This window comes from Pseudophryne corroboree, chromosome 6, assembly GCF_028390025.1.
Source record: "Pseudophryne corroboree isolate aPseCor3 chromosome 6, aPseCor3.hap2, whole genome shotgun sequence".
In the NCBI taxonomy this organism is placed as follows: domain Eukaryota; kingdom Metazoa; phylum Chordata; class Amphibia; order Anura; family Myobatrachidae; genus Pseudophryne; species Pseudophryne corroboree.
In genome coordinates this window covers 311,030,495-311,607,210 of record NC_086449.1, presented here as the reverse complement: position 1 = coordinate 311,607,210, position 576,716 = coordinate 311,030,495, and the positions used below count along the sequence as shown (strand labels likewise).

General features: G+C 46.2%; 4 protein-coding genes across 8 annotated transcripts in view; 3 read left to right on the top strand and 1 right to left on the bottom strand.

Moving 5' to 3' along the window:
- The window catches only part of MTMR10 (myotubularin related protein 10), a 201,280-nt gene extending 5,826 nt beyond the window's left edge, over positions 1–195,454 (top strand). Inside the window, exons 3-16 of the mRNA XM_063926247.1 lie at positions 137,486–137,622; positions 139,100–139,172; positions 147,790–147,932; positions 152,516–152,606; positions 153,271–153,427; positions 156,132–156,219; positions 156,393–156,481; positions 157,287–157,417; positions 162,568–162,637; positions 169,585–169,655; positions 171,545–171,714; positions 172,398–172,568; positions 175,309–175,491; positions 192,720–195,454. Of these exons, the coding sequence (XP_063782317.1) occupies positions 137,486–137,622; positions 139,100–139,172; positions 147,790–147,932; positions 152,516–152,606; positions 153,271–153,427; positions 156,132–156,219; positions 156,393–156,481; positions 157,287–157,417; positions 162,568–162,637; positions 169,585–169,655; positions 171,545–171,714; positions 172,398–172,568; positions 175,309–175,491; positions 192,720–193,322 (2,177 nt within the window). The 3' untranslated portion in view covers positions 193,323–195,454. The remainder of the gene's footprint in view (positions 1–137,485; positions 137,623–139,099; positions 139,173–147,789; positions 147,933–152,515; positions 152,607–153,270; positions 153,428–156,131; positions 156,220–156,392; positions 156,482–157,286; positions 157,418–162,567; positions 162,638–169,584; positions 169,656–171,544; positions 171,715–172,397; positions 172,569–175,308; positions 175,492–192,719) is intronic.
- A 64,686-nt stretch (positions 195,455–260,140) lies between these two features.
- Positions 260,141–372,876, bottom strand: FAN1 (FANCD2 and FANCI associated nuclease 1). Of its 4 annotated transcripts, none has more exons than XM_063926243.1 (14): positions 372,747–372,876; positions 367,685–368,946; positions 300,894–301,034; positions 289,436–289,637; positions 287,334–287,567; positions 279,141–279,272; positions 277,505–277,613; positions 271,686–271,805; positions 270,403–270,567; positions 270,119–270,284; positions 268,049–268,152; positions 267,756–267,950; positions 260,837–260,965; positions 260,141–260,341 (listed from the first exon to the last, which is right to left on the bottom strand). In XM_063926243.1, exons 2-14 carry the CDS (start codon positions 368,892–368,894, stop codon positions 260,204–260,206), a joined length of 3,045 nt encoding a protein of 1,014 aa, XP_063782313.1. In that variant the 5' UTR covers positions 368,895–368,946; positions 372,747–372,876; the 3' UTR covers positions 260,141–260,203. The 4 variants fall into 4 exon arrangements, with proteins under 4 accessions (XP_063782313.1, XP_063782312.1, XP_063782314.1 ...); XM_063926242.1 differs by lacking the exon at positions 372,747–372,876 and adding an exon at positions 372,541–372,717; XM_063926244.1 differs by lacking the exon at positions 372,747–372,876 and adding an exon at positions 372,373–372,469.
- On the top strand, positions 372,736–425,638 carry MPHOSPH10 (M-phase phosphoprotein 10). The gene is made up of 11 exons (XM_063926246.1): positions 372,736–372,945; positions 374,287–374,941; positions 388,943–389,109; positions 396,002–396,218; positions 397,227–397,368; positions 404,833–404,900; positions 405,011–405,148; positions 405,358–405,468; positions 406,155–406,262; positions 407,049–407,279; positions 425,351–425,638. The coding sequence occupies exons 1-11, from the start codon at positions 372,857–372,859 to the stop codon at positions 425,498–425,500; spliced, it is 2,076 nt and encodes a 691-aa protein (XP_063782316.1). The 5' UTR covers positions 372,736–372,856; the 3' UTR covers positions 425,501–425,638.
- Positions 425,639–446,698: 21,060 nt separating this feature from the next.
- MCEE (methylmalonyl-CoA epimerase) lies at positions 446,699–493,224 on the top strand. 2 transcript variants are annotated; one of them, XM_063926241.1, is made up of 3 exons: positions 446,699–446,788; positions 480,307–480,647; positions 489,284–493,224. In XM_063926241.1, the coding sequence occupies exons 1-3, from the start codon at positions 446,758–446,760 to the stop codon at positions 489,434–489,436; spliced, it is 525 nt and encodes a 174-aa protein (XP_063782311.1). In that variant the 5' UTR covers positions 446,699–446,757; the 3' UTR covers positions 489,437–493,224. The 2 variants fall into 2 exon arrangements, with proteins under 2 accessions (XP_063782311.1, XP_063782310.1); XM_063926240.1 differs by having other exon boundaries at positions 446,705–446,797.
- The last annotated feature ends 83,492 nt before the right edge of the window (positions 493,225–576,716 follow it).

Below are 576,716 nucleotides of genomic sequence, written 5' to 3'. Positions count from 1 at the left end.
ACGTATGACAGCCCACAGGTCTGCAATAAAAGCAGCCATAGCCGCTGGCAAAAGTGATCAGCCAGTGGCTAGGCACTTTGCCCTTGCTCGGCACCCCCTCACATCTTTGAAATATCGGATGATAGACCAGGTCCAGCTGTCACTTAGAGGAGGGAATAGAGGACTTAAATTGTTGAGATTGGAAACTCAGTGGATACAGCGTTTGGACACTGTGTCCGCGAGAGGCCTAAATGAGCAATTGGGATTAAACTGCTTTTTATCCATCTAGGGTTTAACACCGCTGCACTCATGTATTATTATGTTTTAGCTGAGTTGCATTTATGTATTAGTATTATGTTTAGATTTTGGAATCTTGTTGCTAATGTCTGCTCCCATATGCTAGTGCTGCTATATATGCATGTTTAAGGATTCGTATTTTCATTATGATGCACTTTACTATGCGCTGATTTCTATGTGAGTTGACATGTTGCCATGGTGATGGTAGCACAATGATGACGTTGGTTTTACCGACGTCAGCGTCACTGGGCGGGCTCTAATCCCGTTTCCGGATTCATGGCGCCATGCACGGTGGTGTTACTGCTATTTAGGTGAGTGTCTTTTTATGTATGGTTTGTAAGCCTGAGGAAAATGCTTTAAGCATTGAAACGTTGCTGAAATCTTGCTGTCTGAAGTGTATTCTTTGAAAGTCGCCGTGAGTGCCGCACCAACTCTGTTTATGTATGTGTGTGTGTGTGTATATATATATATATATATATATATATATATATATATATAGGTTGAGTATCCCATATCCAAATATTCCGAAATACGGAATATTCCGAAATACGGACTTTTTTGAGTGAGATAGTGAAACCTTTGTTTTTCGATGGCTCAATGTACACACACTTTGTTTAATACACAAAGTTATTAATAATATTGTATTAAATGACCTTCAGGCTGTGTGTATAAGGTGTATATGAAACATAAATGAATTGTGTGAATGTACACACACTTTGTTTAATGCACAAAGTTATAAAAAATATTGGCTAAAATTACCCTCAGGCTGTGTGTATAAGGTGTATATGTAACATAAATGCATTCTGTGCTTAGACTTAGGTCCCATCAACATGATATCTCATTATGGTATGCAATTATTCCAAAATACGGAAAAATCCGATATCCAAAATACCTCTGGTCCCAAGCATTTTGGATAAGGGATACTCAACCTGTAATTAGTCAGTGTTTACTTCTGCTTCAATAGATAGAATAAATCATAGCAAGATGCTTTCAAAGTTAACGGTTTCATTATTAAGTCAGCAGAGCCGGATTCCTTATTGTACTTAATAAAACTTTTTATGTTAAGTAAGCCTTTTGTTCCCACCATGAGGTCTGTGGTGTCTTCCCCTTGAACCCCTCATTTAACTGGCCAGTTGGGAGCTGCAGTACAGAGATTGTAGCTTCTGATTGGTTCTCTTGCTCTCATTACTTTAAGATTGTTGAATTGTATTACAAAAGAGATTGGGCACTGAGAACCCCCCCAGGTCTCCTGCTGGAGGAATCCCCAAGATAGTAATGTTTATAGTGCAGCTTTACTAAGACCCTCATCCACTTACTGGTCATCTCCATATTAGACTACGGTAATCTCCTATCTGGCCTCCCTGAAAAATACTTCTCTCCACTCCAATCTATCCTCAATGCTGCTGCCCATCTCATCTTCCTCACCAAACGCACTACATCCACCTCCCCTCTCTTGCAGGCCATCCACTGAATCCATGCAGAATCCAATTGAAACTTCTCACACTCGCCTACAAAGCCCTCACCCACACTTCTCCCTCTTACATCTCTGACCTTATCTCTCTTTATGTTCCCACCCGTCCTCTTCGCTCTGCTAATGCACGCCGTTTCTCCTGCCAACTGATTACCTCCTCCCACCTAAAATATTTTTCATGTGCTGCTCCCTATCTCTGGAATTCTCTACCTCTCCCTATCCAACTCTCCACCTTTCTACAAAACTTCAAAAGTGCTCTCAAGACCCACTTCTTCACCAAACCCAGGCAACTCTCCTTCTAACCCTCTTGTCTATGCTCACTGTCTACCCCTTCTGTGTCACCCCCTCACCTTTTAGATTGAAAGCTCGCAAGAGCAGGGACTTTTTTCCTCATGTGCCTTTCCTTTTCTTACTTACACTATCTTATACTCCATATTCCCTTTGATGGTTTTCCATACCTATCCTATATTGTCTTGTACTGTAAGTGCTGTTTTCTTGTTTGCTTATTTGATTATGTACTGTGTGATGGGCGCTGTGGATCCCTTGTGGTGCCATATAAATAAAGGAGGAGGAGGATGATGATGATAATAACAATGGTTTTGTCTGTCTGTAACTAACCCTATTTATCAATGCTTGTGTGGATGAGCTCTAGTACTTCTGAACTACATGTATCCCAACTGGGTCTCCTCTAAATGAGCCCTCCTGTCTATGAATCATTTTTTATTTTTCATTATTGAAAACTGCTATGCTTCCCAGCAGGAGGCTTCTTTTTGCACCCATTGTTTTGGTCCTCCTTATGACACCTCCCTCCAAAATGCCATGCAACACTGTTGGGGAATGGGTGTGCACAAGAGGGTCCTTGGAAAGCTGTAGTCATGGACCTTCTGGCTTCACATTGGCCCTACTGCACCCCACACCCCCTCTCCATTCTGTAATCACTATTGTATGTGGTAACACAGGTGTAAGCTCCCTATACAGGTAACTGTGCCCCCATAGATAAGCTGGCTGCTATACCACGGGATGCAGTCAATTTACCTCCAATCAAGATCCCGACTGTCGAAATCCCGACAGCAATTGACCGACGGACAAAATACTGACATTTAAAATACCGACAAGGTCAAAATACCGACATGTAAAATGCCGACATGAGTTTTTCATGATTGTTTTTTTTTCTTTTTTTTTTCCCATTGAAACCGACTTGTTCATACTTTACCATCCCAGTGGACCTGGAGGGGGAATATAATAGTGTGCCGAGCGCAGCGAGGCACCGTGCCCAAAGCATGGCGAGCGGACGCGGTACACTTATGGTGTCCATGTCGACCTGTGTTGACATACACACAAGAAAACCAATGGAAAATGCATGTCTGCATTTTGACCGTCGGTCAATTGCTGTTGGGATTTCGACAGTCGGGATTTGGATTGGAGGTAATTCATACCGATCCCTATACCACTGTTTAGTGGGTACAAAGAAGTGAACTCTGTTAGATATTCTCATCCACATTGAGATTAATTCTAAGTTCATTGTAAATCAGTAAATTTCTATAACTGTTTTTACATGCACCTTGATATTTAACTCTTTGTTGGAGATTTATTTTGCCTCTTGTGCCAGTTTCTGTGTCATTCATGGCCTGTAGTATACCACATTATTAATGGAAGTACTGAAGCCTATTTTCGGCAAAAGAGGGTAAACTGGATGATTCATGTAGCAAATGAAAGGTTAGAGATGCAGATCTGGGGTAGGGATTTGTGGTGGCATTATGTTTTTTTTTTATATTCAAGGGCTTCTAGACACTTTGTAAAGGTCTTGCTGTGAATAATGAAGCTAAATCTTGGACAGTTAGTGTGCCGTGAGGACGGATGTTGGGAAACACTGGTATACGCAGATACATCCCGCAGTGCCTGTCAGTGTTTCCATTTTACCCAATGCATTTACAGATGTGGGGGCTACATGTGGAATGATCACTGTTGTAGACACAGTGTCAGTCTAATGGATGGATCAGACGTGGTTGTAGGTGTTGACTGGTGGCAGAATTTTCGGCTTAGTACATGGCACACTAAAGGCATCTTTGCAGCTGAACAACTAGTAGAGCAACAGTCATTGAATGTGTATGTCCAGCAGTATTGATACTGTCAAAATTGATGGCATTATTATTGGGAAAGTTGGTAAATGCTATCAGAGAATGCCTATGTATCATTATGTATGTTATCTTCCTAATGCTTGGACTTGTGTGGCTGAATTAGATGGTAATCTTGTTGCTGGTCTCTAATGCCAGAAACAGCACGCTGTGGGTTGGGCAGCTGTTTTTAGAACTGTCAGCTGAGGCATTTCCTCATGCAGCTGATAGCTGACCACATGTGATTATTGGTAAACAGAGGCCACCGTGCGGTTGTTGGTTTCACGGTAAACACGGATTATTTTTGTGGTGAAAGTTGAAGTGCTGTGGGTAATACCCACAGGGAAACTACAGGAAAGTTTTGCATGTAGCACAAGGCTTATTTTTACACTATGATTTAGAGCTGTCCCTTCCTTAATTTAATTTTTTGACTGCAAATTTGCTCCCCCTCACATTGCAGGGTGGTTTGCCGTCTACCACAAGGGCAGTTCTACCTAAATGTAATCCTCATGAGACCCTACATGTCTGACATTATAAACCTAATACTTCCCTACCGACATTTAGCGCCCCATTTCTAAACAAGACTTATTACCAGCTGCATATTTTGTTTAATATTACAGTGATAGTAACTAATAATGCTGCTGGTATTTAACATTACTCTCCACCAAGGTCCAGCGATGTCCCCTCCTCAGCAGCTTCCTCCGCTCTGTTGCTGGTAGGCTACCACTGCTGGTGTCGGTTTTTTTTTTATAATGCACCGTGACTAGTTTGCACATGACACTCTCACCCAGCTGGGGCCCGGTAGGGCCTGGAAGGCCTCGCTGAAGACAGGCTGTTGTTGGGTCCCCATTGCCGGCAGTGGGGTCCGTATTGCTTGTGCTATCTATAGATGGCGTAAGTGATACAGGGGCAAACAATGGTAAACTAAGCTTACCATTGTTTGCTAAATACTGAAAGGAGGACATAACCCCTTTAGCGAATTTGGGTCCCTTAGATGCAGGAAATGCCATCTTTTGGTTGAGCTCCAACCCTTATCAGGTCTGCATATCGGACTGTCCTGCCAGTGGTGGTTATGCAATCGTTACAAAAATGTTTTAATTGTCATGTTACAAACAAAAATCAAACCCAAATATTTTCATGGAAGCATGATGTTAATTCAGTGCTTATTAGTTACATGGGACATCTAAAAAGATTTTTTTAATAGTGTGTCTGTATATAAGGGGTATTTGATAAGGGCCCTCTAGCTGCTGTGGCATGCTGGGATGTGAAGGTCGCATGTTGAATACCCCTGGTATATACTGTCAAATCCTCATTCTGTATTTATCAGCGTAGTTATCTTAATTAGGAAATGGCAAATTGCTGACTAACACGATTGTGTAGATTGTCTGAAAGAAACTGACCAAATTTTACAGACTACTTAGAATATTAGCCAAAGTTCAAATAAGTCTTAAAATATACCTTAAACAAAAAATAATAAATAGAAAAATAAATAAATATATACACACACACACACACACACACACACACACACACACACACACACACACACACACAGTGTGTATATATATATATATATATATATATATATATATATATATATATAATTTTTTTTTAATTTTTTTTTCATAGTCTATGGGGCAGCACACCTTTTGTAAATGATGGTCCCGGTGCCAGCCGTAGAAACTCCCCAGCCAGGAGTCCAAAATAAACAGCAAATGGTATCGGCAGCACACGGTGAAATAACGACACAAGGAGTCAGGATAAACTGCAACGTTTCGATGTGTATTACATCGTCATCAGGCACAAACTGATGACTATGTAATACACATCGAAACGTTGCAGTTTATCCTGACTCCTTGTGTCGTTATTTCACCGTGTGCTGCCGATACCATTTGCTGCTATATATATATATATATTTATTTTTTATTTTTTTCCCCCAACCCTTTATGGGGTCCATTTTATTTTGAATACCGGTATAAACTTTGGACTTTATATCGTATAGAGGGCTTCTAATCCCTCACTCTGCCAGAGCTCAGATTCTTGTTGGGAGACACCTTAGTATGGATTCTTTATAGCAAATAGAGGCAACTGCTAATTCAATTAGCATAATTCCACCAATACAGTGGTTCACGACAGCTAAATCGATTCTAAAGATCACTATAGACAGTTTTTTATCCCCTGAAGAAGTCCGCTTAGGACGAAACGCGTAGGGTTCATCGATCATTGTACACTATCTTCTTGCTTCAAGTGTCCTCCTAGAGCTCACACCATATAGGTGAGGGGGGCCATTCTTGGTTTAACATCTCAGCAATTCGATGTGTGTCCAATTGGTCGGAATGTTTTTATAAAACGAATTGATTACATTGTATGAAACTTTGTATTAAAAACATTTTAACAAAAGTTCTGTCATTAATTTGTTGTTTTTCTGTTGGGTGAATATTTCTGGTGAGTGGTTTTCTCTATAGGCCCCAACTGGGAAGACTCTGAGAGGAGTAGACCTCAAGAGAACCTACTCTTATGTGGATGAATTGATTATCACTCAAACATCGCATTCTACTAGCGCACTCTGTTTTTTCTGTGTTTCTATGTTTAAGTTCCATTAGCAGGGGGACTTTCAGTTGTGCTGCTTAACTACAAGCGCAGGAAAGGTATTGAATTTTTTGATATATATATATATATATATATATATATTCATTTTTACTCCCATAGTTTTGGCATGTAAATTACAGACACTCAGTAATGATGTAGGCTTTCACATTTGTCAGAACCCTTAAGGGGCACGCTAATATGGACGAGATTGTCAATATTGGCCAGCATGCATAAGCGACGGGGCACCAACGATGAACGAGCATGGGGCCGCACATCATTCATCGTTGGTGTCTCCACACTGAACGATATGAACGAGAACATTCATATCGTTCAGTGAAATCTGCCAGTGTGTCGGGCCCATTACATTAGCATTGTGGTTTCTGCAGTGTAATTCCAGGTGAAGATAATGACTGTAATACTATGAGATGATCTAGTGCACATCATTTTGGGTTGTTGTTGGTGTAAACCTTTCTTACCTTTCATGTTGCCTTCTGCATTTGAAAGAGTAGCAGACTGATTTCCTGCCTATCATTTCTCAGGACCTTGTGGATGTCTGGGTCCGGTCTCTAGGTCAACAGGGGTTCTAGGTTGACAGGTCAAAAGATCGACATGTTTTTTTCACAATTTTTTATTTAGATTTTTTGAACTTTTTCATACTTAACGATCCACGCGGACTACGATTGGGAATAGTAACCCGCCATGTGAGGGGACACTGTGCACTAATTGGGGTTCCCGGTCACTGTACGGAGAAAACGACATAAACCCCCCCCCCCCCCCATTAAAATCCCATGTTGACCTTTTGACCTGTCCACCTAGCATCCCTGTCGACCTAGTTATTGTCGACCAATAGTGGTCGACCTAGACACTGTCGACTTTATGAACCACACTCGTGCATGTTACCAGGGCAAAATGTAGCTGTGGCCTTTCTCTTGAAGTGTTCTGGAAGCCTGCTGAGAAAATGTGATTTAAATGGTAATATCATGCTGGTGTATTCCTATTTATATTTGTGTAGTATGTAGGGTATGTACGTAAATACAAAACTCCACTGAAAAATATTTGTGCAAATAGTGTTCCAATATTTGGTTATTATATGCTGTGCAACCTACTGTAACCTGACCTGGATATTAGAAGTTGCCTTGGAAACATTCAGACATTTGCTACAACACATCTGATATGTCTAAATATAAATAATGATGAAATAAAGGTGGCCATGGGCTGCATGCACCCCACCCTATGAGTGGTGAGTGCAGACACTGCACCCCGCTTCTGGGGTGGCGAGTGCTGTGGTTTTCTATATTTGTTTGTATATTTTGGGGTTAATCTTAGGTTAACTCTTATTAACCATGGTCACAGGCCTTTTCATGCACCCCTGTGTAATCTTAATTGTTCTAAACCTGTGTCAGCTGCTCCTTAGTAATTTATCGGCTGTGTCAGGTGACTAGTATGCCTTTAAAAGCCACTAGATATGTGGCAGGCATACATTAAACCTAGTGGGCATATTTGCAGTTATATTATATGTGATACAGTTGCCAGGTTTTAATTCTTTAGGCTTTGTGATAGTGTAGGACCTGCATGAAGGTGGGGTACCTTGAAAATCGGTATGCAGGCTTCCGTGCATTGGCCAATCCACCAACTAAACCCCCATCATTTATTTATTGATGTTGTGAGGACAAGTGAGCTTGCTATGGTGAGTGCTGAATTCTCTATTTTGTATGTATATATATATATATATATATATATATATATATATATATATATATATATATATATATATATATATATATATATATTTATTTTCTATGGTGCATTTAAGCGGTCTCTGAATGCCTTATTCTTATTAATCGTCCTCTTCATCTCCTCGATGTGTCCACAGTTTTAAATTGGCCTGATAAGCACCAAGCTGTAGATCAGGACAACAGATGGCCCACGAGCAGTCATTTTTGGTCTCCCAACTACTTTCTGTTTTATTGTCAGATTAGGTCTATTTATTAAGAGTTGTAATAATTTGTTTAAAATGACGCTGATATGATTTTCAGGCAGGTGTCTTTTGTTTTCTTTGCCTAAATTTATTGTATAATTTATTAGTGAGATTACTGGTAAAATTTGCCCATTTGAAGGTAGAAGTGTTGCATGTTATTGTCCCAGCCGTAGATCATTGGAAAGCTTGCAGAAGCACAGATTATTTAAGGAGATGAGTGTTTTGATCTTGTAGGAGAGAGACCTGTACCATTGTGAGATACACTTCTAAGTATTGGATGAAGTTCCTACATCCAATTATCGCTTTTGTGTTTTTATCATTTTTATATCTGTCCAAACCTAATGCAATGAGCTTCTATACAAAAGTGACAGGACATACAGTAGATTCAGAAGCCATTTAATTCAAAGTTGTAGTCTATGACGATGTTTCAGCAATTGAGAGATTATCGGCAGATTTTGCCATCATGTTCGCAGTGAGAATATAATAGCAGAGTGATAGGAAGTAATGGGGAGTGGTGGCAAAAATGCAGTCGTCTTATGGCTGTTTTCGAGGTGTGTGTCTGATGTCAGCTGCAATCAAGTATGCAGAGAAACATGGCGCCTGTGTCGTTACTACCGCATTCAGACTGCGGAGCCATAGCCTACTCGAGCAGTCAATGTTCCTCATTTATTGCGTATAGGCTGCGAATGTGTACACAATTGCAAATGAGTTGCAATAGCTTTAGTGGTCATCTCTTTTCATTCCTGGCAGCAGCTTCACTTGCTAACGTTAGCCGTTCCGTAGACTAAAAAAATCCCAATTGCATTAGCATACAACTCTGAATCAGGCCCATAATCTCTTATTTTCTTTCTTATTCTAGCGGCCTAATAAGTAAGATAGCTGATGCCAGTGCTGCTTTCTGGAGAGGAATGACAAGGTGTATGCAATATTGGGCTAATGTGGGTCATACATCAGACCAACTTTCCTCCAACCATCCAACTGCCCAACTTGTCTGTCCAACTAAAACTGTGCCCCACACACCTAACCAAATTTTTCAGCATGCCAGCCAACTTCTCTCCAGTTTGTGATGTCACAGGAGTAGGTATACAGGTTCTCTCGGGTGCTATGTGACTGTGGGTGATAGCGGGTGACAGAGCTCATCTCTCCACTCCCGGCTGCAGTGTGGCTGTTCGGGTGATATATGGGAGCCAGCCAGCGGGTGTGTCTGCGGGTGATGGAAGGATCCCGGGCTGACTGGAACAACCCCGGCTGTGATGGAAAGGAGGATGGTGAATAAAGTAGGTGGACACTGCTGGCAGTGCCCGTGTCATATCATTACTTTCCCCCTATACTGGAACAATTAGTTGGGAAAAATCAAACTTGAAAATGGAAATCTGACCGCGAGGAGAACGTCCTGGTAAAATGGCTGTCTACCTCATGTGCCAAGAGCATAAAGCTTGCTGTTTTAAAAAAACAAATTTAAAAAAATAAAAAATTGGAAAAATGAAAGGCAATGTCCATCGGGCTTCACCTTAAACTTTTTCTTCTTATACTGACATTATACTTTTGTTTTTGCTTGTGTAAGCTTAATTCATTTATACAATATTTTCTCTGCACCTTTCCACCTTCCTTCACAGGAAAAAACACCAAACGGCTATAAACCTTGCACTAGGGAAAAGCAAAATGTTTTCTATTGGTCTTCAAAATTGCTTCCACAAGTTTGAACTTTGCTGGAGCAGTCAATGCCAGATGGGACACAATTTCATTTTTTCATTTTTTTTTTACTGTTGGAATGTATAAAAATAAAACCTTATGCACATTTCACTAGCATCCAATCAGGCCGTTGGAAGTACTTGACAGCCTCAATGATGTAATGTCTAATTATGTGCAGTAATGTATTGTCAAGCGCAAATAAATGCCCATACTTTACTGTCTGTGATTAAAACTTCTTTTTAAATATATAGGAGTAATTGGGGATTTCAGTGCTAGAGTTGGATGGGGTACTATTTGGAAAGAAAGAGATCAGGAAGTCCAATTGGAGTCATGCTTCTCCATAAAGTGTGTGCTGAGCACAGCCTTTGTATCACAAGCACATTTGATACATGAGTAACGTTAATACTTATTGGAAGCTTTCCTGATCTAAGCTGTTTTATCTTATTGCTTGTGCTATAGTATGTAATATGGACTGTCATGGTGTGACCAGCACAAATCCCTGCCTCAGTCATTGTACCACAGCCATTCCATTTGTAAATACCCCTTTTCCACTACTGTAGCACGGGTCTCAGCCGTGTCGCCTGACACGGCTGCGACCCGGGCTACAGCCCCCTAATGACAGCGCTCACCAACCCGGCAATTGCGGGGTTGGTGACGCGGCAGGGGCCTCCCAGCGCCGCCCTCCCATACACAGTGAACAGGAGCCGTGTCGCCTCGACACGGCTCCCGTTCACACTAGACAGCTAATCGGGTTGAACACGGCTAGCTACCAGGGTAGGATTCCCGGATCACTTGATCCGGAAATTTTCCGGGGAACCCTTTTCCACTATGGAAAAGCACAGGTAAATGTGCGCCCCCGCGCATTTACTCGTGTTCTAAAAAGCTAGTGGAAAAGGGGTATAAGTGAGCTACAAAGGAGTGAAGTCATCCAATTCTTATAATCAGTTAATAGTCTTTTGTAAATAGACATTTGCAGCTTTGTCCCAGGATGCAGCTTTGGATCATGTACATGAACATTGGTCATCTGAGTTGGACTCTGGTTACGCAGGATGGTCGGGATATTCACCCTGCTGAAGCCAGTGGAGCTGCGTCTGCTACTGGTTTCAGCACGCCCAGAAAACTGGGCAAACCCCTTCACCACCACCACTTCTGCAGTGCTGCCTGTTGCCACCTCGTGACAGCCCCCATGCTAGCAGCATGTCAGCGTGTCGTGTGGCAGTTTGGGGAAGTGCAAATGACATAGCAGCCCCAGATTTGCACATGACCGTGCCAAAACCATCGGAGCTGTGCGTTAATCTCAATTTAATGTACATCTCTGAATTGGGTACCCAGTTCAGGCTTCTCTTGATAAAAGCATTATACAGAATTTATTGAGGTATCTTTAAGTTCATTATACAAAACTATTGGCTTTAAAGGCAGGAAACGCCATTACTGGTATGATGAGAATGAAGGCTCCATTTGAGAGAGGCCTTTTGTGAATAGTAAAATGATATTTACTCCAAGAGAGTGCAAAGGCAAATGTCCAGCAAAAAAACACGAGAACTTTAAAAACAGATGTTGAACTGAGAAGACCATTGTCTCACAGACTGTGGTGACGGCCAAGGTCGTTTGGGTGATTTGTGTGAGTGTGTATGTGTGCGTGGTGGTGTTGTGTGTGTGTGTGTGTGTGTGTGTGTGTGTTTTTTTTTTTTTTTTTTTTGTAAAAGGCATTCTGTGTAGGGATAAAAATGTATTTTCATTTTGCAGGATAGGCAAACCCTTCAAAAGGACTAGGAGACCATAAATGCCTGCTAGAATTATTACTTTAACTCAGTGGTTCCCAAACTGTGTGCTGTGGCACCCTGGGACGCCTTGGGACACTTGCTGGGGTTCCCTGGGTTGGTTGTCCAGGATCAATTAAATTATTTATGCTCAATGTAATATGTCAAACCAGTGCTTGTGGCTGCCAATCATAAAATATGTGGACAAATAGAAGCAAATCTTGTCTCCCACCACATAACTGAACCGAAGGATGACATATAAACATAATTTACTTTAATTTAATTCTTTCAAAATTTCTCAATAGGAAGCTTTTGGCCTGGGGTGGCGTGAAATTAATTCTGATACTCTAGGTCTAGGGCACAGTGATTAAAAAAAGTTTGGGAACCTCTGCTTTAACTTCTTATGTTATCCATTTAGCCATCCATGTGCCTGAGCAATGCAGAAAGAAATAAAGAAGTGATCCTCCTTCAAAGAAGTGCAGGTAGCCATTCAACGTTAAACTAATGCACGTCCTTACAGTGATATACTGTATTGTAAGGAGAAATTATAGCATAATACAAACTGGTAATTTAACTTTATCTCCCTTTTTGGGTTTAGTATGATTTGTGTAGAGCACGGGATCCCAGCAGTCATAATACTGATGCCGGGATCCCGATAATGGAAAGACACACAGGGGTGAGTGTGGGGTGTACCCCCTTCTCCCCTACCACCTAACCCTGTATTCCCGCTGTCTGACCCTAACCATCCTCCTGGGGTGCTTAAATCAAAGTCCCCATCCCCACTGTATACGCCTAACCCTCCATCCTCGCATCCTAACCCTAACCTACCCCCCCCCACCCCACCCACAGCTTGAACCAAACCTGCCAGCTATACTTGCGGTCGGGATTCCGGCGATGGTCTCCTGGCCTTTCGGACTTCTGGCGTCTGGATTCTCAATGGATGTAGTGTTTCCAGCGTCTAGTATTATTTATTATTGTTATTATTACATTTTATTAGGCGCCACAAGTGTTTCGCAGCACTGTACAAAGGACATTACAGGGAGACAAAACTTAGCATTACAGTAAATAATAAAAATAGAGTACAGGTAACAAAGTGTACCACAATTCTCAAAACATAATACAGCTAAGATGTAAGTAGCGAGGGAGTAACAATCGTACTACTTGGAGTTTGTGGCCATAGATAGAGATGAACCTTTACCAGCAGGAGAAAATGCGGGTAAAGATGGTCGCGGAGTAGGAGAGAGCTGCGAGTGAAATGTGTAGAGAAGAGGGCTTTGACAACAAGAGGAAAGTGGGCCCTGCTCTGAAGAGCTAACAATCTAGTGGGAAGGGGCGACACAGATGACATGAGGTGCAAGCAAGCGGGAGGTAGCCTGATGGCAGTATGTAACCAAAGCAGAGATGTTCAAGGAATGAGGCAGGGGGATGGAGGAGTAACCTCAGGTCTCGGTTATGCATCGTAAGGGTACGTTTTTCGACTGCCGGGATCCCGACAGCCGACATTCTGACTGCATCCCACCTTTTTGTTAGCGACTGGAAATGAACTTCCCCATGTACAAACTTGAAGATGGAATCCATGAGAACGATAACGTAAATGGGCCGGGATCACTAAGCTGCTGCCAGGAGTTTGATTTATGTACCCTCCACAAGCGATTTCTGATATCGTACATACCATAAACCATATTAAAGCTCCCATTACTAGATCTAAACAAGGAAAATACAAGATATATTTCTCTGACGTCCTAAGTGGATGCTGGGACTCCGTAAGGACCATGGGGAATAGCGGCTCCGCAGGAGACTGGGCACAACTAAAAGAAAGCTTTTGGTCTAACTGGTGTGCACTGGCTCCTCCCTCTATGACCCTCCTCCAGACCTCGGTTAGAATCTTGTGCCCGGCTGAGCTGGATGCACACTAGGGGCTCTCCTGAGCTCCTAGAAAAGAAAGTATATTTTAAGGTTTTTTATTTTCAGTGAGATCTGCTGGCAACAGACTCACTGCTACGAGGGACTAAGGGGAGAAGAAGCGAACCTACCTGCTTGCAGCTAGCTTGGGCTTCTTAGGCTACTGGACACCATTAGCTCCAGAGGGATCGAACACAGGGCCCGACCTCGATCGTCCGGTCCCGGAGCCGCGCCGCCGTCCCCCTTACAGAGCCAGAAGCATGAAGATGGTCCTGAAAATCGGCGGCAGAAGACTTCGGTCTTCAACAAGGTAGCGCACAGCACTGCAGCTGTGCGCCACTGCTCCTCATGCACACCTCACACTCCGGTCACTGATGGGTGCAGGGCGCTGGGGGAAGGGGGGGGCCCCCTTTGAGCATCAATATTAATACCTTGGCTGGCAAATAATCACAATATATAGTCCCAGAGGCTATATATGTGAAAAATACCCCTGCCAGGATCCATAAAAAAGCGGGAGAAAGTCAGCCGAAAAAGGGGCGGGGCTATCTCCCTCAGCACACTGGCGCCATTTTTCCCTCACAGCTCCGCTGGAAGGATCGCTCCCAGGCTCTCCCCTGCAGTTTCAAGCTACAAAGGGTAAAAAAGAGAGGGGGGGGCACTAAATTTAGGCGCAGCAGTATATATATATATATATATATATATATATATATATATATATATATAAGCAGCTATAAGGGAAAATCACTCAGTTATAGTGTTCATCCCTGTGTTATATAGCGCTCTGGTGTGTGCTGGCATACTCTCTCTCTGTCTCCCCAAAGGGCTTTGTGGGGTCCTGTCCTCAGTCAGAGCATTCCCTGTGTGTGTGCGATGTGTCGGTACGGCTGTGTCGACATGTTTGATGAGGAGGCTTATGTGGAGGCGGAGCAGGGGCCGACACCTGAGTGGATGGTTATGTGGAAGGAATTACGCAACTGTGTCGACTCCTTACATAAAAGGTTTGACGACATACCAAATATGGGACAGCCGGCTTCTCAGCCTGTGCCTGCCCAGGCGTCTCAAAAGCCATCAGGGGCTCTAAAACGCCCGCTACCTCAGATGGCAGACACAGATGTCGACACGGATACTGACTCCAGTGTCGACGACGATGAGACTAATGTAACTTCCAATAGGGCCACACGTTACAAGATTGAGGCTATGAAAAATGTGTTGCACATTTCTGATGTTACCCCAGGAACCACAAAAAAGGGTATTATGTTTGGAGAGAAAAAACTACCAGTAGTTTTTTCCTCCATCTGAGGAATTAAATGAAGTGTGTGAAGAAGCGTGGGCTTCCCCCGATAAGAAACTGGTAATTTCTAAAAGGTTACTAATGACGTACCCTTTCCCGCCAGAGGATAGGTCACGTTGGGAAACATCCCCTAGGGTGGATAAAGCGCTCACACGCTTGTCAAAGAAGGTGGCACTACCGTCTCCGGATACGGCCGCCCTAAAGGAGCCTGCTGATAGAAAGCAGGAGGCTATCCTGAAGTCTGTATATACACACACAGGTATTATACTGAGACCAGCTATTGCTTCAGCATGGATGTGCAGTGCTGCAGCTGCGTGGTCAGATTCCCTGTCGGAAAATATTGATACCCTAGACAGGGACACTATATTGCTAACCGTAGAGCATATTAAAGACGCAGTCTTATACATGAGAGATGCACAGAGAGATATTTGCCGGCTGGCATCTAAAATAAGTGCAATGTCCATTTCTGCCAGGAGAGGGTTATGGACTCGGCAGTGGACAGGTGATGCAGATTCTAAAAGGCACATGGAAGTTTTGCCTTATAAGGGTGAGGAGTTGTTCGGGGATGGTCTCTCGGACCTCGTTTCCACAGCAACAGCTGGGAAGTCAGCATTTTTACCCCATGTTCCCTCACAGCCAAAGAAAGCACCGTATTATCAGGTACAGTCCTTTCGGACCCATAAGGGCAAGCGGGTTAAAGGCGCGTCCTTTCTGCCCAGAGGCAGAGGTAGAGGGAAAAAGCTGCAGCATACAGCCAGTTCCCAGGAGCAAAAGTCCTCCCCCGCTTCCTCCAAGTCCACCGCATGACGCTGGGGCTCCACAGGCGGAGCCAGGTACGGTGGGGGCCCGTCTCAAAAACTTCAGCAATCAGTGGGCTCGCTCACGGGTGGATCCCTGGATCCTTCAAGTAGTATCTCAGGGGTACAAGCTGGAATTCGAGACGTCTCCCCACCGCCGTTTCCTCAAATCTACCTTGCCAACAACTCCCTCAGGCAGGGAGGCAGTGCTAGAGGCAATTCACAAGCTGTATTCCCAGCAGGTGATAGTCAAGGTGCCCCTCCTTCAACAAGGACGGGGTTACTATTCCACAATGTTTGTGGTACCGAAACCGGACGGTTCGGTGAGACCCATTTTAAATTTGAAATCCTTGAACACATATATAAAAAAATTCAAGTTCAAGATGGAATCGCTCAGGGCGGTTATTGCAAGCCTGGACGAGGGGGATTACATGGTATCACTGGACATCAAGGATGCTTACCTGCATGTCCCCATTTACCATCCTCACCAGGAGTACCTCAGATTTGTGGTACAGGATTGTCATTACCAATTCCAGACGTTGCCGTTTGGTCTATCCACGGCTCTGAGGGTATTTACCAAGGCAATGGCCGAAATGATGATACTCCTTCGAAAAAAGGGAGTTTTAATTATCCCGTACTTGGACGATCTCCTGATAAAGGCGAGGTCCAGGGAGCAGTTGTTGGTCGGAGTAGCACTATCTCGGGAGGTGCTACAACAGCACGGCTGGATTCTAAATATTCCAAAGTCACAGCTGGTCCCTACGACACGTCTACTGTTCCTGGGGATGGTTCTGGACACAGAACAGAAAAAAGGGTTTCTCCCGGAGGAGAAGGCCAAGCAACTGTCATCTCTAGTCAGAGGCCTCCTAAAACCAAAACGGGTGTCGGTGCATCACTGCACGCGAGTCCTGGGAAAAATGGTAGCTTTCTACGAAGCATTTCCATTCGGCAGGTTCCATGCAAGAACTTTTCAGTGGGACCTGTTGGACAAGTGGTCCGGATCGTATCTTCAGATGCATCGGCTGATAACCCTGTCTCCAAGGACCAGGGTGTCTCTGCTGTGGTGGCTGCAAAGTGCTCATCTTCAAGAGGGCTGCAGATTCGGCATACAGGACTGGGTCCTGGTGACCACGGATGCCAGCCTTCGAGGCTGGGGGGCAGTCACACAGGGAAGAAACTTCCAAGGACTATGGTCAAGTCAGGAGACTTCCCTACACATAAATATTCTGGAACTGAGGGCCATTTTCAATGCCCTAAGTCAGGCAAAACCCTTGCTTCAAAACCAGCCGGTACTGATCCAGTCAGACAACATCACGGTAGTCGCCCATGTAAACCGACAGGGCGGCACAAGAAGCAGGACGGCGATGGCAGAAGCCACAAGGATTCTCCGATGGGCGGAAGAGTGGGGACTTCATCCAGAAGTCTTCCAACTGATTGTAAACCGTTGGGAAAGGCCACAGGTGGACATGATGGCGTCCCGCCTAAACAAAAAGCTAGAAAGATATTGCGCCAGGTCAAGAGACCCTCAGGCGATAGCTGTGGACACTCTAGTGACACCGTGGGTGTACCGGTCGGTTTATGTGTTCCCTCCTCTTCCTCTCATACCCAAGGTACTGAGGATAATGAGAAGAGGAGTAAGAACTATACTCATTGTTCCGGATTGGCCAAGAAGAGCTTGGTACCCGGAACTTCAAGAAATGATCTCAGAGGACCCATGGCCTCTGCCACTCAGACAGGACCTGCTGCAGCAGGGGCCCTGTCTGTTCCAAGACTTACCGCGGCTGCGTTTGATGGCATGGCGGTTGAACACCAGATCCTGAAGGAAAAGGGCATTCCGGAGGAAGTCATTCCTACGCTGATTAAAGCTAGGAAAGAAGTGACCGCAAACCATTATCACCGCATTTGGCGAAAATATCTTGCGTGGTGTGAGGCCAGGAAGGCCCCAACGGAGGAATTTCAGCTGGGCCGTTTTCTGCACTTCCTACAGTAAGGGGTGACTATGGGCCTAAAATTGGGTTCCATTAAGGTCCAGATTTCGGCTCTATCGATTTTCTTCCAGAGAGAACTGGCTTCACTACCTGAAGTTCAGACTTTTGTTAAGGGAGTGCTGCATATTCAGCCCCCTTTTGTGCCTCCAGTGGCACCTTGGGATCTCAACGTGGTGTTGGATTTCCTAAAGTCACATTGGTTTGAGCCACTTAAAACCGTGGAATTAAAATCTCACGTGGAAAGTGGTCATGCTGTTGGCCTTGGCTTCGGCCAGGCGTGTGTCAGAATTGGCGGCTTTGTCGTGTAAAAGCCCTTATCTAATTTTCCATATGGATAGGGCAGAATTGAGGACTCGTCCCCAGTTTCTCCCTAAGGTGGTATCAGCCTTTCATTTGAACCAACCTATTGTGGTGCCTGCGGCTACTAAAGACTTGGAGGCTTCCAAGTTGTTGGACGTAGTCAGGGCCCTGAAAATTTTTGTTTCCAGGACAGCTAGTGTCAGGAAAACTGACTCGTTGTTTATCCTGTATGCACCCAACAAGCTGGGGGCTCCTGCTTCAAAGCAGACTATTGCTCGCTGGATCTGTAGTACGATTCAGCTTGCACATTCTGCGGCTGGACTGCCGCATCCTAAATCAGTGAGAGCCCATTCCACGAGGAAGGTGGGCTCTTCTTGGGCGGCTGCCCGAGGGTTCTCGGCTCTACAACTTTGCCGAGCAGCTACTTGGTCGGGGTCAAACACATTTGCTAAATTCTACAAGTTTGACACCCTGGCTGAGGAGGACCTAGAGTTTGCCCATTCGGTGCTGCAGAGTCATCCGCACTCTCCCGCCCGTTTGGGAGCTTTGGTATAATCCCCATGGTCCTTACGGAGTCCCAGCATCCACTTAGGACGACAGAGAAAATAAGATTTTACTCACCGGTAAATCTATTTCTCGTAGTCCGTAGTGGATGCTGGGCGCCCATCCCAAGTGCGGATTGTCTGCAATACTTGTATATAGTTATTGTTTAACTAAAGGGTTATTGTTGAGCCATCTGTTGAGAGGCTCAGTTATTGTTCATACTGTTAACTGGGTATAGTATCACGAGTTATACGGTGTGATTGGTGTGGCTGGTATGAGTCTTACCCGGGATTCAAAATCCTTCCTTATTGTGTCAGCTCTTCCGGGCACAGTATCCTAACTGAGGTCTGGAGGAGGGTCATAGAGGGAGGAGCCAGTGCACACCAGTTAGACCAAAAGCTTTCTTTTAGTTGTGCCCAGTCTCCTGCGGAGCCGCTATTCCCCATGGTCCTTATGGAGTCCCAGCATCCACTACGGACTACGAGAAATAGATATACCGGTGAGTAAAATCTTATTATATATGTATGTATGTATATGTGTATATATATGTGTATATATATGTGTGTGTGTGTGTGTGTGTGTGTGTGTGTATATATATATATATATATATATATATATATATATGTATGTGTATATATATATATATATATATATATATATATATATATATAAAAAAAATTATAGGGGGGGGGGTTCAGGGGAAATTTAAGGAAATATTACTTCACGGAAAGGGTAGTGGATAAGTGGAATAGTCTCCCATCAGAGGTGGTAGAGGCTAAGACTGTAGAGCAATTTAAACATGCTTGGGATAGGCATAGGAATATCCTTACAAAGAATTAAGGTTCAAAAAGGGTTGAGATTACCTAAAGGATAAAAAAAAGGGGCAGACTAGATGGGCCAAGTGGTTCTTATCTGCCGTCAAATTCTATGTTTCTATGAAATCCAAAATGTAGTTTATTAATATGAACAAGGTGGACCGTTTAGTGTGTGTATAGATACTTTACAGTGTTGGCCTTATTAAAATTCCTAGTAAGCAATGTAGGTCGAGCATTTGTGTTCAAGATGTTCTAGTTCAGACCTCTGCAAGTGTGTAGGGCACTTTAGACCTTGATCATTTGGCCCAGTTGGTATTTTGACTTTGACACGCCTGTTCTAGTTAATAGCAAGCATTTAGATATAAAGGAAAAAGAAATACCCGAAGGTATTGCTACTCCCAGGCGCTAGATGGGTGGTTCACCACAGCAGCTAAACAAGAAATGGGGTTGGTCAGACCCCCAAACAATATAAGCAAACAAGAAAGTACAGCGCCTATTGGTCACAAATGCAAACTTGGTCGCATGAAAACATTTATCATTGTATTAAAACATATAGTTTGAGCATATTAAAAAATGATTGGATAAAGTGCACATAAGTGGCAACTGCCACATGAAATCAGATATAAATCAGAAATAGTGTTATTCCCAGTATTGTAAATCCTTATAGGAAGTTAATTAGTAATGCATGGAGCCTGTTCCTATGAAAGTCCCCTTGGGTTTGAGGGCCCAATGTCCTATCCGTGAGTTATAGTTACCACCAACATCCCTTGAGGTAATTAGGCGAATCTGCATCCGCAAACGGCTGTTCCTCAGTGGGTGGTAGATGTAAATCCTCCACGGTGTAATAGGAAATTCTTTAAGGGTCCAAATGTTGGAAAACCACAGCGGGGGCTTGGTCCAGGTTCAATCCTTCCAGAGGCTGGGAAAAACACTGTCGGGCAGGTCCCACCAGATTACCACAAGGAGGTTAATACTAACTCCTACCGGAGCGCCCATTATCCTCCGTGGAAAAGATATATTCCTAGGGGACAGTTCCTGCGCTTAAGACGGAACTGTACGGACAGGACAAAGTATCTCGAACAGGCAGAATCCATGTTAGAAGCTTTTGTCTCGAGAGGTTACCCCGAGTCCCCCTTGAGGAGAACCATGGGAGAAGTGGTCGATTTAGATAGGGACACCTTATTTTGACCAAGAGAATTGGCTGAGACCAATACTGTTGGCACTAGCCTTGCTAATGTCCAACAGGAGAATATAGCTTTTATATCCACATATAATAAGGATAGTATGCAAATTAAGAAAATTATTTGTAAGAACTTTGGTATATTAAATCAAGATCCCATACTTAGGGGAAACCCAAGTTTATTTTCAAGAAAAACCGTTCAATTAAAAACATTCTTGCCCCCAGTTATTTAAAAGAAATACCCACAACTATACAGGGGGATGCCATACAAATATATGGCTACCCTCTAGACCAAAAGGTTTTTATCGCTGTGGGGCTACAAGATGCACCACATGTAAGCATATTCCCAGAAGAACTCTAACTATTTCTATTGATAGAGAAGAAAAGTATACATTAGCCAGCTTTATGAACTGTGACACAAGCTATATAATTTACTTTCTCACATGTGGTTGTAATCAAAGATACGTGGGACGTACTACTAGGAGTATTAAAGTTCAATTTATGGAGCATCGTCGAAATATTGTAAATAAATTCCCCACGCATAGTGTCTCCAGACACTTTAGAGACAGACATGGTGGTGACCCTAGCTCTCTGGGTTTGATAGCAATTGAACATGTTACAGTGACTAAGAGAGGTGGGGATCGATACAAAAATCTTTGCAAACAAGAACTTTACTGGATGTACAGACTAGATACTATCTATCCATCTGGGTTGAATGAGATGGTTGAACTCAATCCAGTATTGTGATTCTGAACCTTCCCTGTTGGTTGCCTTCCCTCCACCCCTTTCTCCGTATGGACTGTATATATTAAGTAGTACGTATTATTGTTTTAGACAACCTGGGTCTATTCAAATTGACTAACTATTATCTGTCTATATATAATTTTGCATATAACTATGTGGGTGGTCCATATGGGGATAAGTATTTAACAGTTTGAGATATATGTATGGTCCCTGTGAATATTGGTGATTTGTCTATTAATTGAATGTACCCCTCTTATAAAATATTACTATTGGGCTACCATACTATTCTACTATATTATATGTGTTGACCTATTATACATTATAATCTATAACTATTCGCTTACTGTTATGCTTAAATGATTGGTGGTTTCATGGAGATTAATCTGCTAAATTTATGGCTGTCTCACAGAAAAAAGTGAGATCTATTTGATTATACAGGACGTGTTTAAATCTGTTTTTTTGAGATAATAAGTTGCCTAGGAGACATCGGACAACAGATGTCACCATGGCAACCTAGATTTGCTACAATCGTGGAGTAACTCTCTGAAAATGGGGAGTCAACGTGACACCTGGATACTGGTGCCACGTTGCTATGTCTTTATGCTGCATTATTTCCAGCACTGGGGCCGTTTGTTACAGTCTGGTGCACGGGTGTAGTGTAGTGACGCTGTTGCGTCACCATGACAACCCCTCAACACGACGGACACAGATGGATAACGCGATGGGAGTAACGCCCCATTCGCGTCACTGACTATGGAGGTGCGGGGAGATGACGTGGCGCCTGGTGACAGGGGCCGCGTCATCATGGTGCTGCGCCCGGGATGACGCGCAAGCGTCACTATGGTAATTGGGACGCACAGGAGTGCATGCTGACGCGGAGGGATGATGTGGTAAGAACGGCGTCCCGTCCGCGTCGCCCTCTCTATGTGCTCGGACACCCCATTGGATATAGTTTAATTATTACTATTAGAATCGGCAGCAAGGGGATGCCCTTCACTACATTGTGATCTCTCCAAATATATGGAATAGATTTCTAATCTAACAGCTATGTGAGCAGCCTTTTAGACATGGATTAATAATCCAGTTTCTCTAACGTCCTAGTGGATGCTGGGGACTCCGTAAGGACCATGGGGAATAGATGGGCTCCGCAGGAGACAGGGCACTTTTTTTTTAGAAAGAACTAGGAATATTGGTGTGCACTGGCTCCTCCCTCTATGTCCCTCCTCCAGACCTCCGTTAGAATCTGTGCCCGGACGAGCTGGGTGCACTTTAGTGAGCTTGCTGATAAAGTATTTTGTTAGGATTTTTTATTTTCAGAGAGATCTGCTGGCAACAGACTCTCTGCTACGTGGGACTGAGGGGAGAGAAGCAGCCCTACTAACTGCGGATAGGTCATGCTTCTTAGGCTACTGGACACCATTAGCTCCAGAGGGATCGAACACAGGAACGCACCCTTGGTCGTCCGATCCCAGAGCCGCGCCGCCGTCCCCCTCGCAGAGCCAGAAGCCGGCGTGAGAAGCAAGAAGACTTCGAAAGCGGCGGCAGAAGACTCCAGTCTTCATATGAGGTAGCGCACAGCACTGCAGCTGTGCGCCATTGCTCCCACATTAAACCCGCACACTACGGTCACTGTAGGGCGCAGGGGGGGGGGCGCCCTGGGCAGCAATTAAGTACCTCTTGGCATAAAAGAGCATATATACAGTTGGGCACTGTATATATGCATGAGCCCCGCCATTATTTTACACAAAATCGCGGGACAGAAGCCCGCCGCTGAGGGGGCGGGGCTTCTTCCTCAGCACTCACCAGCGCCATTTTCTCTCCACAGCTCCGCTGAGAGGAAGCTCCCCAGGCTCTCCCCTGCAGAAGCACGATAGAAGAGGGTGTAAAAGAGAGGGGGGGGCACATAAATTTCTCTATCGTCCTAGTGGATGCTGGGGTTCCTGAAAGGACCATGGGGAATAGCGGCTCCGCAGGAGACAGGGCACAAAAAGCAAAGCTCTTTCAGATCAGGTGGTGTGCACTGGCTCCTCCCCCCATGACCCTCCTCCAGACTCCAGTTAGATTTTTGTGCCCGGCCGAGAAGGGTGCAATCTAGGTGGCTCTCCTAAAGAGCTGCTTAGACAAAGTTTAGCTAGGTTTTTTATTTTACAGTGATTCCTGCTGGCAACAGGATCACTGCAGCGAGGGACTGAGGGGAGAAGGAGTCAACTCACCTGCGTGCAGGATGGATTGGCTTCTTGGCTACTGGACATCAAGCTCCAGAGGGACGATCACAGGTACAGCCTGGATGGTCACCGGAGCCGCGCCGCCGGCCCCCTTGCAGATGCTGAAGTCAGAAGAGGTCCAGAATCGGCGGCTGAAGACTCCTGCAGTCTTCTAAAGGTAGCGCACAGCACTGCAGCTGTGCGCCATTTTCCTCTCAGCACACTTCACACGGCAGTCACTGAGGGTGCAGGGCGCTGGGAGGGGGGCGCCCTGGGAGGCAAATGAATACCTATAAAGGCTAAAAATACCTCACATATAGCCCCTAGAGGCTATATGGAGATATTTAACCCCTGCCTGATTTTTCTAAATAGCGGGAGACGAGCCCGCCAGAAAAGGGGCGGGGCCTATCTCCTCAGCACACGGCGCCATTTCCTCTCACAGCTCCGCTGGTCAGGACGGCTCCCAGGTCTCTCCCCTGCACTGCACTACAGAAACAGGGTAAAACAGAGAGGGGGGGGCAAATTTATGGCGATATTTTGATATAACAAAGCAGCTATAAGGGAGCACTTATTATAAGGCTATCCCTGATATATATATAGCGCTTTTGGTGTGTGCTGGCAAACTCTCCCTCTGTCTCCCCAAAGGGCTAGTGGGTCCTGTCTTCGTTAGGAGCATTCCCTGTGTGTCTGCTGTGTGTCGGTACGTGTGTGTCGACATGTATGAGGACGATATTGGTGTGGAGGCGGAGCAATTGCCAAATATGAGGATGTCACCCCCTAGGGAGTCGACACCAGAATGGATGCCTTTATTTATGGAACTACGGGATAGTGTCAACACGCTAAAGCAGTCGTTTGACGACATAAGGCGGCCGGACAATCAATTAGTGCCTGTCCAGGCGACTCAAACACCGTCAGGGGCTGTGAAACGCCCTTTGCCTCAGTCGGTCGACACAGACCCAGACGCAGGCACTGACTCCAGTGGTGACGGTGACGATTCAACCGTATTTTCCAGTAGGGCCACACGTTATATGATTTTGGCAATGAAGGAGGCGTTACATTTAGCTGATACTACAGGTACCACTAAACAGGGTATTATGTGGGGTATGAAAAAACTACCTATAGTTTTTCCTGAATCAGAAGAATTAAATGACGTGTGTAATGAAGCGTGGGTTGCCCCTGATAAAAAGCTGATAATTTCAAAGAAATTATTGGCATTATACCCTTTCCCGCCAGAGGTTAGGGAGCGCTGGGAAACACCTCCTAGGGTGGACAAGGCGCTAACACGCTTATCTAAACAAGTGGCGTTACCCTCTCCTGAGACGGCCGCACTTAAAGATCCATCAGATAGGCGGATGGAAAATATCCAAAAAAGTATATACACACATGCAGGTGTTATACTACGACCAGCTGTAGCGACTGCCTGGATGGGCAGTGCTGGGGTAGTTTGGTCAGAGTCCCTGATTGAAAATATTGATACCCTGGACAGGGACAATATTTTACTGTCGTTAGAACAAATAAAGGATGCATTTCTTTATATGCGTGATGCACAGAGGGATATCTGCACACTGGCATCACGGGTAAGTGCTATGTCCATTTCGGCCAGAAGAGCTTTATGGACGCGACAGTGGACAGGCGATGCGGATTCAAAACGGCATATGGAAGTTTTGCCGTATAAAGGGGAGGAGTTATTTGGAGTCGGTCTATCAGATTTGGTGGCCACCGCTACAGCCGGGAAATCCACCTTTCTACCTCAAGTCACTCCCCAACAGAAAAAGGCACCGACTTTTCAACCGCAGCCCTTTCGTTCCTTTAAAAATAAGAGAGCAAAGGGCTATTCATATCTGCCACGAGGCAGAGGTCGAGGGAAGAGACAGCAACACGCAGCTCCTTCCCAGGAACAGAAGCCCTCCCCGGTTTCTACAAAAGCCTCAGCATGACGCTGGGGCTTCTCAAGCGGACTCGGGGACGGTGGGCGGTCGTCTCAAAAATTACAGCGCGCAGTGGGCTCACTCGCAGGTAGATCCCTGGATCCTGCAGATAATATCTCAAGGGTACAGGTTGGAATTAGAGACAGATCCACCTCGCCGTTTCCTGAAGTCTGCTTTACCAACGTCCCCCTCCGAAAGGGAGACGGTTTTGGAAGCCATTCACAAGCTGTACTCTCAGCAGGTGATAGTCAAGGTACCTCTTCTACAACAAGGGAAGGGGTATTATTCCACTCTTTTTGTGGTACCGAAGCCGGATGGCTCGGTAAGGCCTATTCTAAATCTGAAGTCCTTGAACCTGTACATAAAGAAGTTCAAGTTCAAGATGGAGTCACTCAGAGCAGTGATAGCGAACCTGGAAGAGGGGGACTTTATGGTATCCTTGGACATCAAGGATGCGTATCTCCACGTTCCAATTTACCCCTCACACCAGGGGTACCTCAGGTTCGTTGTACAAAACTGTCACTATCAGTTTCAGACGCTGCCGTTCGGATTGTCCACGGCACCTCGGATCTTTACAAAGGTAATGGCCGAGATGATGATTCTTCTTCGAAGAAAAGGCATATTAATTATCCCATACTTGGACGATCTCCTAATAAGGGCGAGGTCCAGAGAACAGCTAGAGATGGGATTAGCACTGTCTCAAGAAGTGCTAAAACAGCACGGGTGGATTCTGAATATTCCAAAATCCCAGTTAATGCCGACAACTCGTCTGCTGTTCCTAGGGATGATTCTGGAGACGGTTCAGAAAAAGGTTTTTCTCCCGGAGGAAAAAGCCAAGGAGTTATCCGACCTTGTCAGGAACCTCCTAAAACCAGGAAAGGTGTCTGTACATCAATGCACAAGAGTCCTGGGAAAAATGGTGGCTTCTTACGAAGCAATTCCATTCAGCAGATTCCACGCAAGAATTTTCCAAAGGGATCTGTTGGACAAATGGTCAGGGTCGCATCTTCAGATGCACCTACGGATAACCCTGTCTCCAAGGACAAGGGTGTCTCTTCTGTGGTGGTTGCAGAGTCCTCATCTATTGGAGGGCCGCAGATTCGGCATACAGGATTGGATCCTGGTGACCACGGACGCCAGCCTGAGAGGCTGGGGAGCAGTCACACAAGGAAGAAACTTCCAGGGAGTATGGACGAGCCTGGAAACGTCTCTTCACATAAACATTCTGGAACTAAGAGCAATATACAATGCTCTAAGCCAGGCAGAACCTCTGCTTCAGGGAAAACCGGTGTTGATCCAGTCGGACAACATCACGGCAGTCGCCCATGTGAACAGACAGGGCGGCACAAGAAGCAGGAGTGCAATGGCAGAAGCTGCAAGGATTCTTCGCTGGGCAGAGAATCATGTGATAGCACTGTCAGCAGTGTTCATCCCGGGAGTGGACAACTGGGAAGCAGACTTCCTCAGCAGACACGATCTTCACCCGGGAGAGTGGGGACTTCATCCAGAAGTCTTCCACATGCTGGTAACCCGTTGGGAAAGACCAATGGTGGACATGATGGCGTCTCGCCTCAACAAAAAACTGGACAGGTATTGCGCCAGGTCAAGAGATCCGCAGGCAATAGCTGTGGACGCGCTGGTAACGCCTTGGGTGTACCAGTCGGTGTATGTGTTTCCTCCTCTGCCTCTCATACCAAAAGTATTGAGAATTATACGGCAAAGAGGCGTAAGAACGATACTAGTGGTTCCGGATTGGCCAAGAAGGACTTGGTACCCGGAACTTCAAGAGATGATCACGGAAGATCCGTGGCCTCTACCTCTAAGGAGGGACTTGCTTCAGCAGGGTCCCTGTCTGTTTCAAGACTTACCGCGGCTGCGTTTGACGGCATGGCGGTTGAACGCCGGATCCTAAAGGAAAAAGGCATGCCGGAAGAAGTCATTCCTACTTTGATTAAAGCAAGGAAGGAAGTAACCGTGCAACATTATCACCGAATTTGGCGAAAATATGTTGCGTGGTGCGAAGATCGGAGTGCTCCGACGGAGGAATTTCAACTGGGTCGATTCCTACATTTCCTGCAATCAGGATTGTCTATGGGTCTCAAATTGGGATCTATTAAGGTTCAAATTTCGGCCCTGTCGATTTTCTTTCAAAAAGAATTGGCTTCAGTCCCTGAAGTCCAGACCTTTGTTAAGGGAGTGCTGCATATACAGCCTCCTGTGGTGCCTCCAGTGGCACCGTGGGATCTCAATGTGGTTTTGGACTTTCTAAAATCTCATTGGTTTGAACCACTAAATAAGGTGGATTTGAAGTATCTCACTTGGAAAGTGACCATGCTTCTAGCCCTGGCTTCTGCCAGGAGAGTATCAGAATTGGCAGCTTTATCTTACAAAAGCCCATATCTGATTTTCCATTCGGACAGGGCAGAACTGCGGACTCGTCCGCATTTTCTCCCTAAGGTGGTGTCCGCATTTCATCTGAACCAGCCTATTGTAGTGCCTGCGGCTACAAGTGACTTGGAGGACTCCAAGTTACTGGACGTTGTCAGAGCATTAAAAATATATATTGCAAGGACAGCTGGAGTCAGAAAATCTGACTCGTTGTTTATATTGTATGCACCCAACAAGATGGGTGCTCCTGCGTCTAAGCAGACGATTGCTCGTTGGATCTGTAGCACAATCCAACTTGCACATTCTGTGGCAGGCCTGCCACAGCCTAAATCTGTAAAGGCCCACTCCACAAGGAAGGTGGGCTCATCTTGGGCGGCTGCCCGAGGGGTCTCGGCATTACAACTTTGCCGAGCAGCTACGTGGTCAGGGGAGAACACGTTTGTAAAATTTTACAAATTTGATACTCTGGCTAAGGAGGACCTGGAGTTCTCTCATTCGGTGCTGCAGAGTCATCCGCACTCTCCCGCCCGTTTGGGAGCTTTGGTATAATCCCCATGGTCCTTTCAGGAACCCCAGCATCCACTAGGACGATAGAGAAAATAAGATTTTACTTACCGATAAATCTATTTCTCGGAGTCCGTAGTGGATGCTGGGCGCCCATCCCAAGTGCGGATTATCTGCATAAATTGTACATAGTTATTGTTAACTAATTCGGGTTATTGTTGAAGGAAGCCATCTTTCAGAGGCTCCGCTGTTATCATACTGTTAACTGGGTTTAGATCACAGGTTGTACGGTGTGATTGGTGTGGCTGGTATGAGTCTTACCCGGGATTCAAAATCCTCCCTTATTGTGTACGCTCGTCCGGGCACAGTACCTAACTGGAGTCTGGAGGAGGGTCATGGGGGGAGGAGCCAGTGCACACCACCTGATCTGAAAGAGCTTTGCTTTTTGTGCCCTGTCTCCTGCGGAGCCGCTATTCCCCATGGTCCTTTCAGGAACCCCAGCATCCACTACGGACTCCGAGAAATAGATTTATCGGTAAGTAAAATCTTATTTTGGCGTAAAAACAATGTATACAGCAGCTACTGGGTTAACACTACGTTACTGTGTGATTCCTGGGTCATGTAGCGCTGGGGTGTGTGCTGGCATACTCTCTCTGTCTCTCCAAAGGCCCTTGTGAGTGAACTGTCTTCAAATAGAGCATCCCCTGTGTGTGTGTGGTGTGTCGGTACGTGTGTGTCGACATGTCTGAGGTAAAAGGCTCCCCTAAGGAGGAGATGGAGCAAATATGTGTGTGAGAGGGTGTCTCCGTCGACAACGCCGACACCTGTTTGGATATGTGTAAGTGCTAAGGTGAATTTATTGCACAAAAGATTAGAGAACAGACAGGAAATCTACCCATGTCTGTCCCTATGGCGCAGAGACCTTCAGAGTCTCACAATGCTCACTATCCAAAATAATAGACGCTGATATCGACACGGAGTTTGACTCCAGTGTCGACTACGATAATGCAAAGTTACAGCCAAAATGGCAGAAAAGTATTCAATATATGATTATTGTAATAAAGATGATTTGCATATCACTGATGACTCATCTGTCCCTGACACAAGTGTACACATTTTAAGGGGAAGAAAGCTGAGGTATATATATATATATATATATGTGTATATATATATATTAAAGATGCTGTCTTAAGAGATTTATATCATAAAACATGCCCAAAGAGACATGAGTTTACTGGGTCCTAGAGGCAAAGCTATGTCGATTTCTACTTGACGTATCCTGTAGAATATGCAATGGACAGATGATGCCAACTTAAGTGGCATATGGAAGGCTGAGGATTGTGTGGAGAAGGGTTCTCGGACCTGGTCTCCACAGCTATAGCTGGTAATTCTGATATTTTGCCGTATATTCCTGCACAGCCTAGGAAAGCACGTCATTATCAAATGCAGCCTTTCGAACAAAGAAACAAGAAGTCCGAGGTGCGTCCTTTCTTGCCAGAGGAAACCAGCTGCACAACACAGCTAGTTCCCAGGAACAGAGGTCCTCCCCGGCCTCTACGAAAATCTACCGCATGTCGCTGGGGCTCCACAGGCGGAGCTAGGCCCGGTGGGGGCACCCTTTCGTAAGTTCAGCCACAAGTGGGTTCACTCCCAGTTAGATCCCTGGGCAATAGATATTGTGTCTCAGGGATACAAGCTGGACTTTGAGAAGATGCCTCCTCACTGACGGCCCTGCCGGATTCTCCCCCCCCCCCCCCCCCCCCCGAGAGGGAAACAGGGTTAACTGCAATTCACAAATTGTATCTTCAACAGGTGGTGGTCAAGGTTCCCCTCCTTCAACAAGGAGGGGGTTATTCGACCATGTTGTAGTCCCGAAACCAGATGGTTTGGTCAGACCTATATTGAATTTAAAATCCCTGAACATATACTTGAAAAGTTCAAGTTCAAGATTTAATCGCTCAGAGCGGTCATCGCAAGGGAAGGGGACTTTATGGTGTCTCTGGACATAAAGGATGCTTCCCTTCGTGTCCCCCTTTATCCACCTCATCAGGAGTACCTCAGATTTGTGGTACAGGATTGTCGTTACCAATTCCAGACGTTGCCGTTTGGTCTGTCCACGGCACCGAGAATATTTACCAAGGTAATGGCAGTAATGATGGTGCTCCTGCGAAAGCAAGGAGTCACAATTTTCCCATACTTGGACGATCTCCTCATGAAGGCGAGGTCCAGAGAGCAGTTGCTGATTAGTGTAGCACGCTCTCGGGAAGTGTTACAACAGCACGGCTGGATTCTGAGTATTCCAAGGTCGCAGCTGATTCCTACGACGCGTCTGCCCTTCCTGGGCATGATTCTGGACACAGACCAGAAGAAGGTTTTTCTCCCGACGGAGAAGGCTCAGGAACTCATGACACTGGTCAGAGACTTCTTAAAACCAAAACAGGTGTCGGTGCATCACTGCACGAGAGTCCTGGGAAAGATGGTGGCGTCATACGAGGTCATTCCCTTCGGCAGGTTCCATGCGAGGACCTTTTCAATGGGATCTGTTGGACAAGTGGTCCGGATCGCATCTACAGATGCATCGGCTGATCACCCTATCCCCCAGGGCCAGGGTGTCTATTCTGTGGTGGCTGCAGAGTACTCCCCTTCTCGAGGGCCGCAGGTTCGGCACTCAGGACTGGGTCCTGGTGACCACGGATGCAAGCCTCCGAGGGTGTGGGGCAGTCACTCGGAAGAAATTTCCAGGGGCTGTGGTCAAGTCAGGAGACTTGTCTGCACATCAATATCCTGGAACTAAGGGCCGTTTACAATGCCCTGAGTCAAGCGGAGCCTCTGCTTCGTGACCAACCGGTGCTGATTCGGTCAGACAACATCACCGCAGTGGCTCATGTAAACCGCCAGGGCGGCACAAGAAGCAGGGTGGCGATGGCAGAAGCCACCAGAATTCTTCGCTGGGCGGAGAATCACGTGCAAGCACTGTCAGCAGTGTTCATTCCGGGAGTGGACAACTGGGAAGCAGACTTCCTCAGCAGGCACGACCTCCACCCGGGAGAGTGGGGACTTCATCAAGAAGTCTTCACACAGATTACAAATCGATGGGAACTGCCACAGGTGGACATGATGGCATCCCACCTCAACAAAAAGCTACAAAGGTATTGCGCCAGGTCAAGAGACCCTCAGGCGATAGCTGTGGACGCACTAGTGACACCGTGGGTGTTCCAGTCGGTTTATGTGTTTCCTCCTCTTCCTCTCATTCCCAAGGTGCAGAGAATCGTAAGAAAAAGAGGAGTGAGAACAATACTCATTGTTCCGGATTGGCCAAGAAGGACTTGGTATCCGGAACTGCAAGAAATGCTCACAGAGGACCCATGGCCTCTACCTCTCAGACAGGATCTGTTGCAACAGGGGCCCTGTCTGTTCCAAGACTTACCGCGGCTGCGTTTGACGGCATGGCGGTTGAACGCCGGATCCTAGCGGAGAAAGGCATTCCGGATGAGGTTATTCCTACGCTGATAAAGGCTAGGAAGGATGTGACAGCAAAACATTATCACCGTATATGGCGAAAATATGTTGCTTGGTGTGAGGCCAGGAAGGCCCCTACAGAGGAATTCCAGCTGGGCCGTTTCCTTCACTTCCTACAGTCGGGAGTGACTATGGGCTTAAAATTAGGGTCCATTAAGGTCCAGATTTTGGCCCTATCCATTTTCTTTCAAAGGGAACTGGCTTCTCTTCCTGAAGTTCAGACGTTTGTAAAGGGAGTGCTGCATATTCAGCCCCCTTTTGTGCCACCAGTGGCACCTTGGGATCTTAACGTGGTGTTGAGTTTCCTGAAATCTCACTGGTTTGAGCCACTTAAGACCGTGGAGTTAAAATATCTCACGTGGAAGGTGGTCATGCTATTGGCCTTAGCTTCAGCTAGGAGGGTGTCAGAATTGGTGGCTTTGTCATGTAAAAGCCCCTATCTGGTTTTCCATATGGACAGGGCAGAATTACGGACTCGTCCGCAATTTCTGCCAAAGGTGGTGTCATCTTTTCATTTGCACCAATCTATTGTGGTGCCTGCGGCTACTCGTGACTTGGAGGATTCCAAGTTACTAGATGTAGTCAGGGCTTTGAAGATTTATGTAGCCAGAATGGCTGGAGTCGGGAAAACTGACTCGCTGTTTATCCTGTATGCATCCAACAAGCTGGGTGCTCCTGCTTCAAAGCAGACTATTGCTCGCTGGATCTGTAACACGATTCAGCAGGCTCATTCTGCGGCTGGACTGCCGCCTCCAAAATCAGTAAAAGCCCATTCCACAAGGAAGGTGGGCTCTTCTTGGGCGGCTGCCCAAGGGGTCTCGGCATTACAGCTTTGCCGAGCAGCTACTTGGTCGGGTTCAAACACTTTTGCAAAATTCTACAAGTTTGATACCCTGGCTGAGGAGGACCTTGTATTTGCTCATTCGGTGCTGCAGAGTCATCCGCACTCTCCCGCCCGTTTGGGAGCTTTGGTATAATCCCCATGGTCCTTACGGAGTCCCCAGCATCCACTAGGATGTTAGAGAAAATAAGATTTTACTTACCGGTAAATCTGTTTCTCGTAGTCCGTAGTGGATGCTGGGCGCCCGTCCCAAGTACGGACTTCTTATGCAATACTTGTATATAGTTATTGCTTACATAAGGGTTATGTTATGGTTGCATCCGGTTGGTCTGATGCTCTGTTGTTGTTCATACTGTTAACTGGGTAAGTTTATCACAAGTTATACGGTGTGATTGGTGTGGCTGGTATGAGTCTTACCCTGGATTCCAAAATCCTTTCCTTGTACTGTCAGCTCTTCCGGGCACAGTTTCCTTAACTGAGGTCTGGAGGAGGGACATAGAGGGAGGAGCCAGTGCACACCAGTATTCCTAATTCTTTCTTAAAGTGCCCTGTCTCCTGTGGAGCCCGTCTATTCCCCATGGTCCTTACGGAGTCCCCAGCATCCACTATGGACTACGAGAAATAGATTTACCGGTAAGTAAAATCTTATTTTTTTCCTGATTCCCTTTTTGATAATGATAGTGGTCATGTAATCGGATTTCACTAAGATTTAGGTTTTTATTTCTTATATTTTATTAAAAATGTTTTTTATTATAGTGATTTATGTATATTCTTATACTATCAATTGTTCCAACTCCTATGTCTGTCATTATTTTGGTCACATAATGCAAACAGGTGGTCACAACCAATTACACATGCTAATGAGCAACCATGTTGGTAGAGTATATAAACCATTATTGGCAGGACTGTTAGCACCTTGAAAAAGTTGCATGTATGCAACGACACGCGTAAAAAGTTGGGACCTGCCTGACAGTGTTTTTCCCAGCCTCTGGAAGGATTGAACCTGGACCAAGCCCCCGCTGTGGTTTTCCAACATTTGGACCCTTAAAGAATTTCCTATTACACCGTGGAGGATTTACATCTACCACCCACTGAGGAACAGCCGTTTGCGGACGCAGATTCGCCTAATTACCTCAAGGGATGTTGGTGGTAACTATAACTCACGGATAGACATTGGGCCCTCAAACCCACGGGGACTTTCATAGGAACAGGCTCCATGCATTACTAATTAACTTCCTATAAGGATTTACAATACTGGGAATAACACCATTTCTGATTTATATCTGATTTTCATGTGGCAGTTGCCACTTATGTGCACTTTATCCAATCATTTTTTAATATGCTCAAACTATATGTTTTAATAAAATTATAAATGTTTTCATGTGACCAAGTTTGCATTTGTGACCAATAGGCGCTGTACTTTCTTGTTTGCTTATTTAGACATAAAAATTATGTAGAGTAGGTTACTAGTGATAATGTATGTACGACACTTGGCAAATTATACATTTTTCATAATGTTTACTTCTTGGTGTGTCCTAAATGTATTTTCTTAATTTGTTGTTATGCACTCCATTTGTTTTGTGCTGCTTGTTGAAAATAGAAAACCTGCTGCTCTAGCATTGTAACTACAGCATTAAGGTTTTATACTGCAGTGGTATGATCAGTGGGGTGGTCTTCAGTATACCGAATGTCGGGATCCCGGCGCACAGTATACCGGCGCCGGAATCCTGACACTTGGCATACAGACATGTATTCTCCCTCGTGGGGGTCCACGACCCCCCTGGAGGGAGAATAAAATAGCGTGGCGCGCCACCGTGCCCGCAAGGGGCTCCTTTGCGCTCGCCATGCTGTCGGTATGCCGGCGGTCAGCCTCCCGGTGCCGGTATGCTGGTCGCCGGGATCCCGGCTGCCGGCATACCATACTACACCTGATCAGTGTTGTATAAAGCAGTGGTTCCCATACTCTGTCCTCAGGATCCCAACAGCTCACGTTTTCCAGGCCACTCGGCCATGCTCAGGTGTGTTCATTACTCACTGACACGTCTACAAGATTCACAGGTGAAACTAATTCTGTCACTTATGATTCTGTGAGGAGACCTGGAATAGTTTGGGAAGTGGACTAATATGGTATGCACATTTGCATAGAATGATTAGATTGAATGAATACATTGTGCACTGAAAAATTGTAACAATAGGTAATATTCTAGAGGGGAATGGAACATTTTGGCTGCCATGGCTGTGGTTACCCGGTACATGACATGACACTTTTGTAAACACTATGTGGATCTGTGCTGTGCATAATGGCCCTCATTCCGAGTTGTTCTCTCGCTAGCTGATTTTTAGCAGCATTGTACACGCTAGGCCGCCACCCTCTGGGAGTGTATCTTACCTTAGCAGATTAGCGAACGATAAATTAGCAAAACTGCTACTAAATAATTCTTAGCAGTTTCTGAGTAGCTCCGTACTCACAGATTGCGATCAGCTCAGTACGTTTAGTTCCTGGTTTGACGTCACAAACACGCCCTGCGTTCGGCCAGCCGCTCCCCCGTTTCTCCAGACACTCCCACGTTTTTCCCTGACACGCCTGCGTTTTTTTGCAAACGCCGGGAAAACGCTGAGTTGCCGCCCAGAAACGCCCCTTTCCTGTCATTTACCGAACAGCAGTGCGACTGAAAAGCGCCGCAGAAGCCACAGCAAAACTGCTAAGTTTTGTGTTAAATAACTAAGCGCATGCGCCCTACGTGCCTTGCGCATGCGCAATTTGCAACAAATCGCAGCATAGCGAAAATCGGTAATGAGCGAACAATTCGGAATGACCCCCAATGTTAGGCTGTTCATTTTTAGTCCTCCCTTCTGTTTTTTTGGAGGTGTTTTTTTTTTTATCCATAATATTTTTCTATTTTATTCTCTGTGTTTTTTTTTTTTTTTTTTTAAATAGTGTCTTGCTAAAGTATTCACTCCCCTTTGCATTTTTCATATTTTGTTGCCTCACAACCTGGAATTTAAAATGGATTGTTTGAAGGTTTGCATCATTTCATTCACAGAACATGCCTAAAACGGGTATGGGACTCCAGGTCGACACCAAAAATGTCGACACACCTGAAATAGGTAGACCTGGACAAAAGGTCGACATGAGTTTTTTATGTGTGTGTTTTTTTTTTTTTGTGTGTCGTTTTCTTTGTGGAGTGACCGGGAACCCCAATTAGTGCACCATGTCCCCTCTGTTCGCTCGCCATGCTTCGGGCTATCGTTCCCAATTGTAGTCCACGTGGATCGTAAAGTATGAAAAAGTTCAAATAATGATTTTTTTTTATTTAAAAAAAAACCTCATGTCAACCTAAGGAGTGTCGACCAATTTGCGTCGACTTAAGGTGTCAACCTTTTTGGTGCCGACCTGGAGTCCGGATACCGCCTACAACTAAAGATTTTTTTAATTTTTTTTTTTTTTTAATTGTGCAGCAAACAACAAATAGGACAAAATAACAGAAAACGTCAGCATGCATAACTATTCATCCCCCCGAAAGTCAGTACTTTGTAGAGCCACCTTTTGCGGCAATTACAGCTGCAATTCTCTTTTGGATAAGTTTCTATGAGCTTGCCACTGGGATTTTTGCCCATTCCTCAAGGCAAAACTGCTCCAGCTCCTTCCTGTTAGATGGTTTCCGCTTGTGAACAGCAATCTTCAAGTCTAACCACAGATTCTCAATTGGATTGAGATCTGGGCTTTGACCAGGTCATTCAAACACATTTAAATGTTTCCCCTTAAGCCACTCGAGTGTTGCTTTAGCAGTATGCTTCGGGTCATTGTCCTGCTGGAAGGTGAACCTCCATCCCAGTCTCAAATCACAGGCAGACTGAAACAGGTTTTGCACAAGAATAGCCTTGTATTTAGCACCACCCATCTTTCCCTCAACTTGAAATAGTTTCCCAGTACCTGCTGCTGAAAAACATTCCCACAGCATGATGCTGCCACCACCATGGTGTTCTTTCAATGATGGGATGTGTTGGGATTGCGCCAGACATAGCATTTTCCTTGGTGGCCGAAAAGTAAAATTTTAGTCTCATTTGACTAGAGCACTTTCCTCCATACATGCGAGGAGTCGTTCACATGCCTTTTGGCAAACTCAGAACGTGCCTTCTTATTTTTACTACTAAGTAATGGCTTTTTTCTGGCCACTCTTCCATAAAGCCCAGCTCTAGGGAGTGTACGGCTTATTGTGGTCACATGAGCAGATACACCAGTCTCTGCTGTCGAACTCTGCAGCTCCTTCAGGGTTACATTTTGGTCTCTTCTGCCTCTCTGATTAATGCCCTCCTTGCCCGGTTTGTGAGCTTTGGTGGCTGGCCCTCTCTTGGCAGGTCTGTTGTGGTACCATGTTCTTTCTATTTGAAGATGATGGATTTGATGGTGCTCCGGGGGATCATCAAAGATTTGGATATTGTTTTTATAACCCAACCCTGACTTGCACTTCTCAACAACTTTGTCCCTGACTTGTTTGGAGAGCTCCTTGGTCTTCATAGTGTGATGCCTCTTGCTTAGTGGTGTTGCAGCCTATAGGGCCTTTCAGAAAAGGTGTGTTTATACTGACAGATCATGTGACACTTAGATTGCACACAGGTGGACTTCATTTCACTAATTATGTGACTTCTGAAGGTAATTGGCTGCACCAGAACTTTCGAGGGGCTTCATAGCAAAGAGGGTATATACATATGCACATGCCAATTTTCACATTTTTATTTATAAAAACTTTTTTTTTTTTATATATAAATTTTTCTCATTTCACTTCACCAACTTAGACTATTTTGTGCATTTCCATCACAACGGGCGCTCTTCACACCGTCTTCAGGGGCTACGCCCTTTTAACCCTTGCACGCCCATGCAGTGTGCAATATTTGGATTATATGGAGTATTTACCTCCAATCATAATTGTGTGAGTGGTTAAATATTGCATGGACAAAGGGCGTGCGATGGTTAAGGGGTCGTAGCCCCTTGAAACGGCGTGAACAGCGCATGCAGGGCCTGATGAATCACATAGTAGGTGCTGTGGTTGGGGGAGTGGCCGGTGCGGGGGAGGTGCCGCGGATGGGGGAGAGGGTCCGGAGGTGCCGCGGATGGGAGAGAGGGTCCGGGGGTGCCGCGGGTGGGGGAGGGGGTCCGGAGCCACTGCGGGTGGTGGAGGGGTGCCACGGATGGGGCCCGGAGATACTGCGAGTGGGGGAGGGGCGGGTAATGCTTTTCCTCCTGGAAGCAGCTAAGCTGTTGTCCTCCCTTTAACGGTGGCTCTCCCGGACTCGCACAGCAGCCAATCAGCCAGTCACTACTGTTAGCGCCGGTGTCCCAACGTGCCGCATTACAGGGAAGAAGATGCACCCCATAAACTACAGCTCCCAGCAGGCCTTAGCGCCGGAATGCTTCGGCGCTAAGGGAAGCTGGGAGTTGTAGTTTATTTAGTGCGTCTAATTCCCTGTAATGCGGCGCGTTGGGACACCGGCGCTAACAATAGTTACTTGCAGAACTGACTGACTCGCTGAATCAATGTAAAAGGTGAGAGTGCTGTGCAGCGTCAGTGCAGTGCACAGCACTGTCACGTTTTTACATGGGTTCCTCGTCCAGACATTACCCTCCGCGATATCACTCTCTGTTACATTAGCCATCTTGGGGCTTCCAGGCCGGCAGTTGGGGATCTGGGCGCGGCTGTGGCGAGGAGACACTTCTATGACATTACGCGCAGGAGGCGGCTCTGGGGCTCAGAGAGTATGCGGCGCAGGGAGGACTATGAAAGGCTTCCGCTGCTATCATACACATCTATGCCAGTAGCCGCAGCAGCTTTTGTTCCACCTGCGCCGCGGCTAGGGAGTGGGGATTGTTGATGCCGGAGGGGGCAGAGCGACTGGCAGCAGGACATAGGGCCTAATTCAGACCTGATCACTCGCTAGGGGTTTTTTTTTCACTGCTGCGAGCAGATAGTCGCTGTCCATAGGGGAGTGTATTTCACTTCAGCCTGTCCGGAGCCGGAATTAACATCAGACATCCGCCCTGCAAATGCTTGGACATGCCTGCATTTTTCCAACCACTCCCAAAAACCGGTCAGTTGCCACCCACAAATGCCTTCTTCCTGTCAATCTCCTTGTAATTGGCTGTGCGAATGGATTCTTCGTTAAACCCACTGCACAGCAACGATCCGCTTTGTACCCGTGCGACGTGCCTGCGCAGCGAAAAAAAACCTAGCGTGCGATCAGGTCGGAATGACACTCATAGGACGCTGCGGTTAAAGGATTCCACCCTACCCCCCCTTCCTCCCGTATCTACAGCGTAGAGACTTGCCGCAGATGCAGTGGCATACCCTCCAGCTGTACCTTTGTGGGAGGTACAGTACCTTTTTTTTTATTGTCTTTACCGATTTTTGCTCTCCAAGCTTCCATTGAAAGTATAAGAAACTGTACCCGTGCCTACGCCCCTTTTTCGAATTTGTAGTGATGTTGATGTGTAAATTGTTGGAGGGTATGTTGCTACAGATGCAGTGGGCCTATTTTGGGGTGTGAAGCTGCAGCTCCATCAGCCCCTTTGTTAATCCTGCTCTGGAAAAACACAGCATTCAAAGGGCAGAGCCTCCCACTGGATGTAACTTGTGTGGGAGGGCGTTTCTCACCCAATCAGCTGTGGACTGGGTGTGATAGACCTGCTGCTAACCCAATGAGAGCTCCTAGCCACGCCCAGCTTTATACACACAGGCACAGTGTCACAGATCTGGGCTATTATATAGGAGATATATAAATTCCACTTCTTGAGTAGAAAGAAGGCGCTCTCCTCGAGTAAATTTTTAGTTTCTTTTTATTAATCATATGGTCTATCATGCAGGGTATAGCCAGCGTTTCGATTCAAATCCAAAATCTTTATCAAGGCTTTAATGTGTATTTAACAAGTGCTACAAAATAAAAATAAAAAAAACAAGACATAATATAAGCATCAAATAAGCCTCCCCTGAGTATTTAATGTTCGCCCAAAACAAACATTTTTCTTTTCTCATTTTTTTTTTTTTTTTTTTTCATGTAAGCTCAATATTTCTTCCCAACAGGAGCAGCATTTTAATGAACTTCCCATTAGGACTAACATAGTTTTGCTCTCTATTATGAACAAAGGGGATTATATCCTATTACCCGTGACGCCTTACTGTATGTCGCGCTTACTGCTCCTCCGACTAGCAGATTTTTGTTCACAGCCCCATAAATGTGTGACTTGGGTTCTAGAAGGGGCTGCGAGGGATGCGAGTCCAAGTGCCATTGCTGGCGTTTATACACCCACCAGCAATAGCACCTCACAACCTTTGCGGGTAATTGGGTTGACCCGATGGTGTTGGATGCTTAATGCACTGTAGTCCATAGAACTGCTTAGTTAAGCAATATGGGTGAAAGTTATAAATGGTGAAGTTTTGTGGCTAAAGTGAGGTCAGTAGCTCATTGTTTGCATTAAGTTATGTGTGCACCATTTTACTTTACAGTATTTTGGATTACATGCAACAATATTGTTTTTTTCGGTGTAAATGAAGCACCTTAGCATAGTCATTTATCAGTGTTATTCAGAGAGCATGCTGTACTTGGCTTCCTGCAGGGATCTATGCTAGCGGCTAATTCTCCTTGATTAATTGACTTTAAGTGGATGTAATTTATTAGTGGATTTGTAGGTGTTGCAAAAATCTATCCTGCGATTTACATAGATCCTGAGCCTGAAAGCTTTCTACATGAGTGGTTGCTAAGGTGAGCAGAATGTGATCAGACTGACATGATGAGAAGTGAGAACATATTATTCTACTTTACAGAACTAACCACTTCATGACTGGTTTACACTCTAAATTGTCATGAGCAAAGCCATATTTTACATTGGCGATGTGCTAATTCCCGAGGAATCACTTATACCCCTTTTCCACTAGCTTTAAAAACACGGGTAAATGCGCGGGAGTGCGCATTTACCCGTGTTTTTTCCTAGTGGAAACAGCCCCACCTGCAAATTCCCGGATCAAGTGATCCGGGAATCCTACCCGGGTAGCTTGCCAGGTTGAAAACATGTTCAACCCGGTAAGCTGTGTAGTGTAAACAGAAGCCGTGTTGATGCGACACGGCTCCCGTTGACAGGGTATGGAAGGGCGGCGCTGGGAGATTATGTGATCTCCCAGCACTGCCGCGTCAGCAGCAGCGTCACCAACCCGGCAATATGCCGGGTTGGTGAGCTCTAGTGTAGAAGGGGGCTCTAGCACGGGTCGCAGCCGTGTCAGGCTCCCGGCTGCGACCCGTGCTACAAGTGGAAAAGGGGTATTAATTTCTTGGCCTAAAAGTGAATAGTCTGTTTATTTTATATCAGGTTATCTCTTTTGTAGCACAAAGACATTTATTATTTATTTATTAACAGTTTCTTATGTAGCGCAGCATATTCCGTTGTGCTTTACAATTAGAACAACAGTAATAGAACAAAACTTGGTAAAAACAGACAGACTTAGGAAGGCCCTGCTCGCAAGCTTACAATCTATAGGGAAATAGGCATTGATGCACAAGGATAGATGCTACCTATTGCACAATGGTCCACCAGATTGCTCGGTTCTTAATGGGTTGTATGATATGATCACCCAGCAATTTTCGTAAAGAGAGACAAAATATATGAGGTTATGTGTACTGTACGGAGAGGATGTAGTTACATAGGAAAGTATTGAAGCTTTATGCGGGTGGGTCTGGAATTTGTTAGACTTGTCTGAAGAGGTGAGTTTTTTAGGGAATGTTTAAAGGTTTGGAGACTAGAGATGAGTCTTATTGTGCGTGAGAGGGCATTCCACAGAGTGGGTGAAGCCTGGATAGTAATACGTGTGCATGAGAGACGCAGATCTTGTGCAGATCGAAGAGGTAGTTTAGGAAGATATTTTGAGATGAGTGAAGAGATGTATGTTGGTGCAGTTTGGTTTTTAGCCTTGTTTGTAAGTAAAAGTATTTTATATTTAATACGGTAGAATACTGGTAACCAATGGAGGGACTGACGGAGCGGATCTGCAGACGAAGAACGTCTAGCGAGGAAGATAAGCCTCGCAGCTGCATTCAAAATGGATTGTAGTGGTGAGAGCCTATGTTTGGGAAGATCAGTCGGGAGACTATTACAATAATCAATGCGGGAGATAATGAGAGCATGGATCAGAATTTTTGCTGTCTTGTGTAAGATATGGCCGTATTTTGGATATGTTTCATTGATGTATGTAACATGATTTTTAGACAGATTGAATATGGGGAACAAAGGACAGTTCAGAGTCAAGAATGACACCTAGGCAGTGAGATTGTGGGGTAGGAATGATTGCTGAGTTATCAACAGTGATAAAGTTCAGGTTGTAAACTACTATTGGCCAGTGGGGAGGGGGGGGGGGGAATTCTACCCTTTGGGTATCAGAAGGCCTCCAATGTTTAACGAAGGTACGAGGTACAATGTGTGGCTTGCATTCTGGACTGTAATGGTAAACCTGTAGCAGCTGCCGAAGTGATAGCGGCACCGTGAAGGAATAGACCTTTGAAGAGGGAGGTGTCTGTGTCTATCGCTGAACTCTACATGGTAGAAACTATCTAACCCCTGAATGTGGAAGGTCTGGCGGGACGAAAGGGCTTACGGCATGTGATAAAGCTGTTAGAAATGTCATTCCTCAGTGAAGCTGTTAATGAGAGCTTAGTAGATAGGCATTCGACTATGCAAAGATCAGTATTCAACTGGTATCTGACTAGATTGAACTTCACCAGAAGGATTTGAATGGAGTTGGTCTTTGTGCGTCCGCCTAGGACAATATGGAAATCCATTGTAGTGGTTGTCATCCAGGGTCCAGTTATGTGTATTAAACAAAGTTTGGCTCCTCTAGCTGCAAATGCTAGTGTTAGCAGTGAAGCTAGCTTTCTTGAAAGATCAGAGATGTTGGCGATGGAAGGAACATTGGCTAAAAAGTTCAGAAAAGGATTGTCTCACATGGAAGAGTATTGTGGGCACGGGGTCTAGACAAGAAAATACCTATAAGTAATCTAAGGTATAGCTTATTTTCTGTTAGGCCTGGAATAAGAACAGCTAGGACAGAGCCATATGAACGTATTGTGGAGGAAGCCAGCCCTGACTCGAATTTAGCCGCCAGAAAATCCAGGGCTAAGTTTGGATCAGAAATAGAACCCCAAAGGTGAAGTCTGCAAAATTAGAAACTCGTCTATAATGGACTGCTATCTGGATCTTGTTCTGGGCCTAAGGGAAGCATTTATCAAGGCCATGGAAGAGGCAGAGAGGTTAGTGGTGGTCCACAACCAAGTAATGTCGCTATCCACATACAATGGGGAAGCTCCTGTAGAAGGTCTGGAGTCCCTTTGAAGCAGTCTTTGGACATGCCCTGGGGAAGCTTCGGAGGAGGGTGATCAAGAGGAACCAAATTCTAGAGGGCCAGACGGGGTATACTAGAATATGTTAAGATAGCCTGTCTGCTTTGATTTTGTGGAGCAGTTTTGAGCAGCATAGCAGGGGGAGGAAAGGCATATGGAAGAAGCAAGTCTGTCCATGGGAAGGACATCGCATCCATGTGGCGGGCCTCTTGAGTCCAGATTTTGGACACAAAGGTTGGTACCAGTGTGTTTGATGGAGTTGCAAACATATCCACCTGTGGCTGACCGTAGGTCCTTACAATACTGAGAAAAGGTCCGGTTTCAGAGTCGCCTGATCCAGCGTGAGTTTTTTTCCTGGAAAAGGAATTGGCTAACTCATTTAACTCTTAAATGTACAGTATGTTGTGAACAGGAGTATGAAACATTCCACTGCCCAGTTCCAAATGTCTATTGCCACTTGACGGAGAATTGAGGGATCGAGTGCCTCCCATTTTGTTGAGATAGAACAACAAAAGTTCTGTTGTCCAGGCAGAGGCGGACTGGGATCTTCTGGGAATTCAGAGGGACTTAAAAAAGAGCTAATTTGGCAGCCCTTTACTACAAAAGATTGATGTGAACTATCGAAACTTGAGTGGACCACTTTGCCCGTACTGCTTTGTCTTTTCTAAATGCTTCCCAGCCCGTAAGTGACGCATCTGATGTGATGACTGTGTCTGGGGGGAGGAAGTAGAAGAGGTCAGGGAGAGGCTAATGGAAGGGTTGTCCAACTGCGGATCTCCTTGTGAACCCAAGCCTGATGAAGGAGAGCTGAGAGAAGGATCTGAGAATGTTTGCATATGAGGGGAGCATGGAGAAAACATGGATCTAAGGATCTCATCTTCCCTATAAATCTGGCCAAGTCCCTCAGTGAGAATTGGTGCTCGAGGGTTCGAGATACAAAGTCTTGAATGTTCCTCCACTTGTCTGGGGGAACTGCTATCGATAAAAAGAGTATCTATCAAAAATCCCAGAAAAACAATTGACTGGGAAGGTGTTAACATGGATATGTCGAGATTTATGGTAAACCCTAGATTCCGGAAGAGTGACAGGATGAGCTCCTTGTGAAGTAAAAAGCCTCCATAAGCCCTCCATACGAAAAGAACAATGTTTTATATGTTGGTTTAGAGATTTGACGTTTAAGACAGGTCTGTATGAACCATCCTGTTTCTTGATGGGGGGGAGCAGGGAAAACTGACCTAGCCCTTCTTGGATGCGGGAAATATCTGGCGCGGAAAAGAGGGAGGGGTAAACTTTTTTTCCATCTTTAGCATCTACCTGTCTGGTGATTTGCATTTAGGAGGCTATTGCATGGGAAAGACAAGGAGGAGGTCGTAAAGATAAGTGACTTGCCATATCCTCTGACTTTCCTAGGGGCTTATGCGCCGCGGGGCACTGTGCCTCTTGCGATCCGTGTCTGGGATGGACCTGCTCTGGGGCACACCACTGGTTTCTGGTCGAACTGTTGGCTCCTGCAGGACAACCCTCCTGACGAAAGGGCCATTTGGAGGGCTGAGAACTATTGAAGGATTTACAAGCTTTATAGCAGACTTTCACTTCATCTATAAAATGGGGGCCAAAAAGCTCAGAATGTGTTAGGTTGGGAACATCTACTAGCCTGGGAGCAAGATTAGATGGACCTGCACTAGCTAGCCAGCGAGTTCTACTTGAATTGGATATGAAATCAAATGTCTGACCAATCATCTGGGCCCTGCTAATAGCTTTTAAGTGGGCCATCTTGGAAGCTAACAGAGAAGCTAGGAAGTCTCTCAATATGCCTTCTTTCTCTTACGTCCTAGAGGATGCTGGGGACTCCGTAAAGACCATGGGGTATAGACGGGCTCCGCAGGAGACATGGGCACTATAAAGAACTTTAGATGGGTGTGCACTGGCTCCTCCCTCTATGCCCCTCCTCCAGACCTCTGTTAGATCCTGTGCCCAGAGGAGACTGGGTGCACTACAGGGGAGCTCTCCTGAGTTTCTCTGAAACGGACTTTTGTTAGGTTTTTTATTTTCAGGGAGCACTGCTGGCAACAGGCTCCCTGCATCGTGGGACTGAGGGGAGAGAAGCAGACCTACTTAAATGATAGGCTCTGCTTCTTAGGCTACTGGACACCATTAGCTCCAGAGGGTCGGAACGCAGGTCTCACCCTCGCCGTTCGTCCCGGAGCCGCACCGCCGTCCTCCTCACAGAGCCGGAAGATAGAAGCCGGGTGAGTATAAGAAGAAAAAAGACTTCGAAGGCGGCAGAAGACTTCAGATCTTCTCTGAGGTAACGCGCAGCAGTAACGCTGCGCGCCATTGCTCCCACACACACACACACAGCGGGCACTGAAGGGTGCAGGGCGCAGGGAGGGCGCCCTGGGCAGCAATAATAAACCTCTAGGGACTGGCTAATATATATATATATATATATATATATATATATATATATATATATATATATAGGATACGTGGAAGGCGGCACTCAGGAGACTTTCAAGTGAGTGAAAAAGAAGTGCTTTAATATGACGTTTCGGGAGACGGACTCCCTTCTTCAAGATACAGCAAGACAAGTGAAAACACAGTGCAACAAACAAACTTAAATACCTTACCTTCCCCTGGCTCGGTCGTCTCCGTCGCGGCTGGCGGCGTCCCGGACCACGGAGTCCGCACTTCCGGTTTTGGTGACCCCGCCTCTTCCGGATGACGAACTTCCGCTGCCGGGCGTCGCAGCCGCTAGGAGAGTCCACGCAGGCTACAGCCAGCGTTGTCATGGGGATATGTTGCTATAGCAACAGCAAAAACATAAACAAAGTGAAACTGTTAGTGCAGATCTGATCACACAACGTGAATCTGTGAACAATTGTGAGACAACCTGGAAGACACACGCTGTACCAGCAGAGTGTACTATATATAATCAAAGTGAGTGTATGTAAAATAGGTCTAGAACAATCATTCTAGATGGTGTACCAATTAAAGTGCAAATATAGAATTAAAGTGCAGTCATAAAATTTAAAAAACATGCGGGCACAACTTACTAATGTCATATAGGTACTTCTATATCAATCTATAAAGCCAACAGCAAACTGGACCTAACTGTCTAATCCAGAACCTCTGGCGGAGACCCCCAAAAAAGGGGGAAACGAGACACATAGGACAAGGGAAAAAAAAAAAAAAAAAAGGGGGAAACAAAGGGGGGGAAAAACCGGGGGAGAGAAAAGGCGGATATCATTCTGGGCATGAGGAGGTTGCCTATTTTTGCGGTTCCTGAATAAATCATGATATTCACAGGAAACAACTCAAGCTAAGATATTCATTTAGGCCGCGTGGATGGATCGTGTCCAGTTTATGGATCCATCTCGCCTCCAGTTGTAGCAATTGTTTTGCTCGGTTACCTCCACGTATTGACTCGGGCACCTGGTCCACTATTTTATAGCGGACTGAAGCTAAGCTGTGGCGCATCTGTGCAAAATGACGCGCCACAGGTTGTTCGCTGGTCCCTGACACTAGTGCTGCTCTAATGGCCGACCTGTGTTGGGCCATGCGTTCTTTGAATAGACATTGGGTTTTGCCTATATAATACAAGCTGCAGGGGCAAATCAACACGTAGATGACAAACATAGAGCTACATGTCAACGGTTTAAGGATTCTCATCTTTTTCCCCGTGTGGGGATGTGGGATGGAATCCCCCGTCAGCATGTAGCTGCATGTGGTGCATCCCAGACATTTGAAACAGCCTGCCTTTCGAGTCAGAAAATGTGTGGTTGGCCGTGCTTTAGTGAACCCTGTAACATCATTCTTGACTACCATGTCTTTGATGTTAGAGCTGCGTGTATAACACGGCATTATTTTGCTGTTCTTTAAACTGGACAAATTGGGGTCTGATGTAATCATGGGCCACCACTGTTTAACTCTTCTGGTGGTCCTTTTACTGGATGTGTTAAACTGGTTCACCCACGCCATTTTTAAAACAGTCGGAGTTGTTTCCTTGGCCTGTAGTAATTCCTGTCTATTGAGGGATAAGGCCCTTGCTCGTGCTTTTTTTAAAAGGCTAAGCGGGTAGCCTCTCTGTAGGAATCGGTTGGTCATTACATCTAACTGGGCCTCTAATTCCTCTGGGGCGCTGGTAATTCTGCAGACCCTGAGGTACTGAGAATATGGTAACCCCTGGATTAAGGCTGGGGGGTGGAAGCTGTCATACCTAAGGAGTGTGTTGCGATCTGTGGGCTTCGAGTATAGTGTAGTGCGCAACACCTCTCCTTGCACCAAAATTTTGGTGTCTAAAAAACATATCTCAGACCTATGCGTAGTCAAGGCTAATTTAATCGGACTGGAAGTGCTGTTGTGGACCTCTATTATCTCAATCAGGGTTCCCTCATCTCCCGTCCAAAACACTAAGAGATCATCAATGTATCTCAAGTACAAAAAAATGGACCTGGTGATCTCTGTATTCTCAAAGAAAATTTGCCTCTCCACCTCCCACATGTACGTGTTTGCTAGCGACGGGGCCACTGCTGACCCCATCGCACATCCGGTCTTCTGAAGGAAAAACCTGCCATTGAATAAAAAATAATTATGGCTTAGGGTGTATGCCAATAGATTAATGAATAGGTCCACATCCGGGCCCGTGTACTTGGAATTATTGGTGATAAGATGTCTCACCGCTGCTAGTCCCGCTTGATGTGGGATGCATGTATACAGGCTCGCCACATCAAGCGTGGCCAGTGTCATGCCAGGAGGGATGGGTCCTAACTCTGCAAGCTGTCTTAACAGCGTGCTGGTGTCCTTCAGATGAGTGGGAGTGGCTTGAATGCATGGTTGCAAGAAAAAGTCTAAATATCTCGCTATTGGTTCACATATAGAGCCTCTGGCTGAGATTATAGGGCGCCCAGGCGGATGCTTTGCATCCTTGTGCAATTTAGGAATGGAATAGAAGATAGGCACTACAGGGTGTGAGCACTGTAGTTTGGTGTAAATGTCCTGGGAAATTAGCCCCTCCTCTTTGGCACCTAGTAACATCTGCTCTAGTTCTATCTTAAATCGAGCAGTAGGATCCCCATCAAGCAACACATATGTCTGACTGTCAGAAAGCAAGCGATCACATTCTGCAATATAAACATCAGTGTCCAAGATGACAATTGCGCCCCCTTTATCTGCACCCCTGATGATGATGTCCTGTCTGGCGCTCAGATCTTTAAGGGCACTGTATTCTTCTTTAGACATGTTCCTGTAAACATGTGGAGGAGGCTCGTCCTGCAAATGTTCTACCATCCGTGTGAATGTTTTGATGGCCATATTGTGAGACACCGGATCAAACTGTGAGCCAGACGTCAATCCTTTTATCTGGGGCATGGCAGGCCCTTTTCGTCTATGATCGACCTGTTTATCAAAGTGCTCTTTAAGTTTTAGGCTTCTGTTGAACCTGTAGGTATCAATCTTCCACTGGAAGTCATCTGGGGTTTTAGTCGGTACATAAGACAGTCCTCTGCTCAAAACTGCTGTCTCAGCTGTCGTTAATGTTGAACGGGATAGATTGAAGATTAAGTCCGACGCGGCTTGGGTGGTCTTCCTCCCCGCTTGCCGCCTCGATTGACCACCCCGTCTGGTGGGTTTCTTCTTCTGCCCGATGCCAATGCTCGGGTGACTGCCCCTAAAGGGACACCCTGGGCAGATGTCGCAGAGTCAGATATAGCTGTCTCATCTGTTTCACTTGCCGAAGTGCTTGCATGAGGTCTGTACGTCCTGCGTCGGTATATCCTCTCTGCCTTTCCTCTAGTAGCCACATCAGTTTTTGCTAGCCAGGTGTAAACCCTGTGTTGCTCATAATCGGCTTGTACACGAAGCAATTTAGTTTTCTTATACTTGAGCAACTCAAGCCGATATGTTTCTACCTGGTTCTTCAGCTTGTCCAGCCAGTTAGTGGTTTTGTCATCAGAAAGGCTCTGGAGGTGTTGCTCCTCAAATATACGCAGCTTCTCCCTGGTTACATTGACCTCCCGGGTAGATTCCTCTATAACCAGGAGCATGAGATCCATTGCACATTTGTTTAGGATAGAAATCCATCTTCTACAGAAGTTCGCATTGTGACGTCCAAAAAACATCCCCACTATTGGACGTCACAATGCGAACTTCTGTAGAAGATGGATTTCTATCCTAAACAAATGTGCAATGGATCTCATGCTCCTGGTTATAGAGGAATCTACCCGGGAGGTCAATGTAACCAGGGAGAAGCTGCGTATATTTGAGGAGCAACACCTCCAGAGCCTTTCTGATGACAAAACCACTAACTGGCTGGACAAGCTGAAGAACCAGGTAGAAACATATCGGCTTGAGTTGCTCAAGTATAAGAAAACTAAATTGCTTCGTGTACAAGCCGATTATGAGCAACACAGGGTTTACACCTGGCTAGCAAAAACTGATGTGGCTACTAGAGGAAAGGCAGAGAGGATATACCGACGCAGGACGTACAGACCTCATGCAAGCACTTCGGCAAGTGAAACAGATGAGACAGCTATATCTGACTCTGCGACATCTGCCCAGGGTGTCCCTTTAGGGGCAGTCACCCGAGCATTGGCATCGGGCAGAAGAAGAAACCCACCAGACGGGGTGGTCAATCGAGGCGGCAAGCGGGGAGGAAGACCACCCAAGCCGCGTCGGACTTAATCTTCAATCTATCCCGTTCAACATTAACGACAGCTGAGACAGCAGTTTTGAGCAGAGGACTGTCTTATGTACCGACTAAAACCCCAGATGACTTCCAGTGGAAGATTGATACCTACAGGTTCAACAGAAGCCTAAAACTTAAAGAGCACTTTGATAAACAGGTCGATCATAGACGAAAAGGGCCTGCCATGCCCCAGATAAAAGGATTGACGTCTGGCTCACAGTTTGATCCGGTGTCTCACAATATGGCCATCAAAACATTCACACGGATGGTAGAACATTTGCAGGACGAGCCTCCTCCACATGTTTACAGGAACATGTCTAAAGAAGAATACAGTGCCCTTAAAGATCTGAGCGCCAGACAGGACATCATCATCAGGGGTGCAGATAAAGGGGGCGCAATTGTCATCTTGGACACTGATGTTTATATTGCAGAATGTGATCGCTTGCTTTCTGACAGTCAGACATATGTGTTGCTTGATGGGGATCCTACTGCTCGATTTAAGATAGAACTAGAGCAGATGTTACTAGGTGCCAAAGAGGAGGGGCTAATTTCCCAGGACATTTACACCAAACTACAGTGCTCACACCCTGTAGTGCCTATCTTCTATTCCATTCCTAAATTGCACAAGGATGCAAAGCATCCGCCTGGGTGCCCTATAATCTCAGCCAGAGGCTCTATATGTGAACCAATAGCGAGATATTTAGACTTTTTCTTGCAACCATGCATTCAAGCCACTCCCACTCATCTGAAGGACACCAGCACGCTGTTAAGACAGCTTGCAGAGTTAGGACCCATCCCTCCTGGCATGACACTGGCCACGCTTGATGTGGCGAGCCTGTATACATGCATCCCACATCAAGCGGGACTAGCAGCGGTGAGACATCTTATCACCAATAATTCCAAGTACACGGGCCCGGATGTGGACCTATTCATTAATCTATTGGCATACACCCTAAGCCATAATTATTTTTTATTCAATGGCAGGTTTTTCCTTCAGAAGACCGGATGTGCGATGGGGTCAGCAGTGGCCCCGTCGCTAGCAAACACGTACATGTGGGAGGTGGAGAGGCAAATTTTCTTTGAGAATACAGAGATCACCAGGTCCATTTTTTTGTACTTGAGATACATTGATGATCTCTTAGTGTTTTGGACGGGAGATGAGGGAACCCTGATTGAGATAATAGAGGTCCACAACAGCACTTCCAGTCCGATTAAATTAGCCTTGACTACGCATAGGTCTGAGATATGTTTTTTAGACACCAAAATTTTGGTGCAAGGAGAGGTGTTGCGCACTACACTATACTCGAAGCCCACAGATCGCAACACACTCCTTAGGTATGACAGCTTCCACCCCCCAGCCTTAATCCAGGGGTTACCATATTCTCAGTACCTCAGGGTCTGCAGAATTACCAGCGCCCCAGAGGAATTAGAGGCCCAGTTAGATGTAATGACCAACCGATTCCTACAGAGAGGCTACCCGCTTAGCCTTTTAAAAAAAGCACGAGCAAGGGCCTTATCCCTCAATAGACAGGAATTACTACAGGCCAAGGAAACAACTCCGACTGTTTTAAAAATGGCGTGGGTGAACCAGTTTAACACATCCAGTAAAAGGACCACCAGAAGAGTTAAACAGTGGTGGCCCATGATTACATCAGACCCCAATTTGTCCAGTTTAAAGAACAGCAAAATAATGCCGTGTTATACACGCAGCTCTAACATCAAAGACATGGTAGTCAAGAATGATGTTACAGGGTTCACTAAAGCACGGCCAACCACACATTTTCTGACTCGAAAGGCAGGCTGTTTCAAATGTCTGGGATGCACCACATGCAGCTACATGCTGACGGGGGATTCCATCCCACATCCCCACACGGGGAAAAAGATGAGAATCCTTAAACCGTTGACATGTAGCTCTATGTTTGTCATCTACGTGTTGATTTGCCCCTGCAGCTTGTATTATATAGGCAAAACCCAATGTCTATTCAAAGAACGCATGGCCCAACACAGGTCGGCCATTAGAGCAGCACTAGTGTCAGGGACCAGCGAACAACCTGTGGCGCGTCATTTTGCACAGATGCGCCACAGCTTAGCTTCAGTCCGCTATAAAATAGTGGACCAGGTGCCTGAGTCAATACGTGGAGGTAACCGAGCAAAACAATTGCTACAACTGGAGGCGAGATGGATCCATAAACTGGACACGATCCATCCACGCGGCCTAAATGAATATCTTAGCTTGAGTTGTTTCCTGTGAATATCATGATTTATTCAGGAACCGCAAAAATAGGCAACCTCCTCATGCCCAGAATGATATCCGCCTTTTCTCTCCCCCGGTTTTTCCCCCCCTTTGTTTCCCCCTTTTTTTTTTTTTTTTTTCCCTTGTCCTATGTGTCTCGTTTCCCCCTTTTTTGGGGGTCTCCGCCAGAGGTTCTGGATTAGACAGTTAGGTCCAGTTTGCTGTTGGCTTTATAGATTGATATAGAAGTACCTATATGACATTAGTAAGTTGTGCCCGCATGTTTTTTAAATTTTATGACTGCACTTTAATTCTATATTTGCACTTTAATTGGTACACCATCTAGAATGATTGTTCTAGACCTATTTTACATACACTCACTTTGATTATATATAGTACACTCTGCTGGTACAGCGTGTGTCTTCCAGGTTGTCTCACAATTGTTCACAGATTCACGTTGTGTGATCAGATCTGCACTAACAGTTTCACTTTGTTTATGTTTTTGCTGTTGCTATAGCAACATATCCCCATGACAACGCTGGCTGTAGCCTGCGTGGACTCTCCTAGCGGCTGCGACGCCCGGCAGCGGAAGTTCGTCATCCGGAAGAGGCGGGGTCACCAAAACCGGAAGTGCGGACTCCGTGGTCCGGGACGCCGCCAGCCGCGACGGAGACGACCGAGCCAGGGGAAGGTAAGGTATTTAAGTTTGTTTGTTGCACTGTGTTTTCACTTGTCTTGCTGTATCTTGAAGAAGGGAGTCCGTCTCCCGAAACGTCATATTAAAGCACTTCTTTTTCACTCACTTGAAAGTCTCCTGAGTGCCGCCTTCCACGTATCCTATTCAGAGCCACCTTGCTCAGGGAGGGCACCGGAGCAAATACCCAGCCGGGACGAGGAGTGCCAGACCCAGCAGATTGGTATATATATATATATATATATATATATATATATATATGTATGTGTGTGAGAGATACGGGGGGAGAGGGATATATAGCGACCGCTGTATCAATAAATACCTCCTATGATGTCACACCCCTCCCACTTGACAATATGGCTATAAATAGCCGTGCCATTCTCATTCTGTCCCTACCCCTTGAAGAAGTCTCATCAGACGAAACGCGTTGGATGACCTGTACCTACCTCACTCCAAAGATAAGGAAAATTTGCTTTTAAATATTTTTATTGTAGTTCTTAATTCATTTAGTGCTTTTAGTCCAGCTGTGTATTTATTGTCCCATTTTTTATGTATGTTTTTATGCATCTTTGTGTTCAATATTAAATTAGATTTTATCACTGTGGGCGCCTGAAAATATTTATTGATACAGCGGTCGCTATATATCCCTCTCCCCCCGTATCTCACATAATTTTATCTCAGGGTTCACCACCCCTGGTTTATTGAGGGACTAAGCTGACGCCCCTTTACTAGCATTAGGGGAGTATCATTTAGGGCAGCCTGTTTTATCACATATCTGTTTTATATCACGTGGCGCAGTATTAATCTCTGTTTTTACGTATATATATATATATATATATATATATATATATATATATATATATATATATATATATATATATATATATATATATATATATATATATACACACACACACATATACATGCTGCGGAGGCAGTATATTAAATTATCCCCCGCCAGTATTGGAAATTTGAGCGGGACCGAAGCCCGCCGCTGAGGGGGCGGAGCTTGATCCTCCAGCACTAACCAGCGACATTTTCTCCACAGCACACTGCAGAGAAGCTGGCTCCCCGGAATCTCCCCTGCTGAACACTGTGACAGAGGGCAAAAAAGAGGGGGTGGGCACATTTAATTGGCGCAGTGAGTGTGTGTGTATATGTATATATGTATGTATATATATATATATATATATATATATATATATATATATATATATATATATATATATATATTTCTCTGACGTCCTAGTGGATGCTGGGACTCCGTCAGGACCATGGGGAATAGCGGCTCCGCAGGAGACAGGGCACAAAAGTAAAAGCTTTAGGATCAGGTGGTGTGCACTGGCTCCTCCCCCTATGACCCTCCTCCAAGCCCCAGTTAGGTTTTTGTGCCCGTCCGAGCAGGGTGCAATCTAGGTGGCTCTCATAAAGAGCTGCTTAGAGTAAAAGTTTTGATAGGTTTCTTATTTTCAGTGAGTCCTGCTGGCAACAGGCTCACTGCAACGAGGGACCTAGGGGAGAAGAAGTGAACTCACCTGCGTGCAGGATGGATTTGCTTCTTAGGCTACTGGACACTAGCTCCAGAGGGACGATCACAGGTACAGCCTGGATGGGTCACCGGAGCCGCGCCGCCGACCCCCTTGCAGATGCCGAAGTAAGAAGAGGTCCAGAAACCGGCGGCTGAAGGCTTTTCAGTCTTCATGAGGTAGCGCACAGCACTGCAGCTGTGCGCCATTGCTCTCAGCACACTTCACACCAACGGTCACTGAGGGTGCAGGGCGCTGGGGGGGGCGCCCTGGGCAGCAATGTTAATACCTTTTCTGGCTAAAAAGAATACATCACATATAGTCCCTGAGGCTATATGGATGTATTTCACCCCTGCCAGGTCTCAGAAAAACCGGGAGAAGAGCCCGCCGGAATAGGGGGCGGGGCCTATCTCAGCACACAGCGCCATTTTCCCTCACAGAACTGCTGGTGGGAAGGCTCCCAGGCTCTCCCCTGCACTGCACTACAGAAACAGGGTTAAAACAGAGAGGGGGGGGCACTTATTTGGCGATATGATTATATATTAAGATGCTATAAGGGAAAACACTTATATAAAGGTTGTCCCTGTATAATTATAGCGTTTTGGTGTGTGCTGGCAAACTCTCCCTCTGTCTCCCCAAAGGGCTAGTGGGGTCCTGTCCTCTATCAGAGCATTCCCTGTGTGTGTGCTGTGTGTCGGTACGTGTGTGTCGACATGTATGAGGACGATGTTGGTGAGGAGGCGGAGCAATTGCCTGTAATGGGGATGTCACTCTCTAGGGAGTCGACACCGGAACGGATGGCTTATTTAAGGAATTACGTGATAATGTCAACACGCTTCAAGGTCGGTTGACAACATGAGACGGCCGGCAAACAAATTAGTACCTGTCCAGGCGTCTAGAACACCGTCAGGGGCTTTAAAACGCCCATTTACCTCAGTCGGTCGACATAGACACGGACACTGACTCCAGTGTCGACGGTGAAGAAACAAACGTATTTTCCTTTAGGGCCACACGTTACATGTTAAGGGCAATGAAGGAGGTGTTACATATTTCTGATACTACAAGTACCACAAAAAAGGGTATTATGTGGGTGTGAAAAAACTACATGTAGTTTTTCCTGAATCAGATAAATTAAATGAAGTGTGTGATGATGCGTGGGTTTCCCCCGATAGAAAATTATTGGCGGTATACCCTTTCCCGCCAGAAGTTAGGGCGCGTTGGGAAACACCCCTTAGGGTGGATAAGGCGCTCGCACGCTTATCAAAACAAGTGGCGTTACCGTCTCCAGATACGGCCGCCCTCAAGGAGCCAGCTGATAGGAGGCTGGAAAATATCCTAAAAAGTATATACACACATACTGGTGTTATACTGCGACCAGCTATCGCCTCAGCCTGGATGTGCAGCGCTGGGGTGGCTTGGTCGGATTCCCTGACTGAAAATATTGATACCCTTGACAGGGACAGTATTTTATTGACTATAGAGCACAGAGAGATATTTGCACTCTGGCATCAAGAGTAAGTGCGATGTCCATATCTGCCAAAAGATGTTTATGGACACGACAGTGGTCAGGTGATGCAGATTCCAAACGGCACATGGAAGTATTGCCGTATAAAGGGGAGGAGTTATTTGGGGTCGGTCCATCGGACCTGGTGGCCACGGCAACAGCTGGAAAATCCACCTTTTTTACCCTAAGTCACATCTCAGCAGAAAAAGACACCGTCTTTTCAGCCTCAGTCCTTTCGTTCCCATAAGGGCAAGCGGGCAAAAGGCCAGTCATATCTGCCCAGGGATAGAGGAAAGGGAAGAAGACTGCAGCAGGCAGCCCATTCCCAGGAACAGAAGCCTTCCACCGCTTCTGCCAAGTCCTCAGCATGACGCTGGGGCCGTACAGGACCCCTGGATCCTACAAGTAGTATCCCAGGGGTAAAGATTGGAAATTCGAGACGTCTCCCCCTCGCAGGTTCCTGAAGTCTGCTTTACCAACGTCTCCCTCCGACAGGGAGGCAGTATAGGAAACAATTCACAAGCTGTATTCCCAGCAGGTGATAATCAAAGTACTCCTCCTACAACAAGGAAAGGGGTATTATTCCACACTATATTGTGGTACTGAAGCCAGACGGCTCGGTGAGACCTATTCTAAATCTGAAATATTTGAACACTTACATACAAAGGTTCAAATCAAGATGGAGTCACTCAGAGCAGTGATAGCGAACCAGGAAGAAGGGGACTATATGGTGTCCCGGGACATCAGGGATGCTTCCTTCATGTCCCAATTTGCCCTTCTCACTAAGGGTACCTCAGGTTCGTGGTACAGAACTGTCACTATCAGTTTCAGACGATGCCGGTTGGATTGTCCACGGCACTCCGGGTCTTTACCAAGGTAATGGCCGAAATGATGATTCTTCTTCAAAGAAAATGGACGATATCCTGATAAGGGCAAGGTCCAGAGAACAGTTGGAGGTCGGAGTAGCACTATCTCAAGTAGTTCTACGACAGCATGGGTGGATTCTAAATATTCCAAAACCGCAGCTGTTTCCGACGACAATTTGCTGTTCCTAGGGATGATTCTGGACACAGTCCAGAAAAGGGTGTTTCTCCCGGAGAAGAAAGCAAGGGAGTTATCCGAGCTAGTCAGGAACCTCCTAAAACCAGGAAAAGTGTCAGTGCATCATTGCACAAGGGTCCTGGGAAAAATGGTGGCTTCTTACGAAGCGATTCCATTCGGCAGATTTCACGCAAGAACTTTTCAGTGGGATCTGCTGGAAAAATGGTCCGGATCGCATCTTCAGATGCATCAGCGGATAACCCTGTCTCCAAGGACAAGGGTGTTTCTTCTGCGGTGGCTGCAGAGTGCTCATCTACTAAAGGGCCGCAGATTCGGCATTCAGGACTGGGTCCTGGTGACCACGGATGCCAGCCGGAGAGGCTGGGGAGCAGTCACACAGGGAAAAAATTTCCAGGGAGTGTGATCAAGTCTGGAGACTTCTCTCCACATAAAACAATGCTCTAAGCTTAGCAAGACCTCTGCTTCAAGGTCAGCCGGTATTGATCCAGTCGCCCACGTAAACAGACAGGGCGGCACAAGAAGCAAGAGGGAAATGGCAGAAACTGCAAAGATTCTTCGCTGGGCGGAAAATCATGGGATAACACTGTCAGCAGTGTTCATTCCGGGAGTGGACAACTGGGAAGCAGACTTCCTCAGCAGGCACGACCTCCACCCGGGAGAGTGGGGACTTCATCGGGAAGTCTTCCACATGATTGTGAACCGTTGGGAAAGACCAAAGGTGGACATGATGGCGTCCCGCCTGAACACAAGAGACCCTCAGGCAATAGCTGTGGACGTTCTGGTAACACAGTGGGTGTACCAGTCGGTGTATGTGTTCCCTCCTCTGCTTATCATACCCAAGGTACTGAGAATTATAAGACGTAGAGGAGTAAGAACTATACTCGTGGCTCCGGATTGGCCAAGAAGGACTTGGTACCCGGAACTTCAAGAAATGCTCACAGAGGACTCATGGCCTCTGCCGCTAAGAAGGGACTTGCTTCAGCAAGTACCATGTCTGTTCCAAGACTTACCGCGGCTGCGTTTGACGGCATGGCGGTGGAACGCCGGATCCTAAGGGAAAAAGGCATTCCGGAAGAGGTCATTCCTACCCTGGTCAAAGCCAGGAAGGAGGTGACCGCACAACATTATCACCACATGTGGCGAAAATATGTTGCGTGGGGTGGGCCAGGAAGGCCCCACGAAGAAATTTCAACTCGGTCGATTCCTGCATTTCCTGCAAACAGGAGTGTCTATGGGCCTCAAATTGGGGTCCATTAAGGTTCAAATTTCGGCCCTGTCCATTTTCTTCCAGAAAGAATTGGCTTCACTTCCTGAAGTCCAGAAGTTTGTCAAGGGAGTACTGCATATACAACCCCCTTTTGTGCCTCCAGTGGCACTGTGGGATCTCAACGTAGTTCTGGGATTCCTCAAATCACATTTTAAACCGCTCAAATCTGTGGATTTGAAATATCTCACATGAAAAGTGACCATGCGGTTGGCCCTGGCCTCGGCCAGGCGAGTGTCAGAATTGGTGGCTTTGTCTCACAAAAGCCCATATCTGATTGTCCATTCGGACAGGGCAGAGCTGCGGACTCGTCCCCAGTTTCTCCCTAAGGTGGTGTCAGCGTTTCACCTGAACCAGTTTATTGTGGTACCTGCGGCTATTAGGGACTTGGAGGACTCCAAGTTGCTACATGTTGTCAGGGCCCTGAAAATATAGGTTTCCAGGACGGCTGGAGTCAGGAAAACTGACTTGCTGTTATCCTGTATGCACCCAACAAACTGGGTGCTCTTGCTTCTAAGCAGACGATTGCTAGTTGGATGTGTAGTACAATTCAGCTTGCACATTCTGTGGCAGGCCTGCCACAGCCAAAATATGTAAATGCCCATTTCACAAGGAAGGTGGGCCCATCTTGGGCGGCTGCCCGAGGGGTCTCGGCTTTACAACTTTGCCGAGCTGCTACTTGGTCAGGAGCAAAACACGTTTGCAAAATTCTACAAATTTGATACCCTGGCTGAGGAGGACCTGGAGTTCTCTCATTCGGTGCTGCAGAGTCATCCGCACTCTCCCGCCCGTTTGGGAGCTTTGGTATAATCCCCATGGTCCTGACGGAGTCCCAGCATCCTCTAGGACGTCAGAGAAAATAAGAATTTACTTACCGATAATTCTATTTCTCGTAGTCCGTAGTGGATGCTGGGCGCCCATCCCAAGTGCGGATTGTCTGCAATACTTGTACATAGTTATTGTTACAAAAATCGGGTTATTATTGTTGTGAGCCATCTTTTCAGAGGCTCCGCTGTTATCATGCTGTTAACTGGGTTCAGATCACAGGTTGTACAGTGTGATTGGTGTGGCTGGTATGAGTCTTACCCGGGATTCAAAATCCTTCCTTATTGTGTACGCTCGTCCGGGCACAGTATCCTAACTGAGGCTTGGAGGAGGGTCATAGGGGGAGGAGCCAGTGCACACCACCTGATCCTAAAGCTTTTACTTTTGTGCCCTGTCTCCTGCGGAGCCGCTATTCCCCATGGTCCTGACGGAGTCCCAGCATCCACTACGGACTACGAGAAATAGAATTATCGGTAAGTAAATTCTTATTATATATATATATATTATATTATATGTCACTGTGGTCCCTAGGGAGGGTTAGCACACTTCCAAGTAATGGAAGAACCAGGCGGCACTCTGGGGACTTGATGCAAAAAATACCAAAATTTTGTGAGAAATCACATATCAAAAAGGCATAGCTTTGCCAACGTTTCAGCGCCGCGCAGGGCGCTTTTGTCAAGGCTGTATGCTGTGAAAGAGAAGAACAAACCCACACAGTGCCACACACCTTACCTTTATGTGTACAACCACCATTACGACCGCAGCATCGGACAGCGGGAGCTGGCGTGGGGCCGGGCTTCCGGTAAGTTCCTGATTGCGGTTGCCAGGAAATGACATCATCCGGTAACCACAGTAACCTCGAGCGTCCCGGCCGCCCCTGGTAACCCGCTGGAGCTGACGGAAAAGCAGTGCAAAAAAGTGATAATCAAATAGCATGTGCCGAAGTGTAGCTGGCCATAAATAAACATCATAATTGTTGCGTGTAGCATGTGCACACTAATCATGATCATACTAATATCGTGAGTGATCGGACCCAGATGTGTAATATTAAACACCCCTTATACGTGATGTGCCTGCAGTGATATGGTCAGAGCACTTGTGCTGGAATGAAGTGTAAAACATTAAAAAACATTAAAAGAAGATAAAAAGTATGTGCGGTTGTAAACAATCATGCAGACAAGACAGCTAAGGCAAAGGAATGAATAAAAAGGGCATGGTATTATAGGCAAAATACATGCCCGTGATAATGAATAGACCAACACAATTGACTGACCCTGGCCTAACAAGGTATAGCCAGTGCACATGGTGTCCGTTATAGAAAGGAACTACTGCGTGATATTAAAGACCACGTGACCCTACCAGGGAACAAAGCGTAAGACAACAAATACTGATGATGTTCTAAGAACACACTCCAAGCAATGTGTTCGTTAAGTCCATCAGGTGCTAATGCTGATAGACGGTGGATCCATTCGATCTCTCTTTGTGATAGCATCCTGGACCGATCCCCTCCTCGATTATGTGGGGGAATGTGGTCGAAAATCATATACCGTAACTGTTGTAGCCGATGCTGTGCATTCTTGAAATGCCGGGCGACCGGCTGGTCGTTCGATTTTCCCTCCAACGCTGCCTTAATTGCTGATCGATGAAGGGCCATCCTTTCACGAAAAGTTCGAATAGTTTGTCCCACGTAGACCAAGCCACACGGGCACGTAATGACATATATGATGTACATGTAAAGTGATGTTTAATTCTAAAAGATTGTTTTGTTTTTGGATGTACGAAGGTTGAGCCCGTGTCCATGAATTTGCATGTTGTACAGGAAAGGCATATATATATGCAGGTTGAGTATCCCATATCCAAATATTCCAAAATACGAAATATTCCGAAATACGGACTTTTTTGAGTTAGAGTGAGATAGTGAAACCTTTGTTTTCTGATGGCTCAATGTACGCAGACTTTGTTTAATACACAGTTATAAAAAAATATTGTATTAAATGACCTTCAGGCTGTGTGTATAAGGTGTATATGAAACATAAATGAATTGTGTGAATGTACACACACTTTGTTTAATGCACAAAGTTATAAAAAATATTGTCTAAAATTACCTTCAGGCTGTGTGTATTAGGTGTATATGTAACATAAATGCATTCTGTGCTTAGATTTAGGTCCCATCACCATGATATCTCATTATGGTATGCAATTATTTCAAAATACAGAAAAATCCGATATCCAAAATACCTCTGGTCCCAAGCATTTTGGATAAAGGATACTCAACCTGTATATGCGCTATTTTAACTGGGAATTTTGTTTTCAGTGTCAGGTGGCGCTGGGTGTGTGCTGGCATACTCTCTCTCTGTCTCTCCAAAGGGCCTTATTGGGGAATTGTCTCCATATAGATATATCCCTGAGTGTGTGGGGGTGTTGGTACGTGTGTCGGCATGTCTGAAGCGGAAGGCTCATCTAAGGAGGAGGTGGAGCAGATGATTGTGGTGTCTCCGTCGGCAATGCCGACACCTGATTGGTTGGATATGTTGAATGTTTTAAATGCAAATGTGTCTTTATTACATCAGAGATTGGACTGAGCAGAGTCCAGGGATAGAACAGGGAGTCAATCCATGGCTTTGAGTCTTGACTGTGTCACAGGGCCCTTCAGGGTCTCAGAAATGTCCCCTGTCCCAAGTAGCAGACACTGATACCGACACGGATTCTGACTCCAGTGTCGACTACAATGATGCGAGGTTACACCCAAGGGTGGCCAAAAGTATTCATTATATGATTATTGCAATAAAGGATGTTTTACATATCACAGATGACCCCTCTGTCCCTGACAAGAGGGTACACATGTTTAAGGAAAAGAAACCTGAGGTAACCTTTCCCCCATCTCATGAGCTGAACGCGTTATTTGAAAAGGCCTGGGAAACTCCAGACAAGAAACTGCAGATAAGAGAATTCTTATGGCGTATCCTTTCCCTGCGCAGGACAAGTTACGGTGGGAATCCTCACCCAGGGTGGACAAGGCGTTAACGCGCTTGTCCAAAAAGGTGGCGCTACCGTCTCCAGACACGGCAGCCCTCAAGGATCCTGCTGATCGCAGACAGGAAACTACCTTAAAATCAATTTATACACATACGGGTGCCTTGCTCAGACCGGCAATAGCGTCGGCTTGGGTTTTTAGCGCTGTAGCGGCTTGGACGGATACTTTGTCAGCTGACATTGATACCCTGGATAGGGATACCATTTTATTGACCTTAGGTCACATTAAAGACGCAGTCTTATATATGAGAGACGCTCAGAGAGACGTTGGTCTGCTAGGTTCGAGAGCCAACGCCATGGCGATTTCTGCTAGGCGAGCCCTGTGGACCCGCCAATGGACGGGTGATGCCGACTCAAAGAGGCATATGGAAGTTTTGCCTTACAAAGGTGAGGATTTATTTGGGGAAGGTCTCGCGGACCTGGTTTCCACAGCTACCGCGGGTAAATCTACTTTTTTACCTTATGTTTCTCCACAGCAAAAGAAAACGCCGCAATATCAGATGCAGTCCTTTCGGTCGCATAAGTCCAGAAGAGGTCGGGGCTCTTCCTTCCTCGCCAGAGGTAAGGGTAGAGGGAAAAGAATGCCTGCTACGGCTAGTTCCCAGGAGCAGAAGTCCTCCACCGGCTTCTACTAAATCCACCGCATGACGCTGGGGCTCCACTGAGGGAGTCCAGGCCGGTGGGGGCACGTCTTCGACTCTTCAGCCACGTCTGGGTTCAGTCAGACGTGGATTCTTGGGCAATGAAAATTGTATCCCAAGGTGGTTACAAGCTGGAATTCGAAGACGTGCCTCCTCGCCGGTTTTTCAATTCGGCGTTACCAGCTTCTTCCCCAGAAAGGGAGATAGTTTTAGCTGCAATTCAAAAACTGTGTCAACAACAAGTGGATGTCAAGGTTCCCCTAGTTCAACAGGGGAAGGGGTATTATTCAACCCTATTTGTGGTCCCGAAACCAGATGGCTCAGTCAGACCCATTCTAAATTTTAAAATCCCTAAACCTGTACTTGAAAAAGTTCAAATTCAAGATGGAATCGCTCTGGGCAGTTATCTCCAGCCTGGAAGGGGGGGATTTTATGGTGTCACTGGACATAAAGGACGCATACCTTCATGTCCCCATATATCCCCCTCATCAGGCGTACCTGAGATTCGCTGTACAGGACTGTCATTACCAGTTTCAGACGTTGCCATTTGGGCTTTCCACGGCCCCGAGGATTTTCACCAAGGTAATGGCGGAAATGATGGTGCTCTCACGCCGGCAGGGAGTCACAATTATCCCGTACTTGGATGATCTCCTGATAAAAGTGAGATCGAAAGATTAGTTACTGAAAAGCGTGGCGCTCTCCCTGAGAGTGCTGCAGCAACATGGCTGGATTCTGAATCTACCAAAGTCACAGTTGGTTCCAACAACTCGGCTATCTTTCTTAGGCATGATTCTGGACACGGAACAAAAGAGGGTTTTTCTCCCGATGGAAAAAGCCCAGGAACTCCAGAACATGGTCAGAGACCTGTTAAAACCGAAAAGAGTGTCAGTCCATCAATGCACTCGAGTACTGGGGGAAATGGTGGCGACCTACGAGGCCATCCCCTTCGGCAGGTTTCATGCGAGGACGTTTCAGTGGGACCTTCTGGACAAGTGGTCCGGGTCCCATCTTCAAATTCATCAGAAAATAAGCCTGTCCCCCAGGGCCAGGGTGTCTCTCCTGTGGTGGCTACGGAGTGCTCACCTTCTAGAGGGTCGCAGGTTCGGCATTCAGGACTGGGTTCTGGTGACCACGGACGCGAGCCTCCGAGGATGGGGAGCAGTCACACAAGGAAGAAACTTTCAGGGATTATGGTCAAGCCAGGAGGCTTGTCTACACATCAACGTACTGGAATTGAGGGCCATATACAACGGCCTACGTCAAGCGGAGAATCTTCTTCGCGACCTACCGGTTCTGATTCAATCAGACAACGTCACAGCCGTGGCTCATGTAAACCGCCAAGGCGGGACAAGGAGCAGAGTGGCAATGGCGGTAGCCACCAGGATTCTTCGCTGGGCGGAAAATCACATAAGCGCTTTGGCAGCAGTCTTCATTCCGGGAGTGGACAACTGGGAAGCAGACTTCCTCAGCAGACACTATCTCCATCCAGGAGAGTGGGGACTTCATCAAGAAGTTTTTGCAGAGATAAGTCATTGGGGACTTCCTCAAATAGACATGATGGCGTCACGCCTCAACAAGAAGCTTAGGAGGTATTGTGCCAGGTCAAGGGACACTCAGGCAGTAGCAGTAGACGCCCTGGTGACACTGTGGGTGTTTCAGTCGGTCTATGTGTTCCCTCCTCTTCCACTCATCTCAAAGATATTGAGAATCATAAGACGAAAAAGAGTTCGGACAATACTCATTGTTCCAGATTGGCCTTGAAGGGCCTGGTATTCAGATCTTCAGGAAATGCTAACAGAAGATCCGTGGCCTCTTCCTCTCAGAGAGGACCTGTTGCAACAGGGGCCCTGCGTGTTCCAAGACTTACAGCGGTTACGTTTGACGGCATGGCGGTTGAACACCAAATCCTAGCTGGGAAAGGCATTCCAGAAGAAGTCATCCCTACTCTGATAAAGGCTAGGAAGGAGGTGACGGCGAAACATTATCACCGTATCTGGAGAAAGTATGTATCTTGGTGTGAAGCCAAGAATGCTCCTACTGAGGAATTCCATCTGGGCCGTTTTCTCCACTTTCTACAAACAGGAGTGGATATGGGCCTAAAATTAGGCTCCATTAAGGTACAGATTTCGGCCCTATCAATTTTCTTTCAGAAGGAATTGGCTTTTCTCCCAGAAGTCCAGACTTTTGTAAAGGGAGTGCTGCACATACAGCCTCTTTTTGTGCCTCCAGTGGCACCATGGGACCTTAACGTGGTGTTACAGTTCCTAAAATCTCACTGGTTTGAACCTCTTCAAACTGTTGAATTAAAATTTCTCACTTGGAAGGTGGTCATGTTGTTGGCCTTGGCATCTGCAAGGCGGGTGTCCGAATGGGCGGCTTTGTCTTACAAAAGCCCCTATTTGATTTTCCATGTTGATAGAGCGGAATGAAGGACTCGTCCTCAATTTTTGCCTTAAGTGGTTTCATCGTTTCATATGAACCAACCTATTGTGGTACCTGTGGCTACAGATGACTTGGAGGATTCCAAGTCCCTTGATGTAGTCAGGGCCTTAAAAATGTATGTAGCCAGGACGGCTCGGGTTAGGAAAACAGAGGCACTGTTTGTCCTGTATGCAGCCAACAAGGTTGGCGCTCCTGCTTCTAAGCAGACTATTGCTCGCTGGATCTGTAACACGATTCAGCAGGCTCATTCTACGACTGGATTTCCGTTACCAAATTCAGTAAAGGCCCATTCCACTAGGAAGGTGGGCTCTTCTTGGGCGGCTGCCCGAGGCGTCTCGGCATTACAGCTTTGCCGAGCGGCGACTTGATCGGGTTCAAACACTTTTGCAAAATTCTACAAGTTTGATACCCTGGCTGATGAGGACCTCATGTTTGCTGAATCGGTGCTGCAGAGTCATCCGCACTCTCCCGCCCGATTTGGAGCTTTGGTATAATCCCCATGAGTTCCCAGCATCCTCTAGGACGTAAGAGAAAATAAGATTTTAAACCTACCGGTAAATCTTTTTCTCCTAGTCCGTAGAGGATACTGGGCGCCCGTCCCAGTGCGGACATATTTCTGCATGGCTTGTGTATAGTTGTTGCTTACATAAGGGTTATGTTACAGTTAAGATCAGTCTTTGGCTGATGCTGTTTTGTTCATACTGTTAACTGGTTGCGTATATTCCATGTTATACGGTGTGGATGGTGTGGGCTGGTATGAATCTTGCCTTTAGATTAACAAAAATCCTTTCCTCGTACTGTCCGTCTCCTCTGGGCACAGTTCTCTAACTGAGGTCTGGAGGAGGGGCATAGAGGGAGGAGCCAGTGCACACCCATCTAAAGTTCTTTATAGTGCCCATGTCTCCTGCGGAGCCCGTCTATACCCCATGGTCCCTTACGGAGTCCCCAGCATCCTCTACAGACTAGGAAAAAAAGATTTACCGGTATGTTTAAAATCTTAATTTTCTGCCTTGTCTAGAACAAATAAGAGGTCCAACAGCGTCTGAAACTTTAAACTGAATTTTTCTCAGTATCGATCATCGATAGAATCACTCTGGGCCTTATCCCCAACGAGTGAAGTGAGAACCAGATCAATGTTCGGTGCAAATAGAGCAGGAATGTCTGGGATGCCAGTATGATTGCAGAGAACCTCTCATCTTCCTTATTAACAGCCATTCTAAAGGCTAATTAAGCAAAATGGTATACCTGAGATCACTGACTCAGAGCCTAGTGGCATGAATAGATGGCGGCGTTCTGCCCATTAAGGCAATTCTGGCCATTTGCAAATCACTATACTCGCCTCTACGAGAGGACGCACAAGTTCTAGTTAGCTCCTCTGACTCCCAATCTACTGGAGGGTAACTAGGGACCTTTATATGAGTGAGATAGGGGTAGTATATGGTGGTGACTAGCTCCCTTATGAGCGCGCTGTTGCGCAAATTGTCAGTCAGAGGCAGGGAATATGTGCTGGCCGTGGGCAGGAGAGAGCGGTCTGCTGTGGGCCTTAGAGGTATTCCAGCTACAGGCCATACCTGGGAAAGAGAGAGATTTTGTCCTGAACAGGCATCTGTAGAAGAAACACTGTCAATATTTGTTTTCTTTTTGGAAGTACCTTTTCTCACCACTCTGTGAGAATATGCAGGAGGGGAAGGAGTCTCTGCAGTCTTACGGATTTCCCCCTCCTCAGATGTGTTCCTGCTGTCCTCTGACCTGACAAGGTTCATTAACTTCCTTCTCCTAAATATAATTTCCTCATCCTGAGGAAGAATTATCAGCAGCCTCATCCAGGTTATGCCTGGAGGGCTGCCTACCTCTTTTGCTGTGTGTTGGGGGCAGTAACAGAGTGTCTAAGGCAGGGGTGGCCAACCCGCGGCTCTCGAGCCGCATGCGGCTCTTTCATCCGCCGCATGCAGCTCTTTCATCCGCCGCATGCGGCTCAGCCGGGTCCTGGTCACCGCGGCCCTGCCCCCCCCCCCTTCCCCGTGCTCACTGCGCTGCTGCTGTCACTCTGTGAGGGGAGGAGAGCGCAGCGTGTGCCTCTTCTGCCCCTCTCCGGCGGCGGTCCGTGAGCCAATCAGAGCTCGCGGACCGGCAGCAAAGGCTGCCGGGCCGCGAGCTTTGATTGGCTCACGGACCGGCGCCTAATTGAAGAGACACAGCCGCCGGAGAGTGAGGGGCAGGAGACGCGCACGCTGCGCTCTCCTCCCCTCACAGACAGCAGCAGCACGGGGGACGGACGGACGGTCGGTCATGTATATCTGGCACTGGGGTCATATTTGGCACTGGGGAGGCATGTATATCTGGCACTGTGGGGTCACTGGCATTGGGGGCATAGCTGGCACTGTGGGGACATAAATATCTGGCTCTTGGGGGGACATGTATATCTGGCACTGGGGGGCATATCTGGCACTGTGGGGACATATATATCTGGCACTAGGAGCATAACTGGCACTGTGGGGGCATATATATCTGGCACGGGGGCATAGCTGGCACTGGGGGGAAATGTATATCTGGCACTGGGGGCAGAGCTGGCACTGTGGGGACATGTATATCTGGCACAGGGGGCAGAGCTGGCACTGTGGGGACATGTATATCTGGCACAGGGGGCAGAGCTGGCACTGTGGGGACATGTATATCTGGCACAGGGGGCAGAGCTGGCACTGTGTGGGGACATGTATATCTGGCACTGGGGGCAGCGCTGGCACTGTGTGGGGACATGTATATCTGGCACTGTGTGGGGATATGTATATCTGGCACTGGGGGCAGAGCTGGCACTGTGTGGGGACATGTATATCTGGCACTGGGGCAGAGCTGGCACTGTGGGGACATGTATATCTGGCACTGGGGGCAGAGCTGGCACTGTGTGGGGACATGTATATCTGGCACTGTGTGGGGGCATGTATATCTAGCACTGGGGGCAGAGCTGGCACTGTGTGGGGGCATGTATATCTGGCACTGGGGGCAACGCTGGCACTGTGTGGGGGCATGTATATCTGGCACTGGGGGCAACGCTGGCACTGTGTGGGGGCATGTATATCTGGCACTGGGGGCAGCGCTGGCACTGTGTGGGGGCATGTATATCTGGCACTGGGGGCAGAGCTGGCACTGTGTGGGGGCATGTATATCTGGCACTGTGTGGGGGCATGTATATCTAGCACTGGGGGCAGAGCTGGCACTGTGTGGGGGCATGTATATCTGGCACTGGGGGCAGAGCTGGCACTGTGTGGGGGCATGTATATCTGGCACTGGGGGCAGAGCTGGCACTGTGTGGGGGCATGTATATCTGGCAGTGGGAGCAGAGCTGGCACTGTGTGGGGGCATGTATATCTGGCACTGGGGGCAGAGCTGGCACTGTGTGGGGGCATGTATATCTGGCAGTGTGGAGGCATCCATTTTTTTTGACACTTTTATATGTATGTGGCACTGTACAACATGACTAAAAACGGAGTTATGACACAAGGTCATACTCCAACAAATGTCATAACGAAAGGTGCGCGCACAAAATGAGGTGTGGCTTTGTGAAAACTAGGCCACGCCCCCATTTTTGCGCCCGCGCCTTCGGCACGCGCATGATACTGGCTCTTGCCCTTGACTACAGATCTTTTCTGGCTCTTTGCCTCTGACTGGTTGGCCACCCCTGGTCTAAGGAGAAGGTAAGTGAAAGCTTTCTTTCACTTTACCTTCTCAGTGCTCGTTGGGAGACTTGCACCTAACCCATTAGCTGTTGCTAGGTGGCAAGCCTCCCGACGAACAAAACTACATAGCATAGAAATGGGGGGAATAAGGGTACCGGCGACTTGTGTTGTTTAAAATGCAATAGTTAAAAATAGATTTCTCTAACGTCCTAGTGGATGCTGGGGACTCCGTCAGGACCATGGGGAATAGCGGCTCCGCAGGAGACAGGGCACATCCAAAGAAAGCTTTTAGGATCACATGGTGTGTACTGGCTCCTCCCCCCATGACCCTCCTCCAAGCCTCCGTTAGGTTTTTGTGCCCATCCGAGCAGGGTGCAATCTAGGTGGCTCTCCTAAAGAGCTGCTTAGAAAAAGTATTTTTAGGTTTAAATCTCAGTGAGTCCTGCTGGCAACAGGCTCACTGCATCGAGGGACTTAGGGGAGAGATTTTCAACTCACCTGCGTGCAGGATGGATTGGAGTCTTAGGCTACTGGACATAGCTTCAGAGGGAGTCGGAACACAGGTCATCCTGGGGTTCGTCCCGGAGCCGCGCCGCCGACCCCCCTTACAGATGCTGAAGATCGGAGGTCCGGAAACAGGCGGCAGAAGACTCTTCAGTCTTCATGAAGGTAGCGCACAGCACGGCAGCTGTGCGCCATTGTTGCTACACACTTCTCACTGACCAGTCACGGAGGGTGCAGGGCGCTGCTGGGGGCGCCCTGGGCAGCAATATTAAATACCTTTAGTGGCAAATAATACATCACATATAGCCATTAAGGCTATATGTATGTATTTAACCCAGGCCAGATTTCTCAAAACCCGGGAGAAAAACCCGCCGAAAAGGGGGCGGAGCTTATTCTCCTCAGCACTCAGCGCCATTTTCCTGATCAGCTCCGCTGCGAGGAAGGCTCCCAGGACTCTCCCCTGCACTGCACTACAGAAACAGGGTAACAAAGAGAAAGGGGGCATAAATTGGCGATATTTATATATTAAAAGCGCTTATAACAAAAACAACACCTTTTAGGGTTGTTTATATACATTTATAGCGCTTTTGGTGTGTGCTGGCAAACTCTCCCTCTGTCTCCCCAAAGGGCTAAGGGGGTCCTGTCTTCGATTAGAGCATTCCCTGTGTGGCTGCTGTGTGTCGGTACGTGTGTGTCGACATGTATGAGGACGATGTTGGTGTGGAGGCAGAGCAATTGCCGGTAATGGTGATGTCACCCCCTAGGGAGTCGACACCGGAATGGATGGCTTTAGTTATGGAATTACGTGATAATGTTAGTACATTACAAAAGTCAGTAGACGAAATGAGACGGCCGGAAAACCAGTCAGTACCGGCTCAGGCGTCTCAGACACCGTCAGGGGCTGTAAAACGTCCCTTACCTCAGTCAGTCGACACGGGTACCGACACAGATGAATCTAGTGTCGACGGTGAAGAAACAAACGTATTTTCCAACAGGGCCACACGTTATATGATCACGGCAATGAAGGAGGCTTTGCAGATCTCTGATACTGCTGGTACGTCAAAAAGGGGTATTATGTGGGGGGTGAAAAAAAAAAACTACCTGTAGCTTTTCCAGAATCAGAGGAATTGAATGACGTGTGTGATGAAGCGTGGGTTAACCCAGATAGAAAACTGCTAATTTCTAAGAAGTTATTGGCATTATACCCTTTCCCACCAGAGGTTAGGACGCGCTGGGAAACACCCCCTAGGGTGGATAAGGCGCTCACACGTTTATCAAAGCAAGTGGCGTTGCCGTCTCCTGATACGGCCGCCCTCAAGGATCCAGCGGATAGGAGGCTGGAAACTACCCTGAAAAGTATATACACTCATACTGGTGTTATACTGCGACCGGCAATAGCCTCAGCCTGGATGTGCAGTGCTGGGGTAGTGTGGTTGGATTCCCTGACTGAAAATATTGATACCCTGGATAGGGACAGTATTTTATTGACTCTAGAGCAATTAAAGGATGCGTTTCTTTATATGCGAGATGCTCAGAGGGATATTTGTACTCTAGCATCCAGAGTAAGTGCGATGTCCATATCTGCCAGAAGAAGTTTATGGACGCGACAGTGGTCAGGTGATGCGGATTCCAAAAGGCATATGGAAGTATTACCATATAAAGGAGAGGAATTATTTGGGGTCGGTCTATCGGATCTGGTGGCCACGGCAACTGCCGGCAAATCCACTTTTTTACCTCAGACCCCCTCCCAACAGAAAGACACCGTCTTTTCAGCCGCAGTCCTTTCGCTCCTATAAAAACAAGCGAGCAAAAGGACAGTCTTATCTGCCGCGAGGCAGAGGAAAGGGTAAGAGAGGGCAGCAAGCAGCCCCTGCCCAGGACCAGAAGCCCGCCCCGGGTTCTACAAAGCCATCAGCATGACGCTGGGGCTTTACAAGCGGACTCAGGAGCGGTGGGGGGTCGACTAAAGATTTTCAGCAATCAGTGGGCTCGCTCACAGGTGGACCCGTGGATCCTGCAGATAGTATCTCAGGGTTACATGTTGGAGTTCGAAAGGTCTCCCCCTCGCCGGTTCCTAAAGTCTGCTTTACCAACGTCTCCCTCAGAAAGGACGACGGTATTGGAAGCCATTCACAAGCTGTATTCTCAGCAGGTGATAGTCAAGGTACCCCTCCTACAACAGGGAAAGGGGTATTATTCCACACTATTTGTGGTACCGAAGCCGGACGGTTCGGTAAGACCTATTCTAAATCTGAAATCCTTGAACCTGTACATACAGAAATTCAAGTTCAAGATGGAGTCACTCAGAGCAGTGATAGCGAATCTGGAAGAAGGGGACTTCATGGTGTCCCTGGACATAAAAGATGCTTATCTGCATGTCCCAATTTACCCCTCACACCAAGGGTATCTCAGGTTCGTGATACAAGACTGTCATTATCAGTTTCAAACGCTGCCGTTTGGTTTGTCCACGGCCCCTCGGGTCTTTACCAAGGTAATGACCGAAATGATGGTTTTTCTACGAAGAAAAGGCGTATTAATTATCCCTTACTTGGACGATCTCCTGATAAGGGCAAAGTCCAGAGAACAGCTGGAAGTCGGTGTAGCACTAACCCAAGTAGTGCTTCAGCAACACGGGTGGATTCTGAATCTTCCAAAATCTCAATTGACCCCGACAACACGTCTGCTGTTCCTGGGAATGATTCTGGACACGGTTCAGAAAAAGGTGTTTCTCCCGGAGGAGAAAGCAAGGGAGTTATCCGAACTGGTCAGGAACCTCCTAAAACCAGGAACTGTGTCAGTACATCAATGCACAAGAGTCCTGGGAAAGATGGTGGCTTCTTACGAAGCAATTCCATTCGGCAGATTCCATGCACGAACATTTCAGTGGGATCTGCTGGACAAATGGTCCGGATCGCATCTGCACATGCATCAGCGGATAACACTGTCACCAAGAACAAGGTTGTCTCTCCTGTGGTGGTTGCAGAGTGCCCATCTGTTAGAGGGCCGCAGGTTCGGCATACACGACTGGGTCCTGGTGACTACGGATGCCAGCCTACGGGGCTGGGGAGCAGTCACACAGGGAAGAAACTTCCAGGGTGTATGGTCAGACCTGGAGACGTCTCTTCACATAAATATACTGGAGCTAAGAGCGATATACAATGCTCTAAGCTTGGCAAAACCGCTGCTTCAGGGTCAGCCGGTGTTGATCCAGTCGGACAACATCACGGCAGTCGCCCACGTAAACAGACAAGGCGGCACGAGAAGCAGAAGAGCAATGACAGAAGCTGCAAGGATTCTTCGCTGGGCGGAAAATCATGTCATAGCACTGTCAGCAGTGTTCATCCCGGGAGTGGACAACTGGGAAGCAGACTTCCTCAGCAGACACGACCTTCACCCGGGAGAGTGGGGACTTCATCCGGAAGTTTTCCACTTGATTGTGAACCGTTGGGAAAAACCAAAGGTGGATATGATGGCGTCTCGCCTCAACAAAAAACTGGGCAGATATTGCGCCAGGTCAAGAGACCCTCAGGCAATAGCTGTGGACGCTCTGGTAACACCATGGGTGTACCAGTCAGTGTATGTGTTTCCTCCTCTGCCTCTCATACCAAAGGTACTGAGAATTATTCGGAAAAGGGGAGTAAGAACAATACTAGTGGCTCCGGATTGGCCAAGAAGAACTTGGTATCCGGAACTTCAAGAGATGCTCACGGAGGATCCGTTGCCTCTACCTCTAAGAAGGGATCTGCTTCAGCAGGGACCTTGTATGTTCCAAGACTTACCGCGACTGCGTTTGACGGCATGGCGGTTGAACGCCGGATTCTAAAAGAAAAGGGCATTCCAGAGGAAGTTATTCCTACCTTGATTAAGGCTAGGAAGGAAGTGACCGCACAACATTATAACCGCATTTGGAGAAAATATGTTGCGTGGTGTGAAGCCAAGAAGGCCCCAACGGAAGAATTTCAATTGGGTCGATTCTTACATTTCCTGCAGGCAGGATTGTCTATGGGCCTCAAATTGGGGTCTATTAAAGTTCAAATTTCGGCCTTATCAATCTTCTTCCAGAAGGAATTGGCTTCAGTGCCTGAAGTACAAACTTTTGTCAAGGGTGTACTACATATACAGGCCCCGATTGTGCCCCCAGTGGCACCGTGGGATCTAAACGTAGTTTTGGATTTTCTCAAATCTCATTGGTTTGAGCCTCTCAAATCTGTAGATTTGAAGTATCTTACATGGAAAGTAACCATGCTACTGGCTCTGGCTTCAGCCAGGAGAGTTTCAGAGTTGGCGGCTTTATCGTACAAAAGCCCATATCTGATTTTCCATTCGGACAGGGCAGAACTGCGGACACGTCCTCATTTTCTCCCTAAGGTGGTTTCGGCTTTTCACTTGAACCAGCCTATTGTGGTGCCTGCGGCTACTAGCGACTTGGAGGACTCCAAGTTACTGGACGTTGTCAGAGCATTAAAAATATATATTTCAAGGACAGCTGGAGTCAGAAAATCTGACTCGTTGTTTATATTGTATGCACCCAACAAGATGGGTGCTCCTGCGTCTAAGCAGACGATTGCGCGTTGGATCTGTAGCACAATCCAACTTGCACATTCTGTGGCAGGCCTGCCACAGCCTAAATCTGTAAAGGCCCACTCCACAAGGAAGGTGGGCTCATCTTGGGCGGCTGCCCGAGGGGTCTCGGCATTACAACTTTGCCGAGCAGCTACGTGGTCAGGGGAGAACACGTTTGTAAAATTTTACAAATTTGATACTCTGGCTAAGGAGGACCTGGAGTTCTCTCATTCGGTGCTGCAGAGTCATCCGCACTCTCCCGCCCGTTTGGGAGCTTTGGTATAATCCCCATGGTCCTGACGGAGTCCCCAGCATCCACTAGGACGTTAGAGAAAATAAGAATTTACTTACCGATAATTCTATTTCTCATAGTCCGTAGTGGATGCTGGGCGCCCATCCCAAGTGCGGATTGTCTGCAATACTTGTACATAGTTATTGTTACAAAAATCGGGTTATTATTATTGTTGTGAGCCATCTTTTCAGAGGCTACTTCGTTTGTTATCATACTGTTAACTGGGTTCAGATCACAAGTTGTACGGTGTGATTGGTGTGGCTGGTATGAGTCTTACCCGGGATTCAAGATCCTTCCTTATTGTGTACGCTCGTCCGGGCACAGTACCTAACTGAGGCTTGGAGGAGGGTCATGGGGGGAGGAGCCAGTACACACCATGTGATCCTAAAAGCTTTCTTTGGATGTGCCCTGTCTCCTGCGGAGCCGCTATTCCCCATGGTCCTGACGGAGTCCCCAGCATCCACTACGGACTATGAGAAATAGAATTATCGGTACGTAAATTCTTATTTTTAAAAGCCAAAAAATATGTAATAATACAAACGAGCTTTAATATCACATAAAAGCGAATTACAACATAAAACGTACTTCAGAATATTAATAAAAGCATAAAAACATAAACATAAAAGGTCTTTGTAAAAAGGTAAGGAAGTTCTGACTTAACTCTTTAAAAATAGGCAAGGGAGTCACCACAGGGAGCCCAACGCGTTTCGTCACAACTGACTTCTTCAAAGGACCCTTTAAAGAAGTCAGTTGTGACGAAACGCGTTGGGCTCCCTGTGGGGACTCCCTTGCCTATTTTTAAAGAGTTAAGTCAGAACTTCCTTACCTTTTTACAAAGACCTTTTATGTTTATGTTTTTATGCTTTTATTAATATTCTGAAGTACGTTTTATGTTGTAATTCGCTTTTATGTGATATTAAAGCTCGTTTGTATTATTACATATTTTTTGGCTTTTAAAATCTATTTTTAACTATTGCATTTTAAACAACACTAGTCGCCGGTACCCTTATTCCCCCCATTTCTATACATTTCCCAGCAGTACTGTACCAGGACTGCATTCTTAAGGGTTGGCAGACACCTTCTAGCAAGGTTACGTGTGTTTTATCAGCAATTTTGTTTTATATATTTTATATATTTTACTGAGAACCCACCTCACAAGTGGCGCTGTGTCATTCCATTCTTTTCGCAAAACTACATAGCACCCTGTAATCTATTGGGGTGGTATTCATGTGACCGGCGGTCTGCTGACCGACAGTCACATGACCTCCACCATCCCGCCGGCTCAGTATCCCGATGGTCGGCATGCCGACCAACAGGGACTATTTCCACTTGTGGGTGTCCACGACACCCATAGAGTGGGAATAGAACCCGTGGCGACCGCAGGTCGCCACCGAGCCCGCAGCGTGGCGAGCGCAGCGAGCCCGCAAAGGGCTTGCTGCACTCGCCCCTCCCCCCTGGGATCCCGGCGTCGGTATGCTGCCGGGATCCTGGCGTCGGTAAGCTGACCGGCGGTCAGGAGACCGCCGGTCAGCCATACTACACCCATCTATTGGGCAGGGAAACTGTGCCTGGACATGGCTTGTTGTATATAGTTGTATGTGCTATATAAAGTGTTTAAAAATACCTAATGATTATGTAAGGATGTGACAAGCATTAGCCAGTATGTAGCATGACAAGATATAAGCAGATTTCTTCTCTTATCCCATCCATGTGGTTTTAAATGCTGGTAATCAGGCACGCACATCTTGCTTCTGAGCAATGGATTGTCCTCTCAGTAGTTGTGCTCTCCCGCTGTAACAGGGGTGCTGCAATTCTGTAGTGCAGGTCCCCAGTAACAGATTAAAAAGCTGGGTACACACTGGCAGATATATCTGCAGATGGTGGTTGTTCATACACACTGAAAGATGCACTAATATATCTGCAGATATATTGGTCATCTGCTGTGCTGCACAGCAGATGTAATATATCTGTGAAAAGGTGGGTACACACTAGAAAGATATATCTGCAGATCAATTGATCTGCAGATATATCTATGGACGGATCGGGCAGTGTGCTGTGCATACACACTGCCCGATCCGTCGGGGACTGACGTCATGAACTGGGCGGGCGTGTATACACGCCCACCCAGTTCAGCTGTCAATCACCGCCGGCCGCCGCAGCATGTGTACGGACGGTCGGCCGACTGCTGTACACACACAGCGACGTGCCAATATATCGGTAGATATATTGGCGGTCGGCTGTGCTGCGGGGCCAACGCGATACGTCTGTGAACGACGGAGTTCACATACGTATCAGCCGTACACACTGGCCGACAGACCCGCGATATATCGGTCGTTCAAGAGAACGGCCGATATATCGGCCAGTGTGTACGGGCCTAAAGACTTCTTTCCCAGACATATTGCTTGTACACACCTGCAGATCAGCAAAAGATACTGTATATTGGACAACCAACTGATTGGCCAATATATCTGCCAGTGTGTACCTAGCAGATTTGGCGGAGATGCATTATACCTTCTAAAGAGGGTGGGTGCAGAAGTAACACATAGCAACCAATCAAATTCTGCCTATAGAATGTACTTGGTAAAGGATTGATAGAAGCTGATTTGTATAGGCAGCTTGTCCTCTTTAGAAGGCTTGATACATCTCCCCCAGTGTCATACAGAGAACAGATAGGAAGCCTTTGGTAGGTTTGCAATTTTTCTGTTTTCAAAGTCAGGTTTTGTGCTATGTTTACTTTCCACCAAGGTCCTTTCCATTCAGATTATTATTTTCTCTAACGTCCTAGTGGATGCTGGGGACTCCGAAAGGACCATGGGGAATAGCGGCTCCGCAGGAGACTGGGCACAAAGTAAAAGCTTTAGGACTAGCTGGTGTGCACTGGCTCCTCCCCCTATGACCCTCCTCCAAGCCCCAGTTAAGATTTTGTGCCCGAACGAGAAGGGTGCAATCTAGGTGGCTCTCCTGAGCTGCTTAGAGTAAAAGTTTAAATAGGTTTTTTTTATTTTCAGTGAGACCTGCTGGCAACAGGCTCACTGCATCGAGGGACTAAGGGGAGAAGAAGTGAACTCACCTGCGTGCAGAGTGGATTGGGCTTCTTAGGCTACTGGACATTAGCTCCAGAGGGACGATCACAGGCCCAGCCATGGATGGGTCCCGGAGCCGCGCCGCTGGCCCCCTTACAGATGCTGAAGCAAGAAGAGGTCCATAAATCGGCGGCAGAAGACTTTCCTGTCTTCATAAGGTAGCGCACAGCACTGCAGCTGTGCGCCATTGCTCTCAGCACACTTCGGTCACTGAGGGTGCAGGGCGCTGGGGGGGGGCGCCCTGGGAAGCAATGAATTTACCTTATTTGGCAAAAAATACATCACATATAGCTCCTGGGCTATATGGATGTATTTAACCCCTGCCAGTTTTCCAGAAAAAAGCGGGAGAAGAGCCCGCCGTGAAGGGGGCGGGGCCTATCTCCTCAGCACACAGCGCCATTTTTCCCACACAGCTCCGCTGGTAGGAAGGCTCCCAGAATCTCCCCTGCATCCTGCAACTACAGAAACAGGGTAAAAAAGAGAGGGGGGCACTTATTTGGCAAAATAACAGATATAAGCAGCTATAAGGGATAGACCGTTATTGTAAGGTTGTCCCTATACATATATAGCGCTCTGGTGTGTGCTGGCAAACTCTCCCTCTGTCTCCCCAAGGGGCTAAGTGGGTCCTGTCCTCTATCAGAGCATTCCCTGTGTGTGTGCTGGGTGTCGGTACATGTGTGTCGACATGTATGAGGAGGAAAATGATGTGGAGGCGGAGCAATTGCCTATAATGGTGATGTCACCCCCTAGGGAGTCGACACCTGAATGGATGGCCGTAATTAAGGAATTACGTGACAGTGTCGGCACGTTACAGAAAACTGTTGACGACATGAGACAGCCGGCAGCTCAGTTAGTGCCTGTCCAGGCGTCTCAAACACCGTCAGGGGCTATTAAACGCCCGTTACCTCAGTGGGTCGACACGGACCCAGACACAGACACTGACTCCAGTGTCGACGGTGAAGAAACAAACGTATTTTCCAGTAGGGCCACACGTTACATGATCACGGCAATGAAGGAGGTTTTGCACATCTCTGATACTGCAAGTACCACAAAAAGGGGTATTATGTGGGGTGTGAAAAAACTACCCGTAGTTTTTCCTGAATCAGATGAATTGAATGAAGTGTGTGATGAAGCGTGGGTTACCCCCGACAAAAAACTGCTAATTTCTAAAAAATTATTGGCACTATATCCCTTCCCACCAGAGGTTAGGGCTCGTTGGGAAACACCCCCTAGGGTGGATAAGGCGCTCACACGCTTATCAAAACAAGTGGCGTTACCGTCTCCAGAAACGGCCGCCCTTAAGGAGCCAGCAGATAGGAGGCTGGAAAATATCCTTAAAAGTATATACACACATACTGGTGTTATACTGCGACCAGCAATCGCCTCAGCCTGGATGTGCAGTGCTGGGGTGGCTTGGTCGGATTCCCTGACTGAAAATATTGATACCCTGGACAGGGACAATATATTATTGACTATAGAGCATTTAAAGGATGCATTCCTATATATGCGAGATGCACAGAGAGACATTTGCACTCTGGCATCAAGAGTAAGTGCGATGTCCATTTCTGCCAGAAGAGGATTATGGACGCGACAGTGGTCAGGGGATGCGGATTCCAAACGGCATATGGAAGTATTGCCGTATAAAGGGGAGGAGTTATTTGGGGCGGTCTATCGGACCTGGTGGCCACGGCAACGGCTGGGAAATCCACCTTTTTACCCCAAGTCACCTCGCAGCAGAAAAAGATACCGTCTTTTCAGGCTCAGTCCTTTCGTCCCCATAAGGGCAAGCGGGCAAAAGGCCACTCATATCTGCCCCGGGGCAGAGGAAGGGGAAAAAGACTGCAACAGACAGCTTCTTCCCACGAACAGAAGCCTTCCCCCGCTTCTGCCAAGTCCTCAGCATGACGCTGGGGCCTTACAAGCGGACTCGGGCACGGTGGGGGCCCGTCTCAAGAATTTCAGCGCGCAGTGGGCTCACTCGCAAGTGGACCCCTGGATCCTGCAGGTAGTATCTCAGGGGTACAAATTGGAATTCGAGACGTCTCCCCCTCGCCGGTTCCTGAAGTCTGCTCTACCAACGTCTACCCCCGACAGGGAGGCGGTATTGGAAGCCATTCACAAGCTGTATTCCCAGCAAGTGATAATCAAGGTACCCCTCCTACAACAGGGAAAGGGGTATTACTCCACGCTGTTTGTGGTACCGAAGCCGGACGGCTCGGTGAGACCCATTTTAAATCTGAAAGCCTTGAACACTTACATATAAAGGTTCAAGTTCAAGATGGAGTCACTCAGAGCAGTGATAGCGAACCTGGAAGAAGGGGACTACATGGTGTCTCTGGACATCAAGGATGCTTACCTCCATGTCCCAATTTGCCCTTCTCACCAAGGGTACCTCAGGTTTGTGGTACAGAACTGTCACTATCAGTTTCAGACGCTGCCGTTTGGATTGTCCACGGCACCCCGGGTCTTTACCAAGGTAATGGCCGAAATGATGATTCTTCTTCGAAGAAAAGGCGTCTTAATTATCCCTTACTTGGACGATCTCCTGATAAGGGCACGGTCCAGAGAACAGTTAGAGGTCGGAGTAGCACTATCTCAAATAGTACTACGACAGCATGGATGGATTCTAAATATTCCAAAATCGCAGCTGATTCCGACGACACGTCTGCTGTTCCTAGGGATGATTCTGGACACAGTACAGAAAAAGGTGTTTCTCCCGGAAGAGAAAGCCAGGGAGTTATCCGACCTAGTCAGGAAACTCCTAAGACCAGGCCAGGTGTCAGTGCATCAGTGCACAAGGGTCCTGGGAAAGATGGTGGCTTCTTACGAAGCGATTCCATTCGGCAGATTCCACGCAAGAACTTTTCAGTTGGATCTGCTAGACAAATGGTCCGGATCGCATCTTCAAATGCATCAGCGGATAACCCTGTCTCCAAGGACAAGGGTGTCTCTCCTGTGGTGGTTACAGAGTGCTCATCTCCTAGAGGGCCGCAGATTCGGCATTCAGGATTGGGTCCTGGTGACCACGGATGCCAGCCTGAGAGGCTGGGGAGCAGTCACACAGGGAAAAAATTTCCAGGGCTTGTGGTCAAGCATGGAAACGTCACTTCACATAAATATCCTGGAACTAAGGGCCATTTACAATGCCCTAAGTCAGGCAAGGCCTCTGCTTCAGGGTCAGCCTGTATTGATCCAGTCGGACAACATCACGGCAGTCGCCCACGTAAACAGACAGGGCGGCACAAGAAGCAGGAGGGCAATGACGGAAGTGGCAAGGATTCTTCGCTGGGCGGAAAATCATGTGATAGCACTGTCAGCAGCGTTCATTCCGGGAGTGGACAACTGGGAAGCAGACTTCCTCAGCAGACACGATCTTCACCCGGGGGAGTGGGGACTTCACCCAGAAGTCTTCCACATGATTGTAAACCGTTGGGAAAAACCAAAGGTGGACATGATGGCGTCTCGCCTCAACAAAAAACTGGACAGATATTGCTCCAGGTCAAGGGACCCTCAGGCAATAGCTGTGGACGCTCTGGTAACACCGTGGGTGTACCGGTCAGTGTATGTGTTCCCTCCTCTTCCTCTCATACCAAAAGTACTGAGAATCATAAGAAGGAGAGGAGTAAAGACTATACTCGTGGCTCCGAATTGGCCAAGAAGGACTTGGCACCCGGAAATTCAAGAGATGCTCACGGAAGACCCGTGGCCTCTACCTCTAAGACAGGACCTGCTCCAGCAGGGACCATGTCTGTTCCAAGACTTACCGCGGCTGCGTTTGACGGCATGGCGGTTGAACGCCGGATCCTGAAGGAAAAAGGCATTCCGGATGAAGTCATCCCTACCCTGATCAAAGCCAGGAAGGATGTAACCGTACAACATTATCACCGTATTTGGCGTAAATATGTTGCGTGGTGCGAGGCCAGGAAGGCCCCTACGGAGGAATTTCAACTGGGTCGATTCCTGCATTTCCTGCAAACAGGACTGTCTATGGGCCTCAAATTAGGGTCCATTAAGATTCAAATTTCGGCCCTGTCGATATTCTTCCAAAAAGAACTAGCTTCTGTTCCTGAAGTTCAGACGTTTGTCAAGGGAGTACTGCATATACAGCCTCCTTTTGTGCCTCCAGTGGCACCTTGGGATCTCAATGTAGTGTTGGGATTCCTAAAATCACATTGGTTTGAACCACTCACCACTGTGGACTTGAAATATCTCACATGGAAAGTGGTAATGCTGTTAGCCCTGGCTTCGGCCAGGCGTGTATCAGAATTGGCGGCTTTATCCTATAAAAGCCCTTACCTAATTTTTCATACGGACAGGGCAGAATTGAGGACTCGTCCTCAATTTCTCCCTAAGGTGGTTTCAGCATTTCACTTAAACCAACCTATTGTGGTGCCTGCGGCTACTAGGGACTTGGAGGATTCCAAGTTGCTGGACGTAGTCCGGGCCCTGAGAATATATGTTTCCAGGACGGCTGGAGTCAGAAAATCTGACTCGCTGTTTATCCTGTATGCACCCAACAAGCTGGGTGCTCCTGCTTCTAAGCAGACGATTGCTCGTTGGATTTGTAGTACAATTCAGCTTGCACATTCTGTGGCAGGCCTGCCACAGCCAAAATCTGTAAAAGCCCATTCCACACGGAAAGTGGGCTCATCTTGGGCGGCTGCCCGAGGGGTCTCGGCTTTACAACTTTGCCGAGCAGCTACTTGGTCAGGGGCAAACACGTTTGCTAAATTCTACAAATTTGATACCCTGGCTGAGGAGGACCTGGAGTTCTCTCATTCGGTGCTGCAGAGTCATCCGCACTCTCCCGCCCGTTTGGGAGCTTTGGTATAATCCCCATGGTCCTTTCGGAGTCCCCAGCATCCACTAGGACGTCAGAGAAAATAAGAATTTACTTACCGATAATTCTATTTCTCATAGTCCGTAGTGGATGCTGGGCGCCCATCCCAAGTGCAGATTGTCTGCATTACTTGTACATAGTTATTGTTACAAAAATCGGGTTATTGTTGTTGTGAGCCATCTTTTCAGAGGCTCCTTCTGTTATCATGCTGTTAACTGGGTTCAGATCACAAGTTGTACGGTGTGGCTGGTATGAGTCTTACCCGGGATTCAAAATCCTTCCTTATTGTGTACGCTCGTCCGGGCACAGTATCCTAACTGAGGCTTGGAGGAGGGTCATAGGGGGAGGAGCCAGTGCACACCAGCTAGTCCTGAAGCTTTTACTTTGTGCCCAGTCTCCTGCGGAGCCGCTATTCCCCATGGTCCTTTCGGAGTCCCCAGCATCCACTACGGACTATGAGAAATAGAATTATCGGTAAGTAAATTATTATTATTATTATTATTATTATTATTATTATTAAAAATTATTATTATTATTATTTATTATTATCTGCACTGTTCCGTTGTAAGTGTATTTTTAATTTTCTACTATAAATACTGTGACTGGCTTCTGGGGGTGTAATTAGAGTTTTTTTGAACCAGTGTACAAATTTGCAGGTCTCCCTCTTCAAAAGTCCCATTATTAAATGGGCTCTCCTTATCCGCTTCATAATACCTTTATGTTATCCTCCACTAGTTTTCGTGTTATGCAACAGCAGATCGCATTAATAAGTTGCAGATCAAGTGACCGTTGTGTTGCTTTGCAGACAGTTGTTCAGTGATCAAGCTCCTGCTATAAAATAAATCTGTGTAATGAGTTAATATGTTCTTCTGTAATGGTAATTGAAGTGTAATCCCCAAATGTTTAAGTACTTTTATAAAAATATACAATCTTCATAACATGAGTTTATTATACATGTTTGTACACATTACCTCATCTTCTTAATGTCCTCTTTAGTAAGTTTTTCAGTGATTTCCCAGCAGTTTAACTCCATTTCAAGTAATTGAAATGCATTTTTTTTTTTTGTTGGAAGCAATTCAGGAAATATGTTTCACAAATCTGACCTGTCTCCGTTTTAAGTTTGCCATAAATGGAATGTATACTTGAAATGACCTGCTTTTACACCAAAGCTGAACATAGCTGCCATGTTTAGTTTTCCATTTGTCTCATAGGGTCCGATTCAATTAAATGCAATGTTATAAGCACTGGGAAGCAGGTCCCGGAGCTATTCAATTAGCCACATCGGTAGTTGGGAAATGCCAGTTCTTGCGCCTTAAGCCGGGTGTTAAGTTGTGAGAATCGTCATTCTCTGACTTAAGTGCCTGCTGCAATGCTGTTTGCGCCATGCAGATTTCTGCTTGCACCTAAGGAGAGGTGCGAGCAGAAACCTCTGTTCAGACTTAATAGCGTGACCAATTGAATAGCTGTGGGACCTCCTTCCCGGGGCTGCAAACATCACATTTAATTGAATCGACCCCATAGTATTGCAAGACAACTAAACAGGCTAAGGGGAGGGGGGGGGGGGGGGTATACAAATAGACTCAAAAAATTACAAAGGAGTTTGTTTGCATATCTTAAGTATCTGCTCATTTTGGTCCATGTTTACCTTTTTACAATTTTATTTTGTTCTGTGTATTCTCGGGGGAAAATTTACTACATGGTAACTTGTGCCGCCACCACTGCTTGGTGTGTTTAAACCTGAAATTTAAAACCCCTATCATGTTGAAAGCAAAACATGCTTTTAATGTGATTGCTGTTTTTCAGACCTAAACACACAGAAGTGGAGGCTTGCAACAGCTGTCGTCTAGTAAATTTCCCCCCGGACTCCTTGGTTTTCTTGCTTTCCCATCATGCTTAACCTGCTTGTCCACCCAACACTCCACAATCTGATCTTTTTCTTGATTACACATACAGCTCTGTCCTCGCACATTTTGCTGCAGTCATGCTAAACAACCTTTCATGGTATGCAAGGTCCTGTGCAATTCTGCTTGTGACACTCGTCTTTGTTTTCTGTTTTTCTTCTTATGCTAATGTGCGTCCTGATTGCAATGCGATGAGACTGCACTGCACTAATTTGCGACACTGGTATACAGTAGCTCTGTGTGACTGAATCTATATACAAAGTACTACAATGCAGCGGCCACTGCTTTTATTCATGTCAACTTCTGTTGTGCTCCATATACAGTTTTAGACATGGTTACTTATCAAATTAATAAGTGCAAATCTTCCTAATGAAATGCTAAAAAGAAGTAACGGACATTTGGGGTAGATGTATTAAGCCTGGAGAAGTGATAGCAAAAAAGGTGATAATGCACCAGCCAATCGGCTACTAACTGTCGAGTTACAGCCTGGTTTTGAAAAATGACAGGAGCTGACTGGCTGGTGCGTTATCACCCTCCACTTTATCTCTTCTCCAGGCTTAATACATCTTACCTAAAATGTGTAGCATCTAACCTCTGGTTGGAATGTTCCTTTCAGAGTGCTGTACTGATCATATCTTTAGATAAGCTCTCTTATTTTGGTCCAGATTTATCATGCTTTGGAGAGTGATAAATTGCACGGTGATAAAGTACCAACCTATCGGCTCCTAAATGCCATGTCTCAGGCTGTTTGTGTTACAGGACAGTTAGGAGCTGATTGGTTGGTACTTTATCAGTGTGCAATTTATCACTCTCCAAAGCTTGAAAAATCTGGGCCATCTATCTTAAAGATGCATACACACTGGACACTTTTCCCCCCTGCCCAGCAATGCCAGTGGGGGGTGAGTGGCTTTCCATAGCAGGACGCCATGGAAAGCCGCTCACCCCACCATTCATCTACTGGTAATACAGGTTGAGTATCCCTTATCCAAAATGCTTGGGACCAGAAGTATTTTGGATATGGGATTTTTCCGTATTTTGGAATAATTGCATACCATAATGAGATAACATGGTGATGGGACCCAAGTCTAAGCACAGAATACATTTATGTTACATATACACCTTATACACACTGCCTGAAGGTCATTTTAGCCAATATTTTTTTGTAACTTTGTGCATTAAACAAAGTGTGTCTACATTCACACAATTCATTTATGTTTCATATACACCTTATACACACAGCCTGAAGATCATTTAATACAATATTTTTTGTAACTTTGTGCATTAAACAAAGTGTGTCTACATTCACACAATTCATTTATGTTTCATATACACCTTATACACACAGCCTGAAGGTCATTTAATACAATATTTTTAGTAACTTTTAGTATTAAACAAAGTTTGTGTACATTGAGCCATCAAAAAACAAAGGTTTCACTATCTCACTCTCACTCAAAAAAGTCCGTATTTCGGAATATTCCGTATTTTGGAATATTTGGATATGGGATACTCAACCTGTACCAGTAGATGAACGGCGGCCGCCACCGATGAAGCGGGAGCGCGCATCAGCGCTCACCACTTGTCCATACACACTGGGTGGCTTTGAGTTGAAAGCAGCTCAAAACTGCTTTCAGCTCAGAATCGCCCAGTGTGTATGAGCCTTTAGATGTATGTTTTTGCATGTGTGATAAATTTGTTTTAAACATAACATATCCCACATAACGTTATTTTCACTCCACGTATCACTGGTATCATTGACATCATGGAAACATAGGAGCTGCCTGGCCTTTTTGCCATGATAATATACCTGAAGGCATATTTCACGGTACATATGCACTTAAATTTTGGACCACATTTAAACTCACTGAGATATTGCACTAGGAGGCACCTTTTTTTTCTCGGTCTTCCAGATTCAGCGCCACACATGTGAAGGATAGGTTTCTGAGAAAGAGCTGGCACCTGTAAAACGGGGAGTAAAAACAGAGAAGATTTATCTCTAGTAAAGAGACTATACTGTATGCTTCTTTGTATTGGTAGCATTTTTCATTATATTGATTATATGTACATGTACAGTAGTGCTCAAGAGCCCTTTGACAAATAGTTGTCTACATAAATTTCTTTATTGTACCCCACCGTAAAAGATGGCGCTTCTGATTTTATAAACAGTACAAAACAACAAATTGGCAACAGTCGGTCACTGTACACTCTTTGTTTGTATGATAATAAAGGAATACCATTTCCTGAGGCTCACAAGTATTTTGTACAAAAGCTTTCATTAAATTCAGTGCAGCCTGTAACAAAATGGGATATTTCAAGACAGCAGCACTAGTACTATGCTGCAAAGCTGTTTGCTGATACTACTGCCTGGCATTGTCTGAGGGATTACATACGGTTTACTGGTGGACGCCATGCTGGCTGTCAATATCCCGACAGCGGCATCCTGCCCGCCAGAATGCCGGCAGCAGGGCAAGTGCTAAGAGTCACCTTCGGGCTCGGTGGCTTGCTGCGCTTGCCACAGAATCTGTTCCCGCTCTTTGGGTGTCGTAGACACCGAAGTGTGGAAATAGCCCAGGTGCGCCGGGATCCCGACAGCTGGCATTTTATCTGCAACCCGTCAGAGCATAGAGTCATCAAGGTTGAGTGAACATTCCTGAGGAATATTTGTCTATTGCCTGTGTAAAGCATAGAAAAAAGTGCACCGGTGTGAGTACTCTTTGGTCCTTACATGCCTGTGTTATTGTTCCCTCAAGTGCTTGGTTTCTCCAGTACATTGATTTGTACTTTATAGTTTTCTCATAAATCGTGGGCTAGCTTTGTGCAGACTTCTGGGGATCAGCTACCGACTTACTTTTAATCCTCCTGTCCACCCTGGTTGTGATTTTCTTGGGGCAGCATTGCCATGGCTTCTTGTTGACAAACAATAGATGATTCCAAACAGTGACCAATTGACGTAGATGCCTAAAACATTGTGTGCAACACAATCACTTGACTACAGCGCAAAGACAATAGTGAGGATCCTGACTGGAGCTTAGAGACAGGAAAAGGGAAAGCAGAGAAGGGATCTAGCAGCTTGTTTATATCTCTGTCCTGGTTAACTGGCAATGGTTTAACATTCTGTAGTTTCCGGGATTATAGGTCCAGGCAGGTTTGGTGTGACAATGCTGCCAGTCACCATGTCTACATTCATCATGTAGACAGTGATGAAATGTCAACATGCTAGAATGTTGACATCTCGTCCCTGGCAGCCAGTGGTGATTTACCTTCTGATGGCTCCAGTTGCTCCAGAGGTGCCTTCCAAGTCCTTGCAGTCATGTGACTCTTCTAACCCTCCCACTAGTGCCTAACCTTAATCCTCCCGCCCCCAGCATAACATTGACATTTCACCTGTCTACATTTTGGCACGCATTGACTGCTGACATTTTAACGGGGTCAGTTTGATATCCCGGCAGTTAGAAGACATATGCTGGGATCCCGACAGCCAGAAAACCTTCGCCAAGCGCAGCGTGTCCCCTCGTGGGCTCACTGCGCTCACCATGCTTTGGGCCCAGTGGCGACAGAAGGTTATATTCCTCCTCGTGTGGTGGCGTGGACCACCACCAGAGTCGGGATTTTGGCCGACCGACAGTATTTCACCGGGTGTCGGGATTCTGGTGTCTGTCTCCTGACAGCTGGGATCACAACAACTGGCAAATTGAATGCTTCCTATTTTAACAATGTTGACATGAATGTTGACACTGATATTGACCTTTTGACTATCTCACAGATTTTATACGTAAATTATGCTTTCATCATGGGTTGAGCATTAAGGTCTGCAAGCTCATAGACGTTACGAGACAGAAGCTCCCCCCAAGCATATCAGTTAATGGTACTTGATATTGTGCAGATGTGTATGGTTTGAATGTGAAAGTGTATTCCTAGATAAGGTATGCGGTCAGAATACTGACGCCGGGATGCCGACTGGGTTACCATACCGCCACCGGTATACTGGTGAGATAGGTGATTCCTCCTCTGTGGGTGTCCACGACACCCATAGAGGGAGAATAGAACCTGTGGTGAGCGTAGATCACCACAGAGCCCACAAGGGGCTTAGTTGTGCTCTCCCCCCTGCCGGCAGTCCACCGTTCGGGATACCGGTGTCAGTATACTAACATTCGGCAACCCGAGTAGTGGTATAACATACTGATCTCCTAGATAACATGTTTTGACACATGCATTTATAGCTTCCTAATCTGGTAGTTTTAGGTGTTAAGGAAGCAAACATGAAATCATTTGTGGTGCTCCTCTTCAGGATATGTCACCATTATCTTGGAGTGCCCATCTGTTCACCTGATGCTGTATGCAATATATATATATATATATATATATATATATATATATATATATATATATATATATATATATATATATATATATATATATATATAGATAGATAGAGATAGAGATATATATATTATATTTCTCTAACGTCCTTGAGGATGCTGGGACTCCGTAAGGACCATGGGGAATAGACGGGCTCCGCAGGAGATAGGGCATTCTAAGAAAGCTTTGGATTCTGGGTGTGCACTGGCTCCTCCCTCTATGCCGCTCTTCCAGACCTCAGTTTTACACTGTGCCCAGAGCAAGATGGGTGCACTGCAGAGAGCTCTCCAGAGTTCTCTGCCTGAAAGCATTTTTGTTTGGATTTTTCTTTCTACTTTTTACTACTTTTTCACAGGGAGCACTGCTGGCAACAGGCTCCCTGCATCGAGGGACTGAGGAGAGAGGAGCAGACCTTCTTGTCAAAGATAGGCTCTGCTTCCTCGGCTACTGGACACCATTAGCTCCAGAGGGGGTGAAAGCAGGTTCTTACTGGGCGTCCACCCCCGGAGCCGCGCCGCCGTTCTCCTCACAGAGCCAGAAGTACAGAAGACAGAAGTCGTCAGGCGGCAGAAGCCTTCAGCTTCACTGAGGTAACGCACAGCACTGCAGCTGTGCGTCATTGCTCCCATACACCTCACACACTCCGGTCACTGTAAGGGTTCAGGGCGCAGGGGGGGGGGGGAGGGGGGGCGCGCGCGCTGGGCAGCAATATAAACCTCTGCATGGCAAAAAGACTATATACATGTACAGGTGGGCTCTGTACATGTATATAAAAGAGCCCCCGCCATAATTTACTAAGTTTGAGCGGGACAGAAGCCCGCCGCCGAGGGGGCAAGGCTTCTCCCTCAGCACTCACCAGCGCCATTTTCTCTCCACAGCACTGCTGAGAGGAAGCTCCCCGGACTCTCCCCTGCTTACACACGGTGAAAGGGTGCTTAAAAGAGAGGGGGGGCTGGCACATAATTGGCGGTTTACATATTACACAGCGCTGCTGAAGATAAACATTTTGTGTTGGTCTCCAGGGTTATTGCGCTGGGGTGTGTGCTGGCATACTCTCTCTCTGTCTCTCCAAAGGGCATTGACAGGGATACTGTCTTCAGAAAAGGGGTTCCGTGTGTGTGTGTGTGTGTGTGTGTGTGTGTGAAGTGTCGGTACGCGTGTGTCGACATGTTTGACGAGGAAGGCTCGCTTACTGTGGAGGAAGAGTGTTTGAAATGGGTGGATATGCTGAATGTCTTGAATGCAAATGTCAATCTATTGCATAAAAGGTTAGACAAGGCAGAAGCTAGGGATCAGTCAGGTAGCCAGACCATGCCGGTCCCTGTGGCGCCAGGCCTGTCGGGGTCTCAGAAGCGCACCATATCCCAGATCGATGACACAGATACCGACACAGATTCTGACTCTAGTGTCGACTATGAAGATGCAAAATTACAGCCGAAGGTGGCAAAAGGTATTCAGTACATGATTATGGCCATAAAAGAGGTTTTGCATATTACTGAGGAACCCCCTGTCCCTGACACGAGGGTACACATGTATAAAGAGAAAAAGCCTGAGGTCACTTTTCCATCATCATTTGAATTAAGTGAATTGTGCGAAAAGGCTTGGGACTCTCCAGATAGGAGGCCACAAGTTCCCAAAAGGATTCTTATGGCGTATCCCTTTCCACAAACTGATAGGATACGCTGGGAATCTTCACCAAAAGTGGACAAGGCGCTAACACGCTTGTCCAAAAAGGTGGCACTGTCTTCTCCGGATACGGCTTCCCTCAAGGAACCGGCTGATCGCAGGCAGGAAATTACCTTGAAGCACATTTGCACTCACTCAGGTACTATTGCTAGACCGGCTATGGCGTCGGCCTGGGTTTGTAGTGCGGTTGTGGCATGGGCAGATTCCTTATCTACGGAGATTGACACCTTAGATAGGGATGCCATTCAAATGACCTTAGAGCATATCAGAGATGCTGCCTTGTATATGAGCGATGCTCAGAGAGACATTTGTTTATTAAGCTCCAGAATAAATGCTATGTCTATTTCTGCTAGGCAACTCCTGTGGACCCGGCAGTGGACGGGAGATGCCGATTCTAAGCGGCACATTGAGTCCTTGCCGTACAAGGGGGAGGAGTTGTTTGGAGATGGCCTCTCGGACCTTGTCGCTACGGCTGGTAAGTCGAATTTCTTACCTTATGTCCCCCCGCAGCATACGAAGAAGGCACCTCATTATCAAATGCAGTCCTTTCGTTCCAATAAAAACAAGAAGGTGCGGGGATCGTCCTTTGTTACCAGAGGGAAAGGCAGGGGAAAGAAGCTGCACACAGCTAGTTCCCAAGAGCAGAAGTCCTCCCCTGCGTCTGCAAAGTCCACCGCATGACGCTGGGGCTTCCCGGGCGGAGGCAGATCTGGTGGGGGCTTGTCTTCGGTTTTTCAGCCACGTCTGGGTTCAATCGCAGGTGGATCCCTGGGCGGTAGAGATTGTTGCTCAGGGATACAGGCTAGAATTCGAAGACTTGCCTCCTCGCCGGTTTTTCAAATCTGCTCTGCCGATTTCCCCGTGAGAGAGGGAGTCTGTGTTGACAGCAATCCAAAAATTGTATGTTCAACAGGTGATTGTCACAGTTCCTCATCTCCAGCAGGGAGAGGGATATTATTCAACCCTGTTTGTGGTCCCGAAACCGGACGGTTCGGTCAGGCCCATTTTAAACCTAAAATCTCTGAACTTGTACTTGGTTCAAGGTTCAAGTTCAAAATGGAATCACTCCGGGCGGTCATCGCCAGCCTGGAGGGGGGGGATTGGATGGTGTCCCTGGACATAAAGGATGCATACCTTCATGTTCCAATATTACTCCCCCCCCCCCCCCCCCATCAGGCATTCCTGAGATTTGCAGTACAGGACTGTAACTACCAATTTCAGACGTTGCCGTTTGGGCTTTCCACAGCCCCGAGGGTTTTCACCAAGGCAATGGCGGAAATGATGGTGCTCCTGCGCAGGCAGGGGGTCACAATTATCCCATACTTGGACGATCTCCTAATAAAGGCGATATCTCGGGAGAAGTTGCTGGACAGCGTGTCTCTGTCCATGTAGACATTGCAGCTACACGGCTGGATTCTCAATATACCGAAGTCCCAGCTAGTTCCTACAACGCGTCTGACCTTTCTGGGCCTGATTCTAGACACAGACCAGAAAAAGGTTTTTCTTCCGATCGAAAAGGTTCAGGAACTCATGACCATGGTCAGGAACCTATTGAAACCAAAAAGAAGGTTTCACTGCACGCGGGTCCTGGGGAAGATGGTGGCTTCATACGAGGCCATCCCTTTCGGCAGATTCCATGCGAGGACTTTTCAATGGGACCTCTTGGACAAGTGGTCCGGGTCCCATTTACAAATGCATCAAAGGATCACCCTGTCTCCCAGGACCAGGGTATCTCTCCTGTGGTGGCTGAACAGTGCTCACCTTCTAGAGGGTCGCAGGTTCGGCATTCAGGACTGGGTCCTGGTGACCACGGACGCAAGCCTCCGAGGCTGGGGAGCAGTGGCACTGGGAAGAAATTTCCAAGGTCTCTGGTCAAGCCTGGAGACTTGTCTCCACATCAACGTCCTGGAGTTGAGGGCCATATACAACGCCCTGCGTCAAGCGGAGAACTTACTTCGGAGAAGACCGGTTCTTATTCAGTCAGACAATGTCACAGCAGTGGCTCATATAAACTGAAAAGGCGGAACAAGGAGCAGAGTGGCCATGGCAGAAGCGACCAGGATTCTATGCTGGGCGGAAGGCCATGTAAGCGCGCTGTCAGCGGTGTTCATCCCGGGGGTGGACAACTGGGAGGCAGACTTCCTCAGCAGGCACGACCTGCATCCGGGGGAGTGGGGACTTCATCAAGAAGTCTTTGCACAGATCGTGGATCGGTGGGACCTGCCTCAAATAGACGTGATGGCGTCCCGTCTCAACAAAAAGCTGAAGCGGTATTGCGCCAGGTCAAGGGACCCTCAGGCGGTAGCGGTAGACGCTCTGGTGACACCTTGGGTGTTCAGATCGGTCTATGTGTTTCCTCCTCTAACTCTCAGTCCCAAGGTGTTGAGAATTGTAAGAATAAGCAGGGTCAGAACAATCCTCATTGTTCCAGATTGACCACGGAGGACTTGGTATCCGGAACTGCAAGAGTTGCTCACAGAAGATCCGTGGCCTCTTCCTCTAAGGCAGGACCTGCTGCAGCAGGGGCCCTGTCTGTTCCAAGACTTACCGCGGCTGCGTTTGACGGCATGGCGGTTGAACGCCGGATCCTAGCGGAAAAAGGAATTTCCGGAGGAAGTCATTCCTACCCTGATCAGGGCTAGAAAAGACGTGACGTTGAAACATTATCACCGTATATGGCGGAAATATGTTTCTTGGTGTGAGGCCAGAGCTGCTCCTACGGAGGAGTTCCATTTGGGCCGTCTACTTCACTTCCTTCAAACAGGAGTGTCCTTGGTCCTAAAATTAGGGTCCATAAAGGTCCAGATTTCGACCTTATCCATTTTCTTTCAAAGAGAATTAGCCTCTCTTCCTGAGGTACAGACTTTTGTGAAGGGGGTGCTGCATATTCAGCCTCCCTTTGTGCCTCTGGTGGCGCCTTGGGATCTTAACGTGGTGTTACGTTTCCTCAAGTCTCCTTGGTTTGAACCACTTGAAACTGTGGAGTTGAAATACCTCACGTGGAAAGTGGTCATGTTGTTGGCGTTGGCGTCGGCGAGACGTGTTTTAGAATTGGCGGCTTTATCGCATAAAAACCCATACTTGGTTTTTCACGTGGATAGGGCAGAGTTGAGGACTCGTCCTCACTTTCTGCCAAAAGTGGTCTCATCTTTTCATGTGAACCAACCTATTGTCGTGCCTGTGGCTACAAGGGACTTGGAGGATTCCGAGTCCCTGGATGTAGTCAGGGCTTTGAAGATTTATGTGACCAGAACTGCTCGGATCAGGAAGACTGAAGCTTTGTTTGTTCTGTATGCGGCCAACAAGGTTGGCGCCCCTGCTTCAAAGCAGACTATTGCTCGCTGGATCTGTAACACGATTCAGCAGGCGCATTCTACGGCAGGATTGCCGTTACCGAAATCGGTTAAGGCCCACTCCACTAGGAAAGTGGGCTCTTCTTGGGCGGCTGCCCGAGGGGTCTCGGCATTACAGTTGTGCCGAGCAGCTACTTGGTCGGGGACAAACACCTTTGCAAAGTTCTATAAGTTTGATACCCTGGCTGAGGAGGACCTCCTGTTTGCTCAATCGGTGCTGCAGAGTCATCCGCACTCTCCCGCCCGTTTGGGAGCTTTGGTATAATCCCCATGGTCCTTACGGAGTCCCAGCATCCTCAAGGACGTAAGAGAAAATAAGATTTTACTTACCGGTTAATCTATTTCTCGTAGTCCGTAGAGGATGCTGGGCACCCGTCCCAAGTGCGGACTTCTTTCTGCATGACTTGTATATAGTTATTGCTTACATAAGGGTTATGTTATAGTTTTCGGTGATACCGTGGCTATGTTGTTGTTCATACTGTTAACTGGCTAAGTTTATCACAAGTTATACGGTGTGATTGGTGTGGCTGGTATGAATCTCGCCCTTAGATTTACAAAAATCCTTCCTCGTACTGTCCATCTTCTCTGGGCACAGTTTCCCTAACTGAGGTCTGGAGGAGGGTCATAGAGGGACGAGCCAGTGCACACCCAGAATCCAAAGCTTTCTTAAAGTGCCCTATCTCCTGCGGAGCCAGTCTATTCCCCATGGTCCTTACGGAGTCCCAGCATCCTCTACGGACTACGAGAAATAGATTTACCGGTAAGTAAAATCTTATTATATATATCATAATGGATTGTTGGCAAGTATCTTTTTTTCTCTAACGTCCTAAGTGGATGCTGGGGACTCCGTAAGGACCATGGGGATTAGCGGCTCCGCAGGAGACTGGGCACAACTAAAGAAAGCTTTAGGACTACCTGGTGTGCACTGGCTCCTCCCACTAAGACCCTCCTCCAGACCTCAGTTAGATTCTTGTGCCCGGCTGAGCTGGATGCACACTAGGGGCTCTCCTGAGCTCCTAGAAAGAAAGTATATTTAGGTTTTTTATTTTACAGTGAGATCTGCTGGCAACAGACTCACTGCAGCGAGGGACTAAGGGGAGAAGAAGCGAACCTACCTAACAGGTGGTAGTTTGGGCTTCTTAGGCTACTGGACACCATTAGCTCCAGAGGGATCGACCGCAGGACCCGACCTTGGTGTTCGTTCCCGGAGCCGCGCCGCCGTCCCCCTTACAGAGCCATAAGCAAGAAGATGCTATATAGATGTAAAATTACCCCTGCCAGTATTCCAGAAAAAGCGGGAGAAAGTCCGCCGATAAAGGGGCGGGGTCATCTCCCTCAGCACACTGGCGCCATTTTTTCTTCACAGTGCAGCTGGAAGACAGCTCCCCAGGCTCTCCCCTGTAGTTTTCAGGCTCAAAGGGTTAAATAGAGAGGGGGGCACTAAATTTAGGCGCAATATATGTATACAAGCAGCTACTGGGGGAAAAATCACTCCGTTATAGTGTTAATCCCTGCATTATATAGCGCTCTGGTGTGTGCTGGCATACTCTCTCTCTGCCCCCCCAAAGGACTTTGTGGGGTCCTGTCCTCAGTCAGAGCATTCCCTGTGTGTGTGCGGTGTGTCGGTACGGCTGTGTCGACATGTTGGACGAGGAAGGTTACGTAGAGGCGGAGCAGAGGCCGATAAATGGGATGTCGCCCCCTGTGGGGCCGACACCAGAGTGGATGGATAGGTGGAAGGTATTAACCGACAATGTCAACTCCTTACATAAAAGGCTGGATGACGTAGCAGCTGTGGGACAGCCGGCTTCTCACCCGCGCCTGCCCAGGCGTCTCAAAGGCCATCAGGGGCTCAAAAAACGCCCGTTACCTCAGATGGCAGACACAGATGTCGACACGGAGTCTGACTCCAGTGTCGACGAGGTTGAGACATATACACAATCCACTAGGAACATCCGTTACATGATCTCTGCAATGAAAAATGTGCTACGCATTTCTGACATGAACCCAATTACCACATAAAAGGGGTTTTATTTTTGGGGAGAAAAAGCAGCCAGTGTTTTGTTCCCCCATCAGATGAATGAATGAAGTGTGTAAAGAAGCGTGGGTTCCCCCGATAAGAAACTGGTAATTTCTAAACAGTTACTGATGGCGTACCCTTTCCCGCCAGAGGATAGGTCACGCTGGGAGATATCCCCTAGGGTGGATAAGGCGCTCACACGTTTGTCAAAAAAGGTGGCACTGCCGTCTTAGGATACGGCCACCTTGAAGGAGCCTGCTGATAAAAAGCAGGAGGCTATCCTGAAGTCTGTATATACACGCACTTAGGTTCTATACTGAGACCTGAAATTGCCTCAGCAAAATAGTGCTGCTGCAGCGTGGTCTGATACCCTGTCAGATGATATTAATACCCTAGACAGGGATAATATTTTGCTAACATAGAGCATTTTAAAGACGTCGTCTTATATAGGAAGGATGCACAGAGGGATATTTACCGGCTGGCATCCAGAATTAATGCAATGTCCATTCTGCCAGGAGGGTATTAGAAACCCGGCAGTGGACAGGTGATGCTGCCTTTAAAAGGCACATGGAGATTCTGCCTTATAAGGGTGAGGAATTGTTTGGGGATGGTCTCTGGGACCTCGTATCCACAGCAACAGCTGGGAAGAAAATTTTTTACCTCAGGTTTCCTCACAAAAGCCTAAGAAAGCACCGTATTTTCAGGTACAGTCCTTTCGGCTTCAGAAAAGCAAGCGGGTAAAAGGCGCTTCCTTTCTGCACAGAGACAAGGGAAGAAGGAAAAAGCTGCTTCAGGCAGCCAGTTCCCAGGATCAAAAATCTTCCCTCGCTTCCTCTGAGTCCACCGCATGACGCTGGGGCTCCACAGGTGGAGACAGGTGCGGTGGGGGCGCGTATCGGGAACTTCAGGTACCAGTGGGCTTGCCCACAGGTGGATCCCTAGGTTCTGCAAGTAGTATCACAGGGATACAGGCTGGAGTTCGAGGCGACTCCCCCTCGCCGTTACCTCACATCAGCCTTGCCTGCTGCCCTCGGAGAAAGGTAGTACTGGCGGCAATTCACAAGCTGTACTTCCAGCAGGTGAAATCAAGGTACCCCTCCTTCAACAAGGCCGGGGTTACTATTCCAAAAATGTTGTGGTACCGAAACCAGACGGTTCGGTGAGACCCATTCTAAAATTGAAATCCTTGAACACTTATATACGAAGGTTCAAGTTCAAAATGGGATCGCTCAGGGTGATTATTGCAAGCCTGGAGAATTTCAGGGTATCACTGGACATCAAGGATGCTTACCTGCATGTCCCTATTTACCCTCTTCACCAGGTGTACCTCAAAATTGTGGTACAGGATTGTCATTACCAATTCCAGACGTTGCCGTTGGTCTGTCCCCGGCACCGAGGGTATTTACCAAGGTAATGGCCGAAGTACTTTTCCCGTACTTGGACGATCTCCTTATAAAGGCGAGGTCCAGGGAGCAGTTGTTCGTCGGAGTAGCACTGTCTCGGGAAGTGCTACAACAGCACGGCTGGATTCTGAATATTCCAAAGTCGCAGCTGGTTCCTACGACGCGTCTACTGTTCCTGGGTATGGTTCTGGACACAGAACAGGATAAAAAGGGTTTCTCCCGGAGGAGAAATCCAAGGAGTTGGTGTCTCTAGACGGAGACCTCCTAATACAAATACAGGTGTCTGTGCATCAATGCACGCGAGCCTTGGGAAAGATGGTAGCTTCTTACGAAGAAATTCCATTCGCCAGGTCCCATGCAAGGATCTTCCAGTGGGATCTGTTGGACAAGTGGTCCGGGTCGCATCTTCAGATGCATCGGCGGATAACCCTGTCTCCAAGGGCTAGGGTGTCGCTGTGGTGGTGACTGCAGAGTGCTCATCTTCTAGGGGGCCGCAGATTCGGCATACAGGACTGGGTCCTGGTGGCTACGGATGCCAGCCTTCAAGGCTGGGGGGCACTCACACAGGGAAGAAACTTCCAAGGCCTATGGAAAAGTCAGGAGACTTCCCTACACAAAAATGTTCTGGAACTATGGGCCATTTACAATGCCCTAAGTCAGGCTAGACCCCTGCTTCAACACCGGCCGGTGCTGATCCAGTCAGACAACATCACGGCGGTCGCTCAGGGAAACCGACAGGGCGGCACAAGAAGCAGGATGGCGATGGCAGAAGCCACAAGGATTCTCCGATGGGCGGAAAATCATGTGTTAGCACTGTCAGCAGTGTTCATTCCCGGAGTGGACAACTGAGAAGCAGACTTTCTCAGCAGACACGACCTCCACCCAGGAGAGTGGGGACTTCATCCAGAAGTCTTCCAAATGATTGTACACCGTTGGGAAAGGCCACAGGTGGACATGATGGCGTCCCGCCTCAACAAAAAGCTACAAAGATATTGCGCCAGGTCAAGGGACCCTCAGGCGATAGCTGTGGACGCTCTGGTAACACCGTGGGTGTACCAGTTGGTGTATGTGTTCCCTTCTCTGCCTCTCATACCCAGGGTAATGAGAATAATAAGAAGGAGAGGAGTAAGAACTATGCTCATTGTTCCGGGTTGGCCAAGAAGAGCTTGGTACCCAGAACTCCAAGAAATGATCTCCGAGGACCCATGGCCTCTGCCGCTCAGACAGGACCTGCTGCAGCAGGGGGCCTGTCTGTTCCAAGACGTACCGCGGCTGCGTTTGACGGCATGGCGGTTGAACGCCGGATCCTGAAGGAAAAGGGCATTCCGGAGGAAGTTATCCCTACGCTATTTAAAGCTAGGAAAAAGTGAACGCAAACCATTATCACCGCATATGGCGGAAATATGTTGCGTGCTGTGAGGCCAGTAAGGCCCCAAAAGGAGGAATTTCAGCTAGGTCGATTTCTGCACTTCCTACAAGTCAGAGGTGACTATGGGCCTAAAATTGGGTTCCATTAAGGTCCAGATTTCGGCTCTATCGATTTTCTTCCAAAATAGAACTGGCTTCACTGCCTGAAGTTCAGACTTTTGTTAAGGGAGTGCTGCATAGTCAGCCCCCGTTTGTGCCTCCAGTGGCACCATGGGATCTCAACGTAGTGTTGGATTTCCTGAAGTCGCATTGAGTTGAGCCACTTAAATCCGTGGAGCTACAATACCTCACGTGGAAAGTGGTCATGCTGTGGGCCTTGGCGTCTGCCAGGCGTGTATCAGAATTGGCGGCTTTGTCATGAAAAAGCCCTTATCTGTATTTTATATGGATAAGGCGGAATTGAGGACTCGTTCCCAATTCCTTCCTAAGGTGGTATCAGTTTTTCATGTGAACCAACCTATTGTGGTGCCTGCGGCTACTTGGGACTTGGAGGATTCCAAGTTTCTGGACGTAGTCAGGGCCCTGAAAAATATATGTTTCCAGGACGGCTGGAGTCAGAAAGACTGACTCGCTATTTATCCTGTATGCACCCAACAAGCTGGGTGCTCCTGCTTCTAAGCAGACTATTGCTCGCTGGATCTGTAACACGATTCAACTTGCACATTCTGCGGCTGGACTGCCGCACCCTAAATCTGTAAAAGCCCATTCCACGAGGAAGGTGGGCTCTTCTTGGGCGGCTGCCCGAGGGGTCTCGGCTTTACATATTTGCCGAGCTGTTACTTGGTCGGGGTCAAACACTCTTGCAAGAGTCTACAAGTTTGATACCCTGGCTGAGGAGGACCTAGAGTTTGCTCATTCGGTGCTGCAGAGTCATCCGCACTCTCCCGCCCGTTTGGGAGCTTTGGTATAATCCCCATGGTCCTTACGGAGTCCCCAGCATCCACTTAGGACGTTAGAGAAAATAAGATTTTACTCACCGGTAAATTTATTTCTCGTAGTCCGTAGTGGATGCTGGGCGCCCATCCCAAGTGCGGATTGTCTGCAATACTTGTATATAGTTATTGCCTAACTAAAGGGTTATTGTTGAGCCATCTATTGAGAGGCTCAGTTGTTATCATACTGTTAACTGGGTATAGTATCACGAGTTATACGGTGTGGCTGGTATGAGTCTTACCCGGGATTCAAAATCCTTCCTTATTGTGTCAGCTCTTCCGGGCACAGTATCCTAACTGAGGTCTGGAGGAGGGTCTTAGTGGGAGGAGCCAGTGCACACCAGGTAGTCCTAAAGCTTTCTTTAGTTGTGCCCAGTCTCCTGCGGAGCCGCTAATCCCCATGGTCCTTACGGAGTCCCCAGCATCCACTACGGACTACGAGAAATAGATTTACCGGTGAGTAAAATCTTATTTTTATTTTTTTCCCCTTCTGGTTTTGATTTATTATGACTACTCAAAACAAACATCAGACTATCATTGTAGCTTGATCCGTTGAGTAAATCTCTGTGAAAGTAACTGAACATACAGTAGAGACTAGTAATTGGGTTGTGTGACCTCCACCTTGAAACTTGTTTATCACCAAAGCAAAAAGTATTTTTCTCTGACGTCCTAGTGGATGCTGGGAACTCCGTAAGGACCATGGGGAATAGACGGGCTCCGCAGGAGACTGGGCACTCTAAAAGAAAGATTAGGTACTATCTGGTGTGCACTGGCTCCTCCCTCTATGCCCCTCCTCCAGACCTCAGTTAGATTTCTGTGCCCGGCCGAGCTGGATGCACACTAGGGGCTCTCCTGAGCTCCTAGAAAGAAAGTATATTTTAGATTTTTTATTTTACAGTGAGATCTGCTGGCAACAGACTCACTGCAACGAGGGACTAAGGGGAGAAGAAGCGAACCTACCTGCTTGCAGCTAGCTTGGGCTTCTTAGGCTACTGGACACCATTAGCTCCAGAGGGATCGACCGCAGGACCCGTCCTTGGTGTTCGTTCCCGGAGCCGCGCCGCCGTCCCCCTTACAGAGCCAGAAGCATGAAGATGGTCCGGAAAATCGGCGGCAGAAGACTTCAGTCTTCACCAAGGTAGCGCACAGCACTGCAGCTGTGCGCCATTGCTCCTCATACACACTTCACACTCCGGTCACTGAGGGTGCAGGGCGCTGGGGGGGGGGGGCGCCCTGAGCAGCAATAAAAACACCTTGGCTGGCAAAATAATCACAATATATAGCCCCAGAGGCTATATATGTGATAATTACCCCTGCCAGAATCCATAAAAAAGCGGGAGAAAAGTCCGCGAAAAAGGGGCGGAGCTATCTCCCTCGGCACACTGGCGCCATTTTCTCTTCACAGTGTAGCTGGAAGACAGCTCCCCAGGCTCTCCCCTGTAGTTTTCAGGCTCAAAGGGTTAAAAAGAGAGGGGGGGGCACTAAATTTAGGCGCAATATTGTTTATACAAGCAGCTATTGGGGAAAATTCACTCAGTGATAGTGTTTATCCCTACATTATATAGCGCTCTGGTGTGTGCTGGCATACTCTCTCTCTGTCTCCCCAAAGGGCTGTGTGGGGTCCTGTCCTCAGTCAGAGCATTCCCTGTGTGTGTGCGGTGTGTCGGTACGGCTGTGTCGACATGTTTGATGAGGAGGCTTATGTGGAGGCGGAGCAGATGCCGATAAATGGGATGTCGCCCCCTGTGGGCCGACACCAGAGTGGATGGATAGGTGGAAGGTATTAACCGACAGTGTCAACTCCTTACATAAAAGGCTGGATGACGTAACAGCTATGGGATAGCCGGCTTCTCAGCCCGAGCCTGCCCAGGCGTCTCAAAGGCCATCAGGGGCTCAAAAACGCCCGCTCCCTCAGATGGCAGACACAGATGTCGACACGGAGTCTGACTCCAGTGTCGACGAGGTTGAGACATATACACAATCCACTAGGAACATCCGTTACATGATCCCGGCAATAAAAAATGTGTTACACATTTCTGACATTAACCCAAGTACCACTAAAAAAGGGTTTTATGTTTGGGGAGAAAAAGCAGGCAGTGTTTTGTTCCCCCATCAAATGAGTGAATGAAGTGTGAAAAAGCGTGGGTTCCCCCGATAAGAAACTGGTAATTTCTAAAAAGTTACTGATGGCGTACCTTTTCCCGCCAGAGGATAAGTTACGCTGGGAGATATCCCCTAGGGTGGATAAGGCGCTCACACGTTTGTCAAAAAAGGTGGCACTGCCGTCTTAGGATACGGCCACTTTGAAGGTACCTGCTGATAAAAAGCAGGAGGCTATCCTGAAGTCTGTATTTACACACTCGGGTACTAGACTGAGACCTGCAGATAGTGCTGCTGCAGCGTGGTCTGTAACCCTGTCAAACAGGGATACTATTTTGCGAACATAAGACATCGTCTTATATATGAGGGATGCACAGAGGGATATTTTGCCGGCTGGCATCCAGAATTAATGCAATGTCCATTCTGTCAGGAGGGTATTAGAGACCCGACACTGGACAGGTGATGCTGATTTTAAAAGGCACATAGAGCCTTATAAGGGTGAGGAATTGTTTGGGGATGGTCTCTGGGACCTCGTATCCACAGCAACAGCTGGGAAGAAAATTTTTTTACCTCCGGTTTCCTCACAGCCTAAGAAAGCACTGTATTATCAGGTACAGTCCTTTCGGCTTCAGAAAAGCAAGCGGGTCAAAGGCGCTTCCTTTCTGCACAGAGACGAGGGAAGAGGGAAAAAGCTGCACCAGTCAGCCAGTTCCCAGAATCAAAATTCTTCCCCCGCTTCCTCTGAGTCCACCGCATGACGCGGGGGCTCCACAGGCGTAGCCAGGTACGGTGGGGGGCCGCCTCAAAAATTTCAGCGATCAGTGGGCTCGCTCACAGGTGGATCCCTGGATCCTTCAAGTAGTATCTCAGGGGTACAGGCTGGAATTCGAGGCGTCTCCCCGCGCCGTTTCCTCAGATCTGCCTTGCCGACTACTCCCTCAGGCTGGGAGGCTGTGCTAGAGGCAATTCACAAGCTGTATTCCCAGCAGGTGATAGTCAAGGTGCCCCTACTTCAACAAGGACGGGGTTACTATTCCACACTGTTTGTGGTACCGAAACCGGACGGTTCGGTGAGACCCATTTTAAATTTGAAGTCCTTGAACACATACATAAAAAAATTCAAGTTCAAGATGGAATCGCTCAGGGCGGTTATTGCAAGCCTGGAGGAGGGGGATTACATGGTATCTCTGGACATCAAGGATGCTTACCTACATGTCCCCATTTACCATCCTCACCAGGAGTACCTCAGATTTGTGGTACAGGATTGCCATTACCAATTCCAAACACTGCCGTTTGGACTGTCCACGGCACCGAGGGTCTTTACCAAGGTAATGGCAGAAATGATGATACTCCTTCGAAAAAAGGGAGTTTTTAATTATCCCGTACTTGGACGATCTCCTTATAAAGGCGAGGTCCATGGAGCAGTTGTTGGTCGGAGTAGCACTATCTCGTGAAGTGCTACAACAGCACGGATGGATTCTATACATTCCAAAGTCACAGCTGGTTCCTACCACACGCCTGCTGTTCCTGGGGATGGTTCTGGACACAGAACAGAAAAAAGTGTTTCTCCCGCAGGAGAAAGCCAAGGAGCTGTCATCTCTAGTCAGAGACCTCCTGAAACCAAAACAGGTATCGGTGCATCACTGCACACGAGTCCTGGGAAAAATGGTAGCTTCTTACGAAGCAAAATTCCATTCGGCAGGTTCCATGCAAGAACCTTTCAGTGGGACCTCTTGGACAAGTGGTCGGAATCGCATCTTCAGATGCATCGGCTGATAACCCTGTCTCCAAGGACCAGGGTATCTCTACTGTGGTGGCTGCAGAGTGCTCATCTTCAAGAGGGCCGCAGATTCGGCATACAGGACTGGGTCCTGGTAACCACGGATGCCAGCCTTCGAGGCTGGGGGGCAGTCACACAGGGAAGAAATTTCCAAGGACTTTGGTCAAGTCAGGAGTCGTCCCTACACATAAATATTCTGGAACTGAGGGCCATTTACAATGCCCTAAGTCTGGCAAGGCCTCTGCTTCAAAACCAGCCGGTACTGATCCAATCAGACAACATCACGGCAGTCGCCCATGTAAACCGACAGGGCGGCACAAGAAGCAGGATGGCGATGGCAGAAGCCACAAGGATTCTCCGATGGGCGGAAAATCACGTCTTAGCACTGTCAGCAGTGTTCATTCCGGGAGTGGACAACTGGGAAGCAGACTTCCTCAGCAGACACGACCGACACCCGGGAGAGTGGGGACTTCATCCAGAAGTCTTCCAACTGTTGGTGAACCATTGGGAAAGGCCACAGGTGGACATGATGGCGTCCCGCCTAAACAAAAAACTAGATATTGCGCCAGGTCAAAGGACCCTCAGGCAATAGCTGTGGACGCTCTAGTGACACCGTGGGTGTACCAGTCGGTTTATGTATCCCTCCTCTGCCTCTCATACCAAAGGTACTGAGAATAATAAGAAAACGAGGAGTAAGAACGATACTCGTGGTTCCGGATGGGCCAAGAAGAGCTTGGTACCCAGAACTTCAAGAAATAATATCAGAGGACCCATGGCCTCTACCGCTCAGACAGGATCTGCTACAGCAGGGGCCCTGTCTGTTCCAAGACTTACCGCGGCTGCGTTGGACGGCATGGCGGTTGAATTCAGGATCCTAAAGCAAAAGGGCATTCCGGAGGAAGTCATTCCTACGCTGATAAAAGCCAGGAAAGAAGTAACCGCAAACCATTATCACCGTATTTGGCGAAAATATGTTGTGTGGTGTGAGGCCAGGAAGGCCCTAACAGAGGAATTTCAGCTAGGTCGTTTTCTGCACTTCCTACGGTCAGGAGTGACTATGGGCCTAAATTTGGGTTCCATTAAGGTCCAGATTTCGGCTCTGTCGATTTTCTTCCAGAAAGAACTGGCTTCACTGCCTGGAGTTCAGACATTTGTAAAGGGAGTGCTACATATTCAGCCCCTTATTTGTTCCTTCTGTGGCACCTTGGGATCTCAACGTGGTGTTGAGTTTCTTAAAATCACTTTGGTTTGAGCCACTTAAAACTGTGGATTTGAAATATCTCACGTGGAAAGTGGTCATGTTATTGGCCTTGGCTTCGGCCAGGCGTGTGTCAGAATTGGCGGCTTTGTCATGTAAAAGCCCTTATCTGATTTTCCATATGGATAGGGCAGAATTGAGGACTCGTCCCCGGTTTCTCCCTAAGGTGGTATCAGCTTTTCTCTATCGTCCTAGTGGATGCTGGGGTTCCTGAAAGGACCATGGGGAATAGCGGCTCCGCAGGAGACAGGGCACAAAAGTAAAGCTTTCCGATCAGGTGGTGTGCACTGGCTCCTCCCCCTATGACCCTCCTCCAAGCCAGTTAGATTTTTGTGCCCGGCCGAGAAGGGTGCAATCTAGGTGGCTCTCCTAAAGAGCTGCTTAGAGAAAGTTTAGCTTAGGTTTTTTATTTTACAGTGAGTCCTGCTGGCAACAGGATCACTGCAACGAGGGACTTAGGGGAGAAGAAGTGAACTCACCTGCGTGCAGGATGGATTGGCTTCTTGGCTACTGGACATCAGCTCCAGAGGGACGATCACAGGTACAGCCTGGATGGTCACCGGAGCCTCGCCGCCGGCCCCCTTGCAGATGCTGAAACATGAAGAGGTCCAGAATCGGCGGCAGAAGACTCCTCAGTCTTCTAAAGGTAGCGCACAGCACTGCAGCTGTGCGCCATTTTCCTCTCAGCACACTTCACACGGCAGTCACTGAGGGTGCAGGGCGCTGGGAGGGGAGCGCCCTGGGAGGCAAATGAAAACCTATTTGGCTAAAAAATACCTCACATATAGCCTCCGGGGCTATATGGAGATATTTAACCCCTGCCAGAATACACTAAAGAGCGGGAGACGAGCCCGCCGGAAAAGGGGCGGGGCCTATCTCCTCAGCACACAGCGCCATTTTCCTTACACAGCTCCGCTGGTCAGGACGGCTCCCAGGTCTCTCCCCTGCACTGCACTACAGAAACAGGGTAAAACAAGAGAGGGGGGGCAAAATAGTGGCAAAAATTATATTATAAAAGCAGCTATACAGGGAGCACTTATTATAAGGCTATCCCTGTCATATATAGCGCTTTTGGTGTGTGCTGGCAAACTCTCCCTCTGTCTCCCCAAAGGGCTAGTGGGGTCCTGTCTTCGTTAAGAGCATTCCCTGTGTGTCTGCTGTGTGTCGGTACGTGTGTGTCGACATGTATGAGGACGATATTGGTGTGGAGGCGGAGCAATTGCCAAATATGGGGATGTCACCTCCTAGGGGGTCGACACCAGAATGGATGCCTTTATTTATGGAATTACGGGATAGTGTCAACACGCTAAAGCAGTCGTTTGTCGACATGAGACGGCCGGACAATCAGTTAGTGCCTGTCCAGGCGCCTCAAACACCGTCAGGGGCTGTAAAACGCCCTTTGCCTCAGTCGGTCGACACAGACCCAGACACAGGCACTGATTCCAGTGGCGACGGTGACGAATCAACCGTATTTTCCAGTAGGGCCACACGTTATATGATTTTGGCAATGAAGGAGGCGTTACATTTAGCTGATACTACTGGTACCACTAAACAGGGTATTATGTGGGGTGTGAAAAAACTACCTATAGTTTTTCCTGAATCAGAAGAACTAAATGATGTATGTGATGAAGCGTGGGTTGCCCCCGATAAAAAGATGCTAATTTCAAAGAAGTTATTAGCTTTATACCCTTTCCCGTCAGAGGTTAGGGCGCGCTGGGAAACACCTCCTAGGGTGGATAAGGCGCTCACACGCTTATCTAAACAAGTGGCGTTACCCTCTCCTGAGACGGCCGCACTTAAAGATCCAACAGATAGGAGGATGGAAAATATCCAAAAAAGTATATACACACATACAGGTGTTATACTACGACCAGCTATAGCGTCAGCCTGGATGTGCAGTGCTGGAGTAGTTTGGTCAGAGTCCCTGATTGAAAATATTGATACCCTGGATAGGGACAATGTTTTACTGTCTTTAGAGCAAATAAAGGATGCATTTCTTTATATGCGTGATGCACAGAGGGATATCTGCACACTGGCATCACGGGTAAGTGCTATGTCCATTTCGGCCAGAAGAAGTTTATGGACGCGACAGTGGTCAGGCGATGCGGACTCAAAACGGCATATGGAAGTTTTGCCGTATAAAGGGGAGGAGTTATTTGGAGTCGGTCTATCAGATTTGGTGGCCACGGCTACAGCCGGGAAATCCACCTTTTTACCTCAAGCTACTCCCCAACAGAAAAAGACACCGACTTTTCAACCGCAGTCCTTTCGTTCCTTTAAAAACAAGAGAGCAAAGGGATATTCATATCTGCCACGAGGCAGAGGAAGGGGGAAGAGACACCAACAGGCAGCTCCTTCCCAGGAACAGAAGCCCTCCCCCGCTTCTACAAAAGCCTCAGCATGACGCTGGGGCTTCTCAAGCGGACTCGGGGGCGGTGGGCGGTCGTCTCAAGCATTTCAGCGCGCAGTGGGCTCACTCGCAGGTAGATCCCTGGATCCTGCAGATAATATCTCAGGGGTACAGGTTGGAACTAGAGACAGATCCGCCTCGCCGTTTCCTGAAGTCTGCTTTACCAACGTCCCCCTCCGAAAGGGAGACGGTTTTGGAAGCCATTCACAAGCTGTACTCTCAGCAGGTGATAGTCAAGGTACCTCTTCTACAACAGGGAAAGGGGTATTATTCCACTCTATTTGTGGTACCGAAGCCGGACGGCTCGGTAAGACCTATTCTAAATCTGAAGTCCTTGAACCTGTACATAAAGAAGTTCAAGTTCAAAATGGAGTCACTCAGAGCAGTGATAGCGAACCTGGAAGAAGGGGACTTTATGGTGTCCTTGGACATCAAGGATGCGTACCTCCACGTTCCAATTTACCCCTCACACCAGGGGTACCTCAGGTTCGTTGTACAAAACTGTCACTATCAGTTTCAGACGCTGCCGTTCGGATTGTCCACGGCACCTCGGGTCTTTACAAAGGTAATGGCCGAGATGATGATTCTTCTTCGAAGAAAAGGCGTATTAATTATCCCATACTTGGACGATCTCCTAATAAGGGCAAGGTCCAGAGAACAGCTAGAGAGGGGATTAGCACTGTTTCAAGAAGTGCTAAAACAACACGGCTGGATTCTGAATATTCCAAAATCCCAGTTAATGCCGACAACTCGTCTGCTGTTCCTAGGGATGATTCTGGACACGGTTCAGAAAAAGGTTTTTCTCCCGGAGGAAAAAGCCAAGGAGTTGTCCGAGCTTGTCAGGAACCTCCTAAAACCAGGAAAGGTGTCTGTACATCAATGCACAAGAGCCCTGGGAAAAATGGTGGCTTCTTACGAAGCAATTCCATTCGGCAGATTCCATGCACGAATTTTCCAGAGGGATCTGTTAGACAAATGGTCAGGGTCGCATCTTCAGATGCACCAGCGGATAACCCTGTCTCCAAGGACAAGGGTTTCTCTTCTGTGGTGGTTGCAGAGTGCTCATCTATTGGAGGGCCGCAGATTCGGCATACAGGATTGGATCCTGGTGACCACGGACGCCAGCCTGAGAGGCTGGGGAGCAGTCACACAAGGAAGAAACTTCCAGGGAGTGTGGACGAGCCTGGAAACGTCTCTTCACATAAACATTCTGGAACTAAGAGCAATCTACAATGCTCTAAGCCAGGCAGAACCTCTGCTTCAAGGAAAACCGGTGTTGATCCAGTCGGACAACATCACGGCAGTCGCCCATGTGAACAGACAGGGCGGCACAAGAAGCAGGAGTGCAATGGCAGAAGCTGCAAGGATTCTTCGCTGGGCAGAGAATCAGGTGATAGCACTGTCAGCAGTGTTCATCCCGGGAGTGGACAACTGGGAAGCAGACTTCCTCAGCAGACACGACCTTCACCCGGGAGAGTGGGGACTTCATCCGGAAGTCTTCCACATGCTGGTAACCCGTTGGGAAAGACCAATGGTGGACATGATGGCGTCTCGCCTCAACAAAAAACTGGACAGGTATTGCGCCAGGTCAAGAGATCCGCAGGCAATAGCTGTGGACGCGCTGGTAACGCCTTGGGTGTACCAGTCGGTGTATGTGTTTCCTCCTCTGCCTCTCATACCAAAAGTATTGAGAATTATACGGCAAAGAGGCGTAAGAACGATACTAGTGGTTCCGGATTGGCCAAGAAGGACTTGGTACCCGGAACTTCAAGAGATGATCACGGAAGATCCGTGGCCTCTACCTCTAAGGAGGGACTTGCTTCAGCAGGGTCCCTGTCTGTTTCAAGACTTACCGCGGCTGCGTTTGACGGCATGGCGGTTGAACGCCGGATCCTAAAGGAAAAAGGCATGCCGGAAGAAGTCATTCCTAATTTGATTAAAGCAAGGAAGGAAGTAACCGTGCAACACTATCACCGCATTTGGCGAAGATATGTTGCGTGGTGCGAGGATCGGAGTGCTCCGACGGAGGAATTTCAACTGGGTCGATTCCTACATTTCCTGCAATCAGGATTGTCTATGGGTCTCAAATTGGGATCTATTAAGGTTCAAATTTCGGCCCTGTCGATTTTCTTTCAAAAAGAATTGGCTTCAGTTCCTGAAGTCCAGACTTTTGTTAAGGGAGTGCTGCATATACAGCCTCCTGTGGTGCCTCCAGTGGCACCGTGGGATCTCAATGTGGTTTTGGAATTTCTAAAATCTCATTGGTTTGAACCACTAAAAAAGGTGGATTTAAAATATCTCACATGGAAAGTGACCATGTTACTAGCCCTGGCTTCGGCCAGGAGAGTGTCAGAACTGGCAGCTTTATCTTACAAAAGCCCATATCTGATTTTCCATTCGGACAGGGCAGAACTGCGGACTCGTCCGCATTTTCTCCCTAAGGTGGTGTCAGCATTTCATCTGAACCAGCCTATTGTAGTGCCTGCGGCTACAAGTGACTTGGAGGACTCCAAGTTACTGGACGTTGTCAGAGCATTAAAAATATATATTGCAAGGACAGCTGGAGTCAGAAAATCTGACTCGTTGTTTATATTGTATGCACCCAACAAGATGGGTGCTCCTGCGTCTAAGCAGACGATTGCTCGTTGGATCTGTAGCACAATCCAACTTGCACATTCTGTGGCAGGCCTGCCACAGCCTAAATCTGTAAAGGCCCACTCCACAAGGAAGGTGGGCTCATCTTGGGCGGCTGCCCGAGGGGTCTCGGCATTACAACTTTGCCGAGCAGCTACGTGGTCAGGGGAGAACACGTTTGTAAAATTTTACAAATTTGATACTCTGGCTAAGGAGGACCTGGAGTTCTCTCATTCGGTGCTGCAGAGTCATCCGCACTCTCCCGCCCGTTTGGGAGCTTTGGTATAATCCCCATGGTCCTTTCAGGAACCCCAGCATCCACTAGGACGATAGAGAAAATAAGAATTTACTTACCGATAATTCTATTTCTCGGAGTCCGTAGTGGATGCTGGGCGCCCATCCCAAGTGCGGATTATCTGCAATAATTGTACATAGTTATTGTTAACTAATTCGGGTTATTGTTAAGAAGCCATCTTTCAGAGGCTCCTCTGTTATCATACTGTTAACTGGTTTTGATCACAAGTTGTACGGTGTGATTGGTGTGGCTGGTATGAGTCTTACCCGGGATTCAAAATTCCTCCCTTATTGTGTACGCTCGTCCGGGCACAGTACCTAACTGGCTTGGAGGAGGGTCATAGGGGGAGGAGCCAGTGCACACCACCTGATCGGAAAGCTTTACTTTTGTGCCCTGTCTCCTGCGGAGCCGCTATTCCCCATGGTCCTTTCAGGAACCCCAGCATCCACTACGGACTCCGAGAAATAGAATTATCGGTAAGTAAATTCTTATTTTCACTTGAACCAACCTATTGTAGTGCCTGCGGCTACTAGGGACTTGGAAGATTCCAAGTTACTGGACGTAGTCGGGGCCTTAAAAATTTATATTTCCAGGACGGCTGGAGTCAGGAAAACTGACTCATTTTTTATCCTGTAGGCACCCAACAAAATAGGTGCTCCTGCTTCTAAGCAGACTATTGCTCGCTGAATTTGTAGCACAATTCAGCTGGAGCATTCTGCGGCTGGATTGCCGCATCCTAAATCGGTAACAGCCCATTCCACGAGGAAAGTGGGCTCATCTTGGGCGGCTGCCCGAGGGGTCTCGGCTTTACAACTTTGCCGAGCTGCAACTTGGTCAGGGGCAAACACGTTTGCTAAATTCTACAAATTTGATACCCTGGCTGAGGAGGACCTTGAGTTCTCTCATTCGGTGCTGCAGAGTCATCCGCACTCTCCCGCCCGTTTGGGAGCTTTGGTATAATCCCCATGGTCCTTACGGAGTTCCCAGCATCCACTAGGACGTCAGAGAAAATAAGATTTTACTCACCGGTAAATCTATTTCTCATAGTCCGTAGTGGATGCTGGGCGCCCATCCCTAGTGCGGATTGTCTGCAATACTTGTATATAGTTATTGTCTAACTAAAGGGTTATTGTTGAGCCATCTGTTGAGAGGCTCAGTTATATTTCATACTGTTAACTGGGTATAGTATCACGAGTTATACGGTGTGATTGGTGTGGCTGGTATGAGTCTTACCCGGGATTCAAAATCCTTCCTTATTGTGTCAGCTCTTCCGGGCACAGTATCCTAACTGAGGTCTGGAGGAGGGGCATAGAGGGAGGAGCCAGTGCACACCAGATAGTACCTAATCTTTCTTTTAGAGTGCCCAGTCTCCTGCGGAGCCCGTCTATTCCCCATGGTCCTTACGGAGTTCCCAGCATCCACTACGGACTACGAGAAATAGATTTACCGGTGAGTAAAATCTTATTTTTGCATATAGTATGTAGTACAGGTTGAGTATCCCTTATCCAAAATGCTTGGGACCAGAGGTATTTTGGATATCGGATTTTTCCGTATTTTGGAATAATTGCATACCATAATGAGATATCATGGTGATGGGACCTAAGTCTTAGCACAGAATGCATTTATGTTACATATACACCTTATACACACATCCTGAATGTCATTTTAGCCAATATTTTTTGTAACTTTGTGCATTAAACAAAGTGTGTGTACATTCACACAAATCATTTATGTTTCATATACACCTTATACACACAGCCTGAAGGTCATTTAATACAATATTATTAATAACTTTGTGTATTAAACAAAGTTTGTGTACATTGAGCCATCAAAAAACAAAGGTTTCACTATTTCACTCTCACTCAAAAAAGTCTGTATTTCGGAATATTCCGTATTTCGGAATATTTGGATATGGGATACTCAACCTGTATTATATACATGAACACGAGCTATGACCTCTTGTGATATATACTTTACGCGTACAACTGTGAAGAAGTACATATTTGTTACTGTGGGGGTAATTCAGACCTTATCGTAGATGTACCAAAAAACACACATCTACGATCAAATTCTTTGACGTGCTGGGGGACACCCAGCACAGGGCAAATCCGCCCCGCATGCCAGGTCCTGCCCCTCCCCCACAGACATGCAAATTTATTGCACGGCAGTTATGTTTTCGCATGTTTAGTGTAATACTCTGCCTACGCAGCCTAGCTGTGAAGGCAGACGGCCACCCGCCATGTTTTTGGTCGCAGTGGCTGCATGTGACGTCACGCAGCTGTCGCGACCCGCCCTAGCAATGGTCCGGACACGCTTTTGTCCAGATCGCGCCCCTTAAATAGTGTCGATACCCACAAAACGCTGCGTCGACGTCCTGTTCCCGCCCCCCTCCAGGTCTTAAACTGCGTTCTGCAGAGAACGCAGTTTAGGACCTTGCACGTGCCAGCATGCGCAGATGTGGAAAAATTGCTTCATAGCGGTTTTAGCACATCCGCTACGGACTCTGAATTAGACACTGTATTTCTTAGATCTCCCATTTCAATGATTATTAAATCTTTGTGATTTAATGTAAAACAAAATCTCCATTTTTATTCACTCAATCTAAGAAATGTTCAGGTTGTGCACACATTTAGGTCTCAGAGCTGGCTTGTGGACAACAATATGTCTCAAAGAAGTGTTTAAAAATGTGCACGTAAAGCCTAACTAATGTAGACAGAAAAGACTTGGCTGGTATAATTACAGGGTTCGGGCTTCAGTGGAAATGTCATAATTTATTCCGAAATCCTGCCTATTTCAGTCAGAGGGTGTGGACCTGTGGTTGCTGCCGGCCTGTGTCTATTTGCTCAACTCCCAGTTTAGCCTGTAACCAAGCATAAATGAAAGTATGTGTGTAAATTATCTCTTTCCTGTGTAAACACAGCGGTTTTAAAAAATATATCATTTGAAGAAGGTACTTCCTTAAATCAGAAATAGATATTCTTTTATTCCACGTTTGCTTCGACCCCAATTTGTTAGCTGCCAGTAACCTGGCAGGTGTTGTACACTTTCAATGATCAGTTTAAAAAAAAAAAAAAACTTTTCAATTTGAAATACTGTCCTTTTTATTAGGGTTTCTATATGTTCAGGTGTGGCCTTGAGGTTTTTTCCACTTGTGTCAAACTCATGATGGAACTCTATTGATACTTTGTGCATAAGTAGATTAGGTGAGGGCTGCTTAGGCAGAAAGCTATATAAACGTCCTGATTTTTTGTGATTGGATGTTTGTTTTTCCTGTTGCTACTGTAGGTAGTTTAGAGTTCAGTTTGGAGTTTTCTTATTGACTAGGCCCTAGCCCAGGGGTGGCCAACCAATCATAGGCAAAGAGCCAGAAAAGTTCCGTAGTCAAGGGACAAGAGCCACTATTATGCGCGCGCCTTCGGCGCGTGCACAAAAATGGAGCCGTGGCCTAGTTGTCACAAAGCCACACCTCCTTTTTGTGCACACCCCTTTCGGTACTACGTTTGTAGAAGTATGACCTTGTGTCATAACCCCGTTTTTAGTCATTTTGTACAGTGCCACATACATATAATTCCCCAGTACAGTACCACATACATATAAAAATGCCTCCACAGTGCCAGATACACACATGTCCCTATAGTGCCAGATACACACATGTCCCTATAGTGCCAGATACACACATGTCCTCACAGTGCCAGATACATGTGTGCCCTCACAGTGCCAGATACATGTGTGCCCTCACAGTGCCAGATACATGTGTGCCCTCACAGTGCCAGATACATGTGTGCCCTCACAGTGCCAGATACATGTGTGCCCTCACAGTGCCAGATACATGTGTGCCCTCACAGTGCCAGATACATGTGTGCCCTCACAGTGCCAGATACATGTGTGCCCTCACAGTGCCAGATACATGTGTGCCCCCACAGTGCCATACATGTGTGCCCCCACAGTGCCAGATACATGTGTGCCCCCACAGTGCCAGATACATGTGCCCCCACAGTGCCAGATACATGTGCCCCCACAGTGCCAGATACATGTGTGCCCCCACAGTGCCAGATACATGTGTGCCCCCACAGTGCCAGATACATGTGTGCCCCCACAGTGCCAGATATGCCCCCAGTGCAGATACACATGCCCCCAGTGTGCCAGATATGCCCCAGTGCAGATACACATGCCCCCACACAGTGTGCCAGATATGCCCCCAGTGCAGATACACATGCCCCCACAGTGTGCTAGATATGCCCCCACAGTGTGCCAGATATGCCCCCACAGTGTGCCAGATATGCCCCCAGTGCAGAAACACATGCCCCCACACAGTGTGCCAGATATGCCCCCAGTGCAGATACACATGCCCCCACAGTGTGCTGCTCACCACGCTGCTGCTGTGAGGGGAGGAGAGCGCAGCGTGCGCCTCTCCTACCCTTCCGGCGGCGGTGTCCATCTTCAATTCGGCGCCGGCCCGTGAGCCAATCAGGAGCCTCAGCTGCCGGTCCGCAAGCTCTGATTGGCTCACGGGCCGGCGCCGTATTTAAGATGGACACCGCCACCGGAGACCTTAGAAGTCTGTGCGCCCGGCTGTGTCAGTGTGGGACAGCGGTGGTCAGGAGCAGATCGACTCGAGCTGCATGCGGTGAATAAAAGAGCCGCATGCGGCTTGAGAGACGCGGGTTGGCCACCGCTGCTCTAGCCTACCAGGTTTTATGTTATTTTACCGGAGGTGGGGGTATATAAGAGGGATTCAAATAAGTACACAGCCTCTCTTCCAGTTGGAAGTCTCTCCCACCCACCCAAATATTTGCTTTTCAGAACACTTTGCTATACTATAAGTCGCTATAAGTTAATAGTAAATTTTGCAATAATCTGGGTGAGAAGGCGCTACTAGCCAGCGGTCACGTGTGGCATAAGTGGTTATTGTGGGGCACTTACCCATTTGAAAGACGGCAGGTATGTCCTGCCCTTGGAGGAGGACAATGGACACTCTCTACGGGAGCGTCCCTACTGTGCCATAGGAAAGGGTGGTGAGTCCTTCACAGCGCAGGTTATGCTTATACAGAATGGGGGCCTTTTAGTCGCCGCCAGTTTTTTAATAGAGCTAACTGTCTGGAGCTGTCTAATGGTAGTGTCTTCCTTGCCACCCTCTACAAATAAAATCGGGTCACCCAATTAATAAACATCATCAACCTGTAATCTATTGCAGTGGTGTCCGTGTCGTTATTTCTTAGTATTAAGTTAGCTTAAACTGTATTATAAAGGTACAATTACAATAAATTATTGGATGGTTTATCAATAGCATTATGGGAATAGCATCCACAGGATGATCACATGGCTCCCTGAGGTGGCCCATAAACTAGGGATTTTCTCATACCTTACATAAAGCAAAATATTTACTCTGTGTGCACTGTGCAAGGCCATATTCTCACTTGTACAGGTAGACTGGCTGCCCCACAAAATCTGCAGCTTTGGCATTTGGTGCAATTCCCTCATAATAGCCGTAAATGGACAAATGTGGTCTCTTTACAGTGTTAAGAAATGCACACCAAACTCTAAGCATATTTTGGCTTATGGGCCTGTGTATGGGCTGTGGTTCATTGGGTCGACCCTAACTAAGTTGACAGTCATTAGGTCGACCACTATTGGTTGACAGTGAGTAGGTTGACACCTGAAATAGGTCGACATGGTAAAAGTTCGACATGCTTTTTTTTTTTTTTTTATGTCGTTTTTTTCATAAAGTGACCGGTAACCCCAATTAGTGCACCGTGACCCCTTGCATGGCTCGCCATGCTTCGGGCAAGATGCCTCGCTCCACTACCGCTGCGCTCGGCACAGATTACTATTCCCAATTGTGGTCCACGAGGATCATAAAGTAAGAAAAAGTAAAAAAAAATGTCTATCTTTATATGCCTCAACATTTGCCATGTCGACCTGAACATGTTGACCTAAAGACCATGTCGATAAATTGACCTAAGCGTAGTCGACCTAAAGACTGGATACCCTGTGTATGTTTCCCAAATTGTAAATGAAACTAAAGAGCCCATACAACGGCAATAAAAACTGGATTCTGTGTAGGTTTTTTTTTTTTTTCCTCCTGATTGAGTAATTAATCATTCCACAAATATACATTCATATATTACTGATATGAACCAGCGATTCTCAGATCATTTTCAGCAAAGAACGGATCTACTTATCTTTTTGCTAGAAAGGGACGGCAAATCAGCTGACCATCGCCATACACTAACAAACTATAAACCTGATTGGTAGCTGAAATACGGCAAGTAAGACAGCTTGATTAACTGATTCTGATCACTGTTTGTTCGGAATTGGCATATGCCATACATTGGTTTTTTGGGGGGTGTTTTTTTTAATACTCATCTGCAAAACTCAGAATTGTCCAAATTAATTGCTGATGTATGGGCCCCATAACTGCTCATATAAGACAGATCCACTCCTTAGATTGAAACCTTGTATGATATTTCTGTATCATTTGTTCCTGTTACAGCGGTTTCATCTGTTTCCCTCCGTTAGCTTTGGCCTGGGAGAGTCTGCTATATAACCAGTCCCTTTCTATAATCCATCAAAACACTTCTAGTATGCCTGTACAAGTCTGTTTACTACTGTGCACAATGCAGCTGGGAAGTGCTTCAGTGCCAGAGAGCTGTGTATTACATAAAACACATGTTTACTATTATGTGTGAAATGGGAAAGAAAGATTTTGTGGCTGGGCAAGCTTGTCTTATGCATGTGTAATAAATGATTAATCCATGACTTCAGCATGCTGCTTGTGATTAGCAGATGGCCCAAATCACGCTCTCCTGTTAGATCCTCCAGCATGTCCAGACAATATTACGTTCTTTAGATAGATCATGGTTTTGTTTTTCTGGGGCCAAACAGGGCACTGTTGGTGCTATGCAGATGCGACCTACAGAGAGATTGTAAAACTCGGAGCTCAAATGTTGGATTGATTTTACATTTTACAGACTTTTATCAGAACATCTGTAGGTCATTGTGTTACTCAGAGAAGTGTTTACTGAATACTATATATCTGCAGAAGACTGGCCTAAATATGTAACATAGAAACATAGAATTTGACGGCAGATAAGAACCACTTGGCCCATCTAGTCTGCCCATTTTTTTTATCCTTTAGGTAATTGCAACCCTTTTTGAACCTTAATTCTTTGTAAGGATATTCATATGCCTATCCCAAGCATGTTTAAATTGCTCTACAGTATTAGCCTCTACCACCTCTGATGTGAGGCTATTCCACTTATCCACTACCCTTTCTGTGAAATCATTTTTCCTTAAATTTCCCCTGAACCTGCCTCCCTCCAGTTTCAGTGTATGTCCTCGAGTTCTAATACTTCTCTTCCTTTGAAAAATGTTTCCCTCCTGAACTTTGTTAAAACCTTTGGTATATTTGAAAGTTTCTATCATGTCTCCCCTTTCCCTTCTCTCCTCCATACTATACATGTTAAGATCTTTTAGCCTTTCCGGGTAAGTTTTGTGATGTAGGCCATGCACCATTTTAGTTGCCCTTCTTTGTACACTCTCTAATGTATTTATATCCTTCTGGAGATATGGTCTCCAGAACTGGACACAGTATTCCAGATGAGGCCGCACCAATGACCTATACAGTGGCATTATTACTTCTCTTTTCCTGCTACTGATTCCTCTCCCTATACAACCAAGCATCTGACTTGCCTTTCTCATTGCTTTGTTGCATTGCTTTCCTGCCTTTAAGTCACTTGAAATAGTGACTCCTAAATCACTTTCCTCCTCAGTAGTTTCCATTATAGTACCCTTGATACTATATTTAGCCTTTGAGTTTTTGAGACCCAAGTGCATTTTTTAGCATTAAACTGTAGTTGCCATGTTCTTGACCATTTTTCAAGCCTAGCTAGGTCATCAATCATTTGTTTTACCCCTCCTGGTGTGTCTACCCTGTTGCATATCTTTGTATCATCTGCAAAAAGGCATACTTTCCCTTCAATACCATTTGCAATGTCACCAACAAAGATATTAAAGAGAACTGGTCCGAGTACAGATCCCTGGGGTACTCCACTGGTAACATTTCCCTCCATAGATTGCACTCCATTTACTACAACTGTCTGTTTCCTATCCTGCAACCAGGTTCTTATCCATTTAACTATTCTATAATTCACCCCCACACTTTCAAGTTTATTTAGCAGTCTGCGATGTGGGACAGTGTCAAATGCCTTACTAAAGTCTAGATATGCTACATCTACAGCTCCCCCTTGATCTATTATTTTCATCACAGAGTCAAAAAAGTCAATAAGATTTGTTTGGCATGATCTCCCACCAGTAAATCCATGCTGTTTTGGATCCTGTAAGTTGTTTGATTTAAGATATTCCACAACTCTTTCTTTTAGTAGTTTTTCCATTACTTTCCCTACTATTGATGTAAGGCTTACTGGTCTGTAGTTACTTGCTTCTTCCTTGCTTCCACTTTTGTACAATGGAACTACATTTGCTCTTTTCCAGTCCTCTGGAATGGCACCTGTATTTAGTGACTGGTTAAATAATTCTGTTAATGGTGCCACCAGCACATCTTTTAGCTCTTTTAGTATCCTTGGGTGTATCCCATCTGTCCCCATTGATTTATCCACTTTTAGTTTTGAAAGTTCAGTTAGGACCTTCTCCTCTGTAAATGTACTTTAATCTACCTTATTTTTATGAATGTCCTTGCAACATAACTGGGGCCCCTTCCCTTCTTCTGTAGTAAATACTGAGGAAAAATAATTATTTAGGTGATCTGCTATTGCCTTGTCTCCCTACACCAAATTCTCACTCTCTGTCTTAAGTCTTGTAGTCACGGCTTTGACAATAAACCGTCATGTTAGCAACAATGTAAGTAGTACAGACTTTTAATTTCCTTGTTTTCTCTTTAACTGATCCCTTTTTGGTTTTTTTGTAATGATTGCTTAGGAGCTATGTATTCCTTAAGGTGACATTCATCATGCCGACACCAGAATGTGGATTGGTTAGAATGTCAACATATGACCTATTAAAAAATTAACATTGACATTAGGGTTAGATGTCAACATTATGGTAGTGTTACAATTTTACATCATACATGTCCATGTGATGAACATGTTGACTTGTACTCTGTCACCATACAATCCATGTAGTCATTATGTAGCTGACATACTACTGCAAACCATAACGTATGCATTGCATATAACATTCTACTACAGTACATGTTCACATGACCTTCTCCTCTTGAAAATCAGTTTATTGCTACATCCTGTGCTCATCCATCATTAGCTAAATTCTGTAATCTGTCCTTATCCACTGTACCTGTCTATCGCTAATATGTGTCTTATTCCTTTCCTGGTAGTAAAAAAATAAAATTAAAACTCAAATGCTCATCTTGCCTGTTCTATCCTCGCATTCTTCCTTTCCTCACATAAAATATTGGACCCTCCTTTAACAATCTTTCATTCCCAACACTTCATAAAGACTGCACTAAGATGGCCAATATTTCATCATTGCTCACTTCTAATTCTTCTGGATCTCGATGCTGCATTTGGGAAAGCGAACCATTCCCATCTCATACAAACACTACAGTCAGGGGCGTAGCCAGAACTTTGTGGGCCCCAAAGCAACATTTTAAGGGGCCCCTGTTCCAGTGCTTCCAGAGAGACACCTCTCTGCGTCACTCGTTAATTTTATGCCCCATAATAGTGCCCTCATTTATTTTATGAACCACAGTGGTACCTTAGTTCACATTATATCCCTTGTAGGGCTGCCAGTACACATTATGCAATACAGTACCCCCAATATATATTATATCCTTATGCAGGTTTTCCGGCAAGGTGTGGTGTTCATGGGAGCGTGTACACACAGAGGGACCTGAAAGTACACTGTGAGGTGAGTAGCAGGAGGATATGCTCCTGCTAGCCATAGTTATATGCTCAGTTCTCGTTGTGATTGCGGCATGCGTGCGATTATTAGCACCACAAAGACTGTGGTGGTGCACATTCCCGCAATGAGTTCGCATCGCAGGAACGCCACACCATAACAGTTATTTTAACAAGGATGTGTGACGACACATCTGTAGCGTGTCCCCAGTTCATATTATACCACACTGCAGTGCCCTCAATTCATACTGTATTATGCCACATTATAGTGCCCCAGTTCATATTATGCCACACTATAGTGCCCTCCAGTTAATTTTATACCACATTACAGTTCCATGGGTCATAACTAGATAAATCGTAAGCCCCAAGGCAAAAGTTTTTAAGGGTCCCTATGTATCTTCCAATGGTAAAAAAATGTATATAGCACATGTTACTGTGACAGCGAAGGTGGGCCCTTCTCAGCTCTGGTCCCTATAACAGCTGCACTCCCTGCACCTATGGTAGCTACGCCCTTGACTACAATCCCTTGGATTTCAGATTTTTTAGTATCCTGGTTTTCATCTTGCTTCTACCCCTCTCAGACAAACCCGTGTTTATTCCAGTGCACATGCATTGACCCGGGTCCTGCCTAGGTCTGAAAGGGTCTGAGCTGGGTTGACTGTTCTGGGTCCACAACCTTGCAACCAACCAGGGTTATTCTCGGGATTTGCAACCTGGGTCAGTTCCCTGGCTTGTGTGTGAAAGGTGTGATCAAGAAGATGCCTAAAAGAAATTAATTGGCAGGGACCATAGGGATTGGCGATGACATTATCTCCAAGCGTCCATTGTAAGTCTGAAAATCTGGGTCTAGTTTGAAGGGGGACAGCCTGGGAACAACTCGGGTTGTCACCCAAGTGTGAACAGGGGTGGGGGGATTTAAGTACAGGAAACCCCAGCTTTAAACCATGTCTACTATCTAATGCAGTGCTATAGGCACTCTTCTATGGAACGTTTTTCAAAGCTACTGTACCCTGTCTTTGGCAGTTTCGGCCACTGTATTTAAGTCATGCCTTGTTTTGTTCTGGCCCACATTACTGAATATTTTATCTTTGATGTTCTTTGGACACCCCAAACTTAATCCTGTGGGCAGTCCCAGAATACATGTAATAAGTCCCCAAAAAATGAGCAATCTTGCTAACACAATTTGGATTGGAATGACCACATTATGAGCAATTTTGCAGTGGTGAGATGTAAGCAGTGAAAGAACTTAAGTTATATCTCTAAGGGGGGGGGACTTTGATTTTTCGCCTTACGTCCTAGAGGATGTTGGGGATGCTTCAAGAACCATAGAGTATAGACGGGATCCGCAGGAGACATGGGCACACTATAAGACTTTGATTGGGTGTGAACTGGCTCTTCCCTCAGTGCCCCTCCTCCAGACCCCAGTTAGATTCTGTGCCCAGTGAGACTGGATGCACACTGAGGAGCTCTCCAGAGTTTCTCAGAAAAAAGACTTAGGTTTATTATTTTCAGGGAGACCTGCTGGCAACAGGCTCCCTGCGTCGTGGGACTGAGGGGAGAGATGCAGACATACTTCTGAGTTCAAGGGCTCTGCTTCTTAGGCTACTGGACCCCATTAGCTCCAGAGGGTTTGATCACTTGGTGCGCCTAGCTGCTTGTTCCCGGAGCCGCGCCGTCACCCCCCTCGCAGAGCCAGAAAAAAGAAGCCGGGTGAGTATAAGAAGATCGGAAGACTTCAGTGACGGCAGAAGACTGCTTTTGAGGTACCGCGCAGCGGCCGCGTTGCGCGCCATGCTCCCACACATAACACGGCACTGCAGGGTAGCACTGGCAGTTGGGTAAACAGTGCCTAGACACTAATTACCGACCCCCGCCAGTATAAATATGTATTTTAAGTGGGACCGAAGCACGCCATTAGGGGGGCGTGGCTTAGCCCTCATAGCTCTGACCAGCGCCATTTTCTCTTCACAGAAGCTGCAGAGACGCTGACCCTGGCCTCCCACACTGCTGTACACGTAACAGGGTGCAAAACGGGGGGGGGGGGGGGGGCGCACAAAAGATTTGGTGCTAATTATTTATATATAAAAGCGCTAACAGGTCTGGGCAGTCTTTTACTTACTTCAGTACCGGGATAGGCGCTGGGTTGTGAGCTGGCAGAACTCCCTCTGTGTCTTTCTTACAGGCTTTGTTGTGGTCTGTCTCCTATATCCTATAGCTTCAGTGTGGTTGTGGGTGTCGGTACGTGTGTGTTGACATGTCTGAGGCTGAGTGCTCTTCCCAGGAGGAGGCTGGAGTGGGTACAGAAAATACTGTGACCGTGTCTGCACCGCCGACGGATAATTGGGTAAAGATGTTGGGTGTTTTGAATGCAAATGTGACTCTGTTGACTAAGAGATTTGATAAATCTGAGTCTAAGAACCAGACATGGAGGAAATCCATGGAGGATGCATTGTCACAAACTCAGACCCCTTCGGGGTCACGGAAACGTGCATTTACCCAGATAGCAGATACAGATACTGACACGGAATCTGATTCCAGTGTCGACTATAGTGATGCCAGATTAAATCCAAAACTGGCTAAGAGCATTCAGTACATGATTGTGGCAATTAAAGAAGTGTTGCATATAACAGAGGACCCTGCTGTTCCTGATACAAGGGTCTGTATCTATAAAGGAAAGAAACCTGAGGTAACGTTTCATTCCTCTCATGAACTGAACGCTCTTTTTGAAAAGGCTTGGAAAAAATCCTGACAAGAAGATACAGGTTCCCAAAAGAATTCCAGTGGCATATCCGTTTCCATTTGGGGCAGGGAAAAGTGGGAGTCAACCCCCATGGTAGACAAAGCTTTATCGCGTCTGTCCAAAAAGGTGGCGCTTCCGTCTCCTGACACGGCAGCCCTAAAGGATCCTGCGGATCGTAAGCAGGAAAATACACTAAAATCCATTTATGTCACTACGGGTTCACTACTCAGGCCTGCTGTTGCTTCGGCATGGGTGAGTAGCGCTATTGAAAAGTGGGCAGATAACTTGTCATCTGAAATGGATACCCTAGACAGGGATAGCGTGCTTTTGACTCTGGGTCATATCAGGGATGCTGCTGCATCTTTAAAAGAAGCTGTAAGCGATATTGACCTTTTGGGATCAAGGGCCAATGCCATGGCTGTTTCAGCAAGGAGAGCATTGTGGATTCATCAATGGAATGCTGATGCTGACTCTAAGAAGGCGATGGAGTTGTTACCGTTTAACGGTAGTGTCCTGTTTGGCGACGGCCTCACTGACCTGGTGTCTACGGCTACCACGGGTAAGTCGTAATTTTTACCTTATGTTCCTGCGCAACAGAAGAAAACGCCCCACTATCAGATGCAGTCCTTTCGGCCCAATAAATTAAAAAAAGGACGAGGGTCCTCCTTCCTTGCTGCGAGAGGAAGAGGAAGGGGAAAAAGGTCACAGGCTGTGGCAAGTTCCCAAGAGCAGAAGTCCTCTCCGGCTTCTACCAAATCCACCGCATGACGCTGGGGCTCCTCTGCGGGAGTCCGCACCGGTGGGGGCACGTCTCAAACTTTTCAGTCAGGTCTGGGTGCACTCAGACCTGGATCCTTAGATATTAGAAATAGTAACCCAAGGGTACAGATTGGAGTTTCAAGACGTGCCGCCTCACCGATTTGTCATATCGGCCTTGCCAGCTTCTCTTCTAGAAAGGGAGGTAGTATGCGCTGCGATACTAAAGTTGTGTCAAAATCAAGTAATTGTCACGGTACCCCCGTCATCGGCTTTTATTCGAGCCTGTTCGTGGTCCTGAAGCCGGATGGCTCAGTCAGACCGATGCTGAACCTAAAATCCCTCAATTTCTTTCTAAAAAAATTCAAATTCAAGATGGAATCTCTCCGAGCAGCGATCTCCAGTCTGGATTTTATGGTGTCGGTCGACATAAAGGATGCCTACTTACACGTACCCATATATCCTCCACATCAGGCTTACCTGAGGTTTGCTGTTCAGGATTGTCATTACCAATTTCAGACGTTGCCATTTGGTCTGTCCGCGGCTCCGAGGATTTTCACCAAAGTAATGGCGGAAATGATGGTTCTCCTGCGCAAGCAGGGGATCACAATTATCCCGTACTTGGACGATCTCCTCATAAAGGCGAGATCCAAGGAACAATTGCTGAAAAATGTTGCCTTTTCACTGACGATTCTGCAGCAACATGGTTGGCTCCTAAATTTGCCGAAATCACAGTTGGTTCCGACGACACGGCTGTCGTTCCTGGGGATGAGTCTGGATACAGAATTGCAGAGTTTTTCTTCCAGTGGAAAAGGCTCTGGAAATACAAAACATGGTAAAAAATTCTGAAACCAGCAAAGCTGTCAGTTCTTCAATGCACTCTGTTGCTGGGGAAGATGGTGGCAGCCTACGAGGCCATTCCGTATGGAAGGTTCCATGCCAGGGTGTTTCAGTGGGACCTGTTGGACAAGTGGTCCGGGTCTCACCTGGACATGCACCGGAAAATAATCCTATCTTCCAGGACCAGAATCTCCCTCCTGTGGTGGCTGCACAGTTCTCACCTTCTGGAGGGACACAGGTTCGGGATTCAGGATTGGATCCTGGTGACCACAGATGCAAGCCTAAGGGGCTGGGGAGCAGTCACACGGGAGGAATTTTCAGGGAAAGTGGTCAAGCCAGGAAGCTTGTCTGCACATAGACATTCTGGAATTAAGGGCCATTTACAACGGCATTCTGCAAGCAGAACATCTTCGCGGTCTGCCCGTCTTGATTCAGTCAGACAACGTAACAGCAGTGGTGTACATAAACCGCCAGGGCGGAACAAGCAGCAGAGCGGCGATGGCCGAGGCCACGAAGATTCTTCGCTGGGCGGAAAGACATGCCAGCGCTCTGTCAGCGGTATTCATTCCAGGAGTGGACAACTGGGAAGCAGACTTCCTCAGCAGACACTATCTCCATCCAGGAGAGTGGGGTCTTCATCAAGAGGTCTTTGCAGACGTGACAAGTCGTTGGGGAATTCCTCAAGTAGACATGATGGTGTCCCGCCTCAACTAGAAACTTCAGAGATGTTGTTCCAGGTCAAGGGACCCTCAAGCGATAGCGGTGGACGCCCTAGTGACGCCGTGGGTGTTTCCATCGGTATATGTGTTTCCTCCACTTCCACTCATTCCAAAGGTGATAAAGATTATAAGAAGAACAAGGGTTCAGGCGATACTCATTGTTCCGGATTGGCCAAAAAGGGCCTGGTATCCAGATCTTCAGGAGTTGCTCATAGAAGATCCCTGGCCTCTTCCTCTTCGGGAGGACCTGTTACAACAGGGGCCGTGTGTGTATCAAGACTTACCGTGGCTGCGTTTGACGGCATGGCGGTTGAACGCCAAATCCTAGCCCGGAAGGGTTTTCCCAGTGAAGTCATTCCCACTCTTCAGGCTAGAAAAGAAGTAACGGCAAAGCATTACCACCGTATTTGGAGGAAATGTGTCTTGGTGTGAATCCAAGAAGGCTCCTACTGAAGAATTTCAATTGGGGCGTTTACTCCATTTTTTTGCAAGCAGGTGTGGATGCGGGCCTAAAGTTAGGCTCCATTAAGGTACAAATTTCGGCCTTATCAATCTTCTTTCTGAAAGAATTGGCCTCCCTTCCAGAAGTCCAGACCTTCGTGAAGGGCGTGCTGCACATGTAACCTCCGTTTGCCTCCGGTGGCACCGTGGGATCTGAATGTGGTATTGCAATTCCTGCAATCTCATTGGTTTGAACCTTTGCGTAAGGTTGAGTTAAAATTCCTTACTTGGAAAGTGGTCATGTTGCTGGCCTTGGCGTCCGCAAGGCGGGTGTCTGAGTTGGCTGCTTTGTCTCACAAAAGCCCCTATTTAATCTTCCATGCTGATAGAGCGGAGTTGAGAACTCGTCAGCAATTTCTGCCTAAAGTGGTTTCATCATTTAACGTAAACCAGCCTATTGTGGTGCCAGTGGCTACTGACACCTTAGCGGAGTTGAAGTCTCTCAATGTGGTCAGAGCTTAAAAAGTCTGTCGCCAGAACGGCTCAGATTAGGAAAACAGATGCTCTGTTTGTCCTGTGGGCTCCCAACAAGATTGGGGCTCCTGCTTCTAAGCAGACTATTGCGCGCTGGATCTGTAATACAATTCAGCAGGCTCATTCTACGGCAGGATTGCCGTTACAGAAATCGGTGAAAGCCCATTCTACCAGAAAGGTGGGCTCATCCTGGGCGGCTGCCCGAGGGGTCTCGGCGTTCCAACTTTGCCGAGCCGCTACTTGGTCGGGATCAAACACCTTTGCGAAGTTTTACAAGTTTGATACCCTGGCTAAGGAGGACCTCTTGTTTGGTCAATCGGTGCTTCAGAGTCATCCGCACTCTCCCGCCCATTCTAGAGCTTTGGTATAAACCCCATGGTTCTTGAAGCATCCTCTAGGACGTAAGGAGAAAATAGGATTTTAATACCTACCGGTAAATCCTTTCCTCTTAGTCCGTAGAGGATGCTGGGCGCCCGTCCCAGTGCGGGCTGTATCTGCAGTTTGGTTGTAGTTACGCTCATGTTGAGTTCAGTCAGTCTGTGACTGTTGTTGGTCATGCCGTTGCATGCGTTGTTGTTAAATGCCATGTTGTACGGCGTGTTTGTGGTGTGAGCTGGTATGTATCTCACCTTAGTTTTAAAATAATTAAATAAAACCTTTTCCTCGAAATGTCCGTCTCCCTGGGCACAGTTCTTATAGCTGGAGTCTGGAGGAGGGGCATGGAGGGAGGAGCCAGTTCACACCCAATCAAAGTCTTATAGTGTGCCCTTGTTTCCTGCGGATCCTGTCTATACCCCATGGTTCTTGAAGCATCCCCAGCATCCTCTACGGACTAAGAGAAATGGATTTACCGGTAGGTATTAAAATCCTATTATTTTTTTTTATTTTTACCCGCTACCACTTCTAGATGGTGCCCGTTGGAGCAATTCAAATGTGGCTCCGTTCGTTCACAATAAGCAGTGGGGAGACACTTCAGCTCGCAGCTCTCTATGATGGCTATCAGAAACGTGCGAAAAGTGACCTGTTTGGGCGTCCAAACTGCACTTTTTTTGTATCGTGTCCAGTACTTTTTTGGGTTTAGTCTTTTTACGCGGCTAAACCTGACGCTTTTGGGTGCAGTCAGCGGGAAACCAAAAATAATAATTAATTGCCCCCTAGGTGGTTATAGACTAGAGAGATCCGGGTCATAGAAATGAATTCCGAATACCGCTGTGTAACAGATAGAGTTGCCTGAATGTCAGCCTCCAATTGTATTTGGGACTTTGACTTCTCTGTGGAGACATCTTTATGTGAATGTCCATAGCTGAAGCTATTGCCACCTCTAGCATTACCCCTGGTAATCCTAGTCAGAACTTCAGGTGGTGAAGTAAGGGACATCTAAACCTTTACATAACTCGTGACCCAATGGCTAAAAGCTGAAGGCATTAACAGAGGTTAGGAGTGGGGGGAGCTCAAACTGGGCATGGAGTTAGCGGAAAGGAACCATAGAGGAAACATGTACGACACTTTGTGTTTTTTTTGTCCATGGTGTTGAGCCCCATATACTCAGTACCTATATTCAGAAGCTATTGCTATGCACTTACTACAGTACTTAAGTAGCCAAAGTCAGTAGCTCAAAGTTTGAAATGCGTATTTGTTGTGTAACATTTTTCTGCTCCATCACCAGCCTCTTTTCTGGGTTTTCAGTTGCCTAGACACAGTAAACTCTGAATATGCTTTAATTCCATATAAATTATGTCATAGTAATGTGTTGCAAGAGGAGATGAGTCACAGCCATTATACGGGCACATGATTTTCTGTGAACCGCAAGGATCTCTTCAAATTCTGTAATGGTTTAAAAATAGTAATTATCAATGTTTTGATTTTCTTCGTTATTGCCCAAGTACTGGTTTCCGTATCTAATATGTGCAGGAAAATATAACTTGCTTATCCAATTCCCTCATAATTAAATTAATCATTTATTTTGTTCTGGGATCCTGTACACTGGGCCAAGGTCAGACAATGAATTGTGTGTTCCTGGGCCTCTCACAATGTGGAATGTTGCTGGCACAGTCTTGTTAGGGATGACTAAGAATTCATGCATGTGTCAGCCTTTCTGCCTGCCAAGCTGCTAGGAATTTTAGTGAGTTCCTTTTAACAAGAGCAAGGTTTGTTTCCCCATGGTTACATGTTAGCAGTGCTCATGTTTGTCCTGCTGGTAGATAGGCAGTAGTAACATTACTGCAGTGGTAGTCAATATTAATTAGTGGTAGGTGGCTTCCATTTAACTGCAAACAGAACTCCATGCAATCAGACTTACAAAAGGTCAACTACGTGGATTCCAAACTTCTCTCATTATTCACTCAAATAATTTGTGTACAAAAAATATTGTACCTAGATATTCAGGCTTCATCATGGAATGTGACCGTATAATACACACGGGACCTTTGGGGCCACTTCATCTATCATTTAATAATCTGGGGCACATATTAATCAAAGCTTGGAGAATACCATCCAATCAGCTCCTAAGGGTCATTTTTCAAACAGCCTTGTACATACAGTGTGTGTGTGTGAGTGACGTATGTATGTATGTGTGTATATATATATATATATATATATATATATATATATATATATATATATATATATATATATATATATTTATTTAGTGTGTGTGTGTATGTGTGTATATATATATATATATATATATATATATATATATATAAATCGGGGGCGTATCTAGAGAGGAGGGGACCCGTGTGTGGGCCCCATCTTCTCCCGTCCTGTAGCCGGCAGCATCGCTGTTAGCGCCCTGTTTGAGCGCTATAGACTCTGGCACAGTGCCAGAGTTGACAGCGCATGCGCAAGTCTCAGAAAAATGGCGCGGCGGACATTTTTTCAGAGACCTGCGCATGTGCTGTAGACTCTCTGGCACAGTGCCAGAGTCTCTAGTGCTCAGACAGAGCGCTAACTGCGCTGCTGCGGCTGCTGACAAGGGGACTCTGGAGAAGAAGGGACCCACACTCGGACACCAGAAAGGTAAGTATATAGAAGAAATAGGTGCGGTGTGGGCCTCCCGTGGACACTGTGTGTGTGTGTATATGTATATGTATATATATATATATATGTGTATGTGTGTGTGTGTGTGTGTGTGTGTGTGTGTGTGTATGTATGTATGTATGCATGTGTGTGTATATATATATATATATATATACACACACACACACACACACACACACACACACACACACACACACACACGTGTGTGTATATATATATATATTAGTGTGTGTGTGTATGCAATGGTTAGCATTACTGCCTCACAACACTGAGGTCACCAATGTCTCTACCTGTGCGGAGTTTTGTATACTCTCCCCGTACTTACGTGGGTTTCCTCCGTGTACTCCGGTTTCCCTCCCACAATACAAAAATATACTGATAAGTTAACTGGCTCCCAACAGAAATTAACCCTAGTATGAATGTGTGTGCGTGTATATATGGTAGGGAATATAGATTGTAAGCTCCACTGGGGGTAGGGACCGATGTGAATGGACAAATATTATCTGTAAAGCACTGTGAAATATATGTGTGTGCTATATAAATAACAGGTAATAAAATATATATATATATATATATATATAAAATTATACAGGATAATAGAAACTGCTGCAGACATTACAAACGCCCACTGCTTAAAAAAAAAAAAAAATTCCACGGCCAATTTGCTAAAACCTAGGACTGAATAATTACATATGGTTAGGAACTATTCATGTGTTTTATGTGAATAACTTTTGGGACATATACTGTATTATGCAGGTTTTCCTCTCTACAAACACAATCTGCAACCATATGGCTGTCATGGTGCCTGTGGCATGCATTAACTCCCCTCACTGTGCAGTAAATTCTGTCTCTACAATACGTTCTTACAGTGCCGCATTGGTTGTAATACAGCATCCTCTGTTGTTGTTACTAGTCACATGCCGTGACTATGATCAGTGTCTGGGACAAATTGTTCTACTTGCACAAAATGGTAACAATGTGTGCCACTGATGAGTGGGGATTGAGAAGATTCTGTTCTGTACAGAACTATGCAGGCTTTTTGAAACCCATGTTTGTGAGTGGAAGTACATACTGCTATACTACTGTGTTCCAAGTTTGAGGATACATGGAATTTAATTTCCTGTACAGAAGCCAAAATGGACATTTGTATTCTTCTTCTTTTATGGCCTAAGAGGTTACAAAGTAATAGCATACTTTATAGTACTTCAGTAAATGAGAAGAATCTTGATAAGTATATAGGATCAATTCCATCTAGGCAATGAAAACATGTAATATATAGAGTTCATATGCAAGATATTCCGTGCTGGCACAGGGGCATTGTACACTGTAGGCAACACGGTCTACATCACTGCAATATTGATATTGTCTTTGGTTGTCATGTATATTAAGCTGAAAAGTGCCATCCATTGGGTAAGCGTGATGTGTGCATAGGCGAAGGTTAATCACCCATGGTCACAGCTACCCAGGTCTCATATCATTGCGCAGCACCATATGTGTATATTGGTAAAAGCCATGGATACATTAGTTATCACTTTTCAGAAATGCAGTAAGGTGCAAAAAAGCAAGCCTGCCACAAAACTGGATTCATTAAAAGCAGGCATGTCCAAACTGCTGCCCTCCAGCTGTTGTGAAACTACATATCCCAGCATGCCCTGACACCCTTTTGCAGTCGGAGAATGCTAAAGCTGTGTCAGGACATGCTGGGACGTGTAGTTTCTCAACAGCTGGAGGGCCGCAGTTTGGACATGCCTGATTTAAAGTATTTGTTCTAGAAAGTATATTTGTGTAACTGTAATACTTGAATTATAGAATGAGATATATAAAATTGTGGTTATGAGGAAAAACAATAAGATTGTAGCTATCATTTATGGATTGCATAATAAGATATGATCAAATCTGATTGGTTGTTATAGGTAAAACCTCCGCTTTAGTAAATCAATCTGTAATGCTCAGATTTAATAACCTGCACCTAGGATGTATAAATAGCAAACAGAATAAATAAATAGTCGATTGAGTGATACAGTTTTTGGGCTATGGAGTATACAGATAATGATGTTCAACTCTGTGGTATATATATAATCATACATTTCTATGTTAAGCATTATTTTTGTTATTCTTTTGCATAAAACCAAATTAGAGAGTAACCATTTTAGAAAGTTGGGGATTTGTTTACTAAAGGTCTATTTTCATTGATTTCAAATCAATGAAAATCAGTCTCAATCGATGCTGGCTTTCAGAGACTGAAACACACATTTGCTTAAGATTATTTTTCATATTCATTTTAGCAAATGTGTGTTTTAGCCCTGGAAGCACAACATCGATTTAGATCGATGGTTCCCAAATTAGGCCCTCAGGACCCCCAATAGTTCATGTTTTCTAGGTCACCTCACGGAATCACAAGTGAATTAATTAGTTCCACCTGTGGATCTTTTTAAACTGTGTCAGTGAGTAATGAATATACACCTGTGCACCTGCTAGGTCACCTGGAAAACATGAACTGCTGGGGGTCCTTGAGGACCGAGTTTGGGAACCACTGATTCAGATCAATTTTTCTCTGACGTCCTAGTGGATGCTGGGAACTCCGTAAGGACCATGGGGAATAGCGGCTCCGCAGGAGACTGGGCACAAAAGTAAAGCTTTAGGACTACCTGGTGTGCACTGGCTCCTCCCCCTATGACCCTCCTCCAAGCCTCAGTTAGATTTTTGTGCCCGGCCGAGAAGGGTGCACACTAGGGGCTCTCCTGAGCTTCTTAGTGAAAGTTTAGTTTTAGTTTTTTTTATTTTCAGTGAGACCTGCTGGCAACAGGCTCACTGCATCGAGGGACTAAGGGGAGAAGAAGCGAACCTGCCTGCTTGCAGCCAGCTTGGGCTTCTTAGGCTACTGGACACCATTAGCTCCAGAGGGACCGAACACAGGCCCAGCCTCGGAGCTCGGTCCCAGAGCCGCGCCGCCGGCCCCCTTACAGAGCCAGAAGCAAGAAGAGGTCCGGAAAAATCGGCGGCAGAAGACATCAGTCTTCAACAAGGTAGCGCACAGCACTGCAGCTGTGCGCCATTGTAACTCAGGCACACTTCACACTTCGGTCACTGAGGGTGCAGGGCGCTAGGGGGGGGGCGCCCTGAGCAGCAATGTAAACACCTTGGCTGGCATAAATACACCACATATAACCCCCAGGGCTATATGGATGTATTTTAACCCCTGCCAGAACTCACCAAAAAGCGGGAGAAAAGGCCGCCGAGAAGGGGGCGGAGCCTATCTCCTCAGCACACGGGCGCCATTTTCCATCACAGCTCCGCTGGAAGGACGTCTCCCTGACTCTCCCCTGCAGTCCTGCACTACAGAAAAGGGTAAAAAAGAGAGGGGGGGCACTAATTTGGCGCAGTTTTAATACTAACAGCAGCTATAAAGGGAAAAGCACATTTTATAGTGGTATTCCTGTCTATATATAGCGCTCTGGTGTGTGCTGGCATACTCTCCCTCTGTCTCCCCAAAGGGCTAGTGGGGTCCTGTCCTCTATCAGAGCATTCCCTGTGTGTGTGCGGTGTGTCGGTACGATTGTGTCGACATGTTTGAGGAGGAAAATGAGATGGAGGCGGAGCAATTGCCTATTATAGAGTTGTCACCCCCTAGGGAGTCGACACCTGAGTGGATGAGCTTATGGAAGGAATTGCGTGACAGTGTCAGCTCTTTACGACAGACAGTTGACGACATGAGACAGCCGGCTACTCAGCTTGTGCCTGTCCAGGGGTCTCAAACGCCATCAGGGGCTTTAAAACGCCCGTTACCTCAAATGGCAGACACAGACACGGATACTGACTCCAGTGTCGATGATGAGGAGACAAACGTGACTTCCACTAGGGCCACACGTTACATGATTGAAGCAATGAAAAATGTATTGCATATCTCTGATAATACAAGTACCACTAAAAAGGGTATTATGTTTGGTGAGAAAAAACTGCCTGTAGTTTTTCCTGTATCCGAGGAATTAAATGAAGTGTGTGATGAGGCGTGGGTTTCCCCCGATAAAAAACTGATAGTTCCTAAAAGGTTATTGGCATCGTACCCTTTCCCGCCAGAGGATAGGGCACGTTGGGAAACACCCCCTAGGGTGGATAAAGCGCTCACACGCTTGTCTAAACAGGTAGCACTACCCTCTCCTGATACGGCCGCCCTAAAGGAACCTGCCGATAGAAAGCTGGAGAATATCCAAAAATGTATATACACTCACACGGGTGTTATACTGCGACCAGCAATCGCCTCAGCCTGGATGTGCAGTGCGGGCCTGGCGTGGTCGGATTCCCTGACTGAAAATATTGATACCCTAGATAGGGACAGTATATTACTGACTATAGAGCATTTGAAGGATGCATTTCTATATATGCGTGATGCACAGAGGGATATTTGCCGACTGGCATCAAGAGTTAGCGCGCTGTCCATTTCTGCAAGAAGAGGTTTATGGACGCGGCAGTGGTCAGGTGATGCGGATTCTAAAAGGCACATGGAAGTATTGCCTTATAAGGGGGAGGAGTTATTTGGGGTAGGTCTATCAGACCTGGTAGCCACGGCAACTGCTGGAAAATCCACATTTTTACCCCAGGTAGCTTCTCAACCTAAGAAGACGCCGTATTATCAGGCGCAGTCCTTTCGGCCCCATAAGGGCAAGCGGGCAAAAGGCGCCTTATTTCTGCCCCGTGGCAGAGGGAGAGGAAAAAGGCTGCAACAAACAGCCAGTTCCCAGGAACAAAAGCCCTCTCCCGCCTCCGCAAAGTCCTCAGCATGACGCTGGGGCTTTACAAGCGGACTCAGGCACGGTGGGGGCCCGTCTCAAGAAGTTCAGTGCGCAGTGGGCCCACTCGCAAGTGGACCCCTGGATCCTTCAGGTGGTATCTCAGGGGTACAAATTGGAATTCGAGACGTCTCCCCCTCGACGTTTTCTAAAGTCTGCTTTACCGACGTCTCCCTCAGACATGGAGGCAGTATTGGAAGCCATTCACAAGCTATATTCCCAGCAGGTGATAATCAAGGTACCCCTCCTACAACAGGGAAAGGGGTACTATTCCACACTATTTGTGGTACCGAAGCCGGACGGCTCGGTGAGACCAATTTTAAACCTAAAATCCTTGAACACTTACATACAAAGGTTCAAATTCAAGATGGAGTCACTCAGAGCAGTGATTGCAAACCTGGAAGAAAGGGACTATATGGTGTCTCTGGACATCAAAGATGCTTACCTACATGTCCCAATTTACCCTTCTCACCAAGGGTACCTCAGGTTTGTGGTACAGAACTGTCACTATCAGTTTCAGACGCTGCCGTTTGGATTGTCCACGGCACCCCGGGTCTTTACCAAGGTAATGGCCGAAATGATGATACTCCTTCGAAGGAAGGGAGTTTTAGTTATCCCTTACTTGGACGATCTCCTGATAAGGGCAAGATCCAGGGAACAGTTGGAAGTCGGAGTAGCACTATCTCAGATAGTGCTGCGCCAGCACGGTTGGATTCTCAATATTCAAAAATCGCAGCTGATCCCGACGACACGACTTCTATTCCTAGGGATGATCCTGGACACAGTCCAGAAAAAGGTGTTTCTCCCGGATGAGAAAGCCAGGGAGTTATCCGAACTAGTCAGAAATCTCCTAAAACCAGGCCAAGTCTCAGTGCATCAATGCACAAGGGTCCTGGGAAAGATGGTGGCTTCTTACGAAGCAATCCCATTCGGCAGATTCCACGCAAGAACCTTCCAGTGGGATCTGCTAGACAAATGGTCCGGGTCGCATCTTCAGATGCATCAGCGGATAATCTTGTCACCAAGGACAAGGGTGTCTCTCCTGTGGTGGTTGCAGAGTGCTCATCTTCTAGAGGGCCGCAGATTCGGCATTCAGGACTGGGTCCTGGTGACCACGGATGCCAGCCTGAGAGGCTGGGGAGCAGTCACACAGGGAAGAAATTTCCAGGGCTTGTGGTCAAGCCTGGAGACATCACTTCACATAAATATCCTGGAGCTAAGGGCCATCTACAATGCTCTAAGCCTAGCAAGACCTCTGCTTCAAGGTCAGCCGGTGCTGATCCAGTCAGACAACATCACGGCAGTCGCCCACGTAAACAGACAGGGCGGCACAAGAAGCAGGAGGGCAATGGCAGAAGTTGCAAGGATTCTTCGCTGGGCGGAAAATCATGTGATAGCACTGTCAGCAGTGTTCATTCCGGGAGTGGACAACTGGGAAGCAGACTTCCTCAGCAGACACAACCTCCACCCGGGAGAGTGGGGACTTCACCCAGAAGTCTTCCACATGATTGTGAACCGTTGGGAAAAACCAAAGGTGGACATGATGGCGTCCCGCCTCAACAAAAAACTAGACCGATATTGCGCCAGGTCAAGGGATCCTCAGGCAATAGCTGTGGACGCTCTGGTAACACCGTGGGTGTACCAGTCAGTGTATGTGTTCCCTCCTCTGCCTCTCATACCCAAGGTACTGAGAATCATAAGAAGGAGAGGAGTAAGGACTATACTCGTGGCTCCGGATTGGCCAAGAAGGACTTGGTACCCGGAACTTCAAGAGATGCTCACAGAGGACCCGTGGCCTCTACCTCTAAGAAGGGACCTGCTCCAGCAGGGACCCTGTCTGTTCCAAGACTTACCGCGGCTGCGTTTGACGGCATGGCGGTTGAACGCCGGATCCTGAAGGAAAAAGGCATTCCGGATGAAGTCATCCCTACCCTGATCAAAGCCAGGAAGGATGTAACCGTACAGCATTATCACCGTATTTGGCGTAAATATGTTGCGTGGTGCGAGGCCAGGAAGGCCCCTACAGAGGAATTTCAACTGGGTCGTTTCCTGCATTTCCTGCAAACAGGACTGTCTATGGGCCTAAAATTAGGGTCCATTAAGGTTCAAATTTCGGCCCTGTCGATTTTCTTCCAGAAAGAACTGGCTTCAGTTCCTGAAGTTCAGATGTTTGTCAAGGGGGTACTGCATATACAGCCTCCTTTTGTGCCTCCAGTGGCACCTTGGGATCTCAATGTAGTTTTGGGGTTCCTAAAATCACATTGGTTTGAACCACTCACCACTGTGGACTTAAAATATCTCACATGGAAAGTGGTAATGCTGTTGGCCCTGGCTTCAGCCAGGCGTGTCTCAGAATTGGCGGCTTTATCCTATAAAAGCCCTTACCTAATTTTTCATACGGACAGGGCAGAATTGAGGACTCGTCCTCAATTTCTCCCTAAGGTGGTTTCAGCGTTTCACTTGAACCAGCCTATTGTGGTACCTGCGGCTACTAGGGACTTGGAGGACTCCAAGTTGCTGGACGTAGTCAGGGCCCTGAAAATATGTTTCCAGGACGGCTGGAGTCAGAAAATCTGACTCGCTGTTTATCCTGTATGCACCCAACAAGCTGGGTGCTCCTGCTTCTAAGCAGACTATTGCTCGTTGGATTTGTAGTACAATTCAGCTTGCACATTCTGTGGCAGGCCTGCCACAGCCAAAATCTGTAAAAGCCCATTCCACAAGGAAGGTGGGCTCATCTTGGGCGGCTGCCCGAGGGGTCTCGGCTTTACAACTTTGCCGAGCAGCTACTTGGTCAGGGGCAAACACGTTTGCTAAATTCTACAAATTTGATACCCTGGCTGAGGAGGACCTGGAGTTCTCTCATTCGGTGCTGCAGAGTCATCCGCACTCTCCCGCCCGTTTGGGAGCTTTGGTATAATCCCCATGGTCCTTACGGAGTTCCCAGCATCCACTAGGACGTCAGAGAAAATAAGAATTTACTTACCGATAATTCTATTTCTCGTAGTCCGTAGTGGATGCTGGGCGCCCATCCCAAGTGCGGATTGTCTGCAATACTTGTACATAGTTATTGTTACAAAAATCGGGTTATTATTGTTGTGAGCCATCTTTTCAGAGGCTCCTCTGTTATCATGCTGTTAACTGGGTTCAGATCACAGGTTGTACGGTGTGATTGGTGTGGCTGGTATGAGTCTTACCCGGGATTCAAAATCCTTCCTTATTGTGTACGCTCGTCCGGGCACAGTATCCTAACTGAGGCTTGGAGGAGGGTCATAGGGGGAGGAGACAGTGCACACCAGGTAGTCCTAAAGCTTTACTTTTGTGCCCAGTCTCCTGCGGAGCCGCTATTCCCCATGGTCCTTACGGAGTTCCCAGCATCCACTACGGACTACGAGAAATAGAATTATCGGTAAGTAAATTCTTATTTTATCAATCTAAAATAGACTTTTAGTAAACCTAGCCCTAGGTGTATAACGCTCTCAGTTGGTAGAAGTTAAGTGAGTTGTGAATTGCTGTGTGTTTGTACCACTAAATCTTAAACACAAATTGATTAAAATGTATGTGCTAATATTGAGTGTAATAAAATTTTATAACCTTGAGAATGGTTTCCATAGCCTGACAGGAAGCACTTCTGTGCAAATTGCAAGCATTTGTCTTCGTCAATAATTCATGTTGGGATTCTGAGTGGAACTCTGCAATGTCCTTCAGTTATATTATTAGAGAGTCTGGTAATATAAATAGATGCAGATATTTCACCTTAAGGAAAGTGACTGCTGACTTGGCCTCTTTATTTACAGGTAAGCTGTATATACATTTCCATGTGACCAGAACATCGCACATGATTTAAATCTGCTCACAGGGAATGTTATGATTTGGTATGTAGTCATTATGTTGAGTGAAAAGGTTGACACCGTAATGTCAACTCATGTCTTCATGGTTAAAATGTTGACACCTTCAAAATGTGACACGTGAAATGTCGGCACAATCAAAATGTTGACAAAATAAATTTTAGCGTTCAGCTGAAAATTGTGTGACATTTTGTACCTGTTTTGTGTTATCTTGATTCAGATTTGCTCATTTTATTTTCACCAATTGCATTGCTACTTTATTAACATTTACTAATCTCCCTACTTAGGTGAAATTGTGGTAAATGAAGTGAATTTTGTCAGAAAATGTATTGCATCTGATACAAGCCTCTATGACCTGTGGGGGAAGCTGGTTTGCACCAACTTTAAGATTTCATTTATTACAGATAATCTTCTGCCATTCCAGGTATGTACTCTTTTATATGTTTTATATATTACTATTCAGTGATTGCATTATGCTGGCCCCACCAGCGTGCCCTTTCATGCACTGACTTGGCGATTTACACCAAGCTGGACGAATCTGATTGCAGGATGACAGCAACAGCTTGTGTGTGTCACCAAACGTCAACATATAGGACATACAGTAACTGCACTCAGTTGGGAGACCAACACCATTCACCAGTCAGTGTGCTGTTGTGGCCACGCACTGTATGGCTGAGGGGATATTTAAAAAGGGGGAGGCACTCGATATACCAGCTGTCGGGATCCCGGCGCTCAGCATATCGGCACCAGGATCCCGACAACTATTCTTCCTCTTGGGGTGTCCACGACACCCCTGGAAGGAGAATAAATAGCCTAGTGCGCCACTGTGCCACCTGCGAGCCCGCTCTTTAGCGCTTGCCCTGCTGCCGGCATTCCGGTGGTGGGGATCCCAGCGCCGGTATGCTGTGCGCCGGGATCCCGAGCGCCGGCCTCCCTTAAAAAGGATATAGTGTGCGGCCACAGGCACCTCCAATCTTTAGATGTAATAGTGTAAGCACAACATATTAGTTATGTTAACCTGACTTTCCACTGCAGTTGTGTTTAAAAAGTAGTTTTAACTTCACCCTCCATTGCACACAGCTGAAGCACCTCTCCACTCTATAGGACAGGGTCCTAAATGGCTCTGATGGAGGCAGATAAAAATAAAATGAATATGGATCCTTCTATGTAATATCCTTGGTATATAAATCCACCATCCCATACAGAGCATACCTGCTAAATAACTGCAATATTGTCTGTCAGCGTCTCACTGTATGTTTCCAATAGTATCTCCCTCTTAGCATGACAGACTTCTGTGGGGGTGAAGGTAAAAGAGGACATGATAGGCACATTTTAGCCATGTGTAAAACCTTCAGTTATTGCAGGCATTAATTTCTACTCGGTAGTGTTCTATACTAATAACAAATGTTTATTTGCTATAAAAAGCAGCAGTCCCATGAACAAGTGTGTTTTTCCTTTGTTTTTGTTTATCCATGCTGCTATTAATGTATAATTCTGCAGAAATTAAATAGTGACATGTGACTATCTTTGCAAACAGTCACTTACCACATAATATAATGAGCAGAGAGGCTTTGGAATGTTTCTCTGAGCTCTGCATGCACTGTCCTCCCTTCATTCCCCCCCTATCTGCTTTCACATAACATGCTGAGTGTCTGTTTGTGACTGGCAACCATACGCCTTTGACTTACAGAAAGGAATTGAGAAGGAAATAATGATTTGCATAAAGACCGCAAAGAAAAACTGTATCCGGTACATAAAATGTCTATCAATAACTTAACTTGCAATATAAAGGGAGAATATTGTGCGATTGCTGCTGTAAGTTTAATATATATTTTACATGTTTTGTTAAATTAGATGGTTAGGTCATAATTTAAATCTTGTTTTTGATTTTTGTTTTCTAGAAATTTCACTATAAGAACCGCTTACTGGGTGAACATGATGTCCCACTAACTTGTATAGAGCAAGTTCTTGTAGGTATGTATTGAGGCGCAGATGAAAAGTATTATGGGATAGATAATTCAGGTGATTGGCTTTGTCATGATTTATTGCAGTCCTTATTGTAATCTATTTGCAAAAACCTCTCTCCCCTTATTAAGATGACATCACTAACATAGGGCTCATGAGATTTGCTATTATACGTTGCCAACTAATTTCTCTGACGTCCTAGTGGATGCTGGGAACTCCGTAAGGACCATGGGGAATAGACGGGCTCCGCAGGAGACAAAGCACTCTAAACGAAAGATTAGGTACTATCTGGTGTGCACTGGCTCCTCCCTCTATGCCCCTCCTCCAGACCTCAGTTAGATTTCTGTGCCCGGCCGAGCTGGATGCACACTAGGGGCTCTCCTGAGCTCCTAGAAAGAAAGTATAATTTAGGTTTTTTATTTTACAGTGAGACCTGCTGGCAACAGGCTCACTGCAACGAGGGACTAAGGGGAGAAGAAGCGAACCTACCTGCTTGCAGCTAGCTTGGGCTTCTTAGGCTACTGGACACCATTAGCTCCAGAGGGATCGACCGCAGGACCCGTCCTTGGTGTTCGTTCCCGGAGCCGCGCCGCCGTCCCCCTTACAGAGCCAGAAGCATGAAGTTGGTCCGGAAAATCGGCGGCAGAAGACTTCATTCTTCACCAAGGTAGCGCACAGCACTGCAGCTGTGCGCCATTGCTCCTCATACACACTTCACACTCCAGTCACTGAGGGTGCAGGGCGCTGGGGGGGGGGGCCCTGAGCAGCAATAAAAACACCTTGGCTGGCAAAATAATCACAATATATAGCCCCAGAGGCTATATATGTGATAATTACCCCTGCCAGAATCCATAAAAAAGCGGGAGAAAAGTCAGCCGAAAAAGGGGCGGAGCTATCTCCCTCAGCACACTGGCGCCATTTCTCCCTCACAGTTCCGCTGGAAGGAAGCTCCCTGGCTCTCCCCTGCAGTGTGCACTACAGAAAGGGTAAAAAAGAGAGGGGGGGCACTAAATTTAGGCGCAGTATAACTTATAGTAGCTATAAGGGGACATAATTCAGTTAGTCCCTGCATTATATAGCGCTCTGGTGCGTGCTGGCATACTCTCTCTCTGTCTCCCCAAAGGGCTTTTGTGGGGTCCTGTCTCCTGTTAAGAGCATTCCCTGTGTGTGTGCGGTGTGTCGGTACGACTGTGTGGACATGTTTGAGGAGGAGGCTTATGTGGAGGCAGAGCAGATGCCTATAAATGTGATGTCACCCCCTGCGGGGCAGACACCTGAGTGGATGGACTTATGGAAGGAATTACGTGCAAGTGTCGACTCCTTACATAAAAAATTTGACGACATGCCAAATGCGGGACAGCCGGCTTCTCAGCTCGTGCCTGCCCAGACGACTCAAAGGCCATCAGGGGCTCTAAAGCGCCCACTACCTCAGATGGCAGACACAGATGTCGACACGGATACTGATGCCAGTGTCGACGACGAAGAGTCTAATTTAATGTCCACTAGGGCCATTCGTTGCATGATTGAGGCAATGAAAGAGGTATTACACATTTCTGATATAAACCCAGGTACCTCAAAAAAGGGTATTATGTTTGGGGAGAAAAAACTACCCATAGTTTTTCCCCCATCTGAAGAACTAAATGAAGTGTGTGAAGAAGCGTGGGCTTTCCCCGATAAAAAATTGGTAATTTCTAAAAAGTTACTAATGGCGTTCCCTTTCTCGCCAGAGGATAGGTCACGTTGGGAAACTCCCCCTAGGGTGGATAAAGCGCTCACACGTTTGTCAAAAAAGGTGGCACTACCGTCTCCGGATACGACCGCCCTAAAGGAACCTGCTGATAGAAAGCAGGAGGCTATACTGAAGTCTATATATACACACACAGGTGTTATACTGAGACCAGCTATTGCTTCAGCATGGATGTGCAGTGCTGCTGCTGCATGGTCAGATTCCCTGTCGGAAAATATTGACACCCTAGACAGGGACACGATATTGCTAACCGTAGAGCATATAAAAGACTCAGTCTTATACATGAGAGATGCACAGAGGGAGATCTGCCGGCTGGCATCTAGAATAAGTGCATTGTCCATTTCTGCTAGGAGAGGCTTATGGACCCGGCAGTGGACAGGGGATGCAGATTCAAAAAGGCACATGGAAGTTTTGCCTTATAAAGGTGAGGAGTTATTCGGGGATGGTCTCTCAGACCTAGTTTCCACAGCAACAGCTGGGAAGTCAGCATTTTTGCCCCATGTCCCCTCACAGCCTAAGAAAGCGCCGTATTATCAGGTACAGTCCTTTCGACCCCAGAAAAACAGACGGGGAAAAGGCGGGTCCTTTCTGTCTAGAGGCAGAGGTAGAGGGAAAAAGCTGCAGCATACAGCCAGTTCCCAGGAGCAAAAGTCCTCCCCCGCCTTCTTCCAAGTCCGCCGCATGACGGTGGGGCTCCACAGGTGGAGCCAGGTACGGTGGGGGGCCGCCTCAAAAACTTCAGCGATCAGTGGGTTCGCTCACAGGTGGATCCCTGGATCCTTCAAGTAGTATCTCAGGGGTACAAGCTGGAATTCGAGGCGTCTCCCCCCCGCCGTTTCCTCAAATTTGCCTTGCCGACAACTCCCTCGGGCAGGGAGGCTGTGCTAGAGGCAATTCACAAGCTGTATTCCCAGCAGGTGATAGTCAAAGTGCAAAAAGGGGGGAACCTGGATTGCACATCCTATTACTAAAGATATCAAGAGGTGCTATCATGCTGAGGCTTCTAATACTATGCTGGGGGAAGAGAGATGCAGATGCACACTCTTAGCACTAAGAACACTGATAATAAAAATAATTTAAATAAACCCTCACAATTAACATGGAGTATAATTGAAGTTCTTAGCACACATTTGCGCAAATATGCGGGCCCATGTACCGCGGCCAGGTGACTTCATCACATGGGTCCCTAACATCCCTAATACTATCACATTCTATAAATTTATACAGGACTTACCTCTAAATAGGGCCTTATCAATGTGTGATCTGAAATGCTGGAACCCAGCTAATTAAAACACCTGAGGGTGAATGGGAGGAGTGCCAATCCAGAGGAAGGAAGCCTTGCCTTCCAGTGTACAATATATACACAAATATAGAGGAAAAAGGGGGGAACCTGGATTGCACATCCTATTACTAAAGATATCAAGAGGTGCTATCATGCTGAGGCTTCTAATACTATGCTGGGGGAAGAAAGATGCAGATGCACACTCTTAGCACTAAGAACACTGATAATAAAAATAATTTAAATAAACCCTCACAATTAACATGGAGTATAATTGAAGTTCTTAGCACACATTTGCGCAAATATGCGGCACCTCTTTATATCTTTAGTAATAGGATGTGCAATCCAGGTTCCCCCCTTTTTCCACTATATTTGTGTATATATTGTGCACTGGAAGGCAGGGCTTCCTTCCTCTGGATTGGCACTCCTCCCATTCACCCTCAGGTGTTTTAATTAGCTGGGTTCCTGCATTTCAGATCACACATTGATAAGGCCCTATTTAGAGGTAAGTCCTGTATAAATTTATAGAATGTGATAGTATTAGGGATGTTAGGGACCCATGTGATGAAGTCACCTGGCCGCGGTACATGGGCCCGCATATTTGCGCAAATGTGTGCTAAGAACTTCAATTATACTCCATGTTAATTGTGAGGGTTTATTTAAATTATTTTTATTATCAGTGTTCTTAGTGCTAAGAGTGTGCATCTGCATCTCTCTTCCCCCAGGATAGTCAAAGTGCCCCTACTTCAACAAGGACGGGGTTACTATTCCACACTGTTTGTGGTACCGAAACCGGACGGTTCGGTGAGACCCATTTTAAATTTGAAATCCTTGAACACATACATAAAAAGATTCAAGTTCAAGATGGAATCGCTCAGGGCGGTTATTGCAAGCCTGGACGAGGGGGATTACATGGTATCCCTGGACATCAAGGATGCTTACCTGCATGTCCCCATTTACCTTCCTCACCAGGAGTACCTCAGATTTGTGGTACAAGATTGCCATTACCAATTCCAGACACTGCCGTTTGGACTGTCCACAGCACCGAGGGTGTTTACCAAGGTAATGGCAGAAATGATGATACTCCTTCGAAAAAAGGGAGTTTTAATTATCCCGTACTTGGACGATCTCCTTATAAAGGCGAGGTCCAAGGAGCAGTTGTTGGTCGGAGTAGCACTATCTCGGGAAGTGCTACAACAGCACGGCTGGATTCTAAACATTCCAAAGTCACAGCTAGTTCCTTCCACACGCCTACTGTTCCTGGGGATGGTTCTGGACACAGAACAGAAAAAAGTGTTTCTCCCGCTGGAGAAAGCCAAGGAGCTGTCATCTCTAGTCAGAGACCTCCTGAAACCAAAACAGGTATCGGTGCATCACTGCACACGAGTCCTGGGAAAAATGGTGGCTTCATACGAAGCAATTCCATTCGGCAGGTTCCATGCAAGGACCTTCCAGTGGGACCTCTTGGACAAGTGGTCGGGATCGCATCTTCAGATGCATCGACTGATAACCCTGTCCCCAAGGACCAGGGTGTCTCTGCTGTGGTGGCTGCAGATTGCTCATCTTCTAGAGGGCCGCAGATTCGGCATACAGGACTGGGTCCTGGTGACCACGGATGCCAGCCTTCGAGGCTGGGGGGCAGTCACACAGGGAAGAAATTTCCAAGGACTTTGGTCAAGTCAGGAGTCGTCCCTACACATAAATATTCTGGAACTGAGGGCCATTTACAGTGCCCTAAGTCAGGCAAGGCCCCTGCTTCAAAACCAGCCGGTACTGATCCAATCAGACAACATCACGGCGGTCGCCCATGTAAACTGACAGGGCGGCACAAGAAGCAGGATGGCGATGGCAGAAGCCACAAGGATTCTCCGATGGGCGGAAAATCACGTCATAGCACTGTCAGCAGTGTTCATTCCGGGAGTGGACAACTGGGAAGCAGACTTCCTCAGCAGACACGACCTCCACCCGGGAGAATTGGGACTTCATCCAGAAGTCTTCCAAATGATTGTACACCGTTGGGAAAGGCCACAGGTGGACATGATGGCGTCCCGCCTCAACAAAAAACTAAAGAGATATTGCGCCAGGTCAAGGGACCCTCAGGCGATAGCTGTGGATGCTCTGGTGACACCGTGGGTGTACCAGTCGGTTTATGTGTTCCCTCCTCTGCCTCTCATACCAAAGGTACTGAGAATAATAAGAAGGCGAGGAGTAAGAACGATACTCGTGGTTCCGGATTGGCCAAGAAGAGCTTGGTACCCAGAACTTCAAGAAATTATATCAGAGGACCCATGGCCTCTACCGCTCAGACAGGATCTGCTACAGCAGGGGCCCTGTCTGTTCCAAGACTTACCGCGGCTGCGTTTGACGGCATGGCGGTTGAATTCCGGATCCTAAAGGAAAAGGGCATTCCAGAGGAAGTCATTCCTACGCTGATAAGAGCTAGGAAAGAAGTAACCGCAAACCATTATCACCATATTTGGCGAAAATATGTTGCGTGGTGTGAGGCCAGAAAGGCCCCCACAGAGGAATTTCAGCTGGGTCGTTTTCTGCACTTCCTACAGTCGGGAGTGACTATGGGCCTAAAATTGGGTTCCATTAAGGTCCAGATTTCGGCTCTGTCGATTTTCTTCCAGAAAGAACTGGCTTCAATGCCTGAAGTTCAGACATTTGTAAAGGGAGTGCTACATATTCAGCCCCCTTTTGTGCCTCCTGTGGCACCTTGGGATCTCAACGTGGTGTTGAGTTTCCTGAAATCACATTGGTTTGAGCCACTTAAAACTGTGGATCTGAAGTATCTCACGTGGAAAGTGGTCATGCTGTTGGCCTTGGCTTCGGCCAGGCGTGTGTCAGAATTGGCGGCTTTGTCATGTAAAAGCCCTTATCTGATTTTCCATATGGATAGGGCAGAATTGAGGACTCGTCCCCAGTTTCTCCCAAAGGTGGTGTCAGCTTTTCACTTGAACCAACCTGTTGTAGTGCCTGCGGCTACTAGGGACTTGGAAGATTCCAAGTTACTGGACGTAGTCAGGGCCTTGAAAATTTATGTTTCCAGGACGGCTGGAGTCAGGAAAACTGACTCGCTTTTTATCCTGTATGCACCCAACAAAATAGGTGCTCCTGCTTCTAAGCAGACTATTGCTCGCTGGATTTGTAGCACAATTCAGCTGGCGCATTCTGCGGCTGGATTGCCGCATCCATTCCACGAGGAAAGTGGGCTCTTCTTGGGCGGCTGCCCGAGGGGTCTCGGCTTTACAACTTTGCCGAGCTGCAACTTGGTCAGGGGCAAACACGTTTGCAAAATTCTACAAATTTGATACCCTGGCTGAGGAGGACCTTGAGTTCTCTCATTCGGTGCTGCAGAGTCATCCGCACTCTCCCGCCCGTTTGGGAGCTTTGGTATAATCCCCATGGTCCTTACGGAGTTCCCAGCATCCACTAGGACGTCAGAGAAAATAAGATTTTACTCACCGGTAAATCTATTTCTCGTAGTCCGTAGTGGATGCTGGGCGCCCATCCCAAGTGCGTATTGTCTGCAATACTTGTATATAGTTATTGCCTAACTAAAGGGTTATTGTTGAGCCATCTGTTGAGAGGCTCTGTTATATTTCATACTGTTAACTGGGTATAGTATCACGAGTTATACGGTGTGATTGGTGTGGCTGGTATGAGTCTTACCCGGGATTCAAAATCCTTCCTTATTGTGTCAGCTCTTCCGGGCACAGTATCCTAACTGAGGTCTGGAGGAGGGGCATAGAGGGAGGAGCCAGTGCACACCAGATAGTACCTAATCTTTCTTTTAGAGTGCCCAGTCTCCTGCGGAGCCCGTCTATTCCCCATGGTCCTTACGGAGTTCCCAGCATCCACTACGGACTACGAGAAATAGATTTACCGGTGAGTAAAATCTTATTTTTTCGATGCTTGTACCTTGATGTCACAGTTTCTAGATTGTGCGGTAGTAATGTACGGCACCATTCAAAGTGCATTGTTGTTGTTTGATCGTATAACATTTTTCCTGTGCTACTAACCCTGTAGGGAATGTCAGTATCTCATATTTGCAGCGGGTTTATTTGCATCATCATCCTATGTATTGCGTGTGCCGTTCTTTAATCACAGGAATATGTATGTCTGGTTTCTTTTTTAAGCTTGGTATTCTTGGTCCCCTGTATGTATAGAAGTGCATGCTAAAGAAGTGGCGCTAGCAGAGATACCAAATCTGATGCTCAAATTCTTATCTGTATTATCCAAAACTACTTCTTACCTGTCTAATTACAGAATAGGAGGCTCTGATCCAGGGCTGCATGGGCGATTTTGACTTGTTATTGTCCTATATATCCACGGGTCAAAATTGCATGTTTCATTTCAAAGAATGTAGAGTCACCAGCCCCCCATAGGGTGATAACTGTATTCATTTATATAACCTTTTCAGTAACTCCACGTTAAGTTATATCAGTGTGATACAAATTAACAAACAAATGGTATTGATTGTTACTTTCTATGCTTGTGCAAAAAGTTACTCTGAATTGTTCAGTTTGCACTTATACCTCTTTTTCCACCAAAGTCCTAGGTCTGACCTGGGATTTGGACACTGGTCCAAGCTGAGTCACACCTGGAACTTACCCCTTTCCCGCTGCAGCGTTGATGCGGGATATCCCAGATTGGCACCGTTTACACTACACATGGGTGCAATCTCTTTTGTCCGATGCTTGTGTATGACTTCAAGTCTGTAAATCTGGCATATCCGCACCTCCTGGGGGTGTGGCCTCAGACCCGTTAGGCCACAACCCCTCATTGAAGTTGTCTCACGTCATGATTGGGGCAAGCCCAGCACTCTGGCAGCTGCCGGGCTGCCCCCAGCCTCCATCCGCACAATCACTGAGCACTGCTTGCTATCTGCATAACAGGACAGACAGCGTGCGCCAAGTCCCCCAACCTCAACGCTCTCTAGACACTGTAGTTCGGAAGATATTGGCTCTCCACATGCTGTTACTGGATCCTGTGTTTGATGACCCAGGTTACCTGTTTATACTGCCCCCCCCCCCCCAATCCATGTCCAACCCTGCAAGTTTCCCGTGTTAGATTCCCGTGTTGATGCACGTTCATGTGCAAAAAAAACAGTTTTTCAAGGCAGTGGGAAAAAAGTATTACACTTCCTGAGATTTTTCTTTTTCCCTCTGATTGTATCTGATCCTTATGTACTTCCTGTTCTCAATATTTGTGCCGTCTCTTGGTCTCCTGCTATAACTTCCAGTCAGTATGTTTGTTTAAATTGATGCCCTTATTTATGAATAAGTGATAAATGTCATTGTGAGTGACAAATGTCACTGTGAGTGATAAATCGCACCAGCCAATCCGCTCCTGTCATTTTTCAAACACAGCCTGTAACATAGAAGTTAGGATCTGATTGGATGGTGAAATTTATCACTCATCGATAAATAAAGGGTATAAATCTGTAATTTAAAACTGTGTTAAATGTGGTTCGGCAATGGAAAGCAAGGGCCAGTGGTTTCACAGGCTCTGCCATACAACACTTAATTGATGTCTCTTGCAGATAAAAGCAAACTTCACATACAGTAATAATTTTCATTTGCTATTTGTTTCAGTAAATGACACAAAGAGAAAGCAGAAGATCCTCTCCTCAAATAAGAAACTAAAATTTAACCCCACAGAATTAATCATTTACTGTAAAGACTTCCGCATACTTCGATTTCGCTTTGATGAATCTGGACCTGAAAGTGCAAAAAAGGTGAAAATGGCCTGAAAAAGCGGCCCTGAATACATGTGCCTGCACGGAAGCTGTGGTTTGTTGGAAATTATTCTGTACCTTTTTGCTTGTCTCAGCTGGGTATCCGTTCCTTTGTTTTGGGACTGTGGAGGTTATCAGTTCTAGAATCTTCCATGCCCTGGCATATAGTAACACCTACTGTACATTACATTCCACTTTCCTTATTAAGCTTTTGCAGTAGGATGTACATGTATGAACTAATATGGGAATATTGCACTTTGTGGATATTGGCTATGGCTCCAGTTTAGGGAGTCTTATCCAGTGGTCAGGCTGAGATAGCCATGGCCTTCTGAATTAAGTCTCTCTTTCCAACTACCTTTAAGAATTTGCTATATTAGGGTTTATAACTTTTGTAAGAGATTTTTTGTTAAATTGCCTCACACAATGCCTTTTCATGATATGTATTTTGTGGATTAGCAAATAGGATCTCCTCGTATGTTCAATACATAAGTCATGGGCTCATTGCCTTATTAATATAATGGACTGTGATACATTAGGCTTACGGAATTTTACTGCACGACAACACCATTTAATTTAGTAAATTATGTTCCAGCCAATGTTGAACAGCCTATACAAATCTTGCAGTTGTACAGTGGATTGGGTCTGTTGCAGATATAATATACATTGTAGGCAGATTTAAAGCATAGCATGGTCAGTGGTTTCCCTCCTTGCTCCACCAAGACACGCTGCCTGTATGAAATATGGCATTCATGGCAGAAGCTAGGAGAGCCCCTACTTGCTGCTGCCCTTCCCGCTCATGTTTTGTACAGGCAGTATGTTTGCCATCATCCACACACTGCTAACAGATTGTGAAACTCTGATAATGCAGCCAGAGAACTGAATTTTCAGCATTGGGTGGATTTGGCCATTGCAACCCTATCAACTTCTTGCTATCCTTTTATCTAGTACAGTGGTCTCCAACCTTAATTGGGGTGTGAGCTACTAGTGAAAAATGAAACCTCTGTAAGAGCTACTAAGATTTTAGAAAAGTAAAAGCTGGCTAATAACCGAAAGTTCCTTCTGTTGCCAACGCTTGCTTGTGGATAGGGCAGGTAATCCCTATGTGCGGGTCCTGCTGTGTGGAAGGTGTGTGTGTGTATATAACTTCCACAGTAGTAGTGCCATAAATAATGCCCACAGTAGTGCCCCACATAATGTCCAGGGCTTGCTCCAGGCCTACCAACACCGTGATCGAGATTTCTTGAAGCTCCTCCTCCTTCCCCCAGTGCGTGCACTCCTGTGAAAGTGGGTCTGGCCTCGCATTTATATATTAGTTACACAATGCCCACAGTAGTGCTCCTTACACGTAATGCCTCCCAGTATGGCGGCAGTGGCACGTAATGCCCCCCCCCCAGTATAGTGGCAGTGGCACGTAATGCCCCCCCCCCCAGTATAGTGGCAGTGGCACGTAATGCCCCCCCCCCCCCCAGTATAGTGGCAGTGGCACGTAATGCCCCCCCCCCCAGTATGGTGGCAGTGGCACGTAATCCCCCCCCCCCCCCCCCCAGTATGGTGGCAGTGGCACGTAATGCCCCCCCCCCCCCCCCCAGTATGGTGGCAGCGGCACGTAATGCCCCCCCCCAGTATGTTGGCAGTGGCACGTAATGCCCCCCACTATGGTGGCAGTGGCCCGCAATGCCCACCCCACCCTCACCCCAAAGCAGTGCCGGGCTCAAAGCCCCATCCCCCAGCAGTGCAGGGCGCAAGGCCCCCCCCCAGCAGTGCCAGACGTAATGCCCCCAGTATTGCTCACCATTGCTGGCTTTTTCCGCCACTGGTGCTGCTCCTGTCTGAGGGGACGGGAGGGGAGGAGAGTGCACCTCTCTTGCCTCTCACTGAAAGTCCGGGGTGCGGTGACACTCTCCAGCAACCATTTGAAATATGGCGCCAGCTCATAAGCCAATCAGGAGCCACCACTACCAGGCCACAATCTCTGATTGGCTGACGGCCGGCAATATATTAGAATTGAAGGGAGCAGTGCCAGTGACTGCACAAGCCCATGTGCTCTGCGAGCTACCAAAAATACTATAGTGAACTACCGGTAGCTTGTGAGCAATGGGTTGGCAGTCACTGATCTTGTACATTCTTAAAAATGATAGGTATAATCTGATTAGTTACGTTGGATAATTTTCCACTTGTCCTCTTTAGAAGGTTTAAAAACCCCAAAGTATTCTAATGCACTCATAAGGGCAAATTTGATGCTGATGCCATGTTATACAGATAACCAATGTATTTGAATGTGTGGTCTGTTGAAAACATTAACTGTATGTACATCATAGGACTGTGAGCACCTGTTAAGAATCTGTGGTTCAGCCAGTTGCCTTTCTGGAATACACTTTATTTCCCAGCTTCATGTAAAGGGGGGTACTCACGGAGCGATCGCTGCTTAAAATCTAAGCAATCTGACTAGATTGCTTAGATTTTAAGCACGATCGCTCCGTGTGTAGCCCCCTTAGCGATAGCGATGCGCAGCCCCGCGCATCGCTATCGCTGCTGCTAGATTGGCCTGCATGCAGGCCAATCTAGCGGGTCGCTCACTTCACCCGCTGGGTGAAGTGAGCGGCCCCCCCGTCTCCCCCCGCACGCTCAGCACAGATCGCGCTGTGCTGAGCGCCGGGAGAGATGTGTGCTGAGCGGTTCGCTCAGCACACATCTCTCTGCCATCGGCCAGTGAGTACTGGCCTTAAGACTCACTCACTGATTAGTAAAATCTGTGTTGGGCTCCTGGAAATTGTGTAAGAGATTTCCTCTGGCAAATGAATAACTCTCAATTACTCAGTCCGGCCAACCAAATCGGTGTTTTGGAGTTCAGGAAAGGGTGAACAACAGAATTACTCATCTTCCTAAAATACATCACAACATGGCTTTTCTGAATCACTAAATAAACTGGCAAGATTATGGAATTAATTAGATTGTCTGTGTTCCCAAAAAGGTTCTGGTGCACACCCTGATTTATGGTGATTTTTGTTTTTAGTAAACTGTAGCTGTCTGTAGTGACTCCTAGCTTTAAAGCGCTGTGCAGCAGCATGAACCAAGACTGTGTATTATAAGGTGTTTGTTCACTTAATGAAATGTACCATAAGACTGCTGTGCCTTGTGAAAGACAACACTTGTTATGCAGTAAGGTTTCAGGATTTTTTTCATCATAGCACTGTTCCGGTGCCAGTCTCCCAAGTGGTGTCTGGATTCGTTATCGGCCGGCATCCCAACCGCATCCCCTACATCCCCTGTATATACATTATAACTCTTGCAGTTATCGAGTATATAGACCTGGGAAAACCGATTAGTTTAGTGTCCTAATTGGTTAAATTCTCCTCCTTTTATTTTTGAAAGATGACTGTATATACAATACCTATGTAATAAGATGATACTGTATAGCGCATAACCATATTGCAGGAATATTAAACATCACCAAGCCTTGTGGTGAACATCTTGTTATAGGTCTGGCCAAACCAAGAATGACCATCCTGGCTAATAGCAGATCATGTAGGTAGTTTGTTAAGAGACAATGTTTTACATTTACATTTTATTATATATATTTTTAAGATTTCTACACTTGCTAACTGGCTGAATATATAAATGATGGTTATTTAGTGTTGTGTAGATAAAAATTCTGCGTACTTAGAATTCTATAATAAGGCCATATCCTTGTTACTTTTTTCTGTTAGGTGATAATTCTTCTGTTGCGTTCTTTGCACACTTCTTTGGTAACCCTGGCTCAGATACATTGAAGGAGACACAAATATATATACAGGTTGAGTATCCCTTATCCAAAATTCAAAATCCCACATTTTTGGGTCCCCTACTGAGATAATGACATATATATTATATATTATGTGTATATATAGATATATTATATGGATATATAATATAATAGATATGTATATGTGTCATTATCTCAGTAGGGGAACCACAAATGTGGGATTTTTAATTTTGGATAAGGGAAACTCAACCTGAAATATGATTTAGTACGCTATTGTAATCTGCACACAAAATGTGTGCCGTGGCACTCTGGGGTCCTCGGTTGATTTGCAGGGGTGTCTTGGATTTTGGTTCCAGGACCAATCCAGATTATGTATGGTCAATGTAATAGACAAAACCAGTGCTGGTGGCTGCCAGCAATAAAATATGTGGACAAACAGAAGCAAATTCAGTCTCTCACCACACAACTGACCCCAAGGCTGACATATAAACACAGTTTACTTTTTTTAAACTTTTGTCCTAGGGGTGCCATGAAAATAATTATGGTACTGTAGGGCGCCGTGTTTCAGAAACGTTTGGGAGCCACTGTCCTAAGGTCTTAATTACATGGTAAAGTGTTTTCCACAGGACACTTGAATCCCAGAAGAAAGAAGATAGTATAGCTCAACCATAAAATGCTCTTTGACTTTAATCCTTACAGGAGAATGGTAGATTAGTCGTGTACATAAATACTTTCAGGCGTCATTTTCTTTACCCCTTAGTAGTAGATCATTCGCAGGTAGTCTAATCTGTATATTTAATATATTTACTATTTTGTAAATACTTGATTAATTTTCTTCTAGGTTTGTCTTGCATTAGCACATTATTCACAACCAACAGATCTCCAGCTACTTTTTGCCTTTGAATATGTTTCCAAGATGTATCATAATCAAGGTAGGTTAGGTTTACAGGTCTTGTTTTATTACAGCTTTGATCACAAATGCATTCAAAGAGAGCAACTGTTTGCATCCTGTTTTTTAGCCGGGATATCGGCAAAATAAAGCAATGCACAGCAAATAAATTAGACATTTTTATTTTTTCAAAACTAAAAAAAATCCCGATCAGGGCCAGACACTGTCACTTATTTAATTGCTCTGTTATGTCACAAACAGATATCAGAAACAGAAAATCAGCTATTTTGCAAGCATCTGTCTTTTGCAAAGATCCATGGAGTATCACCCAGGAGGGACTATCCTTACAATCAAAAGCCTAGTGTAAACACTGGCCGCCATTAGTATGCTACATACAAACAGAACATTAATACAAATAGCCACAATTATCCATGATGTAAATCTAGCAACTTTTAGAAATCTATAGTTCTCTTACTGTTCACGCGACATAGGTCTGACACCTCTAAATTATTTATTGATCTTATTGGAGCCAGGTGTATATGCTGCTGCTGCAGAGGTAGAGGTGGTGGCATTTCCAGATGTGTACAGCTCTGTATACTGTGTGCACAGAAATGATTTACTAAATGACTTACAGTATGTGAATGTATTCTTGCATTGTTAATGTCTCAGATGTATGATTAAAATACTATGTTCAATGTTACTGACAGCTGATAAAATGAATGGCATAGATCCAGGAGGAGGAGATATTGGCCTGAAGACTCCATTGTTTGAAACGTACTCGGACTGGGATAGAGAGATCAAAAGAACTGGAGCCTCTGATTGGCGAGTTTGCTCAGTAAATGAGGGTTACATGATTTCAAAATGGTAAATATCCTTTTGTAGATTTAGATCGTCAGAGACCGCTGTAGTTTGTGCATTTATGTAACTTTATGTTTTCCAGCAGTTGCTTAAATTGTTCGTTTTATCCTCTATGTACTGTAATAATGAAAAGTACATGCCCAGGTTCTCACGATCACCATACCGTAAACTGAATGTGCCTTACAGAATAGAAAAGTACCACAGCTTCAGTGACCACTTACTGATAACTCCTACCAAGCCCACACATTATTGTCCTTTTCCTGCCTTACTAAACAGAAAACCATAGTACACAGCAGTTCCGTCATCCTTCATCATCGCCAGCACTCAAAGCAAACTTGCTAGGGAGAGAGAGAGAATAAGTCTATAAGCATAGTGTCAACATTGTTAATGTTTTATTCTGTGAACTGGTTAATGCTGATATGAACCTGTAAGCAAGATATACCACACCCTTTCGTTTAATGAAATAAATGATAAAATAATAGAATGTGGCAAAGGGAAGTGAATTATAGGTCAGCTTGGGTTTACGGTGATTTTACACAAAACAAAACAATGCTTTTCTGTAGGCATTTCCTTCATCTTGACTTGCTGTCCTGGCTTATGAAAAGTAGTAAGTCTCTTTACAATGCAGATTAACGCTAAGCGATTTAAGGACTTCTTGTTTAAGCTCTTTTCTTTACACCATATGCTGCTCATATGAACAAATGATCGGAAATACAAAACAATTTCTTGTATCTGATGTGCATAATTCACATAACCATGCGGCAAATGGCACAGCCAAGATGTGTCTATTTTCATTGTTGAGGAACTAATTAGTGGTGTAACTCCTCAGAGACTGGGTAATTTGACAGCTTGTCAGTCTGCTGTTCATGAGATATCTTCCACACTGCGATCACAACCACTACAAGTGGGACTGAAGTAATTGCACAGCATATGGCAAGCTAATGTGTTTCTCCCGCCGCCTCTATTGCGTTCAGTCCTGACCAAAATATATTTAGAACGATTTACATATGTTCCTGACACCGAGTACTAAGGAGAAAATCTTTTTCATTTGTAAGTAGTCAAACCTTTTTCCCATGTAAAGAAGCCATACGGTATAAGATGAGAGCAGTTTGCAATGGCGAAGTTTAACACATGAATTGGGAATTTGAATTAGCTCTCAAAGGGGTACATTTACTAAGCAGTGATAACAGTGGAGAACTGAGCCAGTGGAGAAATTTCCCCATCAACCAATCAGCAGCTCTGTATCATTTTGTAGTATGCAAATGATAGATGTTACTTCAGTGCTGATTGGTTGCCATGGGCAACTTCTCCACTGGCTCACTTCTCTGCTCTTATCACTGCTTAGTAAATGTACCCCTTAAAGAGCAGATCCCATTTACACATGTTCATTGTCCAAAATTGTATTTAAAACCTAAATGGTGACCGTCCTCGTCATTCCAACACAGAGAATGATAAAAATAAAATAAAAATTCAATATTTTCTATGCCCAAGAACCAGTATCCCTTCTCAGTGTAGCCACTCACAGGGATGAACACATTGGATGAGGTATGGTCATTCAAATTTAAGGCAGTGCGGTCGGGTCGCTACAAGTCTGCTCATCACGTGTCCTAGTAGTACGGTATAGACACACGCAGACACGCATGCCAGCTGCCAATGTCTTTTCTCAGACATACCCAATAATGATTCAGTTAATTTCTTTTGAACTATTATCGGTATTAATGCTCTCTTGGGGCTGCAAACGGTCCTATCTGGCCAATTTGAAAATGTCAATGATTTTGCCGTGTGTGTTTCAACTTTAACTGAGACTGTACTCGCAGCACTATCTGTATTCAGAAAACTCCTAAATACATTTTAATGTCTATTATAGAACCTACATGGTGCATATATGGAGCAAAAGTAAATTGGTAAAAAATAAACAAAAAAAACCTAACTGTAGCTTGCTGTTAAAGGGATTACTTTTTATTGCAGTTCTTTTATCCGTAAGGAACCAATCTTTGTCCCAAGGTATAACTTGCCCACATGTAGGTTAGGGCACATCCTGACACTGCTCAAAAATGCCCTTCTGTTGGGGAAATGCCACAATCTCCCTTTCCGTCAGGGCGAATCCCAAATTTTGATAATCTCTAATGGAACAGCGGCCGTTTTCTTGCCCTATGAGAGCAGATATCATTAGCTGTGTTTAAAATAAAATAAAGACCAATAACCGGTAGTCCCTTTAAGAACAAAGAGCTCAGAAACGAGTATACACTGTAGGCTGATAACAGCATGTGGGAATTGCAGTGATGAGTCATATCATAGTTCCCTATGGCCAGTAGACAATGGTAGTGAAAGCTGTCTGTCCTGTTTTATAGGAGGCTCTCACTGAGGCTAAATTGTACTGACTACACCTACTTGCATGTACTATTAAGTGACTGATTGAATGAAGGAATCACAGTTTTAAATGTGTGATTCTCATTGATTAATTATCCTGTTCCACCGAAATCTACTAATCATGTGAAACTTACTAATGACATGTGAAACCCAAAGTAAATTTCATCCCATTAATGATGTTTCAATCTGGGCAGCTGTATGCATTTGACAAAATATCAATTCCAGTAAATTCAAGTTTATTTTTTCAATGTTTTTAATGCTATGATCTCGGTAACGAATAACAGTCTTGCTGCATTTTCATCCGAAGCTATTACTATGACATATTTGTATCTCATTCTAGCCTACCGGAGTATTTTGTCGTCCCCTCCTCTTTGGCAGATACGGACCTAAAGCAGTATTCATATTCATTTTTTGGAAGACGCATGCCAGTGAGTATGTACTGATTACTCTCTCAGGCAATGAGATATATTCTTGGCTCTTCTAAAATTATTATTTCAGTTCTTATTAACCTTTTAGATTGTATTATTGACACCTTAAACATCTCTTTAAAATAATAATTAGTTTGCTTGAGGGAATGTGACCCTATTTATGTTCTATGCAGCTGTGGTGTTGGAACCATTCTAATGGCAGTGCATTAGTGAGGATGGCCAGCATCAAGGACCTGTTACAGCAACGCAAGATTGACCAACGGTGAGCAGAATATAGGCACTGTATTGGTGGCAGATGTCTTGGCAAACATCAACTATGTCCACATTAAATGTTATCACATGCTGTAGTAACTGCAGACCTGACAATAGCATTTAACTCTTTATTTGCCCTTTTTCATTATATTTTCACCTACAAATGTGTCCTCATACACTATTGCTGCATCTTTTTGCTCGAATTTGCATCTTAGTCATAATGTGATGCGGAAAAAACTGCTTCATAAAACTGCACCGATTGATTTGATATGCAACACTTGTGCATCTTTGTGTGACTGAGTATGAATCTGTATCAGAAGTGCTACCATGCAGCAGCCGCTCCTTTTTTTTTTTTTTTTTTTCCCCCACACAAAATTCCATTGTGCCTTGTATACAGATTCGGTCTCACACAGATGTAGAAGTGTCGCATCTCAAATTGGTCAGAGTAGTCCCGTGAAGCGAATTTGACGCATTGTGATTAAGACGCACATCCATTAGAAAAATATGCTACACCGCTTAGCAAGTCTCGCTCGCGCCAGGGTTTAAGTGCTGCATGGCGTATTGAAGCTAGATGTATGAGAGCACATCTGTAATTGTGATTTTTGGATCTTCTGAAACGGTAGACTGTTATAAAAGCATTAACCTAGATGTTGCTTGAGCGAATTGCAGCCACAGAAAATGTAAACACTACAGCATAACTATAATATGAAATCCACATTGCTTGAAAGCAACATTACTATGTATAGGATTAATAATGCCACGACTAGCAGAGGTTTAACAGGTCTTCATTTTTATATTCTGCTTTTCCTTCCTAGTATCTGTGGCGGAATAACACGCAGTCACCCTCTAAGGAGCGATGTTTACAAATGTGACTTGGATCACGGCCTGCCAACTATCCAGGATATTCAGGCTGCATTCAGCAAGCTCAAGCAGCTGTGTGTGAATGGTGAGTAGAGCATTTGTACTCCCAATGCTTGTTTATCTCGCTGATTACATTTGCAGTATATTTTGTAGTTCTTTGTATGTTGCCCATTATAGTGTCATTTTGGTTGGTAATTTAACCAAGCTGCTTAACCGTTCCCAAAACCATATTGATTGAATGAACCCATATTTACATTGTTGTTGGCATCTTTGTTTGAACCAAAAGTGCGGAAGCTCCTACGGCAGTCGTTCCCAAACGCAGTCCTCAAGGCACCCTAACAGTCCAGGCTTTAGGGATATCCTTGCTTGTGCACATTTGATATAATCAAACTGACTGGGGTTTAAAGGTGCATACACACTGGGCGTTTTTGCCCAGTGTGTATGCACAGCGGTGATCGTGGACATCGCTGGCAGGAAAATAGCTCAGTGCATACACACTGAACTATTTTCCCTGTGCCAGTGATGTTCACGCGGGGCTGAAGCACTTTCCACAGTAGGAGACTGTGGAAAGTGCTTCACTCAGCCTGACAGACGGCGGCGGCCAGCGATGATACTGGAGCCATACACACTGGCCGAGTTTGAGCTCAAAGTAGCTCAAAATGCCAAAAGTGAGTCCGGTGGCGTCATAAGGTGGGTGCAGGGGGTTCGGCCGGCACCTGGGTGTCACCCTCGGAAAGGGTGACAACAAAGTGCTTGCACCTCTGCGATGACTGGAGCCAGATGCCGCAGTGTGACAGCCTCGTACAGCACCTGGCTCCTCTCATTGATGAGGAGCTGACAGCTAAGGAAGAGTGTCTTCGGGGGCTGCCCAGTATCGCCGAAGATGCTGGGCACGCCCCCGGAGTTACGAGTTTGGGATCCCCGTGAGGCCACACCCTCTGTGTGGGGCCACTACCCCTTATACGAGGTCATGCCTCCTTTTCGCAGCGAGTGTGCCTCTGGCGCACAGGGAGATCCAGGGTGCGATCCGGGTGTCTTCTCTGCTGAAGTCTCCTGTGCCTTAGCATGGATATCCTTAAAACCTGTTGCGGTGCCTTGAGGGCCATATTTGCAAACCACTGCCCTATGCCTGCAGTGGTATTCAGTTAATTGCTTCAACTTCTGCACTGCATGTGTGCCATACAACCAAACTACAATGTATATGAGCAGCTTTGCACATAAGAAAACAAATTGATTCCAAATGAGTTTTAAAACTATCTTACTCAATTTTACCAAGTTATTTGCTGTAAAATAAGATTGAGAGTGTATTCCAGTATTTCCATACGCAGTCTATGACCTTGGAAGGTATATTCACTATTAATCTGATTAATTGAAAATTAGGTCACCTGTGCTATAAACTGAACAGACAACTGATTAATAAAATAAAACTCAGAACCTATATTATTATGTAATCAACCTGGAGAACAGCTCTTGCACAAAACACCTCTTCAGTTCCATCTAAATGGCTCTATTGCCGAAACTCATTGCTATTTGGTAATGTGGTAATAAAACAAGGCACTGTTATACATGAATTAGTTCCATCAGCTGTTCCTAGATTGTGTTCTCCTCCTGCTGTGCCTTACACTCAGTACTGCTGTTCACTGATCCAAGCACACATTCCTTTTTGCAGCATGCCTGAGCCATGTAAATATGCTGTTTACATGTTATGTAGCCTTCCACGATCCATGTTTATGTGAGAGCCATATGTAACATAAAGTGCATTATGACAAAAGCATGATCCTGCCACTTGTCGTATTTACAGAGATTTTGACCTCCAGTGTCTTCTGCTGAACAAAGCTTGGACGTATATATTGATTGAATGGTGATGACACAGAGCTTGGTTGTGTGCGTGTTTGCTGTAAAACATCACAAGTGTCTGTGCCAGTTTATAATCATTTGGGACATTTGGTATACTGTGGGCAGGTTTGTTCAGCAGGGCTTGTTTCATTGCACAACAATGTGCTGAGTAGCTGGAATCGGCCAGTAAGGCTTCAGGGCAACATGATCCTGTTACATACCACAATGAGTTATTGTATTCCGGGTCTTCAGTACAACGGACCTGCTGCCATTCTACAGTAGCCAAGCTTTAAATGCATATACTGTAGACACCATGCGTTTATCATTAGTGTAGCCCATATTGCCCTGGTAGATAGAGCCAATGACTCCTGCCAGCTGGAGGGGAGAGGCTGCAAACGTCTGTGCACAGAAAAGTGATGACATGGTGAGAATAAGAAGTAGGTGTGAGAAGCAACAGTAAAAATAGCAGCTTTACACTTGGCCATACAGATATCTTATTTCCTCTTCTCGATGTTTGTTTTGCTTTTTCCGTTCCTCCATCTCCACAGGTTTAGTATCATCTTCCTCTTAACACTAGGTTAAGTCTGTGACGGCATCCTATAGCCGGAATAGCATGTTACAAAATAACTTAATATATAATGTACATACCTATATAACATAGACTTTATGACTGCAGACACGGATATTCATGTCTAGAGGCCAGACAAACTACAGCCCTAAACTTAATTATTGACGATGATGCAACTGCATTGTAATGGTAACTATAGTGACATAATAGGAGTGATTATATTTATATAATGACAACAAGCTATAATAATCATGCAGGAGAAAATTATATGTATGTGAAAGAGTTGAGTTCATGGAGGAATATTAACTATACAGTAAGCTACTAGTTTATTTTTACTAACTCCACCTATATTAGGTATGATACAATACATAGAGTTGCTGGGATTTTTTCCTCCTCTTAAGATTTCTATATCTAAAGGGCACATCAGCAGCTGAAATTCATCTGCAACTTAAGTTAAGGTGTACGGAGGTGACGTTGTATCACGGAAACATGTTTGGAACTGGTGAACTGGCTTTGATAACGGCAAGATAGATGTTGAAGAGGAGTAGTGATACGGCCGGCCAGGCACGTCCACCACAACCAGTGTACCTGACATCACTGTGCACCTCAACAAGTTGGCGATGAATTCCAGCTGCTGACGTGACCTTTAGATGCAGAAATCTGATCACACTACGCACCTCAATGTGTGACACTGTTCCCGCCATCTATCTATCCAGTGTGTCTTTGTTACACACTTTTTATATACCGTGTATGCGTTATAAATGTGTCATTACAGGAAATATTCACCTTTGTGGATGGGGTCTGGGACTCAGGATCGACAGCAAAAAGGTCGACAAACCTTAGGTCGACGCCAGTTGGTCGACACGCCTTAGGTCGACATGGAAAAAGGTCGACATGAGGGGGGGTTTTTTGTTTGTTTTTTGGTGTCGTTTTCTTCGTAGAGTGATCGGGAACCCCAATTAGTGCACCGCGTCCCCTCGCATGGCTCGCTTCACTCGCCATGCTTCGGGCATGGTGCCTTCGCTTCGCTCGGCACAGATTACCGTTCCAATCGTAGTCCACGTGGATCGTTAAGTATAAAAAAGTTCCAAAAAAGAAAAAAAAATCGTGAAAAACTCATGTCGACCTTTTTCCATGTCGACCTTTTTCCATGTCGACCTTTTTCCACGTCGACCTTTTTCCACGTCGACCTAAGGTTTGTCGACCAATTGGCGTCGACCTAAGGTTTGTCGACCTTTTTGCGGTCGATCTGGAGTACGGATACCTGTGGATGCATACTATACGTTTTGCAAATATAACCCCTATCCCATATTAAACCTTTTGGTTAGACTTACAATCTAGTAGACTGCATCTAATAATATATTGTTCTAATTCAGATTCATACTCTATCAGAATCTGTATCATATTTTTCATCTTCGGGGTAGCCGTTAGTATTGCACAGTGTCTGGCCCTCATCAGTATATTAGAATCCACATCACCATCAGCTGCTAAAACCAGTGGTACTGGCAAGTGTAGATATGGCCGCATGCGCTCGGCTCCCCAAAATATGGAAAATAATCACTAGGTGTGCTCTATTAGAAAGCGTATCTGAGGGAATGGTCAGGCATAGAAAGGGCTTATATGTGAAAATAATAGTGTGAGTATAATTTATATATAATATACACACACGTGTGTGTATGTATGTATGTGTGTGTGCATGTGTATATATAGATGTGTGTATATGTGTGTGTGTGTGTATATATATATATATATATATATATATATATAAAACTTATGCACCTCTGTGTGTCAGTCTCTCCTACCTGTTGTTCTGATATCGGAATGAGCTCTGTGCACATAGGTTAGTCTGAGCAATTATTCTTATTATGTTACTAACCAATCATGGTTCAATATTCTCTTTGGGCTCTATGAACAAGTCTCTTATGATCTAAATCCTTAATTTGATCTGATTCTTCTCCGGCATATACGGCAACTTTGTGAGATCATGGACATCTTTTTAGAGCCCTTTTAAAATAGGCGTTACAGCTTTTTGCAGCTTACATTGATTTACAATATGCTTGCATATTAAAAGTATCAGAACTTGACAATACTCCTGAGTCCTGAAATGCCAGAGCAAATGTAATATTTGGCTTTCAAAACAGACATCTGTAGTAATGTACATTTCAAGAATAGTGTAATGATACAGGTCAGGTATCCACTATCCGGATACCCGAAAACCAAAATATTCCAAAAACCAGAACATTTTGGCCCTGTAGTGGCATCATGATGTGGCCGGCATCATGACATCACTGTAGTCTGCGGCCAGCCACAGACAGGTGGGGGAGTGGCTTTGCAGCCATTCCCTCACCGTCCCTACAGGCCGGACCTGCTGCGGACACATCGGACCCCCACGCTGACGCTGCGGACCCCCAGGATCCATCCGGAAAATTCTATGTCCGGGATGCTCCTGGTTCTGAGCATTCCGGGAAAGGATACTCAATCTGTATTACGGTCATAATATAAATGAAACACCCAAGTGTAGACCTACAGATCACATGAGTGAGACCTGTTAATGTACATTAGTGGTTATTTAATCATGTAATATAGTCGTCTGGATTTTTAGACTGATTTACTGTGAACATATTATATATTGACTTGTTTCTCATTCTTCTTTGGTAGTTACTGCAAGCATGTGGCCCTGCAGCTTTTATCCAGCTTCTCTGTATAGTGAGGACTACCCCAATAATTTGTCTTATCTTACAGGCAGACTGTGGTGATGTGTGCCCTGTAGCGGTGAATCAACTGTGTACCTCTCTCTCACTCTGCTTCTCTGCATTTCTTTCTATCTTTAGAGCCATTTGATGAAACAGAGGAGCGATGGTTTTCATCCCTGGAAAACACACGGTGGCTGGAGTATATCAGGTATACACAGCTTTAATTAGATTATTTTTTATTCTTATTTATCATTATTGTTATTAGTTGCGTCTCCCATATCCAAAATTTCCACACAAAAAAAATCCGAAATATTTTTATTTTTATTTTTTTAGCACGACTGAGATAGTGACACACCTTTGCTTTCTGATGGTTCAGTGTACACAAACTTTGTTTTATGCACAAAATTATTAAAACAATTGTATAAAATGCATTCAGGTTTAGACTTGAGTCTCATTCCCAAGATATCTCATTATGATATGCAAATTTTTCAAACTATGGACAAATCTGATATCCAAAATACTTCTGGTCCCCAGCATTTTGGATATGGGTGACTCAAGCTGTGTTATTGTTTTGCCTTATTTACAAAGCGGCAGCCTCTTGGTGTGTACACACGGTGAGATCCTTGCTATGGCCGATTTTCACTTGCGATTTCCCTTGAACTCCATGGAGCCCAGATAGCACAGATTTTGACTAACTTTTCTTGAGATATGGACTATGTGTGCTTACGATTTTGGCTTATGTGAGATGTAATTGACATGTGAGAGGAACTAGATAGTACACCGATCTAGCAAGGATTGACTTGCCTGCACAGTCTATCTTTTCTTGCGATGCCGACCTGGCGGGACCGCGCATCGGGATCGCAAGGTGACTTTCACCTTGCGATCTGCACTAACTTTTCTTGCGATTTTGACTATATAGTCAAAATCGAACGAAAATATCTCACTGTGTGTACACACCCCTACACAGCATAGTAAATTTGTGGGTTCAGGTAACAAACCAACAACATTAAATGAAACAGAAAGTGGTACTGTCACTGCCCCAATGAGCTGGAGTATACTGTATATTTTATTGAACCCTTTCAGCCCTCTGCTGCGTATAGACAATGGAAGCAGTCCTAATAACTTAACAGATGGAGTATCACAGGCTGTAGGATTTGTAATGACTGTGACAAAATCTCTCCCTAGGCATGATGTTTTATTTGGAACTGGTCAGTATCATTGGTTACGTCCTGTCACATCCGGTTGAGATAAAGTGGTATATTTATAGTAGCACATGACTTCTGGTAGTCAGGAGGCTGTTTAGCTGAGTCATCAGATACAAAAGTGTACAAATCTTTTGCCTATTTTTTATCTAAACTGTTACTGCTTCATATAGTTATCAAAGTTTGTAACCAAGTACTGGGTGTTCAGACAACGTAGGCATCAAGGGAGAGATTCAAGGCTAGATGCGTCATTGCTTGGGGAGTGATAAAATGGAGAGAGAAAAAGGTCGAGCCAATCGGCTCTTGTCGTGTTACAGGCTGGGTTTGAAAAATGACAGTTAGGAGCTGATTGGCTGGAATTTTTTCTCTCTCCATTTTATCACTCTCCAAGCGATGACGCGTCTAGTCCTCAGTGTTCAGCACTCGACTGCAGCTCTTCAGTAGTTGTTGCCAAAGGGCACGATAATATAATTTCTCTGACGTCCTAGTGGATGCTGGGAACTCCGTAAGGACCATGGGGAATAGCGGCTCCGCAGGAGACTGGGCACAACTAAAGAAAGCTTTAGGACTACCTGGTGTGCACTGGCTCCTCCCTCTATGACCCTCCTCCAGACCTCAGTTAGAATTTTGTGCCCGGCCGAGCTGGATGCACACTAGGGGCTCTCCTGAGCTCCTAGAAAAGAAAGTATATTTTAGGTTTTTTATTTTCAGTGAGATCTGCTGGCAACAGACTCACTGCTACGAGGGACTTAGGGGAGAGAAGCGGACCTACCTGCTTGCAGCTAGCTTGGGCTTCTTAGGCTACTGGACACCATTAGCTCCAGAGGGATCGAACACAGGCCCAGCCTCGGTCGTCCGGTCCCGGAGCCGCGCCGCCGTCCCCCTTGCAGAGCCAGAAGCAAGAAGAACGTCCAGGAAATCGGCGGCAGAAGACTCCGGTCTTCATTAAGGTAGCGCACAGCACTGCAGCTGTGCGCCATTGCTCCCTGTGCACACCACATACTCCGGTCACTGATGGGTGCAGGGCGCTGGGGGGGGCGCCCTGGGCAGCAATTAGAATACCTTAAGAGTGGCAAATCACACATAATATAGCCTAATAAGCTATATATGTGTAAAATACCCCTGCCACATTATGATTATAAGAGCGGGAGAAGTCCGCCGAAAAAGCGGCGGGGCTATCTCCCTCAGCACACTGGCGCCATTTTCTCTTCACAGTGCAGCTGGAAGACAGATCCCCAGGCTCTCCCCTGTAGTTTTCAGGCTCAAAGGGTTAAAAAGAGAGGGGGGGCACTAAATTTAGGCGCAAATCTGTGTATTATAGCATCTATAAGGGAAAAATCACTGTGGGTAGTGTGAATCCCTGCATTATATAGCGCTCTGGTGTGTGCTGGCATACTCTCTCTCTGTCTCCCCAAAGGACTTTGTGGGATCCTGTCCTCAGTCAGAGCATTCCCTGTATGTGTGCGGTGTGTCTGTACGGCTGTGTCGACATGTTTGATGAGGAGGCTTATGTGGAGGCGGAGCAGATGCCGATAAATGTGATGTCACCCCCTGCGGGGTCGACACCTGAGTGGATGGACATGTTGAAGGAATTACGTGACAATGTCAACTCCTTACATAAAAGGTTTGACGACATAGCAGATGTGGGACAGCCGGCTTCTCAGCCCGTGCCTGCCCAGGCGTCTCAAAAGCCATCAGGTGCCCTAAAACGCCCACTACCTCAGATGGCAGACACAGATGTCGACACTGATACTGACTCCAGTGTCGACGACGATGAAACTACTGTACATTCCAATAGAGCCACCCGTTACATGATTACGGCAATAAAAAATGTGTTGCACATTTCTGATATTACCCCAGGTACCACAAAAAAGGGTATTATGTTTGGGGAGAAAAAAGCTTCCAGTGGTTTTTCCCCCATCTGATGAACTAAATGTGTGAAGAAGCGTGAGTTTCCCCCGATAAGAAACTGGTAATTTCTAAAAGGTTACTAATGGCGTACCCTTTCCCGCCAGAGGATAGGTCACGTTGGGAGACATCCCCTAGGGTGGATAAAGCGCTCACACGTCTGTCAAAGAAGGTGGCACTACCGTCTCAGGACACGGCCGCCCTAGAGGAGCCTGCAGATAGAATGCAGGAGGCTATCCTGAAGTCTGTATATACACACTCAGGCATTATACTGAGACCAGCTATTGCTTCAGCATGAATGTGCAGTGCTGCAGCTGCGTGGTCAGATTCTCTGTACCTTAAGACAGGGACACTATATTGCTAACCATAGAGCATATTAAAGACGCAGTCTTATACATGAGAGATGCACAGAGGGATAATTGCCGACTGGCATCTAAAATAAACGCAATGTCCATTTCTGCCAGGAACTCGGCAGTGGACAGGTGATGCTGATTCTAAAAGGCACATGGAAGTTTTGCCTTACAAGGGTGAGGAGTTGTTTGGGGATGGTCTCTCGGACCTCGTTTCCACAGCTACAGCTGGGAAATCAACATTTTGCCCCATGTTCCCTCACAGCCAAAGAAAGCACCGTATTATCAGGTACAGTCCTTTCGGCCCCAGAAAGTACGGTTTGGTGAGACCCATTTTAAATTTGTAATCCTTGAACACTTATATACGAAGGTTCAAGTTCAAAATGGAATCGCGGTTATTGCAAGCCTGGACGAAGGGGATTACATGGTATCACTGGACATCAAGGATGCTTACCTGCATGTCCCCATTTACCCCCCTCACCAGGAGTACCTCGGATTTGTGGTACAGGACTGTCATTACCAATTCCAGACGTTGCCGTTTGGTCTGTCCACGGCACCGAGGGTATTTACCAAGGTAATGGCAGAGATGATGATACTCCTTCGAAGGAAGGGAGTTATAATTATCCCGTACTTGGACGATCTCCTTATAAAGGCGAGGTCCAGGGAACAGTTGTTGATCGGAGTAGCACTAGCTGGGGCAGTGCTACAACAGCACGGCTGGATCCTGAACATTCCGAAGTCGCAGCTGGTTCCTACAACGCGTCTACTGTTCCTGGGGATGGTTCTCGACACAGAACAGAAAAAAGTGTTCTCCCGGAGGAGAAGGCCAAGAAGTTGTCATCTCTAGTCAGAGACCTCCTAAAACCAAAACAGGTGTCGGTGCACCATTGCACGCGAGTCCTGGGAAAGATGGTGGCTTCTTACGAAGCAATTCCATTCGGAGGGTTCCATGCAAGGATCTTTCAGTGGGATCTGTTGGACAGGTGGTCCGGATCGCATCTTCAGATGCATCGGCTGATAACCCTGTCTCCAAGGGCTAGGGTGTCGCTGTTGTGATGGCTGCAGAGTGCTCATCTTCCAGAGGGCCGCAGATTCGGCATACAGGACTGGGTCCTGGTGACCTCGGATGCCAGCCTTCGAGGTTGGGGGGCAGTCACACAGGGAAGAAACTTCCAAGGACAATGGTCAAGTCAGGAGACTTCCCTACACATAAATATTCTGGAACTAAGGGCCATTTGCAATGCCCTAAGTCAGGCAAGACCCCTGCTTCAAAACCAGCCGGTGCTGATCTAGTCAGACAACATCTCGGCGGTCGCCCATGTAAACCGACAGGGCGGCACAAGAAGCAGGATGGCAATGGCACAAGGATTCTCCGATGGGCGGAAAATCATGTGTTAGCACTGTCAGCAGTGTTCATTCCCGGAGTGGACAACTGGGAAGCAGACTTTCTCAGCAGACACGACCTCCACCCGGGAGAGTGGGGACTTCATCCAGAAGTCTTCCAAATGATTGTACACCATTGGGAAGGGCCACAGGTGGACATGATGGCGTCCCGCCTCAACAAAAAGCTAAAATGTTATTGCGCCAGGTCAAGGGACCCTCAGGCGATAGCTGTGGACGCTCTGGTAACACCGTGGGTGTACCAGTCGGTGTATGTGTTCCTTCCTCTGCCTCTCATACCCAAGGTACTGAGAATAATAAGAAGGAGAGGAATAAGAACTATACTCGTAGTCCCGGATTGGCCAAGAAGATCTTGGTACCCAGACCTTCAAGAAATGATCTCAGAGGACCCATGGCCTCTGCCGCTCAGACAGGACCTGCTGCAGCAGGGGCCCTGTCTGTTCCAAGACGTACCGCGGCTGCGTTTGACGGCATGGTGGTTGAACACCGGATCCTGAAGGAAAAGAGCATTCCGGAGGAAGTTATCCCTACGCTAATTAAAGCTAGGAAAGAAGTGACCGCAAACCATTATCACCGCATATGGCAGAAATATGTTGCGTGGTGTGAGGCCAGGAAGGCCCCAACGGAGGAATTCAGCTAGGTCGATTTCTGCACTTCCTACAGTCAGGGGTGACTATGGGCCTAACATTGGGTTCCATTAAGGTCCAGATTTCGGCTCTATCGATTTTCTTCCAAAAAGAACTGGCTTCACTACCTGAAGTTCAGACATTTGTCAAGGGAGTGCTGCATATTCAGCCCCCTTTTGTGCCCCCAGTGGCACCTTGGGATCTCAACATGGTGTTGGATTTCCTAAAGTCGCATTGGTTTGAACCACTTAAAACCGTGGAACTAAAATATCTCACGTGGAAAGTGTTGGCCTTGGCTTCGGCCAGGCGTGTGTCAGAATTGGCGGCTTTGTCTTGTAAAAGCCCTTATCTGATTTTCCATATGGATAGGGCGGAATTGAGGACTCGTCCCCAATTTCTCCCAAAGGTGGTTTCAGCGTTTAATTTGAACCAGCCTATTGTGGTGTCTGCGGCTACTCGTGACTTGGAGGACTCCAAGTTGCTGGACGTAGTCCGGGCCCTAAAAATCTATGTTTCCAGGACAGCTGGAGTCAGAAAGACTGACTCGCTATTTATCCTGCATGCGCCCAACAAGTTGGGTGCGCCTGCTTCAAAGCAGACTATTGCTCGCTGGATCTGTAGCACGATTCAACTTGCACATTCTGCGGCTGGACTGCCGCATCCTAAATCTGTAAAAGCCCATTCCACGAGGAAGGTGGGCTCTTCTTGGGCGGCTGCCCGAGGGGTCCCGGCTTTACAACTTTGCCGAGCAGCTACTTGGTCGGGGTCAAACACATTTGCTAAATTCTACAAGTTTGATACCCTGGCTGAGGAGGACCTAGAGTTCGCTTATTCGGTGCTGCAGAGTCATCCGCACTCTCCCGCCCGTTTGGGAGCTTTGGTATAATCCCCATGGTCCTTACGGAGTTCCCAGCATCCACTAGGACGTCAGAGAAAATAAGATTTTACTCACCGGTAAATCTATTTCTCGTAGTCCGTAGTGGATGCTGGGCGCCCGTCCCAAGTGCGGATTGTCTGCAATACTTGTATATAGTTATTGTTTAACTAAAGGGTTATTGTTGAGCCATCTGTTGAGAGGCTCAGTTATATTTCATACTGTTAACTGGGTATAGTATCACGAGTTATACGGTGTGATTGGTGTGGCTGGTATGAGTCTTACCCGGGATTCAAAATCCTTTCCTTATTGTGTCAGCTCTTCCGGGCACAGTATCCTAACTGAGGTCTGGAGGAGGGTCATAGAGGGAGGAGCCAGTGCACACCAGGTAGTCCTAAAGCTTTCTTTAGTTGTGCCCAGTCTCCTGCGGAGCCGCTATTCCCCATGGTCCTTACAGAGTTCCCAGCATCCACTACGGACTACGAGAAATAGATTTACCGGTGAGTAAAATCTTATTTTCTGCTCGCTTCCTGAGGTGGAGAGTAGAAATAGGTGATAAGTCCTGGTTTTGGGCGCCCAAACTGCAGTTAGCGCTAACCAGGATTTTAGATGGGTATAGGTAAAGGTGCATAATCAGGCGCGCAGAAACAATTGAATCGCCCCTTAATTCATATTTTCTCTATTATTATTACTGTAATGTAACAACTGAGCTGGTTTAGATACTGGAGCGAACTTTCACAGTTTGACATAAAGATTATGCTTTAACTTGTTAACTCTTTGCTGCCCCTCTGCAGAGCATTTCTGAAGCAAGCAGCTGAGCTTGTGTACATCATTGATTCCAGGCATCTCTCAGTCATTATACAAGGTGCTTTTTATTATTTTTTTTATTCTGTATTGTATAACTCAAATTTGGTTACTCTATATGGGTACAATGTATGCTGAGAATATAGAATAGATATAAGAATAGAATATGTGTAATATATAATATGTTTGTGTTTCGCTTAACATACATTTGACTAGGGCCAATTAACATTTGGGCCGCAATGAACCCCTTAACATTGGAAGAGAGAAGATGATTTGCGATGCAATGAGGGGGTGGTTGGCAAAGGATATTTATACCTGGCCAATATGTCTGTTATCTATATTATGGGTAAGAGAATGGGCATTTGCTGTATAAGCAAATCCAACATGGTTTCCTCAAATTACACAGGTCCAAAGGACCAGCACTGTAGTCACTGTCTGCTGACACCAAAGGTGACAGACTCTGTCGCAGTCACCTCTGCTTTGGTACCTAACATAGAAATTGTTAAGCCCTATAAGCTCTATAAATATATGGCCTTACGAGGTCCCGTGCCGGCATTGTAGTTAACAGTGTGAGGGCTAGGGTCCCTTCACACTGCACGGCCCCGGCCCGGCTGCCGAGTTGCAGCCGGCTCTCACCACTGGAAGGTCCGGCTGCCGGGCGGGTGCCGGGCCGTCTTTGCAGCCAGTAAACCATGTGTGTGAAGGGGAGCTTTCACACACAACGTTTTTTTTCCAAGCCGTGTCTGATGCTGCGCATGCGCACAGTATCACACACGGCTCAAAGCCGTCCTGTGTGACAGACTCTGCCGGTTTCTCCCGGATGGCAAAAAGCCGGACAAAGTTTGTCCGGCTTTTTGCCATCCGGGAGAAACCGGCCAATGTGTTACAGCCCTTACTGTATTTTTATCTGAACCAGCAGAGCTATGTAATCAGCTTTGCGTTATCAGAAATAAATCATGACATACCAAACCTAATGAGTAGACAGAACTTGCTGGATCCAGATATTGTTATGGAGGGAGTTCTGCTTTCTCACAGGGAATACACAGGGATTTCCCTCTAGCATTCCAGTGGTCTTTGTGACTCATTCCTTCTTTTTGCCAAATCCACTGATCCGAGAGGCTTGTCCAGCTGCTAAGTCTGAAAGGGAGCTGGAATGTCATTATCTGACTCGTTATGTCTGCTCTCCCATCACTAAAGGAATGCATCTGTCCGTGCAGTAGCTGCATATGATGGAACTCCTTCTCTCATTTGTAAGAGTATATTTGTGGTTTCTATTTTGCAAACAAATGCTCTGAAATGCAATATCTAAATATGTTCATCAATATTGGTAGTAGCTCTTTATATAATGCTGGTCACCGACTACAGTCCCATCTATAAGTTAAAGCTCTGAACATTCAACTGTCTTCTCTCAGAATGTGTATCTACAAGGGCTGCACACAGTATTAGTGTCCTCCATCATGCTGTTTAATCCCTCCACCCCTTCTTTCAACACTTAAGATGCTGACTGCTCAAGTCTCTTCTGTTTTGTAACCAGAGAAGTGAAAACCCCTGTCCCATGAAGTTTTCCGAGTACATGAAGGCTACTCCACTCTATATGTTATGTTGATTTCCATTTATTTTATATAGTCTAGGTGTATCGGAATCATGAGTGCTGGGGAATGTTTTGGATAAATTGGGGCATATGGAAATCGTGCTCCATATAGTGTCTGATGTGTTAGGCCTTTTTATTTGTATATATTTTAGACGCCCACATCCTGGTCAATGGCAGGATTAATGCTTGGCTGTGAAAGTGTCTGTCTTTTTATATTTATAAACTGTCCAGTAATTTGTATGAGGAAAATAATTGAATGCACAAATAGAGACAATTGAAATGGGGGGGAAAAACCAAAAACATTATACAAGCCCATTTGGTACATTTGTATGTGATGGATATTGTGTTTCTAATCCCAGAAGAGGAAGGTCGGGATCTCAGCTGCCTGGTGGCCTCTCTTACTCAGCTGATGTTGGATCCTTATTTCCGGACTATTGTTGGGTTTCAGAGCCTTATACAGAAGGAGTGGGTCATGGCTGGGTATCCGTTTCTGGACCGCTGCAACCATTTGGGGAAATCCGATAAGGAGGTATATTGCACGGTTGCTGTCTTGCTACATTACTGCCCATTATACACAAACACTGGCAAAATACCATGAGCCTCCTTAACCCAGGCCGGTTCTTTCCACTAAGCGTTACTATAAAATAGTAATGATATGATGAGAACACTGGAGAGGTCAGCACAGTTCAGATTCCAGTCACTTATTTGCTAGATTGATTTTTAAACTCTTTGCTGTCTGTACATCTGAATATTAAATGAGTCTTATAGCGTGCTTAACGACACTGAGAACCGGGTACTTATTTTCAAGACTCTAATTCATCAACTTGGATATATTATATATGCGTGTGTTTTTTTTAATTTTTATTATGCAAATATCCAGTAATAAAAACGTATTTATTTTTTTGATACTCTGGCCATTGTATATATGCAGTTGCATTTTGCAACTTGTTTGGTGCAGATGCATTGATTTCTCATTACACTTGGAAGGTACATAGTGGTACAGTATTGCTACAGTATCACGGAGGCTGCACATAAAAAGCTGTCCTTGGCCAAGTTACTGTTTGGTTATGAATGGTTCAAGGCAGTCACCGCTCACATTGTTCTGTATACATAGTTACTTATATTTGTAGTTGGTAGGGAACAGTTGAGTACATTGTTAGACAGAAAGTAGACCTGTTTGCTGTATTCTGAACATCTGTTTTTCTTCCCAAGTGTCCCCTGTTTGTACTATTCCTGGACTGTGTTTGGCAGCTGTTGGAGCAATACCCAGCAGCTTTCCAGTTCACAGAGACCTACTTAACGGTGTTACACGACAGCACTTGCATTTCGCTGTTTGGAACATTTCTGTTTAACTCTCCCCATCAGCGAGTGCAGCAGAGTACTGTAAGTATGACTTGACCTATTTCTTCATGCTAACATGGAGGGTTTATGCATATTTTAATATAATTAAGCAGAAATTGTGTGTTGTATTTTGCTTGATGATTGGGATACCTATGAAAGCATTACATGAGAGAGGTGGAGCAGACTTGATACAGATGTGTCCACATTAACCTATTCTCAAATCACATCACATCACATAGTGCCACACAATTCTGTACTGAATATGCATCTTAGCTCCTGACTCAGAGATGTACGTACACTGATCACACAGTAGCTGCATCTTAGCTCCTGACTCAGAGATGTACGTACACTGATCACACAGTAGCTGCATCTTAGCTCCTGACTCAGATGTACGTACACTGGGGGTAATTCCAAGTTGATCGCAGCAGGATTTTTGATAGCAACTGGGCAAAACCATGTGCACTGCAGGGGAGGCAGATATAACATGTGCAGAAAGAGTTAGATTTGGGTGGGTTATATTGTTTCTGTGCAGGGTAAATACTGGCTGCTTTATTTTTACACTGCAAATTAGATTGCAGATTGAACACACCCCACCCAAATCTAACTCTCTCTGCACATGTTATATCTGCCTCCCCTGCAGTGCACATGGTTTTGCCCAGTTGCTATCAAAAATCCTGCTGCGCCAACTTGGAATTACCCCCACTGATCACACAGTAGCTGCATCTTAGCTCCTGACTCAGATGTACGTACACTGATCACCCATTAGCTGGCTCAAAACTGAAGAAAATAAAAATAAATTATTCACCCCAGATTTAACGGAAGTACCGGTGTAGCCGCTCTCATCGTGGTGCAGCGAGTTGTGGGTGCTTTTTAAAAACCTGCAATAATCAGCAATTTTAAACAATTTAAAAGCTCAAAATATTAATTTTTGGGACAGTACTAGTCATCTATACTGTTACCCAATATTATTTGTCTTTTTTTGTGGGGTACATACTGATTTTCCCATGTATTTTTTACATTTCTCGCTAGTTTTTGATAGCAGACTTCACGTCTAATTTTTTTTCATTTGGATAACAGGAGAATCGGGCGCGCACATCGCTTTGGTGATGGAAAATTGGGTGTGATATCCACTTTAAGTTTTGCAGGGAAAACCTTGCGTTCAATTGAATATACCCCATAGAGTTCAGGATGCAATAACTAGATTTACTTTGTTGAAGCAAAAAGCCCGTTTGTACAGTGTCTATACTAGATGGGAAATTCATCAAACTGTTTAAAGAGAAGAGGTGGAGGTGTTGCTTATAGCAACCAATCAGATATTAGCTGCCATTTATCTCGTACAGTGGCTCTCAACGTTTTTTTGCAGTGACACACTGAAGAGTGACATCCCCACATGTGACACACAATTTGAAGGATCTAAAAAAGAAATATAAATCAAAGCATAGACTCCTCTTGGCGGTTCTTTAACTTTCAAAGAAACCCCCACCCCATATCCATTGTAGTTTACTTACAGTACCTTATCCTCTTACTCTCCCGTGCTACGGAGTCTGTGGCTTCCTGCTCCCGGCTATTCTGTATGTCATACGTCATGATGCTGAGGTGTCTGTAGTAAACTACAATGAGGTGTCTGTACTGCTGCGGCTGGCCTTCTGAGGCTACAGGAAACCATGGAGCAGATTGGACTTTGTTTAGAGAAACACAGTATCCAGTGGAGAAGGGGGGAGAGCGAGAAAGCACTGTTTCCCTTGTGTGCTGATTGGCCACCTCACTGTGGTTGTGTGTGACCAGCGGAGATTGGCTATACAACATAACAACATCTCGTTCCGTCCTTCATTATACTGCGCCGGGTCGCATACGATATCTTCCAGTTGGCCGTGTGGCACTGCTGACCGGAAGATGTTGCAAGTGACCTGCAGGAGAGCACAATCATGCGTACCCATTGTGCAATATGCATGATTTGTCGTTCCCATACGGCAAATTGTACAGATATTGGCCTAATGTGTACCCACCCTAAGGTGTCGCAACACAGTTTGAGTAACACTGATCTAGTACATTTTATAAAACAATAGCTAGGATCTGTTTGGTTGCAGTGGGCAACACACCTCCACTCTAGCAGGTTTGATAAATACAAGCGAGTCTATTATAAAATTATTGTCTCTCAGGTTGAGTTAGATGCTTAGAAACAGGAGTATACAGGTATATGTGAATTGAGTGAGCATTTCTGAGTTATGTATAGCCAGATATCTAATACATATATTTATACTACTGTTATGCCACTTAGCTACTACACATTCATCCTATCTCAAGTGTTGTGCTGCCAGACCTTCCTCTCCTTTCCTACACACAGTACAACAGAACAATATCTTGTGGATACACAGTACATATACACCTTTCATTTCACCCCATATGTCTGGGGCACTGCCCAGCTCACTGCTGGCAGAGTTTTGTCAGTGGTCAACATGCAGTCTGTCTGTTAAAATGACCAGTTTGGCAGAAGCAAGGAGGGGGTGACAAATAAGGGGACTCTCCTGCTTTCTGTCAAGCCAGTCTTTTTGCAGACAGGCAATATGTTGTCACCGATGTCAGTGGGAGGAAGCCAAGCATCACCTGCCATGCCAACTCATCAGGATCCTGTTAGGTATGCTTACTCAGATGTTCTTTGGTGCTTGGGTTTTACTTCCGATATTCAATTTTGGGTGGAATTCTGATATAAGCATAAAAGCTTCCTTTCTGTTCTCTTTGCTGAAGGCTTTCCTGTATTTAATATCACATTTTCTCTTTGCAGGAGTTTGCAATCGGTAAAAATATTCAGCTAGGAGATGAAAAAGGTCTGAGATTCCCATCTGTCTGGAACTGGTCTCTGCAGTTCTCCGCAAAGGACCGCGCACTATTCATTAACCCCTTGTATATTGGGAAGTGTGTGCCCAGTGTTCAGAATGGTTCCACAAAATATTTTAAGAGGACAAAGGTAAAGTGACTATAAAGTGACAGTTCTCTGCCATTTCTCAGGAAACCATGGAAATAAATGAACTACTGTAGTAGTTAAACAACTTCTTGACTGTGTCCCTAGTAACCCCTTAGGAATTCATCTAATGTGACCTCTTAGTATTCATTTCATAGTCCATGAAAGCACTAGGCTACATGAACCACTTGTATCACTGTGTGATATTGTACTGCATGACAAAGTGCTCTTATAAGCTGAGGATTTAGCGTTACAATGACTGTGTCATAATCAGTGACCAAAATATACATGTATAGTAGCAAATAATGAAGTATCTGTCTTATTCCTAAATTGGCAGATGAGTAAAGCACTTATGTAATTTGGGGAGGGGCGAGTTATAGACTTGCTTTATGTACTTGCAATCTACCAGGAGGTGGTCGCTACAGTACGTCTGCATGAATTTCTGGCTGAGTACGGCTTCTAATCCCCCACTGTTAGAAAAGTGTGATATTAGCACATCAGAGCTCAAAAACCCCTTATCTTACACTTGTACTGTGATATTTTTTTTTTAGTACTTGTAAGAGGGAGAGATGAGCTGTATGTGTATATATACTGTGCAAAAGTTTTAGGCAGGTGTGGTAAGAATGCTTTCAAAAATAGAAGTGTTAATAGTTTATTTTGAGCAATTAACAAAATGCGAAGTGAATGAACAGAGGAGAAATCTAAATCAAATCAATATTTCAATATCTAAATCAGATCACCCTTTGCCTTCAAATCCGCATCAATTATTCTAGGTACACTTGCACACAGTTTTTGAAGGAACTCAGCAGGGGGGTTGTTCCAAACATTTTGGAGAACTAACCAAAAATCTTCTATAGATGTAGGTTTGTTAAATTCCTTCGGTCTCTTCATGTAATCCCAGACAGACTTGATGATGATGAGATCAGGACTCTGTGGGGGCCATATCATCACTTCCAGGACTCTTTGTTCTTCTTTACGCTGAAGATCATTTTTAATGACATTGGCTGTATGTTGGAGGTCATTGTCCTGCTGCAGAATAAAGTTGGAGCGAATCAGATGCCTCCCTGATGGTTTTGCGTGATGAATAAAGTACCCGCCTGTATTTCTCCACATTGAAGCACAAGGAAACGGGCAACGTTGAGGACCCCGTAGACATAGTGATCGGCCAAGGAAACTTGGTGCATTAGATCATGCTTACTTTCCTTCGAAATCAGAAGATTTCCACCAGTGCCATCAGTTCAGAACTGGCAAAAAACCAGTGGGACCCAGGTACACCCATCTACTGTTCGGAGAAGTCTGGCCAGAAGTGGTCTTCATGGAAGAATTGCGCACAAAAAGCCATACAGTACCTTTGACGGGGAAACAAGGCTAAGCAACTCAACTCAACTATGCACGAAAATATATGAACTGGGGTGCAGAAAAATGTCACCAAGTGCTCTGGGCGGATGAGTCAAAATTTCAAATATTTGTCTGTAAAAGAAGGCAGTTTGTTTGCTGGAGGGCTGGAAAGTGGTACAATGAGTGTCTGCAGGCAACAGTTAAGCATAGTGGATGTCCCTTACAAGTTTGGGGCTGCATTTCAGCAAATGTAGTTGGGAATTTAGTCAGGATTAAGGGTGTCCTCAAGACCTCAAACATACAGCCAATGTCATTAAGAACTATATAAAGCGTAAAGAAGAACAAGGTGACCTGGAAGTGATGATATGGCCCCCACAGAGCCCTGATCTCAACATCATTGAGTCTTTCTGGGATTGCATGAAGAGATAGAAAGATTTTAGCAAGCCTACATCCACAAAAGATCTGTGCTTCATTCTCCAAGATGTTTGGAACAACATCCTTGCTGAGTTCCTTCAAAAATGGTGCGCAAGTATACCTAGAAGATGCTGTTTTGAAGGCAAAGGGTGGTCACACCAAATATTGATTGGATTTAGATTACTCTTATGTTCATTCACTTAGCTTATTTTTATCAGTTAACAAAATGCAATTAACACTTTTTCTCTGACGTCCTAGTGGATGCTGGGGACTCCGTAAGGACCATGGGGAATAGCGGCTCCGCAGGAGACTGGGCACAGCTAAGAAAGATTTAGGACTACCTGGTGTGCACTGGCTCCTCCCACTATGACCCTCCTCCAGACTTCAGTTAGAATCCTGTGCCCGGCTGAGCTGGATGCACACTAGGGGCTCTCCTGAGCTCCTAGAGAGAAAGTATATTTTAGTATTTTTATTTTACAGTGAGATCTGCTGGCAACAGACTCACTGCAGCGAGGGACTAAGGGGAGAAGAAGCGAACCTACCTAACTGGTGGTAGCTTGTGCTTCTTAGGCTACTGGACACCATTAGCTCCAGAGGGATCGACCGCATGGAACCGGCCATTGGTGTTCGGTCCCGGAGCCGCGCCGTCGGCCCCCTTACAGAGCCAGAAGCAAGAAGAATCCGGAAAATCGGCGGCAGAAGACATCAGTCTTCACCAAGGTAGCGCACAGCACTGCAGCTGTGCGCCATTGCTCCTCATACACACTTCACACTCCGGTCACTGAGGGTGCAGGGCGCTGGGGGGGGGGGGGCGCCCTGAGAAGCAATAAATACACCTTGGCTGGCAAATATATCACAATATATAGCCCCAGAGGCTATATATGTGATAAATACCCCTGCCAGAATCCATAAAAAAGCGGGAGAAAAGCCTGCCGAAAAAGGGGCGGAGCTATCTCCCTCAGCACACTGGCGCCATTTCTCCCTCACAGCTCCGCTGGAAGGAAGCTCCCTGGCTCTCCCCTGCAGTCTACACTACAGAAAAGGGTAAAAAAGAGAGGGGGGCACTAAATTTAGGCGCAATATACATATAGCAGCTATAAGGGGATATAATTTAGTTAATCCCTGATTTATATAGCGCTCTGGTGTGTGCTGGCATACTCTCTCTCTGTCTCCCCAAAGGGCTTGGTGGGGTCCTGTCTTCTGTCAGAGCATTCCCTGTGTGTGTGCGGTGTGTCGGTACGGCTGTGTCGACATGTTTGATGAGGAGACTTATGTGGAGGAGGAGCAGGTGCCTATAATATAAATGTGTTGTCACCCCCTGCGGGGCAGACACCGGAGTGGATGGACTTGTGGAAGGAATTACGCGAAAGTGTCGACTCCTTACATAAAAAATTTGACGACATGCCAAATGCGGGGCAGCCGGCTTCTCAGCCCGTGCCTGCCCAGACGTCTCAAAAGTCATCAGGGGCTCTAAAACGCCCGCTACCTCAGATGGCAGACACGGATACTGATACCAGTGTCGACGACGAAGAGACTAATGTAATGTCCAATAGGGCCACTCGTTATATGATTGAGGCAATGAAAAATGTTTTACACATTTCTGAGGTGACCCCAGGTACCACAAAAAAGGGTATTATGTTTGGGGAGAAAAGACTACCAGTAGTTTTTCCCCCTTCTGAAGAATTGAATGAAGTGTGTGAACTAGCGTGGGCTTCCCCCGATAAAATATTGGTAATTTCGAAAAAATTACTAATGGCGTACCCTTTCCCGCCAGAGGATAGGTCACGATGGGAAACACCCCCTAGGGTGGATAAAGCACTTACGCGCTTATCAAAAAAGGTGGCACTGCCGTCCCAGGATACGGCCGCCCTAAAGGAACCTGCTGACAGAAAGCAGGAGGCTCTCCAGAAAGCTATATATACACACACTGGTATTATACTGAGACCAGCTATTGCCTCAGCATGGATGTGCAGTGCTGCAGCTGCATGGTCAGACTCCCTGTCAGAAAACATTGACACCCTAGACAGGGACACTATATTGCTAAACGTAGAGCATATTAAAGACGCTGTCTTTTACATAAGAGATGCACAGAGGGATATTTGCCGGCTGGCATCAAAAATAAGTGCACTGTCCATTTATGCCAGGAGAGGGTTATGGACCCGGCAGTGGACAGGTGATGCAGATTCTAAAAGGCACATGGAAGTTTTGCCTTATAAGGGTGAGGAGTTGTTCGGGGATGGTCTTTCAGACTTAGTGTCCACAGCAACAGCTGGGAAGTCAGCATTTTTGCCACATGTCCCCTCACAACCAAAGAGAGCACCGTATTATCAGGTGCAGTCCTTTCGCCCCCAAAAGAGCAGACGGGGTAGAGGCGCGTCCTTTCTGCCCAGAGGCAGAGGTAGGGGAAAAAAGCTGCAGCATGCAGCCACTTCCCAGGAACAAAAGTCCTCCCCCGCTTCTTCTGCTAAGTCCGCCGCATGACGTTGGGGCTCAACAGGCGGAGCCAGGTACGGTGGGGGGCCGTCTCAAAAACTTCAGCAATCAGTGGGCTCGCTCACAGGTAGATCCCTGGATCCTTCAACTGGTATCTCAGGGGTACAGGCTGGGATTCGAGACATCCCCCCCCCCCCCCCCCGCCGTTTCCTCAAATCTGCCTTACCAACGACTCCTTCAGAAAGGGAGGCTGTGTTAGAGGCAATTCACAAGCTGTATTCCCAGCAGGTGATAGTCAAGGTGCCCCTACTTCAACAAGGACGGGGTTACTATTCCACAATGTTTGTGGTACAGAAACCGGACGGTTCGGTGAGACCCATTTTAAATTTGAAATCCTTGAACACATATTTAAGAAAATTAAAGTTCAAGATGGAATCGCTCAGGGCGGTTATTGCAAGCCTGGAAGAGGGAGATTACATGGTATCTCTGGACATCAAGGATGCTTACCTGCATGTTCCCATTTACCATCCTCACCAGGAGTACCTCAGATTTGTGGTACAGGATTGTCATTACCAATTCCAGACGTTGCCGTTCGGCCTGTCCACGGCACCGTGGGTATTTACCAAGGTAATGGCCGAAATGATGATACTCCTTCGGAAAAGGGAGTTTTAATTATCCCATACTTGGACGATCTCCTGATAAGGGCGATTCCTACGAAGCTATTCCATTCGGCAGGTTCCATGCCAGAACCTTTCAGTGGGACCTGTTGGACCAATGGTCCGGATCGCATCTTCAAATGCATCGGTTGATAACCCTGTCTCCAAGGACCAGGGTGTCTCTGCTGTGGTGGCTGCAGAGTGCTCATCTCAGAGAGGGCCGCAGATTCGGCATACAGGACTGGGTCCTGGTGACCACGGATGCCAGCCTTCGGGGCTGGGGTGCAGTCACACGGGGAAGAAACTTCCAAGGACTTTGGTCAAGTCAGGAGACTTCCCTACACATAAATGTTCTGGAACTGAGGGCCATTTACAATGCCCTAAGTCAAGCAAAGCCCCTGCTTCAAAACCAGCCGGTTCTGATCCAGTCAGACAACATCACGGCAGTCGCCCATGTAAATCGACAGGGCGGCACAAGAAGCAGGACGGCGATGGCAGAAGCCACAAGGATTCTCCGATGGGCGGAAAATCACGTGTTAGCACTGTCAGCAGTGTTCATTCCGGGAGTGGACAACTGGGAAGCAGACTTCCTCAGCAGGCACGACCTCCACCCGGGAGAGTGGGGACTTCATCCAGAAGTCTTCCAACTGATTGTAAACCGTTGGGAAAAGCCACAGGTGGACATGATGGCGTCCCGCTTAAACAAAAAGCTAGAAAAATATTGCGCCAGGTCAAGAGACCCTCAGGCGATAGCTGTGGACGCCCTAGTGACACCGTGGGTGTACCGGTCGGTTTATGTGTTCCCTCCTTTTCCTCTCATACCCAAGGTACTGAGGATAATAAAGAAAAGAGGAGTAAGAACTATTCTCATTGTTCCAGATTGGCCAAGAAGGTCTTGGTACCCGGAACTTCAAGAATTAATCTCAGAGGACCCATGGCCTCTGCCGCTCAGACAGGACCTGCTGCTGCAGGGGCCCTGTCTGTTCCAAGACTTACCGCGGCAGCGTTTAACGGCATGGCGGTTGAACACCGGATCCGAAAAGAAAAGGGTATTCCGGAGGAAGTCATTCCTACGCTTATTAAAGCTAGAAAAGATGTAACCGTACAACATTATCACCGCATATGGCGAAAATATGTTGCGTGGTGTGAGGCCAGGAAGGCCCCAACGGAGGAATTCCAGCTAGGTCGATTTCTGCACTTCCTACAGTCAGGGGTGACTATGGGCCTAAAACTGGGTTCCATTAAGGTCCAGATTTCGGCTCTGTCGATTTTCTTCCAAAAAGAACTGGCTTAACTGCCTGAAGTTCAGACATTTGTCAAGGGAGTGCTGCATATTCAGCCTCCTTTTGTGCCTCCAGTGGCACCGTGGGACCTCAACGTGGTGTTGGGTTTCCTAAAGTCACATTGGTTTGAGCCACTCAAAACCGTGGATTTAAAATATCTCACGTGGAAAGTGGTCATGCTTTTGGCCTTGGCTTCGGCAAGGCGTGTGTCAGAATTGGCGGCTTTGTCATGTAAAAGCCCCTATTTGATTTTCCATATGGATAGGGCAGAATTGAGGACTCGTCCCCAGTTTCTACCTAAGGTGGTATCAGCGTTTCACTTGAACCAACCTATCGTGGGGCCTGCGGCTACTAGGGACTTGGAGGACTCCAAGTTACTGGACGTAGTCAGGGCCTTGAAAATTTATGTTTCCAGGACGGCTGGAGTCAGGAAGACTGACTCGCTATTCATCCTGTATGCACCAAACAAGATGGGTGCTCCTGCTTCAAAGCAGACTATTGCTCGCTGGATTTGTAGCACAATTCAGCTTGCGCATTCTGTGGCTGGCCTGCCGCAGCCTAAATCTGTAAAAGCCCATTCCACGAGGAAAGTGGGCTCTTCTTGGGCGGCTGCCCGAGGGGTCTCGGCTTTACAACTTTGCCGAGCTGCTACTTGGTCAGGGGCAAACACGTTTGCAAAATTCTACAAATTTGATACCCTGGCTGAGGAGGACCTTGAGTTCTCTCATTCGGTGCTGCAGAGTCATCCGCACTCTCCCGCCCGTTTGGGAGCTTTGGTATAATCCCCATGGTCCTTACGGAGTCCCCAGCATCCACTAGGACGTCAGAGAAAATAAGATTTTACTCACCGGTAAATCTATTTCTCGTAGTCCGTAGTGGATGCTGGGCGCCCGTCCCAAGTGCGGACTGTCTGCAATACTTGTATATAGTTATTGTTAACTACAAGGGTTATTGTTGAGCCATCTTTTGAGAGGCTCTGTTGTGTTCATACTGTTAACTGTATCACGAGTTATACGGTGTGATTGGTGTGGCTGGTATGAGTCTTACCCGGGATTCAAAATCCTTCCTTATTGTGTCAGCTCTTCCGGGCACAGTATCCTTACTGAAGTCTGGAGGAGGGTCATAGTGGGAGGAGCCAGTGCACACCAGGTAGTCCTAAATCTTTCTTAGCTGTGCCCAGTCTCCTGCGGAGCCGCTATTCCCCATGGTCCTTACGGAGTCCCCAGCATCCACTACGGACTACGAGAAATAGATTTACCGGTGAGTAAAATCTTATTTTATGAAAGCATTCTTACTTTCCAGCATTTTTCTACACCTGCCTAACACCTGCCTAAAACTTTTGCACAGTACTGAACTTATATATTGTGACAGAACCACAGAGTCCAACTTGCTTTATTTCCACTTCAAGCAGGCTACACGGCACATGCAGGGGCTGGACTGCAGCTTCCCCCGGTAAAATCTACCACCCAGCTCAGCGTCTGTGAAGCCAGATGCAGTCCGTTAGACTGCACTGGCTTCAATGTGACTTCCTATTAAAGCCCCATTGGGAGGTGTTTCTTCCCTCCAGGACTGCCAGACCGGGCTGCTGTAGGCAGAGAGTTAGCTTTCTGTAGGAAGCCAGCTCCTTGTCTCGTCACCCCTCTCTGGCTTCTATGGGCTGCATCCGATGCAATCCATAGAAGCCATGGTTTTGCGCATTTGCAGTACCATTGCCGCTACTGCACATGTGTCTGTGAACTGTACATAACGTAACCCCAGACCCCGAATCTATGATCTGGCCGCTTGCTGGCATCGGGAAACATGACACGTTTTTAAAGGTAGCAGAGAAGTTGTAGTGATTAGCCATCTGTGGCTTACAACAGACTCAGACAAAATCCAGTCTGGATTTTATCAAATTTATTGCTGCTGCTCCAATCCTGCAAAATCCTACCGTTCCACATTAACCTCATGTGGAATATACATGAAATGTGACACGTTATTACGATCCAAAGAGGGCTGACTTTGCTGGCAATAAGCACGCCCCTTTATAAGGGTGATATAAAGTGTAAAATATTTGTCCTATAATTGTTATGCAAATGTGTATTTGCAAGAATTTTTTTTTTTTTTTTTTTTTAGTTTTGGGTTATTAGATTAAAATAGTGGTTATATATTTGGATCTTTTTGGAAAATCATTTGAATCTGGATGGCTCATTGTAGATATTAGAAGATGAATTAATTCTTACTCGCATCTAATTAAAGAGTTATTCATTGTTTAAAGGTAAAACAGTTGAAAAATAAGGGCCTTAGACCCTACCAGAATTAGGTGATCCACAAGAAAAACATACATACATACATACATACATACATACATACATACATACATACATACATACCGATCTATCTTTCTCTAACGTCCTAGTGGATGCTGGGGACTCCGTAAGGACCATGGGGAATAGACGGGCTCCGCAGGAGACTGGGCACTCTAAGAAAGATTTAGTACTACCGGTGTGCACTGGCTCCTCCCTCTATGCCCCTCCTCCAGACCTCAGTTAGAATCTGTGCCCGGCCAGAGCTGGGTGCTTTTAGTGAGCTCTCCTGAGCTTGCTAATAAGAAAGTATTTTAGTTAGGTTTTTTATTTTCAGAGAGCTTCTGCTGGCAACAGACTCTCTGCTACGTGGGACTGAGGGGAGAGAAGCAAACCTACTAACTGCGGCTAGGTTGCGCTTCTTAGGCTACTGGACACCATTATCTCCAGAGGGATCGAACACAGGACCTGACCTTGTCGTCCGTTCCCGGAGCCGCGCCGCCGTCCCCCTCGCAGAGCCAGAAGTCAGAAGCCGGCGGGTTGAAGAAAGAAGACGTCGAAATCGGCGGCAGAAGACTCCTGTCTTCATATGAGGTAGCGCACAGCACTGCAGCTGTGCGCCATTGCGCCCACACTAACCCACACACTCCGGTCACTGTAGGGTGCAGGGCGCAGGGGGGGGCGCCCTGGGCAGCAATTAGATACCTCCTGGCGAAAGCAGCATATATACAGTTGGACACTGTTATATGCATGAGCCCCCGCCATTAATTTTACACAAAATCGCGGGACAGAAGCCCGCCGCTGAGGGGGCGGGGCCTTCTTCCTCAGCACTCACCAGCGCCATTTTCTCTCCACAGCTCCGCTGAGAGGAAGCTCCCCAGGCTCTCCCCTGCAGACTCACGGTAGAAAGGGTAAAAAGAGAGAGGGGGGGCACATAAATTTAGCGCATTTAATATATATACAGCAGCTACTGGGTAAACACTAAGTTACTGTGTGATTCCTGGGTCATATAGCGCTGGGGTGTGTGCTGGCATACTCTCTCTCTGTCTCTCCAAAAGGCCTTGTGGGGGTCCTGTCCTCATATAGAGCATCCCCTGTGTGTGTGGTGTCGGTACGCGTGTGTCGACATGTTTGACGAAGAGGGCTATGTGGAGGCAGAGCAAGTGCAGATGACTGACGTGTCTCCGCCGACGGCGCCGACACCTGATTGGATGGATATGTGGAAGGTGTTAAATGATAATGTAAACTCCTTACATAAAAGGTTGGATAAAGCTGATGCCTTGGGACAGTCTGGGTCTCAGCCCATGCCTGATCCTACAGTGCAGAGGCCGTCAGGGTCTCAGAAGCGCCCACTATCCAAAATGGTTGACACAGATATCGACACGGATTCTGACTCCAGTGTCGATGACGATGATGCAAAATTGCAGCCTAAAATGGCAAAAGCCATCCGCTACATGATTATAGCAATGAAGGATGTATTGCACATATCAGAGGTAAACCCTGTCCCTGACAAAAGGGTGTATATGTATGGGGAGAAAAAGCAAGAGGTGACTTTTCCCCCTTCACATGAATTAAATGAATTATGTGAAAAAGCGTGGGATTCCCCCGATAAGAAAGTGCTGATTTCCAAAAGGTTACTTATGGCGTACCCTTTCCCGCCAACGGACAGGATGCGCTGGGAATCCTCCCCTAGGGTAGATAAAGCTCTGACACGCTTATCTAAAAAGGTGGCCCTGCCGTCACAGGATACGGCCGCCCTAAAGCTTCCTGCAGATAGGAAGCAGGAAAGTATCCTGAAGTCTGTTTATACACACTCAGGTACTATACTGAGGCCGGCAATTGCGTCGGCCTGGATGTGTAGTGCTGTAGCAGCATGGACTGATAATCTGTCTGAGGAAATGGATACCTTAGACAGGGATACCGTTTTACTGACCCTGGGGCATATAAAAGACGCTGTCCTATATATGAGGGATGCCCAGAGGGACATTTGCCTACTGGGCTCTAGGATAAATGCAATGTCAATTTCTGCCAGAAGGGTCCTGTGGACTCGGCAATGGACAGGTGATGCCGACTCCAAAAAGCACATGGAGGTGTAACCTTACAAGGGTGAGGAATTGTTTGGGGACGGTCTCTCGGACCTAGTTTCCACAGCTACGGCTGGGAAGTCAAACTTTTTGCCATATATTCCCTCACAGCCTAAGAAAGCACCGTATTACCAAATGCAGTCCTTTCGATCACAGAGAAGCAAGAAGGTCAGAGGTGCGTCCTTTCTTGCCAGAGGCAGGGGTAGAGGAAAGAAGCTGCACCATACAGCTAGTTCCCAGGAACAGAAGTCCTCCCCGGCTTCCACTAAATCCACCGCATGACGCTGGGGCTCCACAGGTGGAGCCAGGAGCGGTGGGGGCGCGTCTCCGAAATTTCAGCCACCAGTGGGTTCGCTCACAGGTGTTAGGCGCCGAGGGTCCGCTCGTCAGTGCGGCCCGGCGCCTAGCAACCAGGGACGCCGTACGCGGACAGCCGCCGGCTCCCTGGCAACGCTAGACGCCGGGCGCACGGAGCCGCACAGACCCTAGCAACGGGGACGCCACTGTCGGACCGCGTTCCCCGTTGCTGGGTCCAAAGTTAATTACCACACTTGTTTCCTGGCCGTGCAGTATGGCAGCTGCACGGCATGTTTGTAATTAGCCCTGTCTGGCACCTGATTGGAGGGCTTCCATTTAAAGGCACTCTCAGGACTTCTCACAGACGCCGGTAATAGCTTCCTGTTTGCTGTATCTGTTGCAGAGAGTGTTTCCAGTCCTGCTCTATCCGGTCGTTCCTGTCCTCAGTGATCCAGTACTCGGAAGTTGTCATCTGTTCCTGGAGTCCTGACCGAGCACCTTTAACATCCTGTGGTGTTCGTGAGTCGCGGCGTAGCCGTGTGTTGCGGCTTGACCGCTTACTATTTATTATTTGTTATATTGAGTCTCTGAGCTTTTGCGGAGGATTCCGCTCCCACAAATCCACTCTGGAATCCAGCGGTGCTGGGTAGGAGTAACGGATTAGTGGATTTTTGGTTGTCCTTTTCCCTGGCGGTTTGTCCGCACATACTTCTGGTTTAAGTTTAGTTGGCTTGTAGCCCCTGGCCTGGTTGTTTAGTCAGAGGGCCCCTTGTTATCACCCTGTCTCGGATTTCCCTTTGTCTCCCATTAAGACCTGAGGGGGCATCGGAGTTGGGCAGACATAATCCGCCCTTCAAACGCGGCTGCCATGGGCTCAAGCAACCATAGTCTCGCAGGGGATTTCTGATAACACGGGCGAGACAACGGAGTTAGGGCGCCAGGGGTTACTAGGCTTTCCTGCTCCCGTAACCAGCATTCCCTTCCAGTACTCTGGCCTTTGTCATAAGATCTCCTCTGGTCAGAAGTACTGGAATCATAACAACAGGTGGATCCCTGGGCTATACAGATTGTGTCTCAGGGATACAAGCTGGAATTCGAAGTGATGCCCCCTCGCCGTTACCTCAAATCGGCCCTGCCAGCTTCCCCCATAGAAAGGGAAGTAGTGTTAGCGGCAATTCACAAGTTATATCTCCAGCAGGTGGTGGTGAAGGTTCCCCTCCTTCAACAAGGAAGAGGATACTATTCCACAATGTTTGTGGTACCGAAACCGGACGGTTCGGTCAGACCCATATTGAATTTAAAATCCCTGAACATTTATCTGAAAAGATTCAAGTTCAAAATGGAATCGCTCAGAGCGGTCATTGCAAGCCTGGAAGAGGGGGATTTTATGGTGTCTCTGGACATCAAGGATGCTTACTTGCATGTCCCCATTTATCCACCTCATCAGGAGTACCTCAGATTTGTGGTACAGGACTGTCATTACCAATTCCAGACGTTGCCGTTTGGGCTCTCCACGGCACCGAGAATATTTACCAAGGTAATGGCAGAAATGATGGTGCTCCTTCGAAAGCAAGGAGTCACAATTATCCCATACTTGGACGATCTCCTCATAAAGGCGAGGTCCAGAGAGCAATTGCTAATCAGCGTAGCACACTCTCAGGAAGTGTTGCAACAGCACAGCTGGATTCTGAATATTCCAAAGTCGCAGCTGATTCCTACTACGCGTCTGCCTTTTCTGGGCATGATTCTGGACACGGACCAGAAGAAGGTGTTTCTCCCGGCAGAGAAGGCTCAAGAGCTCGTGACTCTAGTCAGAGACCTCTTAAAACCGAAACAGGTGTCGGTGCATCGCTGCACGCGAGTCCTGGGAAAGATGGTGGCATCATACGAAGCCATTCCCTTCGGCAGGTTCCATGCGAGGATCTTTCAGTGGGATCTGTTGGACAAGTGGTCCGGATCGCATCTTCAGATGCATCGGCTGATCACTCTGTCCCAGAGGGCCAGGGTGTCTCTTCTGTGGTGGCTGCAGAGTGCTCACCTTCTCGGGGGCCGCAGGTTCGGCATACAGGACTGGGTCCTGGTGACCACGGATGCGAGCCTCCGAGGATGGGGGGCAGTCACTCAGGGAAGAAACTTCCAAGGGTTGTGGACAAGTCAGGAGGCTTGTCTGCACATAAATATCCTGGAACTAAGGGCCATATACAACGCCCTGAGTCAAGCGGAGCCTCTGCTTCGCAACCAACCGGTGCTGATTCAGTCAGACAACATCACCGCAGTGGCTCATGTAAACCGCCAGGGCGGCACAAGAAGCAGAGTGGTGATGGCAGAAGCCACCAGGATTCTTCGTTGGGCGGAGAATCACGTGCAAGCACTGTCAGCAGTGTTCATTCCGGGAGTGGACAACTGGGAAGCAGACTTCCTCAGCAGGCACGACCTCCACCCGGGAGAGTGGGGACTTCATCACTAAGTCTTCACTCAGATTACAAATCGATGGGAACTGCCACAGGTGGACATGATGGCGTCCCGTCTCAACAAAAAGCTACAAAGGTATTGCGCCAGGTCAAGAGACCCTCAGGCGATAGCTGTGGACGCCCTGGTAACACTGTGGGTGTTCCAGTCGGTCTGTGTGTTTCCTCCTCTTCCTCTCATACCCAAGGTGCTGAGAATCGTAAGAAAAAGAGGAGTGAGAACAATACTCATTGTTCCAAATTGGCCAAGAAGGACTTGGTACCCGGAACTGCAAGAAATGCTCACAGAGGACCCATGGCCTCTGCCAGGACCTGTTGCAACAGGGGCCCTGTCTGTTCCAAGACTTACCGCAGCTGCGTTTGACGGCATGGCGGTTGAACGCAGGATCCTAGCGGAAAAAGGCATTCCGGATGATGTTATTCCTACGCTGATAAAGGCTAGGAAGGACGTGACAGCAAAACACTATCACCGTATATGGCGAAAATATGTTGCCTGGTGTGAGGCCAGGAAGGCCCCTACAGAGGAATTCCAGCTGGGCCGGTTCTTGCACTTCCTACAGTCTGGAGTGACTATGGGCATGAAGTTGGTGTCCATAAAGGTCCAGATTTCGGCCCTATCCATTTTCTTTCAAAAGGAACTGGCTTCTCTTCCTGAAGTTCAGACGTTTGTTAAGGGAGTGCTGCATATTCAGCCCCCTTTTGTGCCACCAGTGACACCTTGGGATCTCAACGTGGTGTTGGGTTTCCTGAAATCCCACTGGTTTGAGCCACTTAAGACCGTGGAGCTAAAGTATCTCACGTGGAAGGTGGTCATGTTATTGGCTTTAGCTTCGGCTAGGCGTGTGTCAGAATTGGCGGCTTTGTCATGTAAAAGCCCCTATCTGGTTTTCCATATGGACAGGGCAGAATTACGGACTCGTCCGCAATTTCTGCCGAAAGTGGTGTCATCTTTTCATTTGAACCAACCTATTGTGGTGCCTGCGGCTACTTGTGACTTGGAGGATTCCAAGTTGCTTGATGTAGTCAGGGCTTTGAAGATCTATGTAGCCAGGACGGCTGGAGTCAGGAAGACTGACTCGCTGTTTATCCTGTATGCATCCAACAAGCTGGGTGCTCCTGCTTCAAAGCAAACTATTGCTCGCTGGATCTGTAGCACAATTCAGCAGGCTCATTCTGCGGCTGGATTGCCGCATCCAAAATCAGTGAAAGCCCATTCCACAAGGAAAGTGGGCTCTTCTTGGGCGGCTGCCCGAGGGGTCTCGGCATTACAGCTTTGCCGAGCAGCTACTTGGTCGGGTTCAAACACATTTGCTAAGTTCTACAAGTTTGATACCCTGGCTGAGGAGGACCTTGTGTTTGCCCATTTGGTGCTGCAGAGTCATCCGCACTCTCCCGCCCGTTTGGGAGCTTTGGTATAATCCCCATGGTCCTTACGGAGTCCCCAGCATCCACTAGGACGTTAGAGAAAATAAGATTTTACTCACCGGTAAATCTATTTCTCGTAGTCCGTAGTGGATGCTGGGCGCCCGTCCCAAGTGCGGACTTTCTGCAATACGTGTATATAGTTATTGCTTAATAAAGGGTTACGTTATGTTGGCATCCATTGTTGATGCTCTATTGTTGTTCATACTGTTGACTGGGTAAGTTATCACAAGTTATACGGTGTGGCTGGTATGAGTCTTACCCTGGATTCCAAAATCCTTTCCTTGTAATGTCAGCTCTTCTGGGCACGGTTTCCTTAACGGAGGTCTGGAGGAGGGGCATAGAGGGAGGAGCCAGTGCACACCGGTAGTACTAAATCTTTCTTAGAGTGCCCAGTCTCCTGCGGAGCCCGTCTATTCCCCATGGTCTTTACGGAGTCCCCAGCATCCACTACGGACTACGAGAAATAGATTTACCGGTGAGTAAAATCTTATTATCTCCTACAGTACATACTGTACATGGAACTTGGGGAGTATATTCCTTCCATGATTTAAACACCCACTAAACAGGGACATCTCGAAATTTGACCCCCAAGGGTGTGAAAAAAGGGTAATATATTTCCTCCCCCGGTGCAATGTCCTGACTGACTAACTCATCAACACTCAGCCAAACCGCTGGACCTTGATAGATGAAATTTGAAATTCCTCCCATTACATAAGCACCCACTAAGCAGGGTTTTTTGAAAGGCGACTCCTAAGGGGGTGAAAAGTGGTAAAATGTTTCTGTTGTCTGAGGTAATTGGGTGACAAAATAACATGTCCCAAGTGCTGCAGGACTGTACGCTTGTCTGGGACAAGTGGCAGTTGGAGAGGTGGTTGGGCTGCTGTGCAGTCCAATATTCAACTGCCAGTGATGTCTGGCAGCATATCCGGTGTCAGTTGGTGTGGCTCCCCTATTTGAATATTGGGCCGCGCTGTAGCCCCACCCACCTCTCCAGCTGCCACTGCTAAGGACTTAAAACTAGCACTAGGTGAAGTCTCACCAAGGCATATGGTGTATGATCCTGACGTGACTTATGAGACAGACAGCACTGTAGTCCTGGGTACCATGAGCCACAAAGTGCCGATGCTGCAGTGCCCTCAAGTGGAAGGATGAGGCACAGTGCAGCTCCCGCCTTTCAAACCTCTGCCCGAGCCTGGATGAAACTGGGCACATCAGCTAGTTTAATATAAAATACACAGAACGTGAACAAAGTGGTAATGTTTTCTTAAAATGTCACTTCTCTTTCCGTTATGAGGAGTGTCGCTAAAAGCTGCAGCTATATACAGATTCAGACTCATTCGCACGCAGATGTACAATTGTCACATATCAAATTCATCAGTACAGTCTTGTGAAGCGGTTTTGTTGCATTGTGAGTAAGATGCACTTTCTGCAAAAATAATAAAAACAAGCTTCTTTTTTTTACATTATTTTAGATTTTCTTTATTTCTTTGAATTTATTCTCAGTTTTAAGTGTTTGTATTTATTACCTAAATGTTTAGTGCCAACAGCCTAATTAAATCTATTTTATTGTGTTGTATTAAATTAGGGCCTGATTCAGATTTGTACACAAGTCACAAACCCAGTGGTTTTCCTACAAATCCTATGGTTAGCAGTCTATTCATGTGCAGAATGAGTCTTGCAATATCGCTTATACCCCTTCCTTGATTGACATGCTGCAGCATTTGGGGGACAGATCGTGGACTGCAGCTGGCACCATTCTTCACAACGGGGGCATGTCACCCTCATTTTGTAGACGTGCCTTGGCCCAGGGACTGCGTCGTTGGACGGAGACTTCCTGGACCCGGCTGTCAAGTTCCTACAGCCAGTCTGAGTAAGCTTCGGCTTAGGGAGACTGATCGCAGTCTGCTACCGTTGCGAGTGATGGTCACGATGGTGATCTGAGGATGAGTCCCCAGACGCAGCACTTTTATCTCACAGATGCATACAGGAGGCATCTCTCTCCTACAGGCGCCTACTGCTGCATTTTATTTATACGTCATTGCACAGACTCTTTCTTGGGGCTGTGCAATTCCATGCAAATCATAATCGAGCCCTTAGTCAATATCCGTTATTGGAACTTCTAAGTTCTAAGACATATTTGTATTTTATATACTGCATAAGTTAAAGTAAAAAAAAAAAAGTCTTTCACACCTAAACTACTGTAGCAGACAGTTCTCCTTTTCCTGTGTGCACAGCTCACGTAAAGCGTAAAGGAGGAGGTTGTTCAGCAGACAAAGTTCTGGTCATACAGGTTATTATTTATCCACATTTAACGTGTATATGCAAAGTTACTTTTATATGTATTGTATATCTGTCTTTGGAAGGCTGCTTATCTCCTTGACTGCGGCCTTTAGATGCTGTGGTGCCAGGCATTACGGCTGTGACGCCAAACTATCTGTTAGGTGCTGTTCAAAGGATGACTAGAAATAATGAGTGTGCTCTCTATTTATCTAGTTGTAGATTAGCCTTGACTAGTGAGTTTTTAGTTTCTTTCTTTCTGTTTTCTACACAGAAAAACTACAGTTCTACGTTACGTGGGATGCCACCTTCTTTGAAAAATGGTATTATTGCGAAACCAGAATTCATGCCACGCAGGAATTCCTTGATACTGAAACTAAAGCCTGAATTTGTTCACCAGGCTCCAGCCATCCAGAACAATGGACTAGAGCAATATCTCAAAGACTGGTTTTCTAAGCCGGCAGACTTGCATGGAGTGATCTTACCAAGGCTGCATGGGCCACACATAAAGCTGTGGAAGCTCTGTTACCTTCGCTGGATCCCGGAGGCACAAATTAACCACGGTGGTTTCATCACTGCCTTCCACAAAATCTCCCTGATAGCAGACGAGATCGAAATGTTACAAACAAGCCTGCGTCAGTATAGATGTTACCCTCTGTCTCAGGCCACATCCCCTGATGGTGAACAAAGCAGAATGTTTTTCAGAGCCGATGACCTTCAAAGCACCTATGGAAGTTTGGACTTTCTTTCCTCCTCTTTCCCTTTCTCGCCAGTAGGGAATTTGTGTCGTCGAAGTATATTGGGTACACCGTTAAGCAAGTTTTTAAATGGTGCCAAAATTTGGTTATCCACAGAAACACTTGCCAATGAGGACTGAGGATTGTTGAGATAGTAGCAGATTGCTTAGGTACCGGTATGATTTCCATTAATAGAACCAAGTGCTGCAATTTGTATCTTTAGCTATACACTGACTTTTATTTATAATTGTTTTTCCAAGGGCAGGGTTTTGCACATATTCAGTAAAAAGACAAAATAAAAGGACAGATTTATGCACAGCATTTTATGGAAAGGCAGTTACATAACTTACAAATGTTGCAGTCCTACATAACCTAAAACGTCAATGTGTAGTTGTTTGATACAGAGAAGGGTATAATGCCATGTATATTTAAATGCTAAAACAAATCCCTAACACAGCTGTAGCTCCTCTCCTGCTATCTTACCACCTTATTTATTGGCTTTAAACTTTTGTACATTACAATTTATGAATGAGTTTTTGTGCATTCAATACATACAGATGTGTCCACTTACATCTAGCCTCCCTGCACAAGCAGACTCTGCTGATTAAAATGATGTGCAGCATGCCTATAATCTGTGTGTGACCGCGGCTGTATCTGCGTACCAAATGCTATGCTGTAGTGTTTTCCTATAAAATACTAACCCACCATTTCATATACAAATACAGGCGCAGTCACACAGTGATATGCCACATAGAATTTTAATCAGCAGAGTCTGCTTGTGCGTTTTATTCGCATAGCAATGCGAAAAGGACACATTTCTGGCAAAAAAAGATGCCCGACACTAGCTGAGTTGCACAGAACCTGTCGGCTCACTCTCGCTGCGTGGCGTATTGAGTCAAGCTGTATGAGGACACATCTGTACACAGCTTGCAGTCATTACAGTTTCTTTTTTATAAATTAAACTTATCAGTACATTCCTCCACTAGCTTCACAAAGGCTAGAACCATACTGTAGTTTGCGGTTATCCAGAGTATAAATTTTGGCCACTGTAACTCAAAATTCTAAAAGTGATTCACACTGGAATATGTAAATCATGGACCCCAAAACCATATATGAGGATGACCTCATGCAAAGAGCTTGGTCTAATAGCGGTTTACTGTACTCCTGTTTCTATGGTACCTTTAAAAGCCCAGTGACTGCGGCTGCAGTAGACCAGCAGTAAGCTGCATTTATGGCCACTGATTGTTGCAAATGAACACGCTGTGTATAAATCCCATTTAAATTAAATTACATCTGCAGAAAAGGGAAAACAATAGAGAATACATTTCCTTAGGAATATATACAGTATCTCCTGAATTTAATCTATTGTCTTCTTGAAAATGCCATGTTGGACTGCACCACAGTATATTCACTATTTTGTGTTGAATTTCTTAAGGTTGTATTTATTGGACATGATTAACTTGTAGAATGCTACTTTGGGAGCTAGGGGATCAAATCACTTGCTTTGTTTTCTAGATTTGTTGTTGAAAGGTTCTGTTGCGCATATATATATATATATATATATAGATATATATATATATATATATATATAGATAGATATATTCCATTACAGATATTTGGCAAGTGAATTATGAATGTGATTCGGGTGGTATTCAGTATGCCGGATGTTGGGATCCCGGCGCTCAGTATACAGGCGCCGGAATCCCGACACCCGGCACACCGACAAATATTCTCCCTCTTGGGGTTCCACGACCTCCCTGGAGGAAGAATAAACCACCGCGCCTGCAGCGTGGCGAGCGCAGTGAGCCCGCAAGGGGCTCATTTGCGCTAGTCCAGCTGTTGGTATGCCTGCGGTCAGGATCCCAGGGCCGGTATGCTGGCCGCCGATATACCATACTACACCCTGTGATTCTTCTTCTATAGGATTTGGGCAGCTTTCTCCAGCAGAGTTGAGGTCTATGTATATGGTCGGACCTACAATTTTCTGGGGATACTGAAGTCTGCATCTGATTCATGGAAAGTAAATGGAACATGATGTGCACTGTTAGTCTCTGTTGTAGATAAATCTTAAATTACAGAAATATAGTTGTAGAAGTGCCTTTTTAAAAACTTTAACTTAAGACTTGTATATAGTTTCAAACATAGTAAACCTGAGTTATTTTTGTTATTCCCTGCATTGACTGAGGGCTTTTAATGATGGATGTGACTTATTTAAAATGCCAGTAGAATCTCATTGTTTTTATTAAAGACTCTTAATTGACTAAAATGGCAACAGTTTATGTTGTGAATGATGTTAGTTGGGATCTTTAGTTAATTGTATGGTTATCAAGAATGAAGCCATCTTTTATAGGCTTTATTTATATATAATGATTCTTACAGCATTAAACGACTGCATTACAGAAGGAACAGGCTCCATTTAAACAATGTAAAAAAACAAAAACAAATGTATCTGTGATTGTGGGCAATTTGCCACCAAATTATCAAAGCTCATCTGCTAGAAAATCTCAGAAAGCCATCTTCATGAAAGACTAATAATCGATGCATATATAACATTGACCTAGACATCCTTAGATGGTGCCCCCTCCTTAGACTGGTAGTGGTTTTCCATTAAATCACATGCTATTTAGGTTAAATAGGCGCACATTACTAGCAAACTTGAACCCTCTAAAATGCTGTCTAAAAATCCAGTGGTTTTGTCGCTGGAGCGACCCCTGGGAGAAACGTCTGTTCATCAATTTCCTCTGCAGTGTCCTTTTAACTTTTTTATTCCATTGCTATATCCTTGCTGCCAATAGGATAGTGCAGGAATGTTTTCATTGTTGAGAGATTGGCATAACAGGCTCCCAGATTAAGAGGAGCCATTTCGCTTATTCACCACTGCACAATATTCATTTTGATGAAGATAAATTAGACCAAATGTTGATCCTTGCTTTTGACAGATTATAGGTATGTAGAGCTTACAACACTAGAGAACATGTAGTATTTCAGTGCGGTGCCAAGGTCCATATAACGAAATAATACACTCCCCTAAGCCGTGAAATACAGAAAGAATTGAAGGCCAGCACACACTGTTGTGATGAAGAAAATAGATTAAACTTTTAATGTAACATAGAGATGTATAATGTCCACTGAATGGAGTCCATTTTAGCCTTAATCTCGGCAATCAGCAGGGGCACCATACACCACTGCTTGCCAGGTTATGTAACATAAAAGAGCGTAATTGTCTGATTTCCACGTCCACAAGGACTCTGAGAAATTATTTAACTGTGCGTTCAGACAAAATCGGGGTTTAAAATAGGGTATTATGCGTGTTAAATCTGTCTCAAGGACAAAAGTAAGAGTACAGAACTAGAGAGAACAAGGTTCATAAGCAGAAATGAAAAGCCTAACGGAGAAAAACAAACCGTAAAGGGAGGATGTTCAGAAATATAATTTTTCTTCTTTGATCCATGGGTGCATCTCAAAGGTGCACCTACAGGCGTTCATGCTTAGATATTGCAGAGTTCATCAACTTTTATCCAAAACTGCCATATTTGGATACAAAAAAATTGAATCGAGGATTTTGTGAAGGTGTACGAAATACCAGCTGACTACGGACGCAGCTGTTCCATTGAGGCTACCCAGGATGTACTTGCTGCTCTTGTAGAACGACCTGTGACCTGTTTATGATAAAGGTCTGGACAAGCTCTTGTGGCATCATATAAATATGCAAGATGTCATCCATCGTGTGCTTTTTACAGGTCCTATGTACATAGGTCCTCAAGGCCCTAACAATTTGTAAGAAGTGAAGAAAATCCCCATTCTTTTAGAGACTTAAGGGGCCCATACATCAGCGAACACAATTTATTGTTTTGCAGATCCTGTGGTTTATTTCCCAGATATATTGTTACCCCAATCAATTTGACTTGCCTATATACATTACGGATATATTTCAGTGAGTTGCAGATAATTTTCAGTTAAACAGATCTGCCAATCTTGAAAGGCTCGTCAGTTTACTAGAAACGGTGTGCAGATCTGATTGTTGTCATACACTAGCAATCTACAGTCCCAATTTATCTATGAAACTAAAGATGTTGAAAAGCCTTATTTAACAATCCCAGTCAGTTTGTGGTCAAAATCTGCGAACTGTGAACCCCATACACTGCAGATTTATTGACACAATCATCTGCAAAACGTCAGACTGCCCAAATTAATCACAGGTGTATGGGTCCCTTTAATCTGGTGTTGTAGTATGTAGTGGTGTTGGTGCTGGATATGATGATCAAGTGTTTAGGGATAATTAACTTTAACTAATGTGGCAAATAAACTGAGGTACTGTAGCAAATGCCTTTAATAAATATCCAGAAATATCTAAAATTACAGATCTGGAGCTATACAATAGTATTACTAAAAAAACACTAAATGGCATAATTAAAATATTTATTGTTAGACACTCAATGTTTCATGATAAAAATCCTCCATACAAAATGTAAAAAACATAAGGCTACATGTGTCATCGCTTGGATAGTGATAAAATTGAGATAAAAAAGTAACAACCAGCTAGCTCCTAACTGTCATTTTTCAAACACAAAGATAAAATATATATATAAATAAGTAATATAATAATATCCCTGCAGTATTGTGGGGTCCCTTGCGGGGGGGCTGCAGGCTTACATGCCTTGATCAATACATGAACTAAAACTACAAAATGTATTATTGTTAGATAATATAGCAAGGGCAGAGCTCCTGTGATAGATGTGTGTGTATATAATATATACACACAACAATAGCAGAGGAGCGCCACAGGAATATGTATAAAACATAATAAAATTAAGTTGGCACCACCAACCATTAGTGAGTTTTACATGTATTTACTGTATGAATGCATTCACTTCCAATTTCTCATATTTATTAAAAGCGTTATGAAAGTTTGCAAATTCAGTCAACAAAATGAAATAATATCCATATCACAATAGTGACCGTAATGTAATAGTTTCCTTCTCCCATCCACTGTTTAGGCAGATCTAGGAGTCACAATAGCAAGAAATAACCCAACGAGTTTAGTCTCTCGTCGAGACTTCATCAGGGTAAATCTTCATATAGAACCATGATTTAGAATCTCAATTGTATAGATGTATTTAATGGATATTGATTGAGCCAGTTAGGGTGAGATGTAAAACCCTATTATTGTCACCTGACTCTCAAAATAGAAAGAGAAAATGCAATGATCAGATAATTGTCAGATCATTGGAAGCAGAGGAAGGTGTCATTACGCAGTCACTAGGGACAGAATTCACTCCTGAGAAGCCTCTATCAAGTTTGATTGACCAATTGTTTGATCATTGCATTTTCTGTTTCTATTTTGAGAGTCAGGTGACAATAATAGGGTTTTACATCTCCCCCTAACTGGCTCTATCAATATCCATTAATTACATCTATACAATTGAGATTCTAAATTGTGGTTCTATATGAAGATTTACCCCTGATGAAGTCTCGATGAGAGACTAAACACGTTGGGTTTTTTCTTGCTATTGTGACTCCTAGATCTGCCTAAACAGTGGATGGGAGAAGTAGACTGTATTACATTACGGATACTATTGTGATATGGATGTTTTATTTTGTTGACTGAATTTGTGAACTTTAACGCTTTTAATAAATATGAGAAATTGGAACAGTGTATGCATTCATAAATACATGTAAAACTCACAAATGATTGGTGGTGCCAACTAATAATTTTATTAGGTTTTATACATATTCCTGTGGTGCTACACTATCGCCACCCTTTTAACAGTTCTCTGTAGCAATATTAGACTAGTTTCCTTCATCTAGTTAGTCTCCTGTGCCGACTGATAGCTCTGGGCGTCTCGGGCGTAAGCTTGTACAGTTGCCAGTGGCGCAAGTCCTGGTGGGCATCCCAGTACCGGTAGACGTATAAAGTCTTAAGGGAAAAGCGGCTCTTATAGGCAAGAAGACCTGCTGAGTGTTACTCTGAGTCTTACACCCATGCGTCCAGGGCTATCATCAGAAGATCGACCACAAGTCAAGTTCTTCAATGCCGTCAAGTTAAGGTTCTCATCATCCAATCAGTTCTTCGCAAGACTTCGTCCAGGTACATCACTTCGGTCATAACAGATACAAACAGTACACTCACCATACATCCCCTGCATCCGCCCCACGTGTTCCGGCGTCCCTCCACACCTGGATCGGTGCCGACAGCTGAAGTCACAGACCACAGGTGTAGAGTGCACAAACTGGATAATTGAGTTAAAAAGGCTTCATGCATGGCATTTGGAAAAACACATCAAAATACACAAAATTGCATCAATTTTGATGGGTTTTACCAAATGCCATGCATGAAGCCTTTTTAACTCAATTATCTTGTTTGTGCACTCTACACCTGTGCTCTGTGACGTCAGCTGTAGACGCCGATCCAGGTGTGGAGGGACACCGAACCACATGGGGCGGGTGCAGGGGATATATGGTAAGTGTACTGTTTGTATCATTTGTGTCCTGACTACGAAAGTTTAAACATTTGAAACGTTGACTGCTTACCTGTGCATATAGTGTTTGATTTCCTGTGTGCTGCCGACCACTGCATCTATATCGGGCTCCTTGCCAGGGCTATCCACGCAGGGCACCAGGGCTTCTTCATCCATTATCGGTTGTGCTGCCACCACAGTGTATGTATGTGTATATATATTTTATATCGGGTGCAAACTATTTAACTCATAAAATGCTGATCTCCTAATTTACAAACTGCTGCTCCCAAAAGGTAATCTTAATATTACAATAGAATACACAAGTAGACTAAAATATATAGCGCAGAGATCATAAATTATATTAATTCTAATATTTTAAAAAATAACATTTAAAACAAATATACCATACATATAGCCACCATACTTAGATTGTATATTGATAATGGGATTTTGGTACTTACTGATAAATCCTTTTCTCTAAAACCACAGGGGACACTGGAACATGCGGACATTGGGGTATAGATGGGTGGCTACAGGGAGCCTGGCACTTTCAATTTTAAAGAAGTGTGAAAGCTTCTCCCCCTCTATCCCCCATCAGCCCTCAGTCAAGTATTAGCAAATAGGAAACTGGATTAAGAGGAGTAGAAAACACTAGAATGAGGAGATAAAAAAAACATACATGAACAAGTAACACTTTCAAACTGGAACGACAGAGGCAGGTGAGCAGCAATGGGGGCGGGCGTCCAGTGTCCCCTGTGGCTTTAGAGAAAAGGATTTATCGGTACCAAAATCCCATTTTCTCAGTCGGCCACTAGGGGACACTGGAACATGCTGACACTGGGGACGTCCCAAAGTTTCCCCCCTGGGCGGAAGATCGCTGAGGAAGCTGCAACACAAGCCAGCAAAAACTAGAAGCAGAAGGCGCAAACGTGTCAAACGTAACAAAATTGTGAATACGAGACCAAGTTGCCACCCGGCAGAATTGAGTCGTGGTGGCTCCACGACTAGCAGCCCACAACGCCCCTACAGAACGTGTGGAGTGAGCAGAAATGATGGCCATTGAGCCTTTTGAAGATAAGCTTGACGAACCGTCATGCGAATCAATCACGTAAAGTCTGCTTTGGGGCCGGCCACATCCGGTGTAATAGCAGAACACTTTGAAAGTTTAATATCACCAACTTTTTAGTGAAGTAAGCAAAGTGAGGTACGGGTAGTATTTTGAAGAGGATTCAGTATGATATCCCGAGGGACGGGATGCCGGCAGTCAGAATCCCGACAGTGGCTCCAAAATCAATATCGTTAGCAACTTCACATAAGTAAACTGCAGATTCTTTAATGTGTACTGCCAAAATAATCGCTTAGTCAACTGGAGCCCCTGCCTGTAGATCCTGTATTAACTTTGTGGCCCAGTGTTCTACTGCCTTATTGACCCAGGAGCTGATGAATGTCTGCCTAAGTGACACTCCAGCCGCTGTAAACATTGACTTTAAAGTAGTGTCTAATTTTCTGTCATATGGATTTTTCAGAGTCGTAGGCCCTGGAACTGGTATCACCGTCTTCTTCAACAGCCTTCAAACTGATGAATCCACCTGTGGGGTGCGGTGTGGGCATTGCCATTTTTCCGTCATCGAGGTTGGAAAAGGGTAATTTGGCCAGAATCTCTTCATCTGAAAATGCTTATCAGGGTTTTTCCAAGCCTCTGACAGTTGATCAAGTTTTTGAGGGAAATGATAGGTGACCAACGAAAGTTGCTTTTTCCCAAATAAGGTTGTCTGGCGAATCTGGTGCTACTGTGTCAGATATGTTTAATATCTGTTGCACTGCCAAAATAAGGGGTTCTAACCCAATGTGCGGAATCTGGGATATCATGTCTCGCTCCATCCACAAACGCCACGTTGCACCACAGACTGTCCAGGAGTTGGCGGATGCTTTAGTCCAGGTCTGGGAGGAGTTCTCTCAGGAGACCATCCGCCACCTCATCAGGAGCATACCCAGGCGTTGTAGGGAGGTCATACAGGCACGGTGGAGGCCACACACACTACTGAGCCACATTTTGACTTGTTTTAAGGACATTACATCAAAGTTGGATCAGCCTGTAGTGTGTTTTTCCAGTTTAATTTTGAGTGCGACTCCAAATCCAGACCTCCATGGGTTAATAAATTTGATTTCCATTGATAATTTTTGTGTGATTTTGTTGTCAGCACATTCAACTATGTAAAGAACAAAGTATTTAATAAGAATATTTCATTCATTCAGATCTAGGATGTGTTATTTAGTGTTCCCTTTATTTTTTTGAGCAGTGTGTGTATATATGTGTGTATATGTGTGTGTATGTATGTATGTATGTATATATATATATATATATATATATATATATATATACTAGGTTATTCATCGCGCCCTACGGGCGCTCTTCACACCTTCGCAAGGGGCTACACCCCTTTAACCGCTACACGCCCTTGGAGCGTGCAATATTTTTATTATATGGAGTATTACCTCCAATCATTTTGTGTGTGGTTAAATATTGCAGGGACAAAGGGTGTGGGATGGTTAAGGGGCCGCAGCCCCTTGTGACGGCATGAACATTTCACGCAAGGCCTGATGAATCACCTAGTAGGTGCTGTGGTTGGGGAAGTGGCGGGTGCGTGGGAGATGCGGAGGGGCGATTGCGGGGTTGCTGCGGGTGGGGGAGGGTGTTGGTAGTCACCGAAGGTAGGGGAGGGGCGGGGGTGCTGTGGGTGGGGGAGGGGTGCTTGCAGAGGGGGCTCGGATGGGGATGGGATCAAGAGGTGCTGCAGGTGGGGGAGGGGCGGGTGCAGAGGGGGAGGGGTTGCAGAGGTGTTGCGGGTGGGGGAGGGGATATCTAGATGCTGTTGGTGGGGGAAGGGCGGGGGCGCCAGATGAAGGAGGGGGTCTGGAGGAGCTGTCTGTGGGGGAGGGGTGTGTGCAGGGGGGTGCATTTTGGGGAGGGGTTTCAGAGGTGGTGGGAGAGGAGTGGTTGTGGGGTGCCGCGGAAGGGGTCTGTAGATGATGTGGGTGGTGGAGGGGGGAGGGGGGCAGGAGGTGCTGTGGGTTGGGGAGAGGTGGGTGGTGAAGGGGGGGGCAGACGGGGTGCTGCGGATGGGGGAGGTGGTCAGGACGTGTTGCGGATGGGGGAGGGGCAAAAAAGTGGGGGCCATAGATGGGGGATGGGTTCTGGAGGTGCTGCGGGTGATGGAGGGATGGGGGTGGCGCAGGTGGGGGAGAGGCAGATGCGGGGCTGTTGCAGATGGGGGAGGGATTATGGAGGCAGTGCAGAGGGGTGGGGGTGCTGCGAGTTATGTAGGGGGTCGCGAGGCGCAGCGGGTGGGGGAGAAGCGGGGGTGAAGCAGCCGGGGGAGTGGCAGGTGCAGGGATGCGGCGGATGGGGTTAAGAGGTGCTGTGGGTAGTGGAGTGGTAGGTGCGAAGGTGGTGTGGTTTGTGTAGGGGGGCGGGGGTGCCGTGGATGGGGGTCCTGTCAGGGCCGTCTTTTCGTATGGGCTCAATGGGCTCTTGCCCAAGGGCCCCAGGAGTAAAAGGGCCCTAGACTGATAGCTGAGAGTCCCCTCTTTCCAGGGGTACCAGATTTTTGAAAATCGGCCCTGGGGAACCGGAGATATCCGACTTCAAAGCAGCGGCCCCCATCCAAACCTGTTAATTGTTCTTCCCAGCCAGATATCTCAAGTTCTGTCTGACTTAGAGTTTTTCTGAGGGTATACTCCAAAGGCTGGGACACTCCCCTTTTGGTGGACACTGGCAGCTTGTCTCTACTATGCCCAGAACCAGAGATATCAGCCTTCAAGCAGCTGATCCCTGCTTCAGCTCCACAAGCCTGGTATGCAGTTTTATATTTTTGTTGGTGGATTGCTCTGGTTCCTGAATTCTGATTCCCAAGTCCCCAGTACCTTCTGAAAGGTGGGATTCTCTAGTTTGTTTTATTCCATTAAAGCTAAGAAATCTATTTCCAGAAACTGGAGATATCTGCAGTAAAGCAAGATGCCCTCCCACCAGAAAATGATGAATATTAAGCCCATTCCACTATCCACCACTCCCCTGCGTATTAAACATCCCCTACCACCCTGAAAGTCATGTACCGGGGCCCTTTCATTCAGCCCAATGTCCCCTACTACATTTTAGTGCTTTCCCTCCAGCCCCATCTCCCACCATCTGTGCAGTAAAGGAGTAATTAGCAGAGATTATTTCTCCAGGTCCTACATGCTGAGCGGAAGATAGACCCCTCCGCGGAACATCAAAGCTGACGCTGACAGCACCCCCCACCACTACTTCTGGAGGATGGGTAGGGGCCCCAGTGCATTGCTATGCCCAGGGGCCTACACTGCTGTTAAGACAGCTCTGGGTCCTGTGGTGGGTGGGGGAGGGGTGGGTGCAGGGGTGCCATGTGTGTGGGAGGGTGCTGCGGGTGGGGAAGGTGCTGGGGGTGCTGCGAGTGTAGTAGCGGGTCGGGAGGCACGGAGTTGATGCGGGTGGGGGAGTGGCAGGTGCGGGGGTGCCGCAGATGGGTCCATAGTTTCTGTGGGTGTTTGAGTGCCGGGTGCGGGGTGCCGCGGTTTGGGTAGGGGTCTGGAGGCGGCAGGGGTGGGTGCGGGGATGCCGTGGATGGGGTCCGGTGGTGCTGGTGCTCCAGGGGTGGGGGAGGAGCGGGGCGGCCGGGAGTGGGGGAGGGGCGGATGTGCCGGGAGTGGGGGAGGGGCGGATGTGCTGTGAGTGGGGTAGGTGGTCGGTAGGCGTAGCGGGTGGGAGAGGAGCAGGGTTAACATGGGTGGGGGAGTGGCAGGTGCGTGGGTTCTGCTGATGGGGCGTGGTGTCCATAGGTGCAGTGGCGGGTGCGAGGGTGCCACGGTTTGGGTAGGGTGTGTGGAGGCGCCACGGGAGGGGGAGGTGCGTGGGTGCCACGGATGGTGGTGCGGTCTGGTGGCGATGCGGGTGGGGGGGGGCTGTGGGTGGAGGAGGGGCAGGTGTGGGAGAGGGGTGGGGGAGGGGCAGGTGGGCAAGGAAGGGGCAGGTGCGGTGGAGGGGGGACCCAGGGTGTTGCGAGTGGGGTAGGGGGGCAGGGGGTGGGGGCAGAGGAGTTGACGCAGGTGCGGGGGTGTCGCAGTTGGGGGATGGGGTCCATAGGTGCTGCGGGTGGTGGAGCGGCGGGTGCGGGGTGCTGTGGTTTGGATAGGGTGTCGACGCGCCACGGATATGGGAGTCTGGTGGCGTTGCGGGTGGGGATAGTGCGGATGTGGGGGGAGGGGGGACTCAGGGGGTGGGATGTACTAACCTCTGCCACTGCGGTATCTGGCTTATTGCGTGTCTTCTCCTCGCTAATAGGATCGCCGTCCGCTGGGTGGGAGGTATGGGCCTAGTTCGGTTGTGGGATGGGCTTGTGGGTGCGGTTGGTGTTGCACGTGGGGCGGGAGGTTTGTTTGGAGGAGTTGTGGGTATGCGTGGGTTGTTTTTGTTGTAGTGGTGTGAGGGTTAGGGGTTCATGAGGTGTTGGGGTGGGGTGTAGGATGTGCAGGGATGGGGAAGGGTGTGTGTGTGTGGGGGGGGAGGGAGTGTTCGTGTGTGTGAAGGAGAAGAGGGTGGGTTGGTGTGTGGAAAAGTGGAGGTGTATGGCTGTAGCAGATGTGGGTAGTGAGTACTCCCTGCCTGTGCAGTGACCTATTCGTTTGGCTGCTGCGGGAGGGAGATCCCGCTCAGCAGCACAGTGGCTGGAGCAGTGTCCCGTCCTGGCTCCGGGCGGGTGCACTTGGTCTGGCCTCCACAGTGGCTGCCTGGCGCCGGGGATGTGAATGGGGCTGGTGGCACGCGTGTTCCCGGAGTTGCGGCATAGTGGTGTGGCCGGAGCGGTGCGAGGCGGCATGTGCAGCGCTATGTATGTGCGGCGCTGTGGATTGGTGAGTGTGGTGCTCCGTCCCGCTGTACCTGCTCGTCCCCTGCTGCCGTCCTGCGCGAACCCCCACTGGCTAGATGCGGTAGGGAAAGTGTTGGGGGGTGCACAAGGGAGGGATTCCTCAGTGTGGGGTGTGGGTGTAAGGGGGCCAGGAAGTTGCGTCCAGCGGTGCTTGGAAGTCCCCTCCGCATAGCCTGTGTTACCATCCCTGCTGCTGGCTGGAGCTGTGTGTGGTGCTACTGGTGGCCATGGCGACCCCTCTATACTGTGCCAGGGGACATTTTTTACTTGCCTCTGGTGCTGGCACAGGCCATGGTGTCTCCCCCCGCAGATGCTGCTGACTCCGCCCAGCTCTGTGACTCCGCCCAGCGTTAGAGGCCCAGGCACAGAGTCTGGGCTATTATATAGGATATATATATATATACTAGTCCAGTGCAGTTTTATTGTCTTGCTAAAATAATTATCTGTATTGTCACTGTGACTGTGTGCCTGTATCTGCTGTGTGGATTTCACTTTCAGTGTATCCCAGCTTTGTCTATCACTGTATTATGTACCCTAAAGGACTAGGGGGGGGTCATTCCGAACCATTTGCACGCTGCAATTTTTCGCAGCCGTGCGAATGGGTCAGAACTGCGCAGGCGCATCGCTGCCTGGCGATGGCTGTCGCCGGTCAGTGAAGTTAATAACTAAGAAAGCGTTTGCAGCGGCGAATGCAAGAAGATTGACAGGAAGAAGCCGGCCGGGGGTGGCAACTCACTGTTTCCGCGGAGTGCCGATGGTTTTCATGTCCGGCCGAATGCAGGGAGGGATCGTCGCAGCGGGTGAGTCTTAAGCTGTGCAGAGACTGCACAAACTTTTTGCTTGTGCAGTCTCTGCACGGGATCAGTACTAAATCCCGCTGGATGGGATCCCGGCGGTCAAAATACCAACGCTGGAATCCCGACCACACAATCCCGACAGGGATGGCGAGCGGAACGCAGCCCCTTGCGGGCACGGTGCCTCGCTGCGCTCGGCACACTATTATATTCTCCCTCTATGGGTGTCGTGGACACCCACAGAGGGAGAATATGTCGGGATTGTGCCGGTCGGGATTCCGGAGTCTGTATTTAGACCGCCGGGATTCCGTCCGGCGGGATCTTGACCACCTCCCCTCTACACAGTGGGTCGCAGCCCTGCACAGCTAATGCCCCCTCCCCTGTAGGCGGCGCCTACCTGATTGCAGCAGTGCTAAAAGTAGCCTGCTAGCAATCAGGTCGGAATGACCCCCTAGGTGCGTCAGGGTCTCATTATATAGTGTTTCACAGTAGTTACCGATTTAAGGTATTCTATTGTGTACTCAGTCACATAATACCGGACTTATTCGCTGATGTGTACTGTGTCCGTGGTCACATACTAGAGAATTTATTCGCAAGGTATTGTACTGTGTCTGGCTGTATCGTACTTATACGCTTTGTTGTTGCATAACTGAAAATGTATAACACAAACGGTGGGAAATCTGAGGACGCTCCTGCATCATGCAGTGCATGCACCAAGGCTTTGTCTGAGGGGGAAGTTTTGTATGATGGTGTGTGTACTATGTGCCATACATCTCCCAGTCAGTCCGCAGCTCCTGTAACCAATCAGAAGCCACCTTGGGTGGCCGTTTTCAACTGTTAAATACGCTTGTGACATGCCTTACGCCCCCTATGGGACCTCCTGTACCATTACAGTCGCATCTTGTCCCTATGGTAAATCTACCTTGGGTGGATAATTTGTCTACTCAGTTGCAGCAACTTACTCAATCTTTAGTTAGACAGAAGACTGCCCCAAGCCACTCTCCTGTCACGGGGTGTCATCCGCTTCCCAGTTGAGGACTCCCGGAATGAACACTGCCGATATTGCTGGCAGATGGCGTTCCGCCTAACGAAGGATTTTTGACACTTTCATCATTTCCATGCGGCTTTGAGTGCCGCCTTGATGGTTTATGTATGCCACCGTGGTGGCATTGTCTGACTGTACTTGAACAGGCCTGTTCTGTATCATAGGCAGGGCGAGAGACAAAGCATTGAACACTGCCCGCAATTCCAGAATGTTTATCGGGAGGAGTGATTCCTCCATGGTCCGCCGACCCTGGAAAGAGTGTTGCTCCAAAACCACGCCCCAACCCCTCAGACTGGCATCCAGAAGGGACGACCCCTGCTCAATTGCTCGTCCTGTAGCCGCCAAGTCAGCAACAGACAAACCTCCGGAGTCAAAGAGATCATGTGAGACCTGATCCGATCAGGTAGGCAATCCCACTTGGAAAGGATTAACCTCTGCAGAGGGCGGGAATGAAATTGAGCGTACTCTACCATGTTGAATACCGACACCATAAGGCCAAGTACTTCCATTTCCGATTGTATCGACACTCTGTGGCAACAAAGGAAGCATCTTATCGTGTCCTGAAGCTTCAGGACTTTTTCTGAAGAAATGGCTTGTAGGAAGCTTACCGTCAGTTGCAGATGACTGAGGAGAGGACATTGTGGGAGTTTGCCAGGATCAGCAAGTCATCCAGATACGGCAGGATCCCGACTCCCTGGTGACGGAGATGGGCCGTCATCACGGCCATGACCTTGGTGAAGATCCGAGGAGCCATAGCCAGTCCAAATGGCAGAGCCTAGAACTGATAGTGGAGGTTGCCAATAGCAAACCGCAGACACTGCTGATGCAACATGGCAATAGGTATATGCAGGTACGCACCCTGTATATCCAGGGATACCATATAGTCTCCGGGTTCCACAGCCAGTACATCTGAGCGCAGTGTTTCCATATGGAACTTGGGACACTCTCACAAACTTGTTCAGTAATTTGAGGTTGAGTATAGGTGGAAAGACCCATTGGGTTTCGGTACTAGAAACAGGGTCGAGCAGTAAACTCTACCTCTGTGGGACAGAGGTACCGTCACTACCACTCCTGTATTCAGTAGAGAACTTACAACCTTTTGCAGAGCTTGCACCTTTAACAGATCCAAAGGGATAACCGTGGTGCAAAACTGGCGAGGGGAATGTCTCTTGAATGAGACTGCGTACTCGTGAGAGACAACTTCCCACACCAATGTGTCTGAAGTTGTCTTTAACCAGACTTGGGTGAACTGCAGAAGTCTGCCTCCCACCCTGGGGTTCCCCAGGGGGAGATCCACCCCATCATGCGGCAGGCTTGTCTTGTTTAGAAGTAGGCTGACAGGCCGCCCCGGATTGTTTAGCCTTGGGCTATATGGTTTTGGGAGTACGAGACCGTCTCGGGTATGCCTGACCTTTTGTTTTCCCTTGAGGCCGAAAAGTGGTACCTTTTGCCTTCTGTGCAGAAGGATTAGTATTCGGGAGAAAGGCAGTCTTAGCAGCTGCTAATTCAGACACAATTTTATTAAGGTCTCCCCCAAACAAAATGTCCCCCTTAAAGGGGAGTACCTCCAAGGTCTTTTTGGAGTCTAGATCCACCTTCCATGACCTCAACCACAAAATACGGCAAGCCAGGACAGACGTAGTCGAAGCCTTGGCTGCCAACACACCCTCCTCAGAAGAGACAGGTATTGTCTGGGATTGTCAGATATATCCTTGGGCAGGTCTTCCTCTAATGCCTGAACCCATGCTTCAATACCTTTTGCAACCTAAGAGGCTGCAATAGTGTGTCTATGTACAGCACCTGTAAGGGAGTAAATAGACTTTAGGCATCCCTCCACACGCTTATCTGTCGGTTCCTTCAGTGAGGTGACAGGCAGAGTGGACGACACCACAAGGCGAGTGACGTGAGAATCAACCGGCTGTGAATTTTCCCACTTGTTACATAACTCTGCAGCGAGAGGATAGCGAGCCAAGGCCCATTTAGACAGAGGGAATTTCTTCCCTGGATTAGACCAGGGTTCCTGCCTGATGTCCACCAAATGGTCAGAATGGGTTAATAGATTTTTCACCACCTTCTGCTGTTTAAACATATCAGTTTTCTTAGCCACAGTAATGGACTCCTCATCATCCGTGATTTGTAGGATCTGCTTAATAGCAACCACTAGGGCAGGGACATCAATTTGCAATGGAGAATCCTCGTCGGAAACACCTGATTCAGTGTCTGACAGGACAGTATGCTCCCCCTCCTCTTCAGATGAAACATCTGAGATATTCGTGGATTGTGAGGAGGAAGCAGTCCGCTTAGATGACCCAGAGACATGGGAGTGACCTGGAGTAGATTTCTGTCTGACCAAAGATTGATTTAATTACTGCAACTGGTTAGACAAATTTTCCGCCCGGCGGATTAACCATAGGAACAATTTGTGGCTATAGTGACACAGGTGGTCCCATAGGGGGTGTAAGGCGTTCCACCAGAGTAACCAGTAGGTTTGTGTACACAGCCCAGGGTGACTCCTGATTGTTTACAGGAGCTGCGGACTGACTGGGAGATGTATCACACACAGTACACAGACCATCATACAAAACGTCCCCCTCAGGTAAATCTTTGGCGCATGCTCTGCAAGATGCAGGAGCATCCACAGACTTACTACCCTTCTTGTTAGACATTGTACACAAATGCAGCAACATAGCGGTTTAGTACGATAAAGCCAGACAGAGTACAATACCTGCGAATAAATCTGTTAGTATGTGACTGAATACACAGTACACAACACCTGCGAATAAATCCACTATTATGTGACTGAGGGGATAATTCAGAGTTGATCGCAGCAGCAAATTTGTTAGCAGTTGGGCAAAACCATGTGCACTGCAGAGGGGGCAAATAATAAGATTTTACTCACCGGTAAATCTATTTCTCGTAGTCCGTAATGGATGCTGGGACTCCGTAAGGACCATGGGGATTAGCGGCTCCGCAGGAGACTGGGCACAACTAAAGAAAGCTTTAGGACTACCTGGTGTGCACTGGCTCCTCCCACTAAGACCCTCCTCCAGACCTCAGTTAGGATACTGTGCCCGGAAGAGCTGACACAATAAGGAAGGATTTTGAATCCCGGGTAAGACTCATACCAGCCACACCAATCACACCGTACAACTCGTGATACTATACCCAGTTAACAGTATGAAATATAACTGAGCCTCTCAACAGATGGCTCAACAATAACCCTTTAGTTAGGCAATAACTATAAACAAGTATTGCAGACAATCCGCACTTGGGATGGGCGCCCAGCATCCATTACGGACTACGAGAAATAGATTTACCGGTGAGTAAAATCTTATTTTCTCTGACGTCCTAAGTGGATGCTGGGACTCCGTAAGGACCATGGGGATTATACCAAAGCTCCCAAACGGGCGGGAGAGTGCGGATGACTCTGCAGCACCGAATGAGCAAACTCTAGGTCCTCCTCAGCCAGGGTATCAAACTTGTAGACTCTTACAAAAATGTTTTAACCCGACCAAGTAACAACTCGGCAAAGTTGTAAAGCCGAGACCCCTCGGGCAGCCGCCCAAGAAGAGCCCACTTTCCTCGTGGAATGGGCTTTTACATATTTAGGGTGCGGCAGTCCAGCCGCAGAATGTGCAAGTTGAATCGTGCTACAGATCCAGCGAGCAATCGTCTGCTTAGAAGCAGGAGCACCCAGCTTGTTGGGTGCATACAGGATAAATAGCGAGTCAGTTTTCCTGACACCAGCTGTCCTGGTAACAGATACTTTTCAGGGCCCTGACTACGTCCAGTAACTTGGAATCCTCCAAGTCCCAAGTAGCCGCAGGCACCACAATAGGTTGGTTCACATGAAAAACTGATACCACCTTAGGAAGGAATTGGGAACGAGTCCTCAATTCCGCCTTATCCATATAAAATACAGATAAGGCTTTTGTATGACAAAGCCGCCAATTCTGATACACGCCTGGCCGACGCCAAGGCCCACAGAATGACCACTTTCCACGTGAGGTATTATAGCTCCACGGATTTAAGTGGCTCAACCCAATGCGACTTCAGGAAATCCAACACCACGTTGAGATCCCACGGTGCCACTGGAGGCACAAACGGGGGCTGACTATGCAGCACTCCCTTAACAAAAGTCTGAACTTCAGGCAGTAAAGCCAGTTCAATTTTGGAAGAAAATCGATAGAGCCGAAAACTGGACCTTAATGGAACCCAATTTTAGGCCCATAGTCACCTCTGACTGTAGGAAGTGCAGAAATCGACCTAGCTGAAATTCCTCCTTTGGGGCCTTCCTGGCCTCACAGTACGCAACATATTTCCGCCATATGCGGTGATAATGGTTTGCGTTCACTTCTTTCCTAGCTTTAAATAGCGTAGGGATAACTTCCTCCGGAATTCCCTTTTCCTTCAGGATCCGGCGTTCAACCGCCATGCCGTCAACGCAGCCGCGGTACGTCTTGGAACAGACAGGCCCCCTGCTGCAGCAGGTCCTGTCTGAGCGGCAGAGGCCATGGGTCCTCTGAGATCATTTCTTGGAGTTCTGGTTACCAAGCTCTTCTTGGCCAACCCGGAACAATGAGTATAGTTCTTACTCCTCTCCTTCTTATTATTCTCATTACCCTGGGTAAGAGAGGCAGAGAAGGGAACACATACACCGACTGGTACACCCACGGTGTTACCAGAGCGTCCACAGCTATCGCCTGAGGGTCCTTGACCTGGCGCAATATCTTTGTAACTTTTAGTTGAGGCGGGACGCCATCATGTCCACCTGTGGCCTTTCCCAACGGTGTACAATCATTTGGAAGACTTCTGGATGAAGTCCCCACTCTCCCGGTTGGAGGTCGTGTCTTCTGAGAAAGTCTGCTTCTCAGTTGTCCACTCCGGGAATGAACACTGCTGACAGTGCTAACACATGATTTTCCGCCCATCGGAGAATCCTTGTGGCTTCTGCCATCGCCATCCTGCTTCTTGTGCCGCCCTGTCGGTTTACATGAACGACCGCCGTGATGTTGTCTGACTGGATCAGCACCGGCCGGTGTTGAAGCAGGGTTCTAGCCTGACTTAGGGCATTGTAAATGGCCCTTAGTTCCAGAATATTTATGTGTAGGGAAGTCTCCTGACTTTTCCATAGCCTTGGAAGTTTCTTCCCTGTGTGACTGCCCCCCAGCCTCGAAGGCTGGCATCCGTGGTCACCAGGACCCAGTCCTGTATGCCGAATCTGCGGCCCCCTAGAAGATGAGCACTCTGCAGCCACCACAACAGCGACACCCTGGCCCTTGGAGACAGGGTTATCCGCCGATGCATCTGAAGATGCGACCCGGACCACTTGTCCAACAGATCCCACTGGAAAATCCTTGCATGGGACCTGGCAAATAGAATTTCTTCATAAGAAGCTACCATCTTTCCCAGGGCTCGCGTGCATTGATGCACCGACACCTGTATACGTATAAGGAGGTCTCTGTCTAGAGACAACAACTCCTTGGACTTCTCCTCCGGGAGAAACCCTGTTTATCCTGTTCTGTGTCCAGAACCATACCCAGGAACAGTAGACGCGTCGTAGGAACCAGCCGCGACTTTGGAATATTCAGAATCCAGCCGTGCTGTTGTAGCACTTCCCGAGATAGTGCTACTCCGACGAACAACTGCTCCCTGGACCTCGCCTTTATAAGGAGATCGTCCAAGTACGGGATAATTATTTCGGCCATTACCTTGGTAAATACCTCGGTGCCGGGGACAGACCAACGGCAACGTCTGGAATTGGTAATGACAATCCTGTACCACAATTTTGAGGTACTCCTGGTGAAGAGGGTAAATAGGGACATGCAGGTAAGCATCCTTGATGTCCAGTGATACCATGAAATTCTCCAGGCTTGCAATAATCGCCCTGAGCGATTCCATTTTGAACTTGCACCTTCGTATATAAGTGTTCAAGGCTTTCAATTTTAGAATGGGTCTCACCGAACCGTCTGGTTTCGGTACCACAACATTTTGGAATAGTAACCCCGGCCTTGTTGAAGGAGGGGTACCTTGATTTCACCTGCTGGAAGTACAGCTTGTGAATTGCCGCCAGTACTACCTTTCTCCGAGGGCAGCAGGCAAGGCTGATGTGAGGTAACGGCGAGGGGGAGTCGCCTCGAACTCCAGCCTGTATCCCTGTGATACTATTTGCAGAACCTAGGGATCCACCTGTGGGCAAGCCCACTGGTCCCTGAAGTTCCCGAGACGCGCCCCTACCGCACCTGTCTCCACCTGTGGAGCCCCAGCGTCATGCGGTGGACTCAGAGGAAGCGGGGGAAGATTTTTGATCCTGGGAACTGGCTGCTGGTGCAGCTTTTTCCTTCTTCCCTTGTCTCTGTGCAGAAAGGAAGCGCCTTTGACCCGCTTGCTTTTCTGAAGCCGAAAGGACTGTACCTGAAAATACGGTGCTTTCTTAGGCTGTGAGGAAACCTGAGGTAAAAAATTTTCTTCCCAGCTGTTGCTGTGGATACGAGGTCCCAGAGACCATCCCCAAACAATTCCTCACCCTTATAAGGCAGAATCTCCATGTGCCTTTTACAGGCAGCATCACCTGTCCACTGCCGGGTTTCTAATACCCTCCTGGCAGAATGGACATTGCATTAATTCTGGATGCCAGCCGGCAAATATCCCTCTGTGCATCCTTTATATATAAGACAACGTCTTTAATATGCTCTATGTTAGCAAAATATTATCCCTGTCTTAGTATTAATATTATCTGACAGGGTCTCAGACCACGCTGCAGCAGCAGTATTTATGCTGAAGCAATTGCAGGTCTCAGTATATAACCTGAGTGTGTATATACAGACTTCAGGATAGCCTCCTGCTTTTTATCAGCAGGCTTCTTCAAGGTGGCCGTATCCTAAGACGGCAGTGCCACCTTTTTTGACAAACGTGTGAGCGCCTTATCCACCCTAAGGGATATCTCCCAACGTGACCTATCCTCTGGCGGGAAAGGGTACGCCATCAGTAACTTTTTAGAAATTACCAGATTCTTATCGGGGGAATCCACGCTTCTTTACACACTTCATTCATTCATCTGATGGGGGAACAAAACACTGGCTGCTTTTTCTCCCCAAAAATAAAACCCCTTTTATGTGATACCTGGGTTCATGTCAGAAATGCGTAACACATTTTTCATTGCCGAGATCATGTAACGGATGTTCCTAGTGGATTGTGTATATGTCTCAACCTCGTTGACACTGGAGTCAGACTCCGTGTCGACATCTGTGTCTGCCATCTGAGGTAACGGGCGTTTTTGAGCCCCTGATGGCCTTTGAGACGCCTGGGTAGGCGCGGGCTGAGAAGCCGGCTATCCCACAGCTGTTACGTCATCCAGCCTTTTATGTAAGGAGTTGACATTGTCGGTTAATACCTTCCACCTATCCATCCACTCTGGTGTCGGCCCCACAGGGGGCGACATCCCATTTATCGGCCTCTGCTCCGCCTCCACGTAACCTTCCTCATCCAACATGTCGACACAGCCGTACCGACACGCCGCACACACACAGGGAATGCTCTGACTGAGGACAGGACCCCACAAAGTCCTTTGGGGAGACAGAGAGAGAGTATGCCAGCATACACCAGAGCGCTATATAATGCAGGGATTAACACTATAACTGAGTGATTTTTCCCCCAATAGCTGCTTGTATACATATATTGCGCCTAAATTTAGTGCCCCCCCTCTCTTTTTAACCCTTTGAGCCTGAAAACTACAGGGGAGAGCCTGGGGAGCTGTCTTCCAGCTGCACTGTGAAGAAAACATGGCGCCAGTGTGCTGAGGGAGAAGCCCTGCCCCTTTTTCGGCTGACTTTTCTCCCGCTTTTTTATGGATTCTGGCAGGGGTAAATTATCACATATATAGCCCTGGGACTATATATTGTGATGATTTGCCAGCCAAGGTGGCTTATATTGCCCTCAGGGCACCCCCCCCCCCCCCCCCCCCCCAGCGCCCTGCACCCATCAGTGACCGGAGTGTGAGGTGTACATGAGGAGCAATGGCGCACAGCTGCAGTGCTGTGCGCTACCTTGGTGAAGACCGAAGTCTTCTGCCGCCGATTTTCCGGACTCTTCATGCTTCTGGCTCTGTAAGGGGGGCGGTGGCGCGGCTCCGGGAACGAACACCAAGGTCGGGTCCTGCGGTCGATCCCTCTGGAGCTAATGGTGTCCAGTAGCCTAAGAAGCCCAAACTACCACCTGTTAGGTAGGTTCGCTTCTTCTCCCCTTAGTCCCTCGCTGCAGTGAGTCTGTTGTCAGCAGATCTCACTGTATAATAAAAAACCTAAATATACTTTCTTTCTAGGAGCTCAGGAGAGCCCCTAGTGTGCATCCAGCTCAGCCGGGCACAAGAATCTAACTGAGGTCTGGAGGAGGGTCTTAGTGGGAGGAGCCAGTGCACACCGGGTAGTCCTAAAGCTTTCTTTAGTTGTGCCCAGTCTCCTGCGGAGCCGCTAATCCCCATGGTCCTTACGGAGTCCCAGCATCCACTTAGGACGTCAGAGAAATAACATGTGCAGAGAGAGTTAGATTTGGGTGGGGTGTGTTCAAACTGAAATCTAAATTGCAGTGTAAAAATAAAGCAGCCAGTATTTACCCTGCACAGAAACAAAATAACCCACCCAAATGTAACTCTCTCTGCAAATGTTATATCTGCCACACATAGTTTTGCCCACCTGCTAACAAATTTGCTGCTGCAATCAACTCTGAATTACCCCGAGTACACAGTAGAATACATGTAATAGGTAAATACTTTGACACAGCATGGTCCTAGACCGGAGGTATATATCAGAATACTGTTACAATATATCTCGCAATAGGTACACTCAGTGCTTAAAGTGGTCCTTCAGAGGTGGTGGAACTCACCCCTCACCCCACGGCGCCCATGTAACAAAGGTACTGCGCGTGCTGCAAAAAATGGGTGTGGTCTCAAAGAAAGGGGTGTGGTCACAGAATAGTAATAATGCCCACAGTGGTAGCACCCTGTAATACACATAATGCCCACCGCAGCGCTTCTTATACAATGCCCACAGTAGTAGTGCTCCTTATGCAATGTCCACTGTACTGCTAGTGCCCACAGTGGTAGTGCCCCTTATATAGACCCCATAATAGTGGTGCCCCTTATGCAATGCCCGCAATAGTAGTGCCCCTTATGTCCCCAGGAGTGATGCTCTTATGAAGTGCCCTCTTTACAATGCCCTCATTAGAAGGGCCCCCAGTAGTAATGCCCCCAGTAGTAATGTTGCCTGTACTAATGCCCCCAGTCGTTTAGCCCCCTGTAGTTTAGCCCTAGTAGTTATGCCCCCAGTGGTAATGCCCCTGCAGTTATGACCCCAGTAGTTTACCTCCCCTTTAGTTTAGCTTCCCAGTAGTAATGCCCCCAGTTGTTTAGCCCCAGTAGTTTGCCTGCTTGTAGTTTAGCTGCCAGCAATAATGCCCCCCTGTAGTTTGCCCCCTTGTAGTTTAGCCCCTGTAGTTATGCCCCACTTGTAGTTTAGCCCCAGTAGTAATGCCCCCAGTAGTTTAGCCCCTGTAGTTATGCCCCCAGTAGTAATGCCCTTCTGTAGTTATGCCCCCAGTAGTAATGCCCTCCTGTAGTTATGCCCCCAGTAGTAATGCCCTCCTGTAGTTATGCCCCCAGTAGTAATGACCTCCTGTAGTTTGCCCCCAGTAGTTAGCCCTTGTAGTTTGCCCCCTTATAGTGTGCCCCCAGTAGCTTGCCCCCTTGTAGTTAGCCCCCAGTAATAATGTCCCCCAGTAGTAATGCCCTCCTGTAGTTTGCCCCCAGTAGTTAGCCGCTTTGTAGTTTGCCCCTTTGTAGCTTGCCCCCTTGTAGTTGGCCTCTCCAGTAATAATGTCCCCCAGTAGATGATCCCCCAGTAGTAATGCCCTCCTGTAGTTTGCCCCCCATAGTAATGCCCTCCTGTAGTTTGCCCCCAGTAGTTAGCCCCTTTGTAGTTTGCCCCCAGAAGCTTGCCCCCTTGTAGTTTGCCCCCAGTAGCTTGCCCCCTTGTAGTTAGCCCCCAGTAATATTGTCCCCCAGTAGATGCCCCCCAGTAGTAATGCCCTCCTGTAGTTTGCCCCCAGTAGTAATGCCCTCCTATAGTTTGCCCTCCTGTAGTTTGCCCCCAGTTGTTAGCCCCTTTGTAGTTTGCCCCCAGAAGCTTGCCCCTTGTAGCTTGCCCCCTTGTAGTTGGCCCCCAGTAATAATGTCCCCCCAGCAGTAATGCCCCCCATTAGTTTGCACCCAGTAGTTCCCCCCCCAGTAGTAATGCCCTCTGTAAATGCCCCCCGTAGATGTGCCGCTACACTAAGGAAGGAAACAGTCACAATACTTACCGAGCCCCGCTCCCAGACCGCTGCAGTCCTCTCTTGCCACCCGCTCCTCGGCACTATGGGAGAGACGTCATGATGTCTCTCCCACAGCGCACAGTGACAGCGCCGGAAGCCGGCGCTCAGTACTGAGCTGCCGCCGGGCGCCCTCTGGTAACGCAATCTCAGCGGGCGCCCGGTATCTCCCTCCAGCGCTGCACACAGCGGGTTAGGTGAGGCGGAACTGTGTTCCGTCTCCAAATGGAACTGATGGAACGCAGTTCCGCCCCGTTCCGGCTCACTTTAACCCCTGGGTACACTATTTCTTAACTAATGCTGTCTGTATAAAGACATGTAGAATACTCAAGTTTTTGTAAAGTCACAGCGCTGTATACAGGCGGCTTTACAAGGGAGACGTTGCCCTGCAGTCCCAGAGATAAACCGCAGCTATGCTTAGAAGATGGCGCCCAGCGTCTCAGTCAGGGAGTAAGGGAGAGTGTGAGGCAGCTCCAGGGCGGGTAAAATCTGCAGCAGATGGTGCCCTGTGCCAGGGGAGGGGCTACAGGTCAAGCGCTGGCCCCCTATGCTGGCCCTCACTGCTTGGTACTGCGGAGTCTTATTAAAATGAGCATTAGTACACCTGACCTGTACTCCTATGCCCTGGCGGTTTAGTGCGGTCCCTGCTCAGTGACAGTGACCATGCCAGCGTCGCAGTCCGTCGCCCTAGACCGCAACAGGACCACGATTTAATGGTGGGTCCCGCCTGGGAGACCCTCTTACCTCCTCCCCGTAGCTTCCACGTGAACCAGGAGAGCGTCTGCTACCGTGTGCCTAAAGCCGGAGCGTCTCCGCCATAAGTACCTGGGAACAGGCCGCAGGAGTATGCGACACCACTTAGGAGGTGATGGAGCCACATCACAGAATGTCACACTGACATATCAGTGCAGCGGCCCTCTAAGTCTTCTTAGAAAGCTTTTCAGGGCTGCCCAGTGCAGCCCCCCTGTTAAGTTATCTGCTGCTGCAGGCACCAACTAGAAACTGAGCTCCAGTGCCTGGAGGAGAGATTTATAGAGGAGGCCCCAATGCATTCTGGGACAGCCTAAAGCTTTAGCCTGTTGGTGCCTCTGGATCAAGATCCACTCTACACCCCAATGTTTCCCTGTGGAACACAATGTACCCTGGTGCAGAAATTTAACCTGCTGTGGAGGTGACTGCTGACTGCAGTTGCTTGTATGTATAAAGTTTCCTCCGTGCAGCAGCAAAGGAGGGAGAACGCGGTCGCGGTGGGACTTGCGGTGTGTGGATACCTCTGTGGATAGGTGATAGATGGTAGGTCCGGACTGGTGGAAGCATCTGGCAGTAGCTTGACTAGTTTCTGTTTTTAAAACAACAGTTTCCACAGAAGGTGTGTAGCATGGCCTCATCACGTCCCAGGTATAAATCTGTTATGTATGGTATATATGTTTAAATGTATTCTAGTATTTTTATTAAAATCCATATAATTTATGATCACCGTTCTCTTTGTGCTATATAGTATATAGTATTTGTTGCAGTGGGCTAGTATTGTAGCTTAGGGTCCCCAATAAGCAGTGTGTACTATTCCAAAATAGTGGCATCCTGCTAGCGCCTTACTGGTAAGTGTAGATACTCCGCCTTCCTTATTGTGCCATGCTGGACTTCTGATATTCGGCCTTACAAGTCCTGGATGGTGGTAATACGCATTAGCAGAAGGAAAAGAACAGACCGCTACCGCTGCCCCTACATGTCACTGCACTGGATGCACCAGCTAGTGCTTTGGAACTGCCTCTTAAAAAGCCAGACCAGCATACCACTGCGAAAAGGACTGCCAGGGAGGAAACAGCCACAGACAAGGAACTTGTAAATCTGAATGTCAGAAGTCCAGCATGGCATGCAATGGCAAAGGGCATGCTCTGACTAGGTTGTTGAAATATGCTTTTGGTTCCAGCACATTTAGCTGGACCTCTGACTTCTGTGAAATGTGAAAAGCAGTGAAGATTGATAGCTCTAGTATTCAGTCTCAAATCGCTGTCCCATGTGAGGCTGCCACACTTCAGATGCTAGAGGAGCAATTGGCACATCCTTGAAAACAATCTAAAAGGACGGACTGGTTTGTATCTGGTGAGAAAGTGAACAGATTTCTGCAAGCAAAGATAATTTCCTTACAGACACTTAAAAAGTTTGTCTTCTTCTATTAACCTTGGGGTATGGCTGGTGGAGACCAGGACTGGCACTGAACAATAAAGCTTTGTGAGCCTCCCCTCATACCCCACCCCCATGCTCAGGCACTTCAGTTTTTTTGGTGCCAGCAGGAGTTGGTCACACTGAACAGGGGCTGGATACTACAGCCCAAGCTTTTTTTATTAAGGTTTTTTTTTTTTTTTTTTTTTTTTTTTACTTTTGAGCAAAGTCTGACAGTCCAGAGGACACCAGTGCTGATGCTCCAACACCCCAACCGGGCCATGACACCACAACTTGGGTAGGTGATTTCGGCGGGACCCCTGGCAACACCTTCCACTAGCAGAGGCACATGGGTACCCAAGACTGCAACCAGATAACGCTGGGGGACAGGTAAGGTGGATATCTGCTTGCGAGACCCGCGTACAGCGCAGTCCATATACCAACGGTCGCGGGAGATGGCCACAGGTACTGATGTGCTCCCTGACCACTAAGTGTTCCTGCGGCCGCCCTAGATCACCAGGGTTACAATGTACACTGGCACTGGGGACTATTGATGGCCATGAGAACCGGTGGTGACATTCAGCATAGGGGAGGACAGTGTTTCCCCAGCGGCCCCTCCCCAGGGCGTCATTCTACCCTGGGCTGCTTCTCCCTCATCCACGTGTACATAGAGACGCTCGAGCAGCCATATCTGAGCTCTGCAGGTTTCCAGGAGCTGTGGGCAGAATCTCCCTGTATACCTGTACCACAGAGCAGGTTATACTCAGCGCTGCATCCTACCAGCCTCTTCCACAGAGCTGGATAGTTGAAATCAGTGCCCTTTGCAGTTACTTTGAATACTCTGCATTGTATGTGACTTATGCTAATGCTGCTGCATGTTTTCAGTTCTCTTCACTGTATGTTTATTGCTTTCCCTTTTCTCTCTCTCTCAATAACCATTGAAAATTGGTGTGTTTTAGGTTACATTTTCCTCACTTTACTGTATATTGTGTGTGCACATGGGGGGTAATTCAGACCTGATCGTAGCAGCAAATTTGTTACCAGTTGGGCAAAACCATGTGCACTGCAGGTGTGGCAGATATAACATTTGCAGAGAGATTTAAATTTGGTTGGGTTATTTTGTTTCTGTGCAGAGTAAATACTGCCTGCTTTATTTCTACACTGCAATTTAGATTTCAGTTTGAACACACCCCACCCAAATCTAACTCTCTCTGCACATGTTATATCAGCCCACCCTGCAGCGCACATGGTTTTGCCCAACTGCTAACAAATTTGCTGATACAATAAGGGCTGAATTACTCCAATGGTCACATACTGTTCCTGTTGCACACTGTACATTGCCATTTTCTGTGTGTACATTACTTACTGCTATGTCTAACAAAAGAAAGACCAAACAGATAGGGGCACTTACTCTGGTAGCATGTACCTGCAACACAGAGGTTTTACCTCAGGATTTGTCACAGGATGGTCAGTGCACAGCCTGTCTTGTGCCTCCCAGCACTTGTGCAGGAACTCCCATGGGCATCTTTCACTATGTTGCTGACAAAAATTGCTGACCATATTGCTACCCCACCTGTGGCTCCCCCTATGGGTATACCACAACCACTACAGCCTCCACTGGCTCCCCCTATGGAGTTCCAACAGTCATTACCGCCTGTTTATAAGGTAATTGCAGCCCCACCTGTCCCTCCTACTTGGTTGGATTCATTCTCTGCATCTAGACAGAGCTTGACTGCTTCCTCTGCTGCATTTCATAACATGGGGCCTAATTCAGATCTGATCGCTGGGTTGCGTTTTTTGCTGCCCTGTAATCGTATAGTCGCCGCCTACAGGGGGAGGGTAAAATCAATGTGCAAATGTGTGTTCCTATGTGTTGCAGAGCTGCACAAAAATCAGTTTGTGCAGTCTCTGCGCAGCCCAGGACTAACATCCATTGTGATCGAATCCTGCTGATCGTGACCGGAGCTGACGTCAGACACCCTCCCTGAAAAAAGCCTTCCTGCATTTTTCCGGACACTCCCAGTAAACTGTCAGTTGCCACCCACAAACGGCCTCTTCCTGTCAATCACTTTGAGAAAGCCCATGCAGATGGATCCTTCGCACCATCCCGTCGCTGACCGCCGATGCCTGTTGTAGGCGTCCGACGCACCTGCGCATTGCGGTGCATACGCCTTCGCAGTTCGGATCTGATCGCCCACTGTGCGAAAACGCAAAGCAGCAATGAGATCTGAATTAGGCCCATGGTGCAGGGTCAGGGTACCTTGACTACGCCCACTACAACTAAACATACTGTGCTTTCCTCACAGACGACTCCCCTCTCTGATTCAGAAGAATCATCAGTTACTGCTGATCATGCAGAGATTTCAGATGCAGAATCCCCCTCAGGGGATGAGGAGGCCCCACCTAAATTTTATGTGGCTGCATTAATTAGGGTGGTTAAATTCTCACTTCAGCTGGAAGATGCTGAACCAGTCGCTGCCACTAAAGATCCTCTGCACAAACGGCAGAAGGTAGTGCTAGCTGAGTTTCCACACTGACCACTTCTCTGATAGGTTCATGGAGCGGCAGTGTACACTAGTAGCGTCTGGATCCATTCAGCATTTGCGAACGTATTGATCGGTCCTGGAAGCGAGGCGAGTCTCCCTGTATCCCACTCTACTGAGTACGGGTAATACAGCACTAAGGCCCTCATTCCGAGTTGATCGCTCGCTAGCTGCTTTTAGCAGCAGTGCAAACGTTAAGCCGCCGCCCTCTGGGAGTGTATCTTAGCTTAGCAGAAGTGCGAACGAAAGGGTAGCAGTTTTGCTACTAAAAAATTTCATGCAGTTTCAGAGTGGCTCGATACTGATAAAGATGGAAGCCATATTTGTTCATAAGACTCCATTTATAATTGACATCTGACAAGCTGTTTCAAATTATTTTCAGCTTAGAGCTGACACAGGAAAAAGTACAGACACTGCACTTTGTTTGAACCCATATTGTGAAGTTATGACCTTTTATCTAAGATATATTTTACGGTAATTTCCTAGCAGAAATATAATGTCAGCAGCTAGACGTGAGCTTCAAAGGGTATTTGTCAGTTTGTGGTATAGCAGGTGTAAAAATATAACCAGACATATGTAGGTTTCGAGGTTAGCAAAAAACTCCCAGTTATTCCACTTAAGAGCACATATAAAAAATATAGACGTTGGCAAACATATTACGTATAACATAGAAGTTTTATTAGCCAATAGGATTAAGCTTCGTGTCAGGAATCGACAACACGATATGTTAATTTGTATCACTTTATAATGTACTGCTGGTAGGAAATAAAGCTCTCTCTGCTCTATTACTTTCCACTTTACACACGTGTGGCTAGTTATTACAAAGGTTATTTTGTTGACTGGTCACTGGCTGCAGCCGTGTATGAACCTGATGCTGACTGAATGCGTGCTTGAACTTGGTTAAGCAAGGGGTGCTCTTTCCTGGGGTTACCTTTATCAATATGGAGGTTCCGAATCTGAGATCCCACATCACCTGTTAAACAGCGGACGACTGGGCGGACGGTTCCTGGACTGAGACTCAAAACCCATGCATGGTACGTAGAGATATTTCTCTGTAGACTCTCATTCCGTTAACTGTTCAATCTGTTCCGCTGGGAGACAGGCATCGGGATCGTGCGCACAAAGTTCACTCAGTAAGCAGGTTGATTTTTTCATTTTCCTTCTATTCTCTTGCTTATATGTGCTTATATGTGTTATAAAGGTGTAAGAATAAATGAATGTGGGAGTAAATGGATTCTGAGTATTTAGAGTGTGTCTGCATATAACCAACTGATGGGTTGTTAAACTGGATGTTGCTGCAACCACGGTCTTGTTTGGTCTTATATTGAGAATTAGAACGTAGGTTAAGTTTGTGTTACTGCAGTCTATATGTGTAGGATATTGTAGAAAGACTTTAAAAAAATAAGTCAGAGTTATAAAACAGACATGTCCCCTTTGTAAGTGTGTAGTACTCTTAGTAAAGGCACACCACAATCAAAAAATTTATTTACATTATATTTGTAGTCCAGGAGAATCTCCCCTATTTTCTGAATCTTGGGAAGAAGGATTTGACATTTTTGCACCAATTTGTTGCCATTTCATTCCTACAGTTAGAGACATTGGAAGGAAGTGGTCAGATATACTTTCTGAATTGAAAGATTCAGAGCAGTATATTGCACACAATATAAGAGTCTAAGTTGTACTCACAGTAGAATATCATTGCATCTGACTTGCATACCTTGTTAGTACCATAAAGCACGTCCTGTCGCTTTAAAAATTATAGCGTACAGAGTTAAGAAAAAAAAATCAGGAACGGAAGTCATTTAAAACTTTTTTTTTCTCTCTCATCCGTGAGCTGTAACCACAGACTGGTACGAGCAATGAATGCAAGTTAAATGTCCTGTCAGGATTGTGTCTGCATAGCAATCATACATAAGTTAGGGAGGGACAGCAGTAGTGTACTCTGCAGAAGAAGGGGTTTGGGAAAATAGAGAAAACCCAGATGATGTGTTCATATTGATGGGATGTCATTTCATTCCAAAGGATAGTGACATAGGTAAAAATTGGTTACAAATCACCTCTGTTCCAGGCAATTTTCCTCACAGTTATATCTCTGAGGATCCGTTAGATCCAGGTTACTGATATTTCCCGGATTTTGAATACTTACTGGCCATAAGAATGGGAAATACAAATACTTATCCTTCGGATTAAGCACCTCGGAGTGCCATGGACATTATGAAGAATGTACATGGTGAGCAATGCTTGAAGGGTATGAGACGATTGTTTCAATGGGCAAAAGTGACTACTAATGGCACTCTAGACCCGGATAGGTTGAAACAAATTAGAGTAACCTATGGGAGATATGTGAAGGATAATAATCTGGAACAGAGTCTTGATTTGTGGATTAAAACAGGTAAATTACTTCAGTATAAGAAAAAGTTAGAAGAGTTAGGACAAACTCAAGAACAAATGGCTCTAATTAATATGGATGATTTTAAAGAAGCAGACATATCTGGACAGGGAACAATTAGACGTAAAGGTCCCAAGAAAACCAAAGGGTATCCTCACTGGGCATGTCCAAATTGTGGACATTGTAACCCACCAGATAACACAATATGTCTAGTTTGTCAGACACCCTGGTCTTACAAATGTAAACCCTGTAAAAGACAATGTTAGGAAATCTGTTAAATCTAAAAAGTTAATCAGTAAATGGTTGCCATTACTTAAAAATAACAAACCTACAAAATATACTTGAAGATGCGGATGCCCTAAACTTATACATTGGCATCTGCACCTCCAGCATATACTGAACCCGAGGGACCAGTCCCCTATGGATTGTATCCGGTATGTACACAAGATTCAATCACACCTGTTGTAGCAGCTGCGGATGGTAATGCAGCGCAGGCAGAGCGGCGCAGAACCACAACATGGTACAAGCCATAAACAAATTCAGAACTGTTAACATAACAACAGTTACAGAACTCCCTGATGTTAAACAACAATTTATGGAGTTCATTAGACATGTAAGAAAATTAAAAATAATTTAAACCTAGAAATAGAATCCAAAAAGGGTTATGAGTTTTCTGGATCCTGCTTAGTGATGGACAATTGGACTCAGGTGGCATGGAAATGCAAACATAAACCCAGCTGGTGGAGTAATCTATTCTTTACTCCTTTTTGCCTTCCCATGTGGGCTGGTCTGGTCCGTCATTAGGTAAAACTGGGGTCCAAAAGTCTCAGTTTCAGGCTGCTTTTGTCTCTGAAACTGCATGCTTATCGAATTGTGTAAAGAGATTATTCATAAATTGTAATCAGTGTTTGCACTTTTCTGTCATTTTGTGCCACAGAATAGCAAAATATATAGTCTGTAAATTACATTGGTAAATATGTATTAAATCAGTGGCTACAAATGACTTGTAGACTTCAATGGAAGTGTGTAATATAATGTATTATGTAAGTTCTAATGGTTTATCATTAAACTCCAGCTAACCCCTGTTCGGAGTTGGGAGAGTGCTGGCTCACTCTCAGTGTTTTATTTGTGTGTGTAAAATAGTATTCTCTTAATATAAAGTTTTTGATAAGTATAATGAAATGTGTTGTGGCCAAATGAATATTGCCCCAGCCAATAGCAAAGGGCTGTCATAAAACTAAAAATATAACATGTATTTGTATTAAAAAGATCTCCACAGTAAAATTAATATCTCTGTGTCTAAAACAGTAACAGTTCATAGGTAGATAATTAGAAACATGTTACAGATGTAAGAAAATATTTTCTTTAATGTACAGCTCGTTACTGTTCCAGTTACAGTGTGTAATGAAATGTCAGAAAATCAGGAAGTGTTTGGGTAACTATTACAAGGGGTGGGGCCAAGTGATGAGGTAAACTAGGTATGAGAAGTAGGCAGAACTGTAGTCATAGTCCATACCCCTAAGATAGAAGTCTGCCCTCATGATACAATTACATTTACATGGTATAAAATCAAAATTGTAACTGTAAACTGTAACAATGCATAAATGATACCTCTGAAAAATGTTAGTTGAACATACATTAACATTGCATCACTGTTGATGCTTGGCATATAACAGTAAAGGAGGGAGGTTTATTTTAAAAATATCTCTATGACGCACCTTACAACAGCTAAAGTCATTTCTAGAATTAATCACCTGTTGTACAAAATACATTCCAAGGGCATCACAGAAAACTAAGTTTTATATGATGCCATCAAAAGAACAACAAGTGTAAGGTATTTTTAAATAGAACCCAAATGTCAACCCTTATTGCTATTTATATATAAAAAAGAAATGTAGGGTACATAGAAATAAGTTATAATATGCACAAAACAAAGTACACTGCATTTCTGCTTATAGTAAGCATATCACTACAAAAAGGAGGAAAATTATTTCAGAAGTTAAACCTCCTCAAACATGTAAACAACTCGTATCCTTTTAGGACTAATCACTTATTGCAAAGAGTGGATTGTAGGCGCATCACAAAAACTACAAGTGTTATATGATGCCCTAAAGGGACAAAATGCACAAGGTGCATTACTCATGACACAAGAACAGCTAAATGCTTTTTGTCAGTTAAAAACAGACATAATATCAGCACCAGCATTAGGACTTCCTGATTATGCAAGGCCTTTCAATTTGTTTTGTTGTGAAATTTCAGGCCATGCGCAAGGAATATTAACGCAGGTACATTGTGACAAACAGCGACCCCTAGCGTATTACTCAGTACAGTTAGACCCAGTCATACGGGCAGCACCAACATGTGTCAAGTCAGTAGCAGCAGCAGCGTTACTGTTAGACAAGGCTGCTGATATTGTTCTGGGTCATCCCTTAACTGTACAGGTGCCTCACTCAGTGACTAAAATTCTGAACCAAGTGCAGACTAAACATTTATCTGCTGCTAGACTAACCAAATATGAAGTAGCATTGCTTACACCATCCAATGTCGCTATCAAACGTTGTACTTCTTTGAACCCAGCTACATTATTGCCGCTGGTTTCAAAAGAGGGGAATGGTGCGAGTGATGATGAAATGACAGGCACAGAAAACCAATCACATTTTTCAATTTCTACACACGATCAAGAACATGATTGTATAGAGTTAATGAATCTTGAAACCGCAAGTACACCAGAAATACAGGAACATCCTCTACTAAATGCAGATTTACATTTATTTGTGGATGGCTCCAGGTACTATGTGGATGGGGAACCGCATACAGGTTTTGCAGTTACCACAGAAACAGACATCTTAATACAGGAACTCTTGCCATCAGGTAGTTCAGCTCAGGAGGCAGAACTTAGGGCACTGATAGCAGCCTGTATTTATGCTGAAGGTCAAACAGTTAATGTTTATACAGACTCAAGGTACTGCTTTGGTATTGCCCATGACTGCAGTTATCTGGAAGAGCAGAGATTTTATAGGCTCTTCAGGAAAACCAATAAAACATGCAGACTGTATTAGGGCATTATTTGCTGCCTTTCAATTGCCAAAAAAATTAGCAGTTATAAAGGTCAAAGCGCACACTAAAAAGGATACTGCAGAGGTCAGAGGAAACGCTCTAGCTGATCAGGCTGCAAAAGCTGCAGCAGTCCAGCCTCTGCCAAACACTCAGGTGATGTTAACTGTCACACCAGAGTCATTAGACTTACAGTTATTGTGCAAATTACAAGCACAAGCCTTAGGCAAGGAGAAAAAGATTGTGAAAAATTAGGTGGGCGAATACACGGTGACAGTTGGATGGTGGGAAACCGTCACTTTACCCAGTCTTAGCACAAATATTGCATAAAAAACTCACCAATCAAGAGATGCAATGGTGAGGATTCTGAACCAGCATTGGGTAGCACCAGGTTTCACACAAGCAGCACAGGCTTATGTTGCAGGGTGTGTAACTTGTGCTTTACATAACCCAGGAAAGGTTGTAAAGGTACCAGCAAAAATTACCCCACAAACTTGCTACCCCTTTCAGAAATTACAAATAGACTTTATCCAGTTACCTAAATGTTCTGGGTATGAAAATGTACTTGTGTGCAAAGATCTATTTTCAAATTGGCTCAAGGCTTGGCCTTGCAGGGCAGCAAACGCTAGAACAGTTAAAAAGAAGTTAATGCAAAAAGTAATATGTAAATATGGAGTACCTTAAGTTATTGAAAGCAACAGAGGTACCCATTTCACAGTAGAAGTATTAGGCAAAATTTTGTCATATCTGGGTGTTACTCAGGCCTTTTACACTCCCTATAGGTAGAGTAGTAGACATGTAAAAAAACGTATCTATTACCTTAAAACTAAAGCTATAAAAATAAGTTACAGAAACAGGCAAAACATGACTAGAAGGTTTACCCATTGCTTTGTTCTCACAAATACTTCAAGTGAAAAGCATGGGTTAATACCATATGAAATCTTATTTTGGTATTGTTGCTAGGACAGTATGTTATTTTCCACAGCAACTGCAACATGAACATGGTGACTTAACTTATTATGTAATGCATATACAACAGCAATTAACCAAATTGCATGGCAAAGTTTTTGATTCTATTCCCAGATTCCAACTGTTCCCAAGACTCACATGAACTAAAGCAAGGTGATTGGGTGGTCACTAAGAAAGAGAAAGTCTCTTGAACCCAAATTCAAAGGACCGTTTTAAGTTCTGTTGACTACCGCCACTTCAGTCACGTTGAGTGAAAGAAACTCGTAAATAAACGCATCTCATTGCAAGAAAGTGACAAAGGAAGTATTATCCAATCACGATACATAATCAAAATATATAGATACAATTTAATAGGCCCCAGGCCATATAAGGGTCTGGGGGATGTATAATGTGTAACTTAGTTCTTCTTGTTAGCATGGTTATTCTTATATAAACAGTAATGATTTAATCTTACTTATATGAGGAGTCAAGTGATAGTGCAATAATCAGTAACTATGCAAAAAATAACAGAACAAAAGGGAATACACATAGGATGTCAACAATTACCCAGGTAAAGACAAATAGGCATAAAAGATGCTAGTCATTGAATGTAAAACAGGACCAATATAAACAGTTGTCACCAATTGTTTACTGTATCTGCAGGCTATTGTGTCACGTTACAAACTGTATATGTAGTTAAATGTTGCACTTATTTAACTAATGATACTAACCCAGAAGATATTATTGATGAATAGATGAATGAAGTAATACAGTTGAAAAATCAGTTCGCTACTAATCATAATTATACCAGTGTATTTCCAGATTCTTTCTTTTCTTGGTTTTATAAACACTATACAACCAATTGCTTTTCAGGAATATTATCTATTGTTGCTAAGGGACTTGTTTTGCTATTAATTGCATATTTTAAGGCTTATTATGTGGATACTGACACTAAAATGTTTTTCTACCTAAGGCATTGCTGAAACTGCTAAACTGCAACCAATTTATATGAAACTTATTGGAGGAGCTATAATATACAATTCCACATTCTTCTACTGTGAAACCTGCCATACCAGATACACAGAAGCTTCCAGCTGTCCCTACTGTTATGATGACGTAATCTAATGAACTTTGCTGTCACAATATTGAGTCAAAAAGACTTTCGAGGACTATTGAGCAAGGACCATGAACATTATAATGATTCCATCCTCAAAAGACTCCTCTGCTTTATGAACTTTCTCTTGTGGTTAGGGATAAGAGAATAGGGAACATTGGTTCTGCCCGAATATAGGGATGTTGAATGGATTAGCCCATGTCTTGAGTGCCCTTATGGTACACTAGACGTGAAAGTAGGTGTCCCTATAGAATCAATGACCAGGTAAAGGAAGGGTAGATTAGAGGTAAAAATTAGAAACAAAGAAGGGAAGTTGATAAAGATGGAAGCCATATTTGTTCATAAGACTCCATTTATAATTGACATCTGACAAGCTGTTTCAAATTGTTTTCAGCTTAGAGCTGACACAGGAAAAAGTACAGACACTGCACTTTGTTTGAACCCATATTGTGAAGTTATGACCTTTATCTAAGATATATTTTACGGTAATTTCCTAGCAGAAATATAATGTCAGCAGCTAGACATGTGAGCTTCAAAGGGTATTTGTCAGTTTGCGGTATAGCAGGTGTAAAAATCTAACCAGACATATGTAGGTTTCAAGGTTAGCAAAAAAAACCCAGTTATTCCACTTAAGAGCACATATAAAAAATATAGACGTTGGCAAACATATTACGTATAACATAGAAGTTTTATTAGCCAATAGGATTAAGCTTCGTGTCAGGAATCGACGACACAATATGTTAATTTGTATTACTTTATAATGTACTGCTGGTAGGAAATAAAGCTCTCTCTGCTCTATTACTTTCCACTTTACACACGTGTGGCTAGTTATTACAAAGGTTATTTTGTTGACTGGTCACTGGCTGCAGCCGTGTATGAACCTGATGCTGACTGACTGAATGCGTGCTTGAACTTGGTTAAGCAAGGGGTGCCCTTTCCTGGGGTTACCTTTATCAATACTTACTCCTACCTTGCGATGACTGCAGAATGTTTAGTTCCTGGTTTGATGTCACAAACACGCCCTGAGTTCGGCCAGCCACTCCCCCGTTTCCCCAGCCACTCCTGCGTTTTTATCAGGCACGCCTGCGTTTTTCAACATACTCCCTGAAAACGCTGAGTTGCCGCCCAGAAACACCCACTTCCTGTCAATCACACTACGAACACTCGAGTGACTAAAAAGCGTAGCTCGAGCTTGTGTAAAACTGCATAGTTTTGTGTGAAAGTACTTCGCACGTGCGTGCTGCGTACCATACGCATGCGCAGAACAGCCGATTTTTAGCCTGATCGCTACGATGTGAAAAACGGCAGCGAGTGATCAACTCGGAATGAGGGCCTAAGTCTCTATCTACCCTTTTATGTACGAATAGTTAGATAAGTGCCTATTGCATACGAGTCTGTATACATTTACTGTTGTTTCTTTCGCAATTGCGTCTGAATACGTTAGATCTGTTTAAACATGATGCAGTAATATGTTCTCCTACATACTTAAATTATAGTTGAGGATATGCTCATATTGCTTATTATACTAATGTATAACATGTGACTGCTAGTGTGATTGCTGACTTTACTATATTTCTGTCAGTTTGTTTATTCCAATCCTCTGCTGGTGCATGGGTAGGGTCGGATTTGTATGTCACTTTAAGAAGTTTAAAGTGATTACAGTCACAAAGTCTAAGAGCGGAAAAAGTGAGGAAGGTACACTCACAGCAACACCAATACTCATATCATGTTTGTCTTGCAAAGCTGTGTTTTCCTCTTAGGATCTGGTTCAGTATGGTTTGTGTGCACATTGTTTTAGCTTTCACCAGGGGTTATTGAAAAATACAAGGAAGATTCAGGTGCAGATGGATCCACCCTGGGCTATGTATGCACAGACTTTATCCAGTATAGCTGAACAGATAATTCCTCCAACTCCTGTACCAGGGATAGGTTACACTATTAACCCCTACATGCAGCTCCCCATCTATGCTGTATCACTTCCAGCAGCAGCCTCTCAAAAGAGACAATCTGATAAGACTGTGGTAAGTAAATCTTCATCTTCACAGGCTACACATGATTCAGATGAGGATTCATCAGAAGATGAAAGCTCAATAAATTGTACTTCGACATATGAAGAGGAGGAGGAAGGTCTCAGCTCAGTGGATATAGCTGAGTTAATTAAGGCAATGAAAGCCATTCCATCCTTAGAGGATTCAGCAGAGCCTGTGTTAAAAACCAAGGCACTGGTGTTTAAACGTCCCAGAACAGTTAAGACTGAGTTTCCAGGGTCAGATCAGCTGACGGAAATTATGGAAGAGGCTTGGGCTACGTCCAATAAGAAATTCAGAATTCCTTAGAAATGGAATTCCAATTCTCCTCTTCCAGCTGGGGATTGTTTAAAAAGGGAGTTGGCTCCTAAAGTAGATACGCATGTAATTCGATTAGTGCGATAATCTACATTACCTTTGCCTTCAACATCATTAAATGATGTCACGGATAGGAAAGTGGATGGGTTTCTAAAAATCATTTTTTCCCTGTCTGGGGCAGTCATAAGGATAGCCATGGCTTCAGCTTGGATGGCAAAGACAGTGGTTGCCTGGGCTGACGCATTGGAGGGGGATTTTTCAATAGCTTCTAGAGAGCAGAAATCCCACATAGCACATATAAATCGGGCTGCAATGTTCTTGGAAGAAGCAGCATTGGATATGGGTACTATTGCCTCCAGGGCATCAGCTTCAACAATAGCTACTCGCAGAGCAGTTTTGCTACGTACGTGGAAAGTGGATTCAGAATCTAAGAAGGTTTTGGAATCTTTGCCCTTTTCTGGAGATATTCTTTTTAGTAAAGAATTGACAGATATTCTGGAGTCAGAAGCAGACTCCAAGAAGGTCAAGTTTCCTTCCGTATACAATTTCAAAACTAAAGTTCCGGCCTTTCGGTCTCAAGGAAAAGCTAAAGGAAAAAGTGATGGCAAGCAGCCCCAATACAACAAGTCTGGTAAGACTAAAAAGCATTGGGCTACTGGAGGACCAGTTGGGAAAACAGATAAGCCATCAGCCTGATGGTGCAGGCCTCCACCTGGGGGACCCCAGGGTGGGGGGCCGACGACTTCAGTTTGCACAGATCTGGCAGCAGTCTACAACAGATGCCTGGGTGCAGCAAGCGGTATCTCTAGGTTATGATTTTTCCTTCAAGAAGCACCCTCCTCGAAGGTTTTTTGTACCAGCCCGTCTCGGGTAGAGACGAAGGCCAGGGCTTTGTTAGAGGCAGCTCAGAAATTGCTTCACTCAGGAGTAGTCATTCCAGTTCCTCCTGCACAGGGTTTTTACTCCAACCTGTTTTTAGTTCATAAGCCGAATGGGTCATTTCGGCCCATTCTCAATCTCAAAGTACTGAACAAATACATTTGGGTACCTCAGTTTCACATGGAGACGTTACGTTCCATCATTTTGGCCATGGAGCCAGGGGATTATATGGCATCCCTGGATATACAGGATGCTTACCTACATGTTCCTATAACACTGTCCCATTAGTGCTATCTCAGGTTCGCTATCCTCCAACGGCATTTTCAATTCCAGGCCCTACCTTTTGGGTTAGCCACAGCTCCCAGAGTATTTACCAAGATTATGGTGGTAATGGCATCTTATCTCCGCCAGCAGGGTATAAGAATATTTCCATACCTCGACGATCTTTTAATCCTGGCACAGACGCAGGAATTGCTCTTATGTCATCTGCAACAGACAATAACGTGTCTGCAGAACCACGGGTGGCTCATAAGTTGGGCAAAATCATCTCTGGTTCCGTCACAACGGATGACTCACTTGGGGGCTGTACTGGATTCAAGTCTTCAGAGAGTAATTTTACCTCTGAACAAGATATCCAAGGTTCAGTCAAGGATTCAGGACTTACACAGTCAAAAGGTATCCATTCACGCAGTTTGATGGTGTTAACGTTCCATATGGTGGAGTATGCACAATTTCACTCGAGGCCTCTGCAGGGTCTGATTCTTGCCAAATGGTATGGGTTGCATCAGACGATAAAAACACAGACTATGGTTCTTACGATAGAAGTAAGAAGGTCATTAGCCTGGTGGCTACTGACATCCCATCTGGACAAGGGGAGACCCTTTTGGATATCAGATTGGGAAATTCTGACGACAGATGCCAGTCTCCAGAGCAGTGGAGCAGTGTCAGGAGCAGTGTCAGGAAGGAGCCCTGGAGCAGTGTCAAGAAGGTTGTGTTTTCAGGGGAAATGGACCAAGGAAGAAAGTTGCATGCCAATAAATATATTGGAACTTCGGGCCATATACATGGCACTGATTCAGGCAAAGAACATTCTTCTGGGAAAACCAGTCCAGATCTGCTTCGACAATGCGACGGCAGTAGCGTACCTCAACCATCAGGGAGGAACTTGCATCCGAAAGCGATGGAGGTAAGTCACATACTAAAGTGGGCAGAACTTCATCATCCAGCTTTGTCCGCAGTGTTCATTCCGGGAGTCCTAAACTGGGAAGCGGACTTTCTCAGTTGACACGCCATTCAGGCAAGCGAATGGGCTGTACACCCAGAGGTCTTCCAGACTCTCGTAGACAAGTAGGGGTTGCCAGACATAGATCTCATGTTGTCCCGGCTGAACAACAAAGTGCTCGCATACGGGTCAAGAACAAAGGATCCCAGAGCGATCTTTGTGGATGCCCTGTCGGTGAGATGGGATTTTCATCTGGCTTATGCGTTTCCTCCAATCACCCTATTACCCAGGGTGGTGAGAAAGATAAAGCAAGGAAAAGGTGACATGATGCTAATAGCTCCGGCTTGGCCCAGAAGGCATTGGTACACAGATCTGCAGAGGATGTCGATGGATGTTCCACTTCGGCTCCCTCAACGTCCAGATCTACTGATGCAGGGTCCTTGTTAACACAGACATCTGGATCGACTGTCTTTGATGGCGTGGCTCTTGAAACCTCTATCCTCAAGTCAAGAGGATTCTCACAACAGGTAATTCAAACTATGCTCAGAACAGGGAAACCTTCCTCAGCTCGCATTTATCACCGAATATGGCAAACCTATGTTCATTGGTGCAGTGAACGGAAAATGGACCCTAAGTCTTTCAGAATTTCCAGGGTCTTAGCATTCCTTCAGGCAGGAATGGATAAAGGTTTGAAGGTGGCTACTTTGAGAGTGCAAGTGTCGGCATTGACTGTATGGTTCCAAAGGAAAATTGCCAATTTACAGGATGTGCGTACTTTTTTCCAGGTAATGCTGCGCATTCAACCTCTTTTTGTTCCTCCTACAGTGCCTTGGGACTTAAGTCTAATCTTGAAAGCCCTTCAAGTTGCCCCGTTTGAACCACTTAATAAAGTGTATCTTAAATAGTTGACAGCTAAAGTTCTCTTTCTACTGGATATGGCGTCAGCTAAAAGAGTATCAGATTTAGAGGCATTATCATGTCATTCCTCATTTCTGATTTTTTATCCAGATAAAGCAGTTCTCAGAACTAGATCTGGGTATCTTCCGAAGGTGGTGTCTAAATTCCACCTTAATGAAGAAATTGTAGTCCCGGCTTTCCAGGAACCGGGCCTTTCTGCGGGAGATGCATCGCTGGATGTAGTACGTGAATTAAGGATCGACGTGGATCGTACTAGTGCCATCAAAAAGACAGATTCTCAATTCATTCTTTACGGATTTCACAAGAGAGGATGGCCATCTGATAAGCAGACACTGGCAAGATGGTTTCAAATGACGATTTCAGAAGCATATTCTCAGGCTGATCTCCCTGTTTTGGCTAATGTCTCTGCTCACTCTACTCGTAAGGTAGGTTCATCATGGGCAGCACAACGTGGTGCTTCAGCAGAACAGATATGTAAGGCAGCCACATGGTCTTCCATTAACACATTCATTAGACATTATGCCTTGGATAGCATTGCCTCTAATGACGCTGAATTTGGGTGAAGGATTCTCCTGTCCAATCAGGAGCATCCCCACCACTAAATTGCTTTGGGACATCCCATTGTTATCCTGTGGATAACCTGTGTACCCTGCCGGAGAAATATACGTTATGGTAAGAATTTACCGGTGATAACGGTATTTCTCCTAAATCCACAGGGATTCCGCCCTGACGCACCCGATTTGAGGATCCTTTTGCTCACTAACCTCTTCCTTCTTGTACGGAAGGGTGTGCATGTGTGTTCTTATCTCCTGATTAGGGCTATCTATGATGCTCCTGCCTGCCTTGAGCTTTGGAATACAACTGATTTGCCTGAGCAAGGAAGCGGGGATATATGGATGGGCCTGTTGCATGCTGGGAGGCCGGAAAAGCTTTGACCGATTGGTGCAAATCCGCTGTTGCTTCATCATATCCCATTGTTATCCGGTGGACTTAGGAGAAATACTGTTATCAATGGCAAGTTCTTACCATAACGTATATTTTACAGGCGGGCCTAGCACTGGGTCTTCGTCTGGCTTCTCTGAAGGTACAGTGCTCTGTTTTGTCCCTCTGGTTCCAGAAGAGACTGGCTTTCTTGCCGGATATGCGTACCTTCCTCCAAGCGGTACACTGAATACAGCCTCCATTTATTCCTCCAGTTGCTCCGTGGGATCTGTCCTTGGTTCTTCGGGCTTTACAATGAACCCCCTTTGAACCTTTGGAAACAGTAGACCTTAAGTTGCTCACCGCTAAAACTCTTTTTGCTGGCTATAGCTTCAGCCCGAAGGGTCTCTGACTTGTGAACTTTCTGCTGTTGCTTCACCTTTTTGATATTCCACCAGGATGGGGCGATCCTTCGGACCAAACCTGGATACTTACCTAAAGTAGTGTATAAATTCCATATTAATGGGGGAGCCTCGTTGGATGTGGTCCGTGCTCTCAGGATCTACGTGGACTGTACTCGTTTCATTAGGAAAACGGATGCCTTATTCATACTTTATGGATTCTGCAAGCGGGGCTGGCCTGCCAATCAGCAAACGTTGGCTCCACATTACCATCTCACAGGCTTACTCGCAGTCTCTGCTCACTCAGTGGGTCCTTCATAGGCAGCATGCCGTGGAGTTTCTGCTGAACAATTATGCAAGGCTGCTACTTGGGTCTTCTGCCCACACGTTTCTTAGGTTCTATGCCTTTGATATGTTTGCCTCTCAGGATGCAACCTTTGGCCGCAATATCCTCCTTTCAGCTTCAAAGCATTCCCTTCCTATTACAACTGCTTTGGGACATCCCAAGGTTAACCCTGTGGAGACCATGGACCCTGAAGAAGAAACGTTATGGTAAAACTTACCTTCGTTAACACTTTTTCTTCGAGGCCCATGGCATCCACAGGCCACCCACCCTGACGCACCTAGCTTCAATGGGTTGCCTTTACGGTCACCAGTTCCCTCTCCTCTATGTGGGTGTGATTTCTTGAGTGTACCTTTCTTCCTTCTCTCCAGCTCCTGCTTTGGACTTGTTAACTAAAACTGAAGTGCCTGAGCATGGTGGCAGGTTATGAGGGGAGAGGAGCCCAGTGCATCCTGGGAGGCTCACAGAGCTTCATTGTTCGGTGTCAGTCCTGGTCTTCCCCCGGCCATACCCCAAGGTTAGCCCTGTGGATCCCATGGACCTCTAAGAAAAAGAGTTAATAAAGGTAAGTTTTACAATAACTCTTTTCTAGTTGTGAGTGTGTGCTCTGTCGGTGGGTGTTGATCAGTGGTACCAGGAAAATAAATATGTTATGGTAAGAACTTACCGTTGATAACGTGATTTCTCTTATATCCACAGGATAACATTGGGATATGCCAGAGCGACAGCGGAAATGGCACCAAACGGTCACGAGCTTTCTGGCCTCCCAGGATGCATCGGGGCATCACCATATATTCCCGCCCACTGACTCAGTCAAATCAGTTCTTTCCACAGCAATTAGGCAGGAGCATCAGGTAGAAACCTATTCAGGTGATAAGAACACACATGCACACCATTCCATGCAAGAGGGAAGAGGTTTAGTGATTGTAAAGATCCTCAAATCAGGTGCGTCAGGGTGGGACCCCTGTGGACATAAGAGAAATCACGTTATCAACGGTAAGTTCTTACCATAACGTATATTTCTCTGGCTGGGTCCACAGGATAACATTGGGATTCCCAAAGCCAGTTTTAGTGGTGGGGACGCTCCTGATTAGACAGGAGAACCTTTCGCCTGAATTCTGCGTCATGAGAGGCAAAAGTATCCAAGGCATAATGTCTGATGAATGTGTTAATGGAAGACCATGTGGCTGCCTTACAAATCTGTTCTGCTGAAGCACCCTGTTGTGCTGCCCATGAAGGACCTACCTTACGTGTAGAGTGAGCAGAGACATTAGCCGGAGTAGGGAGATCTGCACGAGAATAAGGTTCTGAAATTACCATTCGGAGCAATCTTGCCAGCGTCTGTTTACTAGCAGGCCATCCTCTTCTATGAAATCCGTAGAGGATGAAGAGAGAATCTGTTTTTCTGATGGCACTAGTACGATCTATGTAGATTCTTAATGCTCGGACCACGTCCAGCGACGCTTCTCCCGCAGAAAGTCCCGATACCCGAAAAGCTGGGACTACAATCTCTTCGTTAAGGTGAAACTTTGAAACCACCTTCGGAAGATAACCAGATCTAGTTCTGAGAACTGCTTTATCTGGAAAAAAAACTTACACGACAGTGCTCCTAAATCTGACACTCTTCTAGCTGACGCCATTGCCAGTAGAAAGAGTACTTTAGCCGTTAACCATTTAAGATCTGCTCTCTCAAGTGGTTCAAACGGAGGTACCTGAAGGAATTTACGAACTAGATTCAAATCCCAGGGAGCTGCAGGAGGAACAAATGGAGGTTGAATATGTACAACTCCCTGAAAGAAAGTACGCACATCCTGTAAGTCAGCAATCTTTCTCTGAAACCATACAGTTAATGCTGATACTTGAACTCTCAAGGAAGCTACTTTCAATCCCTTATCCAAACCTGCTTGAAGAAAATCCAAAATCCTGGACACTTTAAAAGATCTTGGATTCAAACTTTTTTCACTACACCAATGAATATAGGCTTGCCATATTCGATAATAAATACGAGCTGAAGAAGGCTTTCTTGCTCTAAGCATAGTTTGAATTACTTGTTTTGAAAATCCTCTAGCTTCTAGGATAGAGGTCTCAACAGCCACGCCGTCAAAGACAGACGATCCAGATGGCTGAGACAAGGACCCTGCATTAGCAGATCTGGACGTTGAGGGAGCAGTATTGGAGCTTCCACAGACATCCTTAGTAGATCTGTGTACCAATGCCTTCTTGGCCAAGCTGGAGCTATTAGAATTATGGCTCCCTTTGTTTGCTTTATTTTCCTCACTACTCTGGGTAACAGAGAGATTGGAGGGAACAGATATGCCAGATGAAATTTCCATTTTACTGACAGTGCGTCTACAAGGACTGCTTCGGGATCCTTTGTTCTTGATCCGTACCTCGGAACTTTGTTGTTTAACCGAGACGCCATGAGGTCTATCTCTGGTAGACCCCATCTGTTCACTATAGTCTGAAACACTTCTGGTTGTAATGCCCGTTCGGTTTCCTGAATGGTGTGTTGACTAAGAAAATCCGCTTCGCAGTTCAGTACACCTGGAACAAACACTGCTGACAAGGCTTGAAGATGGAGTTCTGCCCACCTTAGTATGGGAGTTACTTCCTCCATCAATCTTTAGCTGTGAGTTCCTCCCTACTGATTGAGGTACGCTACTGCTGTTGCATTGTCTGAGCGGATCTAGACTGGTCTTCCTTACAGACTGTCCTTTGCCTGAACTAGAGCCATATAAATGGCCCTTATTGCCAACAGATTTATTGGCAGGTGACTTTCCCTTATGGTCCATTTTCCCTGGAACCAAAGGCTTTCGAGTACTGCTCCCCAGCCTTGAAGATTGTCATCTGTTGTCAGGACTTGCCATTCTTTTATCCAAAAGGGTCTCCCCTTGTTTAAATGGTCCCTCTGTAGCCACCAGGCTAAAGACCTTTTTACGTTTACCGGAAACTTTATCATCTGTTTTTTTTTTATTGTAAGATGATTTCCGTTCCATTTGGACAGAATAAGGTGCTGTAGCGGTCTGGAGTGGAATTGCGCATATTCCACCATGTCGAAGGTTGACACCATCAGACCCAACAGTCGCATTGCTGCATGGACTGCACCCTATCTTTTTCTCTGGTAAGAAAATTCTCTGTAGATCTGAATCCAATATGGCTCCCAGATGAACCATCCGCTGTGACGGATTCAGAGACGACTTTTCCCAGTTTATGAGCCACCTGTGTCTCTGTAAACAAACTACTGTCTGTTGAAGATGGCTCAAAAGTAATTCCTGCGAATGTGCTAGGATTAACAGGTCGTCGAGGTATGGAAATATTCCTATTCCCTGCTTGCAACGATAAGCTGCCATCACCACCATAATTTTGGTAAACACCCTGGGTGCTGTTGCTAACCCGAAGGGCAAGCCTTGGAACTGAAAATATTGCTGGAGGATGGCAAACCTGAGGTAACATTGATGAGACCGTGCTATAGACACATGTAGGTAAGCATCCTGTATATCCAGAGATACCATATAATCTCCCGGTTCCATAGCCAACACCATAGAGCGCAACATCTCAATGTGGAACCTTGGAATCCAAATGTATTTGTTTAACATTTTGAGCTTGAGAATTGGTCGGAATTACCCATTTGGCATCTGAATCAAAAATAGATTGGAGTAAAAACCCTGTCCCCTTTGTGATGGGGGTACCGGGATAATCACACCCGACTGAAGCAATTTCTGAACTGCTTCTTGCAGGGCATTGGCCTTCGACTCTATACGAGACGGGCTGGTGCAAAAAAACCTTTGAGGAGGCTTCCTCCTGAATGGGAACCCATATCGAGAGATACCACCTTCTGCACCCAAGCATCTGTCGTCGACTGTTGCCATGTGTGTGCAAAATGAAGGAGTCGGCCCCCAACCCTGGAATCCTCCAGGCGGAGGCCCGTCTCTTCAGGCTGATGGTTTCTGTTCAGGCTTGGAAGCTGGCTTTCTACTAGCCCATTGCTTCCTACCCCTAGCTGATCTATTGAACTGGGGTTGCTTAGACTCCTCTTTAGCTTTTGCTTTGCCTTGCCATCGAAATGGCCAAAATTTTGAATCCCTAGTCTTAGGGTTATAACTAGCCAAAAATCTGACCGTTTTGGATTCAGCTTCCGATTCTAGAATATCTGACAATTGTTTCCCAAACAATATATTACCAATGAAAGGCAATGCTTCCAATTCTTTCTTGGATTCTGCATCTGCTTTCCAAGTGCGTAGCCAAACTGCTCTACGAGCGGCTACTGTCAAGGCTGATGCTTTAGAAGCAATCGTACCGATATCAATTGCTGCTTCTTCCAAATATTGGGCAGCTTGTCTTAAATGGCCTAAATAATACTCCTGCTCCCTATTAGGAGGAGAGAGGCCATTCTCTAGTTCCTCCATCCATTCTACCATTGCCCTTGCCATGCAGGCCGAAGCCATAGCAGGCCTTACCACTGCTCCCGAGAGAGAAAATATATTTTTCAAGAAGCTATCTACCCTTCTGTCTGTGACATCATTTAATGAGGTAGAAGACAATGGCAAAGCAGATTTATGCATAAGTCGCAGTACATGTGCATCTACTTTAGGAGTAACTTCTCTTTTTGAACAATCCGCAGCTGGAAATGGATAAGAATCCCATTTTTTCGGAATCTTATATTTTTTACTGGGCGTCGCCCAGGATTCTTCCATCATTTCCGTCAGATCCTCTGACGCTGGGAATTCAGTCTTAACTGATTTTGTTCGTTTAAACACAGCTGCTTTAGATTTTGACACTGTTTTGGCTGACTCTTCCAAAGAGAGAACAGCCTTCATTGCATCAATAAGTTCAGCTATAGCCTCTGAGCTGAAACCCTGCGATTGATCATCATACGGAGTATATGAATATACTATATCGTCATCTGTTGTATCATCTTGTGTCGTCTGCAACATAGACGTATCTACTTTAGTCTTACCTGTACCTTGGTTAACAGCCTGGTTACTTGTAGAAGCTACTGGAACCAAACCATAGGAAGGGAACTGCATGTATGGGTTAATGGTGTAACCTATTCCCTGGGGTGGCGCTGCAGGAGTTAATCTGTCCGCTATTGAAGACAAAGTCTGTGCGTACATACTCCATGGTGGCTCTGCTGGTTGTTGAACCAGTTCCTGTTTTTTACTTTGCTGAAAAGCAAAACAGTTTGCAAATAACCCCTCATAAGTGACCAACTGGCCTATACCAATTAACCCTGTTTTACAAGATAAACATGTTAAGGATGTAGGAGTGCCTGATAAATTCTCCTCGTCACTTTTGCCGCTCACAGACATGGTAATATTCTGTTTATGACAACACAATTTGTGACTGAAAATTACCTATATATAAATATATAGAAGTGAGATCAATCTGACCACAACCGTGCACCTGAATGTAGGTTCAGAACAGGACTGACAACATATAAAAGTCAGCACACATACTAGCAGTCACATGTTAAAATATTAGACATTGTCATATGAGAATACAATCACCATCATAATAACTTACAAGTAAGTGGGACAATTGTATTTCTGTTTTTAACCAATTTTTTCAAACATATCATGCAGAAAACAGTAGAGAGAATTTTTTAGTACTGTATAACCCAGAGGTTCCCAAACTGTGTGCCGTGGCTCCCTGGGGTGCCTCGGGACACTTGCAGGGGTGCCCTGGGTTGGTGGTCCAGGACCAATTCAAATTATTCATGGTCAATATAATAGGCAAAACCAGTGCTGGTGACGGCCAGTCATAAAATATGTGGCCAAACAGAAGCAAATCTTGTCCCTCACCACACAACTGACCCTAAGGATGACATATAAACGCGATCTACTTAATGTAATATTTCTTTGTAAATTTCTCAATAAGAAATTTTTGGCCTAGGGGTGCCATGAAAAAAATTCTGATATTCTAGGGCGCCGTGATTCAAAAAAGTTTGGAAACCACTGGTTTAACCCATTTCTCCATAGAGTGGGACACAGGGAGACTCACCAAACTTCCATATCCATCAATACGCTCGCAAGACGCTGAGTGGATTCAGACGCTACTAGTGTACACAGCCGCTGTTGATGACTGATGAGAGACACAGACGCTCTTTTGGACATAGACGCTCATTGAACAATAAGTGTATGCAGACGCTCCTGTCTGCGACTGGGTCTAAGCAGAAAGTCTAGTGTACACCATCGCAGCGTCTAAGCTGCGACCAAGTACCCTCGTGGTAGTGTCTGAGCCGGAAGTGAGGTCAACAGTTCATGGACGGGAGACGCACGAAAACTGGTCATGAACTTGGGGGAGGGGCGGCCAGGAGACCGTCTAAATCCCCCTGTTGACTTAAACTCTAAGGATCGCGGCCTCACCTATTCCTGGCGCCTATGATCCCTAAAGCGTAGCGCTGTTGCTCTTTAGAGTGGCGGCGCATCAACACACTGTTTGTAGACTCCTCTAATACAGTGTAGCTGTGTCCGGAACCCCTAGTAAGAGGAAACCGATGCCTTACCTTCTCACCATGCTCCGGCCACAGCCTGGTTACGTCTGCTGGACCTGCTAGAATCATCAGACACAGACGCCCGTCGAGACAGCACTATACTGCGAAGGTAAGCGTTGTTGCGACCCAGTGGAGAGTTGTTGGAGCGACTCTTTCTAATATGCGTTTAAGACGCTATTAAGAAAAGTCACTCAGAGGAAAAAAATAAGATTTTACTTACCGATAAATCTATTTCTCGTAGTCCGTAGTGGATGCTGGGACTCCGTCAGGACCATGGGGAATAGCGGCTCCGCAGGAGACAGGGCACAAAATTTAAAAGTTTGACCACTAGGTGGTGTGTACTGGCTCCTCCCCCTATGACCCTCCTCCAAGCCTCAGTTAGGATACTGTGCCCGGACGAGCGTACACAATAAGGAAGGATTTTGAATCCCGGGTAAGACTCATACCAGCCACACCAATCACACCGTACAACTTGTGATCTGAACCCAGTTAACAGTATGACAAACGTAGGAGCCTCTGAACAGACGGCTCACAACAATAACAACCCGATTTTTTTGTAACAATAACTATGTACAAGTGTCAAAGTCAGAAAAATGTCTCAATGCACGTTGCCATATTTGCACCGCACACTGGTCCGTGCTGCGCATGCGTACGCTCTCCCGTGGAAGCGCATACCCGCAATAGCGTGCACTCGCACGCGCAGTATGCGCATTTACGGTAGAGTTTATGTGATCGTAGCGTGCGACTCATTAGTTACAAATGTTCACAATTAATGTAGTTTATAGATCATGATCCCTTTGATAGTTTCTGTAAGTTTGGTTAAAGTATAATGTCCCAGAGCTGAGGAATCCCTCTTTGCATCGTACGAAGGGTTTAACAGGAATCATACAGCAGTGTTTGGTACCCATCGGAAGAGTATTTGATTAGCAATATTCCGGTGTTGGTTTGGAGCGTATTAATCGCTCGTGCGAATAGTTATGGACATAAGAAGTTTATGTCCATTTCTATGATTTGCACATACTCAGGTATGCGGCGGGAAACCCAGTTTCCCACCCACCTGAGCTGTTGGAAATCGTCACAGCCCACCTGTATGAATCACCCTATGACCTTTTGTTATGATGCAGGGCCGAATTCCTTCGGCCAATGGACAATGGGATTGTAGGACCAGGAGATTGCATTGTGTGTGGAGCATAAATAGGCAGGCCGACCACATCCAGCTCTCACTCTCTCATCAACGGTTATCTGCTGATAATCGGGAGCTGGATATCGAGGCGCTGGCGATCATACCCTTTGTGCGTAAGTTCTCTCCATAATCATTGTCTTTCTGCGAGCCAATCTCTCTCTCTCTCTCTCTATCTCCCTCTCTCCTCTTTTTCTCTTAAATACCTTATAGTATTATAGTATTGTATCGTATTGCATTTAGGTCAGTGTAGTATTGTCTTTTTGTATTTATTGTTTAGTTCTGTGGTTAGGAAGTCTCTGTTATATTGTAGTGTATCATATGTACTGTTATCCCCTTTTACAAGTATTCTAGATATAATACAGTTAATAGGCCTTGGAAACCTAAACCAGTATCTGTGTATTTCCTATAGTGATAAGTGTTCATTTGAGCGTCGGTGACGCTCATGCAGCTTTGTAGATAGTCAGGTTCCACAAGGTTGCACTTACACCCTGTACTCACATTAAGGTATTCTGTGTGTTTCATCGGTATAAGGTTTAACATAAAGGTATAGTGTTGTGAGCGTCTGCACCGCTGGTGACCTCCTCGTGGTCTCTAGCGTATGCTACGTTACAGCGAATCTTTCCCCTAGACATAACCAATAACGTGTCCTGTGATCACTGGGCCGTGAGCGAACGTGACGCTTGAGCGTCTCGCCTACGGCTGAGCGATCGTTACGCAAATAGCGTATCATTACGGTATTTCTTAAGTAAACAGCGTACAGTGTTCTTAGCTTCATAAGGGTTGTGTATATGACAAAGGAATTTAGCATTGTCAATTGCGGGCTCGTCCGGTCCTTTTCACATCTGCACTAGGTAGATCAGCAGACGTTATCCCCCAGCAAAAGGGTGGGAGGTTGTCTCGCAGTTGCTGACGGGATAAGCGTCTGCTTCGCTTAGGTAAAGAGTGCTGAAGGAATCCGGTAACCGGAAGTAAGAACAAAACGCTTGTGTCTTTTAAAACTGTTTATTTTTCTTTTGTCTTGCGCACGCATATATATCTGCATTTCTGTTTCATTTTTCGTATATCACTATTCCTGTTTGCCAAATTTTATAGTTGATAGAAAGTGCTAAAAAAGAGATTTGCTGTTATTTTAGAGGTAATAGTTAAAGTATAGAACAAACACACGGTTTGTCTGAGATACAAGGCAGGCAGTGTGGATTGCGGTAGATGATCAGGGATCACCTACATTGATAAATAAATATATTGTGTTACGGTGGATCCTTTGCATTGCGTACACGTGTCGCTAACAAAGACTAGCGTACGCAATCCAAAAGGCAGACGCACGCAGCGTTCACTACGCAACGTAGCGTCTGGTTACGCCCACGTAGCCCAAGTCACGAAAAGTTGAATTAGCGCAAAGCGATAATTAGAGCAAAAGCGATAAGTAACGCACAGCGGTAAATAACGCAAATCTATTTTTTTGGAAAATCTGAAATTTAGTTTAACAGATCCTGCTCCTAATTGGTAACACTTTTGGCCTGAAGACAATTTCTGCGCAGAAATAGATATAGAAACAAAGTGTACATGTGTTGAGTGAGTGTGTTTTGTATACAAAAGTTTATATAACTTTAAGGTGGAACCAAAAGGAAAGTCGGGTACTCGTCAAGGAACATACGTGTAAGTGACATATACGGTGGCCAGGGAGGCATCCCTGGTTAAATAATATTTGAGCATTAGAGTATAGCGGACCATAAGGTAACAAGACCAGGAGGTCATAAGGTAACAAGACCAGGAGGTCGTAAGGTAAAAGGTCCGCTATAAAAGTCCAGTGGCACAACGCCTGGGGTGTTGGTGCAGAACCCATATAGGCCATAAGCTCTGGCTGGAGGAATCACAGCCGGAAACATAGATTCCATTGATCTTTCAGTACATGACAAGTAGTGCTCGTGTACTGAACGATTGGACCGCACGTAATTGTGTGCAGTAGTTAGTAATCTGACCTCATACCATTAGAGTAAAAGTGGTCACAAACGCTATTTGTACATTCTGACGTGATTTGTGTAATTTTTTATTTTTTTGGGAAGGGAAGTTCGCTGGTCACTCAGGAACTATCCAACAACCGATACTTGCTGGGGACTGGTAGGTCCAGCACGCCCCAGTAAGTAAAGGTTCACAGGGGCCCTGGGTTGGGTACCACAGCTCTGGTTTACAGTGATTGCGGCATAGGCCAACGTGGGCGAGAAGTAAGTGGGGTACTTGATAAACCACCACCGCCGGCCTGCCCAAGGACATCTTGGTTTGTTTGTAAGGTTTCGCTGAAAGCCTTGATATTCAAGGAGGAATAAGCAACGCCTGCAGATTATGGGGGCCATTTGTTCCGGTAGGGGGCGATCAACCCAGGTTCAGGTTGATTCTGAGAACCGATCCATCGGGTCGGCACGATATGTGATGTGTAAGAAATATGGAAATCACGCTGAAGTTTTATGTGATGAATGGGAGAGCATGACTGTACAAGACAGGGACAAGTTCCCAAGAATAGGTAGCTTCAGTCCAGAGGTGTTAAAAAATTTAAGGAGGAGGATAAGTCTCGTTGAACCAACGAAGAGACAAAATAAACATTATGAATATTTACAGTTATGGCAACAGGAAAGTGAATTACAAAGAGAGTCTATTGACTCTTCTGACTCTTATCTTGAGAGGAGAGACATGGCATCAGGAGAGGAGTTGATTGCGGAGAGAAAAGCACAAAAGTGGAACAATAAAAACGCTCTTAGCAACTGTAATATAGATTATAAGAATAAGTGTAATAAATGTAACTATGATTATTGTAATACTGTTGAATGTACAACTATTAACCTGTGCAAGTTGCCCCCCATGTCAAACCTCCCTCAGGAATACAAACAAGACAGTGAGCCCAGAACGATGTCAGCACCTCTTCCAGCAACCATCACAGAAGCCATCCAGGTGGACACGACCAAATTGGTAAAGGCAATAATCGAACCCCCTAACGGAGGGTCAGGTGAGGTCGTGTCCACAGGTACGTACAATGTTTCATATCACGCACAAACAAATGTACCCCATATTGTAAGACCAACACAAGATGATGTAACTGAGCTCGATCTGGCCAGGGCGATCTCAGTCCCCAATGGGAAGACTGACGACCAGGGAATCATTCCCGTCAAGGACAGTGCAATGCGCTGTCTCTTGTCCCGGACCGAATTGAGATCAATTATGTCTGAATTTCCTGATCCTAGGAAAAATCTAGCCAAATGTCAAAGGTTTATAAAAGAACTAGGAAACGCCACAGAACCCACCAACAAAGAGTGGCGGACAGTGCTGAGGGCATGTTTGCCCTCTAGGGTTGACCCTGAAAAGTTCATTGCTGATTGTAAATTAAACACAGAGGTACCTTGTACGGAGGAACACAATCAGAAATGTATTAAGCAGATTAACCGACAGTTAGGAATATATTTCCCAGCTGCTGTCAAGTGGAATGAAATTTTCTCCATAAGGCAAGACGAAAGGGAAAATGTTTCTAATTATTTCAATCGAGCACTGCAAATAATGGCTGGAAACACTGGGATCACAGACATTAAGACAAATGCACAACATAGAGGAATAGCGGTTAAGGTATTAATGAATGGTTTAAAAGATGAATTAAAAACAAGGGTACAGACCACCAACCCAAACTGGAGAGATATCTCGGTGACTGCACTAAGAGAAGCCGTCATCAATCAGGATCAGAATATCACCAGATACAGAGAGTCACAAAGAGATAAGTTAATGGCAGCAAAAATACAGGCCCAAACCACAAGACCACCCCAACAAAAGCCCCACACCCCTGCGAGAAATCCAGATATGGTAGTCTGTTACCATTGTCATAGAAAGGGACACATTGCAAGAGATTGTAGATCACGAGAAAGACAACACCATAATCATAAAATCCAAGGAACCAGGGAAGTACAGGGGAAACGATTGATGATGATGAGCATCCGAGCGTTTGAGGAGGCATCAAATCAGCCAAGACCCCATTTCACTGACACTTGGAGGGAGCCCAGGATTTGTTACCATTGTAGAAGAGAAGGGCATTATGCCAGTAACTGTAATAACCCACATAAAGTTAGACCCCCTAGACATGAAAATAAGCATGAATATAACACACCAAATTACAAGCAGGGATCATATAGGAAGAATTTTGGGCCACACCCATAACACATAGGCAGGAAAGGTGATTGTTAGGAATGGAGGCAAGCCTGAGGTAACGGTTAATGAAGTGAGAGGTCATTCACTGAAGACACAGGAATGACCAGGTTAAACGTTGTAAATGTATTTGTGAAAAATGTTTTCCTCTTGTCTCACTCTCTATCCCCATCTCTGACGATTATTGGTAAGAATTCAAACATTGCATATTCGCTTGGTCCTTGTAGAAGTCTACCAAACCCCAGCATGACCTAACCACCACAATGTATTCTGGCCAGATACAGACAGTGGAATAATGCAAGTGCTGGTGGGGAGGGACTGCTCAAGGAGACCATTAGACACGTAGATACGACAGCCTGATAGTCTGACAATGTTTTTCTAATGCTAACAATGTTTTCTTACAATGTTTAAAAAATGCTTTGTTTCTCTTCTCTTATTGGTGGTTATTGTCGGGTTATGTAAGGTATATATGCACATGAATTGTTCTCTATCTCTTTTGTTTTTTTATTTTCTCTCTCTTCTCACTCATGTTTCCATGGTTTAAAGATGCTATGTCACCCCTCAGTTGGACCAATGGTAATGCCAGATTTTTGCTCCTTACAGAAAGATCGTCGGTTGGGAAGGAATATTGCATCACAAGAATGATCGTTTTGAAGACTGAGAGACAACACCTTTGAGAGGACAGCAGAACAAGAAGAACAACAAGACGAGAGAACTTATTATCGTAACGAGTTCTCTCCCCCTCAAACTGATTTTTCTATACCCCATTTACAAATTTCTTCTTTTCTCCTCCTGTAAGATGGACTTGCCCCAAGAGACTGTGATATGGATTTTTCCCGTTAACCATGATGTTGACCAAAGCAGTCTGTTTCGGTGAGAGTACCAGTGAGGTCGAGAAAGGATCCAGAAAGGTCCTGATGACTGAGACGGAGGTGTAAATTTCCAATAGCAACCCAATCACCAAGCAAAGGCGAGTACCGGGCACGATCTAACAACCATGTTATTTGTAAACAACTGTGAAGGAATGTTAGTTCAAAAAGAAAGTTGTATCTGTAGGCTCTGTAACAAAGAAATGCCAATCTAGGTTTAATATCCATATGGACCGGCATCCATTGAGTGACAATCACTCCTTAGTGGGTAACGTATCAGACCAAACAGATTGTTGGGTATGCTCTCAAGTACCTCAGGGTCACAGTAAATCAGGGCTAGTACCATTTCCTTTAACGTTAGGGGAGGTACTTGAGCTAAGTGGTGGGAGACCGGTGGACCGGAGGTTTAACATCTCCAGCCCTCCTAGTTTGAAGCTCCACCAATACCATGTGGATAGGTCCCTCATATGTTTCAACATCTCCAATCCTAGAAAACCGGGAAATTGGGAAGTGTCATGGAGCAACCTTACCATGACCTTTTCACACAGAGCAGATAGAATGCCTACAGATACAGAGCTCGTACGCCACATAGCCAGTAGAGGAAAATCTTTCCGGTATCGATATACCTTAGGAAATAGGATTACTAGAGTTGGAGAGGTATCACCAGGATACTGTGCACATATCGTACAAACCGATACGTGCATTAGGCAGATGGAAGAATTAGGGTCAGGAGATTTCACCTGGAAGGTTTGTAACATGGTCATGTCCTTCTCCGTCCCCTATGTTCTCCCCGATGATGCATATTTCATATGTGGGAGAAAGGCGTACAAGTGGCTTGCCCCAAACTCTGAAGGATTGTGTTATATTGGAAAAGTATTGCCTGAAGTAATGACTGTTACACATGACAAAATGAAGGACATACACCGTGGTGCCCAAACTCCTTATACTCACACTCACTACGAGCACCTTGTTAAAAGACAACTGTCAGAAAGGTTAGAGCATCCGGCCTCTGATCTTATCCATGAATCCACCGGGATTCAGGTTCTGGTAGCGTTAGATTTCACTCGCACCGCTCGAGGTGTGATGAATTATAGATACATTTCCGCACTCGCCAATTTGTTAGATAATATCACTGAAATGTATGATGACACGTTTAGATACACTGGAAGAGAACTTCAAGCTTACAAAACAGAACTAGTTCAGCATAGGATGGTTCTTAATTATCTTACAGCAGTAACAGGCGGATATTGTGTTACATTGGCAACACAGTACGGCATAAAGTGTTGCACGTATATCACAAATAGCACCGAGGATCCGATAGAGGTCATAGACCAAAAGATGGACGATATTCTGCAATTAAAGTGGGAATTTCGTCGAAAACACAATCTCACCCTTGCTGCTGTAGGTAATGAGCTGACTGGTTGGGTGTCATGGTTGAACCCGCGAAATTGGTTCTCCGGTTTAGGAGACTGGGCTCAAGGAGTCATAATGGATGTTGGAAAGTTTCTCCTATGTATTTTGGGTGTCGTTATATCGTTTGGATTGATATTTAGATGCGGGCAGGCTTTAATAAGGTGCAAACAAAGTACAAAAGTGATGAGCTTGAGGAGTGAGGAAACTGTAATTAACCTGGATTTGATTTATGACCCAATGCTAGAAACCATGACGTAATGATGTAATGAGTATACGGTCCGTCTTTCACCCATTTCTATGTTTTCCTCCGAGGTACAAAGACCCACGTAGACGAAGGATTTGATGAGCCAAGGGGCCGACAACGGAAAGATGGAAAGAAGAAGAGCAGACGACCTGATAAACAAGATTTTGATGGACAATGCCATGGGTACCCCAGTTTCCCTAGGAACCTTAAAATCACGATAGCCCAACATTTTTTGTAAATCCATGGACGTTGTATGCTTTACTCACGATTTATGAGCAAAAGCACAAAGAAGAAGACTCCAATCAACTGACACCAATCAAGACCTCAATCGACGAATGTACATTTCCCTGACATAGAATATTATTGCATTTTTCGTAAGTGTTCTTTATCTTCATCTCTACAACCCTCAGGTAACGACACACATAGACGATAGGGAATACAGGCACAGATATCAGCAACCACATACCTCCCCCATTCATGTATCATCAACTAAAATGTGCATCCCCATTGTGTTACAACCACAGCCGAAATGAGCTCGGTAGAGTTTGACAGCCCATCCACAGACCTGTACCACAGGATAAGAAGGAATTCAAATGTATACTTCGCAATACCTCGAAGCTTGATTTACCACACGTACGGCACGATGATACATGACCCTCCAAACATGGACTCATACACACATGCTTCTACTTTCTCACTAGGTCATACCCTCTTCACACCTACTCCATTCTTCTTCCTTTCCCCACCATGGAAATCAATTAACCCCTGACTTACATTTTTCTCCTTAAATATTTTGTGGCAGTTATTATTGACTGCCAAAGGGTGGACTGTCAAAGTCAGAAAAATGTCTCAATGCACGTTGCCATATTTGCACCGCACACTGGTCCGTGCTGCGCATGCGTACGCTCTCCCGTGGAAGCGCATACCCGCAATAGCGTGCACTCGCACGCGCAGTATGCGCATTTACGGTAGAGTTTATGTGATCGTAGCGTGCGACTCATTAGTTACAAATGTTCACAATTAATGTAGTTTATAGATCATGATCCCTTTGATAGTTTCTGTAAGTTTGGTTAAAGTATAATGTCCCAGAGCTGAGGAATCCCTCTTTGCATCGTACGAAGGGTTTAACAGGAATCATACAGCAGTGTTTGGTACCCATCGGAAGAGTATTTGATTAGCAATATTCCGGTGTTGGTTTGGAGCGTATTAATCGCTCGTGCGAATAGTTATGGACATAAGAAGTTTATGTCCATTTCTATGATTTGCACATACTCAGGTATGCGGCGGGAAACCCAGTTTCCCACCCACCTGAGCTGTTGGAAATCGTCACAGCCCACCTGTATGAATCACCCTATGACCTTTTGTTATGATGCAGGGCCGAATTCCTTCGGCCAATGGACAATGGGATTGTAGGACCAGGAGATTGCATTGTGTGTGGAGCATAAATAGGCAGGCCGACCACATCCAGCTCTCACTCTCTCATCAACGGTTATCTGCTGATAATCGGGAGCTGGATATCGAGGCGCTGGCGATCATACCCTTTGTGCGTAAGTTCTCTCCATAATCATTGTCTTTCTGCGAGCCAATCTCTCTCTCTCTCTCTCTATCTCCCTCTCTCCTCTTTTTCTCTTAAATACCTTATAGTATTATAGTATTGTATCGTATTGCATTTAGGTCAGTGTAGTATTGTCTTTTTGTATTTATTGTTTAGTTCTGTGGTTAGGAAGTCTCTGTTATATTGTAGTGTATCATATGTACTGTTATCCCCTTTTACAAGTATTCTAGATATAATACAGTTAATAGGCCTTGGAAACCTAAACCAGTATCTGTGTATTTCCTATAGTGATAAGTGTTCATTTGAGCGTCGGTGACGCTCATGCAGCTTTGTAGATAGTCAGGTTCCACAAGGTTGCACTTACACCCTGTACTCACATTAAGGTATTCTGTGTGTTTCATCGGTATAAGGTTTAACATAAAGGTATAGTGTTGTGAGCGTCTGCACCGCTGGTGACCTCCTCGTGGTCTCTAGCGTATGCTACGTTACAGCGAATCTTTCCCCTAGACATAACCAATAACGTGTCCTGTGATCACTGGGCCGTGAGCGAACGTGACGCTTGAGCGTCTCGCCTACGGCTGAGCGATCGTTACGCAAATAGCGTATCATTACGGTATTTCTTAAGTAAACAGCGTACAGTGTTCTTAGCTTCATAAGGGTTGTGTATATGACAAAGGAATTTAGCATTGTCACAAGTATTGCAGACAATCCGCACTTGGGATGGGCGCCCAGCATCCACTACGGACTACGAGAAATAGATTTATCGGTAAGTAAAATCTTATTTTCTCTGACGTCCTAGTGGATGCTGGGACTCCGTCAGGACCATGGGGATTATACCAAAGCTCCCAAACGGGCGGGAGAGTGCGGATGACTCTGCAGCACCGAATGAGAGAACTCCAGGTCCTCCTTAGCCAGGGTATCAAATTTGTAGAATTTTACAAACGTGTTCTCCCCTGACCACGTAGCTGCTCGGCAGAGTTATAATGCCGAGACCCCTCGGCAGCCGCCCAAGATGAGCCCACCTGCCTTGTGGAATGGGCCTTGACAGATTTAGGCTGTGGCAGGCCTGCCACAGAATGTGCAAGTTGAATTGTGCTACAAATCCAACGAGCAATCGTCTGCTTAGAAGCAGGAGCACCCAGCTTGTTGGGTGCATACAGTATAAACAGCGAGTCAGATTTTCTGACTCCAGCCGTCCTTGAAATATATATTTTCAATGCTCTGACAACGTCCAGCAACTTGGAATCCTCCAAATCGCTAGTAGCCGCAGGCACCACAATAGGCTGGTTCAGGTGAAACGCTGAAACCACCTTAGGCAGAAAGTGAGGACGCGTCCGCAGTTCTGCCCTGTCCGAATGGAAAATCAGATATGGGCTTTTATACGATAAAGCCGCCAATTCTGACACTCTCCTGGCTGAAGCCAGGGCCAGTAGCATGGTTACTTTCCATGTAAGATATTTCAAATCCACCGATTTGAGTGGCTCAAACCAATGGGATTTGAGAAAATCCAAAACTACATTAAGATCCCACGGTGCCACTGGGGGCACAACCGGGGGCTGTATATGTAGTACTCCTTTTACAAAAGTCTGGACTTCAGGAACTGAAGCCAATTCTTTCTGGAAGAAAATCGACAGGGCCGAAATTTGAACCTTAATGGACCCTAATTTGAGGCCCATAGACAATCCTGTTTGCAGGAAATGTAGGAATCGACCCAGTTGAAATTCCTCCGTCGGGGCCTTCCTGGCCTCACACCACGCAACATATTTTCTCCAAATGCAGTGATAATGTTGTGCAGTCACCTCCTTCCTGGCTTACACCAGGGTAGGGATGACCTCTTCCGGAATGCCTTTTTCCCTTAGGATTCGGCGTTCAACCGCCATGCCGTCAAACGCAGCCGCGGTAAGTCTTGGAATAGACACGGTCCCTGCTGAAGCAGGTCCCGTCTTAGATGGTAGAGGCCACGGATCTTCCGTGAGCATCTCCTGAAGTTCCGGGTACCAAGTTCTTCTTGGCCAATCCGGAGCCACGAGTATCGTTCTTACTCCCCTTTGCCGTATAATTCTCAGTACTTTTGGTATGAGAGGCAGAGGAGGAAACACATACACTGACTGGTACACCCATGGTGTTACCAGAGCGTCTACAGCTATTGCCTGAGGGTCTCTTGACCTGGCGCAATACCTGTCCAGTTTTTTGTTGAGGCGGGACGCCATCATGTCCACCATTGGTCTTTCCCAATGGACCACAATCATGTGGAAGACTTCTGGAAGAAGTCCCCACTCTCCCGGGTGCAGATCGTGTCTGCTGAGGAAGTCTGCTTCCCAGTTGTCCACTCCCGGGATGAACACAGCTGACAGTGCTAACACATGATTTTCTGCCCAGCGGAGAATCCTTGCAGCTTCTGCCATTGCCCTCCTGCTTCTTGTGCCGCCCTGTCTGTTTACGTGGGCGACTGTCGTGATGTTGTCCGACTGAATCAACACCGGCTGACCCTGAAGCAGAGGTTTTGCCAGGCTTAGAGCATTGTAGATTGCTCTTAGCTCCAGTATATTTATGTGAAGAGACGTCTCCAGGCTTGACCACATGCCCTGGAAGTTTCTTCCCTGTGTGACCGCTCCCCAGCCTCTCAGGCTGGCATCCGTGGTCACTAGGACCCAGTTCTGTATGCCGAATCTGCGGCCCTCTAACAGATGAGCACTCTGCAACCACCATAGCAGAGACACTCTTGTCCTTGTGGACAATTTTATCCGCTGATGCATCTGCAGATGCGATCCGGACCATTTGTCCAGCAGATCCCACTGAAAAGTTCGTGCATGGAATCTGCCGAATGGAATCGCTTCGTAAGAAGCTACCATTTTTCCCAGGACTCTTGTGCATTGATGCACAGATACTTTTCCTGGTTTTAGGAGGTTCCTGACCAGATCGGATAACTCCCTGGCTTTCTCCTCCGGAAGAAATACCTTTTTCTGAACAGTGTCCAGAATCATCCCTAGGAACAGCAGACGTGTCGTCGGGATCATTTGGGATTTTGGAAAATTCAGAATCCACCCGTGTTGTTGGAGCACTACTTGGGTTAGTGCTACTCCGACCTCCAGCTGTTCTCTGGATCTGCCCTTATCAGGAGATCGTCCAAGTAAGGGATAATTACGATGCCTTCTCTTCGAAGAAGGATCATCATTTCGGCCATTACCTTGGTAAAGACCCGGGGACAATCCAAACGGCAGCGTCTGAAACTGATAATGACAGTTTTGGACCACGAACCTGAGGTACCCTTGGTGTGAAGGACAAATTGGAACATGAAGGTAAGCATCCTTGATGTCCAAGGACACCATAAAATCCCCTTCTTCCAGATTCGCTATCACTGCTCTGAGTGACTCCATCTTGAACTTGAATTTTTGTATGTACAGGTTCAGAGATTTTAGATTTAGAATCGGTCTTACCGAGCCGTCCGGCTTCGGTACCACAAATAGCGTGGAGTAATACCCCTGTCCCTGTGACCACTGGCGCGTCCATAAACTTCTTCTGGCAGATATGGACATCGCACTTACTCTTGATGCCAGAGTGCAAATATCTCTCTGTGCATCTCGCATATAAAGAAATGCATCCTTTAACTGCTCTATAGTCAGTAAAATACTGTCCCTATCCAGGGTATCAATATTTTCAGACAGTGACTCCGACCAAGCCACGCCAGCACTGCACATCCAGGCTGAGGCGATTGCTGGTCTCAGTATAACACCCGTATGTGTGTATATACTTTTTAATGTATTCTCCAGCCTCCTATCAGCTGGATCCTTGAGGGCGGCCGTATCAGGAGACGGTAACGCCACTTGCTTTGATAAGCGTGTGAGCGCCTTATCCACCCTAGGAGGTGTTTCCCAGCGCGCCCTAACCTCTGGCGGGAAAGGGTATAATGCCAATAACTTCTTTGAAATTAGCAGTTTTCTATCTGGGGTAACCCACGCTTCATCACACACTTCATTCAGTTCCTCTGATTCAGGAAAAACTATCGGTAGTTTTTTCACACCCCACATAATACCCCTTTTTGTGGTACTTGCAGTATCAGAGATATGCAAAGCCTCCTTCATTGTCGTGATCATATAACGTGTGGCCCTACTGGAAAATACGTTTGTTTCTTCACCGTCGACACTGGATTCAGTGTCAGTGTCTGGGTCTGTGTCGACCGACTGAGGTAAAGGGCGTTTTACAGCCCCTGACGGTGTCTGAGACGCCTGGACAGGTACTAACTGGTTTGCCGGCTGTCTCATGTCGTCAACCGACTTTTGTAGCGTGCTGACACTATCCCGTAATTCCATAAACAAAGCCATCCATTCTGGTGTCGACTCCCTAGGGGGTGACATCACCATTACAGGCAATTGCTCCGCCTCCACGCCAACATCGTCCTCATACATGTCGACACACACGTACCGACACACAGCAGCCACACAGGGAATGCTCTGATAGAAGACAGGACCCCACTAGCCCTTTGGGGAGACAGAGGGAGAGTTTGCCAGCACACACCCAAGCGCTATAAATATATATAGGGACAACCTTAATAAGTGTGTTCCCTTTATAGCAGCTCAAATATTATAAATATCGCCAATAAGTGCCCCCCCTCTCTGTTTTTACCCTGTTTCTGTAGTGCAGTGCAGGGGAGAGTCCTGGGAGCCTTCCTCGCAGCGGAGCTGGGCAGGAAAATGGCGCTGTGTGCTGAGGAGAATAGGCCCCGCCCCCTTTTCGGCGGGCTTCTTCTCCCGGTTTTTTTGGAACCTGGCAGGGGTTAAATACATCCATATAGCCCCAGGGGCTATATGTGATATATTTTAGCCAGAATAGGTATATTACATTGCTGCCCAGGGCGCCCCCCCCAGCGCCCTGCACCCTCAGTGACCGCTGGTGTGAAGTGTGCGGAGAGCAATGGCGCACAGCTGCAGTGCTGTGCGCTACCTCATGAAGACTGAGACGTCTTCTGCCGCCGGTTTCTGGACCTCTTCTCTATTCGGCATCTGCAAGGGGGTCGGCGGCGCGGCTCCGGTGACCCATCCAGGCTGTACCTGTGATCGTCCCTCTGGAGCTAGTGTCCAGTAGCCTAAGAAGCAAATCCATCCTGCACGCAGGTGAGTTCACTTCTTCTCCCCTAAGTCCCTCGTTGCAGTGAGCCTGTTGCCAGCAGGACTCACTGAAAATAAAAAACCTAACAAACTTTTTCTAAGCAGCTCTTTAGGAGAGCCACCTAGATTGCACCCTGCTCGGACGGGCACAAAAACCTAACTGAGGCTTGGAGGAGGGTCATAGGGGGAGGAGCCAGTACACACCACCTAGTGGTCAAACTTTTAAATTTTGTGCCCTGTCTCCTGCGGAGCCGCTATTCCCCATGGTCCTGACGGAGTCCCAGCATCCACTAGGACGTCAGAGAAAAAAAGCATAATAAGACTATAAAAATAAAATAATAAAAGCTTCAGGCTGCTATTACCAGCAGCCCTGTGACCATGGTCCGGCTCCTGCCGCACCAAACAAAAAACTGATTTGACTGAGTCAGTGGGCGGGATTATATGGTGAAGCCCCGATGCATCCTGGGAGGCCAGAAAGCTTGTGACCGTTTGGTGCCATTTCCGCTGTCGCTCCGGCATATCCCAATGTTATCCTGTGGATAACCTGTGGACCCAGCCAGAGAAATCATCTGTTTGCAAGGAATTACAGTAGGTTGGATTTTGGTTGCTGGGCATTGGTGACAAATGTCATGATGCATGGTGGTTCAGGAGGCACAGGGATCCCCGTAAATACATATGACAGCAGTGACCAAGTAGCCCCCTGAGGTGATCCACACTAGGCGCTAGCAGGTGCCAGGAAGAGGTCCTGATGTTAGTAAAAATAAAAACGGCAGGGAGACACTACTAAAAACTGAAGTCCATGCAGCCTATGGGTGTATAGAGCGATAGGTGCTTCAGTTTTTGGATGGAGATTTAAATAACCCAGGCTCCTGTTCTGCACCGCTGTAGCCTGTGTTCCAGTGTCCCCATAGGGTATCCGGTCTCTAGGTCTACAAACCTTAGACCGACCACTATTGGTCGACAGTAACCAGGTCAAAGGGTCGACATGTGTTTTTCACATTTTTTATTTTATTTTGAACTTTTTCATACTTTACGATCCACATGGGCTACGACTGGGAACGGTAACCCTATGCGAGGGGTCACGGTGCACTAATTGGGGTTCCCGGTCACTGTACAGCGAAAACGACACCAAAAAAGATTAAAAAACTCAGGTCAACCTTTTGACCTAGACCATGTCGACCTAAAAGACCCTATCGACCAATAGTGGTCAAGCTAGACACTGTCGACATTCAATACCACCCCCGGCCACAGATAAGGGATAAATCTGTGACTAGTAAATGTTTTAATCAGATTTCTTTTCACTGCCTATTGCTAACAAACATTAAGGTAAATGAACCTGCCATACTTGCAAGTATGTGACTTGGAAAACTTAAGTCATCTCAAAAGCTGGCCATATGCTGTAACACCACCAAACTAATAGACACAAGCTAATTCTTGTAATACGTGTATGTGTGCATTTAGCAGACTTGGCTTTTAATGGAATTGTCCCTCTGGGATTATTTGCATACATGTTGGGAATACCATTTGCAGACCAAAGGCTTTGACCCAACTTTTTCCTGGGTTACTGAACGTGGTTCGCATGTGGGTCTTAGCTCCTATACCCCTTGGTCCTGGATTATTCCTGGGTTGACTCCTTTTACAATGAACCCGTGTCTGCACTGCATGTCCCTGTAGACACTCCCTTGGAGGCAGGCCTACAGATACGGAGCCAATCAGCAACTTTGACAGGTAACATGAGTTGAACAACCCTGGTTGTACCATTCACACTGCGGGTTACCCAAGAATAGCCATTGCAGTGACCAGGGTCGAGGCACCGGGAATTTGGACCCAGGGAGACCCTTTCACACAGTAACATGACCTTGGTTTTTCGCTCAGTGTGAAAGGGGTATAAGTGTGACTAAAGTTGTTTCCAGAGAATATCTAACTATTCTGCCATACAAAGGTTACACAACACAGATCTGCCTCTATTACATCATTATAACGTTAGGCTTAGTTTATAAAAAAGAAAATGTGTGTGTGTGTGTGTGTATATATATATATATATATATATATATAATAAAAAAAAAGAATAGGAGACAATTTCCATTGTTGCAGTTTATTTAATAAAGAAAAGTACAAGATACTCTACTAGTTTACACTCTCTCAGGTAAGTCTGTTACTCTTTGACCCAATGGAAACGACATGACACACTTCTGCATCTGCACCCATCTGCTTCAGTTCATGCAACCAAACCATCTGCTTATGTGACAAGCGATCATTGGGACCCTTTACTTCCACCAGCTGCAACACACAGGAACAATATTTACAGTAATTAATGCACAATATGAAGGTGGAATATTGCTCAGTGTCAGCAGACGTGTTGCACTGTAATTCTTGTCTAAGTAATGAAAGAAATGGGACAGTAGGCATCCCTGACATAAGCCTTTTCCATAGTTTGAAATATCAATGGTTTTTGCACTCCTGCATAGTGTTCTTGCTTCTCAGATGTTTCACAGTCCCAGTAAAAGCTGGGGATGCCTAATGCAGAAGGAGGGGGAGTGAGCTGTAACCAAAATAAGGGTACAAACAGGGGGCATATAGCTACTTATGGAACATGTTTACCTTAGCAGCCATTTTTATATGGTGAACGATAACTGAAACTGAACCAAAAGTGCAACATTAACATAAGCGATTTTACGCAGGCATTGTGTTCAGCGGATGTGCAGCCTCTGGATCAGCAAACCCAAATGTCCTGTTAGTGTAACAGCTAAATACAAATAGTACAAGTCTCTTTACCTTACATGTTTTCTTCTGCGCCTTCCATACCACTAGATCAGGGAGCCCTCCTTTGCAATGACGGATGCCTTTGGACATTTTCCTGCATATACCACTTAACAAGGATCCACTGAGACAAGACACCAGGCTCTGGAATGAAAATGGATGAGAAAACACATTTTAGAAATTATTATCCAAATTGTAAAAAACCCCAAATTTATCATGAATACATTCAGTGGACAAATAGAATATAAATTCACGGAACAGAGCATTGTGACCAGCACAGGCTGAATGTACCAGGATCTGTGCAGAAAGGATGAAATGCCATTCTTCCACAATTCCTTTATGGTGATGCAAGATACAGCCCCCGTTGTGCAACAAGAAGTGCTCAAATGAGTTCAAGGCATGGAGAAGATTATGACATATGGGAAACACCAGTTTCATGCTCATGAAACCACTGTGATTTAGATGGGGGAGATGTGATCCTGGAAGACGTCACTTCCGTCAGAAAAATACTTCTAAAATAAGAATACAGGGTGGAAATTAATACTTAGAATGCAAGATCAATTATAATGACTACTTAATTGAACTAAGGGTATGACTACACCCAAAGCAAGCCACGAAAATGTGATCCACAATATTACAGAACCACCAGAACACAACACTGTTGAAAAGAAGGCACTAAAGGCCGTATGTTGGCTGCACATGCGTATTTGTCAAAAACATGATGAACTACGAGTCAACATCCTCTTCCTCTACTGTACATTGTAATATATAATGCAAGTTCGGTAACTTGATTAGATTTGCTTTACCCAGAGCGCCCCACTCCCATATGCTAATTTGTAAGCCAGGTTACAGTAACTGCACATAACTGTTTTAGAACTCAGGCATACAAGTACAAATTGTTTATGTTCAGAATTCACTGTAAAATCAGTGCCCAAAAGCAAAGCCATAGAAAATATGCAGGCGCTATATAAAAGGAAATTTATGGTAAGAACTTACCTTTGTGAGGTACACTGGATTCCACAGGGAATTACATTGGGGTGTAGAGTAGGATCTTGATACGAGGCACCAACAGGCTAAAAGCTTTGACTGTTCCCAAGATGCATAGCGCCGCCTCCTCTATATCCCCGCCTCCAGGCACTGGAGCTCAGTTTTGTTAACCAGTCCAATGCAGTAGCAGGTAAAAGAGACAACAGTTAGTAGCCACATAAAACTACATTCTCACGACAGGAGAAGGTACCAGCGGCTAATGCCATACAAACCTATAGAAGCCAAGTGCATCAGGGGGGGCGCCCTGTGGAATCCAGTGTACCTTGCAGAAAGAGATTTAACAAAGGTATGTTCTTACCATAAATCTCCTTTTCTGCAGCGGGGTACACTGTGATTCCACCGGGAATTACATCGGGGATGTCTTAAAGCAGTTCCTCATGGGAGGGGACGCACTGTAGCGGGCACAAGAACCCGGCGTCCAAAGGAGGCATCCCGGGAGGCGGAAGTATCGAAGGCATAGAACCTTATGAACGTGTTCACTGAGGACCACGTAGCCGCCTTGCAAGGGTCGCAACACGGCGGGCCGCCCAAGATGGTCCAACAGACCCAGTAGAATGGGCTTTGATGGTTGCAGGAGCCGGAAGGCCAGCCTGTACATAAGCATGTGGAATCACCATTCTAATCCATCTGTCCAAGGTCTGCTTATTAGCAGGCCAGCCACGTTTGTGAAAACCAAAAAGAACAAAGAGAGAAATCAGATCTCCTAAGCGAAGAAGTCCTCTTCACATAAATACGGAGAGCCCGTACTACATCCAAAGACCGCTCTTTGGAGGATAAACCGGGAGAGGTAAATGCCAGAACTACAATCTCTTGGTTATGATGGAAAGATAACCAGGGCGAGTTCTAAGAACTGCCCGGTCACGGTGAAAAATCAGAAAGGGTGACTGACAGGACAAGGCACACAAGCCGGAAACCCGTCTAGCAGGGGCAATAGCCAGCAAAAACAAGACCTTAAGAGTAAGCCACTTAAGGTCTACAGACTCAAGAGGTTCAAAAGGAGACTCTTGTAAGGCATCCAGAACAACCAACAAATCCCAAGGAGCCACAGGGGGAACATAGGGAGGTTGAATCCGTAAAACACTCTGAGTGAATGTATGAACATCAGGCAGAGTTGCAATTCTTTCTGAAACCATATCGACAAGGCAGAAATATGAACCCTGTTGCAGGAAAGCCAAGAGTTTGGCAGTTCTGAACTTGTATGCATTATAATTCCTAGCCGCACACCAGGTGAAGTAAGAATTCCAGACCTTATGATAAATCCGAGCAGAAGCCAGTTTACGGGCCTTCAACATAGTTTGAATGACCGCCTCAGACCTTTGGCCCTCAGGAGTGAAGCTTCAAGAGCCACGCCGTCAAAGCCAGTCGGGCCAAATCCTGGTAGACACAAGGACCCTGAACGAGGAGGTCTAGTCGTTGAGGAAGTAGAAGGGGACACTCTATCGAGAGATCCTGTAAGTCTGAGAACCAATGCCGTCTGGGCCACGCTGGAGCGATTAGAAATAGTATTCCTCCTTCTTGCTTGAACTTCCTTATTACCCTGGGCAGGAGTGACACCGGAGGGAACACATACAGCAGCCTAAAGTTCCATGGAATTGCCAGTGCATCCACGAACGCTGCTTGAGGATCCCTTGTTCTTGCTCTGAAGACCGGAACCTTGTGATTGTGTCGAGACGCCATCAGGTCTACATCTGGTAGGCCCCATTTGTCCACTAGGAGTTGAAAGACTTCCGGATGAAGACTCCACTCTCCGGCGTGTACGTCCTGACGACTGAGGAAATCCGCTTCCCAGTTGAGGACCCCCGGAATGAACACCGACGATATGGCGATCTGCCAAAAGAAGAATCTTTGACACTTCCATCATTGCCATGCGGCTCCGAGTGCCGCCTTAATGATTTATGTACTCCACCGTGGTGGCGTTGTCCGACTGTACTTGAACAGGCCTGTTCTGTACCAGAGGCAGGGCCAGTGTCAAAGCATTGAACACTGCCCGCAACTCCAGAATGTTTATCTGGAGGAGATATTCCTCCCTGGTCCATCGACCCTGAAGAGAGTGCTGCTCGAAAACCGCGACCCAACCCCACAGACTGGCATCCGTCGTTAGAAGGACCGAGTTGGAGATCCAGAAGGGATGACCCCTGTTCAATTGCTCGTCCTGTAGCCACCAGGTTAGTGACAGGCGGACCTCCGGAGTCAAGGAGATCATGTGACTCCTGATTCGGTGAGGCAGGCAATCCCATTTGGAAAGGATTAACCTGTGCAGAGGGCGGGACTGAAATTGAGAATACTCCACCATGTCGAAAGTAGACACCATGAGGCCTAGTACTTGCATCGCCGAGTGTATCGAAACACGCGGGCGAGATAGGAAGCATCTTAACTTGTCCTGAAGTTTCAGGACTTACTCTGGAGACTAGAACAACCGTTGGTTGTGGGTGTACAATAATGCCCCCAGGTGCACCATGCTCTGAGCAGGGACCAGTGAGGATTTCTTCCAGTTATTGAGCCACCCGTGGGCTTGTAGGAAGTGGACCATCAGTTCCAGATGACTGAGGAGAACCTCTGGAGAGTTTCCAAGGATCAATAAGTCGTCCAGATACGGCAGGATCCTGATACCCTGAAGGCGGAGCAGAGCCGTGATGACCTTGGTGAAGATTCTCGGAGCCGTGGTCAGACCAAAGGGTAAGGCCTGGAATTGAAAATGTAGGTTGCCAATAGCAAACCGCAGGTATTGCTGATGCAACATGGCAGTAGGTATATGCAGGTAAGCGTCCTGTATGTCCAGGGATACCATATAGTCCATGGGCTCCAGGGCCAGAACAACAGAGCGAAGAGTTTCCATACGGAATTTGGAAACTTTCACAAATTTGTCCAAAGACTTGAGGTTGAGAATGGGCCGGGAGGACCCATTCGGTTTCTGAACTAGTAACAACGTTGAATAGTACCCCCTGCCTCTCTGAGCCAGAGGCACCGGCACTATCACCCCTGTGTCCAGGAGGGATTGTACCACCAAATGGAGAGTTTTTTTGCTTTTACCAGATCCGAAGGGATGTTTGTTGAGCAAAACTGACGAGGAAAACGTTTCTTGAAAGAGATGGCGTATCCGTGAGTGAAGACTTCCGTTACCCAGGCATCTGAAGTGGTCTGTAACCATACCTTAGCAAACTGCAGAAGTCGGCCTCCCACCCTGGGGTCCCCCAGAGGGAGGCCCGCCTCGTCATGTAGCAGGCTCGTCTGTTTTGGAAGCAGGCTGATGAGCAGCCCAGGAACATTTAGATTTGGGATTAGTGAAAGTGCGAGCCTGTTTCGGGTACGCCTGACCCTTTGCCTTACTTGGAGGTCGAAAGGAAGTACTTTTAGACTTCGGAGCCGAAGGATTAGTACTAGGCAGACAGGCAGTCATCGCGGATGCTAAGTCAGCAACAATCTTGTTGAGATCTTCCCCAAAAAGGATGTTTCCCTTAAAGGGGATCACCTCCAAGGTTGAGTATGTCAACCAAATGGTCAGAATGGGGTAAAACTAATTTAGTAATGACGCTTGAACTTATCAGGTTTCTTAGAGGTATCTGGAGGTTCTGCATCATCATCAATTTGAAGAATCAGCCTGATAGCCTCCAAGAAGTCAGGAACATCCACCTGTGTAACAGATTCCCCATCGGAAACATCTGCATCAGTGTCTGAGGGATCAGTATATACGCCATCTTAAATCGGATGAAGTATCCGAAACATGTGTGGATTGTGAGGAAGTAATGGGCCCGCTTAGAAGACCACTTGGTCCTAGGTGGGCGAGGGTTAGGTTTTTGTTTAGCCAAAGACTGATTTAATTGCTGTAACTGAGTGGACAGATTATCTGCCCATGGCGGATTAACTGGAATATGTGGCTGTAATGGCACAGGAGGTCCCACAGGGGGCGCAAGTCTAGTTACTAGCATAGTCCGTAAAGTAGAAAAGGAAGCCCAAGGTGGGTCTTGGTGTGGCCCCGGTGCTGCAGACTGACTGAGGGGTATAGAACCCCCGGTACGAACCCTCAGCTGCAATGTTTTCCTCAGAGCAATCCGTGGCGTCAGCAATGCATGGTGCAGGATCAGCCATGGATCTCCTGCCCCGTGTAGCGGACATTATATGGAAGCGTAACCTTAGGGTATAATAGTACAATATAACCAGCAAAGTACCGGACAAAAAAACCCCTGTATAGTGTGACTGCAAAGCAGAGCACAAACAGAGAATTTAAGAGGTATATGGTGACTGAAACACACAGAGAATAATATCAAAGTAGTATATCCTGTGAAACACTACATTATATGAGAACCCTGATGCACTTAGCCCCCTTCAGGGTACAGAATATGGGGATAGCAATATGTGTGAGATACACGGAATAGAGACCACACAACAGCTATTGGCACACACAGTCACATGTACAATGCAGAAATTATTACAAACAACAATAAAACTGCACTGGACTAGCAAGACTAAGTAACTGTAGTACTAAGTAAAGCTATGTATGTATACAGATCTAACAATGTACAGTAAAGACTGGATGTATATCACAGGATACTTGTACTAAATATCCCTATAGTTATGCACTTGTTCTTAACTAACACTGTCTAAATGACATGTAGAATACTTTAGTGTCCTGTAAATGCACAGCGCTGATGAGGCAGGCGGCTTTACAGAGGAGACATTGCCCAGCAGTCCCAGGATCAGCGCAGCTCTGTGTAATGGCGCCCAAACGCTGACAGGGAGTGAGGGAGAAGAGAGATGCAGCTCCAGGGCGGGAACATTTGCAGTAAATGGTGGCTGGGGGGAGGGGCTACAGGTCAGCGCCCTTTTACCTCTGCTGGACTTCACCACCGGGTACTGCGGGGCCTATAGAAAACTGATTATGAGAAATCCGACCTGTGCCCCTTGCCCTGGTGGTCTAGTGGGATCCCTGTACGGCCACAGTGTCCACGCCAGCACACGTGGTCCGTCTCCGGAGACCAAGCCAGATCGAGATTTCAGTGGGTCCCATCTGGGGGACCCTCTTACCTCCTCCCGAAGATGCGGCCACGCGATCTAGGAGAGCAGCGGCGGGTGTGTGCCTGAAGTGACCGAAGCCCTCTGCTGTAAGTACCTGGCAACCAGGGCACGGGAGTATGCAGCGCCACTGGGGGAGGCGAAGGAGCCGCAGCACGATATGTCAGACTGACATATAGCACTTCTAAGTGCCTGTGCTGCGGCCCTTGAAGTCTTCTTTTCTTCAAAAAGCTCTTTTCAGGGCTGCCTAGCGCAGTTCCCCCTGTTAGCAGCCTGCACTGCAGGCACCAACTTACAAACTGAGCTCCAGTGCCTGGAGGCGGGGATATAGAGGAGGCGGCTCTATGCATCCTGGAAACAGTCAAAGCTTTTAGCCTGTTGGTGCCTTGGATCAAGATCCAACTCTACACCCCGATGTAATTCCCTGTGGAATCACAGTGTACCCCGCTGCAGAAACTGTTAGTTAATAAATTATATTGTACACGACAGGTTTTCTGGACAGGAATCCATCAGGTAAAGTGCTTTATGACCAGGTACATGAAGGAAAGTGGACCAAAACTGTACAGACCTGCATTCATGTACAATCCAATTTTACACAGCATATAATTAACAGAACACATTATTGCAAAATATAGTTAAACAAGGAACATCTTTATACTATTCCCATATACCCTGATGCGGTGGTATTATGCCGTGCCTTAATTATCAAAATACTCATTTGTCTCTCACCAGTCACATCTCATTTTATTCAGCACATAAATACTTTACATAAAAAATTGGGGGATTTAGCAGTAACAGAGTTTTTATAAAATTTTAGTCTTTAAAGCTCTTATAATATTATGTAAGCGTACTTTATCCCACCCACCTAAAGGAATACCTGGGCCTGCTGTAGAGAGGAGAAGCGTTCCCAGCTTACAAGCGCAGCCGCTTCACCTTCATGCACATTCCAGACATTAGCCATCAGCTCATGCAGGATCTCAGGGGGCGATTCCTGGAGAAGCCTGAGACGATCTTCAATGGCCTCCTTTCTGTTCTCATAAAAACTGTCTGTGTAGAGATCCAGGGGAAATGACTGCAAAATAACGATATGCTTCTTTTAGCAGCGTGTGTATTTGGGAACCTGTGTGTCATGCAGAAAGAGAGGTCGGCACAGTTTCTAATGCAAAATACCTGATAGGAGTTTCTGAAGACATCAGTGATGCCCTCCATAAAGACTATATCCCACATGAACAAGCCATAGAGAGTACAGAAAGTGGAACCTTCTCCATGAATTCCTGAAGAGGAAAAGGAAAAGTACAGTGTAAGTAGTATCACACAGGGCCAGTTATCACTTTAGATTCTGCAATCGGGCGGGCCTGGTGGGAGGGGAGGAAGGGATGAGAGAATAACCTACAACCAGCCCTGGACATATGTACACATTGGTCTCCTTATAAAATGTAGCAGTATTATTAACTCTATAAGTAGTCTTCTAGATCTCCTAGTTGGTGCACAGGTGTATTCGTTACTAGTTGATTCATTTTAATAGGGCCACAGGTGGTGCTGATTATTTCAATTGGGATACTGAGGAGATCTGTAAAACATGCACTGTTGGGCTTCCCTGTAGACCAAGTTTAGGAAAAACTGGTGTATATTATAGAATGTAGTTGAGAGAGTCTAAAAAAACTAAACAACTCTGTATCAAATGTTTATCTCATATAAATAACTTAAGTGGTCAGGAAAAGGTCCACCATCCAATAATAAATATACAAACATAATATTACAAGTAGGAAATAGAACGAATGGGTCTATTTACTAAGCCTTAATTGACCGGTACTTTATATCCATCCAAGGCTTTGTAAATAGACCCCTAAGTTTTCTAAGTCCACATTGTACCACTGACACCTGTATCTTCCTGCTGGCAGCTGCTCTCTGGTCTAGTGTACTAATAGAGTGCTCAGATCCACACACACAGCATATTTGGTAGTTGAAGCTGTTGCTTCTGGGCAAACATAGCAGCTCAGTTATATCCCTTATACTGCATCTTGTGGCCACAGCTCAAATACAATCTTATTATATACAACTTCTAATATGGTATTGATTTGAGCTACATTTTGCTTATGTTCTAAAGGTACAATGGACTTCCTTCTCAAATTGGACAGGAAGCTAATTAGGGCTGTATCCTATTAGATGCAGTGATTTACCACTCGGTAATAACAGGCTTTTTAGCCCGATAATGCTATCGAACTGTTCAATTACAGTCCGTTTTTGCCGTGCTGTAAATCACCCATTATCAGCTGATAACACATGGGATCCATGATTAGATCATGTGTTACCATCTGGTAACGGGTCTCCTGGGGCTGGTTATAGATTCTGTTTTGCATGCATAATCCCCGATAAATGGATAGCCATGAGGGAATCATTTAGCTGTGGTAACTGACTACCACTAATAGGATACCGCCCTAAGAAGGTAATTCAGACCTGATTGCTGGGCTGCGTTTTTTGCTGCCCTGTGATCAGATAGTCGCCGCCTACAGGGGGAGGGTGAATTCGCTGTGCAAGTGTGCGTTCAGATTGTGCAGTCTCTACCCAGCCCAGGACTTACTCAGCCGCTGTGATTGCTTCTTGCTGATTGGGGCCGGAGCGGACATCAGACACCCTCCCTTCAAACGTTTTGATACTCCTGCGTTTGTCCGGACACTCCCTGTAAACGGTCAGTTACCACCAACAAACCGCCGCCTCCTGTCAATCACCTTGCGAACGCCCGTGCAATCTGATTTATCGCACCATCCCATCGCTGACCGGCGATCCCCGTTGCTGCAGACCGTCGCGTCTGCGCAATGTGGTGCATAGGCATGCGCAGTTCAGATCTGATCGCACGCTGTGTGAAAATGCACAGCAGCGATCAGGTCTGAATTACCCCCTAAGTGTTCAATATTAAGTCCTGTTAGTTTCATTATCAGAACTAAACTTTATTAATCCAAGTAATATGTATGTGATTATGTTTTTCTAACTGAATAGAAGAAAAAACTGAAACAGACAGGCTTTCAAGCTTTTTCCCAAGGATACAGTCTACCAATTAGTAGCCCTAGAAATGTACATTGAACTTAAAAACAGGAGAAAACTTACTATAAGTCAATTTGGTGATTTTCTGCGATCTAGCGTTGACGTTGCAAATCAGAGATTTACTAAAAGCAAATTCATCGCCAAATCGCAGGTGAAATTTGACAACACCCCAATTTGCCACAATACACAATTGCATACCTTGGTCATAGCCGAGATCCCTATAATGAGCCAATGCCAACTCCTCAACTGAACACATAACAGTGGAAAGAGTTATGTTGTCTCCAACCTCCTCAGCCACGTTCTCCATGAGAAATACAGATTTCCCCATACCAGTCTGAGGGCACATCTTGCCTTTGATAGTAACCTGCCCATTAGAAAAACATTTTCTCACAATACTTAGGAAGATCAGCAGGCTGTAAAGTCACTTTCACCATACATTACTTTATCAGTATCACATCACTGTTACTTATTCTTCTTCTCACATGAGGGACATCTTCTACGGTGATCTCTGGAAGTTTGCTGAACATTTTGTGGAACTTCTTGCAGCTTGGAGAGTCTCTCATTCTCACTGCCCGTTGGTACAGAGAAAGCTGATGACCTGTGCGTACATAAGGATCTGACAAACCATCCATAATAAAGAGAATTGCCTGAAAAACAGCACAAACAAATCTGATGCAGAAAATGAATAAAGAAAAAAAATCACAAATTCTATATACATAAAAAGCTGAATGTGAATTACATTCTGATTACTCTTCTATTAAAGGTGGGCCCATACATAATGCAAATGTACCCAATAGGAGGTGTGTGTGTGCGTGTGGTGGAAAGGTAGGTGATGGTGGCCTCCCTGCTCTTAAAAGCATGCACTGCACTGGTGCAAAGCTTTGGTTCTCAGTGCTGGAAGCAAATTCCTAAGCAGGACTTTACTGTGCACGTGCGGCCCCACACTTGCTCAGAAGAGTTGCCCTGTGAGAAGATGGACCAGCGATACCGAGCCCTTCTCACCTACTAGCCCAATAGCCACTGTACCTCCTGCAATGGCAGAAGTTCTGCCACTGTCTTTAGAAAACAGAACTATAAGAGATTATAACATATTACTTGAATGAGTTAACACACAGAAAATGACATTAAGATGGCTTAAGAAATGACAATGGTCAGGACTTTCAATTTAAGGCTCAATAACTTAATACTACAGTAAGTACATTGTGCCACAGTTACAAAGAATGTAAAAGCCAAAGTGCAGCTCAAAATCCTCTCACTATGCAACTGCATGTAAATGTCTGCAAGAGCACATACTTGCACCTGCCAGTGGAAAGAGAGGTGGTATGTGGAGTTTTCCTTGCTGTGCAGACTGCCACACATCCATTTCTACTACACGTGCCACATGTACCAAAGTATTCTCACTTCAACGACCCATTAAGCCATCACTGATGCTAAACATGACATTGGTGGCTCTACAGTGGTAGGGAGATGGACAAGATGTGAACGTTACACTTTTGCACAGTGCATCTCTTGAGATTGTTCCGCTTCTTCACACACTTCTACGAGAGCAGAAGGAAGCGCACCTTGCTATGCACTGGTCAGACCCACTAGATATAACAGTGCAAACCCAACACATATTGCAGTGTCCATCTAAAACTACCTCCGCACTAATAAACTCAACTTTCATTCAAGTCTCCCTTACAGACAGGTTTACACTGCACTTTGCTAGAAGCAGAGAGGGTTTACCATTTGTTATAGTCAATGAAAACACCACTGGCATACATACCTTTTGTGTCTGCTTCAAATGCTGGTGCAAGTTCAGGACCAGTCGATCCCACCAGCGCCCTCTACTGTTTGGACAATAAACATCCTGGGACAAAAGTGTTTGCAGCAACTCCACTGCTTCCTGCAAAAAATAAGAATTTACTTACCGATAATTCTATTTCTCGGAGTCCGTAGTGGATGCTGGGGTTCCTGAAAGGACCATGGGGAATAGCGGCTCCGCAGGAGACAGGGCACAAAAGTAAAGCTTTTCCGATCAGGTGGTGTGCACTGGCTCCTCCCCCTATGACCCTCCTCCAGACTCCAGTTAGGTACTGTGCCCGGACGAGCGTACACAATAAGGGAGGAATTTTGAATCCCGGGTAAGACTCATACCAGCCACACCAATCACACCGTACAACTTGTGATCTAAACCCAGTTAACAGTATGATAACAAAAGGAGCCTCTGAAAGACGGCTTCCTACAACAATAACCCGATTTTTGTAACAATAACTATGTACAAGTATTGCAGAATAATCCGCACTTGGGATGGGCGCCCAGCATCCACTACGGACTCCGAGAAATAGAATTATCGGTAAGTAAATTCTTATTTTCTCTATCGTCCTAGTGGATGCTGGGGTTCCTGAAAGGACCATGGGGATTATACCAAAGCTCCCAAACGGGCGGGAGAGTGCGGATGACTCTGCAGCACCGAATGAGAGAACTCCAGGTCCTCTTTTTGCCAGGGTATCAAATTTGTAGAATTTTACAAACGTGTTCTCCCCCGACCACGTAGCTGCTCGGCAGAGTTGTAATGCCGAGACCCCTCGGGCAGCCGCCCAAGATGAGCCCACCTTCCTTGTGGAATGGGCATTTACATATTTTTTGCTGTGGCAAGCCTGCCACAGAATGTGCAAGCTGAATTGTACTACAAATCCAACGAGCAATAGTCTGCTTAGAAGCAGGAGCACCCAGCTTGTTGGGTGCATACAGGATAAACAGCAAGTCAGATTTCCTGACTCCAGCCGACCTGGAAACTATATTTTCAGGGCCCTGACAACATCCAGCAACTTGGAGTCCTCCAAGTCCCTAGTAGCCGCAGGTACCACAATAAGCTGGTTCAGGTGAAACGCTGACACCACCTTAGGGAGAAACTGGGGACGAGTCCACAGCTTTGCTCTGTCCGAATGGACAATCAGATATGGCTTTGTGAGATAAAGCCGCCAATTCTGACACTCGCCTGGCCGAGGCCAGGACCAACAGCATGGTCGCTTTCCATGTGAGATATATCAAATCCACAGATTTGAGTTGTTTAAACCAATGTGATTTTAGGAATCCCAAACTACGTTGAGATCGCCCAGTGCCACTGGAGACATCAAAAGGGGGTTGTATATGCAGTACTCCCTTAACAACTTCTGGACTTCAGGAACTGAAGCCAATTTCTTTCTGGAAGAAAATCGACCGGTCGAAATTTGAACCTTAATGGACCCCAATTTGAGACCCATATACACTCCTGTTTGCAGGAAATGTAGGAATTAACCTAGTTGAAATTCTTCCGTGGAGCCTTCCTGGCCTCACACCATGGAACACATTTTCACCTAAGCAGTGATAATGTTGTGCGGTCACCTCCTTCCTGGCTCTGACCAGGGTAGGGATGACCTCTTCCGGAATGCCTTTTTCCCTTAGGATCCGGCGTTCACCCGTCAACGCGGCTGCGGTAAGTCATGGAACAGACATGATTCTTGCTGAATCAAGATCCTTTCTAGTATCTCTTGAAGTTCCGGGTACCAAGTTCTTCTTGGCCAAACCGGAGCCACGAGTATAGTTCTTACTCCTCTCCTTCCTATCATTCTCCATACACTGGGTATGAAAGGCAGAGGAGGGAACACATACACCGACTGGTACACCCACGGTGTTACCAGAGCGTCCCAGCTATTGCCTGAGGGTCTCTAGACCTGGCGCTTCATGTGGGACGCCATCATAACCACCTTTGGTCTTTCCCAACGGTTTACAAACATGTGGAAACTTCCAGATGAAGTTCCCACTTTTCCGGGTGGAATTCATACATGCTGAGGAAATCTTCCTAGTTGTCCACTCCCGGAATGAACACTGCTGACAGTGTTATCACATGATTTTTCGCCCAGCGAAGAATCCTTGCTGTCATTGCCCTCCTGCTTCTTGTGCCGCCCCGTCTGTTTACGTGGGCGACTGCCATGATGATGTCCTACTGGATCAGCACCGGTTGACTTTGAAGCAGAGGTCTTCCTAGGCTCAGAGCATCGTAAATTGCCCTTAGCTCCAGTATATTCATGTGGAGAGAAATCTCCAGACTTGACCACACTTCCTTGGAAATTTCTTCCCTGTGTGACTGTTCCCCAGCCTCTCAGACTGGCATCCGTGGTCACCAGAACACAGTCCTGAATGCTGAATGTGCTGCCCTCTAGAAGATGAGCACTCTGCAGCCCCCACAGAAGAGACACCCTTGTCCTTGGAGACAGGGTTATCCGCTGATGCATCTGAAGATGCGATCCGGACCATTCGTCCCGCAAATCCCCCTGAAAGGTTTTTGCGTGAGATCTGCCGAATGGAATCGCTTCGTAAGAAGCCACCATTTTTCCCAGGACTCCTGTGCATTGATGCACTGATACTTGGCCTGGTTTTAGGAGGTTTCTGACTAGGTCGGATAACTCCCTGGCTTTCCCCTCCAGGAGAAATACCTCTTTCTGGACTATGCCCAGAATCATTCCTAGGAACAGCAGACGTATCATCGGAAAACAGCTGCGATTTTTGGAATATTTAGAATCCACTCGTGCTGTCGTAGAACTACTTTAGATAGTTCTTTTCCGACCTCCAACTGTTCTCTGGAAACTTGCCCCTTTCAGGATATCGTCCAAGTAAGGGATAATTAAGATGCCTTTCTTCTTTTAAGAATCATCTTTTCGGCCATTACCTTGGTAAAGGCCCGGGGTGCCGTGGATAACTCAACGGCAGCGTCTGAAACTGATATTGACAGTTCTGTATCACGAACCAGAGGTACCCTTGTTGAGAAGGGCAAATTTGGACATGGAGGTAATCCTTGATGTCCAGGGACACCATATAGTCCCCTTTTTTCCGGTTCTCTATCACTGCTCTGAGTGACTCCATCTTGATTTGAACCTTTTTATGTAAGTGTTCAAAGATTTCAGATTTAGACTATGTCTCACCAAGCCGTCTGGCTTCAGTACCACAATATAGTGTGGAAGACTAATACCCTTTTCCTTGTTGTAGGAGGGGTACTTTGATTATCACCTGCTGGAAATACAGCTTGTGAATTTTTTCCCAATACTGCCTCCCTGTCGGAGGGAGCCGTTGGTAAAGCAGGCTTCAGGAACCTGCGAGGAAAAAATGTCTCGACTCTCCAATCTGTACCCCTGGGATAATACTTGTACGATCTAGGGGTCAACTTGCGAGTGATCCCACTGCGCGCTGAGACTCTTGAGACTACCCCCCCACCTCACCTGAGTCCGCTTGCACGGCCCCAGCGTCACGCTGAGGACTTGGCAGACGCGGTGGAGGGCTTCTTTTCCTGGGAAGGGGCTGCCTGCTGCAGTCTACTTCCCTTTCCTCTATGTCTGGGCAGATATGACTGGCCTTTTGCCCGCTTGCCCACATGGGAAACGGAAGGATTGAGGCTGAAAAGACAGTGTCTTTTTCTGCTGAGATGTAACTTGGGGTAAAAAGGTTGGATTTCCCAGCTGTAGCCGTGGCCCCCAGGTCCGATGGACCGACCCCAAATAACTCCTTCCCTTTATACGGCAATACTTCCATGTGCCGTATGGGATCTGTATCACCTGACCACTGTCGTGTCCATGACATCTTCTGGGAGATATGGACAACGCACTTATCTTGATGCCAGAGTGCAAATATCCCTCTGTGCATCTCGCATACATATATATAGAATGCATCCTATTAAATGCTCTATATCAATAAAATATTTTTAGTCAGGGAATTCGACCAAGCCAACCCAGCACTGCATCTCCAGGCTGATGGCGATCGCTGGTCGCAGTATAACCACCGTATGTGTGTATATACTTTTTAGGATATTTTTCCAGCTGCCTATCAGCTGGCTCCTTGAGGGCGGCCGTATCTGGAGACGGTAACGCCACTTGATAAGCGTGTGAGCGCCTTATCCACCCTAAGGGGTGTTTCCCAACGCGCCCTAACTTCTGGCGGGAAAGGGTATAACGCCAATATTTGCTATCGGGGTAAACCCACGCATCATCACACACTTCATTTTATTTTATCTGATTCAGGAAAAACTACAGGTAGTTTTTTCACTCCCACATAATACCCTTTTTTTTTTTGTGGTACTTGTAGTATCAGAAATATGTAACACCTCCTTCATTGCCCTTAACGTGTGGCCCTAATGAGGAATACGTTTGTTTATTCACCGTCGACACTGGATTCAGTGTCCGTGTCTGTGTCGACCGACTGAGGTAAATGGGCGTTTTATTTTTTTTTTTTTTTTTTTAAAAACCCCTGACGGTGTTTCTGAGACGCCTGGACCGGTACTAATTGTTTGTCGGCCGTCTCATGTCGTCAACCGACCTTGCAGCGTGTTGACATTTTCACGTAATTCCCTAAATAAGCCATCCATTCCGGTGTCGACTCCCTAGAGAGTGACATCACCATTACAGGCAATTTCTCCGCCTCCTCCAACATCGTCCTCATACATGTCGACACACACGTACCGACACACAGCACACACACCTGGAATGCTCTGACAGAGGACAGGACCCCACTAGCCCTTTGGAGAGACAGAGGGAGAGTTTGCCAGCACACACCAAAAAACGCTATAATTACATAGGGACAACCTTATATAAGTGTTTCTCCCTAATAGCATCTTTATATATATATTTATATCGCCAATTAGTGCCCCCCTCTCTGTTTAAACCCTGTTTCTGTAGTGCAGTGCAGGGGAGAGCCTGGGAGCCTTCTCTCCAGCCTGTGAGAGAAAAAATGGCGCTGTGTGCTGAGGAGATAGGCCCCGCCCCTTTTCCGGCGGGCTCGTCTCCCGTTCTTTAGTGAAGTTTGGCAGGGGTTAAATATCTCCATATAGCCTCTGGGGGCTATATGTGAGGTATTTTTAGCCAGTATATAGGTTTACATTTGCCTCCCAGGGCGCCCCCCCCCCCCAGCGCCCTGCACCCTCAGTGACAGCGTGTGAAGTGTGCTGAGAGGAAAATGGCGCACAGCTGCAGTGCTGTGCGCTACCTTTAGAAGACTGTCAGAGTCTTCAGCCGCCGATTCTGGACCTCTTCTAACTTCAGCATCTGCAAGGGGGCCGGCGGCGCGGCTCCGGTGACCATCCAGGCTGTACCTGTGATCGTCCCTCTGGAGCTGATGTCCAGTAGCCAAGAAGCCAATCCATCCTGCACGCAGGTGAGTTCACTTCTTCTCCCCTCAGTCCCTCGTTGCAGTGATCCTGTTGCCAGCAGGACTCACTGTAAAATAAAAAACCTAAGCTAAACTTTCTCTAAGCAGCTCTTTAGGAGAGCCACCTAGAATTGCACCCTTCTCGGCCGGGCACAAAAATCTAACTGGAGTCTGGAGGAGGGTCATAGGGGGAGGAGCCAGTGCACACCACCTGATCGGAAAAGCTTTACTTTTGTGCCCTGTCTCCTGCGGAGCCGCTATTCCCCATGGTCCTTTCAGGAACCCCAGCATCCACTAGGACGATAGAGAAATAAACTTTCCATCACATAACGTTCAAGAGAAAACAGAAGGCTCAGCAAAGCAACCTTAATATCGAGGGCCATCGATGAACAAATACGATGTTTAATTAAATGAGTACAAATCCTTTACCTCATACAAATGCAGCCTCTGAAGGATTTCTACTCCACGTGATAGGATCCTAGTGTACACCCAGCCCACAGTAAAGCAACGCAGATATAATGGCAGCTCTGCATGATACCTAAAATAAAGAATACTGCTATGAAATGTCCACAGTAATAAATATAGGAAACTGATAAAAGTGGAACTAAACATGAACAAATACTTTGTTACACCCGTGGCAATTTAACAGCACATACTTACATATCAGAATCCAGAGTGGTAAAACCCAGCATTTATAAATACTGATGTTGCTATCCTAAACATCTTTATAACCGCTTTAACAACTTTTGTGTAACAATACAATTAAAGCAACAATTTTACATACTAAAGTGCACCTCAAGTCCAGAGTAGTAGTTAGCGAATTTAAAAACAAAAACACATTTTTATATTGAGAGGTATGAGAGAACTACAAAATTGGGATCCAGTCTTTAGGTCGACAACATGTCGACCTACTTACTGTTGACCAATAGTGGTCAACCTAGACACTGTCGACCTAAGTCTAGTCTAACATACCACACCCTACAAAATTGCACATACAGAGTTTATATAAGTTTTACTTTATTGTGTTTCCTTTAAAGGATAACTATTTCCCAATGCAGCTATCAGACCATAAAATTATTGGGATCCGGTCTCTAGGTCGACAGTAACTAGGTCGACAGGGTTTCTAGGTCGACAGGTCAAAGGTCGACATGAGTTTTTCACTTTTGTCTTTTTTTTACTTTTTCATACTTAACAATCCATGTGGACTACAATTGGGAACGGTAACATGTGCCGAGCGCTGCTAGGCACCTTGCCCGAAGCATGGTGAGCGAAGCGAACCATGCGAGGGGACACGGTGCACTAATTGGGGTTCCCAGTCACTGTGTGAAGAAAACGACACCAAAAAAACATAAACTCATGTTGACCTGTCGACCTAGACCATGTCGACCTAGAGACCTTGTCGACCAATCGTGGTCGACCTAGACACTGTCAACCTAGTTACTGTCGACCTTCCATACCACACCCAAAATTATTGCGTAATATTATCCTGTAGTATATGATGTTTAGCATTTTATTGCAAAAAATAAAAAAATTTTGTCAATATTTGCGAATTCACTACAAACATAAAAAGAGAGCTCTCATGTGATTCCCTACAGCCAATAAGGAGTCTGGAAAGTAAAAGATGACTAGCGTGGTTATAGAATATAGAGGTACACTGGTAAATTCTTAGAATTAAGGAGAACATTTTTGACAGATTTAATGAATTCTGCCTCAGTAATCTTTTTAATAATTGGACCTCACGTCCAAAGAGGGCGACATACGATTGTGAGTCTGAATTTGTATAAAAAGTACCACGATGCATCGGCCTCGTCTTTTTCCATTGCACTTCGTATGAAGACTCGCATACATATATATACTTCGTATGAAGACTCGCATACATATATACAAGTGTCACACATCAAATTACTTAGCGCAGTCTCCTAGTGTATCCTAACTAAGATGCATTATCAGCAAAAAAATATGATGATAGCAGAGTTGTATGGATATTAGCAACTCACGCCAGGCATCTCCCACTGCGTGGCATATTAATGTTAGATATATGAGGACGCATCCGTAGGTAACATACCTTAAAGCAGGTTCATTCTTTAGCTGATCCCAGTCCTTCCTGGCATTCTGAAATATCAAATGTGCTTCATTCCATTTTCCATTAGTCATAGTGACTACGGTGTCTACCAGCTTGTGCATTGCAGATTCATATCTAAGGAGAGGTAGAATGAGCTGGGTGTACAACTGAAGGCAACGCTGAAATTAAACATATCAAGCTTTTCAACATCATTTACCAAGGGTTTAGGTATGGGAGGTCCACACTATGGGGCAGGGACTGACTGGGGGCCGAAATCGGCCCTGGCATTTGAGAGCGCGCCGAAGGCAACACCACCACTTGTCTGTTTTAGGAGCTTTAGTAAATATTTCCCTATGTGTACAGTAAAGTATGTCGACCCCCTAATGAGTACAGTATAATAACAGCCTTTTTGTCCAACTTGAGCTACTTGGCAAGTGGGAGTATGCATATATATACTTCTTCAAGGGGTCAAGAAGTCTGGTGTGACGAAACGCATTGGGTTCCCTGCATTGACCCCCTTGCCTATTTTAAGATAAGTCAGAACTCCTTACCTTTTACAAAGACCTTTAAGTTTATACCAATATTTTGAAATACTTTCTATGTTTTATTCCACTTTTATGTGATATTAAAGCTTGTTTGTATTATTGTATATTTTTGGGCTCATAAATCTTTTTTTTTTTTTTTGAAATTCTTTATTTATACGTGGTCAGGTACATTGAAAAGGCATTCTAGAAATACATGGGACAGGCGGCCAACATAGCCAGCGTCCAAGATAGACCACAAATTTCAGATACATAACAGGGTTAATCAGTGTGGGAAAACAGTCGAGTTCAAACATGGGGATCAGGGGGGGGGGGGGGGAGATGAACGGGGGGGGACGACCACATTTATATTCATACATAGTATATATCTCAAGAACAACAAGATCATAATAGAGGGGAGACAGGAAAGAGACGAAGAGAGAGAGGGTAATAGGAAGAAGAGGTAGTTGAGAAAGATAGGAGTGGGGTTAAAGAAGAATGTCGGAGAGAGAAGGTGGTAGGTGCCCATGGGTCTGCGGGGGGAGCGGGGGCAGACGGAGGGGAACGGCTAGCCACGTTCAGCAGCGAGCCAGGGGGCCCAGACTTGCTCGAAGACGTGGCCCCGGTCGTGGAGGTAATAGGTGATTTTTTCCATTGAGGCGATGTGCCAGATTTTAGTTTTAAGGGATAGTAGGGAAGGTGGTGAGGGGCTCTTCCAGTTGAGGGCGATCAGTGATTTTGCTGCCGCTAGAATGTGTGAGGTCAGCTTTTGGGAGAATTTATTGAGAAGTGGGGGGGGATAACACAGTAGGGAGATCCAGGGGTCTTTCGGCAAAGGAGATTCTAGAAGTGAGTTGAGGAGGGAGTGGACCAAATCCCAGAAGGACATGATAACCGGGCAAGTCCACCATATGTGGAGCATAGTACCTCTAGCTCCGCAGTTCCTCCAGCAGGCCGGGGAGGCGGACGGGAAGAATTTGTTGAGACGGTCGGGAGTGTAGTACCAGCGATAATAAACTTTGTAGGCCGTTTCCTTATAGGCGGTGGCAATAGAGGATTTAGCAATCCCTAGTCTCATGTCCTCCCAGTCTTCGGTTTCGGGTGGAGGCCCGAGGTCCCGTTCCCATGCGAGTTCATGGGGCCGGGATAAAGGTAGGGAGGATTCCAGTAGGAGAGAATAAAGTTGGGAAGTTATGCCTTTGGATGAGTGGGAGTTGACACATAGGGATTCAAAGGGAGTAAGGGCACGAAGTAAGGCGGTGGGGGGGAGGGAGGTTAGAAAGTGGCGTATTTGTAGGAATTGGAAGGGATTGAGTGGTTGTGAGGGGATTTTCTGCTGGAGGTCAGGTAGGGACAGCCATTGGCCCCGATCGGCAAAGTCGATTGGGAATTTAAGGCCCAGTGTTATCCACGCCCGGGATCTCGTACTCGAGAGTCCGGAGGGGAACATGGGATTCTGCCAGATGGGGGTCAAGGGTGAGGGTGTAGTAGTGAGACCCCACTTCAGAGAGAGGGTGTCCCAGGTTTTAAGGTTGAATTTGATGGTGGGAAGAAGTTTAGAGGTTGGGGGTCGAGAGGTGGAGGAGAGTCCCCATAAGGGGGTCAGGTCTGGGATGCCAATGAAGGCTGCCTCAATGTCCAACCAGGATAATGACCCTGGAGGAGCGTATGAAGTGACAATGTGGGATAAGTGGGAGGCGAGGTAGTATAGCTTAACGTCGGGAAGGCCTCTGCCTCCCGTGGAAGTTGATCTTTTCAGAGTGTTGGCTGCAATGCGGGGAGGCCTGTGGTTCCAAATAAAGCGTATAAGGGCTCGTTGGATATTGCGGAGAAAGGGGGCCGGGACCGCCACAGGAAGAGTCTGGAAAAGGTAGAGCCATTTGGGGATTATGGTCATTTTAACTGCTATGATCCTGCCCAGCCACGAGATGAAGAGACTGTTCCAAGAGGTCAGGTCGGCTAGTGTGTTGGTGAGGAGGGGCGGGAAGTTTTCTCGGAACAGGGAGTCATAGTGCGGGGTTAGGTAGATCCCTAAGTATTTAATCCTCGTGGGCTGCCATTTAAATTTAAAGTTGGCGCGAAGGGATTCAGCCTCATGTTGGGGGATATGTAGCATCATGGCCTCAGATTTGGAGTAGTTGATCTTATAGCCTGAAATAAGGCTATAGGCTTGTAGAACTGAGAATAAGTTTGGGAGTGAAATAAGGGGCTGGGTCAGGGAGAGTAGGATGTCATCTGCGAAGAGGGAAATTTTGGGATCTATCGGGCCTACCTGTACTCCGTGTATGTCCGGATGTATTCTAATTTGAGAGGCAAGGGGTTCTATGATGAGGGCAAATATTAAGGGGGAGAGGGGGCATCCCTGACGTGTGCCATTGGAGATACTAAGTGGGGCGGATGGGGTACCATTGATAAGGACGGTGGCAGAGGGGGTGGAGTATAATGCTAGGATGCTAGTGAGGAAGCCCCCGGACAGGCCATAAGCCTCCAAGGCGGGTTTCAGGAATTCCCAGGAGATCCGGTCAAATGCTTTTTCGGCATCTAAGGAGAGCATGATAGTAGGGGATCTCCTGGAATTCGAGATATGTATAAGGTCAATAGCTCGTCTGGTGTTATCTCTTGCCTGGCGGCCCGGTATAAACCCTACTTGGTCGTAGTGAACAAGGGAAGGGAGGTATGGATTAAGGCGATTGGCCAGAATTTTAGCAAAGATTTTCAGGTCTAAGTTCAGGAGAGATATGGGGCGATAGCTAGCGCAGTTAAGGGGATCTTTGCCTTCCTTGGGGATCACCACAATTCTAGCCTCTAGCATCTCAGGGGGAAAAGGGTCGCCTTGGACAATCCCATTGAACAGAGAGTGTAGGTGGGGGGAGAGAAGGGCAGAGAATTTTTTGTAATAGAGAGCCGTGAACCCGTCCGGACCCGGGGATTTGCCGATTTTTTGCATGAGTATAGTCTGAGTGATTTCATCCACCGTAATCTCTCCGTTAAGAAGGTCCAAGGCGTCCTGGGGAAGTATGGGTAGATTAGAAGCAGAGAGAAAGTGGGAGATAAGGTCGGATCGAGGTCGGGGGGAGGGACCCGGTGGAGGGGGCGGGAGGTTGTATAGATCGGTGTAGTAAGATTGGAAAGCGGCTCTAATGGCAATGGGATCCTGAACAAGTTGATTGAGAGAGTTTCTGATAGTGACAATGTTGGTTTTGGCTCTCGTGGAGCGGAGTCGAGCCGCCAGGATCTTGTCCGCCTTGTCACCCTTCTCATAAAAGGACTGGCGAAGCCACTTAAGACGCTTGGCCACTCGTGTAGTAAGGAGGAGATCAAGTTCCGCCTTAATGGTGCGGAGTTCGGACAAGACCGTTGGGTCGGAGGACGCCTTGTGTTGGGTCTCAAGTGCGTGGAGTTTAATGGAGAGCCTGTTGTATTGGGAAAGGGATTGCTTTTTGGCTTTTGAGGCTAGACTGATGAGGTGTCCACGAAGAACAGCCTTATGCGCCAGCCAGAGGGTGGATCTGGAGATATCGGGGGAGTCATTTAAGGTGAAATAGTCAGAGATTTTGTCATGAAGATGGGACCTAATCTCAGGGTTATGTAGGAGGGAGTCGTTTAGGCGCCATGTCATAGGGCGAGGACGGGAAACCAAACCTGCCAGGTCGCAGGAGATGGGAGCGTGGTCGGACCATACTAATGGGTGAATATGGGCATCGCGGAGATTCAGAGCAAGATCATGACTGAGCAGGACCATATCAATGCGGGAGTAGGAGTTATGAGGGGCAGAGTAGAAGGTATAATCGCGGGCAGAGGGATCTTTTATCCTCCAGGAGTCGTAGAGGAGTTGAGAACGCATAAGTCGGAGGAGGGATCTAGAGCGGAGGGAGTCCGATGGGGAAGGAGTAGGGGGAGAGGAAGAGCGATCTAGCTGTGGGTTGAGGACGGAGTTGAAGTCCCCTGCAAGTATAAGGTCGCCCTGGCGGACTCGGGTGAGGAGATTATCTAGCCTCGTAAAGAACCGTTCCTGTCGCTGGTTAGGGGCGTAAACGTTAACCAGGGTGCATAGATTATTATTAAGTCTCCCTACCAGGACAAGGAACCGGCCGTCTTTGTCAGTATGAGAGTCTAGGAGTTCAAAAGAGAGGTGGCGGGCTATTAAAATCGCTACTCCACGTTTTTTGGCCAGGTGATCGCAGGCGTGAAAGGAGACAGGGAATGGTTTACATTGGAGGGTGGGGTGAGAGTCGTGTACGAAGAGAGTTTCCTGTAGGAAGATCAGGTCGCCTCCATGGTGTTTAAGGGAAGCAAAGAGCTTACCCCTCTTTTGAGGGCTATTCAGGCCCTTCACGTTATGAGAGAGTACCCGGAGACCCATGAGCAGGCAACAGCGAGGTCGGCGGATTTGAAAGGGCGGAGGTGGTTAAAAATGGAGAGGGGGGAGACAGATCGGAGATATATGATGTGAGAGAGAGTGTGGTCAGAGGAGGGGGGGGGGGGGAAAGACCGGAGGGGGTGGGAGGGTGGGTAGTCGTCTGGCGGAGGAGGCCAGGACCGGTAGAGCTGACAAGGGGAAGGAATACTAGGTGTCGGGGGAGCACCTAGGTCAGCAGTAGGGCCTGGGGCCCTGTGGGGGCGCGGCATGGGGTCCAGATCGCGGATCACGAGCCGCTCGGGAAAGGACAGGAGGAAAGCCTCCCCTGGGGGTACCTGAGGGAGAGAGCTGGAGAGAAGACAGGAGGAGAAGACAGCGGGAGCGCCAGCCCCAAAGGGCGAGGAATAGGAAGGGGGGGGGGGGGGTGGAAGAGAGTAAGTCAAGTGTCAGCATGGAAACATATCAGAAGGGAGAGCTTCGAGTTTTTAGGCAGTTAGGCATTTAAGCTTTTAAACACAGTAACAATTCAACCAGGGATAACAACAAAACATTTGTGAGGCAACTAGGGGATCAAGAGGCAAGGTTACGGGGAACCTAAAGTAAAGTAGCGCCTCTGATGGGGGGATACGACCAGGAGTGATCGTCCCAATTCAATGTGGGGAGCGGTAGCTCAGAGAGGTAAAAGTTCTCAGGGAACTGGAGGTGGAGCCTGGGAGGCCGCAGAGGATGGGACCGTGAACCACTCGGAGCGAGGAGATTGAAGTGAGACCTGCTGTGTCCGTGGTGGGAGGCGTGGAGAATGGACATCTTGGTCAGGAGCGGAGATGCCCAGTCTGGAGAGGAGCATTTGGGCCTCAGGTTGGTCTCTGGCTGTGATGAGCTTCCCTTGGTGCCACACTAGGATCCGGAAAGGGAAACCCCAGCGGTACTTCACGCTGTGGCGGGAGAGCAGGGAGGTGATGGGTTTAAAGTCCCTGCGTTTAGCTAGAGTTAGGGGGGATAAATCCTGAAAAATTTGGAGCTGAGTATTTTGGAAAGTCACAGAGCCCAGTCGTCGGGCCTCCCTCATGATGGCCTCCTTTGCTGTAAAGTAGTGCATTCGGAGGATGACATCTCTGGGCTGGGAGGAGTCCTGGGAGCGAGGCCGTAAGGCCCGATGGGCTCGGTCCAGTAGGAGATGCTCCTCGGGGGTGTCAGGCGACAGGTGTGCGAAGAGACGTTTGAGGTAAAGGTCAAGATGGGTCGCCTCGATCTCTTCTGGGATGCCCCGGATCCTCATATTATTTCTCCTTGCTCTATTGTCTTGGTCCTCGTTCTCCTCCCGGAGGTGGGCAACGTCCTGACGGAGTTGATGAAGCTCGGTCTCTGCTGCTTGCTGGAATGTTACCACTTCTTCCACTCTCCTTTCAAGTTGGTCGGTTCTGGAGCCGATATCGGCTATATCGGATTTCAAGGAGTGTAGAGCTTGGACTGAGGACTTAATGTCCCGCATCTCCTTAAGGAGGGAGAGGAAGTCTTTGCGGGTGAGGGGGGTGAGATCGTCATCTTCGGCCTCCGATTCGGAGGGACCTTGGGATGGGCCGGGATTGTCAGGCCTGTTTGTGGCTGGAGTGTTTTTTTTGGTTAGAAATGGTGTGAGGTCGGACCCCTGGGATTTTTTATTACCTCTGGTCATCTTGGGAGCGCAGGGGGGTAGGTGGAGGACAGGGTGGGAAATGGAGGCGGCGCTCCCGCAGTGAGGCTCAGGACCAGGGAAGGTGAATCTGGGGGTTTAGGGAGGCATCATGGCGTGGAGCTCAGCCGAGCCCGGCAGATGGAGCCCGCCCAGGGAGGCTCAAGCGAGCAGAGGGAGGGCACCCAGCCCCGGATTGGAGGCTGATAATTTGAAGCCGCAGGAGGAGGGGCCTCGGAGACGATCTCCACCGCTCGGGGACCACGGGGGCGGGTCCTGGGCACGGACCAGCCAGTGACTGGGGTAGTCCCGCGGTTGGGTCCCGGCGGGGGGAGAGGACCGGTATGGAAACGGCCCACGGTGAGCTCCAATGTAGGCCCCAGCGGGCTTTAGGTGGTTGGAGGGGAACTGCGGTCCCAGAGACCCACAAAATGGCCGCCGCTGGAGTAGGCTGCAGGGAGCTGGAAGCTTGGGGGGATCCGGGCCGGCACTCCCCAAGAGGCAGTGTAGGCAAAAGGAGTGGAGCAGGTTCCCTCAGGCCCAGGAGGGGGACAGAGTCAGTCCCAGATTGAGGTCACAGGAGGGGGGGGGGATGGAGCTGCAGCCAGCCCCTCCAGCGTGTGAGCGGTGGCCGTCCGCGGGTGGTGTACGCTGGGGCCCAGAAGGAGGGAGCACCGCAGGGAGGTAAGAGCAGGGGAAGCGGCTTACCACTTCGCCGGGGGGATCCCCGGGCTGCACGTCCTCCGTCCTCCCGTCCGGGTCCCGAGATCCAAGATGGCCGCCGCCGCGGGGATTCCGGGCCTCTCGCAGCAGTCGGGTTCTTCTCCCTCTTGCAGCACCGCCGACCCCAGATGTCAGGTAAGGGGAGGGGGGGTCCGGCTGCACAGATCCGAGCTGGGAGTCTCGAGCGGGCACTGCGGGGTCCCCAGAGGCGGACGGCCTCCGTGACGAGTGGCGCCGGACTGAACTCGAGGCCCCGGCTTCAGGTGGGTGGACAGGCCGCAGTCCGCAGAAGCCAGTATACCGGCTTCCCGACTCCGCGGCACGGGTCCACTAGCGTGAGGGGGTCTTAGTGGTGCAGTTGAAGGTGTAATGGAGCAGTCTGGGGGTGAGGGGAGGGAAACAAGGGGATATTTTCCACAGGGAATTGAGAGCTCCCTGTATGTGCAGCCACCCTGGTCAGACTCCAGGCCACGCCCCCTGGGCTCATAAATCTTAAAATTTTAGCAATTGCATTTTAAACAACACTAGTCGCCGGTACCCTTATCCCCCCACACTCTCTCTCTCTCTCTCTATATATATATATATATTACTGTTAGTGCGTGTATAATGTACCAGATTAATAACAGCAATGCACTGTAGAAAATGCACCATAATCCTGTGCAGCATAAGGCAACATATGTATAATGTAAATGCACAGTATGCAACCTGATCCCTAGAGCAGGAGGTGGGCACTTAGGCAGTGGGGTCCACCGGGGGTTTCCCGTGTACTCCTGTGGGCCAGTCCGGAAGGTATGGGGTCTTTTGTGAATGAGAGTGGTTATTTTAAATAAATGGAAACTTCTTTTAGTCTTAGTGGTCCTTTAATTAGCATGTTATGATTGTTAATAAAAGGCACAATTCCAAATATTCCACCATCCTACCTGATGAGATCCTCTCTGTCCTGGAATATTCTGCTTGTCCTATGTACAGTGTATGGTGGGAATGTTAATCGTCCCATGTTAACCATGAGGACTGTGGAGAGTAAAGTCTGTCCTCCACTAGCAGCTTCCTCTACCTCCATGGACTCCGTCAAAGAAAACAAGAGAAGGGCTCTGGAAAATACAGCTCTGGGAGCTTTGCAAACCCGAACTGCTCGCCCAGCAATGTCTTTTGCTCTAGAAATAACACATCATAATTACCACTGCAGGGAAATGAATTATACTAAACGTACAGATGAAATATCTTGGCCCTGTGATTATTACTCTCTCCCACACCTGAAGAGAAACTCATCTAGTAAGAGTGGCTTCATCTGACCGGACTGCGCAGCTTACCCAGTATGTAGCTGACAGAGACATCACCTCTTCTCTTCACGGAAAGAGGTTTATTAATGAGGCAGTGAAAACAGTGGAGAAACAGACCAATGGAGAAGATGTCCATGGCAACCAATCAGCATCTCCCTTATATTTTATAGAATGTACTCCTTCAAAGCTCTACTGGTCCTTTCACTGCTTCACTGCTTCATGAATAGACCACTCCTTTCACTGCTTCATGAATAGACCCTTCAATATGCTTCAGTTACCCACTATTCTGCTAGCTGGTCGGAAAGGCTATATAAATATACATATTATGGCAACAGTTCCCTATTAAAAAAAAAAAAAGGTATTGTACAGATAAATTAAATCTTAGAACAAAAATCTAATGTGCTGTGCATATTTGATGTACCAAAGTTTTGCACAGCACACTGGGAAATATTTTGCAGCAAAGTTACTAGGTTTGTTTAAGGCACCTTCTGTCATCATTATTCACACCTGCAGACATACAGTAAGCAGGAAATTAAAAAAAGTATTCAGAGACAAAATAGCCAGACAGACTATTAAGGTGTAAGCAGCAGGACAGACTAGTTCAGTTCAGCAAAGTCATGCAGGCCTAGGTTTAGGCAAGTCTGAAGTGGAAGGGCCTAGGCCAACATGTAGCTTCTACATATTAATTGTGATGTGTGAGGCATCACTGGAATCCTGGGGCATGGTACCCACATCTATAATAAGTTCAGACATGCAACTTGCGATTTCTACCATGTAAAGACAGAGCAAGCTTAATAGAAAAACAAACAAAAAAAATAAACGTAAATCAGCAAATGAAAGCATGGCGGAAATGTAACAGAACATAAAAGCAGCCCATAATAGGACACAAAGGCCCTCATTCCGAGTTGATCACTCGCTGCAGTTTTTTTCGCAGCAATCAGGTTACTACTGCGCATGCATATGCGTATGCACCGCAATGCGCACGCGCATCGCATGGGTACAAACAGCAATGTTCCTGTGCAATGCTTCTAGCGACGAATCCATTCGCACAACTGATCGCAAGGAGATTGACAGGAAGAAGGCGTTTATGGGTGTCAACTGACCGTTTTCTGGGAGTGGTAGGGAAAACCCAGGCGTACCCAGGCGTGTCCAGGCGTTTGCAGGGCGGGTGTCTGACGTCAATTCCGGGACCGGACAGGCTGAAGTGATCGCAAGGGCTGAGTAAGTTCAGACCTACTCAGAAACTGCAAAAAACTTTTTCGTCCCGCTCGGCTGCACATGTGATCGCACACTTGCAAAGCGAAAATACACTTCCCCGTGGGCGGCGACTATACGTTTGCACGGCTGCAAAAAGTAGCTAGCGAGCGATCAACTCAGAATGAGGGCCAATGATGTGAAGCCAGCCATGCTATCTGCTCCAATGCAGACCACTACAATATATCGCGCACCATCTACGAGTGTGCAATTAAGACACTGGTGACATATATTTTATATATATATATAAATAAATATTAAAATATCTACTGTTAATGTGCCCTAACCCCAACATCTCATTACCTTATTAAATCCCTTAATAAACTGTACATTTTGTTAAGCGCGGCATAATTTTTAGGTACTCTAAAATAAATATGCATTAATGTTTTACTTAAGGTCTGGCATTTTGATGGAAATTCTCAGAAATACATAACATCACAACGATTCACCATACTGTAACATTTAGAGTGAAACAGGTCGATCATTACTTTTTCAGAATAGCAGCAGCAACGCTGGACTGACTCCTTCCCATACTGAATATTGAACGTTGCTTGGAAAGTTTCAGGAATTCGTCGAGAAGCTGTTGCTTTTGAGCACTGGGGTTTGTCAAGTGAAATCCCTTCGCCAAGTTCTTTAGTTCCGGTGCAGACAGGAGATCTAGGGCTTCAGAAAGCTCCTGCAGCTCACAGTCTAGGAGAACAAAAAATAAGTACAATAGGATATTGAGAGTAAACAGAAAAATCTTTTTCTTTTAAAACTCTATGTGAAATGGAACCTATGCATAGTGATGTATATCCTTTACAGGCAACCTTTGTCTTTGGAAGGAGAGCTACAAGGAAGCTGTAGCATGCACTAAAGCAAACTGGGCAAAGTGATTTGGTACAAGGAATTTGATTTCCGGCTATTAACTACTAAAGGACTGAACACAAAGCTGTTTCAGTATTTCCAGGTTTTTATTCTATCTTAAGGATTAATGTCTTGGCTATTCACATATACAGTTTTCCTTGAGCGAATACAACACAAGAAATCCTCTGGAAAAACATGAGGAGCTACAAACACACAGCAGTAATATATGTACAGCCCTATGGCGACCATGAGAAAAAGGTTCTGCCAATTTCTCAGTGTCTCCTCTGAGCCACATATATCACAGCTGTAATGCTGGGTTGAAATCAATGGATTTCTATTTGGCGCAATACGTTCTGCAGTTTTCTCAAGTTGCAATTACTTTGAAATACTGCTTGGGTGGAAACTCCTTAAGTTTACATAACTCGTCATAGTTATAAATGACTGACACATATAGACAATCATAGGAAAAGTGATTCATTTAATTTCTGATGTTAAACAATTAACCTGAGAATTATAATATGTGACGGTTATGTCCCTTATGTTTTCTAACACAATCCACAGAAGAAGGCCAACATGACCCTTCAGATGGTCTCCCTGACAGTTACTGTGGCACCACTCCACCTTTTCTCCCTTCCAACCACAGCAACTAGATGCTAGGATTGTAAAAACACTGGGAGGAGTCCATAGTAGCACATCAGTGCTACTCCATATTATCATGAGATGCTGTGAGGTCATTGCTTGCTTCTCATTGGCTACTTACTGTAAAAATGAAAGAGATAACTGTGCCAATGTTATGAAATAGCGAGCACAATCGATGAAGACTATGGGAGAGATCAGTGGACATAGACAGTATGTCCACTCATATGTTCCCATAATGAGGACAGCACATACTGTCTATGGGATTATACTGGAAGTAATGGTGTTATAGTGATGTGCCTACTGAATGTGTATACCAGCTGCAGAGATTGTACTGAGCAAGATACACCGTATAGGGCAGCAATAATATATTATGTATATTACTGTATATACTAGGACAGGCATGTCCAAACTGCGGCCCTCCAGATGTTGAGAAACTATACATCCCAGCATGCCCTGACACAGCTTTAGCATTCTCTGACAGCAAAACTGTGTCAGGGCATGCTGGGATATGTAGTTTCACAACAGCTGGAGGGCCGCAGTTTGGACATGCCTGTACTAGGATATTGCTGCACTATTTGGGAACTGTAAAGGAATCTGGGTTCCATACACAAAACACGTAACGCAGCAATGCATAATTTAAAAAACAAAACATTATTAAACATTTACAGTAAAGGAAACATGAGTATTTATAAGATGTTTGTTATGTAACCCCCTTTTAACCTCTAATGGGACTAATCCCTTAATTTACTTAGGGTTACTAGCATTCAATAATGTCTTGGATGTACCCACCCTTAACTGAGGGTATTGTACGTCTAATGTCAGTGCCACCACCCAAGTATGTTTGTGTACCTACCTCTTACACCATTTGGGCCTACTTGGGGAAACCCAAATACATTAATTAATGTCTTTAATAACACCCCTGATACCACATACACCTCACTCTTGGATGAATCAGCAGAAGCTAAGTTTATTTCTCTCATCCATTCTTTAAAACTGATGTCATATTTGCATATATTATCGACAATGCAACACAAAATGTATTCAACAACTAATAATAATTTGAAACTACCCCCCATTACTATGGCCAACCCAAGGACTCAGTGGCACCCCACAAATAGGATATATATATATATATATATATATATATATATATATATCCTATGTAAATGAATGAAGGTGCGGCACTCAGGGCTCAGGATGAAGAAAAAACAACCACTAGCATGTCTGCAACGTTTCAATCTTATTCAGATTTTCATCAGGCTTCCATAATCATACAAACAACTCTTACCTTTTAAACATCCCTGCACCAAGTGACCGCCTCCCGACATGGGCGTTCCCCCCGGCGGTGGCACACCCTGATCACGTCACAGCGTATCCCACAGGTGCCTTCCAGCATGGACTTAATCCCAGCCGTGGCGCTGTCAGGTAACGCTGCAGCGCATCATATAGGCTCCATCCAGCCCTGGTGTTCCCCCAGCGGCGGCGCTATGTAATGACGTCATCCTGCAGCTGCAGGATGCACGTCCACCCCACACATCTCCATGACAACCGGAGATAACAACGTACGTGATCTATATTAAGAATAAGTGTAATCTAAAACCAACACCCCTCACAGTATTTGGATAATAAGAGTGGACAGCATAGCTGAAATACATAGTCTATCTTATTAAAATGAAAAATCGGATCCTATGTTTATAAAGACCATCATAAACAAGATGTGTCCATAAGAATATAATTACAATTGTGGAGTAATGTGATTATCTAAATTATTAACATCTCTATTGCCGCAATTGCATTAGTGTAATCATGATTCAACCATGTTGTCCACACTTACATAATTGCACAGACTCATTAAAGGCATGCACTTACAATAAGGCTCCCAATGTTAAATTGTCATTAAGTCCTTTTGGAGCCATAACCCCCAAGCGAATGATCCATTCGGTTTCCTTCTTAATCAGAAGGGCACCCCTATCTCCACCCCTTCTAGAGGCAGGTATGTGATCTATCATTCGGTATCGTAGACTTGCAAGGCTATGACGAGCTTCTAAAAAGTGTTTCGCCACGGGCTGATCACTCTCCCCGGTTTCCAAGGCTAATTTGATTGATGAGCGGTGCACCACCATCCGTTCCTTAAATTTCCTTTGAGTCTTTCCAATATAGGATAACCCGCATGGGCACACAATCTGGTACACCACAAATGGATGGCGGTGCACTGCTCATCAATCAAATTAGCCTTGGAAACCGGGGAGAGTGATCAGCCCGTGGCGAAACACTTTTTAGAAGCTCGTCATAGCCTTGCAAGTCTACGATACCGAATGATAGATCACATACCTGCCTCTAGAAGGGGTGGAGATAGGGGTGCCCTTCTGATTAAGAAGGAAACCGAATGGATTATTCGCTTGGGGGTTATGGCTCCAAAAGTACTTAATGACAAATTAACATTGGGAGCCTTATTGTAAGTGCATGCCTTTAATGAGTCTGTGCAATTATGTAAGTGTGGACAACATGGTTGAATCATGATTACACTAATGCAATTGCGGCAATAGAGATGTTAATAATTTAGATAATCACATTACTCCACAATTGTAATTATATTCTTATGGACACATCTTGTTTATGATGGTCTTTATAAACATAGGATCCGATTTTTCATTTTAATAAGATAGACTATGTATTTCAGCTATGCTGTCCACTCTTAATATCCAAATACTCTGAGTGGTGTTGGTTTTAGATTACACTTATTCTTAATATAGATCACGTACGTTGTTATCTCCGGTTGTCATGGAGATGTGTGGGGTGGACGTGCATCCTGCAGCTGCAGGATGACGTCATTACATAGCGCCGTCGCTGGGGGAACACCAGGGCTGGATGGAGCCTATATGATGCGTTGCAGCGTTACCTGACAGCGCCACGGCTGGGATTAAGTCCATGCTGGAAGGCACCTGTGGGATACGCTGTGACGTGATCAGGGTGTGCCACCGCCGGGGGGAACGCCCATGTCGGGAGGCGGTCACTTGGAGCAGGGATGTTTAAAAGGTAAGAGTTGTTTGTATCATTATGGAAGCCTTATGAAAATAAGAATTTACTTACCGATAATTCTATTTCTCGTAGTCCGTAGTGGATGCTGGGACTTCCGTAAGGACCATGGGGAATAGCGGCTCCGCAGGAGACTGGGCACAAAAGTAAAAGCTTTAGACTAGCTGGTGTGCACTGGCTCCTCCCCCTATGACCCTCCTCCAAGCCTCAGTTAGGATACTGTGCCCGGACGAGCGTACATAATAAGGAAGGATTTTGAATCCCGGGTAAGACTCATACCAGCCACACCAATCACACCGTACAACCTGTGATCTGAACCCAGTTAACAGTATGATAAACGTAGGAGCCTCTGAAAAGATGGCTCACAACAATAAACAACCCGATTTTTTTGTAACAATAACTATATACAAGTATTGCAGACAATCCGCACTTGGGATGGGCGCCCAGCATCCACTACGGACTACGAGAAATAGAATTATCGGTAAGTAAATTCTTATTTTCTCTGACGTCCTAGCGGATGCTGGGACTTCCGTAAGGACCATGGGGATTATACCAAAGCTCCCAAACGGGCGGGAGAGTGCGGATGACTCTGCAGCACCGAATGAGAGAACTCCAGGTCCTCCTCAGCCAGGGTATCGAATTTGTAAAATTTAGCAAACGTGTTTGCCCCTGACCAAGTAGCTGCTCGGCAAAGTTGTAAAGCCGAGACCCCTCGGGCAGCCGCCCAAGATGAGCCCACTTTCCTTGTGGAATGGGCTTTTACAGATTTTGGCTGTGGCAGGCCTGCCACAAAATGTGCAAGCTGAATTGTACTACAAATCCAACGAGCAATCGTCTGCTTAGAAGCAGGAGCACCCAGCTTGTTGGGTGCATACAGGATAAACAGCGAGTCAGATTTTCTGACTCCAGCCGTCCTGGAAACATATATTTTCAGGGCCCTGACTACGTCCAGCAACTTGGAGTCCTCCAAGTCCCTAGTCGCCGCAGGTACCACAATAGGCTGGTTCATGTGAAACGCTGAAACCACCTTAGGGAGAAATTGAGGGCGAGTCCTCAGTTCTGCCCTGTCTGAATAAAAAATTAGGTAAGGGCTTTTATATGATAAAGCCGCCAATTCAGAGACACGCCTGGCTGAAGCCAGGGCTAACAGCATGACCACTTTCCATGTGAGATATTTCAATTCCACAGTGGTGAGTGGTTCAAACCAATGTGATTTTAGGAGACTCAACACTACATTGAGATCCCAAGGTGCCACTGGAGGCACAAAAGGAGGCTGTATATGCAGTACCCCTTTGACAAACGTCTGAACTTCAGGCACTGAAGCCAGTTCTTTTTGGAAGAAGATTGACAGGGCCGAAATTTGAACCTTAATGGACCCTAATTTTAGGCCCATAGATAGTCCTGTTTGCAGGAAATGCAGGAAACGACCCAGTTGAAATTCCTCTGTAGGGGCCTTCTTGGCCTCACACCACGCAACATATTTCCGCCAAATGCGGTGATAATGTTTTGCGGTTACATTCTTTCTGGCCTTGACCAGGGTAGGGATGACTTCATCTGGAATGCCTTTTTCCTTCAGGATCCGGCGTTCAACCTCCATGCCGTCAAACGCAGCCGCGGTAAGTCTTGAAACAGACAAGGTCCCTGCTGGAGCAGGTCCTTTCTGAGAGGTAGAGGCCACGGGTCCTCCGTGAGCATCTCTTGCAGTTCCGGGTACCAAGTTCTTCTTGGCCAATCCGGAGCCACGAGTATAGTTCTTACTCCTCTCCTTCTTATGATTCTCAGTACTTTGGGTATGAGAGGCAGAGGAGGGAACACATACACCGACTGGTACACCCACGGTGTTACCAGAGCGTCCACCGCTATTGCCTGAGGGTCCCTTGACCTGGCGCAATATCTGTCCAGTTTTTTGTTGAGACGGGACGCCATCATGTCCACCTTTGGTTTTTCCCAACGGTTTACAATCACTTGGAAGACTTCTGGGTGAAGTCCCCACTCCCCCGGGTGGAGGTCGTGTCTGCTGAGGAAGTCTGCTTCCCAGTTGTCCACTCCCGGAATGAACACTGCTGACAGTGCTACCACATGATTTTCCGCCCAGCGGAGAATCCTTGCAGCTTCTGCCATTGCCCTCCTGCTTCTTGTGCCGCCCTGTCTGTTGACGTGGGCGACTGCCGTGATGTTGTCCGATTGGATCAATACCGACTGACCCTGAAGCAGAGGCCTTGCTTGACTTAGGGCATTGTAAATGGCCCTTAGTTCCAGGATATTTATGTGAAGAGACGTTTCCATGCTTGACCACAAGCCCTGGAAATTTCTTCCCTGTGTGACTGCTCCCCAGCCTCTCAGACTGGCATCCGTGGTCACCAGCATCCAATCCTGAATGCCGAATCTGCGGCCCTCTAGAAGATGAGCACTCTGTAACCACCACAGGAGAGACACCCTTGTCCTTGGAGATAGGGTTATCCGCTGATGCATCTGAAGATGCGATCCGGACCATTTGTCCAGCAGATCCCACTGATCCACCCGTGCTGACGTAGCACTACCTGAGACAGTGCTACTCCGAACTCTAACTGTTCCCTGGATCTTGCCCTTATCAGGAGATCGTCCAAGTAAGGGATAATTAAGACGCCTTCTCTTCGAAGAAGAATCATCATTTCGGCCATTACCTTGGTAAAGACCCGGGGTGCCGTGGACAATCCAAACGGCAGCGTCTGAAACTGATAATGACAGTTTTGAACCACAAACCTGAGGTACCCCTGGTGAGAAGGGAAGATTGGGACATGGAGATAAGCATCTTTGATGTCCAGAGATACCATATAGTCCCCTTCTTCCAGGGTCGCTATCACTGCTCTGAGTGATTCCATCTTGAATTTGAACCTTTTTATGTAAGTGTTCAAGGATTTCAGATTTAAAATTGGTCTCACCGAGCCGTCCGGCTTCGGTACCACAAACAGTGTGGAATAATACCCCTTTCCCTGTTGTAGGAGGGGTACCTTGATTATCACCTGCTGGGAATACAGCTTGTGAATAGCTTCCAATACTGCCTCCCTGTCGGAGGGAGACGTTGGAAGAGCAGACTTCAGGAATCGGCGAGGGGGAGACGTCTCGAATTCCAATTTGTACCCCTGTGATACTACCTGCAGGATCCAGGGGTCCACTTGCGAGTGAGCCCACTGCGCGTTGAAATTTTTGAGACGGGCCCCCACCGTGCCTGAGTCCGCTTGTAAAGCCCCAGCATCATGCTGAAGACTTGGCAGAAGCGGGGGAGGGCTTCTGCTCCTGGGAAGAGGCTGCCTGGTGCAGTCTTTTTCCTCTTCCTCTACCCCGGGGCAGAAATGAGTGGCCTTTTGCTCGCTTGTTCTTATAGGAACGAAAGGACTGAGTTTGAAAAGACGGTGTCTTTTTCTGCTAAGAGGTGACCTGGGGTAAAAAGGTGGACTTTCCAGCCGTTGCCGTGGCCACCAGGTCTGATAGACCGACCCCAAATAACTCCTCCCCTTTATACGGCAATACTTCCATATGTCGTTTGGAATCTGCATCACCTGACCACTGTCGCGTCCATAACGCCCTTCTGGCAGAAATGGACATCGCACTCACTCTTGATGCCAGGGTGCAAATATCCCTCTGTGCATCCCGCATATATAGTAATGCATCCTTTAAATGCTCTATAGTTAATAAAATACTGTCCCTATCCAGGGTATCAATATTTTCAGTCAGGGAATCCGACCAAGCCACTCCAGCGCTGCACATCCAGGCTGAGGCGATTGCTGGTCGCAGTATAACACCAGTATGTGTGTATATACCTTTTAGGATATTTTCCAGCCTTCTATCAGCTGGTTCCTTGAGGGCGGCCGTATCAGGAGACGGTAACGCCACTTGTTTTGATAAGCGTGTGAGCGCCTTATCTACCCTAGGGGGTGTTTCCCAACGTGCCCTAACCTCTGGCGGGAAAGGGTATAGTGCCAATAATTTGTTAGAAATCAGCAGTTTTTTATCGGGGGAAACCCACGCTTTATCACACACCTCATTTAATTCCTCTGATTCAGGAAAAACTACTGGTAGTTTTTTCACACCCCACATAATACCCTTTTTTGTGGTACTTGTAGTGTCAGAAATGTTCAATGCCTCCTTCATTGCCGTGATCATGTAACGTGTGGCCCTACTGGACATTACGTTTGTCTCCTCACCGTCGACACTGGATTCAGTATCTGTGTCTGGGTCTGTGTCGACCATCTGAGGTAACGGGCGTTTTAGCGCCCCTGACGATGTCTGAGACGCCTGAACAGGCACTAACTGATTTGCCGGCTGTCTCATGTTGTCAACAGTTTTTTGCAAAGTGCTGACATTGTCACGTAATTCTTTAAATACGACCATCCAGTCAGGTGTCGACTCCCTAGGGGGTGACATCACTAACACAGGCAATTGCTCTGCTTCCACATCATTTTCCTCCTCATACATGTCGACACAATCGTACCGACACCCAGCACACACACAGGGAATGCTCTGATAGAGGACAGGACCCCACTAGCCCTTTGGGGAGACAGAGGGAGAGTTTGCCAGCACACACCAGAGCGCTATATATATGCAGGGATAACCTTATATAAGTGTTACTCCCTGTTATAGCTGCTGTATTATATATTAGCTGCCAATAGTGCCCCCCCTCTCTTGTTTTACCCTGATTCTTGTAGCAGGACTGCAGGGGAGAGTCAGGGAGCCGTCCTTCCAGCGGAGCTGTGAGGGAAAATGGCGCTTGTGTGCTGAGGAGATAGGCTCCGCCCCCTTCTCGGCGGCCTTTTCTCCCGCTTTTTTCAGGAAAACTGGCAGGGGTTAAATGCATCCATATAGCCTAGGAGCTATATGTGATGCATTTCTTTAGCCATATAAGGTTTTTATAGTGTTTTATTGCGTCTCAGGGCGCTCCCCCCCCAGCGCCCTGCACCCTCAGTGACCGGAGTGTGAAGTGTGCTGAGAGCAATGGCGCACAGCTGCAGTGCTGTGCGCTACCTTATTTGAAGACAGGAACGTCTTCTGCCGCCGCTTTCTCCGGACCTCTTCGCTCTTCTGGCTCTGTAAGGGGGCCGGCGGCGCGGCTCCGGGACCCATCCAGGCTGAACCTGTGATCGTCCCTCTGGAGCTAATGTCCAGTAGCCAAGAAGCCCAATCCACTCTGCACGCAGGTGAGTTCGCTTCTTCTCTCCTTAGTCCCTCGGTGCAGTGAGCCTGTTGCCAGCAGTACTCACTGAAAATAAAATACCTATTTAAACTTTTACTTCTAAGCAGCTCAGGAGAGCCACCTAGCATGCACCCTTCTCGTTCGGGCACAAAAATCTAACTGAGGCTTGGAGGAGGGTCATAGGGGGAGGAGCCAGTGCACACCAGCTAGTCTAAAGCTTTTACTTTTGTGCCCAGTCTCCTGCGGAGCCGCTATTCCCCATGGTCCTTACGGAAGTCCCAGCATCCACTAGGACGTCAGAGAAAATCTGAATAAGATTGAAACGTTGCAGACATGCTAGTGGTTGTTTTTTCTTCATCCTGAGCCCTGAGTGCTGCACCTTCATTCATTTACCTACATTGTACTTCGTTACTGTGAGGGCACCGGGTTTATTTCAATGGAGGAGTGCCGGACTTACCATGATATATATATATATATATATATATATATATACACACATACAATCAAGAAATTTTGATGGGCATTTCTGGGTGACTAGGATGGTGGAGGGGGTGTCAGGTGGGCGTCTTAATAAGACGCCGGTGGCCACGACATTAGCATGCAGCTACTACTACCCCTTTCACACTGCACAAATATGCTGGGTCGACACAGGTCGGCGTGCGGTGTGAAAACGCCATAGTCAAAATCCCGGGTCGTCTGACCCGGTAATTCAAGCCGGGAATAAAGCAGTGTTATTCCCGGGTTGAATACCGGGTCAGTGGCAGCGTAAACGGGCTCCCGATCACTACAACTGGAATAGGCGGTGCGGAGATGACCCCCCCCGCGCTATGGCAACCCGCCCGGCATATGTGGGATCCGGCATTGGCGGTGTGAAAGGGGTATACTTCACTGCATCCACCTCTAAATCACCCCAATATATTATTAAGCATTAACAATGATAAATTACATATTACTGGGTACTAATGCACACACTGTCTTTTCTGGTGCAGGTTCCCCCAATTGAATAGTCAGTGCCACGTCTTTGAAATTAATAGTTTATTGAAGATTTGTAGTAAGGCATCAATACAGAAGTGTCTTGCTCATCTGGTACAGCATGTGATAAGCTGCATAAAGTTAAGTTGCCCGTTCTCCAGACAGTTTACGCCTATTTTGTCTTTGACGATCCTACAGCTGGAATCAGATAAACAAGCTTTTTATCCCTGCAGAGTACCAGTGTCTTGCTGTGGATTTTTAACAGACTCTGCAAGAATAAAAAGAGCGTTTATTCTGATTCCAACAATAGGATTGTCAGAAATAAATAAACAGGCGTAAACTGTCTGAAGAACCGGGCAGCAGTACTGTGAAACACGTAACAAAGTTTATTAAGTTTATCGCATACTGTACCAGAAGATCAAGACACGTTTGTATTGATGCCTTACTACAAATCTTCAATAAACTATTTATTTAGAAGAAGTGGGACTAACTTTTCATTGGGGGAACCTGCACCAGTAAAGACAGTATTTGGATTCTGTTGGAGAATTTCTGGAATTTTTTCCTTCTTTCAAGGTAGCAAAAACCACCAATTATTTGGACCTAATGCCCCAAGCTGTTAGAGTGCTATTCTGCATATTTCTTCTCACTGGGTACTAAGCCCAGGCAGGGACAAAACAAGGGTGTGTGAGCAGTGCTCCTGCCAATGGTACAAGGCTGACAAGGTGGTACCATTTGCTGCCCTGTATTTGGCTTGCAAGATGCCTGGAACGCCACCTCCAGCTTGGAGAGGCACACGGCTTCCTGGTCCCAGCCCGCACGTTATGAGATCACATGCATGGGGGAGGCGGGGTGGTGTGTTCGGCCCAAGGCATATTAGTGTCATGCTACAAAACTGGGCATAGGAATATTACCATCTCAAAACAGGATTTTGACATTGACCGCTACCTTTTTTAATTTTTAAAATTACTACTGCGCCATCTGCTTGTGAACATCATTCCCAACGTCAGTGATTTCAAACCACCTGCAGAAATAGAGATCCAAGCAGGGCTGGGGGATGGACTACTCATGTCCCACTGGGAGCAAATGACTGGCTCTAGAGACAAAGCTTACACATAACTTAGGGGGTCATTCCGACCCGATCGCTCGCTGCAGTTTGTCGCAGCGATCGGGTCGGAACTGCGCATGATGCTTTTCAGAATAACATAACAGATCAGAAATAGTTTGGTGAAGAGTATGGTGTTATGCCCAACTAACATAATGCCTACAAACAAAGAAAAAAATACCTGTTTGCAGAAATCCATTCTGATTCAGTTCCTCAATAAAGGGCATTAAATCTGCACCAATTTCAGAATATTCTATTTTGTTTATTTTTATCCAGTTCATCTTGCGTTGGAATAGCCGGACATACAACTTTTGTCCACCGGCTTTAACAATAACAGTAGGGAGGAGAAAAAGAAACTTGTCAATAATTAGAAAAACAGACAAATCTGAATTAACCACTTTAAAAACACAGGAATTTCATTTGAAAATATACAGGTTGAGTGTCCCTTATCCAAAATGCTTGGAACCAGAAGTATTTTGGATATGGGATTTTTCCGTATTTTGGAATAATTGCATACCATAATGAGATATCATGGTGATGGGACCTAAATCTAAGCACAGAATGCATGTATGTTACATATACATCTTATACCAGAGGTTCTCAAACTCGGTCCTCGGGAGCCCACACAGTGCATGTTTTGCAGGTAACCCAGCAGGTGCACAGGTGTATTAATTACTCACTGACACATTTTAAAAGGTCCACAGGTGAAGCTAATTATTTCACTTGCGATTCTGTGAGGAGACCTGCAAAACATGCACTGTGTGGGGTCCTGAGGACCGAGTTTGAGAACCTCTGCCTTATACACACAGCCTGAAGGTCATTTTAGCCAATATTTTTTATAACTTTGTGTATTAAACAAAGTGTGTCTACATTCACACAATTCATTTATGTTTCATATACACCTTATACACACAGCCTGAAGGTCATTTAATACAATATTTTTAATAACTTTGTGTATTAAACAAAGTTTGTGTACATTGAGCCATCAAAAAACAAAGGTTTCACTATCTCACTCTCAAAAAAGTCCGTATTTCGGAATATTCCGTATTTCGGAATATTTGGATATGGGATACTCAACCTGTACCAATTATACTCCTGTATTCTCTCTTCTTTATGAATACGTTTTAATATGACAAAGTAAAATTTGCTAAAATAGCCACACAAAAACTAATACAACTAGGCAGGTCCCTCTTACAGCACTGATAGGAACGCTTTCTATTACTCTACGTAGTTAGAAGGCAAAAACGGCAAATGCCATTCATCAAACCAATATTAATAAGCACTCCAATGGGTCATGCATTCTACTGGCTGCCAATGGACAGCAGCTACTATAAGTCATGGTCAGTTTCAGAGCTTTTAAAAAGCAAATCGTAAAATGGAGATGGTATTCAAATTATGCTGACCACACACTTCAATATCATCATTATGCCCAGTGTGTAGCCAGACTGTAGATTGGAGCTTGGGCCAAGTATCTGGCTCAGGTGATTTGTAGGTTCCATGTGACAGCCAGCGTCAGCGCTGTGTGTCAGTTTAGAAGTGAACTAGTATTTTGGACTCATCATTTGCTGGGTTGCTAGCTATTGTGCCTGGCATTGCAGGTCATAATCTGGTTAATTATCCAATATTTTTGGAGCCCCATGTGCATTAAAATGGTCTTTAGTAAATGCTGGAGGTATCTGCTGCGGCCCCATGACAAGCAAGCCCCATAAAATTCCATGGTGCTGCGATGTGTTGCTTATAGAAGCCTATGGGATTGTTTTCATAAGAAGGATCACTCAGGTTAAGGAGATTATTAAAGTGCCAATAATTGTTCTTATGGTACAGCGGGTAAAATAAGTATTGAACACATCAACGTTTTTCTCATTAAATATGTTTCTAATTGGGCTATTGTAATCAATGTTTCACCAAATGTCATAAACAACCCATGCAATTCACATATGCAAAGAAATCAAACCATAGATGTCCATAAATGAAGTTATGGGTAACAGTGTGAAATGACACAGGGGGCCAAATGTAGAGTGAGAGCTTCAGAAAGTGAGAGATTTGGTAAGGTTTTTCAGTTGTTTTTTTTAAAGTGGCAATCATTTACACTACAAAACCAGGTTGATCTTGCTGTGTAAATGATTGCCACTTTAAAAAAAAATAAAAAAACCTGCAAAACCTTACCAAATCTCTCACTTTTTGAAACTCTCACTCTATTACATTTGGCCCAGGGAAAGTATTGAACACATGAAGAAAGGGTGGTGCAAAAAGGCATGGAAAGCCAAGACACCATCTGAAATCTATCAGTAATTAGACAGCAATACTTCCCCTTGTCAGCGTAAATTAATATAAGCTGGTTCAGTCCCAACTGATGGCCTATGAAAAGGTGTCTCATTACCAAAGGTGTCACACAAGAAACATCTCATGATGGGTAAAAGCAAAGAGTTACAGAAGGATTTCTAAACATTGGAATGTTCAGTGAGCACTCTTTGGTCCATAATCCAGAAGTGGAAAGAACATAATTTCACAATAAACCGGCCACGACCAAGTGCTCCTCACAAGATTTCTGACAGAGGAGTGAAAAGAATTATCAGAAGGGTTGTCCAAGAGCCAAGGACCACTTGTGGAGTGCTTCAGAAAGACCTGGAATTAGCAGGTACAATTGTTTCAATGAAAACAAAAAGTAATGCACTCAACCACCAGGGCCTGTATGCAGGGTCGGCAACAGAAATCTTGGGGCCCGGTACATTGATATCTCTGGGGCCTCCCACCTTCAACCCCCCTGAGAGAGAGAGAGAGAGACCAGGGAGAGAAGGATGGTGTCAGACTGAGATAGAGAGGGTTTCATGGAAAAAGAGCGAAGAATAGAAAGAGAAAGGGGAGAGTGATATAAAGGGTGTCAGGGAGAGAGAAGTGCCAGAGAGGAAGAGGAGAGAGAGAGAAGGGGAGTGAGGGTGAAAGAGAAGGGGGGGAGGGAGAGAGAGGGAGGGGGGAGAAAGAAAGGGGCGCGAGAGAGAGAGAGACTCAGTGAGAAACTGTTGTTAGGGAGAGGAAAACACAGTGTCAGGGAGAGAGAGGGAGAAGGAGACAGTGCGTGATGATTCAGAGATTAACACAGCCGCGCGTCTGTACGCAACGCACACGTCCATCTGGTCAGCGCACGCACATCAGTCGCAATGCATATGCGACCCTTCTCCTTGTGGCCAAAAGGTGACTGACAGTGGCGGCCGTTTGGGGGGGGGGGGGCAGCGTTTCGGCATTGTGGGGCTGTGGCGGGCAAAACGGGGCATGTCGGTAGTATTTTCAGGGCGGCTGCATGATGTCACACGTAGCCACTCCGAGAAAAAATGGCGCCGGACCGCCTGCCAACACGGCAGAGGTCAACCACTAATCAATACATCCGCAATTAAATTGTGGACGCATCGCGGGGTGACCCCACACATGCTGGGCAGCCCCCAGCATGTTAGTAGATGGAAGCAGATCTTGCTGCAGGAAGCAAGATCTATGTCCATCTCTGAATAAGCCCCGGTGTCAGAGAGAGAGAGAGAGAGAGAGAGAGAGAGAGAGGGGGGGGGGGAAGCGAGTAGGAGAGACATTACCTGACTGCACTGCAGCACATGGCATGTCTCTCACGGGGGCAGGCAGATCTCAGTATTAGGCTCCGCCCCCTGAATACTCGCAAATCGCGTCACTGCTGCTCAGCTCTGCTGCCTGGAGCCAGCCTGGTAATCGGGAAGAGGGAGGGGTGGGTCAGAGGGCCCTGATAACTGGTTTGTTTTTATTGTGCCCACTTGTACCTGGCAGGACATAGTAGAATCGCGCCACTCTATTTTGTGCCTGTGAGTAGCGGGGCCCCCCTGTCGCCAGGCCTGCCTGTGTGCACGTTCACCATGCAAGACTCCATTGCTTAAGAAAAAGCATGCTGAAGCTGGTTTAAAGTTTGCTGCACAACATTTGGACAGGCCTGTGAAATACTGGAGAATATAGGGCCTAACACAGACCTGATCGCAGCAGCAAATTTGTTAGTAAATGGGCAAAACCATGTGAACTGCAGGTGGGACAGATATAACATATGCAGAGAGAGTTGGATTTGGGTATGGTGTGTTCAAACTGAAATCTAAACTGCAGTGTAAAAATAGGATTTTAATACCTACCGGTAAATCCTTTTCTCCGAGTCCATAAAGGTGTCAAAGTCAAAAATATTACATAGAGAGAACATTCAAACCACACACACATTTAAGTCGCTATACTTACAAATATGCGCAGCGAGCACAGCAATATATGGAAACACACGCATTTGCTCGGACATGGCACAGAGATGGATTCGGCGCTTGTTTCATACAGTACATGGTTATAATAATGAACAGCACCAGACATCATGAAGATTTAGAATTGGCTGATGAATTGATGTCATGAATACGTATCATTTGAACAGAACCAGATGTGCCCATCATGTTTGGTATTGAAGCAAGCAGAATGATGTGTGGGTTAGTTTGATGCTGGTTGTGAAGTTGTGGGACATTGCAGCAGATAGATATGATTATATGTATAAAAGCTAAGATCACATTGTTAGAACAATGGATGCTCAAGACAACCTTTTACTAAGTTTTCAGGGCTGAATCTGATCAGCATATACAAAGAAAGAAAGACCCCTCCCCCAGGTACTGGTCAAACAGGAAGGTAGTGGTCAGGTGTGGCCTCAGAGAACAGATGTAATGTAGCTACACTCAGAACAAAGCACACAGCAAGCATGGCTGGATCATCACCGGGCTCCTTAGAAAAGACTAAGTATCAACTCAATATCTCATGGCTGATTGGCATAGAATAGTTTTAAATATGTGTTTGTAGCAATGTAGTTGTAGAACGGTTGGCATAGCTTAGTTAGTTTGGAGATACAAATGGCTTAAGGTTAACGAGGTTTGGGCAGTTGTGTGATTGTTGGGTGTTTGTGGATACTCTGTGAAGTCTGTGATGAATTGGAACAGTATACAATCTGTAGTATAGTATTTGTGGTATTTGTTTGCCTATGGAGATTTAAAATAGATTGTGCTGGTTAGTTATACTATATATCTTGTTAATCATAAATACCACCATGCAGTTACGTTTGTGTTAATTACATTGTGATCTGGTCTTGTGATGAATATGCTCTGGTTATTGAGATACTGAAGTTGTTTGGGAATGTGAAATTATAAGATGGTTCTAGGAAGTTGGATTACATTGTGAAAGGTGATTTAGATGGTTTGGAATTGTAAAATCAGAACATATGCATTGTTCTGAGGCTTGGACATTTTGGAATAAAATGGAGTCTTGTGTCTTCTGCTATGTGATTGTGGTGTAGTAGAGAGTGCCATGTGTTTGGACCTGCAAATCTAAAATGGCTGCTGCTGGATGTCTTCCCCTCCCCCTTTCAGCCATGTGGTGTAGTCTTTGGAATCAAGTGGAGTTTTCCCAAAATGGAGTCTAGCTTCTGTCCCATGATATAGGGACAGCCAGTATGAGTAAGCTCAAGTATTTCATCAGCATTGACTAACTGCGCAGCGATTGTTCCTCACATGTGTAAGCTTCTCTGCAATCATATTGATCTTCTTGTTACTGTGAGCCATTTCTCTCTTTCTCTCTCTCTCTCTCTCTTCTCTTTCTTCCCGTATTTTCCCTTGATTAGATTGTATTGTATTGTATTGTATTTCTGGTGTAGTTATCTGGTTAGGTAGTCTCTGTTATATTGTAGTGTATCATTTGTACTGTGTTTCTTTTTGCAAGTATAATAGTCATAATACATATAATAGGCTTTGGACCCTAAACCCAGGTATCTGTGTATTTCTTATAGTGTTAAGTATTCTCTGAGCGTCGGTGACGCTCAAACAGCTTTGTAGTTAATCAGGTTACACCAGGTTGCACTTACACCCTGTCTCTACACTAAGGTATACTGTGTATCTCATTGTTAAAGGTATAGATATAAAGTTTAACGTTGTGAGCGTCTGCGCCGCTGGTGATCTTCTTGTGGTCTCGAGCGTCCGCTACGCCATAGCGAAACATTACGTTAGTCAGCGGCCAATAGCGTGCCTGCCTGTGATCTCTGGGCCGTGAGCGAACGCGACGCTTGAGCGTCTCGCCTACGGCTGAGCGATCGTTACGCAACTTGCGTACCCTTACGGTACTTCTTACGTAGATAGCGTACAGTGTTCTTAGACCTCATAAAGGGTAATATATACGATAAATATTTAGCTTTGTTAGATGGGGGCTCGTCCGGGATATCACGATCTTAATGATGCACTGTACATTACAAACGCGGCTGTAATTGACCGGCTAATGATGGACATCTCGCAAAATGCTGAAAAAAAACAAAAAACAAAACAAAACACCCACGTTAATGTATTGTGGTATCAGTAAGACGCTGATAGGAAATTTTAAGGGACAAGGCGTTTCTCATAATATTTAAGATGCTAAAATGTATTTTTATTGTCGCAAAACCAGGTTCAAATGGATCATATCGTGTTTGATTAAGATTAGATTGTTTATCTGTTTAAGTAGGTTTAAAAGTACATTTAAAAGTTACTTTGGGAGCTAGCATGGTGATTTTCTTTATGGCAGGAGAGGCCGCATGGTCTGTCCACCATTTTGTGTGACCCTCATGGAGGTGGAAGGGGGAGGAGCAGCGGCCATTTTGGGAAGGTCAAATCTTTTTTTTTTTTTTTTTTGAACGGCTGCTTTTCAGTTGACTCAGGAAATAATCAGCCATCCATTGTCAAAAATAAAATAAATAAAAAAATAAAAAAAATCACCTTTTAAGAGTTACCAATGCATTTATTTAACCAGTGTCATAGTCAATTATAAATAGTTCAGATAGGGCTTAATGAAAGTTGTTGTTTTGTTTTTTTGTTGTTTTTTTTTCTTTTTCCCCTCTCACCTCCAAGATTCTAGGATTCTCTGCTAGTTGTGAGATGGGCCATTGAAATGCAAATGAACTTGTGTGACTGGTTTGCCTTCACAGATAGTTTGAAAGCACATTCGTATGCAAATTGGAAGCACTGAATAAGGTCTCATATATGTAATAAGTGATTAGTACATATATGTAAAATCTATATGCGTGTGCTTACATCAATGTATGTTATTAGATTAATTTAGAATTGCATTTTCATCTGTGTACTTTCACATATCTCACCTTCCTGTTTGCCATTTGCATTGATAACGTGCTGAGAAAATTTGCTGCTATTTAAAAAAAAAAAAAAAAGGTAAGGGAGTAATTGAAAAAAAAAAAACAAGCACACAGCATAGAAGATACTGTGTGGTGTTTGGTAAGCGTTTATATAGTGAAATATCGCTTATAGTAAGGCGATACAGAAGCCACAAGACAATAGCACACATTTGTTCAGTTTCCAAAATTTAGTTTAAATACCTTACTTTACTGTAATGCCTCTGGGGAGAGCTATCAGATTACGGGAAATGATTTTTCTGATCAGAAAACTATAAGAATGATAGTGGGTTGAAAACGGTATGAGTGTATTGAATCCCGCTTTGTGGACTTTGTGATCTGTGTGATAAAACGGTATTGAATCCCGCTTTGTGGACTTTGTGATCTGTGTGATCTTTAGTGGAACGTGATGAGCACGGTCTGAGTGAAAACGTGCAACAGAGTGTGATAAAGTTTTCGTTGTATTACGCTCTGGCTGTTTTGGAGCACAGTAGGGAGACTCCAATGATCCTACCATTTATGGGCAACAAGTGTCTATAAGTGGTACGATTGGACCGCACGGTTGTATGTGTGACCAATAACGCAACGTGATATGAGGTCGTATATCCATGCGTAAATCTTGCCCTCATACGTGTTGTAGGGAGCACATGCAAGCGTGATTTGTGTAAAGAAAAAGGAAGGGAATTTTCTCAGGAAAATCTCTAGAGATAGGGCCTGCAACGGCTACACGTGTCTGCTAGAAGGCGGACCGGAGATACCCGGAGCAGAAGAAGTTCAGTGGAAGAGCTTTAAGGATTTCCAACGAAGTTCTGTGTTTGGTGCATTTTAGGAAGTTTATCTGTGTTAAAAAGGTCCACAATGGCAGCCAAGTGCACAACACAGAGACGGTCGGAGGTCAGGATTCAGACTCCAGAGGCTTGCAGACCCCGAGGGTCTGCTCGGTTAGTAATGTGGGGGAAATATGGTCCCCACACTGAGACCTTTTGTGATGAATGGACACGAATGACTGCGGGGGATAAGGCACCATTTCCCGGGATAGGTAGTTTTGACTTAGAGGTGTTGCATAATTTAAGGCAAAGGATCAGTCTCATAAAATCCTGGAAACAACGAGTTAAACATGATGATTGTTTGCAGTTATGGCAACAGGAAAAGTGAAATGCAAAGAAATGTAACTTACATATCTAACTTTCATCTTGAGAGGAGAGACATGGCAATGAAGAGGATTATGGTTGCAGAGAAATGGCACAATGTTGTATGATAAAAATGCACTTAGTAACTGTATTAAGAACGAAAGTAACAAATGTAATAATGTTTATAAAAATGAAAGTGTAAAAATCACAAATGTTAACCTGTGCAAGTCGCACCCCATGTCAAACTTCCCTCAGAATTATCAGCAAGAAAGTGAGCCCAGAACGATGTCGGCATCTCTTCCAGCAGCCAGCCTACAAGACATCCAGGTGGACGCGACCAAATTGGTAAAGGCAATAATCAAACCCCCTAACGGAGGGTCAGGTGAGGTCGTGTCCACAGGTACGTACAATGTTTTATATCACGCACAAACAAATGTACCCCATATTGTAAGACCAAAACAAGGTGATGTAATTGAGTTTAGTCCTGTCAGGGTGATCACAGTCCCCAATGGGAAGACTGACGATCAGGGAACCATTCCCGTCAAGGACAGTGCAATGCGCCATCCCTGGTCCCGGACAGAATTGAGATCAATCATGTCTGATTACCCAGATCCTAGGAAAGATCTAACTGTATGATCAAAGATTCACAGAAGGTATATCAACTCCCTAGACAACGACATAATCATGGTATCCAAGGAATCAGGTAGGTACAGGGAAAGCGGTTGATGGTGATGAGCATCCAAGCGTTTGAGGAGGCATCAAATCAACCAAAACCCCAGGCCATTGGCACATGGAGGAACTTAAGGATTTGTGATCTGTGCAAAAGAGAAGGGCATTATGACAGAAACTGTAACAGCCCACATAAAATCAGACCCCCTAGACATGAAAATGAGCAAAAGTTATGACACACCAAATTATAATCAGGGATCATATAGGAAGAATTTTGGGCCACACCCATAATATATAGTCAGGAAAGGTGATCATTAGGACTGATGGTAAGCCTGAGGTAACGGTTAATAAATTGGGAGGTCATTCACTGAAAGACACAGGAATGACCAGGTGAAACGTTGTAAATGTATCTGTGAAATGTTTTTTTTTTCTCTCTCTCTCTATCCCCATCTCTGACGAGTATTGGTAAGAATTCACACATTGCATATCCACTTGGTCCTTGCAGAAGTCTACCAAACCCCAGCATGACCTCCGCCACAATGTATTTCTGGCCAGATACAGACAGTGGAGTAATGCAGGTGCTGGTGGGGAGGGACTGCTCAAGGAGACCATTAGACACGTAGATATGACAGCCTGATAATCTGACAATGTTTTCCTAATGCTGAACAATGTTTTAAAAAATGCTTTGATTCTCTTTTCCTATTGATGGTTAATGTCGAGTTATGTAATATATATATGCATATGAATTGTTCTCTATCTCTTTTGTTTTTTTTTGTTTTCTCTCTCTTCTCACTCATGTTTTCATGGTTTAAAGATGGTATGTCACCCCTCAGTTGGACCAATGGTAATGCCAGATTTTTGCTCCTTACAGAAAGATCGCCGGTTAGGAAGGAATATTGCATCACCAGAATGTTCGTTTGGAAGACTGAGAGACAGCACCTTTGAGAGGACAGCAGAACAAGAAGAACAACAAGACGAGAGAACTTATTATCGTAACAAGTTCTCTCCCCCTCAAACTGATTTCTTATACCCCCTTTACAAATTTCTTCTTTTCTCCTCCTGTAAGATGGACTTGCCCCAAGAGACTGTGATATGGATTTTCCTGTTGACCATGATGTTGACCAGAGCAGTCTGTTTCGGTGAGAGTACCAGCGATGTCGAGAAAGGATCCAGAAAGGTCCTGATGACTGAGATGGAGGTGTAAATTTCCAATAGCAACCCAATCACCAAGCAAAGGCGAGTACCGGGCACGATCTAACAACCATGTTATTTGTAAACAATTGTGAAGGATTGTTAGTTCAAAAAGAAAATTGTATCTGTAGGCTCTGTGACAATCTGGTAGAGGATGGATGCATAAAGAAATGCCAATCCAGTTTTAATATCCATATGGACCGGCATCCATTGAGTGACTATCACTCCTTAGTGGGTAGTGTGTTAAATAAAACAGATTGTTGGGTATGCTCTCAAGTACCTCAGGGTCATAGTAAATCAGGGCTAGTACCATTTCCTTTAACGGTAGGGGAGGTACTTGAGCTAAAGGGTGGGAGACCGGTGGACAGGAGGTTTAATATCTCCAGCCCTCCTAGTTTGAAGCTCCACCAATACCATGTGGATAGGTCCCTATTATGTTTTAACATCTCCAATCCCCGAAAGCCGGGAAATTGGGAAGTGTCATGGAGCAACCAAACCATGACCTTTTCGCATAGAGCAGATAGGATGCCTACAGATACAGAGCTTGTACGCCACATAGCCAGTAGAGGAAAATCTTTCCGGTATAGGTATACCTTAGGAAATAGGATTACGAGAGTTGGAGAAGTATCACCAGGATACTGTGCACATATCGTACAAACTGATACGTGTACTAAACAGATGGGAGAATTAGGGTTAGGAGAGTTCACATGGAAAATGTGTAACATGGTAATGACATATTCCGTCCCATATGTTCTCCCCGATGATGCATATTTCATATGCGGGAGAAAGGCGTATGAGCGGCTTGCCCCAAACTCTGAAGGATTGTGTTGTATTGGAAAAGTACTACCTGAGGTAATGAGTCTAAGGAGTGAGGAAACTGTAATTAACCTGGATTTGATTTATGACCCAATGATAGAAACAATGATGTGATGAAAATGCGGTTATACGGTCCGTTTCTTTCACCTGTTTTTCTGCTTTTCCCCAAGATAAAAAGACCCCCTTGGACGAGGAAGTTGACGAGACGCTATACAGACAACGAATAGACCAAAGAAGAAGTTTTGACAACCTTTGATACGGACATTTGATGAACTTTGCCATGGATCCCCAGTTTCCCTAGAATTCTTAAACTTACGCTAGCCCAACATTTCTTTGTAAATCTAATGGCATTGACAAAGCTTTTTGCTCGCGCCAAATGGGCAAAACAGCGCAAAGAAGACGACTTTCAACTGATACCGAACAAAACTTCAACCGACAGATGTACATTAACCTGACATAGAATACCACTGCATTTTCCATAAGTGTTCTTTATTTTTATCTCTATAACCCTCAGGTAATGACACACATAGTCGATAGGGAATATAGGCACAGATATCAGCAATCACATACCTCCCCCATTCATGTATCATCAACTAAAATGTGCTCCCCCATTTTGTTACAACCACAGCCGAAATGAGCTCGGTAAAGTTTGACAGCCCATCCACAGACCCTTAGTACGGGATAAGAAGGAATTCAAATGTATACTTCGCAATACCTCGAAGCTTGATGTACAACACGTACGGCACGATGATACATGACCCCCCAAACATGGATTCATACATACATACTTCTGCTATCTCACTAGGTCATACCTTTTTCCCACCTTCTTCTCTCCTCCCTTACCCAATCATAGAAATGTATTTACATATGACATATATTTTTCTCTTTTTGAAATGTTTTAGGAAGTGGCAGTTATTGGTGACTGCCAAAGGGTGGACTGTCAAAGTCAAAAATATTACATAGAGAGAACATTCAAACCACACACACATTTAAGTCGCTATACTTGCAAATATGCGCAGCGAGCACAGCAATATATGGAAACACACGCATTTGCTCGGACATGGCACAGAGATGGATTCGGCGCTTGTTTCATACAGTACATGGTTATAATAATGAACAGCACCAGACATCATGGAGATTTAGAATTGGCTGATGAATTGATGTCATGAATACGTATCATTTGAACAGAACCAGATGTGCCCATCATGTTTGGTATTGAAGCAAGCAGAATGATGTGTGGGTTAGTTTGATGCTGGTTGTGAAGTTGTGGGACATTGCAGCAGATAGATATGATTATATGTATAAAAGCTAAGATCACATTGTTAGAACAATGGATGCGCAAGACAACCTTTTACTAAGTTTTCAGGGCTGAATCTGATCAGCATATACAAAGAAAGAAAGACCCCTCCCCCAGGTACTGGTCAAACAGGAAGGTAGTGGTCAGGTGTGGCCTCAGAGAACAGATGTAATGTAGCTACACTCAGAACAAAGCACACAGCAAGCATGGCTGGATCATCACCGGGCTCCTTAGAAAAGACTAAGTATCAACTCAATATCTCATGGCTGATTGGCATAGAATAGTTTTAAATATGTGTTTGTAGCAATGTAGTTGTAGAACGGTTGGCATAGCTTAGTTAGTCTGGAGATACAAATGGCTTAAGGTTAACGAGGTTTGGGCAGTTGTGTGATTGTTGGGTGTTTGTGGATACTCTGTGAAGTCTGTGATGAATTGGAACAGTATACAATCTGTAGTATAGTATTTGTGGTATTTGTTTGCCTATGGAGATTTAAAATAGATTGTGCTGGTTAGTTATACTATATATCTTGTTAATCATAAATACCACCATGCAGTTACGTTTGTGTTAATTACATTGTGATCTGGTCTTGTGATGAATATGCTCTGGTTATTGAGATACTGAAGTTGTTTGGGAATGTGAAATTATAAGATGGTTCTAGGAAGTTGGATTACATTGTGAAAGGTGATTTAGATGGTTTGGAATTGTAAAATCAGAACATATGCATTGTTCTGAGGCTTGGACATTTTGGAATAAAATGGAGTCTTGTGTCTTCTGCTATGTGATTGTGGTGTAGTAGAGAGTGCCATGTGTTTGGACCTGCAAATCTAAAATGGCTGCTGCTGGATGTCTTCCCCTCCCCCTTTCAGCCATGTGGTGTAGTCTTTGGAATCAAGTGGAGTTTTCCCAAAATGGAGTCTAGCTTCTGTCCCATGATATAGGGACAGCCAGTATGAGTAAGCTCAAGTATTTCATCAGCATTGACTAACTGCGCAGCGATTGTTCCTCACATGTGTAAGCTTCTCTGCAATCATATTGATCTTCTTGTTACTGTGAGCCATTTCTCTCTTTCTCTCTCTCTCTCTCTCTTCTCTTTCTTCCCGTATTTTCCCTTGATTAGATTGTATTGTATTGTATTGTATTTCTGGTGTAGTTATCTGGTTAGGTAGTCTCTGTTATATTGTAGTGTATCATTTGTACTGTGTTTCTTTTTGCAAGTATAATAGTCATAATACATATAATAGGCTTTGGACCCTAAACCCAGGTATCTGTGTATTTCTTATAGTGTTAAGTATTCTCTGAGCGTCGGTGACGCTCAAACAGCTTTGTAGTTAATCAGGTTACACCAGGTTGCACTTACACCCTGTCTCTACACTAAGGTATACTGTGTATCTCATTGTTAAAGGTATAGATATAAAGTTTAACGTTGTGAGCATCTGCGCCGCTGGTGATCTTCTTGTGGTCTCGAGCGTCCGCTACGCCATAGCGAAACATTACGTTAGTCAGCGGCCAATAGCGTGCCTGCCTGTGATCTCTGGGCCGTGAGCGAACGCGACGCTTGAGCGTCTCGCCTACGGCTGAGCGATCGTTACGCAACTTGCGTACCCTTACGGTACTTCTTACGTAGATAGCGTACAGTGTTCTTAGACCTCATAAAGGGTAATATATACGATAAATATTTAGCTTTGTTAAAGGATATTGAGGGAAAACTAGTACGATGGGGTATAGATGGGGTCCAAAGGAGCCAGTGCACTTTAAATTTCTTCAACTGGGTGTGCTGGCTCCTCTCCTCTATGCCCCCTCCCACAGGCAGGTTTAGGTAAAAACGTGCCCGAAGGAGAAAGGACATATATGAGAGAAGGAACATGATAACAAAAGGTGGTGAGATTTACATACCAGCACACCACTAACATAAAACAACCAACAACGGCTGGTAGCAACAACAGCAACAGCTGAACAGGTAACTATAGAACAAGAACCTGCAGAAAAGTCCACGCGCTGAGGCGGGCGCCCCTTATCCCTTATGGACTACGAGAAAAGGATTTACCGGTACGTATTAAAATCCTATTTTCTCTAGCATCCATAAGGGATATTGGGGAAAACTAGTATGATGGGGACGTCCCAAAGCTTCCAGAATGGGCGGGAACGTGCGCAGACTGCTGCAGCACCGCCTGCCCAAACTGGGTATCCTCTTTGGCCAGGGTATCAAATTTGTAGAACGTCACAAAAGTGTTCTTCCCCGACCAGGTAGCAGCTCGGCATAGTTGCAAGGCCGAGACTCCACGGGCAGCCGCCCAGGAAGACCCAATTGAGTGGGCCATCAGAGACTTAGGAACAGGTAAGGCTGCCGACACATAGGCCTGTTGGATAGTGAGCCTAATCTAATGAGCAATGGACTGCTTTGAAGCAGGGCAACCCTTTTTCTGTGCATCATAGAGCACGAACAAGGAATCCGTCTTTCTGACCCGAGCTGTACGCTTGACATATATCTTTAAGGCCCGCACAGCGGGGGTCATTCCAAGTTGTTCGCTCGTAATATATTTTTCTCGCAACGGAGCGATTAGTCGCTAATGCGCATGCGCAATGTCCGCAGTGCGACTGCGCCAAGTAAATTTGCTATGCAGTTAGGTATTTTACTCAAGGCATTACGAGGTTTTTTCTTCGTTCTGGTGATCGTAATGTGATTGACAGGAAGTGGGTGTTTCTGGGCGGAAACTGGCCGTTTTATGGGTGTGTGCGAAAAAACGCTACAGTTTCTGGGAAAAACGCGGGAGTGGCTGGAGAAACGAAGGAGTGTCTGGGCGAACGCTGGGAGTGTTTGTGACGTCAAACCAGGAACGAAACTGACTGAACTGATCGCAGTTGCCAAGTGTGGAGCTACTCAGAAACTGCTAAGAAGTGTCTATTCGCAATTTTGCTAATCTTTCGTTCGCAATTTTGATAAGCTAAGATTCACTCCCAGTAGGCGGCGGCTTAGCGTGTGCAAAGCTGCTAAAAGCAGCTTGCCAGCGAACAACTCGGAATGAAGGCCAGCATCCAATGCCTCCGGAGGAGCAGAAGCGTCAGAACTGGACAAAACCACTATAGGTTGATTCAGATGAAACGCAGAGACAACCTTTGGCAGGAACTGCTGTCTAGTCCTGAGCTCCGCTCTGTCCTCGTAAAAGACCAAGTAGGGACTTTTATATGATAAGGCCCCCAATTCTGAAACAAGTCGAGCAGAAGCCACTAACATCACAGTCTTCCACGTGAGGTATTTGTCTTCTACCGACATCAGAGGTTCAAACCAGGAGGACTGTAGAAATTTCAACACTACATCCAAATCCCAGGGTGCCTTAGGCGGCACAAAGGGAGGTTGTATGTTGAGTACCCTTTGCAAGAAGGTCTGAACTTCTGGCAACACTGCCAATTTCTTCTGAAAGAAAATGGAGAGAGCTGAAATCTGGACCTCAATGAACCCAGATGCAAGCCCTTATCGACACCAGCCAGCAGGAAATGTAGGAAACGTCTCAAGTGAAACTTTGCAGGCGGATACGTGCGTTCCTCGCACCAAGAGACATATCTCCTCCAGATATGATAGTGTTTTGACGTCACAGGTTTTCTGGCCTGAACCATGGTTGCAATAACCTTCTTGGAAAGGCCCTTGTGAGCTAGGATGTTCCGCTCAACCTCCATGCCGTCAAACGAAGTCGCCGTAAGTCCAGGTAGATAAACAGTCCTTGTTGAAGAAGATCTCTTCTGAGTGACAGAGGCCAAGGGTCTTCGACGGACATGTCCAGAAGATCCGCATACCACGCCATCCGAGGCCAATCCGGGGCAATCAGAATTACCTGGACACCTTGATTCCTGATGCGCTTTAGCACTCTTGGAAGCAATGGGATCAGAGGAAATAGGTAGACCAGCCGGTACGGCCAAGGCGACACCAGTGCATCCACTGCACCCTGAGGGTCCCTGGTCCGCGAGCAATACCAGGGAAGTTTCTTGTTGAGACAAGAAGCCATCATGTCTATTTGTGGGCAACCCCACCGGTTGACAATCTGCTGGAACACCAGATGGTGGAGCCCCCACTCTCCCGGGGGAAGATCGTGACTACTCAGGAAGTCCGCCTCCCAGTAGTCCACACCCGGAATGAAGATTGCTGACATGGCTCTTGCATTTCTTTCCACCCACAGGAGTATCTTTGACATCTCTCGCATGCAGGCTCTGCTTTTTGTCCCTCCTTGTCGATTGATATATTCCACCGCTGTGGCATTGTTAGACTGTACCTGGTTCTCGTGATCCTTGAGCAGAGGAGAGGCTTGAAGTAGAGCATTGTAGATCGCCCGAAGTTCCAGAATGTTGATTGGAAGGAGGCTTTTGTGGGCTGACCACCTGCCCTGGAACGGCGCCCCTTGGGTGACAGTTCCTCATCCTCCCAGACTCACATCCGTCGTGAGGAGGGTCCAATCCTGAATCCCGAAACTCCTGCCCTCCAGGAGAATGGAGGACTGTAGCCACCACAGGAGGGAAATCCTGGCCTGAGGTGACAGTTGAATCATCCGGTGCATCTGGAGATGCGATCCGGACCACTTGCTCAGGAGATCCAATGGAAACGTTCTGCATGGATCTCCCATACTGGATTGAGTTGCCTCCAAATGGGACTTTTGGAAGTTGAGGATCCACGCATGGTCGGACAGAAGACGGATGGTGCAGTCGATATGGAGCAACAAAAGCTCCCTGTATATTGCCTTTACAAGAAGACTGTCTAGATAAGGCACCACATTGATCCTTTGCACCCGGAGTTATTATTATTATTACATTTTATTTATAAGGCGCCACATGTGTTTCGCAGCGCCGTACAAAGGACAGTACAGGGAGACAAACATAGCATTACAGTAAATAAATAACAGGAAGAGTGTACAGGTAAAATAGAGCACCACACGTTCTCAAGACATAATACAGCTAAGATGTAAGTATTGATGGAGTGCTCATTGTACTACTAGAGACTGATGGCCATAGATAGAGATGAGCCTTTACTAGCAGGATAAAGATGGTCGTTGAGTAGGGGAGAGCTGCGAGTGAAATGTGTCGAGACGAGGGCTTAGATAACAAGAGGAAAGAGGGCCCTGCTCTGAAGAGCTAACAATCTAGTGGGGAGGGGCGACAGACAGATGACAAGAGGTGCAGGCAAGTGGGAGGTAGCCTGATGGCAGTATGCAAGCAAAGCTGAGATGTTCATGGCATGAGGCAGGGGGGTGGAGGCGCGGCTTCAGCACTGGGTTATGCATCGGGAGGGTATGCTTTGATGAATAGGTGGGTTTTTAGTGCCCGTTTGAAGCTTTGCAAGGTTGGGGAGAGTCTAATGGAGCGGGGGAGTGCGTTCCACTGAAGGGGTGCAGCACGGGCAAAATCCTGAACTCGTGCATGGGAAGCAGTGACCAGGGCGATGGAGAGGCGACGGTCATTGGTCGACCGTAGGGGGCGGGAGGGAGTATGAAGGGAAAGGAGGTTGGAGATGTAGGGAGCAGTGGAATTAGAGATGGCCTTGTATGTGAGGGTGAGAAGTTTGAAGAGGATTCTGTAGGGGAATGGGAGCCAGTGTAGATTTTGTCGAAGGGGAGTGGCAGATGTGGTGCGGCGGGAGAGGAAGATAAGCCTAGCTGCGGAGTTCAGGACAGATTGGAGGGGAGCAAGCGAGGCCAGTGAGGAGAACATTGCAGTAATCAAGTCGTGAGATGACCAGTGAGTGGATGATGAGTTTAGTTGCACTCTGGGAGAGGTATGGCCTGATACGAGCAATGTTGCGTAGCTGGAAACGACAGGATTGTGCCAGAGCTTGGATGTGGGGTGCAAAGGAGAGGGAGGAGTCAAGAGTGACGCCCAAGCAGCGGAGTTGGAGAACGGGGGAGATGGTGGTGTTGTCAACAATGATGGAGATATTGGTCGGGGGTGTTGCTCTGGATGGGGGAAGATGATGAGTTCAGTTTTGTCCATGTTGAGCTTCAGAGAGCGTTCAGACATCCAGGAGGAGATTGCGGAGAGGCAGCTGGAAACCCGAGAGAGGACAGAGGGGGACAGATCAGGAGAGGAGAGGTAGAGTTGTGTGTCATCAGCATAGAGGTGGTATTGAAGGCCAAATGAGTTAATGAGCGCACCCAGGGAAGAGGTGTACAGGGAGAACAGAAGGGGTCCAAGGACAGAACCCTGAGGTACACCAACAGGAAGGATGGAAGGGTGTGAGGTGGTGCTGGAGGAAGACACAGAGAAGGAGCGGTTAGTGAGGTAAGAAGAAAACCAGTCAAGGACAGTGCTAGAGAGGCCAGCATTTTGGAGTGTGCGGAGGAGGAGAGGATGATCTACGGTGTCAAAGGCAGCAGAGAGGTCCAGAAGGATAAGCAGAGAGAAGTGGCCCCTGGATTTGGCCGAAAGCAGGTCATTGGTGACTTTCACCAGGGCAGTCTCAGTTGAGTGGAGTGGGCGAAAACCAGATTGTAGTGGATCGAGGATGGAGTTATCAGAGCGGTAGCTTGTGAGACGGCTGTAGACTAGTCGTTCAAGTAATTTGGAGGCGAAGGGGAGAAGAGAGATGGGGCGGTAGTTAGTGGGTGATGAGGGGTCGAGGTTGGGTTTTTTGAGAATAGGTGAGACCAGAGCATGTTTGAATGGCGAGGGGAAGATGCCGGTGGAGAGGGACAGGTTAAAGAGGTGAGCAAGGTGGGAGCAGGCAGTGGGGGAGAGGGAGCGGAGAAGACTGGAGGGAAGGGGGTCCAGGGGGCAGGTGGAGGGGGGGGGGGGGGGGAGGATAAGATGAGGGAGTGGACTTCCTTTTCTGAAGTGGGACGGAAGGAGGACAGGGTGGGATAGATGGAGGGGAGGGATAAAGGGGGCAGGGGGGTAGCAGAGGGGTGACGGCGGGAGATGTCGTGTTGGATGTCCTCAATTTCGGAGATGAAGAAGGAGGCAAAGTCAGTGGCAGTGAGGGAGGATGGGAGGGGAGGAGGAGGGGGGAGAAGGAGAGTGTTGAAAGTTTCAAAGAGAAAGCGTGGACAGTAGGACTGAGAAGAGAGGAGTGCTTGGAAAAAGGATTGCTTGGCGAGGGAAAGAGCAGAGCTGTAGGAGGAGAGAATAAACTTGAAATGGAGGAAGTCCGGCAGAGAGTGATATTTCCTCCAGGAGCGTTCAGCGGAGCGTGAGCATTTTTGTAAGAAACGTGTTAGTTTGGTGTGCCAGGGTTGGGGTTTGGAGCGGCGGAGGGGGACAGAGGAGAGGGGGGGCCACAGAGTCGAGAGCAGCGGTTAGAGAAGAGTTATAGAAGGAGGCTGCCTGGTTGGGACAAGTTATAGTGGAAAGAGGAGATAGGAAAAACTCGAGGGAGAACATGAAAGTGGGGTTGAGAGACCCGAGATTGCGTCTGGTGGTGGTAGGTCTGGGCGTGGAGAAGAGGAAGGAGGATGAGAGGGTGAAAGAAAGCAGATGGTGGTTAGAGAGAGGGAAGGAGGAGTTAGAGAAATCAGAGAGATCACATCGGTGGGTGAAGACAAGGTTGAGGGAGTGGCCGAGATTGTGAGTAGGGGTGGAGGTCCATTGAGAAAGTCCAAAGGAGGTGGAAAGGGCAAGAAGATTAGTGGAAGCAGCATTAGTGATGTCAATGGGGATGTTAAAGTCACCGAGGATGACAGAGGGGAGGTCAGAGGAAAGAAAGTGGGGAAGCCAGGCAGCAAAGTTGTCAAGGAAAGGTGAACAGTGGCCAGGGGGGCGGTAGATCACTGCCACAAGGTGAATGGGGTAGAAGAGGCGGATAGTGTGGACCTCGAAGGTGGAGAAGGTGAGGGAGGGCTCAGGTGGGATGACACGAAAGGTGCAGTTAGGGGAGAGAAGGATGCCCACGCCTCCACCCTGGCGACCATCAGGTCTGACCGTGTGGGTGAAGGAGAGGCCTCCGTAGGAGAGGGCAGCAGGGGAGGTGGTGCCAGAGGAGGAGAGCCAGGTTTCAGTGATGGCGAGAAGGTTAAAAGTGTGGGAGATGAAGAGGTCGTGGATAGTTGGCAGCTTGATCTAGCATTCCAGAGTGCACAGGAGAAAGGAAGGGAGGGGACAGGGGAGATGGGAATAATGTTGGCTCGGTTCTGAGTGCGTGTGGGTGATTTGGAATTTGGGGGGTGAGACCTGGCAGTGAGGATTGGTATGTGACGGATCGAGGAGCCATAATTTGGTACAGTAGTGTTCAAAGGAATAGAATGGTGTGGGTGTAATATAGAATGAACAAGGAGAATGTGGGGTGTAATGTAAGCAAAAGACCGTGCAAACAGAATTTTAAGAAATAATGGAAGGACCGGAAAGGCTGAGATGGATACACAGTGGTTGTAGATTGTGTAAATAAGAGTGGGAGCAATGTGTGAGAGCAGTAGGGCTGTTACTTAATCAGACAGGTAGTTCAGTGTCCAGGATGTAGGCTGCAGTCGTTGCTGGTAGTGGTATAGGTAACTCACTGTAGTATGTTGTTTGCAGTTCTTTTCTGGAGGTGGGGGTGATAGTCTGCTGTCCTTCTGTTTCTCTCCTGTTTATCTCCGTATATCTCCAAAAATTATATCACACTTTGCACTAACATACTTCGCCACTAAGATGCTTGCAGCCTTGATCTATACTAGTTAAATAAACATGCACACATGGCTACAGAGTTAATTGATGGCAGCACCCACCCTCTGAAAACTCCACCCACAACAAAAGGTGGCCTCAAGGTGTGAACAAACCACTATACCCCCACTAATACACAGTGAGAACAGACTATAGTCTGGCCTAGAAATCACTAATTAAAGTTAAATTTGTCAATACCTAGCATAGTTCAAAAAGCATGTAATGGATGGATGTTAAAGTTGCAGCAGTGAGAGATTGTCAATACCTAGCATAGGCCCTCATTCCGAGTTGTTCGCTCGGTAATTTTCTTCGCATCGCAGCGATTTTCTGCTAATTGCGCAAGCGCAATGTTCGCACTGCGACAAGTAAATTTGCTATGCAGTTAGGTATTTTACTCACGGCATTATGAGGTTTTTTCTTCGTTCTGGTGATCGTAGTGTGATTGACAGGAAGTGGGTGTTTCTGGGCGGAAACTGGCCGTTTTATGGGTGTGTGTGAAAAAACGCTGCCGTTTCTGGGAAAAACGCGGGAGTGTCTGAAGAAACGGGGGAGTGTCTGGGCGAACGCTTGGAGTGTTGTGACGTCAAACCAGGAACGAAACTGACTGAACTGATCGCAGTTGCCGAGTAAGTCTGGAGCTACTCAGAAACTGCTAAGAAGTGTCTATTCGCAATTCTGCTAATCTTTCGCTCGCAATTTTACTATGCTAAGATTCACTCCCAGTAGGCGGCGGCTTAGCGTGTGCAAAGCTGCTAAAAGCAGCTTGCGAGCGAACAACTCGGAATGACCACCATAGTTCAAAAAGCATGTAATGGTTGGATGTTAAAGTTGCATCAGTTGAAGCATCATCTCAGCCATCACCTTTGTGAATACAGGCCGAAAGGCAGTGCTTGGAATTGGAGATAGGCATCCTTGATTATCCAAAGAGACCAGAAATTACCGATCCTCCAGGCCCGCAATCCCTGCTCGCAGGGATTCCATTTTGAACTTGAACACCCTTAAATAAGGATTCAAGGATTTCAGATTCAGAATGGGTCTGACCGAACCGTCTGGCTTTGGCACCACAAACAGGTTTGAGTAAAACCCCTTGCCGCATTGCGGTAGTGGTACTGGAACAATGACGTGGGACTGGACCAATTTCGGATAGCCTGTTGTAACATAACTTGCATATCCTCAGAAGCTGGTAAGCTTGATTTGAAAAATCGTTGGGGGTGGGGAGTACTATCGAAATCCAGCTTGTAGCCTTGAGAAACGAGCTCCCTGACCCAGGCATTCTGGCACCATCATGCTTAGGCTTTAGTGGAAACAGAACTGGTGGACTGTTCCTGAAGACTGGTACTTGCAGGTTTTTCTGGACTTACCTCTGGTACCTCTAGCCGCATTGGAGGCACCTCTGGCCTTTGATCGAAATGTGCGAGACTGAAAGGACTGGACAGACAGTCCCGGATAGGAATGTCTCGCCAGCGGAGTCCCAGAAGGGAGAAACATGGATTTCCCCGCAGTAACTTTGGAGATCCAGGCATAAAACTCAACCCCAAAAAGCCATTCCCCAGAAAAGGGGAGGGACTCCACACTATGTTAGGATTCTGTGTCCGCAACCACAAGGCCCTGCTCGCCGACATCGCCATGGTTGATGTCCGAGCATTTATGTTCCCCATCTCCTTGAGGGAATCAGACGACATCCACCCTAGTGGGTTCCTCCCGAAATTTTCTACCTTGAGGAGAAATGGGAAAGTGCGCAAAAACTTTTTGGACACTTGGAAATTTTTGTCTGGATTTTTCCAGGCCTGTTTCAACAAGTCATCTAACTCTGGAGATTCAGGGAAAGTGACATTGGGCTTGTTTTGTACAAAGAAAAACGAATGCTGTGAAGCAGCGTCCTCTAGAGGGAGCTGTAACACATCCCTTATAGCCAAAATGAGGGGTTCAATACCCTGAGTAGAATAGAGATCCCCACTAACGGGATCCAGGTCATCCCCATCAACCTGGCTATCATCTGTATCAGATAGCAGTGTAGGTAAACCACGCTTCTGGGGACCTGTATGAGAGAGGGGGGGTTGTGCATCAGCCCTAACAGCTAAATCTGCAACAGCTTGTTGCAGTAGCTGAGTTTTCTGCACATTAGCAGTGATCTGGGATGACATGTCTGACATCATAGTTTTAAGAGACCCCAACCAGTGGGGCTCTGTACCCTCTTCACAACCTCTTCACTAATTTGTGAAGACTGACTACATTGCTCACATGAAACAGTCATTAGATAATGGAGAGAATCTGGTATGACAGATACTATACAGCTTGTGCTTACCCATATTACACAGTAAGTACAAACACATACACTTACACACAGACAGTTATAAAGCAAGCCTACTGTATGTGAGAAGAGACACAAAGAGAGGGAGGAATACCAGCAGACCCTGAGCTGCACAGCCCCAGTGAGACTGTCAGTTCTGTAATCACAATGACACAAATAAATGCAGTCCTAAATAGGCTCAAAATAGTGTACACATGCGGCTCTTCCCCTTAGCTACACCCTGTACCAGTTTCCAGAGTGTCTGTGAGGCAGGAAGCGCTGAGTGTGTGCTGCTGATGGCTGCTGTACGCAGAGGAAGGTGCCAAAACGCCACTTATCCCGCTCTGCCCCCTCCAATGGCGCCGGAGCTATATATATATATATATATATATATATATATATATATATATATATATATATATATATATATATTATTTATACTGGCAAAGTCTCCAAGTAATCTTAAAACCTCACACAAGTGCTTAGTTAAGCATTTTTTGTGCCAGTGAACTCACAGGGGATCCTAGCGGGACCACCCAGGGAGGGTCCCGTACGCCGCACCCGTGGTCAGCCGCACTTTGAACCGGGGACCCCCCTAGCTGGTCCCCGGTGTGTACTCACCACCGATGTCACCTTCAGATTAATGTTAGGGGTGTGCGGCGTGCTGCGGCTGTGACAGCCAGGGCGCAGTGCCCCGCTGAACAAACAGCCCCTCAGGACGCCCCCCCCCCGATCTGAATTACCCCTAAAGTCTGGTCAGATGCAGAGCTTGCGGAGGATGTGATTTTGAGAAGATCGACACAGAGGACACGTGGACATCCACTTAGGTTAGAGGAGAGGAGATTTCGCACACAGAGGCGAAAAGGTTTCTTCACTGTAAGGACAATACGTGTTTGGAATTCCCTTCCTGAGAGAGTAGTAATGGCAGACTCAATCAATACATTAAAAATGGGCTAGACAAATTCCTTATGGATAAGGGTATACAGGGTTATGGTGAGTAGATCACGCACTAGAAAAAAAAAAAAAGGGAATATACATAACGGCTGACATTCACAACAGATAAAATTAGATGTAAAAATAATACAGTGCAGGAGTCCACAAATAGGTTGAACTCGATGGACAAATTGTCTTATTTCAACCTCAGAAGCTATGTTACTATGGGGCAGATTTATTAAGCCTGGTGAAGTGATAAAGTGGAAGGTGAGAAAGCACCAGCCAATCAGATCCTAACTTCCATGTTACAGGCTGGGTTTGAAAAATGACAGTTAGGAGATGAGTGGGTGGTGGGTTATCACCTTCCACTTTATCACTAAATCTGCCCCTCTGTTACTCTGATGAGACCAAAATTGAACACTTTGGATGCCATAATACACACCATGTTTGGAGGAGAAATGGCACTGCACATCACCCCAAACATACCATACCAAGAGTGAAGTTTGGAGGTGGGAACATCATGGTGTGGAGCTGTTTTTCAGCATACGGTATTGGCATATTTCATATGATGGAAGGAAAGATGAAGGGAAAAACGTACAGGAGACATTCCTGATAAAAATCTGCTGCCATCTACCAGGATGCTGAGGATCAAATGAGAGTGGACATTTCAGCTAGACAATGATCACAAACACACAGCCAAGGACACTCTCTCAATTGGTTTCAGAGAAAGAAAATAAAGCTGCTAGAATGGCCCAACCAATCACCTGACTTGAATCCAATTGAAAATCTATGGAAAGAACTAAAGATCAGAGTTCATAGCAGAGGCCCACGGAACCTTCACAATTTGAAGACTGTTTGTGTGGAAGAATGGGCCAAAATCACACCTGAGTAACGCATGCGACTAGTTTCTCCATACAGGTCTTGAAGCTGTCATTACCAACATAGGCTTTTGTACGAAATATTAAATACATTTCAGTAAGCGTGTTCAATACTTCTTCCCTGTGTCATTACACATTACAGGTTGAGTATCCCATATCCAAATATTCCGAAATACGGACTTTTTTGAGTGAGAGTGAAAATAAGATTTTACTTACCGATAAATCTATTTCTCGTAGTCCGTAGTGGATGCTGGGGACTCCGTCAGGACCATGGGGATTAGCGGCTCCGCAGGAGACAGGGCACAAAAATAAAGCTTTAGGATCAGGTGGTGTGCACTGGCTCCTCCCCCTATGACCCTCCTCCAAGCCTCAGTTAGGATACTGTGCCCGGACGAGCGTACACAATAAGGAAGGATTTTGAATCCCGGGTAAGACTCATACCAGCCACACCAATCACACCGTACAACTTGTGATCTGAACCCAGTTAACAGTATGACAACGTAGGAGCCTCTGAACAGACGGCTCACAACAAGAACAACCCGATTTTTTTTGTAACAATAACTATGTACAAGTATTGCAGACAATCCGCACTTGGGATGGGCGCCCAGCATCCACTACGGACTACGAGAAATAGATTTATCGGTAAGTAAAATCTTATTTTCTCTGACGTCCTAGTGGATGCTGGGACTCCGTCAGGACCATGGGGATTATACCAAAGCTCCCAAACGGGCGGGAGAGTGCGGATGACTCTGCAGCACCGAATGAGAGAACTCCAGGTCCTCTTTAGCCAGGGTATCAAATTTGTAGAATTTTACAAACGTGTTCTCCCCCGACCACGTAGCTGCTCGGCAGAGTTGTAATGCCGAGACCCCTCGGGCAGCCGCCCAGGATGAGCCCACCTTCCTTGTGGAATGGGCCTTGACAGATTTAGGCTGTGGCAGGCCTGCCACAGAATGTGCAAGTTGAATTGTGCTACAAATCCAACGAGCAATCGTCTGCTTAGAAGCAGGAGCACCCAGCTTGTTGGGTGCATACAGTATAAACAGCGAGTCAGATTTTCTGACTCCAGCCGTCCTTGAAATATATATTTTCAATGCCCTGACAACGTCCAGCAACTTGGAATCCTCCAAATCGCTAGTAGCCGCAGGCACCACAATAGGTTGGTTCAGGTGAAACGCTGACACCACCTTAGGCAGAAAATGAGGACGCGTCCGCAGTTCTGCCCTGTCCGAATGGAAAATCAGATATGGGCTTTTATACGATAAAGCCGCCAATTCTGACACTCTCCTGGCTGAAGCCAGGGCCAGTAGCATGGTTACTTTCCATGTAAGATATTTCAAATCCGCCGATTTGAGTGGCTCAAACCAATGGGATTTGAGAAAATCCAAAACTACATTAAGGTCCCACGGAGCCACTGGGGGCACAACCGGGGGCTGTATATGTAGTACTCCTTTTACAAAAGTCTGGACTTCAGGAACTGAAGCCAATTCATTCTGGAAGAAAATAGACAGGGCCGAAATTTGAACCTTAATGGACCCCAACTTGAGGCCCATAGACAATCCTGTTTGCAGGAAATGTAGGAATCGACCCAATTGAAATTCCTCCGTGGGGGCCTTCCTGGCCTCACACCACGCAACATATTTTCTCCAAATGCGGTGATAATGTTGTGCAGTCACCTCCTTCCTGGCTTTAACCAGTGTAGGAATGACCTCTTCTGGAATGCCTTTTTCCCTTAGAATTCGGCGTTCAACCGCCACGCCGTCAAACGCAGCCGCGGTAAGTCTTGGAATAGACACGGTCCCTGCTGAATCAGGTCCCGTCTTAGAGGTAGAGGCCACGGATTTTCCGTGAGCATCTCCTGAAGTTCCGGGTACCAAGTTCTTCTTGGCCAATCCGGAGCCACGAGTATCGTTCTTACTCCCCTTTGCCGTATAATTCTCAGTACTTTGGGTATGAGAGGCAGAGGAGGAAACACATACACTGACTGGAACACCCACGGTGTTACCAGAGCGTCCACAGCTATTGCCTGAGGGTCTCTTGACCTGGCGCAATACCTGTCCAGTTTTTTGTTGAGGCGAGACGCCATCATATCCACCTTTGGTTTTTCCCAACGGTTCACAATCATGTGGAAGACTTCTGGATGAAGTCCCCACTCTCCCGGGTGTAGATCGTGTCTGCTGAGGAAGTCTGCTTCCCAGTTGTCCACTCCCGGAATGAACACTGCTGACAGTGCTATCACATGATCTTCCGCCCAGCGAAGAATCCTTGCAGCTTCTGCCATTGCTCTCCTGCTTCTTGTGCCGCCCTGTCTGTTTACGTGGGCGACTACCGTGATGTTGTCCGACTGGATCAACACCGGCTGACCCTGAAGCAGGGGTTTTGCCAGGCTTAGAGCATTGTAAATCGCTCTTAGCTCCAGTATATTTATGTGAAGAGACATCTCCAGGCTTGACCATACTCCCTGGAAGTTTCTTCCCTGTGTGACCGCTCCCCAGCCTCTCAGACTGGCATCCGTGGTCACCAGGACCCAGTCCTGTATGCCGAATCTGCGGCCTTCTAACAGATGAGCACTCTGCAACCACCACAGAAGAGACACCCTTGTCCGTGGCGATAAGGTTATCCGCTGATGCATCTGCAGATGCGATCCGGACCATTTGTCCAGCAGATCCCACTGAAAAGTTTGTGCGTGGAATCTGCCGAATGGGATTGCTTCGTAAGAAGCCACCATCTTTCCCAGGACTCTTGTGCATTGATGCACAGACACTTTTCCTGGTTTTAGGAGGTTCCTGACAAGTTCGGATAACTCCTTGGCTTTCTCCTCCGGAAGAAACACCTTTTTCTGAACCGTGTCCAGAATCATTCCCAGGAACAGCAGACGTGTTGTCGGGGTCAACTGAGATTTTGGAAAATTCAGAATCCACCCGTGTTGTTGCAGCACTACTTGGGTTAGTGCTACTCCGTCCTCCAGCTGTTCTCTGGACCTTGCCCTTATCAGGAGATCGTCCAAGTAAGGGATAATTAATACGCCTCTTCTTCGCAGAAGAATCATCATTTCGGCCATTACCTTGGTAAAGACCCGAGGTGCCGTGGACAATCCAAACGGCAGCGTCTGAAACTGATAATGACAGTTTTGCACCACGAACCTGAGGTACCCTTGATGTGAAGGGCAAATTGGGACATGCAGGTAAGCATCTTTTATGTCCAGGGACACCATAAAGTCCCCTTCTTCCAGATTCGCTATCACTGCTCTGAGTGATTCCATCTTGAACTTGAATTTTTGTATGTACAGGTTCAAAGATTTCAGATTTAGAATAGGTCTTACCGAGCCGTCCGGCTTCGGTACCACAAATAGCGTGGAGTAATACCCCTTTTCCTGTTGTAGGAGGGGTACCTTGACTATCACCTGCTGAGAAAACAGCTTGTGAATGGCTTCCAATACCGTCGCCCTGTCTGAGGGAGACGTTGGCAAAGCAGACTTTAGGAACCGGCGAGGGGGAGACTTCTCGAATTCCAACCTGTAACCCTGAGATACTACCTGCAGGATCCAGGGGTCCACCTGTGAGCAAGCCCACTGCGCGCTGAAATTCTTGAGTCGACCCCCCACCGTTCCTGAGTCCGCTTGTAAAGCCCCAGCGTCATGCTGAGGGCTTTGCAGAACCCGCGGAGGGCTTCTGTTCCTGGGAAGGAGCTGCTTGCTGCCCTCTCTTACCCTTTCCTCTGCCTCGGGGCAGATATGACTGTCCTTTTGCCCGCTTCTTATAGGACCGAAAGGACTGCGGCTGAAAAGACGGTGTCTTTTTCTGTTGGGAGGGGGTCTGAGGTAAAAAGGTGGATTTCCCGGCAGTTGCCGTGGCCACCAAATCCGATAGACCGACGCCAAATAATTCCTCCCCTTTATACGGCAATACTTCCATATGCCGTTTGGAATCCGCATCACCTGACCACTGTCGTGTCCATAAACTTCTTCTGGCAGATATGGACATCGCACTTACTCTAGATGCCAGAGTGCAAATATCCCTCTGAGCATCTCGCATATAAAGAAAAGCATCCTTTAATTGCTCTAAAGTCTGTAAAATACTGTCCCTATCCAGGGTATCAATATTTTCAGTCAGGGAATCCGACCAGACCACCCCAGCACTGCACATCCAGGCTGAGGCGATGGCTGGTCGCAGTATAACACCAGTATGTGTGTATATACTTTTTAGGGTAGTTTCCAGCCTCCTATCAGCTGGATCCTTGAGGGCGGCCGTATCAGGAGACGGTAACGTCACTTGTTTTGATAAGCGTGTGAGCGCCTTATCCACCTTAGGGGGTGTTTCCCAGCGCGCCCTAACCTCTGGCGGGAAAGGGTATAATGCCAATAACTTTTTTGAAATTAGCACTTTTCTATCTGGGTTAACCCACGCTTCATCACATACATCATTCAATTCCTCTGATTCAGGAAAAACTACAGGTAGTTTTTTCACCCCCCACATAATACCCCTTTTTGTGGTACTTGTAGTATCAGAGATATGCAAAGCCTCCTTCATTGCCGTGATCATATAACGTGTGGCCCTACTGGAAAATATGTTTGTTTCTTCACCGTCGACACTAGATTCAGTGTCCGTGTCTGGGTCTGTGTCGACCGACTGAGGTAAAGGGCGTTTTACAGCCCCTGACGGTGTCTGAGACGCCTGGGCAGGTACTAACTGGTTTTCCGGCCGTCTCATGTCGTCAACTGATTTTTGTAATGTGCTGACATTATCACGTAATTCCATAAACAAAGCCATCCATTCCGGTGTCGACTCCCTAGGGGGTGACATTACCATTACCGGCAATTGCTCTGCCTCCACAACAACATCGTCCTCATACATGTCGACACACACGTACCGACACACAGCAGACACACAGGGAATGCTCTATTGAAGACAGGACCCCACTAGCCCTTTGGGGAGACAGAGGGAGAGTTTGCCAGCACACACCCAAGCGCTATAATATATATGGGAACAACCCTATATAAGTGTTGTATCCTTATAGCAGCTTAAATATAGTAATATCGCCAAAAAAAGTGCCCCCCCTCTCTGTTTTACCCTGTTTCTGTAGTGCAGTGCAGGGGAGAGTCCTGGGAGCCTTCCTCACAGCGGAGCTGAGCAGGAAAATGGCGCTGTGTGCTGAGGAGAATAAGCCCCGCCCCCTATTTCGGCGGGCTCTTCTCCGGAGTTTGTGAGATCTGGCAGGGGTTAAATACATCCATATAGCCTCAAGGGCTATATGTGATGTATTTTTTTAGCCATAAAAAGGTATTATACATTGCTGCCCAGGGCGCCCCCCCAGCGCCCTGCACCCTCCGTGACCGCTGTGTGAAGTGTGCTGACAACAATGGCGCACAGCTGCAGTGCTGTGCGCTACCTCAGGAAGACTGAAAAGTCTTCTGCCGCCTGCTTCTGGACCTCTTCCATCTTCGGCATCTGCAAGGGGGGTCGGCGGCGCGGCTCCGGGACCGGACTCCATGGCTGGGCCTGTGTTCGATCCCTCTGGAGCTAATGGTGTCCAGTAGCCTAAGAAGCCAATCCATCCTGCACGCAGGTGAGTTGACTTCTCTCCCCTAAGTCCCTCGATGCAGTGAGCCTGTTGCCAGCAGGACTCACTGAAAATAAAAAACCTAAAAACTTTTTCTAAGCAGCTCTTTAGGAGAGCCACCTAGATTGCACCCTGCTCGGACGGGCACAAAAACCTAACTGAGGCTTGGAGGAGGGTCATAGGGGGAGGAGCCAGTGCACACCACCTGATCCTAAAGCTTTATTTTTGTGCCCTGTCTCCTGCGGAGCCGCTAATCCCCATGGTCCTGACGGAGTCCCCAGCATCCACTAGGACGTTAGAGAAATAATGAAACCTTTGTTTTTTTGATGGCTCAATGTACACAAACTTTGTTTAATACACAGTTATTAAAAATATTGTATTAAATGACCTTCAGGCTGTGTGTATAAGGTGTATATGAAACGTAAATGAATTGTGTGAATGTACACACTTTGTTTAACACACAAAGTTATAAAAAATATTGGCTAAAATTACTTTCAGGCTGTGTGTATAAGGTGTATATGAAACATAAATTAATTCTGTGCTTAGATTTAGGTCCCATCACCATGATATCTCATTATGGTATGCAATTATTCCAAAATACGGAAAAATCCGATATCCAAAATACCTCTGGTCCCAAGCATTTTGGATAAGGGATACTCAACCTGTATTACACATAACATAATTTATGGACATCTATTGTTTGATTTCTTTACATGAGTGGATTGCATGGGTTGTTGCTGACATTTGGTGAAAAATAGGATTTTAATACCTACCGGTAAATCCTTTTCTCTTAGTCCGTAGAGGATGCTGGGGATGCTTCAAGAACCATGGGGTATAGACGGGATACGCAGGAGACATGGGCACTTTAAGACTTTAAATGGGTGTGAACTGGCTCCTCCCTCTATGCCCCTCCTCCAGACTCCAGTTATAGGAACTGTGCCTAGGGAGACTGACATTTCGAGGAAAAGGATTTATTGTTAAACTAAGGGTGAGATACATACCAGCTCACACCACAAACACGCCGTACAACAAGGCATTATCAAAAAGTCCAGTCAACGGTATGAACAAAATCAGCAACAGGCTGACCATAACAGAAACACAACCTTTGTGTAACACAAGCAATAACTAGTAAACAAGTTCTGCAGATAGTGTCCGCACAGGGACAGGCGCCCAGCATCCTCTACGGACTAAGAGAAAAGGATTTACCGGTAGGTATTAAAATCCTATTTTCTCATACGTCCTAGAGGATGCTGGGATGCTTCAAGAACCATGGGGTTTATACCAAAGCTCTAGAACGGGCGGGAGAGTGCGGATGACTCTGCAGCACCGATTGACCAAACAAGAGGTCCTCCTCAGCCAGGATATCAAACTTGTAAAACTTCGCAAAGGTGTTTGATCCTGACCAAGTAGCAGCTCGGCAAAGCTGTAATGCCGAGACCCCTCGGGCAGCCGCCCAGGATGAGCCCACCTTTCTGGTAGAATGGGCCTTCACCGATTTCGGTAACGGCAATCCTGCCGTAGAATGAGCGTGATGATATCGTTTTACAAATCCAGCGTGCAATAGTCTGCTTGGAAGCAGGAGCCCCAATCTTGTTGGGAGCCCACAGGACAAACAGAGCCTCTGTTTTCCTAATCTGAGCCGTTCTGGCGACATAGATTTTCAAAGCTCTGACCACATCGAGAGACTTCGATTCCGCCAAGGCGTCCGTAGCCACTGGCACCACAATAGGCTGGTTTACGTGAAACGACGAAACCACTTTTGGCAGAAATTGCTGACGAGTTCTCAACTTCGCTCTATCTGCATGGAAAACTAAATAGGGGCTTTTGTGAGACAAAGATGCCAATACAGACACCCGCCTTGCGGATGCCAAGGCCAACAGCATGACTACTTTCCAAGTAAGGAATTTCAACTCAACCTTACGCAAAGGTTCAAACCATTGAGATTGCAGGAACTGCAACACCACATTAAGATCCCATGGTGCCACTGGGTGCACAAAGGGAGGTTGGATGTGCAGCACGCCCTTCACGAAGGTCTGAACTTCTGGAAGGGAGGCCAATTCTTTCTGAAAGAAAATAGACAAGGCCGAAATTTATACTTTAAATGGAGCCTAACTTCAGGCCCGCATCCACACCTGCTTGCAAAAAATGGAGTAAACGCCCCAGCTGAAATTCTTCCATAGGATCCTTTTTGGATTCACACCAAGACACATATTTTCTCCAAATACGGTGGTAATGCTTCGCCGTTACCTCTTTTCTAGCCTGAAGCAGTGTGGGAATGACTTCACTGGGAATATCCTTTCGGGCTAGGACAAACGCAGCCGCGGTAAGTCTTGATACACGCACGGTCCTTGCTGTAACAGGTCCTCTCGTAGAGGAAGAGGCCAGGGATCTTCTATGAGTAATTCTTGAAGATCTGGATACCAAGCCCTCCTTAGCCAGTCCGGAACAATGAGGATCGCCTGAACCTTTGTTCTTCTTCTTATGATCTTTATCCCCTTCGGAATGAGCGGAAGTGGAAGGAACACATAGACCGACTGAAACACCTCCGGTGTCACCAGGGCGTCCACCGCTATTGCTTGAGGGTCCCTTGACCTGGAGCAATATCTCTGAAGTTTCTTGTTGAGGCGAGACGCCATCATGTCTATTTGAGGAATTCCCTAACGACTTATCACTTCTGCAAAGACCTCTTGATGAAGACCCCACTCTCCTGGATGGAGATCGTGTCTGCCTAGGAAGTCTGCTTCCCAGTTGTCCACTCCTGGAATGAAGACTGCTGACAGAGCGCTTGCATGTTTCTCCACCCAGCGAAGAACTTTTGTGACCTCCGCCATCGCCGCTCTGCTCTTTGTTCCGCCCTAGCGGTTTATGTACGCCACTGCTGTTACGTTGTCTGACTGAATCAAGACAGGCAGACCGCGAAGATGTTCCGCTTGCCCAAGGCCGTTGTAAATGGCCCTTAATTCCACAATGTTTATGTGCAGACAAGCTTCCTGGCTTGACCATTTTCCCTGGAAATTTTTCCTCTGTGTGACTGCTCCCCAGCCTCGGAGACTTGCATCTGTGGTCACCAGGATCCAATCCTGAATCCCGAACCTGCGTCCCTCTAGGAGGTGAGTACTGTGCAGCCACCACAGGAGAGAGATTCTGGTCCTGGAAGATAGGATTATTTTCCGGTGCATGTACAGGTGAGACCCGGACCACTTGTCCAACAGGTCCCATTGAAACACTCTGGCATGGAACCTGCCAAACTGAATGGCCTCGTAGGCCGCCACCATCTTCCCCAGCAACCGAGTGCATTGAAGAATCGACACTCTTGCCGGTTTCAGAATTTGTTTTACCATGTTCTGTATTTCCAGAGCCTTTTCCCCTGGAAGAAAAACTCTGTAATTCGGTATCCAGAACCATACCCAAAAACGACAGTTGTGTCGTCGGAACAAACTGTGACTTTGGCCATGTTGCTGCAGAATTGTCAGTGAGAGTGTGACGCTTTTCAGTAATTGCTCCTTGGATCTCGCCTTTATCAGGAGATCGTCCAAGTACGGGATAATTGTGATTCCCTGCTTGCGCAGGAGAATCATCATTTCCGCCATAACCTTGGTGAAAATCCTCGGAGCCGTGGACAGACCAAACGGCAACGTCTGAAATTGGCAATGACAATCCTGAACAGCGAACCTCAGGTAAGCTTGATGTGGAGGATATATGGGAACGTGTAAGTAGGCATCCTTTATGTCGACCGACACCATAAAATCCCCCTCCTCCAGACTGGAGGATCACTGCTCGGAGAGATTCCATCTTGAATTTGAATTTTTTTTAGATAGAAATTGAGGGATTTTAGGTTCAAAATTGGTCTGACTGAGCCATCCGGCTTCGGGACCACGAACAGGCTCGAATAAAAGCCTTCCCCCTGTTGCGACGGGGGTACCGTGACAATGACATGATTTTGACACAGCTTTAGTATTGCAGCGCATACTACCTCCCTTTCTGGAAGAGAAGCTGGCAAGGCCGATTTGAAAAATCGGTGAGGGGGCACATCTTGAAACTCCAATTTGTACCCTTGGGCTACTATTTCTAATACCCAAGGATCCAGGGCCGAGCGAACCCAGACCCGACTGAAGAGTTGGAGACGTGCCCCCACCGGAGCCCCAGCGTCATGCGGTGGATTTGGTAGAAGCCGGGGAGGACTTCTGCTCTTGGGAACTTGCCACAGCCTGTGACCTTTTCCCCTTTCCTCTTCCTCTCGTAGCAAGGAAGGAAGACCCTCGTCCTTTTTTGTATTTATTGGGCCGAAAGGACTGCATCTGATAGTGGGGCGTTTTTTTTTTTTGTTGTGCAGGCACATAAGGTAGAAATGATGACTTACCCGCGGAAGCCGTAGATACCAGGTCAGTAAGGCCGTCACCAAACAAGACACTACCGTTAAACGGCAGAAACTCCATAGTCTTCTTAGAGTCAGCATCAGCATTCCATTGATGAATCCACAATGCCCTCCTAGCCGAGACTGCCATGGCATTGGCCCTTGATCCCAAAAGGCCAATATCCCTCACAGCTTCCTTTAGTTAGGCTGCAGCGTCCCTGATATGACCCAGTGTCAAGAGCACGCTATCCCTGTCCAGGGAATCTGTCTCAGATGACAAGTTATCTGCCTACTTTTTTTTAATAGCGCTACTCACCCATGCCGATGCAACGGCAGGTCTGAGCAGCGTACCTGTAGTGACATAAATGGATTTTAGTGTATTTTCCTGCTTACGATCCGCAAGATCCTTTAGGGCTGCCGTGTCAGGAGACGGAAGCGCCACCTTTTTGGACAGCCTCGATAGAGCTTTGTCCACCGTGGGGGTCGACTCCCACTTATCCCTGTCCCCAGAGGGGAACGGATATGCCACCGGAATTCTCTTGGGAACCTGTACTTTCTTGTCAGGATTTTCCCAAGCTTTTTCAAAAAGCGCGTTCAGTTCATGAGAGGGAGGAAACGTTACCTCAGGTTTCTTTCCCTTAAACATGCAGACCCTAGTATCAGGAACAGCAGGGTCTTCCGTAATATGTAATACATCTTTTATCGCCACAATCATGTACTGAATGCTCTTAGCCAGTTTAGGATTCAATCGGGCATCACTATAGTCGACACTGGAATCAGAGTCCGTGTCGGTATCTGTATCCGCTATCTGGGTAAATGAATGCTTCTGTGACCCCAAGGGGGTCTGTACTTGTGATAATGCATCCTCCATGGATTTCCTCCATGTCTGGTTTTGAAACTCAGATTTATTTAATCCCTTATTCAAGCGAGTCATGTTTGCATTCAAAACACTCAACATATTTACCCAATCAGCTGTCGGCAGGGCCGACACGGTCACTCCCACAGTCTTTTCTGTCCCCCCTTCAGCCCCCTCCTGGGAAGAGCACTCAGCCTTAGACATGTCAACAAACGCGTATCGACACCCACAACCTCACTGGGGCTATAGGGGACAGACCCACAGCAAAGCCTGTTAGAGAAACACAGAGGGAGTTTTGCCAGCTCACAACCCAGCGCCTATTAAACAATGCCTCAGACCTGTTCGCGCTTATATATATATATATATATATATATATATATATATATATATATATATATATAATAAGAATTTACTTACCGATAATTCTATTTCTCGGAGTCCGTAGTGGATGCTGGGGTTCCTGAAAGGACCATGGGGAATAGCGGCTCCGCAGGAGACAGGGCACAAAAAGTAAAGCTTTATGATCAGGTGGTGTGTACTGGCTCCTCCCCCTATGACCCTCCTCCAAGCCTCAGTTAGGATACTGTGCCCGGACGAGCGTACACAATAAGGAAGGATTTATGAATCCCGGGTAAGACTCTTACCAGCCACACCAATCACACCGTACAACCTGTGATCTAAACCCAGTTAACAGTATGATAACAGAGGAGCCTCTGAAAGATGGCTCCCTACAACAATAACCCGATTTAGGTAACAATAACTATGTACAATTATTGCAGATAATCCGCACTTGGGATGGGCGCCCAGCATCCACTACGGACTCCGAGAAATAGAATTATCGGTAAGTAAATTCTTATTTTCTCTATCGTCCTAGTGGATGCTGGGGTTCCTGAAAGGACCATGGGGATTATACCAAAGCTCCCAAACGGGCGGGAGAGTGCGGATGACTCTGCAGCACCGAATGAGAGAACTCCAGGTCCTCCTTAGCCAGGGTATCAAATTTGTAGAATTTTACAAACGTGTTCTCCCCCGACCACGTAGCCGCTCGGCAGAGTTGTAATGCCGAGACCCCTCGGGCAGCCGCCCAAGAAGAACCCACCTTCCTTGTGGAGTGGGCATTTACAGATTTTGGCTGTGGCAGGCCTGCCACAGAATGTGCAAGCTGAATCGTACTACAAATCCAGCGAGCAATAGTCTGCTTAGACGCAGGAGCGCCCAACTTGTTGGGAGCATATAGTATAAACAGTGAGTCAGATTTCCTGACTCCAGCTGTCCTTGAAATGTATATTTTTAAAGCTCTGACAACGTCCAACAACTTGGAGTCCTCCAAGTCGCTTGTAGCCGCCGGCACAACAATAGGCTGGTTCAGATGAAATGCTGACACCACCTTAGGGAGAAAATGCGGACGAGTCCGCAGTTCTGCCCTGTCCGAATGGAAAATCAGATATGGGCTTTTGTAAGATAAAGCTGCCAGTTCTGACACTCTCCTGGCCGAAGCCAGGGCTAGTAGCATGGTCACTTTCCATGTGAGATATTTCAAATCCACATTTTTTAGTGGTTCAAAACAATGAGATTTGAGAAAGTCCAAAACAACATTGAGATCCCACGGTGCCACTGGAGGCACCACAGGGGGCTGTATATGCAGTACTCCCTTAACAAAAGTCTGGACTTCAGGAACTGAAGCCAATTCTTTCTGGAAGAAAATCGACAGGGCCGAAATTTGAACCTTAATAGATCCCAATTTGAGACCCATAGACAATCCTGATTGCAGGAAATGTAGGAATCGACCCAGTTGAAATTCCTCCGTCGGAGCACTCCGATCCTCGCACCACGCAACATATTTTCGCCAAATGCGGTGATAATGTTGCGCGGTTACTTCCTTCCTTGCTTTAATCAAGGTAGGAATGACTTCTTCCGGAATGCCTTTTCCCTTTAGGATCCGGCGTTCAACCGCCATGCCGTCAAACGCAGCCGCGGTAAGTCTTGAAACAGACAGGGACCCTGCTGAAGCAGGTCCCTTCTCAGAGGTAGAGGCCACGGATCCTCCGTGATCATCTCTTGAAGTTCCGGGTACCAAGTCCTTCTTGGCCAATCCGGAGCCACAAGTATCGTTCTTACGCCTCTTTGCCGTATAATTCTCAATACTTTTGGTATGAGAGGCAGAGGAGGAAACACATACACCGACTGGTACACCCAAGGCGTTACCAGCGCGTCCACAGCTATTGCCTGCGGATCTCTTGACCTGGCGCAATACCTGTCCAGTTTTTTGTTGAGGCGAGACGCCATCATGTCCACCATTGGTCTTTCCCAACGGGTTACAAGCATGTGGAAAACTTCTGGATGAAGTCCCCACTCTCCCGGGTGAAGGTCGTGTCTGCTGAGGAAGTCTGCTTCCCAGTTGTCCACTCCCGGGATGAACACTGCTGACAGTGCTATCACATGATTCTCCGCCCAGCGAAGAATCCTTGCAGCTTCTGCCATTGCACTCCTGCTTCTTGTGCCGCCCTGTCTGTTTACATGGGCGACTGCCGTGATGTTGTCCGACTGGATCAACACCGGTTTTCCTTGAAGCAGAGGTTCTGCCTGGCTTAGAGCATTGTAGATTGCTCTTAGTTCCAGAATGTTTATGTGAAGAGACGTTTCCAGGCTCGACCACACGCCCTGGAAGTTTCTTCCTTGTGTGACTGCTCCCCAGCCTCTCAGGCTGGCGTCCGTGGTCACCAGGATCCAATCCTGTATGCCGAATCTGCGGCCCTCCAATAGATGAGCACTCTGCAACCACCACAGAAGAGATACCCTTGTCCTTGGAGACAGGGTTATCCGCTGGTGCATCTGAAGATGCGACCCTGACCATTTGTCCAGCAGATCCCTCTGGAAAACTCTTGCGTGGAATCTGCCGAATGGAATTGCTTCGTAAGAAGCCACCATTTTTCCCAGGACTCTTGTGCATTGATGTACAGATACCTTTCCTGGTTTTAGGAGGTTCCTGACAAGCTCGGATAACTCCTTGGCTTTTTCCTCCGGGAGAAAAACCTTTTTCTGAACCGTGTCCAGAATCATCCCTAGGAACAGCAGACGTGTTGTCGGAATTAACTGGGATTTTGGAATATTCAGAATCCACCCGTGCTGCTTTAGCACTTCTTGAGACAGTGCTAGTCCCATCTCTAGCTGTTCTCTGGACCTTGCCCTTATTAGGAGATCGTCCAAGTATGGGATAATTAATACGCCTTTTCTTCGAAGAAGAATCATCATCTCGGCCATTACCTTGGTAAAGACCCGAGGTGCCGTGGACAATCCAAACGGCAGCGTCTGAAACTGATAGTGACAGTTCTGTACGACGAACCTGAGGTACCCCTGGTGTCAGGGGTAAATTGGAACGTGGAGATACGCATCCTTGATGTCCAAGGATACCATAAAGTCCCCTTCTTCCAGGTTCGCTATCACCGCTCTGAGTGACTCCATCTTGAACTTGAACTTTTTTATGTACAGGTTCAAGGATTTCAGATTTAGAATAGGTCTTACCGAGCCACAAATAGAGTGGAATAATACCCCTTTCCTTGTTGTAAAAGGGGTACCTTGACTATCACCTGCTGAGAGTACAGCTTGTGAATGGCTTCCAAGACCGTCACCCTGTCGGAGGGGGACGTTGGTAAAGCAGACTTCAGGAAACGGCGAGGTGGAGACGTCTCTAGTTCCAACCTGTAACCCTGAGATATTATCTGCAGGATCCAGGGATCCACCTGCGAGTGAGCCCACTGCGCGCTGAAATTCTTGAGACGACCCCCCACCGCCCCCGAGTCCGCTTGAGAAGCCCCAGCGTCATGCTGAGGCTTTTGTAGAAGCGGGGGAGGGCTTCTGTTCCTGGGAAGGAGCTGCCTGTTGCAGTCTCTTCCCCTTTCCTCTGCCTCGTGGCAGATATGAATATCCCTTTGCTCTCTTGTTTTTAAAGGAACGAAAGGGCTGCGGCTGAAAAGTCGGTGTCTTTTTCTGTTGGGGAGTGACTTGAGGTAAAAAGGTGGATTTCCCGGCTGTAGCCGTGGCCACCAAATCCGATAGACCAACACCAAATAACTCCTCCCCTTTATACGGCAAAACTTCCATATGCCGTTTTGAGTCCGCATCACCTGACCACTGTCGCGTCCATAAACTTCTTCTGGCCGAAATGGACATAGCACTTACCCGTGATGCCAGTGTGCAAATATCCCTCTGTGCATCACGCATATAAAGAAACGCATCCTTTATTTGCTCTAAAGACAGTAAAACATTGTCCCTTATCCAGGGTATCAATATTTTCAATCAGGGACTCTGACCAAGCTACCCCAGCACTGCACATCAAGGCTGTCGCTATAGCTGGTCGTAGTATAACACCTGTATGTGTGTATATACTTTTTTGGATATTTTCCATCCTCCTATCTGCTGGATCTTTAAGTGCGGCCGTCTCAGGAGAGGGTAACGCCACTTGTTTTGATAAGCGTGTGAGCGCCTTGTCCACCCTAGGAGGTGTTTCCCAGCGCGCCCTAACCTCTGGCGGGAAAGGGTATAAAGCCAATAACTTCTTTGAAATTAGCAGTTTTTTATCGGGGGCAACCCACGCTTCATCACACACCTCATTTAATTCATCTGATTCAGGAAAAACTATAGGTAGTTTTTTCACACCCCACATAATACCCTGTTTTGTGGTACCTGTAGTATCAGTATATAACAGTATATACTGTATGTAACGCCTCCTTCATTGCCAAAATCATATAACGTGTGGCCCTACTGGAAAATACGGTTGATTCGTCACCGTCGCCACTGGAATCAGTGCCTGTGTCTGGGTCCGTGTCGACCGACTGAGGTAACGGGCGTTTTACAGCCCCTGACGGTGTTTGAGGCGCCTGGACAGGTGCTGATTGATTGTCCGGCCGTCTCATGTCGTCAAACGACTGCTTTAGCGTGTTGACACTATCCTGTAATTCCATAAATAAAGCCATCCATTCTGGTGTCGACTCCCTAGGGGGTGACATCCCCATATTTGGCAATTGCTCCGCCTCCACACCAATATCGTCCTCATACATGTCGACACACACGTACCGACACACAGCAGACACACAGGGAATGCTCTTAAAGAAGACAGGACCCCACTAGCCCTTTGGGGAGACAGAGGGAGAGTTTGCCAGCACACACCAAAAGCGCTATATATGACAGGGATAGCCTTATAATAAGTGCTCCCTATATAGCTGCTTTAATATATATAATTTTGCCACAATTTTGCCCCCCCTCTCTTGTTTTACCCTGTTTCTGTAGTGCAGTGCAGGGGAGAGCCTGGGAGCCTTCCTGACCAGCGGAGCTGTGTGAGGAAAATGGCGCTGTGTGCTGAGGAGATAGGCCCCGCCCCTTTTTCGGCGGGCTCGTCTCCCGCTCTTTAACGGATTCTGGCAGGGGTTAAATATCTCCATATAGCCCCCGGAGGCTATATGTGAGGTATTTTATGCCAAAAAATAGGTTTACATTGCTTCCCAGGGCGCCCCCCCCCCAGCGCCCTGCACCCTCAGTGACTGCCGTGTGAAGTGTGCTGAGAGCAATGGCGCACAGCTGCAGTGCTGTGCGCTACCTTAAGAAGACTGAGGAGTCTTCTGCCGCCGATTCTGGACCTTCTTCTCTTTTCAGCATCTGCAAGGGGGCCGGCGGCGAGGCTCCGGTGACCATCCAGGCTGTACCTGTGATCGTCCCTCTGGAGCTAATGTCCAGTAGCCAAAGAAGCCAATCCATCCTGCACGCAGGTGAGTTCACTTCTTCTCCCCTAAGTCCCTCGTTGCAGTGATCCTGTTGCCAGCAGGACTCACTGTAAAATAAAAAACCTAAGCTAAACTTTTCTAAGCAGCTCTTTAGGAGAGCCACCTAGATTGCACCCTTCTCGGACGGGCACAAAAACCTAACTGAGGCTTGGAGGAGGGTCATAGGGGGAGGAGCCAGTACACACCACCTGATCATAAAGCTTTACTTTTTGTGCCCTGTCTCCTGCGGAGCCGCTATTCCCCATGGTCCTTTCAGGAACCCCAGCATCCACTAGGACGATAGAGAAATATATATATATATATATATATATATATATACACACACACACATACATATATATATATACATATATATATATATATATATATATAAAAATATAAAAAAAAAAATAAGCACCAAAATACTGTGCCGCCCCCCCCCCCCCGTTTTGCACCCTGTTGCTTGTACAGCAGTGTAGGGGGTCAGGACCAGCGTCTCTACAGCTCTGTGAAGAGAAAATGGAGCTGATTAGAGCTGTGAGGGCTAAGTCACGCCCCCTCGATGGCGCGCTTCAGCCCCGCTATTTTTCTAATTTATTATACTGGCGGGGGTATGGTTTTTAGTGCCCAGGCACTGTAATCCTCTTTTGCCAGATTATTATTGAGGATTCATGCTGCCCAGGGCGCCCCCCCCCTGCGCCCTGCACCCTGTAGTACCGCTGTGTGTGTGGGAGCATGGCGCGCAGCGCGGCCGCTGTGCAGTACCTCAAAGCCGTCACTGAAGTCTTCTGATCTTCTTCTACTCACCCGGCTTCTATCTTCTGGCTCTGCAAGGGGGGTGACGGCGCGGCTCCGGGAACGAGCATCTACCTAGCGATCAGACCCTCTGGAGCTAATGGTGTCCAGTAGCCTAAGAAGCAGAGCCTGGAAACTCACAGAAGTAGGTCTGCTTCTCTCCCCTCAGTCCCACGATGCAGGGAGCCTGTTGCCAGCAGGTCTCCCTGAAAATAATAAACCTAACATAAGTCTTTTTATTGAGAAACTCTGGAGAGCCTCTAAGTGTGCATCTAGTCTCACTGGGCACAGAATCTAACTGGAGTCTGGAGGAGGGGCATAGAGGGAGGAGCCAGTTCACACCCATTTAAAGTATTAAAGTGCCCATGTCTCCTGCGGATCCCGTCTATACCCCATGGTTCTTGAAGCATCCCTAGCATCCTCTAGGACGTATGAGAAAATAGGATTTTAATACCTACCGGTAAATCCTTTTCTCCTAGTCCGTAGAGGATGCTGGGGGCTCCAAAAGGTCCATGGGGTATAGACGGATCCGCAGGAGACATGGGCACACTAAAAAGACTTTGACTGGGTGTGAACTGGCTGCTCCCTCTATGCCCCTCCCCCAGACCTCAGTTATAGGAACTGTGCCCAGGAGAGATGGACATTTCGAGGAAAGGATTTTTGTTAAACTAAGGGCGAGAAACATACCAGCCCACACCACAAACATACAGTACAACCGGAGTAGCAGTAAACCAGATAACAGTATGAACTAACAACATCAACAAGCTGAATTTAACCAATACACAACGTTGTGTAACCAAAATTAACCAGTATCAATACAACTGCAAGGAACAGTCCGCACTGGGACCTCTCTACGGACTAGGAGAAAAGGATTTACCGGTAGGTATTAAAATCCTATTTTCTCTTACGTCCTAGAGGATGCTGGGGACTCCAAAAGGACCATGGGGTCTATACCAAAGCTCAGGACCGGGCGGGAGAGTGCAGACGACTCGGCAGCACCGATTGAGCAAACATGAGGTCCTCATCAGCCAGGGTATCTGTTACGCACACCAGTGCTAACAGGAGTATACCGGTGTATGAACAGAGAGGGAAGCGAAGCAAACAAACTCACAGACAGTATAACATAACATACACAGGAGGTGATGGAATAACTAATAAACACAAAGTGAACGGAGAAGCCCAAAGGCTCAGGAATTGGGTGTCTCCCTAGTGTCAGGAATGCTCAGATGGAATAGAGCGGACAATGAAACGATGTGTAGTGATTTAACATGTGGAGCACCAGAAACACCAACGGGTGTGGGAATAAACTCCTTGGTCAGAGATAGAAATATAGAAACAAGGAGAGTATCCACAATCCTAACCCCCACTTGCAGGGCACAGGTTCAGCTTACTGCCACTAAACTGACACCTGGACGCCCTGCACAGTGAGGGAGGATTAAGCAAGCAGGTCTGAGAGTACAGCCGCAAACCTGCTGGGTTCACAGAATAGCAAAAGAACCCCAGCAGGTCAAACAACTGACTCCAGTCTTACTGCTAGGTCCGGATTGGCAGAATGAAGTACCGAATCCCAAGGCCTATTGGCAGTAAGCAACAAGTAAATACAAAGTCACACAGTACTAGCTAACTCTCTGCAACTGACTAACAAACAAAGATTCAGCAGCATTTGCCTAGCCTGAGAGGATGGTTTATATAGCAGGTGCTGTCCACGCCCCACTCAGACCTCACAGACTGTGAGAACAAAACCAGCGCCGGATTCCCTGCCGTGCACAGAGCCTATAACCACTACACAGTAAAAACCCGGACCGGAGTATCAGCTGCGCTCAGGTTACTTCGCTAACACTTGCCTCCCGGTTGCCATGGCGATGTGGCAGCATAGAGCAGGAGATCCTAACAGTACCCCCCCTCTGACGAGGGGTCAAAGAACCCCTACCACCGGGTTTATCGGGGAACTGCGAGAAGAAAGAGCGTATCAGTCTGGGGGCATGAAGATCACAACTGCGCACCCACGACCGCTCCTCCGGGCCATACCCCTTCCAGTGCACCAAAAATGACAGCCGACCCCGAACCATCTTGGAGTCAAGAACCCTTTCAACCACAAACTCCCTCTGACCCCGTATCAGAAGAGGAGAAGGTCTTCCACTGGAAGGATTACTAACCGCCAGTTTTAAAAGGGAACAATGAAATGTTTTATTGATACCCAATGAACGGGGCAGATCTAACTGAAATGCCACCGGATTGATAACCCTGGTGATCTTATAAGGGCCGATGAACCGGGGGCCAAACTTATGAGATGGCTGTCTCAACTTCAAATTCTTGGTGGACAACCAGACGAAGTCTCCTAATTTGAAGCTGCAGGGTCTTCTCCGCTTATCAAAAACCCTTTTGGTCACTAATGACACAGACACAAGGGCTTTCTTCACTTTCCTCCAAATACCCCTAAGGACTGAAACAACAGAGGAACCACCAGGCGTGGAATCCAGGGGGTCAAAAGAATTGGCCTTAGGATGCCCATACACACAAAGGAAGGGAGAGATCCCTGTAGCAGAGTGAGCCGCGTTGTTATAGGCAAACTCCGCCATGGACAGATGAGCAACCCAGTCAGTATGACACTTGGAGACATAACACCTGAGGAACTGCTCCAAGGACTGGTTCACCCTTTCAGTCTGCCCATTAGACTGTGGATGGTAGCCTGTCGACAGGCTCACAGAAATCTGGAGATCAGAACAAAATGCCCTCCAGAATTTGGCCACAAACTGGGATCCACGGTCAGAGACCACATCAAGTGGCAACCCGTGGAGGCGCACAACATGCTGCATAAATAACTCAGACAGGCGTCTGGCCGATGGCAACCCAACCAGTGGAACGAAATGCACCATCTTCGAAAACCTGTCAACGACAACCCAAATGGCTGTCATCCCCGAGGATTTGGGCAAGTCCACCACAAAATCCATGGAAATGTGGGTCCATGGCTTAGACGGAATAGAGAGTGGATGTAATGGGCCGACAGGAACCCCTCTAGGAGTTTTATTTTGGGCACAAACGTCACATGCCCGAACCCACTGATCCACATCCCTAGCCACCGAGGGCCACCACACCGCCCTAGACAGCAACTCCCGAGTTCTGGCAATACCCGGATGCCCTGCCGACCTCTTGGCATGGAATTCCAGGAACACTCGCTGTCTTAACCTAGGAGGCACAAACAAGAGACCTACCGGAAGGTCTGGAGGAGCCTGCTCCTGTGCTCTAAGGACTAATGACAAGAGGTCCTGGGTAATGCCCACTTTAATACATGATGGGGACACAATGGGCAATGGCTCCTCGGTGGTCTCTTGAACTGGAGCAAAACTCTGCGAGAGCGCATCAGCCTTGATGTTTTTTGACCCAGGGCGATATGTTATCAAAAAATTAAAGCGAGCAAAAAACAAAGCCCATCGTGCCTGCCTGGCATTGAGCCGCTTCGCTGACTCTATATATGCCAGATTCTTATGGTCGGTGAGAATTGAGACCACAAACTTAGCCCCCTCAAGCCAGTGTCTCCACTCCCCGAGTGCATCCTTTATAGCCAACAATTCCCGGTTACCCACATCATAATTCATCTCAGCAGACGAAAATTTACGGGAAAAGTAAGCACAGGGATGAAGGCGATTATCAGACACCCCCATCTGAGAGAGCACTGCCCCAATACCTATCTCAGAGGCATCCACTTCTACCACAAAAGGACGCTCTGGATCTGGGTGTCGCAGCACCTTGGCCGAGACAAATGCCCTTTTGAGACGGGCAAAGGCCGTTTTGGCCTCACAAGACCAGTGAGCAACATCCGCCCCTTTCTTAGTGAGTGCCACCAAGGGGGCCACTATAGACGAAAATCCAGCGATAAACCGTCTATAAAAATTCGCAAAGCCCAGAAAACGCTGAAGCGCCTTCAAACTAGTGGGCTGCACCCAATCCAGGACTGCCTGTACCTTAGAACCCTCCATTTGGAAACCTTCTGAGGAGATAATATACCCTAGAAATGCGATTTGCTGGACTTCAAACTTGCACTTCTCCAGCTTCGCCCCAAGCTGGTGGTCTCTGAGTTTCTGGAGGACTAAGCGTACATGCTTCCGATGTTCCTCCAGGGAATGAGAGAAGATTAGGATGTCATCTAGATAAACAACTAAGAATCTATCCAAATATTCCCTGAGCACATCGTTCATGAATTCCTGGAAGACTGCCGGGGCATTAGAGAGCCCAAAAGGCATCACCAAATATTCATAATGCCCTGAGTGGGTATTAAAGGCAGTCTTCCATTCATCCCCCTCTCTTATTCGGATTAGATTGTAAGCACCGCGTAGGTCAATCTTAGAAAAAATGGTGGCAGTACGAAGCTGGTCAAACAAAACCGAAATGAGAGGCAGTGGGTACGAGTTTTTAATCGTGATACGGTTCAATTCCCTGAAGTCGATGCAGGGTCGCAACGAACCGTCCTTTTTACCCACGAAAAAGAACCCCGACCCAACTGGGGACTGTGAGGGTCTGATAAATCCCTTAGCCAAGTTCTCCTGAATGTACTCTGCCATAGCCTGAGTCTCAGGACGTGACAGGGAGTACAACCTGCTCTTGGGAAGCTTAGCATCCGGCAACAAATCAATGGCACAGTCATAGGGGCGATGGGGAGGTAGTACCTCCGCAACTTTTTTGGAGAACACATCCGCAAAATCTGCATAACATCCTGGCAATCCTGGCAAACTTAGCTGCGAGAGCCTGACTGGAAGGCTCAAGCAACTCCTGAAACAATCACTACCCCAACTAAGAATCTCCCCAGAGATCCAGTCAAATTGAGGGTTATGGGCCCTTAACCAGGGCAATCCCAAAACCAATGGGGCAAAAGAACAGACAGTCACATAAAAAGACAATTTTTCAGAGTGTGTGGCTCCAATAAACAAAGGAATTTGGCTGGTGCAGGAGGTAATTTTACCCTGGGACAATGGTTCCCCGTTTAACCCACAGATCTCAATCTCTGATGCCAAAGGTACTGAGGGAACAGAGTGTTCCAGGGCGAATTGACGGTCCATGAAAACCCCATCGGCCCCACTGTAACAAAGGCCTCAGTCTTGACAGTTTGACCGAGGATCTCCAAAGTCACCGGAATGAGAAAAGTCTTTTTAGGAAACTTTTTTGACTTCTGGCCTGACAGGATATTTCCCATCACCCTCAGGCCCTGAAGTTTTCCGGTTTTTCTGGGCATGATACTACAACATGACCTTTATTCCCACAGTACAAACACAAACCCTGCTGTCTCCTCCGCGTCTTCTCACGCGAGGAGAGGCGGGTAGCCCCAATCTGCATAGGCTCCTCGGAATATTCCTCAGAGTCTGAGGTTCCCTTGGGAAAAAAGGAAACTGCGGTCTCCCTTTCAAGCCTACGCTCTCTTAGCCGTCTTTCCACCCGGATGGATAACTGCATGAGCTGATCTAAGCTATCAGGCGAGGGATATTGTACCAGTTGGTCCTTTATCTGGTCAGAAAGGCCCCTTCGGTACTGGTTTCTCAGGGCTGGGTCATTCCACTGGGTATCATGAGCCAACCTCCGAAACTCCGTACTATAAACCTCAGCTGGCCGTCGCCCTTGCTTAAGAACCGTAATCTGAGCCTCGGCTGAAGCCATCTTGTCAGGGTCATCATACAAAATGCCCAGTGCCGTAAAAAAAGCATCAACACTTTTAAGCGACGGTAACCCATATGACCAGACCTGTGGGTCTCCTTGTAGCAAGGAAATCACCATGCCCACCCGCTGAATCTCCGACCCAGAAGACTGGGGCTTAAGCCTGAAATATAGCTTACAGCTCTCCTTGAAACAAAAGAACTGCGAGCTATCTCCAGAAAAACGATCCGGGAGTTTTACTTTCGGCTCCTTAACCCCTGAACTTACCGCTGCGGGAGCTCCGCTAGCGGCCTGCGGGGTGTTCATTTTATTGGACATCTCATTAAATTGTCGAGTCAGGACCTGCACCTGATCGACCACCTGTTGCAAAGTATTTTGAGGGGTATGCTCCATATTCCCACAAAATTTCAACAGGAGTAGGGCTGCTGAATATGTTATGCACACCAGTGCTAACAGGAGTATACCGGTGTATGAACAGAGAGGGAAGCGAAGCAAACGAACTCACAGACAGTATAACATAACATACACAGGAGGTGATGGAATAACTAATAAACACAAAGTGAACGGAGAAGCCCAAAGGCTCAGGAATTGGGTGTCTCCCTAGTGTCAGGAATGCTCAGATGGAATAGAGCGGACAATGAAGCGATGTGTAGTGATTTAACATGTGGAGCACCTGAAATGATGTTGCTAAAAGCAACAGAAAAAACCCCAAAGGTTTACCAACGGGTGTGGGAATAAACTCCTTGGTCAGAGATAGAAATATAGACACAAGGAGAGTATCCACAATCCTAACCCCCACTTGCAGGGCACAGGTTCAGCTTACTGCCACTAAACTGACACCTGGACGCCCTGCACAGTGAGGGAGGATTAAGCAAGCAGGTCTGAGAGTACAGCCGCAAACCTGCTGGGTTCACAGAATAGCAAAAGAACCCCAGCAGGTCAAACAACTGACTCCAGTCTTACTGCTAGGTCCGGATTGGCAGAATGAAGTACCGAATCCCAAGGCCTATTCGCAGTAAGCAACAAGTAAATACAAAGTCACACAGTACTAGCTAACTCTCTGGAACTGACTAACAAACAAAGATTCAGCAGCATTTGCCTAGCCTGAGAGGATGGTTTATATAGTGACAATGCTAAATTCCTTTGTCGTATAAACAACCCTTTATGAAGCTAAGAACACTGTACGCTGTTTGCTTAAGAAGTACCGTAATGGTACGCTATTGGCGTAGCGATCGCTCAGCCGTAGGCGAGACGCTCAAGCGTCACGTTCGCTCACGGCCCAGTGATCACAGGACACGTTATCGGCTATGACTAGAGTAATGATTCGCTATGGCGTAGCGGACGCTCGAGACCACGAGGAGATCACCAGCGGCGCAGACGCTCACAACGCTATACCTTAATGTTTAAACCTTATACCAAAGAAATACAAAGAATACCTTAATGTGAGTACAGGGTGTAAGTGCAACCTTGTGTAACCTGACTAACTACAAAGCTGCTTGAGCGTCACCGACGCTCAAGTGAACACTTAACACTATAGAAAACACACAGATACTGGTTTAGGTTCCAAAGCCTATTAACTGTATTATATCTAATATACTTGTAAAAGGGGATAACAGTACAAATGATACACTACAATATAACAGAGACTTCCTAACCACAGAACTAAAATACAAAAAGACAATACTACTCTGACCTAAATGAAATACGATACAATACTATAATACTATGGGAGATATAAGAGAAAAGAGGAGAGAGAGGGAGAGAGAGAGATAGAGAGAAATTGGCTCACAGAAAGACAATGATTACGGAGAGAAACTTACGCACAAGGGGAAACGATCGCATGCGCCTGGACATCCAGCACCCGATTTTCAGCAATGAGAACCGTTGAAGAGTGAGAGCTGGATGTGGTCGGCCTGCCTATTTATGCCCCACACACAATGCAATCTCCTGGTCCTACAATCCCATTGTCCATTGGCCGAAGGAATTCGGCCCTGCATCATAACAAAAGGTCATAGGGTGATTCATACAGGTGGGCTGTGACGATTTCCAACAGCTCAGGTGGGTGGGAAACTGGGTTTCCCGCCGCATACCTGAGTATGTGTAAATAATAGAAATGGACATAAACTTCTTATGTCCATAACTATTCGCACGAGCGATTAATACGCTCCAAACCAACACCGGAATATTGCTAATTAAATACTCTTCCGATGGGTACCAAACACTGCTGTATGATTCCTGTTAGACCCTTCGTACGATATAAAGAGGGATTCCTCAGCTCTGGGACATTGTATTTTAACCAAACTTTCAGAATCTATCAAAGGGACCATGATCTATAAACTACATTAATTGTGAACATTTGTAACGAATGAGTCGCACGCTACGACTACATAAACTCTACCGTAAATACGCATACCGCGCCTGCGAGTGCACGCTATTGCGGGTATGCGCCTCCACGGGAGAGCGTACGCACGCGCAGCGCGGACCAGTGTGCGGTGCAAATATGGCAACGTGCATTGAGACATTTTTCTGACTTTGACAGTCCACCCTTTGGCAGTCAATAATAACTGCCACAAAACATTTAAGGAGAAAAATGTAAGTCAGGGGTTAATTGATTTCCATGGTTGGGTAGGGGAGAAGAGTGGAGTAGGTGTGAAGAGGGTATGACTTAGTGAGAAAGTAGAAGCATGTGTGTATGAGTCCATGTTTGGAGGGTCATGTATCCTCGTGCCGTACGTGTGGTAAATCTAGCTTCGAGGTATTGCGAAGTATACATTTGAATTCCTTCTTATCCTGTGGTACAGGTCTGTGGATGGGCTGTCAAACTCTACCGAGCTCGTTTCGGCTGTGGTTGTAACAAAATGGGGATGCACATTTTAGTTGATGATACATGAATGGGGGAGGTATGTGGTTGCTGATATCTGTGCCTGTATTCCCTATCGTCTATGTGTGTCGTTACCTGAGGGTTGTAGAGATGAAGATAAAGAACACTTACGAAAAATGCAATGATATTCTATGTCAGGGAAATGTACATCTGTTGTTGAAGTTGTGTTCGGTATCTGTTGAGAGTCGTCTTCTTTGCGCTGTTTTGCTCCTTAGGCATGAGCAACAAGCTTTGTCAGTGCCATCAGATTTACAAAAATGTTGGGCTAGTGTGAGTTTAAAGATACTAGGGAAACTGGGGATCCATGGCAAAGTTCATCAAGTGTCCATATTTAAAGTTGTCAAATCTTCTTCTTTGGTGCTTGTCTGTTGTCTGTATAGCGTCTCGTCAACTTCCTCGTCCAAGGGGGTCTTTGTATCTTGGAGAAAAGCAGAAAAACAGGTGAAAGAAACGGACCGTATAATCGCATTTTCATCACATTCTGGTTTCTATCATTGGGTCATAAATCAAATCCAGGTTAATTACAGTTTCCTCGCTCCTCAAGCTCATCACTTTTGTACTTTGCTTGCACCTCATTAAAGCCTGCCCGCATCTAAATATCAATCCAATCGATATAACGACACCCAAGATACATAGTAGAAACTTTCCAACATCCATTATGACTCCTTGAGCCCATTCTCCCAAACCGGAGAACCAATTTCGCGGGTTCAACCATGACACCCAACCAGTCAGCTCATTACCTACAGCAGCAAGGGTGAGATTGTGTTTTCGACGAAATTCCCACTTCAATTGGAGAATATCGTCCATCTTTTGGTCTATGACCTCTACCGGATCCTCGGTGCTATTTGTGATATACGTGCAACACTTTATGCCGTACTGTGTTGCCAATGTAACACAATATCCGCCTGTTACTGCTGTAAGATAATTAAGAACCATCCTATGCTGAACTAGTTCTGTTTTGTAAGCTTGAAGTTCTCTTCCAGTGTATCTAAACGTGTCATCATACATTTCAGTGATATTATCTAACAAATTGGCGAGTGCGGAAATGTATCTATAATTCATCACTCCTCGAGCGGTACGAGTGAAATCTAACGCTACCAGAACCTGAATCCCGGTGGATTCATGGATAAGATCAGAGGCCGGATGCTCTAACCTTTCTGACAGTTGTCTTTTAACTCGGTGCTCGTAATGAGTGTGAGTATAAGGAGCTTGGGCACCACGGTGTATGTCCTTCATTTTGTCATGTGTAACAGTCATCACTTCAGGCAATACTTTTCCAATATAACACAATCCTTCAGAGTTTGGGGCAAGCCACTTGTACGCCTTTCTCCCACATATGAAATATGCGTCATCGGGGAGAACATAGGGGACGGAGAAGGACATGACCATGTTACAAACCTTCCAGGTGAAATCTCCTGACCCTAATTCTTCCATCTGCCTAATGCACGTATCGGTTTGTACGATATGTGCACAGTATCCTGGTGATACCTCTCCAACTCTAGTAATCCTATTTCCTAAGGTATATCGATACCGGAAAGATTTTCCTCTACTGGCTATGTGGCGTACGAGCTCTGTATCTGTAGGCATTCTATCTGCTCTGTGTGAAAAGGTCATGGTAAGGTTGCTCCATGACACTTCCCAATTTCCCGGTTTTCTGGGATTGGAGATGTTAAAACATAAGAGGGACCTATCCACATGGTATTGGTGGAGCTTCAAACTAGGAGGGCTGGAGATGTTAAACCTCCGGTCCACCGGTCTCCCACCACTTAGCTCAAGTACCTCCCCTAACGTTAAAGGAAATGGTACTAGCCCTGATTTACTGTGACCCTGAGGTACTTGAGAGCATACCCAACAATCTGTTTGGTTTAACACGTTACCCACTAGAGAGTGATAGTCACTCAATGGATGCCGGTCCATATGGATATTAAAACTAGATTGGCATTTCTTTATGCATCCATCTTCAACCAGATTATCACAGAGCCTACAGATACAATTTTCTTCAGCTAACAATCCATCACAATTTCTTCTATCGGATCGTTTTCTGATACTCGCCTTTGCTTGTTGGTTTGGTTGATCTTGGAAAACTACGCCTCCATCATCATAATCGGAACCCATTCCAGAACTTCTCTCGACCTCTATGGTACTCTCGCCGGAACAGACTGCTCTGGTCAACATCATGGTTAACATCAAAATCCGGATCACAGTCTCTTGGGGCAAGTCCATCTTTGAGGAGGAAATAGAGAAGAATGAGAAGGGGGAAAAAGAAATCTTAAGGGAGAGGGGCTGGGAAGTGGAGAAAAACAATAAAAGGGAGAAGGGAGTCGACAACTGCTTTCGGTCTTCAAGGCTCAGGTGCCGCCTCAGTCCTCCTGGAACAGACACTCCAGTGATACAACCTCTACCGTCTGTTCCTTATCACGGGACTTCTCTGGATCGGCAACCTTTTTGCAGTGGGATGAATGGACCCAAGTCTCTCTCTCAGCAACCTTCAATGCTGTGGTGCTAGTCAATAAGACCTGGTATGGTCCTTCCCATCTATCAATAAGACAACCTGAGCGTAGAAAATTTCGTATCATTACATAATCCCCAGGTTCAATGTCATGACAATTACTATCTGGTAAATCAGGAATCACCAACTTCAGATTATCATTTTGATTCCTCAACTGTTTACTCATGTTAATCAAGTATTTTACAGTTACTTCATTGTTACATTTCAAATCATCCTGAGGGTTAATCATGACATGCGGTTGTCGACCAAACAGAATTTCAAAAGGGGACAGGTTAAGAGGGGACCTGGGAGTGGTTCTGATGCTATACAAAACAATGGGTAAAGCTTCTGGCCACGTCAATCCTGTCTCTGCCATTACTTTACTCAATTTATTTTTAATAGTGCTGTTCACTCTTTCGACCTTCGCACTCGCCTGTGGACGGTACGGAGTGTGCAGCTTGCTATCAATTCCCATCAATTTACACATTCCTTGAAAGACATCACCGGTAAAATGGGTACCCCTATCACTTTCAATGATTCTAGGGATACCATATCTACATACAAATTCCTGCACAATTTTCTTAGCTGTAAACATAGCGGTATTTGTAGCTGCTGGAAAAGCTTCGACCCAATTCGAGAAAACATCTATACAGACAAGTACATATTTCAAATTTCGACATGGGGGTAATTGAATGAAGTCAATTTGTATTACCTGGAAAGGGCCGCCGGCAGGTGGGATATGGGATGGTTCTGTAGGTATTGCTTTTCCAATATTCTTTCTCAGACAGGTAAGGCATGACATTGCTCTTTTACCCGCATGAGAGGAGAATCCTGGGGCGCACCAGTATGCTCTTACCAATTTGCACATCCCCTCCTTGCCTAGATGAGTCAGCCCGTGAGCTGCTTCAGCCAGACATGGAAGGTATGCCCTGGGGGCCACTGGTTTACCATGTCCATCCGTCCAGAGCCCTGAGGACTCCTGGCCATATCCCTTTGCCTTCCAGACTGCTCTTTCCTGTGTGGAACACAAATTCTGCATCTCACACAACTTCTGTGTGTTGATGGTATTAAATACCATCAACTGTGTGGTGGTTTGTCCGTGTGGGGGTAGCAGCTGCAAGCTTTGCGGCTTCGTCTGCTCGGCTGTTACCAAGGGATACTGGGTCTTGGCTATATGTATGTGCTTTACATTTGATAACAGCCACTCTGTCGGGTTCCTGTATCGCTGTTAGAAGCCTTTTTATGTGAGCTGCATGCGCTATCGGTGTACCAGCTGCCGTCATGAAATTTCTGAGACGCCATAGCGCTCCGAAATCATGTACTACCCCGAACGCGTATCTAGAATCGGTGTAGATATTGGCAGACTTACCCTTAGCCAATTCACATGCTCTGGTTAGGGCGACCAGTTCAGCAACCTGGGCTGAGTGAGGTGGGCCTAGCGGTTCCGCTTCTATGGTGTCTTGGTCATCTACGACTGCGTATCCAGTACACAAGTCTCCCGAGTCTGACTGTCTGTGACAACTACCGTCCGTGTAGAACGTGAGTTCTGCATCTTCCAGTGGATTGTCACTGATGTCAGGCCTTGCGGTAAAATTTTGGGTCAAATATTCCATACAATCATGTGTATCTTCCTTTGCATTAAATCCTCCTTCCCCATCACTCTCACCTTCCACCCTTTGTGTCTGACCAGGCACACCTGGGAGAAATGTTGCAGGGTTTAATGCACTGCATCTCCTTATGGTGATGTTTACTGGGGCCATTAATGCCAATTCCCATCTCGTAAACCTTGCTGATGAGACGTGTCTGGTTTGGGCAGAATTCAATAAGGCAGATACCGCATGCGGTGTATGGATTGTGAGGTTGTGGCCTAGCACAACATCTTCGCTTTTCGTCACTAGCAATGCTATCGCCGCAACGCTACGCAAGCATGTGGGGAGGGATCGTGCTACCGTGTCTAGCTGGGCGCTGTAGTATGCAATTGGCCTGCTGGCGTCACCGTGTTTTTGTGTTAGTACACCTGCTGCGCACCCAGCACTTTCTGTTCCGTATAGTTCAAAGGGTTTCCCATAGTCTGGCATACCTAGTGCTGGTGCCTGCGTTAGGCATTGCTTGAGTCTCTCAAATGCTGTTTCAGATTCGTCTGTATGCGAAATCCGATCAGGTTTGTTTGAAGAGACCATTTCCTGCAAAGGTAGCGCCAATATGGAAAACCCTGGGATCCAATTACGGCAATACCCACACATTCCTAAAAACGTCCTGATCTGTTGCTGGGTTTGTGGCAGTGTCATGTCTCTAATGGCTTGGATTCTATCAGCGGTCAGGTGTCTCAGTCCTTGTGTTAGACAGTGTCCCAAATATTTTACCTTAGCTTGGCATAATTGCAACTTGTCTTTGGAAACCTTGTGACCTGTGTCTGAAAGATGAAACAGGAGCTGTTTCGTATCCTTCAGGGAAGCTTCCAATGAATCAGAACACAGTAGTAGATCATCCACGTACTGTATCAACACTGATCCACTCTCCGGTTGGAAAGACTGTAAACAATCATGCAAAGCCTGAGAAAATATACTTGGACTATCTATGAAACCTTGGGGTAACCGAGTCCACGTGTATTGGACTCCTCTGTATGTGAATGCAAACAAATATTGGCTGTCAGGGTGCAGAGGTACCGAAAAGAATGCGGAGCAGAGGTCAATAACAGTGAAAAATTTGGCAGTGGGAGGAATTTGCATTAGGATGACAGCTGGATTAGGCACTACGGGGAACTGACTCTCAACTATTTTGTTAATCCCCCTTAGATCCTGCACTAGCCTGTAACCCCTCCCCCCACTCTTTTTAACAGGGAAGATGGGACTATTGGCTGTGCTGGACGTTCTTACCAGAATGCCCTGTTGCAGCAAGCGTTCTATTACTGGGAAAACTCCTAACTCCACCTCTGGCTTCAGAGGATACTGTGGGATTTTTGGAGCTATCCTACCATCTTTTACTTGTACAACTACTGGAGCTACGTTTGCCATTAATCCAGTGTCCTGTCCATCTTTTGTCCAAAGTGACTCTGGTATCTGAGATGTCATCTCTTCTACTTGGGATGGGTTCCTATTTGTCATAATGGAATGTGACATTAATTTTGATGGGGAGTCTAACATGTCTCGTACTTCCTGAGCGTGATTCTCAGGGATGTCCAAGAATACACCTTCAGGAGTACAATAAATGACGCAACCCATTTTACATAGTAAGTCTCTTCCCAGGAGATTAGTTGGTGCAGATGCAGCCAGCAAAAAGGAATGCTTGGTATGCAAAGGCCCTATTGTAATCTCGGCTGGTTTGCTAACAGGGTAGTGCTGGACTACTCCTGTTACTCCCATGGCTGGAATTGTCCTACCAGTGGTTCTCATGCCCACTGTCGAATTTATCACTGACTTGGCCGCCCCTGTGTCTACAAGAAAGTTTAAAGTTTTACCAGCTACATTGATTGCAATCTCTGGTTCGCTTCCAAGACTAGCAATCAACCTAACTGGGTGCAGATTACAGGTATGGCCACACCCCTATTGGGTATGCTGACCTCCCTGAATCCTGCTGGCAGCGACTACTTGTGAGGGAGTTAGCTGGGAACTACCAGAGGCATGCCAATCTCTGTTCGGGGGATATCTTTTTGTTTCCCCTGTATGTGGCTCAAAACTCCGCCTCTGTGGACCCTGCTCCCATTGTCGTGTGTTGTGTTGTTGTCTAGGGGGTTGAAAAGATCTTTGTACATTCTTTGTTCTACATTCTCGTGCAAAGTGTCCCGGTCTGTTACAAGAAAAACATGTTATTACACTTGCCTTACCCACAGGATTCGGTGGTACATACGCAGGCTGCCTTGTGGTCAGCGCCTGTATACTTACGGACATCAACTTATCACTTTGCGATTCCCTGTGCCTAGTGATGTTTCTGTCGTGATCAATAGCAGCCTCTCTCAATGTGGACACTGACAGACCTCGCCAACATGGTTGTGTGGTCTGTACCCTAGCTTTTAATGTTTCTTTCAAACCATCCATCAGTACAGATACTGCTACTTCTCGATGGTTTGGGTTGGTCTTAATGTCTTCTATACCAGTGTACTTTGCCATTTCTAATAGTGCCCGGTGAAAATATTCTGTTGCCGTTTCGGACTCCTTTTGCTTAATGGAAAATATTTTATTCCATTTAACAACGGCTGGGAAATACTCTTTTAGCTGTAAATTTATCCTTTTTACATTATCCTTGTTGTACACGTCTGTAAGCGGTACATCTTTATCCAATGCACAATCAGCTAAAAATTGAGTTGCGTCAACATTGGAAGGTAAACAAGCTCTTAGCAGTATCTGCCAATCCTTGTTGTTGGGTTCTACAGTGTTACCTAGATCCCTGATGTATTTTTGGCTAGCAACTAAATCCTTCCTGGGGTCAGGAAATTCGGACACTATTGTTCTTAATTCCATTCGGGAAAATGGAGTGTACATGGCAATGTTCCTTATGGGAGTGGCTCCAGACACATCTGTTTTTCCATTGGGAACTGCTATTACCCTTACAGGAGCAATTCTAACAGCCTCTTCCTGTGTAGATTCTACTGCTTGTTGTGGTACAATTGTTTCAGTGTAGTGCATGGTGCCGTACTTACCCGTTGACACGACCTCACCTATCCCTCCGCTAGGGGCTTTCACTAATCTCGTGGGTGTCGCGGTGCCTACTGTGGTCTCTGCTATGGTGGCTGCAAGAGAGAGAGCTGAAATTGTTGCTGAATCGTCTTCTTGATCACACTCCTGAGGAAGGTTCAAAACAGGGTACATCTTGCACGGGTTAATACTTGCATGAGTTATTTGGTTAACATCATTAACATTTACAGGGTTACTAAGAGTTTGTGTTTTACAACCCAGTGCGTTTCTCTCCGCAATCAACTTCTCTCCTGCAATGTATGGTGGAGGAGGAGCTGTGGCTATCAGCTTCCTGACTGCCCCAGATCCTGCCGCCAGAGCCAAACCTCTCTGTATCTCACCTTCCTGGTGCCATAACTGTAAACAATCATGATGTTGAATTCGTCTCTTTGTTGATTTTACGAGACATATCCTCCTCCTTAAATTTTGTAACACTTCTGGACTGAAGCTACCTATTCTTGGGAATTTGTCCCTGTCTTGTACAGTCATTCTCTCCCATTCATCACATAAAACCTCTGTGTGACTACCGTATTTTTCACACATTACATATCGTGCCGACCCAACTGGTCGGTTCTCTGAATCAACCCGAACCGAGGTTGATCGCCCCCTACCTGAACAAATGGCCCCCATAATCTGCAGGCGTTGCTTATTCCTCCTTGGATCTTTATCTCAAGGTTTTCAGCGAACCCTTACAAACAAACCAAGATGTCCTTGGGCAGGCCGGCGGTGGTGGTTTATCAAGTACCCCACTTACTTCTCGCCCACGTTGGCCAGTACTGCAATCACTGTAACCAGAGCTGCTGTACCCAACCTAGGGCCCCTGTGAACCTTTATTTACTGGGGCGCGTTCCCCAGCAAGTATCGGTTGTTGGATAGTTCCTGAGTGACCAGCGAACTTCCCTTCCAAAAATAAAAAATTACACAAATCACGTCAGAATGTACAAATAGCGTTTGTGACCACTTTACTCTAATGGTATTAGGTCAGATTACTAACTACTGCACACAATTACGTGCGGTCCAATCGTTCAGTACACGAGCACTACTTGTCATGTACTGAAAGATCAATGGAATCGATGTTTCCGGCCGCGATTCCTTCAGCAAGAGCTTGTATGGCCTATATGGGTTCTGCACCAACACCCCAGGCGTTGTGCCACTGGACTTTTATAGCGGACCTTTTACCTTACGACCTCCTGGTCTTGTTACCTTATGGTCCGCTATACTCTAATGCTCAAATATTATTTAACCAGGGATGCCTCCCTAGCCACCGTATATGTCACTTACACGTATGTCCCTTGACGAGTACCCGGCTTTCCTTTTGGTTCCACCTTAAAGTTATATAAACTTTTGTATACAAAACACACTCACTCAACACATGTACACTTTTGTTTCTATATCTATTTCTGCGCAGAAATTGTCTTTAGGCCAAAAGTGTTACCAATTAGGAGCAGGATCTGTTAAACTAAATTTCAGATTTTTCCAAAAATAGATTTGCGTTATTTACCGCGTCGCGTTATCTACCGCTGTGCGTTAATTATCGCCTTTGCGTTACTTCACTTTATCACAGCTTGAGCTACGTGGGCGTAACCGGACGCTACGTTGCGTAATGAACGCTGCGTGCGTCTGCCTTTGGATTGCGTACGCTAGTCTTTGTTAGCGACACGTGTACGCAATATAAAGATCCACCGTAACACAATTTCTATTTTTATCAATGTAAATGATCCCTGATCATCTACCGCAATCCACACTGACTGCCTTGTATCTCAGACAAACCGTGTGTTTGTTCTATACTTTAACTATCACCTCTACTATGAAATAACAGCAAATCTCTTTTTAGCACTTTCTATCAACTATAAAATTTGGCAAACAGGAATAGTGATATACGAAATTGAAAAAGAAATGCAGATAAATGTATGCGTGCGTGTATACGCAAGACAGAAGAGAAATAAAACAGTTTTTTTTTAAAGACACAAGCGTTTTGTTCTTACTTCCGGTTCCCGGATTCCTTCAGCACTCTTTATCTAAGCGAAGCAGACGCTTATCCCGTCAGCACTGGGAGACAACCTCCCACCCTTTGCTGGGGGATAATGTCTGCTGATCTACCTAGTGCAGATATGAGAAGGATAGGACGAGTCCCCAATTGACAATGCTAAATTCCTTTGTCGTATAAACAACCCTTTATGAAGCTAAGAACACTGTACGCTGTTTGCTTAAGAAGTACCGTAATGGTACGCTATTGGCGTAGCGATCGCTCAGCCGTAGGCGAGACGCTCAAGCGTCACGTTCGCTCACGGCCCAGTGATCACAGGACACGTTATCGGCTATGACTAGAGTAATGATTCGCTATGGCGTAGCGGACGCTCGAGACCACGAGGAGATCACCAGCGGCGCAGACGCTCACAACGCTATACCTTAATGTTTAAACCTTATACCAAAGAAATACAAAGAATACCTTAATGTGAGTACAGGGTGTAAGTGCAACCTTGTGTAACCTGACTAACTACAAAGCTGCTTGAGCGTCACCGACGCTCAAGTGAACACTTAACACTATAGAAAACACACAGATACTGGTTTAGGTTCCAAAGCCTATTAACTGTATTATATCTAATATACTTGTAAAAGGGGATAACAGTACAAATGATACACTACAATATAACAGAGACTTCCTAACCACAGAACTAAAATACAAAAAGACAATACTACTCTGACCTAAATGAAATACGATACAATACTATAATACTATGGGAGATATAAGAGAAAAGAGGAGAGAGAGGGAGAGAGAGAGATAGAGAGAAATTGGCTCACAGAAAGACAATGATTACGGAGAGAAACTTACGCACAAGGGGAAACGATCGCATGCGCCTGGACATCCAGCACCCGATTTTCAGCAATGAGAACCGTTGAAGAGTGAGAGCTGGATGTGGTCGGCCTGCCTATTTATGCCCCACACACAATGCAATCTCCTGGTCCTACAATCCCATTGTCCATTGGCCGAAGGAATTCGGCCCTGCATCATAACAAAAGGTCATAGGGTGATTCATACAGGTGGGCTGTGACGATTTCCAACAGCTCAGGTGGGTGGGAAACTGGGTTTCCCGCCGCATACCTGAGTATGTGTAAATAATAGAAATGGACATAAACTTCTTATGTCCATAACTATTCGCACGAGCGATTAATACGCTCCAAACCAACACCGGAATATTGCTAATTAAATACTCTTCCGATGGGTACCAAACACTGCTGTATGATTCCTGTTAGACCCTTCGTACGATATAAAGAGGGATTCCTCAGCTCTGGGACATTGTATTTTAACCAAACTTTCAGAATCTATCAAAGGGACCATGATCTATAAACTACATTAATTGTGAACATTTGTAACGAATGAGTCGCACGCTACGACTACATAAACTCTACCGTAAATACGCATACCGCGCCTGCGAGTGCATGCTATTGCGGGTATGCGCCTCCACGGGAGAGCGTACGCACGCGCAGCGCGGACCAGTGTGCGGTGCAAATATGGCAACGTGCATTGAGACATTTTTCTGACTTTGACAATAGCAGGTGCTGTCCACGCCCCACTCAGACCTCACAGACTGTGAGCACAAAACCAGCGCCGGATTCCCTGCCGTGCACAGAGCCTGAAACCACTACACAGTAAAAACCCGGACCGGAGTATCAGCTGCGCTCAGGTTACTTCGCTAACACTTGCCTCCCGGTTGCCATGGCGACGTGGCAGCACAGAGCAGGAGATCCTAACAGTATCAAACTCGTAGAACTTAGCAAAAGTGTTTGAACCCGACCACGTAGCTGCTCGGCAAAGTTGAAGTGCCGAGACCCCTCGGGCAGCCGCCCAAGATGAGCCCACCTTCCTGGTAGAATGGGCCTTCACTGACATCAGCAACGGCAGCCCAGCCGAAGAATGAGCTTGCTGAATCGTATTACAAATCCAGCGTACAATAGTTTGCTTAGAAGCAGGATTTCCAATCTTGTTGGAAGCATACAGGACAAACAGAGCCTCTGTCTTCCTAGTAAGAGCCGTTCTGGCGACATAAATTTTCAAAGCTCTTACGACATCAAGAGATTTTGGGACCACAGCATCCGTAGCCACCGGTACCACAATAGGTTGGTTTATGTAAAACGAAGAAACCACTTTGGGCAGAAATTGTTGACAAGTCCTCAATTCCGCTCTCTCCGAATGAAAAATCAAATATGGGCTCTTATGCGACAAAGCCGCCAACTCGGACACTCGTCTGGCAGACGCCAAAGCCAAAAGCATGACCACTTTCCAAGTGAGAAACTTTAACTCAACCTTACGCAAAGGTTCAAACCAGTGAGACATAAGAAACTGCAACACCACTTCAAGATCCCACGGCGCCATGGGTGGCACAAATGGAGGATGGATATGCAGCACTCCCTTCATGAAAGTCTGAACCTCAGGTAGGACGGCCAATTCTTTTTGAAAGAAAATAGATAAAGCCGAAATCTGCACTTTGATGGAACCCAATTTCAGGCCTGCATCCACGCCTGCCTGCAAAAAATGGAGGAAACGACCCAAGTGAAACTCCTCCGCAGGAGCTGCTTTGGTTTCACACCACGACACATACTTTCTCCAAATACGGTGATAATGTTTTGCCGTAACCTCCTTCCTAGCTTTAAGGAGAGTGGGGATGACCTCCCCGGGAATACCTTTCCAAGCTAGGATCTGGCGCTCAACTTCCACGCCATCAAACGCAGCCGCAGTAAGTCCGGAAACCCTGCAGTAACAGGTCCTCTCTTAGAGGAAGCGGCCAAGGATCTTCTACAAGCAATTCCTGAAGATCCGGATACCAGGCCCTCCGTGGCCAATCTGGAATGACGAGTATTGCCTGAACCCTTGTTCATCGTACGATCCTCAGCACCCTTGCAATGAGAGGAAACGGAGGGAACACATACACCGACTGAAACACCCACGGAGATACCAGGGCGTCCACTGCACTGGCTTGGGGGTCCCTTGACCTGGAACAATCCTTTGGAAGCTTCTTGTTGAGGCGAGACGCCATCATGTCTATCAGAGGAATTCCCCAACGCCTTGTCACTGCAAATACCTCTTGATGAAGAGCCCACTCTCCCGGATGGAGATCGTGTCTGCTGAGGAAGTCTGCTTCCCAGTTGTCCACACCCGGGAGGAAGACTGCTGACAGAGCGCTCACGTGCTGTTCAACCCAGCGAAGAATTCTTGTGGCCTCCGCCATTGCCGCCCTGCTCCTTGTTCCGCCTTGGCGGTTTACGTACGCCACCGCAGTTATGTTGTCCGACTGGATCAGGACAGGCAGACCCTGAAGAAGGTTCTTCGCTTGCAGGAGGCCGTTGTAAATGGCTCTTAACTCGAGAATATTTATGTGGAGACAAGATTCCTGGCTTGACCACTTTCCCTGGAAACTTCCTCCTTGCGTGACTGCGCCCCAGCCCCGGAGACTTGCATCTGTGGTCAGCAGGACACAGTTCTGGATTCCGAATCGGCGCCCCTCTAGGAGGTGAGAACCTTGCAGCCACCACAGGAGAGAAATCCTGGCCCTGGAAGATAGACTTATTTTCCGGTGCATGTGCAGGTGAGACCCGGACCATTTGTTCAGCAGATCCCACTGAAAAACCCGGGCATGAAACCTGCCAAACGGAATGGCTTCGTAAGCCGCAACCATCGTCATTAGCACTCGAGTGCATTGATGAATCGACACACTTGTCGGCCTCAGAAGCTCCCTGACCATGGTCTGGATTTCCAGAGCTTTGTCCTCCGGAAGAAACACGCTCTGTAGCTCCGTGTCTAGGATCATGCCCAGGAAGGGCAGCCGAGTGGACGGAATCAACTGAGACTTTGGCAAATTTAGAATCCAACCGTGATGTCGCAGAACCGACAGGGAGAGATCCACACTTCTTAACAACTGTTCCTTTGACCTCGCCTTTATCAGGAGATCGTCCAAGTACAGTATAATTGTGACCCCTTGCTTGTGAAGGAGAACCATCATTTCCGCCATTACCTTGGAAAGCCCAAACAGCAACGCCTGAAATTGGTAATGACAATCCTGCACCGCAAACCTCAGGAAGGCCTGATGAGGAGGGTATATCGGGACGTGTAAGTAAGCATCCTTTATGTCGACTGACGCCATAAAATACCCCCCTTCGAGGCTGGAGATTACAGGTCGAAGAGACTCCATCTTGAACTTGAAAATTTTCAAGTATGGATTGAGAGATTTCAGGTTCAGAATCGGTCTGACCGAGCCGTCTGGCTTCGGTACGACAAAGAGGCTCAAATAGAACCCTTCCCCCCGTTGGGACGGGGGAACCGGCACAACGACCCTCTGTTGACACAGCTTTTGTATCGTAGCATTTACCACCTCTCTTTCTGGAAGAGAAACTGGCAAGGCCGACACGAAAAAGCGGCGGGGGGGCATCTCCTGAAACTCCAGCTTGTACCCTTGGGACACTATATCTAAGACCCAAGGATCCAGGGCCGATTGAAACCAGACCTGACTGAAGAATCGGAGACGGCCCCCCACTGGCACGGACTCCCGCAGGGGAGCCCCAGCGTCATGCGGTAGATTTGGTAGAGGCAGGGGAGGACTTTTGGTCCTGGGAGCCGGACACGGCGGGCGACTTCTTTCCCCTTCCTCTACCCTTTGAAGCGAGGAAGGATGAGCCCTTTCCTTTTTTGTATTTATTAGGCCGAAAGGACTGCATCTGATGATGGGGTGCCTTTTTCTGTTGTGTGGGAACATAAGGAAGAAAAGATGACTTACCCGCAGTAGCGGTAGACACCAGGTCAGCAAGGCCGTCACCAAACAAGACACTACCTTTAAAAGGGAGAGCTTCCATATTCTTCTTGGAGTCGCATCAGCATTCCATTGATGAATCAACATCGCCTTCCTGGCCGAGACCTCTATGGCATTGGCTCTTGATCCCAAGAGGCCAACATCCCTCGCCGCATCCTTTAGGTAATCTGCAGCGTCCTTGATATAACCAAGCGTCAAAAGAATGTTATCCTTATCAAGGGTATCCATATCAGAAGCCAAATTATCAGCCCACTTAGCAATAGCACTACTCACCCATATCGACGCCACAGCAGGTCTGAGCAATGCACCAGTATTAACGAAAATGGACTTCAATGTCATCTCCAGCTTGCGATCTGCCGGATCCTTGAGAGCAGCCTTGTCAGGAGACGGAAGTGCCACCTTCTTGGACAATCGTGATAGAGCCTTGTCCACATTGGGAGACGACTCCCACTTGTCCCTGTCATCAGAGGGGAAATGATATGCCATCAAAATTCTCTTGGGAATCTGCCACCTTTTGTCAGGCGACTCCCAAGCCTTTTCACAAAGCGCATTCATTTCATGAGAGGGGGGAAACTTCACCTCAGGCCTTTTCCCTTTAAATAAGCAAACCCTTGTGTCAGGAACAGCAGGTTCCTCAGAGATATGTAAAACATCTTTTATAGCTACAATCATGTACTGAATACTCCTAACAACCCTCGGATGTAAGGAAGCCTCATTGAAATCGACATTGGAATCAGAGTCCGTGTCAGTATCTGTATCTGCCATCTGGGTAAATGAACGCTTTTGTGACCCTGAGGTGGTCTGTACCTGAGATAAAGCGTCCTCCATGGATTTTCTCCATGTTTGTGTCTGAGAATCAGATTTATCCAGCCTCTTAGACAATAAAGCCACACTTGCATTCAGTGTACTCAGCATATTTACCCAATCATCAGTCGGCTGTGCCGACAGAGTCATTCCCAAATCCCTCTCTGCGCCCCCAGTAACAACCTCTGGGGAGGAACACTCAGCCTCAGACATGTCGACACGTAGTACCGACACACCTACACTCACACCGGCCAAAAACAAGGGGACAGACCCACAGGGAAGCCTGTAGAGAGAAACACAGAGGGAGTATGCCAGCTCACACCCCAGCGCCCATATACTACAAGAAAATAATATGTGTCTAGCGCTGCAATATATTATAAAAAATCACCAAAATTCATGTGCTCCCCCCCCCCGTTTTGCTCTCCTGTTACTTGAAGGAGCTTGGAGGTCCGGGCCAGCGTCTCTGCATGCGGCTGTGGAGAGAGAGAAATGGCGCTGGTGAGCTGTGCGGCTAAGCCCCGTCCCTTCCCGGTGTGCTGTAGTCCCGCTCAATTTTACATTTTTTATACTGGCAGGGGTATGGGATTCGGTGCCCGGGCACCGAATCTACGTTCTGCCAGTCCAGTGACCCTCAGTAACTGCTGCCCAGGGCGCACCCCCCCAGCACCCTGCGAGTGAGTGCCGTTGGTAAAGTGTGTGGGAGCATGGAGCGCTGCGCTGTACCGTTACTGAAGTCTTCTGCCGTCTGAAGTCTTCGGTTCTTCTAATACTCACCCGGCTTCTGGCTTCTGTCTTCTGTGAGGGGGGTGATGGCGGGGACGGGAACAAACAGCTAGGCGAACCAAGTGATCGAACCCTCTGGAGCTAATGGTGTCCAGTAGCCTAAGAAGCAGAGCCTTTAACTAAGAAGAAGTAGGTCTGACTTCTCTCCCCTCAGTCCCACGATGCAGGGAGCCTGTAGCCAGCAGGTCTCCCTGAAAATAAAAAACCTAACAAAAGTCTTTCTAGAGAAACTCAGTAGAGCTCCCCTAGTGTGTGTCCAGTCACTCCTGGGCACAAAGTCTAACTGAGGTCTGGGGGAGGGGCATAGAGGGAGGAGCCAGTTCACACCCAGTCAAAGTCTTTTTAGTGTGCCCATGTCTCCTGCGGATCCGTCTATACCCCATGGTCCTTTTGGAGTCCCCAGCATCCTCTAGGACGTAAGAGAAATGTCATTACAATAGCCCCATTACAAATAGTTACTGAGTAAAATGTTGATGTGTTCAATACTTATTTTACCCACTGTATGCAATTATGAATCGTTAAACCGTATTGCAGTAGCAGATCTCATAACATCACTTAAATTTCGAAAAGTGTAGCAAAATAAATATGTACCTGACAGTTCACAAAATGTTGTTAAAGCGTTAGTATCTTCTTCATTAAATAGACTCATATCTTCCTCACTCTCCATCACAGTATGCAGCACCATTAGGAAGTTCCGCAAGTAGTAGGGCTGTCGGTCATGCTCAAGTTCCTTTATGCTGCCATTATCCGGTCCAGCATGTCTATCTGTATCATCGAAAGGTTTCAGAAATTCTTCAAGCGCGCTAATATCTTCCATGGGAATGTTGTTACTGCTGTCCTCAATAGAAGACATGACTGTTTGGGCACCACACTTCTGACTGGAAGCTGCAGGATCAGGACTATTTCTGTGTTTTGCTTTTTTGGAAAAATTGGTCTTCACTACAAGGCATTCGTCTACCTTGCGCTTTGCCGTTTCAATGCGCCTGTCTGATGTACAGTCTGGTTGTTCCGAACACACAAGCTGAGCGTTGCAAGGTGGCAATTGAACTCTGTCATCAACACTTTCACTGCATTCCTGCTTATAATTAATCTCTGGTGTTTCACTATCACCTTGTGAGGACAAAGTTTCTTTGCCAATACATTCTGCATACCCTCTGATGTGTAAGTCACTAGATGGAAAGTTACTATCACAAGGAAGTGGTTCATCATGTGAAGTCTTTGCTACAACATTTATGTCAGTTGAATCCATAAGACATTCAAAATCTTTGTTTGCATCTTGCTTAGCTTGGCGACTGCGATACCTCCGGGACAGTTTGGATGACAGGCTTCCCAGAGGAACAGTGGTCACTATCCTCACGTCTTTAGGAGTCCCTGTTGCAGGAGCATTTTGCTCAAAATAGTGGCTGCCTTGTTTTTTATTCACTTCACTCTGATCAGGCTGACGTGTTCTAATGCCAGCCCTTGTGATTTTGCTCTTGGGGTTTTGTGGAAGTTGAGGGGCTGGACACGTGGAAGCAGGTTGCACAGAATTCTGTTCAGACACCAGTATGACATCATGATTGTCTTGCTTAGCTTTGGGGCATGTCTCATCAATGTGGTTGTTCAAGCCAAACCGTGGTACCATCTCCCCACAGAGGGGGCAAGAAAGTTTTGCAGGGGGTGCATTTTTAAAGAGTGCAAGAATTGATGGAGACGAGGAGTGTTTCTTTGGGGATGGGCTGAGTTTTGGAGTCACGCTGCGTTTATTTTTAGATAAAGATAGTCGGGACTTTTTCTTTTCAGGAGTTTTCATTTGTGACATTATTAAAATAGAAAGGTTTCCTCAAGATGTCATCATCTTTGTTAGGTTTCATCTACAACAGAAAAAGGATCAGGATCAGTAAATGTTTTACATATGCATGATAACAGACATCAGTTTAGGACTGCTTCTGCAGAAAGGAAGGAAGCCTGTGAGTTCTCACTGCCAAGTCTTTCATTTTCTAGTGCAAGATATTTGTGAAATCAAAATAATTAAAGAACTTTCTGTTGCGATAACTAGATAATTTGCCTTTAGCATACTTCAAACGGGATACGTTCAATTTGCCAGCTGTCGGGATCCCAGCGGTCAGTACAGTGAAACTGCGAAAGGTGTCGGTATCCTGTCTGCATGTTCTCACATATGCATGGCTTAATCTTTAAGACAAGCATGTGCTACTGGCAGGATCAACTAGGTAGCAATCGTCTGGCGATGCCCCCCTGAGCACACAGCGCATCAGCTCACTGCTGATGCGCCATGTCTCTCTGCCCGGCCACGTCCTCTGCGCATGTGAGGGACCTTGCTACTCATGCGAGATCCCCAGCGCAGTCCAGAGCCCGCCACAGTCAGGAACAACTCTGTCCCTGCTGTGGTGTATGCGCATTGCCACCTGCAGCTGTCGAAATCGATAGCTGCAGGTGTCGGAATGATCAGCACTGCTGACCGTTTATACAATGCCAACACATATCGGCCTGCTATCTTATAGATAGCAGCACTGATATGGACATGGGCGCATTCATACATTGGGGAGAAGTGGTATTGCGCACATAAGGTGCACTGATATCGCTTCTCCCTCATAATGATGGATCATACATTTACCTATGTATTTGAAAAAATTGTTAGGAGCTGGTTGGCTGGTACTTTATCTACGTACACTTTTTCTCTCACCAAGGCATAAGCCCAAATTTATTAAGCCTTATCGAGTGATAAAGTGGAGATGGATACAGAGTGATAAATGGCCAGCCAAACTAACTTCCTAACTACCATGACACAGGCTGTGTTTGAAAAATAGCAGTTAGGAAGCTGATTGGCTGTTACTTTATCCACTCTTTGGGGGGGGGGGGGGGTATTTAATTGTTTGAAAAGTCAGTTGGGTGTTGTTGTTTTTCTATCTAATAGACAGGGGAAAAAACAGACACCAAACCAACTTTTCAAACAATTGAATTCCCCCATTTATCTGTTTCCACTTTATCGCTTGTTAAGACTTAATACATTTGGGCCTAGTACAAGTGTTTGAAAAATGACGGGCGCTAGTTGGCTGGTACTTTGGGGCAGATGTACTAAGCCATGGAAAGAGATAAACTACCAGGCAATCGGCTCCTACAGTAACTGTTATTTTTAAACACAGGGGCAGATGCATTAAGCCTGGAGAAGCGATAAAGTGGAGGGTGATAACAATGCAGCCAGTCAGCTCCTGTCATTTTTCAAACCCAGCCTGCTAAGGTGCATACACACGGAGCGATATAACTGAGCGATTTTGACTATACAGGTTGAGTATCCCATATCCAAATATCCGAAATACGGAATATTCCGAAATACGGACTTTTTGAGTGAGAGTGAGATAATTAAACTTTTGTTTTTTGATGGCTCAATGTACACAAACTTTGTTTAATACACACAGTTATTAAAAATATTGTATTAAATGACCTTCAGGCTGTGTATATATGGTGTATATGAAACATAAATGAATTGTGTGAATGTAGATACACTTTGTTTAATGCACAAAGTTATAAAGAATATTGGCTAAAATTACCTTCAGGCTGTGTGTATAAGGTGTATATAAAACATAAATGCATTCTGTGCTTTAGACTTGGGTCCCATCGCCATGATATATCATTATGGTGTGCAATTATTCCAAAATATGGAAAAATCCGATATCCAAAATACCTCTGGTCCCAAGCATTTTGGATAAGGGATACTCAACCTGTATAGTCAAAATCGCTCAGAAAGTTAGTGCATATCTCTCCATGTGTACACAGCCAGCGATAGCGATGCGCGTCCCCGCCAGGTCACTATCGCTGCTAAACATAGACTGTGCAGGCAAGTCAATTTTGGCTAGGTCGCTGGAAAAGAAAAAGCATCCCCTTGCTTAAATGAGTTAGCCAAAATCGCTCATAGCCAAAATCGCTGGTAAAGTTAGTCAAAATCTCTGGTAAAGTTAGTCAAAATCTCCTACTGCCAGTTCAAGGGAAATCGCTCAGTCAAAATCTCTCATAGTCGAAATCTCTCCGTGTGTATGCACCTTAACTTTACAGTTAGGAGATGACTGGCTGCTGCGTTATCACCTTCCACCTTATCACTTTTTCAGGCTTAATGCATCTGTCCCACAGCTCGTAACATGACAGGAGCTGACTGTCTGGTACAGGTTGAGTATCCCATATCCAAATATTCCGATATACGGAATATTCCGAAATACGGACTTTTTTGAGTGAGATAGTGAAACCTTTGTTTTTTGATGGCTCAATGTACACAAACTTTGTTTAATACACAAAGTTATTAATAATACTGTATTAAATGACCTTCAGGCTGTGTATATAAGGTGTATATGAAACATAAATGAATTGTGTGAATGTAGACACACTTTGTTTAATGCAAAAAGTAAAAAAAAATATTGGCTAAAATTACCTTTAGGCTGTGTGTATAAGGTGTATATGAAACATAAATGCATTCTGTGCTTAGACTTGGGTCCCATCACCATGATATCTCATTATGGTATGCAATTATTCCAAAATACGGAAAAATCCGATATCCAAAATACCTCTGGTCCCAAGCATTTTGGATAAGGGAGACTCAACCTGTACTTTATCTCTCTACAAGCTTTGATAAATCTGCCCCAGTATATGTAATATGGAGGCAGTAATCATCAACTTACAGAAGTAACTTATCTCCTAGCGCAGGAGCAGACCACACAGCGTATCCCAACCACCAGTCACCATACAGACGCCATGATCCCACCTGTCAGGTGGCCGGATTGCTGGTTCGGTGGCAGCACGCCACAGATTCTATTCCCACTCTGTGGGTGTCATGGACATCCAGGAATGGGAATAGTTCCTGTTGGTCGGCATGCCGACTGGCGGGCTAGTCAGTGTTCAGGATGGCCGGTATTGTGACCCATAAACGCATTCCCACACAGCGTGTGTGCATGGCAGCAGGGGCGGATTGGCCATAGGAATCACCAGGAAGATTCCTGGTAGGCTGGCATGTCTGTGGAGCCTGTTTTGTGTGTTGTCAAGTGGCACCACCCCCCATGACATGCATCCCACTGCACTCAGTACATTGCATTGTCCCCATGCATTCTGTTATTTCAGCTCTGCAGTACAGCAATTCTGCCACAATAAGGCCCTATGAGGAGGGATCCCACCCACTCAAGAGACCCCAACTCCTCTTCAGACCGCACCCCCATTTAGGGCTCTTTCCATAAATTTCCCGGGCTGGTTTTCCATCCCAATCCACCACTGCATGGCAGTGACAATTCCTACAGTACCTCCTATCCCGCATACCCAGGCTCTACACACCGCATTACAGGGGGAGAGCAGAGGCACAGGGCGTTGTTATACTACAGCACTGTAATAAACATGACATAATAGCTGCTCAGCTGCCGCGAAGCCCCAGACGTGAGCTGCACTAGCCCGGCGCCGCTGCACACACTCACCTGTCAAGGCCCATGGCCGCCGTCATTTAATAGCCCATATTCATAAGGACAACAGTACAATTTTACATGTAAGGGTGGCGGCTTATGGCAGGGGTGTGTAAGTCAGATGATGCCGCCCGGGCTGTAGCCGCACTGTGCGGTCTGATAAAGAATAACTTTTAAACTGAGGTAGATGAGTCGGTGTGAATTGAATGTTGCATAGGAACCTTAGTGTAAGTTACTGTTTCCGGTAGGGACGTTCTCGCCGGCGCGCTTCCGGCGTTGCTGTGTCCATGTGAGAGTGCTGTGCGTTCCGTACAGCTACGGCTTCGGGGAGATGGCAGCGGCGGAGGAGAGGCGGCCCGGCCTGTGGCCATGTGCGGAGTGCCTGGAGGCAGTGATCGCCCACCCGGAGCAGCTGCTGAGGTTAGTGCCCCGCACCCTGCTCCCACAGCGCCTACGGGACTCTCCGCTGCCACGATGCTTCCTAAATTATTTTAATTTTGGTAATTAGTGGCAGGAGCGCGCACATAATGTCACCTGGGGCCGCGCTGCCTGTGCGATGTGACACACTGACTATTGACCTATGTAAATCTGAGTATACACACTATACAATTATCTGCCAGCTCTGGTTGTTTGGAATGAAAATCTGTAATGGATGAAAGCTAATGACAATCGGCCATTTGCTCTCAAACAATGGAAAATAAACAAAACCTGATGTTTAGACATATTGGTTAAATAACAGATTATCCCTAAGAGATGGTTTGTGAACGCTGGTCCACCAGTTTCTTAAAGTAAACTTAAAAACTGGAACCTGGCAGTTAATAAATAAACCTCACACACACTGAGGAACCATCCTCTCGCCTACTTGTCTGCATACAAAAACCCTGTGTGATGACCCATAGATTTAAAGTTTTGATTAATTGGTCCCTGTAAGACCTTCTTCCAGTCTTTAGTAGTCCACTAGCAGTGCCTCACAGCCCAGACAAGCCTCTTTTCCATCACTGAAGAACACTTGTAAATTCTTAACTCATTACTTGTTTCCTGAAAAAAAGCCATTTTTTATAATTCTGAAATGTACCTTATTTAAAAAAAAAAAAAAAATCTACCTGTAATTACTTACTGTTTGTACCATTTCAGATTATTCGCTGGGGAGGCATTCCGTTTGCCATCTGTCGGGATCCCGGCTGTCAGGATACCGACGGACGGAATCCCACCACCCAATGAAAAACCGTTGGTCGGAATCCCGACCGTCGGCTGAAATCCCTATTCAAGTGGTGGTCCACACCACAACCAAATGGGGGAATATAACCCTGCACTGGGCCCGAATCGTGACGAGTGGACCCGCTGCGCTCTCCGCCGGGATCCCGACAGCCGGCATATCATACTGATCCCATTCGCTGTACTTAAATTTGAATAAACTCAGGAAAGATAACGATGTTCTAAAACTTTTGACCTATAGTATATGTGTTCAAACATATGATGATCCTTTCTGCACTCTATGGGGATGATGTATCATTTTTCCTTGTACTCCATAGATGTGCTTACCATAATAAGCAGTAATCTGTACATACAGACCTCTCGGGCGCACATCACAGAGAATTGAATTTATATTTTATGTTTTGCTGTGTGTTCTACACACATACAAACAGGGTAATGTGTCTGTACAGGGAAGGGCGCTGGGTGTGAATCATATTCTGGGCTGTCATCCTTGCATCTTATTGGTATGTTTATTTCAGCTCATTTCAATCTTATTTTTTCCATTAGTGTCCAAGAAGGATTGGCTTCAGATTTTTCCAATTTAACAAAGGCTCTATATGACCTACATAAATCTGAACTTGCTCTTGAGGTGGGGAGCCCTCTGAATGAGCTGGTTATTGAAAACTTTGATGAAGAACAGATCTGGCAACAGATTGAACTTCAGAACAGTTTAGTTCTTGGCTACTTTAAAAAAGCAGTCTCTCAGAGTGTAAAGGACAAAGACATTTATATATTGCAGCTGTCTGAGGAAGATGAGGAGGAGGCATCTGAGAGTGACCAAGAAATAAATGATAAAGCACAAGAAGGTTCTAAGACAAATTCAGAAGCTCAAGAAAGTAAAGGAAGGAATCGTAAATCTGTCTCTAAAAATGTCTCTCATACAGCAATTGAAAGGTTCAGTGACGGTGATTCAGATATGGACTTTGATATTGACAAATTAGAGCAACAGCACAAGAAAAAATCCATTATAAAACCTGCAGAAAAGTCCATAGTGGATGACAAGTTCTTTAAGTTGTCAGAAATGGAGGCCTTTTTGGAAGCAGCTGAGAAGGAAGATGGGGGAACTAATGAGGATAATGAAGAAGAGGAAGTGGATTATTTTGAACATATCGACTCCGATGATGAGGAAGATTTTGAGTTCCAAAAGAAAAAACCAAAACAGGTAAACAGTCTATCAAATTTGGGCGAACCTGCAGCTCTTGTGGAATATCGCTGATTTGTATAGACAGGCCCTCTTATGTGAATTACTGGTTATAAGTTTTGCCTTGTATTTGGACTAGTAATAGAGAAATGTCTGCAAATAATTTGTTTTTATTACCTTTAAAGAGGGTTAGGGTTCACATATGAGAAACTATCCAATGCTCTATGTAGTAGTTCATGTGACATATATCATTTATTTCAGCGCTTTGATAGGGTTTTCACTGCGCAACTGCTAGCTGGACACCTAATTCATTATAAAATAGCTTTAAACGAGAGGCAGCGATGCAAGATGGCAATGAGTTACATATTTTGAATGAGAGCGCTTATTGAAATGCAAACTGGTTATGTCTGTTAATGCAATCACAGTTATACCCTATACACACGGGGCGACTTGTCCTGTGTGTTAAGCGTTCTAGGTTAGCACAGATTGCTCAGCACACATTGCTATACACACAGCGATGTGTGCTAACCAGTGTTTTTTGTGCACATGCTAGGCGATCTAATTAGATCTTGCCTGCATGTGCAAAAGATTTGAGCGGGTGATGGCGAGGCACAGGACCGCGCATTGCCATCGCTGTGGGGTGTACATATGGAGCAATCCCTGCTTAGTTTCTAGGCAATCTAAACAGATGGCTTAGAAAATAGGCAAAAATCGCCCCATTTGTATGGGGCATTAAACCTTTACATCTCTAATTGTGATACTACACAATCAAACTTCTTACAACAAATAACAAGAGTTATAGCTGTTTGAAAGCTCTGTTTTTTTTACATTTTTCCATTAACTGAGATACTTCTTGCTACTAAAGAATCGTCTATATATTTTTTTTGAATGAGTAGCTTGCTTTATGCAGGATGACAAAATCTGAATAAAGGTATTTTTACAGCATTTTATTGTTTTTTGCACTTAGACATTTTACACCTTTTCTCTGACGTCCTAGTGGATGCTGGGAACTCCGTAAGGACCATGGGGAATAGCGGCTCCGCCGGAGTCTGGGCACATCTAAAGAAAGCTTTAGGATCACCTGGTGTGCACTGGCTTCTCCCCCTATGACCCTCCTCCAAGCCTCAGTTAGATTTCTGTGCCCGACGAGAAGGGTGCACACTAGGGGCTCTCCTGAGCTCTTTGTGAAAGTTTTAGTTTAGGTTTATTATTTTCAGTGAGACCTGCTGGCAACAGGCTCACTGCATCGTGGGACTAAGGGGAGAAGAAACGGACTCACCTGCGTGCAGAGTGGATCGGGTTTCTTAGGCTACTGGACATTAGCTCCAGAGGGACGATCACAGGTTCAGCCTGGATGGGTCCCGAAGCCGCGCCGCCGCCCCCCTTACAGAGCCAGAAGAGCGAAGAGGTCCGGTGAAATCGGCGGCAGAAGACGATCCTGTCTTCAGATAAGGTAGCGCACAGCACCGCAGCTGTGCGCCATTGCTCTCAGCACACTTCACACTCCGGTCACTGAGGGTGCAGGGCGCTGGGGGGGCAGCGCCCTGAGACGCAATAAATCGATAAAAACCTTATATGGCTAAAATAAATGCATCACATATAACTCCTGGGCTATATGGATGCATTTAACCCCTGCCAAAACATACAGAAAAACGGATGATAGGCTCCGCCCCTTTCTCGGCGTCCTTATCTCCTCAGCACACTGGCGCCATTTTCCCTCACAGCTCAGTTGGAGGGAAGCTCCCTGGCTCTCCCCTGCAGTCACTACACTACAGAAAGGGGTTAAAAAAGAGAGGGGGGCACAAATTAGGCGCAGTATAAACAATACAGCAGCTATAAAGGGAAAAACACTTATATAAGGTTATCCCTGTGTATATATATATATAGCGCTCTGGTGTGTGCTGGCAAACTCTCCCTCTGTCTCCCCAAAGGGCTAGTGGGTCCTGTCCTCTATCAGAGCATTCCCTGTGTGTGTGCTGTGTGTCGGTACGTTTGTGTCGACATGTATGAGGAGAAAAATGATGTGGAGACGGAGTAGAGTGTCTGTAATAGTGTTGTCACCCCCTAGGGGGTCGACACCTGAGTGGATGTACTGTTGAAATTGCGTGACAGTGTCAGCTTTGTATAAAAGACAGTGGTTGACATGAGACAGCCGGCTACTCGGCTTGTGCATGTCCAGACGTCTCATACAGACGCCGACACGGATACTGACTCCTGTGTCGACGGTGAAGAGACAACCGTGATTTCCAATAGGGCCACACATTGCATGATTGATGCAATGAAAAATGTTTACACTTTTCTGATAATATGAATACCACCAAAAAAGGGGTATTATGTTTGGTGAGGAAAAACTTCCTGTAGTTTTCCTGAATCTGAAAAATAAAATGAGGTGTGTGATGATGCGTGGGTTTCCCCCCCGATAACAATTGATAATTCTAAAAAGTTATTGGCAGTATACCTTTTCCCGCCAGAGGTTAGGGTGCGTTGGGAAACACCCCCTACAGGGGATAAGGCGCTCACACGCTTGTAAGAACAAGGGCTCTACCCTCTCTTGAGATGGCCGCCCTTAAGGATCCTGCTGATAAAAAGCAGGAGGGTATCCTAAAATGTATTTACACACATACTGGTGTTATACTGCGACCAGCAATCGCCTCAGCCTGGATGTACAGTGCTGGGTTGGCGTGGTCGGATTCCCTGACTGGAAATATTGATATCCTAGATAAGGACAGTATATTATTGCCTATAGAGCAATTAAAAGATGCATTTCTATATATGCATGATGCACAGCGGAATATTTGCCGACTGGCATCAAGTATAAGTGCGTTGTATTCTACCAGTAAAGTGGTCAGGGATTCCAAACGGCATTTGGAAGTATTGCCTTAAAAAAGGGGATGTACCCTAGGTCGCCTCTCAAAATAAGACGCCGTATTATCAGGCGCAGTCCTGGTTGGCAAGCGGACAAAAGGGTTCCTCTTTTCTGCTCGTGACAGAGGGAGAGGAAAATGGCTGCAGAGATCAGCCAGTTCCCAGGAACAGAAACCCTTTTCCGCCTCTGCCAAGCCCTCAGTATGACGCTAGGGCTTTACAAGTTCAGGCACGGTGGGGGCCCGTTCTCAGTGAATTTCAGTGCGCAGTGGGCTCACTCGCAAGTAGACCCCTGGATCCTTCAGGTAATATTTCAGGGGTACAAATTGGAATTCGAGACGTATTCCCCTCGCCGTTTCCAAAAAGTCTGTTTTACCGACGTCTCCCGCTGACAGGGAGGCAGTTTTGGAAGCCATTCACAAGCTGTATTCCCAGCAGGTGATAATTAAGGTACCCCTCCTGCAACAGGGAACGGGGTATTATTCCACACTATTGTGGTACCGAAGCCAGACGGCTCGGTGAGACCGATTTTAAAATCTAAAATCTTTGAACACTTACATACAGAGGTTCAAATTCAAAATTGAGTCACTCAGAGCAGTGATTGCAAACCTGGAAGAAAGGGACTACATGATGTCTCGGGACATCAAGGATGCTTACCTTCATGTCAAAATTTACCCTTCTCACCAAGGGTATCTCAGGTTTGTGGTACAGAACTGTCACTATCAGTTCAGACGCTGCCGTAGGGATGGTCCACGGCACCCTGTGTCTTTACTGAGGTAATGACCGAAATGATGATATTCCTTCGAAGGAAGGGAATTTTAGTTATCCTTTACTTGGACGATTCCCTGATAAGGGTAAGATCCAGGGAACAGTTGGAGACCGGTGTAGCACTATCTCAGGTAGTGTTGCGGCAGCACGATTGGATTCTCAATATTCTAAAATCGCAGCTGGTTCCGACGACTTGTCTTCTGTTCCTAGGGATGATCCTGGACACAGTCCAGAAAGAAGGTGTTTCTCCCGGAGGAGAAAGCCAGGGAGTTATCCGAGCTAGTCAGGAACCTCCTAAAACCGAACCAAGTCTCAGTGCATCAATGCACAAGGGTTCTGGGTAAAAATGGTGGCTTCCTACGAAGCAATCCCATTCGGCAGATTCCACGCAAGACTTTCCAGTGGAACCTACTGGACAAATGGTCCGGGTCGCATCTTCAGATGCATCAGCGGATAACCCTGTCACCAGGGACAAGGGTATCCCTCCTGTGGTGGTTGCAGAGTGCTCATCTTCTAGAGGGCCGCAGATTCGGCATTCGGGACTGGGTCCTGGTGACCACGGATGCCAGCCTTCGAGGCTGGGGAGCAGTCACACAGGGAAGGAATATCCAGGGCTTATGGTCAAGCCTGGATACATCTCTTCACATAAATATCCTGAAGCTAAGGGCCATTTACAATGCTCTAAGCTTAGCAAGACCTCTGCTTCAAGGTCAGCCGGTGTTGATCCAGTTGGACAACGTTACGGCAGTCACCCACGTAAACAGACAGGGTGCCACAAGAAGCAGGAGGGCAATGGCAGAAGCTGCAAGGATTCTTCGCTGGGCGAAAAATCATGTGATAGCACTGTCAGCAGTTTTCATTCCGGGAGTGGACAACTGGGAAGCAGATTTCCTCAGCACGACCTCCACCCGGGAGAGTAGGGACTTCACCCAGAAGTCTTCCACATGATTATAAACCGTTGGGAAAAACTCGACAGGTATTGCGCCAGGTCAAGGGACCCTCAGGCAATAGCTGTAGATGCTCTGGTAACACCGTGGGTGTACCAAATCAGTGTATGGGTTCCCTCCTCTGCCTCTCATACCCAAGGTACTGAGATTGATAAGATGGAGAGGAGTAAGCGCTATATTAGTGGCTCCGGATTGGCCAAGAAGGACTTGGTTACTGGAACTTGAAGAGATGCTCACGGAGGATCCGTGGCCTCTACCTCTAAGAAGGGACCTGCTCCAGCAAGGACCTTGTCTGTTCCAAGACTTACCGCGGCTGCGTTGACGGCATGGCGGTTGAACGCCGGATCCTGAAGGAAAAAGGCATTCCGGATGAAGTCATCCCTATCCTGATAAAAGCCAGGAAGGATGTAACCGCAAAACATTATCACCGCATTTGGCGAAAATATGTTGCGTGGTGCGAGGCCAGTAAGGCTCGACGGAGGAAATTCAACTGGGTCGATTCCTACATTTCCTGCAAAAAGGAGTATCTATGGGCCTAAAATTGGGGTCCATTAAGGTTCAAATTTCGGCTCTGTCAATTTTCTTCCAAAAAAAAAAAAAAGAACTAGCTTCAGTCCCTGAAGTTCAGACATTTGTTAAAGGGGTACTGCATATACAGCCTCCTTTTGTGCCTTCAGTGGCACTTTGGGATCTCCAGGTGGTTTTTGGGTTCCAAAAGTCACATTGGTTTGACCCACTTAAATCTGTGGAGTTAAAATATCTCACAAAAAAAGTGGTCATGCTGTTGGCTCTGGCCTGGGCCAGGCGCGTGTCAGAATTGGTGGCTTTATCCTGTAAAAGCCCTTATCTGATTTTCCATTCGGACAGGGCGGAATTGAGGACTCGTCCTCAGTTTCTCCCTAAGGTGGTTTCAGCGTTCACCTGAACAAAACCTGTTGTGGTGCCTGCGGCTACTAGGGACTTGGAGGACTCCAAGTTGCTAGACGTTGTCAGGACCCGGAAACTATATGTTTCCAGGACGGCTGGAGTCAGGAAATCTGACTCGCTGTTTATCCTGTATGCACCTAACTAGCTGGGTGCTCCTGCTTCTAAGCAGATGATTGCTCGTTGGATTTGTAGTACAATTCAGCTTGCACATTCTGTGGCAGGCCTGCCACAGCCAAAAATCTGTAAATGCCCACTCCACAAGGAAGGTGGGCTCATCTTGGGCAGCTGCCCGAGGGGTCTCGGCTTTACAACTTTGCCGAGCAATTACTTGGTCAGGAGCAAATACGTTTGTAAAATTCTACAAATTTGATACCCTGGCTGAGGAGGACCGGGAGTTCTCTCATTGGGTGCTGCAGAGTCATCCGCACTCTCCCGCCCGTTTGGGAGCTTTGGTATAATCCCCATGGTCCTTACGGAGTTCCCAGCATCCACTAGGACGTCAGAGAAAATAAGAATTTACTTACCGATAATTCTATTTCTCGTAGTCCGTAGTGGATGCTGGGCGCCCATCCCAAGTGCGGATTGTCTGCAATACTGGTACATAATTATTGTTACCAAAAAATTCGGGTTATTGCTGTAGTGAGCCATCTTTTCTAGAGGCTCCTCTATTATCATGCTGTTAACTGGGTTCAGATCACGAGTTGTACAGTGTGATTGGTGTGGCTGGTATGAGTCTTACCCGGGATTCAAAATCCTTCCTTATTGTGTACGCTCGTCCGGGCACAGTATCCTAACTGAGGCTTGGAGGAGGGTCATAGGGGGAGGAGCCAGTGCACACCAGGTGATCCTAAAGCTTTCTTTAGATGTGCCCAGACTCCGGCGGAGCCGCTATTCCCCATGGTCCTTACGGAGTTCCCAGCATCCACTACGGACTACGAGAAATAGAATTATCGGTAAGTAAATTCTTATTTTTTAAAATAGCACTTAATTTAAGATATCATGTGTTAATCTTAAATTAGCTCACACTGTAGTAGAGCTATCTTATTTATATGTGTATGTAAAATAAAAATGGAAAAAAAAAAAAAAAATATATATATATATATATATATATATATATATGTGTATGTGTGTGTGTGTGTATGTGTATATATATATATATATATATATATATATATATATATGTGGGTATGTGTGTGTATGTATGTGTATATATATATATATATATATGTATATATATATACATACACATATATATATATATATATATATATATATATATATATACACATATATATATATATATATATATATATATATATATATATATATATATATATATATATATACACATATATATATATATATATATATATATACACATATACATACAGCAAGTAGCCGGCACTCACTCCTACAGTGTATAGGTGCCTCCCAGAATGGTTTAGCAACCAGATATACAGTCACAAATGGTGGCACTCGCAGGACTTGCTCCAATAATAAATGACACAGCGGTCAAGAATATGCGGTCAACGTTTCGTTAATTTAATAACGTCATCAGGATACAAACATAACATAAAACACACAATATATAGCCACTTACCCCACCTCGTGTGTCCCTGCCAACGCCGTCAGCGCCGGGTCCTGCGACAACACCCTCCAGCGCTACGCACTTCCTGTGCGCCCGGCCGCGTCTGGCGGTTGCTAGGGAACAAAATAACAATAATAGTGACGGCATGACTGGAGATCGCGCATCAGTGCTCTCACTTATTCCTTTCCCCTCCTCCTGTATAACCACCTGCAAATTGTCTCAATGTATAGACAGGGGAAATTACACCTCCCCAAGTTACAAAACAGCACAATATCAGTAAACAAAGATATCCGATAATGTCACAATTAATATACATATAATCATAATACACAGGGGCACGCAGGTAAACGGAGCTATTTCTGAGTGTTGCGGAATAATAAATGTCCATCAGATGATGTATAATAAGCAAGAACATACATCACTAAAGAAAGCAATTCAGGGGAAGGTGCTCATTGAGACCCTTTGGAGTAACCGTGCTCAGTCGATAGATCCAGCGGGCCTCTTTCTGCAGCAGAGCCTTGCCCCTGTCACCCCCACGAAGATTTTTGGGGACAGTATCTGATTTTATATCTGATGGTAGCAAGGCCATGATTCAATGCCTTAAAATGTCTCGCTACATGCTGATTCGTGCCACTTTTCCCACCCTCCAATGCCTGTCGAATGGCAGACCTATGTAACGCCATCCGTTCTTTAAATTGTCTCGTAGTTTTCCCCACGTAAAGGAGACCACATGGGCAACGGATGATGTATATAACATGAGTACTACTGCAGGACAAAATATGGCGTATGGCGATATGTTCCCCCGAGTGCGGGTGGGCGAACGAGTCCCCATGCTCCATAAAACTACAGGTGGTGCAACCCGTACAGCGGTAGCACCCTGGTTTCCTAGACAGAAAGGTATGTGGTCCACCCACTGGTATAGATGAAACGTCATTCTTAACTAGCCAGTCTTTGAGGTTTCTATTTCTAGTGTAACTTGGCAACAACCTGGATTTACTCAGCATCTTCAGATCCGGATCCGAGGTCACAATTGGCCACAAATTTTTAGCGACCTTCGTGATCATTGGACTGGCATTGTTGTATTGCTGGACAAACGGGACAATGTCCATACTGTTGGCTTTCTTCTTGGACTTAGTGGAAATAAGGGTATTTGGTCGTGGAATTTCCAGAACCCTTCTCTTGGCCTCAATTAAATCGTCTAGATTGTACCCTCTAATCAAAAATTGACGTGTCATCATATCAATCTCCTTAACGGTATTCTCTGGATCATCTGAGATCCTATGTATCCTTAAAAACTGCGAGAAAGGGAGTCCCTTCTTAGTGGAGGCCGGATGTTGGCTACTCGCATGCAGAATGGTGTTGCGGTCTGTGCTCTTCTTAAATAATGAGGTGTGTATGTGACCTTCTTTTACAGAAATCTGTACATCCAGATAATTCACATGTTGAGTACTAGTACAGTAGGTGAATTTGATGGTGTTATCCATCGAATTGACCCTTAACATCAGGTCACTGAACTCAGATTCCGCTCCTAACCAAATTAGGAACAGGTCGTCGATGTAGCGGACAAAGAACAGAATCTTTTCCGCAACATCTGTGTCATCAAAAAATGCCTGTTGTTCTACTTCAAACATATAGCTATTCGCGAATGCCGGGGCCACGCAGGACCCCATCGCACTGCCTTGTAGCTGGACATACCAGCGAGAGTCAAATAGAAAATAGTTTCTTTTCAGGGTGAGTTCCAGAAGTTTAATGAAAAATGACAATTCAGGTCCAGTATACATTGGACTTGCGGACAACAATGTCGCTACAGCTGTTAGACCACCCGAATGCGGTATGTTGGTGTATAGACTCACTATATCCAGAGTACAGAGCAGTGCATTAGGAGGAAGGACAGGTAGGCTCTGTAGCCGTATTATTAATGAGGTGGTGTCCTTTAAATAGGTTTTCTGAGATTGAACTACAGGTTGGAGGTAAAAATCAAGATATTGGGACCCTTTGTAATAAATTGATTCCCTGGCTGCTATGATCGGGCGGCCAGGGGGGACAGTCGGATTTTTATGTATTTTTGGCAATGTGTAAAGCACCGGTGCCACTGGGTGCTGTTGTATCAGGGTCTTCATTGTTGAGACTGTGATGATGCCATTAGCTGTCGCCTCCTCCAAAACTGTTTTTAACTGTTTCAAACCTCGGGGTAGGGTCGGTCGATAATTCTAGATGAACTTGAGGGTCTTCCAATTGTCGATAAATCTCTTGTTTGTATTGAGATAAGTCCTGTATAACAATACCGCCCCCCTTATCGGCGGGGCGTATGACGATAGTCTTGTCCTGACTGAGGGTTTTCAGTGTGTCCCACTCAGATTTGGACATATTAGAATTACTCGACTTAAATGACTGAATTGAACCCATAACCTGTTTATCTAGTGACCGATTGAAGCATCTGAGGGAAGTGTTCATACTGACTGGATCAAAGCTCGATGTGCCTTTGATCTTCCTCAATGGATTAATGGTATTTGAGTCAGCTGATTCGGATTCCCCGAAGTGTTCGCGTAGCTTCAATTTTCTATTGAACCTGAATGTGTCCAGTTTCCACTGGAATTCATTAAATTGACAGGATGGTACAAAGGAAAGTCCTTTACTGAGTAGTTTTCGCTCATCAGGAGATACATTTCTGCTAGAGAGATTAAAGACTATTTCTTCTTTGCAGCCTTGTTCTTTCGCTTTGAGGATCCTTTGCCACTGTCCTCCTCTGCGGGTAAACGGTCTCCTCTTGTTTCTCGCTGGGCGCGAGTACTGACCCCTAAAGGGGGTTTACCTGAGGTGGATCTGCTGCTTGCCTCGGTGTCACTTTGCGAAGACTGACCACCACTAGATGTTTCAGTATCTCCCGCAAATCTCCTGAACTTCCTTTGTCGTGGATTATACGCCTGTTTATAGCTGGGGTTTAATGCCCAGGGGTAAACTCTCCCTTCGGCGTAATCCTTTTGTACTAAACTCAGCTTGTTCCGTTTGAACTTCACCTGGTCTCTGCGGTAATTCTCCACTTGTGTGGCTAGTTTGCCCAACCAGTCTGAACTCTGATCCAATTGTATCGTGGGAAGATGTTTGATCTCAAATTCTTCCTTCTTCTTCTTAATTTCTTTAAGCTCTCGTGCTGACTCTGCAATTACCAGTAAGATCAGGTCCAGACTGCACTTGTTGAGAATGGCTGCCCACTTACGGCAGAACTCCGCATTGTACTTCCCAATCGTGGGGGAATTTCTAATTCGAAAACCCCTGGGAATCTGACCACTGCGGTGATAGTCCGAGAGTGTAACCCCATGTAAGAAAAAATCTATTTCCTTTTTTGACAGTCTCAGTAGTTGCACATACAGTTGTTCCGCTGATTCACCCCCTTCTGATTGCTCAAAATGTTCCTTAAACCGGATGGTATCTGCATCCACATCAGAAAAGCTCAGAGTTTCCCCCACGGGCAGAGCAATATTCCTGATGCCAGAATTCTCTTGCATGCTCAAAACATAAAAATTAAAAACAAAACCAGAAACAGGTCTTCAGGTAAAAACAGCTGATGATAAATACTTGAAATGATGATGCCTTGCCAGAAAGGTGCAGGAAGAGCACTGTCAGTCCCAAAGGACGTTCCGTGGTACTCCCATACCAGATATCTATACAGCAAGTAGCCGGCACTCACTCCTACAGTGTATAGGTGCCTTGGTGCCTCCCAGAATGGTTTAGCAACCAGATATACAGTCACAAATGGTGGCACTCGCAGGACTTGCTCCAATAATAAATGACACAGCGGTCAAGAATATGCGGTCAACGTTTCGTTAATTTAATAACGTCATCAGGATACAAACATAACATAAAACACACAATATATAGCCACTTACCCCACCTCGTGTGTCCCTGTCAGCGCCGGGTCCTGCGACAACACCCTCCGGCGCTACGCACTTCCTGTGCGCCCGGCCGCGTCTGGCGGTTGCTAGGGAACAAAATAACAATAATAGTGACGGCATGACTGGAGATCGCGCATCAGTGCTCTCACTTATTCCTTTCCCCTCCTCCTGTATAACCACCTGCAAATTGTCTCAATGTATAGACAGGGGAAATTACACCTCCCCAAGTTACAAAACAGCACAATATCCGTAAACAAAGATATCCGATAATGTCACAATTAATATACATATAATCATAATACACAGGGGCACGCAGGTAAACGGAGCTATTTCTGAGTGTTGCGGAATAATAAATGTCCATCAGATGATGTATAATAAGCAAGAACATACATCACTAAAGAAAGCAATTCAGGGGAAGGTGCTCATTGAGACCCTTTGGAGTAACCGTGCTCAGTCGATAGATCCAGCGGGCCTCTTTCTGTAGCAGAGCCTTGCCCCTGTCACCCCCACGAAGATTTTTGGGGACAGTATCTATGATTTTATATCTGAGGGTAGCAAGGCCATGATTCAATGCCTTAAAATGTCTCGCTACAGGCTGATTCGTGCCACTTTTCCCACCCTCCAATGCCTGTCGAATGGCAGACCTATGTAACGCCATCCGTTCTTTAAATTGTCTCGTAGTTTTCCCCACGTAAAGGAGACCACATGGGCAACGGATGATGTATATGACATGAGTACTACTGCAGGACAAAATATGGCGTATGGCGATACGTTCCCCCGAGTGCGGGTGGGCGAACGAGTCCCCATGCTCCATAAAACTACAGGTGGTGCAATGTGGTCTCCTTTACGTGGGGAAAACTACGAGACAATTTAAAGAACGGATGGCGTTACATAGGTCTGCCATTCGACAGGCATTGGAGGGTGGGAAAAGTGGCACGAATCAGCATGTAGCGAGACATTTTAAGGCATTGAATCATGGCCTTGCTACCCTCAGATATAAAATCATAGATACTGTCCCCAAAAATCTTCGTGGGGGTGACAGGGGCAAGGCTCTGCTGCAGAAAGAGGCCCGCTGGATCTATCGACTGAGCACGGTTACTCCAAAGGGTCTCAATGAGCACCTTCCCCTGAATTGCTTTCTTTAGTGATGTATGTTCTTGCTTATTATACATCATCTGATGGACATTTATTATTCCGCAACACTCAGAAATAGCTCCGTTTACCTGCGTGCCCCTGTGTATTATGATTATATGTATATTAATTGTGACATTATCGGATATCTTTGTTTACTGATATTGTGCTGTTTTGTAACTTGGGGAGGTGTAATTTCCCCTGTCTATACATTGAGACAATTTGCAGGTGGTTATACAGGAGGAGGGGAAAGGAATAAGTGAGAGCACTGATGCGCGATCTCCAGTCATGCCGTCACTATTATTGTTATTTTGTTCCCTAGCAACCACCAGACGCGGCCGGGCGCACAGGAAGTGCGTAGCGCCGGAAGGTGTTGTCGCAGGACCCGGCGTTGGCAGGGACACACGAGGTGGGGTAAGTGGCTATATATTGTGTGTTTTATGTTATGTTTGTATCCTGATGACGTTATTAAATTAACGAAACGTTGACCGCATATTCTTGACCGCTGTGTCATTTATTATTGGAGCAAGTCCTGCGAGTGCCACCATTTGTGACTGTATGTATGTATGTATATATATATGTGTGTATATATATATATGTATATATATGTATATGTATATATATGTATATGTGTATATATGTGTGTGTGTGTAAAAAAAAAAAAAAAATTTTATTATGGGATCTTTTGAAGATTAAAACAAAACAAAATGTAGCCTGCAAACTGTCCCTGCTGAGGTTATAAACCACTCAATGGGATATTTCCTGACACAAACTAATGTTACTCACCAGCCCCCTGTTCCCTGGATGGCAGTCGCAGGTGTTCTGTTAGAGATTCTCATATTTCTGGGTGTTTAACCCCCACTCCCTATGTCAACAATAAGGGGGACAGCAGCACATTACGAACTATGTTGTGTTCAGCCAGTGCCTGTGTTAGAAATAATCCAGAATGTTTTATTTTACAAGCAGCCTGTTTTGTTGATGCTATTAGAGAGTCCAGTGCAGGGATGGTTTGGGCTCACAAATCCTGAGCTGCCAGGGTACCCAGCATATGGCTCCACAATTATGCAACAAGGGGGGCAAAGGCGCTGTTGATTAAACATATGCTTTAAATGGCCCATACATATCCAGTTTTAAGAACATCGTTGTCTTAGAATATGTGAGACAATTACCCAAAGAATCCTTACTGTATAAAATATAGACATACAAGACCTGTTTCAGAATGTCTACGTAGACTTGCACCAACGGAGGATATCTGCACACAATGCGGCTGACTTGCGTGCAGCACTGAATCAGGCCCACAATGTGCAGTCTGCTTTATGTTTAACTTTTTGAAGGCATTTAGTAAATTAAATATGAATGCAGAATCTTCATTTTGTTGCAGTGCTCCATTAGATTAGTCAGGAGAGCTTTTACCCTATGTTGCGCACACAGACAATGGCAGTGAACTGTCTGGATGGAAATCTTGACAGGAGTAAGGATTCCCATATGTCTGCCTTGTTCCAGGGATCCACTCGCTTCATTTACGGTTAGTGTTTTGTCCATGGGCAACATGCCTTGTAAATGACTGCCACTTTAAAAAAAAAACCTGTCTGCGTTCGCCCGGCATCCCACACCTCCAGCAAGCTCAGATGCCATTACATCCCGTTGCATTTGTTAAACTTACTGACTGCCACTCAATCTGAAATGCATTTTATGATGGAAGGTAGCATTTACCTAATGAACTGTTTCAGTAATTTTCTGTCCTATATTTAGTTAGATTTCCCTGCAAATAATGAAGACCTCATTAAATTATGGCTTGTTTTGGGTAATTGACATTTAAGAATCTCTATATTCAAAAATGTTTTCAAGCTTTGGAGTATGGTATAATTGTTTCAGTAATAACACTGTAGGGTTTATTTTTCAGGTGGTTAGAAGCTCCAGGGACCTTCATTACAATGATTTCTTTGATCCAGTTGAGGGTGATGAGAACGGCCCAGGCAGACAGCCAAATGATGAGGAAGAGGAACACCTAGAAGAAAATGAGGAGGACATGGAGGAAGAGATGGATGAAGAAGATGCCATGATTGATGAGTAAGACCTTTTTTGCTGGCTTTATCTTGTAAAGAGTCATTTCTGTAAATAGAGATTTCTCTAACGTCCTAGTGGATGCTGGGGACTCCGTCAGGACCATGGGGAATAGCGGGCTCCGCAGGAGACAGGGCACATCTAAAAAGCTTTTTAGGTCACATGGTGTGTACTGGCTCCTCCCCCCATGACCCTCCTCCAAGCCTCAGTTAGGTTTTTGTGCCCGTCCGAGAAGGGTGCAAACTGGATGGCTCTCTTAAGGAGCTGTTTAGTAAAGGTTTTTTTTTAGGTTTCTAATCAGTGATTCCTGCTGGACGGAGGTCCGGAAACAGGCGGCAGAAGACTTCACAGTCTTCAGAGAGGTAGCGCACAGCACTGCAGCTGTGCGCCATTGTTGCTACACGGCTCACTGACACGGTCACGGAGGGTGCAGGGCGCTGCTGGGGGCGCCCTGGGCAGCAATATAAATACCTATTTGGCAAATAAATACATCACATATAGCCATTAAGGCTATATGTATGTATTTAACCCAGGCCAGTTTTCCTAATAACCGGGAGAAAAGCCCGCCGTGAAAGGGGCGGAGCTTATTCTCCTCAGCACTCAGCGCCATTTTCCTGACCAGCTCCGCTGGTGAGGAAGGCTCCCACTCTCCCCTGCACTACAGAAACAGGGTTAAAGAGAAGGGGGGCATAAATTGGCGATATAATTATATATTAAGAGCCCATATATAGAAACAACACCTTCTAGGGTTGTTATATACATTATGGCGCTTTTGGTGTGTGCTGGCAAACTCTCCCTCTGTCTCCCCAAAGGGCTAGTGGGTCCTGTCCTCTATCAGAGCATTCCCTGTATGTGTGTGCTGTAGGTCGGTACGTGTGTGTCGACATGTATGAGGAAAATGTTGGTGAGACGGAGAAAATTGCCTGTAATGGTGATGTCACTCTCTAGGGAGTCGACACCAGAATGGATGGCTTACTTATGGAATTACGTGATAATGTCAACACGCTGCAAGCCGGTTGACGACATGAGACAGCCGGCGGACAAATTAGTATCGGTCCAGGCGTCTCAGACACCGTCAGGGGCTTGTAAAAACGCCCATTTACCTCAGTCGGTCGACAGACACAGACATGGACACTGACCCCAGTGTCGACGGTGAAGAAACAAACGTATTTTTCCTTTAGGGCCACAAGTTACATGTTAAGGGCAATGAAGGAGGTGTTACGTATTTCTGATACCACAAGTACCACAAATAAGGGTATTTTGTAGGGTGGGAATAAACTACTTGTAGTTTTGCCTGAATCAGATAAATTAAATGAAGTGTGTGATGATACGTGGGGTTCCTCCGACAGAAAGTTATGGGCGGTATACCCTTTTTCCCGCCAGTAGTAAGGGCGAGTTGGAAAACACACCTTAGGGTGGACAAGGCGCTCACACGCTTATAAAAAACATGGCGTTACCGTTTCCAGATACGGCCGCCCTCAAGGAGCCAGCTGATAGGAAGCTGGAAAATATCATAACAGTATATACACACATACTGGTGTTATACTACGACCAGCAATCGCCTCAGCCTGGATGTGCAGCGCTGAGGGGGCTTGGTCGGATTTCCTGACTGAAAATTTTGATACCCTTGACAGGGACAGGATTTTATTGTCTATAGAGCATTTTAAGGATGCATTTCTATATATGTGTGATGCGCAGAGGCATATTTGCATTCTGGCATCAAGAGTAAATGTGATGTACATATCTGCCAGACGAAGACACGACAGTGGTCAGGTGAGGCAGATTCCAGACGGCATATGGAAGTATTGCCGTATAAAGGGGCGGTCCATTGGACCTGGTGGCCATGGCAACAGCTGAAAAATCCACCTTTTGTTACCCCGAGTCACATATTGGCAGAAAAGGACACAGTCTTTTCAGTCTCAGTCCTTTCGTCCCCATACGGGCAGGCGGGCGAAGGCCAGTCATATCTGCCCAGGGGGAGAGGAAAGGGAAGAAGACTGCAGCAAGCAGCTCATTCCCAGGAACAGAAGCTCCTCACGGCTTCTGCCAAGTCCGCAGCATAACGCTGGGGCCGTACAAGCGGACTCAGGTGCGGTAGGGGGTCATCTCAAGAGTTTCAGCAACACTCGCAAGGGAACTCCGGGATCCTACATGTAATATCCCAGGTGTACATTGGAAATTCGAGACGTCTCCCCCTCACACAATTCACAGGCTGTATTCCCAGCAGGTGATAATCAAAGTACCCTTCTTACAACAAGGAAGGGGGTAGTATTCCACACTATATTGTGGTACTGAAGCCAACCGGCTCGGTGAGATCTGAAATATTTGAACACTTACATACAAGCGTTCAAATCAAGATGGAGTCACTCGGAGCAGTGATAGCGAACCAGGAAGAAGGGGACGATATGATGTCACTGGATATCAGGGACGTTTACCTACAGGTCCAAATTTGCCCTTCTCACCAAGGGTACTTCAGGTTCCTGGTACAGAACTGTCACTATCAGTTCAGACGCTGCCGTTTGGATTGTCCACGGCGCCCCGGGTCTTTACCAAGGTAATGGCCGGAATGAGGATTTTTCTTAAAAGAAACATGGACGCTTTCCTGATAAGGGCAAGGTCCAGAGAACAGTTGGAGGTCGGAGTAGCACTATCTTAAGTAGTTCTACGACAGCACGAGTGGATTCTAAATATTCCAAAATCGCAGCTTTTTCCGACGACACGTCTACTGTTCCTAGGGAAGATTCTGGACACAGTCCAGAAAAACGTGTTTCTCCCAGTGGAGAAAACCAGGGAGTTATCCGAGCTAATCGGGATCCTCCTAAAACCAGGAAAAGTGTCAGTGCATCATTGCACAAGAGTCCTGGTAAAAATGGTGGCTTATTACGAAGCAATTCCATTCGGCAGATTTCCCGCAATAACTCTTCAGTGGGATCTGCTGGCCAAATGGTCCGGATCGCATCTTCAGATGCATCAGCGGATAACCCTATATCCAAGGAAAAGGGTGTCTCTCCTGTGGTGATTACAGAGTGCTCATCTTCTAGAGGGCCGCAGATTCGGCATTCAGGATTGGATGCCGGTGACCACGGAGGCCAGCCTGAGAGGCTGGGGAACAGTCACACAGGGAAAAAATTTCCAGGGAAGTGTGATTAAGTCTGGAGAATTCTCTCCGCATAAATAAGCTTAGAGCAAATTTATAATGCTCTAAACTTAGCTAGACCTCTGCTTCAAGGTCAGCCGGTATTGATCCAGTGGGATAACATCACGGCAGTCGCCCACGTAAACAGAAGGGCGGCACAAGAAGCAGGAGGGCAGTGAAAACTGCAAGGATTTTTCGCTAGGCGGAAAATCATGTGATAGCACTGTCAGCAGTGTTCTTTCCGGGAGTGGACGACTGGGAAGCAGACTTCCTCAGCAGGCATGACCTCCACCCGGGAGAGTGGAAACTTCATAGGGAAGTTTTTTCAACATGATTGTGGACCGTTGGCAAAGACCAAAGGTGGACATGATGGCGTCCCGCCCGAACAAAAAACGGGACAAGTATTCCGCCAGGTCATGAGACCTTCAGGCGATAGCTGTGGATGTTCTGGTAACACCGTGGGTGTACCAGTCTGTGTATGTGTTCCCTCCTCTGTTTCTCATAACCAGGGTATTGAGAATTATAAGACATAGAGGAGTATGAACTATACTAGTGGCTCCGGATTGGCCAAGAGGGACTTGGTACCCGGAACTTCAAGAAATGCTCACAGAGGACTAAGGGCCTGGGGAGCTAAGAAGGGACTTGATTCAGCAAGTACCATGTCTATTCCAAGACTTACCGCGGCTGCGTTTGACGGCATGGCGGTTGAATGCCGGATCCTGAGGGGAAAAGGCATTCCATAAGAGGTCATACCTACCTTGGTCAAAGCCAGGAAGGAGGTGACCGCACAACGTCATCACCACATGTGGTAAAAATATGTTGCGTGGGTGAGGCCAGGAAGGCTCCACGACGGAAATTCAACTAGGTCGATTTCTACACTTCCTGAAAACAGGAGTGTTTTTGACCTCAAATTGGGGTTCATTAACATTTAAATTTCGGCCCTGTAGATTTTCTTCCAGAAAGAATTGACTTCAGTTCCTGAAGTCCAGATTGTAAAGGATGTATTGCATATACAGCTTTTTTGTGCCCCTAGGGGCACCGTGAGATCTCAACATAGTGTTGGGATTTCTTAAAATCATATTGGTTTGAACCGCTCAAATCTGTGGATTTGAAATATCTCACATGGAAAGTGACCATGCTGTTGACAAATATCTCACATGGGAAGTGACCATGTTGTTAGCCCTGGCCTCGGCCAGGCGATTGTCAGAATGGGCGGCTTTGTCTTACAAAAGCCCATATTAAAATTTTCCATTTGAACAGGACAGAACTGGGACTCGTCTCCAGTTTCTTCATAAAGGGGTGTCAGCGTTTTCACCTGAAACAACCTCTTGTGGTGCCTGCGGCTACTAGGGACTTGGAGGACTCCAAGTTACTAGACGTGGTCAGGGCCCTAAAAATATATATATATATATATATATATATATATATATATATATATATATATATATATATATATAGTTAGGACGGCTGGAGTCAGAAAGTCTGACTTGCTGTTTATACTGTATACACCCAACAAGCTGGGTGCTCATGCTTCTAAGCAGTCTATTGCACGCTGGATTTGTAGTACAATTCAGCTTGCACATTCTGTGGCAGGCCTGCCACAGACGAAATATGTAGATGCCCATTCCACAAGGAAGGTGGGCTCATCCTGGGCGGCTGCCCGAGGAGTCTCGGCATTACAACTTTGCTGAGCAGCTACGTGGTCAGGGGAGAACACATTTGTAAAATTTTACAAATTTTGATACTCTGGCTAAGGAGGACCTGGAGTTCTCTCATTCGGTGCTGCAGAGTCATCCGCACTCTCCCGCCCGTTTGGGAGCTTTGGTATAATCCCCATGGTCCTGACGGAGTCCCCAGCATCCACTAGGACGTTAGAGAAAATAAGAATTTACTTACCGATAATTCTATTTCTCGTAGTCCGTAGTGGATGCTGGGCGCCCATCCCAAGTGCGGATTGTCTGCAATGCTTGTACATAGTTATTGTTACAAAAATCGGGTTATTACTATTGTTGTGAGCCATCTTTTCGGAGGCTACTTCGTTTTGTTATCATACTGTTAACTGGGTTCAGATCACAAGTTGTACGGTGTGATTGGTGTGGCTGGTATGAGTCTTACCCGGGATTCAAGATCCTTCCTTATTGTGTACGCTCGTCCGGGCACAGTACCTAACTGAGGCTTGGAGGAGGGTCATGGGGGGAGGAGCCAGTACACACCATGTGACCTAAAAAGCTTTTTAGATGTGCCCTGTCTCCTGCGGAGCCCGCTATTCTCCATGGTCCTGACGGAGTCCCCAGCATCCACTACGGACTACGAGAAATAGAATTATCGGTAAGTAAATTCTTATTTTCATTCACAGTTTTAAGATTTTCAAAGCACTGAATCTATTAAAGGGAAATTGCTAAAGTCACAAGTAATTTTTAAACCTCCAGCAAAATCACCAGATGTTAGTTACTGGAAACACTTATTTCTGTAATGTTAAACATAGAACGGGGCAACCTGTGAATGGTAAATTTTATACATCAACAAAACTTAACTTTGTGGTTTCAGCAACTAGAGTTTATTTTAAAACTGGTGAGGAGGAAAAAGAGTTTTATTAATTGTAAGTGGCTTTTCCGGTGAAATTAATGGGGTTTCTACATGTAGAGCTACACTGGAAACCTCATTGAAATGACTGGCAAAGTTCTGCTAGTACATTAAAATGAGTCGCCTTTCTAGTAACGGAACACTTCTGTAATTAGATTCCCCTGTTTTAGTGAGAACTAGCAGTGTCAGTCAGGAATGGGGGGAGCCTTATTCAATTAATTGCAACTTCCTTAAATAAGATTACCTTCCTTTATTCACATCCATAGAAACTGATTTAATCATTTTCTACTCCCACATAGTGATTAACAATGCTGTAGAGGACCATTCATATGACTGGGAAAAGCTCAGATTATTTTAAGAATATCATTGGATGATGAATGAGTTTGCTGTGTCTTTTCATTTGTGTAAAACCAGTTGAACTTTTGTAATTTATCACTTTATAGAGGTAGATGTACTAAAGCCGTGGAGAGAAAGTTTCAGCCAATCAGCTCCTAACTGCCATGTTGCAGGCTTTGTTTTAAAAATGACAGGAGCTGATTAGTAGTTTCTCTCTCCACGTTATCACTTTCCAAGGCTTGCTATATCTGCCCCTTAAGACTTCTTATAATGAGGCTGCTTTTTACATGGCGCAGGAACTGTTCCTTTAGAAAACGTGCATCGTTTCAAATCTGAGTTCTTAAACGCAAACTGCAAGCAGCTTACTGATTTTACATGTTTCTGTATGGTTAGTGACTGGATCTGTTCAGAGCTCGAGACTAGGGGTCTATTTACTAAGCCGTGGCCGGAGTTAAAGTACCAGCCAATCAGCTGCTAACTGTCATTTTTCAAACATAGGCTGTGACATGGCAGTTAGGAACTGATTGGCTGGTACTTTGTCTCCATCCACGTTATCTCCATTCAAGTCTTAGTAAATATCCCCCTAAGAAGAGACTATTCTCCATACATAGCCAAAGAGCATCCTAAAATAATAAACAAACCAGTATGGGGGGAATTAAATTAAATTGGCTATTGAATAAAGCTGGGAATGAGTGCCTGGAGCTATTCTGTCAGCAACATTGTGCCCCGCACTTAAGTCGGGAGATGCAGGTTACCGCTCTTAACAGATGCTGTTTAGTCGCAGTAAATGGATTTCTCTGACTTAAGTGCCGGGTGCGAATTATTATTATTTTTTTCTTTCAGTCTTGGAGAGGAGGGGGAGGAAGAGGAAGAAGAAACTGTAATTCAAGAAACAGAAGAGAGTAAAAGAGCAAAGGAAGCTTTCAAGCGGGTGACGTTTGATCTGTCAGATGGCAGTGAGGGAGAAGATGTAGATGATATACTTGGCGGCAGAAAAAAACACAAAGTACCCCAGGACCCTGGAGAACTGAAGTCCTCTTTTGAGAAGAGGGAGGAAAAGGTCAGTGTGAGCCGTCTTCTCATAAGGGGTGTGATGGTATGGAAGGTAGACAGTAACTAGGTCGACAGTGTCTAGGTTGACCACTATTGGTCAAAAGGTCAACATGAGTTTTTTTGATGTCGTTTTCTTCGTAGAGTGACCGGGAACCCCAATTAGTGCACCGTGTCCCCTCGCATGGCTCGCTTCGCTCGCCGTGCTTTGGGCAAGGTGCTTCGCTCGGTACAGATTACCGTTTCAATTGTAGTCCACGTGGATCGTTAAGTATGAAAAGTTTAAAAAAAAATAAAAAAAATCGTGAAAAACTCAACCTAGAGACCCTGTCGACCAAGTTACTGTCGACCTAGAGACCGGATCCCTCTCATAAGACTCCACTTGTAGGATACCTGCACATTATACTTCACTTACACTGCACAACAATCTCAGACATGTTTTATAGATATTTTAACATATTTTCATTCTTCCTACCTTGTCAACCTTGGATTGAGGTTTACTAGCTTATACAAATAGTTAAAAATGAGACCTAAATTTAATTTTGGGGTGTAAACTCCATAATGGGAGGTTTTGAAAGTGAATTACAAATATGGGGTCTCTCAAAACAGTCAAATTGCAGCTCTATAAACACAATCTTGGATGTGCCATACTTAGGGGTAAGCTAAATATTTCATAAGGGCATTATTCAATGTGACAGCCGGTGGATCTTCATAACAAAGTCCCACTTCACCGCAGCTCCATTGTGCCTGAGTTATGTTCTGAGAGGTATAGCGCAGGCTTATAAAAGTGGAGATGTTGCCCGTAACAACCAATCAAAGTCTAGCTGTCCTCTACTAGAAGCTGCTAGATAAGTATAATCTGATTGGTTGCTATGGGTAACATCTCCACCTCTATAAACCCCCACTTCAGTAAATATACCTGAGGATTGGGGAAAATTAATAGGAGCAATATTTTGTGTTTAAAGAATTGTCTAGTAACTTGCTGCTTTTATTTAATATAAGACGCTTTGGTTTACAGATGACAGAAAAGATTCAGTCTTTACAAACACAAATGCTGGGTGAGAAATCATGGCAGTTGAGTGGAGAAGTGACCGCACAGAAGAGGCCAGAGAACAGCCTACTGTCAGAGTCTTTGCTTTTTGACCATGCCTCCAGGATGGGTAAATTTATTCTTTTTATTAGAAGTAGCTGATATTTATCTCCCAGACACATCTGCACAGTGCAAATTGATTGTTATATCAGCCATCATATTTTTCTGCAATCAGCTATTCATTATTAAATATAAAGCCTTCTCTGTCTCTGTATCTATATTATTCTAAGACATTTAATGCACTCTTCTAACCACTGGACAATCCATGTTGAACTCTGACAGGAATATGTAATTCACTGGAACCAGCAGAATTTCAGTGAAATATCTGCTAAAATTAAAGCTCCAAATTGTGTTTTGAGTCAAAACCGGGTTGGTTTTGCCTGAAACAAATTGCTGCTTTACATTTAGCTGATATTTTTGAGAAAATGACATTTGGTTCCAGCAAATCAGTCCCTATTACATATATTATCATTATCATTGTTTATTTGTATGGTGCCACACGGGTTCTGCAGCGCCTAACAAAGCACATAAACAAATGAGCAAAACAAGGACTTGTAGTACAAGGCACGTACATGGTATCAGAGCTGTACGGACCCCACAGTGCGGCGTCGGTGACAGCGTGGCTGAGTGGGTGTTGCTGGTGGCCATGCGCCCACAGTGCATATACGCCAGGCACCACTGGCACACACATAGTTACGGCCCTGCATGGTATATAAACATTTCTGCGTCGGGACATGACGCTAGGATAACCATCAGGGTGGCAGGACCAAGGGTTAGGTGCCATTGGAGGGAGTATTGAGTAGAAGTAGTCTAGGTAAGTAATGTAAAAACACATGAGGGGAATGGTCCCTGCTCGTGAGAGCTTTCATTCTAAATGGGAAGAGGCAGACGGGTGACACATATGGAGTAGCAGTGAGCATGGAACAGAGAGTTAGGATGAGAGATGGTTGTGTTTGATGAAGAAGTGGATCTGGAGAGCCCGTTTAAAGTTTTGTAGAGAGGCGGAGAGTCTGATCCGGGGGTAGAGAATTCCAGAGGTAGGGAACACCATCGCCAAGATTTTGGAGGCAGGAATGGGAGTAAGTAATCCGTTGGCAGGAGAGGTGTCATGCATTTGTGGAGTGAGGAGAGCGGGTGGGAGGTAAGGTCAGATATGTAAATGGGAAAGGAGTGGATGAGGGCTTTGTTACTTGAGTCACTTTTGGTTAAAGTTGAGGTTTATTTTATTTTTTTGATAGATGTAGATTTGCGAGTATTTCAATTTGGAAATGGCTAGTGTCTGATAAAGCCCTCCCTTACAAGCACTTGTGTGAGCCATTAAATTGAGCAAATTGTATTTTGTATATCCCTCTTCCTAAAGGCCCAGTGTCCCCTATTTCACCTCTTCCCACACAGAATACTTTGGCTTCATGGCAATTAACTGTTGCATATGACCTGGAGACCGCTGTAAAGTATTTGGACTACTTAACTGTATTGTTGATTTTGCAGGTTTTGCTCCGAGTTGACGTGAGCAGTATAGATAAATGTACCTAATGGAGCTTTATACTGTAATTTTCAGTTATAGGGCAGTATGTAATTGCCTGTGAGGTGCAGGCTGTTTAGGAATTTCTGCGAGTCTGCCCATATTTTTAAAGCAGCACTCATTTATAAGGCAAAACCGACCTGGTCTTGCCCTGTAAATGATTGCCACTTTAAAAATACAGCCAGACTCGCAGAAATTCCCGAAAATCCCTGCACCTCACAGGCTACTACATATTGGTGGTCATTCCGAGTTGTTCTCTCGCTGCCGATTTTCGTAGTGCATTGTTCAAGTGAAAAACATAACAAATGCGCATGGTACGCAGCGCGCATGTGCTAAGTACTTTCACACAAACCTTTGTAGATTTACACAAGCTCAAGCAACGTTTTTTCATCGCTCGAGTGATCGTACTGTGATTGACAGGAAGTGGGTGTTTCTGGGCGGAAACTGGCTGTTTTCAGGGAGTGTGCTAAAAAACGCAGACGTGCCAGGTAAAAACGCAGGAGTGGTTGGGAAAACGGGGGAGTGGCTGGCCGAACGCAGGGCGTGTTTGTGACGTCAAACCAGGAACTAAACGGACTGAGGTGATCGCAGTCTAGGAGTAGGTCTGGAGCTACTCAGAAACTGCAGGGAATTATTTAGTAGCAGTTCTGCTAATCTTTTGTTTGCTATTCTGTTAAGCTAAGTTACACTCCCAGAGGGCGGTGGCCTAGCGTGTGCAATGCTGCTAAAAGCAGCTAGCGAGCGAACAACTCGGAATGAGGGCCATTGTCCATAGTCTTCATATCAGTGGCATAGCAAGGTGCACACGGAACTCTGCGTCCAGGGGGCCCACACCGCACACCCTGCAACCATTTTTTTTCAATACTCACTTCTCCGGAGTCAGCTGCAGCACCTCTTCACAATTCACCAGGAAAATGGTGCGGCAGCCAATTTCCCTGTGTTTTGCACATGCGCAGTAAGTAAATCTCCCAAGAAAAGGGGGGTTATATTTTATGTCTGAACTTTTCCTATAGCCATATTCCTATTTCTCTAGCATCCATAAGGGATATTGGTGAAAACTAGTATGATGGTGCATAGATGGGGTCCAAAGGAGCCAGTGCACTTTAAATTTCTTCAACTGGGTGTGCTGGCTCCTCCCCTTTATGCCCTTTTTTTTTTTTTTTTTTTGGTATTCTGTCTGGGCAACAGCATACCTGCATCATGTGAGTTGGGGGGGAACGGACGGTCACCGGCCTTACGGGGTACAGAGCCACTTCCCCACTGAGGGGTTGTTCAGCGGGGCACTTCGCCTTGGCTATCACAGCCGAGGCACGCCGCACACCCCTAACGCTGCCTGAAGGTGACATCATGGTGAGTACAAACCGGGTGCCCCGCTAAGGGGTCTCCCGGTTCTATGTGCGGCTGACCACAGGCACGGCGTACGGGACCCACCCGGGGGGGTCCTGCTAAGATCCCCCGTGTAGAACTGGCACAACAGGGCTTGACTAGCACTTGTGTGATGTTTTAAACTTAAAAGGAGACTTTTGCCAGTATAATATATGTATGCAACTCCGGCGCCATTGGAGGGGGCGGCGCTACCTCGGAGCGGGACTGAGGCATTTTGGCGCCTTCCTCTGCTTACTACAGCAACAGACAGCTCACACAGCGCTTCCTGATCCTCAGACACGCTGGAGACCTGGTACAGGGTGTAGCAAAGGGGGAGAGCTGCTTGTGTACACTATCCTGAGCCTATTTAGTACAATAATTGTTAGTGTTTTCGGTATTATAGAGAGCTGACAGCCCCACTGGTTAGGGTCTCTTAAGACCATGATGTCAGATATGTCATCCCAGCTCACTGCTAATCTGCAGCAAACTCAGCTGCTGCAACTAGCTGTTGCAGATTTTGCTTCTAGGGTTGATGCACAGCCCCCCCTTTTTCATGCAGGTCCTCAGAAGCGTGGTTTACCTGCTATACTGTCTGATACAGATGATGATATACAGGATGATAGGGATGACCTGGATCCCGTTAGTGTTGATCCAGATGCTGCTCAGGGTATTGAACCCCTCATTTTGGCTTTAAGGGATGTGTTGAAGCTCCTACTAGAGGACGCTGCATCTCAGCAGTCGTTTTTCTTTGTACAAAACAAGCCCAATGTCACTTTCCCTGTTTCTACGGTTAGATGACTTGTTCAGACAGACCTGGAAAAATCCAGACAAAAAATTCCAAGTGTCCAAAAAGTTTTTTTTGCGCACTTTCCCATTTGCTCCTGAAGGTCGAACATTTTGGGAGGAACCCCCTGGGATGGATGTTTCAGTATCTCGCCTGTCTAAAAAGGCAGTGCTGCCTGCCCCGGGCTCCATTACCATGACTGATCCTGGGGATAGGAAGATAGAGACTACACTAAAATCTATTTACACAGCAGCCGGTATAGTACAAAGACCGGTCATTGTGGGTTGCTGGATGACCCATGCTATTCATTCTTGGGCCATTCAGATTCAGGGGGGCCTCTCGGGAGATATGCCTTTAGTTACTATGGTAACCCTCCTGAAAGCGCATTCAGGACACTACCCGTGTCCTCCTGTGATTTGCTCAAGGAGTTGGGGAACAGTAATGCTCGGACTTCTGCCATGGCAGTGTCGATGCGCAGGGCCTTGTGGTTGCGTCAGTGGATTGCGGACGCTGAGTCCAAACGCAGTGTGGAATCCCTTCCCTTTTCTGGCGAATGGCTTTTTGGGGTCGAATTGGATACCTGGATTTCGTTACGGCTGGGAAATCCACGTTTCTCCCCTCTGGGGCCCCGCCGGCGAGATGCTCCTATCCGGGGCGGTCTCTCTCCAGTTCTTTTGGTCTCAGAGGTTTCGATCTAAGGCCAGTGCGGCTAGAGGCACCAGAGGCAAGTCCAGAAAACCGGCAAGCACCAGTTCTCAGGAACAGTCCACCAGTTCTGCTTCCACTAAGGCATCAGCATGATGGTGCCGACCCATCCCGAGGGGATCTCGAGGTGGGGGCTCGACTGCGTCACTTCAGCCGCGTCTGGGAGGTTTCCTGCCAGGATGCCTGGGTCAGGGATCTTGTTTCTCAGGGCTACAGGCTGGAGTTCGACAGTACTCCCCTTCAACGATTTTTCAAATCAGGCTTACCAGCTTTAGAGGATATGCAAGTTACATTGCAACAGGCTATCCAAAAGTGGGTCCAGTCCCACGTCATTGTTCCAGTAGGGTTTTTACTCAAACCTCTTTGTGGTGCTGCAGCCGGACGGTTCAGTCAGACCCATTCTGAATCTGAAATCCTTGAATCCTTATTTAAGAGTGTTCAAGTTCAAAATGGAATCCCTGCGAGTAGTGATTGCGGGCCTGGAAGAACAGGAATTTATGGTCTCCTTGGATATCAAGGACGCCTATCTCCATATTCCAATTTGGCCGCCTCATCAGGCGTACCTACGGTTTGCCCTGCTGGACGATCACTTCCAAGAACTGCCCTTCGGCCTGTCTACAGCCCTGAGGGTATTCACGAAGGAGATGGCAGAGATGATGCTTCAACTCCGGGTCCAGGGGGTCAATGTGGTCCCTTATCTGGACGATCTTCTGATAAAGGCACGATCCAGGGAGTTGCTCCATATCGACCGCACCATCCGTCTTCTGTCAGACCATGGGTGGATCCTCAACGTACAGAAGTCCCACCTGGAGCCAACTCAGAGGCTCCTGTTCCTGGGGATGTTGCTGGATACTGTGGCCCAGAAGGTGTTTCTACCAGAGGACAAGGCAAAAACACTTCCAGAGATGGTCCACATGGTGCTCCGACCGTACATCTTTGCATAAGATTGCTAGGCAAGATGGCTGCCTCATACGAGGCGATCCAGTATGGGAGGTTCCATGCCAGAACATTTCAGTTGGATCTCCTGAGCAAGTGGTCTGGCTCACATCTACAGATGCACCGGATAATTCAGCTGTCACCTCAGGCCAGGATTTCCCTCCTGTGGTAGCTACAATCCTCCAATCAGCTGGAAGGCCGGAGTTTCAGGATTTGACCCTCCTCACGACTGATGCGAGTCTGAGGGTGATGGGGAGCTGTCACCCAAGGGGCACAGTTCCAGGGCAGGTGGTCAACCCATGAAAGCCTCCTTCCGATCAACATTCTGGAACTTCGGGCGATCTACAATGCTCTGCTTCAAGCCTCTCCTCTGCTCAAGGATCATGCAATCCAGGTGCAGTAGATGCATTGATGTCGCCTTGGCCTTACCGGCTCGTCTACCTGTTTCCTCTGATTCCGTTGCTCCTAAGGGTGCTCAAGCGAATCAGAAATCAGGGAGTACAGGCAATTCTGATTGCCCCTTATTGGCCTTGGAGGGCGTGGTATGCAGATCTTCTGGACATGTCCGTCGAAGACCCTTGGCCCCTACCTCTTAGAAGCGATCTTAAACAAGGACCGTTCGTCTACCGGCTCTTACGGCGACTTCGTTTGACGGCATGGAGGTTGAGCGGAACATCCTAGCTCATAAAGGCCTTTCCAAAAAGGTTATTGCTACCATGGTTCAAGCCAGGAAACCTGTGACGTTAAAACACTATCATATCTGGAGGAAATATGTCTCTTGGTGCGAGGAACACAAGTATCAACCTGCGGAGATCCACTTGGGACGTTTCCTGCAGGCTGGTGTGGATAAGGGCTTACGTCTGGGTTCCATTAAGGTCCAGATTTCAGCTTTTTCAATTTTCTTTCAGAAGAAATTGGCAGCGTTGCCATAAGTTCAGACCTTCTTTTGATGGGTACTCCACATACACCCTCCTTTTGTCCGCCTACGGCACCCTGGGATCTGAATGTGGTGTTGGAATTTCCACAGTCCTCCTGGTTTGAACCTCTGATGACGGTAGAAGACAAGTACCTCACGTGGAAGACGGTGATGTTACTGGCACTGGCTTCTGGTCGACATGTCTCAGAATTGGGGGCTTTGTCGTGTAAAAGTCCATATTTGATCTTTTACGAAGACCGAGTGGAGCTTCGTACTAGACAGCAGTTCCTGCCGAAGGTTGTAATTCAGTCTGGTTCTGGCGCTTCTGCTCCTCCGGAGGCATTGGATGCTGTGCATGCCTTGAGGATCTATGTCAAGCGCACAGCTCGGGTTAGAAAGGCTGATTTCTTGTTCATGCTCTATAATGCGCAGAAGAAGGGTTGCCCTGCTTCAAAGCAGTCCATTGCTCGTTGGATTAGGCTCACTATCCAACAGGCCTATGTGTCGGAAGCCTTACCTGTACCTTGGTCTCTGAAGTCCCACTCTACAAGATCAGTGCCCGTGGAGTCTCGGCCTTGCAACTATGCCGAGCAGCTACCTGGTCGGGGAAGAACACCTTTGTAAAGTTTTACAAATTTGATACCCTGGCCAAAGAGGATACCCAGTTTGGGCAGGCGGTGCTGCAGAAGTCTCTGCACGTTCTGGAAGCTTTGGGACATCCCCATCGTACTAGTTTTCCCCAATATCCCTTATGAATGCTAGAGAAAATAGGATTTTAATACCTACCAGTTGATCCTTTTCTCGTAGTCCATAAGGGATATTGGGTGCCCGCCTCAGTGCGGTGACACTTCTGCAGGTTGTCTCTTTTATGGTTACCTGTTCAGCTGTTGCTGTTTTGTTACCAGCTGTTGCTGGTTGTTGTATGTTAGTGGTGTGCTGGTGCCTAAATCTCACCACCTTTTCGGTTATCATGTTCCTTCTCTCATATATGTCCTTTCTCCTTCGGGCACGTTTTTACCTATAACTGCCTGTGGGAGGGGGCATAGAGGGGGGAGCCAGCACACCCAGTTGAAGAAATTTAAAGTGCACTGGCTCCTTTAGACCCAGTCTATTCCCCATCGTACAAGTTTTCCCCAATATCCCTTATGGACTACAAGAAAAGGATTTACCGATAGGTATTAAAATCCTACCTTCTACAGTAGGTCAGTTATAATTTTTATGGTGTAAATCTGGTTCTTCTATATTTACAGACTAGGGACCTAACCATGTCTTTTGTAGCTTTGACACTTCATTTGTTTTATCATAGCACCTGTAATCACAGAGGAAACCACGCTTCAACTAGAAGACATTATCAAACAAAGGATAAAAGACCAGGTGAGTGTGTAAACCAATCACATCAGGAAGCGTCTTCTCCAATACAGCACAGAAAATATACTGCACTCCGTACAAGAGTATTTTAGACCTACTTCTGCTTTATTTCCAAGCTGTGGGATGATGTGACTCGCAAGGAGAAACCTAAGGAAGATGCCTTTGAGTACAAGAAGAGACTCACCCTGGACCACGATAAGAGCAAACTCAGTCTTGCAGAGATTTATGAACAGGAGTATTTGAAGCTCAATCAGGTAAAAAGCACTTTTATACAGACACTCTGCTAATACAACAGCAGGCTGTGATAATACTTTGACAATTACAGTATCACTGCTGTACCGTAAAGCATATGCTGAAGATGTGAGAGAGATGTGATGCATTATCCATAATAGCTGTTGATGGATGAAGGTAAAAGGGTTGGGGAGTTTAGCTACATTCACTTAACTTTACATTTTTGTTGTAGACAAAGACTGAAGAGGAGGAGAACCCAAAGCATGTAGAAATCCAGAAGTTAATGGACAGTCTTTTCCTGAAGCTTGATGCACTGTCAAACTTCCATTTCACACCCAAACCGGTAATGTTTTCTATCATTTTTTCTCTCATCTAGAGATCATTAAGGAAAGCCTGACCTAGAAGGGAAATACAATTATGTAAAATTTTGCAAATATAACCCCACCTTTTAATTGTTTGCTACATCTACTCCCTAGAGTGTATCAAGTGCTTATCTATCCTCCCAGATACTGTAACGTCATAGGCCGGGTGTATGCGGCCTTTGTCTGTGCACATCCGTTTTCACGCTTACCTATCCAAACCTCTGCAGTCAACGTAGCAGTGAGAAGGAGGATCTTTTTAACAGAAATACACACATTCTACCTCTCACCCATTTACTTTTAGACAAATGGCCCATGGGAGTGCAAAGTGTTATAAGCCTAAAGATACATAAATTACTGTTAATTGAGTTCTACGACACCGTTAATGGAAATTTGTGTAACTTAAGTCCATCTTCTGGTATTGATAATCTTAGAAAAAATATATTACCCTTTAATAAATATTTCTAATTGTGATATGATATGCTCTCTGTCTATGCAACATGTACAAATGATACAATCCTCAATTTTGATTTAAAGGAATTATTGCTGTATTTGAAGTTGGAAAGGCAGGAACTGTATCCACTAACAGCTGAGTGACATTGTGAATTAACAAAAAGAGCCATGATTTGTTTTGTCATTCTGCAACCCTTTATTTATTTTTGTCTCTCAGCCGGTTCCAGAAATTAAGGTGGTTTCAAATCTTCCTGCAATCAGTATGGAAGAAGTGGCAATGGTGGGAGTGAGTGAAGCAGCACTACTTGCTCCAGAAGAAATCAAGGTAAGGGACCGTTCATTCAGAGGTGTGGGCATCTGCTCCCTTTTGTCCGGTACTTCTTTATAGGGAGTATATCGTCAGCGCTATGTGATGTCCTCTCACAAGTATATACATTACTGTTCATTTATGTATTAAACTTATTTTAAGAGCACAGGGCCCCATATAACAACAGTTCTTATTACCAGTGGCATATTTTGTTTAGTATCGCAGTGATAAGAATATGCTGTTGGTATTTAATGTTGCTTACCTCTCCAGCGAGTTCCAGGAAAGTCTGCTACCTCCTTGGCGGCATCCTTAATGCTGATGCTGGCAGCCTGCCATTGCCAGTGACAGGCTGTTGTGTCATGCGCAACAGCAGGTCTGTGCATGACATGGCAATACTTGGAAGGCTGCTGCTGGGTCAACATTGTCTGCAATGGAGGACCGTATCGCTAGCTCCATCTATAGATGGCGTAAGTGGTACAGTGACAAACGGCAATAAGCCAAGTTATATAGTGAAAGGAGAACAGAACCCCTTTAGCGAGTGCTAAAGGAGTTATGGCGTCTTGTTAAATAAGGCCCACAGTCATTATTTTGAAAAACATTATACAAAACCGTGTGGGATGGAGTCAGAGGAACTAGTAATTCCAGTTTACAGCATTGTGACTCTGAATGTGTCAAAGTCTGACTTTAAGGAAGAAAGGAGTACTTTGGGCTTCAACCCCACAGCTATCCGCAGACTGAAGGGCTCAGTCGTGTAAATATTTGGCTGGCATCTCTTATCAATTGTCATCTTTACTTTTTTCACAGGAAAAGAACAAAGCTGGAGACATAAAGACAAATGCTGAAAAGACAGCCACAGACAAGAAACGCGAGAGAAGAAAGAAAAAAGTTGTAAAGAGGATTAAAATAAAAGAAAGAGAGCAGAGGCAAAAATTGGCTGAGAAGATGAGAGCAGAGAGGGGAGCGAAACCCACAAAAGTATCTACAGTAGCCAGTCTGAAAAAGCTCACCAAAGGAGGAAAGGCCACTGTGCTGAAGGTAATCTCTTTTGTGGCATTCTTTGCTGAGATACGTGCCACCTACACAACTGCACTACCATGTCATTTGCTTTCGTGCCATTAGCTGCTGAGTTTTCTGAGTTCCTATGGAAGAGTCTCTCAGCAGTGTCGTTCACACCAGCAATGAGAACACACAAACACAATATGTATTTTAACAGATTTCTGTGAACTACACATACTATGAACATTAGTACCATGGTTGCATAGCTGTGTGCCTCCCCCCCCCCCCCCCCCCCCACCAAAAAAAACAACAACACTTACCTGGCACTTTTTTACCTGAATGACAATCTTCTCACAACATTGGGGGTAATCCAGAGTTGATCGTAGCAGCAAATTTGTTAGCAGTTGGGCAAAACAATGTGCACTGCAGGGGGGGGCAGATATAACATGTGCAGAGAGAGTTGGATTTGGGTGGGGTGTGTTCAAACTGAAATCTAAATTGCAGTGTAAAAATAATATAAAGCAGCCAGTATTTACCCTGCACAGAAACAAAGTAACCCACCCAAATCTAACTCTCTCTGCTACTGTTATATCTGCCCCACCTGCAGTGCACATGGTTTTGCCCAACTGTTAACAAATTTGCTGCTGCGATCAACTCTGAATTACCCCCATAGGGCTGTAAGAAAAGACCTAAATATCTCCGTGTACAGAGGGTTGTACAATTGTGTTTTGTTTTTTTTGTTTTCTCTAACGTCCTAGTGGATGCTGGGGACTCCGTCAGGACCATGGGGATTAGCGGCTCCGCAGGAGACAGGGCACAAAAATAAAGCTTTAGGCTCAGGTGGTGTGCACTGGCTCCTCCCCCTATGACCCTCCTCCAAGCCTCAGTTAGGTTTTTGTGCCCGTCCGAGCAGGGTGCAATCTAGGTGGCTCTCCTAAAGAGCTGCTTAGAAAAAGTTTTTAGGTTTTTTATTTTCAGTGAGTCCTGCTGGCAACAGGCTCACTGCAACGAGGGACTTAGGGGAGAAGAAGTGAACTCACCTGCGTGCAGGATGGATTGGCTTCTTAGGCTACTGGACACCATTAGCTCCAGAGGGATCGAACACAGGCCCAGCCATGGAGTCCGGTCCCGGAGCCGCGCCGCCGACCCCCTTACAGATGCCGAAAAGCGAAGAGGTCCAGAAACCGGCGGCAGAAGACTTTTCAGTCTTCATGAGGTAGCGCACAGCACTGCAGCTGTGCGCCATTGTTGTCACACACTTCACACCAGCGGTCACGGAGGCTGCAGGGGGCGCCCTGGGCAGCAATGAGAATACCTTGTTCTGGCTAAAAAATACATCACATATAGCCCCTGGGGCTATATGGATGTATTTAACCCCTGCCAGGTCTCAGAAAAACGGGAGAAGAAGCCCGCCGAAAAGGGGGCGGAGCCTATTCTCCTCAGCACACAGCGCCATTTTCCCTCACAGAAATGCTGGTGGGAAGGCTCCCAGGCTCTCCCCTGCACTGCACTACAGAAACGGTTAAAACAGAGAGGGGGGGCACTTATTTGGCGATATGATTATATATATTAAGATGCTATAAGGGAAAAACACTTATATAAAGGTTGTCCCTGTATAATTATAGCGTTTTGGTGTGTGCTGGAAAACTCTCCCTCTGTCTCCCCAAAGGGCTAGTGGGGTCCTGTCCTCTATCAGAGCATTCCCTGTGTGTGTGCTGTGTGTCGGTACGTGTGTCGACATGTATGAGGACGATGTTGGTGAGGAGGCGGAGCAATTGCCTGTAATGGTGATGTCACTCTCTAGGGAGTCGACACCGGAATGGATGGCTTATTTAGGAAATTACGTGATAATGTCAACACGCTGCAAGGTCGGTTGACGACATGAGACGGCCGGCAAACCAATTAGTACCTGTCCAGGCGTCTCAAACACCGTCAGGGGCTTTAAAACGCCCATTTACCTCAGTCGGTCGACACAGACACGGACACTGACTCCAGTGTCGACGGTGAAGAAACAAACGTATTTTCCATTTGGGCCACACGTTACATGTTAAGGGCAATGAAGGAGGTGTTACATATTTCTGATACTACAAGTACCACAAAAGAGGGTATTATGTGGGGTGTGAAAAAACTACCTGTAGTTTTTCCTGAATCGGATAAATTAAATGAAGTGTGATGATGCGTGGGTTTTCCCCGATAGAAAATTATTGGCGTTATACCCTTTCCCGCCAGAAGTTAGGGCGCGTTGGGAAACACCCCTTAGGGTGGATAAGGCGCTCACACGCTTATCAAAACAAGTGGCGTTACCGTCTCCAGATACGGCCGCCCTCAAGGAGCCAGCTGATAGGAGGCTGGAAAATATCCTAAAAAGTATATACACACATACTGGTGTTATACTGCGACCAGCGATCGCCTCAGCCTGGATGTGCAGCGCTGGGGTGGCTTGGTCGGATTCCCTGACTGAAAATATTGATACCCTTGACAGGGACAGTATTTTATTGACTATAGAGCATTTAAAGGATGCATTTCTATATATGCGAGATGCACAGAGGGATATTTGCACTCTGGCATCAAGAGTAAGTGCGATGTCCATATCTGCCAGAAGATGTTTATGGACACGACAGTGGTCAGGTGATGCAGATTCCAAACGGCACATGGAAGTATTGCCGTATAAAGGGGAGGAGTTATTTGGGGTCGGTCCATCGGACCTGGTGGCCACGGCAACACCTGGAAAATCCACCTTTTTTACCCCAAGTCACATCTCAGCAGAAAAAGACACCGTCTTTTCAGCCTCAGTCCTTTCGTCCCCATAAGGGCAAGCAGGCAAAAGGTCAGTCATATCTGCCCAGGGATAGAGGAAAGGGAAGAAGACTGCAGCAGGCAGCCCATTCCCAGGAACAGAAGCCCTCCACCGCTTTTGCCAAGTCCTCAGCATGACGCTGGGGCCGTACAAACAGCTGCGGTGGGGGGTCGTCTCAAGAGTTTCAGTGCGCAGTGGGCTCACTCGCAAGTGGACCCCTGGATCCTACAAGTAGTATCCCAGGGGTACAGATTGGAAGTTCGAGACGTCTCCCCCTCGCAGGTTCCTGAAGTCTGTTTTACCAACGTCTCCCTCCGACAGGGAGGCAGTATTGGAAACAATTCACAAGCTGTATTCCCAGCAGGTGATAATCAAAGTACCCCTCCTACAACAAGGAAAGGGGTACTATTCCACACTATATTGTGGTACTGAAGCCAGACGGCTCGGTGAGACCTATTCTAAATCTGAAATATTTGAACGCTTACATACAAAGGTTCAAATCAAGATGGAGTCACTCAGAGCAGTGATAGCGAACCAGGAAGGGGACTATATGGTGTCCCTGGACATCAAGGATGCTTACCTCCATGTCCCAATTTGCCCTTCTCACCAAGGGTACCTCAGGTTCGTGGTACAAAACTGTCACTATCCGTTTCAGACGCTGCCGTTTGGATTGTCCACGGCACCCCGGGTCTTTACCTAGGTAATGGCCGAAATGATGATTCTTCTTCAAAGAAAAGGCGTCTTAATTATCCCTTACTTGGACGATCTCCTGATAAGGGCAAGGTCCAGAGAACAGTTGGAGGTCGGAGTAGCACTATCTCAAGTAGTTCTACGACAGCACGGGTGGATTCTAAATATTCCAAAATCGCAGCTGTCTCCGACGACACGTCTGCTGTTCCTAGGGATGATTCTGGACACAGTCCAGAAAAAGGTGTTTCTCCCGGAGGAGAAAGCCAGGGAGTTATCCGAGCTAGTCAGGAACCTCCTAAAACCAGGAAAAGTGTCAGTGCATCATTGCACAAGGGTCCTGGGAAAAATGGTGGCTTCTTACGAAGCGATTCCATTCGGCAGATTTCACGCAAGAACTTTTCAGTGGGATCTGCTGGAAAAATGGTCCGGATCGCATCTTCAGATGCATCAGCGGATAACCCTGTCTCCAAGGACAAGGGTGTCTCTTCTGTGGTGGCTGCAGAGTGCTCATCTACTAAAGGGCCACAGATTCGGCATTCAGGACTGGGTCCTGGTGACCACGGATGCCAGCCTGAACGGCTGGGGAGCAGTCACACAAGGAAAAAATTTCCAGGGAGTGTGATCAAGTCTGGAGACTTCTCTCCACATAAATATACTGGAGCTAAGAGCAATTTACAATGCTCTAAGCTTAGCAAGACCTCTGCTTCAAGGTCAGCCGGTATTGATCCAGTGGGACAACATCACGGCAGTCGCCCACGTAAACAGACTGGGCGGCACAAGAAGCAGGAGGGCAATGGCAGAAACTGCAAGGATTCTTCGCTGGGCGGAAAATCATGTGTTAGCACTGTCAGCAGTGTTCATTCCGGGAGTGGACAACTGGGAAGCAGACTTCCTCAGCACGACCTCCACCCGGGAGAGTGGGGACTTCGTCGGGAAGTCTTCCACATGATTGTGAACCGTTGGGAAAGAACAAAAAACTGGACAGGTATTGCGCCAGGTCAAGAGACCCTCAGGCAATAGCTGTGGACGTTCTGGTAACACCGTGGGTGTACCAGTCGGTGTATGTGTTCCCTCCTCTGCTTCTCATACCTAAGGTACTGAGAATTATAAGACGTAGAGGAGTAAGAACTATACTCGTGGCTCCGGATTGGCCAAGAAGGACTTGGTACCCAGAACTTCAAGAGATGCTCACAGAGGACTCATGGCCTCTGCCGCTAAGAAGGGACTTGCTTCAGCAAGTACCATGTCTGTTCCAAGACTTACCGCGGCTGCGTTTGACGGCATGGCGGTTGAACGCCGGATCCTAAGGGAAAAAGGCATTCCGGAAGAGGTCATTCCTACCCTGGTCAAAGCCAGGAAGGAGGTGACCGCACAACATTATCACCACATGTGGCAAAAATATGTTGCGTGGTGTGAGGCCAGGAAGGCCCCACGAAGAAATTTCAACTCGGTCGATTCCTGCATTTCCTGCAAACAGGAGTGTCTATGGGCCTCAAATTGGGGTCCATTAAGGTTCAAATTTCGGCCCTGTCGATTTTCTTCCAGAAAGAATTGGCTTCAGTTCCTGAAGTCCAGAAGTTTGTCAAGGGAGTACTGCATATACAATCCCCTTTTGTGCCTCCAGTGGCACTGTGGGATCTCAACGTAGTTCTGGGATTCCTCAAGTCACATTGGTTTAAACCGCTCAAATCTGTGGATTTGAAATATTTCACATGGAAAGTGACCATGATGTTGGCCCTGGCCTCGGCCAGGCGAGTGTCGGAATTGGCGGCTTTGTCTCACAAAAGCCCATATCTGATTGTCCATTCGGACAGGGCAGAGCTGCGGACTCGTCCCCAGTTTCTCCATAAGGTGGTGTCAGCGTTTCACCTGAACCAGCTTATTGTGGTACCTGCGGCTACTAGGGACTTGGAGGACTCCAAGTTGCTAGATGTTGTCAGGGCCCTAAAAATATAGGTTTCCAGGACGACTGGAGTCAGGAAAACTGACTTGCTGTTATCCTGTATGCACCCAACAAACTGGGTGCTCTTGCTTCTAAGCAGACGATTGCTAGTTGGATGTGTAGTACAATTCAGCTTGCACATTCTGTGGCAGGCCTGCCACAGCCAAAATATGTAAATGCCCATTCCACAAGGAAGGTGGGCTCATCTTGGGCGGCTGCCCGAGGGGTCTCGGCTTTACAACTTTGCCGAGCTGCTACATGGTCAGGGGCACACCCTGGCTGAGGAGGACCTGGAGTTCTCTCACTCGGTGCTGCAGAGTCATCCGCACTCTCCCGCCCGTTTGGGAGCTTTGGTATAATCCCCATGGTCCTGACGGAGTCCCCAGCATCCACTAGGACGTTAGAGAAAATAAGATTTTACTTACCGATAAATCTATTTCTCGTAGTACGTAGTGGATGCTGGGCGCCCATCCCAAGTGCGGATTGTCTGCAATACTTGTACATAGTTATTGTTACAAAGAAATCGGGTTGTTATTGTTGTGAGCCGTCTGTTCAGAGGCTCCTACGTTGTCATACTGTTAACTGGGTTCAGATCACAAGTTGTACGGTGTGATTGGTGTGGCTGGTATGAGTCTTACCCGGGATTCAAAATCCTTCCTTATTGTGTACGCTCGTCCGGGCACAGTATCCTAACTGAGGCTTGGGGGAGGGTCATAGGGGGAGGAGCCAGTGCACACCACCTGATCCTAAAGCTTTATTTTTGTGCCCTGTCTCCTGCGGAGCCGCTAATCCCCATGGTCCTGACGGAGTCCCCAGCATCCACTACGGACTACGAGAAATAGATTTATCGGTAAGTAAAATCTTATTTTTTTTTGTTTCTCTGACGTCCTAGTGGATGCTGGGACCATGGGGAATAGACGGCTCCGCAGGAGACTGGGCACATCTAAGAAAGATTTAGGACTATCTGGTGTGCACTGGCTCCTCCCCCTATGACCCTCCTCCAAGCCTCAGTTAGATTTCTGTGCCCGGCTGAGCTGGATGCACACTAGGGGCTCTCCTGAGCTCCTAGAAGAAAGTATAGTTTAGTTTTTTTATTTTCAGTGAGACCTGCTGGCAACAGGCTCACTGCAACGAGGGACTAAGGGAAGAAGAAGCGAACCTACCTAAGTGGTTGTAGCTTGGGCTTCTTAGGCTACTGGACACCATTAGCTCCAGAGGGATCGAACACAGGACCCGACCTCGTCGTCCGTTCCCGGAGCCGCGCCGCCGTCCCCCTTACAGAGCCAGAAACAAGAAGGTGGTCCGGAAAATCGGCGGCTGAAGACTTCTGTCTTCTCCAAGTTAGCGCACAGCACTGCAGCTGTGCGCCATTGCTCCTCATGCACACCACACACTGCGGTCACTGATGGGTGCAGGGCGCTGGGGGGAGGGCGCCCTGAGCAGCAATAATAACACCTTGGCTGGCAAAACTAACACCATATATAGCCCCAGAGGCTATATAGGTGTATATTAACCCCTGCCAGAAACGATAAAATAGCGGGAGAAAGCCCGCCGAAAAAGGGGCGGAGCCAACTCCCTCAGCACACTGGCGCGATTATTCCCTCACAGCTTCGCTGGAAGGAAGCTCCCTGGCTCTCCCCTGCAGTCCTGCACTACAGAAAGGGTAAAAAAGAGAGGGGGGGCACAATTTAGGTGCAGTATATATATATTATAGGCAGCTATAAGGGAAAACACTGTATAGTGATATCCCTGTGTTATATAGCGCACTGGTGTGTGCTGGCATACTCTCCCTCTGTCTCCCCAAAGGGCTTTGTGGGGTCCTGTCCTCTGTAAGAGCATTCCCTGTGTGTCTGCTGTGTGTCGGTACTGCTGTGTCGACATGTATGATGAGGATAATGATGTGGAGGCGGAGCAAATGCCTGTGAATGTGATGTCACCACCTGCGGGGTCGACACCAGTGTGGATGGACTTATGGAAGGAATTACGTGACAGTGTCAGCTCCTTACATAAAAGGTTTGACGACATAGGACAGCCGGCTACTCAGCTTGTGCCTGTCCAAGCGTCTCAAATGTCATCAGGGGCTATAAAACGCCCGCTACCTCAGATGACAGATACAGATGTCGACACGGATACCGACTCCAGTGTCGACGATGATGAGACGAGTGTACCCTCCAATAGATCCACCCGTTATATGATTGAGGCAATGAAAAATGTTTTACACATTTCTGATGATACCCCAGGTACCACAAAAAAGGGTATTATGTTTGGTGAGAAAAAACTACCAGTAGTTTTTCCTGCATCTGACGAATTAAATGAGGTGTGTGAGGAAGCGTGGACTTCCCCAGATAAGAAATTGATCATTTCTAAACGGTTAATGGCTGCGTACCCTTTCCCGCCAGAGGATAGGTCACGCTGGGAAACACCCCCTAGGGTAGATAAAGCATTGACACGCTTATCAAAGAAGGTGGCACTACCGTCTCCGGATACGGCCGCCCTAAAAGAACCTGCTGATAGAAAGCTGGAAAGTACCCTAAAAGCTATATACACACACACTGGCATTATATTGAGACCCGCTATTGCATCAGCTTGGATGTGCAGTGCTGCTGCTGCGTGGTCCGACTCCCTGTCGGAAAACATTGATACCATGGATAGGGACAATATTTTGCTTACGATTGACCATATAAAAGACGCGGTCTTATACATGCGTGATGCACAGAGGGATATTTGCCGGCTGGCATCAAAAATAAGCGCTATGCCCATTGCCGCCAGACGGGGGTTATGGACTAGGCAATGGTCAGGTGATGCCGACTCCAAGCGGCACATGGAAGTTTTACCCTATAAAGGGGTGGAACTTTTTGGGGAAGGTCTTTCAGACCTCGTTTCCACAGCTACTGCTGGGAAATCGACTTTTTTGCCACAGGCTACCCCACAGCAAAAGAAAGCACCGTATTATCAGGTACAGTCCTTTCGGCCCCAGAAAAATAAGCGGGCTAGAGGCTCATCCTTTCTGCCGAGGGGCAGAGGAAGGGGGAAAAAGCTGCAGCACACAGCTAGTTCCCAGGAGCAGAAGTCCTCCCCTGCGTCCGGTAAGTCCACAGCATGACGCTGGGGCTGCTCAGGCGGAATCGGGAACGGTGGGGGCACGTCTCAGGTTTTTCAGCGCACAGTGGGCTCTCTCACAAGTGGATCCCTGGGTCCTTCAAGTAGTATCTCGGGTACAGGCTGGAATTCGAGACGTCTACCCCCCGCCGTTTCCTAAAATCTGCCTTGCCGGCAACTCCCTCTGCCAGGGAGGCAGTGTTGGTGGCTATTCAAAAACTGTATTCACAGAAAGTGATCGTCAAGGTACCCCTCCTTCAGCAAGGAAAGGGTTACTACACAATGTTTGTGGTACCGAAACCGGACGGTTCGGTGAGACCCATCTTAAAATTAAAAACCTTGAACACTTATATCAAAAGTTTCAAGTTCAAGATGGAATCGCTCAGGGCGGTTATTGCGAGCCTGGAGGAGGGGGATTACATGGTATCCCTGGACATCAAGGATGCGTACCTGCATGTCCCCCTTTACCCTCCGCACCAGGAGTACCTCAGATTTGTGGTACAGGACTGTCACTATCAGTTCCAGACGCTGCCGTTCGGGTTATCCACGGCACCGAGGGTCTTTACCAAGGTAATGGCCGAAATGATGATACTCCTTCGCAAGAAGGGAGTTTTGATTATCCCGTACTTGGACGATCTCCTGATAAAGGCGAGGTCCAAAGAACAGTTGATAGTGGGGGTGGCACTTTCTCAGGAAGTGCTACAACAGCACGGCTGGATTCTAAACATTCCAAAGTCACAGCTGGTCCCGACGACACGTCTTCTGTTCCTGGGAATGACTCTGGACACAGACCAGAAAAGAGTGTTTCTCTGACGTCCTAGTGGATGCTGGGGACTCCGTCAGGACCATGGGGATTAGCGGCTCCGCAGGAGACAGGGCACAAAAATAAAGCTTTAGGATCAGGTGGTGTGCACTGGCTCCTCCCCCTATGACCCTCCTCCAAGCCCCAGTTAGGTTTTTGTGCCCGTCCGAGCAGGGTGCAATCTAGGTGGCTCTCCTAAAGAGCTGCTTAAAAAAAGTTTTTAGGTTTTTTATTTTACAGTGAGTCCTGCTGGCAACAGGCTCACTGCAACGAGGGACTTAGGGGAGAAGAAGTGAACTCACCTGCGTGCAGGATGGATTGGCTTCTTAGGCTACTGGACACCATTAGCTCCAGAGGGATCGAACACAGGCCCAGCCATGGAGTCCGGTCCCGGAGCCGCGCCGCCGACCCCCTTGCAGATGCCGAAAAGCGAAGAGGTCCAGAAACCGGCGGCAGAAGACTTTTCAGTCTTCATGAGGTAGCGCACAGCACTGCAGCTGTGCGCCATTGTTGTCACACACTTCACACCAGCGGTCACTGAGGGTGCAGGGCGCTGTGGGGGGCGCCCTGGGCAGCAATGAAATACCTATACTGGCAAAAAGATACATCACATATAGCCCCTGGGGCTATATGGATGTATTTAACCCCTGCCAGGTCTCAGAAAAACGGGAGAAGAAGCCCGCCGAAAAGGGGGCGGGGCCTATTCTCCTCAGCACACAGCGCCATTTTCCCTCACAGAAATGCTGGTGGGAAGGCTCCCAGGCTCTCCCCTGCACTGCACTACAGAAACAGGGTTAAAACAGAGAGGGGGGGCACTTATTTGGCGATATGATTATATATATTAAGATGCTATAAGGGAAAAACACTTATATAAAGGTTGTCCCTGTATAATTATAGCGTTTTGGTGTGTGCTGGCAAACTCTCCCTCTGTCTCTCCAAAGGGCTAGTGGGGTCCTGTCCTCTATCAGAGCATTCCCTGTGTGTGTGCTGTGTGTCGGTACGTGTGTGTCGACATGTATGAGGACGATGTTGGTGAGGAGGCGGAGCAATTGCCTGTAATGGTGATGTCACTCTCTAGGGAGTCGACACCGGAATGGATGGCTTATTTAAGGAATTACGTGATAATGTCAACACGCTGCAAGGTCGGTTGATGACATGAGACGGCCGGCAAACCAATTAGTACCTGTCCAGGCGTCTCAAACACCGTCAGGGGCGTTAAAACGTCTTTTTACCTCAGTCGGTCGACACAGACACGGACACTGACTCCAGTGTCGACGGTGAAGAAACAAACGTATTTTTCTTTTAGGGCCACACGTTACTTGTTAAGGGCAATGAAGGAGGTGTTACATATTTCTGATACTACAAGTACCACAAAAAAGGGTATTTTGTGGAGTGTGAAAAAACTACCTGTAGTTTTTCCTGAATCAGATAAATTAAATGAAGTGTGTGATGATGCGTGGGTTTCCCCCGATAGAAAATTATTGGCGGTATACCCTTTCCCGCCAGAAGTTAGGGCGCGTTGGGAAACACCCCTTAGGGTGGATAAGGCGCTCACACGCTTATCAAAACAAGTGGCGGTACCGTCTCCAGATAGGGCCGCCCTCAAGGAGCCAGCTGATAGGAGGCTGGAAAATATCCTAAAAAGTATATACACACATACTGGTGTTATACTGCGACCAGCGATCGCCTCAGCCTGGATGTGCAGCGCTGGGGTGGCTTGGTCGGATTCCCTGACTGAAAATATTGATACCCTTGACAGGGACAGTATTTTACTGACTATAGAGCATTTAAAGGATGCATTTCTATATATGCGAGATGCACAGAGGGATATTTGCACTCTGGCATCAAGAGTAAGTGCGATGTCCATATCTGCCAGAAGTTGTTTATGGACACGACAGTGGTCAGGTGATGCAGATTCCAAACGGCACATGAAAGTATTGCCGTATAAAGGAGAAAAAGACAACGTCTTTTCAGCCTCAGTCCTTTCGTCCCCATAAGGGCAAGCGGTCAAAAGGCCAGTCATATCTGCCATGGGATAGAGGAAAGGGAAGAAGACTGCAGCAGGCAGCCCATTCCCAGGAACAGAAGCCCTCCATCGCTTCTGCCAAGTCCTCAGCATGACGCTGGGGCCGTACAAGCGGACTCAGGTGCGGTGGGGGGTCGTCTCAAGAGTTTCAGCACGCAGTGGGCTCACTCGCAAGTGGACCCCTGGATCCTACAAGTAGTATCCCAGGGGTACAGATTGGAAGTTCGAGACGTCTCCCCCTCGCAGGTTCCTGAAGTCTGCTTTACCAACGTCTCCCTCCGACAGGGAGGCAGTAGTGGAAACAATTCACAAGCTGTATTCCCAGCAGGTGATAATCAAAGTACCCCTCCTACAACAAGGAAAGGGGTATTATTCCACACTATATTGTGGTACTGAAGCCAGACGGCTCGGTGAGACCTATTCTAAATCTGAAATATTTGAACACTTACATAAAAAGGTTCAAATCAAGATGGAGTCACTCAGAGCAGTGATAGCGAACCAGGAAAAAGGGGACTATATGGTGTCCCGGGACAGATGCTTACCTCCATGTCCCAATTTGCCCTTCTCACCAAGGGTACCTCAGGTTCGTGGTACAGAACTGTCACTATCCGTTTCAGACGCTGCCGGTTGGATTGTCCACGGCACCCCGGGTCCTTACCAAGGTAATGGCCGAAATGATGATTCTTCTTCAAAGAAAATGGACGATCTCCTGATAAGGGCAAGGTCCAGAGAACAGTTGGAGGTCGGAGTAGCACTATCTCAAGTAGTTCTACGACAGCACGGGTGGATTCTAAATATTCCAAAACCGCAGCTGTTTCCGACGACACGTCTGCTGTTCCTAGGGATGATTCTGGACACAGTCCAGAAAAAGGTGTTTCTCCCGGAGAAGAAAGCCAGGGAGTTATCCGAGCTAGTCAGGAACCTCCTAAAACCAGGAAAAGTGTCAGTGCATCATTGCACAAGGGTCCTGGGAAAAATGGTGGCTTCTTACGAAGCGATTCCATTCGGCAGATTTCACGCAAGAACTTTTCAGTGGGATCTGCTGGACAAATGGTCCGGATCGCATCTGCAGATGCATCAGCGGATAACCTTATCGCCACGGACAAGGGTGTCTCTTCTGTGGTGGTTGCAGAGTGCTCATCTGTTAGAGGGCCGCAGATTCGGCATACAGGACTGGGTCCTGGTGACCACGGATGCCAGTCTGAGAGGCTGGGGAGCAGTCACACAGGGAAGAAACTTCCAGGGAGTATGGTCAAGCCTGGAGATGTCTCTTCACATAAATATACTGGAGCTAAGAGCGATTTACAATGCTCTAAGCCTGGCAAAACCCCTGCTTCAGGGTCAGCCGGTGTTGATCCAGTCGGACAACATCACGGCAGTCGCCCACGTAAACAGACAGGGCGGCACAAGAAGCAGGAGAGCAATGGCAGAAGCTGCAAGGATTCTTCGCTGGGCGGAAGATCATGTGATAGCACTGTCAGCAGTGTTCATTCCGGGAGTGGACAACTGGGAAGCAGACTTCCTCAGCAGACACGATCTACACCCGGGAGAGTGGGGACTTCATCCAGAAGTCTTCCACATGATTGTGAACCGTTGGGAAAAACCAAAGGTGGATATGATGGCGTCTCGCCTCAACAAAAAACTGGACAGGTATTGCGCCAGGTCAAGAGACCCTCAGGCAATAGCTGTGGACGCTCTGGTAACACCGTGGGTGTTCCAGTCAGTGTATGTGTTTCCTCCTCTGCCTCTCATACCAAAAGTACTGAGAATTATACGGCAAAGGGGAGTAAGAACGATACTCGTGGCTCCGGATTGGCCAAGAAGAACTTGGTACCCGGAACTTCAGGAGATGCTCACGGAAGATCCGTGGCCTCTACCTCTAAGACGGGACCTGCTTCAGCAGGGACCGTGTCTATTCCAAGACTTACCGCGGCTGCGTTTGATGGCATGGCGGTTGAACGCCGAATTCTAAGGGAAAAAGGCATTCCGGAAGAGGTCATTCCTACACTGGTAAAAGCCAGGAAGGAGGTGACTGCACAACATTATCACCGCATTTGGAGAAAATATGTTGCGTGGTGTGAGGCCAGGAAGGCCCCCACGGAGGAATTTCAATTGGGTCGATTCCTACATTTCCTGCAAACAGGATTGTCTATGGGCCTCAAATTGGGGTCCATTAAGGTTCAAATTTCGGCCCTGTCTTCCAGAAAGAATTGGCTTCAGTTCCTGAAGTCCAGACTTTTGTAAAAGGTGTACTACATATACAGCCCCGGTTGTGCCCCCAGTGGCTCCGTGGGACCTTAATGTAGTTTTGGATTTTCTCAAATCCCATTGGTTTGAGCCACTCAAATCGGTGGATTTGAAATATCTTACATGGAAAGTAACCATGCTACTGGCCCTGGCTTCAGCCAGGAGAGTGTCAGAATTGGCGGCTTTATCGTATAAAAGCCCATATCTGATTTTCCATTCGGACAGGGCAGAACTGCGGAAGCGTCCTCAGTTTCTGCCTAAGGTGGTGTCAGCGTTTCACCTGAACCAGCCTATTGTGGTGCCTGCGGCTACTAGCGATTTGGAGGATTCCAAGTTGCTGGACGTTGTCAGGGCATTGAAAATATATATTTCAAGGACGGCTGGAGTCAGAAAATCTGACTCGCTGTTTATACTGTATGCACCCAACAAGATGGGTGCTCCTGCTTCTAAGCAGACGATTGCTCGTTGGATTTGTAGCACAATTCAACTTGCACATTCTGTGGCAGGCCTGCCACAGCCTAAATCTGTCAAGGCCCATTCCACAAGGAAGGTGGGCTCATCCTGGGCGGCTGCCCGAGGGGTCTCGGCATTACAACTCTGCCGAGCAGCTACGTGGTCGGGGGAGAACACGTTTGTAAAATTCTACAAATTTGATACCCTGGCTAAAGAGGACCTGGAGTTCTCTCATTCGGTGCTGCAGAGTCATCCGCACTCTCCCGCCCGTTTGGGAGCTTTGGTATAATCCCCATGGTCCTGACGGAGTCCCCAGCATCCACTAGGACGTCAGAGAAAATAAGATTTTACTTACCGATAAATCTATTTCTCGTAGTCCGTAGTGGATGCTGGGCGCCCATCCCAAGTGCGGATTGTCTGCAATACTTGTACATAGTTATTGTTACAAAAAAATCGGGTTGTTATTGTTGTGAGCCGTCTGTTCAGAGGCTCCTACGTTTGTCATACTGTTAACTGGGTTCAGATCACAAGTTGTACGGTGTGATTGGTGTGGCTGGTATGAGTCTTACCCGGGATTCAAAATCCTTCCTTATTGTGTACGCTCGTCCGGGCACAGTATCCTAACTGAGGCTTGGAGGAGGGTCATAGGGGGAGGAGCCAGTGCACACCACCTGATCCTAAAGCTTTATTTTTGTGCCCTGTCTCCTGCGGAGCCGCTAATCCCCATGGTCCTGACGGAGTCCCCAGCATCCACTACGGACTACGAGAAATAGATTTATCGGTAAGTAAAATCTTATTTTCTTCCACTGGAAAAAGCCGAGGAATTGTCATCTCTGGTCAGAGACATCCTAAAACCAGGAAAAGTGTCGGTACATCAATGCACACGAGTCCTGGGAAAAATGGTAGCTTCGTACGAAGCAATTCCATTCGGAAGGTTCCACGCAAGGACGTTCCAGTGGGACCTGTTGGACAAATGGTCCGGGTCCCATCTCCAGATGCAACAGCGGATAACCCTATCGGCCAGAACCAGGGTGTCGCTGCTGTGGTGGCTGCAGAGGGCTCATCTACTAGAGGGCCGCAGATTCGGAATACAGGACTGGGTCCTGGTGACCACGGATGCCAGCCTTCGGGGCTGGGGGGCAGTCACAAAGGGAAGAAATTTCCAAGGACTGTGGTCAAATCAGGAGATTTCTCTTCACATAAATATCCTGGAGCTAAGGGCCATTTACAATGCCCTAAGCCAGGCAAGACCCCTGCTTCAAAACCAGCCGGTACTGATCCAGTCAGACAACATCACGGCGGTCGCCCATGTAAACAGACAGGGCGGCACGAGAAGCAGGATGGCGATGGCAGAAGCCACAAGGATTCTCAGATGGGCAGAGAATCATGTGTTAGCACTGACGGCAGTGTTCATTCCGGGAGTGGACAACTGGGAAGCAGACTTCCTCAGCAGGCACGACCTCCACCCGGGAGAATGGGGACTTCATCCAGAAGTCTTCCAAATGCTGGTCAGCCGGTGGGAAAAACCACAGGTAGACATGATGGCGTCCCGCCTCAACAAGAAGTTGAAAAGATATTGCGCCCGGTCAAGAGACCCTCAGGCGATAGCTGTGGACGCTCTAGTGACACCATGGGTGTACCAGTCGGTTTATGTGTTTCCTCCTCTACCTCTCATACCCAAGGTACTGAGAATAATAAGAAGGCGAGGAGTGAAAACCATACTCGTGGTTCCGGATTGGCCAAGAAGAGCTTGGTACCCGGAACTTCAAGAGATGCTTACAGAGGACCCTTGGCCTCTGCCGCTCAGACAAGACCTGCTGCAGCAGGGACCCTGTCTGTTCCAAGACTTACCGCGGCTGCGTTTGACGGCATGGCGGTTGAACACCGGATCCTGAAGGAAAAGGGTATTCCGGAGGAAGTCATCCCTACCCTGATCAAAGCCAGGAAGGATGTCACCGCAAGACATTATCACCGCATTTGGCGAAAATATGTTGCTTGGTGTGAGGCCATGAAGGCCCCGACGGAGGAATTTCAACTGGGTCGATTCCTGCACTTCCTGCAAGCAGGGGTGACGTTGGGCCTCAAATTGGGGTCCATAAAGGTCCAGATTTCGGCTCTGTCGATTTTCTTCCAAAAAGAACTGGCTTCACTACCCGAAGTTCAGACTTTTGTCAAAGGAGTACTGCATATTCAGCCTCCTTTTGTGCCCCCAGTGGCACCTTGGGATCTCAATGTGGTTTTGGCATTCCTGAAATCACATTGGTTCGAACCACTTAAGACTGTGGATTTAAAATATCTCACGTGGAAAGTGGTCATGCTGTTGGCCTTGGCGTCGGCCAGGCGGGTTTCAGAATTGGCGGCTTTGTCTTGTAAAAGCCCTTATCTGATTTTCCATATGGATAGGGCAGAATTGAGGACTCGTCCTCAGTTTCTCCCAAAGGTGGTCTCCGCTTTTCACTTGAACCAACCTATTGTGGTGCCTGCGGCTACTAGGGACTTGGAGGATTCCAAGTTGCTGGACGTAGTCAGGGCCCTAAAAATTTATATTTCCAGGACGGCTGGAGTCAGAAAGACTGACTCGCTGTTTATCCTGTATGCACCCGCTAAGCTGGGTGCTCCTGCTTCTAAGCAGTCTATTGCGCGCTGGATTTGTAGCACTATTCAGCTGGCGCATTCTGCGGTAGGCTTACCGCAGCCTAAATCTGTAAAAGCCCATACCACACGGAAGGTGGGCTCATCTTGGGCGGCTGCCCGAGGGGTCTCGGCTTTACAACTTTGCCGAGCAGCTACTTGGTCGGGGGCAAACACGTTTGCAAAATTCTACAAATTTGATACCCTGGCTGAGGAGGACCTGGAATTCTCTCATTCGGTGCTGCAGAGTCATCCGCACTCTCACGCCCGTTTGGGAGCTTTGATATAATCCCCATGGTCCTTACGGAGTCCCCAGCATCCACTAGGACGTCAGAGAAAATAAGAATTTACTCACCGGTAATTCTATTTCTCGTAGTCCGTAGTGGATGCTGGGCGCCCATCCCAAGTGCGGATTTTCTGCAATACCTGTACATAGTTATTGTTACAAAAATCGGGTTTTGTTGTGAGCCATCTCTTCAGAGGCTCCATTTGTTATCATACTGTTAACCGGGGTTCCTATCACGTGTTATATGGTGTGATTGGTGTGGCTGGTATGAGTCTTACCCGGGATTCAAAAATCCTTCCTTATTGTGTCAGCTCTTCCGGGCACAGTTCCTAACTGAGGCTTGGAGGAGGGTCATAGGGGGAGGAGCCAGTGCACACCAGATAGTCCTAAATCTTTCTTAGATGTGCCCAGTCTCCTGCGGAGCCGTCTATTCCCCATGGTCCTTACGGAGTCCCCAGCATCCACTACGGACTACGAGAAATAGAATTACCGGTGAGTAAATTCTTATTTTTTATTGTTGTGTTTTTTTTGTTTTTTTTGTTGTGTTTTTTGTTTTGTTTTTTTGTGGGTTTTTTTTTTTTTTTAACACTTGTTTTAGTGGCTGTGTAATCTGGATTTCAGTGTTTAGCAACTAAAGGGGAAGGTCAGAGAGGGTTTTTTCAACGCTTACTGACAACTGTCTAATGCATTAATGACTGAAACGGCAAAATAATATGGTTTTACATTAAATAGATTTATGTAATCTAATTTTGTAAAATAACAACTGCATGAACTTGCTCACACTCGTATTTCTTTGCAATCACAGACAACAACCAAGGGCTACTTTACAATGTTAATCCTAATTCAATAAGGAGCCAATGCTTTTCTCTTTATTGGATCAGCATAAGGGAGATAAAGAGAAGAAGTTGCCAAAAACAACCAATCATAGACTGCTAGTAAATGACAAGCTGGTTGCTTTCTCCACTTTATCTCTCTCCAAGGCCTGTACACATACCTTGCGAGTTTGGAGTCACACAGTAAAACTAGGCTTTGTACAATGAAGCTTGGAAATCTTTTTCTTATTTAATATACAAGAAGGAAAATTAAGGTGTGATTTACAGTCAGAAGCTTATTAGAATTCTATGTGTTCTATTGCAGGATGAAGGAAAGGATAAAGCTTTAAAGTCCTCTCAAGCGTTCTTCTCTCAGCTGCAGGATCAGGTCAAATTGCAGATCAAAGGTGCCAAATCTGCACACAAGAAAACAAAGACTGGCAATGAACTTTCTGCACATAAGCTCAAACTCTAGTGAACTTCTGCTTGTTTCCAATTTAGCTATCTTGTTCTATTTATGTCCAGTAAGAAGCTACAGCATATGTACCAGTCACTGTGAGCAAAATATATATCTACAGTTTTTGTAAAATTAAAATTAATTTGGTTGTAGAAAGGTTTAATTTATGCGGCATTATCTACTATCCAAACAGAGGTTGAAAATTATTTAAGTGAGCATCTTTGGCTTACACTGTTGTTTTGTTTTTTCTTCTTCATTCCTTTTAATCCCCTTACCATGCAATTGTTTACAAGCAAGAGGATTGGTTGTTTTTTTTTTTTTTTTTTATTCCTTGTAATACATTTTTGGATATTTTTAGATTCTAACATAGAGGCATGGGCCCTTGGACCAAGCACTAAAGAGTTAACTAATAATGTTAGTAAAATAACACCACAAAACGTGTACACAGAGGACAGTTAAGTCATCTTGCAGCTTTGCTCAACTGAGGTACTGTATGGGAAAACATAAGTCTACCAGATAGTGGCGGTGACCGTTTTGAGGATATTCGACAGACTGCCAAGACATGGTCAAGGTGGATCTGTAAGGCCTATTTCAAAAGAAAACTGGATACCACATTAGCAGGAAAATGTGGGTGAGGTTGCCGGACCACCCCTTAAAGATGAAAAATCAACATGGGTGTAGTCAGAAAGCAAGGCATCCAAATCAGACACCCTTCTGGTCAAAGCAATCGCCACTTTATGTGCCAAAAATCTAGGTTGGATTACTGCCCTGGAAAAGACCACAAGCCTTCACGATCTGGGCATAAAGTTACACACCGTTAAAGCCAACAAATTTGAACTGGAAAGAAATGGGAGCGCTGAATGAGTCTAAAGAGTGAATTTATTTTTCTCTAACGTCCTAGTGGATGCTGGGGACTCCGAAAGGACCATGGGGAATAGCAGCTCCGCAGGAGACTGGGCACAAAGTAAAAGCTTTAGGACTAGCTGGTGTGCACTGGCTCCTCCCCCTATGACCCTCCTCCAAGCCTCAGTTAAGATTTTGTGCCCGAACGAGAAGGGTGCAATCTAGGTGGCTCTCCTAAGCTGCTTAGAGTAAAAGTTTTTAAATAGGTTTTTTTATTTTCAGTGAGACCTGCTGGCAACAGGCTCATTGCATCGAGGGACTAAGGGGAGAAGAAGCGAACTCACCTGCGTGCAGAGTGGATTGGGCTTCTTAGGCTACTGGACATTAGCTCCAGAGGGACGATCACAGGCCCAGCCATGGATGGGTTCCGGAGCCGCGCCGCCGGCCCCCTTACAGAGCCAGAAGAGTGAAGAGGTCCGGAAAATCGGCGGCAGAAGACGTCCTGTCTTCAATAAGGTAGCGCACAGCACCGCAGCTGTGCGCCATTGCTCTCAGCACACTTCACACTCCGGTCACTGAGGGTGCAGGGCGCTGGGGGGGGGGCGCCCTGGGACGCAATGAAAATACCTTAAATGGCTAAAAATACATCACATATAGCTCCTGGGCTATATGGATGTATTTAACCCCTGCCAGTTTTCCACAAAAAAGCGGGAGAAAGGCTGCCAAAAAAGGGGCGGAGCCTATCTCCTCAGCACACAAGCGCCATTTTTTCCTCACAGCTCCGTTGGAGGAAGGCTCCCTGACTCTCCCCTGCAGTCCTGCACTACAGAAACAAGGTAAAACAAGAGAGGGGGGGCACTAAATTGGCATATTAATATATACAGCAGCTATATTAGGGAAAAACACTTATATAAGGTTATCCCTATATATATATATATATATATATATATATATATATATATACATATAGCGCTCTGGTGTGTGCTGGCAAACTCTCCCTCTGTCTCCCCAAAGGGCTAGTGGGGTCCTGTCCTTTGTCAGAGCATTCCCTGTGTGTGTGCTGTGTGTCGGTACGCTGTGTCGACATGTATGAGGAGGAAAATGGTGTGGAGGCGGAGCAATTGCCTGTGTTAGTGATGTCACCCCCTAGGGAGTCGACACCTGACTGGATGGTCTTATGGAAAGAATTACGTGATAGTGTCGGCACTTTACAAAAGACTGTTGACGACATGAGACAGCCGGCAAATCAGTTAATACCTGTACAGGCGTCTCAAACACCGTCAGGGGCTATAAAACGCCCGTTACCTCAGGTCGATACAGATACAGACACTGACACGGACAATGACTCCAGTGTCGACGGTGAGGAAACAAACGTATTTTCCAGTAGGGCCACACGTTACATGATCACGGCAATGAAGGAGGTTTTGAACATTTCTGATACTACAAGTACCACAAAAAAGGGTATTATGTGGGGTGTGAAAAAACTACCCGTAGTTTTTCCTGAATCGGATGAATTAAATGAGGTGTGTGATGAAGCGTGGGTTTCCCCCGATAAAAAACTGCTAATTTCTAAAAAATTATTGGCATTATACCCTTTCCCGCCAGAGGTTAGGGCGCGTTGGGAAACACCCCCTAGCGTAGATAAGGCGCTCACACGCTTATCAAAACAAGTGGCATTACCGTCTCCTGATACGGCCGCCCTCAAGGAACCAGCTGATAGGAAGCTGGAAAATATCCTTAAAAGTATATACACACATACTGGTATTATACTGCGACCAGCAATCGCCTCAGCCTGGATGTGCAGTGCTGGGGTGGCTTGGTCGGATTCCCTGACTGAAAATATTGATACCCTGGACAGGGACAATATATTATTGACTATAGAGCATTTAAAGGATGCATTTCTATATATGCGAGATGCACAGAGGGATATTTGCACTCTGGCATCAAGAGTAAGTGCGATGTCCATTTCTGCCAGAAGAGGATTATGGACGCGACCGTGGTCAGGGGATGCGGATTCCAAACGGCATATGGAAGTATTGCCGTATAAAGGGGAGGAGTTATTTGGGGTCGGTCTATCGGACCTGGTGGCCACGGCAACGGCTGGAAAATCCACCTTTTTACCCCAAGTCACCTCGCAGCAGAAAAAGATACCGTCTTTTCATGCTCAGTCCTTTCGTCCCCATAAGGGCAAGCGGGCAAAAGGCCACTCATATCTGCCCCGGGGCAGAGGAAGGGGAAAAAGACTGCAGCAAACAGCCTCTTCCCACGAACAGAAGCCCTCCCCCGCTTCTGCCAAGTCCTCAGCATGACGCTGGGGCCTTACAAGCGGACTCAGGCACGGTGGGGGCCCGTCTCAAGAATTTCAGCGCGCAGTGGGCTCACTCGCAAGTGGACCCCTGGATCCTGCAGGTAGTATCTCAGGGGTACAAATTGGAATTCGAGACGTCTCCCCCTCGCCGGTTCCTGAAGTCTGCTTTACCAACGTCTCCCCCCGACAGGGAGGCGGTATTGGAAGCCATTCACAAGCTGTATTCCCAGCAGGTGATAATCAAGGTACCCCTCCTACAACAGGGAAAGGGGTATTATTCCACGCTGTTTGTGGTACCGAAGCCGGACGGCTCGGTGAGACCCATTTTAAATCTGAAATCCTTGAACACTTACATAAAAAGGTTCAAGTTCAAGATGGAGTCACTCAGAGCAGTGATAGCGAACCTGGAAGAAGGGGACTATATGGTGTCTCTGGACATCAAGGATGCTTACCTCCATGTCCCAATTTGCCCTTCTCACCAAGGGTACCTCAGGTTTGTGGTACAGAACTGTCACTATCAGTTTCAGACGCTGCCGTTTGGATTGTCCACGGCACCCCGGGTCTTTACCAAGGTAATGGCCGAAATGATGATTCTTCTTCGAAGAAAAGGCGTCTTAATTATCCCTTACTTGGACGATCTCCTGATAAGGGCAAGGTCCAGAGAACAGTTAGAGGTCGGAGTAGCACTATCTCAAGTAGTACTACGACAGCACGGATGGATTCTAAATATTCCAAAATCGCAGCTGATTCCGACGACACGTCTGCTGTTCCTAGGGATGATTCTGGACACAGTACAGAAAAAGGTGTTTCTCCCGGAGGAGAAAGCCAAGGAGTTATCCGACCTAGTCAGGAACCTCCTAAGACCAAGCCAAGTGTCAGTACATCAATGCACAAGGGTCCTGGGAAAGATGGTGGCTTCTTACGAAGCGATTCCATTCGGCAGATTCCACGCAAGAACTTTTCAGTGGGATCTGCTGGACAAATGGTCCGGATCGCATCTTCAAATGCATCAGCGGATAACCCTGTCTCCAAGGACAAGGGTGTCTCTCCTGTGGTGGTTACAGAGTGCTCATCTCCTAGAGGGCCGCAGATTCGGCATTCAGGATTGGGTCCTGGTGACCACGGATGCCAGCCTGAGAGGCTGGGGAGCAGTCACACAGGGAAGAAATTTCCAGGGCTTGTGGTCAAGCATGGAAACGTCACTTCACATAAATATCCTGGAACTAAGGGCCATTTACAATGCCCTAAGTCAGGCAAGACCTCTGCTTCAGGGTCAGCCGGTGTTGATCCAGTCGGACAACATCACGGCAGTCGCCCACGTAAACAGACAGGGCGGCACAAGAAGCAGGAGGGCAATGATGGAAGTGGCAAGGATTCTTCGCTGGGCGGAGAATCATGTGATAGCACTGTCAGCAGTGTTCATTCCGGGAGTGGACAACTGGGAAGCAGACTTCCTCAGCAGACACGATCTTCACCCGGGGGAGTGGGGACTTCACCCAGAAGTCTTCCACATGATTGTGAACCGTTGGGAAAAACCAAAGGTGGACATGATGGCGTCCCGCCTCAACAAAAAACTGGACAGATATTGCGCCAGGTCAAGGGACCCTCAGGCAATAGCTGTGGACGCTTTGGTAACACCGTGGGTGTACCAGTCAGTGTATGTGTTCCCTCCTCTTCCTCTCATACCAAAAGTACTGAGAATCATAAGAAGGAAAGGAGTAAAGACTATACTCGTGGCTCCGGATTGGCCAAGAAGGACTTGGTACCCGGAAATTCAAGAGATGCTCACGGAAGACCCGTGGCCTCTACCTCTAAGAAAGGACCTGCTCCAGCAGGGACCATGTCTGTTCCAAGACTTACCGCTGCTGCGTTTGACGGCATGGCGGTTGAACGCCGGATCCTGAAGGAAAAAGGCATTCCGGATGAAGTCATCCCTACCCTGATCAAAGCCAGGAAGGATGTAACCATACAACATTATCACCGTATTTGGCGAAAATATGTTGCGTGGTGCGAGGCCAGGAAGGCCCCTACAGAGGAATTTCAACTGGGTCGTTTCCTGCATTTCCTGCAAACAGGACTGTCTATGGGCCTCAAATTAGGGTCCATTAAGGTTCAAATTTCGGCCCTGTCAATATTCTTCCAAAAAGAACTGGCTTCTGTTCCTGAAGTTCAGACGTTTGTCAAGGGAGTACTGCATATACAGCCTCCTTTTGTGCCTCCAGTGGCACCTTGGGATCTCAATGTAGTTTTGGGATTTCCTAAAATCACATTGGTTTGAACCACTCACCACTGTGGACTTAAAATATCTCACATGGAAAGTGGTAATGCTGTTAGCCCTGGCTTCAGCCAGGCGTGTCTCAGAATTGGCGGCTTTATCCTATAAAAGCCCTTACCTAATTTTTCATACGGACAGGGCAGAATTGAGGACTCGTCCTCAATTTCTCCCTAAGGTGGTTTCAGCATTTCACTTAAACCAGCCTATTGTGGTGCCTGTGGCTACTAGGGACTTGGAGGATTCCAAGTTGCTGGACGTAGTCAGGGCCCTGAAAATATATGTTTCCAGGACGGCTGGAGTCAGGAAATCTGATTCGCTGTTTATCCTGTATGCACCCAACAAGCTGGGTGCTCCTGCTTCTAAGCAGACGATTGCTCGTTGGATTTGTAGTACAATTCAGCTTGCACATTCTGTGGCAGGCCTGCCACAGCCAAAATCTGTAAAAGCCCATTCTACACGGAAAGTGGGCTCATCTTGGGCGGCTGCCCGAGGGGTCTCGGCTTTACAACTTTGCCGAGCAGCTACTTGGTCAGGGGCAAACACGTTTGCTAAATTCTACAAATTTGATACCCTGGCTGAGGAGGACCTGGAGTTCTCTCATTCGGTGCTGCAGAGTCATCCGCACTCTCCCGCCCGTTTGGGAGCTTTGGTATAATCCCCATGGTCCTTTCGGAGTCCCCAGCATCCACTAGGACGTTAGAGAAAATAAGAATTTACTTACCGATAATTCTATTTCTCATAGTCCGTAGTGGATGCTGGGCGCCCATCCCAAGTGCGGATTGTCTGCATTACTTGTACATAGTTATTGTTACAAAAATCGGGTTATTGTTGTTGTGAGCCATCTTTTCAGAGGCTCCTTCTGTTATCATGCTGTTAACTGGGTTCAGATCACAAGTTGTACGGTGTGATTGGTGTGGCTGGTATGAGTCTTACCCGGGATTCAAAATCCAGTATCCTAACTGAGGCTTGGAGGAGGGTCATGGGGGGAGGAGCCAGTGCACACCAGCTAGTCCTAAAGCTTTTACTTTGTGCCCAGTCTCCTGCGGCTGAGCTCTCATCGGTCCACACAGCTAGAGGATGTCAGGGGAATATCGCAGTCAGACTGGATCCTTCACTGGAGTGCCTTAACGCGTTTCTCGGCCTATAGCACTGGCCGTTTCATCAGAAGGGAAATGATTCATCCAGTCTGACTGCGATATTCCCCTGACATCCTCTAACTGTGTGGACCGATGAGAGCTCAGCCGCAATATACGGACATTTCTACAGCGACGTGACACTCTGTACTCTGGTTGCATCGAGCCGCCGCACACCCGGCTCAGTACAGCGCTCAGAACGAAGAAGTTCTGTTCCATCGGATAACACACCTAGGAGGAATTTGGATCTACACACCATTTTTATTTAAAACCAAGGCAGCAGCACAGTGCCGGTGTCCGCAATTCCAACTTTGGGACACTGTTTGCCCGACCCGACAGAGCCGCTTTTAACACTTCATGCCGCTTGCACGAGCTTAAAGAGAGGTGAGACTACATTTGTAACAGTGACATACTAGAGGTACCTCTTATAAGTCTCCCTCTTACAATACACATTCATCCGTGGACGCACGGTTGAAAAATTATCAAGCATCATTGTACTTTTTCAACTAAGTTTATTAAGACTCATTTCATGTTTTTTCAGTTGTTATATTGCAGTCACATTCAATATCATATATTTATGTGATTCTTTATTTTTTATCCATTCATTAAAGGGTCATATGTATGTACATTTTTATTTTAATTCATGTGTTTAATGTAACACTGTTTTATTCAGTCTAGTAATAAATAAATTCACTCTTTAGACTCATTCAGCGCTCCTATTTCTTTCCATATCTCACTTTTGATTTATTGTTGGGGTTGCCCGCCCACAACCGGTGAACAGCCGTTTGAGTCTATGAGGTGTATGTGTATTGTGGAGCGCCAATTTCTTGTATAAATTTGAACTGGGGTGCCAAAATAGACTTTGGCTGAAAAGGGCAGTACGGATAGTGTAATGGTTAGCATTACTGCCTCACAGCACTAAGGTCATGGGTTTGATTCCTACTATGCCCCTAACTGTGTGGAGTTTGTATACTGTCCTTGTGCTTGCGTGGGTTGCCTTTGGGAACTGTGGTTTTGGTGGGAGACCTTCCAGTGGGCTGGATCCAACTCTGCAAAAAAAGGTAAGTATTCTATAATTTGTCGGAAGCCTGACATAATTTGTTAACCTTAAACCTGGCTTCTCTAAACATTATTAGCTTCTGTGATCTTTACAAAAAAATAGGACTATGCTGTTCTCTTGTATATTTATCCCGAGTGCTCCTCACATGAGGAGGGTGAGGTTTTGGATACTAAGTGGGAGGATCAGACAGGCTGAAAAGAGCATTCTCACACCATGCATGCATCCTGATTGTTAGCGCACCGAGTTGCAGTACTGATTCAGGTGCATAGTAGTCAGTTTATGAGCGATGGCTAGTTGGGCATGTGGAGAAGCTGCTTGTTATGGGAGTATCACTGAAAGTGTTTACATACAAAGATACTTCATTGCTCGCGTTGGAGACCATACTCGGATGGAGAATCTGCACCTAGGATAGGCTGGTACTAATTTTGATGGAGCAGCCGATGGTTGTATCCAGTGGCGGTTCCAGAGGTGGGACTACAGCGTAGTCCAACATTCAAATAGGGGTGCTACGCCAATTGCCAGTGGGTCCCGGCTGGCAATGTTTGGGGTGGCAGTTGGTGTGGCTCACCTATTTGATTTTTGAACTGTGCTGCAGCCTCACCTCTGAAACTGCCACTGGTTTGCATCTTTAGATGCACCAAGCAGTATCCGGAAAACTAAAGATGCTCAAAGTGGGTGTTAATCCTTGTACATTTGGATGCATGGATGTACACCAGGGAAGGTCTCTAGCGGCATTAGTGTAAAGTTGCAGGCGCGACTGCATTGAAAGATAGACACGGACGTGGCTGTGTCTGACTCAGAATAAGTCCCATTGCCCGGTTAATACATTTTTCTCTAACGTCCTAGTGGATGCTGGGGACTCCGTAAGGACCATGGGGATAGATGGGCTCCGCAGGAGACATGGGCACTTTAAGAAAGAATTTAGGTTCTGGTGTGCACTGGCTCCTACCTCTATGCCCCTCCTCCAGACCTCCAGTTTGATTACTGTGCCCAGACGAGCTGGGTGCTTTTCAGTGAGCTCTCCTGAGTTTGCTGAGAGAAAGTATTTTGTTAGGTTTTTTATTTTCAGGGAGCTCTGCTGGCAACAGACTCCCTGCATCGTGGGACTGAGGGGAGAGAAGCAGCCCTACTCTCTGAAGCTAGGTCCTGCTTCTTAGGCTACTGGACACCATTAGCTCCAGAGGGATCGGTACGCAGGATCTCACCCTCGCCGTCCGGAGCCGCGCCGCCGCCCCCCTCGCAGAGCCGGAAGACAGAAGCCGGGTGAGTATGAGAAGCTAAGAAGACTTTACAGGCGGCAGAAGACTCCGTGTTCTTCACTGAGGTAACGCACAGCACTGCAGCTGTGCGCCATTGCTCCACACACCTACACATACTCCGGTCACTGTAAGGGTGCAGGGCGCGGGGGTGAGGGCGCCCTGGGCAGCATTTGGGACCTCTTTTGGCAAAGTTAAGCATATACACAGCTGGGCACTGTATATATGTATGAGCCCCCGCCAAAAAATTGCATATTTAAGCGGGACAGAAGCCTGCCGCCGAGGGGGCGGGGCTTCTTCCTCAGCACTCACCAGCGCCATTTTTTCTCCACAGCTCCGCTGAGAGGAAGCTCCCCAGGCTCTCCCCTGCAGATACACGGTAGAAGAGGGTAAAAAGAGAGGGAGGGCACATAATTAGGCGCAAAAAAGCAATATAAACAGCAGCTACTGGGTTAACATTAAGTTACTGTGTTATTCCTGGGTTTATAGCGCTGGGGTGTGTGCTGGCATACTCTCTCTCTGTCTCTCCAAAGGGCCTTGTGGGGGAACTGTCTTCAGAGAGGGCATTCCCAAGGTGTGTGGTGTGTCGGTATGCTTGTGTCGACATGTCTGATGAGGAAGGCTATGTGGAAGCAGAGCGGGAGCAAATGAATGTGGTGTCTCCGCCGACGGCGCCGACACCTGATTGGATGGATATGTGGAAGGTTTTAAATGATAATGTTAATTCCTTGCATAAAAAGTTAGAAAAAGCTGAAGCCTCGGGACAGTCAGGGTCCCAACCCGTGCCTGTTCCTATGTCGCAGAGGCCGTCAGGGTCTCAGAAGCGCCCACTATCCCAAACTGTTGACACAGAGAAACCCCAGTCCCTGACAAGAGGGTGCATATGTATGGGGAAAAGAAGCCGGAGGGAAATTGATACCATAGACAAGGATATTGTATTGTTGACCCTGGGGCATATTAAAGACGCTGTCCTATATATGAGAGATGCTCAAAGAGACATTAGTCTACTGGGTTCTAGAATAAATGCTATGTCGATTTCTGCCAGAAGGGTCCTGTGTACTCGGCAATGGACAGGTGATGCCGACTCAAAAAGGCATATGGAGGTTTTGTCTTACAAGGGTGAGGAATTGTTTGGGGAGGGTCTCTCGGACCTGGTCTCCACAGCTACAGCTGGAAAGTCAATTTTTTTGCCTTTTATTCCCTCACAGCCTAAGAGAGCACCGTATTATCAAATGCAGTCCTTTCGATCACAAAGAAACAATAAAGTCAGAGGTGCGTCCTTTCTTGCCAGAGGCAGGGGCAGAGGTAAGAAGCTGCACAACACAGCTAGTTCCCAGGAACAGAAGTCCTCCCCGGCCTCTACAAAATCCACCGCATGACGCTGGGGCTCCACAGGCGGAGCTAGGCCCGGTGGGGGCATGTCTTCGAAATTTCAGCCACAAGTGGGTTCACTCCCAGGTGGATCCCTGGGCGATAGAAATTGTGTCTCAGGGATACAAGCTGGAATTCGAAGAGATGCCCCCTCACGAAACCTCAAATCGTTCCTACCAGCTTCCCCCCACGAGAAGGAAATAGTGTTAACTGCAATTCACAAATTGTATCTTTAACAGGTGGTGGTCAAGGTTCCCCTCCTTCAACAGGGAAGGGGTTATTATTCGACCATGTTTGTAGTCCCGAAACCGGACGGTTCGGTCAGACCCATATTGAATTTAAAATCCCTGAACATATACCTGAAAAGGTTCAAGATGGAATCGCTGAGAGCGGTCATCGCAAGCCTGGAAGGGGGGGATTTTATGGTGTCTCTGGACATAAAGGATGCATACCTTCATGTCCCCATTTATCCACCTCATCAGGCGTACCTCAGATTTGTGGTAAAGGATTGTCATTACCAATTTCAGACGTTGCCGTTTGGTCTCTCCACGGCACCGAGAATATTTACCAAGGTAATGGTGGAAATGATGGTACTCCTGCGGAAGCAAGGGGTCACCATTATCCCGTACTTGGATGATCTCCTCATAAAAGCGAGATCAAGAGAGCAGTTGCTGAACAGCGTCGCACTTTCTCTGGAAGTGTTACGGCAACACGGCTGGATTCTGAATATTCCAAAATCGCAGTTGGTTCCTACGACTCGTCTGCCTTTCCTGGGCATGATTCTAGACACAGACCAGAAAAGGGTTTATCTCCCGATAGAGAAAGCTCAGGAACTCATGACACTGGTCAGGAACCTATTAAAACTAAAACAGGTGTCAGTACATCACTGCACCCGAGTCCTGGGAAAGATGGTGGCATCATACGAGGCCATTCCCTTCAGCAGGTTCCATGCGAGGACCTTTCAATGGGACTTACTGGACAAGTGGTCCGGATCACATCTTCAGATGCATCAGTTAATCACCCTATCCCCCAGGGCCAGGGTGTCACTCCTGTGGTGGCTGCAGAGCGCTCACCTTCTCGAGGGCCGCAGATTCGGCATTCAGGACTGGGTCCTGGTGACCACGGACGCAAGCCTCCGAGGTTGGGGAGCAGTCACACAGGGAAGACATTTCCAAGGTCTGTGGTCAAGTCAAGAGACTTGCCTTCACATCAACATCCTGGAACTAAGGGCCATATACAACGCTCTCCGTCAAGCGGAGACCCTGCTTCGCGACCAACCGGTTCTGATTCAGTCAGACATCACCGCAGTGACTCATGTAAACCGACAAGGCGGCACAAGGAGCAGGATGGCGATGGCGGAAGCCACCAGAATTCTTCGCTGGGCGAAGAATCACGTAAGCGCACTGTCAGCAGTGTTCATCCCGGGAGGGGACAACTGGGAAGCAGACTTCCTCAGCAGACACGACCTCCACCCGGGAGAGTGGGGACTTCATCAGGAAGTCTTCGCACAGATTACAAGTCGTGGGAACTGCCACAGGTAGACATGATGGCATCCCGCCTCAACAAAAAGCTACAGAGGTATTGCGCCAGGTCAAGAGACCCTCAGGCGATAGCTGTGGACGCCCTGGTGACACCGTGGGTGTTCCAGTCGGTCTATGTATTTCCTCCTCTTCCTCTCATACCCAAGGTGCCGAGGATAATAAGAAAAAGAGGAGTGAGAACAATCCTCATTGTTCCAGATTGGCCACGAAGGACTTGGTATCCAGATCTGCAAGAAATGCTCACAGAGGACCCGTGGCCTCTTCCTCTAAGACAGGACTTGTTGCAACAGGGGCCCTGTCTGTTCCAAGACTTACCGCGGCTGCGTTTGACGGCATGGCGGTTGAACGCCGGATCCTAGCAGAGAAAGGCATTCCGGATGAGGTCATTCCTACGCTGATAAAGGCTAGGAAGGACGTGACCGCTCAACATTATCACCGTATATGGCGAAAATATGTTGCTTGGTGTGAGGCCAGGAATGCTCCTACGGAGGATTTCCAACTGGGCCGTTTCCTTCACTTCCTACAGTTCAGAGTGAATTTGGGCCTAAAATTGGGTTCCATTAAGGTCCAGATTTCGGCCCTATCCATTTTCTTTCAAAAGGAGTTGGCTTCTCTACCTGAAGTTCAGACGTTTGTAAATGGAGTGCTGCATATTCAGCCTCCTTTTGTGCCTCCAGTGGCACCTTGGGATCTTAACGTGGTGTTAAATTTCCTGAAATCCCACTGGTTTGAACCACTTAAAACGGTGTAATTGAAATATCTCACGTGGAAGGTGGTTATGCTATAAGCCTTGGCTTCGGCTAGGCGTGTGTCAGAGTTGGCGGCTTTGTCACATAAAAGCCCCTATCTGTTTTTTCATGTGGATAGAGCAGAATTGCGGACCCGTCCACAATTTCTGCCGAAAGTGGTTTCATCTTTTCATATAAACCAACCTATTGTGGTGCCTGTGGCTACTACTGACTTGGAGGATTCCGAGTTGCTTGCTGTGGTCAGGGCTTTGAATGTTTATGTAGCCAGAACGGCTAGGGTCAGGAAAACAGAGTCGTTGTTTATCCTGTATGCATCCAACAAGCTTGGTGCTCCTGCTTCAAAGCAAACTATTGCTCGCTGGATCTGTAACACGATTCAGCAGGCTCATTCTGCGGCTGGATTGCCGCTGCCAAAATCGGTTAAGGCCCATTCCACTAGGAAGGTGGGCTCTTCTTGGGCGGCTGCCCGAGGGGTCTCGGCATTACAACTTTGCCGAGCGGCTACTTGGTCAGGTTCAAACACTTTTGCAAAGTTCTACAAGTTTGATACCCTGGCCGAGGAGGACCTCTTGTTTGCTCAATCAGTGCTGCAGAGTCATCCGCACTCTCCCGCCCGTTTGGGAGCTTTGGTATAATCCCCATGGTCCTTACGGAGTCCCCAGCATCCACTAGGACGTTAGAGAAAATAAGATTTTACTTACCGGTAAATCTATTTCTCGTAGTCCGTAGTGGATGCTGGGCGCCCTTCCCAAGTGCGGACTTCTTCTGCAATGCTTGTATATAGTTATTGCTTCAATAAGGGTTATGTTATGGTTGCATCAGGGTTTAACCTGATGCTCTGTCGTTTGTCATACTGTTAACTGGTTGTTTTCACATGTTATACGGTATGATTGGTGTGGCTGGTATGAATCTTGCCCTGGATTACCAAAATCCTTTCCTTGTACTGTCAGCTCTTCTGGGCACAGTTTCTCTAACTGAGGTCTGGAGGAGGGGCATAGAGGGAGGAGCCAGTGCACACCAGAACCTAAATTCTTTCTTAAAGTGCCCATGTCTCCTGCGGAGCCCGTCTATCCCCATGGTCCTTACGGAGTCCCCAGCATCAACTACGGACTACGAGAAATAGATTTACAGGTAAGTAAAATCTTATTTCTCTATCGTCCTAGTGGATGCTGGGGTTCCTGAAAGGACCATGGGGAACAGCGGCTCCGCAGGAGACAGGGCACAAAAAGTAAAGCTTTAGGATCAGGTGGTGTGCACTGGCTCCTCCCCCCACGACCCTCCTCCAAGCCTCAGTTAGGTTTTTGTGCCCGGCCGAGAAGGGTGCAATCTAGGTGGCTCTCCTAAAGAGCTGCTTAGAAAAGTTTAGCTTAGGTTTTTTATTTTACAGTGAGTCCTGCTGGCAACAGGATCACTGCAACGAGGGACTTAGGGGAGAAGAAGTGAACTCACCTGCGTGCAGGATGGATTGGCTACTGGACATTAGCTCCAGAGAGATGATCACAGGTACAGCCTGGATGGTCACCGGAGCCTCGCCGCCGGCCCCCTTGCAGATGCTGAAAAGAGAAGAAGGTCCAGAATCGGCGGCAGAAGACTCCTCAGTCTTCTTAAGGTAGCGCACAGCACTGCAGCTGTGCGCCATTGCTCTCAGCACACTTCACACGGCAGTCACTGAGGGTGCAGGGCGCTGGGGGGGGGCGCCCTGGGCAGCAATGAAAATCCTTTTTTTGGCAAAAAATACCTCACATATAGCCTCCGGGGCTATATGGAGATATTTAACCCCTGCCAGAATCCATTTTTAAGCGGGAGACGAGCCCGCCGAAAAGGGGGCGGGGCCTATCTCCTCAGCACACAGCGCCATTTCCTCACACAGTTCCGCTGGTCAGGAAGGCTCCCAGGCTCTCCCCTGCACTGCACTACAGAAACAGGGTTAAATCAAGAGAGGGGGGGCAAAATTTGGCGAAATTGTGATTTTATAAAAGCAGCTATAAGGGAGCACTTATTATAAGGCTATCCCTGTAAAATATAGCGCTTTGGTGTGTGCTGGCAAACTCTCCCTCTGTCTCCCCAAGGGGCTAGTGGGGTCCTGTCCTCTATCAGAGCATTCCCTGTGTGTGTGTGCTATATGTCGGTACGTGTGTGTCGACATGTATGAGGACGATGTTGGTGAGGAGGCGGAGCAAATTGCCTGTAATGGTGATGTCACTCTCTAGGGAGTCGACACCGGAATGGATGGCTTATTTATGGAATTACGTGATAATGTCAACACGCTGCAAGGTCGGTTGGCGACATGAGACGGCTGGCAAACAAATTAGTACCTGTCCAGGCGTCTCAAACACCGTCAGGGGCGTTAAAACGTCCTTTTACCTCAGTCGGTCGACAGACACAGACACGGACACTGATTTCAGTGTCGACGGTGAAGAAACAAACGTATTTCCCTTTAGGGCCACACGTTACATGTTAAGGGCAATGAAGGAGGTGTTACATATTTCTGATACTACAAGTACCACAAAAGAGGGTATTATGTGGGATGTGAAAAAAACTACCTGTAGTTTTTCCTGAATCAGATAAATTAAAGGAAGTGTGTGATGATGCGTGGGTTCCCCCCGATAGAAAATTATTGGCGGTATACCCTTTCCCGCCAGAAGTTAGGGCGCGTTGGGAAACACCCCTTAGGGTGGATAAGGCGCTCACACGCTTATCAAAACAAGTGGCGGTACCGTCTATAGATAGGGCCGTCCTCAAGGAGCCAGCTGACAGGAGGCTGGAAAATATCATAAAAAGTATATACACACATACTGGTGTTATACTGCGACCAGCGATCGCCTCAGCCTGGATGTGCAGAGCTGGGGTGGCTTGGTCGGATTCCCTGACTAAAAATATTGATACCCTTGACAGGGACAGTATTTTATTGACTATAGAGCATTTAAAGGATGCATTTCTATATATACGAGATGCACAGAGGGATATTTGCACTCTGGCATCAAGAGTAAGTGCGATGTCCATATCTGCCACAAGATGTTTATGGACACGACAGTGGTCAGGTGATGCAGATTCCAAACGGCACAAAGGTGTATTGCCGTATAAAGGAAGAGGAGTTATTTGGGGTCGGTCCATCGGACCTGGTGGCCACGGCAACTGCTGGAAAATCCACCGTTTTTACCCTAAGTCACATCTCTGCAGAAAAAGACACCGTCTTTTCAGCCTCAGTCCTTTCGTCCCTATAAGAGTCATATCTGCCCAGGGATAGAGGAAAGGGAAGAAGACTGCAGCAGGCAGCCCATTCCCAGGAACAGAAGCCTTCCACCGCTTCTGCCAAGCTCTCAGCATGACGCTGGGACCGTACAGGACCCCTGGATCCTACAAGTAGTATCCCAGGGGTACAGATTGGAATGTCGAGACGTTTCCCCCTCGCAGGCTCCTGAAGTCTGCTTTACCAAGGTCTCCCTCCGACAAGGAGGCAGTATGGGAAACAATTCACAAGCTGTATTCCCAGCAGGTGATAATCAAATTACCCCTCCTACAACAAGGAAAGGGGTATTATTCCACACTATATTGTGGTACTGAAGCCAGAAGGCTAGGTGAGACCTATTCTAAATCTAAAAAAAAATTTGAACACTTACAAAGGTTCAAATCAAGATGGAGTCACTCAGAGCAGTGATAACGAACCAGGAAGAAGGGGACTATATAGTGTCCCGGGACATCAGGGATGCTTACCTCCATGTCCCAAATTTGCCCTTCTCACTAAGGGTACTTCAGGTTCGTGGTACAGAACTGTCACTATCAGTTTCAGACGCTGCCGTTTGGATTGTCCACGGCACCCCGGGTCTTTACCAAGGTAATGGCCGAAATGATGATTCTTCAAAGAAAAGGCGTCTTAATTATCCCTTACTTGGACGATCTCCTGATAAGGGCAAAGTCCAGGGAACAGTTGGAGGTCGGAGTAGCACTATCTCGGATACTGCTACAACAGCACGGGTGGATTCTAAATATTCCAAAATCGCAGCTGTTCCCGACGACACGTCTGCTGTGCCTAGGGATGATTCTGGACACAGTCCAGAAAAAGGTGTTTCTCTCGGAAGAGAAAGCCAGGGAGTTATCCGAGCTAGTCAGGAACCTCCTAAAACCAGGAAAAGAGGCTTCCTACGAAGCAATTCCATTCGGCAGATTTCACGCAAGAACTTTTCAGTGGGATCTGCTGGACAAATGGTCCGGATCGCATCTTCAGATGCATCAGCTGATAACCCTATATCCAAGGACAAGGGTGTCTCTCCTGTGGTGGTTACAGAGTGCTCATCTTCTAGAGGGCCGCAGATTCGGCATTCAGGATTGGATGCTGGTGACCACGGAGGCCAGCCCGAGAGGCTGGGGAGCAGTCACACAAGGAAAAAATTTCCAGGGAGTGTGATCAAGTCTGGAGATTTTTCTCCACATAAATATACTGGAGCTAAGGGTAATTTTATAATGCTCTAAGCTTAGCAAGACCTCTGCTTCAAGGTCAGCCGGTATTGATCCAGTGGGAAAAACATCACGGCAGTCGCCCACGTAAACAGACAGGGCGGCACAAGAAGCAGGAGGGCAATGGCAAAAACTGCAAGGACTTTTCGCTGGGCGGAAAATCATGTGATAGCACTGTCAGCAGTGTTTCATTCCGGGAATGGAAACTGGGAAGCAGACTTCCTCAGCAGGCACGACCTCCACCCGGGAGAGTGGAAACTTCATCGGGAAGTTTTTCCACATGATTGTGAACCGTTGGGAAATACCAAAGGTGGACATGATGGCGTCCCGTCTGAACAAAAAACGGGACAGGTATTGCGCCAGGTCAAGAGACCCTCAGGCAATAGCTGTGGACGTTCTGGTAACACCGTGGGTGTACCAGTCGGTGTATGTGTTCCCTCCTCTGCTTCTCATACCTAAGGTACTGAGAATTATAAGACGTAGAGGAGTAAGAACTATACTCATGGCTCCGGATTGGCCAAGAAGGACTTGGTACCCGGAACTTCAAGAGATGCTCACAGAGGACTTATGGCCTCTGCCGCTAAGAAGGGACTTGCTTCAGCAAGTACCATGTCTGTTCCAAGACTTACCGCAGCTGCGTTTGACGGCATGGCGGTGGAACGCCGGATCCTAAGGGAAAAAGGCATTCCGGATGAGGTCATTCCTACCCTGTCAAAGCCAGGAAGGAGGTGACCGCACAACATTATCACCACATGGGGCGAAAATATGTTGCGTGGTGTGAGGCCAGGAAGGCCCCACGATGAAATTTCAACTCGGTCGATTCCTGCATTTCCTGCAAACAGGAGTGTCTATGGGCCTCAAATTGGGGTCCATTAAGGTTCAAATTTCGGCCCTGTCGATTTTCTTCCAGAAAGAATTGGCTTCAGTTCCTGAAGTCCAGAAGTTTGTCAAGGGAGTATTGCATATACAACCCCCTTTTGTGCCTCCAGTGGCACTGTGGGATCTCAACGTAGTTCTGGGATTCCTCAAATCACATTGGTTTAAAACCAGTCAAATCTGTGGATTTGAAGCATCTCACATGAAAAGTGACCATGCTCTTGGCCCTGGCCTGGGCCAGGCGAGTGTCAAATTGGTGGTTTTTTTCTCAAAAAAGCCCATATCTGTTTGTCCATTCGGACAGGGCAGAGCTGCGGACTCGTCCCCAGTTCTCTCCCTAAGGTGGTGTCAGTGTTTCACCTGAACCAGCTTATTGTGGTGCCTTGCGCCTACTAAGGACTTGGAGGACTCCAAGTTGCTAGATGTTGTCAGGGCCCTGAAAATATAGGTTCCAGGACGGCTGGAGTCAGGAAAACTGACTTGCTGTTATCCTGTATGCACCCAACAAACTGGGTGCTCTTGCTTCTAAGCAGACTATTGCTAGTTGGATGTGTAATACAATTCAGCTTGCACATTCTGTGGCAGGCCTGCCACAGCCAAAATATGTAAATGCCCATTCCACAAGGAAGGTGGGCTCATCTTGGGCGGCTGCCCGAGGGGTCTCGGCTTTACAACTTTGCCGAGCGGCTACTTAGTCAGGGGCAAACACGTTTGTAAAATCCTACAAATTTGATACCCTGGCTAAGGAGGACCTGGAGTTCTCTCATTCGGTGCTGCAGAGTCATCCGCACTCTCCCGCCCGTTTGGGAGCTTTGGTATAATCCCCATGGTCCTTTCAGGAACCCCAGCATCCACTAGGACGATAGAGAAAATAAGAATTTACTTACCGATAATTCTATTTCTCGGAGTCCGTAGTGGATGCTGGGCGCCCATCCCAAGTGCGGATTATCTGCAATACTTGTACATAGTTACAAAAATCGGGTTATTATTGTTGTGAGCCATCTTTTCAGAGGCTCCGCTGTTATCATACTGTTAACTGGGTTCAGATCACAGGTTGTACAGTGTGATTGGTGTGGCTGGTATGAGTCTTACCCGGGATTCAAAATCCTTCCTTATTGTGTACGCTCGTCCGGGCACAGTATCCTAACTGAGGCTTGGAGGAGGGTCGTGGGGGGAGGAGCCAGTGCACACCACCTGATCCTAAAGCTTTACTTTTTGTGCCCTGTCTCCTGCGGAGCCGCTGTTCCCCATGGTCCTTTCAGGAACCCCAGCATCCACTACGGACTCCGAGAAATAGAATTATCGGTAAGTAAATTCTTATTTTTTAATTGGTCTAATTTTAGAATTTTCCAGTTCCTCAATCATCTATTAAAAAGAAAAAAAAAATCCGTTATTACCCCTGTATGCTAATAGTTCAGAATCACAAATCGTTTTATTTGTAATAGTATTTTTAATTTGCACACTTAATTTTAGAAATGACAGCCATCTTTAAATCATGGCAGACATTGCTTTGCCTGTGTGTAGGTGTTTATGCAAATATCTCAGGACTGGGAGGTGTAAAACTGTGTGTATGTATGTGACGGAGAGAACAAATTTATTTTCCTTCAACTGTTTTACAGAAACCCATTTAATACTGGGTGTAAGTAACATTTTCAACCTGCCAGCTAACTATAGCTCATTGTGTGTTTAATTGTGAGAAGATCAATATAAACTAGGTAGTGGGAGGGTGCACTGCCTGTCCCAGAGGACTTCCCAAATTTGCAAGTTTTACAGATGTTCTGGGAGCTTTACAGATGTATGTAGTCTCTTCTGAGCAGTCAAAGATAATCAGGAGCTCAAGTTAGAAATCTGGCAGACTTGTTTGTTAAGGATTTGTGATGTCACAGAAAGTTTCTAGGAGCACGGTGTCAGTTATCCAGCCTGGGTATGGATCATTAGATCTACAGTCAATAGGTCGACCACTAATGGTAGACATGCATTAGGTTGACAGGGTCTAAAGGTAGACATGGAATAGGTAAACAGTAGAAAAGATTGACAGGATAATAGTCGACAAGGGTCAAAAGGTTGACATAAAAATGGTAAACACAAAAAAAAGTCAACACAATTCGGGCACGATGCCTTGCTCCATACTTGCCTATCTGACCCTCTCCATGAGGGAGAAAATGCTCTGTTCCTGGACTTTCCTGGTAATGTATGATTGCCATCACCTGTGGTGAAACACCTTTCTTATCAATTAACTAGCTCACCACAGGTGATGGCAATCATACATTACCAGGAAAGTCCAGGTACAGAGCATTTCTCCCTTATGGAGAGGGTCAGGTAGGTAAGTATGCCTTGCTCCGCAGTTCCTGTTCCCAATCGTCCACATGGATGGTAAACTTGTGTTGACCATTGCTATGTTGCTCTGTTGGACTGTCTACCTTTAGATGTTAACATTTTGGCCATGTTGACCTTTTGACCTAATGCATGTCTAGCATTAGTGATTGACCTATTGACTGTAGACCTTTTAGTGTAGATCTATAGACTGTATACCCTCCAGCCCGTATATGGGATTTTATTTTTTTATAAATATTTATAAAGCATGTACAAAATACTAGGAACATTAACATACCTTCCAACAATTTGCACGTAAAAATCGGTACAACTGCAAAAGGGGGCATGGCCACGGGTAAAGGGACGTGAACACGCCCCTTTTCCAATACTTTCGATGAAAGTTTGGAGAGCCATAAATCTACCCTATATAAAAAAAAAAAAAAAAAAAAAAAAGGTACAGTTGGAGGGTATGCATTAATGTTAATAAACGTTATAAACTCCCATGTACGGGCTGGATAATATTGGGCTCCTATGAAGCTTTCTGTGACCAACTTTAGCTTGGGCTCCTGATTAGTTCTGACTGCTCAGAAGAGACTAGTGTCACAGGTTCTAACCACAGAACACAGGTCAGTCTGTGGTGTTTCCCAATTATCCTAGGAACTATTCATATTTTTCCAACCCAAATTTTTATTTTTAAGTCATATCTTCCATTTCCCTTGCACTGACGACGTGAAATGTTTTCACACAAAACACTGTAAATAATATAAACATTGCGTACATAGCTGTATTGTTTAAAACACCTCCACTACTGTAACTATCCTATTTATATTGGTTTACACTCAATGCAATGATTTGTACTGAAGAAAACGGAAACCCAAATGCATTTACTGCAGCTACTTATGCAGTCTGTTTCTCGCGTCACATCAATTGCCCTGAGTAAAGATGGCCGCCGAATGAGCGCACGTGTACAGTGACGCGACCAATGCCGTAGCCGAAAGTCGCCCAATTAGCAAGCGCCTGTTGATGAGTAGCTCCCTAACAATGACTGTAAATGCTTCTGATGGAATAAAGTTTTGTTGACGAAGCGTAAACAATATGGCGGCGTCCATGTTCAGGGTGACAGCAGGTAACGGAGGTCTGTGTAGCCTGACCTCTACTTATATTCCCTTACACAGCAGGGTGTGTGTCTGGTGTCTGCTTGTGCAGTGGTATTGCAGCTGGTTTGCGCTCTGTATTCCTAATTTCCTAATGGAGTCTGCAACATGAGAGGCAAGACAGCAAATCTATTATAGCACGATGTATTACATCCCTGCTGGACAGTATTTATATATTATTAAAGAGCTAAAAGACAATTATATCTAGCCTCACCTGTAAGTGGTGGTACTTATGTATTTTTTTTCTGGTATAATTATGATACACACTACAACTATTTTTTTTTTTTTTACCAATATTTCTGTAACTTATATAAAGGGGGAGGGGGGGAGTAGTTTCAATAAAGTCTCCTCTTTTTATGACTTGAGATGTTTATATGTACATGGTAACTCAGCAGTGTTCTAAAGTAGCCTAGAGTGAGTAACCTAGGACCGTGTTTCTCAGATGCAAGGAACCATAACCGTGCATGTTCTCTGAATCATCTTGATGGATCACAGATTTGTTTAATTTATTAACACAATAAATCTACATGTGGTACTAATTAATTCCAAGGATGTCCTGAATCCCGCACTGTTCGATTTCTATGAGTACTGAATTTGAGAAACACTGACCTAGGATACACTGCTCAGAGTATGCTCCTAAAGGTGGGTACACACTGAAAGATATATCTGCCGATCAATTGATCGGCAAATATATCTATGGACAGATCGGGCAGTGTGTTGAGCATGCACACTGGCCGATCCGTCGGGGACTGACGTCATGAACTGGGCGGGCGTGTACACACCCGCCCAGTTCAGCTGTCAATCACCGCTGGCCGCCTCAGCATGACCGCCCGTACACACACACATGTTGGCCGTCGGCTGTGGTGCGGAGCCGACGCGATACGTCTGTGAACGACGGAGTTCACAGACGTATCGGCCGTACACACTGGCCAACGTACCCGCGATATATCAGCCGCTCAAGAGAACGGCCGATATATCGGCCAGTGTGTACGGGCCTTAAGAAATAAACCGTTCTTAAGCCACAGTGCTTGCATTGTGTTTAGAGACTGTACCATAAAAGAGTTTTTGGTGTGTAAAACTGGTGGAGGGCTTAGACTTGCACAACCTCAGTCCTCATTGCACACTAAAGGGCCCTACACACTGATCGATCCGCCGACGAGCGACCCGGCGGCGGGGGAGCGGTGACGGGGGAGGGAAGTTTCTTAACTCCACCCGGCTCCATAGAAGTGCAGGCAGATATGGACGAGATCGTCCATATTGGCCTGCATGCACAGGCGACGGGCACCAGCGATGAACGAGCGCGGGGCCGCGCATCTTTCATCGCTGGAGCCTCCACACTCAAAGATATGAACGGTATCTCGTTCATTAATGAACGAGATCGTTCATATCTTTGAGTATTATCGGCCAGTGTGTAGGGCCTATAACAGTCCAGGTATTAATAATACCCATGCTTGAATCCAGATGGTTAAATCAGATTAACTGAAGTACCAGTTTAAGCACCTGTGCTCAAGCATGGATATCCTTAAAACTGGATTGTAATGGCGGAGTTTGGAAAACTCTGGGTTTTAAACAAAATATACATTTGCAGTGATCGCAAAAACGCGTTATGGCGTGTATTTTACCCAATTATTTATTGTGGGGACTCGCAGTTAAAAACCCGCAGGGTCCCTCAAGACGCGCTCTGACTTAGCAGCGCTGTCCTGCGCTGTCAGTGAATTTTTGTCTTCACGGCAGCAGAGGTAGGAACTTGGAATGGGAGGAGACCATCGAGGGTATATTCACTCCCGCCTCCCCTCACTCTCTGCTCCGCGCGCACACCGCCCCCTCTCCTGCCGGCGCCTCCCAACTTAGCCTCGCCGGCCCCACCCCTTCTGGCTGCACCGTGTCTGTATGTGTTTGTGCAGCGGCGGCGGGACGTTTCCATGGTAACGGGCACTGGCGGCTATCAGCGCTCCTCCCGTGGCAGCCCGGCCTGAGCACCAGCGGGTCCCAGTGTGAGCGGCGTCCGCCCAGTACTCCATAGCGCCGTACAGTCAGGGGGATGGAAAGAAGGAGGTCTGCTGAAGGTAAGAGGAGAGCACAGCGCAGGGTCAGCACCGGCCAGTGGGAGGCGGCACAGCAGTGTAGTCTCAGGCTTCTCCCGTACACCACCGCGCACCTGCTCCTCTGCGAGACCCAGCTTCACCTGGCCCGAACCTGCACTACAGGTGACAGATGGAGGATGCTGGAGGATGTGCTATTGTGCCCAGACAAAAATCCGGAGGCTGATGTCCTGTAATGCAGGGACAGCCGAGCCTCTGCCTACCCACAGGACCCCTCTCTCAGTGCCTTCCTCCAAAGTTTGTGTGCAGGATCCCTGGAGGGGTCTGCACCGTTCATAGCATCCTCCTGGCTGCGTGACTTCTGTGACTGACAGTGTGCTCTGTGGTCATGGCCTCCTTGTTATGTGGCCTTAGCTAAAGTTGTTCTGAGAGAGCAGAATACGTGTTGTGTGACAAATGAAATCCCTATACATTACACTGTGTTCCTGCAAACATTGCTGTTGTAGTGTCTTTACCGTAACTATCACCGATGTAAAATAGTACTGGTCACCTAGAAATCTAAGTTTCTTTTGTTATGTTATTTTAGTCATACTGTATTGAATGATGGCATTAGCATATTATCAATGTACATTACTACCTCATATCTTCTGAAAGATGGATTATTTTGTATAAGTGCTCTACCTGGCACAATCTGTATAATGTGCTCTACCTGGCGCAATGTGTGTAACGTGCTCTACCTGGCGCAATGTGTGTAACGTGCTCTACCTAGCGCAATGTGTGAAACGTGCTCTACCTGGTGCATTGTGAATAACGTGCTCTACCTGGCGCAGTGTGTATAACGTGCTCTACCTGGCGCAGTGTGTGTAACGTGCTCTACCTGGCACAGTGTGTGTAACGTGCTCTACCTGGCACAGTGTGTGTAACGTGCTCTACCTGGCGCAATGTGTGTAACGTGCTCTACCTGGCGCAATGTGTGTAACGTGCTCTACCTGGCGCAATGTGTGTAATGTGCTCTACCTGGCGCAATGTGTGTAACATGTATGGGAGGTCCTACCTGGTGCAGTGTGTACAAGCGGCACTACTGTGATGTGGCCATGCCCCTTCTCCACGAAAACATGAACCTAAATTTTTGCGGCGCGCACTGTCCTCTCTTCACATTGTAGGAGCGGGAGAACCAATTCAGTTTCTGAGAAAGGTCACCAAAATGTGTACTTACAGCCCTGTTGCAGAGTGTCCTGTATGCTACACAGCCCAGCAGCACTGTCACCCCCTCCTCCCACTTGCAGCACTTTTGTAGTGTCAAAATGAAGTCTGTGTTTTTATATTGGAATCATTAATAAGATTAATAAGAACCTGTATTCCGATGGAACCCAAAAAAGGACAGCCAGGACCCCAATTTTTAAAAGTGAGGGGTCCCTGGGACCCACTTTTTGGGGGGCTTAGCGCGATCACTGCATTTGTATAATGAATACACGCCAACTATTTACATAGTGGAGTATAGAACTGCTGCAGCATACACCATTAGCATAAGGTGAAAGCATAAGGTGAAGAGTTTTATAGTGAACGGGGAGAACAGATGAGGGATGGAGAAAAAACACAGAGTGTACCATTGTGGAACTGTTGGTGCTAGAAACCAAGTTAGAAATACTGAGGGTTAAAGGTCAGGTAGAAACTGCATGCCATGGAGGTAAATTATTATTATTATTACCAGTTATTTATATAGCACACACATGTTCCGCAACGCTTTACAGAGAATATTTGGCCATTCACATCAGTCCCTGCCCCAGTGGAGCTTACAATCTACAATCTTGTGAATATCCTATACAGGTTGAGTATCCCTTATCCAAAACGCTTCGGACCAGAGGTATTTTGGATATCGGATTTTTCCGTATTTTGGAATAATTGCATACCATAATGAGATATCATGGTGATGGGACCCAAGTCTAAGCACAGAATACATTTATGTTTGATATACACCTTATACACACAGCCTGATGGTAATTTAATACAATAATTTTAATAACTTTGTGTATTAAACAAAGTGTGTGTACATTCACACAATTCATTTATGTTTCATATACACCTTATACACACAGCCTGAAGGTAATTTAATACAATATTTCTCTGACGTCCTAAGTGGATGCTGGGACTCCGTAAGGACCATGGGGATTAGCGGCTCCGCAGGAGACTGGGCACAACTAAAGAAAACTTTAGGACTACCTGGTGTGCACTGGCTCCTCCCACTAAGACCCTCCTCCAGACCTCAGTTAGATTCTTGTGCCCGGCTGAGCTGGATGCACACTAGGGGCTCTCCTGAGCTCCTAGAAAGAAAGTATATTTAGGTTTTTTATTTTACAGTGAGATCTGCTGGCAACAGACTCACTGCAGCGAGGGACTAAGGGGAGAAGAAGCGAACCTACCTAACAGGTGGTAGTTTGGGCTTCTTAGGCTACTGGACACCATTAGCTCCAGAGGGATCGACCGCAGGACCCGACCTTGGTGTTCGTTCCCGGAGCCGCGCCGCCGTCCCCCTTACAGAGCCAGAAGCATGAAGAGTCCGGAAAATCGGCGGCAGAAGACTTCGGTCTTCACCAAGGTAGCGCACAGCACTGCAGCTGTGCGCCATTGCTCATCATGTACACCTCACAATCCGGTCACTGATGGGTGCAGGGCGCTGGGGGGGGGCGCCCTGAGGGCAATATATGACACCTTGGCTGGCAAATCTACATCATATATAGTCCTAGAGGCTATATAGATGTAAAATTACCCCTGCCAGTATTCCAGAAAAAGCGGGAGAAAGTCAGTTGAAAAAGGGGCGGGGCTTCTTCCTCAGCACACTGGCGCCATTTTCTCTTCACAGTGCAGCTGGAAGACAGCTCCCCAGGCTCTCCCCTGTAGTTTTCAGGCTCAAAGGGTTAAAAAGAGAGGGGGGGCACTAAATTTAGGCGCAATATATGTATACAAGCAGCTATTTGGGGAAAAATCACTCAACCTGCAATTGCCTCAGCATAAATAGGGCTGCTGCAGCGTGGTCTGATACCCTGTCAGATAATAATAATACGCTAAGACAGGGATAATATTTTGCTAACATTGAGCATATTTAAGACGTTGTCTTATATATAAAGGATGCACAGAGGGATATTTGCCGGCTGGCATCCAGAATTAATGCAATGTCCATTCTGCCGGGAGGGTATTAGAAACCCGGCAGTGGACAGGTGATGCTGCCTGTAAAAGGCACATGGAGATTCTGCCTTATAAGGGTGAGGAATTGTTTGGGGATGGTCTCTGGGACCTCGTATCCACAGCAACAGCTGGGAAGAAATTTTTTTACCTCAGGTTTCTTCACAGCCTAAGAAAGCACCGTATTTTCAGGTACAGTCCTTTCGGCTTCAGAAAAGCAAGCGGGTCAAAGGCGCTTCCTTTCTGCACAGAGACAAGGGAAGAAGGAAAAAAGCTGCACCAGCAGCCAGTTCCCAGGATCAAAAATCTTCCCCCGCTTCCTCTGAGTCCACCGCATGACGCTGGGGCTTCACAGGTGGAGACAGGTGCGGTAGGGGCGCGTCTCGGGAACTTCAGGGACCAGTGGGCTTGCCCACAGGTGGATCTCTAGGTTCTGCAAATAGTATTACAGGGATACAGGCTGGAGTTCGAGGCGATTCCCCCTCGCCGTTACCTCACATCAGCCTTGCCGGCTGCCCTCGGAGAAAGGTAGTACTGGCGGCAATTCACAAGCTGTACTTCCAGCAGGTTGAAAGCAAGGTACCCCTCCTTCAACAAGGCCGGGGTTACTATTCCAAAATGTTGTGGTACCGAAACCAGACGGTTCGGTGAGACCCATTCTAAAATTGAAAGCCTTGAACACTTATATACGAAGGTTCAAGTTCAAAATGGAATCGCTCAGGGCGATTATTGCAAGCCTGGAGAATTTCATGGTATCACTGGACATCAAGGATGATTACCTGCATGTCCCTATTTACCCTCTTCACCAGGAGTACCTCAATATTGTGGTACAGGATTGTCATTACCAATTCCAGACGTTGCCGTTGGTCTGTCCCCGGCACCGAGGTATTTACCAAGGTAATGGCCGAAATAATTATCCCGTACTTGGACGATCTCCTTATAAAGGCGAGGTCCAGGGAGCAGTTGTTCGTCGGAGTAGTACTATCTCGGGAAGTGCTACAACAGCACGGCTGGATTCTGAATATTCCAAAGTCGCAGCTGGTTCCTACGACGCGTCTACTGTTCCTGGGTATGGTTCTGGACACAGAACAGGATAAAAAGGGTTTCTCCCGGAGGAGAAGTCCAAGGAGTTGTTGTCTCTAGACAGAGACCTCCTAATACGTATACAGGTGTCGGTGCATCAATGCACGCGAGCCCTGGGAAAGATGGTAGCTTCTTACGAAGAAATTCCATTCGCCAGGTCCCATGCAAGGATTTTCCAGTGGGATCTGTTGGACAAGTGGTCCGGGTCGCATCTTCAGATGCATCGGCGGATAACCCTGTCTCCAAGGGTCAGGGTGTCGCTGTTGTGGTGGCTGCAGAGTGCTCATCTTCTAGGGGGCCGCAGATCGGCATACAGGACTGGGTCCTGGTGACCACGGATGCCAGCCTTCGAGGCTGGGGGGCAGTCACACAGGGAAGGAACTTCCAAGGCTATGGAAAAGTCAGGAGACTTCCCTACACATAAATATTCTGGAACTGAGGGCCATTTACAATGCCCTAAGTCAGGCTAGACCCCTGCTTCAACACCGGCCGGTGCTGATCCAGTCAGACAACATCACGGCGGTCGCTCATGTAAACCGACAGGGCGGCACAAGAAGCAGGATGGCGATGGCAGAAGCCACAAAGATTCTCCGATGGGCGGAAAATCATGTGTTGGCACTGTCAGCAGTGTTCATTCCCGGAGCGGACAACTAAGAAACCTCCACCCGGGAGAGTGGGGACTTCATCCAGAAGTCTTCCAAATGATTGTACACCGTTGGGAAAGGCCACAGGTGGACATGATGGCGTCCCGCCTCAACTAAAAGTTACAAAGATATTGCGCCAGGTCAAGGACCCTCAGGCGATAGCTGTGGACGCTCTGGTAACACCGTGGGTGTACCAGTCGGTGTATGTGTTCCCTTCTCTGCCTCTCTTACCCAGGGTAATGAGAATAATAAGGAGAGGAGTAAGAACTATACTCATTGTTCCGGGTTGGCCAAGAAGAGCTTGGTAACCAGAACTCCAAGAAATGATCTTAGAGGACCCATGGCCTCTGCCGCTCAGACAGGACCTGCTGCAGCAGGGGGCCTGTCTGTTCCAAGACGTACCGCGGCTGCGTTGACGGCATGGCGGTTGAACGCCGGATCCTGAAGGAAAAGGGAATTCCGGAGGAAGTTATCCCTACGCTAATTGAAGCTAGGAAAGAAGTGAACGCAAACCATTATCACTGCATATGGCGGAAATATGTTGCAAACTGTGAGGCCAGGAAGGCCCCAAAGGAGAAATTTCAGCTAGGTCGATTTCTGCACTTCCTACAGTCAAAGGTGACTATGGGCCTAAAATTGGGTTCCATTAAGGTCCAGATTTCGGCTCTATCGATTTTCTACCAAAATAGAACTGGCTTCACTGCCTGAAGTTCAGACTTTTGTTAAGGGAGTGCTGCATAGTCAGCACCCGTTTGTGCCTCCAGTGGCACCGTGGGATCTCAACGTGGTGTTGGATTTCCTGAAGTCGCATTGGGTTGAGCCACTTAAATCCGTGGAGCTATAATACCTCACATGGAAAGTGGTCATTCTGTGGGCCTTGGCGTCGGCCAGGCGTGTATCAGAATTGGCGGCTTTGTCATTCAAAAGCCCTTATCTGTATTTTATATGGATAAGGCGGAATTGAGGACTCGTTCCCAATTCCTTCCTAAGGTGGTATAATTTTTTAATGTGAACCAACCTATTGTGGTGCCTGCGGCTACTTGGGACTTGGAGGATTCCAAGTTACTGGATGTAGTCAGGGCCCTGAAAAGTATATGTTTCCAGGACAGCTGGAGTCAGGAAAACTGACTCGCTATTTCTCCTGTATGCACCCAACAAGCTGGGTGCTCCTGCTTCTAAGCAGACGATTGCTCGCTGGATCTGTAGCACGATTCAACTTGCACATTCTGCGGCTGGACTGCCGCACCCTAATTCTGTAAAAGCCCATTCCACGAGAAAAGTGGTCTCTTCTTGGGCGGATGCCCGAGGGGTCTCGGCTTTACAACTTTGCCGAGCTGTTACTTGGTCGGGTTAAAACATTTTTGTAAGAGTCTACAAGTTTGATACCCTGGCTGAGGAGGACCTAGAGTTTGCTCATTCGGTGCTGCAGAGTCATCCGCACACTCCTGCCCCTTTGGGAGCTTTGGTATAATCCCCATGGTCCTTACGGAGTCCCCAGCATCCACTTAGGACGTCAGAGAAAATAAGATTTTACTCACCGGTAAATCTATTTCTCGTAGTCCGTAGAGGATGCTGGGCGCCCGTCCCAAGTGCGGACTACTTCTGCAAGACTTGTATATAGTTATTGCTTAAATAAGGGTTATGTTATAATCTCATCGGTCTTGGACTGATGCTATGTCGTTTTCATACTGTTAACTGGATAGTATATCACAAGTTATACGGTGTGATTGGTGTGGCTGGTATGAAACTTGCCCTTGGATTAACAAAAATTCTTTCCTCGTACTGTCCGTCTCCTCTGGGCACAGTTTCTCTAACTGAGGTCTGGAGGAGGGGCATAGAGGGAGGAGCCAGTGCACACCAGATCTAAAGTCTTTCTTAAAGTGCCCATGTCTCCTGCGGAGCCCGTCTATCCCCTTGGTCCTTACGGAGTCCCCAGCATCCTCTACGGACTACGAGAAAAAGATTTACCGGTAGGTTTAAAATCTTATTTTTTTTTTGTAACAAACTAATGTATAAAATATTGTTATAAAACCAGTATCTTGAATAAATAACCATACACTTTATAATTCAAAAGTATTTTGTTGTTTAACACTGTTGTGAATACTGCAGAGAATTATCCCTGAATTGTGATAACTAAGCTAAGCGGATATTACAGTATATTACACTGACTGGGAATTGCTAACATAGTATAACATGCAGTAGCACTTTTTATGTTAACAATATTTAGAAATACTTTGTGATTGCACCTTCCTTTCTTTCTCATGGGGCCCACACACTGTGCTATTTGTGCTAGGTGCGATTTGAGCCTATACAACAGGCCTGGCCAACTTGTGGCTCTCCTGCTGTTGTGAAACTACTTATCCCAGCATGCCCTGCCACAGTTTTAGAATTCCCTAATAGCAAAACTGTGGCAAAGCATGATGGGACTTGTAGTTTTACAACAGCTGGAGAGCCACAGGTTGGCCAGGCTAGCTATACAATGTGTGCTATGCGATTTGGACAAAGTGGGGTATGCTATTTGAACTACATCCGATTTTGAATACACTACAATGTACTATATGCGATGTGGTACAAAAATACCTGCCTATTTTACTATTTTGCCTTGAGATATGGACTAGACTGGAGCGTGCATCGCATCGCAAGGGACAATACACACGGTGCGATTTGAACTAGACGCGATGCTATTTGAACTAAAAAGATCAAATAGCATGCGAGAATCGCACCGTGTGTGGGCACCATGAGAGTTTATCCTTCTTCAAACTTACTTGTTCTTAATAATTGTTTTGCACAATCAGTCCTAGTGCAGCAATTCCTACAGGCCTCACCAACAGCGGATTTTGTGACTCCCTTACTAGGAAGGTAGAGGGTATGTTGTGACTCTTACTGTTCCACCTCTGCTGCTGAAGATTCGACTATATCAACTGTCGGAGAGCCTGGAGTACAATTTTATGAACTGTTGTAGTGTTCCCCCTAGGAATTTTTGAGGGCAGGGTGCCGGTCTGTGGGGGCACTTGTGCACGCGTCTGACGGCGTCACTTAAGGGGGCGTGGGCGGGCGGCGGCGGCACTAAAGGGGGCGTGGGCGGCATGGCGGCGTCACTAAAGGGGGCGTGGGCGGCTGGCGGCGTCACTAAAGGGGGCGTGGGCGGCTGGCGGCGTCACTAAAGGGGGCATAGGCAGCTGGCGGCGCCACTAAAGGGGGCATGGGCAGCTGGCGGCGCCACTAAAGGGGGCATGGGCGGCCGGCGGCATCACTAAAGGGGGTGTGCCTAGCACCTACGGAGGTGCTGGGCTTCCCCCAAGTGCTCTCCCGTAGCGTGAATGGATGCTGTGCGCATGCGCACGGCATCTATACAAACTGGGAGCAGCAAGCGGGCAGGCTGTTTAGCAGGGCGCCACAGAAAGGGCAGGGCGGAATTTGCCTTAATAAAATCGGGCAGGCGCCCTGCTAAAACAGCCAACACTATGTTGTTTAGGTGGACGCTGAATATAAGGAGGATATTCCTGTCTAAGTAGAGTTTAATTTGAGTGTTCAACCACATTTTGTACATTTAAATGTGTATTCTGATTATGCATGTACAGCATGACTCTTGTTATCCTATCCCTAACCCATAGATGCAATTTCTTAATTATTAACTCCTAATTATAGGACGCCTGATTGTGTATGTACAGAAATAGGTCAAACATAATAGGAAATAAAGTGCAAAACGTTACAATAAAAACAAAACCAAAGTGGACACGTTAGACAGTGTACAAACAATCATAACAAATTCAGCACTGACTGAAACCTCTACCCTAGTTTATGGTGGCAGATGACTTCACTCCACTGTAAGCACAGGCGAGATGATAATGGCAACTGTGAGAAAAGGAAGAGTACATGAGGGAAGAAGGCACTTTTCAATTGGTTGCAGGATTTTGCCCACAAAAAAAGTGCAGACTTTACACCCAATTTTAAATTACTACATATAATCGTGCTTCTAATACCCACTGTATTTAAAAAAGAAAAAAAAAAGTCACTTTTTTTTGTGTGGGCAAAATCCCCTAAGAATTTTTTTTTCTTTAAAACAGCCCGCCACGCAGTCTGCCAGTGCTAATTAATGAGACCTGGCTGTACCTCACTGCACAGTTACCCCTCACGCACTGCACACACAGACAATGACAGCACCCCACACGCACTTGTAGACACTAGCAGCACACACTGACCAGTCCTGGGTGCTCTGGAAGAATACCGACAAAGACTGCAGCATGTTTGTCTGTGGAGGAGGACAGCGCAGCAGAAGTCAAAGCTGGGTACACATGGCAAGATTTGCACTAAGATATGTCAGATCTGCCTGATTGGAATTAAAATCTGGTAATGGATGAGAGCAATGGCCAATTGTCGTTTGCTCTCATCCATTACCAGATTTTCATTCTAGCCAGCCAGATGTGGCTGATATCGTAGTGCACATCTTTCCATGTGTACTCAGCTTAAGTAATTATGGACTAATTAAAGTAATTGTAAACTTTCAATTACTTCATTAGTCATTGGCTAAGTTCTGACAATTTTCCCTAGAAATAATGATTTTAGGAAAAATTAGACTTGTTCTGATGGTGCTCCCCCAAAAAATATGCCGATAATATTAAAAAAAAAAAAATCTCACCCAATTCAATACCAAAAATCTCAAAACTATTTGAATATGCCCCATAGTGGTGTTATTCCATGTTATTTTAAAGCTGTTTTTATTAAGCAAATAACATGGCTACTAGTTGGTGTGTGTTGGTAACTGAACACAATACAGCTTTCTGTTAAAGTAGTCTTTCAGTTTGGACGTGTCTAAAGTGTAATAGATGCATTTGAGGCATGTTCATATCTCACTAAATACAAAAAATGGACACCAGCTGCTGTAACAGTATTAGCCAATTATAATATGTGTTTTAAGTGTGTTTTAAAGTCCTAATGTGAAACATAGCAATATCTTTGTTGCACTACAATCTAATGTTCTCCAACCTTTTGACTCTTTCTTGCATATCTCTCCCAAAACTATGGTAAGCAACTTCCTTTTAAGTTATTTTCACCAATCAGTTAAGAGTAACATACAGTATATATTGGCTAATACATCTGTCACTGGACTAGATCAAGTTAAATTAGTCAATAAAATTGACTAATATGCTGTTCTGGAAACCCTTAGGAAGATAGTGTTGTCCACTGTCACCGCCCGTCCCCGTATGGCCCTCTGCAAAAGACAAGGTGGCCTAGCGATTCTGACTCTTATCCTTGGCAAAGAGACTCGTATACTTTCGTACCGTTGTGATTGGTTACTTGCACCCTTTGTTAAACCCTGAGTGAATCTTGAAAAGCCCTATCGGTTTCCTCCCCCAGGTCTGTTGTGGACCCCTGAAATAGCTTAGGCCTGCCTTAGGTTTGACCCTTTTGTAATTACTTATGCCCAGTGTGTGTGTGTATTTTGACTATGATCTGCTGACCAGGAACTAAACCTTCAGGCTTTGTGTAAACTCATTCTTAATTTTCTCTAACATCCTAGTGGATGCTGGGGACTCCGTAAGGACCATGGGGATAGACGGGCTCCGCAGGAGACATGGGCACTTTAAGAAAGAATTTAGGTACTGGTGTGCTCTGGTTCCTCCCTCTATGCCCCTCCTCCAGACCTCAGTTTGATACTGTGCCCAGAGCGAGCTGGGTGCTTTTCAGTGAGCTCTCCTGAGTTTGCTGAGAGAAAGTATTTTGTTAGGTTTTTATTTTCAGGGAGCTCTGCTGGCAACAGACTCCCTGCATCGAGGGACTGAGGGGAGAGAAGCAGCCCTACTCTCTGAAGCTAGGTCCTGCTTCTTAGGCTACTGGATACCATTAGCTCCAGAGGGATCGGTACGCAGGATCTCACCCTCGCCATCCGATCCCAGAGCCGCGTCACCGTCCCCCTCGCAGAGCCGGAAGACAGAAGCCGGGTGAGTATGAGAAGCAAGAAGACTTCGAAATCGGCGGCAGAAGACTCCATTCTTCACTGAGGTAACGCACAGCACTGCAGCTGTGCGTCATTGCTCCCACACACCTCACATACTCCGGTCACTGTAAGGGTGCAGGGGGGGGGGGGGCGCCCTGGGCAGCATTTGGACCTCCTTTTGGCAAAAGTAAACATATATACAGTTGGGCACTGTATATATGTATGAGCCCCCGCCAAGAAAATTAATATTTAAGCGGGACAGAAGCCCGCCGTCGAGGGGGCGGGGCTTCTTCCTCAGCACTCACCAGCGCCATGTTTTTTCTCCACAGCACCGCTGAGAGGAAGCTCCCCGGTCTCTCCCCTGCTTATACCACGGTAGAAGAGAGGGTTTTAAAGAAGAGTGGGGGCACATAATTCGGCGCAGATAATAACAGCGCTACTGGGTTAACATTAAATTGCTGTGTTTTTTCCTGGGTCATATAGCGCTGGGGTGTGTGCTGGCATACTCTCTCTCTGTCTCTCCAAAGGGCCTTGTGGGGGAATTATCTTCAGATGAGCATTCCCTGAGTGTGTGGTGTGTCGGTACGTGTGTGTCGACATGTCTGAGGTAAAAGGCTCTCCTAAGGAGGTGATGGAGCAAATGTGTGTGTGTGTGTGGTGTCTCCGTCGACAACGCCGACACCTGATTGGATATGTGAAATTAAGTGCTGAGGTAAATTTATTGCACAAAAGATTAGAGAACAGACAGGGAATCTACCCATGTCTGTCCCTATGTCGCAGAGACATTCAGAGTCTCACAACGCTCACTATCCAAAATAATAGACACTGATATCGACACGGAGTCTGACTCCAGTGTCGACTACGATAATGCAAAGTTACAGCCAAAATGGCAGGAAAGTATTCAATATATGATTATTGTAATGAAAGATCTTTTGCATATCACTGATGACTCATCTGTCCCTGACACAAGGGTACACATGTTTAAGGGGAAGAAAGCTGAGGTAAATTTCCCTCTCATGAAGAAAAAGATCGGGAATCTCCAGACAAGAAGCTGCAGCTTCCCACAAAGGATTCTCAGGGAATATCCTTTCCCTACTAGGGCCAGGGTACGATGGGAATCTTCCCCTTGGGTGGACAAAGCTTGTCACGTTTACCCAAAAGGTAGCGCTGACTTAACAGCTATCCTCAGGGATCCTGCAGATAGCATGCAGTAAAAGTACTTTGAAGTCCATTTACACACATGCTGGTACACTACTCAGACCGGCGATTGTGTCGGCATGGGGTTATAGCGCTGTAGCAGCGTGGACATGGAGACCCTAGTATGTGTATACATATGTGTGTGTGTGTGTGTATATATATATATATATATATATATATATATATACATGTGTGTGTATGTATATGTGTATATGGTATATGTGAAACCTTTCCTTTGGGGTTATCATGAGGAGCACCCCACGGCGATGACATATTGGACGTGAGTGCGGACACCTTTATGGATATATATATATATATATATAACATGCCCAAAGAGACATTAGTCTACTGGGTTCTAGAGTCAACGCTATGTCGATTTCTGCTAGACGTGTCCTGTGGAACATGCACAGGTGATGCCGACTAAAAGAGGCATATGCAAGGTTTACCTTACAAGGCTGAGGAATTGTGTGGAGAAGGCCTCTCGGATCTGGTCTCCACAGCTATAGCTGGTAATTCTGATCTTTTGCCTTATATTCCCGCACAGCCTAAGAAAGCACGACATTATCAAATGCAGTCCTTTCGATCACAAAGCAAGAAAGTCCGGGGGGTGCGTCCTTTCTTGCCAGAGGCAGGGGCAGAGGAAATAAGCTGCACAACACAGCTAGTTCCCAGGAACAGAAGTCCTCCCCGGCCTTTACAAGATCCACCGCAGGACGCTGGGGCTTCACATGCGGAACTAGGCCTGGTGGGGGCACGTCTTCGAAATTTCAGCCACAAGTGGGTTCACTTCCAGGTGGATCCCTGGGCAATAAAAATGGTGTCTCAGGGATACAAGCTGGAAGTCGAAGAGATGCCCCCTCACCGATACCTCAAAATCGGCCCGACCAGCTTCCCCCCACGAGAGGGAAATAGTGTTAACTGCAATTCACAAATTGTATCTTCAACAGGTGGTGGTCAAGGTTCCCCTCCTTTAACAGGGAAGGGGTTATTATTCGACCATGTTTGTAGTCCCGAAACCAGACGGTTCGGTCAGACCCATATTGAATTTAAAACCCCTGAACATATACCTGAAAAGGTTCAAGTTCAAGATGGAATCGCTGAGAGCGGTCATCGCAAGCCTGGAAGGGGGGGATTTTATGGTGTCTCTGGACATAAAGGATGCATACCTTCATGTCCCCATTTATCCACCTCATCAGGCATACCTCAGATTTGTGGTACAGGATTGTCATTACCAATTTCAGACGTTGCCGTTTGGTCTCTCCACGGCACCGAGAATATTTACCAAGGTGATGGCGGAAATGATGGTACTCCTGAGGAAGCAAGGGGTCACAATTATCCCATACTTGGACAATCTCCTCATAAAGGCGAGATCAAGAGAGCAGTTGCTGATCAGCGTGGCACTTTCTCTGGAAGTGTTACGGCAACACGGCTGGATTCTAAATATTCCAAAGTCGCAGTTGGTTCCTACGACTAGTCTGCCTTTCCTGGGCATGAATCTGGACACGGACCAGAAGGGGGTTTGTCTCCCGATAGAGAAAGCTCAGGAACTCATGACACTGGTCAGGAACCTATTAAAACCAAAACGGGTGTCAGTGCATCGCTGCACTCGAGTCCTGGGAAAGATGGTGGCATCATAGAGGCCGTTCCCTTCGGCAGGTTCCATGCGAGGACCTTTCAATGGGACGTACTGGACATGTGGTCCGGATCACATCTTCAGATGCATCGGTTAATCACCCTATCCCCCAGGGCCAGGGTGTCTCTTCTGTGGTGGCTGCAGAGTGCTCACCTTCTAGAGGGCCGCAGATTCGGCATTCAGGACTGGGTCCTGGTGACCACGGATGCAAGCCTCCGAGGGTGGGGAGCAGTCACACAGGGAAGAGATTTCCAAGGTCTGTGGTCAAGTCAAGAGACTTGCCTTCACATCAACATCCTGGAAATAGGGGCCGTATACAACGCCCTGCGTCAAGCGGAGAACTTGCTTCGCGACCAACTGGTTCTTATTCAGTCAGACAACATAACCGCAGTGGCTCATGTCGACCGACAAGGTGGCACGAGGAGCGGAGTGGCGATGGCGGAAGCCACCAGAGTTCTTCGCTGGGCGGGGAATCACGTGGGCGCACTGTCAGCGGTGTTCATCCCGGGAGTGGAATACTGGGAAGCAGGCTTCCTCAGCAGACACGACCTCCACCCGGGAGAGTGGGTACTTCATCAGGAAGTCTTAGCACAGATTACAAGTCAGTGGGGACTGCCACAGGTGGACATGATGGCATCCCGCTTCAACGGGGAGCTACAGAGGTGTTGCGCCAGGTCAAGAGACCCTCGGGCGATAGCTGTAGACGCCCTGGTGACACAGTGGGTGTGTCGGTCGGTCTATGTATTCCCTCCTCTTCCTCTCATACCGAAGGTGCTGAGGATAATAAGACAAAATAAGATTTTACTTACCGGTAAATCTATTTCTCGTAGTCCGTAGTGGATGCTGGGGACTCCGTAAGGACCATGGGGAATAGACGGGCTCCGCAGGAGACATGGGCACTTTAAGAAAGAATTTAGATTCTGGTGTGCTCTGGCTCCTCCCTCTATGTCCCTCCTCCAGACCTCAGTTAGAGAAACTGTGCCCGGAAGAGCTGACAGTACAAGGAAAGGATTTTGGGAATCCAGGGTAAGACTCATACCAGCCACACCAATCACACCGTATAACTTGTGATAACTTTACCCAGTTAACAGTATGAACAATCACAGAGCATCAGATAAACTCTGATGCAACTATAACATAACCCTTATTTAAGCAATAACTATGTACAAGTATTGCAGAAGAAGTCCGCACTTGGGACGGGCGCCCAGCATCCACTACGGACTACGAGAAATAGATTTACCGGTAAGTAAAATCTTATTTTCTCTAACGTCCTAGTGGATGCTGGGGACTCCGTAAGGACCATGGGGATTATACCAAAGCTCCCAAACGGGCGGGAGAGTGCGGATGACTCTGCAGCACCGAATGAGCAAACACAAGGTCCTCCTCAGCCAGGGTATCAAACTTGTAGAACTTTGCAAAGGTGTTTGAACCTGACCAAGTAGCCGCTCGGCAAAGCTGTAATGCCAAGACCCCTCGGGCAGCCGCCCAAGAAGAGCCCGCCTTCCTTGTGGAATGGGCCTTAACTGATTTAGGCAGCGGCAACCCAGCCGCAGAATGAGCCTGCAGAATCGTGTTACAGATCCAACGAGCAATAGTTTGCTTTGAAGCATGCGCCCCAAGCTTGTTGGAAGCATACAGGATAAACAAAGACTCTGTTTTCCTGGCCTTAGCCGTTCTGGCTACATAAACCTTCAAAGCCCCGACCACATCCAGTAACTCGGAATCCGCCAAGTCAGAAGTAGCCACAGGCACCACAATAGGTTGGTTTATATGAAAGGATGAAACCACTTTCGGCAGAAATTGTGGGCGGGTCCGCAATTCTGCTCTATCCGCATGGAAAACCAGATAAGCGCTTTTATGTGACAAAGCCGCCAACTCTGACACACGCCTAGCCGAAGCCAAGGCTAATAGCATGACCACTTTCCACGTGAGATATTTTACTTCCACCGTTTTGAGTGGTTCAAACCAGTGTGATTTCAGGAAACTCAACACCCCGTTAAGATCCCAAGGTGCCACTGGAGGCACAAAAGGGGGCTGAATATGCAGCACTCCCTTTACAAAATGTCTGAACTTCAGGTAGAGAAGCCAGTACTTTTTGAAAGAAAATGGATAAGGCCGAAATCTGAACCTTAATGGAACCCAATTTAAGGCCCAAAGTCACTCCCGACTGTAGGAAGTGAAGGAAACGGCCCAGCTGGAATTCCTCCGTAGGGGCATTCCTGGCCTCACACCAAGCCACATATTTTCGCCATATACGGTGATAATGTTGAGCCGTCACATCCTTCCTAGCCTCTATCAGCGTAGGAATGACCTCATCCGGAATGCCTTTTTCTGCTAGGATCCGGCGTTCAACGCCATGCCGTCAAACGCAGCCGCGGTAAGTCTTGGAACAGACAGGGCCCCTGTTGCACAAGTCCTGTCTTAGAGGCAGAGGCCACGGGTCCTCTGTGAGCATTTCTTGCAGATCTGGATACCAAGTCCTTCTTGGCCAATCCGGAACAATGAGTATTGTTCTCACTCTTCTTTTTCTTATGATTCTCAGCACCTTGGGTATGAGAGGAAGAGGAGGAAATACATAGACCGACTGGAACACCCACGGTGTCACCAGTGCATCCACAGCTATCGCCTGAGGGTCTCTTGACCTGGCACAATATCTCTGCAGCTTTTTGTTGAGGTGGGATGCCATTATGTCCACCTGTGGCAGTTCCCCCCGACTTGCAATCTGTGTGAAGACTTCTTGATGAAGTCCCCACTCTCCCGGGTGGAGGTCGTGCCTGCTGAGGAAGTCTGCTTCCCAGTTGTCCACTCCCGGAATGAACACTGCTGACAGTGCGCTTACGTGATTTTCCGCCCAGCAAAGAATTCTGGTGGCTTCTACCATCGCCACCCTGCTCCTTGTGCCGCCTTGGCGGTTTACATGAGCCACTGCGGTGATGTTGTCTGACTGAATCAGAACCGGTTGGTCGCGAAGCAGGGACTCCGCTTGACGTAGGGCGTTGTATATGGCCCTTAGTTCCAGTATGTTGATGTGAAGGCGAGTCTCCTGACTTGACCACAGCCCTTGGAAATTTCTTCCCTGTGTGACTGCCCCCCTTCCTCGGAGGCTTGCATCCGTGGTCACCAGGACCCAGTCCTGAATGCCGAATCTGCGACCTTCGAGAAGGTGAGCACTCTGCAGCCACCACAGGAGAGACACCCTGGCCCTGGGGGATAGGGTGATTAACCGATGCATCTGAAGATGTGATCCGGACCACTTGTCCAGTAAGTCCCATTGGAAGGTCCTCGCATGGAACCTGCCGAAGGGAATGGCCTCGTATGATGCCACCATCCTTCCCAGGACTCGAGTGCAGTGATGCACTGACACCTGTTTTGGTTTTAATAGATTCCTGACCAGTGTCATGAGCTCCTGAGCTCTCTCTATCGGAAGATAAACCCTTTTCTGGTCTGTGTCTAGAATCATGCCTAGGAGAGGCAGATGAGCTGTAGGAACCAACTGCGACTTTGGAATATATAGAATCCAGCCGTGTTGCCGTTACACTTCCAGAGAAAGTGATACGCTGTTCAGCAACTGCTCTCTTGATCTCGCTTTTATGAGGAGATCGTCCAAGTACGTGATAATAGTGACACCTTGCTTCCGCAGGAGCACCATCACTTCCGCCATTACCTTGGTGAATATTCTCTTGGTGGAGAGACCAAACGGCAACCTCTGAAATTGGTAATGACAATCCCGTACCGCAATTCTGAGGTACGCCTGATGAGGTGGATAAATGGGGACATGAAGGTATGCATCCTTTATGTCCAGAGTCACCATAAAATCTCCCCCTTTCAGGCTTGCAATGACCGCTCTTAGCGATTCCATCTTGAACTTGAACCTTTTCAGGTATATGTTCAGGGATTTTAAATTCAATATGGGTCTGACCGAACCGTCTGGTTTCGGGACTACAACATGGTCGAATAATAACCCCCTCCTTGTTGAAGGAGGGGAACCTTGACCACCACCTGTTGAAGATACAATTTGTGAATTGCAGTTAACACTGTTTCCCTCTCGTGGGGGGAAGCTGGCAGGGCCGTCGGTGAGGGGACATCTCCTCCAAGTCTAGCTTGTATCCCTGAGACACAATATCTATTGCCCAGGGATCTAACAGGGAGTGAACCCACTTGTGGCTGAACTTACGAAGGCGTGCCCCCACCGGGCCTAGCTCCGCCTGTGGAGCCCCAGCGACATGCGGTGGATTTTGTAGAGGCCGGGGAGGACTTCTGTTCCTGGGAACTAGCTGTGTTGTGCAGCTTCTTTCCTCTGCCTCTGCCTCTGGCAAGAAAGGACGCACCTCAGACTTTCTTGTTTCTTTGTTCGAAAGGCTGCATTTGATAATGTTGTGCTTTCCTAGGCTGTGCAGGAATATAAGGCAAAAAATCAGAATTACCAGCTATAGCTGTGGAGACCAGGTCCGAGAACCCTTCTCCACACAATCCTTAGCCTTCATATGCCTCTTAAGTCGGCATCATCTGTCCATTGCATATTCTACAGGACACGTCAAGCAGAAATCGACATAGCTTTGACTCTAGGACCCAGTAGACTCATGTCTCTTTGGGCATGTTATATATATATATATATATATATATATATATATATATATATATATATATCTATATCCACATAAGAAGCCGCTTCTCACTTTCATTTGAATTGAATGCAGGTGCTCGGTCAGTAAAGTAATATTGAAAAATTCCAAGAGTAACCACCAGAGGGATTAGACCCAGAAAAACCAGCACACCACTTGAATGCAATAAGTGTTTTACTGTTCACAAAGGAACACAAAGTTTTAAAAGAGTAGCAAGCATTTGGCACACATGATGATAGCAGCATATAAATAAATCAATGAATACTCAACATTCCGACAGCTGTTTCGACTATCTTCTTCATAGGAATGAGTAAAGTGCCATAGTGCTGAACACTGCCCTCTCTCTCTCTCTCTCTCTCTCTCTCTCTCTCTCTCTCTCTCTCTCTCTCTCTCTCTCTCTCTCTCTCTCTCTCTCTCTCTCTCTATATATATATATATATATATATATAATTTATGTGTACATACTAGGGTCTCAATCTCTGCTGATAAGATACCTGTCCACGCTGCCACAGCGCTATAAACCCATGTCGACACAATCGCCGGTCTGAGTAGTGTACCAGAATATGCACGCTATCTGCAGGATCCCTGAGAATAGCTGTTACGTCAGGGCTACCTTTTGGGCAAACGTGACACCCTAGGGGAAGATTCCCATCGTATCCTGGCCCTAGTGGGGAAAGGATACTCCCTGAGAATTCTTTGTGGGAAACTGCAGTCTCTTGTCTGGAGATTCCCGCTCTTTTTCATCATGAGAGGAGGGAAATTTACCTCAGCTTTCTTCCCCTTAAACATGTGTACCCTTGTGTCAGGGACAGATGAGTCATCAGTGATATGCAAATCATCTTTTATTACATCAATCATATATTAAATACTTTTCTGCCATTTTGGCTGTAACTTTGCATTATCGTAGGTCGACACTGGAGTCAGACTCCGTGTCGATATCAGTGTCTATCATTTTGGATAGTGATCATTGAGAGACTCTGAAGGTCTCTGCGACATAGGGACAGACATGGGTAGATTTCCTGTCTGTTCTCTAATCTTTTGTGCAATAAATTCACCTTAGCACTTAATTACACATATCCAAACAGGTGTCGGCGTTGTCGACGGAGACACCCTCTCACACACATATTTGCTCCATCTCCTTCTTAGGGGAGCCTTTTACCTCAGACATGCCGACACACACGTACCGACACACCACACACTCAGGGAATGCTCATCTGAAGACAATTCCCCCATAAGGCCCTTTGGAGAGACAGAGAGAGAGTATGCCAGCACACACCCCAGCGCTATTAACCCAGGAATAACACAGTAACTTAATGTTAACCCAGTAGCTGCTGTTTATATTGATTTTGCGCCTAATTATGTGCCACCCCCTCTTTTTTTACCCTCTTCTACTGTGTATCTGCAGGGGAGAGGCTGGGGAGCTTCCTCTCAGCGGTGCTGTGGAGAAAAAACATGGCGCTGGTGAGTGCTGAGGAAGAAGCCCCGCCCCCTCGACGGCGGGCTTCTGTCCCGCTTTCATGTACAATTTTTGGCGGGGGCTCATACATATATACAGTGCCCAACTGTATATATGCAAACTTTTGCCAAAGAGGTCTCTAATTGCTGCCCAGGGCGCCCCCCCCCCCCCCCCGCGCCCTGCATTCTTACAGTGGCCGGAGTATGTGGGTGTAGTGTGGGAGCAATGGCGCACAGCTGCAGTGCTGTGCGCTACCTCAGTGAAGACTGGAGTCTTCTGCCGCCGATTTCGAAATCTTCTTGCTTCTTTCACCCGGCTTCTGTCTTCCGGCTCTGCGAGGGGGACGGCGGCGTGGCTCCGGGATCGGACGACGAGGGTGAGATCCTGTGTACGATCCCTCTGGAGCTAATGGTGTCCAGTAGCCTAAGAAGCAAGACCTATCTGCAGAGCAGTGACGTGCGGTGGGGCTGCTTCTCTCCCCTCAGTCCCACGATGCAGGGAGTCTGTTGCCAGCAGAGCTCCCTGAAAATAAAAAAACTAACAAAATACTTTCTTATTTCTTATTCAGGAGAGCTCACTAAACAGCATCCAGCTCGTCCGGGCACAGATTCAAACTGAGGTCTGGAGGAGGGACATAGAGGGAGGAGCCAGAGCACACCAGAATCTAAATTCTTTCTTAAAGTGCCCATGTCTCCTGCGGAGCCCGTCTATTCCCCATGGTCCTTACGGAGTCCCCAGCATCCACTAGGACGTTAGAGAAAGAGGAGTGAGAACAATACTCATTGTTCCAGATTGGCCACGAAGGACTTGGTATCCAGATCTGCAAGAAATGCTCACAGAGGATCCGTGGCCTCTTCCTCTAAGACAGGACTTATTGCAACAGGGGCCCTGTCTGTTCCAAGACTTGCCGCGGCTGCGTTTGACAGCATGGCGGTTAGACGCCGGATCCTAACAGAGAAAGGCATTCCGGATGAGTTCATTCCTACGCTGATAAAGGCTAGGAAGGACGTAACAGCTCAACATTATCACCGTATATGGCGAAAATATGTTGCTTGGTGTGAGGCCAGGAATGCCCCTACGGAGGAATTCCAGCTGGGCCGTTCCTTCACTTCCTGCAGTCAGGAGTGAATTTGGGCCTAAAAATGGGTTCCATTAAGGTCCAGATTTCGGCCCTATCCATTTTCTTTCAAAAGGAGTGGACTTCTCTACCTGAAGTTCAGACGGTTGTAAAGGGAGTGCTGCATATTCAGCCCTCTTTTGTGCCTCCAGTGGCACCTTGGGATCTTAACGTGGTGTTGAGTTTCCTGAACTCTTACTGGTTTGGACCACTCAAAACGGTGGAGTTGAAATATCTCACATGGAAGGTGGTCATGCTATTAGCCTTGGCTTCGGCTAGGCGTGTGTCAGAGTTGGCGGCTTTGTCACATAAAAGCCCCTATCTGGTTTTCCATGCGGATATAGCAGAATTGCGGACCCGTCCATAATTTCTGCAGAAAGTGGTTTCATCCTTTCATATAAACCAACCTATGGTGGTGCCTGTGGCTACTACTGACTTGGAGGAATCCGAGTTGCTTGATGTGGTCAGGGCTTTGAAGGTTTATGTAGCCAGAACGGCTAGGGTCAGGAAAACAGAGTCTTTGTTTCTCCTGTATGCTTCCAACAAGCTTGGTGCTCCTGCTTCAAAGCAAACTATTGCTCGCTGGATCTGTAACACAATTCAGCAGGCTCATTCTGCGGCTGGATTGCCGCTGCCAAAATCGGTTAAGGCCCATTCCACTAGGAAGGTGGGCTCTTCTTGGGCGGCTGCCCGAGGGGTCTCTGCATTACAGCTTTGCCGAGCGGCTACTTGGTCAGGTTCAAACACTTTTGCAAAGTTCTACAAGTTTGATACCCTGGCTGAGGAGGACCTTGTGTTTGCTCAATCGGTGCTGCAGAGTCATCCGCACTCTCCCGCCCGTTTGGGAGCTTTGGTATAATCCCCATGGTCCTAACGGAGTCCCCAGCATCCACTAGGACGTTAGAGAAAATAAGATTTTACTTACCGGTACATCTATTTCTCGTAGTCCGTAGTGGATGCTGGGCGCCCGTCTCAAGTGCGGACTTCTGCTGCAATGCTTGTATATAGTTATTTCTTCAATAAGGGTTATGTTATGGTTGCATCAGGGTGGGACCTGATGCTCTGTAGTTGTCATACTGTTGACTGGTTGTTATAAACTCATGTTGTACGGTGTGATTGGTGTGGCTGGTATGAATCTTGCCCTGGATTACCAAAATCCTTTCCTTGTACTGTCAGCTCTTCTGGGCACAGTTTCTCTAACTGAGGTCTGGAGGAGGGGCATAGAGGGAGGAGCCAGAGCACACCAGAACCTAAATTCTTTCTTAAAGTACCCATGTCTCCTGCGGAGCCCGTCTATCCCCATGGTCCTTACGGAGTCCCCAGCATCCACTACGGACTACGAGAAATAGATTTACCGGTAAGTAAAATCTTATTTAAATCTTGCTGGTTGGTGCCTCAGAAGGATACATAGCCAAGCAGATGAATTTTTCCTTTATTATCTTTTCCTATTTGATCACCTCGGAGAGAAGTTTGACCTTCTACCCACATACATTTTCAAATATCTCCAGATTCAATATTGGATATATATGGAGTCTAAAGTTAGGTACACACTGGAGCGATATTGACCTGATATGTCATTTCAGGGCGAATTGGATCCACATATTGTGCATTTAGTTCAGTGTGTTTGTCCAATATGCGCGTGCCCGTTGTTGCTAGCGATGACGCATGGTCAACCCTGCTGCACGCTAGTGACATCATTCTATTTAAATGAAGGACGGAGCAATATAACGCTCTGTCCTTCATACATCGTTCTAATGTGTACCCAGGATCTGATAAGTCGGGGGCAACATATCAGCTGGGTACACATTGCGCAGTGTGTACCCAGCTTAAGGGGTCTGTGTACTAAGCATTGGAGAGCGATAAAGTGGATGGAGATAAAGATCCAGCCAATCACCTCCTGACTGCCATGTCACAGGCTGTGTTTGAAAAATGACAGGAGCTGGTTGGCTGGTCAGATTTATCTCCTGTTAAGGCTTAATACATTTGGGCCATTTGTTTGAAAAATGACAGAAGCTGGTTGGTTGGTACTTTGGGGCAGATGTACTAAGCTGTGTAGAGAGAGAAACTGGCAACCAACCAGCTCCTGACGTTTTTTCAAACCCAGCCTGTGACATGGTAGTTAGGAGGTGATTGGCTGTGCTTTATCTCCATCCAGGTCTCAGTAAATAGACCCCTATATCTCTACACTTTATCCCTCCCCAAGGCTTAGTACATCTTTTTCTTCATCTCCGTCCACTTTATCTCTATCAAGGCTTAGTACATGTAGACCTCTTGGAGTGGCAACGTGTTAATATTGCAGCCAGCCTTTCTTGCTTTTACATTTGCCATGGTTCCATTCACCTCCCGATCTCTAATGACAAATTGTCAAATCTCTACGGGGTAAATTTACTAAGGTGGGAGTTTTTTTTAGAACTGGTGATGTTGCCCATAGCAACCAATCAGATTTTACTTAACAATTATCTTGCTGCTTCTAGAAGATAATAAATAGAATCTGATTGGTTGCTATGGGCAACATCACCAGTTGTAAAAAAAAAAAAAACTTGCTACCTTAGTAAATTTACCCCTACAGGTGCAGTAGAAATTAGATCTAAACCAAATTTTTCCACCTAAACAATACGAATACATTTCTCTCATTTCATGTAGTATTTGTAAATGCTCAAACCATGCTGAAGTGTATAACAATTTGATTACAGGGCTTTACCCCACACTCACTAAATTGTACAAAATCCTAGAAATTACTGTTACACCTGACCCAGTTGCTGCTGTCCTCTGTTGGTACTCCCTCAAAGTTCCTAAAGCTAGTCATTATGGCATTGGCCATATCTTCATAGCATCCTGAACTGCCATTGCTAAAGTAGTATTTATCCATTTTATATATGCTTTAGTTCTATCCAATATATCCTATATTTATGGAAACATTTTGGAATTATGACATTTTTCTTGTTTAGAATTTTTAATAAAATATATTTTATGTTCAATGTAAGAAGCCTGATGATTTACATAGTAGTAATGAAAATACCTTGTTCTACCATTTTATTACATTAAATTGGTAATTACTAATACACATTTCTCATACGTCCTAGAGCAGGGGTGTCAAACTCAAATTCATCGGGGGCCGCATCAGCAGTTTGGTCCCCATCAAAGGGCCGGTTGTATCTGTAGGTCTATCCAAAATTTACCGCTCCACCTGCCTTATATGTGCCCAGCCATCTGCCCCCTTTTAAAGTGCCCAGCCATGTGCCCCCTTTTATAGTGCCCAGCCATGTGCCCCCTTTTATAGTGCACAGGTCCCCATTTTACACATTGCGGCAGGCACAGGTCCCCATTTTACACATTGCGGCAGGCACAGGTCCCCATTTTACACATAGCGGCAGGTACAGGTCCCCATTTTACACATTGTGGCAGGCACAGGTCCCCATTTTACACATTGTGGCAGGTACAGGTCCCCATTTTACACATAGCGGCAGGTACAGGTCCCCATTTTACACATTGTGGCAGGCACAGGTCCCCATTTTACACATTGTGGCAGGCACAGGTCCCCATTTTACACATAGCGGCAGGTACAGGTCCCCATTTTACACATAGCGGCAGGCACAGGTCCCCATTTTACACATTGCGGCAGGCACAGGTCCCCATTTTACACATTGCGGCAGGCACAGGTCCCCATTTTACACATAGCGGCAGGTACAGGTCCCCATTTTACACATTGTGGCAGGCACAGGTCCCCATTTTACACATAGCGGCAGGTACAGGTCCCCATTTTACACATTGTGGCAGGCACAGGTCCCCATTTTACACATTGTGGCAGGCACAGGTCCCCATTTTACACATAGCGGCAGGTACAGGTCCCCATTTTACACATTGTGGCAGGCACAGGTCCCCATTTTACACATTGTGGCAGGCACAGGTCCCCATTTTACACATTGTGGCAGGCACAGGTCCCCATTTTACACATAGCGGCAGGTACAGGTCCCCATTTTACACATTGTGGCAGGCACAGGTCCCCATTTTACACATTGTGGCAGGCACAGGTCCCCATTTTACACATAGCGACAGGTACAGGTCCCCATTTTACACATTGTGGCAGGCACAGGTCCCCATTTTACACATTGTGGCAGGCACAGGTCCCCATTTTACACATAGCGGCAGGTACAGGTCCCCATTTTACACATTGTGGCAGGCACAGGTCCCCATTTTACACATTGTGGCAGGCACAGGTTCCCATTTTACACATAGCGGCAGGTACAGGTCCCCATTTTACACATTGTGGCAGGCACAGGTCCCCATTTTACACATTGTGGCAGGCACAGGTCCCCATTTTACACATAGCGGCAGGTACAGGTCCCCATTTTACACATTGTGGCAGGCACAGGTCCCCATTTTACACATTGTGGCAGGCACAGGTCCCCATTTTACACATAGCGGCAGGTACAGGTCCCCATTTTACACATTGTGGCAGGTGGTGGAAGGAGGGAGAGAGAGAGAAAGAGAGGAAGGGAGAGGGGCTGACTTACATTTGAAGCGGTTCTCGCCGCTCTTCAGCCGCCTCTCCCTCCTCGTCTGCGCGGCTCCCTTCTCCCTCCTCCGACGGGGTTTCGTTGAATGACGCGTTTGCGCCGTGACGTCACGACGCAATCGCGTCATTCCGCGAAACCCCGCCCCCCCCGAGCTGGGCACTCGGGAGAAGGGGGTTTCATGGCGGCGGCACCGCGGGCCATCAGACGAGGTCTGGCGGGCCGGATTTGGCCCGCGGGCCTTGTCTTTGACACCCCTGTCCTAGAGGATGCTGGGGACGACATCAAGACCTTGGGGTACAGACGGGATCCGCAGGAGACATGGGCACTCTAAAGACTTTTCATTGGGTGTGAACTCGCTCCTCTCTCTATGCCCCTTCTCCAGACCTCAGTTTTAGAAATGTGCCCAGGTTGACTGGATGCACTCTGAGGAGCTCTACTGAGTTTCTCTGAAAAGACGTATGTTAGTTTTTTTTATTTTCAGGGAGATCTGCTGGCATCAGACTCCCTGCTTCGTGGGACTGAGGGGGCAGAAGCAGAACCAACTTCCTCAGAGTTTCATGGCTCTGCTTCTGGCTGACAGGACACCATTAGCTCCTGAAGGGTACTGAACGCTAGCTGTGTCTAGATGCTCACTCCTACAGCACGCCGTCACCCCCCTCACAGAGCCAGAAGTCAGAAGACAGGTGAGTATGAGAAGAATGATCTTCAAGCAAGTAAGTGACGGCTGAGGTGCGGCGCTGCTGGCAGGAGCGCAGCGCACCATTGCTGCCCACACACACACACACAGGCACTGCAGGGTGCAGGGCATGGGGGGGGGGCGCCATGGGCAGCAACAAAAATACCTCAAAACTGGCTAAAAGGGGGCATAAGATGCCGCTGGCACAGTCCTACCCCCGCCAGTATAAATAATAAATCAATATACTGAGTGTAAGGACGCGCCATTGTGGGGGCTGAGCTTCTTCCTCAGGCAGCCAGCACACTACTCAGCGCCATTTTCTCTCTCCTCAGGCTGCAGAGAACACTCTGGTCCTCTCCTCCACTTCTGACAAGTACAGGGTGCTATAAAGGGGAGGGGGCACAAAACGATTGTGGTGCATTTGATAGTGTATATTACTATTTAAAAGCGCTTTTGGGCTGTGGACATACTGTATTCACAGGCAATACTGGCGCTGGGTTTGTGAATGGCTGCTCCTATCCTGTGTCCCTCTGACAGATTTTACTGTGGGTCTGTCCCCAAAATATGTCCCAGTGTGTCTGTGAGTGTGCTGTACACGTGTGAGGCATGTCTGAGTCAGGGAGTTCCTCCCCGGAGGAAGCCATTTTAGGGACACAGAGTTGTAATGTGGTGGCGCTACCGGCACACCAAGAGCCTGCATGGGTGAAAGAGCTGATTAACCGTAGATTGGATAAGTCTGAATCTAAGGCTGCATGCTGGAGAAAATCTGTGGAAGATGTGATTTTTCAGGATTCTGTTATTCCTTATGCGGGCGGCCCCTCTGGGTCACATAAGAGACCATTTGTAAACACTGATACCGACACGGATTCTGATTCTTGTGTCGACAATAGTGAATCCAGAGAGATAGATCATAAATTGGCAAAAAGTATACAATATATGATTGTGGCTATAAGGGACGTGTTGGAGGTTACAGAAAGCACTCCTGTACCTCAGGAGAAAGCTTATTTATGTAAGGAAAAGAAATCCAAAGTCACGTTCCCTCCTTCACACAAACTAAATGCTCTGTTTGAAGGGATGTGGGTGAATCCTGATAAAAAATTTCGTATATTCCCAAAAGGATTCACATAGCTTATCCTTTCCCGGTTGAAGACAGGAAAAAATGGGAGTCACCCCCTGTGTTAGACCGTGCACTTTCCAGGTTGACAAAGAAGGTAATTCTCCTGCTCCTGGCACAGCTTCTCTTAAAAAGCCGGGAGACCGCAAAATGGAAACGACATTGAAATCCATTTATGTTACCAATGGTACACTGCTCAGGCCCACTATTGCCTGCGCATGGGTGAGTCGCGCTATTGAAAAATGGTCAGAAAGCGTGTCATCAGAAATTGACACGATTGATAAAGATGAGATACTCCTTAAGTTAGGGAATATCAAGGACGCTGCCGCCTACATGCTGGAAGCAATGAAGGATATTGGACTCTTGAGTTCACAGGCCGCTACCATGGCAGTATCGGCTAGGCGGGCGTTATGGATTCGCCAGTGGAACGCGGATGCAGATTCCAAAAGAAACATGGAGGCTCTCCCATATAAAGGTGAGGCCTTATTTGGTGGTGGCCTGGATGCGTTAGTCTCGGCAGCTACCTCAGGTAAGTCAACATTTTTGCCCTCTGCGCCTGCACCGGCAAAAATGACCTATCACCTGCAAATGCAGTCCTTTCGGCCCAATAAATACAAAAAGGCGAGAGGTTCCCCTTTCTTTGCAGGTAGGGGAAGGGGAAAGAAGCCCGCTCCGGTTCCCAAGAGCAGAAGTCTACCCCTAATTCTGCCAAATCCCCAGCATGACGCTGGAACTCCCTAGCGGGAGGTCGCTCGGGTGGGGGCACGTCTCAAACTCTTCAGCCAGGATTGGATTCTGTCTGGCCTGGATCCCTGGGTGTTGCTAATAGTATCCCAGGGATACATACTAGAGTTTCAAGACGTTCCCCCGTGCCGATTTTTCAAATCGACCTTGCCAGCTTCTCCGCCAGAGAGAGAAGCAGTAGCAGCGGCAATCCAAAAATTATGTCAAGACCAGGTTATAGTCCTGGTACCGTTGTCACAACAAGGGCGGGGTTTTTATTCAAGCCTCTTTGTTGTTCCGAAACCGGACGGCTCGGTCAGACCGATCCTAAATCTAAAAGATCTGAATTTCTTCCTGAAAAGGTTCAAGTTCAAGATGGAATCCCTTCGGGCAGTGATTGCCAGTCTGGAGGAGGGGGACTACTTAGTGTCGGTGGACATAAAGGATGCTTACTTGCACGTTCCCATTTATCCTCCTCACCAGGCTTATCTGAGATTCGCGATTCAGGATTGCCATTACCAATTCCAGACGCTACCTTTCGGTCTCTCCACGGCGCCGAGGGTATTCACCAAGGTGATGGCGGAGATGATGGTCCTCCTTCGTCAGAAAGGAGTCAATATAATCCCTTATCTGGACGACCTCCTGATAAAGACGAGATCCAGGGAGCAGTTATTACAAAACATATCCCTCTCCCTGTCAATACTCCAACAACACGGGTGGATCATAAATTACCCAAAGTCACAGTTGGAACCGACGACAAGGTTGTCTTTCCTCGGGATGATTCTAGACACAGAAGTTCAGAGAGTACTTCTTCTGCTGGAAAAGGCTCTGGAAATCCAGAAAATGGTAAAACAGATATTGAAACCATCAAGTGTGTCGATACATCAGTGCATTCGTTTGTTGGGGAAGATGGTGGCAGCCTACGAGGCCATACAGTTTGGCAGGTTCCATGCCAGAGTATTCCAGTGGGACCTGTTGCACAAGTGGTCGGGGTCACACCTACACATGCACAGAAAGATAATCCTGTCGTCAAAAAACAGGATTTCGCTCCTGTGGTGGTTGCACAGCTCTCACCTGCTAGAGGGACGCAGGTTCGGGATTCAGGACTGGGTCCTTGTAACCACGGATACAAGTTTCCGAGGCTGGGGAGTAGTCTCTCAGGGAGAAAACTTCCAGGGACGTTGGTCACAACAGGAAGCCTGCCTTCACATAAACGTTCTGGAGCTAAGAGCCATTTACAACGGCCTTCAACAAGCGGTACATCTTCTTCAAGACCGTCCCGTGCAGATCCAGGCGGACAATGTAACAGCAGTCGCATACATAAACAGGCAGGGCGGAACGAAAAGCAGAGCGGCAATGGTAGAGGCGACAAAAATCCTCCGCTGGGCAGAAAAACATCTACAAGCTCTGTCGGCAATATTCATTCCGGGAGTAGACAACTGGGAAGCAGACTTCCTCAGCAGACACGATCTCCATCCAGGAGAGTGGGGCCTCCACCAAGAAGTCTTCGCAGAGGTGACAAGTCTTTGGGGAATTCCTCAAATAGACATGATGGCGTCTCGTCTCAACAAGAAGCTTCAGAGATACTGTTCCAGGTCGAGAGACCCTCAAGCAGTAGCAGTGGATGCACTGGTGACCCAGTGGGTGTTTCCGTCAGTGTATGTTTTCCCTCCACTTCCGCTGATCCCAAAAGTACTCAGGATCATAAGAAAGACAAGGGTTCGAGCAATCTTCATTGCCCCAGACTGGCCACGAAGGGCTTGGTACCCAGATCTTCAGCAGTTACTCATAGGAGATCCTCGGCCTCTTCCTCCTCAGGAAGACCTGCCGCAGCAGGGGCTGTGTGTGTACCAAGACTTACCGCGGCTACGTTTTACGGCATGGCTGTTGAGCGCCGTATCCTAGCCAGGAAGGGTATTCCTAAGGAGGTCATCCCCACCCTTATTCATGCCAGAAAGGGAGTAACGTCAAAATATTACGACCGTATTTGGAGAAAATATGTCTTGGTGTGAATCTCCATTTTTTGCAGGATGATGTGGAGACGGGCCTACGATTGGGATCAATCAAGGTCCAGATTTCAGCCTTGTCAGTGTTCTTCCAAAAACAATTGGCCTCTCTTCCAGAGGTTCAGACCTTCGTGAAAGGGGTTCTGCACATCCAGCCTCCATTCGTGCCTCCAGTGGCACCATGGGACCTTAACGTGGTATTGCAGTTCCTTCAATCGGATTGGTTTGAGCCTCTACAAAAGATAGAGTTGAAGTTTCTCACTTGGAAAGTGGTGATGCGTTTGGCATTGGCATCCGCAAGGCGGGTGTCGGAATTGGGGGCCTTGTCTCACAAGAGCCCTTACCTGATTTTCCAAGAAGATAGGGCAGAGTTGCGAACTCGCCAACATTTTCTTTCAAAGGTGGTTTCTGCTTCTCACATAAACCAACCTATTGTGGTGCCAGTAGTTACTGACACATTCACTGATTCAAAGTCTCTAGATGTGATTAGAGCTTTGAAAATCTATGTTGCTAGAACAGCTCGTATAACGAAAACAGAGTCTCTGTTTGTCCTATATGATCACAACAAGATTGGCTGTCCTGCTTCCAAGCAGACTATTGCACGTTGGATTAGAAATACGATTCAGCAAGCTCATACTACGGCGGGATTGCCGTTACCGACGTCGGTAAAGGCCCACTCCACTAGGAAGGTGGGCTCAACCTGGGAGGCTACCCGGGGGGGTCTCGGCATTACAACTTTGCCGAGCAGCTACTTGGTCAGGGTCAAACACATTTGCTAAGTTCTACAAGTTTGACACCTTGGCCGATGAGGATCTAAAGTTTGGTCAATCGGTGCTGCAGGGTCATCCTTACTCTCCCGCCCGTACTGGAGTTTGGTATAGACCTCATGGTCTTGATGTCGTCCCCAGCATCCCCTAGGACGTATGAGAAAATAGGATTTTGATAACCTACCGGTAAATCCTTTTCTCCTAGTCCGTAGAGGATGCTGGGCGCCCGTCCCAGTGCGTACTTTACCTGCACTTTAGTTATTACAGTTACACAAGTTGTGTTATCTTGGTTTCAGCATGTTGCTGCAATTAGTTTATGCCTGTTGGCGTGTGTTACGTTGAATGCCATGTGTGCGGCATGGTTGAGGGTGGGAGTTGGTAGATATCTCACCACTAGTTAAGTAATTCCTTTCCTCGAAATGTCAGTCTCCCTGGGCACAGTTCCTACAACTGAGGTCTGGAGGAGGGGCATAGAGGGAGGAGCCAGTTCACACCCAATGAAAAGTCTTTAGAGTGCCCATGTCGCCTGCGGATCCCGTCTATACCCCATGGTCTTGATGTCGTCCCCAGCATCCTCTACGGAATAGGAGAAAAGGATTTACCGGCAGGTTATCAAAATCTTATTTAATACACATTTGGCATGTGTGATGGAGTCAGAGTGGAAGATTTGGTGTCCCGACTGCACAGCTCTGGTGGACACCAGTAAGCACGTTGAGAGAGACACACCTATTCCTCCAGTGTAATAAATGTGGATATATTTTTGCTGTTTTGACAGGTCTGATCTGTAGAGTCCATGGCATCATCCAAGCAACACGAAACATGTCCTTTTCACAAAAGCTAAATCAGAAGATGCCAAACGCTTTATGGAAATTGGGACGCCTCAATCATGTAGCTATTGCTGTACCTGACTTAGAAAAATCCAAATCCATGTATCAGAATGTTTTGGGGGCACAAGTGAGTGAGACTGTTCCCCTTCCTGAACATGGCGTGTATACCATTTTTGTAGAACTTGGAAACACAAAACTGGAACTCTTACATCCTCTGGGAGAGAATAGTCCAATCTCTGGCTTTCTACAGAAAAACAAGGCTGGTGGAATGCATCACATTTGCATTGAGGTATTGCCATTCCCATACATACTTATAGGTACCTGATTGAATTGCATAGGATTCTACATTATATGTATGTTTAGGGCAGGCATTCCCAACCTCGTTCCACAATGCACATTAAAGCTGGATACACAGTATAAGATCTGTCCAATCTTTCTGGTTGGAGCAAAAATCTGGTAATGTATGGGAGCAAATGACAATTAACCATTTGCTCCCAAAAGCCGGAAAATGGGCAAAAATGGTTGTTTTGACAAATTGGTTAAATTATATGGATTTAACCAATATGTCTGAACGTCCATTTTTGTTTGTTTTCCAGTGTTTAGGAGCAAATGGTCAGCTGTGATTTTCTCCCATACGTTACCAGATTTTAATTCCTTCCAGAAAGATTGGACAGTTCTTATAGTGTGTATCCAGCTTAACGGTCAAGGTTTTAGTGCTTCAGCACCGATGGTTAAATCAAAATAAATGAAGTCCTAATTAAGTCACCTGTGTTCAAGCATGGATCTCTCTAAAACCTAAACTTTTATTGTGCCTTGAGGACCGAAGTTGGGAATGCCTGTTTTAGGGGAAATGCAAACACTTCTTATTGCCTTAGCTAATAGTTATGTACTGTATAGCCACTGCTTCCAACTCTGAACTAGTTACATTTAAATTGTTACATCATATTTAGTTTGTGAAATGCTGGAACGTTAAGGTTATTCCCATGTAGCCAGAAAGGACATAGTGCACACGTTATTTTCTAGTTACAGTAGTATTGGTTGCTAGTCACTAAATCTGTATAAGATTATGGGATCTATTCACTAAGCCTTGGATGGAGATAAAATGGATGGATATAAATGACCAGCCAATCAGCTCCTAACTGCCATCTCACAGGCTGGGTTTTAAAAATGACAGGAGCCGAATGGCTGGTACTTTATCTCCGTCTGCTTTACCTCCATCCAAGGCTTAGTAAATAGACTAAGGGGAACATGTACTAAGCAGTGATAAAAGTGGAGAAGTGAGCCAGTGGAGAAATTGCCCATGGCAACCAATCAGCATTGATGTAACATTTAAAATTAGCATAATATAAAAGGATACAGAGCAGCTGATTGGTTGCCATGGGCAGCTTCTCCCCAGGCTCACTTCTCCACTTTTATCACTGCTTTGTACTAGTCCCCCTAAATTTGGTATAATACTACCTTATGGAGCTGATTTACAGCTAGGCGCACAGTGTAGGATTTACAGCCAAGCAAACCTTATTGTATAAATAGAAATGTTCTTACTGACCAGCTTTCTTTTTACAATGCATTTAAGTGTTCGCCTAAGATGCATCCCACCCACACTCTAAAGTTGTACTTTTACTTTTTTCACTGCACCACAAATGGCACTATTATTATTATTATTATTATTATTATCCTTTATTTATATGGCGCCACAATGGTTCCGCAGCGCCCAATTACAGAGTACATAAACAAATAATCAAGCAGGAAAACATCAACTTACAGTTGACAATATAGGACAAGTACAGGGTAAATAAACATATTTACATCAGCAGATGACACTGGAATAAGTATCAGGTGGCAGAAGACTGCTGGATTTGGTGCAGTTGAATATTATTAAAGTAAGAAAAGGATAAGCACATGAGGGAAGAGAGCCCTGCTCGTGAGAGCTTACATTCTAAAGGGGAGGGGGTGAGACAGATGGGGTACATAGAGAGCGTGGAACAGAGGTTTAGGATGAGATTTGGCTGGGTTTGGTGAAGAAGTGGGTCTTGAGAGCCCGTTTGAAGTTTTGTAGAGAGGTGGAGAGTCTGAGGGGGAGAGGTAGGGAATTCCAGAGAAGTGGTGCAGCACGTGAAAAACTTGGAGGTAGGAGTGGGAGGAAGTAATCCGTAGGCAGGAGAGTTGACGTGCATTAGCAGAGCGAAGAGGACGGGTGGGAGTGTAAAGGGAGATAAGGTCAGAGATGTAGATGGGAGAGGAGTGGGTGAGGGCTTTGTAAGCAAGTGTGAGAAGCTTGAAATGGATTCTGAAAGGGAAGGGGAGCCAGTGAAGGTCTAGTAAGAGAGGAGAGGTGGACGTAGTGCGTTTGGTGAGGAAGATGAGCCGGGCAGCAGCATTGAGTATAGATTGGAGTGGAGAGAGGTATTTGTCAGGAATGCCAGTTAGGAGGAGATTACAGTAGTCCAGTCTGGAGATGACCAGTGAGTGGATAAGAGTCTTAGTAGCATCCTGGGTCAGAAAGGGTCTGATCCTGGAAATATTTTTTAGATGAAAACGGCAGGTTTGTGAGAGGTGCTGAATGTGTGGTTTGAAGGAGAGGGAGGAGTCAAGGATTACTCCAAGACAGCGCACTTGGGGGCTAGAGGAGATAGTAGTGCCATCAATAGATAATGAGATTGTAGGAGGTGAGGTGTTTTCGCGCCGGCAGCCACTAGATGGCGCCCAACTGAGCTATTACATTTTTGCTCCACTCGGGGCACGATAGCTGATCGTGCCGGCATTTCAACTTGTACCTCCCGGGGGTAGCGAGCTAAAATGAGCAAAAGTCGCACTCATTAGTTTGGTTGGGTTTAGCCGATATGGGCGGCTAAACCGAACACTTATGGGTGCGATAAAAGAGATCAATTGAATATTGCCCCGCGATCTCCCATCACTTTAGAAGGGAGATCGGGCGGAATATAATTAATGAATATCCGTCCGAACTCGTACGTTTATTTTTTTTAGCGGCAATCATTTACAAGGCAAAACCAACCTGGTTTTGTCGTGTAAATGATTGCCACTTTAAAAAAATATATATACAAAGTAAGGCCAGAATTTCGGAGCTCCAGCCGTCTCGCACTGCATTACATTTGGCCCCTTCTCTGAAAATGCTCCTAGAAATAGGTTTTTCTAAATAAATTGCACTTGCACTTTGAATGTGCTTATGACATCCAATTGAAAAGTCTGACAGCTGCTTTCCCACTATCTGCAAAGTGTACAATTCATGTCCATTGGTGGGCCACTGAAAACCTGGAAACGCATTTGAAATTATTTTGTCACACAAAATGTACCCTGTCATTACTTGCCAAAGGACAGCTCATTTGATCTAGCACCACCTACAAGATTATGGACTCCAGCAGTAGTTGTTGCTGTCTGGCTTGCAAAGTAATACACTTTCATCTAAAAATGTCTGCTATCATGTAAACTAGGTTTAAATGGGTTATGTACTGTAGGATATGCATGTGTACAACTGTAAAAAAAAAAAAAAAAAAAACATCCTTTATATTACCCTAATGCCTATTCTACTATATATTTACTAGTATATTCCAAATATATAAGTAATACAGTGCTGTAATCCTTTTATCATTATTAGTCGTTAAATTGTAAACACTTATCTGTTTAGTGAGTTAGAATATTTTGTATACAAATACATCCACTTTATTGACAAGGTGTCTTATGGTCCTAATGGGTTGCAACGGATGAAATTAGATTGTACTTGTTAGTAAATTCAACTCTCAAAATACATACATCAGGATCATTTGAATTCTCCTTTTGACTAGTAACTACCTGTATTTCTAGTGTTCTATCAGTAGAGGGCAGCATAACTTTAGTACAAGTATACATATGTGTATAAATATGACACCCAGTAATTCGGTAAGAAAGAAACTGAGGATTATACAGTGCCTTGCTAAAGTATTCACCCCCCTTGGCTTTTTACCTAGTTTGTTACATTACAACCTGTCATTTATTTATTTTTTTCATCTGAATTTTATGTGATGGATATGCACAAAATAGTCTAAATTGGTGAAGTGAAATGAGAAAAATTTATATAAAAAAAATAATTTTTATAAATAAAAATGTGAAAATTGGCATGTGCATATGTATTCACCGCCTTTGCTATGAAGCCCCTCAAAAGTTCTGGTGCAACCAATTACCTTCAGAAGTCACATAATTAGTGAAATGAAGTCCACCAGTGTGCAATCTTAGTGTCACATGATCTGTCAGTATAAACACACCTTTTCTGAAAGGCCCCAGAGGCTGTAACACCACTAAGCAAGAGGCATCACACCATGAAGACCAAGGAGCTCTTCAAACAAGTCAGGGACAACGTTGTTGAGAAGTACAAGTCAGGGTTGGGTTATAACAAAATATCCAAATCTTTGATGATGCCCCCGGAGCACCATCAAATCCATCATCTTCAAAAGGAAAGAACATGGTACCACAACAAACCTGCCAAGAGGGGGTCGGCCGCCAAAACTCACAGACCGGGCAAGGAGGGCATTAATCAGAGAGGCAGCACAGAGACCAGAGGTAACCCTGAAGGAGCTGCAGAGTTCCACAGCAGAGACTGGTGTATCTGCGCATGTTACCACAATAAGCCGTACACTCCATAGAGCTGGGCTTTATGGAAGAGTGGCCAGAAAAAAGCCATTACTTAGTGTTAAAAATAAAAAGGCACGTTTTGAGTTTGCCAAAAGGCGTGTGTACGACTCCCCAAATGTATGGAGGAAGGTGCTCTGGTCAGGTGAGACTAAAATTTAACTTTTTGGCCACCAAGGAAAATGCTATGTCTGGTGCAAATCCAACACATCCCATCACCCCAAGAACACCATCCCCACAGTGAAACAGGGTGGTGGCAGCATCATGATGTGGGGATGTTTTTTAGCAGCAGAGACTGGTAAACTGTTTCGAGTTGAGGGAAAGATGGGTGGTGCTAAATACAGGGGTATTCTTGAGCAAAACCTGTTTGTCTGCCTGTGAGACTGGGACGGAGGTTCACCTTCCAGCAGGACAATGACCAAAGCATACTGTTAAAGCAACACTCGAGTGGTTTAAGGGGAAACATTTAAATGTGTTGGAATGGCCTAGTGAAAGCCCAGATCTCAATCCAATTGAGAATCCTTGGTCAGACTTGAAGATTGCTGTTCACAAGCGGAAACCATCCAACATGAAGGAGCTGGAGCAGTTTTGCCTTGAGGAATGGGCAAAAATCCCAGTGACAAGACGTGGCAAGCTCATAGACTCTTATCCAAAGCGACTTGCAGCTGTAATTGCCACAAAAGGTGGCTCTACAAAGTACTGACTTTAGGGGGGTGAATAGTTACGCACGCTGAAGTTTTCTATTATTTTGTACAATATGTTGTTTGCTTCACAATTAAAAAAATAAATAACAAATCTTCAAAGTTGTAGGCATGTTCTGTGAATGAAATGATGCAAACCTTCAAACAATCCATTTTAATTCCAGGTTGTGAGGCAACAAAACATGAAAAATGCAAAGGATGGGGAATACTTTAGCAAGGCACTGTATGTGTTTCCCTACTCTTACGCCTTTCTAGTTAGGATGGTTTTATTTGGTCTTACTTTGTCCCTAAGAAGAAAATTCTATGTTTATCCTGTGCAGTGTTGTATACTTATGAAAGTGGTAGGTCTGAGTAAAAACACAGTGGATAATATGAAGTATGTAGAGCTCTAGTGCCCAGCAGTTTGCTCTTGGCTTCATTCGGACCTTCAGGACATTTAATGTGAGCTTTTGTCATCAAAGAGACGCAGTTGGTCATTTTCTTCTTCACGAACCACAGCACCTATTATGAAGAACAATGGGCCTAATTCTGAGTTGATTGCAGCAGCAAATTTGTTAGCAGTTGAGCAAAACCAAGTGCACTGCAGGGGGGACAGATATAACGTGCAGAGAGAGTTAGATTTGGGTGGGGTGTATTCAAACTGAAATCTAAATTGCAGTGTAAAAATAAAGCAGCCAGTATTTACCCTGCACAGAAACAATATAACCCACCCAAATCTAACTCTCTCTGCAAATGTTATATCTGCCCCCACCTGCAGTGCACGTGGTTTTTCCCAATTGCTAACAAACTTGCTCAGAATTACCCCCAATGTCAGGGTCTCAGATTACCTTCTCCCACTGGGGCTGCTGATTGTTGAGGAAAGAAAAGAGAAATTGAGGCGAAGGAGCAGAGTGGTACCGAAAGTGATTGAGTTATGACAAGTAATGGAGGTGGGATTGGGGATTAAGGAGTAAAGTGAATATAGATGTTGGAAGAAGTAGGGTACATAGTACACACACATGAACACTAAGAAATGTGCCCACACACGGCATGATACTTGAAAGGATGTGGGCACTTCCGACACCTCGAAATGACACATCGTTTAAAAAGTGCCGTGTGTGGGCACGATAACGATGCCGATGCACGTACACGCGAGTCGTTCGTCGCCTCCTCCGATCCCTTAAACATGCACATGGTTTTAAGGAGGTGGCGAATGATGCGGCAGCATTCCTCCAAGACACTCGCCGTTGCCGGTATCGGCAATTGTGTGTGCACTTGCCGATGCCGGCACCCCACCGGGTCCGGTCGCTCGCGATGTGTTCCTGGAGGACACATTGCTCTATGTGTGGGGGCCATAAGAAAAGGTGTTTGTTAGGGGTGATGGGAAAATAAGTTTCGTAAATAAAGAGTAACGTGGCAGTGAGCGACTAGATGGGTATGAGGGAGTAAGATGAAGAGACCTGTCACCTAATTTTTCTAAATGTTTTGGCGGTTTTATAGTTTACTGCGAGATGTGAAAGCTTCCATTATTTTGGAATAAAAAAGAGCTGGCTAGTTCCCAAACACAGGGATGCAGTAAATTAGTGGATTTCAGATCTTTTCTTGGCAAAACCCACTTCCATTAACATTTGGATTCTAATTGTAATGTTCTTGTTACAACATTTGTTGATTAACTTCCTCTAGTCACTTATTTTTACATGTGTACTTTTAGTCCTGATGCTTTCTGTGTTGTCTTTCTGAACATTCTGTGATCACATATACCACTAATCCACTTTGTACTTGATTTGTTTTGTTTTTTTCTCTCTTTTTGAGCAGCATAATTAATTTTATTAATAGCACTAACATCAAAGCATCAAACTGAATGTCTCGCAGTTAGGCTGATATGTGCTTCTATAATCTTGTCACATCATTCACTGTAATATCTGGGTAACAGTCAGGGTTGGCTCGTTTTAGACCAAATTTTTGTTAAAATATTTTTTTTCTATTATACTGTGACTACAGGCACGGCGACATGACGTATTTAAAAAAAGCCTATTATTTTAAAAAAACTAGTGCTTTTATTATGGTTAATGTCAGTGACATGCCCAGTACCCGGAGAACTGCGTATGCACAGTAGACTCTAGCACAATGCCAGAGCCTACTGCGCCATGTACAGGAAGGGGCACACCCAGAGTCAGCACACAGGCACCCTCCGCTGTTAAACCGCCCCTGGTAGGACTAATGCTTAACATTAACTTTGTTGTTGTTCTTCTTTTCTGTTTCATCTATCTCTGAGTGTACTGTGTATGTTTTAATATGCTATAGTCTATCTACATATATTCAGATGTAAAAGGAATAATAAGTAGTAAAACATTGGTTTTATTGAAATATGTAAAATAAATCATATCAAAACCTAATAATTTTGTTAATGTTAGCATTAAAACATGGCTAATCAAGGTTTCTAATATATAGCAATGTTCCACAGTGTTCATTTAATAAGCAGGATTTCATTAAAACTTTAATACAAAAAAAAAACCTGGTTTAAATAAATAAAAAACAAATACTGGTTATTTGTTTTGGGTTGTTTTTGTTTTTTTGTCCAATCCTTGTTACAGTGCACCTATTTGTGCTAGAATTCAGGGAAGACCTGATCCAGGAGACTACTAGACTTAGTATTCTAGACTTAGGGCCTAATTCAGGTTGGATCGCAAAATTAGCAAGTCACAATCTGGCCGATTATCAGCCTTCTCATTGTGCATGTACTAGCAAAAGCAGAACACATTGTGATCGCAATGCAGCCGCTGTTTGAGTGACAGAAAGCCAGCGTTTCTGGGTGGAAACCCGCCGTTTTCTGGATGTGTTTTCCAGCCTCTTGTTTAGCAGAAATTACAAATGGCCTAGCCTGGCCCAGATAGGAAAAATCTTCGATGTTCCAGGAAATTGTGTATGATTTTGCGATCAGCCCTCATATTGCGATGCATTCGTAATTTTTACGATAGTCATTTTTTCTGTATTACTGGACAGCAACTATTTGATCACAGAATTTGCAATCCTTACTGAATTAGGCCCTTAGAATACCCTCAGGGCCTTTACACGGTTTTGTGGGGGTGTTTTTTTGCTCATAACCGTTAATTATATATTCAGAGAATTCACACATTATTAACACTTCTGTGTGCTAAAATAGGCATAAAGTGAACCTGTCTACTTGTGTACTGGAGGGTCCAGTCTCCTCTCTCTCCTTTTCCAGTACACTACAACAGAACTTTAGAGGTAGTTACAATCATGCTGCACTCTAAGGGGGGAATTCAAATGAATGAAAAGTCGGTTGGGTGTCTGTTTCCTTCTATCCAATAGACCGGAAAAACAGACACCCAACCAACTTTTCAAACATTTGAATTCCCCCCTAAATGCAAATAACCCTTATTTCTTTATTTTCTGTTGTTGACATGAATCCATATTTTATCTTCTATATCCCATTGTTGACATTGAAAGACGTGATCTGAAGGCGTACATTTAGGATGCCTTGATAAGATTTGAAAGCCAAAAGAAAACATTGTGAAATTATACTGTACATTACACTGGACTATACCGCTATACATTTTATGTTCATATTAACTTAATACCTGTCCATTATTTTTATTTATAGGTTGATGACATCAAAGGAGCAATGTCTGATCTGAAGAAGAAAAACATTAGGGTTCTGAGTGAAGAACCTAAAATAGGTGCACATGGAAAGCCAGTAGTCTTCTTGCACCCAAAAGACTGTGACGGGGTCCTTGTGGAGCTGGAGGAAGCCTAGTGCAAATATTCATAATAGTCCTCTCTAACTGAAACTGAATTGGGCATTTTGGGGAACTCTGGTACAGTTACCTGAAGCCCAAGAGATCAAAACAATTTCTCATTCCCACTGATTTTTATATATCACGTTTAAATTATTGTGTCTTAGAACAAGTGAAATAAAAGACAGGGTCTGTAATTCTTTACCCACCTGCCCTTGTTACAACTTGTTCAACATTGTAATTAACAGAAATTTTATGCTGTAATCTTCATGAACAAAGATCCAAATAGCTTCTTACTAAGTGTGTACAATAGTAAAAATGATGGATTTAGAAACACGTAGATACTTTTAAAAGAAACCTTGTAGTGCCAGACGTCAGGCTTCCTCTTTATGCACTAACGTAACAGGCCTTTTTGGCTGCTTAAATCGGGTAAGTACATCTTATGCTGGGTACACAATGGCTGATATATCGGCCGTTTTTTTAAACGACCAATATATCGCTGGCCCGTCAGCCAGTATGTACCAACGATATGTTGGTGAACACAGTCGTTCACAGACATATCGTGTCGGCCCTGCAGCACACACCATGACCAATATATCTACAGATATATTGGTGCATCGTTGTGTGGGTACAGGCAGTCAGCCGACCACCCGTACACATGCTGCAGCAGCCGGCGGTCACAACGGATCGGGCAGTCTGTATGCACAACACACTGCCCCTTCCAGCTTTGGATATATCTGCAGAGGAGACGGGGCATTGCGGGGGCGGGGCGACCCAAACGGTGGACGAACTGAGGCGTGTCGGGGGCATGGTCACGGCGGCTGCGTGACGTCTCATGCAGCCGCCGCGACAGGTAAAATGGCACCAGGACTCCTGTGGCCGCAGCTAAGCTGCGCCGGCAGGAGTAATCTTTAGTTTCTGTTGACAAGCCGAAATTGCGAAGCGATCACAATTGCTGCTTGTTGAAGGGGGAAAGCACCGGTCAGCAACCAAAAGCAGAATTTGCTATCCTCACTGAATTAGCCCATGTATGTATGAAAATAACAACATATACAAGCTGAGTTGCCCATATCCAAAACTCTGGATTATGGAGCATTACAAAATAGACATTTTTGAGGGCGACTGAGATAGTGACCTTTTCTTTCTGATGGTTCAGTGTAGACAAACTTTATTTAATGCACAAAATTATTAAAAACATTGTGTAAAATGACCTTCAGGTTCTATGTATAAATTGTATATGGAACACTAATGCATTTTGTATTTAGATTTGGGCCCAATCACCAAGATATCTCATTATGGTATGCAAAACCTTCAGAATCCAAAATTTGTCTGTTCCAAGCATTTTGGATATGGAGACTCCACCTGTATTCACCTATTCATTAGGATCATTACCCACTAGCGCCAGTCCTATTCTACATGCTAAAGATCCATGTGATCAGCATATTCACACATATACACAACTGCGTTGGCACATCTTCCCACAACCTAGCCTATGTGAAAATGCCCAGTTCCAACCCAGTTATGCCCCTTCAGTTGCAAGAGGAGACTCATCCGGTTGCGTACAACTCTCTATCGCCTGTAGATGTGTACACTTGGTTCCAGAGCATGTACAGAGCAATAACACAAGATCTGCTCCTCAAACTTACTTGAGTTCAACTCTGCATAAACCCCTTTGCGTTTAGCAGTTGTCATGATCCTGACTGTATTTCTCATATTCTGGGGCTTACCTCAGCATGTCCTGTAACTTGGCATCTGTTCAGCTCAGCAGGAATACTGCAAATCTGTGTTTGCTTACTTTGATTAGCCACCTGAGTAGGAATTCCTCTAAGTAATCAGCTGTGTGCAGCATTTTGATTTTTCACTGTGTTCAGCAATCTGGAGTTTAGGCCTAAAAGTCAGCATCCTCTGTTCATTTGTAGAAGTTCAGGCTTCAGTGTTTTTTTCAGCCTGCTAGGCCTCACTCCACATCAGAGCCTGACCTGGAGTACTGATGTGACTGGGGGTCTGATCACCTGACCATGAGCTAACCAATCCTGTGCCAGCCTGAATCACCTGACTCTGTTCACCAATCACCAGGAAGTATAAGTAAAGAGACTTGTGTTACAGAAAATACCAGTTCCTTGTGTCACACAGCTAAGTGTGAGCTTGGTAGCTGAGCTGCCTAAGAGGTAACACTATTACCTTAGTTCGGGCATGTCCAAACTGCGGCCCTCCAGCTGATGTGAAACTACACATCCCAGCATGCCATGACACAGCTTTAGCATTCTCTGACAGCAAAACTGTGTCAGGGCATGCTGGGATGTGTAGTTTCACAACAGCTGGAGGACCGCAGTTTGCTTTAGTTCCTGTAAAACTCTGCTCTTTTGCTACCCAGTCTGGATTACAGTTGTGTTACCAGTTATATCCAGTATTCTTCAGTCTCGTATTAAAGACACAGCCACAGTATTCTTCAGTCTCGTCTTAAAGTCACAGCTACAGTCATTGTTCTACATACAATTGCGTTTCCAGTTATATCTGGTACCAGCCCGGATTACAGTTGCGTTCCAGTTATACTGGTACCTAGCCCGGTTCACAGTGCGGTTCTCAGTCTCCCCCGGTAACCAGCACAGTTCTCAGTCTCACCAGTAACCAGTCCAGTTCAACGTCTTCAGCTCTCCTCCCGGTTCTGCGCAACGCCAGAAAATCTATTTCATAGTAACCTTGAGTACACAAATACCTACTCCTGTGACAGTATATCCAGTTCGTTCTCACCAATACATTCACCATCCTGATATCAAAGGTCCCTGGTGATCCAGTGGTCAGGATACGGCTCCCTCTGCCGAGGCTCGGATTCGACCCCCGGTAAGATATTACTCCTTAATACTTCATCACACTGATTCACACAGACCAGCCAAACATATACATAGTCCTCTAGTTACCCGCACGGACTTCACATACATGTCGGGTTCAAAAAAACCACAGTCATGACAGCAGTTGTTTTCAAATATCTGCAGCCATATTTGAATAAAAATGAGTATACAGTATAGTGTATTCATTCTATAAATCTGGCTATGGCTGCCTGTCTTCCTGCCCACACTGTCACAATCTAGTTCCCTGGAGCTAGCTCTAGCGTCAGGGTTTCTGTTAAACTGTTAGAAAAGGACCACTTTTTTTTTTTTTCTTCTAATTATATCTCTGCTGGAGCTGACAATTGGCATAATAGCCAGCCAACATGATTGTTGTAAAATGTGTACAGAAGAGAGATCATTGCCTGACAGTAAAGGCTCTTTTATTTTCTCTAAAAATTAATGAATCAACTGTTATGTCAAGTGCATATGAACAACCTTACACAATTGGTGACAAAATATTTGTCACAAAAGTATGCACAAATCTGTCCGTAATTCCTACACAGACATACCACCAGCCATACCACACAGCACATTGATTGCCTGATGTGGATATGCTATAACTTTATTGAAAATACAATTGTGCAAATACAGTGTGGGACAACAGGCATCCGGTTGATAGGTCGACAGTCAAAAGGTAGACAGTTGGTCAAAGGGTCAACGGGTTCAAATGGTCGACACATGAAAATTTTGACATGCCTTTTTTTTGGTGGGGGGGTGGACCGTTTCCCCCCCAAAAAAAACGTTTTCATACTTTGCCATCCCCGTCGACTGCGATTGGGAATAATAACCTAAAGCATGGCTAGCAAAGCAGTACATTAATTGGAGTCGACTTTCTGACTGTCGTTCATTTACCCATAACCAGGGTGTTATTCTATGGATCGGTGAAGCAACGTAGAAATTAAAAGACTTGAATCCTGAAACTTCGCAACTCTGCAAAATCACTTGTGTTGTCAATATTTAATTCATCCTTAGAGGTGTAGTGATGCTTTTTGTTTTCCTTTCATAATTTATTTAATAATTATTATGATATATGTATGTCCCAGTAGGCTGGCACTCAGGTAATAGTACAGCGCACCCCGGTGCAGCAATCCAATAAAGCTATAGTTTCCCAATGAGACAGGCCACCTGGAGACAGCAATGCAGATAAAATGTGTATTAAGGTCAAGTACTTTCGAGGTATCCACCTCGTCTTCAGCACCACACAGAATAACATATCAAATAAGACAATACAAAACTTAACCCATTTTAAACCCCTCTGCCATGCCGCCGGACTCCTGGATCCGCTGACCGGAAGTTGCACATTGCGACATACTTCCGGTGGATGCATGCAGCGTTGCCCTGCTGACCACCAATTTGCGTTCCACGGGGGGGCGCTGGTGCGTTCCAGCTCTGTTAGCTCCAGTGGCACCAGATCACCCAGGGAGACCCGTGGCTCGGCCTATAGAAATACAATAAAAACATCATAAATACATAAATCGAAGAGGAAACCATTACATAGTATTAGAGTATAATACAATATTAAAACTACACAGACAGACAATAATGCACAATTCAACGGAAGCATGCTAAATCAACGAACTCCAATTAATCTTGGCATTGAGACCTGCTGGTTTAATAGTACCCAGTCGCACAATCCACCTTGATTCCTTGATCAACAGAGCCTTGGCCCTATCACCCCCCCCCCCCTTCCCCGTAGAGAAGCAGGCACATGATCGATCATAAAATATTTGATCAATTCCTGGGGATGTTTTAATTCGAGAAAGTGACATGCTACCAGTTGGTCCACGTCCCTACCCTTGACAATCAGTTTAATGCAGACCTATGCGCATTTATGCGCTCCTTGAATTTACAGGTGGTATGTCCAACGTAGTCTAAACCACAAGGACAGACCACCACGTAAACCACAGATGATATATTACACATCAATACATGCTTAATATCGTAGACCTTCTCAAGATATGGATGTTTACATTTTTTACATTGTAACAAGAACTTACAGGTGGTACAGTCATTAGAACTATAGCAGCCAGGCGGCTTCTTATAGACATTGGGTAATGTTGACTCCTTACGTCCAGAAATGTCCGACTTGACCAACCTATCCCGCAACTTAGTGCCACGTCTAAACGCGGCCACTGGTCTAAGGTTCATTCCCTATCTGTACGAACAATGGGCCATCATGCTTTTGACGCTCTCTTGATAATGGGGCTAGCAGTAGTAAAGTCACTACTCGAAGGGAGAATGCTATCCTGGTCCCTTGGTGTTAAATTCAATAATTGTTCCCTCGGCATAGTTAATACCTTTTCTTTTTGAGATAACAGAATTTAAATCATACCTTTGGTTCGAAAAATTATTTATGATGATGTCTAATTATTGAGGGACTTTAGAAGGGACACTAGACTTTAGAAGGGCCAATATCATCTGAGATAATGGTAAGCCCTATTTCAATGCCCCAGGGTGATGGCTTGAGGCCATTAACAGGGTGTTCTTATCCGTTGATTTACTGTACACTCCTGTTTCAAATTTACCATCTATCACTGTGACATATACATCAAAGGAAATTCGCCTCATTGGAACTGCAGGCATGAGTAAATTTAATAGGCAATTCCATAGCATTGATTTCCAACATCATGTTCTCAAAAGTTTCAATACCCCCTGACCATAGCATAAACACATCATCGATGTATCTTTTAAACATCAATATGATCCTCTTTCTCTCCGGGTCATCAAAGAACATACACATTTCCTGCTCAAACATGTAAATATTGTCATAGCTGGGGGCTACGGAAGACCCCATGGCACACCCGCGTTTCTGCAAATAGAACATGCTATCAAATAGGAAATAATTGCGATTCAACGTAAGACTCAATATGTTAGAAATAATTCATGATCAAATACAGAATCAGGTACATTGGGGGTAATTCCAAGTTGATTGCAGCAGGAATTTTGTTAGCAGTTGGGCAAAACCATGTGCACTGCAGGGGAGGCAGATATAACATGTGCAGAGAGAGTTAGATTTGGGTGGGTTATTTTGTTTCTGTGCAGGGTAAATACTGTCTGATTTATTTTTACACTGCAAATTAGTTGCAGATTGAACACACCACACCCAAATCTAACTCTCTCTGCACATGTTAAATCTGCCTCCCCTGCAGTGCACATGGTTTTGCCCAACTGCTATCAAAATTCCTGCTGCTATCAACTTGGAAGTACCCCCATTATTCTCAATAAATCTCTTAATCGCCAGCATCCCTACACTGTGTGGGATGCTGGTGTAAAGACTGCAAATATCCAAACACCACAACAGAGTGCCAGCTGGCACCTCACCAAAGTCCATCAGGACATTCAGAAAAGTGGAGATATCCTTAAGAAAGGTATTTTGACCGCCTAGACAAGGTTGGAGAACACAGTCCAATAGTTGGGACACAAGAGAATACAAAGAGTCTTGGGTGGAGATTATAGGCCTCCCAGGGGACCTCTCACAGTTTTTATGCAATTTAGGCAGTGTGTATAACACTGGTACCTTGGGGTGTAACGTACATAAAGCTTCAAAGCATCTTTCTGCTGCGGGGTACACTGGGCTCCAAAAGGAATTATATTGGGTGTAGAGTAGGATGTTGATCCGAGGCACCAAAAGGCTCAAAGCTTTTGAATGCTCCCAAGATGCACAGCGCCGCCTCCTCTATAACCCCGCCTCCATGCCAGGGAGCTCAGTTTGTAAGTTGGTGCCTTGCAGTATGCAGGCACTTGACAGGTGGCTGCCTTAAGCAGCATTTCTCCTACGTCCTAGAGGATGCTGGGGTTCCAAAAGGACCATGGGGTATAGACGGGATCGGCAAGAGACATGGGCACACTATAAGACTTTGAATGGGTGTGAACTGGCTCCTCCCTCTATGCCCCTCCTCCAGACTTCAGTTAGACTTTGTGCCCAGGAGTGACTGGACACACACTAGGGGAGCTCTACAGAGTTTCTCTAAAAGACTTTATGTTAGGTTTTTTATTTTCAGGCAGACCTGCTGGCTACAGGCTCCCTGCATCGTGGGACTGAGGGGAGAGAAGTCAGACCTACTTCTTCTTAGTTCAAGGGCTCTGCTTCTTAGGCTACTGGACACCATTAGCTCCAGAGGGTTCGATCACTTGATTCGCCTAGCTGCTTGTTCCCGGAGCCGCGCCGTCAACCCCCTCACAGAAGCCAGAAGAAAGAAGCCGGGTGAGTATTGGAAGAAAAGAAGACTTCATTGACGGCAGAAGACTTCAGTAATGGAGGTAACCGCAGTGGTAGCAGTGTGCTCCATGCTCCCACACACATCACCAGCGGCACTTGCAGGGTGCAGCGCCCTGGGCAGCATGTTACTGAGGTTCTTTGTTTTACACAGGCATTCTCGGGGCCCGGACCCCTGGTACGATACCCCCGCCGAACAGCAGCGGTAGCGCTGCGTGCCATTGATCCCGCACACGCCAGCGGTCACTTGGGTGCAGGGCGCTGGGGGGGGGCGCCCTGGACAGCAATATATATGTGTTTTGTGAAGGTATATAATGCCTAGACACTATATACGGTCCCCTGCCTGCATGTTACACTTTATTATAATGAGGCTGAAGTGCGCCGAATAGGGGGCGGGGCTTAGCCTTCACAGCAGTGTTCAGCGCCATTTTTCTCTCTGTCCCCGCCAAAAAAGGTGATGCAGTACAAACGAAGGGGGGCACATAGTTTTTAGTGGTATATTGAGATATACCATATAATCATTGTTGTGCATATTTCTGTGTGAGTTCCCTGTCAGTTATACCCACTATAGTCCACATGTGTCTACATGAGGGAGTGATCGGTCACAAACCGATATGGGGTCACTGTCGACATCACCGACGCCTGTTGGTACTTGATAGAGTCAACAGGTCGGTAGTGGTATGCTTGTCATAAGTACACACTGTATGGGAAACACAGTAGTATGTGGGTGACCCTGTCGGCGCCAACTATGATGACTGGGTGTAAAAATATATGAGAAACCTGGTGTAGGTGTATATATGTATGGTACGTTGCAGTGGGCTGTAGCTCGAGCACAGACGTGATAGTATTTTGTGGGGGCGTCCTAGTGAAATTAGGTATGTGTTTCCCTCAGATCCCTCTGGGTCACAAAAATTTTATTTTGCCCATTCACTACTCCCTGTCGTCGACACGAATACTATGTTCTATGTCGGCCATAATGTTTCCTGATTAGATCTGCAACATTGGCATTCAGTACATGTTCATACACATTCAGAACACATTAATGTCACTAGGGACCCTGATGTTCCTGACATATATATATATATATATATATATATATATATATATATATATGAGATGTATATATGTGTATATATGTGTATTTAAATGTGTACGGTTACATTGCAATTTATTATGAATGCTGAAGTAAAGTTATTCTTTCTCATGTGCTGGTCGCTCTGTTGATGAAGCTCTAGGTCAGCCGTGACAAGATGGTCTCGAATCCTCACGAGGAGTCCGAGTGTTTATTATTTTCCTGCTGTGGATAGAATAAAGTGAATGTCTACCCCTGGTCTACACGGGGCCCTGTCAACAAGGATCGTATACAGGAAGCTAAGTTATAATTTTAATTATATGCTTTGATGATATTGGCATTACATGCGCATGGGGGTGTACTTGTATTCAAAGATGGTCGGTTACCTTGTTATCCGATATAATTAATTCCTTGGGTCTTATCTAGAACATTGCAGCATGCTGCTGTGCGACTACAAGAGGTATGCACTGACTCCGAGAAATACTGGAGCATCTTCCCTATGAAGGGATAATCTGGTTTGGGGATGGCTTGGTTAAGTGGATCTCGGCGGTTACCACTGGTATGTCTACCGTCCTGTGCTATGTTCCCTCACAACGGTTGCTGATGCATTTTTTTTGTGGGATGCAGTCATTTTGACTGGTTGGATACCGTTTTGTTTCCCCTTCTTTGCAGGTAGAGGAAAGTGAAAAGGTAAGAGGTCTGCAGCCTTTTCAAGTTCGCAGAGCAAGATATCGTCCTCTGTTTCTACCACGTCCACTGCAGATCGCTGGGTCTATCTTGCTGGAGCCCTCACTGGTGGGAATTCGTCTAATACTCTTCAGTCAGTCCTGGAATGGACTTGACACAGTGGGTAAGAATACAGTCCATAGGGGGACATACTCGAGTTTCCAGATGATTCCCCTCGCTGATTTTTAAAATAGATCTTACCGATTCTCCTATGGACGGGGAGGTAGTAGGCGACGCCATACAAGGTTTGGTTCAGGATCAGGACATTGTCCTGCTGTCCCTGTCAAAAAAAAAAAAAGAATAAGCTGGCTTTTTCGTGCTTCGGAGACCGGACAGCTCGGTCAGAACAATCCCAAGAAGATTTCTTCTTAAGAAGTTAGAACTACAAGTTGGAATCTCTCAGGGCAGAGATTTCCGACCTGTAAAAGAAGAAAGAGGTTTTAAGTGCAGTGTCATCCGCGTTAAACTTACCTATTTTTGCTATTCAGGATTGTCATTGCCAGTTCACCAGAGTGATGGTGGTATGATGGTTTCCTTCTATAGTAAGAGCCATTATTTTTCTGTACGGGGACGCTCTCCTGACTACGGCGAGGTCAAGAAACAAATGGTAAAATTAGTTGTTTCTCTCTGACAGTTCTTCGTCACAAAGAATCGCTGTTGATCCCAACGACGCTGAGGTCGGAGTTGGGAATAAGTTTGGATACTGATCAGTTAAGAGTTGTTTTTTCCTGTGGAAAGAGATCCGATGATCCAGAGTCGGATCAGGTTTGCAACAGTGTAAACCCGTTGATACATTTCGTTGATGCGGAAGATGGTTACGGCCTACAAGGCCATTCGGTGAGCAGGTCAAATGCCAGAGTGGTTTTGCGGGACCAGTTGAACATATGGTCCGGGTCTTACCTGCACATGCACCTGTAAATATTCCTATTTTACAGGACCAGGATATCTCTCCTGTGGTGGCTTCACAGTTCTCACCTCCTACAGGGACGATGGTTCGGATCCAGGATTAGATCATGGTGTCCATGGATACAAGTCTCCAAGGCTGGGGAGCAGTTTTTCCAAGGGAAGAATCCCCAAGGGGAAAGGTCAAGCCGAAAAGCTTGCCTGCAATAAGCATTCTTGGATTAAGAACTATTTACAACAGAACATCTTCTTTGTGTTCTGCCCGTCTTAATTCTGTCAGACGACTAAACAGCAGTGGCGTAAGTAAGCCACTAGGGTGGAATGAGGAGCAGAGCGGAAATGGTGGAAGCCAAAAAAGTTTCCGATGAGCTGAAAGGCAGGTAAACGCTCTATTAGAGGTCGTCGTTCCGGGTGAAGACAACGGAGAAATAGACTTCCTCAGCACGATCTTCATCCAGGAGAGTGGGGTCTTCATCAAGAAGTTCACAGAAATGACAAGTCTTTGGGGAATTCCTCGATTAAATGTGAGGGCTTTTTCGCCTCAACAGGATACTTCGGGGATGTTGGTCCAGGTCAAGGGACACTCAAGCTATAGCAGTGGACTCCCTCGTGACACCTTGGGTGTTTCAGTCGATCTATGTGTTCTCTCCACTTTCACTCTTTTCGAAGGTGATAACCATAAGGAAAACAAAGATTCAGGCGATCCTCATTGTTCCGGTCTAGCCAAGGAGGGCTTGGTATCTAGATCTTCAAGACTTACTCATAGAAGATCCCTGGCCTCTTCCTCTAAGAGTGGTCCTGTTACAGCAAGGACAGGGCGTGTACCAAGATTTACCAGGGCTGCGTTTGACGGCTGGGTGGTTGAACGCCATATCCTGGCCCAAAAGGGTATTGCCGGTAAAGTCATTTCCACATTTCTTCAGGCTAGTAAAGGAGTAACGGTAAAGATTTACCACCGTATTTGGAGGAAGTATGTGTCTTGATGTGAATCCAAGAAGGCTCCTATGGAAGAATTTCAGCTGGGTCATTTTCTCCATTTTTTGCATGCAGGTGTGGATGCAGGCCTAAGGCTAGGCTTCATTAAAGTGCAGGTTTTGGCGTTATCAATTTAAAAAAAAAAGAAGAAGAGTGGGCCACCTTTCCAAAAGTTTGGACTTTCGTGAAAGGAGTGCTGCACTTCCAACCTCCATTTGTGCCCCCGGTGGCACCATGGGACCTTAATGTGGTGTTGCAGTTTCTTATGTCACACTGGTTGGAACCTTTACGTAAGGTAAAAAAAAAAAAAAAAATTCTCTCTTGAAAAGTGGTCATGCTATTGGCATTGGCGTCCGCAAGGCGGGTGTCGGAATTGGCGGCTTTGCCTCACAAGAGCCCTCCTTGATCTTCCTTGTGGATAGAGAGGAATTGAGAAATTGGCAACAGTTTCTGCCTAAAGTGCTTTCTGCTTTTTCACAGGAACCAACCTATTGTGGTGCCTGGGACTGCTTAAGCCTTGGCTGATTCGAAGTCTCTTGTGGTAGTCAGAGCTTGAATTTTTGAGTCGCCAGGACGGCTCAGATTGGGGAAACAGAGGCTCTGTTTATCCTGTATGCTCCCAACAAAATTGGGGCTCCTGCTTCTGAGCAGACTATTGCACGCTGGATCTGTGATACGATTTGGCAGGCTCATTCTACGGATGGATTGCCGTTACCGAAGTCGGTGAAGGCCCATTCTACCAGGAAGGTGGGCTCTTCTCGGGCGGATGCCCGTGGAGTTTTGGCGGTTCAACTTTGCCGAGCAGCTACTTGGTCGGGTTCAAACATTTTTCATAAGTTCTACAAGTTTGATACCCTGGCTGCTGAGGACCTCAGGTTGCTCAATCGGTGCTGCAGAGTTGTCCGCACTCTCCCGCCCGGTCTGGAGCTTTGGTATAAACTTCATGGTCCTTTTGGAACCCCAGCATCCTCTAGGACGTATGAGAAAATAGGATTTTAATACCTACCGGTAAATCCTTTTCTCTTAGTCCGTAGAGGATGCTGGGCGCCCGTCCCAGTGCGTACTGTATCTGCAGCTATTGGTTGTCGTTGCACTCATGTGGTGTTTCTTGCAGTCATGTCTGTTGCTGCAGTTATTCGTGCCATGACATGCAATATCTGATTATCAGTCATGATGCACACAAGTTGTGTTACGTTTTCGGTCAGCATTTTGCTGTATGGTTTTTCCATGCCGTCAGCTGGTGTTCTATTGAATGCCACGTTCTGCGGCATGTTTGAGGTGTGAGCTGGTATGACACTCACCATGTTTAAACAATAAATTCTTTCCTCGAAATGTCCGTCTCTCTGGGCACAGTTTTTTAACTGAAGTCTGGAGGAGGGGCATAGAGGGAGGAGCCAGTTCACACCCATTCAAAGTCTTATAGTGTGCCCATGTCTCCTGCAGATCCCGTCTATACCCCATGGTCCTTTTGGAACCCCAGCATCCTCTACGGACTAAGAGAAAAGGATTTACTGGTAGGTATTAAAATCCTATTTTTTCAAAGTAATTATACATAGACTGAACAGTGGAGTCTGTTTGAAGACTTCAAGGGCTGCTGCTGGTAAAGTCTTAGAGACTTTTTAGTGTGCAGCTCCACCACCCCCAGCGGCCGCTATATACTCCCACGCCGGAGTTGCCGGGTCATTGCAGTGGAAACGGAGGCTTCTTCTTCTTCTTAACTGTGAGTCATACCCGCCGCAGTCTCCGGAATCGTGGGGCCGCAGAAAAAGGGGGAGGTAAGGGGCTCCTGTGCCGCACTTCACCACAAACCAGCGCGGCCGTAGGAGGCGGGCCGCGCACGTGCTGGCGTGGGCACTGATTACTAGGCAGCTTGCTCCACTAGCCACCAGGGTATTATTCAGGGCACAGGTCAGGGGGATTTAGTATAATTCCCCTGTTTTATATTCTGCCCACACACCCGGTGGGGATGCCAGCAGGGGGAGCAGGTCGGACCTGAGGCCCCTCCCCCCAGCCCCAGGACACCATTTCTACAATGTTCCCGCCCTGGAGCTGCCTCCTCCTTCACTCCTGATCAGCGGCCATTTCAGCTTGAGCCTTGCTGTTCCTGGGATTGCTGGGGCAAATCCTCCTCTGTGGAACCGCCTGACTGCCAGTGCTGTGCTTCTTACAGGACACTTAAGTATTCTACCTGTCACTGGGACTCTGTTAGTTAAGAAAGAGTGCATACCTTCAGGGTTGTGTGGTGCAAACACCCTGGGATATACATCCAGTGCTTACTGTGTTTGTTACATCTATTGTTATCACATAAAGCCATACTGAGTATTACTTTGTATTGCTAGTCCAGTGCAGTTTATGGTACATAATATCTGCAAGGTAAATTTGTGACTATATATCTGTGTGTGTGCGCTTGTAGCTGCTGCGTGGTTGCCTTATTGCAGGGTATTTCACTCAGCGTGCTATTCCTATATTGCTATACCTGAGGGGGCCAAGTGTTTCAGGTTTTTGCTATTTTCAATGTAGGATTATATCACAAAATATACTGTTGGGGTATTTTTGATTGTAATTTATAGTCACCATATATTCTATATCTATTGAACCTCCGGTCTGTGCCTTCTGAGTGTTCTGGCTAGGTATAGTGCTGCTACACCTTGTACCGGGTTGCCCATTATTGTGCACAGTTATGTCTGCTACACGTGGCAACGACGTTGGGGCCTCTCCCACACTGCGTGGTAGTGAGGCCGCTGACGCAACGGAGGATAATTTAGCAGCTGAGAGTTCAGGTTAAGGGGGTTCATTGCCCCCCAGTGGGTCAGTAGCGCTTGGGGCATCACAGGATCCGCCTTGGGCTACGTTCGCCACATTGCTAAGCACGCTTGTGACTAAATTGACGTCCCCTGTGGGACCACCTGTGCCACTGCAGTAGTTTATGGTCCTTGCTGTGAACCCACAATGGGCGGATCAGCTTTCCACTCAGCTGCAGCATTTGAACCGATCTATGACTAAATCTAAGTCTCACTCTCGCCTGCCTAAGACTAAGTCATCTTCTAAACGGGCCATTACCTCCTCCCAATCCACGGCTTTAACCGACACGTCCTCGGAGGAGGAAGGTGCATATACTGACCCCGATGACACTGACGTTTCAGATGGGGAAGGAAAGTCATCTGTGTATGTCCCGTATTTGATTGAGGCGATTTGCATCATTCTTCAGGTGTTTGATGATTCTGAGCCTGAAACTGTCTCCAAGAAACTGGATAGGTTTAAACGTAAGAAGGTGGTTAAACAGGTTTTACCCTTCTCTAAACACCTGGTTGACATATGTCAGGAATCCTGGGAAAATCTGGGGACAAAGTTTACACCGAATAAGAGACTGTTGGCTCGCTATCCTCTCTCTACGGAGGTGTGTAAAAATTGGGAAACCCCTCCGCCGGTTGATTCTCATGTGGCGCATATGGTTGTTTCCTTTGCTCTGCCAGTAACTACCGTCACCTCTATGAAGGAACCGACGGATAGACGCGTGGAGGGCTGTTTAAAAGCGATTTTTACCCTAACGGGGGCTGTGCATAGGCCAACACTTGCAGTGACTTGGGCTGCTGAAGCTGTTGAGGCGTGGGCTCAGGAACTCGAGGCGGAACTGTCTGCCGACGCATCTGAGCATGCTCGACAAAGTCTCATATATTGCCATGGCTTCTCTGTACCTTAAGGAGGCGGCCTCCGATGCCAGGGTGCTCGCGGCCAAGGCTGCTACTGCATCCGTCTTTGCCAGACGTATCCTTCGGTTGAGATCCTGGTCGGTGGATTTGGATTCCAAGAAAACCCTGGGGGTGCTTCCTTTCAAAGGAGACATTCTCTTTGGAGAAGACCTAAATAAGATTGTGGCTGATCTGGCTACGGCTAAAACAGCTTGCCTACCTAGTACAGCTCCTTCCGCACAGAAGGCTAAAAGTACTTTCCCTCGGCCCTTTCGTACTCCAGGTAAAGCAAAAAAGGTCAGGCGTACCCAAAGCAAGCTCGTGCTTCCAGACCAAACAAGCCCAGACCAAAGCGTGCCTGGGCTGCCCGTCAGCCAGCTTCCAAAACTGACAAGCCTGCCGCATGACGGGGCAGGCCTCCCTCTGGGGGTATCCCAGGGTAGTCCTAGCAATTCCCGTCACTATCAGCATGCCATTTACTAGTCAGGCTGCTGAGACCACCGGCTGCACGTTTTGCCGCGCTCTGGAGCCGTTGCTATGCATGACACCGGGTTTAGCTTAGTTACCAGTGTCATGGAGCGGGAGGAGACAGCAGGGGATGCATTAGGCATGTCCGGACTTGTCTCAGGCCACGTCCTGATGCTGCCGGGTTGATTGTGGTGCCATTTGAGGCTTATATTTCATGTACTGACAACAGAACGGTTAGCCCCTGAGGAAGACCAGTCGGTTGAAACAGCTGTCGGGCTGTGTTTGCTGTACTTCACCATGCCGTTTAGTTAAGGAATAAATCCTGCTTTTCTTTCATCTACACGTGAGTGCTGGCTTGTCTACTTTTTCTGCATCGCTGGGGAAGTGAGTGCTTTATATTTATTGCTGCCTTGCACCACCACTTTTTGCTTTACATACATAGGCTTTGAGTGCTGTCGTGATTATATACACACACACACACACACACACACACACACACACACACACAGTGTTCACTTTAGGATTTTTTTAGGGCAGGGTGCTGATCACTGAGGAGGGCACATTTTTGGTGTGACACTTTGCGCACAAAGCATAGCGCATATGTCTATAGTTGTTATACATATATTTTCCCCTTAGTGTATCATATACCCATACATACATATAGGAGACCAATGTAACACCCAACATCTGTACTGAGAAAAATACTGTATACGTCCAGTCTTCTTGAAAGAACAGCAGTAGCATATAATTAAGTAGATAATGAAGGTTTCTTCCAGTACTGAAGTAGTTCTAATCCTTATGTGTTATAAAACAGAAAAGTTAAGCAGAGGGTTTAAAATATATAGGTACAAAATAAGTCTGTTCTTCTACTAGGGAAATAGTGTAAGCAGTACATGCTCACTGCTTACCCTGTTCTTTCCCTCTTTATCAGAATGCTGTGTTATACAGGAGCCACAGCAGTGATGTTATTTCCTCCTCTACTATCCCATTCGCAGAGGACAGAAATTGTGTTCCAATTTCAGAGATGGGCAAGGAGTAGACCACTGCATTGTAACATGCACTCTGACTGTTGCATACTGTATACAAGGGGGCGATTTCTGGTCCTGCAGGGTGCACTGAAAAAGGAGAGGGTGCTTTTTCACATTTGAAAAATGTGTACGGTGCAGCACCCTGCTGAAACAGCCTAGAAGGAACACTACATACACACACGTTTTCCCTTCGAGCTTTTGTGGGTTAAAAGAACAGTCTACTTTGGTCTCTAGATAAGACCAAAATACATTTTTATTCATTCCACTATTAAAAAAAAAAATGAACATTGTATGAGTGGATGAAGTGTTTGAACATCTTGTTCATTTAAAATTGATGTATTGAAATGGTATGAATTTGCTTATTCACATTTTTTTTCTTCTTAAAAATAAGGCTAAAGCCGCAGCCTTTCTGAGGGGATGCTCAGTGTGCATATTAAGAGAGGGACTGAGATGACGGACGCACTAGTGCCAAGCATTTCCTATGCCTGCTATAATCCATATATTTCAACATCAATTTACCATTTAAACAATTCCCTTATTTCAATTACACTCCCACAATCCAGTATATTTGAACTGGAGTTCACTATGCTGACATGTCTTACATTGATAGCACTTGCTCTTCAGAAACCATCCTCGTTGCTCAGAATCAGGGAAACATTAAGCTGGGTATACACTATACAATTATCTGGCAGATCAGTTCTGGCTGGTCGGAATGAGTCTGGTAATGGATAAGAGCAAATGACAATCGACCATTTACTCCCAAACACTGGAAAACCACCAATTTGTATGAACGAAAGTTTTTGTTTTCCAGTGTTTGGGAGCAAATGGTCGATTGTCATTTGCTCTCATCCGTTACCAGATTTTCATTCCAACCATACATATCTGGCAGATTATCTGCCAGATAATTTTATAGTGTATGCCCAGCTTTATTTACAATACCTCATTAAGATGAAAACTGCTAGGAATGCAGTGTGTAATATATCTTCCAACTGTCCCGATTTTCGCAATTGTCTTTTTTTGGGACTGTCCTTCTGTCCCAGGGACGTGCAGTCAGGGGAGGCAGGGGAGGCAGTGCCTCCCCTGTCATTAATGATTAAGATAATACAAAGAAGATGCATATGACACATATTCTGTGTCATATGTATCCTCTTAATATTATTCTAATCATTGCTCCTCTCTTTATGTGTTTGGGAGGCACCGATCGTGGTGCCTCCCGTTGTCACTGGGGAAAGGTATGGGTGCAGGGACTAGCCATAGGCAGTAAAAGCCCATTGAAAATATATGGGAAAGCGACACCATTAGAGGTGCCGCTTTCATACAGGGACGTGCTTTCAACCTATGAAAGCACGTCCCTGTCAGTGAGGCCACAGTGATTGGCCAGCGGATCAGTCACTGGATCCGCTGTCAATCACTGTGTGGGCGACGCTGGCGGAGGAGGTGCGGGCGGCGGTGGTGGGATGCGGCGGTGGTGCGGGCGGCGGAAGTTTACCTTTAGCCTGCAGAGTTTGGCAGCGGAGCGGTACCAGTTTCAAAAATGGCGCCTCAGCGTCATTTTTGAAATTCAAGATGGCCACCGCGAGCCAATCACGGCTCGCCGTGTCATCGTCCCGCCCCCTCCGGCTGACTTATATAAGTCAGCGCGAGGCAGAGGAGCGTCAGTCCGACGGCGGAGGAGGAGCTGTGAAGAGCTCCTAAAGAAAGAAGACGCCGGAAGTCCTGGATGGGCGGCGGCTATGCAAAAGAGCTTAGCAGCCGCCGCCCAGCAGGTGAAGACGCTGGAAGCCCTGAGGATGTGGCGCCCCCCAGGTGAAGACGCAGGAAGCCCTGGGAAGGTGGCGGCCACGCAAAAGAGCTTAAAGGCCGCCGCCCCCAGGTGAAGATCCAGTTTAATAAAACTTATTTTTAAGACGTGTGGTGTTTTATTTTAATATTTTCTTTACAGGTGGACTACAGGTGCCAGCGGGCCCTTTATGTCCGGGCATGCTGGCACTTGTGGTTCTCCAAGTGCCAGCATGCTGGGGCAGGCTTGCTGGGACCTGTAGGCCACCTGTAAAGAACAATATTAACATACAATGAACCCCGCACCCACCGCCACGAGGGGTGCGGGGCATAGCACTGGGCTATCAGCCCAGTGCTGGTTATTGCTCGGGAGGGGGGACCCCATTTTTATTTTTTGGGGTTCCCACTTTCCGAGGAATTCCAACCCTGGGCTGACTGGCTCGGGGGGATGATTAATGTTATGGCAGGGGGACCCCACACTGAGAGTCTCCCCTGTTATGGCATTACTCCCCCTGGCTGGTTCTGCCTAGTGCTGGTTTTACTGATGTGTCGGGGGACCACACTTTTTTTTTCCGGGGGGGGGGGGGGCTTGTTAGCTGCCAGTGCCTCCCCGACCAGTGACCTCACTGCACGTCACTGTTCTGTCCCACCCATGGGTCGCAGTGTCCTGCGGTGGGGGGGGGGGGGACAGTTGGGAGGTTCCTGTCACTGCGGTGAATAGACGCTGTGCGCATAGCGTCTATTCACGAGTGACAGAGGGGGCATGGGTCCCTTCAGCGACGTACTAGGGAGACGTGGCTTACAACCGCAGCATCACCACGATGCACACCCCTTTGAGGCCACACCCATTATTCGGGAGCACACAGTGAAGCCACGCATGAGTCCCACTTTAAGATAGATCAAAGTTGGGAGGTATGTAATATGTTCCAATTCTTTAAGGTTTGATACCACCTTACAGTAACAGGACAAAGCTACAGTAATCTGAACTATGCTGGTTATTGGAATGTTTTACTATTTCTAAATTCATAAATTATATTGTAGTAGGTATCCACAGATACGTATTGTTTTACTGTTTTTGTAATGGGGTTACAATGATCTTACATCGCTGTAAATTTTATGTTGTTCGTGTAATCTTTTTGAGAGCCTCCGTTTGCAGCTGTGGATTTTGTGGTATACTCATCCATTTGTAGCATTTTGTTTATTGTATAATTAAACAAAATTTACAGTGGCTTTAGGATAATTTTTTTTGTTTTTGTGAAACGCAGTTGGTGCTGGACAGCTATTAGGAAGTGAAGTACATCAAACAGGTGGTCATTCCGAGTTGATCGCTAGCTGCTTTCGGTTGCTGTGCAGCGATGAGGCAAAAAAATGGCACTTCTGCGACCGATGTTTCACACAAGGTCTAGCGAAGCATTTCAGTCGCACTGCTGGCCGCAGAATGATTGACATGAAGTGGGCGTATCTGGATGTCAACTGACCGTTTTCAGGGAGTGTTTGTAAAAACCCAGGCATGGCAGGAAAAATGCAGGCGTGGCTGGGCGAACGCAGGGCGTGTTTGTGACATCAAAACAGGAACTGAACAGTCTGAAGTCATTGCAAGCGTGGAGTAGGTTTTGAGCTACTCTAAAACTGCACAAGAAAAATTGCCACCGCTCTGCGATACTTTCGTTCACACTTCTGCTAAGCTAACATACACTCCCAGTGGGAGGCGGCATAGCATTTGCACGGCTGCTAAAAACTGCTAGCGAGCGAACTCGGAATGACCACCATACATATAAAAGTTAACAAGTACATTTTAATAAAAATATTTTGCACTGTAGGTACAATTCATTTTTAAAGAACGCAAAACAATATCCCTTTAACTGTAAATGCCACGCTATAGCCAATGGATTGTATTCTATAAAAGTGTAGATAACGTTAGTTTGTTACAACAATTCTTGCATGATGTAGTTGGGGAAAGCATAACTGACCACTCCACATTCAGGCATTGGAAGACTACAGTAAATTCTGAGACTTAAATTCCTGTTCTAGTGAGCTACTTAGAAACCACTATTACAAAAATGCTTTAGTAGCAGAACTCAAAAGTTTCTAAAGAATATATAGAACCATAACCTCACATGGTAGCACTAACTTAGGCCTGGCCAACCTGTGGCTCTCCAGCTGTTGTGAAACTACAAATCCAAGTATGTTCTGCCTCAGTTTTAGCATTCCCTAATAGCAAAACTGGCAAGGCATGCTAGGACTTGTAGTTTCACAACAGCTGGAAAACCACAGTTAAGCCAGGCCTGCACTAACTAATTATACTCTCTGTACATGTTACAATTCACCTGCCTATAATGTTTGGTAGGTGAATTACGAGAAGAGGATAAATACTGGAGGTGCAGGCAGATGCAGAGTGGCACAAAAATGGTTAACCAGACTTGACTGTGGAATACTGAAGTGTCTTGAGCAAGTTATAGCAGTATGTAATGCTTAGCAGACTATGGACTCTACCTTTTAGACTGGAATGTGCAGCACCATACTTTAACACTGATGATAAACAGCAGATGAGTAGTTACACAGCTATGAGCCAGGGCTCGAATACAGGACCAGAATGTATCACAATCACTGTTGCAGGTAATGAATGTCCACAGAAGTGAGGGAATACTAAGTACTGTACTTTATTGAAGCAGTGGTATGATAATGTATTTCAGAGGAATCACAGTAACAATCCAAAGTACAACATGAGCTGAGTGTAAATGATTGTCCAGTAGGATATTTGCAGCAGAGTAATGAAATAGCTGAACAAGAATCCAGAGTTTTAATCCACAGAACTCAGATTGCACAATAAATCAGAAATGCATGCAGGCATAGATGAAGTCCACATTAATATGTAAACACAAGTAATGAATGCTTAGAGAATCCACAGTGAAAGTCCATAATACTTAGCTAAGGTAGTCCTAAAAAAAACAGGAGTTGCTGGATAACTTGAACCGGCAGACCAGGCTTTTTGGCATGAACAGGAGCTTGGACTAAAGACACCAGGCAATTCAGATAGTTCTGGTAGGAAAATAATTATAATATAACCAGCATGGGACAGCTAAGCTAGCTGGTTTATAGCCACCACACTAACCAATGAAAAAAAGCCAGGCTGGAAGTGTTAACTCTAATTACAAACCATGTGCACCTGCAGTGCTGCATGTACACAGAGAGCCAAGGGAACAGAAAACATAGGAAAGACACTGATGGATTGTTGATGTCCGCTGACAGGTGCATATGGAATAGTTAATCAGCTGACCTCAGGTGCATTCTGAGCAGAGGAAATACATGCAACAACAGAATTATAACAGTACATGGTACTCCACATATCATCCTATTTTATTGCTTAAGAAATGTCCTTTCATTAATCCATTTTTTCATAAATGGATGGTGTTTGATATGTTTATGATTCGGGTCCCAATTTTTTTTCTACATATTCCTTCAAAATATGAACCAGTAAAAAATGTAGTATAGATTTTGTTTCCGTTCAACATGGATGCCTACCAGAGTTCCCATCATGCATCACACTATCATCCCCCATGATGTTCTCCACATAGCAGGATATCTGCTATAACCATGTGTGCTGTATCTTCATGTAATTTTACTATAGGTTTGGTACGATACTGAAATATATTAAAAGAAAATGTCTACAGTTAGATATTATGAAATATTTTCACTTGCACATGATATGCACAGTATAACTGGTACTTTTCCCTATATATTTTTTTTTTTTCAGACATACACAGATAAGTAAATTGCATAGGTACATGTATCCATAAGCAAGGCACCTTTGGGACTGAAAACCTATCTACAATATCTTGATGAAATGTGTGCTATTTTAAATTACATGAGTCTCTAGTCTCATGGGTGAAACAATTTCCTTTGCAGTTACAGAGCAGGAGAATACTAAACAGTGCACTTAAAGTGTAATATCTTTACTTCTGATCAAACTACAAGTAATTTGCTATAATTTGGAAGCTATCTGTTACAAAATGCAGGATCAAATATTTTTTTATGGAGTCTTTGAAATAAACACCACATTAATATTCTGTGTTTAGGATTAAATAACTAAATATTGCAATTTAGTTCTTGTGAAGGTTTTTTTTTTTTTTTTTACTGTTCCTTTTATTAAGTGTGTTTGTATAATCTATAAGTGCTTCTGCTGCTACTACTGACTACAAAGCAAGTGTACCCCGAGCAGGGGCGTAAGTTATTATCAGATGCCCGGGGGCGAAAAAGTTTATATTGCCCCCCGCGGCCCAGTCCAGGTATACACTCACAGCCACATATACACGCACTCACATATATACAAATATACACCCAACCACATATACACACAGCATATACACACACATTATACCACTTATACACACATAGTCATATATATACACGCACATAGCCACATATCTACATACTCACAGTCACATACACATATATACAAATACACACACACACTCTGTCCCCCACCCTGACACTTTCCTCCATCAGATACCTCTTCTCACCTGCCTCAGTGTCAGCATGCAGCAGCTGGGCGGCAGCATTGTGCGGCAAGAGCTGAAGCCGGGAAGCTGTGCTGTGGTGGTGCAGGAGCCGGAGCCGGGTAGCTGCACTGTGGGGCGGGAGCCGGCCAGCCGTGATGTCATCAGGCTGAGGCCAGAGCTGGGTAGCTGCGCTATCGGGGGTGGGAGCTGAAGAAACGCGGTATCATCATCCTGGAGCCGGGCAGCCGCACTTCTCAGGGGGCTGGAGCCGGGGTGTCATTCGGGAGACGGGAGCCACAGCCGGACAACCACACTGTCGGAGGCAATCGAGAAGGTGCCCCCTTCATTGCTGGAGCCTGGCGGCATCCGATTCCATTGCCTCCCAGACTTCCGCCACTGACCCTGAGACAAAGTTTTTGGTACGTATCACATCATATTTAAGAGGAGAATTGGAACAGAGTGCGTAGTATAATCATAACTTCATAAGTTCTCATTAATCAAATTTCAACATTCAATTAAACCTAATTAAACAATGTTCATTTAATAAAAATTCCATATCAAAGGTTGACTACATGATAACTTCTGCAGATTAATACATGTACCAGTTGCAATGGGGCACCTCCTTTAGGTGACCTGAGGTGCAATCTTGGCTTTCCTACACTTTAGCAATGATAGTTACTTGTATGGATTAAACTAATAAAGAAAAAATTTAAAAAACAAAGTAAAAAATAGTCCCTGTCCCCTCCCCAACAGCACGGCTGTTACCTGCATTACATTGACTTATTAACAGGTTTCATACACTCACTACAAACTTCATGAAAGCCAAATAGAATAAATGTGGCTATAAACTCACAAAGAGACAGACTTAGTAAATGGCAGGTTTGGAATCCCGGCAGGTTAGCGGATTTACAAAGCACAAATCTGCAGACAAACCATATTTTAGAATACAATTAAATAACAAGTCAATATTGATTGTTTTCTTTGGGAACCTGGTCTATTCCTGCACAATTTAATTTTTTGTCTCTCACAAACGGGTTTGCAAGCAATGCAGAGATTCCTAAAATCTGTGCAGACTTGTATTTAAAAAAAAAGTAACAATGTTCAACATTTTTATTTAATTTGTTAAAGAGTAAGAATCTCCTACAAAGTGACAACTAGCCCTAGCCTCTACCATGATTGTTCAATAACAAGTATTAGCAGGGGGACAAAATACATAAATAAAATACAAGACACTAATACCCCTTTCACATCGCACAAATAACCCGATATCGACACGGTATATTGCCGTGTCGAAACGGGTCAGTGTGCGATGTGAAAGCGCCTTTCCCGAATTAGCGGGTCGCCTGACCCGGTAATTCAACCCGGTTAAAAATAAGGGTTATTACCGGGTTGAATACCGGGTCAGGTGCAGTGTGAATGGGAGCCGTTCCGATGCGACACGGCTCCCATTCACAGCATAGGGAGAGGCGGTGCAGGAGATGAGCTCATCTCCCAGCGCCGCCTCCACCCCCCGTCCCTGCTGCTGCTGCGCCCCCCGCTGCTATGGCAACCGACCCGGTATATTGCCGGGTCAAAAAGCCAGCAGAGGAGAGCAAATGCCGGTTCCCACCCGTTAAGGACACGTTTCTCTTACCGGGTAGGATCCGGCATTTGCGATCTGAAAGCAGCATTACAGAATGTTGTAATAGTTTATTATATAAGGACACCCCCACACCCCGTGTACTCCCAATTAATTACTCACTTATTCCATGGGAAATGTCCTCTTCTTTCCCTTCTGTCGTTGTACATTGTGGAAGCAGAACTTGTTCACTATGGGACCCCGCCAGTAGTAAGTGAGGTCTCTTGCAGACACCTCATAAAAATCGCTATGATTGGTCAGACTGTGAGACCAATCGCAGTGGCCCCATTAATTCCTAAGAGAGTGTCCATAGTGACCTCTCAGTTGTGTTGGGCTCCCTGAGTGAGAAGTTACAGTATGTCATTATTTTGTTTTGCTAAGATATGTGCATGCTACATGGTTGTTAGTAATTGGTAAAACGAGGGGTGCCTGAGCATGTTAGCACTTGTGGTTCCCCAAGTGCCATCATGCCCTAGCAAGCTTGCAGGGACCAGTTGTGCACCTGTAAAGAACAAAATTATTTACTATTATATCCAATTTATTAACCACACACCCAGTGCTGATGCCCACGAGCATGTGGCTGGCTGCATAACTGGGTGAGAGGAGAGGGCCAGGTCCCGTAGATGGCCTGGTCCCTGTAGCAGCTGCACCCCCCGCACCTGTAGCTACACCTATGAGTAACATACCACAGTTGCAGCAAAAAGCCACTCACAGTGTACTAGAGATGCTTGGCTGCAACTGTAAAGGGACACTGTGAAACAAGTAGCAAGCACTGGGATTTGATTCTAAGATGATTGAATGGATAAGATCTTGTTTGCAGGATAGAAAACAGAGAGTTATAGTAAATGGAGTACATTCATGGAAGGGAAATGTTACCAGTAAAGTACCCCAGTGCTTTTCAATATCTATATTGGTGACATTGCAAATGGCATTGAAGGTAATGTATGCCTTTTTTTGCAGATGACACAATGGTATGCAAGAAGGGTAGATACACTGGGAGGGGTAAAATAAATGACTGATGATCTAGGTAGACTAGAGGAATAGTCAAGAGCGTGTCAATTACAGTTTAATGCCAAAAATGTAAAATCATGCACTTGGGTCTCAAAAATTGAAGGTTAATATATTATTAATGGCACTGTATTGGAAACTAATGAGGAGGATGTCACAACTGAGGGCTAGTGTTGGTAGCGGGAAGCCTCAGTTGTAGGGGCTGATGGGTACTTAAACTTAGGAGGTGAGATGGGACTCCTAGACATGTGCAGGAGCTGCAGCACCAAAGCCCGAAGGCGTGACCACGACAACTGAAGGTATATTTAGGGTTTTTTATTAAATAATAAAAGTCATGAAAAGTACAACAAAACAATAATCATAGGGAGAGTCTCTGGGTTCCTACTGGTTTGAGACCAGTAACTAGGAAAGTAGTAGAAGGTATTTAATGATGCTTGAGAACGTTGAAAAATGATGCTAGAGATCGCAGGAATAGCATTAGGTGTAATGTTGAATACTGAGAACAATGTGAACAGAGTTCCGCTGGAGAATATCTACTTTTAGCCAAAGCATGTACTCTGCCAACCCAGGGTGCAATAGTAGGAAAGTCAGGCTGCACCAATGAGGGTTATCACAGGAGAAGCAGACTGCACCCCTGAGGGTTATCACAGGAGAAGCAGGCTGCACTGCAGGGAGTTATCACAGGAGAAGCAGGCTGCACCGCAGAGTATAATACAGGGGAGTCAGGCTGTACTGCAGAGTATACCACAGGAGAGTCTCTAGTGAAGCTGTAGACTGGAATCACTGGAAGGACAATTGAAGCACTGACAACCTTCCTGGGTGCTGACACAGGATATTTATACCTGCTGGTGAACAGGCATTGGCTGACAACTTGACATAGGCACCAGCAGCGCTGCAGATTGGTAAAAAGAATGACATGTGACTTATCCAACATGGCTGCGCCCATTGACAGAGTTTGAAGGGGAAAGAACCATGTGCCAAACAACAATGGCGGCGTAGGCCGCAGCAGCAGAAGACTCCACGCCACACGCGCAGCGGCCACAGGGATGACAGCGGCGGCCACGGTTCACAGAGGACGCCACACTCATACTCTATGCGGCAGGGTGACGGGTGCGGCGGTGACTGCCGCGACGGGGCTGAGAGCCCCATACTAAGCTAAGTGAAAACACTAAGAAGGCTGCTGAGCCGGAGCTGCTGGTAACACAAAAATTAAATGTGAAACCAAACATAGTTATGACCCGGGCAAGGCACACTGAACCAATCTCAGGAGACACCTAACTGGTAGAAAATGGCGACCAGACACCCGGATCGTGACAGAGGAAAGGGACTAGAAGTCACTATTTTAGAGGACTTAAAGGCAGGTAAGCAATGTGTGAGGATACAGGGTTCTTCTAATCACTCAGACACCGGGCCGATGAAACCAAAGTGATGGTTTATTTCTCACTGCACACTGGAATAGATATCACACAGGAAACAGAGGTAAATATAGCCCGGAAACAGTATGCAGGTAGCAGTCCATATAGTAAGTCCCAGCAGAGATTTAGGTCCACAGTAATTCCACTCAGAAGTTACAGATAAACAGGTCCACACAGCAGAACTACCACTGAGTCCACACAGCAGTAATAGCAGATTAGTCCACAGGAGAATTTGTGTATAAGTCCATGCAGTAATAAATACGTGTAACAGGGCCGAAACTAGGATTTCCGTCACCCGGGGCAAGGCCGCAATTTGGCGCGCCCCCCCCCTTCCTCAATCATCGCACTAGATTGTCATACATTTAGAAAAAATATATAATTCCCAATCCTATCCCTCGGTGACCCCCGAACTTGCTGTTTTTATAATTATTAATTGGTAGTTGTTCCTGAAATAGTTATGATCAAAGTACTTAAAGAATAGGAAAAAGTGAAAAATTAAAACAATCTATAGAACAGCTTGGGAGGAGTAAGAAGGATCCCACATTGGTTTCCACTCTTTCCTAACTTCAGATGACCTAGCTCAGGGGCAAATGTTGGATTTGTAAAGAGGGGTCCAAATGCATTTTCTTTTTCATCCACTAGGGGTCACTGGAGTACTCTTGGGATATGGACGGTTCCACAGGAACTAGGCACTGAATAGTTAAAATTTGACTATACCTCCCCTCCTGAGTACCTCAGTGTTTTTTCGGTGCTCACCGAGCAACTAGGCTTGTGGAAGTTGGTCCACAATTATTGATTTTTTGATTTTTTGTTTGAAGCCACATCCCTTTCCCCCTTCCAGGAAGGCGAGGGTCTGGGATAGTGAAAGCTGCTGAAGCAGCTGTGGGTGTCAGACCTCTCTAGAAGAGCTCCCTCACTACCACGTGCAGGACTCCTGCAGTAAAAGGCTGACAGTGCTTACAGAGAAGCCCCGTCATTGCCCTCACCACAGGGTCCAGGTATGTTGATAGGGGCGGTCAGCTCATGCTACCGCCCCGCTGTGTGAGATTACTGTGTGTGTATGTGCCGCCCGCCGCTTCCCTCAGCCGCCCGCCGCTTCCAGCGCCGCTGTGTAAGTGCCTCTCCCGCCGTTCTGAGCCACGCCGGTCTTTTGATTTTGCATAGGCCGCTCCACGGCTCTATGCGGCATGTTCACCTGCTCCAATGCGCTTCCGGAAGGCGCAGTGTCATAGCCCGGTCTCCGTGTACAGAGAGCAGTACACGGGGGAGAGGGGGAGACACACTTAATATCGAGTGTGTATGGTATTAGCCTAGCACAGGGCCAGCAGCGCTGCATGAATAGGTTTTTAAACCTTTGTAACAGGAATGTGCATATTAGCATATAAAGAATTATAAATCTGCTACATAAGTTATAAGTCTGCACTTTTGTGATATACTGTGAGCATGGGGACATATTAACCATGCTTCCTGTTTTTCCTGTTTTCTTTTCCAGAATTCCTGTATTACATCTCTCCACCATTGGGCGCAGGGGTATTAGGGGGAATTTGGGATCAGGCATATTGCTGGCACACTTGGCCAGAGATATAGAGACACCTTAGTGCTATTTACTGAGTCGCGCAAGTTGTTTGTCTTTGTATTTTGTATTGTCTGTTTGCATAATGAGTAAAACACCAGCAAAGTCCAAAAAGCAGTTTTTCTGCCATGTCTGTGAGGGTGTATTACCTGATGGATTTACCACATGTAAAGTATGTTGTAAATTCAGAAACAAATACAATTTCTGCTCCGGTTTCAAATCCAATTTCAACCCCGGACCCGCCATGGGCTATATTAGCAGATGTCTTAGCTGGATTGCAATCAGAGTTGGCCGCCTCTCGGCAGGAGCGAGAGGCGGCAAGATCTGAATCTAGGGTGAGACCGCTAGAACTACCAGAGGGGTCTCAGCCTTACCAAAGGTCCAGATCCTCTTTGACTAAGGGGGATAAGTTTCATTTTTCTTATAAACTACCGGTTTCTGCTATGTTACTGTCTGATGATTCTTCGACAGACCTCACTGTACAAGATGTGGTTGAGGAGGGCGAAGTAGACCAGCAGTCAGATGGTAACGATTTTGACAGCCCGGGCATGGATAATCTCATCAGAGCGGTGCGTCAGTCTCTGAATTTTACAGAGACTGAGGAGCCTCTGACAAATGATGAGGTCGTTTTTACTAAACGACAGAGAACTCCAATATGTTTCCCTGTTTCAGAATCTCTTAATAAAATGTTACTAGAAACAAGGAAGAATCCGGATAAACGGTTTTCTGTACCTCACAGATTTAGGTCTAGTTATCCGTTTCCAGAGTCTATGACAGCTACATGGGAGAATCCGCCGTTGGTGGATTAATCTGTGTCTAAACTTAGAAAGAAATTAACCATACCAGTACCAGCTGCAACTACACTCAAGGACCCTTCGGACCGTAAAATAGAAGTTATGCTAAAGTCCATGTATACAGCAGCAGGAGTGCTGCTTAGACCTGGGTTGAGTGGCATTTGGGTAACTAAGGCTCTAATGGTATGGATAACAGAACTCAGATCTGCCTTAATTGATGATCATCTTATACTTCTCGCTGATCAAATCTGGGAAGCGGCTGACTATTTATGTACAGCTTCTACTGACATCTGTCAGCTCACTTCTCGCCTTTCATCATCGCTAGTCACAGCACGACGTGCGCTCTGGCTACGTTCTTGGCGAGCGGAGACAGAGGTCAAAAAAGGAATAGAAGCGTTACCTTACGAGGGCGAGAAGTTATTCGGTCCTGAATTGGACAAATGGATTTCTGAGGCCACGGGAGGAAAGTCGGGTTTCTTACCATTTCCTCCAACAGTTCCTAGAAAAAGGTATTCTGGACGGCGTTCAAATCCTTTACACCTCAGTCCTTTCGCGGGCGTGGCAGGGGAACGGCCACACCAGGTAGACGAGGTCGGGGACGTAGTTTCCATTGAACCAATACCACTCGTCAGATACTAAAGTCACCGGTAAGCCAGTGGCATGACGGGCTCCCAGCCCATCTCGGATCTCCTATTGTGGGAGCACGTCTTCAGTCATTCCAGTTGGCGTGGCTTCAGACGTCCACAGATGGGTGGATCCGCAATTTAGTTTTAACAGGTTACAAAATAGAGTTCGACTGTCTCCCGCCAATGTGGTTTTTCAGGACAGGACTGCCTCTGTCGGACGGCAAGAGGGCGATTCTGCCGACTGCCATTCAGTCTCTGCTGGACGCAGCAGTTTTGATTCCAGTCCCTGTGCACCAACAGGGTCAGGGTTATTATTATTCCAGTCTGTTTGTGGTACCGAAGCGTATGGCTCGGTCAGGCCAATATTGAACTTAAGGGGCCTCAATCAGTACGTCACTTACTACAGATTCAAGATGGAATCTCTACGGTCAGTAATTGCAGGTCTAGAGCCACAGGAATTTATGATTGCGTTGGATCTCAAGGATGCGTACTTACACATTCCGATTTGGCCTCCTCATCAAAGGTTTTTGCGGTTTGCAATACGACAGAACAATTACCAGTTTCAGGCTCTACCATTTGGCCTCTCGTCAGCGCCTCGGGTATTCACCAAGGTGATGTCTGTGATGATAGCTCATGTCAGATCCCTAGGAGTGATAATAGTTCCGTACTTGGACGACTTACTCATCAAAGCTCCGTCTCAACAAATCCTCCTTCAACAGGCATTGCTGACATACAATGTACTGGTTCACCACGGTTGGATTGTCAACTTCAAGAAATCACATCTAGTTCCGTCTCAACGACTTCAATTCCTAGGTATGGTTCTCGATACGGTAGATCAAAGAATTTACCTACCCGAACAGAAAGTACAGGTCATTCGTCATCTGGTACAATTAGTGCTCAAGCCACGCACGGTCTCGGTTCATTTGTGCATTCGCCTCTTAGGCACAATGGTGGCGGCTTTCGATGCGCTTCAGTTCGGAAGACTTCACTCACGTCCTTTTCAACTGGATGTGCTCGCACAGTGGTCGGGCTCGCATTTACAGATTCACCACAGGGTGAGGTTGTCTCCAAGGACCAGAGTGTCTCTACTCTGGTGGCTCAAAGTACAGAATCTAACCGCAGGGAAACGGTTCGGCACGCTGGAATTGGATAATTCTCACGGCAGACGCAAGTCTCAGAGGTTGGGGAGCTGTAGTTCAAAATTTTCAGCTCCAGGGTCTCTGGGCGGATCACGAAAGATTGCTGTCTATAAATGTCCTGGAACTCCGGGCAATTTACAATGCATTGCGACAAGCAGTGCACGTGCTGCAGGCTCAGGCTGTTCAGGTGCAGTCAGACAATGCAACGGCGGTCGCATACATCAACAAACAAGGCGGAACGAGAAGCCGCATGGCAGTGCGGGAAGTAGCTCGAATCCTCAATTGGGCCGAATATCACCAAGTGATATTGTCGGCAGTGTTCATTCAGGGAGTGGACAACTGGGAGGCGGATTATTTCAGTCGTCGGGATTTTCATCCAGGAGAATGGGCATTAAATCCAGACGTGTTTCACATGCTAGTCCAGAGGTGGGGTTACCCGCAGGTGGACCTGATGGCGTCTCGCCACAATCATCAAACGCCCCAGTATGTGTCCAGAACGAGAGATCCAAAGGCGGTGGCGGTGGATGCTCTCACAGTCGCGTGGCCGTACAGCCTCGTGTATCTGTTTCCACCGTTTCCGCTGCTCCCTCTGTTGCTAAAACGGATCAAGAGAGAGTCCGTCACAGTCATACTAGTGGCGCCTCATTGGCCTCGGAGAGCTTGGTTCTCGGATCTTCGCGGATTACACGCAGACAAATCCTTGGCCGCTCCCACTACGTCCGGACCTGTTACAACAGGGTCCGTTCCTTTACCCCGATTTTGCGAGGCTGCGTTTGACGGGGTGGCTGTTGAGACCGCCCTCTTAAGAAGAGAGGGCATTCCAGAATCAGTCATTCCAACCATGTTACGAGCTAGGAAGCCGGTTACGGCAGCTCATTATTACAGAATTTGGCGTGCCTATATAGGTTGGTGTGAAGCTCGGAAGTTTCCGACATCTTCTTTCAAGTTATCCCGTCTTTTGTTATTTCTACAGATGGGGTTAGATGGAGGTCTACGTTTATCCACACTAAAAGTGCAGATATCTGCGTTGTCACTTTATTTCCAAAGAAGATTGGCTCTATTGCCGTCGGTACACACCTTTATGCAGGGTGTCCTCAGAGTACAGCCTCCATTCACTCCACCTACTGCGCCATGGGACTTGAATCTGGTTTTAGATTTCTTACAGTCTTTTTCATTTTGAACCCTTACAACAAGTGGATATTAAGTTTCTCACTTGGAAAACAATTTTTCTCCTAGCCTTGGCTTCGGCAAGGCGTGTTTCAGATTTGGGTGCCTTGTCTTGCAAGCCACCATATTTGGTGTTTCATGATGACAGAGCGGAACTTTGGACGAATCCCGCTTTCCTACCAAAAGTAGTGTCATCTTTTCACATCAACCAACCAATAGTAGTTCATGTGTTAACAGGACATTCTGAAACTCTGGATGTGGTACGCGCATTACGCGTTTATGTATCCCGAACGTCTACAGTTCGTAAGAAGGATACGTTGTTTGTTCTCTATGATGCTGCCAAGAGGGGTTGGCCAGCCTCTAAGCAGACCTTATCCAGATGGATAAAACTGACCATGCGTCAGGCTTATCTTCAGGCTAGGTTACAGCCGCCTACATCGGTAACAGCTCATTCCACACGTTCTGTGGGAACTTCATGGGCAGCTGGTCGTGGAGCTTCTACGACACAGCTTTGCCGTGCGGCTAGCCGGCTACATGGTCGTCAGTGCACACGTTTGTGCGCTTTTATAAGTTTGATACTTTTGCGGCATCAGCATCTAGCTTTGGCCGTTTAGTGTTACAAGTGCCAAATAGCTCTCCCGCCCACGGGGGAAACTTTGGTACGTCCCAAGAGTACTCCAGTGACCCCTAGTGGATGAAAAAGAAAATAGGATTTTGGTACTTACCAGGTAAATCCTTTTCTTTGAATCCATAGGGGGCACTGGACGCCCACCCAGAGCAGTTGTTTACCTGGTTGTGGTAAGTGCAGGGAATATTATGGTAACACACTCTTACCGACTGTTTCAAATTAGAAATTCTATCGGGTTGGTGTCAACTGTTAGTTGTCAGTTTCGTTTTGTGTCAACTTTATTGTTGTCCGTTTTTGGTTATATGTATTTCTCCATTGTCAACCTCTATAGCTCCAGTTCGGCTCAGTAAAAAAACACTGAGGTACTCTGGGATATGGATGGGAGGTATAGTCAAATTTTAACTATTCAATGCCTAGTTCCTGTGGAACCGTCCATATCCCAAGAGTACTCCAGTGGATTCATAGTGGATACTATGGATTCAAAAAAAAGGATTTACCTGGTAAGTACCAAAATCCTATTATTTTATACTGTATCTTTTGTGGCCAGCCCATGAAGTGGTCATAATTAGCACTTAACAAGCTACAGTATATCGACTACCTCATGCAAAAAGCCATTTAAGTTATAGTTCATACGTATAATAACCAGTGAGAGACAGAATTAAAACGTAGAAAAAAAAAAATCCTCCCACCTCATGTTAAGATGTCTGTGTCTTCTTACTGGCAACTGCTCTCTGGTACCCTGTGCTGTTTGAGCGCTCAGATCACACCAGTGTTGGACTGGGGCATGAAGGGCCCACCGGACAATGCAGTGGTAGGGGCCCATGTTTAAGGGTGTGACCAGTCACTGGAGGGGGTGTGGCCAGCTGCCACAGAGGCTTGGCTACCTTTAGAGAGTATAAGAAGAACAAAATTCTAGTTTCAGCACTTCAAAAGTTCTTATGTTCCTCAAAAAAAGAAGTAAAAAATCTTTCATAGTGTAGTTTGTTTTTTTATATACTTAAGTAATGCAACAACCTTATAGTATTTGTGAGCGCAAATAAATTACCATTGTATTTTTCTGTACCATTGGAGAGTACCTGATCTGGGCCCCTTGATTAATATATATATATATATATATATAGGCACTCGCTTTTCCAGCTCATAGGAAAAACAAAACAGCCAGCACTCACGATTTTGATGAAAAGAAGAAGAGGATTTATTCCATATCAGGATAGTGGATGTACAAACAGGCACAGCCCTTGTTGGGCTGTGCCTGTTTGTACATCCACTATCCTGATATGGAATAAATCCTCTTCTTTTCATCAAAATCGTGAGTGCTGGCTGTTTTGTTTTTCCTATGAGCTGGAAAAGCGAGTGCCTATATATCGTTTTACTGCCTTGCACCAACGCTGCATTGTGTATTATGGTTTAGAGTGCTGTCATTTTTGTTTTTATATATATATATATATATATATATATATATATATAGTAAATACTACTAGTGCTTGCATGATAATGTACCAGATTAATAATAGCAATGTACTGTAGAAAATACACCATAGTCCTGTGAAGTATAATGTAACATATGTATACTGTATACTTTGAGTGCACAGTCTGTAACCTGTAGGAGTAGGTGGGGTCCCAGGTGGTGGGGCCCACCGGGGGTGTCCCCTTTAACCCTGTGGGCCAGTCCAACCCTGGATCACACACACATCAGATTTTGAAAGAGAAGCTGTTGGACATGAGCAGCAGCTCCATTTCGTCCCTTATGCTGTGTTAGTAGAGCTGTGACCACAACATGCAGTATTAGGGGGTTATTCAGTAGCAGACACTACTGAGATACGATCACATCTCCCCGTCCGCCTCTGCAGTGTGCACGCACAGGACCAACACTGATGCAAACGCCTCTGCCTGATTGACACAGTGTTACATGGGCAGTGATGTGGTGTTGGGTGGGCGTGGTGATGGAAATTGGGGTGGGTTTGGAGTGGCCACGTGACGTCACATGCAGCTGATGCCACCTGGAAAATGGCTGCTCTGTGCTTTCCTTAGCAGCCAGGCTGCGGAGGCTGGGGGTCATCCACAAATCAGCAATGTGATTGCAATTCAATTGCGATTGCATCACTGCTGGGAATTTGCATGCTGGTTGGCCTTGCTCTATGCTAGGCGGCCCCCAGCATGCGATCGCAGCAAGTTGCAGTTTTGCTAAAATAGCAAAACTGCAACTGTAGCTGAATGAGGGCCTATATAGAACTGCTATTGTGGTGTGTGATGTATGTTTGTGTGGGAGTGATTCTGAGCATCTGGAAACCCCTCTACATCTGCCTATGCTGGTGTAATTTTATTAAACAGTGATTTGTTTTTTTTGTTTGTTTTTGAGCAGGTTATTATTATTATTATTATTATTATAATATTTTTATGTTATGAATTATTAAGTTAAAACTTCTGCCAAACCATCATTTTCAAGCTTGACATGCCACAAATGAGCATCCAGATTTTTAGGATACAAATTACTGAATATAATAAATTTCAGTTTCACAATCAGACAGACCATAGACAGGCTCATTGGCACATTCATCACATGTAAGTGTTTATGCAAAATCCTCTGGCATGCACACTGCACCTAGGCAGAGTTGTTGGCGCCAATGTAGGTGGTATACTGTCTTGGCTGGTTTCTGTAAAAGTATGGGGTACTGTAGGTAATGAGACAGGCATTTCTGGTTGATAACCAAAAATACAGAGAACCTTTCTCCTGCACACACTGAGCTGCCAAGGACTGCCAACTACTGTGTGTCACTCTCAGTCACACCAAATACACAATCATATCTAAATATTGTAGTTTAAGTTCAGTCCAGTGCTCATAAAAACGTAATTTACAATTCACAACATGAATTGTAAAAAAATAGATATACCAGTACTATTATCATCAATACTGTAACTTTCTTTCTAAAGTTCTTAATGAAGCAGTTTCTTCTGTGGGTCACACAGGGCCAAAGATCCTGTATTCTGGAAGAAAAAAAAAGGAAATCTCATAGCGTAACACTGTTGAGAAATGTACTAAATCTCAGTGGACGTATAATATAGAGACCCCTACCAGATAACTTTGTCTACATAAAAGGTAGACAAAACAGCATGAGGGGGAGAGGGCAATACTCTACTCTGGATCTGGTCCTTCCACTTCTCTGCTCCACCTCCACCAAGTATGTCCTTTGATAAATATAGACTAAAAAGCTTGCAATAGTGTAAAACAGTAATTTATTCCACATAAACGTAAAAAAAATACATTAAAAAAATGATTTTCCTAAGCAGGATCGAATTGCACTCCTACTAGATAGAGTAGTCTACTAGCAAAAGTCAACTTAATGGCAGTGGTGATGTAGAAAGCCGGACGTCCCCAGGCAACAACATACATGCAGCCAGGTAGAGTCCAAACCATTCCCCAGGTTCTCCTCCACACAATGCGTTTCGAAGACACAGCTTCTTTTTCAAGGTGTACTGGGTGACCATACGATAGCATGGAATTCTTCTGTTTCATGGGACTGTGGCCGACATGTAGGCAGATTTCCTTGCTTAATCGTTGCGTGTGGATGGAGATGGGAAGTTTGCTTCAGCTGGATCTATTGCACCCAGCATGGAGCTGGTGTAAGTCCTGATAATAGTCCTGATAATAATTAATTATAATTATGGTGGCTGCGACTGCTGACGTAAGAACAGTGCATGTGGAAGTTCTCTCCGATGCACATATATTGTCACTGTAGAAGTACACCAGGATGAGGAGGATATGGGTTTGTGCCGCCCACTTGCGTCGCTTAGCTTAGTCATCCAGCTACCTCATTGTACCTCTTTTTTTTCTTTGCATTATGTGCTCTTTGGGGCCTAGTTTTTAAAACTGCCATCCTGTCTGACACTGCAGTGCTACTCCTAGATGGGCCTGGTCTTTGTGCTTTGTGCTTTGTCATCCAGCAACTTGGTGCAACCTTTTGGCCTAAAAACAATATTGTGAGGTGTTCAGAATAGACTGGAAATGAGTGGAATGAATGTTATTGAGGTTAATAATACCGTAGGATCAAAATTACCCCCAAATTCTGTGATTTTAGCTGTTTTTATGTTTTTTTAAGAAAAATCATCCAGATCCAAAACCCGAAAGGGTGGTTTTGGCAAAACCAATCCAGATCCAAAACATGAGCGGCGATCTAGAGCCAAAATCCGAAAAGTGCCCGCTGAACTTTTATTATATATATATATATATATATATATATATATATATTAATTAGTTAAAGAAGGCACAGCAGTCCTGGACGACTTTCAAGCATGACAAAAAGGCAGAACATCAGCAACATTTCAATGTATTTCAAATTTTCCTCAGGCTAACAATACAAAACATACTTACATAAATAGAGACCTCACCAGGTGTGTGGCGCCGTCAATCTGGAAACGGGACAATCACCCGCCCAGCGGCGCTTCCGTCAGTGTTGACGTCATCCATGTGCTCCCCACTCACCATAGCAACCATGTAAACTATAACTGGACAAATCAAGGGCTATTACTACATAATACATCTGTAAGCAAATCATTGAACATGCCAAAATACACCAAAATGCACACCTATGAAAAAAAAAAACCAAACTTTCGTTCAGGCCGCGTGGTGACACAGTGTCCAATCTTTGGATCCACTGTGCTTCCCTCTGTAGTAATTTTAACCCCCGATTACCACCTCTAAGGGAAGGCAGAATCTGGTCAATCATTCTGAATCTGACCAAAGTTAAAGAGTGACGAGCAGTGCAAAAATGACGTGCGACCGGTTGGTCGCTTTTACCAGTATTGATTGCTGCTTTGATAGCTGACCTGTGGGCTGCCATACGTTCCTTAAAGGTTCTTTCGGTCTTTCCAATGTATGACAGCCCACAGGGGCAAATCAATTGGTACACTACAAAGCGTGACACACATGTGAGACGATGTTGGATTTGATACGTTTTCCCCGTATGCGGGTGTTGGAATTTATCGCCTGGTATTAGAAACTGGCACGTAGTGCATGTACATTTGTAACATCCCTTTCTCATACCGTAAAATACAGACTGAGTTGTAGGGTCAAAAATGCCAGTTCTAACCAGTATATCACGCAGGTTTCTAGTTCTTTTATAACAGGGCATGATCCTAGTATTGGTCAATTTTAACTCGGGGTCCGACTGTATAAGATCCCAGTGTTTTTTAACTGAGAACTTAATAGAATTACTAACTGTGTTAAATTCTTGTACCCATGGGATACGGACACTATGTGACTGATCTTTTTGTGGGCATAAAAGTTGCCGTCTATCTAAAGCTAAATCCTTTGTCTTGGCTTCTTTTAACTGTGCAGGTGGGTATCCCCTCATCAAAAATATTTGGGACATATTATCAATCTGTTTAGCCACCAGTGTAGGATCTGAAGTTATACGTTTAGCCCTTACAAACTGGGAATACGGGAGACCCTGCTTAAGGAGTAATGGATGACTGCTTTTAAAGTGTAACAAGTTATTCCTGTCTGTTGGTTTAGAGAAAAGTGATGTAACAATTCTCCCATTGACAATAGTCAGTTGGACATCTAGAAACTGAATGGTGTCCGCAGTGATGGAATACGTAAATTTTATAGGATGTTCCCTATTGTTGTGAGCATCAATGATGGCCGACAATGATTCACATTTGCCCTGCCAGATGACTAACAAGTCATCAATGTATCTACAGAAGAAAATTATACCTTGTGATGTCTCTGTATTGGCAAAAAACAATTCCTCCTCTACTTCAAACATGTATATATTTGAGTACGATGGGGGCCACACTGTACCCCATTGCACAACCTTGACCTTTTTACATAATGTCATCTCCAATAATTGCAAACATATTGAAATATCTGGTCCAGCATAATCAATTTGAGCCCTTAAGAACTTCTCCATGCTGCCAGACCCCCCAAATGGGGTATGGAAGTATACAAACTCTGAACATCAATTGTGCAGAGTAATGTATCTGCTGGCAGCATGGGTAAGTCCTCAATATGTCTCAATAATGTACTAGTGTCCAGCAGATATCTGGGCATGCGCTGTATATATGGTTGAAATATCTCGTCCAAAAAAATGGCTACAGGCTGGAATAATGAGCCCCTGGCCGATATAATACTAGGTCAGCCAGGAGGCTTGACCATACTTTTGTGAATTTTTGGTGTAGTGTATAATATAGGGACTACCGGATGAGAAGGAATCAGTGCATTTCTGATATATGCTGGGATCAAATTCGATTGTACCGCTAAATCTAAACATTCTGTAAGATCTTTTCGTATATTGAACAGTTGGATCACCCGTTAGTTGACAATACGTGCAACTGTCACCCAACTGTGACCCAATTTCTTCTTTATAGTCTTTCAGATTTTGCACCACTAGGGCACCCCCTTTGTCGGCGGGTTGAAACACAAAATCTTTGTTGGCAGCCAATTGGGTTAGTGCTTCTAACTGGCCTCTAGTGAGATTGTCCCGAACTGGAGGTGGTTTCTTCACTAATTGGTCACAGTCCTGCTCTATTAAATGCATAAATGTGCGTATAGAGGCATTGTTTGATTGTGGGTCAAACGTACTGCTATACTTGATGACACAGAGGTAGGTAGAGCAGTGGCCTACTGTACCGTACTGCTATATATTATATACTGGTGGTCAGCAAAATTATGCACTGTCCTCCTACTATATATACTGCACACAACTAAAATGCACCACAGGTATGGATGGATAGTATACTTGACGACACAGAGGTAGGTAGAGCAGTGACCTACTGTACCGTACTGCTATATATTATATACTGGTGGTCAGCAAAATTCTGCACTGTCCTCCTACTATATATACTGCGCACAACAACTAAAATGCACCACAGGTATGGATGGATAGTATACTTGATGACACAGAGGTAGGTAGAGCAGTGGCCTACTTTACCGTACTGCTATATATTATATACTGGTGGTCAGCAAAATTCTGCACTGTCCTCCTACTATATATACTGTGCACAACAACTAAAATGCACCACAGGTATGGATGGATAGTATACTTGATGACACAGAGGTAGGTAGAGCAGTGGCCTACTGTACTGAAATGCTATATATTATATACTGGTGGTCAGCAAAATTATGCACTGTACTCCTACTATATATACTGCGCACAACTAAAATGCACCACAGGTATGGATGGATAGTATACTTGACGACACAGAGGTAGGTAGAGCAGTGGACTACTGTACCGTACTGCTATATATTATATACTGGTGGTCAGCAAAATTATGCACTGTACTCCTACTATATATACTGAGCACAACTAAAATGCACCACAGGTATGGATGGATAGTATACTTGACGACACAGAGGTAGGTAGAGCAATGGCCTACTGTACCGTACTGCTATATATTATATACTGGTGGTCAGCAAAATTATGCACTGTCCTCCTACTATATATACTGTGCACAACAACTAAAATGCACCACAGGTATGGATGGATAGTATACTTGATGACAAAGAGGTAGGTAGAGCAGTGGCCTACTGTACCGTACAGCTATATATTATATACTGGTGGTCAGAAAAATTCTGCACTGTCCTCCTACTATATATACTGCGCACAACTAAAATGCACCACAGGTATGGATGGATAGTATACTTGACGACACAGAGGTAGGTAGAGCAGTGGCCTACTGTACCGTACTGCTATATATTATATACTGGTGGTCAGCAAAATTGTGCACTGTCCTCCTACTATATATACTGCGCACAACAACTAAAATGCACCACAGGTATGGATAGATAGTATACTTGACAACACAGAGGTAGGTAGAGCAGTGGCCTACTGTACCGTACTGCTATATATTATATACTGGTGGTCAGCAAAATTATGCACTGTCCTCCTACTATATATACTGCGCACAACTAAAATGCACCACAGGTATGGATGGATAGTAAACTTGACGACACAGAGGTAGGTAGAGCAGTGGACTACTGTACCGTACTGCTATATATTATATACTGGTGGTCAGCAAAATTATGCACTGTACTCCTACTATATATACTGCGCACAACTAAAATGCACCACAGGTATGGATGGATAGTCTACTTGATGACACAGAGGTAGGTAGAGCAGTGGCCTACTGTACCGTACTGCTATATATTATATCCTGGTGGTCAGCAAAATTATGCACTGTCCTCCTACTATATATACTGTGCACAACAACTAAAATGCACCACAGGTATGGATGGATAGTATACTTGATGACAAAGAGGTAGGTAGAGCAGTGGCCTACTGTACCGTACAGCTATATATTATATACTGGTGGTCAGAAAAATTATGCACTGTCCTCCTACTATATATACTGTGCACAACTAAAATGCACCACAGGTATGGATGGATAGTATACTTGACGACACAGAGGTAGGTAGAGCAGTAACCTACTGTACCATACTGCTATATATTATATACTGGTGGTCAGCAAAATTCTGCACTGTTATCCTACTATATATACTGCGCACAACTAAAATGCACCACAGGTATGGATGGATAGTATACTTGACGACACAGGGGTTGGTAGAGCAGTAACCTACTGTACCGTACTGCTATATATTATATACTGGTGGTGAGCAAAATTCTGCACTGTTATCCTACTATATATACTGCGCACAACAACTAAAATGCACCACAGGTATGGATGGATAGTATACTTGACGACACAGAGGTAGGTAGAGCAGTGGCCTACTGTACCGTATTGCTATATATTATATACTGGTGGTCATCAAAATTCTGTACTGTTATCCTACTATATATACTGCGCACAACTGAAATGCACCACAGGTATGGATGGATAGTATACTTGACGACACAGAGGTAGGTAGAGCAGTGGACTACTGTACTGTACTGCTATATATTATATACTGGTGGTCAGCAAAATTCTGCACTGTACTCCTACTATATATACTGTGCACAACAACTAAAATGCACCACAGGTATGGATGGATAGTATAATTGATGACACAGAGGTAGGTAGAGCAGTGGACTACTGTACCGTACTGCTATATATTATATACTGGTGGTCAGCAAAATTATGCACTGTACTCCTAATATATATACTGCGCACAACTAAAATGCACCACAGGTATGGATGGATAGTATACTTGATGACACAGAGGTAGGTAGAGCAGTGGCCTACTGTACCGTACTGCTATATATTATATACTGGTGGTCAGCAAAATTATGCACTGTCCTCCTACTATATATACTGCGCACAACTAAAATGCACCACAGGTATGGATGGATAGTATACTTGATGACACAGAGGTAGGTAGAGCAGTGGCCTACTGTACCGTACTGCTATATATTATATACTGGTGGTCAGCAAAATTCTGCACTGTCCTCCTACTATATATACTGTGCACAACAACTAAAATGCACCACAGGTATGGATGGATAGTATACTTGATGACAAAGAGGTAGGTAGAGCAGTGGCCTACTGTACCGTACAGCTATATATTATATACTGGTGGTCAGAAAAATTATGCACTGTCCTCCTACTATATATATTGCGCACAACTAAAATGCACCACAGGTATGGATGGATAGTATACTTGATGACACAGAGGTAGGTAGAGCAGTGACCTACTGTACCACACTGCTATATATTATATACTGGTGGTCAGCAAAATTCTGCACTGTTATCCTACTATATATACTGCGCACAACTAAAATGCACCACAGGTATGGATGGATAGTATACTTGACGACACAGGGGTTGGTAGAGCAGTAACCTACTGTACCGTACTGCTATATATTATATACTGGTGGTGAGCAAAATTCTGCACTGTACTCCTACTATATATACTGCGCACAACAACTAAAATGCACCACAGGTATGGATGGATAGTATACTTGACGACACAGAGGTAGGTAGAGCAGTGGCCTACTGTACCGTATTGCTATATATTATATACTGGTGGTCATCAAAATTCTGTACTGTTATCCTACTATATATACTGCACACAACTGAAATGCACCACAGGTATGGATGGATAGTATACTTGACGACACAGAGGTAGGTAGAGCAGTGGACTACTGTACTGTACTGCTATATATTATATACTGGTGGTCAGCAAAATTCTGCACTGTACTCCTACTATATATACTGCGCACAACAACTAAAATGCACCACAGGTATGGATGGATAGTATAATTGATGACACAGAGGTAGGTAGAGCAGTGGACTACTGTACCGTACTGCTATATATTATATACTGGTGGTCAGCAAAATTATGCACTGTACTCCTACTATATATACTGCGCACAACTAAAATGCACCACAGGTATGGATGGATAGTATACTTGATGACACAGAGGTAGGTAGAGCAGTGGCCTACTGTACCGTACTGCTATATATTATATACTGGTGGTCAGCAAAATTATGCACTGTCCTCCTACTATATATACTGCGCACAACTAAAATGCACCACAGGTATGGATGGATAGTATACTTGATGACACAGAGGTAGGTAGAGCAGTGGCCTACTGTACCGTACTGCTATATATTATATACTGGTGGTCAGCAAAATTCTGCACTGTCCTCCTACTATATATACTGTGCACAACAACTAAAATGCACCACAGGTATGGATGGATAGTATACTTGATGACAAAGAGGTAGGTAGAGCAGTGGCCTACTGTACCGTACAGCTATATATTATATACTGGTGGTCAGAAAAATTATGCACTGTCCTCCTACTATATATACTGCGCACAACTAAAATGCACCACAGGTATGGATGGATAGTATACTTGATGACACAGAGGTAGGTAGAGCAGTGACCTACTGTACCACACTGCTATATATTATATACTGGTGGTCAGCAAAATTCTGCACTGTTATCCTACTATATATACTGCGCACAACTAAAATGCACCACAGGTATGGATGGATAGTATACTTGACGACACAGAGGTAGGTAGAGCAGTAACCTACTGTATCGTAATGCTATATATTATATACTGGTGGTGAGCAAAATTATGCACTGTTATCCTACGATATATACTGCGCACAACAACTAAAATGCACCACAGGTATGGATGGATAGTATACTTGACGACACAGAGGTAGGTAGAGCAGTGGCCTACTGTACCGTATTGCTATATATTATATACTGGTGGTCAGCAAAATTCTGCACTGTACTCCTACTATATATACTGCGCACAACTAAAATGCACCACAGGTATGGATGGATAGTATACTTGACGACACAGAGGTAGGTAGAGCAGTGGACTACTGTACCGTACTGCTATATATTATATACTGGTGGTCAGCAAAATTATGCACTGTACTCCTACTATATATACTGCGCACAACTAAAATGCACCTCAGGTATGGATGGATAGTATACTTGACGACACAGAGGTAGGTAGAGCAGTGGCCTACTGTAGCGTACTGCTATATATTATATACTGGTGGTCAGCAAAATTATGCACTGTACTCCTATTATATACTGCGCACAACTTAAATGCACCACAGGTATGGATGGATAGTATACTTGACGACACAGAGGTAGGTAGAGCAGTGGCCTACTTTACCGTACTGCTATATATTATATACTGGTGGTGAGCAAAATTATGCACTGTTATCATACTATATATACTGCGCACAACAACTAAAATGCACCACAGGTATGGATGGATAGTATACTTGACGACACAGAGGTAGGTAGAGCAGTGGCCTACTGTACCGTATTGCTATATATTATATACTGGTGGTCATCAAAATTCTGCACTGTACTCCTACTATATATACTGCGCACAACTGAAATGCACCACAGGTATGGATGGATAGTATACTTGACGACACAGAGGTAGGTAGAGCAGTGGACTACTGTACTGTACTGCTATATATTATATACTGGTGGTCAGCAAAATTCTGCAGTGTACTCCTACTATATATACTGCGCACAACAACTAAAATGCACCACAGGTATGGATGGATAGTATAATTGACGACACAGAGGTAGGTATAGCAGTGGACTACTGTACCGTACTGCTATATATTATATACTGGTGGTCAGCAAAATTATGCACTGTCCTCCTACTATATATACTGCGCACAACTAAAATGCACCACAGGTATGGATGGATAGTATACTTGATGACACAGAGGTAGGTAGAGCAGTGGCCTACTGTACCGTACTGCTATATATTATATACTGGTGGTCAGCAAAATTCTGCACTGTCCTCCTACTATATATACTGTGCACAACAACTAAAATGCACCACAGGTATGGATGGATAGTATACTTGATGACAAAGAGGTAGGTAGAGCAGTGGCCTACTGTACCGTACAGCTATATATTATATACTGGTGGTCAGAAAAATTATGCACTGTCCTCCTACTATATATACTGCGCACAACTAAAATGCACCACAGGTATGGATGGATAGTATACTTGATGACACAGAGGTAGGTAGAGCAGTGACCTACTGTACCACACTGCTATATATTATATACTGGTGGTCAGCAAAATTCTGCACTGTTATCCTACTATATATACTGCGCACAACTAAAATGCACCACAGGTATGGATGGATAGTATACTTGACGACACAGAGGTAGGTAGAGCAGTAACCTACTGTACCATAATGCTATATATTATATACTGGTGGTGAGCAAAATTATGCACTGTTATCCTACGATATATACTGCGCACAACAACTAAAATGCACCACAGGTATGGATGGATAGTATACTTGACGACACAGAGGTAGGTAGAGCAGTGGCCTACTGTACCGTATTGCTATATATTATATACTGGTGGTCAGCAAAATTCTGCACTGTACTCCTACTATATATACTGCGCACAACTAAAATGCACCACAGGTATGGATGGATAGTATACTTGACGACACAGAGGTAGGTAGAGCAGTGGACTACTGTACCGTACTGCTATATATTATATACTGGTGGTCAGCAAAATTATGCACTGTACTCCTACTATATATACTGCGCCCAACTAAAATGCACCTCAGGTATGGATGGATAGTATACTTGACGACACAGAGGTAGGTAGAGCAGTGGCCTACTGTAGCGTACTGCTATATATTATATACTGGTGGTCAGCAAAATTATGCACTGTACTCCTATTATATACTGCGCACAACTTAAATGCACCACAGGTATGGATGGATAGTATACTTGACGACACAGAGGTAGGTAGAGCAGTGGCCTACTTTACCGTACTGCTATATATTATATACTGGTGGTGAGCAAAATTATGCACTGTTATCCTACTATATATACTGCGCACAACAACTAAAATGCACCACAGGTATGGATGGATAGTATACTTGACGACACAGATGTAGGTAGAGCAGTGGCCTACTGTACCGTATTGCTATATATTATATACTGGTGGTCATCAAAATTCTGCACTGTACTCCTACTATATATACTGCGCACAACTGAAATGCACCACAGGTATGGATGGATAGTATACTTGACGACACAGAGGTAGGTAGAGCAGTGGACTACTGTACTGTACTGCTATATATTATATACTGGTGGTCAGCAAAATTCTGCAGTGTACTCCTACTATATATACTGCGCACAACAACTAAAATGCACCACAGGTATGGATGGATAGTATAATTGACGACACAGAGGTAGGTATAGCAGTGGACTACTGTACCGTACTGCTATATATTATATACTGGTGGTCAGCAAAATTATGCACTGTCCTCCTACTATATATACTGCGCACAACAACTAAAATGCACCACAGGTATGGATGGATAGTATACTTGACGACACAGAGGTAGGTAGAACAGTGGCCTACGGTACCGTACAGCTATATATTATATACTGGTGGTCAGCAAAATTATGCACTGTCCTCCTACTATATATACTGCGCACAACTAAAATGCACCACATGTATGGATGGATAGTATACCTGATGACACAGAGGTAGGTAGAGCAGTGACCTACTGTACCGTACTGCTATATATTATATACTGGTGGTCAGCAAAATTATGCACTGTACTCCTACTATATATACTGCGCACAACTAAAATGCACCACAGGTATGGATGGATAGTATACTTGACGACACAGATGTAGGTAGAGCAGTGGCCTACTGTACCATACTGCTATATATTATATACTGGTGGTCAGCAAAATTGTGCACTGTCCTCCTACTATATATACTGTGCACAACAACTAAAATGCACCACAGGTATATAGCCAGCGCTAAAGAAACCGATGCTTTCCTACCGCTTCCTATTTTGCGTCTCACTGGACCGGAAGTATGTCATCGGAAGGTCTGCGAGAGATAACGGCGGCCTCTCTGTGTCTAGGAACTCGATATGCTCACTGGGGGGACCCTTGATGTGGAGGGACTATGACGTCTGTACGTCGGAAGTGATCGCCCGCCGGGGAACTAAGGCTACACTTTAATTATGGATCAGTGATCCGGTCTGGATATAACGCTTGCTAAAGAAGAATATGGAGAGTGATATGGATGGATATTCCATGACGGACTTTATGATTTACCAATTAAGATTCATATTGTCTTTTTCCTTTGGTTTTTAACTATATTTAAGGGTTGTTTGCGCATTGTTAGAAATTGTCAAGATATAAATATGATATATGGAAAGTGGTTGATATTAGTATGTATTTTGGAGTATAAAATTATGATTCTTTTCTGATTGGTTGAAGAAGCGAAGGGAAGGGCTCAGTGGGGTTTAAAAGGCCGACTGGGTTAGTCCTGTGATATGCCCTGAGGAAGGATTTTTATCCGAAACGCATTGGCACCAGTGTTTTAAGCCCCCAGGTGGTAAGGTTTTTTCATATTTACAACCCTGTATTGAGGCCCTAAGGCTGGAGACATTTTTATATAATTTTTTTTTTCCCGTTATAGTTTTTGGGAGGAATTTCTCCTACCGGTTTCTAAGGGGAGTGTTAAAGGATAAACCCAGGCCGCCTGATTGGGGGATTTTTATTGAGTTTTTGTTTTTTGTCTTTTAATTGTTGTATGCTGCTACCCACTTATGGAGGTATATTTGGAATAAATTTTTTAACACTTTTTGAATGGATTTCTTGATATCCACTCTATGATTGAGGAGAATTAATCACCTTGAGGAAATACGACACGCCCTCATAGAAGAGGTCTGTGGAAGGACACATTGAAAGAAACCTTTTAAGGAATATAGAGCCTATGTTCAAGGTGAGCGTCTTATTGGAGGGCGAGGGTGACCCCTAATGCTGTGAATAAAAAGTGATATATGAAGTTCAGAGAAAAGATACCTTTCAAGGCACATAGGGACCTGTATTAAGGTGAGCACCCACACCGAGGGAGAGAATAACCCCATGAATTGAACGAATTAGAGGTGGTGCAAAAGAAACCTTTTGGTGTATGCTCCCCAATAAGAGGAGGTCAGTCCACAGGTGCGAGCCTGATCGAGGAGATAATTGCCTGAACATTAAGAAAGTCTTACAGAGGCTTCGGCCCATCCGTGTTGTAGTGCTTGTGAACTACTCCATTTTGTTGTGTTGCATGTGAATTGAAGAGTGGTGATCTTTGGGGGGTTAGTGCAAAGCGGCTACAGGGCGCAAGTTACATCTCTCTTGCTTTTCTACTGTACCGTACTGATATAATACTGGTGGTCACTGGTCAGGAAAATTCTGCACTGTCCTCCTACTATATACTACAATGCCGCACATATGGAGCGTTTTTCAGGCAGAGAACGTAGATATTTTCAGAACACTGAGCACAGATATTTGCAAGGACACTGAGCACAGATATTTGCAGCACACTGAGCACAGATATTTGCAGCACACTGAACACAACTGAGAGAACGCTGCACGGCCTCTCCCTATCATCTCCAATGCACGAGTGAAAATGGCGGCGACGCGCGGCTCCTTATATAGAATACGAATCTCGCGAGAATACGACAGCGGGATGATGACGTTCGGACGCGCACGGGTTAACCGAGCAAGGCGGGAGGATCCGAGTCTGCCTCGGAACTGTGTAAAATGGGTGAAGTTCGGGTGGGTTCGGATTCCGAGGAACCGAACCCGCTCATCACTAATTATAATGTATTTCACATTGTCCTCAGGCTAACAAACAATACAAAACATACTTACATAAGTTTCTAATACCAGGCGATAAATTCCAACACCCGCATACGGGAAAAACGTATCAAATCCAACATCGCCTCACATGTGCATCACGCTTTGTAGTGTACCAATTGATTTGCCCCTGTGGGCTGTCATACATTGGAAAGACCGAAAGAACCTTTAAGGAACGTATGGCAGCCCACAGGTCGGCTATCAAAGCAGCAATCAATACTGGTAAAAGCGACCAACCGGTCGCACGTCATTTTTGTACTGCTCGTTGTTATGAGCCACGGCTGTGGCTCATTCCTGTTTTGCATTTTGGTTATGTATTTTATGTTAATACTTCTGTTTATGTGCCCCGTGGGTGTCATGGGGTGTTCGGAGCTCACCCTTAAGGAGAGGGTACTGTTATGAACCACAGGTAGTGGTTCATTCCTATTCTATGTTTATAGTTGTCTTGCAGGCCAGGATTTCCCGTTGCTCTGGTTTGAGAAGACTCTTGTTTGCTGCCGGTGGTGAGTCTGTGTGATTGCAGCTTGTTCCCATGTGTTCAGCCTCACCTGTCTGTTGATTGCACCTCTCAGTTGTGCAGCAGGGCAGCTGCACGACATAATTAATTAAGACTCTCTGTTATATGCTGGCTCAGTGCAATTCACAGATGCTGGTGATATTTCCAGGGTTCCAGAGTTCTTGAGTTCTGAGCTAGTCCCTGCCAGTTCCTGTGCTCCTGCCTAGCAGTGTCTGTCTAGCTGCTTCCGGTGTCGGTTCCAGTGTCGGTTCCAGTGTCGGTTCCAGTGTCTGATCCCGTGTTCTGCCGTGAGGCGTTCCTGTCCAAAAGTCCTGTGGCTTTGTCTGTGCCTGGTCAAGTGTCTGGCTTCTTGGTGTCCACCGGTCTGTCGTTTGGGATTCTGCCTGTCCTCCGGTTCTGAGAGTCTGTGTCGGCTACATTGGGGGTTCCTGTCCGTTTGCCAGTATTTGTACCGGTTCCGTGAGTAGCAGCTTTGCCGCGTCCGTCGGCCTAGGCCGCAGTATTCTTTGGTTATATTTTGTTACTGGTGTTTTGCAGAGGGTTCTGCTTATGCTGTCACCGCCGGTACACAACAGTATTGTGTCGGCGAGTGGACAGCATTTCCTTTGTTGTTCTTTTTCTTTGGCGGCGTGCCGCACATATATTTAGTTTTAGGGTTGTTAGTAGCCCCTAGCCTTCTGTTTGCTTTAGTTAGAGGTCCCCTTGTTATTACCCTGTCTCGGTTCACGCCTTGTCTCACTCTAAGACCTGGGGGCATCGGAGTTGGGCAGACCTAATCCGCCCTTCAAACGCGGCTGCCGTGGGCCCAAGAAACCATAGTCACTCAGGCGTGAACTGACCACACGGGTGAAACAATGGAGGTAGGGTGCTAGGGGCTATTTCCATGCCACACCTTATTTCAGCGTCACGTTCTGGTGCTCTGGACTCACTACGCAACATCTCCCTTGTTCTGAGCACCAGGAACCTAACATTATCACCAGCCATACAACAAAAAAGAAATAAAGCTTTTTCTTTTTTGGCCCAGTCCAGTGTCTTGTCTAGAATCCAGTCCTGTCTAGAATTCAGTGTGCAGAATCCAGTCCTGTCAAGAATTCAGTCCTGTCTAGAACTCAGTGTGCAGGATCCAGTCCGGTGTTTAGAATCCAGTCCTGTCTAGAATTCAGTGTGCAGAATCCAGTCCTGTCAAGAATCCAGTCCTGTCTAGAACTCAGTGTGCAGAATCCAGTCCAGTCTTGTCTTGTCTAGTTTAAAAATCCAGTCCAGTCTTGTCTTGTCTAGAATCTTGTCTAAGAATCTTGTCTAGAATCTTGTCTTAGAATCGTGTCTAGAATCGTGTCTAGAATCTTGTCTAAGAATCTTGTCTAGAATCTTGTCTTAAAATCGTGTCTAGAATCGTGTCTAGTCTTGTCTTGTCTAGTTTGAAATCCTCCTATGCAAGCCCTGCAGGCGTCTCTCTCAGCCCTGAACTCTGCTTTCAGTGCTTTGAAACCTGAGCGGCTGGAAGTTTTGCAGCAATACTTAAAGCAACTGCAAAACCTTCTGACCAAAATTTAGCTTATTTTGCCAGAAGTAGTTGAGAGTTCATTCTCTAAAGAGACTCTTGTTCACAGTATGGTGACAAGTGAATCCTCAGGTTTAATTAGAGAGAAAAAGTTTGAAAGTTTTCTGCGGCACAGGCTCTCAGAAGAGGAGCGTCTGCGTTGCAGAAACTTAGATTTATGCCTATATTGTGGGGGTTTAGGCCACTATCTGCAGACCTGTGAGTTGCGCAAGCTAAAGTGTGGTGACAAGTCCTGCCCTCTGGCCAAGTTTAGTCAGGATACAAGACCTACTCCTGTCTCTACTGTGGCAGAGGTACTTGTCACACAACCCACACTAAAAAGCACTCTGTCCTATAATTGGGGTCCTTGGGCTAGGGAGCCACATTATAGATTCAGGAACCAAAGGAGAATGTTTCTCTCCTCTCTTGATTTTTTTGTTGAAGCAGAGTTGCAAACCCCTGGAGCTGTGCCTGATGCCCCGGGGTCCTGGAGCGGTACACGGTGCCCAGGGTCCTGGAGCGGTACACGGTGCCCAGGGTTCTGGAGCGGTACCCGGTGCCCAGCGTCCTGGAGCGGTACCCGGTGCCCAGCGTCCTGGAGCGGTACCCGGTGCCCAGGGTCCTGGAGCGGTATCCGGTGCCCAGGGTCCTGGAGCGGTACCCGATGCCCAGGGTCCTGGAGCGGTACCCGATGCCCAGGGTCCTGGAGCGGTACCCGATGCCCAGAGTCCTGGAGCGGTACCCGATGCCCAGAGTCCTGGAGCGGTACCCGATGCCCAGAGTCCTGGAGCGGTACCCGATGCCCAGAGTCCTGGAGCGGTACCCGATGCCCAGAGTCCTGGAGCGGTACCCGATGCCCAGAGTCCTGGAGCGGTACCCGATGCCTAAGGTTATAGAGGGACATCGAAAATTATAGCTCAGGTGTCAATACCAGAAGGGGTCTCAGAAGCTGTTACCCCAGGTAGGGACTTGAAAAGCGCAACCCCAGAAAGGGTATCTAAAACCATAGTTCTAGAAGGGAACTCGAGAAGCAAAACCCCAGAAGGGATCTTTGAAGTAATATCCCCAAGTGGGGTCTCGAGAGACACAGCCCCAAAGAAGGGTCTAGAGGTCGCTTCCCCAGGAAAGAACTTAAGAGGCATAGCGTTAGTGGAGGTTCTGAAGGTTATAGCTTCAGCAAAAGTCCCAGAAGTCATAGTCCCGGTAGAAGTTTCGATAATTATCAACTCAGAGAGGGAGGCCGACGGCCCGGTCCCAGTGAGGGAGGCCAACGGCCCGGTCCCAGTAAAAGAATCCGAGGTGCTGACCCCAGCGGGGTTCCCGAAGGCCACTGCCCCAGCGGGGTTCCCGAAGGCCACTGCCCCAGCGGGGTTCCCGAAGGCCACTGCCCCAGCGGGGTTTCCGAAGGCCACTGCCCCGGGTGGGGTTCAGAAAGTCACTGCCCTGGGTGGGGTTCAGAAAGTCACTGCCCCGGGTGGGGTTCAGAAAGTCACTGCCCCGGGTGGGGTTCAGAAAGTCACTGCCCCGGGTGGGGTTCCGAGGGCCACTGCCCCAGGTGGGGTTCCGAGGGCCACTGCCCCAGGTGGGGTTCAGAAAGTCTCAGCCTCGAGTAAGGTCAATAGTGACCAGGTCCTAGTAAAGCACTCTAGTCAGTCAGATGGGAAGGAAGCAGATCCTGACTCTGTTGATATCTCAACATCTATAATCTTTGATGGGGACTTAGTCCAATTTCTGGCGCTTTACAAACACTATTAGACCATTTTGTTGTCTAGACCATTTCTGGGCATCACTTCAGAGAACCTTGTGCTCTATCTGATATATTCCTTTAGAGGAGAGCCTTTTGAGTGGGCGATCAGCCTAATGAAAGCTGAAGATCCTATTCTTCAGGATCCCCCGGCATTCAGTGATGCAGTTATTAAGAGATATTGTTCCAAAGAAATTGGTTCAGGTTCCTCTAGGTCACCCGTCTTATATGCTGAGAGTCCACTGTATACTGTAAACTCGGCACAAAAATCTCAGCCCATTGCTTTGACTACAGGATGTGCTTTTCTGTCTTCTTCTAATAGTAGTACTTTGCCTGAAAGTTCAGCTCCCAAGGTTAAGAAACCAATCTCTGATTTGAACCCAGCCTTGCTGGGAGGTACCATCAGTTCAGACAATGTTTGGGGAATTACCTTGGTCAGACCTCAAGAACTTTGTAAAAATAATAATAAGAAGAAAAAGAAATAATTATTGATTCTTGCCTTGATATAAAAAAAAAGTTTTTTTCCCCCTTGTCTTGTGTCCAGTGGCCACCGCCAAGGGGGGGGTGGGGGGGCACCGTTACAAGCTGTTGCCACAGCGTGTTTCTGTTAGACCAGTGTGTCAGGTTTTTTTTTTGTATCCCTTGTTTTGGAAAGTCTGAATTTTGGGGTCCTTTGACCCCTCCTCAAGGGGGGGGTACTGTTATGAGCCACGGCTGTGGCTCATTCCTGTTTTGCATTTTGCTTATGTATTTTATGTGAATGCTTCTGTTTATGTTCCCCGTGGGTGTCATGGGGTGTTCGGAGCTCACCCTTAAGGAGAGGGTACTGTTATGAACCACATGTAGTGGTTCATTCCTATTCTATGTTTATAGTTGTCTTGCAGGCCAGGATTTCCCATTGCTCTGGTTTGAGAAGACTCTTGTTTGCTGCCGGTGGTGAGTCTGTGTGATTGCAGCTTGTTCCCATGTGTTCAGCCTCACCTGTCTGTTGATTGCACCTCTCAGTTGTGCAGCAGGGCAGCTGCACGACATAATTAATTAAGACTCTCTGTTATATGCTGGCTCAGTGCAATTCACAGATGCTGGTGATATTTCTAGGGGTCCAGAGTTCTTGAGTTCTGAGCTAGTCCCTGCCAGTTCCTGAGCTCCTGTCTAGCAGTGTCTGTCTAGCTGCTTCCAGTGTCGGTTCCAGTGTCGGTTCCAGTGTCGATTCCAGTGTCTGATCCCATGTCCTGCTGTGAGGCGTTCCTGTCCAGAAGTCCTGTGGCTTTGTCTGTGCCTGGTCAAGTGTCTGGCTTCTTGGTGTCCACCGGTCTGTCATTTGGGATTCTGCCTGTCCTCTGGTTCTGAGAGTCTGTGTCGGCTACATTGGGGGTTCCTGTCCGTTTGCCAGTATTTGTACCGGTTCCGTGAGTAGCGGCTTTGCCGCGTCCGTCGGCCTAGGCCGCAGTATTCTTTGGTTATATTTTGTTACTGGTGTTTTGCAGAGGGTTCTGCTTATGCTGTCACCGCCGGTACACAACAGTATTGTGTCGGCGAGTGGACAGCATTTCCTTTGTTGTTCTTTTCCTTTGGCGGCGTGCCGCACATATATTTAGTTTTAGGGTTGTTAGTAGCCCCTAGCCTTCTGTTTGCTTTAGTTAAAGGTCCCCTTGTTATTATCCTGTCTCGGTTCACGCCTTGTCTCACTCTAAGACCTGGGGGCATCGGAGTTGGGCAGACCTAATCCGCCCTTCAAACGCGGCTGCCGTGGGCCCAAGAAACCATAGTCACTCAGGCGTGAACTGACCACACGGGTGAAACAATGGAGGTAGGGTGCTAGGGGCTATTTCCACGCCACACCTTATTTCAGCGTCACGTTCTGGTGCTCTGGACTCACTACACAACATCTCCCTTGTTCTGAGCACCAGGAACCTAACACTCGTCACTCTTTAACTTCGGTCAGATACAGAATGATTGACCAGATTCTGCCTTCCCTTAGAGGTGGTAATCGTGGGTTAAAATTACTACAGAGGGAAGCACAGTGGATCCAAAGATTGGACATTGTGTCACCACGCGGTCTGAACAAAAGTTTGGGTTTAAGCTGTTTTAGATGAGCTTATCTTTATAGCAATGTATATTGGTATATTGTTATGGCGGTTTGTTGCATTTTCATAGGTGTGCATTTTGGTATATTTTGGCATGTTCAATGATTTGCTTACAGATGTATTATGTAGTAATAGCCCTTGATTTGTCCAGTTACAGTTTACATGGTTGCTATGGTGAGTGGGGAGCACATGGATGACGTCAACACTGACGGAAGCGCCGCTGGGCGGGTGATTGTCCCATTTCCGGATTGACGGCGCCACACACCTGGTGAGGTCTCTATTTATGTAAGTATGTTTTGTATTGTTTGTTAGCCTGAGGACAATGTGAAATACATTGAAACGTTGCTGAAGTTCTGCCGTTTTGTCATGCTTGAAAGTCGTCCAGGAGTGCTGTGCCTTCTTTGACTAGTGCATTACATTTATTGCATGGGCACCCGGTGCACTACGTGCTATTGCTGATGGGAGAGCCGGTACTCTCTACGCGTATATATATATATATATATATATACTTCAATCCATAATCGACACTCACCACCTCATAGATACATCTTAGCCTGGTGCCTTCAGTAGATGAGATATAGCATAACGTTTGAAGAGCGGCACTTGCGGCAATTTGAAGAAACAAGAACAACTCTGTAGATTACTGCAAACGTATATCATGGAAACAACTGGAATGACAGCGCCTTTGGATGATGCAGGATTAATCAATATACCGTTGGGAGACACCTTTTCATTTCCGGAGGCGGAGATTGAAAGGATCTTGTATAAAGAAAACTTCCTGAGCACAGCGGGCGATGAACCAGTACAGCAGAGCTATTTGAGTTTACTGAGTTTAAAAAACGCGAGGTGGATTATTATATGCACGAGGTGACTCTCTCTGAATATTTCAGAGAGAAAAAATTCAGAGAGGATTTCGAATCCGCAACTCACCTACTATTGGCTGTAATAACGCAGATTTTTGTAGAAAATGGGCGGCTATACTTAATCGTGCATCGTTTGATCTGATCCTCTTGGTAGTCGATGAGGCCACTAGAGATCTTGGCATTATTAGGGAGAAGTTAAAGAATTTTGAGATACAACACATACAGAAACTTAAGGATGATAAAACCGATGATTGGATCAGCAAGTTACAAACACAAGTGGAGAAGTAAAGAAATTAACTAATTCAGTTCAAACGTAATAAACTTGCAACGGTCAACAAAGATTATGAGGACAAAAGGGTTTATCGATGGGCAAGCAATCAAGGTACAGGTAATAAATATCAACGGCCCCGATTTCTCAGGAATAAAAAATTCCAGCTGGACACTGAATTTTCATCTGAGAGGCAAACTTCTAACAGTGATCCTGATGAGGGAACATCACGTTCAAAAAACTTGACAACTTGAATGTGTCCCCCCCACCCCCCCCGGAGTCACAACATGGGGCAAAAAAGACACCACAAAAGATCCTTCACCAGATGAGGTTGCCAATGCGAAAGGAAGAAAGGGAGCGAACTCAAAGAACAATGGCCCTCATTCCGAGTTGTTCGCTCGCTAGCTGCTTTTAGCAGCATTGCAAATGCTAGGTCACCGCCCTCTGGGATTGTATCTTAGCATAGCAGAATAGCGAACGAAAGATTAGCAGAATTGCTACTAAATATTTTCTTGCAGTTTCTGCGTAGCTCCAGACCTACTCCTAGATTGAGATCAGCTCAGTCCATTTAGTTCATGGTTTGACGTCACAAACACGCCCTGCGTTCGGCCAGCCACTCCCCCGTTTCTCCAGACACTCCCACGTTTTTCCCTGACACGCCTGCGTTTTTTAGCACACTCCCGGAAAACGCTCAGTTACCACCCAGAAACGCCCCTTTCCTGTCAATCATTCACAGATCAGCAGTGCGACCGAAAATCGTCATTCGCACACCAGCAAATCTACTAAGTTTTGTGTTAAATAACTTAGCGCATGCGCTCTGCGTACCATGCGCATGTGCAGTTAGCAACAAATCGCAGCATAGCGAAAATCGGCAACGAGCGAACAACTCGGAATGACCCCCAATAAGTAATCTACAACTTGTCCAAAAGGACTTTTACATCAGATAAAGCAGTCCTGAGATGTGGTCTCAGTTTTGTACCCACTAATCGGTTTGACCCTTTCCAATGTAGAGTTGATCTTTGTAGGTTTAATAGGCAATTGAGACTCAAGGAATATTCTGGTGATAAACACACTAACACAAGTATATCAAGTTTAGGTCAGAAATATAAGTGTAAATACAAATACCTATTTGATCCAGTCTCTACTAATATAGCACTCAAAAGATACACTAAAACCCTCTCAGGAACCATTGAGGATCTACGTACAAAGAAATCATATCATCCAAACAATCTATCCAGAACTGAGAGAGCTGCGCTACGGAACTTGTCGACATATACAGATATCGTTATCCGCCCTGCCGACAAGGGGGCGGGATCGTTATTCTTGATATTGAAAATTATATAGCTGAAGCTAATCGTCAATTAAATGACCCGATGGTGTATTAAAGGTTACAGGAAGACCCAACCAACACCTTTACCAATGAATTAAGACACACTCTTAGAACGGCGATGGAAAACCAATTGATTGATCCATAGGTACAAGTATCGCTTTTGGAAGAGTTCCCTGTGACTCCGGTATTTTACCTAATTCCAAAATTACACAAGGACAGTACCAACCCTCCAGACTGACCCATTATTTCCGCCCGAGGCTCATTATACTATGAGGTGTCAAAGTACTTAGATCACTATTTGCAACCAGTTGTTCAAGAGGAACCTGCTTACCTGAAGGACCCAACCTTGTTCCTAGTTGAATTAGCCAAAATGACCAGCCTTCCTGCTGAAGTCTTTCTTTGTACGGTGGATGTGGTAAGCCTCTATACCAACATTCCACATGTAAGAGGTATAGAGGCTACCAAAAGATTGCTGACTAATAACGTCAAATATTCTGCTCCTGACATCTCTATATTCCAAGAACTTCTAGAACTGGTTTTAACCCGCAATTACTTTCTATTCAATGGAACACATTATTTGCAACTACAGGGGTGTGTGATGGGGGCGTGTGTGGCCTTCACATATGCAAATGCTTTCATGTTCGACGTTGAACAACATCTTTTCTTTAGGAATGCTGAATATTCCTCTAGGATCCTGATAAAACTAACTATTTATCTTATAACATTCACTATATATGGGTAAGAGACTCAGTACGCAATTGGCGTATGGGGTACCATAAGGGTACGCACCTAGCGTAGCATACGCTCGGCCGTGATCGAGACGCACATGCGGCACGCTTGCTCACAGCTTAATGCGTGGTGTCGAGCACGCTATAGGCGGGCGACTACCGTAATGCTACGCTACCAGCGTAGCGGACGCTCGAGACCACGAGGAGATCACGAGCGGCGCAGACGCTCACAGGATGACAATCAGTAAACCTTGAATGTAACACACAGAAAGGATATTCTTATACTGTAAGCCTTGTACTGAACTACTGTAGTGATGTAATGCTGCTTAACCTTGCTAATACTAAAGCTGTTTGAGCGTTTGAGACGCTCCTATTACCCTCTGCAATATAATAAACACACGATACCTTGCTAAGGTTCCAACACCTTTACTAACAAGCGTTTAGTTATATCGAAAAGGGGAAACAGTTTACAAATCATACACTACAAACTAACATATCATTCTAACAGAATATCTAGACAGAAATATACAATAGCGTCACAATCTTATACTATAACGGAGAGAGAGAGAGAATGGCCAATACAAACAGAGAACGAGTTTATTACAGAGAATTACTTACACACACTGGGAACGATCGCTGCGCCAGTCCTGGTACCAGCTCCAAGTTAGTCAATATGAAAACCGTTTGTGGAGAGTGAGAGAGCTGCCCAGGCTGGCTGATCTTATATACACTGCGTACAGTACACTACAAAGAGACCTATAATCTCATTGTTCATTGGACACAGGAATGTCTCTCTGCACTGTAACAAAAGGTCATAGGTGGATTTGAACAGGTGGGCTGTGGCTATTTCAAACTGCTCAGGTGGGAGGGAATCTCCGGATTCCCGCCGCATGGATAATGAACTGCAAATATACGAAATGTCCAGAAACTACTAATGGCCATAACTATACGCAGGAGCGATTAATCTTTACCTAACCAACACCGGATTATTGCTATTAAAATACTCTTCGGTTAGGTACCAGACACCACTGTTCAACCTTAATCAGACCCTTTGTACCACGTAAAGAGGGATTCCCAAGTCCGTGAACAAGTCACATTAAACAAACTTACAGTCATTATTAAGGGGAACATTATCTATAAAACATACTATTTGGTTTTATTATTTAACGATTGAGTTGCCCGCTAGACGCACACAAACTCTACCGTAAATGCACATACCACGCGCTCGAGCGCATGGCCGAGGAGGCGCCATCACGCGGCTGCGAGTATCCGTACGCACGGGAGAGAATGTGCACGTGCAGCAGGCACGCGCATGGGGTGGATATATGGCAACGTGTAGCATGATATTTTTCCGACTTTGACAGTCCACCCTTTGGCAGTCATCAATAACTGCCACTTCCTAAAACAGTTCAAAAGAGAAAAATATATGTCATATGTAAATACATTTCTATGATTGGGTAAGGGAGAAGAGAAGAAGGTGGGAAAAGGGTATGACCTAGTGAGATAGTAGAAGCATGTGTGTATGAATCCATGTTTGAGGGGTCATGTATCATCGTGCCGTAAATGTTTTAAATCAAGCTTCGAGGTATTGCGAAGTATACATTTGAATTCCTTCTTATCCCGCCTTACGGGTCTGTGGATGGGCTGTCAAACTTTACCGAGCTCTTTTCGGCTTTTAGTTGTAACAAAATTGGGGAGCACATTTTAGTTGATGATACATGAATGGGGGGATATGCGAGTGCTGATATCTGTGCCTATATTCCCTATTGACTATGTGTGTCATTACCTGAAGGTTGTAGAAATGAAGATAAGAAGCAATTATGGTAAATGCAGTCATAAACTATGTGAGTTTAATATACATTTGCTGATTGAGGTCTTGTCTTGATGTACATGTTGACTGTAGTCTCCTGATGCCTTTGCTTTAAATGAAGAGCAAAAAGCTTTCTCAATGTCCATAGACTTACAATCTTTAAAGTATTGGGCTATCGTAAAAGTTAAAGTCACTAGGGATATTGGGGGTCTATGGCATTGTCCATCAGTGGTCTGTGTAAAAGGTTGTCAAATTCTTCTTCCAAGCGGATGTCTTTGTACCTTGGAGGAAAACAAAGGAGAAACGGGTGAAAGAAACGGACCGTGGAATCACATTTTCATCACAACATTGTCTCTATCGTTGGGTCATAAATCAAATTAGTTGTTGTTAGTACAGTGTCCTCGCTCCTTAGACTCATCACCCGGGTACTTTTACGCTTCGCTAAAACCCGAACGCATCTAAATATCAGGCCATCCAATATGACGACTCCCAGAATACACAAAAGAAATTTCCCTACATCCATAATAATACCTTGGGCCCATTCTCCTAAACCCGAGAACCAATTTCGTGGGTTCAACCATGACACCCAACTGGTCAGCTCATTACCCACAGCAGCGAGTGTGAGATTGTGTTTCCTTCGAAACTCCCACTTTAATTGTAAAATGTCATCCATCTTTTGGTCTATGACCTCGGCTGGGTCCTCCGTGCTGTTTGTAATGTACGTGCAGCACTTTATTCCATATTGAGTCGCTAGGGTAACACAATACCCGCCTGTCACAGCTGTGAGGTAATTGAGAATCATCCTATGCTGAACCAGTTCTGTTTTGTAGGCTTGTAACTCTTTCCCAGTGTACCTGAATGTGTCGTCATACATTTCGGTGATAATGTCTAATAAATTTGCAAGCGCAGATATATATTTATAATTTATCACTCCTCTGGCGGTACGAGTGAAATCTAACGCGAGTAGGAATTGAATCCCGGTGGATTCATGGATCAGGTCAGAGGCCGGATGCTCTGTTCTTTCTATCAGGTGCCGTTTAACGATGTGCTCGTAATGAGTGTGAGTATAAGGAGCTTGGGCACCGCGGTGAATATCTTTCATTTTGTTATGGGTTACAGTCATTACTTCAGGCAGTACTTTTCCAATATAGCACAATCCCTCTGAGTTTGGGGCAAGCCACTTATACGCCTTCCTCCCGCATATGAAATATGCATCATCGGGGAGAACATATGGGACGGAGTATGACATTATCATGTTACAAATTTTCCATGTGAAATCTCCTAACCCTAATTCTCCCATCTGTTTAGTACACGTATCAGTTTGTACGATCTGTGCACAGTATCCTGGTGATACTTCTCCAACTCGCATGGTCCTACTTCCTAGAGTGTACCTATACCGGAAATATTTTCCATGGTCGGCTATCTGGCGTATAAGTTCTGTGTCTATGGGCATTCTGTCGGGTCTGTATGAAAAGGTCATGGTTTGATTACTCCATGACACTTCCCAATTTCCCGGCTTTCGGGGATTGGAAATGTTAAAGCACACTAAGGACCTATCCACATGGTATTGGTGGAGCTTCAAACTAGGAGGACTAGAGATATTAAACCTCTTGTCCACCGGCCTCCCACCACTTAGCTCAAGTACCTCTCCTACAGTTAAAGGGAAAGGTACTAGTCCTGATTTGCTATGACCTTGAGGTACTTGAGAGCATACCCAACAGTCTGTCTGATTTAACACTTTACCCACTAAGGAGTGATAGTCACTCAATGGATGCCGGTCCATGTGGACATTAAAACTGGACTGACATTTCTTTATGCACCCATCCTCAACTATATTGTCACAATGCCTACAGATGCAGTTCTCTTCAGCTAACAATCCTTCACAATTCCTTCTATTGTCAATGCTACCAGATCGTTTTCTGATACTCGCCTTTACTCGGTGATTATGTTGTTCTTGGAAATCTACGCCTGCATCCTGGTCATCAGAACCCATTCCCGATCCTTTCTCGACCTCCATGGTACTCTCACCGAAACAGACTGCTCTGGTCAACATCATGGTTAACAGGAAAATCCAGATCACAGTCTCTTGGGGCAAGTCCATCTTAGAGGAGTAAAAGGAGAAAATAAGAAGGAGGAAGGGAAATAGGAGGGAGGTGGGAACTGGAGAAAATAACAAATGGAAAAAAGAAATCTGGCTCAACAAGCTTCCGGTCTTATTATTCTCAGCGTTCAGGTGTTGTCTCAATCCTCCCTGAACAGACACTCTAGTGATACAACCTCTACCGTCTGTTCTTTATCACGGGACCTCTCTGGATCAGTGACCTTTTTACAATGAGACGAATGGACCCAAGTCTCTCTTTCGGCAACCTTCAATGCAGTTGTGCTGGTCAATAAGACTTGATATGGTCCTTCCCATCTGTCAATAAGGCAACCTGAGCGTAGAAAATTCCGTATCATTACATAATCCCCAGGTTCAATGTCATGACAATTACTGTCCGGCAAATCAGGAATCACCAACTTTAGATTATCATTCTGATTCCTCAATTGCTTACTCATCTTAACCAAGTACTTTACGGTTACTTCATTGTTACATTTCAAATCATCCTGGGGGTTAATCATAACATGGGGTTGTCGACCAAACAGAATTTCAAAAGGAGACAGATTCAGAGGGGACCTGGGAGTGGTTCTGATGCTGTATAATACAATTGGCAAAGCTTCGGGCCATAACAGTCCTGTTTCAGTCATTACCTTGCTCAATTTATTTTTAATAGTGCTGTTAACTCTTTCCACCTTCGCGCTCGCCTGGGGGCGATACGGAGTGTGCAGCTTACTATTAATTCCCATCAACTTACACATTGTTTGAAAGACTTCACCTGTGAAATGGGTACCCCTATCACTTTCAATTATTCTAGGGATACCGTACCTACACACAAATTCCTGCACAATTTTCTTTGCAGTAAATACAGCGGTATTTGTGGCCGCGGGAAATGCTTCAACCCAATTTGAGAACACATCAATACAGACCAATACATATTTTAAATTTCTACAAGGTGGTAATTGTATGAAATCAATTTGTATTACCTGGAAAGGACCATCTGTCGGAGGGATATGGGATGGCTCTGTCGGTATTGCCTTTCCGATATTCTTCCTCAAGCAGGTGAGACATGTCATTGCTCTTTTACCCGCATGGGAAGAAAATCCTGGGGCGCACCAATAAGCTCTTACTAACTTACACATTCCTTCTTTGCCCAGATGAGTCAGCCCGTGTGCTGCTTCCGCTAGACTTGGAAGGTATGCTCTGGGTGCCACTGGCTTACCCTGTCCATCTGTCCAGAGTCCTGAGGACTCCTGGCCATATCCTTTTGACCTCCAAACTGCCTTTTCCTGTGGGGAACACAAATTTTGCATTTCACACAATTTCTGTGTGTTTACAGTATTAAATACCATTAATTGTGTACTGTCTGTTTGTATGGGGGTACCGGCTGCTGATTTAGCAGCTTCGTCTGCTCGGCTGTTACCAAGTGATACCGGGTCTTGGCTATATGTGTGAGCTTTACACTTGATAACAGCCACTCTGTCGGGTTCCTGTATCGCTGTTAGAAGTCTTTTGATGTGGGCTGCATGCGCTACGGATGTGCCAGCTGCCGTCATGAAATTTCTGAGGCGCCATAGGGCTCCGAAATCATGGACTACTCCGAAGGCGTACCTAGAATCTGTGTAAATGTTGGCTGATTTGCCCTTAGCCAATTCACATGCTCTGGTTAGGGCAACCAGTTCAGCAACTTGTGCTGAGTGTGGTGGGCCTAGCGGTTCTGCTTCTATGGTACCTTGGTCATCTCCGACTGCGTATCCAGTACACAAGTCTCCCGAGTCCGTCTGTCTGTGACAACTACCGTCAGTGTAGAAGGTAAAATCTACATCTTCCAGTGGGTTGTCACAGATGTCAGGCCTTGCCGTGAAATTTTGGGTCAAATATTCCATACAATCATGCGTGTCATCTCCTGTTTTAAATCCTCCTTCACCATCACTCTCATCCTCCACCCTTTGTGCCTGTCCAGGCACACCTGGGAGATACGTTGCAGGATTTAATGCACTGCATCTCCTTATGGTGATGTTTACGGGGGCCATCAATGCCAATTCCCATCTTGTAAACTGCGCTGATGAGACGTGTCTGGTTTGGGCAGAATTCAGTAAGGCTGACACTGCATGTGGTGTATGAATTGTGAGGTTGTGTCCTAGCACTACATCTTCGCTTTTTGTGACTAGCAATGCTATTGCTGCAACGCTTCGCAAGCATGTGGGGAGGGATCGCGCTACCGTATCTAGCTGAGCGCTATAGTAGGCTACCGGCCTGCTGGCATCACCATGTTTCTGGGTTAAGACACCTGCTGCGCACCCAGCACTCTCTGTTCCGTACAGCTCAAAGGGTTTCCCATAGTCAGGCATACCTAATGCTGGTGCCTGCGTTAGGCACTGTTTAAGTCTCTCAAATGCCATTTCAGATTCGTCTGTGTGCGAAATCCGATCAGGTTTGTTTGAGGAGACCATCTCCTGCAAAGGTAGGGCTAGTATGGAAAAACCTGGGATCCAGTTACGGCAATACCCACACATTCCTAAAAACGTTCTAATCTGTTGTTGGGTTTGTGGCAGGGTCATGTCACGAATAGCTTGAATTCTATCAGCGGTAAGGTGTCTCAGTCCTTGTGTTAGACAGTGTCCCAAATACTTCACACGGGTCTGGCATAATTGTAACTTGTCCTTGGAAACCTTGTGTCCTGTGTCTGAAAGATGAAACAGGAGTTGTTTCGTATCTCTCAGGACGCTTCCAGTGAATCTGAACACAGTAGTAAATCATCCACATACTGGATCAATACTGATCCACTCTCTGGTTGGAAAGACTGTAAACAATCATGCAGGGCCTGTGAGAAAATACTTGGACTGTCTATGAAACCTTGTGGTAATCGAGTCCAAGTGTACTGAACTCCTCTGTATGTGAATGCGAATAAATATTGACTGTCAGGGTGCAGAGGTACCGAGAAGAAAGCGGAGCAGAGGTCAATCACAGTGAAGAATTTGGCAGTGGGAGGGATTTGCATAAGGATGACAGCTGGATTTGGCACTACGGGGAATTGACTCTCAACTATTTTGTTGATCCCTCTTAGATCCTGCACTAATCTGTAACCCCTCCCCCCACTCTTTTTAACAGGGAAGATGGGACTATTGGCAGTGCTGGACGTTCTTTCTAGAATGCCCTGTTGTAGCAAGCGCTCTATTACAGGGAAAACTCCTAACTCCACCTCTGGCTTCAGAGGGTATTGTGGGATTTTTGGAACTATCCTACCATCTTTTACTTGCACAACTACTGGGGCTACGTTTGCCATCAATCCAGTGTCTTGTCCATCCTTGGTCCAAAGTGATTCCGGTATCTGGGAAATCATTTCCTCTACCTTGGGCGGACACCTATTTACAACAACAGTGTGTGACATTAATCTTGTTGGGGAGTCTAGCATATCCTGCGCTTCCTGAGCGTGGTTTTCGGGTATGTCCAAGAACACACCTTCAGGAGTACAGTATATGACGCATCCCATTTTGCACAGTAAATCTCTCCCTAGGAGATTAGTCGGAGCCGATGCAGCCAGCAGAAAAGAATGCTTGGTGTGCAAAGGCCCTATCGTAATCTCTGCAGGTTTGCTTAAAGGGTAGTGCTGTACTACTCCTGTTACTCCCATGGCTGGAATTGTTTTACCAGTGGTTCTCATGCCCACGGTCGAATTTATCACTGACTTGGCCGCCCCCGTATCTACAAGGAAATTTAGAGATTTACCAGCTACATCAATTGTGACCTCGGGTTCACTTCCAAGGCTCGCAATTAATTTCACTGGCTGCAGATTACAGGTGTGGCCCCGCCCCTATGGTGCGTGGTGGCCTCCCTGTATTGCGCTGGCAGCTATTACCTGTGAAGGGGGTAAATGGGAACTATCAGTGACTTGCCAGTCTCTTTTTGGGGGATACCTTTTTGTTTACCCTGCGTGTGGCTCATAACTCCGTCTCTGCGGTCCTTGATCCCAATTTCGTGTGTCATGTCGTTGTCTAGGGGTTGATATGATTTTTGTGCATTCTTTGATCTACAGTCTCGTGCAAAATGTCCCTCTTTATGACAATAATAACAAGTTACCACATTTGACTTACCCACAGGGGTCGGAGATTTATACAGAGGTGGCCTGGTGGTCAGGGCCTGTATACTTACGGCCATTAATTTATCACTTTGTGACTCCCTGTGTCTGGTGATATTCCGATCATGATCAATAGCGGCCTCTCTCAAAGTAGCCACCGACAAACCTCGCCAACATGGTTGGGTGGTCTGTACCCTTGTCCTCAATACTTCCTTTAAACCATCCATTAACACAGATACTGCTACTTCTCTATGATTCACATTTGTCTCAATGTCTTCTATGCCTGTATACTTAGCCATTTCCTGTAGTGCCCGATGAAAATAATCAGTAGCTGTTTCTCCCTCTTTCTGTTTGATGGAGAAAATTTTGTTCCATTTGACAACAGCTGGAAAATACTCTTTTAACTGTAAATGTATTCTCTTTACATTATCTTGGTTGTACACATCCGTAAGGGGTACGTCTTCGTCTAATTTACAGTCAGCTAAAAACCTTGCTGAGTCGACATTGGAAGGTAAACATGCCCTCAGCAATATCTGCCAGTCTTTGTTATTGGGTCCCACAGTATTTCCTAGGTCTCTAATGTATTTCTGGCTTGCAACTAGATCTTTCCTAGGATCAGGGAATTCAGACACCATTGATCTTAATTCCATTCGGGAAAAGGGGCAGTGCATGGCGATGTGTCTGACAGGAGTGACTCCTGAAGTGTCAGTTTTCCCATTTGGCACTGCAATTACCCTAACGGGATTAAGTTCAATAACATAATTCTGAGTAGATTCTACAACATGTGGTGAAATGGTTTCAGCATAGTGTATGGTGCCGTACTTACCAGTTGATATGACCTCACCTGTCCCTCCACTAGGGGCCTTTGATACTGCTCTTACTGGTTGGGACGTGCCCACTGTTGTTTCTGCTATGGTGGCTGCTAGAGAGAGTGCCGATATTGTTGTTGGCTCATCCTCTTGGTCACAATCCTGGGGAAAGTTTAAAACAGGGTACAGCTTGCACGGGTTAATATTAGCATCAACAATCTTGGTTACATTAGTCTTAACATTTATACAGTTACTAAGTGCATGTTTATCATTCACCAGTGTGCCATTCTCTGTAACCACCTTCTCTCCCGTTATGTATGGTGGTGGTGGCGCGGTGGCTATCAGTTTTCTGATAGGGTTAGATCCACCCGCTTGAGCCAATCCTCTTTGTATTTCACCTTCCTGTTGCCATAACTGTAAATAATCATAATGTTTGATCCGTCTCTTTGCAGATTTAATGAGACATATCCTTCTCCTTAGATTTTGTAACACCTCGGGACTAAAACTGCCTACCCGTGGGAACTTTTCCCCATCATGCACAGTCATTCTTTCCCATTCATCGCACAAAACTTCTGTGTGTGAACCGTATTTCTCACACATTACATACCTTGCCGACCCGATTGGTCGGTTTACTAAGTCAACCCGAACCGAGGTTGATCGCCCCCTACCTGAACAACTGGCCCCCATCTTTGCAGGTGTTGCTTTCACTACCTCTGACCTTCAAATCAGGGTCTTCAACGAACCCTTACAAAAACCAAGATGTCCGGGGTAGGCCGGCGGTGGAAGTTTACCGAGTACTCCACTCACTCGCCCACGTCGACCAATACGCCCACACACTGCCTTAGCGCTGACGTACTCGACCTAGGGCCCCTGCGACCTGAACCTCTATTTACTGGAACATGTGGGTGTGATCCGCAGAGCACTTAACCCTTTCCAGTAACTATTGGTTGTTGGATAGTTCCCAAGTGACCAGCGAACCTCCCTTAAAATAAAAAAAATTACACAAATCACGTTAGAATGTACAAATAGCGTTTATGACCCCTCTAGCGTACGCAAATGGTACTGGGTCAAGTTACTAACTAATGCACACAATTACGTGCGGTACAATCGTTCTGCACATAAGCAACTAATCTTATGTGCGGAGCGACCAGTGGAATCGAAAATTGTGGCTGCGAATTCCTTCAGCCTGAGCTTAATGGCCTATATGGGTACCGCACCAACCCTTTCCGGTGTTGTGCTCTTTTACTCTTTATCTATAGCGGACTTCTTAGTCTGCTGTACCTGGACCTCCTGGTCTGTCTGGACCTCCTGGTCTGTGCTACAGTAGACCTCCTGGTCTGCTATACTCTAATGCTCTTTTTTTAAATGTTTAACAAGGGATGCCTCCCAAGCCACCGTGCAGTCACTTACACGTATGTTCCTCACGAGAACTCGATGATTTCCTGTGGTTCAACCCCAAAAATTAGAAACTTATATATATGTATACACACTTTCACCTCATGTACACTTCACTTTCGTTTCTGCGCAGAAATCCCTTTCATTCAGTATCGCAGGCTAATCCCGAGGAGTTGCAACTAGAGAAGGATCTATTAGCTTAAAATTTTGGACACTGAGATCGATTTGCGCTATTATCGCGTTGCCTCCTTATCGCCTAACTAAAACAATACTATCGTGTTATTTGTATTATGTGGGCGTACCCAGACGCTCCGTTGCGTAATATACGCTCCGTGCGTCGGCCCTTGCGTCGCGTACGCTAGTCCCGCCCTTTGTTAGAGACACGTGTACGCAAGCCAGGTATATCCACAGAAACACACTTAACACGTTTATATCAATGTAGATGATCTTTAACTGTAATCATCTACTGAACACCACACCGAACTTCCTTGTATCTTAGGCAAGCCGTGCGCGTGTTTTACAAATTACTCCTTAACTTATTAATATTACTTTTAACTACCAATAGCAACACATCTTTCTCAGCACGTTATCAATTGTGAAATGGCAAACAGGAAAGTGATATGTGAAAATACACAAATGAAAAGAAATACAGGTGTGTGTGTGCGTGCGTGTGTGCGTACGCAACAGAAATAAACAGTTTTAATAGACAATAGCGTATTGTTCTTACCTCCGGTTCCGGATTCCACCAGCACTCCTTCAACGTAGCGAAACAGACGCTTATCTAGCCAGCACTACTGTATCCCGATACGAAGGGATACTGCCTTCCCGCCCTTGCTGACAGATAAAGTCTGTGTTCGCTAGTGCGGATATGTGGAGGACGGACGAGCCGCCAATTGATAAAACTAACTATTTATCTTATAACATTCACTATATATGGGTAAGAGACTCAGTACGCAATTGGTGTATGGGGTACCATAAGGGTACGCACCTAGCGTAGCATACGCTCGGCCGTGATCGAGACGCACATGCGGCACGCTCGCTCACAGCTTAATGCGTGGTGTCGAGCACGCTATAGGCGGGCGACTACCGTAATGCTGCGCTACCAGCGTAGCGGACGCTCGAGACCACGAGGAGATCACGAGCGGCGCAGACGCTCACAGGATGACAATCAGTAAACCTTGAATGTAACACACAGAAAGGATATTCTTATACTGTAAGCCTTGTACTGAACTACTGTAGCGATGTAACGCTGCTTAACCTTGTTAATACTAAAGCTGTTTGAGCGTTTGAGACGCTCCTATTACCCTCTGCAATATAATAAACACACGATACCTTGCTAAGGTTCCAACACCTTTACTAACAAGCTTTTAGTTATATCGAAAAGGGGAAACAGTTTACAAGTCATACACTACAAACTAACATATCATTCTAACAGAATATCTAGACAGAAATATACAATAGCGTCACAATCTTATACTATAACGGAGAGAGAGAGAGAATGGCCAATACAAACAGAGAACGAGTTGATTACAGAGAATTACTTACACACACTGGGAACGATCGCTGCGCCAGTCCTGGTACCAGCTCCAAGTTAGTCAATATGAAAACCATTTGTGGAGAGTGAGAGAGCTGCCCAGGCTGGCTGATCTTATATACACTACGTACAGTACACTACAAAGGGACCTATAATCTCATTGTTCATTGGACACAGGAATGTCTCTCTGCACTGTAACAAAAGGTCATAGGTGGATTTGAACAGGTGGGCTGTGGCTATTTCAAACTGCTCAGGTGGGAGGGAATCTCCGGATTCCCGCAGCATGGATAATGAACTGCAAATATACGAAATGTCCAGAAACTACTAATGGCCATAACTATACGCAGGAGCGATTAATCTTTACCTAACCAACACCGGATTATTGCTATTAAAATACTCTTTGGTTAGGTACCAGACACCACTGTTCAACCTTAATCAGACCCTTTGTACCACGTAAAGAGGGATTCCCAAGTCCGTGAACAAGTCACATTAAACAAACTTACAGTCATTATTAAGGGGAACATTATCTATAAAACATACTATTTGGTTTTATTATTTAACGATTGAGTTGCCCGCTAGACGCACACAAACTCTACCGTAAATGCACATACCACGCGCTCGAGCGCATGGCCGAGGAGGCGCCATCACGCGGCTGCGAGTATCCGTACGCGCGGGAGAGAATGTGCACGTGCAGCAGGCACGCGCATGGGGTGGATATATGGCAACGTGTAGCATGATATTTTTCCGACTTTGACAATCCTGTTCTACAAACGCTTCATAGATGATATGTTCATATTATGGGGAGGATCAGAAAATGAATTTGTTGAGATCATGAAACAAGTCAATTTCCAGGACAGTAACATTAAATTTACCTATAATATCAGCAGTATTGAAATAAATTTCCTCAACGTCAAAATTCTTCATGAAAGTGGCCGGCTCTCCGCGACTCTATACACCAAGCCAACAGATGGTAATTCACTACTACAGGCATCTAGCAATCACCCAGTCCCTCTCAAAAAGGGATTACCTTACTCCCAATTACTCAGAGTCTGAAGGATCTGTGATACTCGTGAGGAGGAAGAGAAACATATGGGAAGTACAGTATAATTGATAGATTATAGCGGGTTTACGGCAAATCAGAATTACTAAAGGCCAAAAGTAAAGCGCAAAACATTCCCAGAGAAGACCTTTTGAGGAATTCTTACCCAAGGGAACACAATAAGGATATTCTGTGGATCAACCAATTCTCACCAATGAGTACAAACTGACTAGAATGGCAAGGAGATACTGGCCTTTGATCAATAAAGATAAGGATTTACCTTTATTGAAGGATAGCAAATTAATTCCTTGCTACAAACTTAGCAGATATATTAAGGACATGGTAATGAAGACTGACATTACGGGTTTTACCAAAGACCAACTAACTTTTTAACAAAGAAACCTGGTAATTATAGATGCCTAGGGTGTACGATCTGTGGTTACCTTATTATGGTGTGCAATTATTCCAAAATATCCAATATCCTAAATACTTCTGCTCACAAGCATTTTGGGTAAGGAATACTCAACCTGTATATAGAAAGACCCGTCATTGGCACTCCCATATCCAAAGTCCAATAAAATATGAAACACTGGTGCCACCAGCATGCACATACAACTCCCATTGGCGGCACTCACGGTATGAATGAAAACAGACCACAGGTCAAGTGTATCAACGTTCCAATGCTGCAGGAACATTTTCATCAGGATACATATATAGTTTCATGTCATACCTCCATGATGTCAGTTATATCTATTGACCTGATAAGCTTCTTTCTCATATATATATATATATAAATCTGGGACTCTACCCTTGCGGTGGACACTGGCAGCTTGTTTCTACTATGCCCAGAACCAGAGATATCAGCCTTCCTGCAGCTGGTCCCTGCTCCAGTTCCATACACCTGGTAGGCAGTTTTAGATTTTCGTTGGAGAATTGCTCTGGCTTCTGAACACTGAGTCCCCAGTACCTCCTGAAAGGTGGGATTCTCTAGTTTTTTTTACTCCTTTGAAAGCTAACAAATCTATTTCCAGGAACTAGATATATCTGCAGTCAAGCAAGCTGTCCTCCCACCGGAAAATGATTAATATTAAGCCCACTTCACTATCCACTACTCCCCTGCATATTAAACTAACCCTACCACCCTGGATGTCATGTACCAGGGCCCCTTCATTCAACCCAACTCCCCCTTCTACAGTTTAGTGTTCTCCCTACTGTCCCATCTCCCAGCATCTGTGCAGTAAAGGTGTAATTATCAGAAATTACTGCTCCAGGTCCTACATGCTGAGCGGAAGATACAACACAACCCTACTGCCCGCAGGATATCAAAGCTGCAACTGATAGCACCCCGCACCCCTAACACTGGAGGATGGGTAGGGGCCCCAATGCATTGCTTTGCCCAGGGGACTACACTGCTGTTATGATGGCCCTGAATAAGCTAGTAAGCAGTCTGCCTTGGTTGTACAGAAAAGTGGCTGCAGATACAGCATCAATACCTGAAGGTGCAAATTTGCACTTTGGTAATACCATATTGTGTTGCAAGAGGGATATAGAAATGTTAAATGTGTGGACAGATGCAATTGTAAAACAAAGGCCCAAGGGGGTTATTCCGAGTTGATCGCACACTAGCTGTTTTTAGCAGCTGTGCAAACGCATAGTCACCGCCCACGGGGGAGTGTATTTTCGCTTTGCACGTGTGCAAACTCCTGTGCATCCGAGCTTTGCAAAAATATTTTGTGCAGTTTCAGAGTAGATCTGAACTTACTCAGCCCTTGCGATCACTTCAGTCTTTTTGGTGCCGCAATTGGCGTCTCACACCCGCCCTCCAAACAGCCAGACACGCCTGCGTTTTCCTACCACTCCCAGAAAATGGTCAGTTGACACCCATAAACGCCCTCTTTCTGTTAATCTCCTTGCGATCGGCTGTGCGAATGGATTCTTTATTAAATCCATAGCTCAGCAACGTCCAGCATTGTACCCGTATGACGCGCATGCGCATTGCGGTGCATAAGCATGCGCAGTGAAAATCGTCAGCGTGCGATCAACTCAGAATGACCCCCCCCCCCAAGTACTTGCTGCAGTTCATGGAACAATTTGCAATATTTATCCTTCATGGAAAAAAAATAGTTTATACAGATGTGCACCCTTTGCTCCAAACTTTGAATGAGGCCAAAAGAGATAACTGAGCAATTTGCCAATTCTAGTTATGCTGTATGTTTGTTTATAAGCCACTTATGGAGCTTTGGTAGCAGTAAAGCCTTGACTGTGCATAAATAAAAATGAATAGTTTATATCCAATGGATAATCACTTTTAAAAGCTGTAAATAAGTCATTTTGCAGCTGCGTTAAACCAATAATCAGAGAGCAATGCGTGACAAGAACCTCTAGAACCACTTTTCACACAGTGCACTGTGCATGTCCAGAAGATTTATTTTCTCAACTTTGAATCAGAAAATGTATTTGTTGGCTGGGTTGGAAATCAGAAGATATTTTTTATTTCCATGAATAATTCTGATGACTTTTCTTCCCCGAGGCAAAAAGCTAAATGAATAAACCAGACTCTTTTAGAGTTCACTTGCTTGACTGGCAGGATTGTCCACTACATAGCAGAGTCATTATATTCCGAGTCTCCATACAGCAATGAAAAGGTTACATATTGCCGCCTCAGGTCATTTTTATTTGGGTAATGCAAATAAACATATCCCAAGGAACGCCATGAAAACTGCATGTAATGAGGAAACAATAGGGATGAGTGCAATTTACAGTAAGCATTAAAGTGAGAAAATAATAAACTACGCCCTGACCATCAAGCACAAGTGTATGAGCAATCAATGTTATTTCCCATTGCACTAACAAATCCAGATTTATGAATACTGTAGTGTAGTTTAGTATAGCAGCGGAGCAAACAGCAGTGTTGTCTTTGTGATGTGTGGCTGGAAGTTGCCGATTCTGAATACAAATACACTGGTTGTCACAAGACAAGTCCCACTCCATGTATAACTGCGGGTGGTATTCATGTGACCTCCACCAACATCCCGCCCCCTCACTATCCCGACGGACGGCATGCGACCAACAGGGACTATTACACTCGCTTCTCCCTACCGGGATCCAGGTGTCGGTATGCTGCCAGGATCCCGCCGTCGGTATGCTGACCGGCGGTCTCCCGACCATACCACACCCTATAACTGCAGGGGTGTTACACTAAATGGGCAGGCATCACTGCAAAATGTGAAGGGGCGCTCCGTGGTGCAGCCTGTTTTTCGTGTTATCTGCTCCAGGACTGGTTTTTGTCTTTGCTAGACCCAACATAAAATAATTTGGAGGACACTTTAACCCTCGTTAAAATGTTTCTAGCTTACAGTAAGCAGTACACCCAATTGTTATGACTACAACCCATTACTTAGCAAAACCAATTTGTTGTAACATTCTGGACTTCAATATGTTATATGCATAAGACAGTCAACACTTAATTACATAGCACAGTCATATAATAATAATAATAATAATAATAATAATAATAATAATAATAATAATTTTATTTATAAAGCACTTTTCTCCAGCTCAAGTCACTTCACAAGCATCAAAAACATAGCAGAGAGATTTAGTAACTTCAAACTGAAATCTAAATCTAAACCCTGCACAGAAACAATATAACCCACCCAAATCTAACTCTCTCTGCACATGTTATATCTACCACACCTGCAGTGCACATGGGGGGTAATTCCAAGTTGATCGCAGCAGGACATTTTTTAGCAGTTGGGCAAAACCATGTGCACTGCAGGGGAGGCAGATATAACATGAGCAGAGAGAGTTAGATTTGGGTGTGGTGTGTTCAATCTGCTATCTAAATTGCAGTGTAAAAATAAAGCAGCCAGTATTTACCCTGCACAGAAACAAAATAACCCACCCAAATCTAACTCTCTCTGCACATGTTATATCTGGCTCCCCTGCAGTGCACATGGTTGTGCCCAAATGCTAACAAATTTGCTGCTGCGATCAACTCTGAATTAGGCCCTATGGGGGTCATTTCAAGATGATCATAGCTGTGCTAAATTTAGCACAGCTACGATCATTCACACTGACATGCGGGGGGACGTCCAGCACAGGGCTATCTCGCCCCGCATGTCAGTGCCGCCCCCCCCCCTTCCCCGCAGAAGTGCAAAGGCATCGCACAGCGGAGATGCCTTTGCGCTTCAGAGTAGCTCCCGACCAGCGCAGCTTTAGAGTGCTGGCTGGGAGCTACTCATCGCTCCCCGGCCCCCCACCCCCCGTTCGGTCCAGCCACGCCTGCGTTGGCCAGACTGTACCCACTAAATGGTGGCCAAATGCCGCCGTTCCGCCCCCGCCCAGCGACCACCTCTGCCTGTCAATCAGGTAGAGGCGATCGTAGTGGCCCGAAGGCCTTCGTCCACCTGGCATGCGCCAGTGCACTGCGGCGCCGGCGCATGCACAGTTCTGACCCGATCGCACCGCTGCGATAAACTGCAACGTGCGATCAGGTCAGAATGACCCCCTATGTCTTTGTGCTGAATGCTTGTGTGTATGATTGAGGATTTGGACACAGATCCTCTTTATACCACATTCATGCACTTAACCTGAGAGCTTGCTGTTATTCTGTTACGATACAATTTATTAAATAACACATTTCAATATACCGTATTGCCATTCACAGGATTCAAACCTATAACCTGTTTCATTCCAGTCATTTTTTCACAAAGTACAAGTTAAGCTTCAAATAGTTAGAATTCTCTAGCTTAGAACTATCTAGCTTTCTATGCAAGGACAGATTGCTCAATGAATAGAGTGTCTGACTGCAAGGCAACAGGCAATGGGCTCAAATCCCGGTTATGTCAGCATCTTGCAATGTAATAAAGGACAGTGTGACTGAATAACAAAGAGCTATCAGTTTAAGCTCATGAATGTTGTATACAGAGGCGTTTTAAGAGAGGAGAGGACCCGCGTGCAGCCTACGTCGTGGGCCCCGCTTCTCTCTGGCAGCAAGTAGACTCTGGAATAATTCCAGAGTCTACTGCACATGTACGGGTCTCCGAGAACATGGCGCCCGCGCCTTGTTACTGGGGACATCTCCAGTGGCGGACACTTTCCAAGTGATTTATGCCCGCACTGCGGGACTCCGCAGTGGTAAGTACAATATATGGTGCCCCGCTGCGGGACTCCGGAGTGGTAAGTACAATATATGGTGCAGTGTGTGCCGTGTAGGCCCCCCTGGACCTAGGGGCCCGTGTGCGCTGCACACACTGCACCCATTATAACAACAGTATCCGGATGATAGTGTCTAGTTAGGCAGTCGACATAAAAAAGGTAGACACAGGGTTTATTTCAATTTGACATGCATTTGGACCTTTTCATACCTTCTCTATCCATGTCGGCATAGAGTTGGTTATAAACCATGGGGCGAGCCCGAAGTGTGGCGAGCGCAGCAAGCCACCAAGCCCAAAGTGTGGCGAGTGAATGCCTTTCTACAATTGGGGGTCCCAGATGACAAAACTATCCACACAAACCACAAAAATGCAAAAAAAATGTTGTCTACTTTTTTTCTCAACCATTTTCATGTCGACCTTTTGACCCTGTCGACCTTTAACTGTCTACTTTTTTATGTCTACCTTTTGAACCTGTCTAACTAGACACTGTCTATCTGTTATACCACACCCATAGAAACGCCTACGGTTGTATAGGTATTAGCGACGGAAGGGGTGGGGGTAGGAGACAGCAGCGATCAGGAGTTGCTGGGCTTCAAAAAGAGGGGAAGCTGCAAGTAAAAGTAATTGAAACAAATAATTGACAAGTGCCACAAACAGCGCCCCCTACCTTGCAGCACACTCCGACCTATCAGACCTATCTACAGTAATCAAACACTGTTTTGTATAAAGGGGGTAATTCCAAGTTGATCGCAACAGGACATTTTTTAGCAGTTGGGCAAGACCATGTGCACTGCAGGGGAGGCAGATTTAACATTTTCAGAGAGAGTTAGATTTGGGTGGGTTATTTTGTTTCTGTGCAGGGTAAATACTGGCTGCTTTATTTTTACACTGCAAATTAGATTGCAGATTGAACACACCACACCCAAATCTAACTCTCTCTGCACATGTTATATCTGCCTCCCCTGCAGTGCACATGGTTTTGCCCAACTGCTAAAAAATGTCCTGCTGCGATCAACTTGGAATTACCCCCAAAGTACACACTTCTGTATTGCGCATGTGCACCAAGAGAGGTGGAACAATTAAGGGGAGGGGGGAGGGACAGGCATGCTCAGGCCAATTACAGTAAGAGAGTGTTCACATATTTGCGAATGAAGTAGACCTACACTTAGACACATCTCAGGGTTGATGAAACAATAACTGGAAATAACAAATATAGACGTGGATATGTGCGAGACCCTCTCCATAAGGGTACAATTCCAGATCCTCTAGACTATGTTTGACATTTTTACATACAAATATTGAGGGAGAGAGAGAGAGAGAGAGAGAGGCTGGGGTTGATTCAGAGGTGGACACACTACGAATGTCAGACACGGTGGATTGATTTTTTTTGCTATTGCATGTACAGTATCTAAGTCACACAGCATCCCAATTGTGTCCATACAGAATTGCAGTTGTGAAAAAGTGTATTGAAAATGCAGTGGGCATTACTGGCCAGAGACAAGGAGGTATCTTAGCGCAAACGTGAAGATGACCCACTTAATGGTCTTGTAATGGAAATGTCATAGGGTTATTGTTGAAAGTGGTTGCATACACATACCCTCAAATGCAAATAGGATGCCATACTCATACAGAGAAACTCCACTTGCCATAGGGCTGGTGCAAGCAGGGCTGCCATCATGGGAGGACTGCCACAACTACAGTCCCAGGCCCAGACAATCGGACAGAGAGGAGAGCCCATCTGCTGCTGGCTCCTACTACCACCAGTCACCGTACAGTAAAGGTTTTTTTAAACTGCGCCCAGCATGCATGATGTCATGATGTCATCATGTCACACCACATTTCTGAAAGATAGAAGAACCGCAGTGCGTGAGGAGCAGCCAGAAGAAGGTATGTGGTATGTCATGCAGGTGCTGGGGGGTGAGACAGAAGGAGGACTGGCTACTCATTGCAGCAAAATAGCTGAAATTTCATAACCCATGCCTCCCAACTCTCCAGACTCCAGAGGGAAAATCCTGCTATTTGAACACTCTCCCGCTGTTCCACCCAAGGACCGCAAGGTCCCAAGGGCGGGAGGAGAGGTTGGGGCACGCCCCCAAAATTATGAAAATGGGGGTCATGCAGTGAGGCCCACCCCTCTACATGAGGTCCTGCCTCCTATTTGGGCGCACCTCCAGCACGCCAGGTCCTGCATTAATACCTCCTGAAGTTGGGAGGTATACTAACCCATCACTTATTCTCTAAAAAATTGCCTTTAATTATAATGCTTAATGAATGTTACATTGTTTTCCAAGCTTTGGTAACCAACACTTTTTTTAATCTATAGCAGTTTACCACTTACCTTTATTTTATTTTAAATTAATTGAGAAGATCACATTAATATACAGCAGGCAAAGAATGAAAAACTATCCATATGGTAAAGTGTATACACATGTCTGCAGTTTTGCTTCTAGCAACCAGTACATCAATAGTGACCTGTTTTTGTAGTTTTGTAGTACAACATAACTCTTTCTCAATGACAACAGTTAGATAACCATCTGAGGAGAGAAAGAGGAAAAGAAGAACAGTTGAGGAAAGAATAGAGGAAAAGAAAGAAAAGAGATTAGAGTATTATGGGAAGACCTCTAGTTGTGTATCTGTTATTAAAAACAATCCAAGTTCTCAGCCACTAATAGGAGATGTGACCTTCTGAGTTGTCTGCCAGGGAACCTAGATTTTATCAAAAGACTTGTGGTGCAGTATACTACACATATATTCCATTTTGTATACATGCCAAACTCAGGACAGGATTGCTTGCATGGTTGGGGTATTAGGCTGTTTCCAATCTGCAGCAATGTGAACTCACTGCAGAGGCAATGTGACATAGTAATTTATTCTGGTGCCTAGAAAGGGAGGGAAGGCTTAAAGAGTGAAGATAAAATGTAGGGTCAAAGGGTATATGAGAGTCGAACAGGTGCGAGAGGGGGGTGTTTATTTCTTGCCATAGTGGCGATATCTGCGGGCAAGCTCACCACACATGTAAGACGGAGCCTTCTTCAGAACAACCCCTCCAGCACATGTCCTAAATATCGGGAAACATGGCCTTCAGCCGAGAAGGAACATAGGGCCTAATTCAGACCTGATCGCTGCAGTGCAGCTATCGTCTCCTCTACTGAAATGCTCTCGTTAATTGCAGCAAGTTGAGTATCCGACATATGTGGCAAAGGAATGGTAGATAGGTAAGAAGAACGTACTACCTCGGCTCCAGTAATGGCAGACAAGGAAGGATTAGGTAGGTTATAAAACATGCTATAGAAATCCCTAAATTCTTTTACCATTACTACAGAGTCATAGGTTAAGGAGCGTAGGTTACTAGAGTATAATTTGTCTATCATCCCTTTTTCTTGCTTGCATCTTAGTTTATTAGCTAACAGAAAACCAATTTTGTCGGCTTTGTTATAAAAACGTTGACAACGTTTCTGCAGGGTGAGCACAGCACGATGGGACAAAAGGGTATTTAGCTGGCCTTTCAAGCCATCTATTTGAGTACAACACGAATAGACAGAAAGATCACACAATGCGTAATTAACTGCTGCTGGTACGGGTATCACTAAAATGAGGTTTTTTTCTACCTCCAATTCATGACAACACAAGACAATACATAGAATACCACTGAACCAGCGCTGTTTAGGGATCAGTTTGCTTGTTGCTCTCTTGTAGACTATTTCTCTCATAAGGCGTTTAACTCAAATGAGTACCGAGAATAGAAAGAGATAAACAGAACATAGTGTAAAACCTTTTTCTGCTGCGGGCTCCACTGGGCTCCACAGGGAATGACATTGGGGTGTAGAGTAGGATCTTGATCTGAGGCACCAACAGGCTCAAAGCTTTGACTGTTCCCAGAATGCATAGCGCCGCCTTCTCTATAACCTCGCCTCCGTGCACAGGAGCTCAGTTTTGTAGTTGGTGCCATGCAGTAAGCAGGCATACAACATGGGGGCTGCCCCAGCAGCCCTGAGAAGAAGCTTTTAATGAAAAATGAGACTTCAAGGGCTGCAGCAGAGGCACTGTCTGTGTTAGATGTCAGTCAGACATCTGCTGCAGCTCCATCACCTCCCCCAGCGGCCCTGTATACTCCCGCGCCCTGGTTGCCGGGTACTTACAGCGGAGGCTCCGGTTTCTTCCTGTTAGTCACACACATGACCGCTGTTTTCCTGGATCGCGTGGCTGCACTCAGGGAGGAGGTAAGTGGGTCCCCCCGGCGGGACCCGCTGTAAATCGCGATCCCGCGCGGCCGGTGGGAGGCTGGACGCGTGTGCTGGCATGGACACTGGGGTAGTACAGGGACCCCACTGCACAGGTCGGTTTTCTCTCATAAACAGTTTATATAAGCCCACAGTACCCGGTGGTGAAGTCCAGCAGGGGGATAAGGCCCCTCCCCCAATCCCAGGGCGTCATTTAGAATAAATGTTCCCGGCCTGGAGCTGCATATCTCTCTCTCCCTCACTGTCAGTGTTTTGCCGCCATTAGGACAAGCTGAGCTGATCCTGGGACTGTTTGGGCAAATCCTCCTCTGTAAAGCAGCCTGCATGTCAGCGCTGTGCATTTTACATGACACTTAAGTATTCTACATGTCTGCTGACAGTGTTAGTTAAGAAAGAGTGCATTTAGTCACGGTTATGTAGTACAAGTACCCTGTGATATACATCCAGTCTTTACTGTGCATTGTTATATCTATTGAGTGCATAGCTATACATAGTACTACTCTGTATTGCTAGTCCAGTGCAGGTTTATTGCATGTCATAATCTCTGCATTGTACAATGTGACTATGTGTGTGTGTGCATATAGCTGCTATGTGACCTCCATTTCGTGTATCTCACTCAGATTGCTCTCCCTATATTCTGTAACCTGAGGGGGCTAAGTGCGTCAGGTTTATCATTTAATATAGGTAGTTCACAGGATATACTCAGTGTGCATTTTTCTCTGTGATTTTTAGTTACCATATACCTCTTGAATTCCCTGTTTGTGCTGATACACTGCACAGGGGGTTCTTGTCAGGTATTGTGCTGCTGATATTGTACTGGGTTGCCTTACATTGAGCTTTCGAATATGTCAGCTACAAAGGGCAATGGTGCTGGGGCTGATCCCACATTGTGGGGTGGTGACGCTGCATACACATTTGAGGAAAATATAGCAGCTGAGGGTTCAGGATCTGGGGGTTCCTTACTCCCCAGTGGGATCGTAGCAATGGGGGTTCAAAATGACCCACCTTGGGCTACTTTCTCCATGCTATTGAATATGCTGGTAACTAGACTAACGCCCCATATGGGACCTCCTGTGCCGGTACAACCGCTTATGGTCCCCTCGGTTTACCCGCCATGGGCAGATCAACTGTCTGCTCAGTTACAGCAATTGAACCAATCACTGACTACTCAGAAGTCTAACCCTCGCCCGCCTGAAACCAAGGGGTCCTCTAAGCGGGCCATTACTTCCTCACAATCCACCAATATCCCAGACTCCTCGTCTGATGAGGATGGCGTTTATACTGACCCCACAGATTCTGATCCTGACGCTTCTGATGGGGGGAATCTGTTTCACAGGTGGATGTTCCTGACTTATTGGAGGCTATCAGGACCATTCTTCAAATTACTGATGACCCGGAGCCTGATGCTGCCCCTAAGAAACCAGACAGGTTTAAACGTCAGAAAGTGGTTAAACAAGTTTTACCTCATTCTGACCATTTAGTTGACATACATCAGGAGTCCTGGGAAAATCCAGGAAAGAAATTCACGCCTCACAAAAAGATGCTGGCTCGCTACCCCCTCGTAGTGGAGCTAAGTAAAAATTGGGAAACACCCCCGCCAGTGGATTTGCAGGTGGCGCGGCTGGTGGTATCCTCAGCTCTGCCGGTAACTACCATCACGTCTCTGAAAGAACTGACGAATAAGTGTGTGGAGGGTTGTTTAAAGGCAATTTACACCCTAACTGGTGCTGCGCATAGGCCCACCATTGCAGTGACATGGGCTGCAGAGGCTGTTGAAGCGTGGGCTCAGGAGCTGGAGGCGGAGTTGCCTTCCAACGCTTCTGATAATGCTAGACAATGCCTGTCTTATATTGTCATAGCTTCTCATTACATTAAGGAGGCGGCTTCTGATGCCGGTATTCTGGTGGCCAAGGCTTCTACTATGTCCATTTTGGCTCGCTGAATTCTCTGGTTACGGTCCTGGTCTGTGGATCTGGACTCTAAGAAAACCCTGGAGGTACTCCCTTTTAAGGGAGACATTCTTTTCGGAGAACACCTCAACAAGATAGTGGCTGACTTAGCTTCTGCTAAAACAGCATGTCTACCTAGTACTGCTCCTTCGGTGCCGAAGGCTAAGAGTACTCCATATTGCTCCTTTCATCCTTCAGGGAAAGCAAAAGGTCAGGCGTACCCGAAACAGGCTCACACTTCCAAACCCAATAAGCCCAAACCCAAATGGGCCTGGGCTGCCTGTCAGCCTGCTTCCAAAACTGACAAATCTGCTGCATGATGGGGTGGGCCTCCCTCTGGGGGATCCCAGGGTGGGGGGCTGACTTCTAGGGTATACCCAGGAATGGTTGAGGACCACTTCCGATGCCTGGGTATGGGAAGTCGTCACTCGAGGTTACGCCGTACCCTTCAAGAATCGTCCCCCTCATCGATTTTGCCTGACAGACGTCCATTCGGATCAGGTGAAGGCAAAAACTCTTCATTCGGTGGTACAGTCCCTCCTGGACACAGGAGTGGTAGTACAGGTGCCTCTGGCTCAGAGAGGCAAGGGGTACTATTCACCGCTGTTCCTAGTCCTGAAACCGAATGGGTCTTCCCGGGCCCATTCTCAACCTCAAGTCCTTGAGCAAATTTGTGAGGGTCTCCAAGTTTTGTATGGAAACTCTTCGCTCTATTGTTCTGGCCTTGGAACCTGGGGATTATATGGTCTCCCTGGTCATACAGGATGCTTACCTGCATATTCCCATTGCAGTTTCGCATCAGCAGTACCTGAGGTTTGCGGTTGGCAACCTCCATTACCATTTTCGGGCATTACCTTTTGGTTTGACCACAGCTCTGCGAGTCTTCATTAAGGTCATAATGGTAATGACGGCTGTACTCCGCCGTGAAGGGGTCAGGATCCTACCGTATCTGGACGATTTGTTGATCCTGGCAAATTCCCCAGAACTATCCAGTTTCTGCAAGCCCACGGGTGGCTCATCAACTGGAAGAAATCTTCCCTGGTCCCTGCTCAAAGCATGGTGCACCTGGGGGCGTTGTTGGACACTCACAACCAGCGGTTGTTCTTGTCTCAGGAGGAAGTCCTGAAGCTTCAGGACAGGATTCAATGCTTCCTATCTCGTCCACAAGTGTCGATACATTCGGCAATGCAAGTGCTAGGTCTCATGGTGTCGGCTTTCAACATGGTGGAGTACGCTCAATTCCGGGGGTAATTCCAAGTTGATCGCAGCAGGATTTTTTTTTGCAGTTGGGCAAAACCATGTGCACTGCAGGGGAGGCAGATATAACATGTGCAGAGAGAGTTAGATTTGGGTGGGTTATTTTATTTCTGTGCAGGGTAAATACTGGGTGCTTTATTTTTACACTGCAATTTAGATTGCAGATTGAACACACCACACCCAAATCTAACTCTCTCTGCACATGTTATATCTGCCTCCCCTGCAGTGCACATGGTTTTGCCCAACTGCTAAAAAAAATCCTGCTGCGATCAACTTGGAATTACCCCCAATTCCATTCCCGCCCTCTGCAGAAGCTGATTCTTGCCAAGTGGGACGGCCTGCCTCACCGGATCAGGTCTCAAATGATCTCCTTGTCTCCGGAGGTCCATCTGTCACTGAGCTTGTGGCTTCAGGACCAACGATTGAGCAGGTGTCGTCCCTTCTGGATCTCCAACTGGGTACTTCGGATGACGGATGCCAGTCTAAGAGGTTGGGGCGCGGTGTTGGAGCAACACTCTCTTCAGGGTCAGTGGACCAAGGAGGAGTCTCTCCTCCTGATAAACGTTCTGGAATTGTGGGCGGTGTTCAACTCATTGAACTTGGCCCAGCATTTAATACAGAGCAGACCTGTTCAAGTACAGTCAGACAACGCCACCACGGTGGCGTACATCAATCATCAAGGCGGCACTCGAAGCCACATGGCATTGAGGGAAGTATCGCCATCTGCCAGCCATATCGGCAGTGTTCCTTCCGGGGGTCCTAAACTGGGAAGAGGACTTTCTCAGTTGTCAGGGCATACACGCCGGAGAGTGGAGCCTTCATCCAGAAGTGTTTCAACTCCTCGTGGACAAGTGGAGCCTTACAGATGTGGACCTGATAGCATCTCGATACAATCACAAGGTTCCAGTCTTCGGAGCAAGGACAAGGGATCCTCAAGCGGCGTTCAGGGACGCACTGGCAATTCCATGGAACTTTCGGCTGCTATACGTGTTCCCTCCGGTGTCACTCCTGCCCAGAGTAATAAGGAAGTTCAAGCAAAAAGGAGGAATCCTACTTCTGATCGCTCCCGCATGGCCCAGACGGCATTGGTTCTCAGACCTTCAGGGTCTCCCGATAGGGTGTCCCCTTCTACTTCCACAGCGCCCAGGTCTCCTCGTTCAGGGCCCCTGTGTATATCAGGATTTAGCCCGGTTGGCTTTGACGGCGTGGCTCTTGAAGCTTCCGTCTTGAGGGCCAAAGGATTTCCTGAGGCGGTCATTCAAACCATGTTGAAGGCCCAGTAACCGGCTTCTGCTCAGATTTACCATAGGGTCTGGAACTCTTACTTTGCTTGGTGCGCTTCTAACGATAATGATGCTTACAAGTTTAGTACGGCCAAACTTTTGGCCCTTCTACAACATGACCTGTACTTGGGCCTTCGTCTGGCCTCCATCAAGGTTCATATTTCTGCCTTGTCGGTTTGGTTCCAGAGAAAGATTGCGACTTTACCTTCACTCAGGGTGTGTTGCGGATTCAACCTCTTTATGTCCCACCTGTGGCTCCTTGGGACCTGTCGGTGGTTCTGGAGGCATTGCAAGGTTCTCCGTTTGAGCCTCTTGAATCTGCAGACCTTAAGTGGCTTTCTCTTAATGTATTATTCCTGCTGGCTATTGCCTCTGCTAGACGGGTGTCGGATTTGGGTGCCTTGTCTTGTAGGTCACCTTATCTGATTTTTCACTGTGGTAGGTCGGTTCTTAGAACACGTCCCGGGTATTTACCGAAGGTGGTGTCTTCTTAATCAGGAGATTGTGGTTCCGGCCTTTGCCTCTACTGACTTGTCTTCAAAAGAGCTGTCTTTGGATGTGGTACGGGCTCTCTGTATCTACGTGAAGAGAACTGCCTCCATCAGGAAGTCGGATTTTCTCTTTGTTCTGTATGGTTTTCACAAACGTGGCTGGCCTGCTCACAAGCAGACCCTGGCCAGATGGATTAGAATGGTTGTTGCACATGCTTTTGTACAAGCTGGCCTTCCAGCTCCTGCTACCATAAAGAACCATTCTACTCAGTCGGTTGGACCTTCTTGGGCGGCCCGCCGTGGTGCGACCCTTGAACAATTCTGCAAGGTGGCTTCATGGTCCTCAGTGAACATGTTCATAAGGTTCTATGCCTTCGATACTTCCGCCTCCCAGGATGCTTCCTTTGGATGTCGGGTTCTTGTGCCCGCTACAGTGCGTCCCCTCCCATAAGAAACTGCTTTAGGACATCCCCAATGTCATTCCCTGGGACTCCGGGTAATTCCTGTGGGTTTTAAATGGAGGATGGACCTGAGTGATGCTTCTGAGGGAGTCTCTGGTTAATGTATGGATAACTAATGTAGGCCGGACTTGAGTGACGTGTATGAGCGCAGTCCTGGTACACGAGTGTCATGGACAATTAGGAATTATGTTGTATAGAGACCAGCTGTGCCGGGACCAATGGGATTTAAGGGTGAGACATTTAATCCACTTCAGGAGACAGAAAAGGAATTCATGAATGGAGCTTACCTTGATTAAGACCCTGGCAGGGTCGGAACACGTGGGTGCCCTAGTGGATGAGCCGGAAAGGAGGACGTGGTACGAACTTTGCCAATTCAGAGAGGCTGACTCGGATCAGAGGAAATCCCTTGCTGCAGCCAGGAGGATCTGATACCCTGAGCACTTTTAAGAACTGTCCGTTGTCAGTTCTTGCCTGCATTTGGTAATTAGCCATTGTCCTTTCCATGACAGGATACAGTTCAATTGTGAATGCCACTATATTGTGCTAATATTAACCAACTTGGCACTAGATGTTCAGTTGTATTGTGAATATCAATATATTGTGCTAAATAACCAACGTGGCACCATCTGTTTTAAAGTACAATTATGATGTGTTATTAAAAGAGTGTTCTTTAAAAAGGTTTTACACTATGTTCTCTCCTTCTATTTGAGTAACCAGGGAGGCACAGAGAGACATCTTATGTTGAGAGATCAGAGTGAAGATTTGCGCTTCTAGTGATATAATATCCTGTGTGGTTTTTTTTCTGATAGCAGTGGATTTGGCCATGAAGAAACCCTGCTTGGTGGCTTTGTGGGTCTCCCATAGAATACTGGCAGAAATTTCAGGGGAAATGTTTTACTCATATTGGGTCACTGCCAGTTTAATATCCTTGAGAGCAGAGGGATGTAACAGGAGGGAATTGTCTAAACGCCATTTGCATGTCCTTCGAGGAGATCTATATATGTCAAGTAGGATGTAAACACCTGCATGGTAAGTCCAAGTGAAGGGAGTAGTGCCGGAGTCCGAAATCAGTGTGGCGATAGAGGAAGAGACATGAATCATATGCATCCATGAGTAATGTTGATGAGGAGCTGAAAAATGTGTATGCTCTCTTGCCACAGGATGTTTGAGACGCCAGGCATTGCAAAGACCATGATGCTTAAGAGAAGCTATAAGGGTGCGGGAGGCTCTAGGGGTAGGTGTGTTCACCACTTGGATTGGGGGGTTGGATCTATCTTACCTTTATACCATTTCAGGTAATTCACTGAACTTGAACTGGTGAGGTTGACCTTGCATTAAGGTTTAAGAATAAGCAGCAACACAAATCACTCCTCCATGGCTGGAAGAAATTGTGATTGCGAGAAAAGGAAACCAGACTGATATAATGGAAGGAAGTAATATCCGCACTATAACCAAACATTAGATGTAATTGCCCACAAACCTGTTATCCAAAATGCAGTGAATGATGTGCCAATAAACAGTAATAACCCTATACTGAGAGCATGGTTCATGAACTGTATACATTAACACAATTTTAAATGATACTGAGACTGTAGACTTGTAAGGCTTGCAGACTGCATTGTCTCGCTCAAGCACTGAGTGACAGAACACTACTTTATGTATTCTAAAACTTACCTTTAATGACAGAGATGTGTCCTTTAGATACATTGCTATGCTCATATCTACTTAAGAATACTCATTTTAGAGGCCATACCTTGTCCCAAACTGCCATTTAGTAGAAATCCATTGGCTATTAGATTAGTATCTGGTTTCCTCGTAGATTGTTTTTTTCTTTTCAAGCTGAAATCAATAATGCTCTATGCATTACACTGCAATGTAAAACTACTCTCTGAATCATTCTCTGTATTTATTACAAGGAAGTGTCAAGGAACAAGCATTTGCTATCCACCTACTTAAGGTAGAATAATACAACATTAAATGATCATAGTTAATACTATTATATGTACTGGTTATACAATAAAACTCTTTTACTATAGATTTAACACAAGCAAGATAATCTACATCCGTTTTTATTACTATACTTAGTACTTCACAGATAAAAGCTGGGGTGTTATTACAGAATGTAGATCACACTTGCCTACTTTTGTAAACCAGTTTCAGGGAGGTTCTAAAAATGAACATCTACAATCAAATTCATTCACATGCGGGGGGACGCCCAGCACAGGAAAGTCCACCCCATGTGTCAGATCCAGCTCCCCCCTCCGCAAACATGCATGTTTTGAGTAGCCACTG

Bases quoted from the DNA above. Each gene is read 5' to 3' on its own strand.
- FAN1 (XM_063926243.1), bottom strand. From the start codon at position 368,894: ATGTCACAAATGAAAACTCCTGAAAAGAAAAAGTCCCGACTATCTTTA. The intron at 301,035-367,684 runs GTACATATTTAT...TTATTGTTAAAG, and splicing joins AACATTTTGTGAACTGTCAG to CCGGTGGACAAAAGTTGTAT. The intron at 289,638-300,893 runs GTATTTTTTTCT...TTGTTCTCCTAG, and splicing joins GAATGGATTTCTGCAAACAG to ACTGTGAGCTGCAGGAGCTT.
- MPHOSPH10 (XM_063926246.1), top strand. From the start codon at position 372,857: ATGGCAGCGGCGGAGGAGAGGCGGCCCGGCCTGTGGCCATGTGCGGAG. The intron at 405,149-405,357 runs GTAAAAAGCACT...TTTTTGTTGTAG, and splicing joins AGTATTTGAAGCTCAATCAG to ACAAAGACTGAAGAGGAGGA. The intron at 407,280-425,350 runs GTAATCTCTTTT...GTTCTATTGCAG, and splicing joins GAAAGGCCACTGTGCTGAAG to GATGAAGGAAAGGATAAAGC.
- MCEE (XM_063926240.1), top strand. From the start codon at position 446,758: ATGGCGGCGTCCATGTTCAGGGTGACAGCAGGTAACGGAG. The intron at 446,798-480,306 runs GTCTGTGTAGCC...CTGTTTTGACAG, and splicing joins GGTGACAGCAGGTAACGGAG to GTCTGATCTGTAGAGTCCAT. The intron at 480,648-489,283 runs GTATTGCCATTC...TTTTATTTATAG, and splicing joins TGCATCACATTTGCATTGAG to GTTGATGACATCAAAGGAGC.